This window comes from Pelophylax lessonae, assembly GCF_965119305.1.
Source record: "Pelophylax lessonae genome assembly, chromosome: 2".
NCBI classification, from domain to species: domain Eukaryota; kingdom Metazoa; phylum Chordata; class Amphibia; order Anura; family Ranidae; genus Pelophylax; species Pelophylax lessonae.
This window is the reverse complement of record NC_138769.1, coordinates 101,031,112-101,569,409: the sequence shown is the minus strand read 5'-3', so window position 1 is coordinate 101,569,409 and position 538,298 is coordinate 101,031,112. Positions and strand designations below refer to the sequence as shown.

Sequence of the window (538,298 nt, the reverse complement as noted above, 5' to 3'; positions counted from 1 at the left end):
CCACTCACAGGCAAAGTGACGTACCGGTACGTCACTAGCCTGTGAGGCTCTGGGGAGCGGGCGCGGTCACGGACCCCCCCGCGCGTGTGAGCGGCAGACCCGATGTCCGCCGCTCACTCACGATCGTCCGTGACAGCGGGAGAAAGGCAGGCGGCTAGTGTAAACAAAGCCGCCTGTCATTCTCCCCTGTTTAGAAACACTGATCATACGGTTCTACTATGTAGGACCGTTGATCATTGTTCCTACACTTCAAGCCACAGCCAAATCACAGTTAAAATCACGCCCCTAGGGACACACACAGCCCCTCCCTCTCAAATAAAGCTAACCCCTTCACCACCAGTGTCATTTTACAGTAACAGTGCATATGTATAGCACTGATTACTGTAGTAATGTCACTGGTAACCCCAAAAGTGTCAAAAATGTCAGTCAAGGGTCCGATCTGTCCGCCCCAATGTCGCAGTACCGCAAAAAAAAAAATCGCAGATCGCCGCCATTACGCGTTAAAAAAAAAAACAACAAAAATGACAAAAATCTTTCCCTTTGTTAGTAAACGCAATAACTTTTGCGCAAACCAATCAAAATACGCTTTTTGCGATTTTTTTTACCAAACATATGTAGCATAAAACAAATTGGCCGAAAAAGTAAAAAAATTTAGATTTTTACTTTTTTTTTTTTTTTGGGAATTTCATATAAATAAATTTGAAAAATATTGTTATTTTTGCAAAATTGACGCTCTTTTTTTGTTCATAGCGCATGATCAAAAAAAAACCGCACAGGTGATCAAATACCACCAAAAGAAAGCTCAGTTTGTGGGAAAAAAAAGGACGTCAAATTCGTTTAAGTACAGCGTCGCACGACCGCGCAATTGTCCGTTAAAGTAACGCAGTGCCGAATCGCAAAATACCCCCTGGTCAGGAAGGGGGTAAAATCTTCCGGGGCTTAAGTGGTTAAAAAAAAAATTGATGTAACTTTATTGCAATGAGCAACATCTTAGTGGTAGCATGAGCCATGGCAGGTCCTCTTGATGGAGAGATCTTGGATCTATTAGACCCCAGATCTCTCCTCTGCCCTTCAAAGCAGCCGATCAAACCATGAAAGGTATGATCGGCTGCTTTACAAGCTGGTAACGGCTTGTAAAGAAACTTAAACTGACAGGCTGCATTGGTCCTGGGCTCACAAGTGGGACAGGAGAGCCCAGAAAAGGTTGGCTTTTACCAGAAAGAGAATCTCCCGCTTTAAAGAATGATACCAGGATACCCGATATCCCCGCGCCTGTCCGAGGACATCTTTATACGTGCGGCGAACAGGACGTGGTTAAAAGGAATTTTAAAGTATCTCTCCAGCCAAAAAATGACAAAGTGGCCTTTGCAAAGTGTCCTCTACATAGGATTAACAATATGTTCTTTCATATCCTTAGATCACATATGTACGTACAGTGCCTTGAGAAAGTATTCACACCCCTTGAAATTTTCCACATTTTCTCATGTTAGAACCAAAAACGCAAATTAAATTTTATTGGGATGTTATGTGATAGACCAACACAAAGTGGCACATAATTGTGACATGGAAGGAAAATGATAAATGGTTTTCCAAGAATATTTCTGAAAAGTGTGGCATGCATTTGTATTAAGCCCCCTTTACTCTGATACCCCTAACTAAAATCTAGTGGAATCAGTTGCCTACAGAAGTCACATAATTAGTAAATAGAGTCTACCTGTGTGTAATTTAATCTCGGTATAAATACAGCTGTTCTGTGTAGCCCTCAGAGGTGTGTAATGCCTCGTTTCCACTGAGCGGTTCGGTTCGGTACGGTACGCTAATTTGAGTGTTTCCATTATGAAAGTGGCCCATACAACCGAACCAAACCGCACCATTCCTGGTCCTCCATCAGATGTAGGGCCATAGGAAATGGTACGGTACGGTTAGGGCGGAGCTACTGGCGTCACACGATAGATTCCACTGATTGGCGGACATGAAAACTTCAATGCTCACGTCAAATGAAAGCGCGAAACAAACACCTCATTTGGTGTAAACCCCGCATGGCTCCTGGTGGCCCAACTTGCAGTGGAAACGCTCACCTGAATAGACCGGACCATTCTAACCCTTCCAAACTGTACCAACCCGAACCGTTCTGCTCAGTAGAAATGAGGCATTAGAGAACCTTAATGAACAAACAGCATCATGAAGGACAGGGAACACACCCGACAGGTCAGGAATAAAGTTGTGGAGAAGTTTAAAGCAGAGTTAGGTTATAAAAAAATATCCCAAGCTTTGAACATCTCATGAAGCGCTGTTCAATCCATCATCCGAAAATGGAAAGAGTATGGCACAACTGCAAACCTACCAAGACATGGCCGTCCACCTAAACTGACAGGCCGGGCAAGGAGAGCATTAATCAGAGAAGCAGCCAAGAGGACCATGGTAACTCCGGAGGAGCTGCAGAGATCCACAGCTCAGGAGGGAGAATCTGTCCACCGGACAAATATTAGTAGTGTACTCCACAAATCTGCCCTTTATGGAAGAGAGGCAAGAAGAATGCCATTGTTAAAAAAAAAAGGCCATATGAAAGTCCCGATTGCAGGTTGTGAGAAGCCATGTGGGGGACACAGCAAACATGTGGAAGAAGGTACTCTGGCCAGAAAAAAACAAAATAGAACTAATTTGGCCTAAAAGCAAAACGCTATGTGTGGCAGAAAACTAACTGCACATCACCCTGAACACACCATCCCCACCGTGAAACATGGTGGTAGCAGCGTCATGTTGTGGGAATGCTTTTCTTCAGCAGGGACAATGAAGCTGGTCAGAGTTGATGGGAAGATGGATGGAGCCAAATACAGGACAATCTTAGAAGAAAACATATAGGAGTCTGCAAAAGACTTGAGACTGAGGCAGAGGTTCACCTTCCAGCAGAACAACGACCCTAAACATACAGCCAGAGCTACAATGGAATGGTTTAGATCAAAGCATATTCATGTGTTAGAATGGCCCAGTCAAAGTCCAGACCTAAATCCAACTGAGAATCTGTGGAAAGACTTGAAAATTGCTGTTCACAGACGCTCTCCATCCAATCTGACAGAGCTTGAGCTATTTTGCAAAGAATGGGCAAAAATGTCCCTCTCTAGATGTGCAAAGCTAGTAGAGACATCCCCAAAAAGACTTGCAGCTGTAATTGCAGTGAAAGGTGGTTCTACAAAGTACTGAATACAAATGCACGCCACACTTTTCACATACTTATTTGTAAAATCATTTTAAAAAAATATTTATAATTTTCCTTCCACTTCACAATTATGTGCCACTTTGTACATTACATTTTTGGTTGCATGACAAAATGTGGAAAATTTCAATGGGTATGAATACTTTTTCAAGGCACTGTAAATTTGTACCCTTGTATCCTTTGATCCTACTGTTGCCTCGAATATCCTCTTACTTCATGAACCAAGCCAACAACAGGCATCAGCCGCTTTAAAAATGGCGGATCCCCATAATGTTATTAGGGACCAGGAAACAGCACTGCTCATTACTGATGAAAAAAGCACCTGGCACATTGGATGCCTCCCCTCCAGTGCCTCCATGTGCTTTAGTTGTGTACTGATTCCCAGCCTCTGTTGGGCAGTCGTCACTTGTAGGGATGTCACTTCCGGTCCTGGTGGCAATCAGAGACCACACAAAAGTGGTCCCAGCGGCGGATTCGCCTTAGGATCACTTTTATGGTTGGCGGAAGAGGTCCCCCCGTCCCGCCGCTTCCTGGTCATTTTCCCTGCTTATCGGAGCCAATTGGTAGCGGGGAAAAGGTCCCCGGTCCTCTCAGGTGCTATGCAGGAAGTTGAGTGAACCATTTTCTTTCTTGCTGAAAATAAATGAAATTTTTTTTGTTTTTGTTTTTAAGGGTAGATGTGAGATCGGAGGTCTTTTTGACCCCAGATCTCACAATAAAGAGGACCTGTCCTGCTTATTTCTATAAGCGCCGGTTCACACTACCGCGACGCTACTTCCCGGGGCGACCTCCGAGATCGCGGTGCGAGCAGCGCGCCGCGACCTCGGAGCGGCCGCCACGGACTTCATAACATTGAAGTCTATGGCGGTCGCCTCCTGGTCGCCCCAAAGAAGCTCCGGACCCTTTTTCTAGGTCGGAGCGACTTGTGTCTCTCCTATTAGAACGGGTCCGCAGCTTCCCTATGGGAGGCGACCTGTGAGGCGACCAGGTCGCCTCACAGGTCGCTCTAGTGTGAACCGGGGCTTACAAGGGATGTTTACATTCCTTGTAAAAGGAATAAACGTGATCAAAAAAACATTTTTTAAAAAGGGACAGGGTAAAAATAAAAAATAAATAGGGAAAAAAAAACTGAAAGCACCCCGTCCCTCCAAGCTCGTGCAAAGAAGCGAACGCATACCCAGGTCGCGCCCACATATGTAAATAGTGTTCAAATTACACATGTGAGGTATCGCCGCGATTGTTACAGCAAGAGCAATAGTTCTAGCCCTAGACCTCCTTTGTACCTGTAAACTTGTAACCTGTAAAAAAAAATAAAAATTAAAGAGTCGCCTATGGAGAATTTTCAAGTACCAATGTTTATCGCCATTCCACGAGCGTGAACAATTTCGAAGCATGACATGTTGGGTATCTTTTTACTCAGCATAACATTATAGAAAAAAATAAATAAACTTTACTTTTTTTTCAAATTTTTTTTATTAACCGATTGCCGACCGCCGCACGACTATTTACATCGGTAGTCAGCCCCTCACAGGCAAAGCGACGTAGGGCTACGTCGCTAGCCTGTGAGGCTCTAGGGAGCGAGCGCTCCCACGCGGTCACGAACCCCCCCCGCGCGTGTGCCCGGCGAACCCGATGTCCGCCGGGCACTCGCGAACGTCCGTTACACCGGAAGAAAGGCAGGCGGCTAATGTAAACAAAGCCGCCCATCATTCTCCCCTGTGTAAGAATGGAGATCAGACGGTTCTACTATGTAGGACCGTTGATCTCTGTTCTTACACTAGTAGCCACAGCCAATCACAGTTAGAAAAACGCCCCTAGGACACACTTAACCCCTCCCTCTCCAATACAGTTAACTCCTTCACTACCAGTGTCATTTTTACAGTAACAGTGCATATGTATAGCACTGATTACTGCAGTAATGTCACTGGTAACCCCAAAAGTGTCAAAAATGTCAGTCAAGGATCCGATCTGTCCGTCGCAATGTCAAAGTCCCGCAAAAAAAAAAAAAAAAAAAAATCACAGATGCCGCCATTACTCGTTAAAAAAAAAAAAAACAACAAAAATGACAAAAATCTTTCCCTTTGTTAGTAAACGCAATAACGTTTGCGTAAACCAATCAAAATACGCTTTTTGCGATTTTTTTTACCAAACATATGTTGCATAAAACAAATTGGCCGAAAATTTTAAAAAATTTAGATTTTTACATTTTTTTTGGGGGAATTTCATATAAAAAAAATGTGAAAAATATTGCTATTTTTGCAAAATTGACGCTCTTTTTTTGTTTATAGCGCATGATCAAAAAAATCGCACAGGTGATCAAATACCACCAAAAGAAAGCTCTGTTTGTGGGAAACAGGATGTCAAATTAGTTTAGGTACAGGGTCGCACGACCGCGCAATTGTCCGTTAAACTCACGCAGTGCTGAATCGCAAAATAGGCCCTGGTCAGGAAGGGGGTAAAATCTTCCGGGGCTTAAAGCGGAGTTCCGGGCACAGAAGTAATTTTTTAATAAACATACCCCCGGGACAGTCAGGGCTAGCACATTCCACAATGGCTAGCCTCTGATCTGTCCCGGTTCGCACTTACCTTTTAGAAGAAATGCTTACTTATAAAATTTCTTCCACAGCGTTTCCATCTCTCTTGTGGGCAGCTGAAGCTGGCACGGTCCTCTTCTGTGTCTTCTTCCGCGTCTTCTTGTCCCAGAATGCGCCTGCACCGGCCCCTCTCGTCACTTCCGGTGCGGCGCCGCATTCCTAAACAGCTTCTGGGCATACCCAGAAGCTGTTTAGCAGGGGAATGCGGCGTCGCCCGGAAGTGACGAGCGGGGCCGGTGCCGTCGCATTGATTCCTGGGAGCGATGACGTTCAGCTCCCAGGAATCATCGCGAGACAGGAAGTGACAGCGGAGCCGCGGCGCTGAGGGAGGAAGTACCCTGAGGTGAGTATTTACGATCTTCAATTACAAGGTGAGTTTTAAAAAAAAAAAACCTAACTATCCAATACCTTTTCAGGTTATGCAGAACTAGCGGACGGGCACAAAAAAAAATATCGTTTTTGTGCCCGGAACTCCGCTTTAAGTGGTTAAAAAAAAGTGTATTCTTTCACAAAAAACTGCGTTTGTAAGACCGCTGAGCAAACTCGGTGTGACAAAGTATAGCAATGATCTTCATTTTATTCTCTAGGGTCTCTGCTAAAAAAGAAAAAAAAAAATATATATATATATGTTTGGGGGGTTCTAAGCATTTTTCTAGCAAAAAATACTGATTTTAAACTTGTAAACAACAGGTGTCAGAAATAGGCCTGGTCCTTAAGTGGTTATTATTCATACTGGTGCTCCTATCCCCAGCCATTCACTGACCTGCAATCAGAAGCGGGGGCTTCTGATTGGTTTGTAACTCCAGCCACCACTTAACAGTCACACCACCTCCATAGAGCACTAAAAGGTGTTTTGATGTCATCCACCACCCCATTCTCATGGCTGTCAGCAGTGGGTGGCTTTTCTAAGACTGACCCAGCTCGGTGACAGGTGGCGATGGATTACGGACAGCAGAATGCATTTTATAAAGGCATTTATTTGGAGAAATTAGTCCTGAAACCCTAAAGATATAATCTAAGCATGCACTGGAGTTTTGTTATGTGGTCAGTTTAGAGGCAAGCAATGCCATTAAGTTCTTCTTTAATGAAAAAGGACCCCTCTGCACAAAATGTTCCGTGTCATTCAATAGAATGGAAACTAGACCTGAATGGAACAAGCATCTTCAGCCATCTATTTATATTTCCATGGCTGGAAAGCGTATATGGAAATAGGCTGGAAATTTGTCTTAAAGTGTGTGCCAGGGCAACAAAAACACATGCAGTACATGAACCACTTCTCCAGGTTTTACCCCTTTAACCATTTCAGCTCTGGAAGGTTTTACCCCCTTAATGACCAGCCCATTTTTTTGCGATGCGGCACTGCGTTAATTTAACTGACAATTGCGCGGTCATGCAACACTGTACCCAAATAAAATTGATGTCTTTTTTTCCCCCCCCAAATAGAGCTTTCTTTTGGGGGTATTTGATCACCTCTGTGGTTTTAATTTTCTGCGCTATAAACAAAAAAATAACCACGATTTTGAATAAAAAAAAAATTATATAAATTTTATATATATATATTTAACTTTGTTATTAAACATTTCCAATAAAAAAAAAAAAAAAATTTCTCATCAATCTAGGCCGATATGTAATCTGCTACCTATTTTTGGTAACAAAAAAAATACTAATAAGTGTATATTTATTTTCTCAAAAGTTATCGCGTTTACAAACTATGGGATACATTAAGGCCCCGTTCACATAGGGGCAACGCTACTTCGAGCCGGAAAGTAAAGTGTCAAGTTTCTGCATGCAGTTGCTAATGGTAACCCGGGGAATTCCGAACAATCCTCTAGGGGGCAGTGCTACACTAGTAATGGCGGCGATCAGCGATTTTTAGCGGGACATTGTGGCAGACAAATATGACACTAAATTACACCAATACAGTGATCAGTGCTAAAAACAAATGCACTGCTACTGTATAAATGACTCAGGCAAGGAAGGGGTTAACTATAGGGGTGATCAAGGGGTTAAGTGTGCGCCTAGGGAATGCTTTCTAACTGTGTGGGGGACTGGATGTACTTCAGGAAAAGAGAGATCTTAGCTGAAACACAAGATCTCTCTCTTCCTCTGTGACAGAACAGCCGTCCGCCTTGTTTACATAGGCAGAACGCCGTTCTGTCATTCCACGGAACGATCAGAGGCTCCCGGCGGACGCGCTGATTGGCTCCCGCTTTGTCTAACCACAACGGGAGCAGCGGGCAAAACCCGGACACAAAATCACGTACATGTACGTGATTTTGCCCTGCCGCAGTATATATGTGGTGGGCGGCCCGGAAGTGGTTAATGACCAGGCCATTTTTTTTTTGATTCGGCACTGCGTTACTTTAACTGACGATTGCGCGGTTGTGCGACTCTGTACCCAAATACAATTGATGTCCTTTTTATCCCACAAATAGAGCTTTCTTTTGGTGGTATTTGATCACCTCTGCGGTTTTTAATTTTTGCGCTATAAACAACAAAAGAACGACAATTTTGAAAACAAATCAATATTTCTTACTTTCTGCTATAAGACACAGCCAATGAAAAAAAATTTGATTTTTTAAAATGTTTTTAACAATTGAGGCCAATATGTATTCTGCTACATATTTTTGGTAAAAAAAATCCCAATAAGCATATACTGATTGGTTTGCACAAACGTTATAGCGTCTACAGACGATGCAATATTTTTATGGAATGGTTATTTATATATATTCTTTTTTTATTAGTAATGGCTGTGATCAGCGATTTTTAGCGGGACTGCGACCTTGCGGCAGACAGATCTGACACCTGACACTTTTTGGGGACCAGTGACACTAATAAAGTGATCAGTGCTAAACAAAATGCACTGTCACTGTACTAATAACACTGGCAGGGAAGAGGTTACCATCAGGGGTGATCAAAGAGTTAAGTGTGTCCCTAGGGGGTGCTTACGTCATTTCACGCATTAGTGCCACATTGCCGTAGTATATTTGTGGCGGCCTGTCGGTAAGTGGTTAACTACTTAAACTGTTACTAAACCCACAACAGTAAAATCAGTCTGTATATGCAGTAAAGCATACTTGTTATACTCACTGTGAAACCTAAGGCGGTAATCCCCTGCATTGTGCAAAAAGGCAGTTTGATCCTGTCTTCTCTGAACCTCCCCTTCTTCCACTGTCCCCAATCCATATGCTGATAGTACAGAGCCTTGTGGGACTCTGCACATGCTCAGTTTGGTGTGTATTGCTAGAAAGTTTTTTTTTTTCTTGGGAGGGTTAATGTGATCAGCACAGGGCCAATCAGCACTGTCCAGACAGAGGGTCAGAGGTGCTGCAGCCTCATAGGACAGTCAGAGTAGAATGGAAACTCCTCCTACAAGCTTAAACCAGACACTGATAGAAGTCACAAGACTGCTATATACTGCTGATGAGAAAAGGTATTTAGCAGTTTATATTTACTAAAATAATTGCATTTCCATGTTCTGTGTACTGCAGGAGAGCAGATATAGTAAATGCTGGTTTCTGGGTTTAGTAACACTTTAAGCCCCCGTTCACATTGGCACGATTTGACATGCAATATGACAGGTCAAATCGCAGCCTATTGCTGTCAATGGCATCGTCCCAATCAGTGTGGCACCGCACCAATTTCTAAAAGTAATTCCTGCACTACTTTTGGCGACTTCAGGGGCGCCTTTAATAGAATTCTTAAATTAACCCGCACAGATGTCCTTCAAGTCGCCCCCAAAGTTGGCCGGAAATGCGACTTTGAAATTGTGCGAGTTCAGATGAAGTCGCACGACTTCAAAGCCGTGTTAAATGTGAACCGGGGCCATTACCCTCTTCATGACCAGGCCATTTTTTGCTATTTAGCACTTGCACTACTTTGCGTAATGGCGCGGTCACGCAACACTGTACCCAAACAAAATGTATATCATTTTTTCATACATCTTTAGGTTTGAGTGGTGCCCGGTTTTCTCTGACTCTCAGAGGCCTGGTGTGACGTTAAGACGTCACCTCCAGCCCTGGCAGATGTAAAGTTGTGTATTCGGCTGGAGAGCCAGAGATCCTTTTTTTATTTTTTTCTCTCTCAGGCTTTCCAGCGTAGAGGCGAGATCTGGGGACTTACAGACCCCACATCTCTCCATAAAGAGGACCTGTTATGCCCTATTCCTATTTCAAGAGATGTTTACATTCCTTATAATAGGAATAAAAGTGATAAAAAATAAAATAAAAGTGAAAAAGTGTTAAAACAAAAAAATGAAAATAATAAAAGTTTGGTGCCATTTCACGAGTGTGCGCAATTTTGTATCTATTTACTTGGCGTAACATTATCTTTTACATTATACAAAATAAAATTGGGCTAACGTTACCGTCTTTGTTTTTTTGATTTTTTTATTTCATGAAAGGGTTTTTTTCCTTAATTGAAAAATTGCTTCGAAAATACAGTGTGACATAAAAAAATTGCAATGACCACCATTTTATTCCCTAGGGTCTCTGCTTAAAAAAAAAAAAAAAGTATATATATATATGTATATATATATATATATAATGTTTGGGGGTTGAGAGTAATTCTCTAGCAAAAAAAATTATGAGGAGAGGAATGCCGGAATTTGCTTGGTATGGAAGCAGTTAAAGGGTAACTCCACTTTTGTCAGAAAATAAAATAGCAAATAAAAAAAAAATAATAATAATATAACATACACCATTACTACGCAACCAATATTGTAATTGAATGTTATTAAAAATTACCTTTCCTTTTCCATCTACAGCTGCTGTAATTTTCTGTAAATTCCAATATGGCTACCTGGAGCTGTTCTGTACACAGAACTCCGCCCAGAAATAATTTTCTGATTGTGTGATTGGCTCACTGATTTTGGCTCACTGATTTTTCCACCAATTTACAAGTCAGATTTTTTTACATCCCCTGCAACTAAAATGTCATTTTTGGTGAGATACTCCCACAAGGTAATTACATGTAAAGGGATGCAGACCTTGCCGCTTTCTTTATTAGAACCCTGCCAGTGCAGCAGCTATAATTCTAAAATCACTCCCATACAGATTCACTCAGCACATGGACACAGACAAACAGCTATTTCTTCAGAAGGAATCTACAACAATGTTTGTTAACCACTTCCCGCCCGCCCTATAGGAGATTGACGGCGGGAAAGTGGTTGCATTATCCTGACCGGACGTCATACGACGGCGCGGCGGTCGGTGCTGCGGCATGTCACTCTGACACACCGCATCTCTGATCTTGGTAAAGAGCCTACTGACGTAGGCTCTTTACCATGTGACCAGCTGTAACCAATCACAGCTGGTCACACAGTACACAGGAAGAGCCATTGATCGGCTTTCCTTAGTTCGTGCCTGACAGGCACAAGTAAAGGAAAGCCGATCTGCGGCTCTCCTGACAGGGGGGGTCTGCACTGGTAATCAGAGCATTGATTACCAGTGCAGACCCTTAGGGGGGGTGCCACTAGAACCCCCAGGGATGCCCACCCATGACCCCAGGGATGCCCACCCATGACCCCAGGGATGCCCACCACGGCCACCAGGGATGGCAACCAGGGCTCAGGGAGCCCGCCAGTGCCCTCCCCATCAGTGCTGCCCACCAGTGCCCTCCCCATCAGTGCTGCCCACCAGTGCTCATCATTGCCATCAGTGCCCCCCACCAGTGCCCATTATTGCCCACCAGTGCCGCCTATCAGTGCCCATTAGTGCCGCCCATCAGTGCCGATTAGTGCCACCTATCAGTGCCCATCAGTGGAACCTATCAGTGCAGCCTATCAGTGCCCATCAATGCTGCCTATCAGTGCCCACCAGTGCCACCTATCAGTGCCCACCAATGCTGCATATCAGTGCTACCTATCAGTGCCACATATCAGTGCCCATCAGTGCTGCCTATCAGTGCCGTATATTAGTGCCACCCCATCAGTGCCTCCTCATCAGTGCCTATCAGTGCGGCCTCATCAGTGCAGGAAAAAACTTTTTTTACAAAATTGTAAAACAAACAAAAAAACATTTTTTTTTTCAAACTTTTCAGTCTTTTTTTATTTGTTTAGCAAAAATGAGAAAACCTTGCGGTGATCAAATACCACCAAAAGAAAGCTCTATTTGTGGGAAAAAATGACATACATTTGGTTTAGGTATAGTGTTACATGACTGCGCAATTGTCATTCAAAATGCAACAGCGCTAAAAGCTGAAAATTGGCCTGGGCAGGAAGGGGGGAAAAGTGGTTAAAATCCCTGCAATGTCCAAAGATCACCCAGAAGGGGAAAGTTTTTTTTGTTCTCTTAACAAAAGTGGATTTTACTCTTTAAAGTAAATGTTGTATTGGAATCTCAGTATACATGCTCTGTAGGAGTATACTTCAGTTGCCCCTTTGTACCGTGTCTGCATCTCTCACAGTATATAATCAGCATTTCTACAGCTCCAAATACTGCTTTCACCCGGCCTCCTGGCTTTGCAGAATATTTTCCATGCGGTCGGTCCCTGCGACACCCCCGGCTCCTATTTTTAAACAAAGTAGTTGTTGGGCAGTAAAAGGCTGCATTGTTGGACGGACAGGCATGGAACATCCGTCCTGCTGACTCAAGAGACACAGCGGCGTTACTTGGCTGTTTTCTGAAGTTACTGTGTCAGAGTTCTGCACTAATGGTAAAGAATGTGCAAGCTTTGTGTATAAACCGCTCAGACCCAGGCGATGGACAGAGCCATTATTATATCCATCCGGCAGAATTACTGCAGTGCACAGAACACACAAGCTTGAGTTGTACTTAAAGGAGATGTACAGCCAAAGTACGTCTGATTGTACATCTATGGATCACAGGACTGCAATTCCTTCTATACTCCTGTGATCTGTTTTTAGCAGAGAGTGGGCTGAAGTTAACTCTCCACTGACGTCACAGAAGTCAGTCCAGGCACCGCGTCATCGTAACAATGGAAGTCGGGATTCGCCAGGTTCCTGGACCGACACCCAGCGCTCCAATGAGTGAGGAGGAGGCAGAGAGGAGAGCTGTCAGAACTGAGCGATCAGCGGTGTTCAATCCCTCGGTTCTCAGTGCAGAGGCGCCGGGGGAACGAAGCAACGTCTTCCACCTAGGTAAGTATAAATTAAAAAAAAAAATAAACCCAAACTTCTCTTTTAAAGTATAACTTAAGGCAAAACTTTTTTTTTTTTTTAGTTTTGGATAGCGTAGAGAGGGATTAGAACCCCTGTCGGCTTTTTTATTGCTGTCTGTGTCCCCGTTAGGGAGACTCACCCTCTCCATTTTTCCTGTTTACCATTATCATTGAAAATGAAAAGCAGGTGAAACTAGCAGATGTGACATGTGGTGTGCAACATGGGAACGCTATAGCAGAAGGTGAGCGGGGACTGGAGAGAGAGAACTCAGTGACAGAAGATCAGCAAAGCTGGGGGACCAGAGCAAGTGAAACTTGCAGATGTGACACGTGGCGTATAACATGGGAACGCTATAGCAAAAGGTGAGCAGGGACTGGAGAGAGATAACTCAGCGGTAGAGGATCAGCAGAGCTGGGAGACCAGAGCAAGTGAAACTTGCAGATGTGACACGTGGCGTGCAACATGGGAATGTTATAGCAAAAGGTGAGCAGGGACTGGAGAGAGATAACTCAGCGGTAGAGGATCGGCAGAACTGGGAGACCAGAGCAGGAGAAACGTGGCATGCAACAAGGGAACGCTATAGCAGAAGGTGAGCGGGGACCGGAGAGAGAGAGAACTCAGCGGCATAAGATCAGCAGAGCTGGGGGACCAGAGCAGGTGAAACTAGCAGATGTTACACATGGTGTGCAACATGGGAACGCTATAGTAGAATGTGAGCAGGGCCTGGAGAGAGAGAAAACTCAGCGGCAGAGGATCAGCAGAGCTGGAGGACTAGAGCAGGTGAAACTAGCAGATGTGACACGTGGTGTGCAACATGGGAACGCTATAGCAGAAGGTGAGCGGGGCCTGGAGAGAGAAAACTCAGTGGCAGGGGATCAGCAGAGCTGCGGGATCAGAGCAGGTGAAACTAGCAGATGTGACACATGGCGTGCAACATGGGAACGCTATAGCAGAAGGTGAGCGGGGACCAGAGAGGGAGGACTGAGTGGCAGAGGATCAGCAGAGCTGGGGAACCAGAGCAGGTGAAACTATTAGATGTCACATGAAGTGAGCAGCATTGGAGCAATATAGTGAGAGGTGAGCGGGTAACAGAGAGAGAGGAGGGATCAGAAAACCAGAGGATCAGCAGAGCTGGGGGATTACTATCAGGTGGGAGATCAGCAGAGCTGGCGGATTACTACTGAATGGGGGAATCTGCAAAGCTGGGGGTACTACTGAGCAGGAAATCTGCTGAACCAGAATACTAATCTAGGTTCTAGTACTAAGCTGAGGATCTTCTGAACAAGGGTACTCATGAGCTGGGGATCTGCTGAACAGTGGTACTACTGAGCCGGTGTTCTACTGCACCCCTTTAAAAGAAATAGAAAATCAACACACAGCTTCATTAAAGCTTCAAAAAAGCACCCCCCAAAAAAAAAAAATACGTCCTTACTTTGACATTAAATACCGGTGTTATGGCAGCAACTATCTGCCATAATCCCAGTATCGTTCTTTACTATGGCCGCTTCTCTGTAAGATGAAAATGGCCCCGCAGGCAGATTCACCACAGGATCACTTTTAGATGCATAAGGAAAGGTGCCCCCTCCCCCCAGTCATTCCCGGGCTTACCTGACCCATTAGTAAATCCCGGGAGTGATCCGATGCGGCTGCTTCCTGCCCAGGAAGACAAGTGAGGCCAAGATGGCAGCCACTCGTCTCTATGGCCTTGGGAGGACTGGAGTGACATCCGACGTTGCAACCCAGTTCCAGTTGACCCCAGATCTCTCAATAAAGTGGACCTGTCATCCTTATTTTTTATTAAAAGAGGTGTTTACATTCCTTGTAATAGAAATAAAAGTGATAAATAAATAAAGAGTGCGTGTAAAAATGAAAAAATAAAAAGTAAAATAAAGAAAAAAAATAAAAAATTCTGTGTGCCGCATATGTAAACAGTGTTTAAACCCCACGTGAGGCATCACTGCGATCGTTTGAGTGAGAGCAATAATTCTAGCACAAGACCTCCTCTGTAACTCTAAAGAGGTAACCTGTAAAAAATGTTAAACCGTCGCCTATGAAGATTTTTAAAGGGGAACTAAAGACAAATTTTTTTTCTCATTTTGGATGGAGTAAGGAGGGGTTATAATAACCTCTTGTAAGGTTTATTTTTGCCATCTTTTCCCATTGGGGAGATTTATCTTCATTTCCTGTCCTATAGCCAAACAGAAATTGAGAGTAAATCTCTGCAAATTTAGTGAATCTCTTGGGCCCCTCAGGTCATGAGAACTAGTGTCCACATTGGAGGATTTCCCCTTGATTACTAGTTTGGGGACAACCCAAAATTTGGGATTCTCTTTTACTTTTATTGATAATGGTAAACAGGACAAATAGAGAGGGGGAACGGAGACACTGACAGCAATAAAAACTGACAGGAGTTCTAACCCCTCGCCACTCTATCCAAAACTAAAAGAAAAGTTTTGACTTGAGTTATACTTCAACCACTTGCCGACCAGCCGCCGCACTTTTACTGCAGCAGGTCGGCTCTATTACACAAAACGACGTACCTGTAAGTCGTTGCGTGTAATAGCCAGTGGGGGCACTCGCTAATTGGTGAGAGGGGGAGCCAATCAGCGGGTCCAGCAGATGCGATGTCCGCCGACCACCTGCGATCGTTCCCCATAGAGGCAGAACGGCGGTCTGCCTATGTAAACAAGGCAGACCGCCGTTCTGTCAGATGAAAACAGGGATCCTGTGTTCCTGCTACTCAGGAACACCAATCTCTATGTTCATTTAGTGAGTCCATCCCCCACACAGTTAGAAAACACCCCCTAGTGACACACTTAACCCTTTTATTGCCCTTGATGTTAACCCCTTCCCTGCCAGTGTCATTAGTATAGGAACAATGCATATTTTTAGCACCGATTACTGTAGTAATGTCACTGGTCCCCTCAAAACTGTCAGGTGTCTGATTCTGTCCACCACAATCTTGCAGTCCCGCTAAAAACTGCTGATCGCTGCCATTACAAGTAAAAAAAAAAAAAAAAAAGACATAAATCTTTCCCCCAGTTTGCAGACATTTGTAACTTTTGTGCAAACCAATCAATATACACTTATTGGGCTTTTTTTTTTTTAACCAAAAATATGTGGCAAAATACATATTGGCCTAAATAAATGAAAACAAATGTTTTTTTAATAGTTTTATTGGATGTGTTTTATAGCAGAAAGTAAAAAAAAAAAAAAAATTATATTATATTATATATATATATATATATATATATATATATATATATATATATATATATATATATATATATATATATAATTAGATATATGCTTGGGGGTTCTAAGTAATTTTCTAGCAAAAAATACTAATTTAAACATTGAAACAAAAAGTTCCAGAAAAGACTGGAAGTGGCTAAAACAACTAGTTTTACTGTAGCTTTTTTTTTTTTTTTTTAAATTTTAAGATTTAGGCCCCGTTCACATACGCGCGACGCTACTTCGCACCGCGACCTCGGAGCGGCCGCCACGGACTTCATAACATTGAAGTCTATGGCGGTCGCCTCCTGGTCGCCCCAAAGAAGCTCCGGACCCTTTTTCTAAGTCGGAGCGACTTGTGTCGCTCCTATTAGAACGGGTCCACAGCTTCCCTATGGGAGGTCGCCCTAGTGTGAACCGGGGCTTACAAGGGATGTTTACATTCCTTGTAAAAGGAATAAACGTGATCAAAAAAACATTTTTTAAAAAGGGACAGTGTAAAAATAAAAGGGAAAATAAATAGGGAAAAAAAAAAGGTCGCCTCAGTGTGAACCGGGGCTTAATGACACTAAAATTCAGTATCTAGTACAAAGCGCGGCAAAGATATTTACAAATAAAAAGGGATTTATGATTTTGTGCAATACGCCTTCACGATTAATACATTTTATTGCAGCAAAAAGTGAGAGCACAGGCAGTAGTAAGGAGTTCCTTTCCAGATAGCAGTATTGAGGTTAGATATCCAGAATGGGTTAGACAGAAGTGAGGCGGTGAGGACAAGGTTGCTAATTACCTATAGAGGAAGACAATCAGTGCATGTGCAGTGTCATAATATTCAACGTCATCGTGTAATAAATAAGTAGCGCTGCAGTCGAAGGCATAATTGCGTATAGTGTAGGAGCAAAAAGAGTTTTTAATGGAACATAACACATACATAAAAAAAAAAAATGCATATGAAGGGGAGAAAAAGCAAAAACTAATAGCTAAAAGCAGAACAGCAGGAAGGAGTTAATTATTGCTAACAGTTAAAAAGGTGGAACAATTATTAAAAATAAAAAAAAACTTTTTTCATGCCAGGATGCCGAAGCGGATAAACATTCAGAATTAGGGCCCATTCACACCAGTGTGTCCACTGTGCGTTTTTTTTATGCACAGCTGCATGCATTCTTTTTTTTTTTTTTTTTTAAATATATTTCTTTCTTTATTTTTAATGTTCTTTTCCCGATACATTCTTCACATGCCTGTTGGTTGTTTTGTGTGTTGTTTTTATGGGCTGTCAAGGATGGAAAAAAATTGTAAAATTGATAGAGAGTATAAAACATGGCCTGGGCAAAGTCCAGAAGATTGGGAGAAATGAGTGAATCTCTTGGATGGAAAATAAACACCGAGTTCACCACAGAGACCCGACCTTCACTCTAGATTAGGGGAAGTGGAAAAAGAATTGTCAGCGCAAAGACACAGCTGGCCAGTGGAGTGGAGGAAAATAGAAGGTAAAGGGGGACCCTCATGATGCTACCTTTCCATCAGCAGTATAATTCCACCTTCTATACCATGATCAAACCAACTATTCATCTTCTTAATATCTTAAAGTGGAGCTCCACCCAAAAGGGTAAGTGCTGCTTTAAGGACTTGTCCCCCGCTCCTCTTGCACGACTGGCACTTTTGAGGAGCGGGGGGGGGGGGGAGGTACCCAATTTTGACAGGTACCTGCTCCCCACTTACATTCCGAGCGCCGTTTTGCAACGGAAGTTCTCCTTCCTCCCTCCGACACCCCCGACAGGTCCCAAAAACTGCATCCACCCACTCATGATGAGCAGCGTGACTTGGGCATGTGCAGTGGGCACCAAGCTGTGAAGCCGCAAGCTGTATTAGCTGGGTGCCCATAGTGAAAATGCCAACGCTGCCAAGGGAGGACGGAGGATGAAGGCGGCTGGTCTGAGTGCATCGCTGGACCATGGGACAGGCGAGTGGCTGTTTTTTAAAAAGTCAGCAGCTACAATTTTTGTAGCTGCTGACTATTTTTTTCACAGGTGGCTAGAGCTCCACTTTAACCACTTTAACCACTTGCCTACTGTGCACTTAAACACCCTTCCCATCCAGGCCAATTTTCAGCTTTCAGCGCTCGCACACGTTGACTGACAATTGCGCGGTCATGCTACACTGTACCCATATGAAATTTGTATCATTTTTTTCACACAAATAGAGCTTTCTTTTGGTGGTATTTAATCACCTCTGGGTTTTTTATTTTTTACAAAAAAAAAGAATAAAGACAGAAAATTTTGAAAAAAAAAATTTTTCTTATTTTCTGCGAGTAAATTTTGAAAATACATTTTTCTCCCTCACTGATGTGCGCTGATGAGGCGGCACTGATAGGCTCTGATGAGGTGGCACTTATGGGCACTGATGAGGTGGCACTTATGGGCACTGATGAGGTGGCACTTATGGGCACTGATGAGGTGGCACTAATATGCCGCACTGATGAGCACTGATAGGCGGCATTGATAGGCGGCACTGATGAGCACTGATAGGCGGCACTGCTGGGCACTGAGAGGTGGCACTGCTGGGCACTGAGAGGCGGCACTGACGGGCGGCACTGATGGGCACTGGCGGATGGCACTGATGAGCGGCACTGATGAGCACTGATGGGCAGCACCATCAGTGCCCACACTCAGTGCCTATAGTGCTGCCAGTCAGTGCTCATCAGTGCCTAGATGAGCAGGCCGGCCGACACAGATTCTCCCCGATTCGCGCTCGCGGGAGCGCGCAGGGAGAGTCTTTCTGGGAGGCCGTTTTTAAAATTCAAAAGTCCGCGCTGCAGCCGTATATAGGCTGTAGCGCGGATGGGAGGGAGTTAAAGAGGTTGTAAACCCCAAAAAAATTATTTTTTTCTTTTTGCAACCTGAAAGACAAACACATAATGAGCTAGTTTGCATCGCATACTAGCTCATTATGAAATACCTTAGAACGAGTCCCCGCCGTGCCGTCCGCTTTCCTGTATGACGGGCGACTTTAATTTGGGTACAGCGTCGCACGACCGCGCAATTGTCCATTAAAGTAACGCAGTGCCGAATCGCAAAAAATGGCCTGGTCAGGAATGGGGTAAAATCTTCCGGTCTTAAAGCGGTTAAAAATACGCTCATTGAGAATTTTTTTGTCAAAGACATGTAGCTAAATACATTTTGGCCTAAATATATGACGAAAATTGAATATATTGGATATTTTTTAACTGTCAAAAGTAGAAAAATAGTTATTTTTTCAAAATTGTAGATTTTTTAAATAATATCGCAAAAAGTAAAAATCGCAGAGATGATCAAATGCCACCAAAAGAAAGCTCCGTTTGTGGGGAAAAAAGCCGTAAATTTCGTTTGGGTAAGGCAATTGTCAGTTAAATTCGCACAGTGCCGAATCGCAAAAAGTGGCCCAGACGTAAGACAGCAAAATCCTCCGGTGGTAAAGTGGTTAAATACAAAAAAAAAGTAAATAATTTTTTTCTAGTTTGACTAGCGCGATTTTAAAATTAGTTACTGTAGCTAATGCTAAAAGAGCTAGGTGATTGAAAGGTGTTAATTAGGGTTATCTAAGGGTTAAGACCGGGGTTAAGAATATTTTTTACTGGAAAATGTAATTTTTTTTTTTTAAGCCAGGGGTTGCTGCGGCTGACATTATATGCAGATCTAAGGACACTTCTTTGATTTAAAACAACGATATTGTTAAAAGAGAAGTATGGCTTCTTGGCGCCTCTGCACTGAGAACCGAGCAATCGAACACCTCCGATCGCTCAGTTCTGACAGCTCCCATAGCAGAGAGCTGCTGACTGTCAGTCACCGCTCTCTGCTCTGCCCCCTCCTCTCTCACTGGAGCGTTGGGCTGTGGAGGGGTGGGAATCGGCCGGCTCAGGCTCTTAGCTGCTCCCTGTGAGGCTGAGCCGGGTGTCGGTTCAGGACCTGGTGGATCCCGACTTCCATTCTCTTGATGACGCGGTGCCTGGACCGACTTCTGTGACCTTCAGCAGGGAGCAGACTTCAGCCCGTTCTCTGCTGAAAACGGGTCACAGGAGTGCAGAACGCACTGCACTCCTGTGATCTGTAGGAGATGTGCAGCCAAACGAGCTTTAGCTGTACATCTCCTTTAGTGTCGGTTCACACTATGGCGATCCGACTTCGGGGGCGACTTGTGAAGTCGTGTGCACCGCGACTTCGGCACGACTTGCACGGACTTCACATAATGGAAGTCAATGCAAGTCGCTCCGATGTCCCCCCCGAAGCAGTACAGGAACTATTTTCTCAGTCGGAGCGACTTGTGTCGCTCCTATTAGAACGGTTCCTGTAGCACAGAATGGACCGCGACTTGTCAGGCTGAACAGTCGCCACCTGACCAGTTGCGGTAGCGTGAACCGGGACTTAAAAGCATTTATGAATAAACATTGCAATTGTTTACTGTCTTCATTCACATAGAAGCCACGATCTGTGCTCCTCAGACCATGAGAAGGACCCCAATGTTAATCGGACCTCCTGTCCTGGCATTTTTACCAAGCAGCATCATCTAAGGTACGCATAAAGACTGTTATAAGATAAGTTCACCTTTTGTAACATGCTACATCTGTATTTAGGGTGTAACATGCTACATCTGTATTTAGGGTGTAACATGCTACATCTGTATTTAGGGTGTAACATGCTACATCTGTATTTAGGGTGTAACATGCTACATCTGTATTTAGGGTGTAACATGCTACATCTGTATTTAGGGTGTAACATGTTACTTTGGAGAAGTTTTCCACACTCCCCTTCCCCCTGGGACAGCGGGCACGGATCCTCTCCCTGCACCCCCGGTCACATTTTTAAAATAGCGCAGTTGTGTGGGACTCCACCTACATGGCCATCTCATTCATTCACAGAGTTCTGCAAGAATGGTCAAACATTCCCATAGACACTCCTAAACCTTGTGGACAGCCTTCCCAGAAGAGTTGAAGCTGTTATAGCTGCAAAGGGTGGGCCAACTCAATATTGAACCCTATGGACTAAGACTGGGATGCCATTAAAGTTCATGTGCATGTAAAGGCAGGCGTCCCAATACTTTTGGTAATATCGTATACTTAGATTTCTGTCCCCCCCTCCTCCCCCTCTGACATTCTTCAAATGACTGTTGGTTGTTCATCCTCATTTGTCTGTTGGTTTTATGGGCTGCTAAGGATGGAAAAAAATTGTAAAGCGATTGAAAGTTTAAACCCTGGGCAGAGTCCAGAAGATTGGGAGAGGTCAATGAATCTCTTGGATGAAAAAATAAACACCAAGTTCATCACAGAGACCCGACCTTCACTCCAGATTAGGGGAAGTGGAAAAAGAATTGTCAGTGCAAAGACACAGCTGGCCAGTAGACCAGAGAAACATGGAAGGTGAACAACCCTGGGGGGGGGGGGGATTTATATATTTATAAAGTATACAGGATTTATATAGCGCCAACAGTTTGTGCAGCGCTTTATAACATGAGGGCAGACAATACAATGCAATACAGGACAGGGGCGTAACTACAGGGGTTGCAATTGCAACCAGGCCCCATGCTCCAGGGGGTCTGTGGGGCTCCCCTGTTCACCTGGATAGGAGGGGGCAGCATGTAGAGAAACCACTGTCCTCCTTTTTCCTCCTGTAGCTGCAGGAGGAGGTTGGTTCCTCTGTATGCCGCCCTCGCCACTCCTTCTATTCAGTTCACTTGTGTTCTGCTGTCTCTGGGCCCCTGTGTGCTCCCCTGGTCCTTCCCCCCCTCTACTGTGCTGACCCGACCCCCCCCCCCCACTGTGCTGACCCGACCCCCCCCCCCCCCACTGTGCTCTCTTCCCTCTCCTGCCGACTGCTGCAGGGATGTGTCACAATAGAGAACCAGGAAGGGGTCGGTAAATATGTAACTTACCAGCTTCTTCCTTCTCTGAATGGACAGAGTCATAGTCAGTGACATTGTAAAGAAAAAAATTTAATAAAAATGATAAAAAAAATACAATTAAAATACCAAAAAATAAAAACTACTGACACCAGTGGGTGAACTTCCAGGATCGCAAAGGTCACACTTGTGACCGGGCCCTGGCAGGAAGGGGGCCCACTGCCACAAGATGGCAGGAAGGGGGCCCACTGTGGGACCGTAATAAAGGACCCCGCAATGAGAGTAAAGGGCCCCAGGATCAGTAGGAAGAGCCCCAGGCTTGAAGGGAAGGGCCCCGGCCAGGGGTCGGGGGGGCTCTTCATGGTTTCTTGCAGCGGGACCCTGAAAGCCCTGAAGCTCTGAGGAAGGGGGGACACCCCGAAACACATAAGCGTTTTTTTTTTAGGTCCACATCCTACCACAGCCTGCATCTACAGAGGATGCTCAGTGGAGATTCTTGGTGGTCCTATTGCACATGTCTGCTCGTGTTTTACATTCGCTTTGTGAGTATAATGTGTATGTCATTTCATTTTTAAAAAATTGTTTTAAAGGTAATGCGCAAGGCTGGTGCGCCCTGTCTATTCCTTTTCTAGATTAACGTACTGCAACGGGGTGAATCCGGTCTTACACCTCATAGCAGGGGAGGACAATTGGAGAGCATGGACATTTTTTAGTAGTAGTAAACAAAAAAAAAAGTTTAAACCATACGATTAAAAAGCTGGCCATTGTAAGCACTCCTGACAGTGAATTACGGTTCATTTCAACCCCGTAATTTACACTTTTGCTGGACAGCTTGGTCTGCATTCAAAAGGTGGAGGAAAGTCTTCGGTGTTGTCCTGGACTCTGAACGCTCCTTCAAACCCCACATCCAATCGCTGTCCAAATCTTGCCGTCTCAGCCTCCGCAACATCTCCAAAATACGCCCCTTTCTAACCAAAGACACAACAAAACTCCTAGTTCACTCCCTGGTCATCTCGCGCCTCGACTACTGCAAATCCCTTCTCATTGGCTTACCTCTACACAGGCTATCGCCCCTTCAATCCATCATGAATGCTGCCGCCAGACTCATCCATCTTACCAATCGCTCAGTGTCCGCTGCTCCTCTCTGTCAAGCCCTCCTCTGGCTTCCGCTCACCCAACAAATTAAATTCAAAATGCTAACATCTTACAAAGCAATCCACAGCTTAGCCCCCAGCTACATCACCAGCCTAGTCTCAAAATACCAACCTAATCGCTCTCTTCGTTCCTCTGAAAACCTCCTGCTCTCTAGCCCCCTCATCACCTCCTCCCATTCTCGTCTCCAGGACTTTTCCAGAGCCTCTCCAATCCTATGGAACTCCTTACCCTTATCTGTCCGATTATCTCCTACTCTATTAGCTTTTAGACGATCTCTGAAAACCCTCCTTTTCAGAGAAGCCTATCCTACCAACACCTAACAAATGTACCTCCATTTTCTCCATCAACCCATCCCCCACAGTTTATCCTTTTGTTTCACTTGACCTTCCCTTCTAGATTGTAAGCTCTAACGAGCAGGGCCCTCTACTTCCTCCTGTTTTGAACTGTATTGTAACTGTATTGTCTTTCCTCACATTGTAAAGCGCTGCGCAAACTGTTGGCGCTATATAAATCCTGTACAATAATAATAATATAATGGCATGCGATTAAAAAAACAAGGAATTCTTCAGGTGAATGCTATCATTACAGTGAATGCCTCCATATAAGTACCGAATACAATATTTTCCATATTGTGGTCTTCTACATTCACTTTGACTCTGAAGCTGGACTCTAGTTTTCCTACATAGTGGTCTTTCGATCCCTGGAAATGTCATCTTTCAGGCGTTTCCTGTCATCTTTCCAGAGCCTCTATTTCCAAAACGGCAAATTATTATATTTCCCTGATGAAATCTGCTAATTTTAGCCAGTATGAGGCAAGCTGGGGATTTATAGAATAGATGTGGAAAGAGGGTGATGTGTCCTTCCATTACTTATATCATTCCCAACCACTTCACACCATGGCTTGTCATCTCCGCCTGCTCTCCTCTCCGGTTTAATGATGGGAATCTTATATGAAGTCACGTTTCACAAGATCGTAACTGCTGTTTGGAAACTGTCATTAAAATTTACAGTAGTGAGCGAGTTTGCTAGGATTATAAAATATAGTCCTTTTCCAGTTTATAAAGCCAACAGGGCTTTAGGTTCTCTACAGCTCTGTGCTGTGAGGAGGTCTATCTCCTGTAAGTGCTGGACAAAAAAAAAAAATATCAACTGTAAACCTCTGCAATACATGAAAAAAGGTTAACAAAAACTAAAGGAATGATCCCTCTATGTTCCTGGTCTCTTCAGCCAGAGTCGCAAGATACTGCAACTTCCGAAACCAGGAGTGACGTACCCTGGACCGGAAGTGACGCAGGTCCAGTCTACCCAATTATTGTGCTCGCCTGAAGTGATGTCAGAGAGGAAGCAGGATACTTCCACTCAATCCGTTCCACCTGGCGCCATCTTGCTACACCTGGGGCATCAGGTGGCCTTTTGGCTAAGATCAAGTGCAGTATCTGACCAGTAGGGGTGCTACTCTGTCATTCTGGCCCTCCAGCAGCTGGAATGTCTGGTGTTTTAGTACCCCTGCTGGTGTGATGAGGGCTCTGAAGGTTAGTACCAGCTGGAACAGAAACCGAGGTGTCCACTGGCTGTTGGGGCACTGGAGTAATTCCCCCGGGAAAACTGGATGGGCCAGTTCCTCCAGGTTTGAATAGATCTACTTTGTCTGGCCATGGGCTGGGAAGGCAGAGAGTCTGCAGTGTCTGTGCCCCCTGGGAGTGGTCGCCCTAGGTGGGCCCTTAATAACACTTGGGTGTGGGACCCTACAGTGTGAAACGGCACATGGTCACAGCCAGAGATGTATAGTAACTAAGTAGGACTACTTCACTACTGTACTTAAAGTGGAGTTCCACCCAAAAGTGGAACTTCCGCTTTAGGTATTCTAACCCCCTGACATGCCACATTTGGCATGTCATTTTTTTTGGGGGGGGGAGCGGGTACCTAGTTTTGACAGGTACCCGCTCCCACTTCCGCTCGGAGCGCCGCGGCGCCCTGAACGGAAGTTCTCCTCTCCCCCTCCCTCCCTGCAATCTTCTGGGACATGTCAGAGGTCCCAGAAGATTGCCGGCCAATCAAGACATGCAGCGCGACTCGCGCATGCGCAGTGGGTACCCGGCTGTGAAGCCGCAAACTGTCACAGCCGGGTGCCCACAGCAGTGATGCCGGCGCCGCCGAGACCAGAAGGAAGAGGATCGAGGCTTCGGGCGGCCGCATCGCTGGACCGTTGGACAGGTGAGTGAAAAGGCTGGAACTCCGCTTTAAGTACCGAAAGGCGGTATCTGTACTTTCCTAGAGTAGAATTTTTTTCTCCTACTCCTACATTTTTTTTTTTGTGCTGCATAGTTACTCGTTACTATTATAAAAATTACCACTGCCAGAACAGTAGATGGCCAGTTTCATGAAGCTCAAAACATGTGTATTATCAGCGCATACGAAAATAAATGCTACTGTATGTATAAATAAAAGCTGCATTTGAAATAATAAAAAACAATATGATGTTCAAACTTTTGACTTCTTTCTTTAATTACTACATAACACAGTACTTGTACTTTTACTTTCAGTACTTGAGTAGCAAAATTTAAAAAAAAACTAATTGCAATACTTAAGTACAAAAAATGTTGAATACTTTAGTACTTCTACTCAAGTCACTTTTTGATCGAGCACTTCCACTTCTACTCAAGTCACTTTTTGATCGAGCACTTCCACTTCTACTCAAGTCACTTTTTGATCGAGCACTTGTACTTTTACTCAAGTATGGGTTTCGAGTACTTTATACAACTCTGATCACAGCACCAAATACTTTTTCTGCACTGCGACTTTTGGCTAAGTCTGGGGCAGTTTTTGTTACCGCACATTGCACAGCCACTTCTTTATTTTTTTTCTCCATCATGTTTTGTCACCTTTCACTTACCTGTGTGTTTTTTTTCTCTCACTAGGATGGAGGGTGGGAGTCCAGGGGTTTGGCCTGACATCTAGGGGAGGGTGTGTGGCCCTCAGACTCCTTCCTCCCCTGACCCGGGGCTTTTGGCTTTCTTCCTGCCACTCTTCCATAAAGGGCAGATTTGTGGAGTACACCACTAATAGTTGTCCTGTGGACAGATTCTTCCTCCTGAGCTGTGGATCTCTGCAGTTCCTCCAGAGTTACCATGGGCTTCTTGGCTGCTTTTCTGATTAATGCTCTCCTTGCCCGGCCTGTCAGTTTAGGTGGACGGCCATGTCTTGGTAGGTTTGCAGTTGTGCCATTCTCTTTCCATTTTCGGATGATGGATTGAACAGTGCTCCATGAGATGTTCAAAGATTGGGATATTTTTTTATAATCTTACCCTGCTTTAAACTTCTCCACAACTTTTATCTCTGACCTGTTTGGTGTGTTCATTGTGCTTCATGATGCGGTTTGTTCACTAAGGTTCTCTAACAAACCTCTGAGGGCTTCAAAGAACAGCTGTATGTATACTGAGATTAAATTACACACAGGTGGACTCCATTTACTAATTAGATGACTTCTGAAGGCAATTGCTTCCACTAGATTTTTGTTAGATGTATAAAGCCCCGTACACACGTACCGATCGTCGGCCGAACGATCGGCCGTCTTTTGTCCAGGGCTGTCATGTCTGTTGAAAACTGCAAAAGACTGCACACGAATTTTGTCGGCCAACAACAGCCGACTGCAGAAGTGATGTCATGTGATGGTTAACTTTCCTTGTCTTTTTTCTTCTCTGAGCATGCCCAGTCTTGCTAATCTGCTGTCTGTCGGCCGAAATCTGTACTGACTGGCGAACAATCGGCCGTTCTGGTGTTGGCCAACAAAAAATTTTAATGCCTGCACGACAGATTCTGTTCGGCCGAAAATGCGCTGTTGTCTGTCGGAAGCATCATACTAACAAGCCTACAATCAGCCGATCGGTCGTCGGCCGAATATTTACGGCCGACAGTCGGTACGTGTGTACGGGGCTTTAGCCTCCGTTCACATTAGGTCGCTCCGACTTCGGGGGCGACCTGTGAAGTGGCGTGCAGCGCGACTTCGTCGCGACTTGCACGGACTTCATAACATGAATATCTATGCAAGTCGCCTCCAGGTCGCCCCGAAGTAGTACAGGACCCTTTTTCTAAGTCGGAGCGACTTGTGTCGCTCCTATTAGAACGGCTCCTGTACTACACTATGGGAGCGACGGTGCACCACTTGTCAGGCTGACCAGTGTGAATGGACAGTTAGAGTAAAGGGGAAAAATACAAATGCAGGCCACACTTTTCAGATATTTAATTGTAAAGAATTTGGAAACCATTTATCATTTTCCTTCCACTTCCCAATTATTGTGTTGGTCGATCACAAAAAATCCTGATAAAATACATTTACATTTTTGGCTATCACATGACAAAATGTGGACAATTTCAAGGGGTATGAATACTTTTTCAAAGCACTGTAAATGGCTGCCAATTTCTATAAAACCCATAGCTGGTCACAGCTTAGCAATGGAGCATCTCAATTACATAAAACCACTTACTAGGGACCAAAATGCATCTCCTTCAATCGTTTTAAAGGTAAACTTAAACTGTAAGCAGAACATAAATGAGTAAATTGAAGGAAAGGGATAGAAGTCAAATATCCATTAACCTTCCCCATGTTAATATTTAATGGCGGAAATGTTGGTTCCTCTGCTTAGTGATATTTTACCTCACAGCTATCGAATGCACTTAGAAGTAGGAGCTGACATTAATGCCTTGAGAGAATCCCTAGAATGAAACGTTGAGTTTTTGTTACATTTCTTTTTAAAAGTAATTTTATTAATGTGATTTTGAAAACTGTTAATATTTTAGAGTATTATATATATATATATATATATATATATATATATATATATATATATATATATATATATATATATATATATATATATATATATATATATAAAAGGGAGGGTGGTGCTTGCAGTAGTGAGTACTCCGATCAGATGTCATGTAGTAAAGGATGCGGCTATCTAACACAGGGAATGATCGAGGCAAAAGATGGGCCAGAAAGATAATATCAACCGCTTCGCATATAGGCTATACCCTCTGAGCTCATTTAACCACTTGACCTCCGGAAGGTTTTACCCCCTGCATGCCAGGGCATTTTTTACTATTCAGCACTGTGCTACTTTAACTGGAAATTGCATGCAATACTGCACACAAATTAAAAAGTTATATCATTTTTTTTACACAAATAGAACTTTTTTTGACGATATTTGTTCACAACTGGGTTGTTTATTCTACAAAACGAAAAAAAAGACCTGAATATTTTGAAAAAAATATATATAATTTTCTACTTTATTACAAAATATATCCAAAAAAGTAAAATTTCTTCATAAAATTTTGGCCAAGATGTATTCTGCTACGTGTCTTCGGTAAAGAAAAAAAAAATCCCAATAAGTGTATAATAATTGGTTTGTATGAAAGTTATAGCGTCTACAAACTATGGTATATAAACAAAAATATAGAAGGCTCGGTTCACACTAGGGCGACCTGTGAGGCGACCTGGTCGCCTCACAGGTCGCTGCAGGTCGCCTCCCATAGGGAAGCTGCGGACCCGTTCTAATAGGAGCGACACAAGTCGCTCCGACCTAGAAAAAGGGTCCGGAGCTTCTTTGGGGCGACCAGGAGGCGACCGCCATAGACTTCAATGTTATGAAGTCCGTGGCGGCCGCTCCGAGGTCGCGGCGCGCTGCTCGCACCGCGACCTCGGAGGTCGCCACCCGAAGTAGCGTCGCGGTAATGTGAACCGGCGCTAAAAAATGTGTTGCGCAGAATAAAAATCTATTAAATATGATAAATATCCTCAATAGATAAACTGGTGCATATACAAATACAATTGGATGAATTCCTAATGATCCTCCTCAATATAAAAGTCTGGTATATATTATTCACCTTGTACATGTTATATTTATCATATTTATATATACCAGACTTTTATATTGAGGAGGATCATTAGGGATTCATCCAATTGTATTTGTATATGCACCAGTTTATCTATTGAGGATATTTATCATATTTAATAGATTTTTATTCTGCGCAACACATTTTTTATATATTTTAGAGTATTTACACTTTTTATGAGAAGTGAAGTGTTTGCGGCATTTTAAAAATCTGGTATTGAAAGGTAGCTCGCAGGAACTCATTATCTTTTTAATATAAACAAAAAGTGCTGCGCAAGTCTAAAAGATTAAATGAAGATCAGATAAACAATAAATTACATATATGTCCATACACATATATGTGTACCCACCCCACAAGTGAAAATTTGAAAAAAAACATGTAAATGAAAAAAAAAAAATAGTGTCCAGAAAATCTTATAAAAAGTGGAGAAGTTCCATATACAAATGAAAATTCCTTAATGAAAATATATATGCGATTGGTCCAAAGGCGATTGGCAAAACGAACCAAAAGAATCCAAAGGGCATGCAGGAAGAGATCCAACTCCTAAGAAAGTTCAGAGAGATCCCACCAATAGAGAAATGGCAGTTTACCAGATTCAATTGACCCCCAAATTAATGGAAAAGCCAAAAAGGTAGCTTTGGGGAAAAGAATCGCAAACAGCACCAAACCAATAATGAAGATCTCCACACACTCCTGGAGGCTGTCACTCTCGACATTAACCATGGATTTGGAAAGAAAGAAGGAACATCAACCAGCAGCAAAAGCCGTTTATGTGTTTCTAAAAATATTTTATCAATTTTGCTGTTGGGTGGTCTTCTCTTTCATCGTCATGTTGGAGACATGAGCAAGAAGACCACGAGATATATATATATATATATAGACAGACATTGACACTTTGCCCATTCCCATAAACCCATATTTTATTCACAATAAAAAAAGAAAAAAAAACATACCAACTGGGAATATGAACAATTTTAAGAAAAAAATAAGGTCATTTTGAATTTGATGGCAACAATTCGTCTCCAAAAAGTTGGGGCAGGGCAAGGAAAAGCTGGCAAAGTAAGTGGTACTAACAAGGAAGAGCTGGAAGAACATTTGCAAATAATTAGGCAACAGGCCAGTAAAATCAGTGTGACCTGCTGTCACTCACCACAGAATTTATGACCCTTTGCTATCAGCATAAAAGAGTCAACCACGCTATAGTGTAGTAAAAAAAAGGAGGTCGCGGTGCGAAGTAGCGTCGCTTGTATGTGAATGGGGCCTAAATCTCCTTTATTTTAAATGTAAAAAAAATTAAAAAAATAAAATAAATAAAAAAAGATAAAAAAAAAAAAAACTGGGCAGATAACTTGATATGGGTAATGTAAATGTTTACATATGATTGATCTTGTTTAAATATTGATTGGTTTAGTATCATATTTTAGGTGGTCAGTAAAATGTGCTGTGACAGTAAATAGTCTGTTTAGTCAGAAAAAAATTTAAAAAAATAAAAAAAAAAGTTGTAAGCAGTCGGCAACTCTGCTGTGCCTGCTTGGATGTACCCGGAATGTATTTATATATGGCAGAGTTTACCGCTTAGAAGCCGTCCCGCGCACATACTGTGGCAGGGTGGCCGCTCTGTGCCGGCAGGACTCACCAATCATTCGGCAAAAAGGCAGAACAAGGCACACTGCTGTTCAGTGAAAGGGGAATGTACTGATCCTGTGTTCCTGCAAAGCAGGAACACGGATCTCTGTCTTTCCCCAATCAAAGCACATCCCCCACAGTTAGTAACCACTCCCAAGGAACACATTAAATCCCTTGATCGCCCCCGATGTTATCCCCTTCCCTGCCAGTGTCATTAGTACAGTGACAGAGCATATTTTTTAGCACTGATCACTGTATTAGTGTCAATGGTCCCCAAAAAAGTGTCAAAAGTGGCAGTAAGGTGTCCGATTTGTCTGCCACAATATCGCAGTCCCGCTATAAGTCGCTAAATCGCACTGATTACTAGTTAAAAAAAAAAAATTCCCATAGATTGTAGAAGCTATAGCTTTTGCGCAAACAAACCAATCAATATACATATATTGGGATTTTTTTTTTACCAAAAACATGTAGCAGAATGCATATTGGCCTAAAATGATGAAATTTTTTTTTTTTTTTTTTAATTGGATGTGTTTTACAGCAGAAAGTAAAAAATATATATTTTTTTTTTTTTCAAAATCGTCACCCATTTATTTAGCACAAAAAATAAAAAAACGCAGAGGTGATCAAATACCACTAAAATTAAGCTCTACTTGTGGGGGGGGGGAAGAATATACATGTTGGTACAGTGTCGCACGCCTGCGCAATTATCAGTTAAAGTAACGCAATGGCGTATTGCAAAAAATGGTCTGGTCATGAAGGGGGGGTTAACCTTCCGGAGCTGAAGTGGTTAAACTGAAAGCTCAGTTGGGCTTTAAAATATTGACCAGAAGATAGTCAATGTGCTTAGATAACAAAAGAAAAAAAAATACACAGGAGTGAAAAACCTAGAGAGGCAATGGTATCAGGCAGCAAGTCCAACACCGCAGTCCAATACGAGCCGCAGGAAGTATTATAGTACTGTAAAATGTTCACTTAGCACCCTCTAGTGGTCAGATCTCTATACTTTTACTATGCATCATTCTTAACCACTTCTGGACCGGAAGATTTTCCCATTTAATGACCAGGCCATATTTTGCGATTCGGCACTGCGTTACTTTAACGGAAAATTGCGTGGTCGTGCAATATTGTACCCAAAAAAATTGATGTTCTTTTTTCCCCACAAATAGAGCTTTCTTTTGGTGGTATTTGATCACCTGTGCAATTTATATTTTTTGCGCTATAAACAAAAAAAGAGCAACAATTCTGAAAAAAAAATAAAAATAAAAACATTTTTCACTTTCTGCTATATAACATTCTCAAAAAAAAAAAAATTTAAAAATCTAATTTTTTTAACATTTTAGACCAATGGTAAAAAAAAAAATTTAAAATAAGCGCATTTCCGCAAAAGTTATTGAGTCTACTAACTATGGGAAAGATTTATGTCATTTTTATTGTATGTTTTTTTTTTTTTTTTTACTAGTAATGGCAGCGATCTGCGATTTCTAGTGGGACTGTGACAGATCGGACCCCTAACTGCCATTTTTGACACTTTTGGAGGGACCAGTGACACTACTACAGTAATCAGTGCTAAAAATATGCACTGTTACTGTAATAATGTCACTGGCAGGGAAGGGGTTAACATTGTGGGTGATCAAGGGGTTAAATGTGAGCCTAGGGGAGTGATTCTAACTGTGGGGGGGCGTGGCTTGTGGAATGACCATAGAGACCTGTGTTCCTATATAGAAGGATCACAGGGGCTCTATGATCATTCCACGGAGAAGAACAGTCAGCTGTGTTTACAACAGCCAACCGTCCTCTCTCAGCGGGGAACGATCGCGGGTGTCAGGCGGCCACCTGGCCAGTGCATCGGCTTCCCCGCTGCCGAGTGGGGGGGAGGGAGAGCGCCCCTGGCGACGCGGGCTGGCCCCCTAGCTGCAGGCGTGCGACCGACGTAGGTCTACGTCAGTTTGCGCAGGAGGGCCGCAGTAAAAAGGCGGCGGGCGGTCAGGAAGTGGTTAAAGGAGTTGTAAAGGCAGAAGGTTTTTATTTTAATGTATTCTATGCATTAAGATTAAAAACCTTCTGCGTGCAGCAGCCTCCCCAGCACCCCCTAATACTTACCTGAGCCCCATCTCTCTCCAGCGATGTCTAGGAGTGTCTCTCCCTCCTGATTGGCTAAGACACAGCCACACCACCATTGGCTACCTCTGCTGTCAATGTCAGTCAGCCAGCCAACCAGGAGAGAGGGGGGCCGGGCTGCCGCTCCGTGTCTGAATGGACACAGGGAGCTGTGACTCGGCTCGGGTGTCCCCATAAGCAAGCTGCTTGCTGTGGGGGCACTGAACAGGAGGGAGGGGCCAGGAGCACAGAAGAGGGACCAGAGAAGAGGAGGATCGGCGCTGCGCTGTGCAAAACCAACTGCACAGAGGAGGTAAGTAGAACATGTTTGTTATTTTTATTTAAAAAAAAAAAAACTTTACAATCACTTTACCCACTTGCTGACCAGCCAACGCACATATATCTGTATGGCCAGAGGGGGAGCCAATCAGCAGGTCCGGCGGCCGCCTGCGATCGCTCCCCATAGAGATCGAATGGCGGTCTGCCGATGTAAACAAGGCAGATCCCTGTTCTGTCACAGAAGAACACAGTGATCCTTCTATTCAGGAATACAGATCTCTATGTTCCATCTAGTGATTCTATCCCCCATACAGTTAGAAAGCACTCCCTAGGGACACACTTAACCCCCTGATCACCCCTGGTGTTAACCCCTTCCCTGCCAGTGTCATTAGTACAGTAACAGTGCATATTTTTAGCACTGATTACTGTAGTATCGTCATGGGTCCCCTCAAAAGTGTCAATTAGGTGTCCGATCTCTCTGCCGTAATGTCGCAGTCACGGGGAAAAAAAAAAATAAAAAATCGCTGATCGCCATTATTACTAGTAAAAAAAAATAAAAATGCCATAAATCTATCCCCTAGTTTGTAGACGCGATAACTTTTGCGCAAACCAATCAATATACACTTATTGGGATTTTTTTTTACCAAAAATACATGGCAGAACACATATTGGCCTAAAATATTTAAAAAAATTAAATTTTTTTACATTTTTTTTATTGGATGCGTTTTATAGCAGAAAGTAAAAAATATTGATTTTTCCAGAATTGTTTTTTTTTTTCTTTTTTTTTATAGCACAAAAATAAAAACTGCACAGGTGATCAAACACCACCAAAAGAAAACTCTTTTTGTGGGGAAAAAAAGGACATTTTATTTGGGTACAGTGTCGTACGACAGCGCAATTGTCAGTTAAAGTAATGCAGTGCCGTATTGCAAAAAATGGCCGGGTCATTAAGGGGGAAAAAACCTTACAGGGCTGAAGTTCATGTAAAGGCAGGTGTCCCAATATGTTTGACAATAGTTTATGTATTGATCATTTCATATCGGTCTGTCTATCTATGCAACTAATTCTTGATCTCTCTCTATATTTCTATATCTTTTGATATCCAACTAATATTTGATCTCTATATACAGTATCTCGCAAAAGTGAGTACACCCCTCACATTTTTTGTAAATATCTTATTATATCTTTTCATGTGACAACACTGAAGAAATGACACTTTGCTACAATGTAAAGTAGTGAGTGTACAGCTTGTATAACAGTGTAAATTTGCTGTCCCCTCAAAATAACTCAATACACAGCCATTAATGTCTAAACCGCTGGCAACAAAAGTGAGTACACCCCTAGGCGAAAATGTCCAAATTGAGCCCAGGTAGCCATTTTCGCTCCCCAGTGTCATGTGTCTCGTTAGTGTTACAAGGTCCCAGGTGTGAATGGGGATCAGGTGTATTAAAATTGGTGTTATCGCTCTCACTCTCTCATACTGGTCACTGGAAGTTCAACATGGCACCTCATGGCAAAGAACTCTCTGAGGATCTGAAAAAAAATAATTATTGCTCTACATAAAGATATAAAGATGGTCTAGGCTATTAGAAGGTTGCCAAGACCCTGAAACTGAGCTGCAGCACAGTGGCCAAGACCATACAACAGTTTAACAGGACAGGTTCCACTCAGAACAGGCCTCGCCATGGTTGACCAAAAAAGTTGAGTGCGCCTGCTCAGCGTCATATCCAGAGGTTGTCTTTGAGAAATAGAGGTATGAGTGCTGCCAGCATTGCTGCAGAGGTTGAAGGGGTGGGGGGTCAGCCTGTCAGTGCTCCGACCATACGCCGCACACTGCATCACATTGGTCTGGATGGCTGTCGTCCCAGAAGGAACCTCTTCTAAAGATGATGCAGAAGAAAGCCTGCAAACAGTTTGCTGAAGACAAGCAGACTAAGGACATGGATTACTGGAACCATGTCCTGTGGTCTGATGAGACCAAGATAAACTTATTTGGTTCAGATGGTGTCAAGCGTGTGTGGTGGCAATGAGGTGAGGAGTACAAAGACAAGTGTTTCTTGCCTACAGCCAATCACGGTGGTGGGAGTGTCATGGTCTGGCACTGCCAGCACTGGAGAGCTACAATTTATTGAGGGAACCATGAATGCCAACATGTACTGTGACATACTGAAGCAGAGCATGATCCCCTCCCTTCGGAGACTGGGCCGCAGGGCAATATTCAAACATGATAACGACCCCAAACACACCTCCAAGATGACTACTGTATTGCTAAAGAAGCTGAGGGTAAAGGTGATGGACTGGCCAAGCATGTCTCCAGACCTAAACCCTATTGAACATCTATGGGGCATCCTCATACGGAAGGTGGAGGAGCTCAAGGTCTCCAACATCCACCAGCTCCGTGATGTCGTTATGGAGGAGTGGAAGAGGACTGCAGTGGCAACTTGTGAAGCTCTGGAGAACTCCATGCCCAAGAGGGTTAAGGCAGTGATGGAAAATAATGGTGGCCACACAAAATATTGACACTTTGGGCCCAATTTGGACATTTTCACTTAGGGGTGTACTAATTTTTGTTGCCAGCGGTTTAGACATTAATGGCTGTGTGTTGAGTTATTTTGAGGGGACAGCAAATTTACACTGTTATACAAGCTGTACACTACTTTACATTGTAGCAAAGTGTCATTTCTTCAGTGTTGTCACATGAAAAGATAGAATAAAATATTTACAAAAATGTGAGGGGTGTACTCACTTTTGTGAGATACTGTATCTATCTTATGATATCTATCGGTCTTACATTATATATCTGTCTATTTATCTTATACTTGGTATCTATTGATCGTTTGATAATTGATATCTATCTAATAATTGATCTCTGTTTATCTTATACTGTATATAATGATATCTATAGATCGTTTGATATATATTCATATTATATTTGATATCTGTCTATTTATATTATATTTGATATCTGTTTATCTTGCTATATATCTCCTGATCATTTGATATGTCTATCACTCTAATATTTGATATGTATCCATCGTAAAGGATATAGGTATGTTTGGAGCTGGCACCTACATTGATACATCTTAGATTTCATACTCCCCGTTTCCTATTCTATCGACATGCCATGCGATAACTTGTATCCGCTGTCTGCACTTCCTGAGCTCTCACACACAATGGGCTCTCTCCGCTCCTAACCATCATCACACCTATCAATTTACAGCAAGCAGCATTTCCAGCATCTGTTGCCATGGCAACCCGTTACACTGTCCTGACATGCACTTATCAATAAATATACCCAGCATGCCACAGTACAAGACAACTATCTGCCTCTATTCCAAGACTATCTCAGGGGTACACAGGGGGAACGGGTGAAAATATATTCTGCTCCAGACCAGACGCACAGGAAATAAAATGATCCTGCAATGGTTTGTACATATGCCAGAACTAATTGATTTTTTTTTTTTTTTAAATTTTGGTTAAAGTGGGCAAGTGTTAGAAGCCCTGTCAGATTGTTACTGCTATCCAGGGCTCCATTAGAGAGATTACCCCTCACTTCCTGTCAACAGGGAGGGTGAAGAACTCTCTAACACAGGGCTCGACAAACCCTGGGCGCCAGGTCACATTGGCCACTAGAATGAGCGGCCTGGCACCTAGGCTACACTGCGGCGGGTGTCTTGTCGTCAGACGTCCCAAGTCTACCACGGGGTGCGGACACCCGCAAGTGCCTCACGATGTCCCAGCTGTCTGTGTCAGCTGTGACAGAACGGAGCCGATGCTTCCAGTGTAGTTCCGGCTCCGTCCATCAGCACAACCAGCCAGCAGTACCCACAGCACTACCAGCCAGCAGTACCACTGACAGCACTACCAGCCAGCACTACCCAAAGCAGTACCAGCCAGCACTACCCGCCAGCACTACCCGCCAGCACTACCCGCCAGCACTACCCGCCAGCACTACCCGCCAGCAGTACCAGTCAGCACTACCCGCCAGCAGTACCAGTCAGCACTACCCGCCAGCAGTACCAGTCAGCACTACCCGCCAGCAGTACCAGTCAGCACTACCCGCCAGCAGTACCAGTCAGCACTACCCGCCAGCAGTACCAGTCAGCACTACCCGCCAGCAGTACCAGTCAGCACTACCCGCCAGCAGTACCAGCCAGCAGTACCAGCCAGCAGTACCCGCAGCAGTACCAGCCAGCAGTAAGTCACATGTGCTAAGGGGGCAACTTGCCCCCAGCACATAATTGTACATATATCTCAGCATGTGCAGCGTTTCTGTCTCCTACCACAATGACCACTTAAAAATCACTGAATTGGTCATAGTGGTTGGTGTGTTCCTCTAATATCACTCAGAAGAAGTAAACAAAGTACACACGGGTCGAATGCCAGGCAACATCACCCAGATCATTAAAAACTGGCTGCCATTGGGCCCGTGTGTATGGCAGCCAGTCTGACAGAAGCCGGCCATTCGGCATGCGCAAAAAAAAATGGCTCCTAGATTTCAAGCAAATTTGTCAAGCCCTGCTCTAACAGCAATGCAGATGTTATTTTTAGTGAATGAAAAGGCTAGAACCCCTGTCAGATTTTTATTTCTGTCCGTGTTCTTATTTCTCTCCGTGTTCTTATTTCTCTCCGTGTTCCGGTTGCTGATTTGTCCTTAATTTTCCATCTGGTCACAATGCTGTCAGCAGGAGAGGAAGCAAAAGGAAAATCTCTCTAACAGGACCCTGAATAGCAGTAAAAACCTGGCAGGGATTCTAATCCACCACACTATCCCAAACTACAAAAAACATATCTGGTTTGGGATACACAATACAAAATGAGACTCTTCCATTATATGTGCTTTTAGGCACACAGAAGACAGACAGTATACTATGTACCGTATAAAAAAACTTTGCTCTGCAGATAACTGAAAGCTAAACTCTGGGCACAAGCTCTCACTTAAAATGTATTCCTTGAAGCCGCAAAAGGATAGAAAATCACTTTCTGAGCACCAAATGCCTATGCAAGCCCAGATATTACCTTGTAAAAGAAGTAGTGACATTGTCATTGTGCTGCACCTAGCCAATGCAGACAGCAGAGCTGTGGGAGGAGCCCTGCAGGCCCCACCCACTACAGCCTGCTTGCAGAAAACTACAGGAGGGGCGGAGACAAGACCAGTCACCCTGCACAAGGAGAGAGAGCCGCAGCGAGCGGTCTTTATCCCAGGAAGCTCCTGCACAGAGGGAAAGTCTCACACTGGATTACTGCACAGATCTGGGGGAAATACACGAAGCACACCAAGAGTCAAGAAGAATACACATGATGAACGGATATGGACGATATTTGTTTAGCCTACAGTTCAGCTGTGGTTTATGCCATAATATATTTTTATGCTTATCATTTATTATCACAGTATGACAGACCTAACTGACAAACTAAGCCCTCCAGCACTGAGCTGCCACCGTTCTCGCTGGTCACAGGCGCTTCCATCTTTCACAAGACTTCCTTCCCGGATCAATCTCTCCAGCTGCGATGACATCACTGCTGCGCAGGCACACAGGAGTCGCATCACGGCACAGAGGGGTGCCATAAATGCACACTGAGCTGCACATGCACAGCACAGTGTACATTACAGCTGGCTGTCATGCGAGTTTAAAGCGGTTGTATCCCGTGTAAAAAAAAAAAAAAAAAAAAAAACCCTGCAGGACAATGGCATAATGTGCTAGTATGGATCGCATACTAGAACATTAAGAAATACTTACCTTAGAACGAAGCCCCCACAAGGTCGCCCTGACACCGCTGAGGGAGCCGACATGTTCCCTCTGCGTCTCTTCCGGGTTCGGCGGCTCTGGCGCTGTGATTGGCCAGAGCAGCGATGACGTCACTCCCATGCATGCGCGTGGGAGTTCACTTTCCAGCAAGGAGCTCTGAAGGTTAGGCAAGATACACCAGACCTTCAGAGTGCATGCGCCGCTGGTGTCAGCGGCTGCATGCAGGGCGAATATCTCCTAAACCGTGCAGGTATAGGAGATATTAATTTTACCTACAGGTAAGACCTTATTATAGGCCTTATTATAGGCTTACCTGTAGGTAAAAATGAAAAAGGAGTATACTACGGCTTTAACCACTTAAGCCCCGGAAGATTTTACCCCCTTTCTGACCAGGGGGGTATTTTGCGATTCGGCACTGCGTGACTTTAACGGACAATTGCGCGGTCATGCGACGCTGTACCTAAACGAATTTGGCGTCCTTTTTTTCCCACAAACAGAGCTTTCTTTTGGCGGTATTTGATCACCTGTGCGATTTTTTGATCATGCGCTATAAACAAAAAAAGAGCGTAAATTTTGCAAAAATAGCAATATTTTTCCCTTTTTTTTTATATGAAATTCCCCCCAAAAAAAATGTAAAAATCAAAATTTTTTAACATTTTCGGCCAATTTGTTTTATGCTACCTATGTTTGGTAAAAAAAAAATTGCAAAAAGCGTATTTTGATTGGTTTGCGCAAAAGTTATTGCGTTTACTAACTAAGGGAAAGATTTTTGTCATTTTTGTTGTTTTTTTTTTTAACGCGTAATGGCGGCGATCTGCGATTTTTTTTTGCGGTACTGCGACATTGCGGCGGACAGATCGGACCCTTGACTGACATTTTTGACACTTTTGGGGTTACCAGTGACATTTCTACAGTAATCAGTGCTATATATATGCACTGTTACTGTAAAAATACACTGGTAGCGAAGGGGTTAACTTTATTTGAGAGGGAGGGGCTGTGTGTGTCCCTAGGGGCGTGATTCTAACTGTGATTGGCTGTGGCTTCAGCTGCATGCAGAGTGATCAACGGATCTACATAGTAGATCCATATGATCAGCTCTCATACAGAGGGGAGAATGACAGGCAGCTTGTTTACACAAGCTGCCTGACTTTCTCCCTCTCCCCCGCCGATCGCAGAGTGGCCGGCGGACATCGGGTCCGCCGGTCACATGCGCGGGGGGGTCCGTGACCACGCGGGAGCGCGCCTCCGGCGGCGCGCGCTCGCTCCCTAGACCCTCACAAGCTAGTGACGTAGCCCTACGTCACTTTGCCTGTGAGGGGCTGACCGCCGCCGTAGATAGTCGTGCGGCGGTCGGCAAGTGGTTAATACCACTTTAAGGGCCAGTTCACACCAAAGAAATGCAGTCCAAATGCGTTCTGGATGCTTTTTTTTGCATGCGCATTTTTTGATGCGTTCAAGCATTTTTCCCCCTCTTTTTTCTTCACTTAGGGACATGTGTGTTCCGATGCATTTTACTGGGTTCCAGTACAGTGCAGAAAAAAAAAATGCAGCATGTTTGACATTGAAAACCATATACCCTACTATCCATGCATTTTTGATGCAGAAAAAAAAAAGCGCACTGGACCGCATGTGGTGTGAACTGACCCTAAAGGGTAACTCTACTTTTGTGGGGGAAAAAAAGGCAAACAAAGAAAAAAAAATGTTAGCGTATCCTAGAGCTGCACGATTCTGGATAAAATGAGAATCACAATTTTTTTGGCTTAGAATAAAGATCACGATTCTCGGCGAAACTTCATCTTTTACATTATACAAAGAAATGAGGCTAACTTTACTGTTTAGTTATCTTTTTTTTTTTTTTGAAAGACCGCTGTGCAAATACAGTGTGACATAAAATATTGCAACGACTGCCATTTTATTCTCTAGGGTCTCTGCTAAAATATATATATATATATATATATATATATATATATATATATATATATATATATATACATATATACACACACACACACACACATATATATATATATATATATATATATATACACTGCTCAAAAAAAATGAAAGGAACACTTTGAAAAAACATCAGATCTCAATGGGGAGAAATATCATGCTGGATATCTATACTGCTATGGACTGGGTAATGTGTTAGGAACCAAAGAATGCCACATCATTTGATGGAACTGAAAATGATCAACCTACAGAGGGATGAATTCATAGACACCCCAATAATCAAAGTGAAAAAATTAAACAGTGGTGTAGTCTATTTTGCTGAAATTTCATTGCAGCAACTCAAAATGGTCCTCAGTAGTTTGTATGGCCCCCTATGTGCTTCTATGCATGCCTGGCAACATTGGGGCATGCTGCTAATGGGACGAGGGATGGTGTCCTTGGGTATTTCCTCCCAGGTCTGGACCAGAGCATCACTGAGCTTCTGAACAGACTGAGGTGCAACCTGACAGGGTCAGATGGACTGAAATATAATGTCCCAGAGGTTTTCTATTGGATTTAGGTCAGTGTGGGGGCCATTCAATGATATCAATTCCTTCATCCTCCAGGAACTGGCTGCATACTCTCATCACATGAGGCTGGGCATTATTGTGCACCAGGAGGAACCCAGGATCCACTGCACCAGCGTAGGGTCTGACAATGGGTCCAAGGATTTCATACCTAATGGCAGTCAGGGTGCCATTGTCTAGCCTGTAGAGGTCTGTGCCTCCCTCCATGGATATGCCACCCCAGACCGTCACTGACCCACCACCAAACCAGTCATGCTGAACAATGTTACAGGCAGCTCTAACGTTCTCCATGGCTTCTCCAGACCCTTTCATGTCTATCACATGTATGTGCTCAGGGTGAACCTGCTCTCATCTGTGAAAAGTACACAGTGCCAGTGGGGGACCTGCCAATTCTGGTGTTCAATGGCCCCTCTCCTTTGTACACAGCCCCCCCCCCCCAGTACACAGTTAACCCCTTCTCCTCAGTACACAGCCCCCCCCCAGTACACAGTTAACCCCCTCTCCTCTGTACACGTCTCACCCCCAGTAAACAGTACACCCCCTCTCCTCTGTACACTGCTCCCCACCCCCCAGTATACAGTACACCCTCTCTTCAGTACACAGCCCCCCCCCCCAGTACACCCCCTCTCCTCTGTACACGCCTCACCCCCAGTATACAGCACACCCCCTCTTCTCTGTACAAAGCCCCCCCCCCCCAGTATACAGTACAACCCCTCTTCTCTGTACACAGCCCCCCCCCCCAGTATACAGCACACCCCCTCTCCTCTGTACACAGCCCCCCCCAGTATACAGCACACCCCCTCTTTTCTGTACACAGCCCCCCCCCAGTATACAGTACAACCCCTCTCCTCTGTACACTGCCCCCCCCAGTATACAGTACACCCCTCTCCTCTGTACACTGCCCCCCCCCCCAGTATACAGTACACCCCTCTCCTCTCTACACTGCCCCCCCCCAGTATACAGTACACCAATCTCCTCTCTACACAGCCCCCCCCCCCCCCCAGTATACAGTACACCCCTCTCCTCTGTACACTGCCCCCCCCCCCCAGTATACAGTACACCCCCTCTCTTCTGTACACAGCCCCCCCATATACAGTACACCCCCTCTCCTCTGTACACAGCCCCCCCCCCCATATACAGTATACCCCTCTCCTCTGTACACAGCACCCCCCCCAGTATACAGTACACCCCTCTCCTCTGTACACTGCCCCCCCCCCAGTATACAGTACACCCCTCTCTTCTGTACACAGCCCCCCCCATATACAGTATACCCCTCTCCTCTGTACACAGCCCCCCCCCCCCAGTATACAGTACACCCCTCTCCTCTGTACACTGCCCCCCCCAGTATACAGTACACCCCCTCTCTTCTGTACACAGCCCCCCCAGTATACAGTACACCCCTCTCCTCTGTACATAGCCCCCCCCCCCCCAGTATACAGTACACCCCTCTCCTCTGTACACAGCCCCCCCCCCCAGTATACAGTACACCCCTCTCCTCTGTACACTGCCCCCCTCCAGTATACAGCCCCCCCCCAGTATACAGTACACGCCTCTCCTCTGTACACAGCACCCCCCCCCCTCATATACAGTACACCCCCCAGTATACAGTACACCCCCTCTCCTCTGTACACAGCCCCCCAGTATACAGTACACCCCCTCTCCTCTGTACACAGCCCCCCAGTATACAGTACACCCCTCTCCTCTGTATACAGCCCCCCCCCCAGTATACAGTACACCCCTCTCCTCTGTACACTGCCCCCCCCCCTCAGTACACCCCTCGCCTCTGTACACAGCCTCCCCTCCCAGTATACAGCCCCCCCAGTATACAGTACACGCCTCCCCTCTGTACACAGCACCCCCCCCCTCATATACAGTACACCCCCCCAGTATACAGTACACCCCTCTCCTCTGTACACTGCCCCCCCTCCAGTATACAGCCCCCCCCCAGTATACAGTACACGCCTCTCCTCTGTACACAGCACCCCCCCCTCATATACAGTACACCCCCCAGTATACAGTACACCCCCTCTCCTCTGTACACAGCCCCCCAGTATACAGTACACGCCTCTCCTCTGTACACAGCACCCCCCCCCCTCATATACAGTACACCCCCCAGTATACAGTACACCCCCTCTCCTCTGTACACAGCCCCCCAGTATACAGTACACCCCCTCTCCTCTGTACACAGCCCCCCAGTATACAGTACACCCCTCTCCTCTGTATACAGCCCCCCCCCCAGTATACAGTACACCCCTCTCCTCTGTACACTGCCCCCCCCCCTCAGTACACCCCTCGCCTCTGTACACAGCCTCCCCTCCCAGTATACAGCCCCCCCAGTATACAGTACACGCCTCTCCTCTGTACACAGCACCCCCCCCCCTCATATACAGTACACCCCCCCAGTATACAGTACACCCCTCTCCTCTGTACACTGCCCCCCTTCCAGTATACAGCCCCCCCCCAGTATACAGTACACGCCTCTCCTCTGTACACAGCACCCCCCCCCCCTCATATACAGTACACCCCCTCTCCTCTGTACACAGTCCCCCAGTATACAGTACACCCCTCTCCTCTGTACACTGCCCCCCCCAGTATACAGTACACCCCTCTCCTCTGTACACTGCCCCCCCCCCAGTATACAGTACACCCCTCTCCTCTCTACACTGCCCCCCCCCCAGTATACAGTACACCAATCTCCTCTCTACACAGCCCCCCCCCCCCAGTATACAGTACACCCCTCTCCTCTGTACACTGCCCCCCCCCCCCCAGTATACAGTACACCCCCTCTCTTCTGTACACAGCCCCCCCATATACAGTACACCCCCTCTCCTCTGTACACAGCCCCCCCCCATATACAGTATACCCCTCTCCTCTGTACACAGCACCCCCCCCAGTATACAGTACACCCCTCTCCTCTGTACACTGCCCCCCCCCCCAGTATACAGTACACCCCTCTCTTCTGTACACAGCCCCCCCCATATACAGTATACCCCTCTCCTCTGTACACAGCCCCCCCCCCAGTATACAGTACACCCCTCTCCTCTGTACACTGCCCCCCCCAGTATACAGTACACCCCCTCTCTTCTGTACACAGCCCCCCCAGTATACAGTACACCCCTCTCCTCTGTACATAGCCCCCCCCCCCCAGTATACAGTACACCCCTCTCCTCTGTACACAGCCCCCCCCCCCCAGTATACAGTACACCCCTCTCCTCTGTACACTGCCCCCCTCCAGTATACAGCCCCCCCCCCAGTATACAGTACACGCCTCTCCTCTGTACACAGCACCCCCCCCCCTCATATACAGTACACCCCCCAGTATACAGTACACCCCCTCTCCTCTGTACACAGCCCCCCAGTATACAGTACACCCCCTCTCCTCTGTACACAGCCCCCCAGTATACAGTACACCCCTCTCCTCTGTATACAGCCCCCCCCCCAGTATACAGTACACCCCTCTCCTCTGTACACTGCCCCCCCCCCCCTCAGTACACCCCTCGCCTCTGTACACAGCCTCCCCTCCCAGTATACAGCCCCCCCAGTATACAGTACACGCCTCCCCTCTGTACACAGCACCCCCCCCCCTCATATACAGTACACCCCCCCAGTATACAGTACACCCCTCTCCTCTGTACACTGCCCCCCCTCCAGTATACAGCCCCCCCCCAGTATACAGTACACGCCTCTCCTCTGTACACAGCACCCCCCCCCTCATATACAGTACACCCCCCAGTATACAGTACACCCCCTCTCCTCTGTACACAGCCCCCCAGTATACAGTACACGCCTCTCCTCTGTACACAGCACCCCCCCCCTCATATACAGTACACCCCCCAGTATACAGTACACCCCCTCTCCTCTGTACACAGCCCCCCAGTATACAGTACACCCCCTCTCCTCTGTACACAGCCCCCCAGTATACAGTACACCCCTCTCCTCTGTATACAGCCCCCCCCCCAGTATACAGTACACCCCTCTCCTCTGTACACTGCCCCCCCCCCCTCAGTACACCCCTCGCCTCTGTACACAGCCTCCCCTCCCAGTATACAGCCCCCCCAGTATACAGTACACGCCTCTCCTCTGTACACAGCACCCCCCCCCCCCTCATATACAGTACACCCCCCCAGTATACAGTACACCCCTCTCCTCTGTACACTGCCCCCCCTCCAGTATACAGCCCCCCCCCAGTATACAGTACACGCCTCTCCTCTGTACACAGCACCCCCCCCCCCTCATATACAGTACACCCCCCCAGTATACAGTACACCCCCTCTCCTCTGTACACAGTCCCCCAGTATACAGTACACCCCTCTCCTCTGTATACAGCCCCCCCCCCCCCAGTATACAGTACACCCCTCGCCTCTGTACACAGCCTCCCCTCCCAGTATACAGCCGCCCCCCCCCAATATACAGTACACCCCCTTTCCTCTGTACACACCCCTCCCCCATGTAGCACACACTCCCCCCTCCCCCATACAGATATGTCGCTGTCACTCACCCTGCAGCGGCCATCATAGAACAGGCTGGGCTCCAGGTTGCAGCAGATGACGGCGCTGGGCAGGGATCGCAGATCGATGTCCTTCATATCGATATCCAGGAAATCCCAGTCGTTGGCGTCCACATGGGGCCCCGGGCCCTCAGAGCACACTCCTAGGTGAGCCGCCAGTTCCCGCAGGGCTTGCTCCATGACGTCACTAGCAGCAGGACATGGACCGCACACACGTCACTATTCCTGATGGGAAGGAGGACCGGATGCGGCGCTCATCGCTCTCCCCTCTCCCCGATACAATGTATCGACTTCTGACACTGCAATGACGTCACGTGCCCAGGCTCAGGGCGCAGCGCCACCTGCTGGAGGGTTCATTGCTGCAGCGGACCTGTCACCAGGCGGCATGGCAGATCTGATGTATGGCCTGATTGGATGGAAAATCTGTCAGTATCATGGCTTAGCCAGGTTGTGAACATTCACCATTGTTTACCTGACTCTGGCTGTGTATAGAAGTCATCTGAGTTATGCGATGCAGGAACGCACACAAACGCATCGCCCATTTGTAGGCATGACATTATGGTGAGATGTGATATAAAAAAAGGTGCTTCCACTTCTCTGGTGAGATTTATGGGCATGGGGGGATCATTGAGATAAATAGAATGCCCTAAATGTGGCGTCTTAACACCGCTCCTGTATAGACGTGAACAGACCCGAAATATCCAACGCCAGCCAGAACCTCATCCAGTGCCAGCCAGAACCTCATCCAGTGCCAGCCAGAGCCTCATCCAGTGCCAGCCAGTGCCTCATCCAGTGCCAGCCAGAACCTCATCCAATGCCCCATCCAGTGCCAGCCAGAACCTCATCCAGTGCCAGCCAGAACCTCACCCAGTGCCAGGCCAGTACCTCATCCAATGCCCCATCCAGTGCCAGCCAGAACCTCATCCAGTGCCAGCCAGAACCTCGTCCAGTGCCAGCCAGAACCTCGTCCAGTGCCAGCCAGAACCTCGTCCAGTGCCAGCCAGTACCTCATCCAGTGCCAGCCAGAACCTCATCCAGTGCCAGCCAGTACTTCATCCAGTGCCAGCCAGAACCTCAACCAGTGCCAGCCAGCACCTAATCCACTGCCAGCCTGTACCTCATCCAGTGCCAGCCAGAACCTCATCCAGTGCCAGCCAGAACCTCATCCAGTGCCAGCCAGAACCTCATCCAGTGCCAGCCAGTACCTCATCCAGTACCTCATTCAGTGCCCGCCAGTACCTCATCCAGTGCCCGCCAGTACCTCATCCAGTGCCAGCCAAAGCCTCATCCAGTGCCAGCCAGAACCTCATCCAGTTCCAGCCAGTACCTCATCCAGTACCTCATTCAGTGCCCGCCAGTACCTCATCTAGTGCCCGCCAGAACCTCATCCAGTGCCAGCCAAAGCCTCATCCAGTGCCAGCTAGAGCCTCATCCAGTGCCAGCCAGTACCTCATCCAGTGCCTGCCAGAGCTGGTACCAGTGCCATGACAAACAATACCATTGCCATCCTGCTCCTCTGACAGTCACAACCAGAGTTCAACACAGCCAGTGCCATCCGGAACCAGTGCCTGTAAATCCAGTAACAGTGCCAGCACAGCCTGTACTAGTGCCAGCCATATCCAGCATTTCCAGCACCAAGCTGGAGCTGGGCTGGCTGGCACTAGTACTGTCTGTGCTAGCCATCTGGATGTACAGGCACTGGTTCTACCATCCAGTATCTGTGTATCCAGTACCAGCGCCATACAGTATGTTACCATTGTCAGCACCAGTGCCTTCCGGTACCATTGCCCGTATGCCCAGTACCATCCAGTAGCTTTGCCATCAGGTACCAGTGCCAGCATGGCCAGAATAAGTGCCAAAAATTGCCAGTACTAATGTTGGCATAGCCATTACCCAGTTCTGGACTGGAAGGATTTGCCCCCTTAATGACCAGGCTATTTTTTGCAATTCGGCATTGCGAGAGTTTAACAGAAAATTGCGCTGTTGTGCCACACTGTACCGAAATAAAATTCATGTTCTTTTTTTCCCACAAATAGAGCTTTATTTTCGTGGTATTTGATCACCTGTGCGATTTTTATTTTTTGCACTATAAACAAAAAAAGAGCGACAATTTAAAAAAAAAAAATTTGTATTCTGCTACATATTTTTGGTAAAAAAAAAAAAAAAATCGGAATAAAAGTAATTTGATTGGTTTGCACAAAAGTTATCACGTCTACAAACTACGGGAAAAGATTTATGCCATTTTTATTTATTTTATTTTTTTTACTAGTATACCGGCGATCTGCGACATTGCGGCGGACAGATCTGACCCCTAATTTACATTTTTGATACTTTTGGGGGGACCAGTGACATTACTACAGTAATCAGTGCTAAAAATATGGACTGTTACTGTAATAATGACACTGGCACGGAAGGGGTTAACCTAGGGGTGATAAATGGGTTAACCCCTTACCGCAAAGTAACGTATATTTACGTCTGCAAATTTTGCGGTGTTATACCGGGGTGATGCCTCTAGCTGGAGGCATCATCCTGGTACCGTGGTTTAGAGCCGGCGGTCGGCTTTCCGGCGGTAACGACCGATGCGGGAGCCGCTCGATCGTTACCCCGGCGAGTGGGAGGGGACGTCCCCCCCCCCCCGCGGCTTTGCCCAGGTCTCCCGTCCCACCGGGAGACCCGAGCAACCAGCCAGCACATCCGCTGACTGGATGGAGTCCCGATCAAAGCCGGAAGCGGCTTCGATCGGGTCTCCGATGACGTAACCCGGAGGCGGCGTCCATGACGTCACTTCCGGGTTACTGTGCTGCTAAAGGCGGCAGATTCAAAAAACGAATGTATTCAAAAATGCAGTTTGACGTTTTGAATACATGGAGGTGTAGTGGAGGGGTCTAGGGTCTTTTAGACCCTCGATCCCTCCATAAAGAGTACCTGTCACTGCATATTGCTGTCACAAGGGAAGTTTGCATTGCTTGTGACAGCAATAAAAGTGATCAGATTTTTCATTTTTTTCTTAAAACCTGAGATAAAGTAAAAAAAATAAATAGGATTAAAAAAAAAAAAATAAAATTTAGCCACCCCCGTCGACGTTAGCTCGCGCACGAAAGAAAATGTATATGGAAGTCGAGCCGCAAATTAAATCACTGTTCAAACCACACATGTGAGGTATCGCCGCGATCGCCAGAGCGTGAGCAATAATTTAAAAAAAAGAGCTACACTCTAACTCTAAACTGGTAACTGTTAAAAAAGTCGCCCATTGAGATTTCTATTGACTGTAGTTTGTCGCCATTCCACGGGTGTGCGCATTTTTAAACCGTAACATGTTGGGTATCTATTTACTCGGCGTGACATCATCTTTCACAATATACAAAAAATGGGCTAACTTTACTGTTTCGTTTTTTTTAAATGCAGTGAAATGTGACCGCTGCGCAAATACCGCGTGACAAAAAATATTGCAATGACCGCCACTTTATTCTCCAGAGTCTTTGCTAAAATATATATATATATATATATAATGTTTGGGGGTTCTAAGTAGTTTTCTGGGAAAAAATACTGTGAGCCTAGGGGAGTGCTAAATAACTGGGGGGGCATGGCTTGTGAAATGACCATAGAGACCTGTGTTCCTATATAGAAGGATCACATGAGCTCTGTGATCATTCCAGAGAGAAGAACTGTCAGCTGTGTTTACAACAGCTGCCTTCCTTCTCTCTCAGTGGGGAGCGATGGCGGGTGCCCTGCGGCCGCCAGTTCCGTGGATCGGCTTTCCAGCTGCCTAGGGCCCCCAGCACCACTCCCGCGAACTGACGTACCAGTACGTTGATTCTCACAGCCGAGCCAGCCTGCCGTAGTATATATGCGGCGGGTGGTCGGCAAGTGGTTAAGGTGGAATTCAAGTCTTCACTTTTTGAGTTCAGGCCAACTTTAAAAATTCTAAAGAAGAATGTAAAGAATGTACAAGAAGAATGTAAGTTCAGTACTTTCTGAAACACTGACCATGAGCAAGCATGCAGCAAGTAAAGTCTATGTGAAGTCAGGACTTCTAATTTGCATACTTGTTATTGCTCAGTAAGTATAGAAAACCAAAGGCTGCGATTGAGCATCAGACAGTAAACTAGGGTTTTCAGAAGGAAAGTAAGCAGCGGCAACTTCTACAACTCCTATATTACAGCTATATCATACTTCCAGAGACAGTCTAACAGAGTCAAATTGCTATTGAAAGATTTTGTGGACCTGGATTGTGAATCCAACACAGAATATCTAAATACATTTGAAACTCAGGACAAACAATTCAAATAATGTGGATTGATAACATTTATTCACATGGAAATGAAGAACAATCTGTAGCAGTACATCCTTCAATGATCACAATTGATTTCAGATAAAAACACAAACCTTACACCTTTGGCTCTCGACATTAATGGCTCGAGGAAAATAAAATACTGAAAAAAGTCTTAAAAGCTAAACTCCAGGACTAATATTTTTAGCATGCTTACAATTCTCTAGCTTGGCTTAATGTAAATATACATATCTCATACCCAGAAGGAAGCTGTAAATCACCATAGTAATCCACGCTACAGACAGTGAGGGCCACAATTTTTCAGGTCAGTGGTCGCCAACCTTTCAGACCTCACGGACCACTAAACCCACAATTTGGAATCCAGGGGACCAATAGCATGAATTTTACATGCCTTATACACACAATGCTCTGACACTCTGCACCCCTCCCTCTGGATCACACTGCTGCTTTATACACACAATCCTCCGACTCTCTGCCCTCTCCCTTTGGATCACACTGTTACCTTATACACTTAATGCTCTGACTCTCTGCCTCCCTCCCTCGGGATCACACTGCTGCCTTATACACACAATGCCCTGACTCTCTGCCTCCCTCCCTCGGGATCACATTGTTGCCTTATACACTCAATGCTCTGACTCTCTGCCTCCCTCCCTCGGGATCACACTGCTGCTTTATACACACAATGCCCTGACTCTCTGCCTCCCTCCCTCGGGATCACACTGCTGCTTTATACACACAATGCCCTGACTCTCTGCCTCCCTCCCTCAGGATCACACTGCTGCTTTATACACACAATGCCCTGACTCTCTGCCTCCCTCCCTCGGGATCACACTGCTGCTTTATACACACAATGCTCTGACTCTCTGCCCCTCTCCCTCTGGATTACACTGCTGCCTTATACACACAATGCTCTGACTCTCTGCCTCCCTCCCTCTCTCTGGATCACACTGCTGCCTTATACACACAATCCCCCGGCTCTCTTGCCCTCTCCCTTTGGGTTACACTGTTTCCTTATACACTCAATGCTCTGCCCCCTCCCTCTGGATCACACTGCTGCCTTTTACACACAATGCTCTGTCCCTCCCCCCTCCTTCTGGATTGCTATGCTGCCTTAAACACACACACACAATACCCTGACTCTCTGCCCCCCACCCTCTGCATCACACTGCTGCCTTACAGAGACTTATCATTGGATCTCAGCTTCTTATCCAGTCATGTGCTCAAGCTCCATGCTCCCCCCCCCATAGTCTGTGATCAGCACTGCCATTGGAAGTCCCCTCCTTCACTTCCCGCTCTCTGCACTATTCCCGGTGCCTCCCTCTGAGTTCACAGGAGTTGGAACTATAGAGGAGGCATCGGATAGCAATGCGCACTGACAGGCATTTTCAGCACGCTTTGAGAACAACACTGGAAACAACATTGGACGGTATATATTCGCCACAATGTTGATGTATGACCGAACCCCTGGGGACCACCAAACTTCTTGTGGACCATCAGTGGTCCACGGACCACTGGTTGGTGACAGCTGGTCCAGGTTCTGTGCCAGTGGCTTCCACTCTGCACACTGACCACAGGAGGCACTTACTCAGCTGCTCTGTCATTTAAAAAAAAAAATAATACAAGGTGTTCTCTGATTGGATGAGCTGTAGAAAAGGGGCAGTGATTTCACAAACTCCACCGCATCCAATCAGAGAATGCCTTGTATTCATTGAAAAAATGCATACACATACTATGAATGGCAGAGGTGCCTAGCAAGTGACCCCCTGGGTTCTTTATGCAGAGAAGGAAGCCGCTCACACAGGACCTAGAAGAGCACGGCTCTAACTGTATGTATCGTGGACTACTACAGTGATTTACAACATTCCCAGTGGCCCTCTGGATATCAGCAAAGCTGGACCAATAAATGTATGCAAAAGATATAATTCCTGGAGTTCAGCTTTAAATCTTATCCAGAACATCCAATTAAATGCCAAAGTACATAACAACAAGTAATAAGTCAAACATAAGTCTAAAAATGGGCATTTCACATTTGTTGGTCTAGTGATGTTTTATGTCAGTCTAGTTGCATCTTTTTGTTTTAAACTTTTTCATACTGAAAAGGTATTTCTCCTTGAGGGGATACAAAATAGTCGGCAAAGGTATTTCGGACCAGCATGCCGCTAGCAGGACCTCGGACGGTGCTCCATGACACGTCATGTAACGGGTTATTAAGGATGTGCTCAAACACAAAACCGTCTCTTAGAAGCACCACATTATGCAGAACACAAGCAGCCTTTATGATGTCCTGGACAAAGTTGGCTTCTAACTGAATGGGGGAATAGAAGACCCGCCATTTGTTGGCCAAGATCCCAAAGGCACCATCTATCATCCTTCTTGCACGGATCAGCCTGTAGTTGAAGACTTTGCGGATTGGGGTTATGTTTCTTGTAGGGAAGGGTCTCAAGATATTCTCCGATAGTCCAAAGGCCTCGTCGGCAACAAAGACGTATGGCATGGGATTACTACTTGGCCCGGGCAAAGGTTTATATTCCGGCAACTGCAATTTGCCCTCTTTCAGCTTGCGACCCAAGGTAGACTTCTTAAAAATACTACAGCAGCCCGTGGCTCCGTAAGAACCAACATCTATGGTGATAAAACTGTATTTACTGTCTACCAAGGCCAGCAATACAAAAGAATGTTTCCTGGCATCCCAGTGCCTCTTCCCGCTATTCGGTGGCATTTTCATCCGAATGTCTTTGGCATCGAGAGCTCCAACACAGTTCGGGAAGCTGGTAGTGGCATAGAAGTCTTCAGCTATCTCCATCCATTTCTCTTTGGTTGGCTCTGGCATAAAGATCTTAAACAGAGTGTCACATATCGCTTTGCAGGTCTCCCGAACGATTAACCGGATGGTGGCTTTTCCAATCAGAAATCGGAAATGGAGGGAGGTGAAACTTTGTCCGGTGGACAGGTATCTGTCAAAGGATAACATATTCAGTTAGTGGACCAGACAATAAACAAAGATTAGACATGCTTATGTTTAACCTTTTAGCTTTTGGAGCTTTTTTACAAATGCTTACATAAAAAAAAAAACGCACACCAAAAAACAGAAAACATATTTTCTGATAGCAGAGGACCCATAGCATAACATGATAGCAGCTGCAATTTTCGATGATGCACAATATTAGTGCAACTGTTTATAGAGTTGAGTTTTTTTTTCCACTAAAAAAATGAATTCAATTTTTTTTGTCATAGTCAAAAAAATATAAATGATTGGACTGAATCATGTAAAAATATACTATATTCTGTCAAGACTTAAGGCCTCTCACACGGGCGTTCCGTTTTTTTCGTCCGTTCACTTTTTTTTTACGGACACGGATGACACTTGTGTCATCCGGTCCGTATGTCTGCATATCATCCCACCCGTTTGCGGATGATATACGGACATAATGTATGTCTATGGGATTGCGGGTGTCAGCGGATGACACCGCTGACATCCGATTTTGCGCCCTTTCCGTTTTTTTAAACAGAAGAAAAATAGGGTTCTGTTCCGTTTCAAAAAACGGAACAGAACTGAAAAGACGCAAATCGGATGTCAGCGGATGGTAATCCGCTGACATGCGCAATCCCATTGACATGCATTATGTCCGTATATCACCCGCAAACGGATGGGGTGATATACGGACATACGGAACGCCGTGTGAAAGAGGCCTTAAATTGCCTCTGCCTGCAAAATGGCAACAAATAACCTTTACAGCTCATCAACTGAAAGAGGAGCTTCAGCCAGTTTTCCAAATATTAAAAGCCAGCAGATACAAACAGCTGTAGCTGCTGACTTTTAACCACTTGCCGACCAGGCTTTTTCTGGCACTTTTGGTTTACAAGTTCAGTATTTTTTGCTAGAAAATTACTTAGAACCCCCAAACATTATACATTTTTTTTTTTTAGCAGAGACCCGAGGGAATAAAATGGTGATCTTTGCTATTTTTTTTTTAAGTCACACGGTATTTGAGCAGCGGTTTTTAAATGCAACATTTTTGGAAAAAATACATTTTAATTAATTTAAAAAAAAAAAACAACACATATATATACCCCAATTTTTTTGTAAAATGTGAAAGATGACGTTAGACTGAGTAAGTAGATACCAAACATGTCACGCTTTAAAACTGCACACGCTCGTGGAATGGCGACAAACTACCGTTCTTAAAAATCTCCATAAACGCCATTTCAAGATACCGGTTTAGAGTTACAGTTCATATTTATTTTAATTTGTTTTTACCCTATCCCCTTAATTTTTTTTAATCACTTTTATTCCTATTACAAAGAATGTAAACATCCCTTGTAATAGAAATAAGGATAACAGGACCTCTTTATTGAAGAGATCTGGGGTCAAAAAGACCCCAAGTCTCTTCTTTACCTTTAAAAGCAAAAGATCTTTTGCTTAAAAAAAAAATATTATATATATATATATATATATATATATATATATATATGTATATATTTACTTTAAGCCTGGCCTGGAAGTGACATGACGTTGCTCTGGTCTTTCAAGGCCATCAAAGAGTATCTACTCTATGATCACCTATGGGAGCAGCGTCCACACCATCAGATCGTCTCTCGGGCGAACCGGCGGAAAAGGTAAGCAGCGGGAGTGGGGGGGGGGGGGAGCTGCTCAGACCGCTTTTTTGTGAAAAGCCAGCTGTCAGCTGCAAAAAATGATCCCAGGGATCTTCAGGCTGATAGCTTCGGTAAACCACTTGCAAGGCAAGTGGTTAATAAACATACACTCGCCTGACCAGCGATCCAGTGCCGTCCTCACCCGAGCCGGATCTTCACCGGTGTTCAGGTCCCCGGCTTCAGCATTGCAGCATCAGAGCCCGCTTCCCACTGCATCCTGTGATAGGGTCCTGCAGCCTCCTGGGAACTGTGACGTGTCCCAGAAGGTTGAGGGCATGGAGAAGAGGAAGGGCGAACTTCTGCTTCACAATCTGAGCGGAAGTGGGATTGGGTACCTGCCAAAACCAGGTATCGGCTCCCATCTTCCCCCCACAAAATAAAATATTCCAAATATGGCAGGGGGGGGGGGGGGTAGGAGGAGGAAGAGCAGACTTCCCCTGGTCTGCTTTAGGCTTCATTCACATGGGCAAATGCATATTTTCTGAACAGAATTTCGGTTGTTGTAGAAGATCCTGCGTAGATTATGCACCTAAAGTACTCGTGTATTGACATGTAAAATTCTTCTAAGGACTTTATGCATGTATGGGCGTACATGGTAAAATCTGAAGATACGTACATCCTAAGATATAGTTATGTCCTTCTTTTTTTGTGCACCACTAAACACATATTTAGGTTTGTAGATGCAGCACACTGTAAAGCTCTATTGATTCCTATAGAGCTGCCCTTAGATGTGAACAAAACGATACGCTATCCGCATCTAAGGCCCCGTTCACACTGGGGCGACGCTACTCCCGGGGGCGACCTCACAGATCGCGGCGCGCTGCTCGGACCGTGACCTCGGAGCGGCCGGCATGGACTTCATAACATTGAAGTCAATGCAGGTCGCTCCGAGTCGCCCCAAAGAAGCTCCGGACCCTTTTTCTAAGTCGGAGCGACTTGTGTCGCTCCTATTAGAACGGGTCCACAGCTTCTCTGTGGAAGGAGACCTACGGCGACCTGTCAGGCGACTAGGTCGCCTGACAGGTCGCCCCAGTGTGAACGGGGGCTAAATGTAGCGTTTTAGATGCCCGTGTGAGTTACAGTATCTATAAACAATGGCACTAGAATTGTTCCCCTCACTCTGTTGTGCGTGGCAATACCTAATATGTATTGTTTAATCATAGTTTTTGTGTGTGCTGGTGAGAGCCTCATGAATAATCGTTAAACATCGTGATCTCAAATCGACCCCCCCACAATCTTAAAGAGGTTGTAAACTGAAAAAAAAAAAAAACCTGTAAGACAAAGGCATAATGAGTTAGTGTGCATTGCATACTAGCTAATTATGAAATACTTACCTTAGAATGAAGCCCCCGCAGTGCTGCCCGCTCAGCAGTGACACAGCCGACATTTTCGGCCCTCCTACTTCCTGGTTCGCGTCCTCCGGCCATCTAATTGGTCGGAGGCGCGATGACATCACTCAAGCGCATGCACGTGGGAGCCGCCGTTCACGGCACGGGTGGCCGTTCCTTCAGAGCGCATGCGCTGGTGACATCATCTGCTGCAAGAAAAGTAAATCTATCCTAAACGGTGCAAGCAATCTTGGTAGAGAGCCTATAACATAGGCTCTTTACCATGTGATCAGCAGTGTCCAATCACCGCTTGGACACCGCTAACCAGGAAGTACCGGTTATCTGCTTTTAGAGCCGATCAGCAGCTCCCCTGAAGGGGGGGGGGGGGGTCTGCGCTGATAATCAGTGCATTGATTATCAGTGCAGACCCATCAGCTGTGAACACAAGTGGCCACCAGGGATGCCAATCTGTGTCCACCACAGATGCCAATCAGTGCCCATCAGGAATGCCTATCAGTGGCACCTATCAATGCCTCTCATTGCCACCTATCAGTGCCCATCATTGCCGCCTATCAGTGCCAGAGAGAAGAGAACCAGAATCAGAGAACAACATATTAGTCACAAAAATATCTACCATGAATGGAGGTAAATTTCCACATCAATATTTACAACACATTGATTATTCATTTCCCAAAAATGCGTGTGACCTGATGGTTATCATTATGAGGCCCTCTTACCTACCTGTGCAAATAGTATTGTATGGTGTACTGCATATCAGGAGGATGGTCAAATGGAAACCGCAGGGAGGGATACTAGATCCCCAGTAGGGTCTTTGCATAAAATGGGGAACAATGAACTGTGAATAAAGAAATTTATCCACTAGGATACATGTAAAAATAACCTAGAGAAAGAATAACTCAGAGAAAAGTAAAGCCAAGCGGACAAGAAGATATATCTTCAGAATTGACCTGCTTCACGATATTCTGGCAACCCTCCTTTATTGGTCCTCTTGGCTTTACTTTGTCTGGTTTAGAACTGGCATTCCGGTGGGTTATTTCTTCAATTTCCTGGCCTTACTTGTAATATAGTGGATACATTTTTTTTTTTTTTCACAGTTCATTGTTCCCTTTTTTTCTGCATAGTCCCTACTGGGGATCTAGTATCCCTCTGTATGGTTTCACTGATATGTCCGTTTGACCATCCTACTGATATGCAATACACCATACAATACTATTTGCACAGTTAGGTAAGAGGTCCTCATAATGATAACCATCAGGTCACATGCATTTTTGAGACATTATTCATCAATGCGTTATATTGATGTGGGAATCTACCTCCATTCATGGTAGTTATTTTTGTGACTAATATGTTCACTAATTTCATGGCAATTTTGAATGCTGTACTCACAAAAGACTCCTGAAGAAGCTTCAGGCTGGTGAAACATGCTGAGCGGGAGTTACTGCATGCGTACATGGATCGTATGACTATTGCGCTTTGTTTTTATATGTTGAAAAACTGTTTTTAAATCAATTGTTTCAATAAAACTTTGTTACTTTTTTTTTTTTATACAAACTGGTTTTCCTGAGCACCAAAAAAATCCAATTTTTTCCCATTTTCGATTTATTTGGGTTACTAATATAGGTGCACTGAATGGAAATGTTGTTGCTGAAACCCAAAATTCAGGATGCACTTGCTGAAAATCGAAAATCAAAAAATGACAGTTTTAAAAAAAAAATAAAAAAATTATAATATATATATATATATATATATATATATATATATATATATATATATATATATTTATTATAATTGTATTATGTTCAACTTGAATATGAATTTGTCAGCTATTATAGGTATATTTAACGCAAGAAAAGCTAAACAAAATGTATCCCTTTAAATTCTATGTCTTCTCACTGGTCTGTTGCACTTCCTTTGTGGTGTTAAAAATCCAGCTTGCCGCATTTTTGGTCAGTTAAAAAAACTGCGCCAAAAACACATCAATAATGCACCTGTTATGTTTTTGAATCACATGACCTACGAAAAACTCGCCATAAGCACGGGAAAATTGTGGTAAAATGGCAGCAAAATCATGTACATTTTGACAACATTACTGGCACCTTTTTCCTTTATTGGCAAAATGCCGAAAACGCCATTTTTAGCTGATACTTTTTGGCCACTGAAATCTCAGTGCATCTCTAGTTACTAAAGTACGGCAATTCCCGTACAACTGAAAAAAAAAAAAAATCAGAAGTGATGTAAATTGTTGTAGTGTATTGTATTTTCAGACAAAAACTGTACTAATTAAAACAAAAATCATAGTCTGGTATCGTACCAGAAAAATCTTTCATGCTTGTCCCTTTGGAAAAGTTCAGATGAAAGCTGTCTACTAACGATCGGATTATTGATTAGTACGGTCGCTTCGAAAGCGGTATTTTTTTTTGTACGATATTCTGATCGTGTGTAAGGGGCTTTACACCCTCAGTGCCACCTATACACTATTAATGCCTATCATGTACAGACTGTACTCAACCAGGTCGCACAGGTCAAGATCTTACAGCCCTGGACTTGGAAGTGTTCAGAGCTGAGTCACATGCTCCTCCATACCCAGAAGTACCAGGTACTGTACTTCTTTTGGTTCCCTGCTCCTAAATGGACAGAGGAGGAGCAAAGGAAAAATTAGGCAGGTCATGATGGCTCATATTTCAGCTGATTCAGCAGGAATTCGAGCCATGGGTGGCCCTGCAATCACCACCCAACTCGACAAACGACAATTTCACCCCTTGGCGACAGCGGCATGCAAATATGTGGCCTCTTGGCAGGTGAGGCTTGGTGCCAAGCGGATGCATATTTGCGTGCATTAGTGTAAATACAGCTGTGTTCTACCCTGCGTGCTCCCGGGCACAGTTACTGGAAGCTCGGGAGCGATCGGGGGTATTCATGTGATCACCGCGACAGCTAGATGGAGGATTATCGGCCAAACAGTGACTGCATTCTATTAGATGCAGTCACTGTTCGAGTAATCAGGCAGTGGCCACGATACAATGGCTGGCAGTGGGGATTCATCCATCCATGCTGTTTACCATGGGTGAGAGAACCTACTGACTCTCTCTTTCACCCTGCAGATGGAATGAGAGGAATCTACACTATATTACCAAAAGTATTGGGACACCTCCCTTTACACGCACATAAACATTAATAGCATCCCAGTCTTAGTCTGTAGGGTTCAATATTGAGTTGACCCACCCTTTCCAGCTATAACAGCTTCACCTCTTCCGAGAAGGCTATCCAAAAGGTCTAGGAGTGTGTCTATGGGAATGTTTGACCATTCTTCCAATGAGGTCAGGCACTGATGTGGATGAGAAGGCCTGGATCGCAGATGCTTCTCTAATTCATGCCAAAGGTGTTTTATCGGGTTGAGGTCAGGACTCTGTGCAGGCCAGTCAAGTTCCTCAACCCCAAACTCACTCATCCATGTCTTTATGGACCTTGCTTTGTGCACTGGTGCGCAGTTATATTGGAACAGGAAGGGATCATCCCCAAACTGTTCCCACAAAGTTGGGAGCATGAAATTGCCCAGAATGTCTTGGTATGCTGACACTTTAAGTGTTCTCTTTACTGGAAGACAAGACCTGAAAGACAACCCTACACCATACCCCCCCCCCCCCACCCTCCACCAAATGATTTGGACCAGTGCACAAAGCAAGGTCCATAAAGACATGGATGAGCGAGTTTGGGGTGGAAGAACTTGACTGCCTGCACAGAGTCCTGACCTCAACCCGATAGAACATCTAATGCCCCGTACACACGTACCGAATGTCGGCCGAACGATCGGCCGTCTTTTGTCCGGTGCTGTCCTGTCGGCTGAAAACTGCAAAACACTGCACATGAATTTTGTCGGCCAACAACAGCCGACTGCAGAAGTGATGTCATGTGATGGTTAACTTTCCGTGTGTTTTTTCTTCTCTGAGCATGCCCAGTCTTGCTAATCGGCTGTTTGTCGGCCGAATTCTGTACTGACTGGCGAACAATCGGCCGTTCTGGTGACGGCCAACAAAAATTTTATAGCCTGCACACCCGATTCTGTTCGGCCGAAAAGTTGGAGTCGGTTGTCGGAAGCATCATACTAACAAGCCGACAATCGGCCAATCGTTCGGCGGCCGAATATTTACGGCCAACAATCGCTACGTATGTACGGGGCGTAAGGGATAAATTAGAGCAGAGACTGCGAGTCTTCTCATTCAACATCCGTGTCTGACCTCACAAATGCGCTTCTGGAAGAATGGTCAAACATTCCCATAGACACACTCCTAAACCTTGTGGACAGCCTTCCCAGAAGAGTTGAAGCTGTTATAGCTACAAAGGTTGGGCTAACTCAATATTGAACCCTACGGACTAAGACTGGGATGCCATTAGGTTTATGTTTGTGTAAAGGCAGGCGTCCCAATACTTTTGGTAGTGTATGTGTGTATAGCTACTATAGTATATGTTGGAGAAGACGAGAAATTAGGTAGAGCTAAAGGCACAATTTTTTTTCCCATTTTGGATAGCGTATGGGACGGGTATAACCCTGGTCTCCCTAATGGGGAGATTTTCCTTCACACCCTAATCCCATAGTCATTACACGGAGAAGAAATACCATCAAAGTAAGGGAATCCCTGGTTGTCATAAGAATTAGTGTCCCCATTTGAAAGTTTCCCCTCTATTCCGGTTCTGGGGACAACCCTTATTTAGGGGACTCCTTTTCACTTTCAGCGATAAGGTAAATCAGGCCAAATAGAGAGTGAATCTCCTTAAGAGGGCACAGACAGCAATTAAAAACTGGCAGGGGTTCTAATCCCTCTCCACTCAATGCAAAACTGAAAAAGTTTTGCCTTTAGTTCTACTTTAAAGCTGAAGTAGGCAACCTTTGAGAAGTGGAGATCTAATGGAACAACATGAAAGAGATCAAAGATCACCGGGGTTCAGCACCTTTTTTTTTTTTTTTTTAAGAAATTAACAAGCAATGGTAGGGAAAACTTAGAAAAATATAGTAAAACAAATGTCACTGTAAAAATATAACTTAGTCTACCTTAAAAGTGAACAATGTTAGTCAGTAAGGCAGCGGACGGTGTCAGTAGGGCAGCGGACGGTGTCAGTAGGGCAGCGGACGGAGTCAGTAGGGCAGCGGACGGAGTCAGTAGGGCAGCGGACGGAGTCAGTAGGGCAGCGGAAAGAGTCAGTAGGGCAGCGGAAAGAGTCAGTAGGGCAGCGGAAAGAGTCAGTAGGGCAGCGGAAAGAGTCAGTAGGGCAGCGGAAAGAGTCAGTAGGGCAGCGGAAAGAGTCAGTAGGGCAGCGGAAAGAGTCAGTAGGGCAGCGGAAAGAGTCAGTAGGGCAGCGGAAAGAGTCAGTAGGGCAGCGGAAAGAGTCAGTAGGGCAGCGGAAAGAGTCAGTAGGGCAGCGGAAGGTGTCAGTAGGGCAGCGGAAGGTGTCAGTAGGGCAGCGGAAGGTGTCAGTAGGGCAGCGGAAGGTGTCAGTAGGGCAGCGGAAGGTGTCAGTAGGGCAGCGGAAGGTGTCAGTAGGGCAGCGGACGGTGTCAGTAGGGCAGCGGACGGTGTCAGTAGGGCAGCGGACGGTGTCAGTAGGGCAGCGGACGGTGTCAGTAGGGCAGCGGACGGTGTCAGTAGGGCAGCGGACGGAGTCAGTAGGGCAGCGGACGGAGTCAGTAGGGCAGCGGACGGAGTCAGTAGGGCAGGGGACGGAGTCAGTAGGGCAGCGGACGGAGTCAGTAGGGCAGGGGACGGAGTCAGTAGGGCAGGGGACGGAGTCAGTAGGGCAGGGGACGGAGTCAGTAGGGCAGGGGACGGTGTCAGTAGGGCAGGGGACTGTGTCAGTAGGGCAGCGGAAGGAGTCAGTAGCGCAGCGGAAGGTGTCAGTAGCGCAGCGGAAGGTGTCAGTAGGGCAGCGGACGGTGTCAGTAGGGCAGGGGACGGTGTCAGTAGGGCAGGGGACGGTGTCAGTAGGGCAGGGGACGGTGTCAGTAGGGCAGGGGACGGTGTCAGTAGGGCAGGGGACGGTGTCAGTAGGGCAGCGGACGCAGTCAGTAGGGCGGCGGACGCAGTCAGTAGGGCGGCGGACGCAGTCAGTAGGGCGGCGGACGCAGTCAGTAGGGCGGCGGACGCAGTCAGTAGGGCGGCGGACGCAGTCAGTAGGGCGGCGGGCGCAGTCAGTAGGGCGGCGGGCGCAGTCAGTAGGGCGGCGGACGCAGTCAGTAGGGCGGCGGACGCAGTCAGTAGGGCGGCGGACGCAGTCAGTAGGGCGGCGGACGCAGTCAGTAGGGCGGCGGACGCAGTCAGTAGGGCGGCGGACGCAGTCAGTAGGGCTGCGGACGCAGTCAGTAGGGCAGCGGACGCAGTCAGTAGGGCAGCGGACGCAGTCAGTAGGGCAGCGGACGCAGTCAGTAGGGCAGCGGACGCAGTCAGTAGGGCAGCAGACGCAGTCAGTAGGGCAGCGGACGCAGTCAGTAGGGCAGCGGACGCAGTCAGTAGGGCAGCGGACCTGTTGCTTTACCCGGTTTCTATGGAACAAGCCTTCTGCTTTCTAGATTATACTTTCTGGTTCCTGATCATATGCATTGTCATACATCCCATCTAAAAGAATTCCTCCTACCCCGACCAACATACTTTATAGTGACGCAGAGCCGCTCCTCGGGGGATATGGCCAGTCTCATCTGCGTGTCGCTCCGTATGAGCGCCGGTCTCAGGTACTCCAGCAGCTCATCGAACGTTCCGATGGACATTTTGAAGTAGTTGAAGAACCTCTTGGGACACGTGCGCAGATCTCCATAACGAAGGTGAAACTGTCCCTTGGAGAACCTCTGGCTGGTCAGCGGGTGCACCCAGTAATTCCTCACCGTCTCCCGTCTACGCTTTCTCTTTTTGTTCACCACATAACCCAGAACCAGCAACCAGAACTGGATCTCATGGTCTGTGGACATCTTTACACAACGAGTAACAAAAACAAAAAAAAAAAACACCTTAAAAAAAGATTCCTCTGCTGTCTACATCACCCAAACATTCTGTGGTCAGGAAATGGGTTTGAAAATCAGTTTGGAAAGTCCTGGAAAGACAACAAAGGCCGATGAATTATAATGTAACGCCACAAACTAATAATAATCCTCCAAATCTTCATATATATTACATTTGTAGTTCTATAGCAATGTGTAATATAAATGAATGTGACAAATCAGGGTCGGTCACTCTTCAGGACATATACAGTAAGTGAGGTTTCTGTTAGGGGGACACGGAACGTACATCTGATGCTATTTTGGTCTGTCGTTCCAGCTGGTTCTATGACATTAACAGATCTATAGACCCCCAGAAACTAGACGGGGACTACGACACACATCTGTCCTCTGTCAATCTTTGGAGCAGGCCTGAACATTCCGGAAGGTGTTGGGCTCCTCCCAGTGGCGGGTCCAGTCTGAGGATAAAGATACGGCTCATCTACAAGTGTGATCAGTAGAGGAACCGTTCTGATCTCACTGTGCTGGCAATCTACGACGATGGAGTTCAATTGGAAGGTAAGTGCCAGCAGCAGATCGTTGGGACGGTGACAATCTCGCACAGATGATGGCAGTATGTAAAGACGGTGACAATGTCACACAGATGACGACAGATCGTAGAGACGGTGACAATATCGCACAGATGATAGCAGATCTTAGAGACGGTGACAATATCGCACAGATGATAGCAGATCTTAGAGACAGTGACAATATCGCACAGATGACGGCAGATCGCGGAGACGGTGACAATATCGCACAGATGACGGCAGATCGCGGAGACGGTGACAATGTTGCACAGATGACTTCAGATCACAGAGATGGTGACAATGTCGCACAGATGGCGGCAGATCGTAGAGACGGTGACAATATTGCGCAGATAGTAGAAACGGTGACAATGTCCCACAGATGAAGGTAAATCGTGGAGATGGTGACAATGTCGCTCAAATGACGCTCTGCAGACTGGAGCTCAGCATGGACAGATCAGAGCAGAGAATGGAGAGCTCAGAGATCAGATGATGGGGGCAGCCATGGCTTCTTATAGAGGAGATGATAGTGAGGAAGATTCAGCAGATTGGGGGGTCATTAAACTCTAATAACCCCCAGATCCCCCTCCTGATGTGTGCCTGACATCAGAAGATCAGGACTGTCACATGTGTATGATGAGGGATCAGCAGATCTCTATCTTCTCCTTCTTCTCCATGGTAAGTAATACTGAATACAAAGACACCATCCTGCAGCCTGCCGAGCAGAAACACCACGTGTTAAAGGCTGCTAGATTCCTTTTACTGATGTGTCCGCAGTGCAGTGCACTGAGCTGCGGGGTGTCCGCCATTTTTCTGGAGATCGAACCAATTTTGCTTGTAGGAGAAAGTTCAGGCAAAATGGCTGCTGAGTGGAGACACAAAGACGGATGAAATCACAATCTAGTGGTCAAAGAAAAAAAAAACAAAAAACATTTAACTATGTCACTCCTAGAAGATTTTAAACCGGTAGTTAATACATTTTTTAAATATCTTTTTTATATATGGTCATCCAGGTAACACTGAAAGCATGCTTAAATGTAAAGGGGAGCCACAGACCAACTTTAAAAACACCACTGAGCCCCGGTTCACATTGGTGCGATGTCAGAAATCGCATGTGATGCGGAGAGCACTGCTCTGAAAATCACATGCGATGTCTGTGCAGTGCCAATTCAGCCATACAGATTGGATGGCTGAATTCGCATCGGATTCGGACACATCTCGCACAGGACCCTTTTTTTGGTCTGCAGCAGAATCGGATCACATGGGTGTTCACACCTACTGTATGCGATCCGATTCATGTCCCAACTGACAGTTCGCACTGCGATATGTGAACTGATCTGGGGGTGTCGTTACCTTTGTATTGACACCCCCCACCCAGCAATTTGCAGTGTGATCTGCCTGCGATTTGAATGCGATGCGGGAACCCGCAGTGGATTTGCAGGGTTCCCGCATCGCATATATGTGAACCGGCACTTAAAGTGGAACTAAAGGCAGAACATTTTGGGAAGGTTAGAACCCCTGTCAGTTTTTTCCCCATTGAGGATATTTCTCTTCACTTCCTGTCCCATAGCCAAAAACAGGAAGTGAGAGGAAAACCCTCTAAAGGAAGAGAATTCCCGGTTGTCACCAGAACTAGTGTCCCCATTGGAAGATTTCCCCTCTATTCCTGTTTTGGGGACAACTCAAAATTTGGGATTTTCCTTTTCGTTGGTAATGATCACCAGGACAAATGGAGAGAGTGAATCTCCCTAATGGGGACACAGACAGCAATAAAAACCTGACAGGGGTTCCACGCCCTGGACTTTCGCGTGGTTCACAAAGCTCAGGCTTCCTGACGGGATTTGGCGTCTTATTTCTCGTTGGCATTTTTTTTCTATAAAATTGTGCAGTGAATAATGTAGCTGCAGCATTTATTATTAGTAGTAGCAGGGTCGGTCACTGATGACCTCTCCACCTGGAAATGCTCTTTGCCTGGCTATCACACCCCTTTGTGTGCAGGGAAGGATTTCTGAAGTAACTGCAGCCAAAGGTTGGAGATTAGACAGCTGGTTTTCCGAGAGAGATCAGCAATGGCAGCCCCTGTGTTTTTCTCATGACAGGTTTACTTTAATGCAGACCCTTGCGGGGGGGGGCTACTGCAATCTTGTGCGTTGTAGTAATGCGTGTTAACTAGAAATGAGCTTGGGCGTTCTCTGAACTTACACTTTATTGTCAAAAGTATTGGGACACCCGCCTTTACACGCACATCAGCTTTAATGCCATCCCAGTCTTAAGGCCCGTACACACGTGCAGATTGTCAGCCGATTTTCGGCTTGTTAGTATGATGCTTCCGACAGCCGACAGCGCACTTTCGGCCGAACAGAATCTGTCGTGCAAGCATTAAAATTTTTGTATGCCGACACCAGAACGGCCGATTGTTCGCCAGTCAATACAGAATTCGGCCGACAGACAGCAGATTTGCAAGACTGGGTATGCTCAGAAAAGAAAAAACACACAGAAAAAACATCACATGACATCACTTCTACAGTCGGCTGTAGTCAAGGGACAAAATTCTTGTGCAGTCTTTTGCACTTTTCAACAGACACGACAGCCCGGGGACAAAAGACGGCCGATCGTTCAGCCGACGATCTGCACGTGTGTACGGGGCTTTAGTCCGTAGGATTCAATCAATATTGGGTTGGCCCACCCTTTGCAGCTATAACAGCTTCAACTCTTCTGGAAAGGCTGTCCACAAGGTTTAGGAGAGCGTCTATGGGAATGTTTGACCATTACATAAGTATACTTGTGAGGTTGGACGAGAAGGCCTGGCTCGCAGTCTCCACTCTAATTCATCCCAAAGGTGTTCTATGGGGTTGAGGTCAGGAATCTGTGCAGGCCAGTCAAGTTCCTTCACCCCAAACTCATCCATGTCTATATGGACCTTGCTTTGGGCACTGGTCCAAATCATTTGGTGGTGGGAGATTATGGTGTGGGGTTGTTTATCAGGGGTTGGGTTTGGCCCCTTAGTTCCAGTGAAGGGAACTCTTAAGGAGTCATCATACCAAGACATTTTGGACAACTTCATGCTCCCAGCTTTGTGGGAACAGTTTGGGGGGGATGACCCCTTCCTGTTCCAACATGACTGCACACCAGACCAAAAAGGTCCATAAAGACATGGAAGAACTTGACTGGCCTGCACAGTGTCCTGACCTCACCCCGATAGAACACCTTTGGGATAAACTAGAGCGGAGACTGCAAGCCAGGCCTTCTCTCCAACATCAGTGCCTGACCTCACAAATGAGCTTCTAGAAGAATTAACAAACATTCCCATAGACACACTCCTAAACCTTGTGGACAGCCTTCCCAGAAGAGTTGAAGCTGTTATAGCTGCAAAGGGTGGGCCAACTCAATATTGAAACCTCCAGACTAAGACTGGGTAATCGAATAAAGTTCACGTGCGTGTAAAAGTAGGCGTCCCAATACTATTGACAATATAGTGTAAAGTCTCTAGCCGAACCCCAAGCTTACACCCATTTTTTTTTTTTTTTTACTTCAATGAACTGCAGGCTGCAGCATTCTTGCCCCACAGCTTTGTTAATGTGAGCTAAAGGGTGGCAATGACCCGGCCCGCAGTTCAGGGAAAGTTCAGAGTTTGGCTAGAGATGAGTTCGGAGAATACCCAAGCCCAAGCATGTGTTGGCACGTTGCAGTGGCATTAATTTTTTTGCATAGCACCCCCAGTAGTACAATAAGGCAGAGCAGCTCTGATGCACATGCATTGCAGCACACCACAACACACAGTACTGTACTATCATGTGTTGCACTGCGTCATTAACCACTTACCCACTGGGCACTTATACCCCCTTCCTAACCAGACCAATTTTCAGCTTTCAGTGCTCTCACATTTTGAAGGACAATTACTCAGTCATGCAACACCGTACCCATATGAAATCATTGTCTTTTTTTTCCACACAGAGCTTTCTCTTGGTGGTATTTATTTATCATTGGGTTTTTATTTTTTGCCCTATAAATGAAAAAAGACCGAAAACCTTTTTTCTTCATTTCAGTTATAACATTTTGCAAATTTTGTAATTTTTCTTCTTAAATTTTGGCCAAAGGTTATACTGCTACATATCTTTGGTAAAAATAACCCAAATAGGTGTATATTATTTGGTCTTTGTGAGGGTTATAGAGTCTACAAATTAGGGTGCCTATCATTGAAAATTGATCACACCTGATGTACTGACGGCCTATCTCATTTCTTGAGACACTAACAAGGCAGGGAAGTACAAATGACCCCCCTTTTGGAAAGTTGACATTCCAAGATATTTAGTAAGAGGTATGGTGAGTTTTTTGAAAATTACATTTTTCCCACAATTCTTTGCAAAATTAAGATTTTTTTTTTTCTCACAAAATTGTCATATTACCAAGTTATTTCTCACACACTGTATAGGCATACTTGCAACTACATCCCAAAATACATTCTGCTACACCTTCTGAGTATGTCGATACCACATGTATGAGACTTTTACACAGCCTGGCCACATACAGAGGCCCAACATCCAAGTCGCACTTCCTGGCGTTCTAGGAGCAAAATATGACACATACAGTATAATTTCCTGACAACCTATCACACTTTTGAAGGCCCTGGAGCACCAGGACAATAGAAACGCCCACAAAATGACCCCATTTTGGAAAGCAAACACACCAACACATAATCTAGAAGGCATTATGAGTCTTTTGAACATGTCATTTTTTCCACAAGTTTTTGGAAAATGTGGACAGAAAATTAAAACACTTTTTTTTTTTTTTACACAAAGTTGTCCAGTTATAAGATATTTCTAACACATAGCATGTACATAGCAAAAATGACACCCCAAAATACATTCTGCTACTCCTCCTGAGTATGGTGATACCACATGTGTGAGACCTGGCCACATACAGAGACCCAACATGCAGGGAGCACCATCAGGTGCTCTAGGGACATAAAATTACTAATCTTATTTCCTGACTACCCAATAAACCTTTGTGAGGCAATGTAGGGCACTGATAAGCACTGTAGTGGCACTGATGTGGCATGGATGTGGCACGGATGAGCACTGATGTGGCTGTACACTGTCATTGTACTAATGACACTGGCTGGGAAGGAGTTAACTTCAGGGTTAACTGTGTGCCTAGCCAGTGTTTTACTATACTGTGGGAGGTTCTTTTACTAGGGGAAGACATAAATCCTAGTCCCTCCTCTGCCAGAACACCAAATCTATGCCTTCCCCTCCTGTCAGAACGGCGATCTGCCTTGTTTGTATAGCCTCTCTGCTCGATGGGGATTGAATCTGCACTACCCTCCACTGGGCTCCCGCTGTGTGTGATCACAGCGGAAGCAAGCCACCAGCGGTGTGCCCCCCTACCCGGAAAAGCAGGATCATGTATACATACAGTATCTCACAAAAGTGAGTACACCCCTCACATTTTTGTAAATATTTCATTATATCTTTTTATGCGACAACACTGAAAAAATGACATTTGGCTACAGAGTAGTGAGTGTGCAGCTTGTATAACTGTAAATTTGCTGTCCCCTCTAAACAACTCAACACACAGCCATTAATGTCTAAACCACTGGCAACAAGTGAGTACACCCCTAAGTGAAAATGTACAAATTGGACCCAATTAGCCATTTTCCCTCCCCGGTGTCATGTGACTCATTAGTGTTACAAGGACTCAGGTGTAAATGGGGAGCAGGTATGTTAAATTTGGTGTTATCGCTCTCGCTCTCTCATACTAGTCATTGAAAGTTCAACATGGCACCTCATGGCAAAGAACTCAGAGGATCTGAAAAAAATAATTGTTGCTCTATATAAAGATGGCCTATGCTATAAGAATATTGCCAAGACCCTGAAACTGAGCTGCAGCATGGTGGCCAAGACCATACAGGTCAGGTTCCACTCAGAACAGACCTCGCCATGGTCGACCAAACTAGTTGAGTGCATGTGCTCAGCATAATTTTCAGAGGTTGTCTGCATTGCTGCAAAGGTTGAAGGGATGGGGGGGTCAGCCTGTCAGTGCTCAGACTATACGCTGCACACTGCATCAAATTGGTCTGCATGGCTGTCGTCCCAGAAGGAAGCCTCTTCTAAAGATGATGCACAAGAAAGCCCGCAAACAGTTTGCTGAAGGACATGGATTACTGGAACCATGTCCTGTGGTCTGATGACACCAAGATAAACTTATTTGGTTCAGATGCTGTCAAGCGTGTGTGGTGGCAATGAGGCGAGGCGCTACACTTCATTAAGGGAACCATGAATGTCAACGTACTGTGACATACTGAAGCAGAGCATGATCCCCCCTCCCTTCAGAGACTTGGCCGCAGGGCAGTGTTCCAACATGATAACGACCCCAAACACACCTTCAAGATGACCACTGCCTTGCTAAAGAAGCTTAGGGTAAAGGTGATGGACTGGCCAAGCATGTCTCCAGCCCTAAACCCTATTGAGCATCTGTGGGGCATCCTCAAACGAATGGTGGAGGAGGTGGAGGAGCGCAAGGTCTCTAACATCCACCAGCTCTGTGATGTCGTCATGGAGGAGTGGAAGAGGACTCCAGTGGCAACCTGTGAAGCTCTGGTGAACTCCATGCCCAAGAGGGTTAAGGCAGTGCTGGAAAAAAATGGTGGCCACACAAAATATTGTCACTTTGACCCCAATTTTGACATTTTCACTTAGGGGTGTACTCACTTTTGTTGCCAGCAGTTTAGACATTAATGGCTGTGTGTTGAGTTATTTTGAGGGGACAGCAAATTTACACTGTTATACAAGCTGTACACTCACTACTTTACATTGTAGCAAAGTGTCATTTCTTCAGTGTTGTCACAAGAAAAGATATAATAAAATGTTTACAAAAATGTGAGGGGTGTACTCACTTTTGTGAGATACTGTATGTGTTTCAGCGCACAGGTGCTGCCCTGTAGCAGTAAAACTGCTATAGGGTGGACCTAAAGTAGTTAAAGGTTTCAATCATGTCTCCCTTTTCCCTTTGTTCCCCTAGACTGTACATATTACATTCCTGAAGTCTCTTCTATTATGTTTTATCCCTCAGACTTTTCACCATTTTTGTTGCCCATCTCTGAACTCGTTCTATTTTATCAGTATCTTTTTGCAAGTGAGGTCTCCAGACCATAAGGGAGGGTTATAATCCTTGTCAATTATTATTTATTTTTTTTTTTCAAAAGGAAAAGGGGTGTCCCCTGGAATCCTGCACATCTACAGAATCCTACGGAGATGGATGGAGTGGCAACCTCAGCGTAGACTCCAACCAGGCCACGCCCCCAAAGCGTTTCACTCCGCCTTCCCCCCCCCCCCCCCCCCCGGAGCTTAGTCATGGGGAACTTTTTTTTTTTACCATCTGTGTTTCCATTGGGTTTCCCATAGCCAAAACAGGAAGTGAGAGGAAATCCCTCCAAAGTGATGAAGTCCCTGGTTGTTCCCAGAACTATTAGAGCAGACTATGCCCCTCCAGCTGTTCAGAAACTACAATTCCCATCATGCCTAGTCATGTCTGTGAATGTCAGAGTTTTACAATGCCTCATGGGATGTGTAGTTCTGCAACAGCTGGAGGGTCGTAGTTTGAGGATCCCTGTATTAGAGGATTTCTCTTCTATTCCTGTACTGGTGACAGCCCACATTTTGGGATTGAGATAACAGTCACCAGGACTATGATTACCATTTTTTTTAACCACTAATACAGGCATGTCCAACCTTCGTCCATAAGGCCCGGAACTACAGGCAATGCGGCCCACTGCCCCCTGACAATTTTTTATTTTTTTTTGCTAGGAAGGTAGGAAGTCGAGTCGGGGGCATGGCCACAGAGGCAGCCTTGGAGGGGATCATCCACTAGTTGTGTTAAATTAGTGCTGGGGGGTGGGGGGGGGGCGTGGCGGCACAGGAAGGGTGCGGCAGTGTTTTATTACTTATATATCTTAACTAATAGTATATATTTTATATGCGGCCCAAGATAATTTTTCTACACTCAATGTGGTCCAGAGAAGCCAAAAGATTGGACACCCATGCACTAATATATGTTTTCCTATGGCAGGTACTGGAGAATTTCCCATTGTTGATGTACATTTTAGCAGCAAAATCCGTGCTGTTGTGTCTGGCCTTCGCTGGCGCCAAGATCTACCAAAGGAAAAGAATTGAAGCAAAGTTAAAGCGGGAACGGGAGGAAAAACTTCGACACTTAGCGGAGGAAACAGAGAAAGAAGAGATTGAGAAAAAAGAAGATTGAGGTGAGAAGTGGAGTATTATTTTATAATTTTTTTTTCTACTCTTGAGTGGAGTAGAGAAGGATTGGGCCACTCTGCAGGCCTTTACTCTGCCTGGCCTCCCCCAGTCGTGCCTAAAGCTGGCCATAGAGGGCTTAAATCTCGAATGATCAACTTGGGTACAGCAGCCTGCCGGAATTTACATGCGATTTAATGCAAGCGGCTTGCATAGCCGATAGCAATAATTACTGTCTTCTCCCGGCGGGGGCAGCTTCCCCCGCTCCCCCGTTGGTAGAACACTGCAGCTAGAATGCACTAGGGATTCCCAAACTACGGCCCTGCAGCTGCTGCAGAACTACACATCCCATGAGGCATTGAAAAACACTGACATTCACATACATGACTAGGCATGATGGGAATTGTAGTTCCTGAACAACTGGAGGGCTGTAGTTTGGGAATCCCTGCACTAAGGCAATGCATCTACAGTGTGCCACAATGGAAGTGCATTACAAAAAATGGATCACATCTGCTTTTTGGCATGTCAGGGTGCGGTGGCAACCTATTAATTTCAATCTGCTGTGTTAATGCAATGCATGTTAATAACGAAATGCACAAAATAACACGTATTAACACTCCACAAAATTTGTAATTTACCCTTTATATATGTCCCTATTGAGCAGTGATGGCGAACCTTGGCACCCCAAATATTTTGGAACTACATTTCCCATGATGCTGAACTACACTGCAGAGTGCATGATCTTAATAGGAAATGTAGTTCCAAAACATCTGGGGTGCCAAGGTTCGCCATCACGGCTATAAAGTATCCACTGGAGGGGCAGGGCTAGAAATGCTGTATCATCAGACTTATGTATAACCGCTTGACCTCCGGAAGATTTTACCCCTCTTCATGACCAGGCCATTTTTTTGACGTTTGGCACTGCATTACTTTAACTGACATTTGTACTGTCATACAACACTGTGCCCTAGTAAAAATTTGCATAATTTTTTCCCCACAAATAGAGCTTTCTTTTGCTGGTATTTAATCACCGCTGAGTTTTTTTTTTGTTTTTTTTTTCGCTATAAACAAAAAAAGACCGAAAATTTTGAAACAAAACAATAATTTTTACTTTTTGCTATAAAATATATCCAATAAAAAAAAATTCTCCAAAAATTTAGGCCAATATGTATTCTGCTACAGATTTTTGTTAAAAAAAATCCCAATAAGCGAATATTGATTGGTTTGCATCTATAAACTATTGTGTGTATATATACACTGGAATTTATTTATTTTTTTCATACTAGAAATGGCAGCGATCAGCGACTTATAGCGCAACTGCGATATTGCGGAGGACAGTCAGACACTGACACCTTGCGGGAACCAGTGATAAAAATATACACTGTCACTGTACTGACACTGGCTTGGAAGGGGTTAAACATCTAGGGCAATTAAAGGACTAACAGTGTGCCCAGCCAGTGCTTTACTGTACTACGTGTACTGCTTTTGCTCAGGGAAATGATGGACTTGTTTTCCCTGCTTTGCAGGAACACAAAATCCTTACCTTATTCCCTGTCAGAACAGAGATCTGCCTTGTTTACATGGACAGATCTCCGTTCTATTTCTCTGCCTAACAAATGACAGGTATCCAGTGCCCGGCATCCACTGATCGGCTTCTACTGTGGGTAATCACAGCAGAAGCAGGCTGCTGGTGGCTCGTGCCCCCTAGGCGGAAGTGAAGATTCATATATATATATAGTGGGTACGGAAAGTATTCAGACCCCCTTAAATTTTTCACTCTTTGTTATATTGCAGCCATTTGCTAAAATCATTTAAGTTCATTCTTCTTCCTCATGAATGTACACATAGCACCCCATACTGACAGAAAAACACAGAATTGTTGACATTGTTGCAGATTTATTAAAAAAGAAAAACTGAAATATCACATGGTCCTAAGTATTCAGACCCTTTGCTCAGTATTTAGTAGAAGCCCCCTTTTGATCTAATACAGCCAGGAGTCTTTTTGGGGAAAGATGCAACAAGTCTTTCACACCTGGATTTGGGGATCCTCTGCCATTCCTCCTTGCAGATCCTCTCCAGTTCTGTCAGGTTGGATGGTAAACATTGGTGGACAGCCATTTTTAGGTCTCTCCAGAGATGCTCAATTGGGTTTAAGTTAAGGTTCTGGCTGGGCCATTCAAGAACAGTCACGGAGTTGTTGTGAAGCCACTCCTTCGTTATTTTAGCTGTGTGCTTAGGGTCATTGTCTTGTTGGAAGGTAAACCTTCTGCCCAGTCTGAGGTCCAGAGCACTCTGGAGAAGGTTTTTGTCCAGGATATCCCTGTACTTGGACGCATTTATCTTTCCCTCGATTACAACCAGTCGTCCTGTCCCTGCAGCTGAAAAACACCCCCACAGCATGATGCTGCCACCACCATGCTTCACTGTTGGGACTGTATTGGACAGGTGATGAGCAGTGCCTGGTTTTCTCCACACATACCGCTTAGAATTAGGGCCAAAAAGTTCTATTTTGGTCTCATCAGACCAGAGAATCTTATTTCTCACCATCTTGGAGTCCTTCAGGTGTTTTTTAGCAAACTCCATGCGGGTTTTCATGTGTCTTACACTGAGGAGAGGCTTCCGTCGGGCCACTCTGCCATAAAGCCCCGACTGGTGGAGGGCTGCAGTGATGGTTGACTTTCTACAACTTTCTCCCATCTCCTGACTGCATCTCTGGAGCTCAGCCACAGTGATCTTTGGGTTCTTCTTTACCTCTCTCACCAAGGCTCTTCTCCCCCGATAGCTCAGTTTGGCCATACGGCCAGCTCTAGGAAGGGTTCTGGTCGTCCCAAACGTCTTCCATTTGAGGATTATGGAGGCCACTGTGCTCTTAGGAACCTTAAGTGCAGCAGAAATCTTTTTGTAACCTTGGCCAGATCTGTGCCTTGCCACAATTCTGTCTCTGAGCTCTTCAGGCAGTTCCTTTGACCTCATGATTCTCATTTGCTCTGACATGCATTGTGATCTGGAAGGTCTTATATAGACAGGTGTGTGGCTTTCCTAATCAAGTCCAATCAGTATAATCAAACACAGCTGGACTCAAATGAAGGTGTAGAACCATCTCAAGGATGATCAGAAGAAATGGAAAGCACCTGAGTTAAATATATGAGTGTCACAGCAAAGGGTCTGAATACTTAGGACCATGTGATATTTCAGTTTTTTTTTTTTAATAAATCTGCAACAGTGTCAACAATTCTGTGTTTTTCTGTCAGTATGGGGTGCTATGTGTACATTCATGAGGAAGAAGAATGAACTTAAATGATGGGATAGCAGGCAGGACTTTATTCTATACTTTCAATAACTTAAACTAAAATAAAAGAGACTGAGAACACCATTTTGGAAAAATAAAGGCCGCGGCCGTTTTAACCACTTAAGCCCCGGAAGATTTTACCCCCTTCCTGACCAGGGGGTATTTTGCGATTCGGCACTGCGTGACTTTAACGGACAATTGCGCGGTCGTGCGACGCTGTACCTAAACGAATTTGGCGTCCTTTTTTTCCCACAAACAGAGCTTTCTTTTGGCGGTATTTGATCACCTGTGCGATTTTTTGATCACGCGCTATAAACAAAAAAAGAGCGTAAATTTTGCAAAAATAGCAATATTTTTCCCTTTTTTTTATATGAAATTCCCCCAAAAATAAATGTAAAAATCAAATTTTTTTAATATTTTCGGCCAATTTGTTTTATGCTACCTATGTTTGGTAAAAAAAATCGCAAAAAGCGTATTTTGATTGGTTTGCGCAAAAGTTATTGCGTTTACTAACAAAGGGAAAGATTTTTGTTGTTTTTTTTTTTTAACGCGTAATGGCGGCGATCTGCGATTTTTTTTGCGGTACTGCGACAATGCGGCGGACAGATCGGACCCTTGACTGACATTTTTGACACTTTTGGGGTTACCAGTGACATTTCTACAGTAATCAGTGCTATATATATGCACTGTTACTGTAAAAATACACTGGTAGTGAAGGGGTTAACTTTATTTGAGAGGGAGGGGCTGTGTGTGTCCCTAGGGGCGTGCTTCTAACTGTGATTGGCTGGGGCTTCAACTGTATGCAGAGTGATCAATGGATCTACATAGTAGATCCATGTGATCAGCTCTCATACAGAGAGGAGAATGACAGGCAGCTTGTTTACACAAGCTGCCTGACTTTCTCCCTCTCCCCCGCCGATCGCAGAGTGGCCGGCGGCGATCGGGTCCGCCGGTCACGCGCGCGGGGGGGTCCGTGACCACGCGGGAGCGGGAGCGCGCCTCCGGCGGCGCGCGCTCGCTCCCTAAACCCTCACAGGCGAGCGACGTAGACCTACGTCACTTTGCCTGTGAGGGGCTGACCGCCCACGTAGATAGTCGTGCGGCGGTCGGCAAGTGGTTAATACTTGTATTAAAATTTGTTAACATAAACTCAATAACTTTAACCCGATCACTGAGATCCAGGTTACCAACAAATTATAATATCAAAAAGCAAATTATCCAAACATACTCATCCCAATAAAAGGGGATAAACCACAAGAAAAAAGTCCCTCCTTGCACCACGCAAAGATGACCCAACAAGTATAAACTGGCCGCGACAGCCGAGGGGAGGGGAGGGAGGGGAACAAAACTTTTCAACTTGACACGACGTTCTTCCTGAGGTAAGTGGTGCTTCAGGAGCTGAGCCCCCCTTTAAATAGATCCTGGGCAGGCTCAAAGGCGGGAGAAAAACAAGAAAAAAACAGTTTGAATGTTATTCTTCCTAGCTACAGAATAAGCCCCACAGTGATTGGGGCTTATTCTGACCATACACTGGCTAGCCCACCTAAATCTGCCTAGTAACCTATTGTAAAGACTAAAGGATGCTTACTTTTTACAAAAAGCCTGCCGCCATCCCATCTAGAAAAAGGGGCTCATTTGAACCCCTTTTTCTTTACATTTTAGCAAATGGCTGCAATATAACAAAGAGTGAAAAATTTAAGGGGGTCTGAATACTTTCCGTACCCACTGTATATATATGTATACATATATATATGTGTGTGATTTTGCACAGGAGGGCCGCCCTGTAGCAGTAAATGTGCTATGAGGAGATCCTTAGGCGGTTAACCTTAAGCTGACAACACATAATACAATATGATGGCACAATCTCTGTACAAGCTCATCTAATATGAGGACGCACCTAAACAATCCATTCTGGAAGGTGCCTGCTGGGGAGGGTGAATTGCTCTTCTTTCTGACATATCAAATGACCAGTGATGGGAAGAAAGGGAATCTGCCTTCATTCCCAGGCATTTGCAGGTACCGAGAAGGAGGTCTGAAGCCGGATCAAAATTCAGTCAGTTCAGCAGTGACTGGCCGACATTCTTTCCATCTATGGATCCATTGTTCGACTTGGGTTCAACCAACCGGTCTGATTTTTTTTCACATATGTTTGCTGCTGATGGCTATAGCTGCTAGCAGCAATCATTGTGTTCTGCCAAACGAGAAGGCTTCCCTGCCCACTGACACTGTGTTGATGGTAAAATTGAGTGATTTTCTTCCCTTCCACTTGGTGGAAAGAAAGAAAATCAAATTATCTATGGGCTGCTTAGCTTGTAAGTGGACAGAGAGCGAGGGAGCATCCCAATGTCAGAACTCCTTTATCAAAAACCCTAAAGGCCCGTACACACTTAGCGATTGTCGGCCGTAAATATTCGGCCAACGTCCGATCGGCCGATTGTTGGCTTGTTAGTATGATGCTTCCGACAACCGACTGTGACTTTTCGGCCGAACAGAATCTGGTGTGCAGGCTTTAACATTTTTGTTGGCCAACACCAGAACGGCCGATTGTTCCTTAGTCAGTACTGAATTCAGCCGACAAACAGCCGATTAGCTAGACTGGGCATGCTCAGAGAAGAAAAAACACACGGAAAGTTAACCATCACATGACATCACTTCGGCTGTTGTTGGCTGACAAAATTGGTGTGCAGTCTTTAGCACTTTTCAACCGACAGGACAGCACCGGACAAAAGACGGCCGATCGTTCGGCCGACAATCGGTGCGTGTGTACGGGGCTTTAGTCCCCCCTGTCTCCATCAGAACCCCCAGAGCACTCTAGACCCCTGCCCCCAAGAGCCCTTTGGCTCCTCTCTGAGCCTCCATTGCTAGGGAGTTTTTATCTCCACCACTGTCAGCCCCATATGTCACAGAGGCACGCTATGCATACCGCTATTAATCCCTTTAAAGCGAACCGTCACCCTGTGAAGTTGTCGTCCTTTGCCAACTCCCTCTGTTAGCCATGGACGCTTTTGTAAGTACTTTTTTGTGCTTTTTCTCACCAATTTCTGCTTTTCTCTCCTAGGCAATCACGTGTGCAGATATGCTGCAGGGCTTGGATACCGAGAGAAACCTGCGACACATCTGCGCGTTGCACAGAGGTACCCAGAATCAGTGTACATGCCAATCCTGTCGTGCACGTGCAAAGACTGCTAATATGAAAGCTAGAAACATGTCTTTGGGCATGCATGTCATTTCCATGGTGTGTGTGCAGATGCACTGACGGGGGGACGGAGCCACTGAACGAGACAGACTTCCTTAGTTAACCACAGTGCACTAAGCAATCTGTGACCCTTACCTCTGTTTATCGCAGGAAAAATGATCTCTAGTAACCATGTAACATTTTACAATTTACTAAGACTGGAGCAGCCAGAATCTGGAACAGCTGTGCATGGCAACCAATCAGTTTGAAGCTATTGTGAAAAGAAACAAAGAAACCGCGCTCCTACATCATAAAATACAAATCACCATAGTGAATAAACAAAAATACATCTTCATTTAAATGATAAAAAATATATAAAAATTGTGAAGTCCATATATAATCCCACACGTGAATAGCTTTCTCTGAGGACATCAGACTTAGACTGATGAAACGGTATTGGGTGGTGTTTGAGATTTGTCATTTCCGGTCAGGTGGGAGCGCAAACCGGCCATTCCTATACAATACATGCTGATCCCTGTCTTATTTGAAGTAAATGCAATACAACCTTTTTTTTTTTTTTTTTTTTAATAAAAGATTTGATATACTGCACCATGAGAGTGTTTCTTCCTCTCCCTCTCTATATGGCAACACTGGAGCTTTGAATACGCTATTTATATGTATATTGAATGGATAACAGCAGCGGTTTGAAATCATTCCTGTGACCTCATGTATGACATCTTGGATTTTTCCATATGCGCAATTTGACTCTCTGTAATAGGGGTCAATTAAGTCTGCTGAGTGTATAGTGCGTCTGCATGCTGGTGGAGAGGAACCTTTCCTATACTCACTGAGGACGCTATTCACGTGTGGGATTATATATGGATTTACCAATTTTTATGTATTTTTTATAATTTAAATGTATTTTTTATAATTTAAAAGAAGATGTATTTATTTATTTGCCTATTCACTATTGTTTTTTCACTATGGTGATATGTATTTTATGAGGTAAGAGTGCGATTTCATTGTTTCTTTTCACGGTATAGGTGTTTCTTACACTATACAACACACAGCTCTTTATTGTAGTTCATTTGTTTTTTGGTTATTGATTTGCGCTGGTTTTTGTTTTCTTTTAGCTTGTAGCTTTTATTTTCAAAGTTTAAAGAGGAGATCCAGGCTTCATCAGAAAGAATTAAGTCAGCAGCTACAAATACTGTAGCTGCTGACTTTAATATAGAGACACTTACCTGTCCAGGGATCCTATGATGTCAGCACCCCAACCTCATTCTTCAATTGGCTTCATGTGCAGGCACCGGCATCTGTAGTAAGATAAGTCTTACGGCTTCACAGCCTGTTTCCTACTGCGCATGCGCGGGTTGCACTGAGCTTTATGAATCGTCCTGCTGTCTTCTGGGACCTGTGTGTCTCCCAGAAGGCAGCGGGGGGAGAAAGAAGGGTCGGAAATGTCATAGATCGCCGATCTCACCCGGGAGTGGGCACTCGTCAAAACTACGTACCCCCCCCCCCCTCCCCACAAAAAAGTGCCAAATGTGGCAGTGGAGGGGACTGGGTGCAAACGAGCGGAGCTTCCCCTTTTGGGTGGAGCTCTGCTTTAACCAGTTAAGGTCCAAGCTAACTTTAGTGTTTATTTTTTTAAATTGCGTTTGAAAAATTGCTGCGAAAATACCGTGTGACATAGAAAATTGCAATGACCGCCATTTTATTCCCTAGGGTCTCTGTTAAAAAACAAATATTTATATATATATGTTTGGGGGTTCTGAGTAATTTTCAACAAAAAAATTATGATTTTTTTTCATGTGGGAGAGGAGTGCCTGAATAGGCCTGGGCTAGAAGTGGTTAACCACTTGCCGACCGCCGTATGACATCACTAGCCTGGGAGCAAATAGGGGGCGAGCGCGCACCGCCGGAGGCGCGCTCCCGCCCCCGCTCATACCCGAAGAAGCCGGCGCGTGTGACCCGCGGACCCGATGTCCGCCGGTCACTCGCGATCGTCGGGTGGAGAGGGAGACAGGCAGGCGGCTAATGTAAACAAAGCCGCCTGTCATTCTCCCCTGTGTAAAAGCACAGATCACTCGGTCCTGCTATGTAGGACCGTTGATCTGTGCTGTTACACACACAGCCACATCCAATGATAGTAAGAAACACGCCCCTAGGTACACACTTAACCCCTCCCTCTCCAATAAAGTTAACCCCTTCCCTCCCAGTGTCATTTTTACAGTAACAGTGCATATGTATAGCACTGATTACTGTAGTAATTTCACTGGTAACCCCAAAAGTGTCAAAAAATGTCAGTCAAGGGTCCGATCTGTCCGCCGCAATGTCGCAGTACCGCAAAAACAAATCGCAGATTGCCGCCATTACTCGTTAAAAAAAAAAAAAAAAACAACAAAAATCTTTCCCTTAGTTAGTAAACGCAATAACTTTTGCGCAAACCAATCAAAATACGCTTATTGTGATTTTTTTTACCAAACATAGGTAGCAGAAAACAAATTGGCCAAAAATTAAAAAAATTTTTGATTTCTACATTTTTTTGGGGGGGAATTTCATATAAAAAAATGTGAAAAATATTGTTATTTTTTCAAAATTGTTGCTCTTTTTTTGTTTATAGCGCATGATCAAAAAATCGCACAGGTAATCAAATACCACCAAAAGAAAGCTCTGTTTGTGGGAAAAAAAAGGACGTCAAATTCATTTGGGTACAGCGTCGCACGACCGCGCAATTGTCCGTTAAAGTCACACAGTGCCGAATCGCAAAATAGGCCCTGGTCAGGAAGGGGGTAAAATCTTCCGGGGCTTAAGTGGTTAAGTAGCAACCAATGGCAACCTGTAAGAAGAGAAAAGGATGGGAGGGGGGGGGGGACTAGTGCCCTTTGGGTTTTCGCACGCTGATGCCATCAAGTTCAATGCAGGAGCAGCAGTCGTGCATTGTTCATGAATATAACGTGGGCCAAAGGAATACAGTATTAAAGCATATTCCTCTACTCCTAGACATTTAGACTTAACGAGCTCCACTGCAAGGGTATTTTTTAAATCCCAGACTTTAGGTTTAGACTTTAATGCAGACGTACAGCCTATTACCCTAACTTCTGCCCTGTAATCATTAATGTAAGCGGAGTTCAGCCTTATGTGTCAAAATGAAAAAATCCCAGTTTTTCTCCCTTATTTTGCAGTTTTCAGTGCTGTCACATGACCTCAATTCCTCTTCTTGCTGAGTCCAAGAGCAGCAAGTGGGTGTGGTTACTGAAAGCTAGTGACATCACTTCCAGGGAGGGGCACTGTGCCTGTGTAGCCAGTGGGCGTATACAGAATGGGAGGAGCTGATCATTGGTTCCCGCCCAGTGTTCTGTTATCAGTAAGGATGCATTGTACATCCAAATTCATGAGGAAATTAAGAAATTCACACAGTAAACGGAGGAGGGGCACATATACAGTATAGCTGTGCTGGGCTTTGAATGAAGACTACCATAGGAGAAGGAAGCTGGACATGGGGGGGAGAGACTGTCAGTGTAGCTGGAAGTGCTTGGGGTCTCAGCTTGCAGTCTACAATGATCATAATACAGTCAACCACACTAAGTCTACGTTTTTACTAGTGCAACTTGTCATGCGACTTTGGACACAGTCGCTTGACAACTCACAACTGATTGAATTCAATGGCACCCGTTCCCATCTATGCGACTTTGAAAAAGTACCTGCACTACTTTGATGCAACTTTGATTCAGAAAGTATAAAGTTGGATCAAAGTCGCAATCTAAATTGCAATAGTGGAATTGTAGACTAAAGCTCTGTTTTCACTAGCGTGACTTGTAATGCGACTTTGGACACACAAAGTCGCATGACAGGTCACAGCTCATTGATTTCAATGGCACCAGTTCCAATCTATGTGACTTTGAAAATCAGCGACTTTGAAAAGGTACAGAGACATGCAAAAGTCTGCGATATTGCTGCACTCCTTGGTAACTTTATTGAAATCACAGGTATGACAGGAACATAAAAGGTAACGCGTTTGCACTAAAGTCAGCACTTACTCAAACCTCCACTTCTACTCAGACTTTCAAAAGGTACCTGCAACTACTTTGATGCAAACTTTTGATGCAACTTTAATCCATAGAGTGTAAAGTTGGATTAAAGCTGAATTCAAAGTTGCACTCCAAAGTCACACTCTAGCCTAGTGGCTAAGTTTCCACTAGTGCGACTCTTAAGTTGTGTGATTAAGGCTACGTTCACATGTAAGCGTTTTGGGGCGTTTTTGGGGAGTTTTTCTGCTCTAGGATCAGCTCAAAAAACGCCCAACAAGACAAATCCTATTCATTTCAATAGCCCCTGTTCACATCTGAGCGTTTTGACGTTTTAAGCAAAACGCCCAACGCTCAAAAAAGTACATGAGCTTCTTTTTGGGCAGATTACAGGCTGTAAAACGCCTGGAAAAATGCCCATTAAAAACGCCTGTAAATAGCAAGGCCAAGATGTGAACGTAGCCTTAGAATGCGACTTTCGGTGCAGCTTTGATCCAACTTTACACTCTCTGGATCAAAGTAGTGCAGGAACCTTTTCAAAGTAGCTGATTTTCAAAGGGGCATAGATGGGAGCGGGTGCCGTTGAAATCAATGGGCTGTGACTTGTCATGCGACTTTATGTGACCAAAGTCGCATGAGAAGTCGCACTAGTAGAAACGGAGCCTAAAACTCATTATTAACATGTAATGAGCAATAGAAATGCATCTGTATCCTAAACTTTCAAAAATGTTCCTTTGTACCTTCTTTCATATATTGCGTCGGTCATGTGACCCCTCCCTCTCTCAGGAGAAGCTACTTGTCTAAACAAGGCTATGAAGACAGGAGATCATGTTCTGAGAAGGATAGGAGGGATGGGAAAGATTGGAGGGATGGGGGAGGGTCGTGGCTGGGCAGGCCTAGGCATGCCTGTCTAAGAAAGACCCGACAACCTTTTCAGGAAGTGAAAGACAGATTAGCAAATTCAGATAAAGGGAGATAGCGTTGTTGGTAAAGAACAGGAAGAAGCTGATTGTCTAGTTCTAAATAAGACTTTCTAAGCTACACAAGCAGCTAGCCAGAAAATGAATATCAAAGATAAAGATCTTTAACATACTCATAGGAAAAAAATCATTTTTGACTGGAGTTTCCCGTTATTAATATTTTTGCCTGCATGTCCGAACACCCTCTAATGCCCTGGCAAAAAGTTACCCATAGAATACAGAGGACTGGCGGATGTCCACGCATGATCCATCTGTCCTCAGGCTCTTGGTGGTACATGGACTTGCCCCTTTCAGGGACACTGAGCTGTTTCATAAAATCGAATTCCTTGGTATGCAAGTACAATATATAACGCAATACACATTTTTAAAGAAATACAGTGACATGACATACATTATTTTTATCTTTCACAGGTGAATTGAGAAGTTTGCTTTTGTATCTTTGCGGTCTTGGGATCAATAAATTGCGGAAGAACTGTGAACATTCAGGACTGTTAAATTATTTTTTCAATTGCTTTTTGTACATAATAAAACGCATTTGTTAAACTGGTTTTACCATCTTTGTTGTGGGGTTTTTTGTTGATCTGAAATTCAGAGAATCCAAATTATTTTTGCCGTTTTCTTCTTTTATAATTCATTATATGATGTAAATAATTTAGAAGAGAATGCTCTGGAGTGGAATAAGTGGGTTTCAATAATCAGTATTCATATTCTCCATCCTCTCTTCACATACCATGAAGACATGCCCAAGATGCAATGACACTGCCCAGCCTGCCAATATACCAAGCATCCCAGGGGTGTCAAACTGGCAGCCCTCCAGCTGTTGCAGAACTGTGGCAGTCATGCTTGTATCAGCCTTGCAATGCCTCATGGGACTTGTAGTTCCGCAACAGCTGGAGGGCCCCTAGTTTGACACCTGTGCCTGTCTGAAATGGGGGTGAGGTAAAAAATGTCTGGGGGGCATACTGCCAACTGGTGCACTCTCCAGCAGACAGCCAGTGGACTAGGAGCTTTTGTTACCATCTGGGTCAGGGGCAGCAGTGCCTGTTTTGCAAATCTTTGATGTCATCTGACAAAGACAATGACCTAGGTAACATTAGTCAAATCAAGCACAATAGCACGCATGCCCAGACCTTCTCAGTCTCTCTAAAGTCCAGCTCTCACTGGTCTCTCCAAAGTATAGCCCCTCCAACCCCATTTTTTTTTTTTTGCATCTCCAAAGTCCAGTCCCCTCCTCCTGTTCTTGTCTATCCACAATCAAGTCCCAAGTCACAGGTATCTGAATTGTCCTGTGGACATTTTGTGATGGTTGGCAGGGAGATGAGACCTTCGGAAAAAGGTTGTCTAGATAGCCTGTGACTTTGATACTCTGAGTTCTGAGAAGGGCAAGCAGAGATGCCTAGACTTTTGTGAACACTCAAGGAGTAGAGGATAGGTCGAAGGGCCGTGCAACTGAAAGTGATAGTCTGCCACTACAAAGCGCAGAAACTGCCTGTTGAGGTTCGTAAATGGGAATATGCTGATAGGCATCTTGGATGTCCATGGATGCCATGCATTGCCCTGGTCTCAGATTTGACTTGATTCCATGTTAAGTTTTATAATGTGAGGGAATCTGTTGAGGAATTATAACTCCAAAATAAAAGGAATACCCTAGTTGAGGTTTGGTACTGTAAACAGATTTGAGTAAACTCCTTTGAACCTGTCTTGTAGTGGTACTGGCACAAGAGATGGGTCAGGGCATTCTGCAAATCTAATTGCCTTTGGGCAGTTTTTGGTCGGTTTGAAACAAAAACCAGGGGTAGATTTGAACACCATTTTGCCTCCTCTGAAACTACTGATTGAACCCATAGGTCTGGGACCCAGATGGAGTCAAATTATAACAGAAATCCCCCCCCAATCTTCAGAGTGAGGGCAACCCTTAATTGTGACGGGGGCTTTGGGGAAGGCTTAGTGGCATTTGTGGGCCAAGCCTTGCACTGAAATGGAGGGCTAATCTTAGGTTTTGAAGTTGAAGCCTGGTTAGAGTGGAAAGATAATCTGCGTTTTGAGGCACTAGGAGCACCTGAGGAAGGTGGTTTTAAAATCTTCTGCAGTGAAAATAAAAGCTTCCCACACCTGACTTTTTTGATGAATCGGTCCAGTGTCTCAAACAGACATCTTCCTTGAAAAGGCATACAACGATAAGCCAGAACATTAAAAACACAGACAGATAAAGTGAATAACATTGATTTTCTTGTTACAATGGTACCTGAAAGTGTGTGGGATATATTGGGTAGCAATTAAAAATGTTGTCCATGAGAGGGGGCGTGGCGCCCAGCTCTGTAATGGCCGCATAGATACAGAGCTTCGCCGGACCGTCGAGACAACCCGCAGCACAGAGGGCACCCAGCCACATAAAATCCCTGGAAGACGGTGAGGAGACCCCCGATTCCTCCCAGAATGCCGCAGAGGCGGAAAAGTAGCCAAACTCAACCCCATAAGCTCCCTACCTTCCATGCTGCGGCCCCTCAACGCCGGTCTCAAAATGGCGGCGGCCCGCAAATACAGGGCTACGAGGCCACTTACAAACGGCTTCCTCCAGGGCTAACAAGCCCCCTGGACCACGGAGCGATGATAGCCCACCCTCAGGAACCAATACTCCATCCACCTGGAGCCACGCAAGGTCCCGCCAACGAACGGACTCAAATGAAGTCGGTACCTGGAACTGGGACATGGAGGTTAGTGAGGCCTTACCTCAGCAACAGCAGGTGGCCATTACCATAGATCCAATAGCTGGGTTCCCAACCACAGGCCAACCGGTCTCGGATGTACTCCTTAAAGAAATGTTAATGTCCCTGAGAGACTCAATTCACAATGACCTTATGGCTTCTGTTACACGCTGTCGCAGAGAAGTTTATGAATTGGGAGGTAGGGTGAACCAAATTGAGCAGGCTATGGGTGAATATTCTACCTCTTATAACACATTAATTGATGCACATTGCACACAGTCTGAGGCTATTCTTTGGATTAAAGACAAATTGGCGGATCTTGAAGATCGTTCACGCAGAAATAACCTAAAACTCAGAGGAGTTCCTGAGACGATTCTGCAGGCTCAGCTTCCTCAGTATGTTCATGACATGTTCTGTGCAATTGCTCTTTCCCTAACGGAATCAGAACTTACTGTGGACAGGGTACACAGGATCCCCAAACCCTCTTTTCTGGCCGAAGATATCCCCAGAGATATTCTCCTACGGCTACACTACTATAAATCTAAGGAAATAATTCTGGAACAGTTTCGCAAGCCAGACCAGCGACCTCCGGCCTACACTTCAATACAGATTTTGCCAGACCTTTCCCGCCACACCCTTCAACGCCGCAAAAATTTGGCTTCCATTACCAAAGCCCTACGGAATCATCAGATTCCCCACAAGTGGAAATATCCGGCATCCTTGTCCATTACTCACAATGGTGTAACAGTATCCATTTCCACAATTGAAGAAGGTATTTCTCTGTTACGTCAATGGGACATTGTCCCTGAATCCTCTCTACCTTCAGGCCATCACCCTTAACACCAACGAAGTTCATCACAATACGATTGGCAAGTGGTGACCCGCAGACATCCTCCTCATAGAATGAGACACGAAGCTGGTCCCTCGTCTACCTCTCGATCTTCCATATGATCTCGGCGGTCCTCAGTGGTTCCTCCACTATACCCCATGTATTTAAGGGCATTCTATATGTCCCCGGTACTGTTTATAGTTCCTCTTTTTAGCTTTTACTTTTTTGTTTTGTCTTGGCTCTTGTTTTTGCCACAGGATACTCTACAAAGAACTCCATGGAAATCTCCTGGATGACATTCCTCCACTACAGTTTGCTTTTTACTGACAAGCCTCCTATCAATCCAATTCACTACATGGGACTTGTCATGTACCTGGGAGGAGTCTGAGTTGACGAGGTCGGCCTCTCTTATATCTCCGGCCCAGACCCCACTGAAGGTGAGACAGAGGGTGTCAAAGGCCAGGAGGGACACGAGTGCCTGTGGTTGTTGATGGATCAGGATAGGCTGCTTGTCCAGATCCTGGAAACTGGAACATGCAATGCTGTATGGAACATGTGCAGCAGATAGCCAGGCAAGCACTCGGGTAGTTCTGAGAGACAGAGTCAGAGTAGTAGGAAATCCAGGGTCATCAACAGGCGGTGCAGCAGGGTACCAAATCGTAAGCAGAGCCAAAGTCAGGGACGGAGCCGGGTCAGGTTTAGCAGAGAAGCAGAAGCAGAATCCAAGTCCAAGTTCAGAACAAGCCAGGTCAGCAACAGGGAAGCATACAGGTATCATCAGGTCACAGGAAACAGCTGAAGATCAGTCAGCACAGGAAACAGGAATGAACTTCCTTTAAATAGCCTGTCTGGCACCACGCCCATTAGTCATTCTTCTGGGAATAGCCTGTGCATGGCCACGCCCCAGACGTCTCACAGGGATTCCCTGACATTGCCCCCCCCTTAAGGGCAGCCTCCGGATGCCCAACATAGACCGTTTTTCCGGATGTTGTAGAAGGTAGGCTCGTAACAATCGAGGAGCATGGACGTTTGAAGCAGGTTCCCAGGAATTATCCTCAGGGCCATAGCCCTTCCACTTGATAAGAAGCTGTGTCCGACCACCCCTTCTTCTACAGTCCAGAATAGACTCCACCTCAAATTCTTCATTACCTTCGATAAAAAGGGGAGCAGGAACTTCAGATCCACGATCTGGAAAGGGGTTGGGAACTGCTGACTTCAGTAAAGAAACGTGGAACACGGGATGGATCTTCAGATTACCTGGTAAGATTAATTCGAATGCCACAGAATTGATCTTCTTCCTGATAGAAAATGGACCTAGGTATCTTGGGCCAAGCTTTTTTGAGGGACACTTTAATCTCAGGTTTGCTGTAGATAGCCAGACCTTATCCCCCGGTTTTAAATTCAAATTCCCTCTCCTTCTTCTATCAAAAAATTTTTTATTACCAGCCTGTGCCTTCAAAATGGTTTCCCGCAAAAGCTGACTGTTGGCATTAAGAAAATTTAGTCTTTCTTGTACAGCTGGTACAGCAGATTCCATAGGTAACTCAGGTAGGAAGGAGGGGTGATATCCATAATTGGCATAGAAAGGAGACTGCTTGGTGGCGGAATGAACGGAGTTATTATAAGCAAATTCCGCTAAAGGGAGGAGTAACACCCAGTCGTCTTGAGAAAAAGAAGAGAAGCACCTTAAATATTGTTCAAGAGTTTGGTTTGTCCTCTCGGTCTGTCCGTTTGTTTGTGGGTGGTAGGCAGAAGACAAACAAAGTTCAATGTTTAATGCTTCACATAAAGCTTTCCAAAACTTGGAAGTGAACTGCACCCCACGATCAGAGACAATGCTGGCTGGAATGCCATGCAATCTCACCACTTCTTTGATAAACGTGGAGGCAGTTTCGGAGGCAGAGGGAGTTCCTTTCAGAGGTATAAAGTGTGCCATCTTGGAAAGACGATCAACTACGACAAAGATAGTTGTAAACCCTTCAGATGGAGGAAGTTCCACAATAAAGTCCATTGAGATCATACTCCATGGTTTTTCAGGTACGGGGAGGGATTCCAACAGGCCCCAGGTCTTGGCCCGATCAGACTTGTTTCTGAGACACACAGAGCAGGATCTGACATAGTTTTTACAGTCCTTTAACCAATCTGGCCACCAAAAGGAACGGGAGACCAAATCAGAGGTTTTATGGATACCAAAGTGTCCAGCCAGAAGATGATCATGACACTTCTTAAGAATGGTGACCCTCAGTTGTTCGGGAATAAAAATTTGTTCCTTGTGGAAATAAAGTCCATCCCTCTGCTGGAGATGCAAGTTCAGAGGAGGTGGGGAGTTTGCAACTGTCCCCTTGATCTGTGACATCAAGTCTGTTTGCAAGAGTAGGAAATTCTTAGCTGGCAAGATGGTGTCAGGTTCAGGAGGTGGAGCTGGCTCAGCAAACATGCGAGAAAGGGCATCAGGTTTGCAATTCTTAGAGCCCGGACGAAAAGTTATATGGAACACAAATCGAGAGAAGAAAAGTGCCCATCTTGCCTGTCGAGGTCTTAATCGTTTCGCGGTTCTTAAATATTCTAAGTTCTTATGGTCTGTAAAAATAAGTATAGGGTGTGCAGCCCCCTCCAGTAGGTAGCGCCATTCCTCCAGGGCAGCCTTTATGGCTAACAGTTCACGATCTCCTACGTCATAGTTCCTCTCAGAGGAGCTTAATTTTCTGGAGAAAAAGGCAATAGGGTAGAGTAGGGACTTGGCTCCTTGTCGTTGGGATAGTATAGCCCCGACCGCATTTTCAGAGGCATCCACTTCAAGTACATAGGCTAAAGCGGTATCTGGGTGTTTTAAAATGGGAGCGGAAGTAAACAGAGTCTTTAATAGTTCAAAGGCGGCTTGAGCCTCTGGAGTCCATTTGAATGGGGTAAACTGTTTGGTCAGCTGTGTGATGGGGGATATGATGCCAGAAAAGTTCTTTATAAACTTCCTGTAAAAATTAGCGAAGCCCACAAAGCGCTGTACTGCTTTCTTGTCCTCGGGGGCAGGCCATTCCAGTACGGCAGATACCTTTTGCGGGTCCATAGCAATGCCATCCGCAGAGATAATGAGTCCCAGAAATTGGATAACCTGTTTTTCAAACTCACATTTCTCCGCCTTTGCGTAAAGACGGAGTTGGCGAAGTCTGTCCAGTACCTTCTTTACATGGTTTCTGTGTAGGTCGAGAGAACTGGAAAATACAAGGATATCATCCAAGTATACGATGATAAACAAATCAAGATAGTCCCGAAATATATCATTAACAAGATGTTGGAATGTGGCTGGGGCATTACAAAGACCGAATGGCATGACCAGATATTCGAAATGCCCAAAGCGCGTTCGAAACGCGGTTTTCCATTCGTCTCCTTCACGAATTCTGACTAGGTTGTAGGCACCCCTCAAATCAAGTTTGGAGAACACCTGTGCCCCTCGTAACCTCTGGAAAAGTTCGGGAATTAGGGGAAGAGGATAACGATTCTTGACAGTTATCTTATTGAGATCGCGATAATCCACACAGGGCCTAAGGGTATGGTCCTTTTTCTCAACAAAGAATATGCCCGCTCCTGCGGGTGAAGTGGAGGGTCGGATGAATCCTTTTTCCAGGCTTTCATTAATGTAGTTACGGAGAGTCTCTAATTCGAGCTCAGAGAGAGGGTAGATCCGGCCAAAAGGTATTTCAGCCCCTGGCAACAGTTCAATGGGGCAATCGTATGTACGATGGGGAGGAAGAGAATCAGCGCTCTTTTTATTGAAAACATCCAGGTATTCGTGGTAAACTGTGGGTACCAGTTTCAAGACTTCGGGGTCCGGGTGGATACCAAGTAGAGAGGTAGCAGTAAGAGACTCCTCAGGAACACAGTGTGCCCGGTAGTAGGGAGAAGAGAAGGAAATCTCACCCGTGAGCCAATTGATGCTAGGGTTATGGGCCTTCAGCCAGGGTATACCAAGAATGACAGGAAACATGGGTGATGTTATAACGTCCAGGCAAAGGAATTCTTCATGACCAGAGGAGGAAGAGCAGAAAATTGGAGCCGTCTCTTGTGTCACTGGACCAGACTTGATACCAGAGCCATCAGCCAGGTGAACAACAAACCCTTGTTTCTTGGTACAGAGAGGTAGATTGTGTTGGGCTGCAAATGTCACATCCACAAAACAGCTACAGGCCCCAGAGTCTATAATAGCAGGAACAGAGATAGTCTTTTCAGGAAGTTTCAGATGGCAAAGCAAGGTGAGATGTGTTTGATTAGTCCTGGGTGGATGCATCATAGAAATCCAGTTAGAGGAGGTTCTGCAAGGCCTCACAGGACAAGTCTGAATGTGGTGACCGGCATCGCCACAGTAGAGGCAGAGATTGGAGCGACACCGTCGAAGATGTTCCGATGTGGACAGAGGGGATCTCTGGAAACTCTTTCGTGAAGGGTAGTGAGGTACCTCTGGGGGGTTAACGGTAATGAGAGGAGTATCAGCCCCAAACTCCGGGCGGACCAAAGGAGCCTTGTTAGTTCTTTCGGCTTGCCTCTCACGTAGCCTCCGGTCAATCTGGATGACAAGGTTCACCAGGTCTTCTAAGGCCGTTGGTACCCCCACCCTGGCAAGTTCATCCTTTAGGGCATCAGACAAACCAAGACGGAACTGATGATGGAGGGCCGAATGGTTCCACAGAGTATCAGCACTCCATACACGGAAATCTGTCACATAATCCTCCACAGGCCTTAGGCCTTGCTTTAACTTGCTAAGCTTTGATTCAGCAGTCCGATGACAAAAAGGATCTGCGTATAGCTGGGACATGGCAGAAAAAAAAGAGTCCATGGTTGTCAAGGCTGGATCGTGTTGTTCCCAAAGATGGAAAGCCCAGGATTGGGGCTCATCCTGAAGGAGCGAGATAATGAACCCCACCTTGGTATCTTGTGAAGAGAATGTTCGAGGCAACAGGGAAAAGTATAGTTCACAAGAATTACGAAAAGTCCGAAATTTTCTTCGATTTCCAGAAAAACGTTCAGGAATGGGAACCCGAGGTTCCGGGTGGAAATCCGCCGCACAGGATGTGCTGGGCTCCGTCAGAGAAGAGTCATTTTTGCAGGCTGATAATTGATCTTCGATGCAATCCAATTTTCCTTGCAGGCTTTGTACAATGTGGGATAGTGCAGAGATCGATCGGCAAACGTTCTCTAGTGGAGAGACCTCCCTTTCAGACTCCATAGCTGGCTGACTGATACTGTCACGTACCTGGGAGGAGTCTGAGTTGACGAGGTCGGCCTCTCTTATATCTCCGGCCCAGACCCCACTGAAGGTGAGACAGAGGGTGTCAAAGGCCAGGAGGGACACGAGTGCCTGTGGTTGTTGATGGATCAGGATAGGCTGCTTTTCCGGATCCTGGAAACTGGAACATGCAATGCTGTATGGAACATGTGCAGCAGATAGCCAGGCAAGCACTCGGGTAGTTCTGAGAGACAGAGTCAGAGTAGTAGGAAAGCCAGGGTCATCAACAGGCGGTGCAGCAGGGTACCAAATCGTAAGCAGAGCCAAAGTCAGGGACAGAGCCGGGTCAGGTTTAGCAGAGAAGCAGAAGCAGAATCCAAGTCCAAGTTCAGAACAAGCCAGGTCAGCAACAGGGAAGCATACAGGTATCATCAGGTCACAGGAAACAGCTGAAGATCAGTCAGCACAGGAAACAGGAATGAACTTCCTTTAAATAGCCTGTCTGGCACCACGCCCATTAGTCATTCTTCTGGGAATAGCCTGTGCATGGCCACGCCCCAGACGTCTCACAGGGATTCCCTGACAGGACTCCTCCACACCTCTGCTCTTTGGGTCACGTAAGTCCGTTCCAAGCTCTACATACTCTCATTTTCCACCGATTTCGTGATTATCTCATGCCTCTCAATTAATGTTAAAGGGCTAAATCTCCCCGCCAAACGTCGCTCATTGTGGCAAGAAGCCCTCACCCACAAGGTGGACATCTTATGCGCCCAAGAGACACACTTTGAAATCTCCAAGAGTCCCAAATGTTCACACCCCAATTTCCCTCATGTGTTCCTGTCTTGCGCAAGTAATAAGACGAAGGGAGTTCTAATTGCTGTAAAAGACACAGTCAGTTTTTTACCTCAAAAGTTCAATCCTAGATGACAATGGAAGATTTATCATATTAACATGCAACATCAACTCCAACCCCTACGCTATTGTGTCCTTATATGCTCCTAACGTACACCAGCTACGGTTTCTAAATAAATTTTCAAAAAAATTCAAAAAGTTAATTATGGAATACTCCTCATCTGCAGAGACTTTAATGCAGTGCCTGGCCCACTCTTGGATACCTCTAGGGGTTCTCCTAAGGGACGTTAAGAGTTTAGTGGCTTACTTCACAAAGAAGATCTATTTGATGTCTGGCATTGCCATCACTCCAACGAAAGAGACTACACATACCACTCCCCTAGACACAACTCCTACTCCCGAATTGACATATTCCTCACAGATAAATGGTTACTCCAAAAGACCTTAGTTAGAGTCGCATATCTTTGATATTTCATGGTCTGACCATGCCCCTATACTGATCAAAATATTTGATGGAATAGGATCGCAGGCCTCTAATCCGGTCTGGCGGTGCAACCTCAAAACATTGCAAGACCCGGAATGTGCTAAAACCATATCCGTTTACCTTTCTGAATTTTTTCATTTCAATACCCCCTCTACTTCTGATGCTTTCATACTTTGGAATGTTAGAGGGATATTGATACAACAAGGGGGCCAGACTGAAGAGACGATATGACTCCCGGCTTGACTCACTCTTGGGGGACATTCACACCACAGAACAACAAAATAAATCATCACCATCTATTGAACGATCACACGCTCTGCAAAAACTCAGGGAGGAACTCTGACTTCACCTGATGCAGAGATATGATTGGCACCTTAGACGGTTGAAACTTCAAACATACGCTAATGCCAATAGAGCTGGTAAATACTTGGCTAATCGCCTAAAATCTGATAGAACAAAAAATAAAATACCATATCTTATTCACCCTTCCTCTAAACACAAAAACACAAAATTCTTAACCCCCGGATATTGCGAACCACTTTGCTGATTACTATGGTGCCTTATACAACTTAAAAAATGACAACACCATAGCCCAACCTACTGAATCTTAAATTATTGATTTCCTTAATAATGTAAATCTTCCATCCCTAACGGAATCTCAATTGCAGTCCCTGAATTCCCCTATATCTGAGCAGGATATATATATATATATATATATATAGATCACAGCGTCTCTTCCACAGGGCAAGTCCCCTGGCCCAGATGGATTGCCTAACGAGTATTATAAGACCTTCTCTACACTTCTTGTTCCTCATTTATCCCCTGTATTCGATCGAGAGGTTGCCTCCTCTGCATTCCCCGAAGAGATGCTACAGGCATACGTGGTCACTATTCCCAAACCAGGGAAAGATCCAACCGGCTAATTTTCGTCCCATATCACTTCTCAATTCAGATATTAAAATTTATGCAAAAATACTCGCTCTTAGATTATCAGACATTATGCCATTCCTAGTCAAAAATGATCAACAGGGTTTGTAAAGGGGAGGCACCCCTCGGATGCGACTCGACAAATTCTGAATGTGATCCATTTCGCTGAGGTCCACCGAATGCCTTCTCTGCTGTTATCCCTTGATGCAGAGAAGGCGTTCGATAGAGTGGAATGGCGTTATAGGGCTACAGTTTTATCTCATTTTGGGTTTCGAGAGGGGATTGAATCTGCTATAATGGCCCTTCATTCTTGCCCATCTGCCAGGGTGTACACATCGGGTCTCCTATCCAAGCCTTTTCAAATATCCAACGGAACCCGTCAAGGGTGTCCACTCTCACCTACCATATTCAATCTCATGATTGAGCCCCTTGCTCAATCTATACGTCAACACCCCCTTGTGACCGGGGTTTCAGATTGGGGATGAGAACCATGTAATCGGCCTTTTCGCTGACGACGTGATCCTCCTTCTGACCGAACCAAAAATATCTTTGCCTGCGGTATCCAGCATATTAAATTCCTTTAGTTCTATATCATACTATAAAATCAACCACTCCAAATCTCTCGTCCTCGACCTAGGAATAAATCCACAGGATAGATCCAAGCTCCAGATAACCTACCCATTTACGTGGGCGAAAGATGGTATTCCATACTTAGGAATCATATTAACCCCACAATTGCGTCTTATGGCTCGCACTAATTACGAACCCCTAATAAATAAAATACAAACACAATTGAACAACATGACAAAGACCAATATTTCCTGGGTAGGCAGAATGGCAGCTTTTAAAATGTCTGTACTCCCACAAATATTGTATTATTTTAGGGTTCTCCCCCTTCCTATACCAAAAAAAATATTTCTCTTATGTCCTCTGACAGTCGCTGCCCACTCATACAGTCTTCACTTATGGGTATTGTCCTTATCCATAGGGGTGAACTAGGCAAAAGATTTTTGTTAAAAACATAAAAGCATTTGCATGTACACACCCACAGGGGGCTGTCACTCTGGACCATACCCTCATGCTAGCAGCATTCCCAACTCAGTTTGTCTTTTGCCTAGATAAGGGGTAGACAGGCTTTCCCTGGCTGGGGCTGCGGTCTCAGCCTCTCTACTTTTCTTATTTAATTTTATTTCTGAAAAAGTGTTTTTCTCTTTCTCATGATAGAATTTTATTTGTTCCTGCGCTTAGTTAGTCAGACTCCCAGGCCTCGCAAACGACCTGTCCCTGTCCTCAGGGACGAATGTCCACGAATGTGGCTACTTCGCTAGGATGGCTCTACTGCGGTACACCGTGTGTAGCTAGCGTCCTGTTGGCTGACGGTACCCCCACCCGGGGTGGGAGGCTTCCCGTCTCACGGCGGCACCCACGCTATCGCTGGTCGGTGAGTAACCCCTCTATGTGGGGGGTGTCTGTGGGGCCTCTGTGTTGGGGATGACCTGTGATGCCTGTATTATTCCCCTCATGTCTGTCAGTGTCCTTCCCGGTCTCTCCCTGTCCCTGTGGGCACTATTGCAGTTCTGCCACGCTGTGGGGGGGTCACTCTGCCCGATGTGTGCCTTTTGTGTACTTTTTGGGGGTACCAGACATGTGCGTGCGGCCCGCTGCGAAAAATCCTGGGGCCGCCATTTTTAGTGCGGGCGTGCTGTTCAGCTTCATTATGGGCTCTGCGCTCCTCCCTGCAGCAATTTTGGATGTGGCATGTCCAAAACATGGGCTTTCCCGAAGCCGCTCCATTAGATTACATGGGCAGCCATTTTCCCTTAGTCTGTGTCCTCTAGCTGATGACATCATTTCCTTTCCTCAGACCGCAGATCGTTCCAGCAAAGCGTGGAGGTTGTATGTATGCACTTCTGGGGGTCTTTTAGCCTTTCTTGGGTCATTTTTTCGTGCTGGCAGTCACTTTCCTGTTGTTTGCTTGTGACAATATTTCATTTCTGCTGCGGTACCTCGCGGTGCGATCCGCATCGGTTCCTACTTAAAGGGCCAGCGCTTTCCAAATTCCCAGGTCAGCCAATTCCCCCCCAGGTCTGGTGGAGGATTCAGGTACGCCTGGGTCCTCTGAGCAGAGCTCCCTTAGCGCTGCACTTGCGGCTTTAGCATTAAAGGTGGATCTGCTGATGTCTGACCGGTCTTTTAGAAAAAGGTCCAGACCTTCACCTTCTTCTGATTCAGATTCTGATATGGTTGTCACGGACAGTGTACCCTTGAGGGGTCTCAGTCCTCTAAGTCGGAGGGGGAGGGGGAAGTGGAGGAGGGGAAAGTTTCCCCCGCCAGGGCTGCCAGAAATTGTGCTGCTATGGCTGCGCTCATTAGTTCTGTCAATGAAACGCTGCATTTGGAGGATGAGCCCCACCAGCAGGGTACGCGGTCATCCTTTGGGACCCGCAGAACCCAGAAATCGGTTCAGGTTTTTTCCTGTGACGCCGCATTTCAGGTCGGTTCAGGAACTCACCCAATCAGGGTACAAGATCGAATTTCGGTCACGCCTGACAGACAGATTCTTCCCCTCAAATCTTCATTTAACCCCCGGATCGTCTCCTCGATCTCCATCGGACGGTGCAGGATCTGCTCGCCCAGGGGGTGATTGTCCCGGTGCCTCATCGGGACAGATGTCGGGGTTTTTACTCGAATCTGTTCACGGTGCCCGGAAAGGAGGGCAAGGTACGTCCGATTCTGGACTTAAAGTTTCGGAACCGCTTCGTGCGAGTTATGAAATTCTGCATGGAATCTATTCGATCGGTGGTGGCCTCTCTGAGTCCGGGAGATTTCCTGGCGTCCATCGACCTCAAGGATGCATATTTACACATCCCCATTTACGAGGATCATCAGAGGTACCTCCGATTCGCGATTGCGGAGGAGCACTATCAGTTCGTGGCGTTGCCTTTCGGTCTCACTTCGGCTCCAAGGGTGTTTACCAAAGTCTTGGCTCCTGTCCTGGCCCTGTTGCGGGTGCAGGGGATTGCAATCCTGGGATATCTGGACGATTTCCTGTTAAGGTCGAGTTCCAGTGCTACCTTGGAACGCGATCTTGCTACCACGGTTCAGATACTCCAGGGGTTTGGGTGGACCATCAACTTCCAGAAGTCGACATTGTCCCCTTTTGTCCGGTTCCCCTACCTGGGGATGGTTCTGGACTCTGCTCAAGCAAAAGTCTTCCTGCCGGAGGTATAACTCCGGACTCTACAGAGCGAGGTCAGGTCCCTCAGGGAGAACGTTCCTCGTCACTCAGGTCCTGCATGCGGGTCCTGGGGTTGATGGTGTCAGCCTTCCAGGCGATGCCATTTACATAATTCCACACGTGATCTCTGCATGCGGAGATTCTGGCCTGGTGGGACAGACATCCTCATTCCTTGGAAAGGTACTGAGAGCGATCAAACTATGTTTGTTGCATTGGTTGGATCGTCTGCAGGACCGCCCTGTGCGTGTGCAGATGGACAATGCCACTGCGGTGGCATACATCAAACACCTAGGGGGCACCAGGAGTGCCCGGGGCGGCCAAGGAAGTGGCCGATATTCTGTCATGGGCAAGCCGACTATCTGAGCCGCTAGACCCTGGACCAAGGGGAATGGTCCCTACACCCGGAGGTGTTTCAGATGCTGTGTGCACGATGGGGATCCCCGGATGTGGATCTGTTTGTGTCTCGTCTCAACAACGAGGTGGAAAGGTTCGTGGCCAGAACTCGCGATCCTCCGGCAGACGCCTCGGACGCGCTGGTGGTGCCGCAGTTTCAGTATCGTCTGATCTATACCTTTCCTCCGATTCAATTGTTGTCCCAGTTCCTTCGCAGGTTGGCCTCGGAACCAAAGCTGGTGATCCTAGTGGCTCCAGACTGGCCGTGCTGGTCTTGGTACGCGGACGTCATGCAACTGATCGTCGAGCCTCCTTGGCGGCTCCCTTTACAAGCCGATCTGCTGTCGCAGGGGCCAATCTTAAATCCGGCTTTACAGTCGCTGGCTTTGACGGTGTGGCTGTTATAAGCCAGGTCTTGAGAGATTGAGGTCTCTCGTCGGCGGTCATTCCTACCCTCGTCAAGGCTAGGAAGGCCTCTTCTGGTAAGATTTCTTATCGTACCTGGAAGGCTTACTTTGCCTGGTGTGAATCTCAGGGTTTTCATCCTCGCTCCTTTTCGGTGGCGAGGGTGTTAGCATTTCTGCCATCTGGTGTGGATCAGCGTTTGGCGCTGACCACTATTAAGGGTCAGATATCCGCACTGGCTATTCTTTTCCAGCGCCCTCTGGCATCAAATTCCTTGATCTGCGCTTTTGTTCAATGTGTGCGTCATCTGGCTCCCCCTAGGAGGGCGCCATTAGCTCCTTGGGGCTTGAATCTGGTCCTGTCCGTTTTTCCGACGTCCTCCCTTTGAAAATATCCGGGAGATTTCTCTGCTGGCTCTGTCACCTAAAGTTGCCTTTTTAGTGGCTATCACATCTGCTCGCAGAGTGTCGGAGTTGGCGGCCTTGTCCTGCCGCTCTCCCTACCTGGTTGTCCATTAGGACAAGGTGGTCTTGCGACCTCTTCAATCCTTCCTGCCTAAGGTGGTTTCTGATTTCCATCTCAGTGATGATATTGTTTTGCATTCGCTGTGTGCGAAGCCTAAGCACCCTAAGGAGTTTGCCTTGCATTCCTTGGATGTTGTCTGGGCGATCAGGGTCTACCTGTCGTCTACTGAATCCTTCAGAAAGTCGGATTCTCTCTTTGTCCTCCCTGAGGGTCCTCGGAAGGGTACGGCTGCTTCTGCGGCAACCAATTCTAAATGGATCTGACAGCCGACTGTACTGGCCTATTCGCTTAGGGAACAGGCTCCGCCTTTCCATGTCCCGGATGAGAACCATGTAATCGGCCTTTTCGCTGACGACGTGATCCTCCTTCTGACCGAACCAAAAATATCTTTGCCTGCGGTATCCAGCATATTAAATTCCTTTAGTTCTATATCATACTATAAAATCAACCACTCCAAATCTCTCGTCCTCGACCTAGGAATAAATCCACAGGATAGATCCAAGCTCCAGATAACCTACCCATTTACGTGGGCGAAAGATGGTATTCCATACTTAGGAATCATATTAACCCCACAATTGCGTCTTATGGCTCGCACTAATTACGAACCCCTAATAAATAAAATACAAACACAATTGAACAACATGACAAAGACCAATATTTCCTGGGTAGGCAGAATGGCAGCTTTTAAAATGTCTGTACTCCCACAAATATTGTATTATTTTAGGGTTCTCCCCCTTCCTATACCAAAAAAAATATTTCTCTTATGTCCTCTGACAGTCGCTGCCCACTCATACAGTCTTCACTTATGGGTATTGTCCTTATCCATAGGGGTGAACTAGGCAAAAGATTTTTGTTAAAAACATAAAAGCATTTGCATGTACACACCCACAGGGGGCTGTCACTCTGGACCATACCCTCATGCTAGCAGCATTCCCAACTCAGTTTGTCTTTTGCCTAGATAAGGGGTAGACAGGCTTTCCCTGGCTGGGGCTGCGGTCTCAGCCTCTCTACTTTTCTTATTTAATTTTATTTCTGAAAAAGTGTTTTTCTCTTTCTCATGATAGAATTTTATTTGTTCCTGCGCTTAGTTAGTCAGACTCCCAGGCCTCGCAAACGACCTGTCCCTGTCCTCAGGGACGAATGTCCACGAATGTGGCTACTTCGCTAGGATGGCTCTACTGCGGTACACCGTGTGTAGCTAGCGTCCTGTTGGCTGACGGTACCCCCACCCGGGGTGGGAGGCTTCCCGTCTCACGGCGGCACCCACGCTATCGCTGGTCGGTGAGTAACCCCTCTATGTGGGGGGTGTCTGTGGGGCCTCTGTGTTGGGGATGACCTGTGATGCCTGTATTATTCCCCTCATGTCTGTCAGTGTCCTTCCCGGTCTCTCCCTGTCCCTGTGGGCACTATTGCAGTTCTGCCACGCTGTGGGGGGGTCACTCTGCCCGATGTGTGCCTTTTGTGTACTTTTTGGGGGTACCAGACATGTGCGTGCGGCCCGCTGCGAAAAATCCTGGGGCCGCCATTTTTAGTGCGGGCGTGCTGTTCAGCTTCATTATGGGCTCTGCGCTCCTCCCTGCAGCAATTTTGGATGTGGCATGTCCAAAACATGGGCTTTCCCGAAGCCGCTCCATTAGATTACATGGGCAGCCATTTTCCCTTAGTCTGTGTCCTCTAGCTGATGACATCATTTCCTTTCCTCAGACCGCAGATCGTTCCAGCAAAGCGTGGAGGTTGTATGTATGCACTTCTGGGGGTCTTTTAGCCTTTCTTGGGTCATTTTTTCGTGCTGGCAGTCACTTTCCTGTTGTTTGCTTGTGACAATATTTCATTTCTGCTGCGGTACCTCGCGGTGCGATCCGCATCGGTTCCTACTTAAAGGGCCAGCGCTTTCCAAATTCCCAGGTCAGCCAATTCCCCCCCAGGTCTGGTGGAGGATTCAGGTACGCCTGGGTCCTCTGAGCAGAGCTCCCTTAGCGCTGCACTTGCGGCTTTAGCATTAAAGGTGGATCTGCTGATGTCTGACCGGTCTTTTAGAAAAAGGTCCAGACCTTCACCTTCTTCTGATTCAGATTCTGATATGGTTGTCACGGACAGTGTACCCTTGAGGGGTCTCAGTCCTCTAAGTCGGAGGGGGAGGGGGAAGTGGAGGAGGGGAAAGTTTCCCCCGCCAGGGCTGCCAGAAATTGTGCTGCTATGGCTGCGCTCATTAGTTCTGTCAATGAAACGCTGCATTTGGAGGATGAGCCCCACCAGCAGGGTACGCGGTCATCCTTTGGGACCCGCAGAACCCAGAAATCGGTTCAGGTTTTTTCCTGTGACGCCGCATTTCATGCAACGGTGAATAAACAAGGGCGCAATCTAAGCGCAACTTTGTGTTACCTAGGCGGTTTGAGTACCGTTATCCCTTCGTGTCTCCCACGGATTCGCGCGGGCCTATGGCCCCTAAGGGGACCACATTGTGTCCAGGTTGAATAAGGCCACTCTAATGCCCGCGGAGGATTCTCCGCTGTTTAGGGACCCGGCGTACAGAAGGGTGGAGTCTATTACCCGCCACTGCTATATGTTGGCGGGTTCCTTGCTGAAACCCGTGTTTGCTCCCCCTGCTACGATGGCCATGATAGACCGGGTTATCAAGCTGTTCTATACCTGTGTGACACGGCCTTGGATGGGGCCCCTCTGGTTTCATGTTTATCTGCATGCAATGTGCACATCTGGCGCATTGTGTGGTTAAAAAGCTGGTCGACTGACCAGTCTCCCAAAAAGACGGTGTCTGACATCCCTTATGCGGGGAACCGACTTTTTGGAGTATCTCTGTATGTGTTGGTTAAGGGGGTGACTGGGGGTAAGAGCACTCTTCTACCCCAAGTGGCCGAAGAAAAAAAAAATTATTTTTCCGCGGTAAGCGGGGCCCTTCCTTTAAAACCAACCAGGGGTCCTTTCGTGCCTTTAGGGCACAAGACAAGGGCAAACCCTTCAAGGGCCCGAGTGGTCTGAAGAAGCCCTGGGCGGGCAAGCCAAATGCCGCCCGCCCTAATGCGCCGTCCCAGTCCGCCCCCGCCTGAAGGGGCGCCCTCACCCGCTTCAGGGGTGGGGGGGGGCGTCTGCGCTGTTTCCCGCACCTTGGCTGTCCAAGGTTCTGGACAGGTCGGTTCAGGAACTCACCCAATCAGGGTACAAGATCGAATTTCGGTCACGCCTGACAGACAGATTCTTCCCCTCAAATCTTCATTTAACCCCCGGATCGTCTCCTCGATCTCCATCGGACGGTGCAGGATCTGCTCGCCCAGGGGGTGATTGTCCCGGTGCCTCATCGGGACAGATGTCGGGGTTTTTACTCGAATCTGTTCACGGTGCCCGGAAAGGAGGGCAAGGTACGTCCGATTCTGGACTTAAAGTTTCGGAACCGCTTCGTGCGAGTTATGAAATTCTGCATGGAATCTATTCGATCGGTGGTGGCCTCTCTGAGTCCGGGAGATTTCCTGGCGTCCATCGACCTCAAGGATGCATATTTACACATCCCCATTTACGAGGATCATCAGAGGTACCTCCGATTCGCGATTGCGGAGGAGCACTATCAGTTCGTGGCGTTGCCTTTCGGTCTCACTTCGGCTCCAAGGGTGTTTACCAAAGTCTTGGCTCCTGTCCTGGCCCTGTTGCGGGTGCAGGGGATTGCAATCCTGGGATATCTGGACGATTTCCTGTTAAGGTCGAGTTCCAGTGCTACCTTGGAACGCGATCTTGCTACCACGGTTCAGATACTCCAGGGGTTTGGGTGGACCATCAACTTCCAGAAGTCGACATTGTCCCCTTTTGTCCGGTTCCCCTACCTGGGGATGGTTCTGGACTCTGCTCAAGCAAAAGTCTTCCTGCCGGAGGTATAACTCCGGACTCTACAGAGCGAGGTCAGGTCCCTCAGGGAGAACGTTCCTCGTCACTCAGGTCCTGCATGCGGGTCCTGGGGTTGATGGTGTCAGCCTTCCAGGCGATGCCATTTACATAATTCCACACGTGATCTCTGCATGCGGAGATTCTGGCCTGGTGGGACAGACATCCTCATTCCTTGGAAAGGTACTGAGAGCGATCAAACTATGTTTGTTGCATTGGTTGGATCGTCTGCAGGACCGCCCTGTGCGTGTGCAGATGGACAATGCCACTGCGGTGGCATACATCAAACACCTAGGGGGCACCAGGAGTGCCCGGGGCGGCCAAGGAAGTGGCCGATATTCTGTCATGGGCAAGCCGACTATCTGAGCCGCTAGACCCTGGACCAAGGGGAATGGTCCCTACACCCGGAGGTGTTTCAGATGCTGTGTGCACGATGGGGATCCCCGGATGTGGATCTGTTTGTGTCTCGTCTCAACAACGAGGTGGAAAGGTTCGTGGCCAGAACTCGCGATCCTCCGGCAGACGCCTCGGACGCGCTGGTGGTGCCGCAGTTTCAGTATCGTCTGATCTATACCTTTCCTCCGATTCAATTGTTGTCCCAGTTCCTTCGCAGGTTGGCCTCGGAACCAAAGCTGGTGATCCTAGTGGCTCCAGACTGGCCGTGCTGGTCTTGGTACGCGGACGTCATGCAACTGATCGTCGAGCCTCCTTGGCGGCTCCCTTTACAAGCCGATCTGCTGTCGCAGGGGCCAATCTTAAATCCGGCTTTACAGTCGCTGGCTTTGACGGTGTGGCTGTTATAAGCCAGGTCTTGAGAGATTGAGGTCTCTCGTCGGCGGTCATTCCTACCCTCGTCAAGGCTAGGAAGGCCTCTTCTGGTAAGATTTCTTATCGTACCTGGAAGGCTTACTTTGCCTGGTGTGAATCTCAGGGTTTTCATCCTCGCTCCTTTTCGGTGGCGAGGGTGTTAGCATTTCTGCCATCTGGTGTGGATCAGCGTTTGGCGCTGACCACTATTAAGGGTCAGATATCCGCACTGGCTATTCTTTTCCAGCGCCCTCTGGCATCAAATTCCTTGATCTGCGCTTTTGTTCAATGTGTGCGTCATCTGGCTCCCCCTAGGAGGGCGCCATTAGCTCCTTGGGGCTTGAATCTGGTCCTGTCCGTTTTTCCGACGTCCTCCCTTTGAAAATATCCGGGAGATTTCTCTGCTGGCTCTGTCACCTAAAGTTGCCTTTTTAGTGGCTATCACATCTGCTCGCAGAGTGTCGGAGTTGGCGGCCTTGTCCTGCCGCTCTCCCTACCTGGTTGTCCATTAGGACAAGGTGGTCTTGCGACCTCTTCAATCCTTCCTGCCTAAGGTGGTTTCTGATTTCCATCTCAGTGATGATATTGTTTTGCATTCGCTGTGTGCGAAGCCTAAGCACCCTAAGGAGTTTGCCTTGCATTCCTTGGATGTTGTCTGGGCGATCAGGGTCTACCTGTCGTCTACTGAATCCTTCAGAAAGTCGGATTCTCTCTTTGTCCTCCCTGAGGGTCCTCGGAAGGGTACGGCTGCTTCTGCGGCAACCAATTCTAAATGGATCTGACAGCCGACTGTACTGGCCTATTCGCTTAGGGAACAGGCTCCGCCTTTCCATGTCACAGTACACTCTACCTGGGCGGTGAGTGCGTCTTGGGCTTTTTTCGCCATCAGGCGTCGGTGTCCCAGGTGTGCTAAGCGGCGACTTGGTCGTCTGTGCATACCTTTACAAAGCTTTTACAAACTTGATGTTTTGGCATCAGCCAATGCCTCCTTTGGCCGCAAAGTGCGGCTGTGCTTTAGGGGGACGTGACAGTTTTGCGTGTGTCCCATCTTGTCGGGGGATTCACCCCTTGGTTTTTTTGCTTTCCTGGGTTTTTTTTTGTTGGCTCATGTTGAGCTTCCTGTTACCCAGTGTTTTGCCTTTATCTTGAAGATAAGGTTATTTTCTCTGACCTGGGTTACGTTACCTGTGTGGCGGTCGCGTTTCCCACCCCTCAAGTCTACTCTGCTTTGGGAGGTCCCATAAGTGAAGACTGTATGAGTGGGCGGCGACTGTCAGAGGACGTAAGAGAAAACAGAATTTTTGTAAGAACTTACTGTAAAATTCTTTTCTCTGAGTCCTCTGACAGTCGCTGCCCCCGCCCCTCTTTTGGGGCTGTTGGATCTATATACTGCTTGCTACCAAACTGAGTTGGGAATGCTGCTAGCATGAGGGTATGGTCCAGAGTGACAGCCCCCTGTGGGTGTGTACTTGCAAATGCTTTTATGTATGATTTTAACAAAAATCTTTTGCCTAGTTTACCCTTATGGATAAGGACAATACCCATAAGTGAAGACTGTATGAGTGGGCGGCGACTGTCAGAGGACTCAGAGAAAAGAATTTTACGGTAAGTTCTTACAAGAATTCTGTTATCACAGCTTTAACAAAATCATTATCACAGTTTATATGGCTACATAAAAAACCTAGGTGCGCAAGGAAAACCCTTATCATGCATAAAAAAGTAGGAGGTATGGGACTTCCCGATCTCAACGATTATAGACTAGCTGCTATTCTGGACCAGTTAAGCCATTGGTTTCAAACAACCGACAGACCACGTTGGGTGAATATGGAGATGACAATATCTGGAACTCTGGATCTTGTATCCATCCTCTTTATCTGGACCGCCTCCTAGAGGTCTTTCTTCTCTCTCTCCACCCATGGAAGCATCCATACTAGCTTGGCGCCATCTTATGGTAAGCGCAATAAAAGAATCTCCGGTTGCTATCCCACCTATTCCCATACAATCCCTGGAGACTAGAATGCCTTTTCTATATACCAAACCCCTACTCAGCTACAAAATTACACAGGTACCAGACTTTTACCTGGAAGGGGTTCCCTGCAAATGGTCAGATATGCAACAACGATTCTCCCTCCCTCCAAAACTTCACTTCCTTTGCTTCCATATATCCCAATACCTATCAAAACTCCCCCTACCTTCTCTGTACATCTTTCCCGCAATATGGGCCTTTTTGACAGCACCAATATGAATCTCCCTCATTTATAACACTCTCCAACATAAATCCGAATTCCAACAATCCTTAGCGATCCAGAAATGGAACAGAGACCTAGATACATCGTACTCACTGGGAGATTGTCAATGGGCTATTCAATCAAATTACCGTTTCTCCAAATGTATTGGACATTGGGAAAACTGAATTTTTGTAAAATCTTACCGTAAAATTCCTTTCTCTGAGTCCTCTGACAGTCGCCGCCCACTCATACAGTCTTCACTTATGGGTATTGACCTCTTATCCACAGGAGTAAGCTAGGCAGAAGATTTTGTTAAAAACACAAGACTTAGCATAGACACACCTACAGGGGGCTGTCCCTCTGGTCCAATACCCCGGCTAGCCTCATTCCCAATTCAGTTTGGTAGCAAGCAGTAGATAGTCCATGAACCCCAAAAGAGGGGTGGGGGTGGCGACAGTCAGAGGACTCAGAGAAAGGAATTTTACGGTAAGATTTTACAAAAATCCAGTTTTCTCTTACGTCCTCTGACAGTCGCCGCCCACTCATACAGTCTTCACTTATGGGATGTCCCAAAGCAGTGTAGACATGAGGGGGTGGGAAACGCAACCGTCTTAAGGTAAACTAAGCACCCAAGGTCAGATAAAATAATCTTATCTGAACCAGAAAGGTAACCCACTGGGTAACAGGAAAGTTCAACAGGAGCGAACAAACCCAGGAAGGTAAAATAACCAAGGGGGAAAAAACCCCCACAGGAGGGGACAGGCTAAAAATGCCATGTCTCCCCCGAAGTACTGCCGCACTCAGAACTTTGCTGCCAAAGGAGGCATCTGCCGATGCCGAAAACATCAAGTTAGTAAACTCTGTAAAGTAGGGATGCACCGAAATTTCGGCCACCGAAATTATCGGCCGAAAATGAGCCTCTCTCATTTCGGCCGATAATGGGTGAACAGTGCCGAAAATAAAATATGGCCGCCATGGGGAAGGAGGAGGGCGCAGCGCAGGGCAGGTTTTAAAAGTCCTGCCTCTGGCCGGCCGTCCGCCTCTCAGTGACGTCCCTACTACAATCTGTGCACTCTGAATGGACATACCAGGTCGGGGGGCGGGGCGAGTGGCCGCTATAGAGAGAACTAATGTGATCCTTCCTGTCAGCTCAGCACATCTATGTGTGAATGAGAACAGAACTGAGCTGACACCGGGCGGGGGGGGGGGGCGGGCGGAGCGGCCGCTATTAGCTGTGACTATGTGAGAGCTTCTCTTCACTGACAGGCATGTATCTCCGCTGACAAGGAAGAGAAGCTCTCACATAGTTACAGCTAATAGCGGCCGCTCCGCCCGCCCCCCCCCCCCCCGCCCGGTGTCAGCTCAGTTCTGTTATCATTCACACATAGACATGCTGAGCTGACAGGGAAGGATCACATTAGTTCTCTCTATAGCGGCCGCTCGCCCCGCCCCCCGACCTGGTATGTCCATTCATAATGCACAGATCGTAGTAGGGACGTCATTGAGAGGCGGTGCCGCCGGCTAGAGGCGGGACTTTTGAATGCAGGACACCCGAGGAGGAGGACGCTGAGGCAGTGGGAGTGGGGGGAGATGGGGGGGAGCTGAGGCAGCTTACCAATGATATTAGTATTATACAGCATGAGGGGGTTAATGTATTGTCACTGCTGGTCACTCATCTATTAGTGACCGACCAGGCAGGTAATTAACCCCTTTGTGCTGCATTAGTGCAACCAGTATCAGTGTTAATTAACACTGGTTGCACTAATGCAGCACAAAGGGGTTAATTACCTGCCACTGGTCGGTCACTAATAGATGAGTGACCAGCAGTGACAATACATTAACCCCCTCATGCTGCATAATACAAATACCATTGGTAATTAAATTAACCTATTGCCAACCCATCACAGTACATATACTGTGACAGGGTGGCAGCTACAGGTGTACGTCGCTGCCTGTTTTTGGTGTATGCCCCTGTTCTATCCATTTTAAAAAAAATTTTGGGGGAAAAAGTCATTTTCGGTTTCGGTTTCGGTTTTCGGCCAAGGGCATCCTGCATTTTCGGTTTCGGTCCAAAATTTTCATTTCGGTGCATCCCTACTGTAAAGGTGTGCAGGGACGACCAGGTCGCTGCATTGCACATCCGGGACACTGACGCCTGATGTCGAAAGGCCCAAAATGCACCCTCCGCTCAGAAGAGTGCGCCGTGACAGGGAAGGGCAGAACCCAACCCCTAGGCGAATAAGCCTGTACAATCGTCCGCCTGAACCAGACAGGAACAGATGCCGCAGACACAGCCATACCCTTCCGAGGCCCTCAGGAAGGACAAAAAAGAGAATCCGACCTTCGGAAGGATTCAGTAGACGACAGGTAACCCTAATCGCCCTGACAACATCCAAGGAATGCAAGGCAAAACTCCGTAGGATGCGTAGGATTCGCACGCAGCGAAAGCAAAACAATGTCCTCATGGAGATGGACATCAGACACCACCTTCGGAAAGAAGGACTGATGAGGTCGCAAGACCACCTTATCCCTATGAACCACCAGGTAGGGGGAGCGGCAAGGTAAGACCGCCAACTCAGACACACTGCAAGCAGATGTGATCGCCACCAGAAAGGCAACTTTCCGTGACAGTGCAAACAGAGGAATCTCCCGGATGTTCTCAAAGGGAGGACGTTGTAAAACAACAGAACCAAATTCAAGTCCCAGGGGGTTAAGGGCGCCCACCGAGGGGGCCAAATGACAAACCCCTTGAATAAAGGTGTGGATCAAGGAATTTGACGCCAAAGGGCGCTGGAGAGAATGGCCAGCGCAGATAACTGACCCTCAACAGTGGGCGGTGCAAGACGTAGGTCCACACCGGATTGCAGGAAGGCTAACACCCTTGCCACCAAAAAGTAGCGAGGATGGAAACCCTGCGATTTGCACCAGGCGAAGCAAGCCTTCCAGATACGATTAGAAAACTTACCGGACGAGGCCCTCCTAGCTCTAAGCAAGGTAGGAGTAACCTCAGACGAGAGACCCCGATCTCTTAAGATCTGGCTTTTAACAGTCACACCGTCAAGGACAGCGACTGTAAAGCAGGATGGAAGAACAGCCCCTGAGACAACAGATCGTCTCGTAAGGGGAGCCGCCAGGGAGGCTTGACGACCATTTGCATGGCGTCCGCGTATCAAGACCGGCGCGGCCAGTCCGGGCCCCCCCGGGCCACCAACCTTGGTTCCGAGACCAACCTGAGAAGGAACCGTGACAACCACTGAATCGGGGGGGAAGGCATAAATCAGGCAATACTGATTCCAAGGCACCACCAGCGCATCCGTGGCGGCTGCCAGAGGATCGAGTGTACTCGCCACGAGCCTTCCCACCTTGTTGTTTAGAGGAACACACAGCATCTGAAACACCTCCGGGCGTAGGGACCATTCCCCCCCGGTCTGGGGTCTGGCGACTTCGATAGTCGGCCTGCCAGTGTTCCATACCCGGAATGTGAACTGCCGATAGCGCCAAGACCCGTGTCTGTTCTTTTGGGGAGTACTTACCGACTGCACTGAGGGATAAGTTTGTCATGGGACTAAATAGTGAGTCTAGCCAAGAGACTTAACAGAGAAAGACCTTACCCTTACAAAGGCAATTGAGATAGCTTCAGTGATGGAAATGGCTGTGAAAGATACAGAGGCATTGAACCCCCAGAGCAGAAGGGAAGAGGTTAAAGAGGAAGTTTTCAGAACAGCAGTCAAGCCAACTGCTGCTAACTGTAAATATAGACCCTCACCAAGCCAGGAGTCAGCTTGCTACCGTTGTGGGAATACAGACCATACAGACCATGATCACAAAGTCTGCCGGTTTAAGGATCAGCTCTGTCATAATTGTGGTAAGGCAGGCCATCTGAAACAAGTCTGTCGTAGTAAGATGGTGCAAAAAAAACATCCTCTGAACACCAGGACAAAGGCATATATGGTGGGAAGATATACATCGTCATCGGAATCAGGGGATGAGGAAGTGCTCCACAGATTAGACATACATCATATGCATTCAGCACCCTCAGCAATGACTGTAGAGGTAACTGTGGAAGGAAAGAAACTCAAGATGGATGTCACCCAGAAGCAATGGAGAGAACTTCTGATCCGAACAACTGTCCGTCCAACACCAATCAAACTGCAGACATACTCAAAGCAGATACTCCACCCACTGGGGTACGTGAAAGTACAGGTATCCTACAAGGGTCAGATGAAGAGAATGCCATTATATATCCTAGAACATGGGACACCCCCTCTCTTTGGGAGAGACTGGATTGCTCACTTTGGAATGCCAGACATCGCCATTAACCCCTGCAACACTGTGACCATCCCATCAGGGGATGAAGAGGGATGGGTGGAATCCCTGAAACAGCGATTCCCACAAGTCTTTGATAACCATTTGGGGAAAATAAAGCATGACTGTGTGAGACTCAGGCTGAAACCCAACGCCCAGCCTAGGTTCTTCAAAGCTCGGACGGTACCTTTCGCACTCCGAGCAGGTGTGGAAGCTGAACTAGGCTGGCTGGAGGAACAAGGTGTCATCTCAAAGGTAGAGCACAGTGAGTGGACATCACCAGTTGTACCAGTAAAGAAAGCGAATGGGGACTTACGTATTTGTGGTGATTTCCGCATGGCACTAAATTCTCAACTGGAGATAGACCAGTATCCCCTACCCAGAGTAGATGACATTTTTGCCTCTCTTGCAGGAGGTCAAAAGTTCACCAAGCTTGATCTCAGGCAAGCTTATTTACAGTTTGAGGTCCACCCTTCGTCCCGCAAGTTTCTAGCCATCAACACTCACAAGGGACTGTATGAATACAATCGGATGGTGTTTGGTGTAGCCTCCGCCCCCGCCATTTGGCAACGCAAAATGGATGAGATTTTGGCGGACATTCCTTTCACACAGTGCCTGTTAGATGACATGCTCATCACAGGCCTGACGGACCAGGAACACAACTGTAACGTGGAACTTGTGTTGGCAAGACTCCAAGAGCAGGGTCTAAAAGTGAACTTAGCGAAATGCCAATTCATGGTACCTAAATTGGAGTTTTGTGGCCACCTTGTGGATGCAGAGGGTATACACACCACGGAAGCCAAAGTTGATGCTTTAGTAAAAGCTCCAGCCCCATCCAACGTCCAACAGCTGCGATCATACCTGGGCTTGCTGAACTATTACCACAAATTCCTGCCAGATCTAGCACACACTTTGTTTCCGTTGAACAAGCTTTTGGAGAAACACTCCAGATGGAACTGGTCGGCTGCATGCCAACGTGCTTTTGAAGTTTCTAAGCGAAAGCTGTTGGCGTCACGCATGGTCGTGCATTATGACCTCCAAAGGCCTCTCACCTTGGCTTGTGATGCCTCACCCTATGGTCTAGGGGCTGTGCTATCTCACGTTTTACCAGATGGGTCAGAGAAACCTGTGGCATTCGCCTCCAGGTCCTTGACAAAAGCAGAAAGCAATTACTCTCACATTGACAAAGAGGCTCTAGCGCTCATATGGGCAATTAAGAAGTTTCATCTTTACCTGTATGGTAGGGAATTCACCATACTGACTGATCATAAACCACTCCTTCAGATCTTTAGCCCTGACAAAGGCATCTCCCAGACGACTGCGGCCCGTCTTCAACGCTATGCCCTATTCTTGGGAGCATATAGCTACAAAATCCAGTATCGCAGCCATGATGCCAATGCTAATGCGGATGCCATGTCCCGTCTGACAAGGACATTAACAGACTCTTCTCCACCAGTCAAGAGTTGTCGTTACACCAGCCTGTCCTTTCTGTCTTCTGGGGAGGTAGCAGCCCTACAGCCAGGGATACCTCCCTTAAGACAATATTCTCCTGGGTACGGTACGGTTGGCCTGCAACTATCACACAGGATTATGAACTTTACTTCTGTAAGCGTCTGGAATTAACTGTGGCTGGCAACTGTGTTTTATGGGGAGACCGAGTGATCGTTACAGACCCTCCGGAGACACATTCTGGACTTGCTACATACTGGTCATCCCGGGGGGCACACGTATGAAACAAAAGGCCCGAGGCTATGTGTGGTGGCCAAACCTAGACTCAGATATCACGACATATGTGAATGCGTGTGCTGGATGTGCACGAACTGCAAGAGACCCTTCTCGAGGGTGCGTCCAGCCCTGGACTTGGCCCACGGTTCCCTGGTTTCGCCTACACTTGGACTTTGCAGGCCCGATCAGAGGACACACCTTTTTGATCATTATTGATGCCCATTCAAAGTGGCCTGAGGTCATTCCTGTTACCCAGCCGACGACTAAGGTGACGATTTCCATACTGTTACATCTCGCTGCTAGGTTTGGATACCCCAGAGAAATTGTCACAGACAACGGTGCACAATTCACAAGCCAGGAGTTTCAGAGTTTCCTGACTGCCCACAACATCAAACACAAGTTGACCGCACCTTACCACCCGGCTACAAATGCTCAAGCCGAAAGGTTTGTACAGACCTTCAAACGCTATTTCAAAGCTACTGTGGCTACAAGTAAACAACAGTCCCTGTCACCCCAGCAGCTGGACTCCTTCCTTTCTGCTTACAGAACCACACCACATGCAACCACTGGGAAAACTCCAGCTGAACTTCTTTTGGGTCGGCAGCCATGGACTGTTTTGGACATGCTCCGCCCTCAAACGGTCCAGGAACATGTACGGCAGTCCCAAGACAAGAGGGTCGAACACGACGAGATTCCCCGGTTTACAGCACAGCAAAAGGTATGGGCTCGATCTTATGGCGCTTCCAACACTCGTTGGCTTCCTGCTATCGACGCAGAGACTTTGGGACCCAAAATGTATAGGGTCTGCCTGGAAGATGGTTCCATTTGCAGACGGCTTGCGGACCAATTGCGTCCTCGTTCTCAGCTGCCCGAATCCCTGACATCGGCTGCACCTCCAGTGTCTCAAGGATCTGCTCCTACCGGATCAGGAGGCATTGAGACTGATGCTCGGGGGGACTCTGAACTTTTGAACTCAGCTCCAACAGAGCCCTCCAGCCCTGGTCCAGAGGTCTGTTCACCCTCTGAGCTAGGGGATCCCCTCTTGGCCCCGCCGGTGACCATTCCGGCCAGCCCTGCTTCCTCCGGCCCTGAGTCGCTGGGTGCCCGTCCTCAATGACGCTGTCGCCATCCTGACCGGTTTCAGCTGCAAGACCGGTTACGAGACTATCGACGGGCCCGCCGAAAGTGATCGGCTGCTATTTTTCTCCCCGTAGCGTCCCTGGAAGTTGTTCTCACATCCGGACGCGTAAGAAGCCATGTAAATCTCCTGAGTTGGAGGACTGCATAGGACAATTATTAGTTACTGTTTTATGCCTGTTCTCGTTTTGTTGTTTTTTTTTTTTTTGTTTTTTTTTTTTTAGGGATGGATGGAAGGTGTTATACCTGAAGGGTTTCACCTGTACTGTTTCTTTAAGGCTGGCTCCACCCAGGAGTGATGACAAGGGTCAAGGGGCAGAGTGGCCATCTTAGAGACATGTAAGGGATGCATTGATATACAGAGCTGTCCTGTAATGCATGTTGTAGTGTACAGAGAGTCCTGAATAAACATCAGTTGTTCCAGACCGGAGTCCTGTGTCTCTCACAAAACAGAGAATATAACAGTATCGGTAGGGAGGATTCCTCCTCCAACCAAGTGCCCTGGGCAGACAATTTTACCCAGAATGCCACTCCACCCCGACAGGCTGGCGTCCGTGGTGAGCACTTTCATAACAACGGCCGGAAAGGATTCCCCTTCCGCAGAGTCGGAGACTGGAGCCACCACAGAAGGTCCGCTCTGACCCAGTGACTCAAAGATATCCTCCTGTCCAAGGACTGAGGATACCTGTCTCACCTGGCTAGGATCTCCGCTTGCAGAGATCGCGTGTGGAACCGTGCAAACGGCATCGCCTCCAAGGCTGACACCATCAATCCTAGGGACGGCATGCAGGTCCTGAGTGATGAGGATTCGTTGTCCCTGAGGGACCTGACCTCGTTCAGCAGAGTCCGGAGCATGTCCTCCGGCAGGAAAAACTCTTGCATGGGCGGAGTCCAGGACCATTCCCAGAGAAGGGAGATGAACAGAAGGGAGCAATGTCGACTTCTGAAAGTTGATGGCCCACCCGAACTCCTGAAGCGTCTGAACCGTGGTTGACAGAGCGCACAACAGAGTTAAACTGGAACTCGACTTTAACAGGAGATTGTCCAGATATCCAAGGATTGAGATCCCCTGCGCCCGCAACAGGGCCAGAACAGGAGTCAAAGCTTTGGTAAACACCCTTGGAGCCAAAGCGAGACAGAAAGGTAACGCCAAGAACTGATAGCGCTCTTCCACGATTGCGAATCGGAGGTGCCTCTGATGACCCTCGAATAAAAGGATGTGTAGAAACGCATCCTTGAGGTCGATTAAAGCCAGGAATCTCCCGGGCTCAGAGAGGCCACCACCGATCAGAGGGATTCCATACAGAATTTTTGAACCCGCACAAGCGGTTTAGAAACTTCAGGTCCAGAATCGGACGCACCTTGCCCTCCTTTCAGGGCACCGCAAACAGATTCAATGAAAAAACCCTGAAAACCTGTCCCGATGTGTCACCGAGACGATCATCCCCTGGGCGAGGAGATCCTGAACCGCCCGTTGAAGATCGTGAAAACGATCTGGGGTCAATGAAGATTTGAGGGAAAGAATCAGTCTGCTGGGCGCGATCAAAATTCGATCTTGCACCCCGACTGATTGAGTTCCTAAACCCATCTGTCCTGAATGGCGGACAGGGCCGCTGTGCCAGAGTGGGCGGCTATAGACTTGCCCGCCCAAGGCTTCTTCTGGCCACCAGAGGCCTTGAAGGATTCACCCTTGTCATGTGCCTTAAAGGCACGAAAGGACCCCTGGTTAGGGTTAAAGGAAGGGCCCCACTAACCGCGGAAAAAACTTACCCTAGGACACACGGGGCAGCAGAGTGCTTTTACCGCCAGTGACCCCATTCACCAACTCATCCAGGGAGTCCCCAAAAAGGGGATTCCCTGCATAAGGGATGTCAGACACTGTCTTCCTGGAAGTCTGGTTGCCGACCAGCTCTACAGCCACACAAGGCGACGGATAATCACTGCAACAGCAGAGAAGCGTAAGGCTAAAGGGGCCTCATCCAAGGCCGCATCACACAGGCATAAAACCGCCTGAACAATGTGATCCACCATCTCCAAAGTAGCAGGAGGGGCGGAATCAGCCACAAGGGTGCGTCTGAGCACCTTTGTCCACTCCACCACAGAGACCATTACTGAGGCGAACACGGGCTTCAGCAAGGAACCTGCCACCACATAGGAGTGGCGGGCAAGAGATTCCACCCGCCTATCCGCCGGGTCTCTAAGCACCGGATAAGCCTCCATGGGCATCAGAGTGGCCTTGTGTAATCTGGATACCGTGTGGTCCACCTTAGGGGCCACAATCCAGTGCAAATCCGTTAGAGACGTGAAGGGATACCGGTACTCAACCACCTAGGTACCACAAAGTTGCGCTTCAGATTGCGCCATTGTTCATTGCATGAAAGTCGGCGTGACAGGAAAAAAACCTGAACCGATCTCTGGGTTCTGCGGGTCCCAAAGGATGACCGTGTACCCTGCTGGTGGGGCTCATCCTCCAAATGCAGCATTTTTGACAGAACTAATGAGCGCAGCCATAGCAGCGCGATTTCTGGCAGCCCTGGCACCGCGAGGTTCTGCAATAGAAATGAAATAGTGCTACAAGCAAACCACAGGAAAGTTACTGCCAGCATGAAAAACGACCCAGGAGAAGTGAAAAGACCCCCAGAAGTGCATACATACAGACTCTACGCTAGCTGGAACGATCTGCAGTCTGAGGAAAGGAAGTGATGTCATCAGCTAGAGGACACAGACTAAGGGAAAATGGCTGCCCATGTAAAATAATGAGGAGGCTACAGGAAAATAGCCGCTGAGCACATTGTGAAGAGGACCGTGCCACCTCCAAGATGGCGCCGAAAGGCACAAATTTGCTGCAGGGAGGAGTGCAGAAGCCCATAAATGAAGCTGAAATGCATGCCAACACCAAAAATGGCGGCCCTTCGAATTTTCGCAGCGGGCCACACGCACATGTCTGGTACCCCAAATTTGTACACAAAAAGCACACATCGGGGAGAGGGACCCCTCGCGACCCCCCCACAGCGCGGCATACCGCTATAGTGCCCTCAGGGACAGGGAGAGACCGGGAAGCACACTGACAGACATGAGGGGAATAACACAGACATCAAAGACAAACTGCCATTCCCAACACAGAGGCCCCACAAATACACCACAAATAGAGGGGTTACTCACCGACCAGCGATAGCATGGGTGCCGCCGTGAGACGGGAAGCCTCCCACCTGGGGTGGGGGTTCCTGTCAGCCGAACAGGATGCTAGCTATATGCGGCGTACCACAGTAGAGACATCCTAGCGAAGTGGCCACTTCGCGGGCTTTGTCCCTGAGGACAGGGACAGGTCATTTGCGAGGCCTGGGCGTACGCATAGCCTGCTAAACGCTCGATGGCAGCCCGGGATTCCATAAGGTTCTCTGTCCTGGGAAACCAGGACAACCAGTCCGATTCCCAGTTCCGCAACGCTGTAGTCTTCCAAAGTCTGACTAACTAAGCAGAGGAACAAATAAAAAGCTATTAGTGCAAAGAAAAAACACACTTAGCAGAAAATAAAATGTTATAAAACAGAGAAAAGGCTGAGACTGTAGCCCCAGCACAGGGAAGCCTGCCTACTCCTATCTAGGCAAAAGACAAACTGAATTGGGAATGAGGCTAGCCGGGGGTATTGGACCAGAGGGACAGCCCCCTGTAGGTGTGTCTATGCAAAGTCTTGTGTTTTTAACAAAATCTTTTGCCAAGCTTACTCCTGTGGATAAGAGGTCAATACCCATAAGTGAAGACTGTATGAGTGGGCGGCGACTGTCAGAGGACGTAAGAGAAACAATTCTCAAACTACTTCATAGGTGGCATTACACACCATATCGTCTTTCTAAATTTTCGTCCCACCATACTGATCAATGCTGGAGACAGTGTGGTCAAGTAGGCACTCTACCTCATATTATGTGGGATTGTCCCGGCTTAATGGGCTACTGGAAACTAATATTCCAAATGCTCTCATCAGTAACAGGAATCATACGAACTCCCTCTATGGGTCTCGCTTTACTTAATCTTGGAATAGATAAATTCCCTCCGTACATGCGACAAATAGTATGTCACATAATGCTGGCGGCACGTCTTAACATACTTATTCATTGGGGTTCTCAAACTCTACCTAACATATCTGATGTCAAGATAGTGATTAATCGCAACCACTTGTTCGAGCGATTGCTAGCGATAAATCAAGGCTCATGTAAGGCTTTCGATAGTAGATGGAAATTGTGGGCTGACTTTAACGGAAAAAACACATGAATACATTGTTTATTACCTTTCCGACACTTATTTTGATTTGGAGGGGCTCGAGTGAGGGGCTGGCGCTCTCCCTTGATCGGCACAGTTTGTACCCTTTTGGGGTGCGGATGGAGGGGGAGTGTTGGTGGCCCAGCCGTGGCCTCGCCAGTCTTCTAATGCCTTAGTATTTATCATATAATGGTATATTGCATTTCATTGTCCATGCATTATTCTGTAACAGCAATGTAACAAATGAGGATGTCCTAGTACAAATGACACTTTTATCCTGTGTATTGATGTTTATTCGATGCTTGTTGCACTGTAATGGGTTTCTTTACCTTTTGTTTGTATCTTGTAAAACTCAAAAATCTATTGAAACAAAAAAATGTTGTCCATAAAGTTGATGTGTTGAAAGCAGAAATAAATGGGCATCACAGTTTGTAGTGTAAGGGGCTGCGTAGCCGCAGACTGGTCATGTTGCCCAAGCCGACTCATGTTTACAGCCAAAAGCACCTGCAATGGGCATGTGAGCATCAGAACTGGATCACAGAGCAATGGAAGAAGGTGGTCTGGTATGATGTCATGTTTTCTTTTACATCATGTGGATTTCCAGGTGTGTGTGTCGCTTACCTAGAGAAGAAATGGTACCAGGATGCAGTTACGGAGAAAGACAAGCTAGCAGAGGCAGTGTGGGGCTTTGGGCAATGTTCTGCTGGGAAACCTTGGGTCCTGCCATTCATGTGGATGTTACTTTGACACATATCACACACATGATCATTTGGTCAGCAACATTGTTGCTAACCAAATACACCCCCTCCCCCCTTCATGAAAAGAGTTATCCCTGATGGCAGTGGCCTCTTTCAGCAAGATGTGCCCTTTCACACTGCAAAAATGGTTCAAGAATGGTTTGAGAAACACAAGAACAAGTTTGAGGTGCTGACTTGGCCTCCATATTCTCCAGATCTCAATCCATCGAGCATCTGTGGGATGTGCTAGAAAAACACATCTGATCAAGCGAGGCCCTACCCCACAACTTTCAGGCCTTAAAGGATCTGCTACGGACGGCTTGGTGCCAGATAACATTACTAGACCTCTGAAGGTATGCTGCGGTGATGCTACTATGGGTCAGGGCTGTTTTGGCAGCAATAGGGGTACCTACTCAATATTAGGTGGCTCATCATAATGTTATGGCTGATCAGTGTACGTTTGAGAAGCCTTTTGTAAGAACTTTCAGCTGTCCCAGCTTTTAGCCATAAGATTTTGCTCATGTAAATGGAGATTAGAGGCATTCTAGAAATTTGTGTCTTGACATGTTCTAGGGCAAAAAGTAGAGAAGGAAATTAATTGATTTAGCTGCAGTTTGACATACTGAAATGGCAGTGAGTGCTGGTTGCAGGGCTGGGCCTACAAGAGTAAAAAGGCTTTTTTGAGCGCCCAAAATTTTCTATCTGCAGAATCTTTGAAAGAAGGAACATCTTCAGTAAGTAGAGTGAGAGATTTGTTTAGGGCAGAGAAGGTAGGATCAACCACAGGAATAGCCTATTTCTTTGCAAAACTCTTTTATCACTGGATGGAATTCAGCAAAGATTTTGGGGGTGGGTGAAAATCCTATCAGGAATGACCCAATCGTCACAGACTGTACATTCTATCATGAACAGAGAATGTTTTGCAGATCTTTGTAACCAAAGAGGCATTGTGAGATGGAGGACAGTCAGGCTACACAATGCCAAGGCTTCTGCGGAGAGAGACGGTGAGCTTTCTAGCATTAGCAAGCATGCTGCTCCCTATTTAATATTGTAGAAACAGTGGATATAAAAAGTCTACACACCCCTGTTAAAATGTCAGTTTCTGTGATGTAAAAAAATTAGACAAGGATAACTGGATTTTTGTCTTACTGTAAAATCCTTTTCTCTGAGGTTCACTGACGGACACAGCTTCAAGTCTTCAGACCATTGGGCTTTATGCTCTCTTTAGGAGTAGGACTAGGCAGAAACCTTTTTGGTTACGCCCCTGAGGGAGTCCCAGAGGGTATACCATCACTTCCTGCTGTAGGACTCCAGTTTGTAACAAGCAGTGTCAGAAGAACATACAGTATCTCACAAAAGTGAGTATACCCCTCACATTTTTGTAAATATTTTAGAATATCTTTTCATGTGACAACACTGAAGAAATTACACTTTGCTACAATGTAAAGTAGTGAGTTTACAGCTTGTATAACAGTGTAAATTTGCTGTCCCCTTAAAATACCTCAACACACAGCCATTCATGTCTAAACCGCTAACAAAAATGAGTACACCCCTAAGTGAAAATGTCCGAATTGGGCCCAATCGCCATTTTCTCGTTAGTGTTACAAGGTGTCAGGTGTGAATGGGGAGCAGGTGTGTTACATTTGGTGTTATCGCTCTGGAAGTTCAACATGGCACCTCATGGCAAAGAACACTGAGGATCTGAAAAAAAATTGTTGCTCTACATAAAGATCGCCTAGGCTATAAGAAGATTGCCAAGACCCTGAAACTATAACTCAACCCTAAAGAGAAGCGGGTGCTGTGTCCATCAGTGAACTTCCGAGAAAAGGATTTTACGATAAGACAAAAATTCAGTTTTCTATTTCGTTCACTGACGGACACAGCTTAAAGTCTTCAGACCACTGGGATCCCAAAGCAGTGTCAACATGAGGGGTGGGAAAAAACACAGCAAACGCAGAATTCCCAACAAGGCTAATAAACATAGCCAACCAGATAACAGGAGCTCAACTAGCAACAACTGGAGCTCACCACCAGGAAAAATTTGCACCCTCAAGAAGCGGAAGCCTCTGCAACCGCGGCCTGCAAAACTTTGCGGCCAAATACCTCATCTGAAGGTGCAAGTACATCCACCTTAAAAAATTTTATGAATGTGTGTACAGACGACCATGTAGCCGCCTTGCACACCTGAACCACTGACGCCTGATGACGGAAGGCCCAGGAGGCACTAAGCACTCTCATAGAATGCGCTTTAACAGGGAAAAGAGGAATGTGACCCTTAATGGAGTAGGCCTGCACCACCGTCTGCCTGATCCACTTGAAAATGGTCGCAGGAGATGCAGCCTGCCCCTTATGAGGTCCATCCGCAAGAACAAACAAAGAATCCGATTTTCTAATCGGTTCAGTCACCGCCAGGTACACCCAAATCACCCCTACAACATCTAAGGAATGTAAGGCAATTTCCTTAGGATGTTTCAGCTTAGGACATAGGGACAGTAACACAATGTCTTCATGTAAATTAAACCCCGAGACAACCTAAGGAAGGAACGCTTGACAGGGTCGCAACACCACTTTGTCTCTATGAATCACCAAATAAGGTGACCGACAGGAAAACTCAGACAAATCTGACATGCGACGTGCGGAAGTAATAGCTACTAAGAAAGCCACCTTCTGCGAGAAAGTGAGCAGAGGAAGTTCTGGAATATTTTAAAAAGAAAGCTTTTGAAGCACAAATAGTACCAAATTGAGAATCCCACAGAGGTACCAGGGATCACACCAGAGGAGCCAGATGGCGAACTCCCTGAACAAAAGTGTGAATCAAGGACTTCTCCTCCAACGGCCTTTGGAAAAAAATAGCGATGGCCAAAATCTGGCCCTTGATGGTGCCCAGAGCCAAACGATGATCTACACCTAATTGTAGAAACTCCAACAGGCGAGACACAGAAAAGGAGTGGGGAGAAACCCCCCGCGACTCACACCAAGTAATGAATGGCTTCCAAACTCGATGATAAACCTTCCTGGAGGTAGATTTCCTAGCTTTCAACAGCGTAGGAATCACTGACTCAGAGTCCTCTGTCCTTCAGCACCTGGCTTTCAATAGCCAGGCCGTTAAAGCCAGCGACCGTAAAGCAGGATGGAAGATTGGTCCCTGAGACAGAAGATCTTCCCTGAGAGGAAGTTTCCAAGGGATGTCTGATACCAGCCTTACCAGGCCTGCGTACCAAGACCCGCGAGGCCAGTCTGGTGCCACCAGAATGCCTGGAATTCCTTCTACCTCGATTCTGCGTGGCAGTCTCGACAGAAGTTGTATTGGAGGAAAGGTGTAAATCAGATGATACTGACCCCAAGAGGCCACCAGAGCATCTGCGGCGTCTGCCAGAGGATCCTGAGACCTTGACACAAACCTCTGCATCTTCCTGTTGAGACGGGAAGCCAGCAGGTCCACATAAGGGGTCCCCCACCGAAGACACAGTTGATGAAATACCTCCGGGTAAAGAGACCATTCTCCCGGATCTAACGTCTGCTGACTGAGACAGTCCGCTTGCCAATTCTCTAACCCCGAACATGCACAGCAGAGAGGAAAGTAACATATTCTGCCCACCTCAAGGAGCCAGCCACTTCCCAGGCCGCCAGGGCACTCTTTGTACCCCCTTGATGATTGACATATGCCACAGCTGTAGCATTGTCTGATTGTACACACTCCCAAGACTCCTCTTCATCTGAAAAAACTGTGGTGATTACAGTCCAATACAGGGGAAGAAAAGATTTTCCCAGAAGGGCCAGGGAGTGGAGCCACCATAGGAGAGACTCCCTCGAACCCCGACTCAAGATCAGATTGTCCAATGACAGCGAATCCTTGTTCCATTTGATCAGAACCTCCCTTTGCAAGGGTCTGGTGCGAAACTGCGCAAACCGAACCGCCTCGAAGGTGGAGACCATCAGACCCAGCACTTGCATGCAAGTTCTGAGTGATGATCGATGTTTGGACAACAGGAGCCGAACAGCATTCTGTAGCTTCAGATATTTTGTCTGAGGAAGAAATACCCAGACTGACGCCCAGCGTCAGACCCATGTAGTCCAGCTTTGTGGACGGAGACAATGCAGATTTCTGAAAATTCAGTGTCCACCCTAACTCCTGCAGAGTTTGCACTGTAACGTCCAAGTCGGCTTTTTAGAGCCGAGGAAGACTGCACGCAGAAGCAGATCGCCCAGGTAACCCAGTACCGCAATCCCCTTCTGCCGTACCAAGGCCAAAACCTTTGTGAACACCCAAAGAGCTGAGGCCAGAGCAAAGGGTAACGCCACTAATTGAAAGTGCACCTCGTCCACGGCAAAACGAAGAAAACGCTGATGCCCGACATATATTGGAATATGAAGCTAAGCGTCCTTGAGATCGATGGAAGCCAGCAGATCTCCTTGATGAAGGAAAGCTACTGCTGTGCGGATGGACTCCATCCAAAACTTCTGAACCCACACACAGTGGTTCAGAGCCTTGGGATCCAAGATCGGACAAACCTTGCCTTCCTTCCTGGGACTTGTAAACAGATTTGAATGAAAGTAATAAAAAATGTGTAGTAACCGTACTGGTAGTAAGAAAAAAGCAGCAACTTCAAGTGTGACCACACCCAACCAAAGTACATATACAAAAAAGTCACGCTGAAAGTTCAGTATGGTATCAAAGGATTGTCCATAAATATATTCAAAAATAAATTCAAAGTGAAGTAGTGATGTGTAAAATCATATGATGATTAATCCACGTCTCCCAGTGGTAATGTGCTTACCAAATTATAAATAAATTCAGCAGGGAATCCACAACAGAAATCCTGATGACCTTGACCACAACAGGGGATCGTTTGTTGAACTCGCAGAGAGTAACGTGTATGGTGTTCATAAATTAAAAGAAAAGAAAAACCGCCATAGCGTAAAACCACAAACAAAATGTGGATACAAATTGCGATGTATTCACAAAAAAGGTGTAAATATGCCAAACGGTGAATAACACCACTTATTTAGCAAGCTCATGCAAATACTTTTTACCAAGTGAAAAAATAGTGCTCATCAGTAAGTAGCTGACAGGAAAGTTGATAGTAATACACCTCCACCAGTCTCAGCGCAGCTTACCAAATCACCAGGTGAAAAACACAAAAGTAGTTGATATCCAATAAAGGCACCGATAGATGAAGCAGGCATTTGCAGGTACTCCTTACCAGAATACAAATAAAGTGCTCATATAGTCCTAAATTATTGATAGTAGCCACCACCAGGGTGGTGCTAAAGAAGTGGTAAATTAGTGGTGGTAAATAAGTGGTGTTATTCACCGTTGGGCATATTTACACCTTTTTTGTGAATACATCACAATTTTTATCCACATTTTGTTTGTGGTTTTACGCTATGGCGTTTTTTCTTTTCTTTTAATTTATGAACACCATACACGTTACTCTCTGGGAGTTCAACAAACGATCCCCCTGTTGTGGTCAAGGTCATCAGGATTTCTGTTGTGGATTCCCTGCTTAATTTATTTATAATCTGGTAAGCACATTACCACTGGGAGACGTGGATTAATCATCATATGATTTTACACATCACTACTTCACTTTGAATTTATTTTTGAATAGATTTGAATGAAAACCTTGGAAATGTTCAGAAGCTGGAACTGGCACAATAACTCCTTGTGCGAACATGTCCTGCACTGCTCCGTAGAGGCCCTGTAGCTGCTCTGGAGACAGGTGTAGGTTGGAAGGAAAGAACCTTGCCTAAGGCAAGGACCAAAACTCGATCTTGTAACCGAACAAAATCAGTTCACAGATCCGGAACAAAGCGAAGACGTCCCCCCACCCCAGACGCGGGTGAGGGTGCCCCTTCGGGCTAGGGAAGTCTTGTCTGCGGAAACAGAAGTTTCCTCCCGTAAGGCCCTTAATAATCTATTCCATAGAAGCACCGAACATACGGTCACCTACAAAAGGAAGATCAGTCAGCACCTTTTTAGAAACCTGATCAGCCGACCAGTACTTCAACCAGATCATGCGGCGAAGGATCAGAAGGGTTTTGACTCCTCTCCAAATCCAGGTGCAAAACCTTAGCCCATTTTGTTAAAGTCTGGGATACCAAGGTGAGAGTAAACGCCGGTCTCAAAATTGAACCAGCCAAGGTGAAGAGGTACCGGACCACAGCCATAGCTCATTTGTCCATGGGGTCCTTAAAGGACGGAGCATGTTCCATTGGCAAAAGTGTGGCCTTATTTAGCTAGGAAACCTGAGAATCCACCGACTGTGGAACCGTTAGTTTCTTATGAAGAGACTCCTCAAAGGGATATCTCCTAGCAAAATGCTTAGGTATTCCAACCATGCGTTTCGGGGAACCACACTGACTAGTGACAAGAAGGGACCCCACTTACGCCGAGGTTCTGAGGAGACAGAGGACACAGGTGAAAGCGGGGGGGGGGGGGGGCTTCTTGCCAGGGCTCCTTTTCAGGGCCATATCTACTTTGGCTACCAGCGACTGCATGGCTGCCATCATGGCAGCCAGGGCAGACTGAGACCCAGAGGGTCCCGCAGCTTTCAGGAGTGGATCGGGTGGTGAAACGCGCTCAATAGGCTCCGTGACCATAAAGGGTTAATCAGAACCGCGCTGCTCAGAATTTTTTTTTCTTTTAACCACTTTACCACCGGAGGATTTTGCTGTCTTCCGTCCAGGCCACTTTTTGCGATTCGGCGCTGTGCGACTTAAACTGACAATTGCGCGGTCGTGCGACGCCGTACCCAAACGAAATTTACGTCCTTTTTTTCCCACAAACAGAGCTTTCTTTTGGTGGTATTTGATCACCTGTGCGATTTTTACTTTTTGCGCTATAAACAAAAAAATAGCGTTTATTTTGAAAAAATAACAATATTTTTAACATTTTTTTTATATGAAATTCCCCCCAAAAAAGATGTAAAAAACAATTTTTTAAAAAATTTTTGGCCAATTTGTTTTCTGCTACCTATGTTTGGTAAAAAAAATCGCAATAAGCGTATTTTGATTGGTTTGCGCAAAAGTTATTGCGTTTACTAACAAAGGGAAAGATTTCTGTCATTTTTGGTGTTTTTTTTTTTAACGCGTAATGGCGGCGATCTGCGATTTTTTTTGCGGGACTGCGACATTGCGGTGGACAGATCGGACCCTTGACTGACATTTTTGACACTTTTGGGGGTACCAGTGACATTACTGCAGTAATCAGTGCTATATATATGCACTGTTACTGTAAAAATGACACTGGCAGGGAAGGGGTTAATTTTATTGGAGAGGGAGGGGTTAATGTATGCCTGGTGCTTACTGACGTGTAGGGGGGGAGGTGACTGAGTGAGTCATGGACAGATCGGATGTCCAGCTATGCTGAACACTCCGATCTGTCACTCCCTGTCACTATGGAGATCCGCCCGGTTGTGTTTACACAGGCGGGCGGATCTCCACACTAGATCCCCGGCGATCGGGGCAGAGCAGCCGCGATCGCCGCTGCTCCTCCCCTGGCCCGACTCCCGCTGTGAATGAAAACAGCGGGAGCGAGCCTCCGGCGGCGCGCAAGCACCGCCCAGAAGGGGGAGTGTCGATAACGAGCCACTCTGCCGCAGTAATATTACTGTGGGCGGTGGTAAAGCGGTTAAGTAAAAAAAAAAACCGGGAGGCCCCAACCCCTGTGCACCGCTGGGGCACAACAAGAATCAGCACACCCGCGGCACTGCATACAGCAGAGGAAGGATAGAGTAACCCCAGAGACTCACCTCCTGAGCTGGAGAGCGCCAAACTGCTAGGAAGAGGAACAGCTGACCTGACACTAGAGATTTCCTGCAGCCTCAGCACTGCGTCAAACTACAGGAAAATGGCCACGATTAAAACTCTTTTGGGAAACCAAAAACATGTCCTCTGGACTACACAAACATGGCCACGAAGCCCAGAATACAGAATCCACAGCAAAATGGCGGCACCATGCGGCGCTGCACGGGACCCTGGACCCCACGGTAGCACAGAGATCCCAGGAGGGGACCCCCCTACAGCACTCCAGGTACGGACACACCCCCACAAGGGGACCGGTATCGGCGTCCCCAATTACTTCTTTGGCCCAGCACCATACAAGCCCCCCCAGCCAAAAAACACCCATGCCCACCCCGAGAGGGCCAGGGGAGGGGGAAGTTGAGGGCACCTACACAAGGGAAACCCTGCTAAGGAGAAGGGGGAAAAGAATGAGGGGGAGGAAGGACACAGGAGGGGCTACCTTTCCCGGGGAGGGCCAGCGACCACCCCAACATAGCCGTAGGAAAGGAGGGGGAACATTACTCACCATACCATGGTCACCAGGAGGGCGCTACTCCAAGCGGTCCACCGCACCATCTTGGAATGGGGGTGCTGTGGTCTGAGGTATGCTGCGACTCTGATTATGACTGTTGTCCTGATCAGGGCTATGCGACCTCGAAAGGTGTTTCACTCGCCGGCCAGCTCCCGCCCAGCGGGGCTATGTCGCGGCAAACCTAGCGAGGAGCTAATAGTTGTGTTGCGCTCACAGGCCAGACTGAGAAGGCCATAAGGATCTAGAATATCCAGTGCGTCGCCCAGTCCGGCTGTTAATTGTAGTTGCTACAGGAACAGTTGATAGTAGTTCACACAAGAACAAATAGTAATAATAATAATAAAGAAAAAGTAAAAAATTCAATTTAAATAGGACAAAATGCCAGGACCGCAGATCCCAGTAGAGAGCCAGGTCCTTACTCCTGACTAGGCAGAAAAACTAGAGTCCTACAGCAGGAAGTGATGGTATACTCTCTGAGACGGCCCCAGGGGCATAAGCAAAAAGGTTTTCGCCTAGTCCTACTTCTAAAGAGAGACAACATAAAGCCCAATGGTCTAAAGACATGAAGCTGTGTCTAACAAAAGAGAAAAATAATTTTTAGAACTTTTTCCACCTTGAATGTGGCCTAAAAACTGTAAAATTAAATTGAAAAACAAAGCAAATTCTTATGGGGGGGGGGGGTTTATTAATATTTGTTTGAACATTTTTCAAGAAGTGTTGTTTTTTTTTTTTCTTAATTGCCAGTATGTCTCCCAGTGTCCCTTTACCAGTATTCGCTATGCACAGTAAATATGTCTAACTGGCATTGAGGAAAGACTGTTATTTGTGGAAACCATCCATTAAATGGAGACTGCAGCCCGAGCTCAGAGAGCGTTACGGGTGTTTCCCTATGGACTTCTGGAGGTACAACCAACTCACTCACTTCCTGCGCCCTATCTTGAGGGAGGTACGCTCTCCAACTCAGATGACCTCTTATGAAAAATTGTGTATATCCAAGGACCCGATTCCTCACTCTATTGTGCTGCTTTACCAACTTATTCAGTCGGGCGACCCTGCCCCGAAGCCCCTATTTGTCAGGGAGCGGGAGAGAGACCTGCAGTGCACCTTTACTGACCAACAGTCGGACCACATGTACCAGCTGACACACTCTAGCACGGTCGACACTAGAATGCAAGAAAATGGGTATAAGCTGCTAACCCGTTGGTACCGGGTCCCCTCGAGACTCGCACAGATCTACCCGGGGCAGTCTGAGCGCTGTTGGCGGGGCTGTGGGAGCCGGGGCTCCTACCTGCATATTTGGTGGGATTGCCCGCTCTTGCGTCCCTTCTGGCTGGATATCCGGGCACAGATAACTGCGGTTCTGGACGTAGAGGTCCCGGATGACCCGAAACATTTCTTGCTTCACCTCCCGTCCATCCCTCTGAGCCACTATAGGAAAAGTGTTCTACCTCATCTCCTGAATGCGGCGCGCCGCTTGGTGCCGATTTATTGGAAACAATCGGCGGTGCCAACCCGCGCGTCCTGGGTGAGGATGGTGAATGATATCATGGCGGCGGAGGAATGGATGGCTAGGTGTAAAGACCGCTATGACAAGTTCTATGCTAAGTGGGCGTTATGGATGCACTATACTACCTCTGATTCGTAGAGACTCCTGACCCGGAAGCTTGTGCTTTTCTCTCTATCACACAACAATGTTTCTTTTTCTTCTGCCTCTAGATCCACCCTCCTTTGCACCTCCTCTTCCCTTCTCCCCCTCCTTTCCCTAGTTTGGTCGACCCCTGGCCTCCACTTTCCCATCCCTACCATGTGTTGGATAAGAGGGGGCCGCCCTTCTCCCCACCTAAACTGCCCTGTAGCACTGTTTAGCTCCATGTTTTGACTTATGGCTGGGTTGGTGGGTGGGGGGTGGCCGCAGCTGGGGAAGCCCGCAAGTGCGGTGCTGGTCCCACCTTGACCTACATACTTTGACCCTTTCATCTGCCAAATTTTTTGTGATGCTTAATGGTGCCCTATTGTCTCGATGGTAGTTATTACTGTTCCCCCCCCCCCCTTATTTCATGTGATACTCTGTTTTGTTGTTACATGCCTTTTATTCTCTTAACCACTTAAGCCCCGGAGGATTTGGCTGCTAAAGGACCAGGGTTTTTTTTGCGATTTTTTACTGCGTGACTTTAACGGACAATTGCGCGGTCGTGCGACGCTGTACCTAAACGAATTTGACGTCCTTTTTTTCCCACAAACAGAGCTTTCTTTTGGTGGTATTTGATCACCTGTGCGATTTTTTGATCACGCGCTATAAACAAAAAAAGAGCGTAAATTTTGCAAAAATAACAATATTTTTCACATTTTTTTATATGAAATTCCCCAAAAAAAAAAGTAAAAATCAAAATTTTTTAACATTTTTCGGCCAATTTGTTTTATGCTACCTATGTTTGGTAAAAAAAATCGCAAAAAGCGTATTTTGATTGGTTTGCGCAAAAGTTATCGCGTTTACTAACAAAGAGAAAGATTTTTGTCATTTTTGGTGTTTTTTTTTTTAACGCGTAATGGCGGCGATCTGCGATTTTTTTTTCGGTACTGCGACATTGCGGCGGACAGATCGGACCCTTGACTGACATTTTTGACACTTTTGGGGTTACCAGTGACATTACTGCAGTAATCAGTGCTATACATATGCACTGTTACTGCAAAAATGACACTGGCAGGGAAGGGGTTAACTTTATTGGACAGGGAGGGGTTAAGTGTGTCCTAGGGGCGTGCTTTCTACTGTGTAGGGACATTCCTATTGGTGTAAAAGCAAAGATCAACCGTTCTACATAGTAGAACGGTCAGATCTTTACTTTTACACAGGGAGAACTGACAGGCAGCTTGTTTACACAAGCTGCTCTGTCTTTCTCCCTTCACAGGAGCGATCGCAGTGTGACTGGCGGACATCGAGTCCGCCGGTCACACGCACTGACTTGCCTGTGAACGAGCCGCGGCGGGCGCGCGCCTCGGCGGGCGCGCGCCCGCCCGCGATAGGCTCGCAAGTCAGTGACAGGCGAGTGACGTACCGATACGTCACTCTGCCTGGCCGGGGCTGACCGCCGCAGTATATAGTCGTGCGGCGGTCGGCAACCGGTTAAATAAAGATTATACAAAAAAAAAAAAATGGAGACTGCATACCAATCGCCTGATCTCCCGAACGGCGAGCGCTCTGAGTGGCTACCGCTGGAGTGAACGCCGCTCCGGATCTATGACAGTGCCATGCGAACTCTGCCATGCAAATGTATATCAGCCAGCCGGGGGCCCCAGTATTCACTGGCGGAGATAGGTTTGGATGGGGAATTATTATCGTTCTCATAAATATCTGCCTTTTTTGCTGGAATAATGGCTGGTAGCTTTTTATTATGCTTGATCCGCATGACTGAAATAATGCTGCTATTTTCCTTTACAGATATAGCCTCATTTACTGGACCGTTAGCATATTCACTATCAAATATGTTTTTTTTATGAACTATATTATATAGGATTCCCTCTAAACGGTTATGACGAGAGTGCATGCGTATTTACTGGCATGGCCGCTTTCATGAGAATCTATGCCTAGTTCCATTGTCACAGAACAGCAGGAAGACTCCTGTACACAGCTCAGTTTGTTCATTTACATGCACTCCCATTTCTATAGTACATTTGAATGTCTACAGGTGTGTCATTGGCTGATATGGTGTAGCCATCACTTCCTGTCTCTGTTCTTTTGTTGCCCTATAAACAAGGCCCATTGTTTATCAAAGAACAACTTGGGAGCATCTAAACTGAAACAGTCTGTATCTCGGGATAATGAGAGTGCTAGGATTTCTTTATACAAAAGAGCTGTATATTGTACTTTTTATGGCGCTTGACGCGTATTAATATACACAAGTGCAGCAAATTTTTCAGTGCACCGAGCGAATTAATATGCTCCAAACCCAATTAATTTCCACCCCAGGTGGGAGTAAAAATATAAAAATAAATAATGTGGTTGCATAAATGTGCACACCCTCTTATAACTGGGGATGTAGCTGTGTTTAGAATTAAGCAATCACATTCAAACTCATAGGAGTCCGTACACACATGCCATCATTTAAAGTGCCTCTGATTAACTCCAAATAAAGTTCAGCTGTTCTAGTAGGTCTTTCCTGACATTTTCTTAGTCGCATCCTACAGCAAAAGCCATGGTCCACAGAGAGCTTCCAAAGCATCAGATGGATCTCATTGCTAAAAGGTATCAATCAGGAGAAGGGTACAAAAAATGTTTCAAGGCATTAGATGCACTATGGGACACAGTCATCAAGTGGAGAATATATGGGACAACAGTGACATTACTAAGAACTGGACTTCCCTCCAAAATTGATGAATAGATGAGAAGAAAACTAGTCAGGGAGCCTGCGAAGAGGCCTACAGCAACATTAAAAGAGCTGCAGGAATATCTGGCAAGCACTGGCTGTGTGGTACTAAACCCGGCCAAATTTTCCAAACTTTTTGGCTATCATTTCAAAAGATATGTGTGGCACAAAAACAACACCGCACATCACCAAAAGAACACCATACCCACAGTGAAGCATGGTGGTGGCAGCATCATGCTTTCAGGCTGTTTTTCTTCAGCTGGAACCGGGGCCTTAGTCAAGGTAGAGGAAATTATGAACAGTTCCAAATACCAGTCAATATTGGCACAAAACCTTCAGGCTTCTGCTAGAAAGCTGAACATGAAGAGAAACTTCATCTTTCAGTATGACAACAACCCAAAGCATACATCCAATTCAACAAAGGAATGGCTTCACCAGAAGATTCAAGTTTTGGAATAGCCCAGCCAGAGCCCAGACCTGAATCCGAAAATCTGTAGGCTGGTCTCAAAAGGACTGTTCACAGGAGATGCCCTCGCAATCTGACAAATTTGGAGTGTTTTTGCATAGAAGAGAGAGCAAATATTGCCAAGTCAAGATGTGTCATGCTGATAGACTTATACCCAAAAAGACTGAGTGCTGTAATAAAATCAAAAGGTGCTTCAACAAAGGATTAGTTAAAGGGTGTGCACACTTATGCAACCATATTTTATTTTTTTTTTTATTTTTACTTGATTTCAGTTTGTTGATCAACTGAGTTGTACAGCTTTAGAAGTCACATTAAAGGTGGAAAAAGTTCTGAAATGTAGCTTTGTCTCATATATATATATATATATATATACATACACACACACAAATACATACACACACATATAATATACAGTGGATATAGAAAATAATAACCCTCTTTAAAATAATCCCATTTTGTTGCAGCCTGAGGTGAAGACAGTTTTGTTTTATCCAGCAGTAATCCCTCAATGCAACTTATAATATCCAAGTGAAAAATAACACAACAGGTCAGAGAAAAAAAAAAATTCAAAAACAATCACCGAGTTGGAAAAGTATCACCCCCTCCTAAAAATGAATGACTTGAAAACTCAATCAGGTGTAACTAATCACCTTCTCAATAGTACATAATGCCAGTGACTTTCATCTGTGATCATTTTGATTAGCTCAGCATGAAAAGAGCTTTCCTGGAGCATTTCTGTCCCTGGTAGTGCAAAGTGTCAAAAGACCACAGAGATAAAGTTGTGGACAGGCACAAGTCAGGAGATGCATACAAAACAAATTTAAAGGCTTTATCAATGCCTAGAAGCACAGTGAAGTCTATTAAGAAGTGGAAGGTATTTGGCACAACACAGACCCTCCCTGGATCAAGACGTCGCTGCAAACTGGATGAAAGGGCCAGGATGAAACTGGCCAGAGAGGCTACCAAGAGGCCTACAGCAATCTGAAGCAATTGCAGGAATTTATGACAGAGTGGATATTGTGTGCATGTGACAGCAATACCACAAATTCTCCACAAATGTGGCTTGTATGGGAGGGTTGCCAGAAAAAATTCACTGCTCATGACTGCATGTGGCCCTTCTTGACTGAGCTTTACCTAAATGCAACTTGAAGATTCGGAGGTCACATGGAAAAAGGTGTTGTGGTCAGATGAGACTAAAATTGAATATATAACTGAACTGGCTAAAAAGAGTACCTCATCCATAAATAATAGCCAAGAACCTAGTGGACTTTACTGGTACCAGAGGAGGACGGTGACAACAATATATAGATAAAAAATAGGATTTTTGACTTATCGTAAAATCTATTTCTCTGATGTTCATTGACTGACAAAGCTCCCAGTATTCATAACCATTGGGTTATACTGACCCCTACAGGCGTAGGATACTAAGCAGAAAAAAATTCTGGCTACACCCATGGGTAGTCCCAGTGGGTATACGTCCGCTCTCTGCTATAGCCACTCAGTTTTGTAACAAGCAGTGTTAGGGGAATAATAACTCCGCAGATGGGTTGGTGCTATACATCAGAGAAATGGATTTTACGTCAAGTCAAAAATCCCATTTTCTCTTTTGTTCATTGACGGATACAACTCCAGGTATTCATAACCATTGGGACGTCCCAAAGCAGTGTTAAACATGAGGGATGGGAACAAGCCAAAAAATTACCAAGGCTAAACATTAGCCAACCAGGCAACAGGGACTCAACCAACCGGCACCGACCTGAAAAAAAAAATACACCCTCGGAGGATCAGGTCCTCTTAAACGGCAGCCTGCAAAACCTTGCGGCCAAAGGAAGCATCCACAGATAACACATCCACTTTATAAAACTTTGTAAGTGTGCACCAGGTGGCCGCCTTGCAAACCTGCATCACTGACCCCTGATGACAGAAGGCCCAGGAGGCACTAAGCGCCCTAGTAGAATGCGCCTTGACATGACCCCTGATGGAATAGGCCTGAACCACCGTCTATCTGATCCATCTGGAAATGGTCGCAGAGGAAGCGGACAAAGGAAAGGCAACACAATGTCTTCATTCAAATGAAAATCAGAGACAACCTTTGGATGGAATGAGGGACAGGGGCAAAGAACCACCTTATCCCTGTGAATCACCAGGTAAGGTGAACGACAGGATAACGGCACCAGTCCCAAAATCCTGGACGCAGAAGTAATAGCCAATAAAAAGTCCACCTTCTAAGGTAAGCAGGGGAATCTCTTGAATATTTTCAAAAGGAGGCTTCTGAAGAGCCGAAAGCACCAAACTAAGATCCCAAGGCGGTAACGGAGCCCGCACTGAAGGAACCAAATGGACACCCTGAAGAAAGGTACGCACCAAGGAGTGTGTGGCCAAAGGTCGTTGGAAGAAGGCCGCAAAAGCCGACACCTGGCCCTTGATGCTACTCAAGGCCAATTTCTGTTTAACTCCCCAGTGAAGGAAGGTTAAGATTCAAGCCACTGAGAAGGAGCGATGAGGAACCCCAAGAGACTCACACCACGCACGATGGTAGATCTTCCTAGAAGTAGATTTCCTAGCTTTCAAAAGGGTAGAAAATCACCAACTCAGATAAACCCCTACCCTTCAGCCAAGCCATCAAAGCCAGCGACTGTAAAGCAGGATGGAAAAATCGGTCCTTGGGACAGAAGATCCTCCCTGAGAGGAAACTTCCAAGGAAAGTCGGCGACCAGTTGCACCAGCGGCGTACCAAGCCCAAAGAAGCCAGTCCAGAGCCACTAAGATGACCGAAATCCCTACTGCCTCAATCCTGCGTAGAAGTCTGGGCAGAAGCTTAAAAGGAGGGAAGCCGTTTATCCGCAGATACTGACCCCATAGGGCCAACAGCGCGTCTATGGCTTCAACCTCTGCACCTTTCTGTTGAGCTGAGACGCCAACAGATCCACCTCAGGAGTGCCCACCAGAGACACAGCTGATGAAACACCTCCGGATGAAGGGATCACTCCTGGTGGTCCAACAATTGCCGACTGAGATAATCTGCCAATTCTCCACCCGACGATTGTGTACGCTACCTCCAGAGCCGCCAGGACACGTGTTGTGCCCCCTTGATGATCTACATAAGCCACGGCCGTGGCATTGTCGGATTAAATGCGCACTGGACAACCCTGAAGATGATTCATCCAATGATCCAGACACATTCTGATCGCTCAGAGTTCCAAGACATTGATTGGTAGTCTGAACGTTTCCAGCATCCAGATTCCCTGAGCAGAATGCTTGCCGAGGATGCCTCCCCAGCCGGACAGGCTGGCAATGGTGGTGACTACTGTCCAATACAAAGGGAGGAAGGATTTTCCCAACCGAAGCGCCGGAGACCGAAGCCACCATATCAAGGATTCCCTCATTCCCCGACTCAGTCGGATCTGATATTCCAGAGACTGGGGAGTTTTGCCCCATTTGCTCGGAATCTCCCTTTGCAGGGACCTCGTATGGAACTGTGCAAACCGAACCGCCACCTGCTAGTCCGAAGGAGCGACCATCTGTTGGACAGCAGGAGACAAAATGCAGCCTGTAATTTCTGGAGTTTGTCCAGAAGAAGGACCACTCTGGCTAAGGCCCAGTCCAGAGTCAGGCTCAGGTAGTCCAGCCTTGTGGACGGAACCAGAGCAGGCTTCTGAAAATTCCGAATCCAGCTGAATTCCCACAGAGTCCGTATTGTGATCTCTAGGTTTTCCCTCAGAGCAGAGGGAGACTCCTCTCGCAGAAGGAAATCGTCCAAGTAGCCCAGTACCACGATCCCCTGTTGGCATAGCAAGGCTAGCATCGGGGCTAACTCTTTTGTGAAGACCCAAGAAGCAGCGAGACCAAAGGGTTACAGTTACATAGTTAGTGAGGCTGAAAAAAGACACAAGTCCATCCAGTTCAACCTATGATGTGTGTGTGTGTTTGCTTTTAACCGTACATTGTATACCCCTGTATGTTGTGGTCTTTAAGGTGTCCATCCAATAGTTTTTTGAAACTATCAATGCTCCCCACTGATACGACTGCTTGCGGAAGAGAATTCCACATCCTTACCGCTCTTACAGTGAAGAACCCCTTACGCACTTTAAGGTTAAACCGCCTTTCCTCAAGTTTTAGTGAGTGGCCACGTGTCTTATTGTATCTCCTTTCTCTGAATAGTTTGTTCCTTATGCTAGGGTCGCCAGTACAGTATTTGTACATTGATATCATATCCCCCCTCAATCGTCTCTTCTCCAGAGAGAATAAGTTCAGTGCTTGTAGTCTTTCCTCATAGCTGATGTCCTCCATTCCCCTAATTATTTTTGTTGCCCTTCTCTGGACTTTCTCCAGTTCCAGCACATCCTTCCTGAGGACCGGTGCCCAGAACTGGACAGCATACTCCAGATGTGGCCGGACCAGAGTCTTGTAGAGTGGAAGAATAATCTCTTTATTTCTGGAGTGAATCCCCTTTTTTATACAACCCAGTATTCTGTTGGCTTTGCTTGCAGCGGCTTGGCATTGCATGCCACTTCCAAGCCTGTTGTCTACCAGTACCCCCAGGTCCCTTTCCATCCTAGACTCACCCAGAGGTTCCCCCCCTAGTGAGTAGCTTGCTTTCTGGTTTCTGGCCCCCAAGTGCATTACTTTACATTTTTCTACATTAAATCTCATCTGCCATGTAGTTGCCCACCCCGTTATTTTGTTCAGGTCTGCTTGCAAGATTTCCACATCCTGCATAGAAGATATTGGCATGCCTAATTTAGTATCATCTGCAAATACTGAGATTGTACTAGATATCCCCTCCTCTAGATCATTTATGAATAAATTAAACAGGATTGGTCCCAGGACAGAACCCTGGGGGACCCCACTTTCCACACCGCCCAATCAGAGTACTCCCCATTAATCACCACCCTCTGGACTCTCCCCTGGAGCCAGTTCTCTATCCAGGTACTCACCTTATGGTCCATACCTACCTTCCTTAGTTTGTACAGTAAGCGTTTGTGGGGAACGGTGTCAAAGGCCTTTGCAAAGTCCAGATACACCACATCCACAGGCTTACCTTTATCTAAGTGGCAGCTCACTTCATCGTAGAAGGTTAATAGATTGGTTTGGCATGAACGATTTTTCATGAATCCATGCTGATTACTACTTATAATACCGTTTTCATTACTAAAGTCTTGTATGTGGTCCCTTATCATCCCCTCCAAAATTTTGCAGACTACTGATGTTAGGCTGACCGGCCTATAGTTACCCGGGATATATCTCGGCCCCTTTTTAAATATTGGTACCACGTTGGCTTTTTTCCAATCAGCTGGCACCATACCTGTCTGTAAACTATCCTTAAAGATCAAGAATAATGGTCTGGCAATCACCTGGCTGAGCTCATTAAGAACCCTTGGGTGCAAGCCATCCGGTCCCGAGGATTTATTTATGTTAAGTTTCTCTAGTTTAGCTCTAAGTCTATCATCTGTTAGCCATGGCGGCACTTCCTGAGGTGTATTATTTAGTTCGGCCTTACAAGCGGGGTTCGTGTAGCCCCCCGATTCCTTTGTGAAGACTGAAGAAAAGAAATTATTTAACACTTCCGCCTTTTCTCTGTCCTCAGTGGCCATTTTTCCTTTATCATCTTTTATGGGGCCAATGTGTTCTGGCCTCGCTTTCTTACTGTTTATATACTTAAAGAACTTCTTGGGGTTCTTTTTACTCTCCTCCGCTATATGTCTCTCGTGTTCTATTTTAGCCGCCCTGATTTCATCTTTACATTTCTTATTACACTCTTTGTAGTGCTTAAATGCTGCCAATGACCCCTCAGTCTTGTATTTTTTGAAGGCCTTTTCTTTAGCTCTAATATACATTTTTATGTTGGAGTTTAGCCACCCAGGGTTTAGTTTTGCTCTTTTAAATTTATTTCCCTGTGGAATGCACTGGCCCACCCCCTTGTTAAGTATGCTCTTGAAGCACTCCCATTTTTCCTCCGTGTTCTTTGTTCCCAGGGTTCTATCCCATTTGATATTTTCTAGCAGCGAGCGCAGTTTAGGGAAATTGGCTCTTTTGAAATTCAGTGTCCTTATATTACCCTTGTGTTTCCTATTACTGTAATTAATACTGAAACCAATTGACCTATGGTCACTGTTCCCTAAGTTGTCCCGTATTTCTATATCCGTGAGAAGGTCTGTATTGTTGGTAATCAGTAGGTCTAGTACCGCATTGTTTCTTGTCGGTGCATTCACCATCTGACCCATGAAATTGTCCTGCAAAACATTTAGGAACTGCCGAGCCTTGGCTGAATGCGCGGTTCCTTCTGCCCAGTCTATATCAGGATAATTAAAGTCCCCCATTATAATGACATTTCCCATCCTTGCTGCCAATCCTATCTGTAACATGAGGTCCACCTCACCCTCCTCCCTCTGGTTTGGGGGCCTATAGCATACGCCCAATATTACCTTCCCCACCGTGCCTTTCCTTTGAAGCTCTACCCATAGGGATTCTGCCTCGTCCATAGCTCCATTATTAATATCATCCCTCATATTTACCTGTATACTGTTCTTAATATACAAACATACCCCTCCCCCTTTTTTACCCTCTCTATCTCTGCGATAAAGGGAATACCCCTGAATGGTCGCCATCCAGTCATGAGAGCTGTCAAACCAAGTCTCAGTTATCCCCACAAAATCTAAGTCCTCCTCAAACATCAGCAGCTCCAGCTCTCCCATCTTGTTGGCCAGGCTTCTGGCATTGGCATATAAGCCTCGTAATTTTGATGTTTTTAGGCTGCTCTCTTGATTTTTCCCCGTACCCACCCTGGGTATAGGGGCTCCGAACACCCTACCGCTAATGCCCCCATTTCTGCCCTCTGAAACTTGCTTTCCACTGGCTAATTCTACATCTGTACCCTCCCCCCCATTCCCTAGTTTAAAAGCCCCTCTAACTTTTTGGCCATCCTCTCACCCAGTACGGCTGCACCCACCCCATTTAGGTGCAATCCGTCCCTACCAAAGAGCCGGTGACCGACTGAGAAGTCGGCCCAGTTCTCCAGGAACCCGAAACCCTCCTTACTACACCAGCTCCTCAGCCACTCGTTAACTTCCCTAATCTCCCGCTGCCTCTCTGGTGTGGCTCGAGGTACAGGTAGTATTTCGGAAAATACTACCTTGGAGGTCCTAGTCCTCAACTTAGCGCCTAAGTCCCTGAAATCGTTTAGGACTCTCCGTCTTCCTCTGCCTATGTCATTGGTACCCACGTGTACCATGACAGCTGGGTCTTCCCCAGCCCCACCCAATAATCTGTTCACCCGATCCGCGATGTGCCGAACCCGAGCGCCCGGCAAACAACAGACTGTTCGGCGCACACGGTCTTTGTCACAGATTACACTGTCTGTCCTTCTAATAATTGAGTCCCCTACCACCAACACCTGTCTTTCCTTTCCCTTTCTCCCGGCCTCACTGGAGGAGTTCTTCCCCTGGCAGCTAGGGGTGTCGCTCTGCTCCAGCAATGCTGGTCCCTGACTGGTTTCCCCAACATCACACAACGGGGCGTATCTATTGGGGTGCTCCAGCCCAGGATCAGCCTTCTTGACTTGTCCCCTTCTACCCCTCCTAACTGTCACCCCTCTACTCTGCTCTGATGCCTGCACCTCCGATACTCCACCCACCTCTGTGCAGGCCCCTGTCTGCACCTGATTGGTACAATCCTGGCTCTCCTCCGGTATGGACATTCGTCTCAGTGTTGCCAGCTGCTTCCCTAGATTCAGGAACTGAGCTTCCAGGGAAGCAACATGCTCACATTTTGCGCATTTGTATTCGCCCTCGATCGCATGACCGAGGAACGCATACATATCACAAGATGTACACCGAGTCGCATCTCCACACCCGCCGGGCATTGTACCTACTAATCTAATCTAATGGGGATTCAGCGATTTAAGTCTATCCTATGTGGCTATTTCCTGGCTTCCTAACGCTACCTTCTCACCCTCTGGTATTCCGCTCCACTCACTTGACACCGGTCAGTCACCCAACACTCACAATCTCACAGCCCGGTCAGACGCACAACGCTGAGTCGCACAGCCCGGTCAGACGCACAACACTAAGTCGCACAGCGCGGTCAGACGCACAACATTCAGTCGCACAGCCCGGTCAGACGCACAACACTGAGTCGCACAGCCCGGTCAGACGCACAACACCGAGTCGCACAGCCCGGTCAGACGCACAACACCGAGTCGCACAGCCCGGTCAGACGCACAACACCGAGTCGCACAGCCCGGTCAGACGCACAACACCGAGTCGCACAGCCCGGTCAGACGCACAACACCGAGTCGCACAGCCCGGTCAGACGCACAACACCGAGTCGCACAGCCCGGTCAGACGCACAACACCGAGTCGCACAGCCCGGTCAGACGCACAACACCGAGTCGCACAGCCCGGTCAGACGCACAACACCGAGTCGCACAGCCCGGTCAGACGCACAACACCGAGTCGCACAGCCCGGTCAGACGCACAACACCGAGTCGCACAGCCTGGTCAGACGCACAACACAGTCGCACAGCCCGGTCAGACGCACAACACTGAGTCGCACAGCCCGGTCAGACGCACAACACTGAGTCGCACAGCCCGGTCAGACGCACAACACTGAGTCGCACAGCCCGGTCCGACGCACAACACTGAGTCGCACAGCCCGGTCAGACGCACAACACTGAGTCGCACAGCCCGGTCAGACGCACAACACTGAGTCGCACAGCCCGGTCAGACGCACAACACTGAGTCGCACAGCCCGGTCAGACGCACAACACTGAGTCGCACAGCCCGGTCAGACGCACAACCCTGAGTCGCACAGCCCGGTCAGACGCACAGCACTCAGGTAGTGATAGGTACTCCCAGACACTCAGGTAGCAACAGGTACTCCCAGATACTCAGGTACTCCCAGATACTCAGGTACTCCCAGATACTCAGGTACTCACAGGTACTCAGGTACTCACAGATACTCAGGTACTCACAGATACTCAGGTACTCACAGATACTCAGGTACTCACAGGTACTCACAGATACTCAGGTACTCACAGGTACTCCCAGATACTCAGGTACTCCCAGATACTCAGGTACTCCCAGATACTCAGGTACTCACAGGTACTCACAGATACTCTGGTACTCACAGATACTCAGGTACTCACAGATACTCAGGTACTCACAGGTACTCACAGATACTCAGGTACTCACAGATACTCAGGTACTCCCAGATACTCAGGTACTCCCAGATACTCAGGTACTCACAGATACTCAGGTACTCACAGATACTCAGGTACTCACAGGTACTCCCAGATACTCAGGTACTCCCAGATACTCAGGTACTCCCAGATACTCAGGTACTCACAGATACTCAGGTACTCACAGGTACTCAGGTACTCACAGATACTCAGGTACTACACTACACCCTCAGTCAGTGTACAATCTCAGTCACCTAGTGTATGTCCCTTTAAGTCTGTCTCTGGCAGTTCCTGGCTGTTTTTTTTTTCTTTCCCTCAGACGGTCAGTCTCCGCTCTGCACCCGCCTCCCTCTGTCACTTCCCGGTCAGCCTTTGCTCGCTAGTCTCCTCTGCTCCCTCTCTGTCTGGGGGGGGGGGGTCCGCACCACTCGCCGCCCGCCGCAAAAGGGGGGGGGGGTTACTGTTCCGCTCGCCACCCGCAACAAGAGAGGGGGGGGGGGTTACCGACCCGCTCGCTTCTGGGGGGGGGGGGGGGTCGGGGTTCGAGCGCCGCTCCCCGCCGCTGCTCTCCTGGGGGGGGTTACTCACACGCGGTCGGTCACGCACACACTCCACACACACTCCTCTCTCCTGCACGCCCTGACAGCCTCTGATCCCGCGCTCTGCTCCACAGCACCACCTGCTGGCAAGTGGCAAACCATTTTGGGTAACGCCACAAACTGATAATGCTCCTCCCCCACAGCAAAGCTGAGAAAACGCTGGTGACTGGCACATATTGGAATGTGAAGGTAGGCATCCTTAATATTGATAGCGGCGAGGAAATCCCTCTGATTCAGGGATGCCACTGTGACGGTACTAACCGTCACTATGAGTGAAAGACAGATAAGTATTGGTTTGGATTGCTTCAATATTTGTCAGCAAAATCTTCATATAGAAATATGAAAATGTAATACCACCTTACACAGTGTATTCCATGATTGGCTGTGAGAGAGACACAAAGACTGTCATTCGCAGACTTCCCTATTGTTTGTGTATTGGGAGGGAATGTGTATTGCGTTCAAGTTTACCTGTCTGTTCCATTGTTAAATGTTATTGAAAGTAATGGACCTATGTGCTACCAATAGGTGAAGAAGTATGGAAATGAAAAGGAGAAATAGTAATGTAATGGAACACCAGAAATCTGCGGATAATTCAGTAGTGTCACCACATACTAAAACGATTATAAGGAAAGGAAGAATCAGCGCAAGAGGTCTAAAATTGGTGGACCAAAAAACACTGATGAATAGGTAAAAACCTATAACTGATGGATAAAAAACAATAATACTCTTCTATACAAAATAATGTGTAAAGTGCCAAGGTGATAAATGAAGTGGCTCTTGTGCTGAATGGAAATAAAGACATTTTTAAAAGTGATGATCCTAAATCACAATGACAAATAAAAAGTGGGGGTGAAATAAAGTGATCAATATAATTGAAAGAAATATATCAAAAGAAGAATGAGGAGATACAGCTTTCAAATTGCTGTGAAGTGAACAACTGCAACACCAGGTTGCACAGTGGTAATCTAAATAACTGAATAGAGTACAAGTGGAGATATCAAAAAGATATGCGACAGTGCACTAAAAGTGCCTAATAATCTCAAATAAAGCTGAATAAACACAGTGTAGAGCAAAATTAGCTCATTAGAATAGGGAGTTGTATCATGAGTAACTACAATGAGGGAGGGCGAAGTGGGACTTTAACGGTGCAAAATGATGGAGAAAAATCTGAATTCTCAAAAATTGTACATTTTATTACACATAGGAAGTGAGGACAAGACAATACATCAATATAAAATGATAAAATCAAGAAAATGCACTCGAAAATATCAACTCTACATGTTTCGCCATCTTCATAATAGCTTCTTCAGGAGTTTTCATAGATATTTCTCGAGAGTGAACATTTCTAGATAACAGAAGGAAAAACATAAAAGACATGGCATGTTTATGTACATAGGGCATATCTCAATGGTCCTAAAATTGGATGCCCAAATGATTTACATATTTGAAAAACAGTAATACAAGGAAAAAGTACCTTAAAATAACCTGAACCCTTTCTTATGCCGGAGGTGGAGGCAACACAAGTGACGCCACCAAAGCGAGCACAGAGGGGGAGGGGAACCGAGACATCCAACCTCTTAAAGTTGACCCATAGAGAGGGTGACAGCCAAGCTAGGAATAATGGGTAGGGATAGTAAGAGACCAAAGCATGGAAATGCAATTCAACCAGAGATTGCTATATATCCAATTATGTAAGACTAAATATCTGGTTGAAGGATTGCTAGTATATTCACCTGATTATGATGAATGTGCACTTAATTCACTGAGTACCCCAATGTCAAAACAAGGGGCAGGGAGGGAAAAATAGTGTTCCCTTGATATCCCCAAATGGGAGGTATCCCTTAAAGAAAAAATGAAGTTTGTTGATTAAATAGCAATGACAAACGCAATATAAGTCTGTCAAGTTTAAGGGTATACATACTTACCCTAAGTTAGCAAACTGGGCACATGAATTGTCATGCAGTATTCATAAGTACACCGCCATTGTAATTGGACAGATTTTCCAAAAGTGCGCTCAAATAAAGGAGACTGCATGGAAGGAAAAAGAAAAGAGAGGCACAGAAGGGCATGGTTAGCATCTAATATATCAAAAATATGGAAAGAAGTAAGGTTTGAAAGATTTCATTTACCGCAAGTGGTCTCAAAGTTCATATGTCGTTCCCCGGTGGTCTAGTGTAATACTGACCGTGCTGCGCCGGCATTTATACACCCTCTCCACTCCCTCGGCGTCTGACGTCACCGAGGGAGTGAGAGCGAGGTACGCCCAGTGGTCCAATGGAGACCGAAGAGGAAGTGCGTCATTAAGACGCGACCGCATCACATGGTTCCGCCGGAACCGGAAGGTCAGGGATAACAACATCCGGTCCGGACATAATGTATGCAGAGGAGGTAACGGATCACAGTAGACAGTCTGAAATGGATCCTAAATAGAACTAACAGTATTCTAGGGAGGCAGGATTTAAACAAATACCTACAATGCCTATATAATGGGGAAAATCTGAGGACACAATAGGTCACAAAGAAAAAGATTGACCCAATTGATGAATAAATCGATATTGTGATAAAAATGAGAGCTAGAGAAAAAGAATTTTGAGAGGCTCCATTGAAGAACACCTGGGAGTTTGAAGGCGGTGCTGCTACTAACCAGGCTGGACCAATTTACCTGGAAAATAAATGTAGGGCACCGCGGGTGCCCATATGGGCAACAAGAACAGAGGCTGGAAACTAGGCTCGGATCCAATATCCCCCAATATGCTCACCTGAGGGTCTGCCACTCCTAGTCACATCCACCTGACGGCAAGGGTCAGGAATAATACCCAATGGGCAAATCACAAAATATCTTGTTCTTTAAGGGGTAGATATACTACATCTGAAAAATAAACATATGATTGCTGTGAAGCCATTTTAACAAGGTGTGTACATATGCCAATATATCAAAGGCATCAAGACAAGAAGGACTTTGTAGCAAAGGTTCAAAATCCAAAGTGCTGGCCAGCACCAGAAATACTGTGCTAGACCCGCAATAAATACAATTGACATTGCCTAGCCAAGAAAGGGCTTGAAACTAATGGATTCATTTATGCCAGGATACTGAGTAGCTGATAAATTAAATATCCACTTGGTTTCACGTTGCAATAAATTTCTATCTACACTTCCACCTCGTTCATTGAGTGGGATGTGTTCCAAAGCAAAGAAGGTCATCATCCTATCGTCGAAGCCATGGTATAAACCCATATGTCGACTAATGGGACTTTCAAACTTTTTGTTCTTGACAAGTTTAACATGGTCACGAATTCGATTGAAAAAGGGCCTTTTTGTTTTGCCTATATAAAAGGCTTTACAACTGCAATGCATTATATAGACAATTCCTACTGTTTGACAGTTTGCATTGTGGGGTTAGAGTTGTGGAGGGCTATCAGAGAGAGGAGGTTCTTCAGTGGAATATAATGCCTTTGTCATCTCACTCCTTAGATTTATTCTGTCCAATAATGTCTTTCTGTTTACTGGTTCCCATTACCTCCAGGTGCAGGGGGTGGCTATGGGGACCAAGTGTGCCCCCTCTTATGCCAACCTGCACCTGGGGGGATGGGAGCGTGATTTTTTCTCCAGGGACGACCTGGAGTCTTTTTTATCTTGTATACTCCTATGGAGAAGATTTATTGCTGACATTTTTATGATTTGGACAGGCTCTCTAAACATGTTGTTGAGATTTTTTGAGGTGTTGAAAGTCAATGACTTCAATCTCAAATTCACCTATACCTATAGCCAAAAGTCCCTGGACTTCTTGGATATTTCCATTTATGTATATGAAGATGGCATTTTGGGTTCCACCCTCTTTCGTAAAACCACTGCAGGCAATACTATACTGAGGGCAGATAGCTCCCACCCCCAACCTCTGGTATTCAGTATACCATATAGCCAGTACCTAAGATGACGGCGTAATTGCACAAAATCTGAAGATTTCGAGAGAGAAGCCAAAAATTTACAGAAGAGACTTCTAGGTAGAGGTTACAGTAGGGCATGTTTGAAAAAAATCTTATCATAGAGCAAAAAAATGGAACAGGACTGATTTGATTTTTGGCAAAAAGAAAAAGAATAAAACCAACACTAATGGGGTACGTTTAATTACACGATACTCTGGTCAACATGACCAAGTACGGTCAATTCTCAAGAAGTTTTGGTATCTCTTAGAGGCAGATGAAAAGGTATCTAGATTTATTGATGCCCGCCCCCAGATAACTTTCAAAAGGTCTCGCTCGTTAAGGGATCAATTGGTTCATAGTCATTATGCTCCTTCAATCAAATGCAAAAAAACAACACCTACAGGCACATATTCCTGCAGAAAATGCAACTTCTGCAAATATCTGCCTAATTTGAGTGAAATTATCCTTCCTAATGGAAAATTATATAGACCGAATTTTTATGCAAACTGTCAAACAGTAGGAATTGTCTATATAATGCATTGCAGTTGTAAAGCCTTTTATATAGGCAAAACAAAAAGGCCCTTTTTCAATCGAATTCATGACCATGTTAAACTTGTCAAGAACAAAAAGTTCGAAAGTCCCATTAGTCGACATATGGGTTTATACCATGGCTTCGACGATAGGATGATGACCTTCTTTGCTTTGGAACACATCCCACTCAATGAACGAGGTGGAAGTGTAGATAGAAATTTATTGCAACGTGAAACCAAGTGGATATTTAATTTATCAGCTACTCAGTATCCTGGCATAAATGAATCCATTAGTTTCAAGCCCTTTCTTGGCTAGGCAATGTCAATTGTATTTATTGCGTGTCTAGCACAGTATTTCTGGTGCTGGCCAGCACTTTGGATTTTGAACCTTTGCTACAAAGTCCTTCTTGTCTTGATGCCTTTGATATATTGGCATATGTACACACCTTGTTAAAATGGCTTCACAGCAATCATATGTTTATTTTTCAGATGTAGTATATCTACCCCTTAAAGAACAAGATATTTTGTGATTTGCCCATTGGGTATTATTCCTGACCCTTGCCGTCAGGTGGATGTGACTAGGAGTGGCAGACCCTCAGGTGAGCATATTGGGGGATATTGGATCCGAGCCTAGTTTCCAGCCTCTGTTCTTGTTGCCCATATGGGCACCCGCGGTGCCCTACATTTATTTTCCAGGTAAATTGGTCCAGCCTGGTTAGTAGCAGCACCGCCTTCAAACTCCCAGGTGTTCTTCAATGGAGCCTCTCAAAATTCTTTTTCTCTAGCTCTCATTTTTATCACAATATCGATTTATTCATCAATTGGGTCAATCTTTTTCTTTGTGACCTATTGTGTCCTCAGATTTTCCCCATTATATAGGTATTGTAGGTATTTGTTTAAATCCTGCCTCCCTATAATACTGTTAGTTCTATTTAGGATCCATTTCAGATTGTCTACTGTGATCCGTTACCTCCTCTGCATACATTATGTCCGGACCGGATGTTGTTATCCCTGACCTTCCGGTTCCGGCGGAACCATGTGATGCGGTCGCGTCTTAATGACGCACTTCCTCTTCGGTCTCCATTGGACCACTGGGCGTACCTCGCTCTCACTCCCTCGGTGACGTCAGACGCCGAGGGAGTGGAGAGGGTGTATAAATGCCGGCGCAGCACGGTCAGTATTACACTAGACCACCGGGGAACGACATATGAACTTCGAGACCACTTTCGGTAAATGAAATCTTTCGAACCTTACTTCTTTCCATATTTTTGATATATTAGATGCTAACCATGCCCTTCTGTGCCTCTCTTTTCTTTTTCCTTCCGTGCAGTCTCCTTTATTTGAGCGCACTTTTGGAAAATCTGTCCAATTACAATGGCGGTGTACTTATGAATACTGCATGACAATTCATGTGCCCAGTTTGCTAACTTAGGGTAAGTATGTATACCCTTAAACTTGACAGACTTATATTGCGTTTGTCATTGCTATTTAATCAACAAACTTCATTTTTTCTTTAAGGGATACCTCCCATTTGGGGATATCAAGGGAACACTATTTTTCCCTCCCTGCCCCTTGTTTTGACATTGGGGTACTCAGTGAATTAAGTGCACATTCATCATAATCAGGTGAATATACTAGCAATCCTTCAACCAGATATTTAGTCTTACATAATTGGATATATAGCAATCTCTGGTTGAATTGCATTTCCATGCTTTGGTCTCTTACTATCCCTACCCATTATTCCTAGCTTGGCTGTCACCCTCTCTATGGGTCAACTTTAAGAGGTTGGATGTCTCGGTTCCCCTCCCCCTCTGTGCTCGCTTTGGTGGCGTCACTTGTGTTGCCTCCACCTCCGGCATAAGAAAGGGTTCAGGTTATTTTAAGGTACTTTTTCCTTGTATTACTGTTTTTCAAATATGTAAATCATATGGGCATCCAATTTTAGGACCATTGAGATATGCCCTATGTACATAAACATGCCATGTCTTTTATGTTTTTCCTTCTGTTATCTAGAAATGTTCACTCTCGAGAAATATCTATGAAAACTCCTGAAGAAGCTATTATGAAGATGGCGAAACATGTAGAGTTGATACTTTCGAGTGCATTTTCTTGATTTTATCATTTTATATTGATGTATTGTCTTGTCCTCACTTCCTATGTGTAATAAAATGTACAATTTGAGAATTCAGATTTTTCTCCATCATTTTGCACCGTTAAAGTCCCACTTCGCCCCCCCTCATTGTAGTTACTTTAATTAAAGGGATGTGGTGCTTCCTACTTCATCTCTAGCAATATTTCTTTAAAAGTTGTATCATGAGGTACCACATCCCTAATTGAATACACGGAAGTATCGAATGTTGGGGCATAGGTTGGGATTTTAAAGGTAACGTTTTAACATAACCAATATGACACAGGAGATTGTGTGATCTATTGTTTTCTTAAAAATATAGCTTTATTGTGTACAAATAATCCCAACAGTGGGATACATGATCGTATATCAAACAGACATGATGACAGACAAAAAATAAAATATATTATAAAATTGTGCCATGATGGCGAACATCACAGTATCAACATGTAGTCACAGCCTTATTTGAGTGGGTCGACTCCCCAAGAGGTTGCTGCCGGCCTGGGCCACCCTAGCCGATATGCAAACCTCTAGTGTATCCGACTTCCACTACCCGACATGTTTCGCGGTGTGAACCGCTTCCTCAGGGGTATAAGGAATTAACAGTGACCAACTAGAGAGGTAACAGGAAAAAATAACATTAGCATCATAGTTATATAGTACGTACTTTAATATCATATAATTGAGTTGTTGCGAATATCGGTATGTGTCAAGAATGGAGTGTTGGGCCATGGCCCCTCCACCTTCTGACACTTGCACGTCATATATTCGATCATAGTTACCACGATTACTTACATACATAACAGGAAAGTTTGTTTACACTGACATGCAGGCCGGAGCGCATGCGATATTCCCAGGTGATGAGACTGATGTAACACAAACATCCAAGGTACACGTGCTGGGTGCCAACTAACGTCCCCCAGGCGGGCATGGACGATCACATGTAGAAGGCAGCTTTGCCTAAAATGGTAGAGAGTATATTCCATACTAGTGAATCAATGCAATAAGTGCCAGTGGATACTAGTACGTATTCCATACATAAACCAGATAAAATGTTTAAGATAGACATTTATCCACCCATTAAATAGCTATCATTAGCCATATGTTATTGTCATGGGTTAAAAAAGAACTTTATGGTGGTTGTTGAAAATAATAGCAGTATATAAATGTCTCAATACCTACCAAGATAAAGGCTAGCAGGTAGCACACTGGTCAGACGATGGATATGGAGGAATTTTGAACATAGGGAGCGATAGGATATCCATAAGGGAATTGTCCCGTTGAGTTCGGGTCTCCAAGTGATCCCCTGGATATCTGTGGAGGTATATGTATAGTTGATATAAGATATACAAGAGGTGCTTGACACAAACCCGGCCAATGTTCCTCAGTAGCAGAAGGCTCACACCCACATGGTCACCCAAAGACTCAGACATATACAAGATGGATAAAACAGGGGTCCGTAGTCTGTGACACCATGTGCTGGGTCCCAAAGCAATACAAGTACAGCGTGGTGAACGCCATTACCTCTCCTGGTCTACGTGTCCAGCCTCCATCGTCTGCGCCATAACAGTGCACTGCCGCTGCTTAAATGTGTGTCGTCAACCCCGTCAGTAGAGGGCGACGCGCGCCGTACTGTGTAGAACATTAATGAATACAATTTGCATTAAAAGTCGCAAAGTCCCAAAAAGGTGCAAACAGTGCAAAAAAAGCCAGAATTGGCGATGATGAAACAGTTCATAAGTGATAAAGTGACACAGGACACTTCCGGTGACAACCCGGTGCGATCTTTCGAGAGCTTGGAATCCACAATCAAGTGTAATGGCCGCTCACCTCCATTAACACTCAATAGAGCGTTTTGGGTATAATAGATCACCCTATAGATCCTCTGGAACAATCTCCAATCTGCTGGGAGGCTTAGGTACTCACCCTGCAATCCTCATATATATGGATATACAGAGGCGTAACTAGAACCTTCAGGGCCCTGATGCAAGAAACCATGAAGGGCCCCCCAGACCCCTGGCCGGGGCCCTTACCTTCAAGCCCAGGGCTCTTCCCTATATCCTGGGGCTCTTTACACTCGTTGCATGGCCTTTTATTACGGTCCCGCAGCAGGATTCTTTCACAAGTTCTGCAGTGGGCCCCCTTCCTGCAATCTTGGGGCCTCCCCACAGTGGTGCAATGCCAGGGTCCGGTTGCAAGTGTGACCTTTGCAATCCTGGAAGTTCACCCACTGGTTTGCTACCGGGCCCCCTGGAGCATGGGGCCCGGTAGCGATTGCAACCCCTGCAACCCCTGTAGTTACGCCCCTGTGGATATATCACATGGATAGATCAGATTTCTTCTATACTGACATTAAGTGGACGGAAGTAACTGCGATGTTCCTAGGATATCAGTGTGTATTCCTCCGGGACTGGTTCAGCTTCTCACCGCCGATCATCCAGCTCCGGCTCCACGATCTCCAGCACACGGCTCCGATCTCTCCTCTATGCGCTCCAGACTGACTGGCCCCGCCCCTCTCCGAAACTCACACCAGCGGGAGATCGAGGAGCCGGAGCTGGATGATCGGTGGTGAGAAGCTGAACCAGTCCCGGAGGAATACACACTGATATCCTAGGAACATCGCAGTTACTTCTGTCATCATCGCCAATTCTGGCTTTTTTTGCACTGTTTGCACCTTTTTGGGACTTTGCGACTTTTAATGCAAATTTTATTCATTAATGTTCTACACCGTGTTTATTCAGCTTTATTTGATATTATTAGGCACTTTTAATGCACTGTCACATATCTTTTTGATATCTCCACTTGTACTCTACTCAGTTATTTAGATTACCACTGTGCAACCTGGTGTTGCAGTTGTTCACCTCCTCACTTCACAGCAATTTAAAAGCTGTATCTCATTCTTTTGATATATTTTTTTAAATTATATTGATCACTTTATTTCACCACCACTTTTTATTTTTCATTGCGATTTAGGATCACTTTTAAAAATGTCTTTATTTCCATTCAGCACAAGAGCACTTGATTTATCACCTTGGCACTTTACACATTATTTTGTATAGAAGAGTATTATTGTTTTTTATCCATCAGCTATATGTTTTTACCTATTCATCAGTGTTTTATGGTCCACCAATTTTAGATATCTTGCACGGATTCTTCCTTTCCTTATAATTGTTAAATGTTAAATGACCTCAAATTGTTCTGTCCAGATGGCTAGAAAATTAGTTTAGTTCCTGTATACACTTTCATCTGCATATGCTACTGTAATCAGCCAGAGGGGAGGGATTGTGTACACTGTATGGGAGTGTAAAACCCTGTTCCTATTGGATTGTGAATGTCACGTCCAGTCTTCAACAAGGTCCACCTGGGCGGTAACCTTGTGGGTGAAAACTGTATACAAGTCTGTTTCTTGTTCAATAAAGTTGTTCTAGAGTTACTACACCCTCAATCTAGAGTCCTGTCTCTTATTGGGGGAATATGCTACAAGGGATTGCTATGGTCTTCCATACTCCCTTAGATAATCACTAAGCTCTTGTAAGAGCTTGTGTAAGAGCTTGTTCTGCTGCACTCTCTGGGGAAAGAGGTTCACCCACGGGAACCTGGAGCCTTGTCGTAGGTCCAGGGTGGGTAAGAGACGGCGAGACCCTAACCAAGCTGCGGCGGTTCGTGGGGTCTGAAGTGGTTACGGTGTCTGGTGGAGTGCTTGGGGCGCTCGGAAAGCACTAGGAGCATCTGTCAACGGAGCTACCCAGTCAGGGGTGTCCTGTTCCGTTACAGCCACCACCGTTCGAATGGACTCTATTGTGAACTTCTGTACCCGCACAAGGCAGTTTAGCCCCTTGAGGTTTAGGAATGGACACACTTTGCCTTCCTTCCTGGGGACTATGGACAGGTTTGAGTAAAAACCCTGGAAACGTTCCGAAGTCGGAACCAGGAAAAATGCCCCTAAACAGGCCCTGTAAGCGATCTGGGGACAGGTGCAAGTTGGAAGGAAAAAACCTTGCCGGGTTTCGCTCTTGTAGCCAGGCCGAATGACTGTGGACCCCACTTGTTTTGCACTAGGGAAGTCCACGGGTTTGGAAACCAGCGAAGACTTCCCCCACCCCCGATATGGAAGGAGCCTTGTCCACGGGTCTGGAGAAGCCCGGTCTTGACTTGACAGACCAGGTTTGTTTGGATCCCCCTGAAGAGGCCCTAAAACACTTCCAGCCCTTGTCAGTCGACCCTGAGGGACAAAAAAACCTTATGAGCTGAGAAGGAAGGCCGATGTCTCCGACGAGGTTCCTTGCGGAAGAAAAGTACCCTTCCCTTATGTGAGACCTTTAATGTCATCATCCAGGATAGCTCCAGCAGCTTTCTTGGAAAGGAAAATCAGTCAAGGCCTTTTTCAAAATCTGATCCGCAGACCAGCATTTGAGGCAAAAGACACCCCCTGAAGGACCACTGCCAAAACAGAGCAGAGCCATCAGGGGAGGCACATCCAAAGAGGCATCACAGATAAACTGCAGTCCCGGGAAAAGCTGGTCTGCAAGCTCGGTAAAGGCAGGGGGGAGCTGTTCCCCCTCCAGGTCACGGCGTAAGAGCTTAGCCCGCTTAGTCAGAGTTTGCGACACTAGGGCAATGGTGAATACCGGCCTCATTGCCAAACCAGCCAGAGTGTACATAGTGTGGGCCACAGCCTCCGCCTTCCGGTCAGCCGGATCCTTAAAAGCCGGGGACTCTTCAACCGGAATCATGGTTGCCTTGTTTAATATGGAAACCGGAAGGTCCACCACCGATGGAACAGTCCACTTCTTAAGAAGGGACTCCTCATAGGGGTAACACCTAGTAAAGCGCTTAAGGACCCCACAGGGATGCTTTCGTTGTCCCCACTCTTTAGCAACAATTCTGTCAAAATAGGCAGGGAAAGGAAACTCCTTTGCCGCTCTGGATGGCTTGTGAGTGCCAAAGGGTAGCTGCACCTCCGTTGCAGCTTCAGCTGCGTCCTCCATCTTCAGGGTCTCATGCACAGATACAATCAGTGCATCCACCAGCGCCTTTTTATGCACCATTGCAAATGTGGAGGAATCATCCTCACTATCAGAGGATTCCATGTACGTGGTTGCAGACCCAGCAGGATGACCCACGTCCACCGAATCAGATTTAGGATCTGATTAGACAGATGAGGTAGGGGAAAGCAAGGGGTGCTTTTTGCTAGCCTGTCACCCACAAGCCACCTCCACCTGGGATACAAGGGACTACAGGGCTGCCGTCAGTGCATGGATAGATGGTTGGGACCTGGAGGGACCCGCTGCCCCAGAAAGGGGATCAGGTGGGGAAATGTGCTCCAAAGACTCCATGAGTCACCAGGGGGACCCCACAAAAAAGTATAAAACACTGCTAAGGGACATCCCCCACCACGCTGGCAGCCCCACCCAGCTGCCAGGCACAAAGCACCAAGCGATCCTCAGCAGAGAGGGAGAGGACCCCACCAGACTCACCACCCGCAGAGACAAGCACCTGCAGCCACCAGGATAATCTGCAATACACATGCGGCGATCAGGAAGTAAACGATCCAGGAGTCAGCACCAGGGGGGCTCCCACTGCCGAAATCGCCACCATTTTCAGTGGCAAACCTGAGCAAAATGGCCGGCGGACTACACAAACATGGCCGCCGTGTATAAAACACACAGGTTACAACAAAATGGCTGCACCACGAGGCATACAGGAATCCAGGATTGGGAGACCAAGCCTCAAGGACAGATCCAGGCAGGAGGGGGGGGGGCCTGGCAGTAGCCCCCACCAGGTACAAACCCGCCACAGGGCCAGAGCGGCCAAAGAACCACCACAGAAATAGAAATGAGACAATACAAAGCATCCCACGCAAGCTCCCATAACTCCTACCACCTCAACACCACCTGATTGGTCAGACAGAGGAGCACATAATAGTGCCTCCTTGCCCCCACATATTAACCATGCATGGGAGCCTGTGGGACTAGATGGCTGTTAGATGCCACAAGATAGTATTGCCAACACCGACTGCAGCTGTGTATCACCACAACAACTGAGGCTCAAACAAGCATATCATGTCTCAAGGGGTACAGCACTTTTTCTATCATGTCTATCATTTTCGTATCATATCTATGTTTGAGGGCGACATGTCTCCCTATAGGTGTGTATAGGGGTTCTTTCTAATATAATAGATATGATCATACATCCTTTTCTGGAAATTTCTGATTGTTTTTTCAACACAGAATGCCCCGCACCTGCAGAACATGATGTAGATGCCTTGCGTTTGGCAGTCGACATAATGTCCTATAGTGTGCGTGCATCCATTTGGCAATATAAATGAGGGTCCCTCCAAAAATCCATTTGCAGTACTCACACCTCCCACATCTCTACATTCCTTTTTTGGTATCCAACAAAGGTGAATTTTCCTAAAAAAATAAAAAAATAGCTCTGGACTAAACGATCTCTGAGTGACCTGACCTTCCTATAAGTTGGGGATATTCCTTAATGTGAAAAATATGGGGTCGCCGGGTAAAAGGTGCCAGTGTTTTGCTATGGCCTCCTCTACCAGGTGATGATGACTAGAATATGTGGTAACAATTCTTACTATATCGAGTTGGTTTTTAATTTTGTTGCCAAACAGCATCTCATTTCTATCCTTTTGGCATGCCTTATTATATAAAAAAATGTAAAAGTGCAGGGCAATGGTAAAAAATAATGTTGAAGTCCCAAGAGATCCGAAAAGTGGACGTGGGAATGGAAATCAAACAGGAACCCTCCACCGGTGTGATATCCATCGCGCTCACCTTATATCAATCAAAAAAGCGCCTGGGTTGAAGGTATCTGATTAGAAAGACTCCGACACTCCCTATCCAGGAAACTCCTCACAGTAAGATCTCCTGCAGCAAAACTCCAGGCGGCCTGACAAGGGCACAGGATATACCCGTCACCCGCTGCTATCCTCAGTATTGCTGAAGCCAGAAGCCGCAACAAGTGTGTTTGCACTGCTCGAGCCAGCCGATGTATATCTACATGCCTGAAATCATCATTTATATGTGAGTGTTACTCTATGCACTGTGTAATAAAGATTTTAACAGTGAGCACTTCGATCCTGCCCCTGTTTCTTTCATGTTTAATGGTTATTGCCGGAGTGTATATCCTGTGGGGAGATCCCTTGTCAGGCCGTCTGGAGTTTTGCTGCAGGAGATCTTACTGTGAGGAGTTTCCTGGATAGGGAGTGTGGGAGTCTTTCTGGTATCTGGATACCTTCAACCCAGGCGCTTTTTTGATTAATATAAGGTGAGCGCGTTTGATATCACACCGGTGGAGGGTTCCTGTTTGATTTCCATTCCCACGTGCACTTCTCGGATCTCTTGGGACTTTAACATTTTTACCATTGCGCTGCACTTTTACATTTTATGGTTACTTTGAATAATAGTGATTTATCTGTAGTGTTCAGCCTGCAATTGTTTGTTCCTACTTCAATCTCTTGCCTGTTTACGCCGATTGTTTTATTGCGATTGTTTTATGCCTTATTATATGCTTTTTTTTCAGTGTGGTTTTGGTATATAATCTCAGGAGCAACCTAGATCTCAATAGCTTTGCCTCTTTTTCAAATTGATCCAAATTGGCGCAATTTGGTTTGATTCTTAGGTATTGTGAATATGGTATGCTCCTGATCAGGGGCTGGGGGTGAGCACTAGACACATCAAGTTTAGTGTTTCCTTTCTAAACAGGGATGTCCCCAATGAACCATCTTCCAGTTTGCATAGGTTGATATCAAGAAAGGATATACTTTTGGGATCGCTCTGCATGGTACATTTTAAATTAAATACATTGGTTGCCAAATAATCCATAAATTCTTGTAGAGCTGTCTCACTAGAATTCCACACCATAAATATGTCATCTATACAGGTGGTCCCCGGGTTACAAAAAAGATGGGGACTGTAGGTTTGTTCTCAGGTCAAATTTGTTTGTAAGTCAGAACAGGTATATTTTTTTAAGTTTAGCCCCAGTCAAAAGAATACTTAAGTTTTTTGGATAGCACAGGGAAGGGTTAACACCCCTGTACCATTTGTTTTGCTGTCGGTACCCCTGTTTAGAAGATTTCACCTCACTTTATGTCCCTATGACAACTATATTTTGAAAATTTTGGGTTGTTTTGGAAACAAGGATTGGTGATAAATCTTCAGTGGAGACACCTTTTTCCCCATGAGAACTCTTACAGGAGTGAATTTCTCTTCCTAGGGATAGATTTCTCCTCACTTCCTGTTGTCTCTCTCCGTTTGTAAGTAGGAGTCATTTGTAAGTCGGATGTTTGTAGCCCAGAGATAGCCTGTATACCTGTACCAGCATAAAATTCTGGACAGGTACACAAGACTAAAATTGAATTATTTGGCCTCAACACCAAACGTTATGTCTGGCGGAAATTAATACAGATCACCATCCAAATAACGCAATTCCTACAGAAAAGCATGGAGGTGGTAATATGCTTGTCATGGGAGTGTTTCTCTGCAGCAGGGACTGGAACACTTGTCAGGACAGAAGGGAAAAGGGATAGGGCAAAATACCATCAAATGCTTGAGGAAATTCTGCTGTAAATGGGAAGGTGGTTTACCTTCCAACATGACAATGTCCCAAAGCAAACAGCAAAAATGACCACACAGTAGTTGGAGAAAAGGGTGAATGATGTCCTTGCATGGCCTAGTCAGAGCCCAGACTTAAAACTCATTGAAAATCTGTGGAATGACTTTAAGACTGCAGTCCACAAACGGTCACCATCAAATTTACCTGAACTTGAGCAGTTGTTCAAAGAAGAGTGGGCAAATATTGCAAAGTCTAGATGTGCAAAGTTAGTAGGACACATATCCCAACAGACTAAAGGCTGTAATAAAAGCAAAAGGTGGTTCAACAAAATACTGACCCAAGGGGGCGATCCTTTTTCCAACTCAGTAATTCTGTTGAATTTTTGTAATTTTTCTCTGACATGTTGGTGTTTTATCTTTCACTTGGATGTTATAAGTTGCACTTAGTAGATACAGCAGGATAAAACAAATACTGTTTGTCTTCATTTCAGGCTGCTAAGCAACAAAATGTAATTATTTTAAAGGGGGTGATTCTTTTATATACTGTGTGTGTCTGTGCGTGTATATATACAAACACACATATTCTATAGCTGCATTTACATGCTGTATATATTGTGTTCAATAAATTGTTCTCAATAGTTAGAATGACTGTGAAAGATGCATGCTGTCTCATTTAAACTTTGATAGATTCAAAGTTGTTAGTCCGGGTATGCACTTTTCCCATGACTTGTAATAATTTCTTAAGATCAACATTTTTACAGTGTAATTGTGTAGTGTGTACTTTTCTACTAGACCAGTTATCTTTTCATTCTGAATAAGAACCAACCATTCCCAGGGCCAGAGCACACATAGGGACCACATTTACAAAAATGTGTTGGGTTATTCTCTCTAAAAGATTCAGGGCACAAAAAAAAAAAAAAAAAAAAAAACTCTAGATGAATGAGTCACAAGACATTGTTATTGGTACCAGATCTTTATTGAGACATATTTACAATTTAGTCACACTGAATTACAGGCCACTGTTGGGGCCAAGATAAATAAGCTCCATCAATGAAGCTACAAGATTAAAAAAATTAGGAGAAAAACAGGCACGAAACAAATAACAAGGATAAATGAAGGCCTTTGTCAGTAAGTCAGCATCAGTGATGGGCAAGATTCAGAGCCTGATCTCCGCACAAAATGGCAACAAGACTGCTGCATTGGGCATATAGACTAACTTTGACAGAAAGGAATCGGTGATTATTGGATGCAGCTACACAAACATTCCTAACCTAGATAAATTAACTTGTATAAGTGCAACACTGGAGCGAGATGTTATTTCCTTCAAATCCTAATAATCTTACCTGTTAAGGGGAGAGCAGTTATTGCCAAACAAATGGTCAGTACTAATTTGTGACTTCCAGGCTCCAGGTCTTAATGATAGCACCGCCTTTGCACACTGATATCCAGACCTCCAATGCAGCATTATAGCAACTATTTCCAAAACATAATGCACCCAGAGTTTGACATCTGCGCATCAATAATTTCACAACTCAATTCATAAGTCTTAAAGCTAAAAGAAGAAAAACTTACCGGATAAATGATGCCACCTGACATTACAGACAAAGACATTCAGTCAATGATACAAACAAGGGTACAAAGTAGGACAACAGTCTTGATAAACCACAAAGCAGCTGGAAATTTACAAACAAGCTTTCATCTACAAAAGCCACAGACTCAATTACCTCCAAATTACAAAACACTATCATGCAAATAACAGAAAAAAAAAATTAAAAAAACAAAACAAATATAAGTCATCTGGAGTTTTGTATTCTAACTCATCAGGATGATGCTTTATGACAATGTGTCCTCTCGATAAAATGGCTTAGGAAGGAGGCATCATTGTGTGACGGACCTACAGTGTGCTATTGGAGGCACTGCAGAAGTTGGTGGTTGAGGTTATGCTTTCCTTTGGTAAAGCCCCCAGTGCCTGAAGGGCCGCAGCAGCAGCTGTAGCTTTGGCAAGTTTCTTGGTGACGCTAGGTTGGCTCGGCTGACATGTGACTCCATTGACTGTTACCTGCACAGAGAGAAGTAAAGAGGATAGTAAATCACACAAGTTTTTTCCTCACTACACTGAAAATCATATATAGTGAGAAACATTTTGAGAGAGGCGTAATACAAAGTATGACCTATGACTTCCTGTACAGCACTAAGTTTCATGTTTTTCTTTTTTCCTATTTTAAAAGCGGGAGATGAGTAAAGACAAGTTTTATAGGTACAACCTCGTGCAAATATCTTACTGATGACAGTGGCTAGCCAGTAGGCTTGGAGGTCACAGACATAATAAAGATACTTAAAGTGGTCTTTACCTAAAACCAAAAGTGTAAAATATTGCAGCTTACCAATCAAAGTGTGGTGGCTGCATTTGTTTTCTTTATAAGGCTTTTTCCATGTTTTCACCTGGTGACCTGGTCAGTAACACACCTCCTATGTTAAGAGTCTCCACACTAACATACAGCAATGGAGGGACTTTTGGATAGCAGCATTTTCAGTCTGGGGGAGGGGAATGTTATATGTGCTAGCAGATTTAAATAAACTAATAAACTGCAGCTCCAGCTAACACTTTATAAAGCAGTTACAAAAACTTTTTTTTTTCTTTTGAGATAAAAGTTTTACATAAATAAAAGTTGATCGATGGCGCATGCGCGAAGCTGACCGAGCATGACGTGCCAGTGTAATGGGCCATACACACTATAAGATTTTCTGAAGACTTTTTCCTTTAGACTTACCAAAACCATATACTATAAAGGTCAAACCTAAACACTTTCAATTTGTATGCAATCTAGCAGGCCCTTGCACTACATAGAAAAGGTAAATCTGAAGGAAATCTAACCACAAAAGTTGGATAGTGTGTATCCAGCTTAAGGCCCCTTTCACACAGGTGGACCGTTCAGAAAGCCATGAAGCCCTTTTTACAGATTTACCCCATCACCCTTTTTGCCGCATCACTTATCGCTGGTATTATACCCTTTGCATCTCATACAAAGGAACTTCAAACCAATCAAAGTCTGCAGAAGATCTCCAATCCACTCTCCAAGATCTCCACCTCTCACCAACTGAACCAGTTGCTGAAGGAACCCGAAAGGAGAGCAGCCTCCAACTCCCCTAAGAAGTTAACTCTCTAAACCATCAGGCCACATCCAATACCAGAAAACGTGGATGCTACATCTCCCCGGACCCAGCCCCAAAAGAACACGACTCCATGGACTGACATTTCTACCCTGGTAATTGGGGATGTTTCCCCCTTATTTAAGTCTTTGCCCTTGCCAATTTCCCCTCCTGGCAAATACATTGAATGACACCCCTGAACAATATTCATATCCGTACGCTGTTCCTCACATGGTATTGTTTGGAGCATACTCTGCAGCTTTTGCAGTTACTAACTCTAAAGGCTGCTGGCTCTAGTCATACAAATCTTTTTCCCTAATCACCTCCATCCCACCTACAACCCCCCACCCTTCACTCACCCTTCCCTTCCTAACCCTTCCATCCCTTACTTGTAACCGTTAACTTGTTTGCACTGTGGCTTTAAAACCAAAGAATCTCAAGGCCTCACGATAATCTGTACATCTCCCCACCCACAGGGAAACTACCTACACCTTCTCCACTAAAAAATTCTAGCTTTTCCCACCAACAGAGCATCCTTAGCCCTTGACCCCCAAGTCCCATTTCGTCCTCTACATATAGTCTACTCTCCTCATTGGCCAAACAGTTTGAGAAGACCCAGGCTTTTTTATGTTGCCTCAGATGTCTAAAGTGTTTGGTTAGACACCTATGTTTTCTTGGTTGATCTTTACTTTACCACTACTAAACTGAACTTATTACCACTCCTGCCCAAGCACAGTTACCCCTATAAACTACCTGGATATGTCTAAAACCTGCTCACAGTGGGGTATCTTAACAGTCATAGCTCATTATACATTAATGATATAGCCAACTATGCCCCTTAGGGCAAAGCATATTATCGAATACCATACAAAGATCCCCTGTCAGCAGCCAGTTTTAGACTACATACTTTTTAGGCTGTTATAGTCCTGGAGACTTTCCACTGCATCCTCACCAAATCCTCAAGTACCTTATCTCAAATCCTCTCTGCTTGTCAATTTTATCATCGATACTAGGTACTCCTTGGACCTACCTCATTCTTTCGGGTCCTAAGTTAGTGTAGGAACCCCTACACCCTTAGACCTCCACTTATGACACTACAATACCCCAGTAAAGCTTATCGCCTCCTTTTTCTAACCCTCCCCCACCACCCTTGCTCTTCTCTTTCCTCCTCCCCCTTGGAGAGGACCCTACCTAACCTCAAATTCATTACGGAATCAAGACCTGACCCCTTTAGCTTCTTGTAACGACCTCACTCAACATACTGACACTCAATGTTCAGGGCCTTTATTCCCCAGCTAAGCGTAACAAAGCCTTTCCCTCATTCTCAGCTCTCTCTGCTCAAGTGGTGTGCTTACAGGAGACGCACTTCACAACTACCTCAACATATAAATTCTTTGGTCGTCAATATCCTCAGGCGCACACAGCCTCTGCTCCCACAAAAAAAAGAGGGGCCCTCATTGCATTTCATTGTACCACACCATTTAAACCCCTGGCAGAGATCAGAGACCCAGAAGGTCGCTACCTCATACTTGATATTGAAGTTACCATTATTTCCTATTATGCTCCCAACAAAAACCCGGTCTCTTTTCTCTCTCACCTACTAACCGTAGTGGCCTCGCATAAACTAGGAATGCTCATACTGTGTGGCGATTCTAACCAGGCACTTCACCCATTCTTAAACAAATATCTTACTCCACCCTAATGCACAACGACTTTTTTTTTTTTTTTTTTTAACAACTCCTGAACCAATATTCTCTATTACATTAATGGAGAGAACAGAACCCAGCTAGACGCCAATACACCCCACTACTCCCATCCCCACAAACATTTTCTCGTATAGATCACATTCTCATTAACCACTTGCCGGTCGCCCCACGCAGAATTACTCTGCCAGGGCGGCTCTCTGTGCCTGTCACAGAGCCTATTCCCCCCCCCCCCCCCCCACAGTGAGTAAGCACAGTTAGGCATACATTAACCCCTTTAATCAGATCCAGTGTTAATCCCTTCCCTGCCAGTGTCATTTATACAGTAAGAGTGCACTCTTAGCACTGATCACTAAATTTATGTCTCTGGTCCCCATAAAAGTGTCAAAAATGTCAGTTAGGGGTCCAATCTGTCCACCGCAATGTGCCAAAAATCGCTGATCGCCGTCATTACTAATGAAAATAAATAAATAAGTCCAAAAAAATTGAATTTTTGTAAGAACTTACCTTAAAATTATTTTCTTTGAATCCTCTGACAGTCGCCGCCCACTCATACAGTCTTCACTACTGGTATTAGTCTTATCCACAGGAGTAGGCTAGGCAGACGATTTTGTTAGAAAACATTCACAAAACCTTGTATAGACAAACCTACATGGGGCTGTCCCTCTTGTCCAATACCCCCCTGCTAGCAGCATTACCAATTCAATTTGGTAGCAAGCAATATATAGGTCCATGAACCCCAAAAGAGGGGTGGGGGGCGGTGACTGTCAGAGGACTCAGAAAAGAATTTTACGGTAAGTTCTTACAAAATTTCTATTTTCTCTTACGTCCTCTGACAGTCGCCGCCCACTCATACAGTCTTCACTACTGGGATGTCCCAAAGCAGTGTAGATGTGAGGGGTGGGAAATGTAACCGTCTAAAAGGCAACGCAGCACCCAGTTCAGAGAAAAGAACCTTATCTGAACCAGAAAGGTAAAACACTGGGCAACAGGAAAGCTCAACAGGAGCGAACAAACCCAGGAAGGCAAAATAACCAAGGGGGAAAAAAACCCTAACAGGAGGGGACAGGCTAAAAAAAACACCATGTCTCCCCTAAGGCACTGCCGCACTCAGAACTTTGCGGCCAAAGGAGGCATCTGCCGATGCCAAAACATCATGTTTGTAAAATTTTGTAAAGGTGTGCACGGACGACCAGGTCGCCGCTTTGCACACCTGGGACACCTGATGGCGGAAGGCCCAAGACGCACTGACTGCTCTGGTAGAGTGTGCCGTGACAAGGAAGGGCGGAACCCGTTCCCTAAGCGAATAAACCTGTACAATCGTCTGTCTGATCCATTTAGAAATGGTTGCCGCAGACGCAGCCATACCCTTCCGAGGACCCTCTGAAAGGACAAAAAGAGAATCCGACTTTATGAAGGATTCAGTAGATGACAGGTAAACCCTGATCACCTGGACTACATCCAAGGAATGCAAGGCATCCTTAGGATGCGTAGGTTTCGCACACAGCGAAGGCAAGACAATGATTTTCATCTCAATGAGGACAGACACCACCTTTGGAAGGAAAGATTGATGAGGTCGCAAGACCACCTCATCCTTATGAACAACCAAGTAGGGGGAGCGGCAAGACAGGGCCGCCAACTCCGACACTCTGCGAGCAGATGTGATCGCCACCAGAAAGGCGACTTTCCGTGACAACGCAGGCAGAGGAATCTCCCGGATGTTCTCAAAGTGAGGAGGTTGCAAAACGGACAGAAACAAATTCAAGTCCCAAGGAGGCAAGGGTGCCCTCCTAGGGGGAGCCAGATGACGCACCCCTTGAATAAAGGTGCGGATTAAGGAATGTGACGCCAAGGGGCACTGTAAGACAATGGCCAGCGCAGATAATTGATCCTTAATAGTGGTCAGCGCAAGACGCTGGTCCACACCAGATTGCAGGAAGGCTAACACCCTCGCCACCGAAAAGGAGCGAGGATGGAAACCCTGCGATTCACACCAGGCGAAACAAGCCTTCCAGGTATGATAATAAATCTTACCGGACGAGGCCTTCCTAGCCTTGAGTAAGGTAGGAATGACCGCCGACGAGAGACCCTGATCTCTCAAGACCTGGCTTTCAACAGCCACGCCGTTAAAGCCATCGATTGTAAAGCAGGATGGAAGAGCCGCCCCTGAGACAGCAGATCGTCCCGTAATGGGAGCCTCGACGACCAGTTGTACGATGTCGCGTACCAAGACCGGCGCGGCCGGTCTGGGGCCACTAGAATCACCAACCTCGGTTCCGAGGCCAACCTGCAAAGGAACCTGGACAGCAATTGAATCGGGGGGAGGCATAAATCAGAGGGTCGCGCGTTCTTGCCACGAACCTTCCCACCTTGTTGTTTAGCCGTGACGCTAACAGATCCACATCCGGGGATGCCCACTGTGCACACAGAATCTGAAACGCCTCCGGGTGTAGGGACCATTCCCCCTGGTCCAGGGTCTGACTGCTCAGATATTCGGCCTGCCAGTTCTCCACACCTGGAAGGTTTACTGCCGAAATCGCCAGGACCTGTGCCTCGGCCACTTCCTTGGCCGCCCCGGCACTCCTGGCGCCCCCTTAGTGATTTATGTAAGCCACCGCAGTTGCGTTGTCCGTCTGCACACGCACAGGGCGGCCCCAAAGACGATCCGACCAATGGAACAAACAGTCTGATGGCTCGCAGTTCCAAGATATTTATCGACAGGAAGGATTCCCCCTCCGACCAAGTGCCCTGGGCAGACAAATTACCCAGAACGCCACCCAAGCCCGACAGGCTGGCGTCCGTGGTGACCACCGTCCATGACAACGGCCCGGAAGGATTTCCCCTCCGTCAGAGCAGGAGACTGGAGCCACCACAGAAGATCCGCTCTGACATGGTGGCTCAACGAGATCCTCCTTTCCTAAGAATGAGTACGTCTGTCCCACCTGACCAGAATCTCCGCTTGCAGAGATCGTGTGTGGAACTGTGTAAATGGTATCGCCTCGAAGGCGGACACCATCAAACCCAGGGACAGCATGCAGGTCCTGAGCGATGAGGACTCGTTGTCCCTGAGGGACCTGACCTCGTTCTGTAGAGTCCGGAGTTTGTCCTCTGGCAGAAAGACTTTTGCCTGGGCGGAGTCCAGAACCATCCCCAGGTAAGGGAGACAAAGGCGACTTCTGAAAATTGATGGTCCACCTGAACTCCTGAAGCATCTGAACCGTGGTTGACAGATCGCGCAACAGAGTGGCACTGGAGCTCGACCTTAATAGGAGATCGTCCAGATACCCAAGGATTGCAATCCCCTGCGCCCACGACAGGGCCAGGAACGGAGCCAACACTTTGGTAAACACCCTTGGAGCCGAAGCGAGACTGAAAGGTAACGCCACAAACTGATAGTGCTCCTCCGTGATTGCGAATCAGAGGTACCTCTGATGACCTTCGTAAATGGGGATGTGTAAATACGCATCCTTGAGGTCGATGGAAGCCAGGAAATCTCTCGGACTCAGGGAGGCCACCACCGATCCGAGGTACTCCATGCAGAATCTTTGAACTCGCATGAAGCGGTTCAGAAACGAAGTCCAGAATTGGACGCACCTTGCCCTCCTTTCTGGGCACCGTGAACAGATTCAAGTAAAAACCCCGAAACTTGTCCCGATGTGGCACCGGGACGATCACACCCTGGGCAAATAGATCCTAAACCGCCCATTGGAGATCTTGGAAACAATCTGGGGTCAAATGAAGATTTGAGGGAAAAAATCTGTCTGTTCGGCGTGATCGAAATTCGATCTTGTACCCTGACCGAATGAGTTCCTGAACCCATCTGTCCTGAATCTTGGCCAGCAAGGGCTCGGGAAAACAGCGCAGACGTCCCCCCACCCCGAGACGGGTGAGGGAGCCCCTTCTGGTCGAGGCGGGCTGGGCCGCCATGCCAGAGTGGGCGGCTTTTCATTTTCCCGCCCAAGGCTTCTTCTGGCCATCAGAGGCCTTGAAGGATTTTCCCTCGTCTTGTGCCTTGAAGGCACGAAAGGACCCCTGGTTAGGTTTAAAGGAAGGGCCCAGCTTACCGCGGAAAGACTTGCCCCTGGACACCTGGGGCAGCAGCGTGCTTTTATCTCCAGTGACCCCCTTCACCAATTCGTCCAGGGAGTTCCCAAAAAGGCGATTCCCAGCATAAGGGATGCCAGACACCGTCTTCTTGGAAGTCTGGTCGGCCGACCAGCTTTTCAACCAAACGATGCGACGGATTGTCACTGCGACTGCAGATAAGCGTGAGACTAAAGGGGCCTCATCCAAGGCCACGTCACACAGGTATAAAACAGCCTGAATAATTTGGTCCACCATCTCCAGAGTAGCAGGAGGGGCGGAATCAGCCACAAGGATGCATCTTAGCACCTTAGTCCACTGCACCACAGCCTGAGAGACCATTACTGAGGCGAACAGGGGTTTCATCAAGGAACCTGCTACCAGATAGGAATGGCTGGTAAGAGACTCCACCCACCTATCCACCGGGTCTTTAAACATCGGCGAATCCTCCGCTGGCATCAAAGTGGCTTTATTTAACCTGGACACAGTGTGGTCCACCTTAGGGGCCACAGTCCAGCGCGAATCCACCGGAGACGCAAAGGGATAGCGGTACTGAAACCGCTTAGGCAACACAAAATTGCATTTTAAATTGCGCCATTGTTCATTCACTGTTTCGTGAAACTCAGCAGGACAGGGAAACACCTGAACCGACTTCTGGGCTTAGCAGGTCCCAAAGGAAGACTGCTTACCCGGCAGGTGGGGCTAGTCTTCTAAATGTAGCGGGTCTTTAACAGAGCTAATGAGCGCAGACATTGCAGTGCGTTCTCTTGCTGACCCGGAGGGGGAATCCTCCACCTCCTCCCCATCCGACAGAGGGCTGAGACCCCCCTCAGGGGGTACACTGTCCGTGGCAGCCATATCTGGCTCTGAATCAGAAGACCGAGAAATCCTGGGCCTTTTCTTAGAAGCCCGCTCAGACATCAACAGATCCACTTTGGACGCTAAAGTCGTAAGTGCAGCAGTAAGTGAGACTATTGCAGAGGATTCAGGAGTACCTGAACCCTCCACCAGAGCTGGGGGAAATTGCTATCCTGGGACTCCATCAGAACAGTTCGAGATTAAATGGCGCTGGCCCTTTAAAATCGGTGATAACTGTGGTTCCCACTGCATTGCACCGCAATGAATAACTAGCCTGTGCTACTAAGCACTGAAAAGTAATAACTGCCAGCAGAGATATAAACCAGAAAAAACAGCAGAAAATCCCCCAGAAAAAAGTGCTATACTGTACCAACGCTGCCAGCTCGATCTGTGTGCCAGGAGAAAGGAAATGATGTCACGCCACTAGAGGCAGAACACAAGAAAATGGTTGCCAATGTAAGTCTATGGGGGAGGCTCTGAGAAAATGGCCGCTGAGCACATGAGGAAACACATAGCCCACACTAAAGATGTGTTAAATTACAAAGCATTACAGAAAATGGCTGCTACCCTCACAATGAGGCCAACAGCCTGCCCACACCTGAAATGGAGGCCCCGCGGTTTTACACCGATTGCGGCCCCCACAAGCATGTCTGTACCCCCAAAACGTTGCCCAAGCACCACAGGGACCCCCACACCGCGGCAGAACCGCTATAGCGCCCCCGCAGGGACCGGGAAGGGACACACGGGAACCGTACTGACAGACATGAGGGGGATATCACAGACTCCACATAGACTGCCATCCCCATAACAGAGGCCCCACATACACCCCCCCGACAGATAATGCCATAGACAGAGGGGTAGCATGGTACTCACCGGTCCAGCGAAAATGTGGGTACCGCTCTGACAGGAAGCCTCCCACTCTGGGTGGGGGTGCTGTCAGCCGAACAGGACGCTAGCAACACGCGGCGTACCGCAGTTGAGACGTCCCAGCGAAGTAGCCACTTCGCAAGGCATGTCCCTGAGGACAGGGACAGGTCGTTTGCGAGGCCTGGGTGTACGCTTAGCCTGCTAATGCTCGATGGCAGGCTGGGATTCCGTAAGGCTCTAGGATAACCAGTGCGATTCCCAGCTCCGCAAACGCTGTAGTCTTCCGAAGTCTGACTAAGCGCATGAACAAATAAAAAGCTATCAGTGTAAAGAAAATCACTTTTTCAGAAATAAAAAATAAGAGGAAGAAGAAAGGCTGAGAACTGCAGCCCCAGCCAAGGGAAGCCTGCCTACTCCTAACTAGGCAAAAGCCAAACTGAATTGGGAATGCTGCTAGCAGGGGGGTACTGAACCAGAGGGACAGCCCCCTGTAGGTGTGTCTATACAAGGTTTTGTGAATGTTTTCTAACAAAATCTTCTGCCTAGCTTACTCCTGTGGATAAGACCAATACCAGTAGTGAAGACTGTATGAGTGGGCGGCGACTGTCAGAGGACGCAAGAGAAAACTATCCCGTAGTTTGTAAACGCGCAAACCAAATTAAAATATGCTTTTTGGGATTTTGGTTACCAAAAATATGTAGCAGAATACAAATTGGCCTAAACTGATAAAAACATGTTTTTTTTTTTTGTAAATTATTTATTTAGGCATAAAAGTAGTAGTAGGCCTTCTTGGGACCAGGCTGAGAATGAAGATGGGGATGACCAGGCTGGATAAAAGGAGGGATTGTGACTAAACGATAGTAGAGGATTGCGGGGGGGATCGTAAGTGGAAGCAAAGTTTTAGTCTATCTCATATAGACAAACTGTGTTTGGTGATGGGGTTAGTGATTTTGCATCTTTGTGAGGGTGTTAGCCGTGGAAGTCATACATTGCATGGTGTGAGTCTCTTGGGGGTCATCCTCACGCTTTCTCGGTGGCTCGGATCTTGACCTTCCTTCAACGGGGGGTTGAGCAGAAACGGGCCATTAGTACCATCAAGGGTCAGGTGTCGGCCTTAGCGGTCTTCTTTAAACTGTCCTTGGTCACATAATCCCTGGTGTGTACTTTTCTCCAAGGAGTTCGGCAATTGGCCCCTCCAGTGCGGTCTCCGTTGCCACCTTGGGACGTCAATTTGGTGCTCTCAGTCCTTCAGAAACCTCCTTTTGAGAATCTTCGGGAGATTCCCCTGCTTACGCTGTCCCAAAAGGTGGCCTTCTTAATGGCTATCATCTGCGTGCGTCGGAATTGGCAGCGTTATGTAGTGGTTTACAGAGATAAGGTGGTTCTTCGTCCCTGTCCGTCATTCCTTTCAAAGGTTGTCTCTGATTTTCATTTGAATGACGACATTGTGTTGCCTTTCCTGTTCCTCTGGCCAAAACATCCAAAGAAAATTGTTTTGCATGCCTTGGGTGTGGTTCAGTCAATTAGGGTGTACCTGGCAGCTAAGGAGTCTTTTAGGAAGTCAGACTCACTATTTCTGCTTAATAGTTGGCCTCGGAAAGGGTTGTCCGCTTCCTCTGCGGCCATTTCCAGATGGATCAGACAGACAGTGATTCAGGCCTATTCCATCAAGGGTCAGGGTCCTCCTTTCCCTGTCAAGGCACACTCTACTCGCGGGTTCAGTGCCTCCTGGGTCTTTCGTCATCAGGCGTCAGTGATGCAGGTTTGCAAGACGGCCACCTGGTCGTCGGTGCACACTTTTACAAAGTTCTTTAATGTGGATGTGTTGACATCTGCGGATGCTTCCTTTGGCCGCAAAGGTTTTGCAGGCTGCTGTTTATAGCACCTGGTCCTCTTTGAGGGGGACCTCCAGTAGGTTTGGTTGAGCTTTTGTGTACCTGGTTGGCTATAGTTAGCCTTGGGAATTTGTTTCGCTGTTTCCACCCCTCATGTTTAACACTGCTTTGGGACGGCCCAATGGTTAAGAAGGTCAGGAGCTGTCTCAGTCATTGAACGAAAGAGAAAATGGTAAACCGTAAAATCCATTTCTCTGATGTTCATTGACGGACACACACCCACCCCTTTGTGGCATTGTAATTCTTCTGACACTGCTTGTAACAAAACTGTGTACCTATAGCAGAGAGAGGGAGTATATCCCCTGGGCTGCCCATAGGTGTAGCTAGACTTTTTTTTTCTGCCTAGAGTCCTACTCCAGTAAAGGGCAGTATAACCCAATGGTTAAGTAGATCAGGAGCTGTGTCCGTCAATGAACATCAGAGAAATGGATTTTACAGTAAGTCAAAAATCCCATTTTATTCGACTGAGTGGGTGAGGTTTGCAAATTTGCTGAAGCCTTGTAAAAGTATAAGTCACTTATGTTGGAGACGTTTCTCTTTGCGAATGTGAGATGCTTGGCTAATGGGGACTTCAATATGGTCCTCAACCCTTCCCTGGACCGTATGCATCAGATTTAATTTTGGCAGCAAATTTCAATTTAGTTTTAGTCTTAGTCTTAGGACTAAAATGGCATTTTAGTTTTAGTCCCATTTTAGTCTTCTGCAAGTGTTTTAGTTTTAGTCGTATTTAGTCGACTAAAACTCCAGTACATTTTAGTTGACTAAAACGTCCTGCTTTTTAGTCGACTAAAACTCATTTTAGTCATCTATAATCGAATGGGTGTAGTTCAATTGTAATTTGTAATGCATTATTTAAGCATTTCTCTACAATTTCCAAACTTATTATATACTACTGCTGGTCCTGGAGTGAAAAATCTAATATGTTATTATTTATGGTATTAAGCTTTGAGCATGCACCAGTGTTAATTTTGGCTGCAAATTTCGATTTCGTTTTAGTTATAGTCTTTTGATTAAAATGCCATTTTAGTTTTAGTCGTATTTTAGTCTTAAGACTAAAATGCCATTTTAGTTTTAGTCGTATTTTAGTCTACTAAAATTGTGTTAATTTAGTCAACGAAAACGTTTTAGTCGGTTTTAGTAGACAAAATTAACACTGGTATGCATGTACCCGCCTCTCTCTCCCTGCCTGATACCACCAGACTTGGCCGCTTGTTCGCAGAATTTGCACTGGTGGATGCATGGCGATATCAACACCCCCACACTAGAGCCTACTCCTGTTTCTCTGCAACACACTCGACCATGTCGCGCATAGACCTAATACTACTCTCTGCCTCCCTCCTGCCCAAGTTAGTGGGTTCGGGATTTGAACCCAGGTCCCTTTCAGATCACGCCCCATGCTGGGTGACACTGTCCCTTTCCCCCCAGGTGGTGACCCGCCCATGGCGACTCCATCCATTTTGGCTGAAAGTTCTGGTGGAGCAGGGGGACCTCCCACGGGAGTGGGGGTTCTTCTTCACCACTAACCGGGGCCCTGCGAGTGCGGCCTCTGTTTGGGAGATGTTTAAGCTACATGTCTGCTCTGTCCTCTCCCACCGAATTAATCGCATATAATCATCCTCTAGGGCTATCCTCCAACAGTCAGTCTCCCAACTGGCGTCGGCTACTGACTCATGTTCTGGATCCCTCTCCCTCCAATCTCTCGACACTTAAATCCCTCACTCGTGCGGTCGATCAACTTCATTTTGAAAAAGCTAGACAGAAATTCTTCTTCTATAACCAACGTGTGTTTGAACAGGGCTAAAGAGCTGGCAAGCTCCTAGCATATCTGGCCCATCAGGACTCTAGACCCCCGGTTGTAGTGACCCTAACTGATTCTACGGGCGACGATGTTTCAGACCCCTCAATGGTGGCTGCGCAATTCTGCTCCGTCTAAGCCACGCTATACGCTTCCCAGAAAACTAACTCTACCTCTGAGACCCGGACTTTCCTACAACCCATCTTGTTCCCACAGTTGTTGGATTCCCAGCGAGCCGCCCTGGACGCTCCCCTCTCTGAGGACGAGATAGCTTCCGCGATTGCCTCCCTCGCCCCTGCCAAGGCCCCTGGCTCTGACGGGTTACCGCTAGACTTCTATACCGCTTACACGGAGGAACTGACACCTGAACTACTCACAGTATACAAACATGCTTATGATACCAACACCCTCCCTGACTCTATGCGTGAGGCCATGATCATTGTCATCCCTAAACCTGACAAGGACCCCCACTTCCCCGAATCGTATCGCCCTATCTCACTCCTACAGGCTGATATCAAAATTTTGGCCAAAATCCTCGCTATGCGCCTTATTGAAGTCATTCTGTCTCTCACCCATGCAGATCAGACTGGCTTCATGCCGGGCTAGAATATGGCCATGAACATCCGTAAACTGTACATGAACATCCAAGCCTGTAATGAGCAAGTGGGTACTAGAGCGGTTGTTTCCTTAAACGCCGCCAAGGCTTTCGATTCGGTGGAGTGGGACTATCTTTGGGAGTGTATGGTGAGTTTTGGCTTTGGGCCCTCCTTTATAACCTGGGTTAGACTCCTGTACTGTAATGGGTGGGTGTCTGATCCCCTTCCCCCTGGGAGGCGGCACTCGACAATGGCGCCTCCTCTCCCCGCTACTCTACGCCCTTGCTGTTGAACCCCTGGCCATCCTCCTTAGGACGCACAATGGTGTCCGAGGATTGAGCCTGGGGACTATCAAGGACACTGTCAGTTTGTACGCAGATTATATGCTGCTATACCTTGCGGACACGGGCCCCTCCCTGCACAATGCTCTGCATACCATTGACAGCTTTGGCAGACACTCTGGGTTGTGGATCAATTGGTCTAAGTCGCAAATTCTGCCCCTTGATTCCTTCCCCCCCCCCCCACGGCTGACTCGGCTTCCCTGCCCCTGACTAGAGTGTCCAAGATTAAGTACCTGGGTGTTCTTGTTACCAATACGCCTAAAGATTACATACCTGACAATGTTGAACCCCTAGTGAAACCGCGCACGCAAGCATGGGCTCGGTTACCCCTTGGTGTCATGGGTAGGGTTAACCTAGTGAAAATGATGTTGCTTCCTAAACTCCTGTATGTGCTATGGCACGCTCCTACGTTAGTACCCCTTAAATTCTTCAAGGTCCTCGATACCATCCTTAACACGTTCGTATGGGGCTCGGGTCGACATAAGCTGTCATGGGCGATCCTTAAAAACCCTACCACACAGGGCGGGGTGGCTCTGCCTGATGTCCATTCCTATTACCTGGCTGCCCAGCTCTCGCACTTCTACTACCTATGTGCTTCAGAGGCCCCCAGATATCAGTTCCTAGTCTGCCGGGAGGCGGACATTCCCACTCACGCCCCGCAACAGGTGCTTTTTCGGGTGCGGGATCCCCTGGCCCCCTCGCGACTCTATCCTTTTCCACCACCGCCGTATTTGGGCATTGGCCCTTCGAAAGCTAGAACTTGAACCTACTCATACCCATACCCCCCTCTGGCAAAACTTGCACCTCTGCGAATTATCCACCCTCTCGGGCGCTGGGCTCTGGGCGAGCCGGGGCGTCCTGTACTTGTCTCATGTTCTATGCGCCACCGGGATTTGCTCGTTTCAAGCATTAAAGACTGACTTTGACCTCCTGCCCTCCCTGTTCTTTAGATATATTCAATTGCGACATGCAATTCAGGCCCAGTTCCCTGCTGCTATCCCGACTTTAACTAAACCCCCAGTCCTCGACATCATACTCGGGTATAACCCAACCAAGCTGATCTCTGCACTCTACTTGGAGCTCCGTTGTAAAGCTACTGATGCGGTGTCTGACAGGGCCAAAGATCGATAGGTGGAGGACCTGGGCCCCCTAGAAGAAACGGACTGGGACTCTATCCTTGAATGCCCACGCCAATCATCCCCTAGGCTTCCCGATAGATTGACCCAACTCTATATACTTCACAAAGCATATTTAACACCGGCTCGCATCGCACACTATCGCCCTGATTTTAGTCCGCACTGTCCTAGATGCCATGCACACATAGGCGCCTTCTATCACCTTATCTGGTCCTGCCCACTGGTTCAACCCTTCTGGCTCCAGATTATCAAATTCCTACATGATCACACGGGCTCCCCGCTACAGCTGGACCCAAAGGTATGTCTCTTGGGCTTGTTCCCTGACTCCGACATAGATAAATTCCTCACTACCTTCCTACACAAAACATTCTGTGCCCGCAAGTTGATCGCCCGGACATGGATTAGGCCCCAACCTCCCTCTTTTCAGGCATGGAGAGCAGACGTGAATTCTACCCTACTGTATAAAAAAACTGATTTATCGCCACAGGGGTTGCACTGCCAAATACGAGAAAGTGTGGTGTAGATGGCTGGAAACAGCTTCTACGTGTTCCGATTAGACCTCCCTCCTAATTACATTGCTATGAGTGTCTCCTTAGGTGCTGACTTTCATTTCTATTTTTGTTGTCTCCCATGCGGCAGACTCGCCACAATGTTTTTTTGCCCAGGCCATGTTACCGGTTAAACCTCCTCGGTTATCAAGTGGTTTGTAATCATCCCCCTTTTGAACGCGGATACTTTTACTTCTGTTTTGTATGTACCATGGCCTTTTGGCGTTGTTCTTTGTGATTTGTAATGCACTGTTGCAATTTTCAGTAAAGTTTGTTTTAAAAGGAAAAGTGCTACCTGGTTAGATTTAGCTTCCTTGTATTTTGTTTGCATTGTCATATGTTAACGGGTTATCAGAATTTTCCTGAGATGAAGCATATCCTCTCATTTAGGTTATGTATCCGGAAATATGCTTAATAAAAATATTTGAACAAAATAAAAGTATATTATTAAAAAAACAGGGTTCGCGACATGCTGACGTCACCGATTGCTGTGAGGATCCTGGAAGGACGAGTGTAGCGTTTTAGCCAGCCGTGTTTACATGTTTGTTGCTTTTTACTTGATGTAAGTGCAATATTTTTCTTTTAAATAACTTTCCCCTGAAAAGACAGTATGACCTTCCCAACCATATGTTTTTCAGATACCTTCAGATTAGACACGCTTTCGCCGCTCAATTCCCCCGACCTGTGCTCGACTTGGCCCCGGTCTTGGAGGTGGTGATGGGTTCTGAATCTAAACAACTCATTTCTCATATGTATAACGCACTTCTTTTACCGGCTTCTACAGTCTTGGCCTATGCTGTTAAAACTAAATGGGAGGGGGATGTTGGGACCATAGAGGATGAGGAATGGGAAGAAGCTCTAGACAATTGTAAATTGGTCTCCCCGAAACTTTTGGGTCGACTAACTCAATTGTTTGTCCTTCACTGGGCCTACCTAACACCAATAATGACGGCAAAGTATCGTGGTGAGGCCTCCGGGCAGTGTCCCATGTGTCAGCAGGAACGAGGCACCTTTTACCATCTTCTCTGGAACTGCCCGGAGGTCCAGGGCTTCTGGGGACAGGTGGTCAGGTTTCTCCATGACACCATGGGTTCCCCTTTGACATTATCTCTGAAATTTTGCTTATTAGGGATACCCCCTGATGTCAGTACAGATAAATACACCACCCTGTTTTTACATGAGACATTGTTTCTTGCCAGAAAATGTGTTGCTCGACGTTGGATGAGGGACACTCCTCCTTCATTCCGGGACTGGATCCGAGAGGTCAATACAACCCTACCCTATAAAAAACTGGTATATACCCATAGGGGATGCCCAACCAAGTACAAAAAGATCTGGGACACGTGGGTTCAGGCCCCCGGAGACCTGTATCTAGACTACACACTACTTGGTGTGTGGTTTCCCCTCTTCCTGTGAGTGGTGCTGTGGCTGCTGCTGGTCAAGGACTCTATAGAGTGTCCCCATGTCGGTCATATGCTTTTGCTGTATTAGACAGTTCTTTCCATCGCAGTAACTGTTTGTTGTATTTGCTCATTTTTTTCGTGTTCACCCAGCTCTATTCTCATTACATTCTCCAAATGTACGCTTGTATATTTCTTTGTATTTGCATTTAATTCTTTTTTTTTTTTACAATAAAGACCTTATTAATTAAAAAAAAAAAAAAAAAAATACATTTCCCTTACAATATTACACTATGGCAGTTTATTTATTTCTATGGGATACATCTGTCGCCAAGTGGAGGTTCTTCTATAGAAGTTCTGGGTTCATTGGAGTGAGTTGCTGGTCCATCATCACCTACTTACCTCTAGCGTGTATGACCCTTTTGGGTCTATCTAGTAAGCAGGCATTCTATGTAGTGGTACACTGTATGCCATTCTTTGACATATTCACATTTATAGGTCACTATATGAGTAACATTTATTTACGATTAGATTTATTGTTCATAACTCATGCTCCTATTTGTCACTAGTTGATTTTATTATCATTATAACTTTTTACAGCACCGCTTTTATATTTGCAAAAGTTGATCATAAGCACCCTGTCAGTGGTAAATGGTTTGTCTCGTCCCTCTAACTGCCACATCTGTAGGATAGCTTGTTTAGTTGAAAAACAACAGACTTACTTTTAGGATCACCAGGTAAAAATAAAGGAAAGAAAGCCTAAAAAAAAAAAAAAAAAACTAAAACAGCCACCACATTTAAGAAAGATTAAGCTGCAATATAATGAAGGTTTGCTTTTAAGTTTAATACTGCATTAAGATAGGCTATCCACAGACACAAAATAGGCCAACACTGGCCATAGATGGAGCGATTTTCTTTCCTACAACCACGGGTGCCAGGTAAGAAAATCACTCCCACGGAGCCAGGCTAGCTGGGGAAACACACAGCAATTATCGCAATAATTGCATGAAAAATCTGACAAGCTGGTGATATGCTCGATCAAACTGGGTACATTCAGCCTGCCCATATATGGTTCGAATCTTGGCCAGTCCCTGCTGAACCAGCCGAGATTCTAATAGTCTATGGCTGGCTTTAGGGCCCTAATTTTTAAAGCAGCAGTTTTCCTGGAATTTAGGTTTACACAGCAAAATTCTGCTAAAGAGTTAATTAGCGGCTTCTAATTGCTCTAATCAGTATTGCTGCAGTAAATGAATAGACACAACACTGGACTTATTTCCAAGACTGTACTGAAGTTAATTGCAACGCGTTTGGGTTTTATATATGTGCTTGCATAAAAAAAGAAGAACATATAAAATGGGACAGTTCCAGGAAAGAATGAATGTGTGTAGATCAGGGAGTGATAATTGTTGTGCGCAAAGACAAAGTAAAATACAAAATGGTTATATCTGGTGTGAACGGGAGCCCACTCACTCACATGACCTGAAAACTATGCAGCTATCCTCCCCTCCAATCAAGTTTTTTCTGCCTCATTAAGCCAAGGCAAGAAATCAGAAGGGTGTATACTAGCATTGTTTTTTTTTTTTTTGGGTCAGGTAAATTAGTAAGATGTGCATTTTGGAGATTGTGTACAACAGGAACCTGCACAACTTAGAGGTGTGCAGGATAGTGGGAGATGATGAAGTGAGTGGAGGAAAAACTGACATTATCGGGGTAAAGACAAGGCCATTTACAACTAAATATAAGGAAGCGTCATCAATGTCGTAGAGCAGGGGGTGTTCAAACATTCTAAATAAAGGGCCAGTTTACGGTCCTCCAGATTAGGGAGGGCAAGACTGTGGCCATCGGGAGCAAAAAATGTCACAGCATGAGTGGGAATAAACAATCCCCCATCATTGGTGACAGTGGGAGGAATTGTGCCCCATCGTTGAGGTCATTGGTAGGAATTGTGCACTTCAGTGGTGTCAATAAATAAAATAGCACCACAAGGGACGGATAAAAGCAAGCAAAGGGCCGCAGTTTGGAGACCACTGTCAAAGATTATTCGGATAGCACAGAGGGGTGCTCTAAATGCTAAAAGTGGTGGTCTGCATGGGTTTGGAACATTGCTCAAATCTAAAAAAGGTTTAGGAAGCAACATTTTTTGAACGTGAAAGCCTTGTGGTGTCTACAAATCCTGCCAACACAAGAAGAGTAGACGTAAATTTTCTCTGCGGAGGGTCAACAGAGGAAAAATTAATACCAAGCTGCAATATAAGAGAATTCCTCTGAATATAAGGGCTTGAATTACTTGTAGATAAAAAGGGCAAAAAAACCCACTACTGTTCATTTACAATAGGGCTGAAGCTATGAATTCAATCTGCCCTGAAAATAAATTCTTACCTTAAAAAGGAAACGTTTGCGGTGGTCCGGGCCTGTATCATCCACAAGCGTGAAGTCCGGTGGAGACCATTTCTTCTTGTTGCAAAGCTCCATCAGAACAGAGATGGGATGTTTTCCTGAAAAAAATACACACAGTTTATCACAACTAAAATGTTTAAAATGGCACAAGGGTATAACTACAGCTTTAGCAAACAAAAGTTCTATGGGCATAAAAGTGCTAAAGGCCCTGAACTGTATCACAGCATTGGATTGGGTAATTTTTTTATATTAACCGAAAAGCAATCTGTAAACAGTAGAGCGGACTATTCTGTTCGAACAACACAGGGCACTGAATCCTGATTAAACCGAAGAACAAAACTAATACATTGCAGCTTACCACTCTCCTTAGATGCATGGTTTGCTTTAGATTTCATTTTTAACAAGAAAATATCTGTTTATCTTGCCAGAAATACAATGTGTTTGTAACTTCTTGTGAATTTAACTGATCAAACATTATCTGCCCTCCAAGGTATATTCTGTAACCTCCTCTTTCCCCACAATGCAATAGAGATGGAGAGTAGGATGTGTTCACAGTCCTGTGTTTAGCAGGTGACAAAAAAAGGGGGCTTGGAGAAAAGGAAACCAAGGTCCGCCATACATGATGCTTTTTTTTTTTTTTAAATATTCTTTTTAGTTATAATATTGTTTAAAAACACAGAAAAACACCTACACAAAATAATCATCATTACATGATATTTCACGCAATTATGAAACCCTACCCTCTTCCTAAAAAAAAAAAAAAAACAAACAATTATCCTCCTCCTAAAGCTCCACCCTTCCAAAGGTCCAACTTTCTCTTTCATATCTGATCTAAGGTCGTAGCCACTCCTCTTAGATCCAGAAATCGGGTGTCTAAATAAACCAACATCTGTCGGCGACCTAAGACATCCAACATATCCATATACCCTGTAGATTTTTTTAAACTCCAACAACTTCCCCCACATAGTTTACCATTTCCCAAGGGAGTCCTCTACTGTATGCATTGTTTCTTAAATGGACATCAACCAATCGACCCATTCTCTCATACTTGGGACCTCTGGCTTTCGACAAAATCTCGGCATCAAACTATTAACTGCATTTAATAAATGCAGCAATAGAGTATTCTTGTATTGGGATACCGTTTTTTTTTTGTGCCGTGGAACAAGCTTTTCCAGGGTTCTACCTGTATATGTTCTCCTGTGATTTGATGAATTGCCTTGATGATCCCTTCCCAATAAGACTATTTTTATGCATTCCCACCACAAGTGTGCAAAGGTCCCCGGAGCGTTACACCCTCTCCAACGTGTTGGGGGGACGTCAGCTCAGAACCTCCGCACCCTCTGCGGAGTACATACCACCTGGCAAAGAGCTGTCTTTGCGTCAATTCTTGAGAAACAAGCTAATCCCAAGACCTTATTCCTACTTTCATCATCTCCAATCACTCCTAATTCCTGCTCCCATTTCCCTAAGCATGGTGGGTATTCAGGTTCTGCCTCATTTACCAGCGTTTTATATACTTTAGATACGCTTTTCTTTATGCACAAAGGGGAACTAAACAGTTTCTCCACTGACCTTAAATTGGCTTTCCCCTGCAATGGTTGTGGGAGTGAATGTGTAACGTGCTGTAATTGTGTATACCTCCATTTATCTGGTGGCATCTATTAATGAAATTAAAGGTGCATTAGCAGTCTACACAGACCATCCCATACCCTAAACATGTTCCTAGTCAGTGGATGCGTCTTTAGCAAATTCCCATTATCGCCGTGGAATCCATACCATCTTATCTAAATCAACCCTACTCTGTGCCAGTTCAATCTCCACCCAGCTTTTAGCTTCCTTATTGTGCATCCAGTCCGCTATTCATGCAGTAGCATTTGCCTGGTAATACTTTTTAAAATCAGGTGTAGATAACCCCCTGGCCTTTTTCTCCTTTGCCAACATGGCATTGGAGTTTCTAGGACATTTATGTGCCCATACATAATTTAATACAACAGATCTTAATTTCCTAAAATATTCCTAATATAAGGTGATAGGAATAGTTTAACCACTTGCCGACCGCCGCACGACTATCTACGTCGGCGGTCAGCCCCTCACAGGCAAACTAACGTAGGGCTACGTTGCTTGCTTGTGAGGGTCTAGGGAGCGAGCGCGCGCCCCCCGGGGCGCGCTCCCGCTCCCGCGTGGTCACGGACCCCCCCGCGCGTGTGACCAGCGGACCCGATGTCCGCCGGTCACTCGGCGATCGGCGGGGGAGAGGGAGAATGTCAGGCAGCTTGTGTAAACAAACTGCCTGTCATTCTCTTCGCTGCAAAGACACTGATAAAACGGATCTGGTATGTAGATCCGTTGATCAGTGTCTTTACAGCTAGAGCCACAGCCAATCACAGTAGAAACCACGCCCCTAGGGACACACACAGCCCCTCCCTTCCAAATAAAGTTAACCCCTTCACTACCAGTGTATTTTTACAGTAACAGTGCATATATATAGCACTGATTACTGTAGAAATGTCACTGGTAACCCCAAAAGTGTCAAAAATGTCAGTCAAGGGTCCGATCTGTCCGCCGCAATGTCGCAGTACCGCAAAAAAAATTGCAGATCGCCGCCATTACGCGTTAAAAAAAAAAACAACAAAAATGACAAAAATCTTTCCCTTTGTTAGTAAACGCGATAACTTTTGCGCAAACCAATCAAAATACGCTTTTTGCGATTTTTTTTACCAAACATAGGTAGCATAAAATAAATTGGCCGAAAATTTTTAAAAATTTTGATTTTTACATTTTTTTTTGGGGGAATTTCATATAAAAAAATGTGAAAAATATTGCTATTTTTGCAAAATTGACGCTCTTTTTTTGTTTATAGCGCGTGATCAAAAAATCGCACAGGTGATCAAATACCACCAAAAGAAAGCTCTGTTTGTGGGAAAAAAAGGACGTCAAATTCGTTTAGGTACAGCGTCGCACGACCGCGCAATTGTGCGTTAAATTCACGCAGTGCCGAATCGCAAAATACCCCCTGGTCGGAATGGGGGTAAAATCTTCCGGGGCTTAAGTGGTTAAAAATATTTATGTTAGCTTAGGCAGAATAATGATTTTTAACGCATTTACATAGCCAAGAGAGGGGTCTAGGTCTCAGGAAATTCAACTGATCCTTAATCTTGTTGAGCATTGGGATGTAACTGGCCCTATACAGAGTTGTTAGAGAAGCAGTGCGCTTTACTCCAAGGTATCCCAGTTCCTCTCTACACCATATAAAGGGGAATTTAGGTTGTATTGCCCGCTGTTCTTTCTTTGGGGTTGTTCTATTCAATATCTCCGACTTAGCTATGTTGATTTTAAAATTTGACCTCTTCCCATATCGGCCCAATTCTTCCAGCACAATTGGTAATGTTATCCTGGGGTTAGAAATGTAGAATAGCACATCATCTGCGTACGTGGCTACCTTATACTACTTGTCCCCTATTCCCTCACCTCTATTGTCTGCGTTTTTTGAATCGCAACCAGCAGGGGTGCCAAAGCTATTATAAATGGCATTGGGGAGAGGGCGCAACCTTGCCTAGTGCCATTAAATAATTCGGAGGAAGGGGGGAAAAAAACTGGCATTTACTCAAATTTTTGCCACTGGATGATGGTAAAATGCAGAGATGCACTGCATCATCCTGTTGCCAATGACTAAATGCCGTTTATAATAGCTTTGGAACCCCTGCTGGCTGCGATTTCCAACATGAAACCCCAGTCTACCCAGTCAAATGCATTTTCAGCATCTATCGACAGGAGTACGACCGGGGCCTCTTTTTCGCTTCATGTATCGAGAATAATGACTAAAGGCAGTTATCGCTCCTCTCCCGTCCTGTCACAAATCCTACCCGATCATTATGGATCCTGTAACCGACCCACACTGTGCTTGAGTGCTTCCATTAGTATACCGCTTCCTCCAGTCTTGAGCAAAGATATCAGATATTATGGCCACCTATTGCAACCAAAACTAGGCAGAACTCGTTTTAGTTGCAAATCTGGAATTCTTTATTGAATAAACTCACACAGCATTCATACCCGAAAGGAGGACATCTCCCTCTTAATCATATTACCCTAACAATACAATCTGCACACAGGAATATAATTACCATACCTAAACATTAAGTTAATTAAACTAACCACCTGGACAACCAGGGATCTCATTCCAGGTCAAAGTACAATACACATTATCCGAAGTATAAACACAGAACACCTTATTAGACAGACAATAGCAGGAGATCCCAGTAGCAGACTGTCCAGGTCCTAGCTACAACAGTCTATGCAGCAAAGCTAATAAAACGTTCCATCATTCTGATACAGTGGAATTAATGTATCAGATTTCTTGAGGGATATTGTGGATAAATATTATTTGAAGTAATCCAAACCCTATTCTCAGTGTCCATTAAGTAGTTGTCCATTTTCTCAGATACCCTGTGCCCCTAATAGACACAGGGTGACTTACACATAAGAGGGACCCGGGAGGTGAGACATGGATTTCCCAACCTCTCCAAGGTAAGCTGGGTTCCACGGGCCCACCAACCAAAGTGACTCCCGTCGCAGATCCATCTTGGCAACAATGGTTTTAGTCTTTTTGCTTCTATTTTGGCAAATATCTGTACATCTTCACCTTTCAGAAGGAGACTAACAGGAGGAAACCGCAGACGAGTTGACTTCAGAGTTGGTCCGTAGTTCCAGTCCCCCAATGCCTGCCCGTATCCACACAGTACCCCAAACAAATTTTCTCAAAAAGAACATTACTTACCCAGCCAACATCTGCCTCTCTCATAGAACATACCCGCTGCTGGGGAGAAGTGTAGATTGGCCCTTCTCTCGCAAGTCTCTCTAAAGTCCTTTCAGCCACCCGAGAGAAGCTGGGCATTGTCAAGCTGTTGGGGATCTGGGCCAACTGCCCAGCATCGCTGGGGTATACAAGTGGAGACCGTAGCCCCATCCACTAGCACAGGAAAACCACCTTTTGTTAGTTGAGGGCACAGTGAACTCACATTTCAGATTTCCATTCTTGGCCGCAGGAAATGGTTGTCATCAATAGGCGTTGTGCAGAGGTCGTCGACTCTCTGTCCGGCTGCCAGCGCTTCAGCTGGGTGTAGAAGCTTCACTTAATCAGCTTGTCGCTGGGGAGAGGGGCCAACTATCCCGGCTCCCTGGAACTCCGCAGTTGTTGCCGGTGATGAGCAGAGGTTGGTAGCACTCTGCCCTGTTGCCAGCACTTTAGCTGGGGACTCCACATAATCCACTCTGGGCTAACTGTTGGGGAGGGAGGCCAGCTTCCTCCACTCCTAGACTGTGGATCTCTCGCTGGGGCGATGGGCTGGTTGTTACATTTCCCAGTCTCCAGCTGTTGAGCGAGGACTTCCTTCGCTCCTGATTCCCTACTAGGGAGGACAATCACCTCCTCTCCCTTCTCCCCCTGGATCCTGATCTGCTGCTGGGAAGTGACCACCATTTTCCCAACCAGGGCCTCCAGAACTGCCGTGGATGTGGGGCAGAAATCCTGGGGCCTCTGTCCAGTTGTCAGCACTTCAGCTGGAGAAGTTTCTTGCAACTCCACAGATGCTGCTGTTGGTGTTGGGCAGAGCTCAGTGATGTTTGGCCCTGGCATCAACACTGACTGCGTTGCTGGGTGAATCAAGACCCCTGGTTGCAGAAAAGAAATTTGCTCTGTGTATGGCCGGCCTAAGGGCTTGTTCACATTTGACTAAATTTCTAACTCTTAACAAACACGCCTACAGAGTTAATGTACATTAGTATGGGCTTTATACATGCGCTTTAGACTGGCATTTTTACAAGTTAAAAAAGCTCCCAAAACATCCATGTGGGATTTTGACAAGTTTGATGTGCGTTAAAACCGCTCCACAAACACACACATATATATTTTTTTTAAAGGGAAGGGACATTAATAATAAACAAATTGAGGTGTGCCTGGTCATGGTGAATGTTTCCTGTGCATACTGCATTAGAAGGAAAGGCAGCAGCATAGATTCCTTTACTAAGCTTTATCTAATGTTTGGTTGGCATCCTGCAAATGATACCAATATATGAGCAATTGGCTGAGCAAAGGAAGAGAAGGGCATCAAGGCATTGTTGTGTACATTCAATTGTCTCTCAGAGATATTCTTAAGGGGCACTTTCATGCCCTGTATCACGATTTACACATCTACCCTCAGAAGTTATAGGACTATGCCCACATAAAATTCACATCCTTTAGTGCACTGCTGGAGATTCTTAGACCCTGGTTTATAAGCAGCAGAACCAGATTGAGGCTTCCGAGGCTTCCAATGTGTCCAGAACAACGTCTATTCGTCACGCTGCGGTAAGTAATCAAAAATTTTAACTGCAAACGCCTGCCAGTGCATTTACGGAGTGTTACAATAGACTTGAATAGGTGCTGCCCATAGTATCATTTGTGTAGGCATTTGTGGAGCATTAAAAACACTCCACAAAAGCCTGCTTTTAGCACTATTACCTTTTTTCCGTTCAGCCCATAGATTTGATTTTCTTTTCTCCCATCAAAGAAAAGAAAAATCGCTCGATTTTCCTAGTGCTAATGTGTTTTGCTGGCAGGGGACAATGATTAATGCTAGCAGTTGTAGCCGCCGTGGAAAAATCTGAAAGGTTGGTTGCACACAAGCCGATGGATGGATCGACTAATCAGCCTGCACATACATGGATCGAATCTCAGGCAGTTTAGCCATGTTTAGGACAGACATTGTGCACATCAAGATAACGGATTATTAAAGATCTGCCAGCACAACGCAGTACAGACAGGGTTAATTATGGTAAGGAGCATTCCTCAGCCAAATCGTTAGCATTACATAGAGAAAGCAAAGTGGTTTTATGCAACTGAAAATGTCCATGCATGGGCACCCTAGTTGTACAGTTGATTTAATGATTCACTTCTGTACAGCCACCCTGTCATTTTGTTTCTGAACAGATATAGCTGGCAACACTGACCACGGTGTTCTGTGTCCCGCCGTAAAAATACAATAGTATAGTGGGGGGTCATTCCAGAGGGATGGGGGAATCCGCATTTTACAAAAAATGTATAATGTATGGCCTGCCTAAGCAGCAATTTTTATTTATTTTAAATTTTTTTAAAGTTATGCTATGCAAATGTCAACATAACAAATATAAAGTACAGCTGTACGTGGGTCTATTGCGGCAGGATATGGATAAAATCTGTACCCGGCTATCTGGGGTTGAACAGAGGCTATGACAGGCTGAGGACTCTGTGGCAGAACACAGCACAGATAAACATACATAATCGCCAGCACACCATGGATCTTCCACAGCAGTCCGAAGAAACTTTTTATTGCAAAAGGATCACATCAGGATAATTGCAACATTTCGAAGTCACGCAGGACCACTTCGTCAGGCATGTGATAAAGTGTTAATAGTGAGCAGAGATCCAGTGTCCAGCTGGTGATCACTGCAGCACCCACAACAGATGTGCGATGGGAATATGAACAATTCAGAACACAACACAGCTCGCTCCAAACAAAAGTTAGGGCATTACAGGACATGGAGAAAAGAAACCGTAGAAATAACCTCAGAATAGTGGGGCTAACGGAGGGAGCCTGAGGGTGGCAACCCAGCGGTCTTTGTGGAAGGTTTGCCCTGAGACCTGCTGCCTGCGGCCCAATTTTCACCGTATTATACTGTGGAGAGAGCACAGCGCATACCCCCTAAATCCGGACAATCTGGAACTCTGCCCTGTACCTTTATTTTGAGATTGTTCAACATTCGTGATCACGACGAGGTTCTAGGTGCTGCCTGTCTGCAAGGGGAACTGTGCTTCCAAAATAGTAAGCTGCTAATTTTCCTGGATTATTCCATCGAGACGCAGAAGCTTTTGACCAGGTGAAAGTGGCATCGAGGAAGAAAGGTGTCCGCTACAGTGTCTTTCATGGCTTGTTTGCGGGTCCAATATAGGGGGACAGTCAGGTTCTTCACCTTCCCTTGCAAGGCCTCTGCCTGGGTTGAATCGCTCCCTCCTCATCGCTGAATAGGTTTTGTTACGTGCCTATTTGCTGCTATTGCTGCTGAATTTTGCCTAGTTGGCTCCTGTTTATGACCTACAGTGTTGATGTCTTCTTGCCCCTTCTGTGAGGAGTCTCTCTGCCTTGCTCTTTACCACTACTATGCACCAATTGTGCCTTACTCTTTTATTACTACCTTCAAGTCTGTGCCCCTGGATCACCAAGAAAACTTCCGGAGTATTCACGGTGACATGTTCCTTATGACTTAGCAGTTTGCATTACCCTGTTGATGAACAATTACTTCCCGTTTTTTTTCCCTAGCTGTGACTCCATATTACTCAATATTACTTCCATATTACGAGGGAGCCTTTATCTCATCTCCTGTATGGTGCTACTTCGGCAATCACTGGTCCCTCCTATATTAGCTCTGGACTTTCCATTTACCCAGCTGCCATATGGCTTGGCCTTGCATCTCTGGACTACATGGGCAGCCTTGTTCAGGGCTGAACGCTTTGGGCTTACGCCTCCCCACTATTGACTGTTGGGTATTCTTTTGTTCCAGAGTTTGATGCATTTCAGTGTTGAGGTTGGATATGCAGGGAGGGGGGTGGGTTGTGCGGCCTCAGCCCTATTGGGTGGGGGTTCATTGGTTTAATTTATGTAGGGTTTTTGTTAAGTTTTCAGGAAATGCTTTTTTTAAAGGTTTCTGCTAATGCCATACTACCTATGTTTTGGATTTGCTCAATCGTTATTGCTGTGATGTTTGACTCCCTTTGGCTCTACTGGCCGCTTGATATGGTTCTCCCTGGGGATCCACGATGTGTGTCTTTACTTGGTGTAATGAGGTTTTCAAATTCACTATGTCTCACATTACTATAGTGTCCTGGAAGGCCTGGGGCTTGTATTCTGCAGTGAAGCAGAAGTTTACGCCCCACGTTTGTATACTCCAGAAGACACATCTTCAGGGGTCTAGGACCCTTGGTTTGAAAAAGCATTGGGTGGGATTACATTATCATGCTATTTACTCCCCTATGCCCATGGGGTCAGTGTCCCCATCAGGAAATCCTTACCAATACAGGTTCATGATGTTCGCACTGACCCGGAGGGCCGCTATGTTCTTTTACATGCAGATATGTATGATAAACAGATGGTGCTTGTTGGGCTATATCTCCCTCCCCCGGCCTCTATTCCAGTCCTGAACCCTGACACAATTGGTAGTTCCATTTGAGGCAGAATTTGTTTTTACTTCTAGGTGACTACAACATGGTCCCTTGCCCTGGCCTGGACAGGCTCCATCCCCACAATCCATCTTGTACATTCTCAAATCTCTTGCATCTCTGCTCCATAAAAGGAGGCAGCTAAAACTCGAGGCTTTGAAAGAGGAGGCGACTACTTTAGAGGCAGAATATACTAGACAGCCTGGCCATGATCACTACTGTGCGCGGCGTCAGGTCTTGCGGCAGGTGTCACTTGAGATTGTGGACCAGACTAAGAAGGCCTTGCTCTTCTCTGCCCAGAGGGTATTTGACTATGGGGACAAAAATGGGAAACTCTTGCATGGTTGGCCAAGAGTCAGACTTTGACGACGAACATTGGTTGTATTAGCGATGGAAGGGGTAGTTTGTTTCCTCATCCGATCGTATTAATGCTCGTATTCTGGAATTCTTTCAGGACATGAACACTTCTCATGCTTGTTTGCTTCACTCTACTCTTGCTGCCTTCCTTGATACGATTTCCTTTCCTACCCTGGCTGACTCAGATAGGGACAGACTGGACGTGGATGTGACTTTAGAGAAGATCCAGGGGGGTCATTGGGCGGGGTTACAAAGTGGAAAAACCCCTAGGATTGACGACTACCGTCTAAATTTTCACAATTTCAAGAAGTTCTTGCTCCTAAAAACTTACTGCTCTTTTTAAGGAGTTCTTGTCCCCATCTTCCTTACCTCACATGGTGGAAGAGGCGGTCATTGAGTTGGTGCCTAAGCCTGGCAAAGATTCACAGTACTGCGCATTCTATCGCCCCAATTCTTTATTAAATGTCGATGCCAAAATTTTTCTTACAACACCACTCTCCATGGTGATTGATGACTTGATTGATGTTGATCACGCAGGGTGCATTCCAGGCAAGTGCACTGACAAATATCAAACGTCTATTTCCTAGTCTCTCAATTCCATATGACAACTTGGGTAGCAGAGTTATCGCCTCCTTGGACGCTGAAAAGGCGTTTGACTCGGTCGAGTAAGTTTACCTGTTTGAGGTTCTGGGTTTGGGCTAAAATTTCTCCATTGGCTTGGATTGCTGTATCGTGCTCCTAGAGCACAGGTCCATGCCTCTATACCGTGGCACGCATCAAGGTTGTCCACTTTGTCCTAGTTTGTCTGCCCTGGCCTTGGAACCGCTGGCCATTTTATTTAGGGGGTCTCCTGAGGTTCAGGACCTGCCAATAGGGAAGTTGAAGGAAAATATTTCTTTATATGCGGAAGAAGCTTTATTATACCTTAATGATGCAGGCCCCTGCCCATCGGCTGCGTTACGTATATTTAACCCCTTCAGATCCTTTTTTGGCATTAAAATCAATTGGTCTAAGTCCTTAATTTTTCCCCTGGACCAGCAAGCTGTTATTTTTGCCAGTCCCTCTATGTTGTGTTGGCTGACCGAGTTAAAATACCCGGGAGTCCACGTGTCCGATGACCTCTCTTTTCTTTTTTTACCGTAATCTTGTCTTATTGCGGTCCGCTCTTAAATCATGCTGTTCTTCTTAGGGTGGGCTTCCGCTTAACCATCTTAGCCGTATTACCCTTATTAAACTGGTGCTCTTACCCAACTTTAACTACATCTTTCGGAACGGTCCTATTTGGGTACCTGTTTCCTTCTTTCGTGAGGTTGATACATGTGTGAGCTCCTTTATATGAAATGGTGTGCTACCCAAGCTTGCCAAATCCACCTTGTGGCTGCCCACTAGTTTGGGTGGATTGGCACTGCCAAACTTCAAGGTCTATTACTGGGCATCGATGATGGTTTCTGTATACTGGTTGTTTCTAGGCCCCTGATCGAATGCTGCTGTTTGTTTGGAGGCTCCTTAGCTGACCTCCGAAACTTGATTTACAAAGGACTCAAAGCCCTTTGGGGCAACTCTTCCCTCCCCCAACTTCGCACTATCCCTGATCCTCACCTTGTGGGCATGTGAGGGACTCAAAACCCTGGAGGATATTATGCCTTCAGGGACTCTTCTGTCTTTTGGGCAGCTCACTTGGCAATTTAATTTACCACTGTGGATACAATTTCGCTATTGCCAGTTGTGTCACACAGTCAGGGCTCAATTTCCTCAGCTGCCCCTCCTCCAAGCCGACCCGATCAAGAAACTACTCGCACAGGGTGACTTTGCAAAACCCCTTTCTACACTATACAGGGCGCTCCTTATTATGAATTCCCCCAAGCTAGAGCGAGTGTGGATGCCCTTGGCCGAAAACCGAAACATGACTTTTTTTCCCCAAATGATTTTAAATAAGTTCTTTCTATCAATATCACTGACTGACTGACTGACACTCACTGACTGACTGACACTAACTGACTAACTGACTGACACTGACTGACTGAAACTCACTGACTAACTGACTGACTAACTGACACTCACTGACTGACACTCACTGACTGACACTCACTGACACTCACTGACTGACACTCACTGACTAACTGACTGACACTCACTGACTAACTGACTGACACTCACTGACTAACTGACACTCACTGACTGACTGACTGACACTCACTGACTGACTGACTGACACTCACTGACTGACTGACTGACACTCACTGACTGACTGACTGACACTCACTGACTGACTGACACTCACTGACTGACTGACTGACACTCACTGACTGACTGACTGACACTCACTGACTGACACTCACTGACTAACTGACTGACACTCACTGACTAACTGATTGACACTCACTGACTAACTGACACTCACTGACTGACACTCACTGACTGACTGACTGACACTCACTGACTGACTGACTGACACTCACTGACTGACTGACTGACACTCACTGACTGACTGACACTCACTGACTGACTGACTGACTCTCACTGACTGACTGACTGACACTCACTGACTGACTCTCACTGACTCACTGACACTTACTCACTGACTGACACTTACTCACTGACTGACTGACACTGACTGACTGACTCTGACTGCCTCGCGTGCTGCAGTTAGAAGGGGTTGAGCACTAGGCTGTGATTATAAATTTAATCCGTTCTGACTTCCGACACAGGATGCAGGAGAAAAGGGGAGAAACTTTTCTTTTTTCTTACAGCACACATCGACATTACCTTCCTCCTCAGCGAACAGGGAAGGGAGGAGGTGGGTGGAGTGATGCAGCGATTGGCACGGAGGAGGATGAGATCCTCCTACACTGTGCATTCTGGGTCCCTCTCCCCCGGGATGTCACTGTAAATCACAATGAAGCGCCCGCCCGGCATCGGATCGTAGGATCGTAGCGGAGAGCACAAATGACAGGGAAATGAATGGCTTTTTAAACAGATCAGCGGCCATACATTTTCGGCATATTTAACCCCTTATCGGCCGAAATGGAATAGTCTCATTTTCGGCCGAAAATATCGGTGGCCGAAATTTCGGTGCATCCCTAGTCCTAAGTATTGTAAATTTTGGGTGAAAGTTCACACTCTCATTTACACTATGACTATGGTGAATTCTAGTGGAAAAACTGCAGAGTGGCTCTCCCTAATGAGCCAGTTTCAGATATTCCCAAACACACTCAGACCCTCATTTATTTTGTTTCCTGCGGCAAAAGTTGCTATAGTGATCGCCTGAAAGAAACCTATAGTAGACCTTGCTATAATGAAAAGCAAGCAGAAGTGGATCATGCTTAATGAAAAGCTGGTCAGCATATTGAAAGGTACATCTTCTAGGTTTGACTGTGTTTGGGATCCCTTGATCAAATACCTCCAACCTCCGGTTGATGAGGTATCCAGAATGGAAAAACAGAATTTTTGTAATAACTTACCGTAAAATTATTTTCTCCGAGTCCTCCGACAGTCGCCTCCCACTCATACAGTCTTCACTTATGGGTATTGTCCTTATCCATAGGGGTAAACTAGGCAAAAGATTTTTGTTAAAATCATACATAAAAGCATTTGCATGTACACACCCACAGGGGGCTGTCACTCTGGACCATACCCTCATGCTAGCAGCATTCCCAACTCAGTTTGGTAGCAAGCAGTATATAGATCCAACAACCCCAAAAGAGGGGCGGGGGCAGCGCCTGTCAGAGGACTCAGAGAAAAGAATTTTACGGTAAGTTCTTACAAAAATTCTGTTTTCTCTTACGTTCTCTGACAGTCGCCGCCCACTCATACAGTCTTCACTTATGGGACGTCCCAAAGCAGTGTAGACTTGAGGGGTGGGAAACGCGACCGCCACAAAGGTAACGCAACCCAGGTCAGAGAAAAGAACCTTCTCTTCAAGATAAAGGCAAAACACTGAGTAACAGGAAGCTCAACATGAGCCAACAAAACCCAGGAAAGCAAAAAAAAAAAAAACAAGGGGTGAATCCCCCAACAAGAGGGGACAGACGCAAAACTGTCACGTCCCCTAAAGCACAGCCGCACTCAGAACTTTGCGGCCAAAGGAGCCATCGGCTCATGCCAAAACATCAAGTTTGTAAAAATTTTGTAAAGGTATGCACAGACGACCAAGTCGCCGCTTAGCACACCTGGGCTACAGACGCCTGATGGCGAAAAGCCCAAGACGCCCTGGTAGAGTGTGCCGTGACAGGGAAAGGCGTAAACCTGTTCCCTAAGCGAATAGGTCTGTACAATCGGCTGTCTGATCCATTTAGAATTGGTTGCCGCAGAAGCAGCCGTACCCTTCCGAGGACCCTGATGAAGGACAAAGAGAGAATCCGACTTTCTGAAGGATTCAGTAGACGACAGGTAGACCCTGATCGCCAAGACAACATCCAAGGAATGCAAGGCAAACTCCTTAGGGTGCTTAGGCTTCGCACACAGCGAAGGCAAAACAATATAGTCAGTGAGATGGAAATCAGAAACCACCTTCGGCAGGGAGGATTGTTGAGGTCGCAAGACCACCTTGTCCTAATAGACAACCAGGTAGGGAGAGCGGCAGGACAAGGCCGCCAACTCCGACACTCTGCGAGCAGATGTGATAGCCACTAAAAAGGCAACTTTACGTGACAGAGCCAGCAGAGAAATCTCCCGGATATTTTCAAAGGGAGGACGTCGTAAAAACAGGACAGGACCAGATTCACGCCCCAAGGAGCTAATGGCGCCCTCCTAGGGGGAGCCAGATGACGCACACCTTGAACAAAAGCGCGGTTTAAGGAAATTGATGCCAGAGGGCGCTGGAAAAGAATAGCCAGTGCGGATATCTGACCCTTAATAGTTGTCAGCGCCAAACGCTGATCCACACCAGATTGCAGGAAGGCTAACACACTCGCCACCGAAAAGGAGCGAGGATGAAAACCCTGAGATTCACACCAGGCAAAGTAAGCCTTCCAGGTACGATAAGAAATCTTACCAGAAGAGGCCTTCCTAGCCTTGAGGAGGGTAGGAATGACCGCTGACGAGAGACCTCGATCTCTCAAGACCTGGCTTATAACAGCCACGCCGTCAAAGCCAGCGACTGTAAAGCCGGATGAAAGATGGGCCCCTGCGACAGCAGATCGTCTCGTAAGGGGAGCCGCCAAGGAGACGACGACCAGTTGCATGACGTCCGCGTACCAGGACCGGCGCGGCCAGTCTTGAGCCACTAGGATCACCAGCTTTGGTTCCGAGGCCAACCTGCGAAGGAACCGGGACAACAATTGAATCGGAGGAAAGGTATAGATCAGACGATACTGAATCCACCACCAGCGCGTCTGAGGCGTCTGCCAGAGGACCGCGAGTTCTGGCCACGAACCTTTTCACCTCATTGTTGAGACGACACACAAACAGATCCACGTCCGGGATCCCCATCGTGCACACATCATCTGAAACACCTCCGGGTGTAGGGACCATTCCCCTTGGTCCAGGGTCTGGCGGCTCAGATAGGCGGCTTGCCAGTTCTCCACACCAGGAATGTGAACTGCCGAAAGTGCCGAGACCCGCGTCTCGGCCCATGACAGAATCTCGGCCTCTGCCTTGGCCGCCCGGGCACACCTGGTGCCCCCTAGGTGATTGATGTACGCCACCGCAGTGGCATTGTCCGTCTGCACACGCACAGGGCGGTCCTGCAGACGACCCGACCAATGCAACAAAACGGAATTTTTGTAAAATCTTACCTGTAAAATTCCTTTCTCTGAGTCCTCCGACAGTTGCCGCCTCTTCATATTCGTCACAATGGGGTGATTGACCTTTGCTCCGTAGGAGTAGCTAGGCAACAGAATATGTCAATATTAAAGCTTTTAACATATCCCACCCCCAGGGGGTGGTCCCCTCAGTCAATACCCTCCTACTTCCTGTATCCATACCTCAGTTTCAGTAGAATAGCAGTAGAGTATATAACCAAACCCCAAAAGAGGGGCGGGGGCGGCGACTGTCGGAGGACTCAGAGAAAGGAATTTTACAGGTAAGATTTTACAAAAATTCAGTTTTCTCTTACGTCCGACAGTCGCCGCCTCTTCATATTCGTCACAATGGGGACGTCCCAAAGCAGTACAAACATGAGGGGTGGGAAACACAGCCGCGCCTAAGGCAACGCAGTCTCCACAGCAGAAAGAAAGGAACCTTACCAAAGGAAGGAACCCAGCTGGGTAGCATGAAAAAAACTTGCTCAACAGGAGCAACAACCCAGGAAAAAACAAATAACCTAGGGATAAACGACATCCCAAACAGCCAAGGGCCCAAAAACAAGGGACCCTAAGGTACCACCGCACTAAGAACCTTGCGGCCAAAGGAAGCATCTGCCGATGCCTGAACATCCACCTTGTAGAATTTCGAGAAGGTGCGAACGGACGACCAAGTCGCCGCCTTACACACCTGGGCCACAGAAGACCGATGATGACAGGCCCAAGACGTACTCAGAGATCTGGTAGAGTGCGCCTTCAAAGGCATGGGGGGAGATTTCCCCTTCAGAGCATAGGCCTGTTCAATGGTCTGTCTGATCCATTTGGCAATGGTAGAAGCCGACGCCACCATGCCCTTCCGAGGTCCCTCTGGAAGGACAAAAAGAATCCGACTTGCGAAAAGATTCTGTCGATTTCAGGCAAAACCCTGATCGCCCGAACAGCAGCCAAGGAGTGCAAATCTACCTCCTTCGGATGTTTAGGCTTTGCGCAGAGCGAAGGCAAGACAATGTCCTCATTGAGGTGAAATTCCGAGATCCTCTTCGGAAGAAAAGAAGGGTTAGGTCGCAAGACCACCTCATCCAAGTGAATGACCAAACACGGAGATCTGCAGGACAAAGCTGCCAGCTCCGACACCCTGCGAGCCGAAGTGATCGCCACCAAAAACGCGACCTTCTTGGACAACATAGACAACGAGATCTTCCTGATCTGTTCAAAAGGAGCGTGTTGCAATACGGACAGAACAAGGTTCAAGTCCCATGGAGGCAAAGGTTCCCTCCTAGGAGGGACCAGGTGTCGCACCCCTTGAACAAAAGTGCTAACCAAGGGGTTAGACGCCACAGGGCGTAGAAAAAGAACGGCCAGCGCAGAAACCTGGCCCTTGATTGTAGCCAACGCTAAACGCTGGTCCACACCCGTTTGAAGGAAAGACAACACCCTAGACACCGAGTATGAGCGAGGGGCATACCCCCTGGACTCACACCAGACAAAATAGGCCTTCCAAGTACGGTAGTAGACTTTCCCCGAGGAAGACTTCCTCGCGTTGATCAAAGTGTGAATGACCTCAGGGGATAGACCCCTATCCTTCAGGACCTCGGTTTCAACAGCCAGGCCGTCAAAGCCAGCGACTGTAAAGCAGGATAAAAAAATCGGTCCTTGAGACAGAAGATCTTCTCGAAGAGGCAGACGCCACGGAGCGTCGACCGCCAGATTCACGAGGTCTGCGTACCAAGACCGGCGAGGCCAGTCCAGTGCCACTAGAATCACCGTGTGCGGTTCCGAGGTCAACCTGCGAAGGAACCTGGACAGCAGTTGAATCGGTGGAAATGCATACATCAGCCGACACTGATGCCACGGAGTTACCAACGCGTCTGCCCGAGGATCGCGCGTCCTTGCCACGAACCTTTCCACCTTGTTGTTCAGACGAGACGCGAACAGGTCTACCTCCGGAAGACCCCACTTTGCGCACATCTGGAAGACATCCGGGTGGAGGGACCATTCTCCCTGGTCCAAGGTCTGGGGACTCAGATAATCCACCTGCCAGTTCTCCACCCCGGGAATGTGAACCGCCGTTATCGCCGGGACGTGCGTCTCGGCCCAAGACAGAATGTCGGCCACCTCCCGAGCCGCTCGGGCACTCCTGGTGCCCCCGTGGTGGTTGATGTAGGCCACTGCCGTGGCATTGTCTGTCTGCACCCGAACCAGACGGCCCTGCAGCCTGTCCGTCCAACGTCGAAGGCAGAGATTTATCGCTCGCAATTCCAGAATGTTGATCGGAAGGGAGGATTCCTCCTCCGACCAAGTTCCCTAGGCAGACAGAACGCCCAGAACACCACCCCAGCCCAACAGGCTGGAATCCGTGGTGATCACCGTCCATGAGAATGGACGAAAAGACTTGCCCCCCGACACCGCCGGGGACTGTAGCCACCACAGAAGATCCCTTCTGGTACGATGACTCAACGAAATCTGGAGATCCAGAGATTGCGGTCGCCCGTCCCACCTGGACAGGATCTCCGCTTGGAGACCCCGCGTGTGAAATTGGGCGAAGGGAATCGCCTCGAAAGCCGAGACCATCAATCCCAAACACCTCATACACGTCCGGAGGGACGAGCACTGATTGTCCCTGAGGGACCTGACCTCTTCCTGAAGTGTCCTGAGCTTATCGTCCGGTAGGAAGACCTTCGCCTGGACCGAGTCCAGGATCATTCCCAGGTAGGGAAGACGAACCGACGGGCACAACGTCGATTTTGGAAAGTTTATCGTCCAACCAAACTCCTGTAGAGTTTGCATCGTGACGGACAGGTCCTCCACCAGACCCTGACTGGTCGCAGACCGAACCAGAATGTCGTCCAGATACCCCAGGACAGAGATGCCCTGGGCTCTCAACAAAGCCAGAACCGGTGCAAGCACCTTGGTGAACACCCGCGGAGCCGAAGCGAGACCAAAGGGTAACGCCACGAACTGGCAATGATCCTCCGCAATGGCGAATCGAAGGTACCTCTGGTGACCCTCGAAAAAGGGGATGTGAAGGTACGCATCCTTCAAATCGATGGAGGCCAGAAATTCCCCCGGAACCAGGGCAGCCACCACCGACCGCAGGGATTCTATTGGGAACTTGCGAACCTGCACAAAGCGGTCCAGAGCTTTTAAGTCCAGAATTGGACGTACCTTGCCCTCCTTCATTGAACAGATTTGAATAGAACCCCCGAAATCTGTCCCGATGAGGCACCGGAACCACCACTCCCTGAGCCCGCAGGTCCCGCACCGCCAGGTGCAGATCCCGCAAACGCTCCGGAGACAGTTGAAGATTTGAGGGAAAAAATCTGCACGCCGGCCGGGAGAGAAACCCGATCTCTGCTTACCTGTCCACGGCTTCCTTTGGGAGCCTTGACCTTTCAAGGGTTTGCCCTCATAGTGTGACCGAAAAGCACGAAAGGACCCCTGAGAGGGTCTAAAAGAAGCATGCTTCTTACCATGAGCAACTTTAGCCATGTGGGATTGGGGCAAGAGCATGCTCTTACCCCCCGTGATCCCCTTCATCAGCGTATCCAAGGGTTCGCCAAAAAGGCGAGATCCCGTATAGGGTAGATTAGCTAAAGTTTTATGAGAAGCTTGGTCCACAGACCAACATTTCAGCCAAATCAGGCGGCGTGTCAACAACTCCACGCTGTGCACACGTGCAGCCAACGGGACTATATCGAAGTCCGCATCACACAAATACATGACACCCTGATGGATTTGATCCACCATAGCCAACGTCGCCGGAGGGGCAGAGTCAGCCACCAGGACACGCCTGAGCACCTGCGTCCAATCCGCGACAGCCTGAGCTGCCATAAGTGAAGCAAAAATAGCTTTCAGCATGGAACCGGTAACCGAGTAAGTATGGCGTGCAAGAGACTCCAGCCTCCTGTCCGTGGCATCCCGGAACACCGGGGTATCCTCCGCCGGAATCGCAGTAGATTTATTCAAAACTGCCACCGCGTGATCCACCGGAGGTGGCACACACCAACGTTCATCAGTAGCGGGTGTGAAAGGATAACGTAGCTTGAACCTACTTGGCACAGCAAAAGGCTTCCGTATATTGCGCCATTGTTCACTAACAGCGCGCTGAAAATCCTCAGTGCAAGGAAAAACCTGCTAAGATTTGCGTCTTCGCTGCGTCCCATAAGAGGCCAGGACGGCAGGAGGACATGGTTCATCCTGAAAATGCAGGGTTTGTTTGATAGAAGCAACCAATTCATCCATGAGTGCAAGCTCTTCAGACGAGCCAGGGGGGGGAATTATCAACCCCTTCAACTTCTGCCTCCCCTTCAGACCCCACAAGGTCCAGGGACGAGCGGGATCCCGATAAGGTGACCCCAGCCATAGCAGCCCCATCACCATCGCCCTCTGAATCAGAGGAAATTGAAACTCTGGGCCGTTTTGTGGATTGAGCAGCCACAAGCCTCTGCACCTGAGCAGCTAGGTTAGCCACGACAGTAGCCAAATCACCCCCCGCGGGGGGAGCAGCAGCAGTCCCTTGGCCCCCCACTAAAGTGGGAGGAAATTTGCTTTCCTGAGAATCCATGCCCCCAAAAGTGTGTAGGAAAAAAAGGAGTACTGCCTCTTTAAGAACGCGGCGAGCGGAGCCCACCGCACACACAGCACACACCGACCCCCACAGGGAGAATCACAAAAACTTAGGCAAGGAATACAAGAATAAGGAAAATAAAACCTGGAGAGACCACTCAAGCTGCTGCACCGATCGCTGTTCTCAGGGAAAGGAAGTGATGTAACACAGACCGCTCCTACAAAGCCTATGGAAGGCTCCACAAACATGGCCGCCGGTGAGGGACTTGCAAAGGCAGAGCATGCAGCGCTGACATGTGGCCCGAGCGATCGCCGCCAAAATGGCGGCGCTTGGCGCCAAAAACGCCGCTCCCAGCACATAGAAATGGCCCTCATATGCCTGCAGCTATTAATAAAATGGCGGAACGCAGCAGCGGCCGCATGTTTCACAAAACATGTCCCACAGCATGCCCTACAACATACAGCATGTCACACAGAGAATCACACAGTTTGTAACACAGAACAGTGTATAACAGCCCCCCTCCTTGCAGTCCACAGCAGCATCAAACCAGACAGGGAGCCCAATAGTGTGAACAGACATGCAGGGTTACACAGTCCCAGACTGACACCCACTAAACAGACAGGTCCCCACACAGAGTACACTTACCTTCTGAATGGCGTGGGGAACCCGCACAAGCGATCAAGCCACTGCACATGGGACAGGGAGAGTCGCAGCCAGGACGCAGTAGAACTGCGGTGCGAAACCACATGACGTCCAGTGAGGTAGCCACCTCACCACAGCATCCCTGCAGCGAACAGGGATGGATCGTTCACATATGCCAGGAAAAATACCTGACTGAACGCTCAATGGCAGGCTGGGAAGCCACTGGCCCACAACCTGCGACCAGGGGGGCCAGCCCGAGACCCAGCCCGCACGATCCTCTTCATCATTAGAACTAACTAATGCTGACAAAAGTAACAGCTAAGTAAAGAGAGAGAAAAAAACTCAAATAAAATCAAAAAGAAGATAAAGGCTGAGACAAAATGCCCCAGCACAGAAACAGCCAGCTAACTCCTGAAAGCTAGACAATGAAACTGAGGTATGGATACAGGAAGTAGGAGGGTATTGACTGAGGGGACCACCCCCTGGGGGTGGGATATGTTAAAAGATTTAATATTGACATATTCTGTTGCCTAGCTACTCCTACGGAGCAAAGGTCAATTACCCCATTGTGACGAATATGAAGAGGCGGTGACTGTCGGAGGACGTAAGAGAAACATAGTTTGATCGCTCTCAGTACCTTTCCAAGGAATGAGGATGTCTGTCCCACCAGGCCAGAATCTCCGCATGCAGAGATCGCGTGTGGAATCGTGCAAATGGTATTGCCTCAAAGGCTGACACCCTCAACCCCAGGACCCGCATGCAGGACCTGAGTGACGAGGAACGTTGTCCCTGAGGGACCTGACCTCTCTCTGTAGAGTCTGGAGTTATACCTCCGGCACGAAGACTTTGCTTGAGCAGAGTCCAGAACCATCCCCAGGTAGGGGAACCGGACAGAATGGGACAACGTTGACTTCTGGAAGTTGATGGTCCACCCAAACTCCTGGAGTATCCGAACCGTGGTAGCCAGATTGTGTACCAAGGTCGCACTGGAACGCGACCTTAACAGGAAATCGTCCAGATATCCCAGGATTGCAATCCCCTGCACCCGCAACAGGGCCAGGACAGGAGCCAAGACTTTGGTAAACACCCTTGGAGCCGAAGCAAGACCAAAAGGCAACGCCACGAACTGATAGTGCTCCTCCGCAATCGCGAATCTGAGGTACCTCTGATGATCCTCGTAAATGGGGATGTGTAAATACGCATCCTTGAGGTTGATGGACGCCAGGAAACCTCCCGGACTAAGAGAGGCCACCACCGATCGAATAGATTCCATGCGGAATTTCATAACTCACACGAAGCGGTTCAGAAACTTTAAGTCCAGAATCGGACCTTGCCCTCCTTTACGGGCACCGTGAACAGATTCGAGTAAAAACCCAGACATCTGTCCCGATGAGGCACCAGGACAATCACCCCCTGGGCGAGCAGATCCTGCACCGCCCGGTGGAGATTGAGGAGACGATCCGGGGTTAAATGAAGATTTGAGGGGAAGAATCTGTCTGTCGGGCGTGATCGAAATTCGATCTTGTACCCTGATCGGGCGAGTTCCTGGACCCACCTGTCTGGAACCTTGGACAGCCAAGGTGTGGGAAACAGCGCAGACGTCCCCCCACCCCTGAAGCGGGTGAGGGCGCCCCTTCAGGCGGGGGCGGACTGGGACAGCGCTTTAGGGTGGGCGGCTTTCGGCTTGCCCGCCCAGGGCTTCTTCAGACCACTCGGGTCTTGCCCTTGTCTTGTGCCCTAAAGGCACGAAAAGACCCCTGTTTGGTTTTAAGGGAAGGGCCCCGCTTACCGCGGAGACATTTTTTTTTTCTTTTCTGTGGCCACTTGGGGTAGAAGAGTGCTCTTACCCCCAGTCACCCCCTTAACCAACACATCCAGGGATTCCCCAAAAAGTATGTCCCCCGCATAAGGGATGTCTTTTTGGGAGACTGGTCAGCCAACCAGCTTTTTAACCACACAATGCGACAGATGTGCACCGCGCATGCAGACAGAGGGGCCCCATCCAAGGCCGTGTCACACAGGTATAGTAAAGCTAGATACCCGTTCTATCATGGCCATCGTAGCAGGGGGAGCAGAATCCGCATGCATGGTGCGTTGAATAACTTTAACCCACTCCAGCACAGCCTGAGAGACCACAACTGAAGCGAACACGGGTTTCAGCAAGGAACCCGCCACCATATAGGTAATAGACTCCACCCTTCTGTCCACCGGGTCCTTAAACACCGGAGAATCCTCCGCGGGCATTAGAGTGGCCTTATTCAACCTGGACACAGTGTGGTCCCCTTAGGGGCCACCGGCCCACGCAAATCCGTGGGAGACGCAAAGGAACAACTGTACTCAAACCGCCTAGGTAACACAAAGTTGCGCTTTAGATTGCGCCCTTGTTTATTATTACTATACCGTGCATGAAATGCGGCGTGACAGGAAAAAAACCTGAACCGATATCCGGGTTCTGCGGGTCCCAAAGGATGACCGCATACCCTGCTGGTGGGGCTCATCCTACAGATGCAGCGCTTAATTGACAGAACTAATGAGCGCAGCCATAGCAGTGAGATTTCTGGCAGCCCTGGCGGGGGAAACTTCCCCCTCCCCCTCCGACAGAGAACTGAGACCCCTCAGGGGTACACTGATGGGGACAACCATATCAGAATCTGAATCAGAAGAAGGTGAAGGTCTGGACCTTTTTCTAAAAGACCATTCAGACATCAGCAGATCCCCCTTTAATGCTAAAGCCGCAAGTGCAGCGCTAAGGGAGCTCTGCTCAAGAGGACCCAGGCGTGCCTGAATCCTCCACCAGAGCTGGGGGGGGGGGGGGGGGGGGAATTAGCAATCCTGGTAATTTGGAAAGCCTTGGCCCTTTAAATAGGAACCGATGCGGATCGCACCGCGAGGTACCGCAGCAGAAATTAAATATTGTCACAAGCAAACAACAGGAAAGTGACTGCCAGCACGAAAAAATTACCCAAGAAAGGCTAAAAGACCCCCAGAAGTGCATATATACAACCCTCCAAGCTTTGCTGGAACGATCTGCGGTCTGAGGAAAGGAAATGATGTCATCAGCTAGAGGACACGGACTAAGGGAAAATGGCTGCCCATGTAATGTAATGTAGTTGGGAGGCTTTGGGAAAATAGCCGCCGAGCCCATGTATTGGAAGGACCTTGCCACATCCAAGATCCGGAAGGGCCCGAAATTGCTGCAGGGAGGAGCGCAGAGCCCATAATGAAGCTGAATAGTGCGCCCACACTAAAAATGGCGGCCCCACGATTTTTCGCAGCGGGCCACACGCACATGTCTGGCACCCCCAAAAAGTACACAAAAAGGCACACGTCTGGGAGAGGGACCACAGCACGGCATAACCACAATAGTGCCCACAGGGACAGGGAGAGACCGGGAAGGACACTGACAGACATGAGGGGAATAATACAGACATCACAGGCAAACTGACATCCCCAACACAGAGGCCCCACAGACACTCCCCACATAGAGGGGTTACTCACCGAACAGCGGTAGCGTGGGTACCGCCGTGAGACGGGAAGCCTCCCACGGCAGTAGCGCCATCCTAGCGAAGTAGTCACATGCGCGGGCATTTGTCCCTGAGGACAGGGACAGGTCGTTTGCGAGGCCTGGGCGTACGCATAGCCTGCTAAACGCTCGATGGCAGGCTGGGATTCCATAAGGTTCTCTTTCCTGACACACCAGGACAACCAGTCCGATTCCCAGCTCCGCAAACGCTGTAGTCCTCTTACTAAGCGCAGGAACAAATAAAATTCTATCATGAGAAAGAGAAAAACACTTTTTCAGAAATAAAATGAATTAAGAAAAGTAGAGATGCTGAGACCGCAGCCCCAGCCAGGGAAAGCCTGTCTACCCCTTATCTAGGCAAAAGACAAACTGAGTTGGGAATGCTGCTAGCATGAGGGTATGGTCCAGAGTGACAGCCCCCTGTGGGTGTGTACATGCAAATGCTTTTATGTAGGATTTTAACAAAAATCTTTAGCCTAGTTTACCCCTATGGATAAGGACAATACCCATAAGTGAAGACTGTATGAGTGGGCAGCGACTGTCAGAGGACGTAAGAGAAAGTGGGCTTTCGAATCTATGTTCTGGTTCTTTTTTTCCTCTTTTCTTTCTTGAATCTATTTAGCTACTAAGCTAATTCTCTGCTATGGAGCATTTATGTGTATCCATGATCTGCGTTGGCTGGCCAGGGGGTTGTGAGAATGTTGAGATGCTATCTGCTTTTGAGTCTCCTGCGTGGGATTGTTGTATGCCTTGGAAGGGAAGTTTGTAGCCTCAATAAGATCATACTCTTCCACTTTATACCTTGTCAATTTTGAAGATGTCTTGGCGTAACATTTAGATATCTTTATCTTTGGTATTTAGCTGTATTCCACTTCCGTTGTGGGACTTTATTACTTACTTTTTACTATTGCAGTTTGCTTATGATTTGTGTGCTCCTTTGAAACATTTAATAAACGTACTGAAACAGAAAAGGGCTTGGTAGGGCATACAATATTTTAAATAAAGGGATTCGGCCAGTGCAGAAAAGAACAGCATAATTGTTCTTTCCAAGTACGATTGTATTCTGACACCCATATAAATAATTTTTTGACTCAATATGGCCAAAAGCAGCCAGATCCAGCAACCGTCATATAACATGTTTAGAAAGCTATCTGATTTGTAACAATTAAATTACATGCACAGAACTCACCAGATAGATCCTTAATAACAGGCATGGTCAGCTTGTTGGATGCTTTTTCCCCATCTGCCACTAATCCTAGAATGGGAAACACTTAATGTCATTCTCGGGTAATGTTAAAAAATAAAGTTAGGATTACTCTACTTGCAATGAAAAACAGTCTGGAATACTCGGCACCCAACCCATTACAGAAAAGCCTGCCTTGTTTTAAAAATGTAATGGCTACAAAACATTCTTTATCATAAAGTGTATGTCTGAGCAAAAAAATAAAAGATAAACATAATTAGTACTCCTATCCAATGCATGCACATTTCCCCATTTTTTGCCTCTTTAAAGATGCTACAAACGCAGAAAAATATTCAAAAATCCTGCAAACAATCCAGTAAGCTTCTAAATTTACCTGTGTACTCTTCCCCCTCTCCTGAGATGTTCCCTGCTAGACTGCAGAACAAGTCCACTTTAAAGTTATGGAGATGAGAAGAGGGCTAGGAGTTTTGTAGTCCATAAAGAAAAAACTCAGGCAGGGTTGAAACACTCCAGATTTCAGTACAGAACAGGCTCGATTTTTGATTAACAGGTATTTTCCTGTACTTGCAGCACTTTAAAGTCCAATACCAGGCTAAATTTGTCTTCATTTTTACCTTTCCCCTAGGTGTTTGAAAAAAATACAGCTCAGGATTCAATCCCACTGAATGGAGGCCTCTGAAAAAAGTCCATCAGGTGCAACCAACACAGGAAAAAAAACTGAACAAAAAAAAACACACGCACACACAAATAGAAAACCTCCATATGCACAATCCTATACCCAGTTGATCCAAAGGAAGGCAAAAAACCCCCAATAAAAGCATGATCCAATTTGCTCCAGGAGGGAGAAAAAATTCTTCCTGATCCCCCGAGAGGCAATAGGATATTCCCTGGATCAACTTTACCTATGAAATTATTAGTATCCACTTAGATTATGTGCATTTAGGAAAAATCCCAGCCCTTTTTTAAAACAATCGCTTGAGCTGGCAAGAACCAGCTCTTTAGGGAGTCTATTCCACATTTTCACAGCTCTTAAGCGTGGTTAGCAGTTTTTTTGTTCAAACAAGCAGGGCTTAACACAAAAACAATAAACTGACAGCTCAGAAGGAGCCGCTGTACCAACTATCTGATGTTAGTACAGCAATCTCCCCTGCTGTTCTATTGTGTTCTGACCCAAGCGCCGCCATTGCCCCCCCCCCCCCCCCCCGGATGGCCGGCTTCTGTTGGACTGACTGCAGTATGTACAGGTCGAATGTTGGCTGCTTTCTACTGAACCAGCCTTTGCTGTCTGACATTCAGCCCATGTGTGCTAGGCTTTACTGTGAAGAAGCCTTTCCCTATTTGGAGATTAAATCTGGTTTCCTCCAGACGTGAAGAGTGACCCCTTGTTTTTAATTTTGTTGGGACATAAACTTAACGGCAGGGGGTCTTCAAACTATGGCCCTCCAGTTGTTCAGGAACTACAATTCCCATCATGCCTATTCATGTCTGTGAATGTCCGAGTTTTACAATGCCTCACGGGATGTGTAGTTCCGTAACAGCTGGGAGGGCCGTAGTTTGAGGATCCCTGCTTTATGGTATTACCAGCCACCATTCCATTGCAATCTATAACCAGCAATGTTTTCCTTTAAATTTCTATTTAAAAAATGTGTTATTTTATTAATTGCCTAAAGGAGGCACAGATCACAAGGATTTCTAATACGTCAATACCCACACTTCCCAGCAGTGTCTATAATTGGCCTGTTCCTTTCTGCACCATCCTAATCATGGCACAACAAAGGTATGGGCCAGCGATAATCACTGTTATAAGTGAGGATATTTTCTTCTTTTTAAGGCATTTATTTTCTTGACATGTTTAAAATGACATTTACCCTTACGATCAGTCTTAAAGTCAACAAGAATAGGATTAACATTTCCTTCATTATTTCTTCCAAGTCCTTCTCCTTCCTTCCATCCCATCTTCCTCATGAGTAGGGCTCCTCTTCCACCAGTAACCGGTGCTGCCTTTAGAAACTGATCCTAGAAGGCAGACAGATGAGACAGAAAAGGGGCGAACCAAAATGTTACTATAACTTTAAAAATAAGGTGGTAAAATGTACAATTTCTTACTGTTTTCCAAGGCAGGCTTCCAAACCCCCTGATAAGTGACTACACAATTCATATTTACTAGATACCAGAAACATAACAGAGGACTACAGCTCTCCATGCAGAATATGCACAAAGCGAAGCCATGTTTTTTAATTGTCTTTTACAACGTCCTCTACTGATCAGTAATGGTTCTGACACCAGTCTGCCACACAAGAGGAAAGTTACATTTTAACATACTTCTGTGAATGACAGATAAATAAAAAGTGCATAGCATATCAAAGTTTTAGAAAAGGAAAAGGAAAAAGAAAAACTTGTTAAATTCTTACCTACCTAATGAATCTTTGGCTGCAGTGTTGTGATAGTAGAGCAGGCAGTGACCGTGGACACAAGGCAGCTACAAGGATCTGACCCTGCAACAAGTTTCCATATAGAGCGGTGAAAGTTCACAGGTGACTGTGAACCATCCCCTCTCTGGTAACCCCATGCTTACCCATGCAAAGAGCTGTCCTACCGTCATCCTGAAACCTGAACACTGGGCAAATTCTAGTCTGTCATCCTGGACTGAAGCAAGAAACATATTTTGGCACAGTAAAGAGAACCCCCCACCTCTTGTTAGTGAGATATCTAGCAGCCCTGTGTCACTTTAACAATGCACAATCAGGTTAATCTGCAACTGTGAAACAATAAGCGTAATTCAACCACCAAACAGTAAACAGAACATGGCTTGTATGGAGACTGGTCTCTGACCTGTCACACCCAGTCATGAGTCATGATGGGGCTGAACCAGATCACGTAGAAGACACTGTCCACGCTGGATCTCCTCGCTTTAAACACCCAGGGTTTTTTGTTTTGGTTTTACTTACTTACGTATGGGTTCCATTCGCCCCTCTCAATGCCGGGAACAGTTTCATAAAAGAAGGGCTGAGAGTGACACAGACCCCAGCCATTGTCACACCAGGGTCCGATCCCGCTTTAGAACCTGCTTTGTAATGATAGAATTTTCAGCATCAAGGTCTGTTTTACTGTGCCCACCAAAGCGGAGAACATATTGCAAAATACAAGTCAGAATACAATTGCACTGCTATGGGCAGAAGTAATTTGGGGTTGACGTGATAAGGGTCAGAACAGTGACTAATCATTTCATAAAGAGTGAAATGATCAGGCAGTTTTACACACTAAAAAGGGCAACTTATATTTGGTACAGTACTTACACAGTCAATACTCCAGAATCTGAAGACATAGGAAACCAAAACTATGAAAAAAAATAGAATGAAAATAAAAATACGCCTGAATTAAAAACAGTTCCGATTGATTACTAAGTCCGGCTATAGATAGAGCAAATTGTTTTCCTGCCACCGTGGGTTGGGGAAGGGAAGCCTTCCACACCGGGAGAACACAGTGATTATTGCTGGCAGCTATGACAGCCTCTAGCAATAATCACATGTAAAATCTGACAGGCTGGTTGTACTGATCAACTTGGGAACATTCAGCCTGCCCATACATGGTTCGAATCTTGGCCGGTTCAGCAGGAACTGTCTATGGCTGGGTTAAGGATTCTGAGATTTGGCTGTTTACACTTGCACTGCAGTAGGAGACAGATAAAGGGAGAATTTGTTTCATCTGATACATTAAAAACATGATCCCCATAAACAAATATTTAAAGACAGCAGCAACATCTGGTAGGCAGAGGGGAGAGCCAATGTGGTAGCAGCAGGAGGGGACAGGTACTCTTGCAACGTCAATGGCAGCGGCACGATACATCCAACCAAGTACAGATCATTCTTGACGTCCCTTGTGCTCAATCCTTCTGCAGTCTCAAGACGTCTCTGCTTCCTGGGTACTCATCTTCTTTCTTGGCTGATGACTTCTCCACTGCTCTACATACCATCCGTTGCTGCTCATACTAATAAGCTTATTCAATTAACAAGCAAAAGTGAGATAATGATAAACAAAATGCAGTAACAATGATGAAATCACCTTTAACTGGCTACAGTAAGAAATCTGATTGCTAGTGGTTACTGCTTTTTGCATATCACTACAGCCTCTTGCATGCCCTTGAATAAGAAAATCATAACAGGGCATAGCTATTGATATCACCTTTTCACAGGACTACACAAATAACCAAACTGGAAATGGCTCAACTATGGATTATCAACAACTGCTAAAGATGTAGATGGAAGTGGGCTTTTCATTTTCAGAAACAGGGAAAACCCTGGAATGCACCAAATCAAACTCCCCACTGACTTCCCATGACGACAATTTCTGACTCTTATCATGTGAACCACTTTGACAGTGAAAGGAACAGTGAAACAGACCAGTTTTGGGAAACACAAAAGTTCATTCAGCCAGAGGGAAAAGGTTAGGTTTTAAGGACCAATCTCACAAACCACCTCAAAATGAAATATGGGCTGGTGTCACATTACCAGTTCATTAGAATGAACATACATCTATAAACACACACATTAACTAGACACATACATTCTACTACACGGGAATGTGTGTCCACTTTAACCAAATGAAATACTACAAGTTTTAGTTTCAGTACAGTTTAGGTTTCAGTTTGTGGTAGTTTGTGAAGAGGATTTTCTCCAGTGCTATGCTTTATACATCTAATTATATACAGCGTAATAAAAACAAGCACTGACAATTAATATGCCATTTTCTAAAAACTTCAAGAGCATGTACATAGTCTAGGCATCACTGCTTGCCTACTGCATACCTTTTTAAGCCACGCTTGTGGGCCACTGTTACTAATTTCATCAGCAGACAGCACCTGGGCTCCGGTGCTTCCTGTAAACTGCCCAGGAAGGGAAGTAGACTGAGCCCACGCATCGATCTATGGCAAGGAAGAAGCATGATAAAAATCTTATACTGAAATAAAAACAGGACGAGGATTTTAAATTATGGAATTAAAACAATTCATTGTATTACCTATTATCAAATTCCCATTGCCACATATTGTGTGTCTGGAACTTCCATTAAGCTGAATACCATCAGTTTACATAAGGAGATCATGCACAAGTACCACTGAATCACAAAAGCAAGACTTTTTTTCCTGATTCAAGCCAGATCAGCTATTTTCACAGGGTGACTGACCCGCAGTTTAGTGTGCTGCTCAGGCTCTGTTGAAACAGGGTATGTGTAAATTCTGAAGCATCTGCCACAGAGTGCTGGCGCTGGATGGGGCTTGTCCCAGCTCCTGCTTTGGCTAGTACGAAATGAAAGGATCCCTGCGGATCCCTGCAGCCGCACATCCGCAAGGTCCCTAAGATCAATAGGAGAGTGGCAACCTCAGCCTGGACTCTGACCAGGCCACGCCCCCAGTGTGTTCCCCCACTCTTTTGTTTTTCCCAGAACGCCCTGTCTGACCAGGGACATCACTTTTTTAATTAAAGGGACTGCGGATTCTTTAAAATATATATTTATTAATTAGAGCACTATCACTACATACACTACCGTTCAAAAGTTTGGGGTCACCCAGACAATGTCATGTTTTCCATGAAAACGTACACTTTTATTCACCAAATGAGTTGCAAAATTAATAGAAAATATAGTCAAGACATTGACGGTGTTAGAAATAATGATTTTTATTTGAAATAATAATTCTATCCTTCAAACTTTGCTTTCATCAAAGAATTCTTCATTTGCAGCAATTACAGCCTAGCAGACCTTTGGCATTCTAACTGTCAATTTGTTGGGGTAATCTGAAGAAATTTCACCCCACGCTTCCTGAAGCACCTCCCACAAGTTGAATCGGCTTGATGGGCACTTCTTACGTACCATACAGTCAAGCTGCTCCCACAACAGCTCAATAGAGTTGAGATCTGGGGACTGTGCTGGCCACTCCATTACAGACAGAATTCCAGCTGACTGCTTCTTCCCTATATAGTTCTTGCATAGTTTGGAGGTGTGCTTTGGATCATTGTCCTGTTGGAGGAGGAAACTGGCTCCAATTAAGCGCTGTCCACATGGTATGGCATGGCGTTGCAAAATGGAGTGATAGCCTTCCCTTTTCAAAATCCCTTTTACCTTGTACAAATCTCCCACTTTACCAGTACCAAAGAAGCTCCAGACAATCACATTACCTCCACCATGCTTGACAGATAGCGTCAGGCACTCCTCCAGTATCCGTTTGCTTGTTATGGGTCTCACAAATGTTCTTCTGTGTGATCCAAACACCTCAAACTTAGATTTGTCTGTCCATAACACTTTTTTCCAATCTTCCTCTGTCCAATGTCTGTGTTCTTTTGCTCATCTTAATCTTTTCCTTTCATTGGCCAGTCTCAGATATGGCTTTGTCTTTGCCACTCTGCCTTGAAGGCCAGCATCCGGAGTCACCTCTTCACTGTGGATGTTGAGACTGGCGTTTTGCGGGTACCATTTAAATTAAGCTGCCAGTTGAGGACCTGTAAGGCGTCTATTTCTCAAACTAGAGACTCCAATGTACTTGTCCTCTTGCTTAGTTGTGGCTTCCCACTTTGCTTTCTATTCTGGTTAGAGCCCATTTGTGCTGTTCTCTGAAGGGAGTAGTACACACCGTTGTAGGAAATCTTCAGTGTCTTGGCAATTTTTCGCATGGAATAGCCTTCATTTCTCAAAGCAAGAATAGACTGTTGAGTTTTAGAAGAAAGTTCTCTTTTTCTGGCCATTTTGAGAGTATAACCAACACCACATAGCTGATGCTCCAGATACTCAACTAGCTAAAAGGAAGGCCAGTTTTATAGCTTCTCTAATCAGCACAACAGTTTTCAGCTGTGCTAACATAATTGCACAAGGGTTTTGTAATCCAATGTACCATTAAAACTACGGATAGACCGATTATCGGCAACACCGATATATCGGGGGCCGATATGCACTTTGCCAGATATATCGGAATTGGCCTTTGGATTTACCAATATTGCCGATATTTAGGGAAAGTGCTTGTACCGGGGTGATGCCTGCAGCTAGAGGCATCACCCTGGTACCAGTGTCCATAGCCAATGGTCGGCTGACTTGTAATGACAACCGATGTGGCTGAGAAGCCGCTCGGCTGTCATTACAAGGAGCGGGAGGGGATGTCCCTCCACCTCCCGCCACCTTGCGTAGCTCACCCGGGTCTCTCGTCCCACTGGGAGACCCGGGCATCCTACCTCCACTGCCACCGCTGCTGAAGAGAAGACCCGGTGTACTGCGTCTCCATTTAAAAAACCCGGAAGTGATGTCATGACATCACTTCCGGGTACTCGGCGCTGAATTAAAAAAAACTGACAGCATTCAAAGCAGCCAAACTTGGCGTTTTGAATGCTTTTCGGTGCAGAGAAGGGGTTTGAGGTCTTTTAGACCCCCAGATCCCTCCACAAGAGTACCTTTAGAAAAAAAAATTTTTTTTTTTTACATGTCCGAAAATATCGACAGATATCGGCCGATAAGGATATCCAATGACCAAAATATCGGTATCAGCATTAAAAAAAAAAAGACGATAGCGGTCGATCACTAATTAGAACACAGAAGTGATGGTTGCTGGAAATGGGCCTATGTACACCTATGTAGATATTCCATTTAAAATCAGCCGTTTCTGGCTAGAATAGTAATTTACCACATTAACAATGTCTAGACTGTACTTCTAATTAATTTAACGTTATCTTCATTGAAAAAAAAAAAAACAGTGCTTTTCTTTCAAAAATAAGGACATTTCTAAGTGACCCCAAACTTTTGAACGGTAGTGTAGAAGTTTTCAAATGTGTGTTATTGGTTAATCTGCATATCAGGCAAAAAGCGATCTCACATCTACACTAAAAAGCACAAAAAAAAAAAAAAGTCATTTTTTTTCCATCATGGAAAAAAATGGGCCCCTTTAAGGCCATTGGGAGGAAGCAACGTATGATGTCGCTCTGGTCCTACAAGGCCATAGAGTCAAGTTGGGGCCAGCTTGCCCACACATGACTTTCTGCCTAGAAGGGGAGAGGACCGGATCGTTTTCCCCGCTACCGACGGCTTTGGTAAGCGGGGAAAACGACCAGGAAGCGGCAGGAGGGGGGACCTCTCCCACCGCCCATAAAAGTGATCCAGCGGCGAATCTGCCGCTGGGACCATTTTTATTAGAAAAAGAGGAGCGCCCACCCAGTAAAAAGAAAAAAAAACAGGGTTAGGGCAGCTATCTGCTGCCATAACACCCGGTATTTATTGTCAAAGTAGCAACGTATAACTGCGACGGGCTGTCTGGAAGTGGTTAATGTCACTTTAAAGCTAGGTACACACGCAAAGTTTTTTTGTTCAACCCAGCGGGCTGAATGAACAAAAAACCCAAAAAAACTGAAATGTCACTGTATTAAGTGATGTTAGTGCGGTGATCTCCCCAGTTGAGCTATTGTGTCCTGACTGATTGGATGATGGTTTTCCAGCATGTTTGTTCGACAGAAGCCAGTCATTAAACCAGCTTCTGATGGACAGGCTGCTGTACACACTGGCTGAAAGTTGGCTGGCTTCTGTTGAACTGGCCAATATTCAACCCCTGTGTACCAGCCTTAAAGTAGTTGTATACCTCAGACATGAAATATAAACAATGCATATTCCTCTATAGTGTGTACTTGTCTCAATTAAGAGCACTAAGTAATTTCTGTATGCTGCTTTGCTCATGTGCTATCAGCAGGAACCACTTCTGACAAGTTTTACTGACACCAAAAAAAAAGGTGACAGGGGAAGGATCTCCAGCGGATTGACAGAATCCACTCTGTTCCAGTGAGCTGTGTGGAGGGGGCATATCTCTTCCCTCCAATCAGCTCTCAGAGCTCTTCTCACGGAGCTCTGCAGAGTGTACTTCAGCTCACCAACCCGTTTTTTTCAAAACGCTCAGACAAGCTTATAGGTTCAGCACTTTGAACCAATGAAGAGAAGACTGCAGATAACAGATACAACTTATGTAGGAGGATTTGTTTCATCTCTGTATCACGCCAGGATAGTTCCTCCACTAAGGGTTTACAGCCACTTTAACCTCTTTGTGTTGGCGCCTCCCAGCCTTTTAAGAGGTTTAGGATGCCGGGAGGTGGGGTTAAAGATCATGTGACTGCTGTGATTGGGGGTCACATGATTCAAAAGCTCTCAGTCAGGCCCCGGTTACTGTGCCCGGGAGCGCGCTCTCGGCACAGCGATACTGACCGCAAATATGCAGCCTCTCAGGACAGAGAAGCCGCATATTTGAGTGCGGCTGGTGCCAAGGGGTTAAAGCAGAGCTTCACAAAAAGTGGAAGCTCCGTCTATCTGTTTTTGACAGGTAACCAGCCCCACTTCTGGGAGATCTCACCACAAGCGAGATCACTATAGAGTTTGCCCTCCTCTTTCCCCCACCACTGGGCCATTTAGAAAGCGCAGCACACTTTGCTCATGCACAGTAGGGAGCCAGGTGTGAAGCAGCAAGGCTTCACTGCCAGTTTCCCTTAAAAGCAATGGCGGCGGCAGCAGCACCCTCAAGCGGATGTAGAAATCAGCTGGGGTGCTGACATCACGGGATCCCTGGGCAGTTAAGTGTCCTAATATTAAAAGTCAGCAGCTACAGTATTTGTAGCAGCTGACTATTTTTTCTGAACGAGGCTGGATCGCCTGTTTAAGCAACACATGCAGGATTTGTCCCTCCCCAGCCTGTGACTGAACAGTTAAAGGAGAAACAGCGCATCGATAAGCTCCCCTCTCTGCCACTCTTCACTATCTGCATGCTCCTTTTTTAGCAGAGAGCACAACTGACTCGCTCCCTGTGCTGCTTCACCCTCTGACAGTTTGAGCTCTGTAGTACAGTAGAGGCTGATATCAAGTCAAATATAGGTACCCACACAACCTGAAATTTAAAAAAAATATATTTATTGATGTATTAAGGAATACAAAACTACTTAATTTGAGGTTTTTTATTTTTATAAATTAGTGGAGTTTATCTTTAAATTCAGTGCTGTCATCTTACTTCTCCCAGGGCCTCCATGGTGAGATACCTCCAGCAGACTTCACATCTGCTGCAGCTACTACATCACACTCCCTAGTGGATTCCAAATAATGAACACTCATTTGACTGGGGAAACAGCAAAAGACTGATACCTCTGTCACTGCTTTGCAATGATGGCTGGAGGCAAACACAAGCGGGGCAAAATATTACAACCGGAGTCTAAACGGTTACAGGAAACCATTATGAAGTCATCCACAACTTTACATGCACAACTGAATAATCAGGTTTTAAAATAAAGCACAAAGCTTAGTATAACTAACCTGCTCCTGTGCACGGTTAAGCATAAGTAGTGCTTCAAGGTCAAATGGATTCCCCGTGAGTCGAGTTTGGGCCATGGCACGCTCGTTCATTGCCGCAGTAATGTCCACTGGCTAAAATAAAAACAAAGGTGGGGGAAATACATTGAATTTTATTCTGCAAAAGTCATTTAAATATATATAATACGTGAGTGCTAGTGATATTAGCTGCAATTCAATTACAAGTTAAAAAAAAAAAAGATTTTATAAATCAAACAATGGTGCTACTTTATGAAAACAGGATTGTTGCTTAACCCCTCCAGTCTGCAATCTTTAAATTAATGTCTCCAGAAATGACTGGCCGGACACATTATTAAATGTTCTCCCCTATGAGAGCTAGTAGCTGACAGTTTGCATGGCTTCAGGCTTTCAATGCCTACCGCCAGTGGCCCAACTGATGATTAAAAACCAGAATGGCTCCCAATCATGTGCTCGCTATATCCGCTATGATCTATGATAAAAATGAAAGCCTTAAGCCTGCAGATGAACACTGCCTCCTTAGGGCGCAGTATTCACCCGCAGTGCAATGTAATTAATAGTGCAACTAACAGATAGTGTCACTATAAAAATAACAAACAGGACATTTTTTTCCCCAATTTTGTGGCTTTGTCATCCAATAATAAAAAAAAAAAGCAAAAGCAGGGTTTTTATTTTCAATAATAATCATATGGTTATTGCCAAGTTACCCAACACATGTTGACATTGCAAAACTTAGCATAAACATCTAGGCATCTGGTCATGAATGGGTTGAAACAACTACATAAATATTCAATTTTTTCTAGTGAATAAAAGTGAACTATAAAAGGTTTAGGCAGCTAGAATGTGCATTCCCATGCATTGGAGGCAACAGGTAGTTCCATCTATGTAGGAATGGTTTGGAAGGCTGGAAATAGAGGAGTTGAGCTACACCTCTCGGGATTGACTTACAGATGTTATTAAAATATGGACTTGCTTCATTCACTTTAAGTTGACCTCACTCTATGCTAATTTACTGGCATTTTAATACTAGGCGTTGTTTATGTCTTTTCCACTCAGTCATGGTTTTATACCTTCTTCAGCTCCCCACCCTTATTATAGGCTTACCTATAGGTACAACTTACAGAGGGGGGTTTACAACCTCTTTAATGCTCTCCTTGCCCAGCCTGTCAGTTAAGGTGAATGGCCATGTCTTGGAAGGTTTACAGTGTTGCCATACTCTTTCCATTTTCGGATGATGGAATGAACAGTACTCCATGAGATGTTCAGAGCTTGGGATATTTTTTATAACCTCTCTCTGCTTTAAACTTCTCCACAACTTTATCCCAGACCTGTCTGGTATGTTCCTTGGCCTTCATGATGCTGTTTGTTCACTAAGGTTCTCCAACAAACCTCTGAGGGCTTCACATAACAGCTGTATTTATACTGAGATTAAATTACACACAGATGGACTATTTACTAAATTAGGTGACTTCTGAATGCAATTGGTTCCTCTAGATTTTATTTAGAGGTATCAGAGTAAAGGGAGCTGAATACAAATGCACGTCACACTATTCAGATATTTGTAAAATATTTGGAAAACCATTTATCATTTTCCTTCCACTTCACAATTAGATGCCACTTTGTTTTGATCAGATAAAATCACAATAAAATACATTTATGATGTTTACTATAAAGCTGCTCAAATAACTCAGCTTTCCTACACAACGGCTAGGGGATCTACACCCCTCTAGGTCTCTATTGAAGCTCTCGTGCCACCCTTTTGCCATTGGTACTCTAATGTGACTTCCTAGCCGTCTTCGCCCCCCCCCCCCCTATTTTGTGTCCTAGCCATCTTCTCCCCCCTATTTTGTGTCCTAGCCCATCTCATTTACTAGCGGTTTGGGATGGAGTAAAACATTGAAAACCTGTCAACTCCACATACCCCGCTGGCCCCCTTGTTCTGCAACCCTGGGTTTTCCCCCAGACTGACTCGGATTCCATTCCTATGGTGGCTTAACAATGGGCTTTTAAGGATAGGTGACTACTTCAATGGGCATCAACCATACTCCTTGAAATCTTTTAGGGATACATTTAAAATGCCCTCTAATGAAATGTTTCAGTACAATTAGCTTATCGCTTTTGTAAGATCTAAACTTCATTTGCTAGAGGGACCCCTTACACTTACAAATTTTGGATTATCTTGTCAAACGAAAGGCCTCCTATGGGGGCGGGTATCTACGGTATACGCCACTCTTACTGACCTGACTAAGCTCCCTTATATGTTCTGATAGAACATATAGTTCTTTGCTGATGATACTCATAGGAATAAACACGGGTAATTCCCCTTACTAGTCTTTTTCCTTCTCCTCCCCTCCCAATTCCCCAACCCCCCACCTTTTTCTTTCCTCTTTCTCTCTCCTGTTCCCTGCCCCCTATCTTTTTTCCATTACCAGTATCACATATCAATATGGCTAGATGGGATATCACGTAGTCAGTTCCTAGTGGATTGGACATGTATTCCTTGACCCTATTGGTAATATTTTCTATCTTACTATACAGTTTTATCACCACTGGTATTCCTACCTAGATTATTTAATGCGGAGATCTCCCGGTTTAACATTAGGAGGTCTTTGGTCTACAAATATTTTGAGGGAAAAACATGCCTGTATTTGTGTTCAGTTTAACATCTGTTTGCTCCATTGTTCAAAGATTGTGCCTTATTTGACATTGTCTTATAACTTAGATAAAAATATTGAAATCTAAAATACATTTACGTTTTTAGTTGTAACATGACAAAATATGCAAAATTTTAAGGGGTATGAAAACTTTCAAGGCACTGTAATTCAGCCTAACAGCACTCAAACGAAAAATAGTATAGTGTTGTGTGGGGCTGTGTGCTACGTGGCATCCAGCTTTGCAAAAGAATAGGCCAACATGGAGGTGTTGTTATGAGGTAGTAGTCTGTACAATTAAAGAATTATATATAGCAGAATCAACTATTTGGCGGAAAAAAGTTGTATGTCAGGGCAAAAAAAAAAAAAAAAAGTAGTACAATTCTGTAATACATGCACATTTCCCCCATGTTTATTAAACCTTTTAACTGCCAGACCATTTTTTTCAAATATTTTCACACACACAAATGAATTTTTGGCCTTAAGAATACTTCTCCCAAAACAATTTTTGGCCTTAAGAATACTTCTCCCAAAACATTTTTTTTTTGAAAGCAATAAATCTGTAGAACAAAAAGATGGTATTTTCAGGTTTCTATGCTACACGATATTTGCTCAATGGTTTATAAAGCCAGTATGTTCAGTAAAAAAAATACATTAAACTTCGTTTTAGTGTACACAAACACTATACACACGCACACACACACTATATCATTTTAGTGTACACAAACACTATATATACACACACACACACACACACACACACAATATATAATCCCTATTTTTTTTTTGTTAGCTATAGAAGATGAGATTCTGGTGTGTGAATAGATCGCAAATAAGTCAGGACTTAAAATAGCATGCACCTGCGAAACAGCAACCATGATATTAAAGAATTTACATAAGGGACATTAAAAAACCTTTACAGCTCATGAAATGAGTGTAGCAATGCCCAATATGTGTTGCACAACTGATGTTTATGTACATGCATGTTGGTTGGGTGTGCTTATTTTACATATGTGCTTACACGCAGGAAATTCCTTTACTCTTTGGGTTTTTTTTGTAATTCGTTTTAATAGGTTTTATTATTTTAATTTGTACATGCTTGTATACCTACCATAAAGGGGGCTTACAAGTCTTCTATATGATAGCATTATAAAGGTGTATTTTCAAGACACTGGGAGTTAGACCCCCAAATGTCTCCCCTGCAATTAATCTTAATACATAAAGTAAAGGTGAACACTGGAACACAAATACGTGCTCACTGAAAACACAAATTTCCTTTAATCTTGAAGCCCTAAAAGCAACTTCTTTTAGATGACTAGATGGAAACACCTTAGCAAGGAACCACTGAGAAGGAGGATATTACCAATTTTAAAGAGAAATTCTCTCCGCCAATGTAGCGAGATCCACCTGTACATTGTAAAGCTCTTCGCAAAACTGTTGGCGCTACATAAATCCTGTATAATAATCCAGGAACTAGAGGTATTGGGAATTAGTGGAAAGCAAATGGAGAAGTTGATCCAGGCCGATAAGTGTTCAAACTGCTATAAACTGCAGATGTAGAGGAAAGGTGACCGCCAAAGAACCTTGGGGAACAGGGGGTTGGCAACCTGCCCAACGTAGGTTGGTAATAAATTGTCCAAAACTAAGGTCAAGGGCTAAGGCAGGGAAGTCTTAGTTGGTAGGATAGTTGGAAGGATAGTTGCTTTTACTTGAGGGGCAAACTGGAAATCTGCAACTGCGGAAAACATAGTGAAGAGTACTACAATGCCTGAGACAGGGTCTTAAAGGCTGATACCAGGGAGGACAGGTCCTGGTACAATGGAGTAGTAGGCACTCTAGGTATGGGAAATAGCCTATGGGTATATTAACCAGGGACTTAGGCTGGCCATACACTATACAATTTTCTTGTTCAACTTTCCTTTAGATTGACCAAAACCATGTAATATAGGGTCAAACCTAAACACTTTCAATTTGTATTCAATCAGGCATGCCCTTGCACTACATAGTTTAAGGTAAATCTAAAGGAAATTGAATAAGAAAATTGTATAGTGTATGGCCAGCCTTAAGCACAATGACTGCACCCTGGTTGTTTGGACAACCAAAATGAAAGTGAAAGGAATCAAAGGAAGAGCAAGCAAGTAGCACATAAAGAGGCTAGGAAAATTCTATAACGTATTATCGGACTGAATCCAAATGTTACCGTGAAAGAAGGTGTTAAGAATGTACCTTGACACAGAGGTAAAAATCATGGGAACAAAACCTTGCAAGGAGCTAGGCTCTGCTAAAAAGGAATATCAAGAATAGTAGCAGTCAAACAGATTCAAGACCAGTATAGAAAGCCGTTGGCCAAAGTCTACAAAATGTTTCCTGGCCACTTCCCTCCTATCCACCCCTCTGCCAGCAGAATATGGTTGCCTCCCCCCCCCATTTATTTAATATTTGGTAAAAAAAATAAGAAATGCAGCCCCCCCCCCCCCATATTTGCCGATGGTGCATGAGAGGGAGGTAGAGGGGAGATCCATTTCAGAGGTAATTGTAATCTTGGATAATGGGGTCTAAAACCCCTCCTACCAGAAGTCATCCCCAATGTATTCATTAACGGCATTACCAAAGAGATGGCATTTTTCTCATGCCAGATTAGTTTCCCAGGCTTTGACCCATAAAATTCTGCATATTTACAGAAAGTAAAGACATTCTGGAAATATGATGGATAACATTCTTGGAGGCGTCTACACAAAAGAGACCGAAGACAAGAGTTGCATTTTTTGGAGAAAAAAATAATCTATAGTAGAAGGTGGTTCAGTATAATTAATCCAGCTCATTTTAGTTTTGTTAATAGAAAAGGAGGTTAATAGAAAAGGAGGTACTTTGAAAAGTCTCCAAGTGCTTTTAAAGTTATCGTACTTTCAAGGGTAGAGGGGGTACTTTCAATAGAAATGGTAGATTGATTCAGTGCAAGAATGACAGGGGGCCACAGTAGGGACAGCCTATCTTTGGTTAAGTTTCAGCTCCACAGGATACAAGGCTTTGAAGTTGTCAGGAGGGGGGAAAATAACCTATGTTTGGCCAATCAAAATATAAGGCACAACTTGCATAGTCAAGAATAGAAAATCTCTAACAAAAGCCCTCTTTTTGTGCATTTTTGAGTATGTTGGTGCTGAGCAGCATTAGAAGCATCTATGCAGAGTAGTAAGTACTGCCTTAATTAAGACCACAGTAGATAGCCAATGGAGAGACTAGGTGAAAAGTTCCAGAATGGTGGTGGTGAAAAAGATTGAAGCATCTCTACCCGAATTTTCTAATCCTGTTCAGTATCTACCCCAGCACACGACACTGGAAATTCCAGTTTTATCCCATGAGAATAGTAAGGGGGTAAAGGGGAAGAGGAGCGGTTGCATCTTGTAGTCCCCCCAGATTCCAGAAGTGGCAAAACTTCTGGAAACGAGCATAGTAGAAAAATTCTGCCCAAAAAAAACAGGTCACATTGGTGCATGTTTGTAAAGGAGCTTGAATCACGGTGCTTTAGTGGTGTCAGTGGTAGACTTTGCACCAGCCCTGAGGAAACTTAGTTCCTCTCAAAAAGTAAAGGCTCCCTCAGACTTGCCATTGTTTGTGCCCAATTTTTGCTCTCCCAAGTACCTCCAATGTTTCACTGCCAGATGAGGGTCTTCCCACATGGAGTACTCAAAGATAGGACACAGATCAGGAGAGTGCACTGAGTTACAACAGCTGTGTCTTGGCAGAATATGGCAGCCAAAAATGAACAATTCAGAGTCTTAAAAGCATTATATCAGTAGTCCGAGAGGAACTTCTGGAAGGGGGTAGAAACAGGCTGCATAATTTGTATAGGTAAACGTTATGGCATTTCCTAGGTGGCCGAAAGTGACAAAATGAAACCTTGTGTACATGGCACTGTGGTATGTCTTGAAAGAGGAGGATGTCATGTACACTGCTGAGCTATCAAGGTATGTACCAGGAAACAGAATGTCTAAGGGTACAGGGAGAGACAGACTGCTCTTGTCCACATCACTGGCCCCATTGAGGGTCCAAACTTCTTCCATCAAAAAGGGTGCCTAACCTTAGAGGGGTTTTCAGTCTCTAGGTGCCATAGAAATGGTCCACAACGCTGGACCTTTATAGCACCCTGTGACTCACTTATTGCACCTTGTACTAAGGTGAGTGCCAAATGCAGGACCTAGTGTCCAAAGTAAACATTACAACCCAGCCCCCCTACCGCAAGGTCCAGCTTCGGTTCACAAAGTGTAAAGCAAAGTTATCAATCCAGAAACTGCCAACGAGCCCTGAAGGCATTAAGCAGTTAGGTGTTGACAGAGGTGTCAGCCGAAAGAGGTTAAGAGTTCTTCTGAAAGTAGTGAAAAATATCTTCTCCAAGGACAGGTGGTATCCCATGACCTAAGGACACTAGCAAAAAGTTGAGTTTCCCAGTGTACACATGGTTACATGGATTCACTATGGGGCAGACCCAGTCACCTGAAGGTGGCAGCATATAACCCATGGCCCCATGGTCTATGAATCATTTTCTGTATCCAATACTGTAAAATAAAGATAGTAAGGCAACTATTATTCGAATGCAGCCTCTTTTGATGTACATGAAGTACAAATGATGTCCCTTTTTCACAATTACACATACAAAGGAAAACTATTTTTCTAGTAACCCTATGTAGAGCATACTTCTGGTTTAATGCATTAAGACATGATACTGCTTAAGTAATAAAAAATATTAACAAAACACTCTGAAACAGACTGGAAATCAAACCTCTTTATTGAACCAATGACTCCAAAGTAACAAAGAAAAAAGTTGAACTATTTTATTTATTTTAGGTACTTATTTAGCGCCGTTAATTTACGCAGCGCTTTACATATACATTGTACATTCACATCAGTCCCTGCCCTGAAGGAGCTTACAATCTAAGGTCCCTAACTCACATTCATACATACACATACTAGGGCCAATTTATTTATTTTTTTCAGAGAGGAACCAATTAAATTAGCAGCATGTCTTTGGGGTGTGGGAAGAAACCGGAGTACCTGGAGGAAACCCACGCAAGCACAGGGAGAACATGCAAACTCCAGGCAGGTAGCGTTGTGGTCTGGATTCGAACCAGCGACCCTTTAGCTGCTAGGCAAAAGACTAATGATGAAACATTAATAGAAACTTTGTAAACCAGTTCTCAGTACCTATTCCTTCGAGTACAAGAATGCTCATAACAGAAGTGGTTGTGATCACTTAAACCTTTTACATACAATCTTCAACATGTTTTAAAATCTCATCTTCATGTAATGATAATCCAGAAAACAGCCAAGTATATTTGGATCCTGGAGAAGAGTGGGATAAAACTGTGCAAGGCAACACCAGTGTACATCTTCAGCATGTCTTGGTAGCAAGATGAATTCATTCCTGTGTGCATGCAAGGGAGTTACGTCATCCTGGGCCCACCTATTAGAAAAGCCGGACCCACAATAGGACCACAAGATACCAGCAGCGAGAGTGCTCGAGGACAGCACATCAATGGAGGGGAAGGACGTACAGTATAGCAGACTTTAGTTCTTGTACAGTGCATTTTTTAAAGTGAACCCACATATGCCCGCAAGCAAGTATAATATACTGTGCATGCTAGCACGGTTAAGATTCAAAACTTTAGATGATAAAATGAAGTACAAGTGTGAAAATAAATCTGCAAGTAGACAAAATGAAATAGCTCTCAAGAACGTGATAAGGATTTTAAAAAATGTTTCAAATCCACTGGTGCAAAAGCTAAAAAAATGCATATATAATGTTTTTCCTTAACACCAGAACTAATAGCTTTCAGCCACAAGTAAAAAAATTTGGTGTGAAGGCTGTGAGAAAATCGTTTTGGTGAATTTCCATCATAATGCCACATTTTGGTTATTTAAAAACTGCATTATGGCTTGACATTAAGTCTTATGACAGAACCCCTTATTTTGTTTCAAGAAAATCAACCATGATACATGCTTACATTATAATATTGCAATGTGCTTTAAAGTGGTAGTATCACGATTTTTTTAACTTTTAACTACAGGTAAGCCTATGATAAGGCTTACCTGTAGGTACAATTAATATCTCCTAAACCAGCACGGTTTAGGAGATATTTGCAGTGCATGCAGTCGCTCGCACGAGCGGCGCATGCGCTCTGAAGGTCCGGCGGACCTTCAGCTTCCCTTGCCGGCAGCTTGCCGGAAAATTGCTCCCGTGCGCATGCGCGGGAGTGACGTCATCGCGGCTCCAGCCAATCACAGCGCCGGAGCCGCCGAACCCGGAAGAGACGCGTGGGATCATGTCAGCGCCCGCAGCGGTGTCCGGGGGTCCGTGACGGGGCTTTGTTCTAAGGTAAGTAATTCATAATGAGCTAGTATGCGATGCATACTAGCTCATTATGCCTTTGTCTTGCAGGGTTTGTTTTTTTTTTCCTGGGTTTACAACCGCTTTAAAGGCTGTGGTGTGTGGCTACTCGAGTATAGCCAATAAAGGTTTTTTTACTTCAGTTTAACATTATATGCGTCTTGATCTTTATTTCAGCTCAAACAGACATGGTCAATAATCTTGCGCATCCCTTCAAATACAAATCTTCACATCCTTCCATGTAATTGTGTCTTGAAATCCCAATCTGATTATCTGTATTCTGAAAAAACTTTAAGAAAGCCGCCAAGGAAATCCTAGACGATCTTCAGGAATTTTCCTCAAATTGACAGTCATTTTCAAACAAGAAGGTAAAATGAAGAGGGATTAAAATCAAGGAAGCAGTTCCCAACATGCAAAATCCCCCTCCCCCCTTTTTTTGGAAAACTAATCTGAACACGGACAATGTAAGTATACACACAAAAAAAACTGAAGGAGGAAAATAGTTTGACATGGGTTTTAGGATTGAGGCTGACAAATAAGGTGACAGTCCTTCCAAAAAACATACACGTCCACTGGTAAACCGTTTTAGTAGTAATTTTTCATGTCCAGTAGTTAACTTGCTTTTGGGACTATGCATGCAATATGACTAGGGACTAACGTCCGACTCACGTAGGCTGTTTTACAGCATTGTACAGGTTTACTTAAGAAATACTATTTTGGAGGTCATCCTCAGTGCCCACCATCCCTTTCCTGAGCCTGCAATATGCTTTTAATTTTGTTACAGAGTAACATTTATGCCATGATACAGTGAAAAGGCAAAATAATTAGGAGAAACTTTTTATTATACCTATAATACTTTCAAATCAAAATTTACAGAGACTGTATTGCGAAGAAAATAATTTGCGGAGATCTGTTGTTAATGTAAAGTAATACCATTTTGAAAATAAAACAAGCCAAAACTTAAGTTCTGGAGAATAGGGAAGGGCTAAAACCCTTGCCAGGTTATCATTTTGCTGTCTGGGTACATATGGAGAAGCTTCCCTTTTACTTACAGATCCTGAGAAACGGGAAACTGATAGGAATCTCACAAAAGGAATGGATGTTATCGAAAGATTTCCCCTAAACTCCTGTTTTAGGAACAGTTTGAAAATTTTGGATCCCCTCTTACTTTCTATCTCAATGACAATGGTCATCATTCCAAACAGAGCAATAAACCTCCCCAATGGGCAGTGAGACAGCAATAAAAAAAAACTTGCCAGAAGGTCTAACCCTCCCCCACTCTATCCAAAACTAAAAAAGGTTTTATCTAGAGATGCACTTTAAGTCTGTTTATGTAAAAGGTACATTAAAATTCTCTAAAGACTATGGGAAATCGTACCCTGCTTACCTTAAGAACATAAAAGTCCAATATCTTGTTACCAGCAGCACATGTCCTCCCTTCCCTGCTTCCCCTCACTCCTGATACGAACAAGGCTGAAGACAAACAATCAGATCAGAACCAGACCTCAAAACCACACCTCATGTAAACTTATGTTATTAATGAAAAATACATTTGTATTGGCTAGGTTGGCCAGTAAGGAGTACATATTACTGGAGGTCATAATGAAAAATTACATAAAAAGCATGGTACCGATTTGCCTGTTCAAACATACTGGATTAAAGCTGAATTCCAGGAATTCAGACACTTTGTAAAATGTGAAGGCACACTACGAGTCCCCCTAGGTGAATGACATTCCCTGGACTTCCCTCTACCTACATTTGACAGGTTTATTGCTCTGTCTGACAGACACTCTAGGATCTGAGAAAAGAGTAGTACACAGAGCAGCTATGCCTGATCCTCCCCTCTGCTGCCCATTCACAGAAGCCTTTATATTTTGTGAATGTGTTCACATAATACTAAGGCTTCTGTGACTGTAAAAGAAGAGGGGAGGGGCGGGTATAGCAGCTGCAATGACTCTACTGTTGCAGATGCAGCGATCAGAAAGATCAGCGTCAGGCTCCTGGAAATACATCGATAGCCAATCTTACAGGAGTACTATAAACCTGTCAGATATAAATAGAGAGAAGTCCAGGAGATGTCATGCGCCTCCTTGGTCTTAACTCCGTGTGCCTTCACTTTTTAAAAAGGAGCTGAATTTCTGGAATTCAGCTTTAGGTGTTAACATACAATGGTGGTTTTTCATAATATAACCAAGATACCAAACGATATGGTTTATTGTTCAAATCAAAAAGGAAACAACTCCAGCATTTAATTATATATATATAAATAAAATGTGTGAATGTGATCAGCTAAGGACAATTATCAATGATTGTTAAAATTTTTTCTGTTTGTTTTTTTGTTTCTGTGTATAGACTGGGAGTGTTTATGTACAGGGATTAATCTATTTTATATGAAGCCTCCAGACTAACAGTACTCTAGTGTCTGTGCCCTACTTACCCAATAAACTTTCCTTAAAGTGTATGAAAACCAAAAATGTAAGTAATGTATAAAAGCATACTGCAGCCTACAGCTCCTTAGGCCCCTTTTACACAGGCAGACCGATAAGATCCGCCTATCAGTTTTTTTGGCAGACCTGATTGGACCATCCATTGCCCTTTATGGAGCAGCAGTTGTAAGCGGACACAAGTGCAGGCGGATCCGGTGGTGGGGTCTGCCAGTCTGAAAGAGTCGCAAGATGTGGTAGCTGCATTCTTTTATTTTTTCAAGACTGTTTTTCCTTTATTTTCACCAGGTCAACCTGTTAGTAAAACAAGTGTCCCTTTAAGTTTACACTCATTTCTCTATTGTATTTTTTGTTGTCACTTATGCTGGACTTCAAACATGTCTGCATATCTCGATTAAATGGTGGATTGATGGAATCAGTACTTTACACAAAGATGGTGTTGATTGTGCTTTCTTTTCAGCTTACAGGAAGTCTCAAGGACACTGGTAGAGATCAACAGGTACTTTCTGTACTTGAACATGTTAACCTTAAAAAAAAAAAAAAAAAGAAAAAGAATGCAGCCACCACATCCAAGGACTGACTGGTAAGCTGCAAAATATAGAATTTTTCCTTTTGGGATTAGATACAATTTAAATGAAAGTTTACAAAAGAGGTCTGTATAAAAAAAAAAAAAAAAAAAAAAAACACTTCACTGAGCCCACCTTAGCAGTCATAGACCCTCATCACATTCTATGATTTACTAATCATCTTTTAGGCCTGTTCACACAGCCCAGCATCGCATTCAAAACAGTTGCGATCAGCAGCGGGTGTCAATATAACGACGCCCCAAACACAGTAGGTTTCCCTGCACCGATGGCATGGTACACAAGTACCAATGCAATCCGGTTGCAGTGCATTTCCAAAATCAGTGCATGCACTACTTTTGGTGCAGTGCAGTGTGATTTGAAACCATTCAAAATAAATGAGCTTGAAACGCACTGCATGTGAATCTTACAGCAATGCGCTGCCTAGTGTGAACTGGCCCCCAGATAACTGGTGACAATCCATGCTCCTTGGGGCTATAGGGCTGGAACTCTGGATTCAGGAAAGAGGGTTTCTTATGGATTTAAAAGATGACCAAAGAAAGCTAATTTTGCAAGGTTGGGCTGAATATAAAGCAGCTTTTGTATGTGTTGATGGCAGCTTGCCTTGCCTAGTGATAGGGGCAATGGAAGGTTTGGTTTTTCCGTGAATCAGGATTCCTTGCATTATTAAACCTAAAATCAGAGTGTAGAAATTAACTTTATGTGTCAGGTGACATTTGATTAACATTATCAGTAACTGGACCTCAATTCTGTGTGTTACAAAAATGCAAAAAAAAAAAAAAGACCAATGTAGCTATATTTAGCTAGATAGCTGCTGTTTTTATGCGCTCTCTTTTTAGTATGATAAAATACCTATGACTTGCCTTTGGCTTTTCTGTTACTAGCTATCCATACGTTAAATAAAACTAAGCTAATGACATCTATTGAAGTCATACTAGTACCTAATAGAACCGGTGATGATGATGATTTCAACAGTCAGATGAAGGGGGTATGGGGACATATTGGTCAATCCATTGGGGGTCTGAAATCGTAAAAAGGTTAAGAATCCCTGTTTTCGAAGGGAGCATGTACAAATCTGCATAGGATATAAAGGAAAAACAAGTAAAAATGTGGAATATCTCCTTTACAACTCTGTATGCCAAGAACAGACACTACAGTGATGTTTAGGACTCATAAAAGGCAAAAAAAAAAAAAAAATCAGTGAACAGCATTAAAAAACAATATTAACACTTTAAGTGGGGAGTGTTAAAACATTTGCACAACTATTTGTCCATCAAAGCTGCATATAAATTTGTTTGGTGGGTGAAGGATAAGTTAAAAAAGGATGTTAAGTCAAAAGGCTGTATTTTTTGCAGATCGAGAATGTGTGAATTGGGGTTGGTGCCATAGTTGGCGCTGACTATCATAGGAAAAATGTAAGCTGCTCAGCATCATCTTGCGGCCTATATTTTACCCAGCCACAAATTCTACAAAAAATATAGCCTTAGAGCATTTGATGCTTTTTTTTTTTTTAAATATAACCATTAATGTCTTCTTTTAGATATTAAGTTTTAAGTCTTTAGCACCTCCTATGCTTTACATACAAAGAAATATACTGTAGAGAAGGGGGTGTTTAAAAGTATGAAGGCACACTGTGCATGGCATTTATATACAGTGCACTTGCATGGCACTGCTTCATCTCAAAAACAGTTGGTTTTTTTTGTGTCAATATACATGCCTTAAAAACAACCTAATTGTGGGCCCATACTAATGTTTGTTAAAGGCTTCCACTATATTTAATCTGATTAGAGGACCAACCACATATTCTAACAGGAGACTCCAAACTTTTCATACAAAAGGGCCAGTTTACTGTTCTTCAGACTTTAGGGGGGCAAGATTGAGGCCAGTGGATGTAAAAAATGTCCAGCGCCCAGCATCAGTTAGAATAAACCTGGCCAGAGGGTTGGTGGTCAGCAGGAGGAGGAATAGTGCCCCACCACTGGTATTAGTGGGAGTGATTGTACACCATCACTGGTATAACAAAAAAAGGGAAATATATTGGGCCTTAAAGTTTACCTCCAAGTATGTAATACAGAAATACCAGTAGAATTAAAAATATACAACTTTATTACAACACCACTAAAATATATACAATTTGATGTTCGATACACGGACACTCTCTCCCTATGTACCATATGACTATTATTTAATGTTAGTGTCTACCTTCCAAGGTCCTGAGAAAGTCGGGGGTTCCGGTAAAACTCTTACATATTCATCTTTTTGCCAAGTCCTGTTTGAGGCTATGTGGTATAAATGGCAAAAGATTTTAGAAGATGATATAATGAAATCACTCAAATTTTAAGGTTTTTTAACCTGTATATTTTAGTGGAGTTATAATAAAGTCGTTTACTTTTTATTTTACTGGTGTCTCTATATTCTCTTTGGAAGTATACCTTCCAAAGTTGTGATGTCTTTATAAACGCCCCTCCCCTTTCTTCAATATATCAATGGAAGAAATAGTGCCCCATAGTAGGTGTCAGTGGGAGGAATAGTGTCTCATATCACTGGAAGGAATAGTGCCCCAAGGGTCAGATAAAGGCTAGCAAGGGGCCACATCTAGCCCTCAAGCCACAGTTTGGAGACACCTATTCTATTACACGTACGCAAATAATAAGAAAACGTGATATATAAAAGTACAGCTGTGCTTTTATTTAAAAAAAAAAACAGTATGGGCTCCCCTCTCCCTTAGCTTCACCTTTAAAAAAGTAGTCACTTAAATGCAGTCACCACTTATAAAGAACTGGTAGGTTGCAATCAATTAAATTTTTGTTCCCGGCTTTAGAAATATACTTTTAGTACTTCATGGGGAGATAAAGTTTCACACGTGCTGTACTAGAGGTTCCGAAACTTGGTTGGCTTGGGAGTCGCATAAAAATTTTAATAAGATAATAGTATAGGTCACAACTGCAATTTGTATGCTAGTATAACAGCAGGTGACAAACAACAAACAAGACAAACTGATAAATGGCGAGAACCCCATCTGGATCAAAACCCATAATTTTTATACTAAGAGGGATTATGAATAGGACCAACAAAAAGTAAGGGTCCTTTCACACGGCCCGCATCCACCGACGGAGTCCGTTATGTTCAGCGGGGGATTGAGCCGCAGATCCCCGCTGAGCAGGCGGATGACCGCTACGTCTCCGCTCTGTGTGCAGAGACGGAGCTGTCAGATCCACGCTGTCCTCTATGGGGGAATCAGATGAGAACGGACAGCCTGTCCGTTCTCAACTGATCCAATGGACGGATGGAAAATAGGGTTTCCATCCGTCCGGATTTCACGGATAGGATCGGAAGCAGATAGCAGCGGGTGTCAGCGGAGATGTCTCCGCTGACATCCACTGCCCCATAGGGATGCATGGAGCATCTGATCAGGTCCGCCTGAAAAACTTACAGGTGGATCTGATCGGATCGTTCCTGTGAAAGGATCCTAATGCTATGGAGCTTTGAACAGGATACCAGCTAGTCCTCCTAAAAAGTAAACCTACACTATACTAAAAGAATATGGAGCAGCCACTGCTGACTTATTCTTCTAAACATGCTAGTTGAATGACATATCATGGTCATCAAATGGCTTCAAAACTTCAGGACTCAAACAAAAATAATGTAGGATCAGGATTCTGACCCAATTTTCAGGTCAAACTGGGATAGTGATGAAGCCAAAGATAAACTGGTAGTAGTCTTAGCAGATGAGGAGTGTCAGCCCCCTTATTTCTTTCATAACAGGTAAAAGTGATGTTACAAGCTTTCACCCAGGCTGAAAATTAAAAAGCGATGAAAAGAAAAAATGTGCCTAGAACATTATTAGCTAAAATTAAAAAGGAATTTTCAGTTTAAATTAGTTTAATACATTCTATGTGGATCAAAACACAAGGTGCTTAATGGCTTAAAGCCCCTTTTGCTTCTAAATAAGCCACAGACTGAACCTCTTTGAACCCAGCAGCTGTAGGACAGTAGGACCCTTGCTCTATGTGGAGAACCAGTAGTCTCTATGCAGAGACAACATGGCCCGAGTCTGACCAACAGCTCTGCAATCATCAAACTCATTCCTTACTAATGGGAAAATAACAGCTCCGACTCAATATTGAGTGCGAGCATGGATCCGACTTTTTAGCTGCTACCATCGGACAGGCTTTTATACTTGGGCTGTGGCTGCTTTCTAAAGAAAATGAACTGCCTGTAATATATTGGATGGTTTTGTCCTACTGCGGAAGTCAATTTGTCCATCCTTAAATTTAAACCTTAGAGGCACTTCTTCCTAAAAGCACTTCAACCTGATTAACTCCTTTGTATGTTTGGGGTGTTAAATTACTGTTGAGATCAATTCCTTATGTGTTAAAAATAAATAAAATACTGCCTTCAAAGCTATTAAAGTGAATCATAATGTAAGATTATTCGTAATATTAAACATTTAAAAACCAGAGCTCCAACTGAATTTTAAAAACAATTTTGCCCCAGTTATGTTATAACTATGTGCGTTTTAACTTTTGCAAATATAATCTCTGAAGTCCATTTTATGCACCTCACAATCTTATATATTGCAAATATTAAATTGACAGTGAGCAGTTATGTACTAAACCAGTATATTGCACTGCCCAGTGCTAACAATCTAGAATGTTGTCAGGTAATGAGAACTGGAAGGGGAGGTTCAGACACAGCTTACATGAGAAAGGGAGCAGAAAAGGAGAAGCTAAGTGGGGTGATGATTCTCATTCACAGTCCAATGAGCGGGTAATGGACACATTGATCTGTAAAAAGGAAACAGTGATGTCAACCTAGAAACTATCCAGTGGGCTATTAATAGTGTGTAGAATTAAGTATAAAAGATTACATGACAAGAATTACAAATACTCTAGAATTTCACATATAAGCATTTAAAGTATTTATGCGTTTGTCTGGAGTTCTGCTTTATGCTCAAAAAAATAAAAGCAAATTTTGCATCTCTAAAAAAATAACCCTACACAAAGATTAAACTACTCAATAAAACACACAAAACATGCAGATGAGAAGATAAAAAATATATAAAAACTGTTACTTATCTTTATTTTAGGATTTTATTAGTTCCCCTCCTGCCCCAGAGTGACATCAGCACTGGATCAGCACCATCCACCTGCTTATCGGATCACATGTGATCAGAACTTCTGAGCGCAATCACGGCCTACAACTACAACTAAGGAATCGAGCTCTGAAGTTATGACCTGATTGGAGGAAGAGAAATAAAATCCTGAAATAAAATAGAGCTTCAATAATAAGTAACAAGGGAACACAAAGGTGTGGAAAAGCAGTTCTCGGTGCATGCAAATGTTTTCACTGCAGGTTAAGCGAGCACTGTAGTTTTTACTACCGCCTAAACTGTCTAAATAATACATTACCCCCAGCCCGTTAATATGCATACGTGTATCACAATATATGAAAAATTTGCTAATAAAATTACAGTTCAGAGTGGGGTGTAGAGACAGAGTTTCAGTCTGATCTATCTGGGAGCTGCTTTAAAGTAGAATCCAGGTTTAAACTTAAAAAAAAACCTTAAAACTGTCCCCTACCCCCCTACTAACAGCTAGGTTAAATAATCTGTGTAAGAAAGATGTATATATTTGCAGGTCACTCCCAATTAATTCACGTTTGGCGGCTCCCGTTTCAGACAGCATTGCTTCAGGGGAGAAGAGGGAGAATGACAGCACATAGACCATTCAAGTATATGGGTGACATCACCACTCCAGGCTTTACTAGCTGTTGGAACGCTCTTTCCTCTCCCTTGCAGCCGCTGTTGGTGGACAGAGAAGAGAACGTCAACGGACCAGAGCAGAATGAAAATAGGCAAATATATACATACTTCTTACACAGCTTAGTTAGCATTGTATAGTAGTCTGTGGTCGATATGGCCCTGCACAGCCTAGATGATAAAATGTAGCTTTTCTCTGTACCCAACCAAAGGTAAATATACCAAACTGTACAGTAGAACAGTTAATTGTACTGACTAGCATGCTGTATCTAGTCAGCCTCTCCAAAAAATTGTTTTACATTAAAAGTAGTTCTGTATTGCAAGAAATATTTCTCTGTCGCTCATTGACAGACGCAGATTCCATCTCTTGATATCAGTAGGGTATTACTGCCCCCTACAGGAGTAGGACACTAGGCAGAAAAAAAGTTCTGGCTATACCTATGGGCAGTCCCAGGGGGTATACCCTCTCTCTCCCTGCTATAGGATGTCAATTTTTTATTCTGCCTAGTCAGGAGTAAGGACCTAGGTTCCTTGCTGGGTTCTCTGGTCCTGGCAAGTTTTTTTTTTTTTTAGATTAATCTTTTTTAGCTAGCTTTTTTTCTCCGAATTGTTCCTGTGAGATCTACAAGCAATTATGCCGGATCTGGGCGACGGGCTGGATGCTGAGATCCAGTGGTCACCCCAGCCGACCTACGAGCGCGTGCAGGCCTAAGCTCCGCGCTGGGTCGGCCGCGACGTAGTCCCGCTGGACGGGGACTGGCCCGCGGGTTAAACGTCCCGCCGAGTCGCATACGACCGGTCGGCGACCGAGTTGCAGCGTCTCTTTGAGCCGACATCCCCCCCCCCCACTGGGCGGCGAGGGGTTCTGTCTGGAGTGGCGCCCGCTTTGTTTCGGTATGGTGAGTACGTTTCCCCCCTTTCCCTCATGGCTGACTCTGGGGTGAACACGGGCCCCTCCCTGGGACGGTCGGACCCCCATTGCTCTGGGTTCCCCTCTGTCCCTCTGGGTTAGTGTGTGTGTGGGGTGGCTGGCAGTGCGTGCAGGCCACTAAGGGGGCGGGGGTGGGGGGTCCCGACGGTGCGGACGGCTGTTGTGCGGGGGGGGGGCTGCTTCCCTGGCTCCCCAGGGCCTACCTGCCGATCGATCGCCTGTTGGTGTTGGTGGGGGCCCCCGGAGACCCCCCTTCCAGCCGCAGCGCGTGGGGCCGCCATTTTCTTGTAGCCCCTCATGTAGTTCATGGCGGCGGCCATCTTGGTACACCCAGCTCATTGTTCTGCAGAGCTGGGCTGCAGTGGGAGTTGCTGGAGGCGTGTGAGGTGGTGGAGCCCCTCCCTAGACCCGGGAAGATCGCTCCACAGCGCTGAGAGCAGTCCTTTTGAACTCTAGTGCATCGTGTGGTGAGCCTTTTTGGGGTCTCTCTCTCTGTGGGGGTCTCTAGGCACGCTTCCTGGCCACTGGGGGGCGCTGTAGCGCTGGGTGACATAAAAAAAAAAAAAATTATACATTTTTGTCATAATTTGCCGACGGGTTCCCCTGGTGTACCATGGACCCTGCTGCACGTGTCCCCACCTGATCCCCCTCGAGGTGGCCGCAGGGCCCTCCGGTCCCCAGCTCACCATTAATGCACTTCCAGCGGTCCTGGAGTCGTTTGTGTCCCGGGTGGAGGTGGCCTGTGAGGGACAGGGGGCTAAAAAGCGACCCCCGCCTACCCCTGTCTCGTCTGATGCCTCAGATTCTGAGCCAGTCGCTGCTGATGCGGGTCCCTCCTCTGGGGCTGCTGTCTCGCGCCCCGTCTCCTCTGATAGTGAGGATGACCTTTCTGCCTCCGCTATAGCGCAAGACAAGGCACTGGTGGACGCACTTATTGGGTCTGTCCGGGAGACCCTAAAGCTGGAGGTTGCACCTGCGGATGCGACTGATACGGAAGATGCCTTTGGCACTCGCAAGCCCTCCAAGGTGGCGAAGGTGTTTCCTTTTCCCAAATGCTTTGACGATATCATTAAGAAGGAGTGGGTCCGTCCGAAACGACCCCCTGGGATGCCCAAACGGATTGCTATACGCTACCCGTTTGAAGAGTCCCTCCTTAAGAAATAGACGGTGCTGCCTTCGGTGGATCCGCCAGTCTCCAGGCTAAATAAGGCTACTGTTATCCCATTAGAGGATTCCCCCGTCCTTTAGGGATCCGGTTGATCGTAGGGCAGAATCTGTGTCCCGCTCTATATTCTCCCTGGCGGGGTCGGCCTTCAGACCAGTGTTTACTATTGCTCTGGTTTCGCAAACATTGACGGAATGGGCCAAGTTGTTACGCCGTGACCTGGAAGGGAGAAGTCTCCCCCCTGCCGTGGCAGAGTTGCTGGACCAGATGGTGCAGGGGCTACAGTTTGTTTGTGACGCCGCGCTGGATGCTGCTCCATTGCTTAGGCGTGTGTCGTTCTCGGCGGTGGTCTTCCGGCGCATGCTATGGTTGAAGTGCTGGTCGGCGGATCAGGCTTCCAAAAAAGCCTTGACTGATCTCCCTTTTCAGGGGTATCGCTTGTTTGGTGCTACCTTGGATGAGATTATCAAGGGTCTCACTGGGGGCAAGAGCACTTTTCTCCCGCAGGCTGCCAAGGGTAAGAAACCTCGTCGCAGACGATGACCCTCCTTTTCAGCTCACAATAAGTTTATTCGTTCCTCCGGGGCGGGTGACAAGGCGAAGCCCTCCAAGGCCCCCCCCCCCCGGGGGTTTCAAGAGACCCTGGCCTGGTAAGCAAAAATTCGGTCCTTCCAGACCTGAGGATAAGACCACTTCAGCCTGTAGGTGCGCCCCCACCCATATCAGGGATGGGAGGGAGCATCTTCGCCGGTTCCCGGACCCCTGGCTCTCCAGGATTCAAGACGAATGGGTTCACGAGGTCATACGGTCGGGATACAAGATCAAGTTTCGATCTGTTCCACCGGTGCGGTTCTTCCCTTCCAATGTGCGACTGCCCCCAGATCGCCTAAGGGCTCTGTTGGGGGCAGTGCAGGACTTGATGCAACAGGGGGTGGTAGTTCCGGTTCCCTGTAGGGAACGTTTTCGGGCTTTTACTCAAATCTGTTCACAGTGCCCAAGAAAGAGGGCAAGGTGCGTCCAATTCTGGACTTAAAAGGCGCTCAATTGTTTTGTCCAGGTGCAAAAACTCAAGATGGAGTCCATTCGCACAGTGGTGGCTTCCCTGCATCAGGGGGACTTTCTGGCATCCATAGACATCAAGGATGCCTATCTTCACGTTCCCATTTACGCAGGACACCAGCGTTTTCTGCACTTTGCTGTGGGAGAGGACCATTATCAGTTTGTGGCGTTACCCTTTGGTCTTGCCTCTGCTCCCCGGGTCTTCACAAAGGTTTTGGCCCCAGTTCTGGCGCTGTTGCGGCAGCGTGGCATATCGGTTCTGGGCTACCTGGACAACCTCCTCCTCCGTGCGGAGTCTCCGCAGGCTCTGTTCTCAAACTTGGAGATCACCATGACATCTTTGGAAGAGTTCGGGTGGCTGGTGAACCTGCAGAAGTCATCCCTGGTTCCCTCCAGGAGGCTGGACTATCTGGGCCTGACTTTGAATGCGTCCTTGGCCAAGGCGTTTCTCCCTGCAGAGAAACTCCAGAAGATACAGTCAGCGACTCAGCTGTTACTGTCCGCCAACTGGCCGTCCCTTCGGACCTGCATGAAGGTTCTGGGACTGATGGTGGCATCTTTCGAGGCAGTACCTTTTGCTCAGTTTCATACGCGGACTCTCCAAAAGGAGATTCTTCTCAAATGGAACCGGAATCCCGATTCCCTGGACAATCGGATCTGGCTGAGCGAGCGGACAAGGGAGTCCCTGGTTTGGTGGCTTCGGTCTCCGATGCTCAGTAAGGCGAAGTAATTTCTTCCAATCTATTGGACGCTTGTCACAACGGATGCCAGTCTATCCGGGTGGAGAGGGGTTCTCGGCAGGCTGTCTGCTCAGGGGCTGTGGTCCCTGGTAGAATCCAGGCTGCCGATAAATGTGTTGGAACTGAGAGCGATCAGGCTTTGCCTGGTTCACTGGACCGAGCGTCTTCTGGGCTGCCCGGTTCGGATTCAGTTGGACAATGCCACGGCCGTGGCTTATGTCAATCACTAGGGTGGGCACCAAGAGTGTTCGTTCTGGCGGCCGCGGAAGTGGCCGGCATCCTTCGTTGGGCGGAACGGTTTGTTCCGGCTCTCTCCGCAGTTCACATTCCGGGCGTGGAAAATTGGCAGTCGGACTTTCTCAGCCGTCAGACCTTGGAACAAGGGGAATGGTCTCTTCATCCAGAGGTGTTTCACCAGTTGTGCCTTCGTTGGGGCACCTCGGATGTGGATCTGTTGGCATCTCGGCTCAAAAGAAAGGTGCAGAGGTTTGTGGCCCGCTCCCGCGATCCTCTGGCAGACACCACAGACGCACTGGTTGCTCCGTGGGGGCAGTATCAGCTGCTGTATGCCTTTCCTCCTCTCAAGTTGCTGCCGAAGCTTCTTTGCAGGATAGAGGCGGAAGGAATTCCAGTCATCCTTGTGGCTCCGGACTGGCCTCGTCGGGCCTGGTACGCCGACTTGGTCAGGCTGGTCGCGGACGCTCCTTGGTGACTTCCTCTCAGAGAGGATCTGCTGTCTCAGGGGACGATCTTCCATCCTGCTTTACGGTCGCTGGCTTTGATGGCTTGGCTGTTGAGAGCCAGGTGCTGAAGGACAGGGGTTTGTCTGCTTCAGTTATTCCTACTCTGCTTAAAGCGAGGAAAGCGACTTCTAGAAAGGTCCATCATCGCACGTGGAAGTCTTATATCGCGTGGTGCGAGTCCCTCGGGGTTCCTCCACGCTCTTACTCGGTGGCTCGGATCTTGGCCTTCCTGCAACAGGGGGTTGAGCAGAAGCTGGCCATGAGCACTATCAAGGGTCAGGTTTCAGCCTTGGCGATTTTCTTCCAGAGGCCACTTGCCACTCATTGCCTGGTGCGGAATTTTATCCAGGGGGTGCGGCACCTGGTTCCTCCGGTGCGCTCGCCCTTGCCACCTTGGGACCTTAATTTGGTGTGGTCGGTTCTCCAGGAACCTCCCTTTGAAAATATTAGGGAGATTCCCTTGCTTACCTTATCCCAGCAGGTGGCCTTTTTGGTGGCTATCACTTCTGCATGCAGGGTGTCTGAACTGGCTGCGTTGTCCTGTCGTTCCCCCTATCTGGTGGTTCATAGGGATAAGGTGGTTCTTCGTCCGAATCCATCCTTCCTTCCTAAGGTGGTTTCTGGCTTTCACTTGAATGAGGATATTGTATTGCCTTCCCTGTGTCCTAAGCCCAGTCATCCTCGGGGTTTGCGTTGCACTCCTTGAAAGTGGTTCGGGCAATCAGGGTGTACTTGGCTACTACTGACTCTTTTCGTTAAGTCTGAGTCGCTTTTTGTGATCACGGATGGCCCTAGAAAGGGGTTGCCTGCGTCTGCCGCGACTATCTCCAGATGGATCAGGCAAACGGTGGTGCAGGCTTATTCTATTAAGGGTCGGGTTCCTCCGTTCCCTGTTAAGGCGCACTCTACTCGGGCTCCTAGTACTTCCTGGGCCTTCCGCCATCAGGCGTCGGTGCTTCAGGTTTGCAAGGCGGCTACTTGGTCGTCTGTTCATACCTTTACAAAATTTTATAAGGTTGATGTACTGGCATCGGCGGATGCCTCTTTTGGCCGCAAGGTTTTGCTGGCTGCTGTTTGAGGGGACCTTTGGTCTACCTCGGGGGGGTTCTGTTTTTTTCAGGTGGGTCTCATCTTCTTGTTTCGATGAGTCCTCTGTTCTTCTGGTTGGCTCTGTTTTGGCCTTGTGGATTGGATTTTTTCTGTTATCCCACCCCTCATTTATGGCACTGCTTTGGGACGTCCCTATGGATATCAAGAGAAGAAGAAGAGACCCACCTGAATCTGCGTCTGTCAATGAGCGACAGAGAAAACTGGATTTTTGACTTACCGTAAAATCCTTTTCTCTTAAGCTCATTGACAGAGGCAGGACCAGCCCCTCTATTTTGAGTTGGGTTGATTTCTCTGACACTGCTTGGTTACATAACTGACATCCTATAGCAGGGAGAGAGAGGGTATACCCCCTGGGACTGCCCATAGGTGTAGCCAGAACTTTTTTTCTGCCTAGTGTTCTACTCCTGTAGGGGGCAGTAATACCCTACGGATATCAAGAGATGGAATCTGCGTCTGTCAATGAGCTTAAGAGAAAAGGATTTTACGGTAAGTCAAAAATCCAGTTTTCTATTTGTACTTGTCTGTCATTAAGCCTCATATTCATTAGAAAAATTGAGATCTAAACCCACTTTGCACTGAATGGGATTATATCCCCTTTTATGTATGTTTAAAGCCAAAACCTTTAGTTTTGGTTAGAGCAGGGAATGGTTAAGATTCCTGCATTTTCTTCTTCTCGAATGTGTAACATTTTTTGTCCCAAAGATGCAACTAAAAAAGAAATGGTCTGCAAATTGAGGGTCCCTCTCTTCAGTGAGTGGAAGTTCTCACTTAGTTGTCACTAGAACAGGTTTCCCACACACTTTTTGTTCTGGTGTCAACTCTAAAATCCTAGATTTCCCATAAAATTATGTCCCAGTGACAATCAGTAGGACAAAGAGGAAGAATCTTTCAAAACAGGGACACAATATAAACTGGATTTTTGACTTACCGTAAAATCCTTTTCTCTTAAGTTCATTGACGGACAAAGTTCCTGATGCATATCAGTAGGGTTATACTGCCCCATACAGGAGTAGTAGACAGAAAAAAAAGTTCTGACCACGCCTATGGCCAGTCCCAGAGGGTACACCCTCTCTTCCTGCTTGGGATGTCAGTTTTGTATCTAAGCAGTGTCTGAGAAGTAATACCAACCCAACTCAAAATAGAGGGGCGGGTACTGCGTCAGTCAATGAACTTAAGAGAAAAGGATTTTACGGTAAGTCAAAAATCCAGTTTTCTCTATCGTTCATTAACGGACGCAGTTCCTGATGCATATCAGTAGGGACGTCCCAAAGCAGTGCCATAAAAGCAGGGGTGGGATCAGCAGAAAAAACAAGTCCCTAAGGCTAAACATGGCGAACCAGGCAACATAGGACTAATCAGAACAACAACAAGATGAGGTCCACCTGAAACAGTAAAACACCCTCAAGGGAAACTAAGAACCCCTTTAAACAGCAGCCTGCAAAACTTTGGACAAAAGAGACCTCTGTAGATGCCAGCACATCCACTTCACCACCGTCTGATTCATCTGGAAATCCTTGCTGCAGACGCAGGCAGCCCTTTAGGGCCATCCGCGAGTACAAAAGACAACTCTGACTTCCGAAAAGACTCAGCAGTCGCCAAGTACATCCCGATTGCCCGAACCACATCCAGGAGTATGCAGTGCAAACTCATAAGGATGTTTTGGCTTAGGACAAAAAGAAGGTAACACGATGCCCTCATTTAAGTGAAAACTACATTCGGAAGAAAGGACAGATCCAGACGAAGTACCACTTTATCCCTGTGAAAGGTAAGCAGGGGAAGCTCCCGAATACTTTTGAAGGGAGGTTTCTGGAGACCCAACAGCACCAAATTAAGTCGCTTTCCTCGCTTTAAGCAGAGTGGGAATCACTGAAGCAGACAAACCCTTGTCCTTCAGCACCTGGCTTTCAAAAGCCGAGCCGTCAAAGCCAGCGACCGTAAAGCAGGATGGAAGATTGGCTCTTGAGACAGTAGATCCTCCCTGGAGGAAGTCTCCAAGGAGCGTCTGCGACTAGTCCGACCAGTTCCGTCCTTGCACTTAGAAGCCTGTGGAAGAAGAGTACTCCTCCCTCCCGTGAGGCCCTTAAAGAGAAAGTAAACCCTAAAAAATAATAAAAAAAAAAAAAGGAGAAAAAAAACCTGTAAAGACAAAAGGCATAATGAGCATCGCATACTAGCTCAATATGAAATACTTACACAGTGCCTTGCGAAAGTATTCGGCCCCCTTGAACTTTGCGACCTTTTGCCACATTTCAGGCTTCAAACAAAGACCTAAAACTGTATTTTTTTGTGAAGAATCAACAAGTGGGACACAATAATGAAGTGGAACGAAATTTATTGGATATTTCAAACTTCAACAAATAAAAAAACTGAAAAATTGGGCATCCAAAATTATTCAGCCCCCCTTAAGTTAATACTTTGTAGCGCCACCGTTTGCTGCGATTACAGCTGTAAGTCGCTTGGGGGTATGTCTCTATCAGTTTTGCACATCGAGAGACTGAAATTTTTGCCCATTCCTCCTTGCAGAACAGCTCGAGCTCAGTGAGGTTGGATGGAGAGAGCGTTTGTGAACAGCAGTTTTCAGTTCTTTCCACAGATTCTCGATTGGATTCAGGTCTGGACTTTGACTTGGCCATTCCAACACCTGGATATGTTTATTTGTGAACCATTCCATTGTAGATTTTGCTTTATGTTTTGGATCATTGACTTGTTGGAAGAGAAAACTCTGTCCCGGTCTCAGGTCTTTTGCAGACTTCATCAGGTTTTCTTCCAGAATGGTCCTGTATTTGGCTCCATCCATCTTCCCATCAATTTTAACCATCTTCCCTGTCCCTGCTGAAGAAAAGCAGGCCCAAACCATGATGCTGCCACCACCATGTTTGACAGTGGGGATGGTGTGTTCAGGGTGATGAGCTGTGTTGCTTTTACGCCAAACATAACATTTTGCATTGTTGCCAAAAAGTTCGATTTTGGTTTCATCTGACCAGAGCACCTTCTTCCACATGTTTGGTGTGTCTCCCAGGTGGCTTGTGGCAAACTTTAAACAAAACTTTTTATGGATATCTTTAAGAAATGGCTTTCTTCTTGACACTCTTCCATAAAGGCCAAATTTGTGCAGTATACGACTCATTGTTGTCCTATAGACAAGAGTCTCCCACCTCAGCTGTATATCTCTGCAGTTCATCCAGAGTGACCATGGGCTTCTTGGCTGCATCTCTGAGCTAAAAGTACGAGCTAAAAGTTTAGAGGGACAGCCAGGTCTTCGTAGATTTGCAGTGGTCTGATACTCCTTTCATTTCAATATTATCGCTTGCACAGTGCTCCTTGGGATGTTTAAAGCTTGGGAAATCTTTTTGTATCCAAATCCGACTTTAAACCTCTCCACAACAGTATCTCGGACCTGCCTGGTGTGTTCCTTGTTCTTCATGATGCTCTCTGCGCTTTAAACGGACCTCTGAGACTATCACAGTGCAGGTGCATTTATACAGAGACTTGATTACATACAGGTGGATTCTATTTATCATCATTAGTCATTTAGGTCAACATTGGATCATTCAGAGATGCTCACTGAACTTCTGGAGAGAGTTTGCTGCACTGAAAGTAAAGGGGCTGAATAATTTTGCACGCCCAATTTTTCAGTTTTTTATTTGTTAAAGTTTGAAATATCCAATAAATTTCGTTCCACTTCATGATTGTGTCCCACTTGTTGATTCTTTACAAAAAATTACAGTTTTATATCTTTATGTTTGAAGCCTTTAATGTGGCAAAAGGTCGCAAAGTTCAAGGGGGCCGATAAATTTCGCAAGGTCCCGCGGTGCCAACCGCTCAGCGATAGGGCGGCCGACATGTCCGGCCGACCTGCTTCCCAGATGAAGTCATCGGCTGCATGCACTGTAAATATTTCCTAAATGGTGCATGTTTAGGAGATATTTATAGCACCTATAGGTAATTATCAACAAAGTGGGTTTACAACCACTTTAATGAGATCATCCAAGGAAACTCCAATAGGTGATCCCCCACAAATGGGAGACCAGATAAGGCCTTAGAAATTTGATCCGTAGACCAGCATTTCAGCCAGATAATACGTCAAAGACCATTGCTGAGACAGTCTGGAAATAAAAAGGAGCCGCAGACAAACTGTAGCCCCGGGACCAATTCATCCACCAGCTCCACAAAAAGGCAGGGGGGAAGCTGTTCCCCCTTTAGGTCACGACATAAATGTTTAGCCCACTCAGTCAGACTTTGCGACACCAGGGCAAAAGTAAATACTGGCCTAAGGGCCGAACCAGCCACAGTGAACATATGGCAGGTCAGAGACTACGGGCCTATTAGCCGGATTTTTAAAGGCTGGGGACTCCTCAACCCAAAGGAAGGTGGCCTTATTTAAACCTGGAAACCGGTGAGTCCACTACAGGTGGGACAGTCTGCTTTTTAAGCAGGGAATCCTCAAAAGGATACCGTATCGCAAAATGCTTAGGGACCGTAAAAGTGCCTTTTGGACAACCCCACTGTTGAGTGACAATATTATCAAAGTAAGCGGGAAAGGGGGGGGAACATCCTTGCTGCCTTGGAGGGCCTGTGTGTGCCAAAAGGGAAGGCGCATTAGCTGCATCCTCCATATTTAAAGCTTTACACACTGACACAATCAGCGCATCCACCGGTGCCTTTTCATGCTTGGCTAGAGGAGCAGAGGAATTAGCCTCACTATCTGAGCACACAGGGTGTTTGGACGCACACCCAGAAGGGTAACTCGCATCCGTGGCGGCCGCATCAGATTCAGGAACTGATGAGATAGATGAAGCAGGTGAAGACGGGGAAGGCTTTTTGCTAGCCTGTTTTCCAAGGACCAAATCCACCTTAGACACTAAAGACTCCAGGGACTGCCGGTCAGTGCAGTCAGGGATTGTTGAGACCCGGAGGGCCAGGCAGCCTCAGAGGGGAAAAATGCTCCAGGGACTACATTAGAGAAGATCAGGACCCACAAAAAAAAAAAAAAAGTGTTCACCACTGTTAGGGACACCCCCACCGCACTGGCGACACCACAGGGTCCAGCACAGGGCACTACCACTGTTATATCAGAGAGGAGAGAAAACCCCACAAAAAAGAAAAACCACCACCGGGCAAACTGCACACCCTGCAGCGATCAGGAAGAGAAAGATCCAGGAGTCAGCACTAGGGAATGATGAGGGGCTCCCACAGCTGAAATCACCATTTTATAGCATCAAAAACATGGGCGCCGCTATTTTCAAAGAGAAAAACAAAAAAACACACAAAAAAGGGCCGCCGAGGGTACACAAACATGGCCGCCGATCTACAGCACAAAAAGCCACAAGAAAATGGCGATGCCACGTGGCTCCCGGGGGTCCAGGGGGCACCAAACACGATCCCCCCACTGCCAGCGCAACACCCGAGACCAACAAAAAAGGTATGGCCACCCCATGGGAGGGGGAGGTAGGGTGTCCGCAGATGGAGGGGTAACAAGTCCGCAGAGGACCATCGAAAAGGGGGGGGTGGGACGCTACATGGGAAAGAGGGGAACCCATGGGTCCGACCGTCCCAGGAAGGGGCCCACGTCCACCCCAAAAACCTCCAGGGTTAGAAGGGGGGCAGCTACTTACCATACCAGGAACTGGGAGGGCACCGCTCCTGACAGACCACCGCTCCATCGGAATAGGAGGGGCTGTCGGCCAGGAGGAATGCTGCGACTCAGGCCGAGGCCAGGTCGTATGCGCCCTCGCGAGACGTTTAACTCACAGGCCAGCCCTTGTCCAGTGGGGTTACGCCGCAGACGACCTAGCACGGAACTGAGGCCTGCGCACGCACACTCACTGGCCAGACTGGGGGGACCCTCTGGATCTAGATTATCCTGTCCGTTGCCCAGTCTGGCAGTTGATAGAAGATTCTCACAGGAACAAAACAAAAAAGATAGGGAAAAAATTCCATTTAAAAAGGAAAAAATTGCCAGGACCAGAGATCCCAGCAAGGAACTAGGTCCTTACTCCTGATTAGGCAGAAAAAAAACTGAATGCCTATAGCCGACAGTGGGAGTATACCCCCTGGGACTGCCCCATAGGTATAGTCAAGCTTTTTCCTGCCTAGTGTCCTACTCCTGTAGGGGCAGTATAACCCAATGGTCAAGAAGAAGAGAAGGAGCTGTGTCCATCAATGAACGAAAAAGAAATTCAAAATTCACTCCTCGACATAAAGGGAAAGAATGTGCAGCATGAGTGACACTTTAGCACTCCGTCCCACAGCATTACCCCTTCTTTCACCAAACCAGCAGCAACAGGTAGTAAAGGCACCCAGCAACCTAATAAATTGAAACAGCTCCCAGTGCTCGGCCTGATAGTCCTCAAAGACCGGGCACGCAGTGAACACACACCAAGGGCCCTGAAACTGAAAAGTACTCCACAGCTACCTTTCACCAGAACTAAGTCTGGAAAGTGCCTTACACAGATTTTATGCCCAAAATCCACTTCAAGGCATCGTCAGTCTGGACGTGGTGCTCCAAAAGCCAAGCTGAAAACAATCACACTGGAAAGCTGCATTTGAAAAGGACAACGCTCCAGCAGTGATCTAGAGAAGACTCTTGAAGGAAAAACAAAAAATAAATTTAGCCTTAACACGGCACAGCTAAAGAAAATAAATCCATAGTCCTCAAACCACAAGCAAAACAATGAACCATGCTGACAGAGGGAGAGGTTATACTGTGCTGGCCTAAAGTTTGCCAGTGTCCAATCCTCCTATAAGCAGCAATATATCTTAAAGATTAAAGACTTCCTGTATCCTTTATCCGGCAAGAATTGAACTACAGTCCTCTCCCAAAACTCCAGCAACTGGTCTCATCAGGTCCCAGACATTTGCAGAGTGTTGTTAAAAGAAGGGATGCTTCAACGTGGTAAATATGGCTCTGTCCCAACTCCTTTGAGACGTATTGCTGCCATTGATTTCAAAAATACCTTTTTTTTTTTCCTAAAAGGGTACATTTTCTCCCTTAAAACATTTGCTTCCTTTTTTTATTGTGAATTATATACGGGTTTAAGAGATTTGCAAATCATGAAATTCTGTTTTTATGTAGAATTTACACATCTTACTGACTTTTTGGATTAAGGGTTGTATGCATCTGTTCCAATGCATTGCAGTAACAGTGCATTACACCAATGCATGATCAATGAACACACGTTTGCAGGTAGGGGTGCAATTGATTTTGAATGGCACCTCAACACACTAGGGTAATGCGGCCCCAATACACATGAGTTGGAGCACATCACATGGACTACGGGGCATTGAGGTGCGATGCATCAGTAAAAATGCTGTATGCCCAATGTGCAATATTTCACGGTAGTGCATTGGCTGCCCATTCAAAAAAAATAGGCTTTATTTAATGCAACACACAAAATACAATGCATCAGATTTGAAATGTGTAATGAGTAAATGGGCCCTTAACGTAAACGTACATATAATTACACACATTGAAATCCCAAGTTGTAGAACTATTAAAAAGTAGAACATTCTAAGGTGGGAAACATTTAGGCTACCTTCACACCGGGTTTAATGCCAGTGTGAATAGTAGTGGCCCTTCCTGTGTGCGTCCAGCAGATCACTGCAGGTAATCACTGGCTGCGCAGGGAGCTGCTATAGGTGTGGCACCTGGTGACCTGTCGGCATAGTGAACGGGGTCAGTGGCCGCACCTAGCTGCAGCAGGAATTGGACCATTCCCACCAGCCCTAATAGCCTGTGTGAATACAACCTTGAGGCTACCCATACATCCTCTTCACGGTAACATTATATGATGACTGCTTTGCGGCTCCCCTCTCTGCATACAAATCCCTCTACTCAGACTGTATGAAAACATTACAATCTAGTGGTAGTTTATTCTGTTAAAACGGTTGCAACTCAACAGTTGAATCAAAAAATCTGGAACTTACATTCATTATAGTTTGCTTTCGAGTCAGAGCAGCATATTCCAGGTAGTAAACGGAACCAAAAAGCGTTGCTTGTGCCTGTCTAAATCCCATGCTATTGACTGTGGAAACAGACTCAAAAAAGTAGACACTAGCTGTTATCTTTTTAAAAAATAAAAGGTCACAAACCTGAATAAGTGGAGCATATAAATACCTAAGCAGAGATGACTCAGTTTAAACTGTCAAAACTACCAGCAGGCTCAGTTCACACTAATGCGATTGCAGACATTGCATGTGATTCACACTGCATTCCTGTGCGCATCACAAGCAATGTCTCTGCGGTGCAAATTCAGCCATACAATTTGTACGGCTGAAATCTCATCGCATTCGGACCAAATTGGTGCAGGACCCTTGTTTTTTCCGCACAGAAATTGGATTGCGTGGGTGTTCAGACCCACGCGATCCGATTCCACTGTTCTGGGAACTGATTTAGGGGTGTCATTAATTTTATATTGACACCCTCAGCGGTTTGCTGAGCACAGGAATGGCTGCGGTTCCTGCATCGCACCAGCATGAACCCAGCCTCACAGTCACACAATGGTAAGATACAGTATCTCACAAAAGTGAGTACACACCCCTTGAATTTTTGTAAATATATTATATCTTTTCATGAGACAATACTGAAGAAATTACACTTTGTTACAATGTAAAGTAGTAAGTGTACAGCTTGTATAACAGTGTAAATTTCCTGTCCCCTTAAAAAAAAAAAAAACTCAGCCATTAATGTCTAAATCGCGGAGTACACCCTAAGTGACATCCAGATTGGGCCCAATTAGCCATTTTCCCTCCCCGGTGTCATGTGACTCGTTCGTGTTACAAGGTCTCAGGTGTGAATGGGGAGCAGGTGTGTTAAATTTGGTGTTCTAGCTCTCACTCTGTCATGAGGTCCCATGTTGAACTTCCAGTGACCAGCATGAGAAAACTGAGGAACTGAAAAAAAGATTTGCTGCTCTATATAAAGATGGCCAAGCTATAAGAATATTGCCAAGACCCTGAAACTGAGCTGCAGCACGGTGGCCAAGACCATACAGCGATTTAACAGGACAGGTTCCACTCAGAACAGGCCTCGCCATGGTCGACCATAGGAGGTTGAGTGCACCATGCTCAGCATCATATCCAGAGGTTGTCTTTTGGAAATAGAAATATGAGTGCTGCCAGCATTGCTGCAGAGGTTGAAGGGATGTGGGGGGGGGGGGTCAGCCTGTCAGTGCCCATCTAAAGATGATGCACAAGAGAGCCCGCAAACAGTTTGCTCAAGACAAGTAAACTAAGGACATGGATTACTGGAACCATGTTCTATGGTCAGACCAAGATAAACTTATTTGGTTTAAATGGTGTCAAGCTTGTGTGGCGGCAACCAGATGAGTAGTACAAAGACGTGTGTCTTGCCTAGAGTCAAGCATGGTGGTGGGAGTGCCATGGTCGGGGGCTGAATGAGTGCTGCCGACACTGGGGAGCTACAGTTCATTGAGGGAACCATGAATGCCAACATGTACTGTAACATACGGAAGCAGAGCATGATCCCCTCCATTTGGGGACTGGGCCCCAGGTCAGTATTTCAACATAACGACCCCAAACACACCTCCAAGACAACCACTGCCTTGCTAAAGAAGCTGAGGGTAAAGGTGTTGGAATGGCCAAGCAGGTTTCCAGACCTAAACCCTATTAAGCATCTGTGGGGCATCCTCAAATAGAAGGTGGAGGAGCGCAAGGTCTCTAACATCCACCAGATGTCGTCATGGAGGAGTGGAAAAGGACTCCAGTGGCAACCTGTGAAGCTCTGGTGAACTCAATGCCCAAGAGGGTTAAGGCAGTCCTGGAAAATAATGGTGGCCACACAAAAAACTGACACTTTGGGCCCAATTTTGACTTAGGGTTGAACTCACTTTTGCTGCCAGTGGTTTAGACATTAATGACTGTGTGTTGAGTTATTTTGAGGGGACAGCAAACTTGCACTATTATACAAGCTGTTCACTCTTTACATGGTAGCAAAGTGTCATTTTTTCAGTGTTGTCACATGAAAAGATATAATAAAATATTTACAAAAATATGAGGGGTGTAATCACTTTTGTGAGATTAATGTTGTGTACACAACATTAGAGGTCTAGATCTTTAGATCTACTAATCACTTTGTTCCCTTTGCTTGTGCATCAGATGCTCAGGCTGAGCTACCCAGGTATGAGGCAGGTTTATGTATTAACTATTTGGCCCCAACACAAAGATTTTGTGCAGATAGGAAAATAGGTTTGGATTCATGACTAAGATTGTACCTAAAATATTTCTAAAATAAAATCGTTCTAAACCCCTAGCTGGTTAATATTAAGCTTGCTAAAGTACCGTATATTAAACTGACATTTTTTTAGATTCCAGAGGTATACAGTAATGCACTGCTACTGTGTAACAAAGCATAGCAGGAAGCAGAGCTTGGATTTGTAAGCATCTATTAGAAACTATACTTTGATAGAAAAAACTGAAAAAGGAAACCAGGATGGGGAACGCTCATATCATGCTAAGAACTAATGCAAAACAAAGCGTAATTAAACTTGAGTAGACCATTTAACTATAATTATTGCAATAGGTTGCAAAAACAAACTAAATATCCCAATTAAAGAGATAATTGGATTTTTGTCTTACCGTAAAATCCTTTTCCCTGATGTTTATTGACAGACACAGCGCCAGAATCTTAACTATTGTGTTATGCTGCCCCGTACAGGAGTAGGACACTAGGCAGGAAAAAGCTTTACCACACCTATGGCGCAGTCCCAGGGGATATACTTCCACACTCTGCTATAGGCATTCAGTTTAGTCACAGTGTCATTAGAAAAATAACCCAACTCAATAGAGGGGTAGGTGCTGCGTCCGTCAATGAACATCAGAGAAAATGATTTTACGGTAAGACAAAAATCAGACTCTTTCGTTCATTGAGGGACACCGCTTCATAATCTTCTTAACCTAACCTATGCAATGTCCCAAAGCATTTTTAAAACATGAGGGGTGGGAAAAACACAGCAGAACAAATTCCCAAAAAGGCTAAACCAGGAACAAGTGGAGCTCACCTAGAAACGACAAACCCTCAAAGAGGACCAGGTCCTCTCAAACAGCGGCCTGCAAAACCTTGCAGCCAAAGGCAGCATCCGCAGATGCCAGTACATCCACTTATAAAATGTTGTGAAAGTGTGCACAGAGGACCAGGTGGCCACCCTGCAAACCTTTATCACTGACGCCTTATGGCGGAAAGCCCAAAAAGGCACTAAGCGTCCAAGTAGAAAGCGCCTTACCAGGGAACAGAGGGAACCAGACCCTTGATAGAATAGGCCTGCACCATTGTCTGTCCATCTGGAAATGGTCGGGGCAGACACATTCAACCCCTGGGAAGTCCATCCATAAGGACAAACCGTAAGGCAGATTTCCTAAAACGACTCGGTTGTACCCTTAGCGCCCGACCCACATCCAGAGGCAATATCCCTAAGATGTTTTGACTTGGGACACAGGGAAGGCAAAACAATGTCTTCATTCAGATGCCACAACCAGAAACAACCTTAAGAAGGAAAGACCAACAAGGGCGAAGCCCACTTTATCTCTAAGCCACCGGGTAAGGTGAAGGACAATACATAGCCACGAGCTCTGACACCCTGTGTGCAGAAGTAATAGCCACCAAGAAGGCTAAGTTTTGGGACAATGTAAGCAGAGGAAGCTTGTGAATCTTTTTGAAAGGTGGTTAATAGAGAACGGACAGCACCAAATTGAGATCCCACGGAGGCAACGGAGACTGAACTGGGGGAGCCAAGTAGTGAACCCCCTGAATAAATGTACGAACCAAAGAATGCGTAGCCAAAAGACGGTAAAAAGACTGCCAAGGCTGAAAATCCGAGCCACAGAAAGGGAACAGGGTTGACCCCCAAGAGACTCACCACGCAATGTACGTCTTGCAGGCGTGATGGTAAATCTGCCTAGAGGTAGATTTTTAAGCCTTTAATAGCGTGGGAATCACCGATTCAGACAACCCCCTATCCTTCAGCACCTGGCTTTCAACAGGGACCCTCACGTATCCTGGCTAAACAGGATCAGATTGTCTGGAGACTGTGGATTCTTGTCCTACTTGGCAAGAATCTCTTTGCAGAGGTCTCAAGTGGAACTGCCTCAACATCAGGCATAGCACCGGCATGCAAATCCTGAAAGATGATAGAATGCTGGACAACAGAGCCAAATCGCATTCTGCAGCTTTTGGAGTTTTTTTCTCCTGGAAGAAACACCCTGGCTGAAGCAGAGTCAGACCCAAATAGTCCAATTGGTGGACAGAACCAGAGCAGATTTTTGGAAGTGCAAGTTCCATCCCAACTCCTGCAGTCCGTACAGTAATAATAATAATAATACAGTAATACCTGGTAGTCCTTTAGAGAAGTCCAAGACTCTGCTCACAGTAGAGCATCCAGGTAACCTGTACGGCAATCCCCGGCCGACACTACAATGCCAACACCGGGGGCAAACACTTTTGTGAATACCCGAGGAGCTGAGACTTTTGTGAATACCCGAGGAGCTGAGGCGAGACCAAAGGGTAATGCCAAGAATTGATAATCCTCCTCTCCTACGGCAAAGCGGAGGAAACGCTGATTACCGACTTATATTGGAATATGAAGGTAAGCGTCCTTTAATGTGGGGATGCTACTACCGCACGAATGGACCCAATTCAAAACTTCTGTACCCGCACAAGGCGTTTCAAAGCCCTGAGGTCCAAGATTGGACGTACCTTGCCTTCCTTCCTGAAAACTGTAAACAGGTTTGACTAGAAACCTTGAAAACATTCCGATTTTGAAACCAACACAATCCCCCCTTGTAGTAGAAAGTCTTGTACCGCCCCAAGAGACCCCCCCACGGGCGGTCTGGGGACAAACGCAGGTTGGAAGGAGAGAAACTCACTGGCGGATAAGGCCGAAACTCGATCTTGTAGCAGGACCGAACCAGCTCGTGCACCCGTCTTTAATCAGGGAGGTGCATGGGTTCACAAAGAAGCAAAGACGTCCCCCCACCTCATACAAGGGGGAGGGCGCCTCTTCAGGCAGAGGAGGGATTCTCTGCAGGTCTGGAAGAACCTGCTCTCGGCTTACCAGACCAGGTCCTCTTGGAATCTCCGGAGGAGATCCTGAGACTTCGATCCTTTGTCTTGATCCTGCGAGATGAAAAGGCCGCATATGAGCTGAGAAAAAAAAAAAAAGGGGCCTACGTCTGCGAAAAGACTCCTTGCCCCTGGTAGCCTGTGGAAGAAAAATAAATACTTTTCCCCCCTCCCGTAAGACCCTTAATGATATCATCCATATCATGTGCTGAAGGACCACTGCTGTCACGGACAGCCTAGAAAATAAGGGAGCTGCATCCAGAGAGGCATCACAGACAAACTGCAACCCCTGGACCAAAAGGTCCGCCAGTTCTGCAAGGGCAGGGGGAAGCTGTTCCCTCTCCATATTTTTGCGCAAATGCTTGCCCACTCCATTAATGTCTGGGACACCAATGCTATGGTGAACACTGGACTGAACGGCCACAGTAAACATACCGGACCAAAGTTTCAGCTCTCCTGTCAAAGGGGTCATTAAAAGCCGGAGGCTCCTCCACCGGATTAGAGTGGATTTATTCAGCCTGGAACCTGAGAATCCACCCCTGGTGGGACTGTCCACTTTAACAGGGACTCTTCAAATGGATGCTGTCTAGCGAAACACGTAGGCACCGATCTATTCTGTTTAGGTCTCTGACTCGCAACAATTTTGTCAAAATAGGTGGGAAAAGGGAATACCTTTGCCGCTTTTGGGGGGCTGTGGGTACCAAATGGGACTGGCGCCTCTGACGCAGCAGCAACCTCCATTTTTAAAGTTGCCCGCACCGATACAATCAATGCATCCACCAGCGTCTATACATGTGCAGCTGCTGTAGAAAAGGAATCATCCTCACTAACAGAGCACTCGAAGTGTGTGGACGCAGACCCAGTAGGGTCGCTACATACTAAGCTCACCCCAAAACATAATCGGGGTAGAATGTCAACTGCGATCCCGCAAAGGGACGCTGGCCAAGGGTCCACAATTAGACCACCTATGAGACCCCACAAAAGAGCCCACCATAAAGGACATAGTCCCCCTTAAAGGTTGGCCGTCCGCCGTGAAGCGGACACGCAGGCAGTGCACCCCCCTGGCGCCACCAGGTTTAGGGGAAGTGCCAAGCTGACCATATGGCCCAGCAGGCCGTTAACCATGGCCTTTTTGTGGGGGCCTTGCCGCAAATAGCACAGATCTTCAGTCCAGCAGATGCCCAAGGGGGGAGTTGGGGGCTTCAACTAGACCCACTGAGGCTTCCCCCCAATGGTGGCACCCAGCATGGCCTGCATGGCCTAGTAGGCCTTGGCCTAAATTTTTAAGGGCGCCCTGCTGCCAGGATGCGAGCCTCAACAGATCCAATCACCCACGGAAGCGGAGTTTAAGGTGGATGCCTATACGGGAGGCAGTGGCATCAGCCATCCTCACAGGGGGTCGCCTCACATAGGTTTTGCCGATTAAGCGTGGCTTAAATTTTAGGCAGAATCCGGCCATGTGAGGCACGTACCCACAGATGATAACACAACTGCTCCCCCAGCCCAACAGGGAGCCTGAGGACATTGCTGCCCTAGTCACCAACCCCCAGGATGGCAGGAAACCCTGCTCAACCCCGTTGCGCCCAAGGAAAAACATGGTCAGCATCAGCAGCTCGGCCAGCAGGAACTACAGCCTACCCCCCATAGGAGCATGTGGCAAAGACCGCTCACAACAGCACCCTAGGGAGAGGAGAGAGGGGGGCCGAAAAACCCACAGTGACCATTTAGAGGGGCTGGGGGGGGGGGGGGAGGAAGTGGAACCCGGGAGTCCACCTGTCCCAGGGAAGGGCCCACGTCAACCCCAAACGACCAGCAGGGGTGAGGGGGGGGACACTACTTATCACACCATGGAACTGGGTGTGCACCGCTCCGGGCAGACCACCACACCATCCGAATAGGGGTGCTGCGGGCCAATAGGCACGTTGCGACTCAGGCCGGGGCCAGGTTGTATGGGCCCCTGCGAGACGTTTACCTCGCAGGCCAGCCACCATGCCCGAGTACGCTCACTGGCTGGACTAGGGAGACCTTAAGGATCTAGAATATCCAGTCCGTCGCCCAGTCCAGCAGTTAATTGTAGTTCTCACAGGAAGGAATTAGGTCCTTACTCCTGACTAGGCAGAAAAAAAACTGACTGTCTATAGCAGAGTGTGGGAGTATATCCCTGGGACTGCCCCATAGGCGTGGTAAGGTTTTGCTGCCTAGTGTCCTACTCCTGTAGGGGGCAGCATATAACCCAGTGGATAAGAAGATTCTGGAGCTGTGTCCGCCAAGGAACGAAAGAGAAATGTAAAGAGATACAGTAAAACCTTGGTTTGAGAGTAACTTGGTTTGAGAGCGCTTTGCAAGACAAGCAAATTTTTTAAATAAATTTTGACTTGATATACAAGCGATGTCTTGATATACAAGTAGCGCATTGTATAAAAAAGAAGAGAGGAGCCTCTAAAGTGTAGCAATATGGTTACATTTAATGAAGGTTCAATATTTAGCAACTCACATGGTTGATGATTAAAACAGGCACACCTAAGTATGCAGGCATCTGGGGTAAAGCTGTCCACATAGACCATCCTCCGCACCGCCATCTTCATCATCCCTTCCCGCCTGCCCTCCACGAGTGATTCAAAGCCTCACTTTCAGATCACTCTACTGCAGGCTATTCTTCCCCGTGAGGATTGCAGACTGACAGTGGTGAGAGCCGGTGGTTCAGAAGATGGTCTATGTGGACAGCTTTACGCCAGATGCCTGCATACTTAGGTGTGCCTATTTTAATCATCAACCATGTGAGTTGCTAAATGTTGAACCTTCATTAAATGTAACCATATTGCTACACTTAGAGGCACCTCATCTCTCCTATATTCTGTAGCTCTGCTAGATTTTGCTTCTAATCCCCTTGGGAAGGCTACATATTGTGGATGGACATTTTATGGTTACACAACCTATCACATTGCTATAATCTTTGTATATAGGACTATAAACTGAAGGACTTGTGGAACGAATCATTTGAGTTTCCATTATTTCTTATGGGGAAATTCGCTTTGATATAAGAGTGCTTTGGATTACAAGCATGTTTCCAGAACAAATTATGCTCGCAATCCAAGGTTTTACTGTAATTGTATTTTCCTCCACAGTCTGAAGCCTCCAGATTTTTAGTTCATTTTGTTGCTGAAAAAAGCAACAATGAGCTCACGGGAGACAGATTACTAGCTCAACCCAATGCACAGACTCTTTTCCATCTCCAAAAGCTCATTTCGTTGGCAGCCAGTGGTAGCTTCTTCAGTGGTACAAGCAAAAGCTAGAAGGCTGCAGCTCCAGTTGGGTGGAAACAGCGATCTCTTTGTAAAGAAACATTAATTATTTTGTGCAAAGAGCAGGGACAGTAATAGCTGACAGATGTGTACTGAAAGGGCGGTTAACTGGTAACGTTAAATCAGACCTAATCTAAGGTCAGACTTATTTCCAACTTCTGACATATCATGTTCCATAACAGTCAAGATATCATATGCTGGCAACAAGAACAGAATCTAAAATTGTCATATACAAAAATGACCCCCTCACCCGAATTGTGTTCTCTGGTAAAGAAGGAGTCGGCTAAATAGAAAAATTAAATACTTGGACTATTTCTTTATTCATAATGAAAATTACATTTCCAAAAAAAAAAAAATCAACATTTACAAGTAGGTGTTCTTTGCTGTGTGACAATAATGCTTTCCCTATTATCATCATCATACTATTACTGAACATACCGATGTTGGCTTAGGTTGACTTTTTGTTGGATATAAAACAATCTACAAGTTGCAAGTTTAGTCATTGACATCTAAATCAAAATTGGTGGCTCTCTTTTGAAGTATATAAATCTATATAAACCAGTCAACCTAACAAAATACCCAGGAACAGCAAATGAGGCGGCCCAAACCCAACGAGTTTGGCGTTAATTTCTTGTCCTTTTAAAAACTGTATGCTAGGAAAATAACTAAATCAGACAACCAGAGTCAACATTGAGCATTAAAAGATTTTTTTTTTTTGCGAAATAACTCTCCAAAACATGGACAAAACTAGATGGAAAAAGCTGAATAACACTTGCAGTTGCAGCTGTTAAAGGATGTATGTAGACAAAAAAAAAAAAAAAACAAATATAGGGCAAAAATTTGTTTACTCGATACAAGACTTCACAAAAGAAAGATCACATCCAAGTAAAAATAGGACAATATTCTTGCGTAATTTGAAAAGCACACTCAGAATCAGCCCATTATTCAACCATTTTTTTTTTTTACATTTTAACATAACAACATGTATGTACAGCTGTATCAGACTTTAAACTGCATTGATTTACAATAGAAACATATTTACAGGCAGTTGAAACTGCCACGCTACCAGAAGTTTCCAAAGTGCAAGGCACTGCAAGTCTCTCTGGCAGTGGAGGGATTACACAATATCATCATCTAAAATGCCTTAAAAACAAGCTTTTGCGCATTTTTTTTACGTTGTAAAGATGTTACCTGTATTTCAGAAACTGTACAGAAAGCATATAGTTTTGATTCTTGAAGAATCCTTACTTAAGCAAAGGCCATCTCAATCCTAGCAATGCAGGACTTTCTTGACACAGGACAAAGCAGAGGGTTAATAACTTTATACATTTGTGCAGTACTAAATCAAAGCAATTGTACAGTTCGTTGGAGACCTCTACAGTCTATGGCAGCCTTTCTCAACTAGGCTTCCGTGGAACCTTAGGGGTTCCTCCAGATATTGCTAGTGGTCCCTTGAGCAAAAACAATTCTACCTCTCAAGTATGTAACCAGCAACACCAATGACCTTTTCACCCATTTGTAAGGTGAGCAAAATTTTCACTGACTATCATTTGAGTATCCTCCCACTAACAACAAATGTTAAGAGCATTCATATTACTGGCCACACATTAATTGGGGCCATTCTCCCAGAGAGCACCATTTTAAAGTGGTCCCTCCTCTACTGACCACAAATATAGGGAGCCCCTTCGCTACGGAAAACACCAAATAATTTTACTGACCAATAATGTTAGGGGGCACTTCTCCACGGACCACCAATGTAAGGGTGAAGACAAGGTTTTATTCCATTATTATTACTGAAAACAAATTTTTGTACAGATATGCCAATACACCTTTGATTTGAGGGGCTCCTCCGTGTCAAAACGGGTTGAGAAAGGCTGGTTCAAGGGATAAGGGGACTGTATTTGTTGGCAGTGTAATATCTAATAGCTTAGTTCTAATATACACAATTGTACAGCTATCGAAACAATCTCTAGGATTACCAAGTGACTATCCAACTGAGGATTCTGTGTGCTACTTGCATTGAAATTGCTTAATCATTTAGGGTGTCATAACTTGAATTCCTTTTAATAAAAGTGTTAAGTGGATGTGTAAAACTATATATTAAAAAAAAAAAAGAGAAAAAAAGATTTCAGCATTTAAACAAGCTATGGAACCCTTCACCATGTATGAAAATGTCCTGAAGCTGAAGTGTCTTTGACCCCCTATAGTTGGACAGTCTCCTCCGGAAAACCGGAGATGTTAAATTAGGTAGAAGATAACTTATTTCTAACAAGCTGTTAATTATTTTCCCCCTTTTTTGTAGCAATTAGGTTATCTATTCCCTTACTTGGAAAGATCTCTTCATGATTATTCAAGTAAACAGAGATATTCTGTAGATCTTCAATTTAAAACATGAAACAGGTAGTTGTGGCGTCTTCCACCTTCAAGGTATTCTGCAGTTCGTAACAACATTTTTTTTCATGCAATTCAAGGAGGAAAAAGCTAATTCTAAAGTACACAGAATTTCAACATTTTATTATTATTTTTTTTTTTCCAGAAAGAGGCAAAACATTGTTTAGGCTGTCCTAGTAACACAACGGGGCTTTTTTTTTTTTTTTTTTGCAAAAGAGGCTAATTATACTCTTTAAGCTCTCCCCAGAACACACTTGGACATTATTTTTTCCCACTCAACTTTAAACTGTGCAACTATCAGCAAGATGCTGTGAAAACCAATATTGCTACAAAGTATGACACTGGTATGAAAGGTGGCAAGAAACTGCCGTCTGACATCAGAGCATTGTAAAGCAGGACTTACGAAACAAACGTTTGGGCTGACAACATGCACAGTAAAATAAAATAAAAAAATCCCCTTTCAAAAATTATTACTTTAAGCTAGAGAGCTGGCGGCATTGGTGTATCTTCAAACATCCTAGTTTTAAAACCGGTTTTAATTGTATTAACATACAGCATGATTTATTTAATAGGGCCTGAAAAAAAAAGAATTACAAAAGACCCCTGAAAGGGTCCCAGACAGCTGTTACACTACAGAATTTAATGGAGCTGCGTACACTGAGGCATTGGCACCAATTTTTTTCAACTTCAAATGGTGTCAATAAAGCATGTTTGAAAACTGAAACTCGACTAGAAACAGAAGATTTATTTTTAAAATGCAGACATGGCTATATACATATAAAGCAAAATAGCTGTCTTTTTAATTAATGCAAAATATAAAATGACAGCACTTTTTAAATTTTAGAGCAAAATCTATACACTATTAAGGAGGAACCAATTTTTTGGTCCATGCAAAGCATGAACTTGAAATTTTTCATGTACGGTATTATATACACTCTGGGCTTAGGCACACAAGCATCTGGTGATATAGCAGGTGCCACCAAAGGTCAAACCCCATTTATGATGATTAAACCGGCAGTTAGTTATATTAAGCTTCTATTTAAAGTGTTAAAGTCATTACGCATTTATTCTGTCTTATGGGTATTCAGGGCCACAAAAGGTTTACTTGAAGAGCTGTGGAACAAACTTAAAACTTTGCACAGAAAGGAGAAAAAAATAAAAAATAAAAAAATATTTATATGTCCATTGTTTGTAGAACCATACAGTTTCTGCACATCTGGGGCCTGGTTTTCTCTGCTTTTGATGTAGCCGTTAGGAATCAGTCCTTAGTGTTCTTTAATGACCAGTTTGCAACCAATCACAACTCACGATCTGGAAGCATTATGTCCATGTGAGGCCATTAAAGAAGGGAGGGTCTCAGCCCATCAGTACGTTGGTTTGGCAACAGGTATATAAGTGTGGTTAATCCACCTTCCTCAAACAATTCTAGAACTGTAAAACAAGAAAACGCCATATAGCAAAGCTGGATTTATAAATGTATGAACGACAAATAAATGAAGAAAAATAAAACACTAGGGAGGCATTTTATTTCAAGTGCACCTTAGGCTCAGTGAATGTAGAATTTGCCGAAGTCAAATTCAAGAAAAGCTGGATGCTTACTCTGCACCAGCTTCACAGGCTGTTCCATTAGATTAAACATCACAAAGTCCATTTTGTTTGCACTGCTCTATAACTTAGTCACTCATTCAGCTGCTCTTACATTCATATGTACGGAGATCATTAATGTTGTATGTTCAACACTGGTTTGTCAGAGGTGAAGAAAACTCATACAGATCTCAGTTATAACTACAAAGCCATGTACATAAAAGGTTTATTTTAAATGCAGACAAAATTATTATGTTACGTACATTTTTAAATAGTAAGCTGTAGCCCTAAAAAAAAAAAAAAAAAAATATCACACAACTCTGCATTCTAGATTTAAATCTGCTAATCCCTCTAGACAAAATTAACAGGCAACTTTACAATACAGAATACATTTCTTTCACAAAAGGGCAAGTTTTTTTTTTTTTCTAATCAGTGTGACAGTCTAGAGGCTCTTCTACCATCAAGGAGGTCCAGCACACAAGTAACCTCCAAATACCTAGAATGACAGTTTGCACACTTCACTGGGGAAACTGCTGCACACATACTACATTCCATCCAGGTCAAAAACATCCAAAAGTACTCAGGAATTGGGTTATGAAAAACTGGAAGTGGTTTGTCTCCATGTATGTGGAGGTTTCTAATTCAACACATTTACCATACTATGACCAATGTGGTCTCCAACTCTGCCATTTGGCAAAGGCAAAGTGCAGCAGGAGCTAAAGGTGGAATGGCCAGAGGGGGTCTTAAGGAGGGCCACATATAAAAGCTCCAACTATGTTAGCAGTTTTAATGGGGTGGGTGTACAAACAGTAACTAGGGAGCTGAAATTTACCTTTCCTGAGGAAACGCTGCTTAAAGTGGTTGTAAACCGTTACATGTAGCCAGTGATGTGACTGGCCTCAAGTGATACACAGATGAATAAAATCCTCCTACATAAGTTTACAGCCAAAGTCTATAATTTATACAGCTTGTCTAGACTGTGAGGGAAAAAAGGGGGCGGAGAGCTGAAGTTACACTCTGCAGAGCTCAGCGAGGAGTGCTCTGAAAGCTGATTGGAAGGAAAGGTTCACACCCCCCTTTACACAGCAACAGAGCTGAGCCAGTCAATCAGCTGGAGGTCCCTCCCCTGTCCCCTTTTTTTCTTTTGGTGTCAAGAAAACTTGGCAGAAGTGATTCATGCCAATAGAGGAATGAAGCAGCAGACAGAAATTACACTTAGTGCTTTTAATTTAGACAAGTACACACTAGAGAGGGATATGCTTTGTTCATATTTCAAGTCTGAGGTTTACAACCACTTTAAAGCTGTCACCAGGGTTTGTCCAAAATTGAAAAGCCTAAGGCCTTTAGTCACGATTGCTACTGATAGGGAGGAACAATGAATCCAAATACTAATCATCCCTTTTAATCTGACCCTGGCATTGGCACAAGAGGGAAAATGAACAGCATTTTCAGCCCTATTTGTGGCTCTACATTTATCCATCTCAGTCTGTCAACATTTAAGCATTAACCGGTTGCCGACCGCCGCACGACTATATACTGCGGCGGTCAGCCCCGGCCAGGCAGAGTGACGTATCGGTACGTCACTCGCCTGTCACTGACTTGCGAGCCTATAGCGAGCGGGCGCGCGCCCGCCGAGGCGCGCGCCCGCCGCGGCTCGTTCACAGGCAAGTCAGTGCGTGTGACCGGCGGACTCGATGTCCGCCGGCCACACTACGATCGCTCCTGTGAAGGGAGAAAGACAGAGCAGCTTGTGTAAACAAGCTGCCTGTCAGTTCTCCCTGTGTAAAAGTAAAGATCTGACCGTTCTACTATGTAGAACGGTTGATCTTTGCTTTTACACCAATAGCCATGTCCCTACACAGTAGAAAGCACGCCCCTAGGACACACTTAACCCCTCCCTTCCCAATAAAGTTAACCCCTTCCCTGCCAGTGTCATTTTTGCAGTAACAGTGCATATGTATAGCACTGATTACTGCAGTAATGTCACTGGTAACCCCAAAAGTGTCAAAAATGTCAGTCAAGGGTCCGATCTGTCCGCCGCAATGTCGCAGTACCGAAAAAAAAATCGCAGATCGCCGCCATTACGCGTTAAAAAAAAAAACACCAAAAATGACAAAAATCTTTCTCTTTGTTAGTAAACGCGATAACTTTTGCGCAAACCAATCAAAATACGCTTTTTGCGATTTTTTTTACCAAACATAGGTAGCATAAAACAAATTGGCCGAAAAATGTTAAAAAATTTTGATTTTTACTTTTTTTTTTGGGGAATTTCATATAAAAAAATGTGAAAAATATTGTTATTTTTGCAAAATTTACGCTCTTTTTTTGTTTATAGCGCGTGATCAAAAAATCGCACAGGTGATCAAATACCACCAAAAGAAAGCTCTGTTTGTGGGAAAAAAAGGACGTCAAATTCGTTTAGGTACAGCGTCGCACGACCGCGCAATTGTCCGTTAAAGTCACGCAGTAAAAAATCGCAAAAAAACCCCTGGTCCTTTAGCAGCCAAATCCTCCGGGGCTTAAGTGGTTAAATGCCAAAAACCCTTGATTATGTTATGTCAACATATCCAAAGGCATAAAGCAGACTTTCAAACACTGTAAAATGGCTTTTCAAAAAACCAATACTGATTTTGTGCTCTGAGATGACTTGTTCTAAAAAGACACGCTGCCATCTTGCCCACTGAAGGTAAAGTGAAAGCATAGATCCCAATCCTGACCACTTTTTTCACCTCTCCAGTGCTATATCGCTGCCCCTTTCCTCGTCTGCAGCAAAATAGAAAATACCAGGTGTCGGCTGGTGTGATAAATTTGAGGCAATGCTGCTGTAGCCACACACTTTAATATGGCAGTTCTAAGGCATGGAAGCTTGGCCAGAGAATTGCATAAAGAGATCGAAATTTCCTCCATACCCAGAAACACTGGATATTCTTAAAGTAGCAGACCAGAAGGAGCAGTGGAGGAGCATTGAAAAGGTGAATTTAGGTAATTGGGATAGGGATTTATTCAGACACAGTCTCTTTGCCCATAACAATGTGACAGCCTATTTAAGTATGTGTGAGCACTGGATTTAGGCAACTGCAAACAAAATTTTTACTAAAACAATTTCAGCTGTATCAAAGAAGAAATAAGCATGTATCTCTTACCTGTGAGGGACCTGTGTTGGTGAAAACATCATCCTTGATCTCCTCTGTCTTTTTATCCACAGGAACCCATTCACCGTACACTTTATCGGACTCCTTTTTCCTGTGCTGAGATCCTGAGGACACTGGAAACTCCTTGGTCAAAGTTACCTGATTTTTCGGAGCTGGCTTCAAGCTAGGATTCTAATGAAAAACAAAGAAAAGTCTTAGTTCTGCAACACAGTTACCATCAGAAATGAGACAACATAACTTAACTCACAGATCTGTGTATCAAGAAAACTTTGGAATCAACTTTTACACACATTAGAATGGAGGATAAACATAGGAATATGAATACTAATACAGTTGCCCAACTAACATTCTTAATATGCTTAAAATGGTATTAAACCGAAAAGCAAATATTATATTACAGCTTACCAATTCTTATGTGTGATGGCTGCATTCGGTATCGTTTTTTAGGCTCTTATTTTAACCTGGCTATTCTCCCAGTAAGAGTTTCAACAGAACAAGCTGTCCTGTAGGTGTAGCAGTTAGATGGTTGAGACAAACCATTTAACCCCGGCATGGATGGTTACAATGATCAGCTTTTATGTAAATCTTTTATCCCAAAAGGAAAATAACAGTTTGTTGTAACTGCCTAAAAAGTGTTAGCTGGAGCTTGGCTTCAACTATTTGGGGTATCTGAATCTGCTAGTCCAGGGGTCTCCAAACTTTGTAAGCAAAGAGCCAGTTTACTGTACTTAAGACATGGGGGGAACGGACAGACTGTGGCTATTGGGTGTAGAAATTGTCCTGGCAGTGGGAACAAACAATATAAACAGTTCTTCCCCCTGGTACATGTAAACATGTGTTAGGGGAAGGAATAGTGCCCCATTGATGGTGACAGTGGGCGGAATAGTGCCCCATCATTGCTGTCAGTGGGTGGAATAGTGCCCCACCATTGCTGTCAGTGGGTGGAATAGTGCCCCGCCATTGCCGTCAGTAGAAGGTATTATGCCCCAATGTTGGTGTAAGTGGGAGGAATAGCATCTTATATCAGTGATAAGAAAAGTGCCCCAAGGGCCAGATGAAGGCAAGCAATGGGCTAAATCTGGCCCCTAGAACGCAGTTTGGAGACCACTGTGCTAATCCATCTTACATTCCCCTCCCCCAGACTGCCAGAGCTGCTGGCCAAAAGGTATCTGCTGCTCCTTTATCCAGAGTGTAAGCACGCCAATAAAGGAGGTGCGTTGCTGGCCAGATTAGTGGATGAGAAGGGGCTCCCACCACCGAAATCAATGCCCACAGGGCTCCACTGTCACGGGCCGCCGCTGTTTTCTATAGCAAACAACTGCAAAATGAAATGGCCGCCGGACTACACAAACATGGCCACTGTGCATTGCAGTACAAAGGCTATAAGAAAATGGCGGCACCACAAGGCTCCTAGGGATGCAGGAGGGATCCCTGGGCCTCAAGGATAGGCACAGGCAGGATGGGGGGCCCTGGCGGAAGCCACCACCAGGTACAACCCCCCCGCACAGCAGATTGTCCGATCACTGGCAGCACAAACCCCCCCCCCCCCCCCCATCACCAGCATAGCGCCCTTCCCCCACCCCAGGTGGTGTACCAGACCACCCACAAAGCCCCAGCATTAGTGGAGGAGGGTAGGATCGGGGGACAGGTGAGGGAGTGGCTAAAAGGAAGGAGGGGAACTCTTCAACCCCAAAACCCTCCAGGGGGAGAGGGTGGACAGCTGCTCACCATACTAGGAACAAAGCAAGCACGGCTCCAAAAAAAACCTCCTCTCCATCTAAATGGGCGGGCTGTCGGCCAGGAAGAACGCTGCGACTCGGGTCGAGAGTCGGTCATATGCGACCTCATGAGGAGTTTAACTCGCAGGCCAGCCCCTGTCCAGTGGGGCTATGTTGCGCCCGACCTAGCGTGGAGCTGGCCAGGCTGGGGTGACCATTGGATCTAGATTATCCAGCCTGTCGCCCTGTCCAGCAGATTGTAGATCTTTCAGGAAGAACCAGGAGAAAAAAAAATCTTATCTATAAGAAAAAAATTGCCAGGACCAGAAATCCCAGGAAAGAAATAGGTCGTTACTCCTGACTTTTTTCTGCCTAGTGTCCTACTCCTGTAGGGGGCAGTATAACCCAATGGTTAGGAATATCAGCAGCTGTGTCCCTCAATGAATGAAAGAAATGCACATTCATTTTTTTTGTAAAAAGGTGAACTCTATCTTTAACAATGAGTCACCCTGGTGTGAACTGACTTGTATGAGGGTGGGAACAGCAGGAAAAGAAAAAAAAAAAAAAAAAAACAGTCCCCAAGGCCAAACATAGCCAACCAGGCAACATAGGACTCATCAGAACAACAAGATGAGGGCCACCTGAAAACCAAAACAGTAACACCCTCAAGGCCAAACAGCCCCCTAAACCGCAGCCTGCAAAACTTTGCGGCCAAAGGAAGCATCCGCAGATGCCAGCACATCCACCTTATAAAATTTGGTAAAGGTGTGAACCGACCAGGTCGCCGCCTTGCAAACCTGCAGCACAGATGCCTGATGGCGAAAAGCCCAGGAAGCACTAAGCGCCCGAGTAGAATGCGCCTTGACAGGGAAAGGTGGAACCTGACCCTTAATGGAATAAGTCTGCACAACTGTCTGATCCATCTGGAAATAGTCGCAGCAGATGCAGCCCTTTCTTTGAGCCATCTGTGAGTACAAAGAGCGAGTCTGACTTGCGAAAAGACTCAGACGCCAAATACACATTGATCCCCCGAACATCATCCAGGGTATGCAGAGCAAATTCTTTAGGATGTGTAGGCTTAGGGCACAAGGAAGGTAACACGATGTCCTCATTTAAGTGAAAACTGGAAACCACCTTCGGCAGGAAGGACGGATCTGGACAAAGTCCCACTTTATCCCTGTGAACCACCAAGTAGGGAGGACGGCAGGACAACGCCGCCAGTTCCGACACCCTGCGCGGAAGTGATAGCTACCAAGAAGGCCACCTTCTGGGACAAGGTAAGCAGGGGAATCTCCCGAATACATTCAAAGGGAGGCCTCTGGAGAACTGACAGCACCAAATTAAGGTCCCAAGGTAGCAACAGAGGTCGCACCGAAGGTACCAAGTGTCGCACCCCCCTGGATGAAGTTACGCACCAGGGAATGGGTGGCCAATGGCCTTTGGAAGAAAATAGCCAAGGCCGAAACCTGACCCTTGATAGAAGATCGGCCCCTGAGACAGTAGATCCTCCCTGAGAGGAAGTCTCCAAGGAGCGTCTGTGACAAGCCTGACCAGGTCGGCGTACCAAGCTCGGCGAGGCCAGTCTGGAGCATCAAGAATGACTGGAATCCCTTCCGCCTCGATCCTGCTAAGAAGTTTTGGCAGCAACTTGAGAGAAGGAAAGGCATACATCAGCTGGTACTGACCCCAAGGGGCCACCAGCACGTTGGCGGTGTCTGCCAGAGGGTCCCGAGAGCAGGCCACAAACCTCTGTACTTTCCTGTTGATTCGAGACACCAACAGATCTACGTCTGGAGTGCCCCAACGAAGACACAACTACTGGAACACCTCTGGATGCTGGGACCACTCCCCTGCATCTAGGGCCTGGTGGCTGAGGTAATCCGCCTGCCAATTTTCCACTCCTGGAATGTGGACAGCAGAGAGAGCTGCAACATGGCGCTCTGCCCAACGTAGAATGCCTGCCACTTTCAGGGCCGCAAGGACACTCTTGGTGCCCCCTTGGCATTTGACATAAGCCACGGCCGTGGCATTGTCCAATTGAATGCGCACTGGACAACCCACCAGGCGTTTAGTCCAGTGGGCAAAGCAAAGCCGGATCGCTCTCAGCTCCAGGACATTGATCGGCAACCTGGATTCCTCCAGGGACCAGACTCTCTGAGCCCAGAACCGATCGAGGACTCCCACTCCACCCAGACAGACTTGCATGGTGACGATTGTCCAGTAAATAGGGAGGAAGGATTTCCTCAGCTGGAGCATCGGAGATCAAAGCCACCAGATCAGGGATTCCTTGGTCCCGTAGCTTAGCCGAAGGTCTAGAGAATTTGGGTGCTTGTTCCATCTGAAAAGAATTTCCTTCTGGAGTATCCTCGTGTGGAATTGAGCGAAGGGGACCGCCCCGAAGGACGACACCATCCATCCCAGAATTCTCATACAGGTCCGAAGGGACGACCAATTGTTGGGACATCAACAGCTGAACCACAGTCTGGAGCCTTTGGAGTTTTTCCATAGGAAGAAACACCCTGGCTGAGGACAAGTCCAAAGTCGGGCCTAGATAAACCAGTCACATGGAAGGGGTTAGAGATGACTTCTGAAGATCGACAATCCACCCAAACTGCTCCAGAGTACTCATGGTGACCCCCATGTTCGCTGCCAGCAACGCAGGGGACTCTGCACGGAGAATCAGATCGTTAAGGTAACCCAGGACCGATATCCCCCGCTGCTTAACAGCGCCAGGACCCGAGCCAACACCTTTGGGAAGACCCAAGGAGCAGAGGCGAGACCAAAGGGTAACGCCACAAACTGATAGTGATTGGAGAAACCGTTGGTGAGCGGCAAAGATCGGTATGTGAAGGTAGGCTTCTTTGATGTCTATGGAAGCCAGGAAATCCCCCTGAGGTAGGGAAGCCACCACCGTGCGAATGGATTCCATCCTGAACTTTTGAATGCGCACGAAAACATTCAGTGCCTTAAGGCCCAGGATTGGACGCACCTTGCCCTCCTTCCTGGGAACCGTGAATAGGTTGGAATAGGAACCGTGAAAGCGTTCCGCGTGTGGAACTGGAACTATCACTCCTTGTTGTACCAGGTCCTGCACTGCCCCATAGAGCGCCCACAAGCGATCCGGGGACAGGGGGACATTGGAAAGAAAAAACCTAACCAGAGGGACTGATCGAAACTTGATCTCGTAACCAGACTGTACGACCTCCTGAACCCATCTGTCTGGGATTCGGGCCAGCCACAGGTCCGAGAACCAGCAAAGATGTCCCCCCACCCCAGTTATGGGGTGAGGGCGCAGCCTCAGGCTGAAGAGGCTTTGTCCGCAGGTCTGGAGAAACCAGACTTTCGTTTGCCAGACCAGGGTCGCTTGGAACCACCCGAGGGAGCCTTGAAGGGCTTTGCCTTATCGACTGACCCTGAGGAACGAAAAAAAAATTTGTGAGCCGAAAAAGGATGGACCCCGTCTACGACGAGAGTCCTTACCCTTGATAGCCTGTGGAAGAAAGGTACTCTTTCCCCGTAAGACCCTCAAAAATGTCATCCAGGCTAGCGCCGAACCGGCGGTCCCCTTGAAAGGGAAGTTCTGATAAGGCCTTCTTAGAAGTTTGATCCGCAGACCAACACTTCAGCCAGAGTATACGCCCAATAACAACTGCCAAAACCGACAGTTAACCCAACAAAGGAGCAGTGTCTAGTGCAGCATCGCAAACAAATTGCAGCCCCTGCACCAGCTGGCCCAACATCTCCTCAAAAGGTAGGAGGGACTGGCTTACCCCCCAAGTCACGGCGTAGTAGCTTCACCCATTCAGTCAGCATCTGCGTGACAAGAGCCATAGTAAACACAGGTCTCAGTGTAGTCCCCGCCAGGGAGTACATATTGCGGCCCACAGCCTCCGCCTTCCTATCCTCTGGGTCCTTAAACACTTTAGTCCCAGGGGATTTGGCTGCTCAAAGACCAGGGCCTATTTTGCGATTCGGCACTGCATGTGTTTAACGGACAATTGCGCAGTCGTGAGACGCTGTACCCAAATAAAATTGACGTCCTTTTTTCCCCACAGAGCTTTCTTTTGGTGGCATTTGATCACCTGTGCGATTTTTACTTTTTGCGCTATAAACAAAAAAAAAATAGCGACAATTTTGAAAAAATAACTTTTTTATATGAAATCAAAAAAAAAATGTAAAAAATCAAAATTTTTTTTACATTTTAGGCCAATTTGTTTTCGGCTACATATTTTTGTTAAAAAAAAAAAAAAAAAAAAAAAAAAAAAAAATCGCAATAAACGTATTTTGATTGGTTTGCGCAAAAGTTATTGTGTTTACTAACTACGGGAAAGATTTGTCATTTTTATTTTTTTTAACTAGTAATGGCGGCGATCTGCATTTTTTTTTTTGCGGGACTGCGACATCGCGGTGGACAGATCGGACCCTTGACTGACATTTTTGCCACTTTTGGGGGTACCAGTGACATTACTACAGTAATCAGTGGTATAAATATGCACTGTTACTGTAAAAATGACACTGGCAGGGAAGGGGTTAACTTTATTAGCGATCAAGGGGTTAAGTGTGTCCCTAGGGGCATGATTCTAACTGTCAGGGGGAGTGGCTTGTTAGATCATCACAGAGACATACGATCCTACATAGCAAGATCGTATAGTCTCAGTGATTATCTAAGGGAGAATGACAGACAGCTGTCTGCCTTCCTCCCTCTCCTGCGGGAGATTGCGAGTGGCCGGCGGACATCGGAGCCGCCGGTCACACATGCGAGGATGTTCGTAAACGAGCGGGGACGGAAGCGCGCCTCCGGCGGCGCTCGCCCCCTAGAGGCTCGTGGGCGAGTGACGTAGCGGTACGCCACTTTGCCCAGGATGGGCTGACCGCCGCCGGATATAGTCCTGCGGCGGTCGGCAAGTGGTTAAAGGATGGGGATTCCTCCACGTTAATAACGGTAGACTTATTCAGCCTGGAGACAGGAGGATCCACCTTAGGTGATACCATCCACTTCTTTACCAGAGTGGGGAAGTGGAAAATCTTTTCTGCCCTGGATGGCTTGTAAGTGCCTAAAGTAACATGCGTCCCAGGTGCAGCCGCAGCAATATCCTCCAATTTCAGGGTTTCACGCACAGAAACAACCAGTGCGTCCACCAGCGCCTTATTTTGTGCAGCAGTAGAGTTAGAAATGTCATCCTCACTATCGAGAGTCAGACTCAAAATCCGAGTCATCAGATGGGGCAGGGGTAGGTGGAGGTCGTTTCTTCGCACCTCGCCCTCTAAAAGCCACCTCCAGCCGAGACACAAACGCTTCCAGAACCATCGAAATTGCATCAGTGGACAGCTGAGATCCGGAAGGCCCTGCAGCCTCCGTGAGGAGGTAAGGTGGGGGACAGATGTTCAGCAGGGTCCACGTTGCACCAGAAGAACCCGCCAGCAAAATTAGAAAAAAAAAAAAAATCACAGAATTTTTTTTTTTTTGCAAAAAGAAAAACAGTCACTGCGCTATAGCGCCCCTCGAAAGACAGGCACGCGCAGAAGACCCCCAACAGAGAGGGGGATAGAGAGACCCCCAGAACTCACTGTCCCTAAAATGCAGCAGCTGGTCCCAGAACGTCTGCACGTGTCAGCAGCAGCTCTCCACAAGGAAGTGAGCATTAAAACTTCCCAGGGTGAAGGGAGGGGCTCCACCCACCGGAAAACGCCTCCAGGCACTCCCACCTAGTTTTCAAGCAAAGAATCCACCACAAAATGGCCGAAACCGGGTGTACCAAGATGGCCACCGTCACTGTAGCACGTCACTGAGACTACAAGAAAAAATGGATTTTTGTAAGAACTTACCGTAAAATCCTTTTCTCTTAAGCTCATTGACAGACGTAGTCTTCTTGATTCTCAAGAGCTGGGTTATGTTGTCTCCGCAGGAGTAGGACTAGGCAGAATGACAAAACGTTCTGGCTCCACCCTAGGGGCAGTCCCTGAGGGTATATCCTCCCTCTCTCTGCTACAGGGAATCAGTTCTGTTTAAAGCAGTACAGAGAATTTAACCCAACCCAACTCAATGATAGAGGGGCGGGTACTACGTCTGTCAATGAGCTTAAGAGAAAAGGATTTTACGGTAAGTTCTTACAAAAATCCATTTTTCTCTATCGCTCATTGACAGACGTAGTCTTCTTGATTCTCAAGAGCTGGGACATCCAGAAGCAGTGCCACAAATGAGGGGTGGGATTGACAAAATCAAATCCAATCTAGTAGGCCCAACCGGTGCCAAACTAGAAGTTTTAAAGGCTCATTATAAACAAAGAATGAGACTAAAAGAAAAAATTTTCCAACGGAAAAAAACCCTCGAGGTAGACCACTGGTCTCCTCAAATTGCGGCCTGCAAAACCTTGCGGCCAAATGAGGCATCAGACGATGCCATTACATCAACTTTATAATGTTTAGAGAAGGTATGCACCGACGACCAGGTAGCCGCCTTGCACACCTGGACCACTGACGCCTGATGGCGAAAGGCCCATGACGCACTAAGTGCCCGAGTGGAGTGCGCCTTAACAGGGAACGGGGGCTCCCGACCCTTAATAGAATAAGCCTGCACTACCGTCTGTCTGATCCATCTGGAAATGGTCGCGGCAGATGCAGGCAACCCCTTTTTGGGTCCATCTGGGATCACAAAAAGTGAATCCGTCTTGCGAAACGAGTCTGTCGTTTTCAAGTATACCCTGATCGCCCGGACCACATCCAAGGAGTGCAAAGCAAATTCCCGAGGATGACTGGGCTTAGGACACAGGGAAGGTAATACAATTTCTTCATTCAGATGAAATTCTGAAACCACTTTTGGTAGGAAGGATGGATTCGGACGAAGAACCACCTTATCTCTATGAACCACCAGATATGGTGAACGACAAGATAATGCGGCCAGCTCTGACACCCTGCGTGCAGAAGTAATAGCCACCAAGAAGGCCACCTTCTTGGACAACGTGGGTAGAGGAATCTCCCTAATATCTTCAAAGGGAGGTTTCTGAAGAACCGACAACACTAAATTAAGATCCCAGGGGGGTAACGGCGCGTGCACTGGCGGAGCCAGATGTCGCACCCCCTGGATGAAATTCCGCACCAAGGAATGAGTAGCCAAAGGCTTCTGAAAGAAGATGGCTAATGCTGAGACCTGACCCTTGATAGTACTCAAGGCCAGTTTCTGCTCAACCCCTTGTTGCAGAAAAGCCAATATTCGACTAATCGAATAAGACCGAGGACGGAACCCCAAAGGTTCACACCATGCAATGTAGGACTTCCATGTGCGATGATAAATCTTTCTGGAAGTCGCTTTCCTTGCTTCAACTAGAGTAGGAATAACTGAAGCTGACAAACCTTTGTCCTTCAGCACCTGGGTCTCAATAGCCAGGCCGTTAAAGCCAGCGATCGTAAAGCAGGATGGAAGATCGGTCCCTGAGACAGTAGATCCTCTCTGAGAGGAAGTCTCCATGGGACGTCCGCCACCAGTCTGACCATGTCGGCGTACCAAGCTCGACGAGGCCAGTCCGGAGCTACCAGGATTACTGGGATTCCTTCCTCCTCTACCCTGCGAAGAAATCTTGGCAGTAACGCGAGAGGAGGGAAGGCATATATTATCTGGTATTGCCCCCACGGGGCGATCAGTGCATCTGCGGTTTCTGCTAGAGGATCGCGGGAGCGAGCCACGAATCTCTGAACTTTCCTGTTGAATCGTGATGCCAACAGATCCACATCCGGGGTGCCCCACCGTAGGCACAACTGGTGGAAAACGTCTGGATGGAGGGACCATTCCCCCTGATCCAGGGTCTGACGGCTGAGATAATCTGCCTGCCAATTCTCCACCCCCGGAATGAACACCGCAGAGATTGCTGGAACAAATCGTTCCGCCCAGCGAAGAATGCAAGCCACTTCTTTGGCCGCTCGGACACTCTTGGTGCCCCCCTGATGATTGACATAAGCCACGGCCGTGGCATTGTCCGACTGGATCCGAACCGGGCTGCCCTGGAGCTGCTCGGTCCAGTGAATCAGACAAAGTCTGATCGCTCTCAGTTCCAATACATTTATCGGTAACCTGGATTCTTCCGGGGACCAAAGTCCCTGGACAGATAACTGACCAAGAATTCCTCCCCATCCGGATAGACTGGCATCCGTGGTCACTATCGTCCAATATATTGGCAGAAATGACTTTCCCTGGCTGAGCATTGGAGACCGAAGCCACCAAACCAGAGACTCTCTGGTCTGTTTGCTCAATCGTATCTGATTGTCCAGGGATTCCGGATTCCGATTCCATCTGAGAAGAATCTCTTGCTGAAGAATTCGGGTATGGGACTGGGCAAATGGGACTGCTTCGAATGAAGCCACCATCAACCCCAGAACCCTCATGCACGTCCGAAGGGAAGACCAGCTGTTGGACAGTAACAACTGGACTGCTGATTGAATCTTTCGAAGTTTCCCTACCGGAAGGAAAACTCTCGTCCTGACTGTGTCTAGAATTAGACCCAGATATTCGAGCCTCTGGGTGGGAACCAGAAATGACTTTTGCTGGTTCACCAGCCACCCGAATTCCTGTAAAGAAATCATAGTAATCTCTATGTTTTGTAGCAAGGTCTGAGGAGACTCTGCATGAAGCAGAAGATCGTCTAGGTAACCTAGAATCGATATACCTCTTTGGCGCAGAAGTGCCAACATTGGGGCCAACACCTTTGTGAAGACCCGCGGAGCCGTGGCGAGACCGAAAGGTAACGCCACAAACTGATAGTGGTTCTCCTCTACGGAAAAGCGTAGAAAACGCTGATGTCCTGCGAAAATGGGAATGTGAAGATAGGCGTCCTTGATGTCTATGGACGCTAGGACATCCCCTGGATGCAGGAAGGCTGCTACCGTGCGAATGGACTCCATTCTGAATCTTCTTATGTTGACGAAAGAATTGAGTGCTCTTAAGTCCAGAATTGGACGCACTTTGCCCTCTTTCCTGGGTATTGTAAACAGGTTTGAATAAAACCCTAGAAACCGTTCTGTCCAAGGAACGTGGACTACCACTCCTTGTTGTAGTAAATCTGTGACTGCTCTCCGCAGATCTTCTAAACGGTCTGCGGATAGACGGATATTGGAAGGGAAGAATCGCGCCGGTGGGAGAGATCGAAACTCGATCTTGTACCCTGACCTTATGACTTCGCAAACCCATTTGTCCGGGATTCTGGAAAGCCATGGATCCGGGAACCGGCGAAGACGTCCCCCCACCCCAGTTATGGGTGGGGGCGCACCTTCAGGCTTTGGATGGTTTATCTTCAGGTCTGGAGGGGGCGGGCTTTTGCTTGCCCGACCAACGACCCCTGACGCCTCCTGCAGGAGCTTTGGAGGACTTAGTTTTTTCACCCGCTGGACGAAAAAACCTCTTGTGAGCAGAAAAAGAAGGCCCTCGTCTTTGACGAGTTCCTCTACCTTTAAAATTTTGCGGTAAAAAGGTGCTTTTTCCACCGGTGAGATCCTTAATGATCTCATCTAAGTTGGCTCCAAATAGACGCTCTCCTGAAAAGGGGATATTAGCCAATGCTTTTTTGGAACCTTGGTCGGCTAACCAACCTTTTAGCCACAGTGTACGCCTGAGAACCACTGCTGAGACTGATGCTCGCGCCATTAATGGAGTGGCGTCTAACGCCGCATCACATACAAACTGTAACCCCTGTATCATTTGTTCCAACAAATCTGATACCGCCTGAGGGACTTCTTCTAAGTCCCGGCGTAACCACTTGGTCCATTCAGTTACAGCCTGCGAAACCAGACCAATAGCAATTATTGGTCTGAAAGCTGATCCAATCAAGGAAAACATGGTGCGAGACATAGCTTCTATCTTGCGATCCACTGGATCTTTAAAAGACGGAGCGTCTTCTAAAGGAATAACCGTGGCTTTATTCAATCTAGCAATTGGTGAATCCACCACAGGTGGTTCTGTCCATTTCTTAATAAGGGTTTCCTCAAACGGATAACGCCTGTCAATGCGTTTAGAAATATTAAAAGTGCGTTTTGGCTGACGCCATTCTTCTTCGATTGGATTGCCAAAACATTTGGGCAATGGAAAAACCTTCGCCACTTTGATGCGCTTTTTAGTCCCAAAAGGGATCTCAGTTTCAGCTATTTCTGATGGAATACCCTGTAACCTTAAAGTCTCTTGAACAGATACAATGAGTGCGTTTACCAACGCTTCCTCTCGGGCTATGGCGGATGCCGAAACATCCTCCTCACTGTCTGAAGAGACAGGACCCGAGACACCAATACCAGATGAAGTACCTGCAACTGCAGAAATAGGCTCAGAGTCTGAATCCGAAGTTTCAGATAATAAGGGGTTAGGCGGGGGTCGCTTTCTTGCGCCCTGTCCCTGACAAGCCACTTCCACCCGGGACACAAAAGTTTCCATAATAGCTGACAAAGATTCAATTGTCAATGGGGTGCTGGAGGATCCCGCAGACCCCTCGAGGGGATCCGGAGGAGATACATGAGTGGCAGGGTCCATGTTAATTCAGGACACCTTTGCCAGCAAAAACAAAAAAACTTTTTCTTTTTTTTTTTTTTTTTGTGTGTCTCCCCCTAGCGCAATAGCGCCCCTCAGAGTACCTGCTTCTCGATCCCAGAGAGAGAGAGAGGGACCCCCAAGGCTCACCAACCGATGCAGTGCAGTTTCCAACAAACTGCAGTCAGCGTCTGTTTTACACAGACTGGAAGGAGCTGTTTGCTTTTTCCCGGGCAGAAGGCGTGGCTCCGCCCCCTGTGTACGCCTTCCGGCGTTCCCAGCCCTCCACGAGGAAGCTGGGCTCACAAAACATGGCCGCCCCCATAGAAGAGACATAAGACTCCAAAAACATGGCGGCCGGCGTGACCTGAGGACATACATGCATTCGGTCTACGGCAAAATGGCGGCGGACCGCCGATATCGTCTTCCCAGCACATCCACCTGCACTCTGCTAAGAGGTGACATATGGATCTACAGAGATACACTGCACATAAGGTAGGATTATACCTCTTATGTCTGCTGTAATGTTACAGTCTGCTGGGTAGAGTGTTAGCTCTTGAACCAAGTCCACTTCCCACAAACACATGCTGTATTACAAGGGGGACTTGTAAGTATCAGATATATACTGACCATATATGGAGGGGCCCATAATATATACTGCCTCATAATGAGGAAAAAAGGGAACGTTTACTCACCATACCGAACCGACAGGCACCCTCACTTCACAATACCCTCTCCACCGGGGTGGGGGTTTGTGGACGCCTCGACTCTCTGGTACCTGGCGTCCAAGCGAGCTTTTAACTCGCAAAGTCAGTCCCTTTACTGGGACTCCGTCGCGGCCGACTCAGCGCACTGGTCTGCACGCGCTCTTAGGCAGAAACCGGGGTGACCACTGGATCTCAACATCCAGCCCGTCGCCCGGCCCCGCATACTTACTTGAATATGTCGCGGCCGACCAAGTGCAATGCCATGGTCTGCGCGCGCTCGTAGGCCGGCTGGGGTGACCACAAGTGTCGCCCAGTCCGGCATTTTTGCTTGAAGATCTCACAGGAAAAAAACACTGGAGAAAACTACCTAAAAAATGTCTTTTTCTTAAAGAAAAAAAGTCTTGCCAGGACCAAAAGATCCCAGCAAGGAACTTAGGTCCTTACTCCTGACTAGACAGAAAAAAACTGATTCCCTGTAGCAGAGAGAGGGAGGATATACCCTCAGGGACTGCCCCTAGGGTGGAGCCAGAACGTTTTGTCATTCTGCCTAGTCCTACTCCTGCGGAGACAACATAACCCAGCTCTTGAGAATCAAGAAGACTACGTCTGTCAATGAGCGATAGAGAAATAGCAGTCCCACGTGGCGAGCGAGGCATACGAGAACCCACAGGGGGATCCCCCAGACCTCCCGATCAGCAGGTAGGCTCTGGAAGAACCGCCCGTGGTTCCCTAACACGACACCCCCCCCCCCCCAAACGATCATCTGAGTGCCGCCGACGGCGCACCCACAGACCCCCGCTGCACAACAGGACAGAGAGGAACCCAGGAGTGTGAGGGTCCGACCATCCCAGGGAGGGGCCCACGTCCACCCCACAATCTGCCAGGGAAGAGGGGGGAACATTTACTCACCGTACCAGGAACACATCTCCTGACAGGACCCCTCTCCCCTGAAGTGGGGGGCTGTCGGCCAAATAGGAACGCTGCGACACAGGCCTAGACCCTGTCGTGTAAGACCTGGCGAGACGTTCAACTCACGGGGGTCAGTCCCCGTCCAGTGGGACTATGTCACAGCCGACCCAGCATGGAGCCACGGCCTGCGCGCGCTCCTTGGCCAGCTGGGGTGACCACTGGATTTATACATCCAGCCCATCGCCCAGATCCAGCATAGTTGCTTGTAGATCTCACATGAAAAAATCCAGAGAAAAAAAGCTAACTAATAAAAACTTTCTACATAAAAAAAAAAAAAACTGAATTTTTGTAAAATCTTACCATAAAATTCCTTTCTCTGAGTCCTCCGACAGTCGCCGCCCCCTCACAAGTCTTCACCAATGGGTATTGACCTTTGCTCCGCAGGAGTAGCTGCTAGGCACAAGATTTGTTAGTAACAAAAGCTTTTAGCATAGACACACCCCTAGGGGCTGTCCCACTAGTCAATATCTCCCTGCACTAGCATTCCCAACTCAGTTTGGTAGCATAGCAGCAAGAGTACACAAAAACCCCAAAAGAGGGGCGGGGGGCGGCGACTGTCGGAGGACTCAGAGAAAGGAATTTTACGGTAAGATTTTACAAAAATTCCGTTTTCTCTTACGTCCGACAGTCGCCGCCCCCTCACAAGTCTTCACCAATGGGATGTCCCAAAGCAGTGTAGACATGAGGGGTTGGAGACGTAGCCGCAGAAACAGCAACGCAGTACCCACATCAGAGAAAGGAACCTTACGCACACTAAGAGAACCAGCTGGGCAACAGGAAAGTGCTCAACATGAGCAACAACCCAGGAAAACAAGCTACCCAGGGGTGAAACACCCCCACAGCCAAAGACCCATAAACAAGGGTCCCTATAGCACTGCCGCACAGAGAACTTGCGGCCAAAAGGAGGCATCGGCTGATGCCCAAACACCCATCTTATAAAAAGTGGAGAAGGTGTGCACGGACGACCAAGTCGCAGCCTTGCACACCTGGGCCACCAAGGCCCGAAGCTGGAAGGCCCAAGACATACTCAGAGATCTGGTAGAGTGCGCCTTAACAGGGAAGGGTGGAACCCGTTCCTGCAAGTATAGGCCAGAACAATGGACTGTCAGATCCATTTGGCAATGGTCGCCGCAGACGCCGCCATGCCCTTCCGAGGACCCTCAGGAAGGACAAGGAGGGAATCCGACTCGCGAAAAGAAATAGTGGACGACAGGGGGAACCCTGAGCGTCCTGACAACATCCAAGGAATGCAAAGCAACCCCCTAGGATGCACGGGCTTCGCACAGAGCGAAGGCACGACAATGTCCTCATCAAGGTGAAAGCCAGAGCCACCTTAGGGAGGAAGGACGGGTGAGGTCGCAAGACCACCTTACCCTTGTGAACCACCGAGTAGGGAGAACGGCAGGACAACGCCGCCAACTCTGACACCCTGCGAGCCGAAGTGATCGCCACTAAAAAAGGCAATCTTTTCAGACAGCAGAGACAAACGATATCCCCCTGAAGTTGTCAAAGGGGACACGCTGCAACATGGACAGAACCAAGTCCAAGTCCCACGGAGGTAAGGGTCCCCTCCGAGGAGGGGCCAAAAAACGGACACCTCGAACAAAGGTGCGAATGAGCAATGAGACGCCATAGGGCGCCGAAAAACGAACAGCCAGTGCAGAAACCTGGCCTGTTATCGTGGCCAGCGCCAAAAGCTGGTCCACACCAGTCTGAAGGAAAGCCAACACTCTCGACACCAAGTATGAGCGAGGGGAGAAGCCCCTGGACACACACCAGGCAAAGTACGCTTTCCAAGCACGGTAATAAACGTTACCAGACGAGGCTCTTTAGCCGTGAGTAGAGTAGGAATGACCTCAGGGGAGAGACCCCCGTCCACAGGACCTGGCTTCCAACAGCCAGGACGTTACAGCCAGCGACTGTAAAGCAGGAAGGAAGATCGGTCTACGAAACAGAAGGGCTTCCCACAGTGGCAGGCTCCACGGAGGCACGACAGCCAGATGAACGATGTCCGTGTGCCAGGACCGGCGAGGCCAGTCCGGTGCCACCAGAAACACCGCGTGCGGATTTCAGGCCAACCTGTGAAGGAGCCTGGATCGCAACTGAAGTGGAGGAAAGGCATACATCAGACGATACTGATGCCAAGGTGCCACTAACGCGTCCGAGGCGGCCGCCCGAGGATCGCGCGTGCTTGCCACGAACCTTTCCCCCAGGTTGTTCAGCCGAGACGCGAAACAGATCCACATCCGGGGATCCCCACCTCGCGCACAGCATCTGAAAGATTTCCGGGTGTAGGGACCAATCCCCCTGGTCCAGGGTCTGGCGGCTCAGATAATCGACCTGCCAGTTCCCCACCCCCGGAACGTGAACTGTCGTGAACGCCGGGACGTGAGTCTCGGTCCAGGACAGAATGTCGGTCACTTTTCGGGCCGCTCGGGCACACCTGGTGCCCCCCTGGTGGTCGACGTAAGCCACCGCGGTGACATTGTCCGTCCGTACCCGAACCATACGGCCCTGAAGTCGTTCCGACCACTGGAGAAGGCAAAAGCTGTATCGCTCTCAATTCCAGAATGCTGATCGGAAGGGAGGATCCCTCCTCCGACCAAGTTCCCTGGGCAAACAGGTTGCCCAGAACACCACCCCAGCCCGACAGACTGGCAGCCGTGGTGATCACCGTCCATAGCAACGGACGAAAAGACTTGCCCCCCCGACACCACCGGGGACTGGAGCCACCACAGAAGATCTCTTCTGGTTCGGCGCTCAATGAAACCCTCAGATCCCAAGACTGAGGATGCATTTTCCACTTAGCCAGAATCTCCACTTGGAGAGACCGCGTGTGAAACCTGATCAAAGGGAATCGCCTCGAAGGCCGAGACCACTAACCCCAGGCACCGCATACAGGTCCTGAGTGAGAAGGAACGGGTGTCCCAGAGGGACCTGACCTCTTCCTGAAGAGTCCAGAGCTCTTCCTACGGCAGGAACACTCAAGCATGAGCAGAGTCCAGAACCATTCCCCGATAGGGAAAGCGAAACGAAGGAGACAGCGTCGACTTCGGAACGTTGATGGTCCAACCGAACTCCTGAAGCGCCCGTACCGTAGTGGACAGGACGTTCAGCAGGCTCTGACTGACACTCGATCTTAACAGGAGATCATCCAGGTCACCCAAGACCGCAACGCCCTGGGCTCTCAACAGGCCCAGAACAGGTGCCAGCACCTTGGTAAGAACCCGTGGAGCCGAAGCGTGACCGAAAAGGTAACGCCACGAACTGGCAACGGTCCTCCGTAATGGCGAACCGAAGGCACCTCTGGCGACCTTCAAAAATGGGGATGCGTAGGCACGCATCCTGCAGGTCGACAAAGGCCACGAATCCTCCTGGGCCCAGGGTAACCCCACCGAGCGCAGGGATTCCATGCAAAACTCCCGAACCTGCACAAAGCGGTTCAGAGCTTACAAGTCCAGGATCGGACGCACTTTGCCGAAATCCGTCCCGGTGAGGCACCGGGACCACCACCCCCTGGCCCAGGAGATCCTTCATGCGCCCAAGAGACAGCCGTAGAATTGAGGAAAAAAATCTGTCCGATCTTGTATCTCGTTTGAACGATTTCCTGAACCCACCTGTCCCGAAGCGGGACAGCAAAGGCTGGAGGAAAAAACGCACAAACGTTCCCCCACCCCAGAAGCGGGTGAGGGCGTCCCTTCAGGCAGAAGCGGAATGGGGTGCAGAGCCGGCGTAGCCGGACTTTCGCTACCCGCCTAGGGCTCCTTCTGGCCACCTTGGCCTTTCGAAGGGTCTTCCCTTGGACTGCGACTTAAAGGCACGAAAAGACCCCTGAGAGGGTCCAAATGCGGGGCCCCGCTCGCCGCGAAAGGACGTGTTCTTCGGATTCCGGGGCAACAGAGTGCTCTTGCCCCAGTGACTCCATTCACCAGAGTATCCAAAGCCTCGCCAAAAAAGGCGAGACCCAGTATAGGGAAAATCATCCACCGTTTTCCGTGACAATTGGTCAGTCGACCAACTCTTCAGCCAGATCAGTCGACGGTAGGCACCGCGACACTAGACAGGCATGCAGCGAAAGGGGCCTCATGCAAGGCCGCATCGCAAAAGCACATGACCCCTTGATGGAGCAGGACTACCATAGCCAGCGTAGCTGGCGGTGCCGCAGCAGACACAAGGGTGCGCCAGAGCCCCTCAGTCCAGGCGGCCCTCCGTAGGATCCCGAAAAACCGGGGTATCCTCAGTGGAAACCAGGGTAACCTTGGTCAACACAGCCCCAGCGTGAACCACCTGGGGTGCCACGCACAAGCGCACCTCCGTGGAGGGCGCAACAGGGTAAAGCAGTGTAAAATGACCAGGCACCGCAAAGGGCTTTTTATTTTTTTTTTAAATTGCGCTATTGTTCAATCACAGTGTGATGAAATGCAGCAGGGCAGGGGAAAAACCTGCGCCGACTAGCGGGTTCTATGTATCCTAAAGGATGATCTTTTATGGGAGGGAGCAGCACATCCATGAGCGCAAGCTCTTCAGGCGTGCCTGGGGGAGACGTATCAACCCCTTCAACCTCTGCCTCCCCTTCAGACCCCAAAAGGTCCAGAGATGAGAGAGACCCTGAAAAGGGCAAGCCAGTCACAGCAGCCACATCACCATCTAAAACAGAGGAGATAGATAACCTGGCCCGCAACTATGCAGAACATTCAGCCATCCGCACCCCCATCCATGACACCAAAAATGTCACTACAGCGGCCAATCAAGGCACAGCGGGGGTTCAGCAGACCGAGGGTCCCCCACCAGGGCTGGGGGGAACCAGCTACCCTGAAAATCCATGTCAAAAAACAAGTTTGGAATAAAAAGGTACTGGCCCTTTAAGAGCTGCGGCGAGCGCAGCCCACCGCAAAGCCCACAATATGCGCCGATCCCCACAGGGGCAGAAAACAGCTGAATTAGGAAGGATAGCCCAGAAAGGTATGGAGAGATCACCTGCAGAGCTCGCAGAGCGTTGCCACTGATCGCTGTACCAGAGAACGAGGAAGCGAGGTCAGGAAGGCTGAACTATAACACTGCTTCAGGCTCAGGGAAAATGGCTGCCCATAGGAATCAATGGAGGCTTCTAGAAAATAGCCGCCGACATGTGCTCGGATCGAGCGACCCGCCACACACCAAAAATGGCGGCGATCGGCGCCAAAAGCACCGCACTGCAACCCTGTACAAGGTCCAGGGTGAAGCCAACATGTCACTCACAGTGAAAATGGCGGACCGCGCGGCGCTCAGCTGTAGCGGTCGCCGCACACACGTCTGCACTCAAGGTGACATATGAGAGAGAGGTGTCCCCACCTCACCACAGTGAATATTAACCCCCGCAGGGATCACATCAGGGAGCCCACTACACAGACATGAGGGGACACACAGTACAGCAGACTGACACCCCCGACAGAGGCCCCCACATAGAAAAGGTGCTTACCGTACGGGATGGCGTGGGGCAGCCTCCACAAACGGAAAACCGCTGTCCTCATATGACAGGGAGTGCCGTAGCCGGGACGCAGGGCACCGCAGCACAAAACCGCAGAAAGCGTTCAGTGAGGTAGCCACCTCACAGGCTGCATCCCTGCTGCGAGCAGGGATGGGTCGTTCACAATGCCAGGGCGAACCATAGCCGAACGCTCGATGGCAGGCTGTGGATCCATCTGACTATCAGCCCTGGAGACCCAGGGCGGCCAGTCCGAGACCCAGCGCCGCATGATCATCTTCATCCGAAGATCCCTATCTAAAAGCTGGTAAAATAACAGCTAGTAAAGTAAAGAAAAAACACTTTGAAATAAAATCAAAAGAAGGGTAGAAGGCTGAGACTGAAGCCCCAGCACAGGAAAGCCAGCTACTCCTAAGCTAGGCAAGATCAAACTGAGTTGGGAATGCTAGTGCAGGGAGGTATTGACTAGTGGGACAGCCCCTAGGGGTGTGTCTATGCTAAAAGCTTTTGTTACTAACAAATCTTGTGCCTAGCTACTCCTGCGGAGCAAAGGTCAATACCCATTGGTGAAGACTTGTGAGGGGGCGGCGACTGTCGGAGGACGTAAGAGAAAAAACACTTTTATACCAGGACCAGAGATCCCAGCAAGGAACTAGGTCCTTACTCCTGACTAGGCAGAATAAAACTGACATCCTATGCAGGAAGAGAGGATATACCCCTAGGGACTGCCCATAGGCGTAGCCAGAACATTTTTTCTGCCTAGTGTCCTACTCCAGTAGGGGGCAGTATAACCCTACTGATATGCATCAGAGGACTGTGTCCGTTAATGATTGATAGAGAAACAGACAATGTGTAAATAGGTGTGTAGACAAGAACAATTGCAACACGCATAAAGGATTAGAGCAACTGAGCGAGAAGTGAGGAATGGAGGTTGGAGCATTGCAAACCACCCCACAGCACCACTAATGGTAACATACTGTGGCGTGGGGTGAAGGCAACGCAACCGGCGGTAGGCTTAATAGGAACAATCATATTAGGAGAGTGTGGGTCTAAGAGCAAGGTTATAATCCATAGCGGCAAGACCAAAAATACAGGGTCAGTAAAGGAGAGTACCCAGAGAAGTTTGGGAGGGGAAGGGGAGGTAGGGATAGATTGAATGGTAGTTATTGATGCGGGATCAGGGGGGATGAGGGGGTTGTGGGGGGGATGTATTGTGTATAACACAGCAATTTATAAAGCCACTGATGCTGAGAGTGGCCATCATATGACGTCGTCCCAGAACGGCCTCTCTCTCGCCCACAAGGGCGCGCAGTGTGGCGATCGTGGCCGCACCGTGTTGCCAGGACGTGGCGCGACCCAGATCTTGCTAAAGAGTCAATGACATGGCTCTTTACCCATGTGGTCAGCGGTGTCCAATCACAGCCTGTCACATGTAAATGAGGAAATGCCGAATATCGGCTCTTCTCGCCTCACACTGTCAGAGAGTGCGAGAAGAGCAAATCAGCGGCTCCTTCTCATAGGGGAGTCTAGGACAGGTAATCAGGGCACTGAATACAGAAAAGTTAAAAAATAGTGCCAATCAGTACCAACAATCAGGGCCGCCTTTCGGTGAGGCATATTAGTACCTCCTCATCAGTGCCCATAAGTGCCTCCTCATCAGTGCAGCCTCATCAGCGCACATCGTTGAAGGAGAAAAATTACTGACAGGAAATAAGAAAAAAACATTTTTTTTCAAAATTTTGTCTTTTTTTTTTTTTATTAAGAAATAAAAAAACCCAGTGGTGATTGAATACCACCAAAAGAAAGCTCTATTTGTGTGAAAAAAATGATAAAAATGTCATATGGTAAAGTGTAGCATGACCACGCAGTTGTCATTCAAAGTGTGACAGCGCTGAAAGCTGAAAATTGGCCTGGGCAGGAAGGGGGTGAAAGGGAACTGTATTGAATTGGTAAAAAACTAACCCTAGCATTTCTGGCTGTGGCCATCTTGAGTTAGGGCAAATGATTCATGTAACATATACTTCCTGGAATCCATCTGCCATTAGCTCAAGTATGCATGCAGGAGAGTGTGCTTAGCTGAGAAAACCCCTCCTTCTCTGCTCCCCTCTTGAAGACTCCTGGGATGTATGACATAATTTGTATAGGCAATTAAACCAGATAGTAACTTAACAAATGTAAAAAAAAAAAAAAAAAAAAAAAAAAAAAAAAAAAAGGAGTTTAAAGTGGTTGTAAACCCACTCTGTTAACTTGTACCTATAGGTAAGCTTTTAATAAGGCTTACCTAGAGGTACTGTAAATATCTCCTAAACTTGCACCGTTTAGGAGTGGTTTACATAGCATGCAACCGATTACGTCATCGGCACATGCACTCTGAAGGAACGACCATGAACATTGATGCCATTGCGCCTCCGGCCAATCAGATGGCCGGAGGATGCGAACCAGGACGACCGAACATGTCGACTGTCACTGGTGAGCGGGCAGCACTGCGAGGGGCTTCGTTTTAAGTATTTCATAATGAGCAAGTATGTGATACATACAAGCTCATTATGCCTTTGTCTTTCAGGGTTTTTTTTTTTTCTGAGGTTTACAACCTTTTTAAAACAATTAAATTATATACAGTGGGTACGAAAAGTATTCAGACCCCCTTAAATTTTTCACTCTTTGTTATATTGCAGTCATTTGCTAAAATCATTTAAGTTCATTCTTCTTTCTCATGAATGTACACACAGCTCCCCATATTGACGGAAAAACACAGAGTTGTTGACATTGTTGCAGATTTATTAAAAAAGAAAAACTGAAATATCACATGGTCCTAATTATTCAGACCCTTTGCTGTGACACTCATATATTTAACTCCGGTGCTTTCCATTTCTTCTGATCATCCTTGAGATGGTTCTAAACCTTCATTTGAGTCCAGCTGTGTTTGATTATACTGATTGGACTTGATTAGGAAAGCCACACACCTGTCTATATAAAGACCTTCCAGATCACAATGCATGTCAGAGCAAATGAGAATCATGAGGTCAAAAGGAACTGCCTGAAGAGCTCAGAGACAGAATTGTGGCAAGGCACAGATCTGGCCAAGGTTACAAAAATATTTCTGCTGCACTTAAGGTTCCTAAGAGCACAGTGGCCTCCATAATTCTCAAATGGAAGACGTTTGGGACGACCAGAACCCTTCCTAGAGCTGGCCGTCCAGCCAAACTGAGCTATCGGGGGAGAAGAGCCTTGGTGAGAGAGGTAAAGAAGAACCCAAAGATCACTGTGGCTGAGCTCCAGAGATGCAGTCAGGAGATGGGAGAAAGTTGTAGAAAGTCAACCATCACTGCAGCCCTCCACTAGTCGGGGCTTTATGGCAGAGTGGCCCGACGGAAGCCTCTCCTCAGTGTAAGACACATGAAAGCCCGCATGGAGTTTGCTAAAAAAACACCTGAAGGACTCCAAGATGGTGAGAAATAAGATTCTCTGGTCTGATGAGACCAAAATAGAACTTTTTGGCCTTAATTCTAAGCGGTATGTGTGGAGAAAACCAGGCACTGCTCATCACCTGTCCAATACAGTCCCAACAGTGAAGCATGGTGGTGGCAGCATCATGCTGTGGGGGTGTTTTTCAGCTGCAGGGACAGGACGACTGGTTGCAATCGAGGGAAAGAGGAGTGCGGCCAAGTACAGGGATATCCTGGACAAAAACCTTCTCCAGAGTGCTTTGGACCTCAGACTGGGCCGAAGGTTTACCTTCCAACAAGACAATGACCCTAAGCACACAGCTAAAATAACAAAGGAGTGGCTTCACAACAACTCCGTGACTGTTCTTGAATGGCCCAGCCAGAGCCCTGACTTAAACCCAATTGAGCATCTCTGGAGAGACCTAAAAATGGCTGTCCACCAACGTTTACCATCCAACCTGACAGAACTGGAAAGGATCTGCAAGGAGGAATGGCAGAGGATCCCCAAATCCAGGTGTGAAAGACTTGTTGCATCTTTCCCAAAAAGACTCCTGGCTGTATTAGATCAAAAGGGGGTTTCTACTAAATACTGAGCAAAGGGTCTGAATACTTAGGACCATGTGCTATTTCAGTTTTTGTTTTTTAATAAATCTGCAACAATGTCAACAATTCTGTGTTTTTCTGTCAGTATGGGGTGCTATGTGTACATTCATGAGGAAGAAGAATGAACCTAAATGATTTTAGCAAATGGCTGCAATATAACAAAGAGTGAAAAATTTAAGGGGGTCTGAATACTTTTTGTACCCACTGTACTTTCCTATCTATTTACTAATTTCAGCAGAATGAGGATTCAAAATATTTAAAGTTGTTTGGGAGAGTGAAGTTCCACTTTAAAAAGCCTTGCATTTCAAATCACATTAAGGGCCTCATGCACACAAGGCGTTAGAAAAAAAATAGCTGCAGAGCCACTGCCAACACCAGGAAAAAGCAGCTGTAAAAACTTGCTTTTAGTAGCTTTTTCCATTGGCGTTATGCACAATTGGCCACCTTGGCTTTTAGCAGCATTTTTCTGCCTCCATTCAAAATCAATAGCTGCCTATGAACCCTCCAGGATACAGGTTTCAGCCCATTGGTTTGAATGGAAGTCGCATCACAAGTCGGATCAGGATGATCCAACTTGTGGTGCAACTTGCGCTCTGAGGATCTTGAGGGGGAACTCCATGGCAAAACAGGAAAAAAACGATGTGGCGTCCCCCCCAGGTTCCAAACACACCCTTCGGGTCTGGAAAGGATTTTGAGGGATGCTCCATGGCGAAAAACTGCGTGCCCCCAAGCCCCCCCAAAGATCCATGCCAGACCCTTATCCGAGCATGCAGCCCATCAGGTCATGAAAGGGGAGTGGATGGGACAAGCGAGCGGCTCCAACCCCCTCCTGGATCATACCAGGCAACAGGCCCTTAACATTGGGGGGGGGGGCGCTTTGGAGCAGGGGGGGCTCTGCACAACCCACCCCCTCCACCCCAAAACACCTTGTCCCCATGTTGAAGAGGACAAGGGCCTCTTCTGGACAACCCTGGGTGGTGGTTGTGGGGGTCTGCGGGCAGGGGGCCTAGCGGAATCTGGACGCCCCCAGTGACAAGGGGGCCCCCCAGATCCCAGACCCCCTCCCTAGGTGAATGATTATGAGGTACATTGTACCCCTACCTAAAAAGGCAGTGTAGTGTAAATAATAAGACAGTTTTGAGAAGTCCTTTATTAAAAAATCTTCCTCCGTTCTTCTCCCTCGTGTTTTCTTCCTCCGGTCCTCCTCTGATGATGTCTCCGGTGATTATGCCGGCTCCGCTCTTTGCAGCTTCTTATAAAGCCATGGGGGCATGGCCTCCCAGTGACGTGACCCGGAGACCCGCCCCCTTATGGCGTCACGCACTGTCAGATGAAGCCATAAGGAGCGGAGTCTACGGGTGACATTACCGGGAGGCCACGCCCCCATGGCTATATAAGAAGCTGCAAAGGGCGGAGCCGGCATAATCCCCAGAGACATCGTCAGAGGAGGACCGGAGGAAGATTTTTTAATAAAGGAATTCTCAAAACCATCTTGTGTCATTATTTACACTACATGGCCTTTTTTAGGGTGAATGGGTAGGGGTAAAATGTACCCCATACTCATTCAGATAGGGGGTTCGGGATCTGGGGGACCCCTTTGTTACAGGGGGCGTCAAGATTCCGATAAGCCTCCTGCCCGCAGACCCCCACAACCACCGCCCAAGGTTATCGGGAAGAGGCCCTTGTCCTCATCGACATGGAGAGACAAGGTGCTTTGGGGTAGGGAGCTGCAGAAGCCCCCCTGCTTCAAAGCACCCACCCCCATGTTCAGGGCGTGTGGCCTGGTATGGTCCAAGAGGGGGTGGGGCAGCTCGCTCGTCCCCTCCCCTTTTCTGATCTGCCAGGCTGCATGCTCGGATAAGGGTCCGGTAAGGATCTTGGGGGGGACCCCACGCCGAAAAAATGCTCCCCTCAAAATCCATACCAGACCTGGAGGGCTTGGTTTGGAACCTGGGGAGGACCCCCACACCAGTTTTTTTTTCACATTTTGGCATGAATTCAAGAACTTCAGAACCAATTCGCACCACAAGTCGGATCATCCTGATTCGACTTGTGATGCGAATTCCATTCAAATCACTGGGCTCCCAAAAGGGAACCATTGATTTTCACATAAAAAAAAAAAAAAAATTTATAAAAACGTTGCTTAACGCTGTATTAGCAACGTTAAGCAGCCTTTAGCAGCGTCAGATGTTTTTACAGCTCTGACGCTGGTCCTCAGAACGTGCAGGACCTAGGGTTTTTTTTGCAGCTTGAAAACGCCTATGTCACACAGCTGCAAAACGTGTGTGCATGAGGCCATGAGATAACATGGAGGGGCGTTTTTAACCACTTAAGCCCCGGGGGATTTGGCTGCTAAACGACCAGGGGGTATTTTGCGATTCGGCACTGCGTGACTTTAACGGACAATTGCGCGGTCGTGCGACGCTGTATCTAAACTAATTTGGCGTCCTTTTTTCCCACAAACATAGCTTTCTTATGGTGGTATTTGATCACCTGTGCGATTTTTTGATCATGCGCTATAAACAAAAAAAGGGCGTCAATTTTGCAAAAAAAATATTTTTTACATTTTTTTTTATATGAAATTCCCCCCCAAAAAAATGTAAACATCAAAATTTGTTAACATTTTCGGCCAATTTGTTTTATGCTACCTATGTTTGGTTAAAAAAAAAAAAAATCGCAAAAAGCGTATTTTGATTGGTTTGCGCAAAAGTTATCGCGTTTACCAACAAAGGGAAAGATTTTTGTCATTTTTGTTGTTTTTTTTTTTTAACGCGTAATGGCGGCGATCTGCGACTTTTTTTGTGGTACTGCAACATTGCGGCGGACAGATCGGACCCTTGACTGACATTTTTGACACTTTTGGGGTTACCAGTGACATTTCTACAGTAATCAGTGCTATACATATGCACTGTTACTGTAAAAATACACTGGCAGTGAAGGGGTTAACTTTTTTTGAAAGGGAGGGGCTATGTGTGTCCCTAGGGGCGTGCTTTCTACTGTGATTGGCTGTGGCTTCAGATGTATGAAGAGTGATCAACGGTTCTACATAGTAGAACCGTATTGATCATCCTTCATACACAGGGGAGAATGACAGGCAGCTTGTTTACACAAGCCGCCTGACTTTCTCCCTCTCCCCCGCCGATCGCAGAGTGACCGGCGGACATCGGGTCCGCCGGTCACACGCGCGGGGGGGGGGGTCCGTGACCACAAGCTAGTGACGTAGCCCTACGTCACTTTGCCTGTGAGGGGCTGACTGCCGACGTAGATCGGCGTTAGGCAGTCGGCAAGTGGTTAAGCTGGGGAAAAAAAATAAAAAATAAAAAACTGACGCTCTAAAAACAGCTGCAATAACGCCCTGTGTGCATGAAGCCTAAAGCTCAACTCTAGGCAGATAGACACAAATCACGCCAACAGGAAGGGAAAGCATAGTGACAGAGAAAAGAGCTTATCACATCACTGTTCTAGATTGTGATTGGACAGTGGGGAATAAGCAGAGCAGGCACAGGGTTACATGGGCTCAGAGAAACTGGGTTAAATTTGCAAATGACGTAGGCCATCAGGCTGAGTACACCTAGTTGCTAAAAGACAGAAAAAGAGCACTGGGGAATGAATAAGGATATCGGGATTAAACTGTGAATACTGCAGCAAAAGTGTTTTTTGTCATTTCATCTTTTAGCAAAAAATTCATTCTTAGTTTGTTATTTTTGGCTATACTTCTGCTCAATAGGTAAGCATAGGATAAGGCTTACCTATAGGTATTGTAAATATCTCCTAAATGTGCACCGTTAAGTAGATATTTACAGTAGACACAGCCGGTGATGTCACCAGTGCATGCATCCTGAAAGAACGGCATAGCCGTGCTGTTCCTTCAGTGTCCTGTGTCGTAAATGGCGGTTCCAGTGACGTCATCGCGGCTCCGGTCACAAACACACAGCCGGGGTGAAAATGGAAGCGCCATCAGCAGTGACAGCCTGCCACTGGAGGGCTTCGTTCTATGGTAGGTTTCACATAATGTGCTAGCATGCGATGAATACTAGAACATTATGACATTGCCATGCAGGTAAAAAAGAAAAAAAAAATGCCAGCGGTTTACTGCCGCTTTAATAAGTAACCCCTGCGCTATCTTATAAAGAGAATGTCAACACCAAATGAAAGCTGCAACTCCCGATCAGACCTACCAAAGCTGCGAGAAGTGTATAAATAGCTCCACATTTTTTTCTATTTATTACTGCCGCTTTAAATCTTAATATTAGTATCCTTGGCATTTATGTCCTCTGGTGCTATTGCAGAGATCACACATCATATGCCCAGCATACAGAAAAGCCTAGTATTTTTGAAATGTTATCACTATATCAATTCCAACAACATACAATGGGGGGGGGGGGGGTGCAGGCTCTAAGCACCAAAGAACAAAAAAGGGGATTATATATTTTTTTTTAAGATTTTACCAGCTATGCAAAGCTGATGAGCAAAGACTATTATGCTGTCAAAAATGTAATATAGTCTATACAATTATTCTTATCTCATGGCAAACCTAAAATGTGAAACTGTAAACTCTGTAAATACCTAATAAATGAAACATTCAACAGTGAAAAATGTATTTAAATCAAGGGCTGGCTCACACAAGAATTTGAAGAAGTTCCATGTGCGATTCCTGCACCGCGCAGAAAATGAACTTCCTTTGCATCCCAATCGCAGATCGCAAACACAGTGCATTTTCAGGAACCAGGTTGCATAGTACTACAGTACCATGTGATTTGTTTTTCAAAACTAGCGCATGCACTACTTTTCGTTTGATTGGGGGAAATAATCGCACTGCGGAAGAACGCACAGGCATTGCACTGTGTTTCCTGTGCAATTCTGGTGAGACCCAGCTCTTAAAGTTTGCTTTAGTACATTTAACTGTAAACGTTCCCATGAAAATGTGTCAGCAAATAGGTCAAACTTACCAGTAAGCTAAAGGAAATTGGTTTATGTTCACTGACTTTAAAAGGATGATTGTAAAAAGGTTGGTCACCTTCCTCTTCATCAGAATCATGGGGCTTATTCACAACCTCATCATCTTCTTTGCTTTGAGCAATTTGCTTACATTTCTGAAATAGATAAGACAGAAACATTGCCAAAAAAGGTAGTCACTCCAATATAAGCAAACAAGCAAGATTTATTTATATACAATTTGCCAAGAATCAGGTCCTTGCAGTCTCCAAACTATAACTGGGTAAGCACAGACTGACATTTGGCCAGTTCAGCATGGACAGACCCAATTTAAATCAGTGTATAACCCAGGGCTTGACAAATTTGCCTGAAATCTAGGAGCCAGCTAAAAAAGTTAGGAGCCAGTTTTTTTTTTAAACTAAGTGCCGGTTCACACTCATGCGGCTGCGGCGATCGCATGTAATATCGGAGCGCACTGCTCCTTCATTACATGCGATCGGCTGTGCGGTGCGAGTTTAGCCATACACTTTGTATGGCTAAATTCGCACCGCACCCGCAGCAAAGACGCTCAGGACCCTTTTTTGCAGCCGCATCAGGATCGGATTGCACAGCGGTTCACATTTGTGCGATCCGATCCTGTGCGAACTGCAAGATCGCACTGCGATATGCGATCAAACTGGGGGTGTCATTAAGATTACATTGACACCCCCAGCGTATCGCATATGGCAGTGTGAACTGCCAGGGGCGCGCTTGCGATGCGGGAACAGGCTGCGAATTCGCAGCCTTCCCGCATCGCATAAGTGTGAACCGGGGCTTACAACCAAGCTTTATTTAATAAAACGGATACTAAATTTACAAATAGATACGACTAGAACTCCACTCTCTTCTATAGCGCAATTGGATGGAAACAGACTGTCTGTCTCTTTCCATCCGATGCCATCTGATCCGATCAACGGGATGGATAGAAAATAGAACCACCATCCGTCTGTTTTTGGCGGACAGGATCAGATGGCGGCAGATTACTGCTCCATAGAGGAGACTGAAGGGTCCGATCAGGTCTGCCTGAAAAACTGACAGGCGGACCTGATCAGACAGCCCGTGTGAAAGGGGCCTTAGGCTGTGGTATGGCGATGAGGAAAAAAAAAAAAAAAAAAAGATTGATATAATATATATATATATATATATATATATATATATATATATATATATATATATATATCTATCTATCTATCTATCTATCTATCTATCTATCTATCTATCTATCTATCTATCTATCTATCTATCTATCTATCTATCTATCTATATCATTTTTTTTTTTTCTTTTTTAAATAAGAATTGGAAAAAAAAAAACGTATTTTTTTTTAATAATTTAAAAAAAAAAAAAGAAATTATTTAATTTTTTTTACATTTAAAAAATAAATTAATAATAATAACCATACTCCCTGTCCACTTACCTTTAAGCAAAGGTAGCTGGACAGAGAGATGAAGCCTTAAAAAAACTTTCCTCTCATTTCCTCTTTGGAAGGAGATGGAAAGGCATTAAGAACATGCATTACTCCCGGCCACCACAAGAGGGCGCCAGTTCCCCTAGCCTTTCTCATCTCACAGAAGAAGGCCGAAAAGCCGGGGCCTCAATTTTTGGACAGCGCGGAAGTCTGTGCACTCGAGGAGAAGGTGGGGGGCTCAAAAGGGACAGGACACCCTATGCAGGGCACCCCAGGCGCCAGGTCGCTAATTCTAGTCGCAAATGCGACCTGGCGCCCGGGTTTGTCGAGCCCTGGTATAACCCTCTGTTCACTGCTATGTGGATGCAGGAATCTGTATGAGCCATGTGTACCCAGTTTTAAGCCTCGTTCAAACTATGGTGCAGAGACATCAGGTTTTATGCACGCGTTCTGCAAAGGCTAAACAGTAGCCAACCAAAACAACTGGAGCACATCTGAAAAAAAACAATACACCCTCAAAGAGGATGAGGTCCTCTCAACAGAAGCCTGCAAAACCTTGCAGCCAAAAGAAGCATCCGCAGATGCCAACACATCCACTTTATAAAAATGTTCTGAAAGTGCATCGACGACCAGGTGGCCACCTTGCAAACCTGTCACTAAAGCCTGACAGAAGGCCCAAGAGGCACTAAGCGCCCTAGTAGAGTGCACCTTAACATGGACAGGAGAAACCTAACCCTTGATGGAATAGGCCTGAGTCACTGCCTGTTTGATCAATCTCGAAATGGTCGCAGAGGAAGCGGACAACCCTTTACGAGGCCCATCTGTCAGCACAAATATTGAGTCTGACTTCCCGAAATACTCCGAAGCTGCCAGGTACACCCAAATTGCCTGGATCACATCCAAGGCATGCAAGGCAATTTCCTTCAGATGTTTAGGCTGGAGACACAGGGAAGGCAACACAATGTCTTCATTCAAATGAAAATCAGTGACAACCTTTGGAAGGAACGACAGACAAGGGCAAAGAACCATCTTATCTCTGAATTACCAGGTAAGGTGAACGACAGGATAACGCCCTGCGCACAGAGGTGAAGGCCATCTTCTGGGACAGCGTAAACAGGGGAATCTCCCAAAGATTCTCAAAGGGAGGCTTCTGGAGGGCCGAAAGCACCAAATTTAGGTCCCAAGGCAGCAACGGAGACTGCACTGGAGGAATCAAAACGTCGGACACCCTGAAGAAAGGTACGCACCAGGGAGTGTGTGGCCAAAGGTCGTTGGAAGACTCCAAAAGCCGAGACCTGGCCCTTGATAGTACTCAAGGCCAGGTGCTGCTCAACCCCCCGTTGTGGGAAAGTCAAGATCTGAGCCACCGAAAAGGAGTGAGGATGAACCCCAAGAGACTTACACCACGCAATGTAGGACTTCCCTGTACGATGGTAGATCTTCCCAGAGGTAGATTTTCTAGCTTTTACCAGCGTAGGAATCAATGAATCAGACAATCTAACTTTTAGCACCTGGCTTTCAACAGGCAAGCCGTTAAAGCCAGCGACTGTAAAGCAGGATGAAAGATCGGTCTTTGGGACAGCAGATCCTCCCTAAAAAGGAAGTTTCCAAGGAACATTGGTGACCAGTTGCACCAGATCGGCGTACCAAGCCTGGCGAGGCCAGTCCAGAGCCACTAAGATAACCGGAACTCCTTCTGCCTCAATCCTGCGTAGAAGTCTTGGCAGAAGCTTGAGAGGAGGAAAGGCATAAAAGACAATACTGACCCCCACGGGGCCACCAGCACGCCTGCACCTTTCTGTTGAGCCGAGACGCCAACAGATCCACCTCGGGGGTGCCCCACCTGAGACACAACTGATAAAACAAACTCCGGATGAAGGGACAACTCAACTCTTGGTCCAACGCCTGCCGACTGAGGTAATCTGCAAGCCAGTTTTCCACCCCAAAAATGTGAACGTTGGAGAGGGCTGGAACGAAACGTTATGCTCACTCTAGAATGCCGGCTACCTCCAGAGCCGCCAGGACACTTCTTGTGCCCCCTTGGTGATTGACATAAGCCAGGGCTGTGGCATTGTCAGATTGGATGCCCACTGGACAACCCTAAATATTATCTGTCCAATTACATAGTTACATAGTTAGTGAGGTTGAAAAAAGACATCAGTCCATCCAGTTCAACCTATGATGTGTGTGTGTGTTTGCTTTTAGCCGTACATTGTATACCCCTGTATGTTGTGGTCTTTAAGGTGTCCATCTAACAGTTTTTTGAAACTATCAATGCTCCCTGCTGATACGACTGCTTGTGGAAGAGAATTCCACATCCTTACCGCTCTTACAGTGAAGAACCCCTTACGCACTTTAATGTTAAACCGCCTTTCCTCTAGTTTTAGTGAGTGGCCACGAGTCTTATTGTATCTCCTTTCTCTGAATAGTTTGTTCCTTATGCTCGGGTCGCCAGTACAGTATTTGTACATTGATATCATATCCCCCCTCAATCGTCTCTTCTCCAGAGAGAATAAGTTCAGGGCTTGTAGTCTCTCTTCATAGCTGATGTCCTCCATCCCCCTAATTATTTTTGTTGCCCTTCTCTGGACTTTCTCCAGTTCCAGCACATCCTTTCTGAGGACCGGTGCCCAGAACTGGACAGCATACTCCAGATGTGGCCGGACCAGAGTCTTGTAGAGCGGGAGAATAATCTCTTTATTTCTGGAGTGAATCCCCTTTTTTATACATCCCAGTATTCTGTTGGCTTTGCTTGCTGCGGCCTGGCATTGCATGCCACTGCCAAGCCTGTTGTCTACCAGTACCCCTAAGTCCTTTTCCATCCTAGACTCACCCAGAGGTTCCCCCCCTAGCGAGTAGCTTGCTTTCTGGTTTCTGGCCCCCAAGTGCATTACTTTACATTTTTCAACATTAAATCTCATCTGCCATGTAGTTGCCCACTCCGTTATTTTGTTCAGGTCCGCTTGCAAGGTTTCCACATCCTGCATAGAAGATATTGGCATGCCTAATTTAGTATCATCCGCAAATACTGAGATTGTACTAGATATCCCCTCCTCTAGATCATTTATGAATAAATTAAACAGGATTGGTCCCAGGACAGAACCCTGGGGGACCCCACTTTCCACACCCGCCCAATCCGAGTACTCCCCATTAATCACCACCCTCTGTACTCTCCCCTGGAGCCAGTTCTCTATCCAGGTACTCACCTTATGGTCCATACCTATCTTCCTTAGTTTGTACAGTAAGCGTTTGTGGGGAACGGTGTCGAAGGCCTTTGCAAATTCCAGATACACCACATCCACAGGCTTACCTTTATCTAGGTGGCAGCTCACTTCATCATAGAAGGTTAATAGATTGGTTTGGCACGAACGATTTTTCATGAATCCGTGCTGATTAATACTTATAATACCGTTTTCATTACTAAAGTCTTGTATGTGGTCCCTTAACATCCCCTCCAATATTTTGCAGACTACAGATGTTAGGCTGATCGGCCTATAGTTACCCGGGATATATCTCGGTCCCTTTTTAAATATTGGTACCACGTTGGCTTTTTTCCAATCAGCTGGCACCATACCCGTCTGTAAACTATCCTTAAAGATCAAGAATAATGGTCTGGCAATCACCTGGCTGACCTCTTTAAGAACCCTCGGGTGCAAGCCATCCGGTCCCGGGGATTTATTTATGTTAAGCTTCTCTAGTTTAGCTCTAAGTCTATCTTCTGTTAGCCATGGCGGCACTTCCTGAGGTGTATTATTTAGTTCGGCCTTACAAGCTGGGTTCGTGTAGACCCCCGATTCCTTTGTGAAGACTGAAGAAATTATTTAACACTTCCGCCTTTTCTCTGTCCTCAGTGGCCATTTTTCCTTTATCATCTTTTATGGGGCCAATGTGTTCTGGCCTCGCTTTCTTGCTGTTTATATACTTAAAGAACTTCTTGGGGTTCTTTTTACTCTCCTCCGCTATATGTCTCTCGTGTTCTATTTTAGCCGCCCTGATTTCATCTTTACATTTCTTATTACACTCTTTATAATGCTTAAATGCTGCCACTGACCCCTCAGTCTTGTATTTTTTGAAGGCCTTTTCTTTAGCTCTAATATACATTTTTATGTTGGAGTTTAGCCACCCAGGGTTTAGTTTTGTTCTTTTAAATTTATTTCCCAGTGGAATGCACTGGCCCACCCCCTTGTTAAGTATGCTCTTGAAGCACTCCCATTTTTCCTCCGTGTTCTTTGTTCCCAGGGTTCTATCCCATTTTATATTTTCTAGCAGTGAGCGCAGTTTAGGGAAATTGGCTCTTTTGAAATTCAGCGTCTTAATATTACCCTTGTGTTTCCTATTACTGTGATTAATACTGAAACCAATTGACCTATGGTCACTGCTCCCTAAGTTTTCCCGTATTTCTATATCCGTGAGCAGGTCTGCATTGTTGGTAATCAGTAGGTCAAGTACCGCATTGTTTCTTGTCGGTGCATTCACCATCTGACCCATGAAATTGTCCTGCAAAATATTTAGGAACTGCCTAGCCTTGGCTGAGTGCGCGGTTCCTTCTGCCCAATCTATATCCGGATAATTAAAGTCCCCCATTATAATGACATTTCCCATCCTTGCTGCCAATCCTATCTGTAACATGAGGTCCGCCTCCCCCTCCTTACTCTGGTTGGGGGGCCTATAGCATACGCCCAATATTACCTTCCCCACCGTGCCTTCCCTCTGAAGCTCTACCCATAGGGATTCTGCCTCGTCCATAGCTCCATTATTAATATCATCCCTCATATTTACCTGTATACTGTTCTTAATATACAGACATACCCCTCCCCCTTTTTTACCCTCTCTATCCCTGCGATAAAGGGAATACCCCTGAATGGTCGCCATCCAATCATGAGAGCTGTCGAACCAAGTCTCAGTTATCCCCACAAAATCTAAGTCCTCCTCAAACATCAGCAGCTCCAGCCCTCCCATCTTGTTGGCCAGGCTTCTGGCATTGGTATACAAGCCTCGTAATTTAGATTGGTTACATTTATCCTCATTTGATGTTTTTAGGCTGCTCTCTTGATTTTTCCCCGTACCCACCCTGGGTATAGGAGCTCCGAACACCCTACCGCTAATGCCCCCATTTCTGCCCTCTGAATCTTGCTTTCCACTGGCTAATTCTACATCTGTACCCTCCCCCCCATTCCCTAGTTTAAAAGCCCCTCTAACTTTTTGGCCATCCTCTCACCCAGTACGGCTGCACCCACCCCATTTAGGTGCAATCCGTCCCTACCAAAGAGCCGGTGACCGACTGAGAAGTCGGCCCAGTTCTCCAGGAACCCGAAACCCTCCTTACTACACCAGCTCCTCAGCCACTCGTTAACTTCCCTAATCTCCCGCTGCCTCTCTGGTGTGGCTCGAGGTACAGGTAGTATTTCGGAAAATACTACCTTGGAGGTCCTAGTCCTCAACTTAGCGCCTAAGTCCCTGAAATCGTTTAGGACTCTCCTTCTTCCTCTGCCTATGTCATTGGTACCCACGTGTACCGTGACAGCTGGGTCTTGCCCAGCCCCACCCAGTAATCTGTCCACCCGATCCGCGATGTGCCGAACCCGAGCGCCCGGCAAACAACAGACTGTTCGGCGCACACGGTCTATGTCACAGATTACACTGTCTGCCCTTCTAATAATTGAGTCCCCTACCACCAGCACCTGTCTTTCCTTTCCCTTTCTCCCGGCCTCACTGGAGGAGTTCTTCCCCTGGCAGCTAGGGGCGTCACTCTGCTCCAGCAATGCTGGTCCCTGACTGGTTTCCCCAACATCACTCAACGGGGCGAATCTGTTGGGGTGCTCCAGCCCAGGATCAGCCTCCTTGCCTTGTTCCCTTCTACCCCTCCTAACTGTCACCCCTCTACTCTGCTCTGATGCCTGTACCTCCGATACTCCGCCCACCTCTGTGCAGACCCCTGCCTGCACCTGACTGGTACAATCCTGGCTCTCCTCCAGTATGGACATTCGTCTCAGTGTTGCCAGCTGCTTCCCTAGATTCAGGACCTGAGCTTCCAGGGAAGCAACGTGCTTACATTTTGCGCATTTGTATTCGCCCTCGATCGCATGACCGAGGAACGCATACATATCACATACATATCACAAGATGTACACCGAGTCGCATCTCCACACCCGCCGGGCATTGTACCTACTATCTAATCTAATGGTCCACACAGGCTAATCGCTTGGAGTTCCAAGACATTGGTAATCTTGACTCTTCCAGTGTCCAGATCCCCTGAGCAGAATGCTTGCCAAGGACGCCTCTCCAGCCGGACAGGCTGGCATCTGTGGGGACCACTGTCTAATACAAGGGAAGAAAGGATTTGCTCAGCCGAATCACCGAAGAACGAACACACCATATTAGGGACTCCTTCGCTCCCCGAGTAAGCCGGATCGGATTGTCCAGAGATTGCAGAGTCTTGTCCCATTTGCCCAGAATCTCCCTTTGCAGGAACCTTGTATGGAACTGTGCAAACGGAACCGCCTCAAAAGGTAAACACCATCTGGCTCAACACTGCCATGCAAGTCCAGAGGGCTGACCATCTGCTGGACAACAGGAGACGAATTGCAATCTGCAATTTCTGGAGTTTGTCCAGGGGGAAGGAGAACTCTGGCTAAGGTTGAATCCAGAGTCAGGCCCAGATAGTCTGGCTTTGTGGACGGAACCCAAGCAGTTTTCTGAAAATTCAGAATCCAGCCAACTCCCACAGAGTTCGTATTGTTATATCCAGGTTTTCCATTGGAGCAGAGGGAGACACTGGTCTCAGAAGGAGATTGTCCAAGTAGCCCAGTACCACGATCCCCCGTTGGGGTAACAAAGCTAGCACTGGGGCTAACACTTTTGTGAAGACCCAAGGAGCAGAGGAGAGAGCAAAGAAAGGGTAATGCCACAAACTGATAACGCTCCTCTCCCACGGCAAAGTGGATGAAGTGCTGGTGACTGGCACATATTGGAATGTGAAGGTAGGCATCCTTGATGTCGATAGAGGCAAGGAAATCCCCCTGAGGCAGGGATGCCACCAAAGTGCGAATGGACTCCATTCTGAACATCTGCATCCGCACAAAGTAGTTCAGCATCTTGTGGTCCAGGATTGGATGCACTTTGACTTCCTTCCTGGAAACTAAACAGGTTTGAGTAAAAACCCTAAAAACTTTCCGAAGTCAGAACCGTGACAATCACCCCTTGAAGTAACAGGTCTTGTACCATCCAAACAGACCCAGTAAGCAGTCCGGGGGGACAGGCGCAAGTTGGAAGGGAAAGAACCTTGCTGGGGACAAGAGTGAAACTTGATCTTGTAGCTAGACCGAATGACTTCATGGACCCACTTATCTTGCACCAGGGAAATCCATGGGTCTGGAAACCACTGAAGAGGTGTCCCCCCACCCCCAATACGGGTGAGGGTGCGCCTTCATGCTGAAGGAGCCTTGTACACAGGTCTGGAGAAGCCTGCTCTCGGCTTCGGTCGTTTTGATCCTCCAGAGGAGGATATAAAAGGCTTCGAGCCCTTGTCAGTCGACCCTGAGGGAAGAAAAAAAACTTTTTATAGGCTGAAAAGGAAGGCCCACGTCTACGATGGAGGTTCCTTGCTCTTAGAAGCCTGTGGAAGAAAAGTAGTCATCCCCCATTCGAGACCTTTTATGAGGTCATCCAGGGTAGCTCCAAACAGGCGATCTCCTTTAAAGGGAAGATCAGTTAACTCCTTTTTAGAAGTCTGGTCCGCAGACCAACATTTGAGCCAAAAGACATGCCGAAGGACCACTGCCAAAACAGAGAGCTGAGCCACGAATGGAGCAGCATTCAAAGAGGCATTACAGATTAACTGCAGCCCATGGACCAGCTGGTCAGTCAGCTCAGCAAAGGCAGGGGCGGGAGCTGTTCTCCCTCCAGGTCACGGCGTAAAAGCTATGCCCACTCGGTCAGAGTTTTGCAACACCAGGGCAATGGTGATTACCGGCCTCAGCGCCGAACCAGCCAAAGTGTACATATTGCGGGCCACAGCCTCCGCCTTCCTGTCAGCCAGATCCTTAAAGGCCGGGGACGATTCAATCGGAACCATGGTTGCCTTGTTCAATCTGGAGACCGGAGGGTCCACCACCGATGGAACAGTCTACTTCTTAATAAAGGACTCCTCGTAGTGGGAACGCCTAGTAAAAAGCCACCACGGGGACACTTTGGTCATCCCCACTCTAAGAAACAATTCAGTCAAAATAGGCAGGAAAAGAAAACACCTCTGCCGCTCTGCATGGCTTGGAGTGCCAAAGGAAACCTGCGCCTATGTTGCAGCTGCATCCTCCATCTTCAAGGTCTACCGCACAGATACAATCAGTGGTTCCACCTGCGCCTTTTCATGCTCAGTTGCAGACATGGAGGAATCATCCTCACTATCCGAGGATTCCGGGCATGTGGTTGCAGATCCAGAAGGATGACCCACGTCCGCGGTGGCCGAATCAGATTCAGGATCTGAGGAGACATACAAGGCAGGGGAAAGCGGGGGGTTTACTTTTTGCTAGCCTGTCGCCCGAAAACAACCTCCATCCAGGACACAAAGGGCTCCAGGACCGCCGTCAGTACATTGATGGATAGTTGGGACTTGGATGGCCCCTAGAGCCTCAAAGGGGACAAGGTGGGGGATATATGTGCTCCAACGAATCCATGAGTCACCAGGGGGACCCCACAAAAAAAGTGTAAAACACTGTTCAGGGGCAACCCCCACCATGCTGGCAGTACCACCCGGTCCCCAGACACAAGCACCAAGTGATCCTCAGCAGAGGGGGGAGAGAATCCCACCAGACTCACCACCCAACAGAAAAAGGCACCTACAGGCACCTGCAGCCACCATGATAATCTTCACTCCACGAGCGGCGATCAGAAAGTGAGAGGATCCAAGAGCCAGCACCAAGGGATGAGGAGGGGCTCCCACCACCGAAATAGCCACCCATATGGCTATTTTTAATGGCAAACCAGAGCAAAATGGCCGCCGGACTACACAAACATGGCCACCATGCGTAGAAACACAAGGCTATAACAAAATGGCGGCACCACGAGGGGGGGCAGGAAAGGGGGAGGGATACATCCCAAGGAGGGGTTCATGTCTACCCGAAAACCCTCCAGGGGGAGAGAGGGGAAAGCTACTCACCATACCAGGAATCTGGTGAAAAAGAAAAAAAAAAAAAAATGTAAAAAGAAAAAATTGCCAGGACCAAAGATCCTAGCAAGGAGCTAGGCCCTTACCCCTGAGTAGGCAAAAAAAAAAAAAAAAAAAGACAACGCCGCCAGCTGCGACACCCTGCGCACGGCAGTAAAAGCCACCAAAAAGGCCAACTTTTGGGACAACGTAAGCAGGGGAACCTCCCAAATTTTTCGAAAGGGAGGTTTCTGGAGAACTGAAAACCAAACTGAGGTCCCATGGCAGCAATGGAGACCGCACTAAAGGAACCAAGTGTCAAACTCCCTCGATAAAGGTAAGCACCAAGGAATGTGTGGCCATAGGACATTGAAAGAAAACTGCCAATGCCGAAACCTGGCCTTTAACGGTACACAAGGCCAGGCTCTGTTCAACCCCTCATTTGAGGAAAAGGGTGCACCCCAAGAGATTCACACCACGCAATGTACGTCTTCCAAGTATGATGGTAGATCTTCCTAGAGGTAGATTTTCTAGCCTTTAACAGCGTAGGAGTCACCAATTCAGACAAACCTCCTTTAGCACCTGGCTTTCAACAGCCAAGCCATTAAAGCCAGCAACTGTAAAGCAGAATAGAAGATTGGCCCTTGGAACAGCAGACCTTCCCTGAAAGGAAGTCTCCAAGGAGCATCGGCGATCAGCCGTACCAAGACCAGTGATGCCAGTCTGGAGCCACTAGAATGCATCTGTGGCGTCAGCCAGGGGGTCCGGAGACCGCACCACAGCTCTCTGGACCTTCCTTGAAATATGTACAGCAGAGAGGGCTGGAACCAATCAGCGTGCCCACCTAAGAATGCAGGCTACTTCCCGAGCCGCCAGGACACTTCTTGTGACCCCTTGGTGATTGACAGACCACGGCCATGGCATTGTCCGATTGAATTCGTACCGGACACCCCTGAAGACGAATTGTCCAATGATCCAGACAAAATCTGATCGCTCTGAGTTCCAGTACATTAATCGGCAGTCTGGACTCTTCCAGAGTCCAGACCCATTGAGCACAAACTGTGCTGAGGAGGCCTTCCCACCTGGACAGGCTGGAATCCGTGGAGATAACTGTCCAGTACAGGGGGAGAAAGGATTTTTCCCTGTCGAAGTGCTGGAGAAAGAAGCCACCTCTAGAGACCGTGGATTCTTGTCCCATTTCACCAGAATCTTTTTTTTTTTCCCAGAGATTCTGTTGAACTGTGCAAATGGAACTGACTCGGAGGTGGACACCATCAGGCCCAGCAGCCACATGCAAGCCCGGTGGGATGACCATCTGCTGGACAACAGAAGCTGAATTGCCTCCTGCAATGTCTGGAATTTTTCCAGAGGAAGAAATATTCTGGGTGAGGCAGAGTCCAGAGTCAGACCCAGATAGTCCAGTTTTGTGGACAGAATCAGAACCAGAGCAGACTTCTGAAGATTCAGAATCCAACTGAAATCCCTCAGAGTTAGCAGAGTAATCTCCAAGTTGTCCATCAGAGCAGTCTGAGACTCCGCTCGCAGAAGAAGATTGTCCAGGTACCCCAGTACCGCGATCCCCGCTGACGCAACAATGCTAGGCACTGGGGCCAACACTTTTGTGTAGACCCAAGGAGCGGTGGCGAGACCAAAAGGTAAAACGCCACAAACTGATCAAATGTTCCTCGCCCACGGCAAATTGGGGGAAGCACTGGTGACCGGCACATATTGGAATGTGAAGGTAGGCGACCTTAATGTCGATAGGAGAAAATCCCCCTGATATAGGGACGCAACTATCGTGCAAATGGAATCCATTGGGAACTTCTGTACCGAAACAAAGCAGTTTAGCGCCTTGAGGTCCAGAATTGGACGTACCCCCTTACCTTCCTTCCTGGGAACTGTAAAAAGGTTTGAGTAAAACCCCTGAAAACGTTCTGAAGTCAGAACCGGAACAATCACCCCTTGAATTTAGAAGTCTTGCACTGCCCCAAAGAGACCCAGTAAGCAATCTGGGGACAAGTGCAGGTTGGAAGAGAAGAACCTTACCTGGAGGATAAGAATAAAACGCGATCTTGTAGTTGGACCAAAAAGACTTCATGGACTCACTTCTCCTGTACCAGGGAGGTCAACAAATCTTGAAACCAGCAAAGACGCCCCCCCCCCCAGCCCCAATTATGCGAGAGGGTGCCCCTTCATGCAGAGGAAGCCTTGTCTGCAGGTCTGGAACAGCCCGCTCGATGCTTGCCAGACCAGGTCCGCTTGGAGGCTCTGAAGGGCTTAGATCCCTTGTCTTGAGACCCTGGGGGCCACTTATGAGCCGAGAAGAATGGCCCATGTCTACGACAGGACTCCTTGCCCTTGGTAGCCTGCGGAAGAAGAGTACTCTTACACCCTGTGAGACCCTTAATGTCATCCAAGGAAGCTACAAACAGGCGATCCCCTACAAGGGGGAAATCAGATAAGGCCTTCTTAGAAGTCTGGCCTGCAGACCAACATTTCAGCCAGATAATATGCCGAAGGACCACTGCTGATACAGACTGCCTAAAATCAAAGGAGCTGCATCCAAAAATGCCTCACAGATAAACTGTAGCCCCTGGACAAACTGATCTACCAGCTTCACAAAGGCAGGGGGGAAGTGGTTTGAGGTACCGGCGTGAAAGTTTAGCCCAATCGGTCAGAATTTTTGACACAGGGGCAATAGTAAATACCGGCCTAAGTGCCAAACCAGCCACAGTGAACATATGGCGAGTCAGAGTCTACGCCCTTCTACCAGTCGGATCTTTAAGGCCCGGAGACTCCTCAACCGGAATTAGGCTAGCTCGATTTAACCTGGAAACTGGCAAGTCCACTACAAGTGGGAACTTTTAAGCAGGGAATCCTCATAGGGATACTGCAAGCAAACACTTAGGGACCACAAAAGTGCGTTTTGGACAACACCACTGTTTTGGGACAATGTTGTCAAAGTAAGAGAAAAAGGGAAAAACCCTTGCCGCTTGTGGGTGCCAAAAGGCACTGGCGCCTCTGACGCAGCATCAGCCGCATCCTCCATTTTCAAAGTTTCACGCACTGACATAATCAATACATCCACCAGGGCCTTTGAATGCATGCTAGAGCAGAGGAATCATCCTCACTATCTGAGCATTCAGGGTGCATGGAAGCAGACCCAGTAGGGTGACTCGCGTTCGCAGCGGCTGGAACAGATTCAGGACCTGATGAGCAGGGGAGGGCGGGGGCGCTATATACTAAGCATACCCGAAAAACATAATCAGTGGGAAGGACCAGTCGACTGCCATCCTGCAAAGAGGACGCCGACCAAGAATGGATTTGCTTACAAACAGCCTCTATCTGCACACTGAGTAGCTGGATTCTATGCTGCACAGCCATTATCCGCCAGCCTCACAGGTCAGAACTGCAGCAGTGCAGGCAGCTACACAGTGTGCAGATAGAGGCTGTCTGTAAGAAAATCCAAAATAAGCTGTGTGCAGAAGAGGATGTATTGACACCCCATCCTTATGCAGCCATGTCTATGACACTTCTGTATTTTTCCCACTTTACTGCAGAGGAAATATTAATGTGTTTTAACTTATTTACTACTCAGGCGTGTGCCTATTCAGTAAGCACGGCCATATCTCCAAGTGGAAGAGGGACAGAAAAAGGGGGTCGATTGCTGAAGTTGTAACCACCCCCTCTAAACTTTCAAGCAGACTGTTAATGGAAACCTACATTACACATGAAGTGCCCCTGCTGGAAAAAAAAAAAAGGAGGAAGGAAAGAAATGACAGCTTATTCATAATCATGGTAACATTTGTTTATTATTTAGCCTATGCCACACTACTTTAATATGCAAAGCAAACTCAACCATCCATCCATATTGGCAGCATTTAAGCATTACAAAGAGTGTAATAAGAAATGTAAAGATGAAATCAGGGCAGCTAAAATAGAACACGAGAGACATATAGCGGAAGAGAGTAAAAAAGAACCCCAAGAAGTTCTTTAAGTATATAAACAGTAAGAAAGCGAGGTCAGAACACATTGGCCCCATAAAAGATGACAAAGGAAATATGGCCACTGAGGACAGGGAAAAGGCGGAAGTGTTAAATAATTTCTTCTCTTCAGTCTTCACAAAAGAATCGGGGGTCTACACGAACCCAGCTTGTAAGGCCGAACTAAATAATACACCTCAGGAAGTGCCGCCATGGCTAACAGAAGATAGACTTAGAACTAAACTTGAGAAACTTAACATAAATAAATCACCGGGACCGGATGGCTTGCACCCGAGGGTTCTTAAAGAGCTCAGCCAGGTGATTGCCAGACCATTATTCTTGATCTTTAAGGATAGTTTACAGACGGGTATGGTGCCAGCAGATTGGAAAAAGGCCAACGTAGTACCAATATTTAAAAAGGGGCCGAGGTGTATCCCGGGTAACTATAGACCTGTCAGCCTAACATATGTAGTCTGCAAGATTTTGGAGGGGGATGTTAAGGGACCACATACAAGACTTTAGTAATGAAAACAGTATAATTAGTAGTAATCAGCATGGATTTATGAAAAATCGTTCTTGCCAAACCAATCTATTAACCTTCTATGATGAAGTGAGCTGCCACCTAGATAAAGGTAAGCCTGTGGATGTGGTGTATCTGGAATTTGCAAAGGCCTTTGACACCGTTCCCCACAAACGCTTACTGTACAAACTAAGGAAGGTAGGTATGGACCATAAGGTGAGTACCTGGATAGAGAACTGGCTCCAGGGGAGAGTCCAGAGGGTGATGATTAATGGGGAATACTCGGACTGGACGGGTGTGGAAAGTGGGGTCCCCCAGGGTTCGGTCCTGGGACCAATCCTGTTTAATTTATTCATAAATGGATCTAGAGGAGGGGATATATAGTACAATCTCAGTATTTGCGGATGATACTAAACTAAGCATGCCAATATCTTCTATGCAGGATGTGGAAAACTTACAAGCGGACCTGAACAAAATAACGGGGTGGGCAACTACATGGCAGATGAAGTTTAATGTTGAAAAATGTAAAGTAATGCACTTGGGGGCCAGAAACCAGAAAGCAAGCTACTCACTAGGGGGGGAACCTCTGGGGGAGTCTAGGATGGAAAAAGACTTGGGGGTACTGGTAGACAACAGGCTTGGCAGTGGCATGCAATGCCAAGCAGCTGCAAGCAAAGCCAACAGAATACTGGGATGTATAAAAAAGGGGATTCACTCCAGAAATAAAGAGATTATTCTCCCGCTCTACAAGACTCTGGTCCGGCCACATCTGGAGTATGCTGTCCAGTTCTGGGCACCGGTCCTCAGGAAGAATGTGCTGGAATTGGAAAGAGTCAGAGAAGGGCAACAAAAATAATTAGGGGAATGGAGGACATCAGCTATGAGGAAAGACTACAAGCACTGAACCTATTCTCTCTAGAGAAGAGACGTTTGAGGGGGGATATGATATCAATGTACAAATACTGTACTGGCGACCCTAGCATAAGGAACAAACTATTCAGAGTAAGGAAATACAACAAGACACGTGGCCACTCACTAAAACTAGAGGAAAGGCGGTTTAACCTTAAAATGCGTAAGGGGTTCTTCACTGTAAGAGCGGTAAGGATGTGGAATTCTCTTCCACAAGCAGTCGTATCAGCAGGGAGCATTGATAGTTTCAAAAAACTATTAGATGGGCACCTTAAAGACCACAATATACAGGGTATACAATGTACGGTTAAAAGCAAACACACACACACACATCATAGGTTGAACTGGATGGACTGATGTCTTTTTTCAACCTCACTAACTATGTAACTATGTGTATAAAAGACACCTGTACACAGAATCTCTTGCTTCAAACCTCGCCATCATGGGCAAGACCAAAGAGCTGTGAAAGGACATCAGGGACAAGATTGAAGATCTGCACAAGGCTGGAATGGGATAAAAGACCACCAGCAATTAGCTTGGTGAGAAGAACACAACTGTTGGAGTGATTTTTTGCAAATAGAAGAAATACAAAGTAATCATCAACTCCCCCTCTGTCTGGAGCTCCAAGCAAGATTTCGCTTCATGGGGTAAAGAGGATCGTGAGAAAAGTAAGGGATCAGCCCAGACCTACACGGGAGGAGCCACCAGAATGACCGGAATCCCTTCCACCTCGATTCTGCGTAGCAGTCTCACCAGAAGTTGTATTGGGGTAAAGGCGTAAATCAGACAATACGGACCCCAAGGGGCCACCAGGGAGTCTGCCAGAGGATCCCGAGACCTTGACAGGAACCTCTGCACCTTCCTGTTGAGACAGGAGGCCAACAGGTCCACACATTGGGAGTCCCCCACCGTAGACAGTAGATGAAACACCTCTGGATGGAAAGACCATTCTCCCTGATCCTACAACTGAGGTAGTCTGCCTGCCAATTCTCTACCCCCGGAATATGCACAGCAGAGGGGGCCGGAACATATAGCTCTGCCCATCTTAGAATGCTGGCTACTTCCCGGTCCCCCTTAATGATTGATATATGCCACAGCTGTGGCATTATCCGATTCTACCCTTACCGGGCACCCCTGCAGGCGATATGTCCACTGGTACAGACAATGCCTGACCGCCTGAATCTCCACGATGTTAATCGGCAGACTGGACTCCTCCCGAGTCCAAACTCCTTGAGCCGAGTCAACACCCAAGACACTTCTCCACCCGGACAGGCTGGCATTTGTGGAAGCCACTGTCCAATACAGGGGGGAGAAAGGATATCCCTAAACGAAGTGCCGGAGAGCGACGCCACCAGGTCAGAGAGCCCCTCGTACCCTGGCTCAATAGGATCAAAATGTCTAGCGACTGTGTATCCTCCTTCCATTTCACAAGAATCTCCCTTTGCAGAGGTCTGGTATGGAACGGCCCAAACGGAATAGTTTCGAAGGTGAAAACCATCAGGCCCAGCATTTGCATGCAAGTCCTGAGAGACGACCGACGGTTGGACAACAGGAGTCGAATCGCATCCTGAAAATTCAGCAGTTTGGTCTGTGGAAGAAACACCCGGGCTGAGGCTGAATCCAGCGTCAGGCCCAAGTAATCCAGCTTAGTGGACGGAGTCAGAGCTGATTTTTGAGAAATTGTGTCCAGTCGAACTCTTGCAGAGTCCGCACAGTAATGTCCAAATCGACTTCTAGAGCCGATGAAGACAATGCACGCAGAAGCAGGTCATCTAGGTATCCCAACACAGCGATGCCCCTCTGCCTGAGCAAGGCCAACACTGGCGCCAACACTTTCGTCAACACCCGAGGAGGAGAGACCAAAGGGTAAATTCACTAATTTGATAGTGCCCCTCGCCCACAGCAAAGCGAAGAAAACACTGGTGCCCGATGTAAATTGGGATATGAAGGCAAGTATCCTTGATATCGATAGAGGCCAGAAAGTCCCCTTGATGAAGGGAAGCCACTACCGTGCGAATGGACTCCATACAAAATTTCTGAACACGCACAAAGTGGTTCAGTGCCTTGAGGTCCAAAATCGGGCGGACCTTGCCTTCCTTTCTGGAAACAGTAAACAGATTTGAATAAAAGCCTTGAAAACTTTCCGACTCTGGAACTGGCTTAACGACTCCTTGTGCCAACAGGTCCTGTACCGCCCCATGAAGGCCCTGCAGCCAATTGCGAGAAAGGCGTAGGTTGGAAGGAAAGAACCTTGTCGGAGGCAAGGATCAAAACTCGATCTTGCAACCGAACCAACTCGTGGACCCATTTGTCCTGAATGAGCAAGGTCCACGGTTCCCGGAAAGAAACAAAGACATCCACCCACCCCAGATACGGGTGAGGGCGCCCCTTCAGGCTGATGAAGGCTTGTCTGCAGAACTAACAGAGCCTGCTTTTGACTTACCAGTCGAGGGTTTCTTGGAGCCGCCGGCGAAGGTACGGGTGGATCTTGAACCCTTGTCTTATGATCCAGTTAGACGAAAGGGCTGTTTTTGAGCCAAAAAAAAGGGCCTTGTTTAGGACAAGGTTCCTTGCCCTTAGCAACCAGCGGAAGCAAAGTACTACTTACCTCCTTTCAGACCTTTAATATACGCCTCCATAGAGGCACCGAACAAACGGTCTCCTACAAAAGGGAGATCAGTCAATACCTTTTTAGAAGCCTGGTCGGCCGACCAGTGCTTCAACAATATAGTGCAGCGAAGGATCACCGCCGTCACGGATGCTCTGCCAGCCAAAGGGGCTGCATCCAAGGATGCGTCACAGATGTACTGTAGGCCCTGAAACAACTGATCCGCCAGCTCAGGAGGATGTTGATTCCCTTCCAGATCCTGGCGTAAAATGTATGCACATTCCGTCAAAGTCTGGGATACCAAGATGACAGCAAACAACGGCCTCAAAATTTAACCTGTCGTGGTGAAAAGGTATCGGACCAGAGCCTCCGCTCTCTTATCCACAGGGTCCCTATAGGATGGGGAATCCTCCACAAGTAAAAACGTTGCCTTATTCCCCCTGGAAACCCGAGAGTCCACCGTCGGTGGAACCTTCACCTTCAAGAGAGACTACTCAAAGGGATATCTCCTAGCGAAACACTTCGGTATCACGCACCTGATGACGTCAGCTGTGACGAAACGCGCTGTGCGTGGTTACGTCATTTCCGCCCCACTGGAACGCAGATCCGGTCGCTGGCTCGCATATCGTCCCGGAAGCAGCCGCCAACGAGGGACTTGCGGCCCCTACTGCTTTTCACGCTTGTTTGCCACGTTTAAATGTGAGTACTATTCTTAAATTTTATGCTTAATAAAGACGTTAAACGGTACATCACTATATGAGGTCTTCCTTTTTGCATATCACCTCGGGATATCTCCCTATACTTGAGAGAGGAATACTATGGTGATCTAGTGCATGGGTGTCCAACCTGCGGCCCTCCAGCTGTTGCCGAACTTCAAGTCCCATGAGACATTGCAAGGCTGACAGTTGCAAACATGACTCCCAATGGCAGAGGCATGATGGGGCTTGTAGTTCTGCAACAGCTGGAGGGCCACAGGTTGGACACCCATGATCTAGTGTATTGGAATTATCTGACCCCGCTGAGAGGAGACACCCAGGGATATCTTTATCCACGAGCCCACTACTAGGAACCGTAGGAAAAGAGGCTATTACCCTAAAGTTCATTACCCCTGTGGGGGTATATATCTCTGGTGAGTGCGGGATATATTGGAGGGGTGCATGTTTTCTTTCACCCTATACTTATCACCCGGATCACCTCTCGAATATCACTCATTAACAATACTGAAGCACTTTTCTGCAAGCACTTTATGGACTGGTTTTGGACTTTTTTGATTTAACATATATATAATACATTTTTGGTGTTTTCACTGGACAATTTGAACTGGCACTTTATTTATTTTCATCCTTATTGATTGCACATATCACTTAATGCCCACAATTAATGTGTATATTTTTATTTCTAAAATAATGTTTAGATATTTTTATATATAAGTTTTTTATATCGTTTTGCATACAATTGCACATTAGCACTTTACTGCACATTATTTTAACCCCTTCCATAAAATTATATATACACTTTTAAACAGGCAGCGCCACTTTACCTCACTTCACTTCTCTACTTCGGTATTCCAACCATGCCTTTCGGGGATCCACACTGACTAGCGACAATCTCGTCAAAATAGGCAGCAAAGGGAAACACCAGCTGAGTCCTCAAACTTTAACGATTCCCACACTGACACAATCAGTGTCTCCACCAGCGCCTTATGTGTGGTTGCAATGGAAGAGGATTCATCCTCACTGTTAGAGCACTCAGGGCGCGTGGACACAGACCCAGTGGGTTGACTGGCGTCTGTGGCGGCCAAATCCACCTCAGACTCCGAGGAGGCGGGGGATGCAGGTGAAGGCGGGGGGCACTTCTTTCCAGGCCGCTTTTGCAGGGCCATATCAACCTTTAACACAAGTGACTGCAGGGCCGCAGTCATGGCTGCCAGGGCAGCCTGAGACCCAGAGGACCTCGCAGCTTCTGAGTGGGTCAGGTGATTCGCTCCAAGTGCTCCATGATTAAAACAGGTTGTACCGTGTACGAAGAAAACATTTTTTTTTTTTTTAAAACCCTTAACACCGCTATCCGCTGTGGTGCTACGTGATCAGCGCACTAGCGGCACTGCTATAGCAGATAAGGAGGCTGTACACTTGCAGAGACTCACTACCATACACTCAGAACTGGATACAGAGCACCAAACTGCCTGCCACGCTGCAATCAGAAAGGAAGAGGAAGCGCTGACGCTGTCACTAGAAGTGCCCACCGCAAGTCACCGCTCTAGGCTTCAAGAAAAAAGTTGCCGCATTCACTACAATGGGAAACGACAAAAACATGGCCGTCGGACTACACAAACACGGTCGCCGAGGCCCAATACAGCCATCCACAACAAAATGGCGGCGCTGTGCGGCAACCAGACCCCACAGGACCCCCCGCAAATCCATTGCACACCAGAAAGGAGCCGCTGGCGTGCGCTCCCACCATCAAGCCAATTACCAAACAGGGACACCCCTCACCCAGAAACACTCATGCACCCCAAGGGTGACTAAGGGGGAAGAGGGCGGTAGGTTAGGGCAACCATTACAGGGGAACCCCCGTCAGTGAAAAAAAAAGGGGGAATCATGAGGGAAGGAAGGAAGGGCACAGAAGGGACTTGCCAACCTGAGGAAGGGCCCACGTCCACACCAGCATTCCCCAGAGAAAAGAGGGGGGACACTACTCACCACACCTGGGAACCAAGCGGGCACCACTCCTGGTAGTCCACCGCGCCATCTTGGAATGGGGGTGCTGCGGCCCAAAGCACATTGCCACTCTGATCACGACCAGGGCTATGTGTCCTTGCAAGATGTTTCACTCGCCAGCCAACCCCCATCCAGTGGGGCTATGTCGTGGCCAACCTAGCGCGGAGCTAATTGTTGGGTCGTGCTTGCAGGCCAGACTGAGAAGACCATAAGGATCTATGATATCCAGTGTAACTCCAAGTCCGGCTGTTGATTGTAGTCTGCGCAGGAACAGAAAATAAAGGAAGAAAAAAAAAAAATTCCATTTAGAAAGAAAAAAATGCCAGGACTGCAGATCCCAGTAGGGAGCCAAGTCCTTACTCCTGACTAGGCAGAAAAAAATATTAAGTTCTATAGCAGGAAGGGAGGGCATACCCCATGGGACTGCCTCAGGGGCGTAGCCAAAATAGTTTCCGCCTAGTCCTACTCCTGAAGAGAGAGCAGCATAAGCCCAAGGGTCTAAGAAGATATGAAGCTGTGTCTGTCAGTGAACAAAAGAGAAATTTAAATATCATCAAAAGGTTAATTTCAGGAATTCATTTCAAAAAGTGCAACTCATATTATATAGAATCGTTACATGCTGAATATTATATTTCAAGCATTCCTTTCCTTTAATTTCGAGGATTATGGCTTACAGCTAGTGAAAATCAAAAATTCTGCATCTCAGAAAATTTGAATATTGTGAAAAAGTTCAATATAGTAGATTAATGGCGTCACACTCTAATCGGCTAAATTACCTCAACACCTGTAAAGGTTTCCTGAGCCTTTAAATGGTCTCTCAGGTGTGGTTCAGTAGCTTACACAATCATGGGGAAGACTGCTGACCTGACAGTTGTCCAGAAGACAGTCATTGACACCCTCCGCCAACCTGTCAATCATGACATCCCAATCCTCCAGTTCGCGTCATTTACGGTCCTGAAATAACGCAAGATTCGGGTCACTAGGTGATTCGCAAGGACTCCCGGGATACATGACACCGCTATCCCAGGAGCCCTTGCAAATCGCCTGGTGACAATCGCCTAAGTGGTGGCGGCCGGAAGTGCTGCAGAAGAAAAGGTATAAAAGGTATGTACAAATAAAAAAAGAATTACCATTTATTACAGCATTCAGGGTGGGCTTGAGTGATTGGACCTTCAAAAAATGGGTGGAACTCCACTTTAAAAAAACTGGCTGTTTACAGAGTGCTCTATCCAAGCATATTAATGGAAAGTTGAGTGGAAGGAAAAAGTGGTAGAAAAAGGTGCACAAGCAACAGGGATAACCACAGCCGCGAGAAGGATTTTGAAGCAAAGGCCATTCAAGAATTTGGTTGAGATTCACAAGAAGTGGACTACGGCTGGTATCAGTACTCCAAGAGCCACCACACAGACGTATCAAGGAAATGAGTTACAACTGTCGCATTCCTTGGGTCAAGCCACTCCTGAACCAGAGAACGTCAGAAGCGTCTTACCTGGGCCAAAAAGAAAAAAAAAGGACTGGACTTCTGCTCAGTGGTCAAAAGTCCTCATTTTGGATTAAAGTTTGCATTTCATTTTGAAATCAAGGTCCCAGAGTCTGGAGGAAGAGTGGAAAGGCGCAGAATCCAAGTTGCATCAGGTCCAGTGTGAAGTTTCCAGTCAGTGAGGATTTGGGGAGCCATGTCTTCTGCCGGTGTTGGTCCACTGTGTTTTATCAAGTTGAAAGTTAGCGCAGCCCTCTCCCAGGAAATTCTAAAGCCCTTCATGCTTCTCTCTGTGGACTAGTTTTATTGAGATGCTGATTTCAGCAGGACTTGGCCTACCTGGTTTAATGATCATGGTATCACTGTGCTTATTGGCCAGGAAACTTGCCTGACCTAAACCCTACAGAGAATCTATGGGGTACTGTCAAAAGAAAGATGACACACCAGATGAACTGAAGGCCGCTATCAAAGCAACCTGGGCTTCCATAACACCTCAGCAGTGCCCCAGGCTGATCGCTTCCATGCCACGCCACATTGATGCAGTAATTCATCCAAAAGGAGACCAGACCAAGGATTGTTGGCATACTATACTGTACATACTTTTCAGTAAGCCAACATTTGTGTATTAAAAATCTTTTTTTTTTCTGGCCTTATTCTAATTTTCCCAAGATACTGAATTTTGGGTTTTCACTAGTTGCAAGACATAATCATTAAAATGAAAAATAAAAATGCTTGCAATATATCCCCCCTATATAAAATACACGAGTTTAACTTTTTATTCTGAATTACTGAAATAAATTAACTTTTTGATGATATTCTAATTTTTTTAATAAGATTCATATACACACACACACACACACACACACACACACACACACACACACACACACACACACACACACACACACACACACAGAAAATGCATTAAATTTCTTAAAACTAAAATTCCCATACCTCTGTAAGTTCTTGAATTGTAGAGCCATATGTCCTATGGGTAACCTTCTCATCAACAGGTGCAGACGGTGCCAATACTGGCTTTAAACTTGCTGGTAAGGGCATACCGGCCTTAACACACATGGCGGCTGCATTAGCTTTGGCTATTTCCAGAAGCTGAGCTTTGTCTTAAAAAAAAAAAAAAAAAAAAAAAAAAAGAAGAATTAAAGTCATTTTAAAGCATGCATAAAGAGCAGTGTCAATACCCTAATTTTTTTCAATGTAGTAAAAACAATATTGCTCTCCCAAAAAAAAGTATTTGCAAAAGGTAGCATTTCAGGAGACTGATACACAACTGATAGTTCACCATTACCATGGCCAGCAATAGGGCTTTTGAGAGGTCTGCTATAGTGTGATGGTTTAAATCAATTAAGGCCCCTTTCACACTTATGCAACCTGAAAGTCGCACAACGTTAACATGACTTGAAGCAATGCCTGTGTAATCTTGCGGTCTATGGACCTCAAGTCACATCAAAGTTGGACCAAAATCGCGAAGGGACTACTTTGAAGGCACACAGATATTAAAGGTGACTTGTCATGCGATTTTGCAGTCCTAGGTCGCAGGACAAGTCGCACAAGTGTGAAAGGGGCCTAAATGTGCTCCACCCACTCTCGGCTGCGGATAAGTCTCCTTGTAAAGCAATATACATTACGAGTTCAATATTTTTTTCAAGTGACTGTCACTAGAATAGAAAAAAAGGAAAGAAAAGTGGTTCCTACAAATGAGAACAGTTAAAAATCATGTCTCTTGTAGCCTGCATCTCCAATGCTTGCTTGATTATTTAAAAAATATACCAATGCCTGAAAAATCTTCAAGTGTGGTTCGTCCTTCCAGCCTTTAAGCCACCACAATATAGATTCTGCAGATTTTTCAGGCATTGATATGATCTTCAATAGAATGAAGTTTGGCAGAGGGAGAGGCATTTATTTTTGGTAGTTCACTTTCCTCCCATGTCCTCAAATTTCCTATAAATTATAAAGTAAACTAGACATTAAGCCTGTTAAATTAACGGGCGCTAGAACATATGTGGTCAGAGTCCCCTTTTAATAGTGTGGTCAGAGTCCCCCTTTAATAGTGTGGTCAGAGTACCCCTTTAATAGTGTGGTCAGAGTCCCCCTTTAATAGTGTGGTCAGAGTCCCCCTTTAATAGTGTGGTCAGAGTCCCCCTTTAATACTGTGGTCAGAGTCCCCTTTTAATAGTGTGGTCAGAGTCCCCTTTTAATAGTGTGGTCAGAGTCCCCCTTTAATACTGTGGTCAGAGTCCCCTTTTAATAGTGTGGTCAGAGTCCCCTTTTAATAGTGTGGTCAGAGTCCCCTTTTAATAGTGTGGTCAGAGTCCCCTTTTAATAGTGTGGTCAGAGTCCCCTTTTAATAGTGTGGTCAGAGGTCCCCTTTAATGTGCCCCGATAAGAGCTGTGTTTGTGTTCTCTATCAGACAATATTCCACCATTTCTCACATAAGAATACACTGCACTGTAATCCATCCGTCCCGATAGATGTACAGAGAGCAGAGACTACGCCCCGCCTTACTTCAGTCATTCCCGCGAATGCGCGCGGGAGCCGACGGTAACGGCATGGGGCTCTGAAGGAACGGCAAGGGGCTCTGAAGGAACGGCACAAGCGGCCGTTACTTCAGAGCACATTCGCCAGTGATGTCACTGGCTGCATGCAAAGTAAATATCTCCTAAACGGTGCATATTTAGGAGATATTTACAGTACCTATAGGTAAGCCTTAATATAGGCTTACCTATAGGTACAAGTTGTAGAGGAGGGTTTACTTCCTCTTTAACTTTAGTAATAACTTAAAAAAAATTTTGACTTACTGTAAAATCCATTTCTCTGATATTAATTGTCGGACACAGCTTCAGATCTTCATAACCGGTGGGTTATACTGTCCCCTACAGGAGAAGGACACCAGGCAAACAAAAAAAGTCTGGCTACGCCCATGGGCAGTCCCAGGGGGTATACTCCCTCTCTGCTATAGGCACTCAGTTTAGTTACAAGCAGTGTCAGAATTAAAACTCCAAAATGGATTTTACGGTAAGTCAGACCAAATTTTCTCTGTCATTGACGGACACAGCTTCGGATCATCTTAACCATTGGGATGTCCCAAAGCAGTGTTAAACATAAGGGGTGGGAACAGCAAAAAAAAAAAATTCCCCAAGGCTAAACCATAGCCAACCAGGTAACATGCAACTCAACCAAGAACAACTGGAGCTCACCTGAAAAAAAAACAATACACCCTCAAAGAGGATCAGGTCATCTTGAACAGCAGTATGCAAAACCTTTGCGTCCAAAGGAAGCATCCGCAGATGTCAACACACCCACTTTATAAAATGCTCTATAGGTGTGCAAAGACAACCAGTTAACTGCCTCGCAAACTTGCATCACTGATGCCTGAGGACGGAAGGCCCTGGAGCCTTTAGAGATCGACCGATTATCGGCAACACCAATATATCGGGGGCTGATATACACTTTCCCCGATGCCTCGGAATCGGCCTTTTGATTTACAGGTATTGCCGATATTTTCGTAACGTCAAAGCGTATGTTGCGCCACGTGCCTCAGCACACTGGGCGGCTCTTAGGCCGCCTCCCTCAGCCTCGTTACAGTGTGTTTAACCCGCCGCTGCGACACTGGAATCTGCATGCTGCACAGGCGGTCTGTCGGGACAGTGAGTTCTACATCTAGTGAGTGATAACAGTGACCAACAATCTGAATCACGTTCTGTATCTATTCTGTTCTGTAACACAGCCGCCACGGCCACCCACCACCTACAGCTGCCTGGTGATGACCAGTTCCACACACCCACTGTATACCAGCAAGCCAGCCAGCCACAGGCCCTGCCTGAGTCCTGACTGTACCAGCTAGCCAGCCACAGGCCCTGTACGTGCCAGCCAGCCACAAAAGGGTGCCAGCCAGCCATCAAAGCAGTGCCAGCCACCACAGGGTGCCACTGCAAGCCAGCCACCAAAGCGTGCCACCCACCCACCCGGTGCCAGGCAGCCAGACACCCACTACAGGGTGCCAGCCAGCCACTTTTTTTAAGCCTATATTAGTGTCTGACTCTTTCTTGTTTCAATGGAGATGGATGGAGAGAAAAATTAAAAGTGTGCTCTGTGACTATTTCTCTTCTCCATCTCCAGGAAAATCCACAGCACTGTGCAACACTTGCAAAACAATGTGAGCATGGGATCAATAACTGCAAAAAACAAAGATACGTCTAATCTTTGGGCCTATCTAAGAGTTCATCATGTTGAATTGTATAATGCAGCACAGAAAAAAAACAAAATGAATCACAAGGTGAATCATCCCTATTCCAGGCAACAATAACAGATATGTTTCAGAAAAAAAAAACAGGTGGCTAAAATGTGATGGAAGATTCCAATTGCTGTAATTCAAAATATTTACAGAGATGATGGTGACTGATAACCAGCCATTACAAAAGTGTCTAACCCTGACTTAGGCGGTTGATGTCAATAGTTGAGCCAAGGTACACACTGAAGAGTGACAATTTTTTTCGGACAGAAATGCTGCAAAAGATTCACCAAAATGTTGGTGACAAAGTAAAACTATGCTGCAACCAGAGAATGCAGCATAGACTTTTTTTTCTAAAAGGTACTCCTTGTGGAGGGATCTGGGTGTCTAAAAGACCCCAAACTCCTCCTCTGCACTGAAAAACATTCAAAACACCAAGTTTGACTGTTTTTAATGCTGTAAATTTTTTTAATTCGGCGCCGAGTACCCCGGAAGGGATGTCATGACATCACTTCTGGGATTTTTACATGGAGACGGGCGCATGAGCACTAGCAGCAGGAATACCGGCTTTCACGGGGACACATCTACATGCTACACCGGGTCTTCTCTTCGGCGGTAGGATGCCCGGGTCCCCCGGTGGGACAGGAGACCCGGGTGAGCCGTGGAAAGGGGCGGGAGGGGGGCGTCACCTCCTTGTAAGGACAGCCGAGCGGCTTCTCAGCCGCATCTGTTGTCATTACAAGTCAGCCGACCGTCGGCTATGGACACCGATACCGGGGTGATGCCTCTAGCTGGGGAAATAGCGTATCGGCCCCCGATATATCGGTGTTGCGAATAACCAGTCGATCTCTAGCTTGTACCCATTGAGGAAGTGACACTGGAAGTGAATCATTAAGACTCAGCTGTTTCCTCTGTGATTCCATGTGTGTGAGTCCTGAAGATGCTTCTTCAACAGAATGAAGGACCCAACACATGTGGCATCAAAGCATGTAGGCAGGCCATTAGGGACAGCCTCGCCAAAAGGTTTGAGAAGCATGAGGAGAATAAAACTGTTGTGCTTGCATGTCTTTTGGATCCTCGATACAAGAACCATCCTTTCTCTTCTGATGATGTATAGGCCAAGGCAAAGCAATGACTGACAGAAGATATTCAACAGAAGGTGCAGGAGGTTCCTCCTGACGAAAAGAAAAAAAGTCAAGGACAAGAAGAGAAGGCTTCTGATGTGGAAGAGCAGGATACAGGAGGAAAATGTCCCAAAAGACAATGGACCGAAGAGAAAATTAATCGTGGTCAAATAGATGCAATGTTCAGCGTTTTATTGGGGCCTCGTGCAGAGGATTCATCAGAATTGGCAATGAGCCTGGATGATTAACTTCATCTCTATTTGAAGGAACCAGTAATTGACAGAATTGATCCTCTTCAGTGGTGGAAAGAAAATGAGGCACGCTACAAAAGACTTGCTTCTCATGCTAGAAGATACCTTTCTGCTCCTCCTTCCTCAGTACCAAGTGAGCGTGTTTTTAGTGAAGTGGCAGCAATTTACGAAAAGAAAAGTAGCTATTTAACTGGTGACCATGCTATAATGTTATGCTTTCTGCACTATAATATTGTTCTACTTAACTGAGAGTATTGATTTGAAAGTGTAGTAGTAGTGTCTGTCCACCAGTCCACTGAGTCTGTCCAATCCACTGTCTAGCTTGTGTCTACCTATTATAGACATAGTAGACAGTGGATTCGAGTCAGTGCCAGTGGACTACTGCTGCAGTAGAGCGCCACTCACTGCTGCAATAAAATCACTACTGCAGTAGTGATTTAAAATTATTGCAGTGAGTGCCCTACTGCAGCGGTAGTCCACTGACTCCAGTCCAATCCACTGTGACATGTGTAGCTGTTGCCTTGCTCTTTTTCCAGCAGTTTTGCACTGACTGCAGTAGTTGCAGTGAGTGCCTTACTGCAGAGTTAGTCCTCCACTGACTCCAGTCCAATCCACAGTGTATGTGTATTGTGCAGCTGTTGTTGTTGCCTAGCTTTTTTTTCTAGCAGTTTTGCACTGAATGCAGTAGTTGCAGTGCCATACTGCAGAGGTAGTCCACTGACTCCAGTCCAATCCACTGTGTAGCGGTTGCCTAGCTTTTTTTCTAGCAGTTTTGCACTGACTGCACTGCAGTAGTGAATTAAAAATATTGCAGTGAGTGAGTCCACTACTGCAGCACTTTATTAAGCATTAAATCACAATCAGATGATGTGAAATTCAAAATTGCAAATGTCCCCGCAAGTGCACTTTTCCTACCAGTTTTCATGCAGTTAAGGTGTTAAGAATGTTAATAAAGATTAATATGTTTATTAACCACTTTACCACCGGAGGATTTTCCTGCTAAAAGACCAGGGGGTTTTTTGCGATTTTTTACTGCGTGACTTTAACGGACAATTGCGCGGTTGTGCAACGCTGTACCTAAACGAATTTCACGTCCTTTTTTTCCCACAAACAGAGCTTTCTTTTGGTGGTATTTGATCACCTGTGCGATTTTTTGATCACGCGCTATAAACAAAAAAGAGCGTAATTTTTGCAAAAACAACAATATTTTTCACTTTTTTTATATGAAATTCCCCCCCAAAAAAATTTAAAAATCAAAATTTTTTAACATTTTCGGCCAATTTGTTTTACGCTACATATGTTTGGTAAAAAAAAAAAAAAAAAAAAAAAAAAAAAAAAAATCGCAAAAAGCGTATTTTGATTGGTTTGCGCAAAAGTTATCGCGTTTACTAACAAAGGGAAAGATTTTTGTCATTTTTGGTGTTTTTTTTTTTTTTAACGAGTAATGGCGGCGATCTGCGATTTTTTTTGCGGTACTGCGACATTGCGGCGGACAGATCGGACCCTTGACTGACATTTTTGACACTTTTGGGGGTACCAGTGACATTACTGCAGTAATCAGTGCTATATATATGCACTGTTACTGCAAAAATGACACTGGCAGGGAAGGGGTTAACAGTATTGGACAGGGAGGGGTTAAGTGTGTCCTAGGGGCGTGATTCTAACTGTGCAGGGACAGGTCTACTAGTGTAAAAACAAAGATCAACAGTTCTACATAGTAGAACTGTCTGATCTTCACTTTTACACAGGGAGAACTGACAGGCGGCTTGTTTACATAAGCCGCTCTGTCTTTCTCCCGCTGTACCAGCGATCGTAGTGTGACCGGCGGACATCGGGTCCGCTAGTCACACTCCCGCACTCCTCCGTGAACGAGCCGAGGCGGGCGCGCGCCTCAGCGGGCGCGCGCCCACCCGCTATTGGCTCTAGAAGGAGTGACAGGCGAGCGACGTAGACCTACGTCACTCTGCCTGGCCGGGGCCGACTGCCGCAGTAAATATACTGTGCGCAGTCGGCAACCGGTTAAGAAATGTGTGTCAAAATCTGTTTTTTTTTTTTGCAAAATTTTACATGTGTGAAAATATCGGCCGATACCGATATGCGATTGGCAAAATATCGGTATGGGCAACAAAAAAACGGTATTGGTCGATCACTAGCATTAAGCCCCCTAGTAGAGTACGCTGAAACGGAAAGGAGGAACCTGACTTTAATTGAATAGGCATCTGGAAATGGTCGCAGCAGAAGCGGACAACTCCTCCCGAGGTCAGTCCGTGAGCACAAATGAGTCTGACTTCCTAAAAGACTCCGTAGCTGCCAGGTACACCCTATTTGCCCGAACCACATCCAAGGAATGCAAGGTCTTCATTCAAATGAAAATCAGAGACAACTTTTGGAAGGAACGACCGACAAGGGCAAAGAACCACCTTATCTCTGTGAACCACCAAGTATTGTGAACGACAAGACAACACCGCCAGCTCAGACACCCTGCACGCAGAAGTGATTGCCACCAAAAAGGCCACCTTCTGGGATAACATAAGCAAGGGAACCGCCCTAAGGTTTTCAAAAGGAGATTTCTGGAGGACAAAGCACCAAATTGAGGTCCCAAGGCGGCAATGGAGACCGCACTGAAGGAGCCAAGTGTTCAACTCCCTGGATAAAAGCACACACCAAGGAAAGTGTGGCCAATGGTCATTGAAAGAAGACCACCAAAGTTGAGACCTGGCCCTTGATAGCACTCAAGGCAAGGGGCTGCTCAACCCTACATTGGAGGAAGGTCAAGATCCAAGCCACCGAAAAGGAGCGAGGATGAACCCCCATGAGACTCACACCAGGCAATGCAAGACTTCCATGTACGATAGTAGATCTTCCTACAGGTAGATTTCTTCGCTTTTAAAAGCGTAGGAATCACTGAATCATACATACCTCAAAATTTTAGCACCTTGTTTTCAACAGGCAAGCCGTTAAAGCCAGTGACTATAAAGCAGGGTGGAAGATTGGCCTTTGGGACAGCAGATCTTGAGGAAATCTCTAAAGAGCATCAGTGACCAGCCGTACCAGATCGGTATAGCAAGACCGGCGAGGCCAGTATGGAGCCACTAAGATGACAGGAATCAGTTCTTCCTCGATCCTGCGCAGAAGTCTTGGCAGAAGCTTGGGGGGGGGGGGGGGAGGAGTAAATCCGACTACAGTAAACGCCCGCTCCATCGCGGTTCAGGTTTTGCGGTCCCAGTATATTACGTTTTTTTTTTTGTAGTGTTATTTTACTATATAAATCATTAAAAATGAAATATTTTTGTGTTTCCATAGCTCTTGCTATGTCTCTCAGTATCTTTTAGGTGTTTAAATGAGTTTCTATTGTTTTAAAAGTGTGTTTAAAGACCTTAAAATGCTTTTACACGGACAGTAAAAAAAACATGCCTACAATGCATTTTAATAGGGTTTTTCTATTACGCGGATTTTCACTTTTCGCGGCTGGGTCCAGAACGTAACCCCCGCAATGGAGGGGGGTTTAATGTATACTGACCCCACAAGGCCACCTGCATGTCTTTGGGGTCCCCCACAGGGTCCCGAGACTGTGCCACAAACTTCTGCACCTTCCTGTTGAGACAAGAGGGCAGCAGGTCAGTCTTAGGAGTACCCCACCAGAGGCACAACTGATAAACCCCTCCAGGTGAAGTGACCAGCAGATGTCTGGAACTAAACGTTCTGCCTACCTTAGAATGCCGGCTACTTCCCATGCCGCCAGGACATTTCTTGTGCCTCCTTGGTAATTGACATAGGCCACAGCCGTGGCTTTGTCTAAATTAATTTGCACCGGACACCCCTGAAGACGATCCGTCCAATGACCCAGACAACATCTGATTGCTCAGAGCTCCAGTACATTGATCAGCAGTCTGGACTCTTCCAGTGTCCAGACCCCCTGAGCAGAATCTTTTCCGAGGAGGCCTCCCCACCCGGACAGGCTGGCATCCATGGTGACCACCGTCCAGTAGAGGAGGTAAAAGGATTTGCCCTGGCGAAGTGCCGGAGAACAAAGCCACCAGATCAGGGACCCTCTCGTACTCTGGCTCAGCCATATCATGTTGTCTATAGACTATGGATTCTTGTCCCATTTGACTATAATCTCTCTTTGCAGACACCATCAGGCCCAGCACCCCATGCAAACCCAAAAGGAATTACTGTCTGCTGGACAGCTGAAGTTGAACTGCTTCCTGCCGTTTCTGGAGTTTTTCCAGAGGAAGGAACACTCTGGCAAAGGGCAAGTCCAGAGTCAGACCCAAATAGTCCAGATTTGTGGATAGAACCAGAGCAGACTTCTAAATGTTCAGAATCCAACTCCCTCAGAGTTTGCAAAGTAATCTCCAAGTTGTCCACCAGAGCAGTCAGAGACTCAGCTCGCAGAAGATCATCCAGGTTCCCCAGTACCGCGATCCCCCGCTGATGCAAGAATGCCAGCAAAGGGGGGCCAACACACTTGTAAAGACCCAGGGAGTGGATGCAAGACCAAAGGGTAATGCCACAAACCGATAATGCTCCTCTCCCACGGCAAAGCGGAGGAAGCGCTGGTGACCAGCACATATTGGAACGTGAAGGTAAGCGTCCTTGATGTTGATAGAAGCAAGAAGATCCACCAGATGCAGGGATGCCATTAACGTGCGAATGGACACCATACCATAGTTCAGCAAGTCTTGCACTGCCCCAAAGAGACCCGGTAAGCGGTCGGGGGACAGGCGCAAGCTGGAGGGAAAAAACCTTCCCGGAGGGCAAGAACGAAACTCGATCTTGTAGCTGGACCATATGACTTTGTTGACCCACTTGTCCTGTACCAGGGAGGTCCACGGGTCCAGAAATCAGCAAAGATGTCCCCCCACCCCACATATGTGTGAGGGCACCCCTTCATGCTGATGGAGCCTTGTCGGCAGTTCTAGAGAAGCTTGCTCTCGGCTTGCCAGACCCTAGTTTGTTAAGATCCTTGGGAGGAGGCTCTGAAGGATTTTGATCACTTGTCTTGAGACCATAAAGGAACAAAACAAAAAAAAAATAAAAAAAAACCTTATGACGCAAGAAGGATGGACCACTTCTACGACAGGTGTTCCTTGCCCTTATTAGCCTGTGGAAGAAAGGTACTCTTCCCCCCTGTGAGACCCTTAATGCCTTCATCCAGGGAAGCTACAAGCAGGCGATCCCCTAGGAAGGGGAGATCATATAAGGCTTTCTTAGAAGTCTGATCCGCAAACCAGCAATTAAGCAAAATAACACGCCAAAAGACCACTGCTGAGACAGACAGCCTTGCAATCAACGCAGCCGCAACCAAAGAGGCATAACAGACAAACCTGCAGGCCCTGGACCAACTGGCCAGCCAGCCCAGCAAAGGCAGGGGGAGGCTGCTCCCCCTCCAGGTTCTGGCATAAAAGCTTGCCCCACTTGATCAGAGTTTGCAACACCAGGGCAATAGTAAAAACTGGCCTTACTGCCGAACCATCCACAGTGTACATATGGCGGGCCACAGCCTCCGCATTTCTGTCAGCCGGGTCCTTAAAGCTGGGGGACTCCTTAACCGGAATCATGGTTGCTTTGGTTTAACCTAGAAACTGAAGAGTCCACCACAGGTGGGACAGTCCAATTTTTAAGCAAGGATACAGCATAGCAAAATGCTTAGGGACCACAAGGGGGCGTTTTGGACAACCCCACTGTTTAGAGACAATTTTGTCACAGTAAGTGGGAAAGGGGAATACCCTTGCCGCTCTGAGGGGTTGTGGGTGCCAAAAAGGAACTTAAGCCTCTGATGCGGCATTAGCCGCATCCTCCATTTTTAAAGTCTCACGCACAGATACAATCAGTGCACCCACCAGCGTCTTTTCATGCGCAGCTACAGGAGCTATCCTCACTATCTGGGAAATCAGGGTTTGTGGACACAGACCCAACAGGGTGACTCACGTCCGTGGCTGCCGAATCAGATTCAGGATCTGATGAGACAGATGAGGCAGGTGAAGGCAGAGGGTGCTTTTTGCTAGCCCATTTCCTCAGGACCAAATCCACCTTGGACACCAAAGACTCCAGGACCGTCGTCAGTGCCATAAGCGATTGTTGGGACCCGGAGGGGATCAGGTGGGTAAATGTGCTCCCGGGACTCCATGAGTGAAAAAGGGGGACCCACAAAAAAAAAAAGATGTAAAAACACTGCTAGGGACATCCCCACAGCACCACAGGTCGCCGGGCACAGAGCACCATTCGATCCTATAGCAGAGAGGGAGGAGAGAAACCCACCAGAATCACCACCCACCAATCAGGCACTGCAGCACCAGGCTATCTGCACACACATGCGGTGATCAGGAAGAGAAAAATGTAGGGGTCAGCACCAGGGGATAAGGAGTGGGTTCCACTTCACAGTCACGGCCGCCGCTAATAGTAATGAGAAATCACTAGAAAAAGGCCAAAGCTACACAAACACGGCCGCCGAATCTACAGCACACAGGCTACAAGAAAATGGCCGCACCACACAGCTCACACCGGGAGCCCAGGAGGGGTCCCAAGAGCCCGAAAACAACAGCAGGACATGGACCTCCCCCCTGCGCAGTCAATAGTCGGGTCGCCGGCGGCGCAAACCCCGGCCCCCATTGCCAGCATAGCACCCTGCCCCCACCCCAGGAGGTGGATCAGACCACCCAAATATAAGGGGAGGGCAGGTGCCTGGCGGGAAGGAGGGGAACCCAGGGGTCCGACCGTCCCAAGGAGGGGCACACACCCACCCCAAAATCCTAGATCTCTCACAGGAAAAATCCAGGAGGAAAAAAAATGCCATCTAAAAAGAAATAATTGCCAGGACCAAAGATCCCAGCAAGGAACTAGGTCCTGACTAGGCAGAAAAAAGTGCCTATAGCAGAGAGAAGGAGTATACCCCCTGGGACTGCCCATAGACATAACCGGGCTTTTTTCTGCCTTGTGTCTTACTCCTGTAGGGGGCAGTATAACCCAACGGTTATGAAAATCTGAAGCTTTGTTCCACTCTAGATGAAGTATTAACAGAGGCACCACTGGACAGCATTATTGTCAGTCTGTGGAAAAGGTAGTGTTCGGTGGACTAGCACATTTTAGATGGACTTCATTGAAGCTAGACACGGTAAGTGTTATGTGGTTTGTCCCAGCCCTCTTAACTGCCACTTTTCCTGGACAGCTTGGTCTGTTAAAGGAAGCTGAAATAGAACAGACTCACTGGCAGGATAAAGAGTTGAAAATAGAGGAGAGACTTAAAAAAAAAAAGGAGCTAAAGCCTCGCACACCCCAGTAGTTTTGTTTGTTGTTCAAACCAGCAGGGCTGAACAAAAAAAAACTGACAGCTCAGGAGGAGCCGCTAAACCTACTATCTGACATTAGTACATTAGATCTCCCCTACTGGGCTATTGTATTCTGACAGGGGGAAGCCCCGGGGGAAGCCCCCCCCCCCCTCCCCCAGCCAGCACACTATGAACAGCGTTCTCTGATATTGGCTGAGAGCGCTGATCGGGAGCCAGTCGGCAGACCTTTTCTAGTCATGCCCCATCGACAGAGGCCGGCCAAAACGGATAGCTTCTGTGGGAAGGTCTCCAGTACACACGGGCCAAATGTCGGCTGATTTCTGGGCAGCCATTACATTTAAGACTTGGTATGCTGCAATATAACACATTTCTGTTTTTGGGTTTAACCACTTGACGCCAAATCATGTATGTGGTTATACCGGGGTTATAGCTCCAGCTGTACACCATAACCCCGTTATATATTTTTTTTCCAGCTGACAAAGCTTTTATCATCATCTAAAAACAATCCTAGCGGCTCATTATATTCTCTAGGCTCTCTTGTGCAATTGGGGAGCCTTGTATATAATCCGGCGGGGCCACCAGGTTATCAGAGCTGGCCGGGGACTGGCACATTACCTTTTTATGTGTAAAGCATGATATTGTTTGTTTGTTATTTTATACTTTCCAGGGTAGAGGAGAGATCTGGGGTCTTAAAGACTGTAGAGGTCTCCATAAAGAGGACATGTCATCCCTTATTTCAATCACAAGGGATGTTTACATTTCTTGTGATATGAATAAAAGTGGAAAACTATATTTTTGTACCGTAAAATCCTTTTCTCTGAAGTTCGGCAGACGCAGCTCCATATATCTTCTTAGACCATTGGGTTATGCTCCTCCAATAAGGAATAGGACACTAGGCAGGAAAAAGCTTTACCACGCCTATGGTGGCTGTCCCCGCAGGCATAACCCCACACACTCTGCTACAGCAGCCAGTTTCGTTGCAAGCAGTGTTTAGAAGACAAAACAACCCCATTCACTCAGAAGCAGAGGGGCGGGTGCTGCGTCTGTCGATCAACTTCAGAGAAAAATATTTTACGGTAAGTACAAAAATCCAGTTTTCTCTATCATTCATTGACAGACACAGCTCCATATCTTCTTAGACCATTGGGATGTACCAAAGCAGTATTAATATGAGGGGTGGGAAAACAACGCAAAGAAGAATGTAACTCCCCTAAGGCTAAACATAGCCAACCAGGTAATATGGAGCTCAACCAGGAACAACTGGAGCTCACCTAGAAAAAAAACATACACCCTCAAAGAGAACAAAAAAGATTATCTTTAAACAGCAGCCTGCAAAACCTTGAGGCCAAAGGAGGCCTCCGAAGATGCCAACACATCAACTTTGTAGAATTTTGTAAATGTATGCACAGATGACCAAATTGCTGCCTTTAAAACTTGCATCACTGATGCCTGATGGCGAAAAGCCCATGAGGCACTCAGCGCCTTAGTAGAATGCGCCTTCACTGGGAAAAGAGGAACCTGACCCTTCAGCGAATAAGCCTGAAAAACCGTCTGCCTGATCCACCTGGAAATGGTCACAGCAGACGCAGCCAATCCCTTATGATGTAAAGGACAAAAGAGCATCAGATTTTCTGACAGACTCAGTAGCCGCCAGGTAAACCCTGATCGCCTGAACCACATTCAAAGAATGCAAGGCAATTTCCTTAGGATGCTTGGGACAGAGTGAAGGCAGCAGGATGTCTTAATTTAAATGAAAATCAGAAACCACCTTAGGGAGAAAAGATTGATTTGGGCGGAGTACCACTTTATCTCCGTGGACCACCAGATAAGGTGAACGGCTGACAACGAAGCCAATTCCAACACTCTGCGGGCAGAAGTGATGGCCACCAAAAAGGCAACATTCAGAGACAATGAAAGCAGAGGAATCTCCTGAATGTTCTCAAAAAGAGGTTTTTGAAGAATAGATAATACCAGATATAAATTCCACAGAGGGTAGCGGGGACCGTCTCGGGGGAGCCATATGGCACACTTCCTGAATGAAGGTACGAATCAAGCTAACAGGCGTTGAAAATAGATCGCCAAGGCCTACACTTGGCCTTTGATAGTGCCCAAAGCCAACCGCTGTTCAACCCCTTTCTGCAGAAAGGCCAAAACCCTGGCAACTCAAAACAAGTGAGGGTGCACCTTCAGCGATTTGCACCATGAAATGTACAATTTCCACGTACGATGATATTTCTTCCTGGAAGTCGACTTTCTAGCCTTCAAGAGCGAAGGAATCACAGAGTCCGAAAGACCTCTATCCCTATTCTGCGTAGAAGCTTCGGCAGAAGTTTCAGCAGGGGAAAGGCATAAATCAGCAGATACTGACCCCAAGGAGCTACCAGGGGGTCAGTGGCATCGGCCAGAGAATATTGAGATCTAGCTACGAAGCTCTGCACCTTCTTGTTGAGACAAAGCTTTATCGCTCTGAGCTCCAAAACATTTATTGGCAGTTTGGACTCCTCCACTGTCCAGGATCCCTGGGCACAGAGCTTCCCCAGCACCCTGCCCCAGCCTGACAGGCTTGCGTCAGTGGTCACCACCGTCCAAAAAGGGAGGAAAGACTTGCACTGGCATAGTGCTGGAGACTAAATCCACCACAACAGAGCAGACTGTGTTGCAGTTCAACCAAATCAAAATGTCCAAGGACTTTGGATCCTTGTTCCAATCGAACGGAATCTTTTTGCAAAGGTCTTGTATTGAACTGAGCAAACAGAACCGCCTTGAAGGTTGATACCATCAGGCCCAAGGCCCGCATGCAAGTTCTCCGAAATCGCATCCCCCCCCCCCCCCCCCCCGCAATTTCTGCAGCTTGACCGGGTGGAAGAAAGACTCTCGCCAAAGCTAAATCCAGAGTGTTAGGCCCAGATAATCCAGTCTCAAGGAGGGTATCCGAGTAGATGTTTTGAAATTAATGGTCCACCAGAACCTCCTGCAGGGTTATGACAGTGATCGTCAGATCGCCCATCGGGGCTGAATGAGAGTCCACTCCCAATAGGAGATTGTCTAGATCAGGGATTCCCAAACTACGGCCCTTCAGTTGTCCCTTAACTGGACTGGAGATAGGTGAAGATTGGACGGGGAGAACCTATCCGACGGCCAAGACTGGAATTCCATCTTGCAACCTGATCGGATCAGTTTGTGAACCCATTTGTCATGAATCAAGGAGGTTCATGGTTTCGGAAAGAAGCAAAGACGCCCCCCCCCCCACCCCAGAAATGGGAGAGAGCACCCCTTCATGCAGTTGAAGAGTTTTCAGCAGATCCAGATTGGTCGGTCTTTGATTTACCCCACCATGGCTTCTCAGAACCCCCAGAAGGCCTGAACGTCCTTTTTCTTGCAAACCAGAGGTACGAAAAAGTCGCTTATGAGCAGTAAAGGAAGGCCCCTGTCGAGGACGTGGTGCCTTGCCCTTAGAGTATTGAGGAAGAAGAGCACTCTTTCCCCCAGTAAGACCTTTGCTCAACTCATCAAGAGAGGATCCAAACAACCTCCCCCCTGAAAAGGGAAGATCAGTTAAGGCCTTTTTGGAAGCCTGGTCAGCAGACTAGCATTTTAGCCACAATATGCGTCTAATAGCAACCCCTACTGCAGACACCCTGGCCACTAGCTGAGCTGTGCCCAGGGACATATCACACATGAACACCAGGGCTTGAGCCAGCTGGTCCTGTGGGATTTGGGCTGTGGGATTTGGGCCCAGTCTATCAAGCATCGTAGGGGGGAGTTGGGAATTGCAGTTGCGATTTTTGGGAATTGCGGGAGCCAAAAGACACCTGCGTACCAGACGTTGTAGATTCAGCCAATTTTAAAGTTTCCCGCACAGAAACTATCGGTGCTTCCATCAAAGCACGTTTACTGCACAGCGGCTGACAAGGACAGGTCCTCTTCACTACCTGAATGTTTAGACCCGGACCCATCAGGGGTGGGATACGTTTGCGGCGGCCATCTCCACCTCAGAATCAGGAGGACACTGCCAATGGAGGTGAAGGCAGAGGGCGTTTGTGGCTGCCAACAACTTGTAATTACAAAATCTAGACAAAAAATGGGAAAAGAACCCCAACAAAGAAGTTCTATATACAGAGGAAGGGGCACCGGCTAAATGCGGTATATCCAAACAACTTCATTATAACAAAAAAGTGAAAAAGCACACATTAAAGCTACAAGAGACAGCTTCCCTTGATTGCCTGGTCACTTGGGATCACGGAACATCCTTGGGCTTTTGCAATACACAAGACATCCAGGTCACGTGAGTACCCACTGACTTACTGCTATTTGTAATAGACTCATTACTGCAGCTCTGTACATGTGCTGTCTATGCCATCCATCCACCTGCAGCCAACAATATTCCTTCCCAAGGGCTAATACATATAACTCTCACACGATCTGACACTCTGAGTGGTTGATTTAGGGATTCTTTATACGAGTTTTTTTAATTAAAATTGTATTTAATCTTGGGCAATATGACAGAAGCAGAAGTCCATGAAGTGTCTGTACAGCTAATGAGCAGCTGACATCACTCAGGTTACCTGCTACCTGCCGGAGCCAGACCTTTACATGTGCATATTTTTCTGTCTAATTTACTGTATTTTGATGGTGCATATCTGCTTGATTTCAGGTTCATTTTAACCACTTTACTCCCAGCCTTATTTCAATATTTTTTTAGCAAAGACTCTGGAGAATAAAATGTCGGTCATTGCAAAATTTTTTGTCACACGGTATTTGCGCAGCAGTCTTTAAAACGCCATTTTTTTGGAAAAAATTTGAAAAATCACATTTCACCAATTTTAAAAAATACTAAACAGTAAAGTTAGCCCATTTTTTTTGTATATTGTAAAAGAACATGTCACGCCGAGTAAATAGATACCCAACATGTTACGGTTTAAAATTGCGCCCCCCCCCCCCCGTGGGATGGCGACAAACTACGGTCAATAGAGATCTCAATCTGCGACGCTTTAAATTTATTTAACGGTTACCAGTTTAGAGTGTAGCTCTTTTTTTTAAATTATTGCCCACGCTCTGGCGATTGCGGCGATACCTCACATGTGTGGTTTGAACAGTGATTTCATTTGCGGCTCGACTTGCGTATACGTTTTTTTTTGTGCGCGAGCTAACGGTGACGGCTAAATTTTTTTTTTTTTTTTCTATTTATTTTTTCTTTTTTTTTTAACTTTATTACAGGTTTTTAAAAAAAAAAAAAATCTGATCACTTTTATTGCTGTCACAAGCAATGTAAACATCCCTTGTGACACCAATATGCAGTGACAGGTACACTTTATGGAGGGATCGAGGGTCTAAAAGACCCTAGACCCCTCCACTACACTTCCCTGTATGCAAAACGCCGAAAACGGCATTTTTGCATACAGCCGTTTTTTAAATCTGCCGCCTTTTGCAGCACAGTAACCCGGATGTGACGTCATGGACGCCGCCTCCGGGTTACGTCATCGGAGACCCGATCGATGCCGTTTCTGGCATTCATCGGGACTCCATCCAGCCGGCGGACGCGCCGGCTGGGTGCTCGGGGCTCCCGGGGGGACGGGAGCCCCGAGCAAAGCCGCGGAAGGCGGCGGGAGGGGGACGTCCCCTCCCACCCCCCCGGGTAACGATCGAGCGGCTCCCGAGCCGCATCGATCGTTACCGACGGAAAGCCGACCGTCGGCTTCAAACAACGGTACCGGGATGATGCCTATAGCTAGAGGCATCATCCCGGTATAACCACTCAAAGTCAGCCGACGTAAATCTACGTGGCTGGTCGTTAAGTGGTTAAAAGGCAACATTGTCATTTTTACCCTATATACCAGGGATCCTCAAACTACCGCCCTCCAGCTGTTGCGGATCTACACATCCCATGAGGCATTGCAAAACTCTTGACATTCACATACATTACTAGGCATGATGGGAATTGTAGTTCCTGAACAACTGGAGGGCCATAGTTTGAGGACACTTGCTATATACGTAGTCTGTTGTAGCTTTAATGTGTGCTTTTCAATTTTTTGTTATAATAAAGTTGTTTGGATATACCGCATTGAGCCGGCTCCCCTTCCTCCGTATATAGAACTTTTGTTGGGGTTCTTTCCCATTTTTTGTCTAGCCTTGATTTATGTTCTGGAGTTTGAAGGGGAGGGCACAACCAGTATGGTGTGTCGGTCATCCATGCCTTACTGAAAGCAAATTTTTCAGTAACCTGATCAGGAGATACTACCCACTTTTCTGATTTGTAATTTCAAAATCTACCTCCGACACCAAGCGTTGTAAAACTCCTGTAAGATCAGGCCAGGACAGTGACCCAGAAGGGTCCGCAGCAGCACCTAAGGGGTCTGTGGGTTAAATTATATCCTGGGACTCCATATTTACACTGATCAGAAAAATAATGCAGGGTCCCTTTAAAAGTCGCAAATCGCGATCCCCGCCGCCCCATGCATTCCTTTGGGGAACTACAAAAAAATGGCTGCCCATGTATTACAATGGGAATACAGAAAGCATGGATCTACAGCAAAATGGCAGCCCCCGCGGTGCACCATGCGGTCTCCAGGACCCCCAAACAGGCATTGGAAGGCCCCTAGGAAGGGACCCCACTAGGGCATGCCACCCCCACCAAAAGGCGCCGCAGCGGCCACAGTATTTCTGCCCCCCCCCCAAGGTAGGAACCTGCTAGGGGTAGGGGTAAATGGCTGTGGGATTTGGGCCCAGTCTGAGAAGCCAGGGGATCCAAGGAAGCCCCGAGGGTCTGACCATTCCAGGGAGGGTGCCCACGACTGCCAGAGGCTTTGGGGGAAACCATACTACTCACCATACCATGGTACCAGATGGGCGCGACTCCAAACATATCACCTCCCAACCGGGATGGGGGTACTGCCAGCCAGGGGGAATGCTGAGACTCAGGGCATTCCAGGTTGATCGTGTACCAACAATACGGTCCACTTGCAGGCTCGTCCCCATCCATCGGGGCACTGTCGTGGCGAGGCCTAGTTCTGGACTTTAACCTGCTCACGTTCGCTGGCCAGGCTGGGAGACCTTAAGGATCTAGATTATCCAGTCCGAAACCCCAGTTGGCTGTTGCTTGTAGTTCTCCAGGAACAAACTAATGAAAATAAAATCATAAAACAAAAATTCCCAGGGAGCTAGGGCCTATTTCTAAACTAGGCAGAAACAAACGGGCTGCTGTAGCAGAGTTTGGGGGGTTATGCCTGCAGGGACAGCCCCCAAAGGAGTGGTAAAGCTTTTTCCTGCCCAGTGCCTACTCCTGATTGGAGGAGCATAACACAATGGTCTAAGAAGATATGGAGCTGTGCCTGTCAATGAACGATAGAAAACATTTTTTTTTTTTAAAGGAACAGTGTAAAAAATGTTAACGCATTCCCATTCCTTCGTGCTCACGCGCTTGTGTGTGTGTTTGGCAGCTGATTTTTACTTTAAAAAAAAAAAAAAAGTGTCAGAATAGGCTTGGTCTTCAAGTGGTCAATACAGCTTGAATATATCATCTCATACAAGCCCAATACACCCCTCTCTCCTTATGTGTTTCAATTTTAAAGCTGAACTTCACAGAATTTTTTTTATCTGCAAAGTGAATAAAAGTTTAATGGGGTATATTTCAATGTACAATGATTTTTAAATTCTTTAAATTTTTACACCTTTCGTTGAGGCCAAACAGTTCAGTTATTGATAAACTTCTAACCTGTTGCAACTGAAAACCAATAATGTAAATAGTTTGCATTTGGCTGGGTGTACAGTATTTCCATTTGCGGCTTATGCCTTTCACCCTGGTGGAACAAGGATTTAAAAATGTAATCTTTTTAAACAGGGGGGGGGGGGGGGAAAGATGTGAAAAACTTTAGGACAAAAAAAATTCTCTCCCCCAATTTGATATGTGGATTGGGCAGAAAACACGTCTGCACCTCTTACCTATACAGGTCATTTATTGCATAGCTGGTCAAATATCAAACAATAGAGCAGAAAAATGAAAGAATAGGGCCAACCATAGATGATTTAATATTCGGCTAGTTCCTGACGAATTTAGATCCATCTATGGGCAGGCTGTTTGTGCTGACGTCGACCAGCCTGTCGGGTTTCTTTTATGCGATCACTAATGGCGGCAATAGCAGTAATTGTATTCCGACAGCGAGGAAAACTCCCGCTGTCGATACAATAGCCCAACGGGAGGGATTTCCCTCATCACCACTGTCAGTGTTGATGGGGGGGTGGGGGGACGGGAGTCAAGCTATATTCTCCATCCACAGGTTGAAGGAAAGAAAATTGTATAATCTAGGTCATGCCTAACTTAACAGTTCACAACATGTTTTTCTATAGGTAGAAATCTAATAAAATTAAAAAAAAAAAAAAAAAAGTTCTTACCAAGATCTGTGAGACGTTTTGGTGATCTGACACAGTCCATTGATTGGTCTCTGGATCTTGATCGCTTTCTACGAACAGGCGACCTGCTAAAGCTTTTTCTCCTTACTGGTGATCTTGAACGGCGTCTTCTAACAGGAGATCTGCATGGACTTATTCTCCTTGCAGGAGATCTTGATTTTTTCCTTCTAGGAGGGGTTCGACTTTTCCTTCTCTGTTTGATGCTATAATGTTCTTTAGAGCTAGACCTTTTCCGTCTCTTTTCATTTGACTTACTTTGGTCTCTTGAGGAAGATCTCGAGCGAGTTTTCCTTTTACGGATTAGGTTACTTTGAGAGCGACTCCGTGATCGATCAGACTTTGATTGAGCTCGCTGTTTAATTTTCGGTGATTTTGGGGTTGGTGATTTAGACTCTGACCTTCTTTTGCAGGCAATAGATGGCGTTTGGGAATGCCTTTTGTGAGCAGAAGAGGATCTGGATCTCCTCTTTCTGGAAGCAGATGATGATCGAGAATGTCTTTTGCGTGTTACTGAGGTAGAGTGGGAGCGCCTTTTGCGAGCAGCAGAGGAAGAACGCTTTCTCCTAGGGGGAGATGGGGAAGGGGAGCGCCTCCTGCGGGGGGCAGATGGAGAGTGTCTTCTGCGAGAAGCAGAGGGTGAGCGAGAACGCCTTCTGTGAGAAGCAGAGCGGGAACGTCTTCTGTGTGCCAATGAAGGGGAGCGGGAACGTCTCCGTCGACCTAAAGATGGAGATCTTCTTCGACGTGTTACAGATTGCGAGGGTGAATGCCTTCGCCGAGATACAGATGAGGATCGGGAACGTCTCCTGCGAGTGAATGAGGAAGAGCGGGAGCGTCTCCTGCGAGCTACTGAAGATGATCGTGAGCGTTTTCTGCGGTGAACAGATGAAGAGTGAGACCTCCTCCTAACTGGAGAGCGGGAACGAGAGTATCTCCTACGGGCTAAAGAAAGTGAGCGAGAGCGCTTCCTACGAGCTACGGAATGAGAGTGTGACCTTTTAGGGTCTACCGATGTAGAGTGGGAACGTTTTCTTCGAGACGATCGAGACCTCCTTCTATGAGCTGCAGATGGAGAGCGAGAAGATCTCTTGTGGGCTACAGATGTTGATCGAGAACGTCGCTTCTTAGATCTAGACCTAGAACGAGATCTCCTAAATCTTGTATCAGAAACTGAACTTGATTTTTTTCTTCGAGTAGCAGATTTTGACCTTGATTTTCTAGTTTTTACCACAGACTTTGAACGAGATTTCTTGACACGTGTCATCGACTTGGAGCGTGACCGTTTTTTTCTCGTGGTAGACTTTGCTCTGGAATTTCTTCTGTCCTTTGATCCAGAACGTGAGCGTGCAGATCTACTTACACGTTTTGAAGGTGAATCTCGTTTTGTGGTTGTGGACAGAGAATTTGAAAGTTCCGTTTTTAACAAAGACCTGGAACGGGACCGCTTGTTAGAGACCTCTTTAACAACAGGTGATTGTGTCACAGATAATTTTTCCTGTTCAGAAAAGTTCACCATATCATTGTTATCAGAACAGGACTGCACCACTAGTATCTCACATGCATTTAATATTAAAGATACCTGCTCTAGCTCTGCAGTTGCAACAGGAGGTGCCGATTTGCTAGAATCCTCTGTTAACAGTGAATGCTCAGATTCTTCTGTTATTAACTGTGAATGCTCAACAGAATGTTCTCCTTGGCTTAAATCATGCGGGGTAGTTATTTCAGGCAAAGTTAGCTGTTCAACCACACATTTTGTTCCATCACATGAAGATCGGAAGGATGGTAGCTCCTGTTCGAATTCAGCATCAAAAATGGTAGTGGCTGGCTGTTCAACGATTTCTGGATTGTTTAAATTTGAAGCATGGGTCAATATGGAAGATTTAGACGTTTCATACTCAACACAATCCAATTCTTTTGTTGAAATTATAGAGGTATCCTTTTCTTCAGCGTAACAAAGCTGTACTTTAATTGTTTCTTCACCAACACTGGGTACAGAAAGCGGATTAACAAATGGATTTTCAGATGTAGCAGAGGAATTATCTGGTGGGTCAGTTGCGTTGCTTAAAGAGAGTTTTCCTTCACAAGTTTCTGGCTTAGAAACATGCATAATAGTCTGGTCAGAATCATAAGGCAATAGCTCAGGAGGAGTGTGAAAGACGGAAGAATCCTGTTCAGAAGAATAGTCAGAAATATTCTGGAAAGGGTTTGCAGGCTGCTCAGAATCATAAGGCAAAAGTTCAGGAGGTGGTTGAGAGATAAATAAAACTGGCTCAGATGGCGATTCAGAATTATGTGTATATAGATGTGTAGGTTGCTCAGAGTCAAATGGCAAAAGGTCTGGTGGTGTAATTTTACATTCATGATCAAGCTGAACATTATCCCCAGAATCTTCTGCTACATGCGTGTTAATTTCAGCAGATGTAGAAACATGGACAGACAGAAAGTGGTCTTCTTTATCTTGAATTTTTAAAGACAAACTGGTAGAAGGTTCTTCGGTTTCTGCAGACAATATAGCAACAAACGGCTTGCTGCAAATATGCACTGGGGATAAAGGCTTGCTTCTCATGGATGATGTGCTACCTTCAACTGTTTCATCAAGCTCAGAGATTTCAGGATTGCTTAGAATCTGTTCATTCTTGGAATAGTCTTTATGCAAACCTGTTTTCTCAGAAGCATCCCAGGAGGTTCTCTCACTAGCACTCACAAGAAGGTGCTCTTTAAGAGACAGATTAGGTCTATGGGATTTAATTTCTGCATGTGCATAACTGCACATTTCTAATGGTTCATTCTGCAGTAAATTATCAGGGCTAGAATAAGCCTTGCCTGAAAGTGCGTCAGTCTGATCTGTTAACCTATATGGAGGATCACATTCAAAGAGTTCTGTGCTTTTGTCAGTCAGGAGCTGCTCAGTGGTATCCGAGTTTTTATCCCCTTCAAATTTGTGTGACTGTTCTTTCTGCTCTACACTTGGGACAGCCCTGTCTTCAAAATGTGCATCAATACTTGATATGGTTCCTTCGGCCAAGAAAACATCAGAAGTAGCTCTGTCCAGAAGGGGCATACTGGGCTTCTCTGGGTTCGTTGTAATAGGATTGACTTGTTGAACATCTTGATGCATGTCATTTATAGACTGGTCAGTACTAGAGCCATTTTGCTCATCCAAAGGCAAGCCAGAAACATTCATAACATCAAGAGAAAGAACTTGGTTGGTGCTAAAACATTCTTTATTCGGGCAAGATATTGAAGAAGAATAGTCCTCTGAATTGTGGTGTTCTAAAAAATGGGGCTGGTCAACGTCCACACAATCTTTCGCCAGGTCAAGCTTTTTCTCGGGCTGTTGAACCTCCAGATGTAGCTGCCTTTTACCAGATAAAGACTTCTCAAGTGGTGACTGATGAAAAGGACTAGAATGGTCAAGCTCTAGATGATGAATACTGGAAGCTGATCTATCCAGTTGGGTTGTGTCAAAGCTATGACAGGCACGAGTTAAATAACGATCAGAGTCTATAGAGTCCTCCTTTGATACCAAATGCACAGAACTTTCAGAAGAATCCCCAAGGAGAGATTTATCTGCAGCATTATAGAGTTCTGAGGAGATTGTATATGAAGTCTCAATGCAATCTTCCAAAACTGGCTTACTGAGCTTGGGACTGTTTTCATGCTTTTGGTGAAGACTTGAGCAGGGTACATCTAGCAAGGGTCCAGTTGTATTGGCATCAAATTTTCCAGGCAAACTGTTGTCAAATTTTGAATCAGACAGAGGTGACTGCATTGGTTTACGGTTTTCATCAATATCATGGCAGGATGACCCATGGTCTGGAGACAAATCGGGACTTGAATTTGTTTCCTCACATTGGCTGTGGTTATGACTGGAGTGTGTTTCAACCAGCTGTGGGTGGGCTATACTGGAGTATGGCTCAATTAACTGTGGGTGTTCTGGGCTGGCATAAGATTCAACCAGCTGTGGATGCTCTGGGCTGGTACATGCCTGAACCAGCTTCAGGTGCTTACTGCTGTCATTTGGCTCAATCAGCTGGGGGTGAACTTCACTGTCAAATGGTTGCACCAGCTGGGAGTGTTCAGGGATGGTATATGATTGAGCTAGCTGTTTGTTCTTTGGGCTGGCATGTGGTTGTTCTGCCTGCAAGTGTTTAGGGCTGGTATATGGTTCATCTAACTGCAGATGCTCTGATCTGTCATGTGGTTGATCTACTTGTGAAGGTTTGGGGCTAGTGTGTGGCTGATCCAGTTCTGAGCACTCTGTGATGGCATAAGGGTGAACCAGATATGCGCATTCTATGCTGTCAAATGGCAATACAAGCTGTGAATGTTGTGGGCTGTCACACACCTGATCCTGCTGCTGGTGCTCTGGGCTGCCATACGACTGCACCACCTGAGGATCTATTGGGCTGTCATAGGGCTGAACCAGCTGCGGCTCCTCTGGGCTACCATGCGGCTGAACCAGCTGCGGCTCCTCTAGGCTACCATGCGGCTGAACCAGCTTCGGCTCCTCTAGGCTACCATGCGGCTGAACCAGCTGCGGCTCCTCTAGGCTACCATGCGGCTGAACCAGCTGCGGTTCCCCTGGGCTACCATGCGGCTGAACCAGCTGAGGCTCCTCTGGGCTACCATGCGGCTGAACCAGCTGAGGCTCCTCTGGGCTACCATGCGGCTGAATCAGCTGAGGCTCCTCTGGGCTACCATGCGGCTGAACCAGCTGAGGCTCCTCTGGGCTACCATGCGGCTGAACCAGCTGAGGCTCCTCTGGGCTACCATGCACCTTAACAAGCTGCAGCTGCTCTGGGCTACCATGCGGCTGAACAAGCTGCGGCTGCCCTGGGCTACCATGCGGATGAACCAGCTGCGGCTGCTCTGAGCTACCATGCGGCTGAACCAGCTGCGGCTCCCCTGGGCTACCATGCGGCTGAACCAGCTGCGGCTCCCCTGGGCTACCATGCGGCTGAACCAGCTGCGGCTCCCCTGGGCTACCATGCGGCTGAACCAGCTGCGGCTCCCCTGGGCTACCATGCGGCTGAACCAGCTGCGGCTGCTCTGGGCTGCCATGCGGCTGAACCAGCTGCGGCTGCTCTGGGCTGCCATGCGGCTGAACCAGCTGCGGCTGCTTTGGGCTGCCATACGGCTGAACCAGCTGCGGCTGCTCTGGGCTGCCATACGGCTGAACCAGCTGCGGCTGCTCTGGGCTGCCATACGGCTGAACCAGCTGCGGCTGCTCTGGGCTGCCATACGGCTGAACCAGCTGCGGCTGCTCTGGGCTGCCATACGGCTGAACCAGCTGCGGCTGCTCTGGGCTGCCATACGGCTGAACCAGCTGCGGCTGCTCTGGGCTGCCATACGGCTGAACCAGCTGCGGCTGCTCTGGGCTGCCATACGGCTGAACCAGCTGCGGCTGCTCTGGGCTGCCATACGGCTGAACCAGCTGCGGCTGCTCTGGGCTGCCATACGGCTGAACCAGCTGCGGCTGCTCTGGGCTGCCATACGGCTGAACCAGCTGCGGCTGCTCTGGGCTGCCATACGGCTGAACCAGCTGCGGCTGCTCTGGGCTGCCATACGGCTGAACCAGCTGCGGCTGCTCTGGGCTGCCATACGGCTGAACCAGCTGCGGCTGCTCTGGGCTGCCATACGGCTGAACCAGCAGCGGCTGCTCTGGGCTACCATACGGCTGAACCAGCAGCGGCTGCTCTGGGCTACCATACGGCTGAACCAGCAGCGGCTGCTCTGGAGTGTCATATGGCTGAACCAGCTGTGGGTGCTCTGGGCTGTCATATGGTTGAACCAGTTTGGAACAATCTTGGCTGCCACATGACTGAACCACCTCTGAGGACTCAGGGACAGTAAAAGTATTAACTTGTAGATGTTCTGTGTTTGTAAATGGTTCTACGAGAATGGGCTCTGGGTTGGCAAATGGTTGCTCCAGCTTGTGCTCTGAGTCAGCATAAGGCTGAACAAGCAGAGGGCCCTCCCAGTTAGCACATGACTTATTCGCTTGTGGACTTTTTGGGCTTGTGGAGGACTTTGGGCTGGAATTTGGTTGAACCAGCTGCCTCTGCTCTGGATTAGCAAGTAGCTGGTCCAGCTGTGGGTGGCATGGGCTGTCAAATGGTTGAATCAGCTGAGGACACTCTGAGTTTATGCATGACTGAACAATTTGTGGACTTTCTGGCCTGGAAAATGTCTCAGCTCCCTGAGAAAGTTCCTGACTGGCAACGGATTTAACCAGTTCTTGGCTGTCTGGACTGCAATATGGTTCAACAAGCAGTGGGTGCTCTGGACTGGCATAAGGTTCTACTAGCTGTGGGCACTCTGGGCTGGCATAGGGTTCTACCAGCTGAGGTTGCTCTGGACTGGCATAAGGTTCCACAAGCTGAGGGTGTTCTGGACTGCCATAGGGTTCAACCAAATGAGGGATTTCTGGTTCAGCACTATTTACTGAAATGTGGCAGCTGGAACTAACATATGTGGTACCTTGCTCAAGATAATTAGGTTTAGCACAGCTCTCTGCTGGCTCTGGACAAGGCAGGGTAGTGCAGGGTTGTGGTTGCTGGAGGCGATATAGGTTGACATGGGGCTCATTCAACTCCTCACAGGAGTGGTCATGGCTAGAACCAGTTTTAACTATTGGAGAATGATCAGAACTGGCACAGGAAGCAGCGAGTACAGAGCAATCAGATACAGCATCTGGTTCAGTCAGTATCTGGCAGTCAGAATCCAAATACTGAGTGACCAAAATGGGATGCTCTGGACTGGAATATGGTTCTATTAATACATTATTATCTGGACTAGGATATGGGTCAACCAAAGTAGCATGATTAGGACTTATGTAGGATTGCACTGGACTAGGACAGGACACATGTATTAGGCTAGGGCCAGCATGCAGATTAATTCCTGAAGTGCCATCAGTATCAGATGCTGGTAATAATTGACAGTCTGAGTTGGTACAAGATTCAAATTGAGTAGGCATGCCAGAGCTACCTTGATCCAGAGTAGATTCAATAAAAGTGTTTTCAGATCTTAAACAAGGGCCAAACAGTTGGGTATTGGATATACTACAGTGTTCACTTTCAAGCTGAGATTCAGAGCTCACAGATATTTCTTCCTGCGAAAGGCTGTCTGACATTTCAGGAACAGTCGCATGTGTCGAGGGCAGTTCACTAGACGGACAGTGGTCTATACTAGGCAAGGACTCAAGGGCTGTTTGATGTTCAGTCCTATCAAGAGCTTCAGACTGCAGTTTTTTAGTATACACAAGTGATTCGGGTGCAGAGGCACTCTCTTCAAGTTCTCCAGCTGTCAAAGATATATCTAAGTAAACAGATGGTTTGGTTGAGTCTTCAAACACAGATTCATGGACAGCAATGTAAGAAGCGTAGCCAGGCATTAGGCTATGAGCAGTAGTGGCCACATCTGGAACTGGCATGTTTGCGGTAGCAGCCACATCGGGTACTGGAGTCTGTGTTGCAGCGGTCACATCCGGTAATGGGATTCCAGCAGCCACATCAGGTACAAGTGTCCCACTAGCCACGGGCACCAACGCTTCAGCAGTAACATCAGGCATCAAATTATGTCCTTCAGAAACCAGATTATCTGACTTATCAGGTATATGATCTGGTACAGGTACTTGAGCTTCACTGACCAGGTCTGACCTTGGAACCTGAGCTTCAGCTGCCAAGTCAGATCCGGGAACCTGGGCTTCCGTGGCTAGGTCAGAGCCTGGAACCTGGGCTTCCGTGGCTAGGTCAGAGCCCGGAACCTGGGCTTCCGTGGCCAAGTCTGCACTTTGCATGTGTGTTCCTGAAGTCAGGTCAGGTACAGTCCATTGTGCAGCAGCTGCTAAGTCTGGAACAGACCATTGTGCTCCGGGTGCAAAATTAGTCATAGCCCATTGAGATCCAGCAGTGAGATCAGGTACAGTCCACTGCGTACTTGCAGTTAAATCAGGCACAGTCCATTGTGCACCAGTGGCAACATCTGGCACCGCCCATGGTGTTCCAGCAGCAAGGTCAGGAACAGACCATTGTGTTCCCACACTTAAATCATGCATTGGCCAATGTGAGCCAGCTGCTAGGTCAGCCATGGGCCATTGTGCACCAGCTGTCAAATCTGACATAGACCACTGAGTTCCTGCAGCAATATCAGGTACAGGCCACTGTGCCCCACTAGCCATATCAGGAACATGCCATGGAGTTGCAGAAGTTAGGTCAGGCACAGGCAGTGGTGCCTCAGGTGCTAAACTAGTTACAGACATTTGCTGTTCAGGGGGCGCACTGGACACAGGAATTTGCCCATTTCCATTCTCACTAGGTAGAGGCACTTCTGCCAAGTTGGGCACAGCAATTTGACTCGTATTCAAACTGGGTGCAGAAACCTGTGCTCTAGTAGAAAAAGTGGCTGCAGGTAACTGTGCTCTTGCTGCAATTGTTGATAATGGTATCTGTTCCTTGGACAACTTTCCACCAGATCCTTGAGACTTGGCTTGGGATAACTGTTTCTGAATAAGAGACTTTAGTCCAATGCTATGTTTAAAAGCTGCGGCTTTTGATTGGGTAGATTTCTTTTGTGGTACAGGAGATATGGACTTGCGCTTAGTTACAGGAGATTTATCTTTTAGTTTGGCTTGGGATCTTGACCGATGGCCACGCATTGGTGACTTGGACACTGAACGTCGTTTCTTTGATGACAAAGTACCAGACGTTCTAGAAGATGATCTAGAATGCTTTCTAGAGGATGACAGGGAACGACGCCATCTTCCTCGAGACCTTGACCGATGTCTGCGTGTATGTGACCTTGACCGACTACGGTGCCTTCGGGCAGGAGATCGAGAGAGAGAACGTCCCTTGTTTCTTGAAAGGGACCGTTTATTAGGAGATGTAGATTTTGAACTTGATCGAGAAGGTTTCCTGTGCAAAGAAGCTTTCGAATGTGAAAGATGTCTCCTTGATATAGATATTGACCGTGAGCGGCTCCTTGATGACCCAGACTTCGATCGTGATGTTTTCTTGACATCAAAATTTTTGGTGCGTGAGCTTTTCTTAACTGTGGATTTAGACCGCGATCTTCGGCTACCATTTGGAGATTGTGTGTGCACTCCCTTTCTTCGAGTTTTTGATTTGGAACGTGAACTCTCTGGTTTCCCTACAGATCTGACTCTTTCTGAGGATTTTGAATGTGACCGCTTTCTCTTTCCAGATGACTTGGATGGTGAATGTTTTTTTTTACTCTTTGATTTAGATTGTGAACGCCTCTTCCTTCCATGTGATTTTGAGCGAGATCGTTTATTTTTAGCGGATTTTGAATGAGAACTTTTTTTTCTAGATGATGATTGAGATCGCTTTTTCCGAGAAACAGACTTCGAACGCGAATGTCTTTTTCTGGTTGTAGATTTAGATCTTGATCGAGAACCCCTTTGCCTGTCCACAGATGGAGAGCGGCTATCCTGGGCCACAGATCTTGAGCGGTACTGCCGCTGTTTAACTCCCAATTTAGATAAAGCATTAGAAATGTGGGGGAAAGCATGTTTGATAGCAGAACTAGATTGTGAGTCATCTGTATGGACATCTTGCTGCAAGACATCTTTGCCATCTGATCCCACAGACAAATTATCTGTTTGTAAAGCTTCTGGTAATAAAGGCGTGTCCAGTTGCTTCCGATGTAAAACATTCGGAGGTGATTTAGCATTGGTCCTTGAAGAATCAACACACGAAGCACTTGCCTTTGCAGAAAGAGACAATGAACTGACTTTAGAAGTTTCTTTATCAGAAGACTCATCAGATGTGTTGCATAGCTGTGAACTTGCAAGTGTCTTGAAAGTTTTGCTAAACTTAAACTGTACTGGCATTGCTGAAGGCTTCTGCATTTCATGAACAGATGTAGATATCTTCTGGACTTCAGTGGTGTTGGAACAAACATACTCAGACTCTTTGTAAGATCCATATTCAGCTTGGCCATGATTTTTTCTTTTAGTTTCAACATCTACTTCCAGATTATCTTTCTTATCAAGCTTAGAAACAGGTTTGGTGCTGCGCTCTTCTTCAGTAACTGGTTTAACACTCATTTCAGGGCCAGAGTTTTGTTTGACAGGCAAACTAGCAACATTCAAAGCAGTGTAAGGGCTAGCTGAGTTTTTTTGACCGTGGTTATCATCCTCCATGTCTAATTCAAATGTTTTTTCAGCAACTGTTTTACCGTCTTCAGAAACTCTGGAAAGAAACATATCCGGCACATGATCTTTACGGTCTTCATTTGTGTTAGTAGAGTTAGTAATATTATCCAAATTCTCATTGTTGTCCAACAAAAAGGAATACTCTAAATTTGGTAAAGTATTATCTCCATCTGATTGTTCCACAGTTGTCTTCGATAATGTATCAGTTAACTGGATATGTATCTGCTGCTCCAGAGAAGGCATTTCTCTGGGAACAAAAATGTTGGATGTCTCAGGACACTTTTTATCTGGCACAGAAGACACAGATTCCGGTTCTGCCTCACATCTCAAGTTTTGCTTTTTATCAGAAACAGCACACTCTAAATCTTTAAGACCTACAGAAATAGTACTTGCTCCACCTTCATCACTAGCTGACAAAGAGTCTTCCTTACTGCGATCATCAACATGTATTTCACGACTGATAGGAAAAGATTTCTCTATTTTGACGCTTTCGGAAATCTCATTGCAATTTTGGGATTTATCATTAAACTCTTTTCGAAGACCTGCAGTGGAAGACACAACATACAGATTTGAAGGAGCAGACATGCATCCAACGATTTCAGAAGCACTATAAAGGGACTGGTCAAATCCACCCTGTTCAACAGGTTCAAGTACTTGTCTGGAAGATGATGTACCATCAGTAAAAGATGTAGGGCCAAGTGGACCAGATTGTCCAGATTCGTGAAACATTCTGTTATTTTGATCTTCAGAATAGGGAAGCATGTCAGGTGTCAGAGTTTTCTGTGGGGAAAGCGGAGGTTCATCTCCCAAGTCTGACTGTGATATGTGTGTTTCTGCTTGTGTTAATTCTACCTCTGGATGGTTTATGAAATGATTTTCAGTGTCACTTGGGAGCTCTGTGTCTGTAGTAATCAGTAAGTCATCTTTATCATATATACTAGTCATTTTTTGATCGATTAGTCCTTGCGAAGCAAAATTCTCTGAAGAAATTTTTTTTGCAGTGTTGCCACATGTAATGTCCTTGTTTGTTTGCTCACTGAATGTCTGTTCTGACATAATGGAATGACTCTGTTCAGCAAACGGGGTAGTATGAGATGCTGCAGCAGAGTTCTGCAGCACAACCTTCTCTCTACTTGGCAAACCAAAGTTAGAGGTTGAAGCATTTTCAGGCTTTAAAAGACTATTAGAATTCATATCTCCTTGGGAATAACTTTCAGCAACTTCCTCTTTTAAAGTTCTTCTATGAATTTCAGATTGATTATTTAATGAGGTTTCCAAACTTGTATTGTTGGTAGCAATAATTGCATTTGGTTTTACTCCTGCATCAGACGTGACATTGCTAGTGGGAGAGGCATGGTGCAAAGGGTTATGAATAAGATTCAACTCAATGTCATGCTCATCACTGCGTGAAGAGGTGTCTTGCATGGTCAGTGTCCTAGAAGATTCTGTGGAGGGTTCTACACAAGATACATCAGATTTTGAAGGTGAAGTTACACTTTGTCTCTTAAAATCATCATCACTACTCATTTGATGGTTGCTGGATTCAAAGTGATTATTGGCCCTATCCAGGTAAGAACTGCTGCCTTCTGCTTCAAGGCTGCTATAATTTGAAGGTAAAGCTTGATTACTAAATGGCAGTTCATTCTCCATACTGTACTGGTCACAAATAGTTGATTTATACACATCAGGAGAGTCTTTATGTTTGGTTGTACATGTTTTCTCTATTTCCGAACCAGTGTTGTCCAACTCATGTTCCACAACAGACACTAGGTCAGGTTTGTGAATTTTATTACAAGGTTTCTCAGCAAGCCTTGCGCTAACCCTCTGTGAAGATTGAAATAGACTGTCATTAAAAACTCCAGCCCCTCCTGATGAACTTTGCAGTTTCTCATCATTAGTCTCTGTGCAGTCCAAAAAAGTCTGGTCAAAGGGCTTGTAGGGTTCTAATGAAATAGTTGTAGATGTGAGCATCTCTTTATCAGATATATCACTATGGTGGTTTTGCTGAGAATTGGACTCAAACGGACTGCATGGCATGTTTGAGGCAGATGCTTCGAATGAAGAATCAAACAATTTTTGATTAGTTACCGATAAACCACTGCAGGAGTCAGTCTCTCGAGCATTTTCACTTGATTCTATTCGTTCTACTGGTGTATCAGTTTTGTCCAGATATATAGTTTCAGCTTTAAAAAGTGATTCTGAAGTCATCTGGGGAAGTTTACTTTCATTACTAATGGTTTCCGATGAGGAAGCAGGTTTAGTTTGCTTAATAGTTGAAGAAATAGAAAGCTGGCTTTCATGTAAAGGTGTGGGCCCGGAAATTCTTATTTTACTGGTTGATCTAGAACGTGATTTCTGCTTTCGTTCAACTGATTTGTCTTTGACTTTGTCAACTGTTTTGGATTGAGATGGTATTCTAGTTGTTGAAGGTGAAGTAGACCTAGATCCCTTCCTAGCAGCAGAGGTGGATCTTGTACTTTGTCTTCTAGCATTTGAACTAGACCGTGACCTTTGTCTTTTTAGAACAGAACTGGAACTCAACCTTTGAAGTCTTTCCAAAGATTTCCTTCTCCTGGACACAGAACTAGAACTCTGCCTCCTGTTTTGTGAGGTGGACCTGGACTTTCGTGTTCTCACAGGTGAAGCCGACCTGGACCTCTGCTTCCTGGCAGGTGAAATCGATCTGGACCTTCGTCCTTTGGCGGGTGAGGCCGACCTTGATCTTCGTCTCCTGGAGGGTGAGGCCGACCTCGATCTCCGTCTTCTAGCCGGCGAGGCCGACCTCGATCTCCGTCTCCTGGCTGGCGAGGCCGACCTCGATCTCCGTCTCCTGCCCGGCGAGGCCGACCTCGATCTCCGTCTCCTGCCCGGCGAGGCCGACCTCGATCTCCGTCTCCTGCCCGGCGAGGCCGACCTCGATCTCCGTCTCCTGCCCGGCGAGGCCGACCTCGATCTCCGTCTCCTGCCCGGCGAGGCCGACCTCGATCTCCGTCTCCTGCCCGGCGAGGCCGACCTCGATCTCCGTCTCCTGCCCGGCGAGGCCGACCTCGATCTCCGTCTCCTGCCCAGCGAGGCCGACCTCGATCTCCGTCTCCTGCCCAGCGAGGCCGACCTCGATCTCCGTCTCCTGCCCAGCGAGGCCGACCTCGATCTACGTCTCCTGCCCAGCGAGGCCGACCTCGATCTACGTCTCCTGCCCAGCGAGGCCGACCTCGATCTTCGTCTTCTAACAGGTGAGACTGACCTAGACCTCCTTTTTCCAGGTGAAGTTGATCTGGACCTGCGCCTCCTAGTAAGTGAGACTGACCTGGATTTGTGTCTCTTAACTGCAGAAGTAGACCTTGACCTTTGTCTCCTGGTAGCTGAAGCAGATCTTGACTTTTGCCTCCTGGCAGCTAAACCAGACCAAGACCTTTGTCTTCGGGTAATTGAACCAGATCTTGAATTTCTTCTCCGGGAACCTGAAACAGACCTTGATCGTCGAATCCTGGACACAGAGCCAGATTTTGATTGCCTCCTCTTCGCGGATTTTGATCTTGTTTTTCGATTATTTGCCGATTTAGACCTCTGTCTATTTTTTCTACTAATTGATCTGGATTTTCTTTGCCTACTTGGGGACCTAGACCTTGTTCTAGAGCAAGGTCTCTTTTCAGCTGATCTAGATCTTGACTTGTGCTGCCTTGCAGGGGACTTCGTTCTTGACCAGTGTTTAACCACAGACACCGATCTCCTTCGATTTCTTATAGATTTTGACCACCAAATTCTTATCGGGGATTTAGAATATCGACTAGAAGATCTTGACCGTTGCCTCCTTGCTGAGGACCTAGAGGTTGATCTTCTTTGACCCACAGAACTGGATCTGGATCGTTTTCTTTGATCACGGGAGATAGAATATGATCTCTGCAAAGATTTAGGCGATTTGTTGCTGGTTTCAATACTCTTCTGAACCTTTACTAAAGAGCTAGATCTTGATCGATGCCTTGAATTCGACCGTGATTTTTCCTTAGATTTTTGAAGCTTTTCACAATTTGATTTTGACTGGGATCTTGATAAAGATCTACATCTGTTACTTGGGTGAAGGGAATCTTTTTCACTGTTAACATCTACAGGACTGTTTAATCCTGGGCTTTTTGTTTGTGAATATATGGGCAAAGATAGTCCACTCTGCTGTGTTTTAGCAGTTTCAGATGCCTTTTCAAAACGTGTAGTGGATTCACTGCTTTCCTGAATGACAACTGATGCTTCACCTTGTTCTTTAATTCCAACATCACATGTCACAGAATTGGAAGAAACAGTTTTACCCAATTCATTTGGGCATTTTGGGCCAAAGAAACCAAAATCTACATCTAAAAGTAATCCCGTTGGTTTATCTTCTATTGCAGAACTAATACTTTGTGTGTTCACGGAGGAAAGTACAACTATATTTGAAGTCTCTGCCTTGGATGATAAGGCATCCAATATTCCCTGCTCCTTTGGAGGAGATGAAAATGCTGGTTTCCATACGGATTTGGTTTCTGAACTGACATTCCCTTGGTCCTCAACACTCGAAACAGATTTAGATCTTTTCTCATGTTTTTCTTTTTTCTTTTTCTTTTTTTTCTTCTTGCTTTTATGTTTTTTGTGCTTCTTAGATTTCTTTTTTGATGAGTCCCTCTTTACTTCATCATCGGAGGTTAATTCAGCAGATTTTAACTCCTTTGATGCGCTGTCTGTTTCTAGAGCTGTAGGAAAAAAAATAAACTTGTTAAACAATGTCAAAAGAAAAAAAAAAAAAAAACCTTTAGAAAATATTCCAATTGACAAAATGTAAAGCAGCCCCCCTAGACCAGTGATGGTGAACCTTGGCACCCCAGATGTTTTCAAACTACATTTCCCATGATGCTCAAATACACTGCAGAGTGCATGAGCATCATGGGAAAAAATATAATTTTTGTAAGAACTTACCGTAAAATTATTTTCTCTGAGTCCTCTGACGGTCGCCGCCCACTCATTCAATCTGCACGTCTGGGTATTGGCCTTCTCCAATGGAGTAAGCTAGGCAGATTTTGTTAGAATAATCACAAAACCTTTGTATAGACACACCTACAGGGGGCTGTCCATCTGGTCAATACCCCCAGCTAGCTTCATTCCCAATTCAGTTTGGTAGCAAGCAGTATAAAGATCCATAAACCCCAAAAGAGGGGCGGGGGGCAGCGACTGTCAGAGGACTCAGAAAATAATTTTACGGTAAGTTCTTACAAAAATTCTATTTTCTCTTACGTCCTCTGACAGTCGCCACCCACTCATTTAATCTGCACGTCTGGGACGTCCTAAAGCAGTGTAGATGTGAGGGGTACGTAACTGTCAAAAAGGCAACGCAGCACCCAGGTCAGAGAAAAGAATCTTCTCTGATCCAGAGAAAACTGGGCAACAAAAGCTCAACAGGAGCGAACCCAGGAAAACAAAACAAGAAAGAAACCCCAACAAGAGGAGACAAGCAAAAAACTACCCCGTCTCCCCCTAAAGCACTGCCGCACTCAAAAGTTTGCGGCCAAAAGAGGCATTCGCAGATGCCAATACATCAAGTTCGTAAAACCTTGTAAAGGTATGCACGAACGACCAGGTCGCCGCTTTGCACACCTGAGTCACCGACGCCTGATGGCGGAAGGCCCAAGACGCACTAATCACTCTGGTAGAGTGCGCTGTGACAGGGAAAGGTGGAACCTGACCCCCTAATCGAATAGGCATGCACAATCTTCTGTCTGATCCATTTTGAAATGGTTGCCGCAGATGCAGCTGTACCCTTCTGAGGTCCCTCGGGAAGGACAAAAAGACAATCTGACTTCCGGAAGGATTCAGTAGACAGGTAGACCCTGATCACCCGGACCACATCCAAAGAATGCAAAGCAAACTCCTTAGGATGCTTAGGCTTTGCACACAGCGAAGGCAGACAACGTCCTCGTTGAGGTGGAAGTCCGAAACCACCTTCAGGAGGAAGGACTGATGAGGTTGCAAGACCACTTTATCCCTATGAACAACCAGGTAGGGGGAGCGGCAGGACAGGGCCGCCAACTCCGAAAGCCTGCGAGCAGATGTGATCGCCACCAGAAAGGCAACTTTCCGTGACAGCACAGGCAGAGGAATCTCTCGGATGTTCTCAAAGGGAGGACGTTGCAAAACAGACAGAACCAAATTTAGGTCCCAAGGGGCCCTCCTTGGGGGAGCCAAGTGGCGAACCCCCTGAACAAAGGTGCGAATCAAAGAATTTGACGCCAGGGGACGATGAAACAGAATGGCCAGTGCCGGCAACTGGCCTTTAATCGTGGTCAGCGCAAGACGCTGATCCACACCAGTTTGCAGGAAAGCCAACACCCTCGCCACCAAAAAAGGGAGCGGGATGGAACCTCTGCAACTCACACCAGGCGAAATAAGCCTTCCAGGTACGATAAAAAAATCTTACCAGAGGAGGCCTTCTTGGCCTTGAGCAAGGTAGGAATAACCACCGACGAGAGACCTCTGTCTCTCAAGTCCTGGCTTTCAACAGCCACGCCGTCAAAGCAAGAGACTAAAGCAGGATGGAAGATCGGCCCTTGAGACAGAAGATCGTCTCAAACCGAAAACCGCCAGGGGGTCTCGACCACCATTTGCATGATGTCCGCGTACCAAGACCGACGCGGCCAGTCTGGAGCCACCAGAATCACTAACCTCGGTTTCCGAGACCAACCTGTGGAGGAACCTGGACAACAACTGAATCGGAGGAAATACGTAAATCAGGCGATAACGGTGCCAGGGCACCACCAATGCATCTGCCAGAGGGTCGAGCAGGCGAGCCACAAATCTTTCCACCTTGTTGTTGAGCCGAAGACGCGAACAGATCCACATCCGGGGATCCCCACCGCGCGCACAGCATCTGAAACACTTCCGGGTGTAGGGACCATTCCCCCTGGTCGAGGGTCTGGCGACTCAGATAGTCCGCCTGCCAGTTCTCCACACCTGGAATGTGAACCGCCGAAATAGCCGGGACCTGGCTCTCGGCCCAGGACAGAATCTCGGCCACTTCCTTGGCCATCTGGGCATTCCTGGTGCCCCCTTGGGGATTGACGTAGGCCACCGCTGTAGCGTTTTCCGTCTGAACACGCACAGGGCAGCTCTGAAGCCGAGCCGACCAACGGAGCAAACAGAGCCGGATTGCCCGCAGTTCCAAGACATTGATCGGCAGGGAGGATTCCTCCCCCGACCAAGTGCCCTGGGCACAATACTTGCCCAGAACTTCACCCCAGCCCGACAAGCTGGCATCTGTGGTAACCACAGTCCATAGCAACGGCCGGAAGGACTTGCCTCCCGTCAGAGCCAGAGACTGGAGCAACCACAAGAGATCCGATCTCACTCGGGGGCTCAAGGAAATCGGCCTTTCCAGGGACTGAGGACGTCTGTCCCACCGTACCAGAATCTTCGCTTGAAGAGATCTTGTGTGAAACTGTGCAAACGGGATTGCCTCGAAAGCCAATACCATCAGGCCCAGGGACTGCATGCAGGTCCAGAGCGAGTAGAGCTAGTTGTCCTTGAGGGACCTGACCTTGTACTGCAGGATCCAGGGCTTGTCCTCCGGAAGAAAGACCTTCGCCTGGGTGGAGTCCAGAATCATCCCCAGGTAGGGGAGACGAACTGAAGGCGACAAAGTCTACTTCTGAAAATTAATGGTCCACCCGAAATCCTGGAGCGTCTGGACCGTGATCGCCAGATCGCGCAGCAGGGTGGCACTTGAACTCGACCTTAACAGGAGATCGCCCAGATAACCGAGGATTGCAATTCCCTGCACCCTTAACAGGGCTAGAACAGGAGCCAACACCTTGGTGAATACCCTTGGAGCCCAAGCGAGGCCGAAAGGCAACGCCACAAACGGATAATGCTCCTCTGCGATTGCGAAGCGGAGGTACCTCTGGTGATCCTCGTAGATATGGATGTGTAGATACGCATCCTTGAGATTGATGGAGGCCAGGAAGTCCCCTGGACTCAGGGATGCCACCACTGACCGGAGGGACTCCATCCGAACTTCTGAACCCGCACAAAGCGGTTCAGGATCTTCAAGTCCAAAATCGGACGCACCTTGCCCTCCTTTCTGGGCACTGAACAGATTGGAGTAAAAATCCCAAAACCTTTCCCGCTGTGGAACTGGGACGACCACTCCTTGGGCGATTAGGTCCTGAACCGCCTGGCAGAGATCCTGAAAACGATCGGGAGTTAAATGAAGATTTGATGGAAAGAACCTGTCTGCGGGGCGAGACCGAAACTCGATCTTGTACCCTGAACGAATGAGTTCTTGAACCCACCTGTCCCAAACTTTGGACAGCCAGGGTTCTGGAAAACAACGCAGAAGTCCCCAGAGACGGATGAGGGGCGTCCCTTCAGAACGAAGTAGAATGGGCCGCTGTGCCAGCGTTGCCGCCCTTGGACTTACCTGCCCAAGGCGTCTTCTGGCTACCAGAGGCCTTGAAGGACTTGCCTTTATCCTGTGCCTTGAAGGCACGAAAGGACCCCTGATTAGGCTTAAAGGAGGGACCCCACTTGGCGCGGGACAATTTTTCCCTAGTTACTGGGGGGTAAAAAGAGTACTCTTACCCGCAGTGAGCCCTTTGATCAGCTCATCCAGAGAGTCCCCAAAAAGACTCCCCCCCCCCCCCCCCCACAAAAGGGATGTCAGTCACCGTCTTCTTTGAAGACTGGTCGGCCGACCAATTCTTCAACCAAGTGATACGGCGGATAGCAACCGCCGACAGACGACTAATGGGGCCTCATCCAAAGCCGCGTCACACGTACAACACGGCCTGGCCCATTTGATCCACCATCTCCAGCGTAGCAGAAGAGGCGCATTCAGCAATGAGAGTGCGCTTAAGCGTCTTTGCCGACTCAACCAAAGCCTGAGAGACCATGACCGAAGCGAACACAGGCTTCAGCAAGGACCCCGCCACCAGATAGATGTGGCGGGTAAGTGTCTCCACCTGCCTATCCGCCGGGTCTTTAAACACCGGAGAGTCCTGCACGGGCATTAAAGTGGCTTTATTTAACCTGGACACAGTGTGGTCCACCTTAGGAGCCGCAGTCCAGCGAGAATCCACCGGATCCGCAAAGGGATAACGGTACTGAAATCACTTGGACACCACAAAATTATGTTTGATACGGCGCCATTGTTCATTCACGGTTTCGCGAAACTCCTCGGGACAAGGAAAAACCTGACCTGACTTTTGGGCCTTGCGGGTACCAAAGGTAGACCACTTACCCGAAAGGTGGGGCTCATCATCCAAATTCAAAGTTTCCTTAACAGAGCTGATAAGCACGTCCACCGCAGAGCGGTCCCACGCTGCCCTTGAGGACGAATCCTCCTCCTCCACATCCGACAGAGTACTGAGACCCCTCAGGGGGGACGTTGTCTGTGGCAACCAAATCTGGCTCTGGATCAGAAGACTGAGAGGGCATAGGCCTTTTCTTAGAAGCCCGGTCAGACATCAGAAAATCCCCTTTTGACGCTAAAGTCGCAAGTGCAGCAGTTAGCGAGACTATGGTAGAGGATTCAGGAGTACCTGAACCCTCCACCAGATCTGGGGGGAATTTGCTATCCTGGGACTCCATAATAGCAATATCAATTATAATGACGCTGGCCCTTTAAATTGGCGATTCCCACGGTCCCACCACAAACTTGCACCGCAAATGGAGCCCTTGTCCTTTGCTACAGGAATCAGTAAAAATGAGTGCTAGCAGGAATCCAGGCCAGAGAAAACAGTAAAAAGCCCCCCACAGTGTGTTATACTTGCCTGCGCTGCTGGATCTGAAGGGAAGAAGGAGGAAATGACCTCACGCCCCAAGAGGCAAAGCCAGCCCTGAGCCACAAGAAATGGTTGCCAACAGAAGTCAATGGAGAGAAAGCCCTGGGAAAATGGCCGCTGCCCACAAAGGACATCACGCCCACATTAAAGATGCTGCCGGATCGGCGCCAAAAGGATGACAGAAAATGGCTACTGCCCACACTATGGAGACCGAACAGCCTGCCCACACCCCAAATGGCGGCCGCGCGGTTTAGTGCCAATTGCGGCCCCAAAACTCCATGCACTGTCCCCCACAGAGTACCACAAGAACCCCAGGGACGGAGGAGACCCCCGTACTCCCCTTAACTGCGCTGAAACCGCGACAGCGCCCCCGCAGGGACACACAGGAACCGTACCTACAGCCATGAGGGGGACATCACAGAACCCATACCGAACTGTCATCCCCAAAACAGAGGGCCCACATACACACCCCGACAAACATGGTCAAAGACAGAGGGGTAGCAGGGTACTCACCGGTCCAGCGAACGTGGGCACCGCTCTGCAATAGGAAACCTCCCACCTTGAGTGGGGGTGCCGTCAGCCGAAAGGGATGCAACAGGCGGGCGTACCGCAGATGAGACATCCCAGCGAAGATAGCAACTTCGCAGGCTTATCCCTGAAGTCAGGGACATTATCGTTTGCGAGGCCTGTGCGTACCAATTACCTGCTAACACTCGATGGCAGGCTGGGAGTCCGTAAAGCTCTAGAATTACCAGTGCGAGTCCCAGCTCTGCAAACGCTGTGGTCTTCTAAAGTCCGACTAACTAAGCGAAGAAGAAAATAAAAAGCTATCTTTTAAAAGAAAAATTACTTTTTCCGAGAGAAACATAAGAAAAAAGTGGAGACCGAAGCCACAGCCAGGGAAAGCCATTCTACTCCTAAGGTAGGCAGCAGAAAACTAAATTGGGAATGAAGCTACCTGGGGGTATTGACCAGAGGGACAGCCCCCTGTAGGTGTGTCTATACAAAGGTTTTGTGATCATTCTAACAAAGTCTTCTGCCTAGCTTACTCCTGTGGAGCAGGCCAATACCCAGACGTGCTGATTGAATGAGTGGGCGGCGACTGTCAGAGGACGCAAGAGAAACTGGATTTTTGACTTACCGTAAAATCCTTTTCTCTTAAGTTCATTGACGGACGCAGTTCTCTCTGATTCATATCAGTAGGGTTATACTGCCCCCCTACAGGAGTAGGACACTAGGCAGGAAAAAGTTCTGGCTACGCCTATGGGCAGGACCGGAGGGTAAACCCTCTCTCTTCCTGCATAGGAAGTTAGTTTTGTATCAAAGCAGTGTCAGAAAGTAACACCAACCCAACTCAAAATAGAGGGGCGGGTACTGCGTCCGTCAATGAACTTGAGAAAAGGATTTTACGGTAATTCAAAAACCCAGTTTTCTCTATCGTTCATTGACGGACGCAGTTCTCTCCGATTCATATCAGTAGGGACGTCTCAAAGCAGTGCCATAAAATAAGGGGTGGGAACAGCAGAAAAAAAAACAAGTCCCCAAGGCCAAAAACAGCCAACCAGGCAACATAGGAGTCATGAAAAAATGATGAGGCCCACCTGAAAACAAACAGTAAACACCCTCAAGGAAGGCCAAAAGCCCTCCAAAACAGCAGCCAGCAAAAAACCTTGCGGCCGAAAAGAGGCATCTGCAGATGCCAGCACATCCACCTCATAAAACGTATCAAAGGTGTGAACAAACGACCAGGTAGTCGTCTTACAACCTGAAGCACAGATGCCTGTATGGCAAAAAGGCCAGGAAGCACTAGGCACCCAAGTAGAAAGCACCGAAACAGGGAAAGGTAGGACCTGACCCATAAATAAAGAAGCCTGCACCACCGACTGTCCGATTCACCTGGAAATAGTCGCAGCAGACACAGGCAGCCCTGTCCTTGGGCCATCTGTGAGCATAGAGAGCGAACCTGACTACGGGAAGACTCAGAAGTCGCCAAATACCCCTCGAGTGCCAAACTCCCATCCAGAGTATGCAGCGCACATTCTGTAGGATGAAGGGGCTCAGGACACAAGATGGCAACACAATGGCCCCGTGCAAGTGAACACTAGAAACCACCTTTGGAGGGAAGGAGGGATCCGGACGAAGTACCACCTGGCCCCATGAACCAACAGATAGGGAGAATGACAGGACAATGTCGCCAGTGCTGACACCCCATGTGCAGAGTGACAGCAACAAAGGCCACCTTCTACAATAAGGTAAGCAGGGGATACCCACGATACTCGCAAAGGAGGATCTGGAAGAACCGACTGCACAAACCAAGGTCCCCAGTTGGCGACGGAGGTCACACCGGAAGAACCAAGTGTCGCAACCCCTGGAAAAATGTACGCACCAGGGAACGGGCAGGCAAACGGCCTGTGGAATAAAAGATATCAAAGCCGAAACCTGACCCTTGACAGTACTCAAGGCCAACTTTTGATCAATCCCCCCATTGAAGGAAGCCAAGATCCGGCCACTGAGCAAGAGAGAGTGGGAGCTCAAGACGACTCACACCATCCAATACGCCACTTTCTCATATGATGAAAAAAAAATCAAAGAAGAAGATGCTTCCCACACTTTACACAGGGTGGGAATCACCGAAGCAGACAACCCCCAGTCCTTTGACACCTGGCTTACAACAGCCAAGCCCGCAAGCCGTCGAACATAAAGCCGGACGGGAGATCGGCCCCAGAGAGAAGAAAACCAAAGGAGCGTTAGCAGCAAGCCTGACCAGGTCGGCGTACCAAGCTCGGCGAGGCAGGTCCGGAGCCACGAGAATGACCGAAATCCTGCCGCCTCAATCCTGCGAAGGATTCTTGGCAACAACAGGAGAGGAGTAAAGGCAGACAGCAGCTGACACTGACCTCGGCCCATCCGCGAGCACTCTCGCACGACCATGCCGGCGACAGCCTTGCACAGGTGACCACGCCAAACATCACAGCATTGAACATGTTGAACCTAGCTAATGTTCTTGCCCATGACAGAACCCATGAGGCCACCATTGCACGCGACAGAGGGTCCCGGGAGCGTGCCACGACCTCTGCACTACCCTGTAGATTTGATGCCAACAGGCCACGTCCGGAGTGCCCCCAAACGAAGGCACAACTGCTGGAACGACTACGGATGAAGGAACCATTGCCCTGCATCCAGGGCCAGTCGACTGAGGCAAACCGCCTACCAATTGTGTTGTTTCCCCCCCTGGAAAGGGAACAGCGGATAGAGCCGGAACAAGGCGCTCTGCCCAACAAGGAAACATCACTTCCAAGGCAGTAAGGACACTTATGGTGCCCCCATGGTAAATGACAAGCCACAGTCGCGGCGTAGTCAATTGAAAGTGCACCGGGCAGCTGCAGGTGCCCGATGCAGTGAACTAGACAAAGCTGGAACGCTCTCAGCCCCCCGAGACAATAAACGGTAACCTGGATCCTCCAGGGACCATACTCCCGAAGCAGAAAACCTGCCGAGGACTCCTCCCCACCCAGACAAGCTTGCATCCGTGGTGACAACTGTCCAGTAGACGCGGAGGAAGGATTCCAGAGCAAGACTCCCCGGGCACCCGGCCCAGCCGGATCCGCAAGTCCAGAGAGTTTGGATTCCAGTCGCCTTTGAGAAGGAGTGCCTCCTGGGGGATCCCAGAGGGATTGAGCGAAAGGGACCGTCTTGAAAAACAACATCAGTCCCAAAACTCGCATGCAGGTCCAAAGAGAAGACTATGTGTGGAACAGCAACAGTCAACCGCAGTCTAAAGTTCCAAGAGTTTTGACCCCGGAGGAAGAAACACCGTGACCGAGGACAAGTCCAAAGTCAGACTCAGAAAATCCAGTCTCATGGAAAGGACCAGGGATGATTCCTGAAGGTTCAGAACCCACCTGAACTCCTCCAGAGTTCTCACGGTGACAACCAACTTCATTGTCAGCACCGTAGGGGACTCCAAACGGAGAAGCAGAGCGGCCAGGAAACCGGAGCCGATATGCCCCACTGCCGCAACAGCGCCAGGACCTGAGCCAACACTGTTGTGAAGACCCTAGCAGCATAAGCGAGACCAAAGGGTAAAGCCACAAACCAAGAGATTCTTCCCCACTGCAAAAAACGGAGAACCCGTAGCTGTCCAGAACATAACGGGACGTGAAGGTAGGCAGCTTGATGTCTATGGAGGCCCCCTCATGTAGAGAAGCCACCACCGTGCAAACCAATACCAACTTGAATTTGTGATCCGCACAGAACCAACAAAAGACAAGTAGGTCCAGCTTGTTGAACCAAAGCCAGAACTGCCCCACAGAGCGCCTATAAGCGATCCAGAGAGAGATGCACATTGGAAGGGAAAAAACCTTACCGGAAATAACCGGATCAAAACTCGATCTTGCAACTGGATCGCATGACCTCCTGAACCCAGTCAGCCTGGGATCCGGGCCAGCCGCAGGTCCTCGACCCCCTAGATGGGAGAGGAAGCACCTTCAGGCCACGTAGGCCTTGGCAGCAGGTCTGGAAAAAACCAAACCCATGTAAGCCAGACCAGGGTCGTCTGGAACCCACACGGAAGTCTGGAAGGACTTTGCCACATCGACTGTCCCCGAGGGACAAAGAAACTGTTTGCGAGCCAAAAGGGAGGAACCCCGACTGCGACGAAGGCCCTCACCCCTGACAGCCTGTGTCAGCCAGGGCAGCGCCAAACAGGCGATCCCCCTGAAAAGGGAGATCCATTAAGACCTTCTTAGAAGTTTGATCCGCAGACCAACACTCCGGTCAAGTAGACTCCGGTCAACCACAGCCAAAAACGACAGGTGTTATACAAAAGGGAGCCTCGACTAGCGCGGCATCGCAAACAAAATGCAGCCCCTGTGCCAGCTGGTCCAACAGCTCCCCCAGAGCAAAAGGGACATGCCCCACACCAAATTGCGGTGTTGGGACTCCGCCCATCAGGCAGAGTATGCGTGGCAAGGGCAAACATGAACACTGTTCCCAGTGCAGCTACGCCAGGGAGCAGAGCGCAGGCCACAGCCCGCGCCATCCTATCCCCCAAGTCCTTAAAGGACGGGGATTCCTTTACCGGAACAACGGTAGTCCCATTCAGCTAGAGACCGTACGTCCACCAAAGGCGGAAACAGTCCTCTGTACCAGAGACTCCCCCAAAAGGGCAACGGCTAATGGCCACTTAGACACCCCAGGGGAACGTCTCAGACGGTTCTACTCCTACATGAGCAGCCAACAAAATAAGCAGCTCCGGGTGGCATGTGAGTGCCAGATGCCACCTGCGCCCTAGGCGCAGCCACCGCTGTGACCCCCAAATTGCAGGGTGCCACGCATCGAAAACAGCTGTTGCGTCCACCAGCGCCTGTCACGGCAGGGGAGGTGGAAATGTCATCCTCATCATCCGAGGAGACCGGGTGTGAGGTAACAGACCCAGCAGGGAGGCCCCATGTCAGGCCCACTCCTGTGGCGCCTGAACCAGACTCAGACTCCGAGACATCAGAAGAGGCAGGGGTCGGTGGAGAAACGTTTTAGCGCACCTACCACCACCCCCCGGGCCCAAATGAATCCCGAACTCCCGAAAAGGCATAGACAGACAGTGGAGATCAGGAAGGCCCTGCGGCCTCCGTGAGGGGGTCAGGTGGGGAAAAAATGGCCCGCAGGGTCCATACTGAACCTGAGGAACCCACCAGCAACTTTTTTTTAAACTGACCCCCAGCGCTACAGCGCCCCCCGGAGGTCAGGCACGCGCTAACGGACCCCCACAGAGAGGGAGAGACCACTCTCAAGACTCACTGTCCTTCAGGCACTCCCACCGGCCTTAACTGCAAATCTCCAGCAAAATGGCCAAAAACGGTTGTACCAAGATGGCCGCCTCCATAGAAGCAGACAGATGCTACAACAAAATGGCGGCCCGCCCGAAAATCGCGGTATTCGGAGGCCCTTTCGGGGACCCTCCAAACGCCCATCCGCACCATCCACTTCAGAAGAACCCCGGCAAGCCCCCCCCCCGCACGATCATTGAGCACCGCGGACAGCGCACACTCCCCCGGCCCCCCATGCAGCCTGCACGCTAGGCCCCAGGCAGGCCCAAAGAGTCCCCCACGTGGGGGGGGGGGGGGTGGACAGGAGGGGGGTCACAATAGGACAGAGGGAAACCCAGGAGTGCGAGGGTCCGACCATCCCAGGGAGAGGGCCCGCGTTCACCCAAAAATCCACCAGGGAGTGGGGGGGGGGGGAATTTACTCGCCATACCGGGAACACTGGCAGGCGCCATCTCTTGACAGGACCCCATGCCACCAGAGTAGGGGGGCTGTTGGCCAAATAGGAACGCTGCGACATCAGCCTAGACCCTGTCGTGTGCGGCCCTGGCGAGGCGTTTAACTCGCGGGGCCAGTCCCTGTCCAGTGGGACTATGTTGCGGCCGACCCAGCGCGGAGCTAAGACCTGCACGTGCTCGCTGGCCAGACTGGGGTGACCACTGGATATGGGGGTCCAGTCTGTCGTCCAGCCCGGCATAATTGCTTGAAGATCTCACAGGAAAAAAGTTCCGGAGAGAAAATGGGCTAGCTAAAAAAAAAAATTCTACATAAAAAAAAAAAAAAAACACTTTATATGCCAGGACCAGAGATCCCAGCAAGGAACTAGGTCCTTACTCCTGACTAGGGAGATTAAAACTGACATCCTATGCAGGAAGAGAGAGGGTGTACCCTCCGGGACTGCCCATAGGCATAGCCAGAATTTTCCTGCCTAGAGTCCTACTCCTGTAGGGGGCAGTATAACCCTACTGATATGAATCAGAGAGAACTGTGTCCATCAATGAACGATCGAGAAATGTAGTTCCAAAACATTTGGGGTGCCAAGGTTCACCATCACTGCCCTAGAGTGTAACAAATTAGAGATGCACCAAAATTTTGGCGGCTGAAAATGGTGTTATATGGATTTTGCCGATAAGAGAAAAAGGTGCCGATAATGGCTATGGTGCTTTTCATAGGTCACATGACTCAAAAACAGCACCAAAACCCTAACACATGTATTAATAATGCATTTTTGCTGCATTTTTAACTGGGAGGTGCATTTTTGGGGTGTTTTTTTAACTGACAAAAAATGCAGCAAGCAGGATTTTTAACACCACAATGGAAGCACAATAGACCAGTGTGAAGACATACATAGAATTTAAAGGGATACTTTTTTCTTGAGCTTTTCCTGTGCTAAAAGGTGCCAATAATGGCCAACAATAAATTCATATTAATTTAGATTCAAATAAATTATTTAAATACACATAAAACACACTATATATATTGTCACTTATTATTAGAGGAGCACCAAATGGAAATTTTGGAACAGAAAATGCAAGATGCACTTGACCGAAAAGAACAGATAAAGATGGAGATTTTATATATATATATATATATATATATATATATATATATATATATATATATATATATATATATATTACACATATATCTCCATCTTTACCTGTTCTTTTCAGTCAAGCGCATCTTGCATTTTCTGTTCCAAAATTTCCATTTGGTGTGCCTCTAATAATAATATTAAGTGACAAATACCCCTGGACAAGCGGTAATGATAAAAGAAAACTATATAAAAAAGTAGAACATGTGTTACGAACAACACACTGTGAACAGCCATGTATATCTATAGATTGCTATGTGCACAACTAAAAAAATAAAACTGTGAATGACCATGTGAATCTCTATGCTGCTGCTGGATTAGTGCTGTGTCCATACCGCACTAATAAGACAAAAATAAAATTATTAATTCTGCGCTGCACCATAAATTAAACATATCACACATCTAGATATCCAAATTAATTGTAAATAAAAAACGTGACTCTCCATGTGCAAATGTGATACTGCTTCACTCTCAAGTATGTTTATTGACACCTTCCCGTGTGATATCGCCACTCTCTGTGGCTCTCACTCCTCCACCACCACCACTAGCAGCTCACCTTGTGGAATTGACCTACTTCACAAATCAGTCAGAAATGTGCCTGGCCCTTTAAGGTGAAGTAAGATGTCTGCTATATTATGCAGTAGATATCTTATAAAGCCATCAAACTCCAGAGACCAATGCCAAAATATAAATTGGTGTTTTCTGTAAAATTACTACTTTATTAAAACAATGCAAATAAATACACTCACAGTCGATCCTGCACTATACCTGGTGCAGCAGAGTATTGAGTTCAGTATTACAGAATAGGACAACAATATTGGCGCAAAAGGGATATGGTTTGGCCCCACTGGTACCGATCATTTTGTTTACAAACAAAATAGATCATGAAACAATCCATAAATTAAAAACACAAGTCCATCTGCAGGCTCCTTTAGAGCCAGTTCACACTGGGGCGACCTGGTCGCTTGACAGGTCGCCGTAGGTCGCCTGCCATAGAGAAGCTGTGGACCCGTTCTAATAGGAGCGACACAAGTCGCTCCGACTTAGAAAAAGGGTCCGGAGCTTCTTTGGGGCGACCCGGAGCGACCTGCATAGACTTCAATGTTATGAAGTCCGTGCCGGCCGCTCCGAGGTTGCGGTACGAGCAGCGCACCGCGACTTGTGAGGTCGCCCCAGCAAGTCGGATCGCTCTAATGTGAACCGGCTCTTAGGATGGCAGCTCAGTGTGCACGCAAGAAACGTGGGTAGCTGGGAAGTAAACACAAGCGCCATACTAAGTGAAGCACATGAAGTTTAATAATATGTCTGAAAATGTATTCACAATGTCAAGCCATAAAGCGGGCATTGGAACAGCGATGCAAGATGTCCCTGTCAGCAGGGCAATATCAGAATGGCCTCAGCGGCTGAGCCTTGGGGGGATGCAGCCAGTGGATGCAGTCACTTCATGGAACCGCTGGGCGCTCAAAAGGCTGGTCCTGACGTCACTTACAGGTGCAGGGGGATCTCCTAGGCAACGCGTTTACGGAGCATGCGCTCCTTCAGGCCTCAAGCTTGAGTTTATTACAAACGCTGTCCCAGGAGACATCACTGTGGATACAAAGTATCATGCACTCTATGTATCATGCAAGTTATTCATACCACAGGCTGCTCCTCTTGGCACTTTCCTACACTTTTCAACATAGGACTCCTCCCAGTTACGTCACCTGCTCCTGTGCCAGACACGTTATACCACGGGCATGGCTTCCTTCCTCTAATATGAGCATTTCTTATCTGCAATGTTTTGATAAAGTAGTAATTTTACAGAAAACACTAGGATTCTCTAATTCTATTTAGGCATTGGTCTCTGGAATCTGATGGCTTTTTGAGAGGACATCTGCTGCATGATATAGCGCAGCCTTTTTCAACCAGGGTGCCTTGGCAAAATGCCTAAAAAAAGCACCAAAATTTGTATACAAGCCAGCGGTGGGATCAAGTCTGCTTTTTAGTTACACTATTACAACGTTCCAGAACCAGCCAGTTATGTCATTGATTGATGAGGACATCAGGTGCCTGTACAGCATCCTTGTTTGCCCCTTTACTTCCCCCCTCCGTTAGTACTGGGGGGGTCACATTAGATGAGTGTGGACAGGAAACTGAGCTGAGAGAGAAGGAAACATTGGAATACTAGTCAGCACCAGTGTGAAAAGGAGTATTTGCTTTAGAAGAAAAAAAAAAAAAATCAACTTTAATGTTGGGTGTTCTACCTGTGTGGATGTTGCTACATTATGTAAAACTATTAGTTTGCATTTTAGAACGGGGTGCCTCAAGACTAATTTTAAAGAGTGCCTTGGCCGAAAAAAGGTTCAAAGACACTAATATAGTGAACCTCTTATTTCCGCTTAAAGGGACAGATGCATTACTGACCGAATGTGAATTAGGTCAACGCCATGGAGGTAAGCTGCTAGTGGTAGAAGAGCAAATCAAAGAGTGGTGATATCACACAGAAAGTGTCATTGAAGATACTGAGAGTGAAGCAGGATCACATTGACACATAGTGGAAAGTCACTTTTTTATGAACAATTAATTTGTTTAGATATCTGTAGGTTACATAGTTCCATAGTTAGTGAGGTTGAAAAAAAGACAGTCCATCCAGTTCGATGTGTGTGTGTTTGATGTTAACGGTACATTGTATACCCCTATATGTTGTAGTCTTTAAGGTACCCGTCTAATAATTTTTCAAACTATCGATGCTCCCTGCCGAAACCACTGCTTGTGTAAGAGAATTCCACATCCCCACTGCTCTGACAGTAAAGAACCCCCTACGTATTTTAGGGTTAAACCGGTTTTCCTCTAGTTTTAGTGAGTGGCCACGTGTCTTATTGTATTCCCTTTCTCTAAAAAGTTTGTTCCTTGTGCTAGGGTCACCAGTACGGTATTTGTACATTGATATATCCCCTCTCAAGCGTCTGTTCTCTAGAGAGAATAAGTTCAATGCTTGTAGTCTTTCCTCATAGCTTAGATCCTCCATTCTTCTAATTATTTTTGTTGCCCTTCTCTGGACTCTCTCCAGTTCCAGCACATCCTTTCTGAGGACCGGTGCCCAGAACTGGACGGCACACTCCAGATGTGGCCGGACCAGAGCCGTGTAGAGTGGGAGAATAATCTCTTTCTTTCTGGAGTGAATCCCCTTTTTTTTATAGATGCCAGTATTCTGTTGGCTTTGCTTGCAGCGGCTTGGCATTGCATGCCACTGCCAAGCCTTTTGTCCACTAGGATGAAGTTATGCGAAGAATCGTGATCTTTATTTTAAGCAAAAAAATAGCGATTCTCATTTTATCCAGAATCGTGCAGATCTATACTATACTATGAGCATTATCCCCATCTGCATATAAAATCCTAACAAGTGACCTGTAAAGCCTCTGAGGACAGCAGCCGGAGATGGAGCTGACAGGCTGTTAGAACTATAGAGTACTGAGGACATCTGGTGGAAGAAAAGTTAATGGCCAGTTCCAGGATACATTGATATTACACATCAGGGGTCTTCAAACTATGGCCCTCCAGTTGTTCAAGAACTACAATTCCCATCATGACTAGTCATGTCTGTAAATGTCAGTTTTGCAATGCCTCATGGGATGTGTAGTTCCACAACAGCTGGAGGGCAGTAGTTTGAGGGTCCCTGTTATACATTCTATGCAAGTGATAAGGTGAGAGGCTAGAGAGCACAGTGGTTACTGCCAGTTCTGTACACTGGTCAAAGGGCCTTATTTTGGATCATCTATCCTGATTGATGAACTAATATCATTTGAAGTTTTGCACTTCTACACGTCGCTCTTTATGTATATATGAAGAGATTGTTTTATCACTTTTGAAGATGTTTCGCTTGTTAGCTTAATTAATTTTTTTTCACAGTAATTTCATTTTTTTCACTATTGCATGGTGCACTTTATGATAGATTCCACACAGTTTGCTCTTCATTTTGAAGCTATATTATATAGTTCAATTAATTTTATATATATATTTAAGTTTTTTTTTTATCGTTTAAGATTATGTTTTGAAACAAATACTGATTATACTTATCATTTAATATCATTCATTAAAATTAGTAATCTAAGGGTTGCGCAACACTATTTTTTCAGAACTATAGGTCTTCAGTTTTGGAACAAGCAGTGTCAGAATAACATATAACCCAACTCCATAGAGGGGTGGGTGCTGTGTCCGTCAATGAACATCAGATAAAAGGATTTTACAGTAAGACAAAAATCCAGTTTTCGTTTTTGTTCTTTGCTTTGTTGACGGCACAGCTCCATATCTTCTTGACCCTTGGGATGTCCCAAAGCCGTGTCAACACGAGGGGTGGGAAGAACACAGCAATAAAACCTACTTCCCAAAGGCTAAACGTAGCCAACCAGGGAAAACAGGAGCTCAAAACAGGAACCAACTAGTGCTGCAACGACGCGTCAACGTAATCGATTACGTCGACTACAGAAATACGTTGACATGCGTGAAAGGCCCCCTGCTCATGTCGGCCGTTCTCCTCCTCGGAGTGCAAAAGACTGACACTGAGGCATGAAAAGATCGGGATATAAGGTAATCACTCAGCTATGTCACTGTCAGTGTTTGCTGCAACCCCTCCTGTGAGAAGATCCACAAAGTATACAATGCTGCTGCTGATGGCAGAGAGCCGTTTCCAGCAGAAATAACAGCTCGTTGCAGCTTAGAGAAAAATTCATACAATACTGTTCAGGCTGATGGACCTGTCTGTAGGGATAAGGCAGGGACAGTCTGGAGGATGGCTGCAGCACCTCTCTGTACTGGCCAAGATAGATGGCAAGGGTCCTCAAAAGGCCAATAAAACTGAGAAAAGCTGCTTCAGGGGGATTAGTTTGGTTACTTTTTCATTGTTTAACAATAAACGATATTCCCTATTTTCCCGAAAAAAAAATGAATCCTTACGCATCCACCACTTAATCACTTGGCACTTTCACCCCCTTTCTGCCCAGGCCAATTTTCAGCGCTGCCGCACGTTGAACGACAATTGCACATTCAACACTGTACCTATACACATTTTTTATCATTTTTTTTTATAGACCGACAGAGCTTTCTTTTGGTGGTATTTAGTCACCGCCTGTGTTTAATTTTTTGCTGAACAAAAAAAAAAAAAGACCAAAAAGGTTGAAAAAAAAAAAAAAAAAGGTTTTAAAATTTTTGTAAATAAGGAATTCATTTTTCTCCTTCACTGATGGGCACTGATAGGCTGCACTGTTGGGGCTGCACTGATCATCAGGTAGATGTCCCCTGTGTGAATTGTCACTTACCAGCTCTCTTCACATGCGGTCAGCGTGAGGAGAGGACTTCTCTTTAGCGCAGAAATTTTTCCCTTTTTACATTTTATTTTTGCAACTTCATTTTTGTATACTGTAAAACTTCAACCACACTGAAGTATTGTTTGGAAATTTTTTTTAAAAAAAAGTTGAAATATTATATTAGAGGTTGTACGTATCATTTTTTGTAAAGTTAAAGGATTAATTAGCCAATCAAAAAAATTAGATTAGTCGACAGACAAAATAATCGTTAGTTGCAGCCCTAGAACCAACTGAAGCTCAACTGACCAAAAAGATACATACACCCTCAAAGAGGACTAATCCTCTCCAACAGAGGCCTGCAAAACCTTGCGACCAAAGGAAGCATCCGCAGATGTGAACACATCCACCTTATAAAATTTGGTGAAAGTATGCATGGACAATGAGGTGGCCGCCTTACAAACCTGCATCACTGATGCCTGTGAAGGTAGGCCCAGAAGGCACTAAGTAGAGTGTGCCTTAACAGGGAAAGGAGGAACCTGACCCCTAATTGAATAGGCCTGAATCACGGTTTTTCTGATCTATCTGAAAATGGTCGCAGCAGAAATGGCCAACCCTTTTCGAGGTTCAACCCCGAGTACAAAAAAGTGAGTTGGAACTTCCTAAAAAGACTCCGTAGCTGCCAGGTACACCCTGATTGCCCGAACCACATCCAGGGACTGCAGAGCAATTTCCTTAGGATGTTTAGGCCTGGGACATAGGGAAGGCAACACAAGGTCTTCATTCAAATGGAAAATCAGAGACGATCTTTGGAAGGAACAATGGACAAAGAACCACCTTAGCTCTGTAAACCAACACGTAAGGTGAACTACAAGACCCCGCCAGCTCCGACACCCTGCACGCAGAAGAAATAGCCACCAAAAAGGCCACCTTCTGGGACAACGTAAGGCAGGGGAACCTCCCGAAAACTATCGAAGGGAGGTTCCTGAAGAACTGACGGCACCAAATTGCTGTCCCATGGCAGCAATGGAGACTGCACTGGAGGAGCCAAGTGTCAAACTTAATCAGTGCATCCACCAGTGCCATTTCATGCACGGCTGCAGTAGAAGTAGAATCAATCCCACTAACAGAGCAATCGAAGTGCGTGGACGCAGACCCAGTAGGGTCGCTACATAACAGGACATAATAGAACATAGCCCCCCTTGAAGGCGGGCCGCCCGCCGTGACGTGGACGCGCAGGCAGGGTACCCCCACTCACACAATAATGGCCGCGAGACTGTGAAAAAATGAAGCACCCCCATGGCGCCACCCGGTTCAAGGGAGGTGCCAAGCTGGCCAAATTTTTGTGGGGGCCAAGCCGCAAATAGCACGGATCCTCAGTCCTGCAGATGCCCAAGGGGAGAGCTGGGGGCTTCAGCTAGACCCACTGAGGTCGCTCCCCTCAATGGTGGCACCCAACTCAGCCACATGGCCTAGTAGGCCGCAGCCTAAATTTTGAGTACGCCCCGCCGCCAGGACACAAGCCCCAGCGGATCCGACCACCCAGGGCAGTGGAGGGGGAAGGCGGATGGCCACACGGAAGGCAGTAGCTTCAGCCATCTTCAAATTTTAGGCCGGATCCGCCTGTGTGAGATGCGTACCTGCGGATCGTAAAACATCAGCTCCCCCAGCCCAACAACAACTGCAGGGAGCCCTGAGGACATCCCTGCCCTAGTCACCAACCCCCAGGATGGTAGGGAACCCTGTTCAACTCCCGATGCACCCAGTCAGCATCAGCAGCTCAGTCAGCAGCAACTACAGCCAACCCCCCCCCCCCCCATAAGGGCATGTAGCAAAGCCAGCTCACAACCGCACCCGGGGATGGGGGGGGACCCAGGGGTCCGATCGTCCCAGGGAGGGGCCCATGTCCACCCCAGAAGACCAACAGGGGAGGAGTGGAACACTACTTACTACAGCATGGAGCTGGGTGGTCACCGCTATGGGCAGACCACCACACCATTGGAATGGGGGTGCTGGGGGCAAAGAGGCACGCTGCGACTCAGGCAGGGACCAGGTCTTATGCGTTCTTGCGAGACGTTTAACTTGCAGGCCAGCCCCTGTCCAGTGGGGCTATGTTACGGCCGAAAGTTTGGGACACCAAGCTATGGTGAACACCGGCCTAAGGACCTAACCGGCCACAGTAAAACATGTGGCAGGACCAACATCTTGGCTCTCCTGTCAAAGGGGTCTTTTAAAAGCCAGAGATTCCTCCACAGGATTAGAGTGGATTTATTCAGCATGGAACCCGAGAACCTGACTATCCACTTTAACAGGGACTCTTCAAAAGGGTTAATATCTAGCAAAACACCCAGCCAAACAACTGCCGCAGGGAGCCCTGAGGACATCCCTGCCCTAGTCACCAACCCCCAGGATGGCAGGGAACCCTATTCAACCCTCATGTTTCAGCCGGTCAGCTTCAGCAGCTCAGCCAGCAGCCTGGTCAGCAGCAACTACAGCCAACTCCCCCATAAAAGCACGTGGCAAAGCCCGGGGGGTCCAACTGGACTCAGGCCAAGACCAGGTCATATGCGCATTTGCGAGACGTTTAACTTGCAGGCCAGCCCCCGTCCAGTGGGGCTATGTTGCGGCTGACCTAGTGCTGGGCTGAGGCCTGCGCATGCTTGCTGGCCGGACTGGTGAGAGCTTAAGGATCGATTAGTAAAAAAAATTAAATTACTCAGTGATTGCAGTATTCTAGTCTGCATCTCCCCAAGCTGATACTTAAAACCTGGTCTGTTAGTGGGTCCTGAGGACCGGAGTTCAGAACCACTGTCTTAGACAATTGGGTTAAACTCCTCCCATCAGGAATAAGGCCACTAGGCAGGAAAAAGCTTTACCAAAACTATGGGGCTGTCTCTAGGCATAACCCCACACACTCTGCTACAGTTCTTAGTTTCGTTGCAAGCAGTGCTTAAAAGACAAAACCCCATTTCACTCACAAGTAGAGGGGTAGGTGCTGCATCTGTCAATGAACTTTAGAGAAAAGGATTTTACGGTAAGTACAAATATCCAATTTTCTCTATCGTTCATTGACAGATGTAGCTTCATATCTTTTTAGACCAATGGGACGTCCCAAAGCAGTAAATGCATGAGGGGTAGGAAAATAATATTACAAAGAAGAAAGTAATTCCCCAAAGGCTAACATTAGCCAACCAGCTAACATGGAGCTCAACCAGGAACAACTGGAGCTCACCTAGAATACATACACCCTCAAAGAGGACAAACAAAAAAAAAACCTGGATTTTTGACTTACCATAAAATCCTTTTCTCTAAAGTTCATTGACGGACGCAGTTCTCTGATCCATATCAGTAGGGTTATACTGCCCCCTACAGGAGTAGGACACTAGGCAGAAAGTTCTGGCTATGCCTATGGACAGTCCCAGAGGGTATACCCTCTCTCTTCCTGCATAGGATGTTAGTTTTGTATTAAAGCAGTGTAAGAAAAGTAACACCAACCCAACTCTTAATAGAGGGGCGGGTACTGCGCGACCGTCAATGAACTTCAGAGAAAAGGATTTTACGTTAAGTGAAAAAACTGAATTTTTGTAAAATCTTACCTGTAAAATTCCTTTCTCTGAGTCCTCCGACAGTCGCCGCCTCTTCATATTCGTCACATATGGGGTATTAGACTTTGCTCCGAAGGAGTAGCTAGGCAACAGAATATGTTAACATTAAAGCTTTTAACATATCCCACCCTCAAGGGGTGGTCCCCTCAGTCAATACCCTCCTACTTCCTGCAACCATATCTCAGTTTTAGTGGAATAGCAGTAGAGTATACAACCAAACCCCAAAAGAGGGGCGGGGGCGGCGACTGTCGGAGGACTCAGAGAAAGGAATTTTACAGGTAAGATTTTACAAAAATTCCGTTTTCTCTTGCGTCCTCCGACAGTCGCCGCCTCTTCATATTCGTCACATATGGGGACGTCCCAAAGCAGTGCAAACATGAGGGGTGGGAAACGCATCCGCGCCGAAAAGGCAACGCAGTCTCCGCTTTAAAGAAAGAAACCTTACCAAAGGAAGGAAACCAGCTGGGCAACAGGAAAAACAAGTGCTCAACAGGAGCAACAACCCAGGAAAAGACAAATAACCAGGGGATAAAAAAAAACTTATCCCAATAGCCAGAGGTCCCCAATAAGGGACCCTAGGGAATTGCCGCACTAAGAACCTTGCGGCCAAAGGAAGCATCCGCCGATGCCTGAACATCTACTTTGTAGAATTTTGTGAACGTGTGTACGGTCGACCAAGTCGCCGCCTTACACACCTGGGCTACAGAAGCCCCATGACGACAGGCCCAAGACGTACTCAGAGATCTAGTAGAGTGCGCCTTCACAGGCACAGGGGGAACCTTCCCCTGCAAGGCATAGGCCTGTTCAACGGTCTGCCTGATCCATTTGGAGATGGTAGAGGCCGAAGCCGCCATGCCCTTCCGAGGACCCTCTGGAAGATCAAACAAGGAGTCCGTCTTTCGAAAAGACTCAGTCGATTTAAGGTAAACCCTTATCGCCCGAACAACATCCAGAGAATGTAATCTCACCTCCTTGGGATGTTTAGGCTTCGCGCACAGCGAAGGCAAGACAATATCCTCATTAAGATGAAATTCCGAAACTCGTTTCGGAAGAAAAGAAGGATTAGGTCGCAAGACCACCTTATCCAAATGAACAACCAGATACGGAGACTTGCAGGACAAAGCCGCCAGCTCCGACACTCTGCGAGCCGAAGTGATCGCCACCAAAAAGGCGACCTTTTTGGACAACATAGACAACGAGATCTCCCTGATCTGTTCAAAAGGAGCACGTTGCAACACAGACAGAACGAGATTCAAGTCCCAAGGGGGCAAAGGATCCCTCCTAGGAGGAACCAGATGCCGCACACCCTGAACAAAAGTGCCAACCAAGGAGTTGGAAGCCACGGGACGTTGAAACAGAACGGCCAGCGCAGACACCTGACCCTTTATCGTAGCCAGCGCCAAACGCTGATCGACACCCGTTTGAAGGAAGGACAGCACTCGGGAAACCGAGTACGTGCGGGGTGAAAACCCCCTGGATTCACACCAGGCAAAATAGGCCTTCCAAGTACGGTAATAAACCTTCCCCGAGGAAGACTTCCTCGCGTTGATCAAAGTATGAACGACCTCTGGAGAGAGACCCTTCTCCTTCAGGACCTCGGTCTCAACAGCCAGGCCGTCAAAGCCAGAGACTGTAAAGCAGGATGGTATATCGGTCCTTGAGACAGGAGATCGTCTCGAAGAGGCAGACGCCACGGGGCGTCGACCGCCAGATTCACGAGGTCTGCGTACCAGGACCGGCGAGGCCAGTCCGGTGCCACAAGAATCACCGTGCTGCGTTCCGAGTGTAACCTGCGAAGGAACCTGGACAGCAACTGAATCGGTGGAAACGCGTACATCAGCCTGTACTGATGCCACGGGGCCACTAACGCGTCCGACGCGTCTGCCCGAGGGTCGCGCGTCCTTGCCACGAACCTTCTCACCTTGTTGTTGAGACGAGACGCGAACAGGTCCACATCTGGAAGACCCCACTTCGCGCACAACATCTGGAAGACAGCCGGGTGGAGAGACCATTCCCCCTGATCCAGGGTCTGGCGACTCAGATAGTCCGCCTGCCAGTTCTCCACCCCCGGAATGTGAACCGCCGGGACATGAGTCTCGGCCCAAGACAGAATGTCGGCCACTTCTCGAGCCGCTCGGGCACTCCTGGTGCCCCCTTGGTGGTTGATGTAGGCCACCGCCGTGGCGTTGTCCGTCTGCACCCGAACCGGGCAGCCCTGCAGCCGGTCCGTCCAGCGATGAAGACAGAGACTTATCGCACGCAATTCCAGAATGTTGATCGGAAGGGAAGACTCCCCCTCCGACCAAGTTCCCTGGGCGGACAGAACGCCCAGAACACCACCCCAGCCCGACAGGCTGGCATCCGTGGTGATCACCGTCCACGAGATAGGACGAAACGACTTGCCCCCGGACACCATCGGGGACTGGAGCCACCACAGAAGATCTCTTCTGGTGCGATGACTCAACGAGATTTGAAGATCCAGAGATTGAGGTCGCCCGTCCCACATGGACAGGATCTCCGCTTGGAGACCCCGCGTGTGAAACTGGGCGAAGGGAATCGCCTCGAAGGCCGAGACCATCAATCCCAGACATCTCATGCACGTCCGCAGAGACGAGTGCGGAACGTCCCTGAGGGACCTGACTTCCCCCTGAAGAGTCCTGAGTTTGTCTTCCGGCAGGAAAACCTTCGCCTGCACCGAGTCCAGAATCATTCCCAGGTAGGGAAGACGAACCGACGGAGTCAGTGTCGACTTTGGAAAATTTATCGTCCAACCAAACTCTTGCAGAGTTTGCATCGTGACAGACAGGTCCTTCTCCAGACCCTGGCTGGTCGCAGACCGAACCAGAATGTCGTCCAGATACCCCAGGACAGAAATGCCCTGGGCCCTCAATAATGCCAGAACCGGTGCAAGCACCTTGGTGAAGACCCGCGGAGCCGAGACGAGACCAAAAGGCAACGCCACGAACTGGTAGTGATCCTCCGCAATGGCAAAATCGAAGGTACCTCTGGTGACCCTCGAAAATGGGGATGTGAAGATACGCATCCTTCAAATCGATGGAGGCCATGAATTCCCCCGGAACCAGGGCAGCCACCACCGACCGCAGGGATTCCATGCGGAACTTGCGAACCCGCACAGAGCGGTTCAGAGCCTTCAAGTCCAATATTGGACGAACCTTGCCCTCCTTTCTGGGCACGGTGAACAGATTGGAATAAAACCCCCGAAATCTGTCCCCATGAGGCACCGGAACTACCACTCCCTGAGCCCTCAGGTCCCTCACCGCCAGGTGCAGGTCCCGTAAACGCTCTGGAGACAGTTGAAGATTTGAGGGAAAAAATCTGCTCTCCGGCCGAGAGAGAAACTCGATCTTGTAACCAGACCGAACGATCTCCTGAACCCATCTGTCCCGCACACGGGCCAACCAGGGCTGAAGAAAACCGAGCAAGCGTCCCCCCACCCCAAAACTGGGTGAGGGCGCCCCTTCAGGCCGCACTGTTATGGGCTGCAGATCCAGATTGACCGGACTTCTGCTTCCCAGACCAGGGCTTCTTCTGAGAGCCTTGACCCTTGAACGGCTTGCCCTTGTAGTGCGGCCGAAAGGCACGAAAGGACCCCTGAGGGGGCCGAAAATTAGCATGCTTCTTCCCAGAAGCCCCCTTAGCCTTGGGGAAATGGGGCAAGAGAGTGCTCTTACCCCTGGTGATCCCCTTAATCAACACATCCAAGGACTCCCCAAAAAGGCGAGACCCATCATAAGGTAGATTGGCTAAGGTCTTACGTGAGGACAGGTCCACCGACCAACATTTCAACCAAACCAGGCGGCGAGACAACACCGCCACGCTGTGCACACGTGCAGCCAACGGAACCAGGTCCAGGTCCGCATCACACAGATACATGACACCCTGGTGTATTTGATCCACCATATCCAGGGTCGCCGGCGAGGCCGAATCGGCCACTAGGACGCGCCTAAGCATCTGCGTCCAACTTGCGATCGCCTGGGCCGCCATGAGAGAAGCAAACAGAGCCTTAAGCATAGAACCCGTAACAGAATAAGTATGACGGGCAAGAGACTCCAATCTCCTATCCGTGGCATCACGGAACACAGGGGAATCCTCTGCAGGAATCGCAGTGGCTTTGTTTAAAACCGCAATTGCGTGATCCACTGGGGGAGGCACACACCACCTTTCATCAGTGGAAGGCGAGAAAGGATAACGCAGCTTGAATCTACTTGGTACAGCAAAAGGTTTGCGCAGATTGCGCCATTGTTCCTTAACAGCGCGCTGAAAATCATCATTGCAGGGAAAAACCTGCGGCGTCCTGCGTTTCCTCTGCGTCTCATAGGCCGCCAAGGCAGCGGGGGGACACACTTCATCCTGCAAACGCAGCGTTTGCTTTATGGAAGCAATCAATTCATCCATGATTGCAAGCTCTTCAGGCGAGCCAGGGGGAGAATTATCAACCCCCTCAACTTCAGCCTCCACCTCGGACCCCACTAGATCTAGGGAGGAGCGGGACCCCGATAAGGAGGCCCCCGCCATAACAACCCCATCACCTTCACCCTCAGAATCAGAGGAAAGAGCAACTCTGGGCCTTTTAGTAGATTGAGCAGCCACCAGCATCTGCACCTGAGCAGCAAGGCCAGCCACAATAGTGGCTAAATCCCCCCCTGGGGGGGAAACAGCGGTCCCCTGGCTTTCCACCAAGGCGGTAGGAAAATTTGCCCTCCTGAGAATCCATTGCCCCTATAAAGCCGGACAATAAAGGGTTAACTGCCCCTTTAAGCAAGCGCGGCAAGCGCAGCCCACCGCACCACACTCAAGCACAATGAGACCCCCACAGGGAATATGCAAACTGAACACAGGCAATGGATAGCAAGAACAGAAGGATAAAACCTGAGGAGACCCTCGCCGCTGCTGCTGCTTCGATCGGTGTTCCTGGAAAGAGGAAGTGATGCTGCCAGGGCGCTCTATGAAAGCCTATGGAGGCTACAAGAAAATGGCCGCCATGCATGTAAAACATGCGGCCGGAGCGAGTGTAGGCAAAATGGCGCCGTTTGGCGCCGAAACCGCCGCTCCACAGTGCAGTAATGCACACGTCATCCCTGTATAAGAACACATGTCAGATCGCCGCAGCGATCGCTGTATATGCCCAAACATGCCAAAAAAACATGCCCCACAGCACACAGCTTCTCACACTGACCAGGCTGACACACACAGTGTCACACAGCTCCCCCCCCCCTTGCAGCCCACAGCATGCAGCCGAGAGATAGGGAGACAAACAGTGTGAATAGAGGCAGGTTACACAGTCCCAGACTGACACCCCCCCAGACAGACAGGTCCCCACATAAATACACTTACCTCACATGGCGTGGGGGACCCGCACAGGCGAACAAGCCGCTGCACATGAGGCAGGGAGAGTCACATACAAGACGCACAGAATGGGGGTTAAGAAACCGCACAGCGTCCAGTGAGGTAGCCACCTCACCAATCATCCCTGCACCGAACAGGGATGGGTCGTTCACTGTGCCAGGAGCGTTACCTGGCTGAACGCTCGATGGCAGGCTGGGAAGCCACTGACCCACGACCAGGGGGATCAGCCCGAGACCCAGCCCGCATGATCCTCTTCATCAGAAGAGCTAACGCTGACAAAAAGAACAGCTAAGTAAAAGGTAGAGAGAAAACTCAAACAAAAATTCAAAAAGAAGAAAGTCTGGGGCAGAAAGCCCCAGCACAGAGAAAGCCAGCCACTCCTGACAAGCTAGACATTAAAACTGAGATATGGTTGCAGGAAGCAGGAGGGTATTGACTGAGGGGACCACCCCTTGAGGGTGGGATATGTTAAAAGCTTTAATGTTAACATATTCTGTTGCCTAGCTACTCCTTCGGAGCAAAGTCTAATACCCCATATGTGACGAATATGAAGAGGCGGCGACTGTCGGAGGACGAAAGAAAAAATCCTGTTTTCTCCATTGTTCACTGACAGATGCAGTTCTCTGATCCATATCAGTAGAGACTTCCCAAAGCAGTGCCATAAAATGAGGAGCAGGAACAGCAGAAAAGAACAAGTCCCCAAGGCTAAAAACCTAGCCAACCAGGCAACATAGGACTCATCGGAACAAAGATGAGGCCCACTTGAAAAACAGTTAACACCCTCAAGGAAGGCCAAAGGCCCTCCAGACAGCAGCCAGCAAAACATGGCGACCAAAAGAGGCATCTGCAGATGCCAGCACATCCACCTTAAAAAATTTGGTAAAGGTGTGAACAGACGGCCAGGTAGCTGTCTGGCAACCTGAAGCACAGATGCCTGTATGGCGAAAAACCCAGGAAGCACTAAGCGCCCGAGTAGAATGCGCCGAAACAGGGAAAGGTAGGACCTGACCCCTAATTGAAGAAAGCCTGCACCACCGTCTGTCCAATCCATCTGGAAACAGACGCAGCAGATGCAGGCAGCCCTGTTCTTGGGCCGTCCGTGAGTACAGAAAGTGAACCCGACTCACGACAAGACTCAGTAGTTGCCAAGTACATCTTGAGTGCCCGAACTATATCCAGAGTATGCAATGCACATTCCTTAGGATGTTTGGGCTTAGGACACAAAGATGGTAATACAATGTCCTTGTTCAATTGAACACTAGAAACCACCTACGGAGGGAAGGACGTATCCGGACCACTCATCTCCATGACCATATGGGAGAATGACAGGATAATGTCGCCAGTGCTGATACCCTGCACGCAGAGTGACAGCAACCAAGGAGGCCACCTTCTGTAATCAGGTAGGCAGAGGACCCGAATACTTGCCAAAAGGAGGTTCTGAAGAACCGACTGCACCAAATCAAGGTCCCCAGTTGGTTATGGAAGTCGCACCGGAGTACAAGTGTCGATACCCCTGGAAGAAGTTACCAGGGAATGGGCGGCCAACGGCCTTGGGACGAAAATTGCCAAAGCCGAAACCTGACACCTGAAAATACTCAAGGCCAACGTTAGATCAACTCCCCGATGGAGGATAGCCAAGATCCGGGTCACCGAGCAAGAGCCAGGGGGAGCCCAAAAAGAGACTCACACCACGCAATATAAGACTCTCTCGCATGATGAAAAATCATCCCAGAAGTCGCTTCCCACGCTTTAAGCAGGGTGGGAAGCACTGAAGCAGACAATCCCTTACCCTTCAGCACCTGGCTTTCAACAGACAAGCCAGCGACCGGAAAGCAGCATGGAAGATGGGCCCTGGAGACCAATCCTCCAGAAAGGAAGCCTCCAAGGAGCGCCTGCGGCTAGCCTGACCATGTCGGCGTACCAAGCCCGGGGAGGCCAGTGCTGAGCCACGAGAATGACCAGAATCCCTTCCGCCTCGATCCTGCAAAGAAGTCTTGGCAGCAACTTGAGAGGATGGAAGGCAGACAGCAGCTGATACGGACCTTGGGCCATCCGTGAACGCACACACACGACTATGCAGGTGTCATCCTTGCGCAGGTTACCATGCTAAACTTCTCAGCAACGTTCATGTTGAACTTAGCATATGGTCTTGCCTCTGACAAACCATGGTGCCACCAGTGCATCTGCCAGATGGTTGGGGAGCGAGCCACAAACCTCTGCACTATCCTGTAGATGCGACGCCAACAGATCAACATCTGGAGTGCCCCAACGAAGGCACAACCGCTGGAACACCTCCGGATGAAGGGACCATTCCCCTACATCCACGGCCTGGCGACTGAGGCAATCCGCCTGCCAATTTCCCACACCTGGAAAGGGAACAGCGAGAGAGCTGGAACAAAGCACTTTGCCCAACGAAGAACGTCTGTCACTTCTAGACCGCAAAGATTACCTTGGTGCCCCCTTGGTGAATGACAAGCCACGATCGTGGCATAGTCCGATGGAATGCACACTGGACAGCTGCAGGTGCCCAGTCCAGTGAACTAGGCAAAGCTGGATCGCTCTCAGCTCCAGAACATTGATCGGTAACCTGGATCCTCCAGGGACCATACTCCCTAAGCAGAGAACATACCAAGGACTCCTTCCCACCCGGAAAGGCTTGCATCCACTGCGACAATTGTCCAGTAAAGCGGGGAGGAAGGATTCCAGATCAAAAATCCCTGGTCACCTGGGTCAGCCAGATCTGAATGACCAGATAGGTAGGATTCAATTCCCATTTGATATGGATAAAAGGACAAATGGTTGAATCTATAAGAGAGTCCAGGAGTCAGTTTACCCTCATCCCTGCATTAGAAATAGTAGCAAGGAGAAACCCCCTAATTGGGACTATAGCGGGCAACTGCTCATTTGTTACAAATTAGTAATTTATTTATACGAATTTTGAAAATACAAACATCACATATAAATTCTCATATAAAAAAGATAAAGCGACTAAAGATGCAAAAAAATGTGACCATGTAAGACAGAGGGGGGCCCTTGGTGGGCCACAGAGACCCAACACGTTTCGATATTTAAATAATTACGTATGTTTGCTCTTCTTCAGGGATCTTTATAACAATAGTCCACTGTAGGGTGTCCTCAATATGGTCACAGGTGCATGAGCGGTCGCTTGCATTAAAAAGGAGTTGCAGCACATCAGGGAGAGATAGGTCGCAGGACTTCTAGATCAAGGTCACACCCTGGTCTCACACCCTCCAGAAGCTGGAAGGGAGATGATGGAGATCAGGGTGCAATATGTAGGCGGCAGGGAAGAGGAGGGGCCCGAGCTCCACAAGGGGTCCAAAAGTTTAGGACACAGAGCCTAAATAGCGCTGTCATGATACTTGTTTCAAAATGATTTCTGTAGAGGAGAAGTGCAGCATTTCAGACATCAATGCCTAATGGGTTGTATCTCGGTATCTAGCGGTCCCTTATAGAGGATAGCTGATGATTACATCTCCATCAGAGCATTGAGTCTGTGTCCTGTATAGTTCTCCCAAATGAAGACACATCATTTCTCCTTCTTGCTACTATTTAATTTGAAAAGGATCGCCTTTTGGGGAATCCTCGAGAGGGATTGAGCGAAGGGGACCGTCTCGAAAGACGACACCATCAGTCTCAGAACTTGCATGCAGGAAGGAGGGAGAAACACCCTGACTGAGGACAAGTCCAAAGTCAGGCACAGATAGTCCAGTCTCATGGAAGGAACCATGGATGACTTCTGAAGGTTCAGAACACATCCGAACTCCTCCAGAGTTTTCATGGGGACTTCCATTCGTCGTCAGCACCGTAGGGGACTCCCCACAGAGAAGCAGATCGGCCAGGAACCCAGGACCGATACACCCCGCTGCCGCAAGGAGCGGAGCCAACACCTTTGTGAAGACCCGAGGAACAGAAGCGAGACCAAGGGGGTAACTCCACAAACTATTGGTGCACCGAAATTTCGGCCACCAAAATTTTCGGCCGAAAATGGGTTAAAGATGCCTATACTAAATATGGCCTCCTATGTGAGCTATGTGAGTAACCATGTGAGCGCTTCACTTCCCTATCAGGCGGATATCGCCGCTGACAGGGAAGCGAAGCGCTCACATAGTTATAGCTATTAGCGGCTGCTCGCCCACCCGGTGTGTTAGTTCATTCATGCACATCGTAGTAGTAGTAGTAGTAGTAGTAGTAGTAGTGACATCACCGGGAGGCAGTCGCCGGCCAGAGGCGGGTCTTTTGAAAGGAAGGACACAGGAGGAGCCGAGTGAAAGTAAGGAGATTGCATTGGGATATTGAGGGACGCTGAGGCAGTGGGGGGGGGGGGGGGACGCTGGGGCGAGCTTACCAATAGTATTAAGCAGCATGAGGGGGTTAATGTATTGCCACTGCTGGTCACTGATGAATTAGTGACCGACCAGTGGCAGTTAATTAACCCCTTTGTGCTGCATTAGTGCAACCAGTAGCAGTGCAACCAGTGTTAATTAACATTGATACTGGTTGCCCTAATGCAGCACAAAGGGGTTAATTAACCGCCACTGGTCGGTCACTAATTCATCAGTGACCAGCAGTGGCAATACATTAACCCCCTCATGCTGCATAATACAAATACCATTGGTAATTAACCACTATACTGCGACAGGGTGGCAGCTACAGGTATACGCCTGCCTGTTTTTGGTGTATGCCCCTGTTCTATCTATTTTAAAATCATTTGGGGGGGGGGAAAAAAAAAAAAACTGAATTTTTGTAAAATCTTACCTGTAAAATTTTTTCTCTGAGTCCTCCAACAGTCGCCGCCTCTTCATATTCGTCACTAATGGGGGTTATTGACCTTTGCTCCGTAGGAGTAGCTAGGCAACAGAATATATTAATATCAAATTTTTTAGCATATCCCACCCCCAGGGGGTGGTCCCCTCAGTCAATACCTCCCTGCTTCCTGCATTTCCAACTCAGTTTCAGTAGCATAGCAGTAGAGTACATAAACAAACCCCAAAAGAGGGGCGGGGGCGGCGACTGTCGGAGGACTCAGAGAAAGGAATTTTACAAAAATTCAGTTTTCTCTTACGTCCTCCGACAGTCGCCGCCTCTTCATATTCGTCACTAATGGGGACGTCCCATAGCAGTGTAGACATGAGGGGTGAGAAAAAGCAGCCGCGCCTAAAGCAACGCAGTACCCGCATCAGAGAAAAGGAACCTTACCAAAGTAAGAGAACCAACTGGGCAACAGGAAAACGTGCTCAACAGGAGCAACAACCCAGGAAAGAACAAGTAACCTAGGGGTAAAAACACCCCAACAGCCAAGGGCCCAAACAAGGGACCCTAAGGCACTGCCGCACTAAGAACTTTACGGCCAAAAGAAGCATCTGCCGATGCCTGAACATCCACTTTGTAAAATTTTGAGAAGGTGTGAACGGACGACCAAGTCGCCGCCTTACACACCTGGGCCACAGAAGCCTGATGACGATAGGCCCAAGACGTACTCCGAGATCTGGTAGAGTGCGCCTTCACAGGGAAAGGAGGAACCTTCCCCTTCAAAGCATAGGCTTGCACAATCGTCTGTCTGATCCATTTGGCGATGGTCACAGCCGACGCCGCCATGCCCTTCCGAGGTCCCTCAGGAAGGACAAAGAGAGCATCCGACTTGCGAAAGGATTTAGTCGAAGACCGGTAAACCCTGATCGCCCTAACAACATCCAAGGAATGCAACGCCACCTCCTTTGGATGCTTAGGCTTCGCGCAAAGCGAAGGCAGAACAATATCCTCATTGAGGTGAAATTCCGAGATCCTCTTCGGAAGAAAAGACGGGTTAGGTCGCAAGACCACCTTATCCAAGTGAATCACCAAATACGGAACTTTGCAGGACAAGGCCGCCAGCTCCGACACTCTGCGAGCCGAAGTGATCGCCACCAAGAAGGCAACCTTCTTGGACATCAAAGACAACGAGATCTCCCTAATCTCTTCAAAAAGGAGCATGTTGCAACACGGACAGAACAAGGTTCAAATCCCATGGAGGCAAAGGCTCCCTCCTAGGAGGGACCAAATGTCGCACCCCTTGAACAAAGGTGCTAACTAAAGAGTTAGACGCCACAGGGCGTTGAAAGAGAACGGCCAGCGCAGAAATCGGACCCTTAATCGTGGCCAACGCCAAACGCTGGTCCATGCCCGTTTGAAGGAAAGCCAACACTCTCGACACCGAGTACGAGCGAGGGGAATACCCCCTGGACTCACACCAGGCAAAGTAAGACTTCCAAGTACGGTAGTAAATCTTCCCCGAAGAGGCCTTCCTAGCCTTGATCAAAGTGGGAATGACCTCAGGGGAAAGACCCCTATCCTTCAGGACCTGGCTTTCAACAGCCAGGCTGTTAAAGCCAGCGACTGTAAAGCAGGATGGAATATCGGTCCTTGAGACAGGAGATCTTCTCGAAGTGGCAGACGCCACGGAGCATCGAACACCAGATTCACGAGGTCTGCGTACCAAGACCGGAGAGGCCAGTCCGGTGCCACCAGAATCACCGTGCGCGGTTCCGAGGCCAACCTGTGAAGGAGCCTGGACAGCAGCTGAAATCGGTGGAAAGGCATACATCAGGCGATACTGATGCCAGGGCGCCACTAACGCGTCTGAGGCATCTGCCCGAGGATCGCGCGTCCTTGCCACGAACCTTTCCACCTTGTTGTTTAGACGAGACGCGAACAGGTCCACATCTGGGGACCCCCACTTCGCGCACAACATCTGGAAGACATCCGGGTGAAGGGACCATTCTCCCTGGTCCAGGGTCTGGCGGCTCAGATAATCCGCCTGCCAGTTCTCCACCCCCGGAATGTGAACTGCAGATATCGCCGGGACGTGCGTCTCGGCCCAAGACAGAATGTCGGCTACTTCCCGAGCCGCTTGGGCACTCCTGGTGCCCCCCTGGTGGTTGATGTAGGCCACCGCTGTGGCATTGTCCGTCTGTACCCGAACTGGACGGCTCTGAAGCCTGTCCGTACAACGCAGTAGACAGAGATTTATCGCTCGCAATTCCAGAATGTTGATCGGAAGGGAGGATTCCTCCTTCGACCAAGTACCCTGGGCGGACAGAACGCCCAGAACACCACCCCAGCCCGACAGGCTGGCATCCGTGGTGATCACCGTCCACGACAAAGGACGAAAGGACTTACCCCCCGACACCGCCGGGGACTGGAGCCACCACAAAAGACCCCTGCGGGTGAGACGGCTCAACGACAGCCGCAGATCCAGAGATTGCGGACGCCCGTCCCACTTGGCCAGGACCTCCGCCTGAAGCTCCCGTGTGTGAAACTGGGCGAAGGGAATCGCCTCGAAGGCCAAAACCATCAATCCCAGACACCTCATACACGTCCGGAGGGACGAGCACTGATTGTCCCTGAGGGACCTGACTTCGCACTGAAGTGTCCGAAGCTTGTCTTCCGGCAGGAAGACCTTCGCTTGAACAGAGTCCAGAATCATCCCCAGGTAGGGAAGACGAACCGACGGACACAACGTTAACTTTGGAAAATTTATCGTCCAACCAAAATCCTGCAGAGTCTGCATTGTGATGGACAGGTCGTTCACCAGGCCCTGACTGGTCGCGGACCGAATCAGGATATCATCCAGATACCCCAGGACAGAAATGCCCTGGGCCCTCAATAAGGCCAGAACCGGCGCAAGCACCTTGGTGAAAACCCACGGAGCCGAAGCGAGACCAAAGGGCAACGCCACGAATTGATAATGATCCTCCGCAATGGCAAATCGAAGGTACCTCTGGTGACCCTCGAAAATGGGGATGTGAAGGTATGCATCCTTCAAGTCGATGGAGGCCATGAATTCCCCCGGAACCAGGGCAGCCACCACTGATCTCAGGGATTCCATGCGGAACTTGCGAACCCGCACAAAGCGGTTCAGAGCTTTTAAGTCCAGAATCGGACGTACCTTGCCCTCCTTTCTGGGCACAGTGAACAGGTTGGAGTAGAACCCCCGAAATCTGTCCCGATGAGGCACCGGAACCACCACTCCCTGGGCCCACAGGTCCCGCACCGCCAGGTGCAGATTCTGCAAGCGCTCCGGAGTCAGCTGAAGGTTTGAGGGGAAAAATCTGCCCGCCAGCCGAGAGAGAAACTCGATCTTGTATCCAGATCGAACGATTTCCTGAACCCATCTGTCCCAAATGCGGTCCAGCCAGGGTTGAAGAAAACCGAGCAAACGTCCCCCCCACCCCAGAACCGGGTGAGGGCGTCCCTTCAGGCCGCATTGTTATGGGTAGCGGACCCGGACTGGCCGGACTTCTGCTTACCCGTCCACGGCTTCTTCTGGGAGCCTTGGCCCTTGAAGGGCTTGCCCTTATAGTGCGACCGAAAGGCACGAAAGGACCCCTGAGAGGGCCTAAACGAGGTATTCTTCTTACCACGAACAAACAGTCTTGTGAGTTTGGGGCAAGAGAGTGCTCTTACCCCCAGAAATACCCTTTATCAGAGTATCCAAAGATTCGCCAAAAAGGCGAGATCCCGCGTAGGGCAAATTAGCCAAAGTCTTGCGGGAAGACTGGTCAACAGACCAACATTTCAGCCATATCAGGCGACGGTTCAAGACCGCCACACTAGAAAGACGCGCAGCCAAAGGGACCATATCTAAGTCCGCATCACACAAATACATGACACCCTGATGAATTTGATCCACCATAGCCAAAGTTGTCGGCGGGGCAGAGTCAGCCAGCAGGGTGCGCCTGAGCACCTGCGTCCAATCCGCAATGGCTTGGGCTGCCATAATGGAAGCAAAAATAGGCTTCAGCATAGAACCAGCAACCGTATAAGAATGACGGGCCAGAGATTCCAATCTCCTGTCCGTAGGGTCCCGGAACACCGGGGTATCCTCAGCAGGAATCGCAGTGGATTTATTCAAAATCGACACCGCGTGATCTACTTGAGGCGGCACACACCAACGCTCATCAGTGGCGGGAGTAAATGGATAACACAGCTTGAACCTACTCGGCACAGCGAAAGGTTTCTTTAAATTGCGCCATTGCTCATCAACAGCGCGCTGAAATTCCGTAGAGCAAGGAAAAACCTGCAATGTTTTGCGCTTTCTTTGCGTCCCATAAGAGGACATCAAAACTGGAGGACAGGGTTCATCCTGTAAATGCAGCGTTTGCTTGATAGAAGCAACCAACTCATCCATGAGTGCAAGCTCTTCAGACGAGCCAGGGGGAGAATTATCAACCCCTTCCACCTCAGCCTCCCCTTCAGACCCCACAAGGTCTAGAGATGAGTGAGACCCTGAGAAGGGCACTCCAGCCATAGCAGCCCCATCGCCCTCTGAATCAGAGGAAATAGACACTCTGGGCCGTTTTGTGGATCGATCAGCCACCAGCATCTGCACTTGAGCAGCTAAGTTTGCCACAATAGTGGCCAGATCAGCCCCCTCGGGGGAAGCAGCAGCCCCTTGGCCCCCCCACCAAGGTGGGAGGAAACTTGCATTCCTGAGAATCCATGCCCCAGCAATATTAGGAAAAAAGGAGTACTGCCCCTTTAAGATCGCGGCGAGCGTAGCCCACCGCACCCACTGAATACACCGACCCCTACAGGGACAAGAAACTGGGCAAGGAATACAGGAAAAAAGGGAAGATAAAAACCTGGAGAGATCACACAGGCTGCTGCCACCCATCACTGTCCCAGAGCAAAAGGAAGTGATGCAAGACTGACCGCCCCTATGAAGCCTATGCAAGGCTACACAAACATGGCCGCTCGGCTGAGGATTCTTTGGGCAAATAGAAAATGGCGCCGACATGTGGCCTGAACGATCGCCGCCAAAATGGCGGTGTTTGGCGCCAAAACGCCATGCATTACCACACAGGCCCGGCCACCATGATTTTGCCGCAAAAAAATGGCGGGTCGCCGCACAGCATGCCCAAAATCTGACTGCCTCCTGCTGACACCCAGCAGAGCGGGAGAGCCCCCCCCTTCACAGCCCACACACAGGCAGCAGGTCCACACAGGAACTGACAGGGAGCACAGCAGCCACACAGACATGCAGGGTCACACAGTCCCAGACTGACACCCAAATAGACAGGTCCCCACAGAGTTACACTTACCAGTCCAGATGGCGTGGGGAGCCCGCTCCAGCGACCAAACCGCTGCACTGAGGACAGGGAGTGTAGCAAGCATGACGCAGTGGAACTGCGGTGCAAAACCGCAATGGCGTCCAGTGAGGTAGCCACCTCACCGATAGCATCCCTGCAGCGAACAGGGATGGGTCGTTAAATGTGCCAGGGTAAAACCTAAGCTGAACGCTCGATGGCAGGCTGGGAAGCCCTTGGCCCTGGGAACCAGGGTGGCCAGACTGAGACCCAGCTCCGCATGATCATCTTCATCAGAAAAAGCTAACTAACGCTGAAATAAACAGCTAAGTAAAAGAAAGAGAAAAAAACTCCAAATAAAATCAAAAAGAGAAAAGAAGCTGAGACTAAGAGCCCCAGCACAGGAACAGCCAGCCTACTCCTGAGCTAGGCATTAGAAACTGGGTTGGAAATGCAGGAAGCAGGGAGGTATTGACTGAGGGGACCACCCCCTGGGAGTGGGATATGCTAAAGGCTTTGATATTAATATATTCTGTTGTCTAGCTACTCCTACGGAGCAAAGGTCAATAACCCCCATTAGTGACGAATATGAAGAGGCGGCGACTGTCGGAGGACGTAAGAGAAAGTAATTTTCGGTTTTCGGCCAAGGGCATCCTGCATTTTCGGTTTCGGCCCAGAATTTTCATTTCGGTGCATCCCTACCACAAACCGATAGAGATCCTGCCTTGCGGTAAAAATTGAGAACCCGTTGGTGTCCTGCACATAACCGGATTTGAAGGTAGGCATTCTTGATGTCTAGGGAGGCCAGGAATCCCCCTGATGTAGGGAAGCCACTAGCGTGCAAACAGATACCATCTAGAATTTTTGATCCGCACGGAACCATTAAGGGCCAGTAGGTCCAGCCTTGTTGAACTAGAGCCTGAAATGCCCCATACAGCGCCTGCAAGCAATCCGGGACAGCCGTACAATCATAAGGGAAAACCTTACAGGAAAAAAAAAACGGATCAAAAACGTGATCATGCAACTGGACCGCATGAAGACCTGAACCCAGCTGCCTGGGATCTGGGCCAGCCGCAAGTCCAAGAACCGGCAAGGACGTCGGCCCCCCTAAACTCTGGCCAAGGATACACCGGATAACCACCGCTGAAACTGACAGGTGACCCAATAAGGGAGCCGTGCCCAGCGCGGTATCACAACAAATTGCAGCCCCCACGCCAGCTGTCCAACAGCTGCGCCAGGGCAGGAGGCACTTGCTCCTCACCAAGTCACCGCATTGGAACTCTGTCCTTGCCACGAAGACTCTGGCTGACGGGTAATCAAACACTGTTCCCAGTGCAGACCCCACCAGGAAGTACAGATCGTGGGCCACAGCCCGCTCCATCCTATCCCCCAGGTCCTTAAAGGACGGGGATACCTCCACGGGAACAATGGTAGTCCTATTCAACCTAGAGACCGTAGGCGGTACAGTCCCTTACCAGAGACTCTGCAAAAGGGTAACGTCTAGGAGCCGCTCAACACCCCAGGGGAACGTCTCAGACGGTCACATTCTTTATGAGCATGCTAGCAAATCAGGCTGCTCTGGATGGCATGTGTGCCAGATGCAACCCGTGTCCCAGGCGCAGCCGCCGATGCGTCCTCCAAATTGCAGGGTGTCATGCACCGAAAGCCAGTGCATCCACCAGCGCCTGTATCATGCACAGCAGGGGAGGTAAAAATGTCATCCTCATTATCCGTGGAGACCGGGTGCGAAGTAACAGACCCAGCAGGAAGGTCCCCGTCTGCGCCGGCTGAGTCAGACTCAGACGGCAGATGAGGCAAAGGTAGGTGGATAAACGTTTCAGCGTACCTCACCCTCTCAAGGCCACCTCCACCCGGGCCCAAATGCTTCCCGAACCGCTGAAAATGCATTGATCAACAGTGGAGCTCCGGAAAAGGCCCTGCGGCCTCAATGAGGGGTTCAGGTGGGGTCACATGGTCTGCAGGGTCCATACTGAACCAGAAGAACCCACCAGCAAAATTTACAAAAAAAAAAAAAAAAAACGGAATTTTTGTAAAATCTTACCTGTAAAATTCCTTTCTCTGAGTCCTCCGACAGTCGCCGCCTCCTCATATTCGTCACAATGGGGTTATGACCTTTGCTCCGTAGGAGTAGCTAGGCAACAGAATATGTCAATATTAAGGCTTTTAACATATCCCACCCCCAGGGGGTGGTCCCCTCAATCAATACCCTCCTACTTCCTGTATCCATACCTCAGTTTCAGTGGAATAGCAGTAGAGTATACAACCAAACCCCAAAAGAAGGGCGGGGGCGGCGACTGTCGGAGGACTCAGAGAAAGGAATTTTACAGGTAAGATTTTACAAAAATTCAGTTTTCTCTTACGTCCTCCGACAGTCGCCGTCTCTTCATATTCGTCACAATGGGGACGTCCCAAAGCAGTGCAAACATGAGGGGTGGGAAATGCAGTCGCGCCTAAGGCAACGTCGTCTCCACATCAGAGAAAGGAACCTTACCAAGGGAAGGAAACCAGCTGGGCAGCATGAAAAAAAAAGGTGCTCAACAGGAGCAACAACCCAGGAAAAAACAAATAACCTAGGGATAAAATCATATCCCAAACAGCCAAGGGCCCAAAACAAGGGACCCTAAGGAACTGCCGCACTAAGAACCTTGCGGCCAAAGGAAGCATCAGCCGATGCCTGAACATCCACCTTGTAGAACTTTGTGAAGGTGTGAATGGACGACCAAGTCGCCGCCTTACACACCTGGGCCACAGAAGCCCGATGATGACAGGCCCAAGACGTACTCAGAGATCTGGTAGAGTGTGCCTTCACAGGCATAGGAGGAACTTTTCCCTTCAAAGCATATGCCTGTTCAATGGTCTGTCTGATCCATTTGGCGATGGTAGAAGCCGACGCCGCCATGCCCTTCCGAGGACCCTCTGGAAGGACAAATAAGGAATCAGACTTGCGAAAAAATTCAGTCGATTTCAGGTAAACCCTGATCGCCCGAACAACATCCAGGGAGTGCAAATCCACCTCCTTCGGATGCTTGGGCTTCGCGCAGAGCGAAGGTAGGACAATATCCTCATTGAGGTGAAAATCCAAAATCCTCTTCGGAAGAAAAGAAGGGTTAGGTCGCATGACCACCTTATCCAAGTGAACGACCAGATACGGAGACCTGCAGGACAAAGCTGCCAGCTCCGACACCCGGCGAGCCGAAGTGATCGCCACCAAAAAGGCAACCTTCTTGGACAACATGGACAACGAGATCTTTCTGATCCGTTCAAAGGGAGCATGTTGTAACACGGACAGAACAAGATTCAAGTCCCAAGGAGGCAGGGGTTCCCTCCTAGGAGGGACCAGATGTCGCACCCCTTGGACAAAAGTGCTAACCAAGGAGTTAGATGCCACAGGACGTTGAAAAAGAACGGCCAACGCAGACACCTGACCCTTGATCGTAGCCAGCGCCAAACGCTGGTCAACACCCGTTTGAAGGAAGGACAACAACCTAGACACCGAGTACGTGCGAGGGGAATGCCCCCTGGACTCACAACTCACTGACCCACAACCTGCGACCAGGGGGGTCAGCCCGAGACCCAGCCCGCACGATCCTCTTCATCAGAAGAACTAACTAATGCTGACAAAAGTAACAGCTAAGTAAAGAGAGAAAAAAACTCAAATAAAATCAAAAAAAGAGAAAAGGCTGAGACAAAATGCCCCAGCATAGAGACATCCAGCTACTCCTGACAAGCTAGACATTGAAACTGAGGTATGGATACAGGAAGTAGGAGGGTATTGACTGAGGGGACCACCCCCTGGGGGTGGGATATGTTAAAAGCCTTAATATTGACATATTCTGTTGCCTAGCTACTCCTACAGAGAAAAGGTCATAACCCCATTGTGACGAATATATGAAGAGGCGGCGACTGTCGGAGGACGTAAGAGAAAATAAATTTTAACCCCGTGCTACAGCACGTGCACACTGGCCAGACTGGGGTGACCACTGGATCTAGATATCCAGCCCGTCACCCAGTGCGGCATAGTTGCTTGAAGATGTCACAAGAAAAAAAATTCCGGAGAAAGAAGCTAGCTAAAAAAAAAAAAAAAAAAAAAAAAATGTACATAAAAAAATTAATTTTATGCCAGGACCAAAGATCCCACCAAGGAACTAGGCCCTTACTCCTGACTAGGCAGATTAAAACTGACATCCTATGCAGGAAGAGAGAGGGAGTACCCTCTGGGACTGCCCATAGGCATAGCTAGAACTTTTTTCTGCCTAGTGTCCTACTCCTGTAGGGGGCAGTATATCCCTACTGATATGGATCAAAGAACTGCGTCAGTCAATGAAAGAAATATATATTTTTATACTACTAATGTCGGTGATGAGCAACCTATAATGGGACTGCAATATATATTTTTATACTACTAATGTCGGTGATGAGCAACCTATAATGGGACTGCAATAGTGTCAGATTGCCGACTGCACTAACATTTAGTGAGAACAGACAGCCACTGACACGAATACAGTGATATGTGCTAATAATATATAATGCCGCTGTACTAATGACACTGGCTGGAAAGCGGTTAACATCTAGGGCAGTGGTTCTTAACCTGGGTTCGATCGAACCCCAGGGGTTCGGTGAGTCAGTTTTGCGGGTTCGGCGGGGGGGCCCTCCCAGCCCCCTGGTGTGTAGCTTTACTAATCCCTGTACACTGTCCTATCCTCTGTCCTGTCAACTCCTGTCCTCTGCCCTATTCTCTGTACACCGCCCTACAGCCTACTGACCACTCTATCCTGCCCTACAATCAAATGAATAATCAATTCATTATTATGTTTTTGTTTTTGTGTGAAAATCATGTTTAAGAGCCGGGTCACACTATTGCGATGCGGGAAGGCTGCGAATTCGCAGCCTTTTCCCGCATCGCACACGCACCCCCGGCAGTTCACACTGCCATATGCGATACGCTGGGGGTGTCAATGTAATCTTAACGACACCCCCAGTTTGATCGCATATCGCAGTGCGATCGTGCAGTTCGCACAGGATGGGATCGCACAAGTGTGAACCGCTGTGCGATCCGATCCTGATGCGGCTGCAAAAATGCCTCCTGTGCGTGTTTGCACCGGGTGCGATGCGAATTTAGCCATACAAACTGTATGGCTAAACTCGCACCGCACAGCTGATCGCATGTAATGTCGGAGCAGTGCGCTCCGACATTACATGCGAACCCGGCACTCGCATGAGTGTGAACCGGGTCTTAATGGTTTTGTTCTTTGTTCTTAATGGTTTTGTTCTTTAATAGTTTTGTTCTTTAATGGTTTTGTTCTTTAATGGTTTTGTTCTTTAATGGTTTTGTTCTTTAATGGTTTTGTTCTTTAATGGTTTTGTTCTTTAATGGTTTTGTTCTTTAATGGTTTTGTTCTTTAATGGTTTTGTTCTTTAATGGTTTTGTTCTTTAATGGTTTTGTTCTTTAATGGTTTTGTTCTTTAATGGTTTTGTTCTTTAATGGTTTTGTTCTTTAATGGTTTTGTTCATTTTGTGCACCTATGTATAAATATAAACCTAAATATATAGCTATGTATTGAATTTGAAAAAATAATTTTTAATTTTCCCAATTAAGAAGGGTTCGGTGAATGCGCATATGAAACTGGTGGGGTTCAGTACCTCCAACAAGGTTAAGAACCACTGATCTAGGGTGATCAATTTGTTAAAGAACTGCTTCACCACCATTAATGTTTTTTTAATTGCCTCTTACCTTAATTGCTGGGTTGTCATTAATAAACATAATTACATGCCCAGCTAATCCAGCATTGCTATGCAGTAATCCCTGTTTTGTTGATGCTCACCTGCCACTGCCCATCTGGGAGCCTGCGTTCTCTTCCTGGTTCTTGCAACAGGCCCCCTAATGACGGCCATGTGCCACAACACCAGGAAGAATCAGCTGGCCAGCTGATGTGCTGTTGATTGTCTCAAGACCTCCTGGGATGCATGACAGCATCCTAGGAAGCTGCGGGCATGTTTGCCTAGGCCAGAAGTGCAGGAAGAGTTACAAAAAAGGTATTTAAAATGAAATAAATGTGCTATTGTGTAAAAAGAGGGAGTAGGAGTAAAATGATGGAAATTGGTGAGGGAGGTGAAGGTCCACTTTAAGGGCTGCAGTCCATTTTGTTTAAATGTGAGGCCATAGCTCTACTGTAACAACACAATATTAAAAGGATAAACAAGATAGCTCACGAGACAGATGTGAAGGTGTAGGCACAGGTGGGCCCAGGCACAAGTGCATACAAGGAAGTGCACGTCTCTTTTAGGAGGAATTCCAAATTTAAAAAAAAAAAAAAAAATGGATTTTTGTCGTACCATAAAATCCTTTTCTCAGAGGTTCACTGACAGAGACAGCTTCAATTATTCAGACCATGGGGCTTATGCTCTTGCTCTCTACGAGTAGGACTAGGGGGAAACCTTTTTGGTTATGCCCCTGGGGCAGTCCCAGAGGGTATACCATCACTTCCTGCTGTTTGTAACAAGCCGTGTCAGAACAACAAATAACTCAACCCCAAAAAAGGGGCGGGTGCTGTATCTGTCAGTGAACCTCAGAGAAAAGATTTTTACGGTAAGACAAAAATCGAGTTCTCTTTTGTTCACTGACAGATACAGCTTCAATCTTCAGACCATAGGGATGTCCCAAAGAAGTGTCAGGGGTGGGGAAAAAAAAAAAACCACAGCAAAACGCAGAATTCCCATTAAGGCTAAACATAGCCAACCTGGTAACAGGAGCTCAACTAGAAACAACTGAAGCTCGCCACCGGAAAAAAAAGTCACCCTCAAGAAGCGTAAGCCCCCGCAACCGCAGCCTGCAAAGCTTTGCGGCCAAACTAGGCATCCAAAGATGCAAGTACATCCACCTTATAAAATTTGGATAATTTTGATAATGTGTGTACAGACGACCAAGTAGCCGCCTTGCACACCTAAACCACTGACCCCTGTTGGCGGAAGGCTTAGGAGGTACTAAGCGCCCTCGTAGAAGGCAATTTAACAGTGAAAGGAGGAACCTGACCCTTAATGGAGCAGGCCTGCACCACCGTCTGCCTGATCCACTTGGGAATGGTCGGAGAAGATGCGGCCTGCCCCTTACAAAGGTCCATCCATAAGAACAAAGAATTGGATTTCCTAATCTGTTCAGTCACGGCCAGGTAAACCCGGATCGCACCCACCATATCTAAGGAATGTAAGGCAATTTCTATAGGATGCTTCGGCCATAGGGACGGTAGCACAATGTCTTCATTCAAGTGAAACCCCGATAGAACCTGAGGAAGGAACGCCTGACACAGGGTCATAACACCATTTTGTCCATATGAATCACCAAGTAAGGTGACCGACAGGACAACGCAGCCTACTCCGACACACGACATGCGGAATTAATAGCCACTAAGAAAGTCACATTCTGCCACAAAGTGAGCAGAAGAATTTCCCGATATTTTCAAAGGGAGGCCTTTGAAGCACCGACAGAACCAAACAGATCCCACAGAGGTACCAGGGATCGCACCAGAGGAGCCAGATGGCGAATTCCTGGCACAAAAGAGTGAACCAAAGACTTCGCCACCAACAGCCTTCGGAAAAAAATGCCCAAGGCAGAAATCTGGCCCTTGATGGTGCCGCCCTGGGCTAAACGTTGATCTACACCCAATTGTAGGAACTCCAAAAGGCAAGACACAGAAAAGTGGGGTGAAACCCATCAAGACTCACACCAGTAATGTACGCCTTCCAAAATCGATGATAAACCTTCCTGAAAGTAGATTTCCTAGCCTCTAACAGGAATCACCGACCCAGACAGCCCTCTGTCTTTCAGCACCTGGCTTTCAATAGCCACACCATTAAAGCCAGCGACCGTAAAGCAGGATGGAAGATTGTTCCCCGAGACAGAAGATCTTCCCTGAGAGGAAGTTTCCAAGGGACATCTGCTACCAGACCGGCGTACAAAGACCGGCGAGGCCAGTCTGGTTCCACCAGAATTCCTACTAGCTCGATTCTGCGTAGCAGTCACGACAGAAGTTGTATTGGAGAAAAGGCATACATCAGACGATACGGACCACAAATGGCGACCAGTGCGTCTGTGGCGTCGGCCAGAGGATCCCAAGACCGTAACACGAACCTCTGCACTTTCCTGTTGAGACGGGAAGCCAGCAGGTCCACATCAGGGGTCCCCCACCAAAGACAAATTTGACAGAAAACCTCTGGGTGAAGAGACCATTCTCCAGGGTCCAACGTCTGCCGACTTAGATAGTGCACTTGCCAATTCTCCACGCCCAGAATGTGCACAGGAGAGAGGGCAGGAACATATATCTTTCCGACCACCTCAAGATGCAGGCCACTTCCCAGGCCACGAGGGCACTCTTTGTACCCCTTTGATGATTGACATATGCAAAACGAAGAAAGCGCTGATGCCCGACATATATTGGAATATGACAGTAAGCGTCCTTGAGATCGATAGAAGCCAACAGATCTCTTTAATGAAGGAAAGCTACTACTATATGGATGGATGCCATCCAAAATTTCTTAACCCGCACTAAGGAGGTAGAGAGCCTTGAGATCCAAGATTGGACAAACCTTACCTTCCTTCCTTGAAACTGTGAACAGATTTGAATAAAAACCATGGATCCTTTCTGACTCTGGAACCGGCACAATAACTCCTTGTGCTAACAGATCCTGCACTACTCCATAAAGGCCCTATAGCTGCTTTGCAGACAGCCTTTAGTTGGAAGGAAAGAACCTTGCCGAAGGCAAGGACCGAAACTCGATCATGCAACCGACCCGAATCAGTTTCTGGACCTATTTGTCCTGAATGAGCAAAGTCCATGGACCCAGAAAGAAGCCAAGATATCCCCCCACTCCAGACATGGATGAGGGCACCCCTTCTGGCTGGGGAAGGCTTGTCTGCGGAACCAGAAGCGCCCGCTTTGTATTTACCATTCCAGGGTCTCTTGGAGTCTACCGCAAAGTTGCAGGTGGATCTTGAGCCCTTTTCTTGCAAGCCAGTCGGACGAAAGGGCCGCTTGTGAGCCGAAAAGAAGGGACCCTGCTTACAAGGGAGGGTGAAAGCAAGGTACTTGTGCGTCCCATAAGGCCCTTTGTGATCTCTTCCATAGAAGTACCGAACAAACGGTCACCTACAAAGGGGAGATCAGAAAGTAACTTTTTAGAAGCCTGGTCAACTGACCAGTACTTCAACCAGATCAAACGGCGAAGGATCACCGCCATCATCACAAAAATACTGAAACGCTTAGATCAACCGATCGCCAGCTCAGAAGGATGTTGACTCTCCTCCAGAACTTGGCGAACAACCTTAGCCCACTTCGTTAAGGCAGGGCTCAACAATTCCCGGGCACCAGGTCGCATTGCCGACTAGAAACTGAGTTTGGGCGCCTAGAATTTCAGCCATCTGCTGTCAGGCATCGGGACGCCGCTTCGCTGATGCAGAGATTTGAAATCCCTGCGGCTCCGATCCATAATTCTCTGTGTACCGACAAGAGGCATTTTAATTGGTCAGCACCGTCACATAAACGGTGCTGACCAACAGAACCGGCTGCCTATTCTTCACTTTCAGCACATCCATAGGACTCACTGCTTGACTTCTGCCACTGTCAGCCCTCCTCGTTGTGGTCACCCGGCACACATCTATCTAACATCAGGTAAGAGTGCTGGGTAAGCTGTGTGTGAGGCAGAGAAATGGGGCAAAAGGTCTGGGCTCTGCACAGAATTTCATGTGTCAGCCGGTCCCCATCCCACTGCTCCAGCATGCCTGTGTGTCACTGCTTCCTCAGCCCCTGGGGGAGGTAGGAGTGCAGAATGAGCCCATCCTGCCGTGGCTAAGGGAAGGGCACCACCTCCAATTAGTTGGGGGTTGGGTTTTCCTTTAATAGGCCAAGAGTGGGAGCCCCCCCATAGACACGTGTGGGGGAACAGAGCAGGCCATTTTCTGGGTGTATGTGAGGAAGGTGGAGGTGGGGGAGTGCCACACTTCTGGAGGATTCCTCTGTACACACCATAGAGCTGAGGGGACCTCACTGTACATATACACATATCTGCCTGAGACTTTCACTCTCTCCCACCCTCTATCTCCCTCCCTCTCACACCCCCCCCCCCCCCAATCTTACCTTCTCTACCTCCCTCTTTTTTTTCTGGGCGCCGGGCAGCTGATTTGAAAAACTGGCTCCTAACCTTTTTAGCTGGCTCCTAGATTCAAAGAAAATTTGTCAACCCCTGCGTTAAGGTATGGGATACCAAGGTGATAGCAAACATTGGTCTTAAAATTGAACCAGCCACAGTGAAAAGGTACGGGACCAGAGCCTCTGCTCTTTTGTCCACGGGATTCTTAAAAGACAGGGAATCTTCCACTGGCAAAAATGTGGTCTTATCCAGCCAGCAAATCTGAGCGTCCACCGACGGTGAATCGTCAGTTTCTTCAGAAGAGACCCTTCAAAAGGGATATTTTCTAGCAAAATTCTTCGATGTTCCAACCATGCATTTCGGGGAACCCCAATGACTAGTGACAATCTCGTCAACATAGGCCGAAAAGGGAAAAACCTTATTCACCTTGGAAGATTTTGTATATAAAAAGCAGCGCAGCTTTTTTTATACAGTATGCTTTAGGATGTTTGTCACTAGGGATGCACCGAATGTTCGGCAACCGAACATTATTCGGCCGAAAATAGCAAAAAAAGCACTTTCGGTGTTCGGCCGAATAGGTAAAAAGGCCGAATAAAATTTGTGCCGAACAATGTTCCGACCGGCGACCCGCCATCCCCGAGCATCACTGTAAACATAGCCGGAGGCACTACAGCGGCGGTCACTAAATGGCGGCCCGCGCGATGCTTCCGCCCGGACCGAGAGCCCGCTACCTAGGAGTCCTTCAGTCCCCTTCCTCACTGCGGCTCCTGGCTCCCTGCTCACACGCCGCCGGTGTCCTGTCCGGCCGCGAGTAGGGGGTGTGACGTCACGCGCGCGTCCCGCCCCCTGCTCCTGACTGCGGCTCCTTCACACTCGGTTCAGCGAGCTAGGACGTGACACTATGTGCACGCCCCGCCCCCCCTGTTCGCGGCTTTTGGCTCCGACCTGGCTGCGGTTCAGGTATGTGGAGCACATTTGGGGGAGAATACGGTAGCTGCACAAGCATTAGTGTGCAGACTAGCATATTTTGCCATATGTTGCCATGCTCATTAGAGTGCCCTATAAAGTGCCCCTTAAAAAAAAAAAAAAAAAAAAAATAAATGTGCCCAACAGAGTGCTCCCTTGACATAAAATGTGGCCATCAGCGTGCCCCTTATTTTATGCTAAGGGACATGCTGATGAGCATATTTTATGTTAAGGGGCACTCTGATGGGCACATTTTAGGTTAAGAGCAACGCCGATTTAAAGGTTTTGTTTTGCCCATCAGAGTGCCCCCGAACATAAAATGTGCCCATTGCCAAAATAAATGGAAAAAATGCGAAACACCGCGTTCGGTATTCGGCCTTCGGCCAAGCATTTCATTATTATTCGGCTTCGGCCAAGAATTTCATTTTGGTGCATCCCTATTTGTCACATTTAAGTTTCTGCTTTGAATATTTTTTGATTATTTAGCGCAGTTTCTCTACATACTATTTTTGAACCACCTTGGAAGATTTGCAGGTGCAAAAACTGCACCGGCGTCGCCGATTCAGCAGCAGCTGAGTCCTCCAACTTTAAAGTTTCCCGCACTGATACAATCAGGGCCTCCACCAGCGCTTTCATGCGCAGCTGCAGAGGAGGACGACTCATCTTCACTATTAGAGGACTCAGCGTGCGTGGACGCAGACCCAGTGGGCTTATTCTCGTCCACAGCGGTCAAATCAACCTCAGAATCTGAGGAAGCAGAGGATACAGGTGAAGGTGGGGGGGGGGCGCTTCTTGCTAGGTCTCCTTTGCAGGGCCATATCTACTTTGGCTACTAGTGACTACAGGTCTGCCATCATGGCTGCCAGGGCAGAATGAGACCCAGAGGGTCCCACAGCTTCCAGGAATGGATCGGGTGGTGAAACGATCTCCCCAGGCTCCATGACCATAAAAGGTTAAGCGGAACCATGCTGCTTAGCAAAAGAAAAAAAAAAAATAACCCGGGAGGCCCCTATTCCCTGTGCACCACTGTGCTACTACAAGAAGCAGCGCACCTACGGCGCTGTATACAGCAAGGAAGGATAGTGTACCCCCAGAGACTCAACACCCAAGCTGGAAAGTGCCAAAACGATCTGCCACACTTCTGGAGAAAGAAAATGCTGACCTGACACTAGAGGCCCCCACAGCCTCAACACTGTCTCAGACTAAAGGAAAATGGCCACCAATGCAAGTCTATGGGGAAACCAAAAACATGGCCGCTGAACTACAGCAACATGGCCGCTGAACAGAGAATCACAAATACCACGGAAAAAATGGCGGTACCACGCAGCGCTGAACGGGGGACCCCACAGGAAATAATTTACAGACTCCAGGAGGGAAGCCCCTAGAGACCCCCCCCCCCCGCAGCACCCAGGTACGGACACCCCTAACAGGGACCGACAACGCCATCACCCACTGCTCCTCCAGCATCATGTAGCCCCCTACCCAATTTCACCCATGCCCCCAAAGAGGGGCCGGGGGGGGGGGGGGAGATGAGGGCATTCAAATTTAAAGGGGAACCCTGCAAGGAGAAGGACACAGGGGGGGTCCCGCGACCACCCCAACAATTTCGCAGGAAAGGAGGGGGGACACTACTCACCATATCACGGTCACCAGGTGGGCGCCACTCTCAGCAGTCCACCGCACCGTCTTGGAATGGGGGTGCTGCGGCCTGAGGTGCGCTGCGACTCTAGTCATGACTGCTGTCGTGACCAGGGATATGTGACCTTGCAATGTGTTTCACTCGCCGATCAGCCCCCGTCCAGTGGGGTTATGTCGTGACCAACTTAGCGCGCAGCTAGTAGTTGGGTCGCACTCGCAGGCCAGACTGGGAAGACCGTAAGGATCGAGGTTATCCAGTTTGTTGCCCAGTCCGGCTGTTGATTGTATTTCACACAGGAACAAAAATAATAAAGAAAAAAGTAAAAAATTCTATTTAAACAGTAAAAAATGCCAGGACCGCAGATCCCAGCAGAGAGCCAGATCCTTACCCCTGAACTAGGCAGAAAAAAAAAAATAAAATTCCTACATCAGGAAGTGATGATATACCCTCTGGGACTGACCTAGGGGCATAACCAAAAAGGATTCCACCTAGTCCTACTTTTAGAGAGCAAGAGCATAAGCCCAATGGTCTGAAGAAAGGAAGCTGTGTCTGGTCAGTGAACGAGAAATAGATTTTTTTTACCCAAAAACACAAATTTTTCTACGTGTTGCCTTTAAAAAACAGTAAATCATTTTTTATAGTTCAAGTCCACTTTAAAAACACAAATTAAATGGTTTTACCTATAGTCACAGGTTTTGCAAGTTCCAGGTTTTCAGTCTTCATGGTTTCATCTTGAGAAGTTGGAGCAGTTTCTTCACTTTGTAGGCAGACAGCTGTGGATTCTGAAGTGTTCTCTTCCTTTTGTGCGGTTAATTCCCCATTCTGAGAGTTTTCGGAATTCTCACTAAAACACAGAGTCACAGAGGGTCAATACAATGTATCAACAAAGCATTATCAAAGTATCAATGCTAGCCATACACGTACAGATTTTCGGTTGGAAATTTTAATTTTAAGAAAATTTGTTTGCTTTTCTTATCGTTAGTGGGGGTCAAATCAATGTCAGTTTTCAACTGCAGTGATGGAAAAATTTGAAGGGGGCAGGAAGGAAAACTTCTCGATCAATGCATTTTCTAGCGGTGTATGTGGTTATCGTTTAGAAATCAAATTCATTTTAAAACTGAATGTTAAAAGCAAAAGACAATTTTCAAACGCCATTTGTCCATTCATCGAAAATTCTAATAGAGTATGGCCAACATAAGGCTGGCCATAGACAACACGCTAGATTCCCCCATCAAAGTCAGTGTGAATGCCTCCCTCTGCGCTATTGTATTCTGCCAGCGAGGGGCACAGGAATAATTCCCGGCCAGCAGAACAAAATGCTTACTGCGATCGGCTAAAGCTGCTAGCAGTAACTAAGTAGAAAAAGGTTGACATGCTGGTTGTACCCACGTTGAACAATCAATGTTCCTGGTCCCTGTTGAACTGGATGAATTTCAATCCATGTATGGGGGCTTAAGAGCCCATTCACACCAGGTGTGGTGAGAACGTGTTGGGCAGCTATTGCAGCGCAGCACCACCGTAAGACAAGGCCACTGCGCGTCTATTCACAGCAGTGCATTGCGACGCAATTCACCGCTTAGCACTGCAAAGCAGCCTATTTAACTTAAGGACTTCTGGATCGGGAATGACCAAGCCATTTTTTGCGATTCGGCACGGGGTTACTTTACCTGACAATTGTGCGGTAATGTGATGCTGTACCTAAGGAAAATTGTTGTCTTTACTCCCCACAAATAGAGCTTTTTTTGGTGGTACTTGATCACCTGTCCCATTTTATTTTTTGCGCTATAAAAAAAAAAAAAAAAGAATTCTGTGGAAAAAAAAAAAAAAAAGAATTTCTGCTATATAACATTCTCCTTTTTTTTTTACCTTAGGCTGGCTCGGCTGTGCGAAAACGACGTAGGTTTACGGTCGCGGAAGAGGTGCTGGCAGGCGAGTTTGCGCCGAAGCGCTCCCGCCTCCACTAGGCAGTGGGGATGCTGATCCACTGGACCGGGGCCGCTACTGGCGCCGGGCACCCGCAATCGCTTCCCGCTGAGAGAGGACGGTCAGTTGTTGTAAACACAGCTGACCCTTCTCTCTTAAATGATCACAGGGCACCTGTGATCCTTCTATGTAGGATCACATGTCTCTGTGGTCATTTCACAAGCCCCCACCCCCCCCCCCCCAAGTTAGAATCACAATTAACCTTTTGATCACCCTTTAGGGTAACCCCTTCCCTGCCAATGTCATTACAGTAACAGTGCATATTTTTAGCACTGATAACTGTAGGAATGTCACTGGTCCCCCCCAAAAGAGTCAAAAATGTAAGTTAGGAGTCCAATCTGCCCGCCGCAATGTCGCAGTCCCGCTAAAAATCGCAACTCGCCGCCATTACTAGTAAAAAATAAATACAAATGACAAATCTTTACCCTAGTTTGTAGATTTGATAACTCTTGCGCAAACCAATCAAAATACGCTTATTGCAATTTTGTTTTACCAAAAATATGTAGCAGAATACAAAATTGGCCTAGAAGGATGAAAAATTAGATTTTTACTTTTTTTTGTGGGGGGGGGGGGGGGGGGGATTTTATGGCAGGATGTGAAAAATAGTTTTTTCAGAATTGTCGCTCTTTTTTTTTGTTTATAGCGCAAAAAAAAAAAAAATAGGTGAGCAAATACCACCAAAAGAAAGCTCTATTTGTGGGGGAAAAAGGACAATTTTATTTGGGTACAGTGTCGCACGACTGCACAATTTTCCGTTAAAGTAACGTAGTGCCGAATTGCGGAAAATGGCCTGGTCATTAAGGGGGCAAATCCTTCTGGTCTAGAACTGCTTAACCACTTCCATACAGGACAGTTACACCCCCTTCCTGCCCAGGCTTAATTTTCTGCTTTTAGCGCTGTTGCATTTTGAATGACAATTGCGCGGTCATGCAACACTGTACCTAAACCAAATTTATGTCATTTTTTCCCCACGAATAGAGCTTTCTTTTGGTGGTATTTGATCACTGCAAGGTTTTTTATTTTTTGGTACACAAATAAAAAATAACGATAAGTTTGAAAAAAAAATGTTTTTTTGTTTATGTTATAAAATTTTGTAAATGGATGTTTTTTCCTGCACTGATGAGCACTGATGAAGCCGCACTGACAGGCACTGATGAGGAGGCACTGATATGCAGCACTGATGGGCACTGGTGGGCAGCACTGATAGGGAGGGCACAACTTACAGGCTCCCTGAGCCCCGATTGCCATCCCTGGTGGCCATGGTGGGCATCCCTGGTGGTCATGGGTGGGCATACCTGGTGCCTCTAGTGGCACCCCCCGAGGGTCTGCACTGTTAATCAATGCTCTGATTACCAGCACAGACCCCCCCCCCCCCCCCTCTGTGATCAGTGAGTAATTAGCAAAAAAATTGATTCAAACTCACTGATCCCCTGGCTGCAGCACAGATCGTCTCTTCTCCTCACTGACAGGATCTGTGTGAGGAGAAGAAGAGATCAAAGCCGTTACAACGGCTGTATTTACATTACATAACATGCTCTGATTGGACACAGCCATCATGTGATCAGGAGGGCCAATCATAGGGCCCTCCTGCCAAAAAACTTGTTTCTATGTGTCTGAGGAACACAGGCACATCAAAATCGCGCCGCTGCGGCGCAATCTCGCTCCTTCTGCAGGATGTTTGGGAACGTCCGATCAGAAGGACGAGACTCCCACCCAGAAAACCGCAGAGGCTGAAAACCTGGCCCTTAACGGTACTTAACCCATTCCATACCGCGCCATGTAAAATGACGGCGGCATGATTCCTTTCTCGATCCGGGCCGCCGTCATATGACGTCGGCCCGTTCTAGCTGGCAGTGCGCGCCCCCGGCGGCGCGCAGCGCCGCGATCAGGGATGGGGCTCGTCCCTCGGACATAGCCCATCCCTGATCAAGGTAAACAGCCAATAGAATTTGGCTGTTTACCACGTGATCGGCTGTGTCAATCACAGCCGATCACATGAGCGGCTCAAGCGCGAGCCGCTCGTTCTCTCTGCAATGCGCGCCCCCGGGGGCGCGCAGAGCAGCGATCGGGGACGAGGCTCGTCCCTCGGACAGAGCCAATCCCCGATCTTGGTAAAGAGCCAATGAAATTGGCTCTTTACCACGTGACCGGCTGTGTCCAATCACAGCCGGTCACAAATGTCAACAAAGATGAGGGTAACTCACTGTTACCAGGCTCTTCTCCTCACACACCGATCCAGTGTGAGGAGATCAGCAAACAGTGAGTTACCAGTGAGAGTACCATTACTATTACTGTGCTCTGATTGCCTGATTGCCCCCATCAAATAAAGAGGACCTGCCCATCTGAGTACCTGTCACCTGCCCATCAGCGTACCTGAGTACCTTTTCCCTGCCCATCAGGGTACCCGAGTACCTGTCTCCTACCCATCAGGGTACCCGAGTACCTGTCTCCTACCCATCAGGGTACCCGAGTACCTGTCTCCTACCCATCAGCATACCCGAGTACCTTCCACCTACCCATCAGAGTACCCGAGTACCTTCCACATACCCATCAGAGTACCCGAGTACCTTCCAACTGCTCATCAGAGTACCGACGCCTGAAGTACCCGCCTGCTCATCAGTACCCATCAGTACCTATCAGTATCAGTACTGATCATCAGTACCCATCAGTAACACCTATCAGAATCAGTACTACTCATCAGTACCTATCACCTGCCTGTCACCTGCCTATTGGAGTACCCGAGTACCTGCCACCTGCTCATCAGTACCTGTCACCTGCCCAGCAAAGTACCCGATTACCTGTCACCCTTCATACAGCCACCATGTCACAGTCCAAAAGGGTTTTCACTGCCGAAGAGGCCTGTGAAATGATATCCATGATGAGTGACGGCAGCGGGGAGCTCTCACCTTCCGACGCTGAAACAATTTCTGAATCCGGTTCAGAATTTGAGCCCTTTGAAGGCTTTACATCCGGCACTGAATCGGAGGAGGAAGAAGTTCGGCCTAAAAGACGCCGCACTGAAAATCAGGCAGACACCAGCAGCGCCAATGGCCAATCGGCAAACGCCAACGGCGCAGGACCCCAGGAGGAAATGCCCAGTACAAGTACTGGGATTTCACACCAGCCCCAAAGAAGAAGAGCCCAAATGCAGCTTCCGGATGCCTTGGCAAACCCATTGTGGCTGCCTTCTAGCTCTGGGTCAGCTACAATCCCCCCCTTCACAGCACAGCCAGGTTTGCAGGTCAACACCGAAAATTTTATTCTGATTGATTTTTTTAATTTATTTTTCCCTTTGGAGTTCCTTCAAAACATCGTGGACCAAACAAATCTTTTTGCCCAACAGTTTATCGAGAACAACCCCACCTCATATCATTCCCGTCCTTTTGAATGGAGACCCATAACAGTAGAAGAGTTCAAAGTTTTTTTGGGCCTTACAATCAATATGGGGGTTACAAAAAAAAATGAGCTGCACTCTTATTGGTCCACCAAACCCATCCACCACATGCCAATTTATTCATCAGTCATGCCCAGGTCCCGCTATGATGCTATAATGCGCTTCCTGCATTTCAACGATAATTCCCAGTGCCCTCCCCGAGATGATCCCAATTACGATAAACTCTACAAAATTCGCCCCCTAATTGATTACTTTTCTGGACGGTTCCCCGAAGTCTATGTCCCTGACCAAAAGATCGCTGTGGACGAATCACTGGTCCACTTCACAGGCCGGCTGGGATTTAAGCAGTATATTCCCAGCAAGAGGGCGAAGTACGGCTTAAAACTAAACAAGCTCTGTGAAAGCCAAACGGGATATGTGTACGCCTTTCGCGTGTACGAAGGCAGAGACTCCCAGCTCCAGCCCCCTGAGTGCCCAACGTACATGGGAGTAAGTGGGAAGATTGTCTGGGACCTAGCCTTCCCATTGCTGCAAAAGGGGTACCATATTTATATGGACAACTATTATACCAGTTTGCCCCTTTTCCGCCACCTGTACCTGAAGAAAACCTTGGCCTGTGGTACAGTAAGGAAAAACCGGAAGGGCTTCCCGCAGAGTCTTGTCAGCACTCAATTACGAATTGGGGAATCCGCAAGCCTTAGGAACGAGGAGGTAATGGCTTTGAAGTGGAGGGATAGTAAGGACGTCTACCTCATGTCCACCATCCACGATGACACCGCAGTGGAAATTCGAAGACGACGCGGTCCCGTTAGAAGTTCCATTCGAAAGCCTGCTTGTATCCACGAGTACAATAAGTACATGGGGGGGGGGTGGATTTAAACGATCAAATGTTGCAGCCCTATCTACCGACCCGAAAGACCCTCTTTTGGTACAAAAAAGTTGCAGTGTACTTTTTCCATTTGGCCATGTACAATGCCTTTGTCACCTATAAAAAGTCCACAACACCACCAATCCCCTTCCTCCAGTTTATTGAGGATATTGCCACTGCCCTGATTTACCAGCAAGGATCCCCCCCAGAAATCATTCGTTCGGATTGTGTCAGCAGACTTCATGAGCGCCATTTCCCTTTCCATATCCCACCATCACAAACCGGAAGAAGACGCCAAAAAAGATGTCGGGTGTGTGGCAAAAGAGGAATTAGGAAAGACACCAGTTTCCATTGTCCCGATTGTCCCTACCAACCTGGCCTTTGCATTGGAGAATGCTTCAAAATATATCACACTGCCCTAAACTTTTAGCCCATATTTCACTGCTGAATATTTTCCTGCTGCCTCAACCAACCATATCACTGCCTTCCTTGTGAACCGACCCTGGCCTGTATATCGACTATGTCTCTGCCTGCCGTCTGCATTGTTTATCCGCCATGTTTCTGCCTTTCAAGTGAACTGACCCTGGATTGTTTATGGATTTTGCCTTAGCCTACCGTCTATTTCTGCCTTTTACCTGCACTGACCTCGGCCTGTTACGACCATGTTTTTTGCCTGCCACTTAGACTGATCCTTCGCCCTGCTACTGTAGTAGTGGGATTCAAAATGACACAGGGGTCTCACTTTTGTGAGGGGCTTCAGAATATAGCGTTCTGATATGAGAAAACCAGTTTTTGGATTTCTCTGGGTTTGTAAACTCAGAACAGGGTCTGGAGTCCGGAGGCTTCAAAGCGATTTGGGTGGGAGAAGCCTCTACCCCTGTCCCCATTCTTTGCCGACCGAGGCCCTAAGCTTGATGGTCCTGCCTGCTGCCTGGACCAATACTTTGGCTGTGCTGATCATATCCCTGCCTGCACTGACCCAGGACTTTTTATGGAACATGTGCCTGTTGCCTGGACCAATACTTGGGCTGTACTGACCATATCTCTGCCTGCTGCCTGTACTAATTATGGACAGTATTCCTGCCTGCTGCATGGACAATCCTTTTTCTGCTGCTGACCTGCCTGCTACCTGGACCAATGCTTTGGCTGTGCTGACAATATCTGTGGCTGCTGCCTGTACTGACTATGGACAGTATTCCTGCCTGCTGCCTGGACAATCCTTTCACTGTCGCTGTCTACGTTCCTGCCTGCTGCCTGAACCACTGCACTGCTAAAAACCACAGGTATTTTTTTGTTTATCCTTTGCTCAGCAGAATGTATTTTGGTATGTATTATGCTATGTGTTAGGGGCCTTCAACAATGTGATAGGTTGTCAGGAATTTATGTGTGTGATTTATGTCCCTAGCCACTTGCCAACCGGCCAATGTATATATACGTTCTCCGTTTAAACCTAAAAACCAGTGTTATGGCAGCAGATAGCTGCCATAACCCTGGTATTTTTTTAAACGGTGGACAGTTGGCTTTCCGATAAGGGTGGTCCCAGCGGCGGAATCGCCGCGGGATCACCCTTCCGGGATGGCGGAAGAGGTGACCCCCCCCCCTCCCGCCGCGTCCCGGTCCTTTTCCCCGCTAACCGGACCCGCCGGCAGCGGGGAAAACGATCCGGTCCCAGATCCTCATGGACAGGATGTTGAGTGAGGGCAAGCTTGCCGTCACTCGACTCTATGGTCTTGGAGGACCGGAGCTACGGCAAACTTTGTTGCCTAGCAACCAGTTTAAAGGTCCCTTTTTTTTTTTTTCATTTTATTTTATTTATTTATTTATTTATTTTTTTTTTTTTCTATCTTTTAGTGTACTTGTGAGATCTGAGGACTTTTTGACCCCAGATCTTACAAAAAAGAGGTCCTGTCGTGCCTATTTCTATTACAAGAAATGTTTACATTCCTTGTAATAGAAATAAAAATGATCAATTTTTTTTTTTTTTTTAAACGGTGTAAAAATAAAAAATAATAAATAAAATAAATAGTATAAAAAAAAAAAAAAAAAAAATTAAAGCACCCTGTCCCCGTTAGCTCGCGCGCAGAAGCGGACGCATACGGAAACCCCGCCCACATATGTAAACGGTGTTCAAACCACACATGTGAGGTATCGCCGCGATCGTTAGAGCAAGAGCAATAATTTGAGCCCTAGACCTCCTCTGTAACACTAAGATGGCAACCTGTAGAAATTTTTAAATTGTCGCCTATGGGGATTTTTAAGTACCAAAGTTTGTCGCCATTCCGTGAGCGTGCGCAATTTTTAAGCATGACATGTTGGGTATCTATTTACTCGGCGTAACATTATCTTTCACATTATGGAAAAAAATTGGGCTAATTTTACTGGTTTCTTATTTTTTAATTAAAAAAAGTGAATTTTTTTAAAAAAAATTGCGTTTGGAAGACCGCTGCGCAAATACGGTGTGATAAAAAATATTGCAATAATCTCTATTTTATTCTCTAGGGTCTCTGCTAAAAAAAAATATATAATGTTTGGGGGTTCTAAGTAGTTTTCTAGTAAAAACAACTGATTTTAGCTTGTAAACACCAAATGTCAAAAATAGGCCTAGGCAAGTGGCTAGGATGCATGATGGGGCTCCTTGGATGTTGGGTCCCTCTATATGGCTAGGCTGTGAAAAAGTCTCACACATGTAGTATCGCCATACTCAGGAGGAGTGGCAGAATGTATTTTGGGGTGTCATTTTTGCTGTATACATGCTATGTGTTAGGAATATCCAATAAATCGACAACTTTGTGTAAAAAAAAAAAAGGTTTTCATTTGTTTCCCACATTTTCCAAAAGCTTGTGGAAAAAAATGACACGTTCAAACGACCCATAATGCCTCATAGAATATACGTTGGAGTGTTTGCTTTCCAAAATGGGGTCATTTTGTGAACTTTTCCATTGTATTGGTGCTCTAGGGCCTTGAAAAGTGTGATAGGTAGTAAGAAAGTTTTATGTGTATTTATGCTCCTAGAACGCCTGAATGTGCTTCTTGGACGTGGAGTCTCTTTTTGTGGCCAGGCTGTGTAAAAGTCTCACACATGTGGTATCGCCATACTCGGAAGGAGTAGCAGAATGTATTTTGGGGTGTAATTTTTGCTGTGTACATGCTATGTGTTAGAAATAGCTTATAAATTGACAACTTTGTGGGAAAAAAAAGTAAAAAAAAAATTTTTCTTCATTTTCCCAAGAATTGTGGGAAAAAATTACAACTTCAAAAAACCCACCATGCCTCTTACTAAATACCTTGGACTGTCTATTTTACAAAAAGGGGTCATTTGGGCGGTATTTGTACTGTCCTGACATTTCAGGGCCTCAAGAAAGGAGATAGGCCGTCAGTACATCTGGTGTGATCAATTTTCAGTAATTGGTACCATAGCTTCTAGACTCAATAACTTTCACACAGACTAAATAATATACACTAATTTGGGTTAATTTTACCAGAGACATGTAGCAGTATACATTTTGGCCTAAATGTATGAAGAAAAATTAATTTTTTGCAAAATTTTATAATTGAAACTAAAAAAAAGTGTTTTTTTTTCAAAATTTTTGCTCTTTTTTTGCTTATATCACGAAAAAAAAAAACCCCAGTTGTGATCAAATACCACCAAAAGAAAGCTCTATTTGTGTGAAAAAAATGATAAAAATTTTGTTTGGTTACAGTGTAGCATGACTGAGCAATTGTCATTCAAAGTGTGAGAGTGCTGAAAGCTGAAAATTGGTCTGGGCAGGAAGGGGGTCTAACTGCTCTGTATGGAAGCGGTTAAGGCCAGGCGCTCCTCACCCCCCATTGGAGGAAGGCCAAGATCCGAGCCCCTGAAAAGGTGCGAGTGGGAACCCCAAGAGACTCACACCACGCAATGTATGTCTTCAAGTACGACGGTAGAGTTTCTAGACTTTAACAGCGTAGGAATTACCGATTCAGACAAACCTATCTTTCATCAACTGGCTTTCAACAGCCAAGTCGTTAAAGCCAGAGACTGTAAAGCAGGATGGAGGATTGGCCCTTGAGACAGCAGATCTTCCCTGAGAGGAAGTCTCCAAAGAGCATCAGCAACCAGCTGTACCAGATAAGCGTACCAAGACCGGTGTGGTCAGTCTGGAGCCACAAGATACTGCACAGGGGTCTTGGCAGCAATTTGAGGGGGGGGGAGGGGGCGTAAAGCAGACGATACTGACGCCAAGGAGCTACTAATGCGTCTGCGGCATCGACCAGAGGATCCCGAGACCATGCCACAAACCTCTGTACCTTCTAAGGAAAGAGTACAGCAGAGAGAGCTGGAACGATCTGCCCACCTTAGAATACCAGCTACTTCCTGAGTTGCCAGAACACTTCTTGTGCCCCCTTGGCGATTGACATAGGCCACGGCTGTGGCATTGTCCGAATGAATTCAAACCGGACACCCCTGAAGAAGAGTTTTCCAATGATCCAGACAAATTCTGATCACTCCAGTACATTGATCGGCAGTACAGGGGGGTTATGAATTTTCCCTGTCGAAGTGCCGGAGAACAAAGCCAACTCTAGAGACTGGATTCTTCTCCCATTTCACCACTATCTTTTTGCAGAGATCTCATGTGTAACTGTGCAAACTGAACTGCCTCGAAGGTAGACACCATCAGGCCCAGCACCCACATGCAAGCCCGGAGGGATGACCGTCTGCTGGACAACAGAAGCAGTTGGAGTTTTTCCAGAGAAAGAAACACTCTGGCTGAGGCAGAGTCCAGAGTCAGATAATCTAGTTCTGTGGACGGAACCAGAGCAGACTTTAGAAGATTCAGTAACCAACCGTACTCCCTCAACGTTCGCAGAGTAATCTCCAAGTTGTCCATCAGAGCAGTTGGAGACTCCGCTTGCAGAAGATTGTCCAGGTACCCCAGTACCGCAATCCCCTGCTGACGCAACAATGCTAGCACTGGGGCCAACACTTTTGTCAAGACCCGAGGAGTGGGGGCGAGACCAAAGGGTAACGCCACAAGCGTATAATGCTCCTCGCCCACAGCAAAGCAGAGGAGAGGAGAGGAAGCGCTGGTGGCCGGCACATATTGGAATGTGAAGGTAGGCATCCTTTATCGCCTTGAGGTCCAGAATTGGACATACCTTGCCTTCCTTCCTGGGAACTGTAGATTAAAAACCCCTGAAAACGTTCCGAGGTCAGAACCGGGACAATGAACCCTTGAAGTCACAAGCCCTACACCGCCCCAAGAGACCCTGTAAGCGATCTGGGGACAAGTGCAGGTTGGAAGAGAAGAACATTTCAGGGGACAAGACCGAAACTCGATACAGGTGAGGGTGCCCCTTCATGCACAGGAAGCAATGTCCGCAGGTCTGGAAGAGCCTGCTCATGGCTTGCCAAACCAGGTCCTCTTCAAACCTCAGGTTGAGGCCCTGAAGGGCTTAGATCCCTTGTCTTGAGACCCTGGGGGACAAAAGGGCCTCTTATGAGCTGAGAAGAATGGCCTATGTTTACAACAGGACTCCTTGCCCTTGGTAGCCTGCAGAAGAAGAGTACTCTTCCCCCCCATGAGACCCTGAATGAGGTCATCCAAGGATGTTTAGAAGTCTGGTCTGCAGACCAGCATTTCAGCCATATAATACACCAAAGGACCACTGCTGATTCAGACAGACAGTCTAGAAATCAAAAGGAGCCGCATCCAAAGAGGCATCACAGATAAACTGTAGCCCCTGGACCAACTGTTCCGCAAAGGCAGGGGGAACCTGTTTCACCTCCAGGGCCCGGCGTAAAATGTTAGCCCACTCAGTCAGTTTGCGACACCAGGGCAATAGTAAGTACCAGCCTAAGTGCCGAACCAAACTACAGTGAACATATGACGGGCCAGAGCCTCCACTCTATCAACCAGATGTTTTACCACTTCCGGACCGCCCGCCGAAGTTCTACGTCGGTACTTCGACGTTAAATACAGGTGTTATGGCAGCAGACACCTGCCATAACCCCAGTTATTTCTTACTCGACCAGCAGTCCCCTTTCACATAAAAGTGGTCCCATCGGCAGATTCGCCACAGGATCACTTTTATGGGAGGCAGGAGAGGTGTCCACCCCCCTCCTGCAGCTTCCTGGTCGTTTTCCCTGCTTACCGAAGCTGTCAGTAACAGAGAAAACAATACGATCATGTCCCAGGCAGGGAGTGAGGGCAAGATGGCTCCCACTTGACTATGGCCTTGGAGGACTGTGGAGTGACGTCATACGTTGCATCCTCCCAATGGACTTAAAAACAGCCTTTTTTTTCTTGCTGAAAAAGAAAAAATACTTTTTTTTTTGCTTTTAAGGGTCAATGTGAGAACTGAGGTCTTTTTGACCCCAGATCACATATTAATGAGGACCTGTCCTGCTTATTTCTATTACAAGGGATATTTACATTCCTTGTAATAGGAATAAAAGTGATCAAAAAGTTTTTTTTTTTTTAAAGACAGTGTAAAAATAAAAAAGTTAGAATAAATAAAAAAAAAAAAAAATGTTTAAAGCGCCCAGTCCCTCCGAGCTCGCATGCAGAAACGAACGCATACGCAAGTGGCCCCCACATATGAAAACGGTGTTCGAACCACACTCGAGTTATCACCACAATTGTTAGAGTGAGAGCAATAATTCTAGCACTAGACCTCCTCTGTAACACTTAACCTGTAAAATTTTTTAAAGCGTCGCCTATGGAGGTTTTTAAGTACCAATGATTGTTACCATTCCATGAGCAATTTTTAAAGCATGACATGTTGGGTATTTACTCAGCGCAACATTATCTTTCACATTATATAAAAATGTAATAAAAAAAAAAAAAAAAGTATTTTTTCCAAAAACAATTGCATTAGTAAGACAGCTGAGCAAATACGGTGTGACAAAGTATTGCAACGACCACCATTTTATTCTCTAGGGTCTCTGCTAAAATTGTTTATATATATATATATATATATATATAAATAAATGTTTAGGAGTTCCAAGTAATTTTCTAGCAAAAAATACTGATTTTAAACTTGTAAACAGTAATTGTTAGAAATTGGCCTGGTCCTTAATAGGGATGATCTAACTTTTGAAAAGTTCGGTTCGAACACAACACCCGAATTTCCCGAAAGTTTGGTTCGCATTCCCGAACCCCATTGAAATCAATTGGACCCGAACTTCGGGAATCAAAAAACACAACTTTGAAGCCCTAAAACCTAATAAATGCCCCTAAAAAGTGCCTCCGATTCTGGGTCATGCCCCAGGGACTATGAATCAGGCAAAAAAAAGTTCTTAAAAATTGTTGTTTTTGATAGAGCCAATTATTGAAAAAAAAAGAAGATTTCTTTGGATTTAGTGTCTGGGGGTCTAAAAAGTGTACCTGTGAAGTTTCAGCTCTGTAGCATGTCCAGAACCAGAATTATAGCATGCCAAACCTTCAAGAATGACTTTTTTGCTTAACCGCGCATTTCTTTTGCTCCTAATAAAGCAGATGTGTGTGACGCCTTTTGCAGTGGACTTAACGCTTACAACAAGAACAGGCGTTAACTTGTCACTGAGGCTTTAACTGCAAAAGACTTTGCTACTCTGCGTCACACATATCTGCTTTATTTAGCTACAACTTTGGGTCGCATAACAGTGTGCATCTTGCAGGTGATTTTCACATCGCACAGTTGATAAAGCCTCAGTGACAACTATACATAAATTAAAATTCATCACAAAAAAACTGATTTCCTAGAATTTCAGTAGCGCAGGGATGGTGTTACCCTCCTTTCATAAAGTGCAAATAAATAAAGTGCATAAATAATCCAAAACATCCAACCAAAGCCCCGTACACACGTACCGATTGTCGACCATAAATATTCGGCCGCCGAACGATCGGCCGATTGTAGGCTTGTTAGTATGATGCTTCCGACAGCGCATTTTCGGCCGAACAGAATCGGTCGTGCAGACTTTAAAATATTTGTTGGCCGTCACCAGAACGGCCGATTGTTCGCCAGTCAGTACAGATTTCGGCCGACAGACAGCAGATTAGCAAGACTGGGCATGCTCAGAAAAGAAAAGACAAGGAAAGTTAACCCTCACATGACATCACTTCTGCAGTCGGCTGTTGTTGGCCGACAAAATTTGTGTGCAGTCTTTTGCAGTTTTCAACAGACACGACAGCCCTGGACAAAAGACAGCCGATCATTCGGCCGACGATCAGTACGTGTGTACGGGGCTTAAGCAAGAACTGAGTCCTTCAAAAGTCTTTGTTTATGTAGTGCCAGAGCTGGTGACATTGTATGGTGGTTCCTATAACTGACACCAATGACCCTGCATTAAAGGCACTGTGTATTGCTCTGGCACTACATAAAACAAAGACTTTTGAAGCACTCTGTTCTTGCTTAGTTGGATGTTTTGGATTATTTATGCAATTTATGCACTTTATTTGCACTTTATGAAAAGGAGGGTAACACCATCCCTGCGCTACTGAAATTCTAAGAAAAATAATCTTTTTTTTGTGATGAATTTTAATTTATATATAGTTGTCACTGAGGCTTTGGCAACTCTGCGCGGTGAAATTCACCTGCAAAAACGCACACTGCTATGCGACCCAAAGTGGTCGCTAAATACAGCAGATGTGTGTATCGCTGAAATTTATTTTGCACAATAGCTGACTAGCAAGCACGTACGGTATATCTGCTGTAGATATATCAGCAGTGCAACGTGCTAACTAGATGGAACCCTGACACTTAAAAGTATCCTTACAAAAACTAGATTATTGAATCCAACTATAGTGGTATATAGTACCCTAACTACACTGCATATCCCTTTCCTCACACTAAAAGAACAGCTCCATACAGCAGAAGATTTCTAACCGACACGGTCCTTTTAAATTATTATTTTTTTTTTTTTCTAACTCAAAACAGCACACAATCGCTGTATTTCTAACTACACTGACAATATTTCTGTAAGCTGACTGCTCTTCTGCTGATATGGAGCTTTACAAGCAATCGGCTATGCAGCAACGTTGTTTAACACAGCAGGAGAAACACAAATGCTTCCATTCTCTTCCAAAGCCTCTGTATTACAGTGTTAGAGGTTAGGCGGGGCTATGTTAAATACTGGGGGGCATATTCACTCCTGATTGGCCTCTGGTCCCCGTAGTCACTCCAATAACGTTCCTAGCAGACTCCTGCCCCCTCATTGGCTTTTACTGAAGTTTCTGGGCCAATCACAGGCTTTTAAAGCCCACTTCCTGTCCCATTGCATTCTGGGCAGTTCTGGTGACCGAATTCTGAACTTTTACCGCAAAAAGTTCGGAATTCGGCCGAATTTCTAACACCCAATGTTCGGGTCGAACCAATGGTCGACCCGAACCATTCGATCATCCCTAGTCCTAAAGTGGTTAAAAGCCGGGGACTCCTCAACCAGAATTAAGGTAGCTTTATTTAACATGGAAACCGGCGAGTCCACTAAAGGTGGGACTGTCCACTTTTTAAGCAGGGAACCTGTATAAGGATACCGCATATCAAAAACGCTTAGGGACCACAAAACTGCATTTTGGACAACTCCACTGTTTTGTGACAATGTAGTCAAAGGAAGCTGGAAAGGGTAACATCCACGCCAGTGTGGAGAGCCTGTGGTGCCAAAAGGGTTCGGCACCTCCAATGTAGCATCTCCGCCAGGTTTAAAATATCACCCACTGACACGATCAGTGCATCCATCAGCGCCTTTTCATGCTTAGCTAGAGAAACAGGAAACATCTTCACTTTCTGAGCACTCACGGTGCATGGACTCAGACCCAGTAGGGTGACTCGCGCCCGCGGCGGCCAAAACAGAGCCAGGATCTGATGGACAGATGAGGCATGGGAGGGCGGGGGGGGCGCTATATACACTAGTGTTTTCCGGGTGACCCAACAACCAGGGGAGGGCCACCGACTGCGATCCTGCAAAGGAGACGCCAACCAAGGGCCCACGAATGGACCACCTACTAGCCCCACTCGCCATGACGTGGACGTGCAGGCAGGGTACCCTGATGGTCCAGCAGCGCTAAAAAAAGGCAGGTGCCCTCCCTAATAAAGGCGCCATGGCTGCCATCAAAAAATAAACTGCCCCCACAGCGCCATCCCTTTCAAGGGAGGAGCCAAGCTGGCCGCAATGGCCTAGTAGGCCACAAACGGCAGCCTCAATTTGTGTGGAGGCTCCGTCGTAAGTGCACCGATACCAGCCAGGCTCCCTGCGGCCAGCCTGCAACGGGGGCGCCCGAATCTACTGCATGGCCTAGTAGGCCGCAAGCCGCAGCCTAAATTTTTGAGATTGCCCAGCCGCCTAGGTGCGAGCCCCAGCGGAGCAAACCACCCAGGGGCAGCGGAGGGGAGGACAGATGCCCAAAACGGAGGGTAGTGGCTTCAGCCACCCTCACTGGGGCTGCCCCACATAGCTCCTGACCAGTAGGCCGCAAATTTGCGGCCTATATTTTGGGTCGGATCTGGCCTGTTAAACAGATCCACCTCTGGGGTGCCCCACCGGAGACATAGCTGATGAAACATCTCTGTGATCCAACACCTGCTGACTGAAATAATCTGCCTGCCAATTTTCCACCTCGGGAATGTGTACAGCAGAGAGGGCTGGACGAACTGTTTAGCCCACCTTAGAATGCCAGCTACCTCCAGAGTCGCAAGGACACTTCTTATGCCCCCTTGATGATTGACATAAGCCACAGCCGTGGCATTGTCCGATTAAATGTGGTCTTTAAAAAGTGGGAGGGGCTAAACGCATCAACGTTTTCGGTCTCGGATCATCACATCCCGCGTCCGTAGTACGCAAATTGAAATGCACGGGCAGTGCAGGTTCCGGCGCCGGCTGTTCTAGCATGATACATCTGCCCTCGCTCATATCTATATCAAGGAGAGATGATGTCTACTGTATTGTAAGTGTATTTCTATTGTTCATATCAAAATAAAGAGATGAATTACACTATTTCTGGATCCTCTCTCCTCCCTTTTAGGAGCTATAGCTTTGGTAAGGACATATAGGAATTGCACCTGGTCTCACTTACCAGGGGGCAACGATATCTGGTAAGTGTGTTTGCTGCTGGTGAATGGAACACTGAGCACTGTATGAGATATCCTACAATTTCAACACTTTGGCATGGAAGCACTTTATAAGCTGAATATAGGGCGGGAGAGAACACATAAAAAGAGACACTCAAAGAAAAGTTGTTAAAGCCAAAAAGAATGAATCCCTCTAGTGCAAAACTTGCTGATCGCACATCTCGTTTGTAGGGTTGAAGGCCGCAAAAGAACTTCAAGCTAGCCGCCTTACAATGACCTTCCAAGAAATCCTGGCACAACTGCCCCAAAGGCTACCGCCCCTCTAATCAAAGAGGCTTGCAACTATTTCAGAGCAGAAAAGCGTACTTCCGGCATGCCAATGTAATCACCCTAGAAGTCCAACAGTGGATGACTCTTGAGGACCTGATGGCTAAATGAGGATTGTCTACTTTCCTCTTTGACCAAGTACACAGCAACTTGTCCATGTGTAAAGGAACTGAAGTCTTTCTGCTGTGCATCCAGTGACTCTTGTGTGAAACTCAGAGGGACTACTTCCCAGTCTTGCTGGAAACTGGATATCACTTTAAAATCGAACTCTGGAGATAGACATAGTATAACTATTTCTGGTAAAAAAGGAAGGACACAAAGGGCCCCTGCAGGAAAAGTGTTGCAAACCTCCTTCTGTCTGAAGTAGTTACTGGCAGAAGAACTCGTTTTTCTGTGAGGAATTTTGATGGAATTTAAACCATTGGAGCAAAGGGTGCCCTAGTGCTCTCAGATCCAAGCCTAAGTCCTACAGATGGAACAAGGATCTCCTTCAAGGTCATGTATACTGTAGATTGTCGCCTGCAAAAAGCATCTGGTAACTGGCTATTCCACCAGTTTTAAGCCTGTGAAAGATAAGGTAAAGAATTGTACCTTAAATGGAGTTGTATGCCAGACGAACCTCTAGCGCTGAGTGTAAAATGTCCAGGATATTGGCTAGAGCAGGGAACACAGGAGAGAAAGTTTTTGCTGAGCAAACAAAACAAACATTTCATATCCTCTCATATGTAGTATTTAGGGTCAGTACTCTGGACCCCAAGGTCTGAGCAAGCTTGGATGAGAATCCCTGCACCTCGTCTGGCCTATTCTATAGCGAGGCTGTAAAGTAGTCTCATTGGATTAGGGTGCTGTCACTGACCTTGCCAAAAAGATTTCATTTGACCAGAAATGGGTTTGGTGGTGCTGATGACATCTGGGGAGCAGTGTAATTCAAGGCCTTCTCAGTAGGTGGAAGTGACTTCTATGGCATGGACTTGTCCAGTCCAAATTTTCAGAAGCATCTTTATATTTACGGACATCGGCGAGAGACAAAGATCAAACACAAAATTCCATGGCACTGTGAACCTATCTTATATGACAGAGCTTTTGCATTGGTATCCTGTTGCAAATATCCGAAGCTGCATGTTCGGTGGAGTCTCCCTGTGAACTACTGCTGGAAAGTCTTATTTATCAATATTGGTTTGAGGCACTTGTTGAAAAATCTTTTGCCTAACCAAACCACTAGTTGATTTTGCTTTCCTGGCAAGAAGGCCCCAGTTAACTAAGTGGCTCGCTGCCCAGCAAAATGATTCTGTTGCAAGATGTAACAGGAAAAGGCTTCTGGTGTTCCCTGGGAAGAAATCTAGGCTACTGCTGTCTTGTTGTCAACCAACTTCACTAAGGCCCATTTAAATTAGATACTGAAAGGCTTGCAATGCTAGAAAAGGTTACCTTCAGTTCCAGATAATTGGGGAGTCTGCATTCCATTGTTTTCTTCAGATTGTGTACTCCTCAGCCCCAAAGATTGGGATCTGCCATCAGAATCATCCTCTCTTGGGCTGAGAGGCATGCCCTGAAAGTACAGTAGCGATGTCTACATTTCCAGTTCTTGCTGAATTTGTATAGGCACAAAAATTTTCTGATCCATAGACAGCCCAGCTTATAGACTAAAGAAGGTAAATTGAAAATTACCGTATTTTTCGCCGTATAAGATGCACTTTTTCTTCCCCAAAACTGGGGGGGGAGTTGGTGCATCTTATACGGGAAATACACATTTTGCCTGCTGAGTCCTGACGTCGCAATGGGGGCGGTGCCGGTGCGTGCGTTAGTCACGCACCGTCACCGGCCGATCTCCTTCCCGCCGGACCGAGAGAGCCGCCGTCAAAGAAGACAGAAGAGGACGAGAGGAGCAGCGCCGTGGACGTCTCACAGGCAGCCCAGGAGAGCAGGTAAGTGATTGAAGCCGACCTGTGCCATGCCTGTACCACCACCACCACCTGTGCCATGACTGTACCCTCACCTGTGCCATGACTGTACCCTCACCTGTGCCATGACTGTACCCTCACCTGTGCCATGACTGTACCCTCACCTGTGCCATGACTGTACCCTCACCTGTGCCATGACTGTACCCTCACCTGTGCCGTGCCTGTACTATGCCTATACCATCACCTGTGCCATGCCTATACCCTCACCTGTTGGTTGATATAAAATATTTTACTGCAGTATTTGGTTCAGAATCTTTTTTTTTCTAGATTTTCCTCCTTTAAAATTGGGTGCGTCTTATATACCGGTGTGACTTATGCGGCGAAAAATACGGTACCTCATGTGCCACCTGGCCCAAGGTACCACCGCTGCCAATAAGATTTTCAAAATGATTCCTGGGGCTGTGCCACTTCTGTAAAAGGCAAAGAACTGAACTGGAAGGGATATCTGGCCACCGCAAATCCTACATGCCTCTGGAGCTCGGCTTTGATCTGCACCTGAAAGTATGAGTTGGCAGGTCAATTAACACTAACTGGTCTTTCAGCTGAACTATCCCTGTGACTGTCTGCATGGCCTCCATCTTGAACCTCTTGGTGTGTGTGTGTACACATTCGATTCCTTAAAACTGAAATCGACCAGAAGGCCCCTGCCTTAGGTACTAGAAAAACCAAAGAGAAAAGCACCCAAATGATTCTATATCTTTGGCATCCCTGGCATGATGGTCTTGTAGCAGTATAAATTCTTAAACACAATCTTGCAAACAAACATTCTCTCTGAGATCTGTTGGTCATAAATGAAATTGTCTTCTGGACCCACTGGTCTTTAAGGATTGTTGACCAAACCCTCCAGAAGGAGGCTACAATCATCAACATCACTCAGGTCTCCTGGCTCCAATTGGGAAAGACTATCTGAGCCCACCTTCAAAAAGACATTTCAGCCATCTTAGCAACTTGCTCTGGACTTGATTTCATGTAAAAAGTAACTGAGACACCTCCACTGTAATCTGTTAAATCTACGGCCTGTCCTATAAGACTTGGCCTCCTGCACCCTTCTGAAGTTCAATAGGCTTGAGTCAAAGATGGCTGCCTTCTCATACTTATCTGTAGCCACATTTCCGTCTTTTCTTCCGGTCATTCGCTTAATTGCGTTGTTCAGTGTTTGACCAAACAATAACCTCCCACTATAGAATGTGTTGAAGGCTTGTGTGGACTTCATATCTGCCCTCCAGTGAGGCAATCACAATACTCTCATGGGTGTGACTGAGTGTGCAAGGCTTATACTTAAGTCCTGTACACACGTACCGATCGTCGGCCGAACGGTCGGCCGTCTTTTGTCCGAGGGCTGTCTTGTCTGTTGAAAACTGCAAAAGACTGCACACGAATTTGGTCGGCCAACAACAGCCGACTGCAGAAGTGATGTCATGTGATGGTTAACTTTCCGTGTGTTTTTTCTTTTCTGAGCATGCCCAGTCTTGCAAATCTGCTGTCTGTCGGCCGAATTCTGTACTAACTGACGAACAATCGGCCGTTCTGGTGTTGGCCAACAAAAATTTTAATGCTTGCACGACAGATTCTTTTCGGCCGAAAGTGCGCTGTCGGCTGTCGGAAGCATGATACTAACAAGCCGAAAATCGGCCGATCGTTCGGCGGCCGTACATTTTCGGCCGACAATCGGTACGTGTGTACGGGCCTTAAGTCTATCCACGCATCAACCAGAAGCCATCTGCCAGGTTAAACTCCTCCAGAAACCATGCCAAATCTTGCAGTTTCCAGTGTTGAATTTAATGCCATTTCCAAACAGATTATATGTGGTTGAAATGAAAAGTGTTACTGGTTGACAGGAAAAAACGGTCACTGTATAGATTCTCTACAAGCATGATTGCCAGAACACCACAACTTCTGCATTCCAGATGTTTCTGCACGAGTGCTTTTGATGCAGTCCAATGCGTTCTCAATGCGTTTTGCCACTTTCCAGATGTGTTCCATACAGAAACAATGTAACATTTTTTACTTTGTTGCCTGCACTAGAATGCACTGCACAGGTGTGAACTAAGTACTTGGAATCGGAAATTAAACACTGTCCATGCCTTCTTGCCCCAGAATATAAATGTACTGGACTGCATCTGATATGAACAAGTCCACTTTCCCATCCATAGGATCTTCAATAATTTCCCAACTTCTCTCTGGGATTAAAGTAGTCTATAAAGGCAACCGAGTTATAAAAAGGCAATGACAGTGCGCATGCGCGTGGCGCTGACGTCGGATATGATCTGAGCTCCGCACATCCCGGCAGTTTCTCAGCAACAATCAGCGGTCAGTGAGAGGGGAGACACTCCGGAGGGATCACACCAGCGAGGGGAGGCGATGCTGCATCGGAAGGCGTTTGGCACATAAAAAGAAGCAGCAGGCATCACTTCAGCCCTCCTCAAAAGCGTGCCCCTCTCCTCCCAGGACACAGCCACAGGGAGCCAAGATGGCGGTGACCCGCAGCGCCACAGCACGAGGCGGCCCCCCACCCTCGCAGTCGGGGTCACAGGCACCCGCGGAACAGGAGGAGGTAAGGGATCCCTTCTCCTCCCAGTCAAAAGGGGACATTTCTCAGCCTTCACAGGCTGAAGCGCTGCACTTCTCCCCATACCAGGCCTCAGAGGGTGCAGTCTCGCCGGCCTCTTCCATAGACAGGCAGATGGCGGATATAGCTGAACTTGCTTTGAGTCAGGGGGGCTACACGACCTCATCCACCCCCCCCCCTCCTCTCCAAGGGACATATTTGGGGGATCCAGTACCGATAGCCAGATTCTCGGCCCTATTGCAGCAAGTATTATCTAAAGCCTGCGCCATTATTACAGCGGACCTAAAAGGTGATTTCCAGGACATAGGCAACAGGCTGGACTCCATTGAATCTAAGGTTGATGGCACTGTCAACAGGGTTAATCAGAACCATAAGCTGATCATTTCTCTGCAGGATCGCTTGGAACAGGTCCAGGACAAAATAGAGGACCTAGAGAACAGGTCCAGCCGCTACAATTTTAGAATTAGGGGGCTCCCTGAGTCCATAACCTACCTGGAACCTGCTGTTCATACCCTTTTGTCTGACCTCATCCCAGATATTACACCCCTTCATTTGGAACTGGACCGCTTTCATCGGGCCTTGACCTCCCCACAGCAAGATAGCCTACCGAGAGACATTGTTAAACCGCATTTCTATAGGGTTAAAGAAAAAGTGATGGCGGCGGCTCGCTTCAAGCAAGACATCACCTTACTTGGCCACCTGATCCAAATCTTTGCCGATATATCCCAAACGACCATCCACCCCCAAGTTCCTTAGCGCAAAGTACCCTACCTTTTATTTATCCAATAGTTCTGATAAAAAGAAGGGGGTGGCAATATGCATAGCCAAAAGAGTCCCGTTTACACCTAAAAGCGTAATTCGCGATAAAGAGGGCAGATACCTAATGGTACATGGCAAAATTAACGAACATGAGGTTACATTTGTCTCATACTACGCCCCCAACGTTGGTCAATTAGTTTTTTTTTCAGGACATGCTCCGGGTGGTGATGCCGCATGCAACAGTCCATGTCATCTTTGGAGGCGACAGTAATCTTCCGTTAGATCAGATCCTGCATAAAATCGACCTCCCTACGTGCCTCCCTCCGGCATGTCCCCAAACAGGGAGTGAAACTGGCACGCCTGTTGCATTCGAGCGACCTGGTGGATGTTTGGAGAAACGATCACCCCACTACGAGAGACTTTACGCATTATTCCCATGCCCACAAAGCCTACGCTCGCATTGATCACCTATTTACCCTGTCTCCCCTCCTTCCTTTTGTATTGAAGTCCCAAATACTGGTGACTCCGTGGTCGGACCACTCACCCGTGGTTATGACTGTATCTGATCTCTGGACTAAACCAAAAACCACTCCCTGGAGACTCAATGCCTCCCTTCTTAATGACCCAATCATCTTTAACCACTTTACGTCTGCCTGCAGTAATATTACTGCAGCTGAGTGGCTCGCTATCGTCTAACGACGTAGTACTACGTCGTCAGACACTCCACTTTCACGGCGGCGCGCGCGCGCCGCCGGAGCCTCGCTCCCGTTGTATTCAGCCACAGCGGGAGTCGGGCCAGGGGAGGAGCAGCGGCGATCGCCGCCGCTCTTCCCCGATCATCGGGGATCTAGTGTGGAGATCCACCTGCTTGTGTAAACACAAGCGGGCGGATCTCCTAAGTGACAGGCAGGGTCAGATTGCAGGGTTCTGCATAGCTGAACCCTGGATCTGTCCTTGTGTCACTCAGTCACCTCCCCCCACACGTCCGTAAGCACCAGGCATACATTAACCCCTCCCTCTCCAATAAAATTAACCCCTTCCCTGCCAGTGTCATTTTTACAGTAACAGTGCATATATATAGCACTGATTGCTGCAGTAATGTCACTGGTACCCCCAAAAGTGTCAAAAATGTCAGTCAGTCAAGGGTCCGATCTGTCCGCCGCAATGTCGCAGTCCCGCAAAAAAAAAAAAATTCGCAGATCGCCGCCATTACGCGTTAAAAAAAAAAAAAACACCAAAAATGACATAAATCTTTCCCTTAGTTAGTAAACGCAATAACTTTTGCGCAAACCAATCAAAATACGCTTATTGTGATTTTTTTTTACCAAACATGGGTAGCAGAAAACAAATTGGCCAAAATTTTTTTTTAAAAAAAAAATGGTTTTTACATCTTTTTTGGGGGGAATTTCATATAAAAAAAAATGTTAAAAATTTTTTTAAAAATAAACGCTCTTTTTTTGTTTATAGCGCAAAAAGTATAAAAAAAAAAAAAAAAAAAAAAAAATTGCACAGGTGATCAAATACCACCAAAAGAAAGCTCTGTTTGGGTACGGCGTCGCACGACCGCACAATTGTCAGTTAAAGTAGCACAGCGCCGAATCGCAAAAAGTGGCCCAGACGTAAGACAGCAAAACGCTCCGGTGGTAAAGTGGTTAAAGAGGTGGAAAACACTCTACGCCAATACTTCCTTGACAACGATAGTACCGATACCTCCCCGGCAATTCGCTGAGCGGCCCACAAAGCGACGATAAGAGGGAAGCTTATTCAAAAAAGAAAAAAAGAATGCGCTCAGGACATCTACTGACAGGAAACAGATCTTCGTGATCTTTTGAGAGAACAGAAACCAAATCCTGACATTGCCGTACAACACAAAATAGACTCTGCCAGACTGGCCCTCAATCTTAGTTTAACCACACGAGCCGAAAAATCCATCCGATGGTCAGGTAACCGTTACTACACCCTAGGTGACAAACCGCACACAGTGCTGGCCCGCAAGTTGACCCCCAGACACTTTTCCCCGGCTCTCCCGAAATTGAAACTATGAAATGGCAGTAGATCTGAAAACCCTAAATTGATAATCAATGAATTCTACCACTTCTACGCTAAGCTATACTCCCAACTGAACCCTCTCCAACGCCCCCTGTTCGACGCTTTCTTCCGCGATCTCCCCCTCCCACGGCTAACCACGGAGCATGTGGCTGAAATGGATAGGGAATTTTCTGAATCCAAGATATTGGTGGCCATTAAACACCTAAACTCCTCCAAGGCCCCAGGCCCAGATGGCTTTTCGGGCCATTACTATAAGAAATTTAGAGACTCTTACCCCCCACCTCTGTTCCTATTTCAATGCGATTAGACGGGGCATCCCTATCCCTAGGTACGAAAATAATGCCTTCATACATGTTATAGCCAAACCCGGCAAAGACCATGGAGACTGTTTAAATGTTTGCCCAATCTCTCTAATTAATTTAGACGTGAAAATCATGACTAAAATTTTAGCCACATGACTGAATTCTCTCTTAGGCGAGTACATTCATCCCGACCAAGTGGGTTTTGTCCCATATAGGCAGGCATCTGACCAGACCAGACGAGCTATCGACATTATATCCACCCTCCAGTCGAATTGGGATGGGGGGGGGGGGGGGGGACAGCGGAGGGGCATGCTGTTGTCCCTCGATCTACATAAAGTATTTGACTCTTTATCCTGGGAGTACCTGTGGCACACACATGAGCAATACGGATTTGGGCCTACTATCCTCACGCTGTTACAAATCTTATATAGAGAACCTATAGCGATACTATCGGTCAAAGGCTATAGCTCGGATTACCTAGACATTCGTAGGGGAACACGTCAGGGCTGCCCTCCGTCTCCCCTATTATTCATCCTAGCCCTAGAACCTTTAGCTATTAAAATACGCCAAAATCCAAATATTCAAGGTATTCCCTGTGGAACTGGGGTGCACAAGTGCACCTTCTTCGCAGACGACATCTTACTGTACTTATCTACCCCGCTGGTCTCGGTCCCTAATTTACTTCAGAACTTGGGGTCGTTCACTGCAATCTCTGGACTGCTGGTGAACCATTCCAAGTCCCAGGACTTAAACTTCACCCTGGATGACGCCACTGTGTCTGCTCTTAAAACCAATTTTCCCTTTAAATGGCAGGATAGGTCTCTATCATACCTAGGCATCCACCTGACTGCCTCGGTAGCCACACGCTACGCCTCCAACTATCCTCCCCTGTCCAAGACTCTGCGGGCGGACCTCCTGAGATGGGCGTTTAGCCATCCGTCGTGGTTTGGCAGGTTGCACTCGGTGAAGATGAATGTTTTATCACGGTTGCTTTACTTGTTTCGCACCTTAGCGATCTCAATTAATATGCCTGATCTTAAAGCATTTCAGAATAAGCTTGTTCAGTTTATATGGGGGGGGGACAAGAGGCCCAGAGTGAATAGGCGAACTCTGTTTACACCCACATTGCGGGGGGGGGGGGGGGGTCTGGGGGTCCCCGACTTACTTTTATTATTATGCTGCTCGGCTCACTCACTTGATCAGGTTCCATTCTAAAAACGCCCCACCCGATTTGGATGCAGCTTGAAGCCACCCATTTGCCCACTACTCCAATTAATCATCTGATGTGGCTGTGGCCCAAAGACCGTCCTGCGATCCTGTGCCCCACTTTATCCCCTGTCCCTGGGGATATGGGACAGATTGGCAAAACGCCATGGCTTCAAGTCTCCTCACACGCCATTGGCACCCCTACTGGGCAATCCGCGGTTCCCTCCGGGCCTCTGTCCTCCTGCTTTTGAATGGAGGACAAATAAGGGATTTCTCCATCTGGCGGACCTTTGTGATAGGAGGGTCTTCTCCCTAGAGCTACACTACAGGAAAAACACTCTTCCATAGGGTGAGGTTTTTCGCTATACTCAGATTTCCCACTATGTTGCCTCTATGAAACGTCACTGTGACCTAGCAACCTCGACTCCCATGGAGTACCTATGCAACACGATCGATAAACAGACGGGCTACATATCTACGATATACAATGTATTGCATGATGATTGTACTAAACTGCCTTATATGACCCGTTGGGAAGCAGACTTGGGAGAGGAATTAGACAGGGCGGAATGGAACAAGTTGGCGCAGCTGAACTCAAAATCCCTGATTAATACTTCTCTGATAGAAGCCAACTATAAAGTCTTCTTGAGGTGGTATATGGTCCCGGTCCGGTTGGCGGCAGCAGTCCGGGAGGCCTCTCCTTTATGCTTTCGGGGCTGTGGTCAATCGGGCACGGTTTTACACATCTGGTGGACCTGTCCCAAGGTCCACAGATTCTGGATCCGAGCATATAATTTTATATACTCACTTACCAACATTAATTTGGTCAAGTCCCCTCTACAAGCGCTATTGGGCAAACCTATTGCACAGGCCCCCAAAACACGCCAAACCCTTAGTTACCTTTATTTTTACGGTGGCCAAAATTGCCATAGCCCGATCCTGGAGATCGCCAGTGATATTGCTGGAGCGGCTTAAGGCTAAGCTGACCTGGATCATGGTCAATGAGAGAATGGTGGCCATTCTCCAAGATAAAATGCACCTCTTTGAGAAGACTTGGGACCCCTGGATGAGATATCCGGCGGGCCCCCTGTAAATTTGGGGGTATACCCTCCGTAACTTGAGAGCCGACGACTCTCTGTTGCTATCTTGACCCCTCTCTATCTTGACCTGGACACCAACCCCTTACCGCTCGTGTCTCCAACTCCCCCACCTCTTCCTTATTCCTTCTTTTCTTTCCTTCCCTTTCATTCCTACTTCTACTCTTTATTTCCACTGCTTTGACACTCTGCAGACGTGGTCCTCCTTGGATCAGTATAGACCTGTCAGTGCCGCTTAAAGCGGCTCTTGCGCTGTAATTTGCCACATCGGTTGCCTTGTTATACCAATGCGATTAAATCGGCTTCCCAGGGCCGGTGGTGTTGCGGCGGGCTGAGGTTTGGGCGACCGCTCTCCTTCTTTGGGCGCAGTATGTTCCCATGGGGGGAGCCGGAGGGGGGGGGGGGGGCGCGAGCCCGGATCTGGTTGGCGTCGCACCGGTCCGGGGTCCGGAAGGGTGCCCTCTAGCCTTGTATACCATTGCCATGCGCTCCTTCGGGGGCTATGTTGACTGTTCTACATTGTTCTGTGTTTTTTGTTTCATAGCAGATGTTAACTCTATGCATTCTTGTGTATTTTTCTTTGCACATAAAATAAAAATCTATTGAAGGCAGCATCCACTCCTGGAAGTGCAGTGCATAAACATGCATCAGCCATCCTATTTGGATAAAGCTTAGAGAACCTGTTACTGCAAGTTGGTCTTCTGGAGAGGTCTCTGCCATCCCTCCTTAACAAGCGTTTTACGCTGTGTCATAAGAAAAGAAGGCCCTTGGAAATATCTGCATGCTTTTGTAGTGGTGATCTACACTTACGTGAAGACACAGGGAGCAGAGGCAAGACCAAAGGGTAACGCCACAAACTGATAATGCTCCTCTCCCACAGCAAAGCGGAGGAAGAGCTGGAGACCAACACATAGTGGAATGTGAAGGTAAGCGCCATTGATGTCGATGGAGGCAAGAAAATCCCCCTGATGCAGGGAAGTCACCACCATGCGAATAAACTCCATTCTGAACTTCTGCACCCGTACAAAGCAATTCAGCACCTTGAGGTCCAGAATTGGATGCACCTTGCCTTCCTTCCTGGCCCCTGGGACCAGGTTTGAGTATAACCCCAGAAAACGTTCCAAAGTTGGAATCGGGACCATAGCTCCTTTAAAGTAAAAAGTGTTGCACCGCCACAAAAAGAGCCTGTAAGCGGACGGGGAAAGTCACATGTTGGAAGGAAGAACCTTACCAGAGGGAAAGAACAAAACTCGGTCTTGTACCAGGGGAGTCCACGGGTCCTGGAACCAGCGAAGACGCCCCCACCCCAGATAAGGGGACTTGTCCGCAGGTCTGGAGAAGCCAGTTCTTGACTTGCAAGGCCAGGTTAACTTGGATTCTGCAGAGAAGGCCCCCGAAGGGCTCTGGTCCCTTGTAAGTCGACCCTGAGGGACAAAAAAGACTTCTTATGAGCCGAGAAGGAGGGCCCACTTCTACGACTAGGGTCCTTGCCCTTATTAGCCTGCGGAAGAAAGGTACTCTTCCCCCCCCCCCGTGAGACCTTTAATGATATCATCCAGGGTAGCACCAAACAGGCAATCTCCTTGAAAGGGAAAATCAGTCAAGGCCTTTTTAGAAGTCTAGCTTGTAGACCAGCTTTTGAGACAAAGACACGTCGAAGGACTATTGCCAAAACAGAGAGCCGCATCCAAAAAGGGGCATCACAGATCAACTGAAACCCCTGGACCAGCTGGTCCGCCAGCTCAGCAAAAGCCAGAGGGAGCTACTTTCCCTCCAGGTCACAGCGCAAAAGCCTAGCCCATTCAGTCTGCGACACCAGGCGGGCATTGCTCCAGACAGAACCCCTCGCCAACAAAATGGGGGGCTGTCAGCCAAAAGGAACGCTGTGACTCGGGCCGAGAACCGGGGTCCTATGTGGCCTCGCGAGGCATTTAACTCGCAGGACAGCCCCTGTCCGGTGGTGCTAGGTCACGGCCTACCTAGCGTGGAGCTGAGGTCTGCGTGCTCTCGCTGGACAGACTTGGGTGACCACTGTATCTAGATTATCCAGCACGTTGTCCAGTCCAGCAGTTAAATGTAGATCTCACAGGAAAAGAAAAACCAGGAGGAAAAAAAAACAAACAATCCATCTAAAAGAGAAAAAATTGACAGGACCAGAGATCCCAGAAAGGAACTAGGTCCTTACTCCTGACTAGGCAGAACAAAAACGGAGTACCTACAGCAGAGAGAGGGTGTGTCTACCCCATAAAACTGCCCATAGGCATAGCCAGACTTTTTTTCTGCATTGTGTCCAACTCATGTAGGGGGCAGTAAAACCCAATGGTTAAAAAGCTGAGTTAATCAATGAACGAAAGAGAAAATGGCCTGTTCATGAAGTGGAGTAAACCTTCTGGAGATAAAGTGGTTAATGTGATCAAAACTAATCACCATCCCCTAACTGCTATCAATACTATTAAGGCTTTTGAAAACATTTCTACTTTTCTATTTTCTCACAACTATGCGCCTGTTCACAGCAGAAGCTGTGTTGGAACACAGCCACACAAGTATGTAGTTTGAATGCAGTGACGATGTGCTTTTTATTTAATGCACACTTTCTTTATTGAAATGTCACAAACTGATAATTTTGCAGTGCAGTGCAAGGAGGTGGACTGTGCTGAAAGGAAAAGAAAAAAAGACTGCATGTAGTACTTTTTTTTTTTTTCAAGCGCACACCAACGCAGCACAGTAGTGTGAACTGGCATTGTAGGGAACAGGAGTACATAAATATATTTCTAAAAGGTGCCATTGACATGAACATTTTCAACACATGCTGGTAACAACATTTAGACAAACCTGTGAAAAAGAATGGGAGAAAATGGTCTGGTAAGGCGAGACCAAAACTGAACTCTTTGGATGCCATATTACACACCATGATTGGGGGTAAAATGGCACTGCACTTCACTCCAAAAACACCCTCATACCAACAGTGAAGTTTGGAGGTGGGAACATCATGGTGTGGGGCTGTTTTTCAGCATATGGTACTGGCAAACTTCAGGTCATTGAAGGAAGGATGAATGGGAAAAAGTTCCATAACATTCTCGATAAAAAATCTGCTTCCATCTACCAGGATGATGAGGATGAAACAAGGGTGGACATTTCAGAAAGACAATGATCCCAAACACAAAGCCAAGGAAACTCAATTGGTTTCAAAATAAGAAAAAATAAGGCTGCTAGAATGGCCCAGCCAATCACATGACTTGAATCCATTAGAAAATCGATGGGAAAAAAAACTAAAGTGAGTTCATAGAAGAGACCCACAGAACCTTCAACATTTGAAGACTGCGTGGAAGAATGGGCCAAAATCACACCTGAGCAATGCATGTGACTAGTTCCTCCATATAGGAGGCGTCTCTTGAAGCAGTCATTACCAGCATAGGATTTTGTATGAAGTATTACATTTCAGTTAGCATGTTCAATACTTTCCCTGTGTTCTTCCATTTTATTACACATAACTTAATTTCTGAACTTATTTGTTTTGGTTTCTTTGTATGTATAGATTGCATGGGCTGTTACTGACATGTGGCAAAAAATTAACGTGAATAGCACCTTTAGACTCGGTTCACACTACGGCGATCCGACTTAGGGGGCGACCTGTGAAGTCGCGTGCACCGCGACTTCGGCGCGACTTGCACGGACTTCATAAAATAAATGTCTATGCAAGTCACCCTGAAGTAGTACAGGACCCTTTTCCTAAGTCGGAGCGACTTGTGTCGCTCCTATTAGAACCGTTCCTGTACTACACTATGGGACGCGACGGTGCGTGACTTGTCAGGCTGACCAAGTCGCCTGACAAGTCGTACCAGTGTGAATGGAGACTTAAAAATATATTTATCTAGAAAAATGGTGACGTGTTATTTTATCCGCTATATATTTGGTATCCAATTACTCGACACAACCTCATCTTTTTATTTTACCAAAAAATTAGTATTATAGTGCGTTTGTACCAACATTCATTTTATTATATTTTTTCCCGCAACTTTGCTTTTAACAATTGCACAAATATCATTTGGCAACTATTTTACAAGGGCCTCTGCTTTCAGAAAATATATAATGTCCTGTGTCCACTTTCATGGGGGGGGGGGGGGGGGGGAGAGAGCAAATAAAGAAATAATGATATGGCGTATACAATTTTGACAAAAGTCACATTGTATTAAATGCTATTAAAATTACTATTACCTTTCCTTTTCAATCTGCAGACACTGTATTTTTGTGAAAATGCAATGCAATATAGCTACCTGGTGACTGACTCCCCCCAGAAACATAAATTCCTGCTTGTGTGATTGACTCACCAATGTTCCCAGAAGTCTGCACGAAGATACAAGTCAGATTTTTGGCATCATCTAGTAACCGTCTAAAGGGACACAGACCCTGCAGATTTTCTCATCAGTGCCCTGCAGGTACACAGCCATTAGACTCACTAAGCACTGGAACATAGAGGAACAGCTATTTCTTCAGAACAACAAAAAGGTAGGAATCTGCAACAAAGTTTGTTAAAATCCTTGCAATATATATATATATATATATATATATAGATCGCCCAGAGGGAAAGTTTTTTTTCTCAACCAACGTGGAGGAACGCTTTAAGTAATTTTTATTGCCAAATATGAAGATATATTTACATTTGTGCAAAAGATGAAAAAAATTGCTCTAGAGCCAAAACTGGTTACATAAACTACGTTGAGGCACGGTGTTGGGACTTTATCCCATGCCAACACATATGCAGTGATTTTCAATATTTTAAATACACAGATTTCATTAAAATACCTACTGATTCTGCATTGAAGGTAATTTTCTAGATCAACAGTGCTTTGCCCATGTTCTAACTGCACGTCTTACTGTAATACCAAACAGATTTATAGAGGAGACAACATACATGATGCAGGCCTGGTCCACTGTTGTAAATATCAGGAAACCCACTGTGCAAAATGCCATGCAACTCTGCTGGAATGCATATACAGTCTATCCAGGCAGGGCTCAACAAAGCCCAGACGCCAGGTCGCCACGGCGACCAGAAATCGGGTCTCGGCACCTGGGCTCCCACCAGCCCATCCACCGCTGCCAGTGGAACCAGACAGGAGCAACTCACCAGGCAACTCACCTTCTTTCTTCCCTTGCGTGGGGAAGCGATGATTGGGCAGCCTGTCAGCCTCTCTCCCCCACTCTATCAGCCGGAGCTTCCTCCCCCCCCCTCTTTGGCCAAACCCCCAATTAGGAGGGCAGCTGGGGATAGCAACTTCTGCGATTGGCTGGCCGGGAAAATTACGAGAACTGCGCCCACAGTGTAAAAAGAAGGGGAACACTGTGAGAGGAATGTATGGGGGAGAGGGGGGGGGCAATTTGTGGGAGGAGTGTATGACTCTTACCACATTGTCCTAGCAATAGGTGTTCTTGGCCCGATGTGTCCTGCAATTATAGAACAGGCAGTTTAGAGACACTTCCCCCATTAGATCAGTACGTTAACACCCGCCTTAGAGACCCCCCTATTAGATTAGTCCCTTATTTAAGCACCCCCTTAGAGACCCCCGTCATATCAAGAGTCCCCTTTTATCAGTGACCCCCTTTAGAGATCAACGGTTGACCATCTCTGTCCCCGAAAACAAAGCCCTGCCAATCCAAAATAAATGAATAAAACTGGCTCCTAACTTTTTTTTAGCTGACTTCTAGATTCAAAGCAAATGTGTCAAGCCCGGGGCTGAGGGATTACAGGAGAACAGCGGCACCAGGTTGCAGAAATGCAAAGAAAAAACTATGAAAAAGTTATTGTATATATAAAAAAAAAAAAAAATATATATATTTTATTTTATATGTATATACATATACATACACACACACATACATACATATATCTCTCTCAACTGTTACAGCGATTCTTCAGCCTTTTTGAAAAGCAAAAACAAAAAAAGGGTCAGCAGCTACAAATACTGCTGCGCTGTGCTTTGTGAATGGTCCGTATCGGATGCATTCTTATGTTACTTATCCCAGAAGGTTATAGGCAGGGGGATGGAGGTGTTACATTTTTTTTCCCAGTGGATCCCCGTGGCGATCCAACCAGGTAACTGAGCCCCCCCCCAAACAAGTGCAAAAAATAGAGGAGGAAAGGGGAGGAGGGCAAAGTGGAGGCAAGTCACTTGTAAAAGTAGTGTCAATGAAAAACTCACACATCCCATGAATTGACAAGCTGACACATCTCTGTTCCCCAGCCATTGCCAACTGTACATTTTCACGTGTAGAATACTTGCGCCCCCACCAAGCAGACCGTGAATTCCTTCTGGAAGCTCATAAGTCACCACAGAATGCGCAAACCAGTGGAAGGCATCTAAACAACCAGCAGGTAGAACAAGTATAAAACCAATCCTGGAAAACCGAAAATATGGCAGTTTTTCTATACATGTGCTGTGGAAAAGTTAAAACTGAACTACACTGTATCTGACCACAGACCAAACATGCCATTTTAATTCATTTTTAAATAAGCAAAGCAAACTTCCCCATCCATCCATCCAGGTCTCCTTGCTTTATTTTGCTGATAAATCACTTTGAAAAGCTCACCTTAGCATTTCTAGCTGTGGCTAACTTGAGTAAGTGGCAGGCGATTCATGTAGCATTTTCTGGAATCCATCTGCCCATAGCTCAAGCAAGCAGGTAGGGGGGTGTGCTAAGCTGAGACAACCCCTCCTCCTCCCCTGAAAACTCCTGGGATGTAGGACATCATTTGCCTAGGCTAGAAACCAGGAACTCACTCAAAAAAAGGTAAAAAACACAAGTAAATATGATATACTTCTCTATCTATTTACTACTGCTAGAACCATAAGGATTAGAAATAATGTTAAAATGGGAAAGCTCTAAGTACACTCATTTTTTGTATAGGTGACCTACTGAGTAAAATTGATCCTGTAATGACAGGGTCACCCTAAACTAATGTTATTTGGATAGGGTTTATACCACGCTATAGAGTTTGTTCAGATGAGAATTCTGAAGCAGATAGACTGATATATTTAGACTCAGATAAAGCTAGCTTCACACTGGTGCAAATACAGACATTGCATGTGATTCACACCGCATTGCTGTGCAGATGACATGCAATGTCTGCAATGCAAATTCAGCCATACAGTTTTTATGGCTGAATTTGTATCACATTTGGACCAAAAAGATACAGGAACCTTTTTTGGTTCGCACTGGAATTGGATGTTATGGGTGTTTGCACTAGGGCTGAAACAACTAATCGATTAAATTGACAACTAATGAATTATCAACACGAAAGCCTGTTATACAGCAAACAAAAAAAAAAAAAAAAAAAAAAAAAAGAAGGGGGGGGGGGGTACCAACATCCAAAATGTATATCAAAACTAGAAAAAGGGGTATACTGGTCCTAAACTCCCCAAATAGGTCCAGGGGTAAGGGAAGGGAAAAGGAAGGGAGTAGATAGCTGGATTTTTCGGGTACCAAAGATTGAAGATACAGAAATAAAATTTTTGTGTATTTTATTCAAAACAAGTTAAAATTACATAGGGAATATAACAAGACAGTTATGCAAAACAACAATGTATATCGAAGCGGATTATCCCATATTAAAGAGAATATAGGTATCCCAGTATGCATTCCTCTACATGTTTTGCGGTCTTTGCCGCTTCCTTTAATGGGTTGCGTTCAGAGATGTATAGTAACTAAGTAGAACTACTTCACTACTGTACTTAACCACTTAAGCCCCGGAGGATTTGGCTGCTAAAAGACCAGGGGGTATTTTGCGATTCGGCACTGCATGATTTTAACAGACAATTGCGAGGTCGTGCGACGCTGTACCTAAACGAATTTGACGTCCTTTTTTTTCCACAAACAGAGCTTTCTTTTGGTGGTATTTGATCACCTGTGCGATTTTTTGATCACGCGCTATAAACAAAAAAAGAGCGTCAATTTTGCAAAAACAACAATATTTTTCACATTTTTTTTTATATGAAATTCCCCCAAAAAAAAAAAAAAAAGTAAAAATAAAAATTTTTAACATTTTCGGCCAATTTGTTTTATGCTACATATGTTTGGTAAGAAAAAAAAAAAAAAAAAAAAAAACGCAAAAAGTGTATTTTGATTGGTTTGTGCAAAAGTTATCGCGTTTACTAACAAAGGGAAAGATTTGTCATTTTTGTTGTTTTTTTTTAACGCGCAATGGCGGCGATCTGCGATTCTTTTTGCGGTACTGCGACATTGCGGCGGACAGATCAGACCCTTGACTGACATTGATACTTTTGGGTTTACCAGTGACATTTCTACAGTAATCAGTGCTATATATATGCACGGTTACGGTAAAATTGCACTGGCAGTGAATTGGTTAACTTTATTTGAGAGGGAGGGGCTGTGTGTGTCCCTAGGGGCGTGATTCTAACTGTGATTGGCTGTGGCTTGAGCTGTAGGAACACTGATCAACGGTCCTACATAGTAGAACCGTATGATCAGTGTTTCTACACAGGGGATAATGACAGGCGGCTTGTTTACACTAGCCGCCTGACTTTCTCCCTCTCCCCCGACGATCGCAGAGTGACCGGCGGACATCGGTTCCGCCTATCGCGCGCCGGCGGCGCACGCTCGCTCCCCAGAGCCTCACAGGCTAGTGACGTACCGATACGGCAAGCGGTTAAGTACCGAAAGGCGGTATCTGTACTTTCCTAGAGTAGAATTTTTTTTCTCCTACTTCCACTTTTACTTCACTACATTTTTTCAATGATTTCAGTACTTCTACTCCGATATTTTTTTTTTTGTATAGTTACTCGTTACAATTATAAAAATTACCACTGCCAGAACAGTAGATGGCAGGTTTCATGAAGCTCAAAACATGTGTATTATCAGCACATACGAAAATAAATGCTACTGTATGTATAAATAAAAGCTGCATTTGAAATAATAAAAAACAATATGATGTTCAAACTTTTGACTTCTTTCTTTAATAACTACATAGTACAGTACTTGTACTTTTACTTTCAGTACTTGAGTAGCAAAATTTAAAAAAAAAAAAAAAACTACTTGCAATACTTAAGTACAAAAAATGTTGAATACTTTAGTACTTCTACTCAAGTCACTTTTTGATCGAGCACTTGTACTTTTACTCAAGTATGGGTTTCGAGTACTTAATACAACTCTGGTTGCGTTTATTCTAATAATGATATAATATAATTAGTAGTAGTAGTAGTATAGACCACATAATGGATAAACATAGGTAGAGGGGAGCAAACAACCTCACCTGCTGTCACTGGCTGCCAAAAAGGTAACTCCCGTCGAGCCGAGCAACCAAAAACTCTCGCCGGCGGGCATGGGAGATATTAAAAATAGTATACACTGGTATGGAATGATAAACGTTACTATCATAATAAAATGTAAAAAAGAAAAAAAAAAAAAACATCGAAGGGGTGCGCAAGAGGAAGTTGGCTAGGAAATAGGAAAGCACTGGAAGGAGTGGGAAAGCTGACAACAATTTTCATAATCGATTTGTTGGTCAGCCGATTAGTTGGCCTACATACAGAATGCATTATTTATGTATGAAATACAGCTAAGGACACCATCCTTACATGTCAGAAGAGACAGTGCAGCAAACATACAGCTCAGTTCACCTAACATGTCAGCAAGTGCCTGTGAACTTGTGAATGTGTGACGAGCAATGCCTCATGGGACAGGTAGTCCGGGGCAGTCTCAGCCTTCAGTACTACTTTAATATAAAAAGAAGACGTCTCTCTCTTCCACTCTTCATATAGCTTCAGGTCTGACTCCTAAATAAAATGCCCATATATACAACTTCTGGGTATATTTGTTTTTAAGTATAGGATATATATTACTTTTTACTGTTTCACAGTATAAAATGATCCCCTTATAGAAGCAATTATCTGCGCTCTTTTTGTACTGTAAAGAAGTAGTTTTCATTTTTTTTTTAACACCATTAAAAAAAGCATTCTGCTGCTACTAAAAGGTCTTAGGCCCGATTCACACCTATGCACTTTTTTTTTGCAGAAATGCCCTGCAGTTACATTTAACATGGTTTCCTATGGGACATGCTCACATCTATGCTCACGTCTAAAAAAAACAAGCCTTAAAAATGCATATCACAGCAAAAACACAAAAACAAAAAGCACTGCAGAAACTGATCAAAAGCAAACTGCATAAGTGTGAACCGAGCCATATGCTGGCCATACACGTTGATTTTTGGACAAAAATATTTATATGAAAAATCTTTGTATATTAGCTGAATGAAACAATGTTTTAAAATTTCACTTGCATATACTCGGGTCGCCCAGGTTCTGGTATCGTATAGCTGGCCGACATTGGAGTCTTAGACGACTGCGGATGGCTACTTTAGGCTTACCTTTTGGTCCGCCTTGCAACTTCATCACTTTTTACATACTTTACCGAATCAAGCAGATTTCGCACGTAGTTTGACTAGATTTGAAGAATATTGCCTCAAAGAGGGGGCCCTGCCACATACTCTCTCTTTATTATATAGTCTACTAACGATTCCGTTGGATAGACCTCCTCTGCCGTGTCTGGCCAAATGGGCATCTGACTTACATCGCACTTTTACACCATTGCAAATACAGAAAATTGTTCGGCTTCCCTTTAAATCGTCTATTTGTACCAAAATCCAAGAGACCAATTTCAAGTTACTGACTAGGTGGTATTATACACCTCACAAACTTCATAGGATCTTCCCGAACGCGTCGGCGAATTGCTGGCGTTGCGGGGGGGGGAGGACGCAACATATACTCCATATTTTTTGGTCCTGCCCGAAACATTCAATATATTGGTCTGAGGTTAGAGTTATTGTTCAAAAGTTTACGGAATATTCTATTCAGGAGGACCCGGCTCTTTTTTTGCTTCATCTATCAGACATTCCTATACAGCGATATGAAAAAAAAAAAAAAAAAAAAAAAAAAAAAAATCGGTGGTGCGCCATCTAATTAATGCAGCTAAGGCATGTATCCCTGCGTTGTGGAAAAGCTTATGTCCTCCTACGGTAAAGGACTGGCTACGGAGGGTAGAGGCTATTAATAAGATGGAGGAATTGGGGTTGACATCACATTGTAAACTGGAGCTATATTGTGAGACCTGGGAGCTATGGAACATTTTTATTTTGTCGGACGAGGGTGCTGCCCTGCTGCATTCATGAATGAAGATGGTGGGGTGGACTCCCCAGGTAGAGACGATTTTCTGGCCTCTCTTGGCCCTTTCACACCCCCCCTTTTTTGTTTTGTTTGTCTTGTTCTAATAAATGAGGGGCAAACACGGAATAGACGGGCAACCTGAGGATTTATTTTACTGCCAGTTATGATTATTTGTTGTGGGAAGTTATATAAAGTTTAATGTAACCTTCTTGCGGGAGTTTATGGAGGGGGTAGTGAAGATAAAAATTACTTTTTAGGATGACCTGGTTTTTATGATGGTCTGGCTGTTATGTATTCATTTTTTTTTTTTTCCGCTGTATGCCCTTTTGTGTTATAAAAATAAAGTTATATTTGAAAAAAAAAAAAAAAAAAAAAAAAACTTCACTTGCTTTTAACATTGTTTTAAAATGAACGCAATTTCTGAACGAAAACCACCAAGACCCGGTTCACACTACTCCGACTTGTAGTCTTCTGACAAGTAGCGCTCCATTCTGTGCAATGGAACCATCCTTAGAAAAAAGGTTCCTGCACTACTTCTGAGCGAAGTCGGAGAGACTTGCATTGACTTCTATTATGAGAAGTCGTTTGCAAGCCGCCATGAAGTCGTGCTGCACGGGTGACTGAGTCGCCTTGGTGTGAACCGACTCTTACACTGAAAATTCCTTTGACCAAGAAGTTTTCCATTCTGCTCCTTCGAATTTTCCTGTCACTGTGGTCGAAAATCGAACGCAGATTTGACCCCGCTAACGATTAGAAAATCAAATAAACAATCTTAAAATGGAAATTTTTTTGAAGGATGGCCAGCATAAGTGAAAGCAGGCGCAGGTAGTTTTTATCAAGCCTCCTGCCTTTGACAAGGGAGTCTGTCATACATAGTATATTACAGTTCTGTCTGAAAATCTGCAAAACAGTGTTCATTGTTATTTTAATTTAAATAAAAAATTTGATCTCCGAGCCTAATGATATTTACCGGATTCAACCTTTAACAGTATATACAGTATATTTTTTCTGTCCGTTATTTTCAGCGTGGATTAGAGATTGTACTCCCTAACCAAATTATAGAGATAGATAGATATACACACACACATATACACAAGTGTCTCACAAAAGTGAGTAGAGTCCTCACATTTTTGTATATATTTTATTATATCTTTTCATGTGACAACACTGAAGAAATTACACTTTGCTACAATGTAAAGTAGTGAGTGTACAGCTTGTATAACAGTGTAAATTTGCTGTCCCCTCAAAATAACTCAACACACAGCCATTAATGTCTAAACCGCTGACAACAAAAGTGAGTACATCCCTAAGTGAAAATGTCCAAACTGGGCCCAAAGAGTCAATATTTTGTGTGGCCACCATTATTTTCCAGCACTGCCATAACCCTCTTGGGCATGGAGTTCACCAGAACTTCACAGGTTGCCACTGGAGTCCTCTTCCACTCCATGACGAGCTAAGGGAAATGTTAGAGACCTTGTGCTCCTGCACCTTCCATTTGAGGATGCTCCACAGATGCTCAATAGGGTTTAGGTCTGGGGACATGCTTGGGTAGTCAATCACCTTTACCCTCAGCTTCTTCAGCAAGGCAGTGGTCATCTTGAAGGTGTGTTTGGGGCCGTTATGTTGGAATACTCAATGACCTGCAGCCCAGTTCCTGAAGGGAGGGGGGGGGATCATGCTTTTCTTCAATATGTCACAGTACACGTTAGCATTCATGGTTCCCTTGATGAACTGTAGCTCTCCAGTGCAGGCAGTACTCATGTAGCCCCCGACCATGACACTTCCATCACCATGCTTGGCTATAGGCAAGAGACACTTGTCTTTGTACTCCTCACCTGGTTGATGCCCCACACACGCTTGACATATCTGAATTTAATTAGTTAATCTTGGTCTCATCAGACCACAGGAAATCGTTCCAGTAATCCATGTCCTTAGTCCGTTTGTTATCAGCAAACTGTTTCCAGGCTTTCTTGTGCATCATCTTTAGAAGAGGCTTCCTTCTGGGACAATAGCCATGCAGACAAATTTGATCCAGTGTGTGGCGTATGGTCTGGGCACTGACAGGCTGACCCCCCCCCACCCTTCAACCTCTGCAGCAACGCTGGCAGCACTCATACGTCTATTTCCCAAAGACAACCTCTGGATATAACGCTCAGCACGTGCACTCAACCTCTTTGGCCGACCATGACGAGGCCTGTTCTGAGTGGAACTGGTCCTGCTAAACAACTGTATGGTCTTAGCCACCGTGCTGCAGCTCAGTTTCAGGGTCTTGGCAATCTTCTTACAGCCTAGGCCAGTGATGGTGAACCTTGGCACCCCAGATGTTTTGGAACTACATTTCCCATGAGGCCAAGCTACACTGCAGAGTGCAGTGATCATGGGAAATGTAGTTCCAAAACATCTGGGGTGCCAAGGTTTGCAGTCACTGGCCTAGGCCATCTTCATGTAGAGCAAAAATTCTTTTTTCAGATCCTCAGAGAGTTCTTTGCCATGAGGTGCCATGTTGAACTTCCAGTGACAAGTATGAGAGTGTGAGATTTAACATACCCTCTCCCCATGCACACCTGAGACTTTGCAACACTAGCGTCTCACATGACACCGGGGAGAGAAAATGGCTAAATGGGCCGAATTTGGACATTTTCACTTAGGGGTGTACTCACTTTTGTTGCCAGCGGTTTAGACATTTATGGCTGTGAGTTGAATTATTTTGAGGGGACAGCAAATTTACGCTGTTAGCCTCGATTCACACTAGCGCGACTTGTCAGTCTGACAAGTCGCGCTCCCTCGCGGTCCATTGACTACTACAGGACCAGTTCTAAAAGTCGCTCTGACTTAGAAAAAGGGTCCTGTACTACTTCGGGGCCACCTCGGAGCGACTTGCATAGACTTCCATTATGTGAAGTCCATGCAAGTCGCTCCGAAGTCGTGGTGCATGGGAATGCACAAGTCGCCCCCAAAGTAGTACAGAGACGTGCCGCCCCAGTGTGAACCGACTCTTATACAAGCTGTACACTCACTACTTTACATGTTAGCAAAGTGTAATTTCTTCAGTGTTGTCACATGAAAAGATAATAAAATATTTACAAAAATGAGGGGTGTACTCACTTTTGTGTGTGTATATAGATATATCTATATCTATAAACTTTAGATTTTAAACAAATTATACACCACATTTAAGGTCATCATCCGATTAATCGGGGGACAGGAAAAAAAAAAAAAAAAACGGCCAACTAATCGATTATGAAAATAATTGTTAGTTGCAGCCCTAGTTCACACCCATGCAATCAGATTTGTTTGCACTGCCATCTGCAAATCGGTCTTGGGGTGTCATTAACTTTTCACCGACACCCGCAGCAGTTCACAGAGGACAGTGTGAACTGCCTGCGAGAGACATGCGATGCGGGAACGCACAAGTGTGAACCCAGCCTGAATGCTAACTGTAGCAGCAATTATGAAATGAGTGCATAAAAACTAACCAATTCGTTGCAGCCAGTTTGTGTGCATTCAGCTGCCTGATTTCTGGCCAAAAACTGTCTGCATCTAGGGCCAGTCATAAACCCTAATCACATGAAACCACCAAGCAGTTACATGAGAACAGCAGCGGCACCTGTCATTGATTTGTACAGTCTGCAGCTGTTCAAACACACTTGTGTGAATGTCCTGCAGCCGCCACCTCAGATTGCCCATCTAAACAAGCAATTAATGTGTTTTCTCAACACGAGGTTAGGGTTTTTACATTTCTGCATTTATTCAAAAAAATACCAGGAGAATAAGCAAATTGTATATTTCTGTTCAACTTGACTAAATTATTTCTATGCACATCTCTCTGATCCATGACGAATCATGTGAATCTTTGTGGGCAAGACAAGCCTGCATATATTCTATTTAGGCAATAATGCTTCTCACCAATATATGTAATTTCTATTATGAATAAATCAAGCATACTGTAGTTTCTACAACCCTCCAGAGAAAAAGAAGCGGTGCTGCCAACACACAACCTTTCAGAAACAGAAGTAGTACTGTGGAGGGGTAAAACACACAAAGAAGCATGCCAAGAGCAACCCAATGTGCAACTTGAGGCTCCGTTCACATTGGTGTCCCGGATTACAGGCGGAATTCGCAATTCTTCCCGCGATCCTAAGGCCCCTTTCACACATGCTGTCCGTTTTTCATCCATCCGTTGACTGATGAAAAACGGACATCAATACATCTCTATGTAAAAACGGATGGCAACTGATGATCATCAGTTAACATCCGTTTTCATCCACTTCCGTCAATGTCCGTTTTTTTGAACGGATGAATGCCCTATTTTTCATCCGTCAAAAAAACGGATCGGACGACAAACGGACGACAACTGACGAAAAACTGATACATTTGACGTGACTGAACTGATGAACTGAACGGACTGTAAGGGGCCTAAATCACGGCAAATCGTGGGACACCCATGAGATTCCCTTCAATTCCAATAGCGCCCCAAACACGACACAATTTTGCAGCGACTGTCGCCCAACAAATCGCAGTAAAATTATGCAAATAGAATCGCAGGACGCTTGTCGCCCAAAAGGGAGTATATATTTTGCCAGAGACCCGAGAGAATAAAATGGCGATCATTGAAATATTTTGTTACGCCATATTTGCGCGGTAAAGTTAGCCCAATTTTTCCGTAAAAACATGAAAGATGTTACGCCCAGTAAATAGATACGAAAGATGCAATTCTTAAAAACTGCGCACGCTCGTGGAATGGCGATACTACAGTACTTAAGAATCTCCATAGGCGATGCTTAATGCCCTGTTCACACCTGAGCGTTTTTCAACTCGTAAAAAAAAAAAAAAAACGCTCATCTCTGAAGTCTCAAAAACGCCCAACAAGCAAAAAACAATTCATTTAAATGGCCCCTGTTCACATATGAGCGTTTTGTCGCCTGTAGCTCAAAAAAGTACATGGGATTATTTCTTGGCAGATTACAGGCATTTTTGTTAGATGCCAATACCTGTCTCCAAACACCTGCAGAAAATGCCTGACAAAACACCTGAAAACGATATGCTCAGGTGTGAATGGAGCCTCAAAATTTTTTTACAGGTTACCGATTTAGGAGGTACAGAGGAGGTCTAGTGCTAGAATTATTGTGTCCCTCTAACGATCGCAGCGATACCTCACATGTGGTTTGACTTACCACTTATGTGATCGCTTCTGCTTACGAGCACGAAGGGACACGGGTGCTTTTTTTTTTTTTTCATATTACTTTTTTTTTTTTCTTCTTCAATTACTATTACAAGGAATGAAAACATCCCTTGTAATATAAATCAGCATGACAGGTCTTCTATTGAGAGATCTGGGGTCAAAAAAATCCCGGATCTCTCATATACCCTTAAAAGCAAAAAAAAAAAAAAAAGAAAATCCCTTTAAGCCCGAGAGTTGCAAAGGACATCAGACATTGCTCCAGTCCTCCAAGGGCATAGAGTTGAGTGAGGGCTATCTTGCCCTCACTCGGCTTCCTGTTTAGGCATCTCAGGGTTCAGATTGCCTCCAGGCTTACCAACGATTTGCTTGGAGACCACCGGGAAGCGGCGGGAGGGAGCACCTCTCCCATCGCCTCTAAAAGTTATCTCAAGGCGAATCTGCTGCTGGGATCACTTCTGTCTGAAAGAAAATAGTCCACAGTACAAAAGGATACTGGGGTTATATTGCCATAACAATGGCATTTAACGTCAAAGTAATGATGTGATTGGACTGTGGGCAGTCATGAAGTGGTAATGCAGCGGTGGGCGCAGGACAACTCCGCTTCAGTTATTCTGAAAGACTAAAAGCCAAGGTCTAGGGGTGCAACTAACGATTATTTTCATAAGTGATTAGTTGGCCAGTTATTTTTTTCTAATCAAATAAAAACCTCAAAAAATTGTGCTGTACAATATAGTTATGTAAAGCTTAAAGCGGAGTTCCACCCAAAAGTGGAACTTCCGCTTTAGGTATTCTAACCCCCTGACATGCCACATTTGGCATGTCATTTTTTTGGGGGGGGGGGGGGGAGCAGGTACCTGGTTTTGACAGGTACCCGCTCCCACTTCCGCTCGGAGCCCCGCCCTGAGCGGAAGTTCTCCTCTCCCCCTCCCTCCCATCTTCTGGGACATGTCAGAGGTCCCAGAAGATTGCTGGCCAATCAAGATGCGCAGCGCGACTCGCGCATGCGCAGTGGGTACCCGCCTGTGAAGCCGCAAACTGTCACAGCCGGGTGCCCACAGCAGTGATGCCGGCGCCAAGGGAGAGGATCGAGGCTTCGGGCGGACGCATCGCTGGACCGTTGGACAGGTGAGTGAAATGGCTGGAACTCCGCTTTAAAATTGAACAATTTATTATTGAATATCTAAATGCAGTGGTAAATATAAAATAACCAGCTGATTAAGGAACAAAATACTAATCCACTAATGGTATCTAATCCATTCAGAGAACAACAAGAGAAGTACAATACGCAGTATATCCCTTCCTCTTAGATTGTAAGCTCCAACGATCAGGGCCCTTTGATTCCTACTGTATTAATGTGTATTGTAGTTGTACTTTCTACCCTCAAGTTGTAAAGCGCTGCCTTAACTATAGGCGCTATATAAATCCTGAATACTACTACTACACTATAAGTACAGATCACAAGACTCAAGGGGGGGGGGGGGGCAACATTTTTATTTAAAGAAAAAAAAAAAATGTAAAGACCTAAAATACTGTTTTACAGATTTTCAGACAGGATTGCAATATAATATGCATGACAGACTCCCTTGTTACTCTCCGATTTTTTGGACAGTGTACAGGCAGTCCCCAGATTACAAAACAAACAAGATAGGGACAGTAGGTTTGTTTGTAAGTCGGAAGAGGTAAAGTTTTTTAGTTTAACTCCAGCCAAATTAAAACTAAGTTTTTTTGGATAGCATAGGGAAGGGTTGACACCCCTGTACCATTTGTTTTGCTCTCTGTGCCCTTGTTCAGAAGATTTCACCTCACTTTCTGTCCCTATGACAGCTAGATTTTGAAAAATGTGGGTTGTTGTGGAAACAAGCATTAGTGATAAAGCTTCAGTGGAGACCCCTTTTTCCCATGAGAACTTCTACAGGAGTGAACTTCCCTTCCTAGGGGTAGATTTCTCCTCACTTCCTGTTGTCTCTCTCCGTTTCTAAGTAGGAGTCGTTTGTAAGTCGGATGTTTGTAACCGGGGGACAGCCTGTATGTGGTTTTAGTTCAGAAATTACATTTATTTTAACCAATTGCCTAACTGGGCACTCGTACCCCCTTCCTGACCAGGCCAATTTTCAGCTTTTAGTATGGTCATACTTTGAATGACAATTGCGTGGTCATGCAACGCTGTACCCAATCTAAATTTACATAAATTTCTTTGGTGGTATTTAAAAACCGATGGGTTTTTTATTTTTTGCTAAACATTTTTTTTTACGTTTGTTAGAAAATTTTGTAGATAAGTAATTTTTCTCCTTCACTGATGTGCCCTGAATAGGCTTCACTGATGAGGAGGCACTGACAGGCAGCACTGGTGGGGCTGCATGGATAATAAGGGCACCGATTATCAGTGTAGATGTCCTGTGTGGATTTGCCGGTTATTGGCTCTCCTCATGAGCTGTCAGCTTGAGGAGAGGAATGTGAATAACTGGCAAATCTGGTTTACACTGATCTGCAGTGGTTGGACACAGCTGATCACATGGTAAAGAGCCGCTGTGATTGGCTCTTTAACCCAATCTGTGATCAGCTGGGGGCCCGAGAGAAGCGTATCAGAATCACAGGACGTCAATGGACGCTCTCCTGGCAAAGTCCGACTGCGCTGTAGCAGTTATTCTGCTATAGCACGGCCGTAAAGAAGTTAAAATTGAACGTTAAAAGTGAAATGTAATACATGTATTGCCAGCATAAGACATTTAGTAGCAGCAGCATGATTGTCATGAAAAAAATTTGCACTTTATAGTACAAAAACAGCAATTACTACTATAGTGGTTCATTTTTACTGTGAAACAGTGAAAGTAATAACATATAACCTATATCATACATATATTGATATACAAGGTATTTTAACTAGGAGTCAGGCATGAAGCTATATGAAGGGTGGAGGTGGGGGGGGGGGGGATATAAATTAGGGCTGCAACTAACGATTATTTTCATATTTCATATTTTCAGTTTTTTCGATTGTTTGGATAATAACCTTAAAAAAAGTGAGGGTTGAATTTAAAATGTAAAGTAAGCACCCGTTCATATACGAGCGCCGCGACCTCGGAGCGGCCGCCACGGACTTCATAACATTGAAGTCTATGGCGGTCGCCTATAGGTCGCCCCAAAGAAGCTCCGGACCCTTTTTCTAAGTCGGAGCGACTTGTGTCGCTCCTATTAGAACGGGTCCACAGCTTCCCTATGGGAGGCGACCTACGGCGACCTGTGAGGCGACCAGGTCGCCTTAGTGTGAACGGGGGCTAAAAGGGAGGCAATTTATTTTTTAATACATATATGCAGTGGTAAATATAAATAACCAACTATATGGTTACAAGAGATATAAGGTTAGATGTTGAATCTGGTAAATAGACTCAGAAAAAAAAAAAACAATTTTAAAGTTTTTGCAGATTTTCAGACAGAACTGTAATATATTATGTATGACAGACTCCCTTGTCATAGGCAGGTGGCTTGATAAGGTCACTTACACTGGCCATACAAAAACAAGGTCTTGCTTCCAAAAAAAAAAAAAGTTTTTATTTTAAGAACGTTAATTCGTAAGTAGGGTCAAATCTGCGTTAGTTTCCTACCACATTGATGGGAAAATTCGAAGGAGCAGAATAGAAAACTTTTTAATCAAAGGAATTTTCAGTGGTTTTCGTTCAAAAATTACATTCATTTTAAAACTGAATGTTAAAAGAGTAAATATTTTCAAACAATCTAATATTCAGCAAATGTACAAAGACTTTGGGTATGAATATTTTTTTGTCCAAAAATTGATATACAGGTCCTTCTCAAAAAATTAGCATATTGTGATAAAGTTCATTATTTTCTGTAATGTACTGATAAACATTAGACTTTCATATATTTTAGATTCATTACACACAACTGAAGTATTGCAAGCCTTTTATTGTTTAATATTGATGATTTTGGCATACAGCTCATGAAAAACCCAAAATTCCTATCTCAAAAAATTAGCATATCATGAAAAGGTTCTCTAAACGAGCTATTAACCTAATCATCTGAATCAACTAATTAACTCTAAACACCTGCAAAATATTCCTGAGGCTTTTAAAAACTCCCAGCCTGGTTCATTACTCAAAACCACAATCATGGGTAAGACTTGTAGGAAAAGAAATAGCCGCACATCCAGGGATTCCAATAAGTTTCAAATACATTTATTTCCAAAAAGTTGCAAGTGATGACACCAAAGACACCAGCATGAAGTCTCGTAGACGCGTTTCACACATACATCTTGTGCTTAATCATTACAATGACTGTAGCTGACTATAGATCTTAAATAGACCGCCCCAATGAAAACAGGTGTACCGGGGGCGGTAACAATCAGCAGTTGTGCACAACTCAATTAATCACCTAGCCTCAGCCCCAAAGGGCATCTCAGTGGTGATTTAAATATAAAAATCAAGCTGAAGGTCCAGCCTATCGTGTATACCGTGAACTCACCCATACACACAAAGACCTGGACCAACAATCACATAGAAAAACGTTTAAAAAAACGTGTAAAAAATACCAATGAAATTCTTTGGAAAAAATGTGAATACATGGGTAAGACTGCCGACCTGACTGCTGTCCAGAAGACCATCATTGATCCAAAGTAGGTACATAGGTGAACAGAGAAGCCAAACACCACATGTGAAATGGAGTCAGAAATAGCAGAAACCTGCAGCAAGGAGGTTGCTGAGCCCGACTGATCAGTTACCGCTATACCTACTTTGGACCCCTTAGTGGATGTGTTTTGCATCAGGCTTGTCTGCTCAGTCACGAGAGTAACTGAGCCAGTGGAGTTGGTGAGTTTGCATTGCTTCTCCCCCCTTCGAGCACGGTGGTGACGGTCATGGTGATCCAGTATACCTGCACATACTATTTAACATCCCAGGAATAACAATTGTGGACTGTCGCTATTATTGCTATTATTCCTGCTGTCTTGGTGGAACTTATATTGACTGTATTCAGATTGTTTATGTACTAGCAGTCATGGTCACAGATTGTTAGATGGTGAGGGGTGTCACCATATTTGCGCTACTGAAATAATTTTATTATGTTATACAAGCTGTACACTCACTACTTTACATTGTAGCAAAGTGTCATTTCTTCAGTGTTGTCTCATGAAAAGATATAATATTTACAAAAATGTGGGGGTGTACTCATTTTTGTGAGATACTGTACATCTCTTGTCCACCCTTCATATATCTTCATGTCTGACTCCAAGTTAAAATGCTCATACTATATATCCTACTTCTGGGTGTATTTTTAAATATGTGATATATTGTGAAAATGGCTAACTGGACGCAATTTGGACATTTTCACTTAGGGGTGTACTCACTTTTATTGCCAGCGGTTTAGACATTAATAGTTGTGTGTTGAGTTTTTTTTTGAGGGGACAGCAAATTGACACTGTTATACAAGCTGAACACTCACTACTTTACTTTGTAGCAGTGTCATTTCGTCAATGTTGTCACATGAAAAGATAAAATATTTACAAAAATGTGAGGGGTGTACTCACTTTTGTGAGAAACTGTAAATCTTTTATATTAAAAGTAGTACTAAAAGCTGAGACTTTTTCCCCGTGGCTATGATCATTTTGAATATAATGCACAATACTGGCATAAGTTCCTGCCCAGGACTACATGTCCCATGAGGCATTGCTCCTCACACATTCACAAGTTCTCAGGCACTTCTTGGCAGCAAGGATGGGAAATGTCAGTATAATGGGGGATTTTAATTAACCGGATTTAGACTGGGCAGAGGGAACCGCAGTCATCTAAGGCTCGCCATTTCCTAAATGTTTTACAGGACAATTTCATAAGTCAGATGGTAAACGCAGCGACAAGAAACAATGCGTTACTAGACCTACTGATTACTAATACAAACCTGATCACGGATGTAGAAATATGAAGCAACTTAGGAAACCGTGACCACAGGTCAATTAATTTCAGTATAAATCATATTAATAGAAAACACAAGGATAAAACAAGGACACTGAATTTCAAAAGAGCAAACTTCCCTAAACTGAGCACTTTGCTAGACAATATAAAATAGGATAAAATGCTAGAAACAAAAAAACACAGAGGAAAAAATGGGAGTGCTTTAAGAACATACTAAAAAAGGTATTGGCCAGTGCATTCCAACAGGGAATACATTTTAAAGAGCTAAAAATAAACCCTGGGTGGCTAAACTCCAACATAAAAATGCATATCAAAAAAGGAGGGATCTCGGCCTGAACTAATCCGATCACCATGTCGAACGCCTATTGTTCTTCGCGTATAAAAATTCACTCTGCTCTCGCTACCAGGAAGTGGGGTACAAATGCCTGACCCAGTGGCATTACACCCCGACGAGGCTTCGTCGGATGTTCCCGACCTGTACTGACACTTGTTGGAGGTGTGGCAAGGAAGTGGGGACATACCTCCATGTCTTCTGGTCCTGTGAACGGCTGCAGCCATTTTGGACTTCGGTATGTACCAAAGCCCAAAAATTCACAGACCACTCTCTTACGATGGACCCAGCTCTTTTCCTTCTTCACCATCACGAGTTTCCGAGGGCGTCTTATCGGAAATCCACCCTGCCGTTGTTCACGCCGGCGAAAAGTTGCATCCCCCCTCTTTGGAAACAGACTCAGCCCCCCACTGTAGCCATGTGGCTCCGTAAAGTGAAATGCATTAATGAAATGGAACGGGGAGTCAGAGAAAAAATTTTGAAGCGCTGGTACTACTGGCATGAATTCACATTTACGGCAGAATATCGTGACCTACTGATCTGATGGCGAGGGTGACGCCGGGCCGCGATGTCCCCTCCCCCCTTCTCCTTTCAGTCATCCCTCTGCTCCCCTTTTTCTGCCCCCCCTTCTTTCTCCTATCTCCTGCCTCTAATCTGCATTGCCTCTGGATATCGCAGGATTAGACTTTCTCTCTTTGCTTTCTCACTTATCTCTAGATTTACCTTTGAGGCATATTTCTCTAGTTATCTGTTTGCTTCACTTCCTGTTGAGACTACCCATGTCGTTCCCCTCAGTAGCCGCAGCACAATCTGGTGACTGTCTGGGGGCGGCCCCCCACACACCTGTAGCCGGCCATATGATAGATGCCTGTGGGGGCGGGGAGTTGCCTCAGAATAGTCCTTAAACCCATTGTCCTATACATTGCACTGCACCTCTCTCTGTGGTGTGCTCTCAGGGGTTAGCATAATTGTTTTAAGTTATTGTATGATATCCATCCATCTATGTATTTTATTTTCTCTTGATATCATTCATTGTATTCCTTTGCGTGACTTGTCATAAGCCTTTTATATTTCGATAAATGAATTTACAAAAAAAAAGAAAAAAGGCTGAGGGGTCATTGGCAGCGATCCAACATCACAAAGAACACAAGAAATGTAAGAGCCCAATCAAGGCAGCTAAAATAGAACACGAAAGGCACATAGCGAGGAAAAAAAAAAAAAAAAAAAACAAGAAATTCTTTAAGTAAATAAAAATAGTAAGGGCTCTTTCACACGGAGCGGACCGTATTGCGATCTGCTCCGGCACTTTTTTTTTTTTTTCACGGACACAGACGACACTTGTGTCATCCGCTCCGTATGTCCGCATATCATCCCATCCGTTTGCGGATGATATACGGACATAATGTAAGTCTATGGGCATTGTGGATGTCAGCGGATGACACCACTGACATCCGATTTTGCATCCGTTCCGTTGTTTAAACGGAACAAAAATAGGGTTCTTCCAAGAAACGGAACAGAACTGAAAGGATGAAAATCGGATGGTCATCTGCTGACATCCGCAATCCCATAGACATTCATTATCTCCGTATATCACCCCCAAACGGATGGGGTGATTTACGGACATACGGAACGTCCGTGTGAAAAAGCCCTAAGAAAAGAGACCAGAACACATTGGCCCCATAAAGGACAACAAAGGGAATTTGGCTACAAAAGGACAAGGAAGGCAAAAAGGTACTAAATAAAAAAAAAAAAAAAAATTCTTCACAAAAACCCAGTTTGTAATGTTAAAGTTAATAACAAATCACAGGAAGCACCCTCATGGTTAACAGAAGACCGACTCAGAATTAGACTTGAAAAACGTAACCTAAAAGTCACCGGGACCAGGTGGCTTACATCTGAGGGTCCTTAACCACTTGCCAACTGCCGACAGTAATCCTACTGCAGCAGTACGGCTCCCATGGGTCCAGCAACGTAGACCTATGTCCGGCTGTGTGTTTAGAAAATGCAGGAGTCGGGCCGATCGTCGGGAAAAGTGTGAGAAGACCGTCTTATCCACAAAGCAGGTGGATCTTCTCAGTGACAGACAGGAAGAGATCACAGGATTCAGCATAGCTGAACCTGCGATCTCTGTCTGTGTCACAGAACCCCCATCCCCTCCACACGCGAGTAAGCATGAGGCATACATTTAACCCTTTGATCACCCATAGGGTTATCCCCTTCCCTGCCAGTGTCATTATTACAGTAACAGTGCATATTTATAGCACTGATAACTGTAGTAATGTCACTGGTACCCCCAAAAGTGTCAAAAATGTCAGGGGTCCGATTTGTCCGCCACAATGTCGCAGTTTGCGCAAACCAAAAATATGTAACAGAAAACAAATTGTCCTAAAATGTTAAATTTATATTTTTAAATATTTTTTTTTTTTTTTTTTTTTTTTGGGAATGTTATATAGCAGAATGTGAAAAATTGTTTTTTTTTTTTTTTTCCCGAAATTGTGGCTGTTTTGTTTATAGTGCAAAATTTAAAAATCACACAGGTGATCAAATACCACCAAAAGAAAGCTCTGTTTGTGGGGAAAAAAGGAAAATTTTATTTGGGTACAGCGTAGTGCGACTGCGCAATTGTCCGTTAAAGTAACGCAGTGCCGAAACGCAAAATAAGGCCTGGTCAGGAAGGGGGTCAAAACTTCCTGTCTTAAAGTGGTTATCTACTTCCCACCCGCCCGCCGTCAAATGACAGCGGAGTGGCTCTCATTCTGGGAAGTTATTTGGAGTGATGAGAACAAAATTTAGCTTTTTGGCCACAAACATTAATGCTACATTTGGAGAGGAGTCAACAAGGCCTATAATGAAAGGTAAACCATTCCTACTGTGAAACACGGAGGTGGATCACTGATATTTTGGAGATGTGTGCGCTACAAACGCACAGGAAATTTGGTCAGAATTCATGGCAAGATGAATGCTGTATGTTATCAAAAAATATTGGAGGAAATGTTGCATTCATCAGCCTGAAAGCTGCGCATGGGACGTACTTGAACATTCCAACATGACAATGATCCTAAACAAGAGGCCAAGTCGACCTGTCATTGGCTACAGCAGAATAAAGTGAAGGTTCTGTAGAGGCAATTTTAAACTCCTGACCTCAGTATCATTGAGCTACTTTTGGAAGATCTGAAACATGCAGTTCATGCAAGACAGCCCAAGAATTTACAGGAACTGGAGGCTTTTTGCCAGGAAGAATGGGTAGCTTTACCATCAGAGAAGATAAAGAGCCTCTTCCACAAATGACACAAAAGACTTCACGCTGTCCTTGATGGTAAAGGGGGCAATACACGGTATTAAGAACTGGGATATGTAAACTTTTGATCAGGGTCATTTGGGTAGTTTCTGTTGTCATTATGCTTTAAAAAAAGTAAAACACAGTTGATTGATAATAAATGTCTTGAGCCAAACTTAAAGAAAAGTTTGTGTTATCATACATATTCTCTGAAAAATGGCCAAGAAATCAAATTCTGCCAGGGTGTGTAAACTTATGAGCACAAATTATATATATATATATATATATATATATATATATATATATATATATATATAGCAGTCTGATTGCTCAGAGTTTCAGGACATTGATCAGTAGTCTGAACTCTTCCAGTGTCCAGAACCCCCCGCTCCCCAGCAGAACTATTTGAATAGGATGCCTCCTCACCCAGAGAGGCTGGCATCCGTGGTGACCACTGTTCATACAAGGGGAGGAAGGATTTGCCCAGCCGATGCGCCGGAGAACAAAGCCACCATATCAGGGACTCTTTCATTCTACAGTTTAGCCGGAGCGGATTTTCCAGAGATTGCAGATTCTTGTCCCATTTGCCCATAATCTACCCGGGACCACCGTATAGAACTGCGCAAACTGAACAGCCTCGGAGGTAGACATCAGGCCCAGCACCCGCATGCAAGTCCAGAGGAATGACCATCTGCTGGACAGCAGGAGACTAATTGCAGCCTGCAAGTTCTGGAGTTTGTCCAGAGGAAAGAGCACTCTGGGTCTGACTCTGCACTCTGCCTTAGCCAGATAGTGCAGATTTGTAGACAGAACCAGAGCAGACTACTGAAAATTCAGAATCCAGCCAAACTCCCTCAAGCTCGTATAGTGATTTCCAGGTTCTCCACTAGAGCAGTAGGAGACTCCCCTCACAGAAGAAGGTCGTCCAAATAGCCTAGTACCGCGATCCCCCATTGGCAGAGTTCGCACTGTGATCTCCAGGTTTTCCACCAGAGCACTAAGCAACTCAGCTCGCAGAAGGAGGCCATCCAAGTAGCCCAGTACCATGATCCCCCATTGGGGTAAAAATGCTAGCACCGGGGCTAGCACTTATGTGAAAACCCGAGGAGCTGAGGCGAGACCAAAGGGTAAATGCCACAAACTGATAATGCTCCCCTCCCACGACAAAGCGGAGGAAGCGCTGGTGACCGACACATATTGGAATGTGAAGGTAAGCATCCTTAATATCGATAAGAGGCAAGAAAAAACCCCTGATGCAGGAATGCCACCACCATGCGAATGGGCTCCATTCTGAACTTCTGCACCCGTACAAAGAAGTTCAGCGACTCGAGGTCCAGAATTGGACGCACCTTGCCTTCCTTCCTGGTAACTAAACAGGTTTGAGTAAAACCCCTGAAAACGTTCGGATGTCAGAACCGGGACAATCACCCCTTGAAGCAACAAGTCTTGCACCACCCCAAAAAGACCCTGTAAGCGGTCCGGGGACAGGCGCAAGTTGGAAGGAAAGAACCTTTCCGGAAGGTAACAAACAGTCAATCTTGTAGCCAGACCGTATGACTTCATGGACCCACTTGTACCAGGGAAGTCCACGGGTCCGGAAACCAGCAAAGACGTTCCCCCACCCCTGATACGGGTGAGGGGGCACCTTCATGCTGAAGGAGCCTAGTCTGCGGGTCTGAAAATCCCGCTCTCGACTTGCCAGACCAAGTTCGCTTGGATTCACCAGAGGAGGCCCTGAAGGGCTTTGATCCCTTGTCAAAGAAAACTGTGGGCGCAGGCCCAGCAGAGCGACCCACGTCCGCAGCGGCTGAATCAGATTCAGGATCTGAGGAGACAGATGAGGCAGTGGAAGGCCTGGGGCGCCTTTTGCTAGCCCGTTGCCCAAAAACCACCACCACCTGGGACACAAAGAACTCCAAGACCACCGTCAGTGCATCTAATGGATTATTGGGACCCGGAGGGCCCCGAAGCCTCAGAGAGGATCAGGTGGGGAAATGTGCTCCAAGGACTCCATTAATAAATAGGGGAACCCCACAAAAAAAAAAAAAAAAAAAGTGTAAAAACACTGCTAAGGGACACCCCCACCGCTTCGGCAGCACCACCTGGTAACCAGTAAGAGCACCAATCCATCCTCAGCAGAGAGGGAGAGGGCCCCACCAGACTCACCATCCAGCAGAAACAGGCACCTGCAGCCACCAGGATAATTGGCACACCACGTGCAGTGATCAGGAAGTGAAAAAAACCAGGAGACAGCACCAGGGGATGGGGAGGGGCTACCACTGCCAAAATTGCAGCCCAGAGGGATCCACTGTCATGGCCACCGCTATTTTCAATGGCAGACCAAAGCAAAATGGCTGCCGGACTACACAAACATAGCCACTGTGCCTTGAGCACACAGGCTACAAAAAATGGCAGCCTTGCGCAGCACCTTGAGGCTCTCAGTGACCCAGGAAGGATCCCTAGGCCTCAAAAAAACGGCAAAGGCAGGAAGGGTGGGCCCTGGCAGGGGCCCCCACCAGGTACAACCGCCCCTCCACCACCAATCGCCAGCACAGCACCCTGCCCCCACACCAGGAGGTGGACCAAACCACCTCACAGCCCCAGCATAGTGGAGGGGAGGGGGAGGGAGAGATGGCCAACAGGGACCACCAGACCGATGAGGGGGGTGCTTAACTGGAAGGAGGGGAAGCCGTGTGTCCGACCGTCCCATGGAGGGGCCCACGTCCACCTCAAAACCCTCCAGGGGAAGAGTGGGGATAGTTCCCATACCAGGCGGGCACCGCTCCAGATAGAACCTTCTCTCCATCGAAATGGGCGGGCTGTCGGCCAGAAGGAATGCTGCGACTCAGAACGAGACCCAGTAATATGCGCCCTCGCAAGGCGTTTAACTCGCAGGCCAGCCCCCGTCCAGTGGTGCTATGTCGCGGCCGACCTAGCGCAGAGCTGAGGTCTGTGCACGCTTGCTGGCCAGACTGGGGTGACCACTGGATCTAGATTATCCAGCCCTTCGCCCAGTACGGCAGTTGATTGTAGATCTCATAGGAAAAAAAAATGAGGAAAACAAAATAAAAAAAAAAACCTAAAAATAAAAAGGAAAATTGCCAGGACCAGATCCCAGCAAGAAACTAGGTCCTTGAGTACCTATAGCAGAGAGAGGGAGTATACCCCCTGGGACTACCCATAGGCATAGCCAGACTTTTTTTCTGCCTAGTGTGTTGCTCCTGTAGGGGACAATATAACCCAATGGTTAAGAAGATCAGGAACTGTGTCCATCAATGAACGAAACAGAAATTTACACTATCACTGTACTAATGACACTGGCTGGGAAGTCGTTAAATGTGTGCCTAGCCAGTGTTTTACTGTATTATGTCTGCTGCTTTTACTCAGGGAAGTTAATAATTGTATTCCTTGCTTTGCAGGAAACAAAATCCATCCCCCCGTCAGAGTGGAGACCTGCTTTGTTTATATAGGTAGATCTCTATTCTGTGTCTCTGCCTGACATCCAGTGCCCGGCACTTGCAGATCGACTTCCGATGTGAGTAATCACAGCAGGAGGGGTCCGCCAGCAGCGTGCACATGTGCCCCCTAGGCGGAAATGCAGAATCATATATACAGAGGGAAGAACTCCACCCAAAAGGTCAAGTTCCGCTTTAAGGACTCGTTCCCCACTTCTTTTGCACAATTGACACTTTTGAGGAGTTGGGGGGGGGGAGCAGGTACCAGATCTTGACAGGTACCTGCTTCCCACTTCCTTTCTCCCTCTGCAGTCTTCTGGGACACTGACAGGTCCCAGAAGATTGCATCCACCACTCACAATGCACAGCGTGACTAGCGCATGGGCAATGGGCACCCGGCTGTGAAGCCGCAAGCTGTCACAGTCGGATGCCCATAGTGAAGATGCCAGTGCTGGGGACCAAAGACAGTGGGTGAGACCCCTTGGGGTTAGCTCACTGCTGGATCCTGGGACAGGTGAGTGGTAAATGACTTTTTTTTTTTTTTTAAAACAGTCAGCAGCTACACTTTTTGTAGCCGACTTATTTTTACCACAGGTGACTGGAACTCCGCTTTAAAGACTAATGGGCCATACACACTATAAGATTTTCTAAAGACTTTTTCCTTTAGATTTACCCAAACCAGATAATAGGAGGTCAAACCTAAACACTTTCAATTTGTATGCAATCTGGCAGGCCCTTGCACTACATAGAAAAGGTAAATCTGAAGGAAAAAGTCTTCAGAAAATCTTACAGTGTGTATGGCCCTTAAGCCTTTTTCTCACATTTGTTGCTTACAAGTTAAAATCAGTATTTTTTGCTAGAAAAAGGGACTTAGAACTCCCAAACATTATATATATTTTTTTAGCAGAGACCCTAGAGAATAAAATGTCGGTCGTTGCAATATTTTACGTCACACTGCATTTGCGCAGCGGTCTTTCCAACGCAATTTGTGGAGAAAAATGAATTAAAAAAAAAAAAAAAAACACTAAAGTTAGCCCAATTTTTTGCACAATGTGAAAGATAATGTTATGTCGAGAATGGTGATTTTTTTTTTTTTTTTTTGCATAGAATAAATTCTGGATTCTCATTTTATGCAGAATCAGGCAGCTCTACTGCTCCATCATAAATAACAGTGGGGCTGATTTACTAAAGGCAAATAAGCTGTTCACTTTGCAAGAGAATTTGCCCCAGAGCTCAATGAATCTTGGGAGGTTTCAGTTTGCTAATACCCAATTCTATGCAAGGAAAATTAAAAAAAATAAAAAGAAAAGCTCATTTGCATGCACGCAAATCGATAAATGTCAGCAGAGCTCCACCTCATTCACTAAGTTTGCCTTATTACTAATCTCTTATCTACTAAGGGAGACAAATTCCCTTGGAGAGTGAGCAGTCTATTTTCCTTTAGGCTCCGTTCACATGTAGGCATTTTGGGGCGTTATTGGGGAGTTTTTCTGCTCTAGGATCAGCTCTCAAAACGCCCAAGACAAATCCTATTCATTTCAATGGCCCCTGTTCACAGCTAAACGTTTTGACGCTGTAAGTAAAACGCCCAACGCTCAAAAAAGTACATGAGCTTCTTTTTGGGCAGATTACAGGCGTTTTCCATTGGTTTCTATTCAATCTAAAAACGCCTGCACAAAAAACGCCTGTAAATGGCGGTAAAAATCGCGCGAAAACGCTACGCTCAGGTGTGAATGTAGCCTTAGTAAATCAACCCCAGTAAGTAAGCATTGCTACACCAAGGACACAAAGTGTGATTGGCAGGACCACCAGTTAAAAATAAATAGAGCTAATGCAGCCACCACATTTTAAAGTCTTGCACACTGGATGTTTTTTCTGCTGCTCCTAGAGGAATTTTTTTCCTTCCTCTAAATGCCCCTGCATGTTAGCCTGTGTGTCCAACGCCACAGTCAGTGCGTCCAGGTGCAGTAGCGTTTTAGCAGAGAAAGTAAATGACGCACCTAAACACGTGTGACACTTTTAGCACTTTGGCATTAATCATATCAACGGCCAGAATAAATTATTTTTCTGGCTAATGAAAATACCTAAGGCCCAAGTGCTTGATGTTCCCCCGAGTGCATGAGGCCTTAGGCTCGGTTCACACTTTTCCAACCTAAAAGTGGCACGACTTACGGTGCAACTGCCAGGCGACTTCCTACAGTTTTGCGACTTGAGAACTACTTTATTGCAACTTTGATGCAAGGAAAGGGCTACAAGGAATATCTGAGTAATCTTCCTATAAGGTTGGATCTAAATCACAATAATATAGAGGAGGATCAGACTCCATTTAAGTCTATGGACACAAGTCGGATAGAAATCACCTTGACACAGAAAACTTTTCTCAAGTCTGAGCCACTTCAGTAGTGCCAGCTCCCATTGACTAACATGGGACTTCACATGTCATGCGACTTGGAGTCTCACAAGTAGGGTCCACAAGTAACAGCAGCGTGAACCGAGCCTTAAAAAAATTGTAACCCAGAAAAAGAGGGAGATACTGTTCCTTTAAAGGATGTTAAAGTGCACAGTGCTTGTGCGGTGTCATTTGTCCCTTTCTAGGCTGTAAAAAAAAAAAAAAAAAACCTGGTTGATCCTGCCTTTTTCTGTGTCCCCCTAGGTGTGCTGACCAAAGTAATCATGGCTGCTGACCCATTATACCGTGGTCAATTTACATGCCTCTGTCTGCCCAGTCTCTCCCTCCCTGTCAGATCCTGTGAATGACCCCCTCCCCTCAAACAATTGCACAGTCATGCAAAACTCTACCCAAACTACATTTTTATAATTTTTTTTTCTTTGGTGGTATTTTATAACCATGTTTTTTTTTTCCTAAACAAAAAAAATAAAGGACCAAAAAAACTTTGAAAAAATGTTAAAAAAAGTTTAACCACTTGCCGACCGCCGCACGACTAATACTACGTCGCTTGCCTGTGAGGCTCTAGGGAGCGAGCACGCGCCGCTGGAGGCACGCTCCCGCTCGGACCCCCCACGCGTGTGACCGGCGGACCCGATGTCCGCCGGTAACACCGGGAGAAAGGCAGGCGGCTAATGTAAACACAGCCGCCTGTCATTCTCCCCTGTGTAACAGCAGAGATCTTACGGTCCTGCTATGTAGGACCGTAGATCTCTGCTGTTACATGAACAGCCACATCCAATCACAGTTAGAATGACGGCCCTAGGGACACACTTAACCCCTCCCTCTCCAATAAAGTTAACCCCTTCCCTGCCAGTGTCATTTTTACAGTAACAGTGCATATGTATAGCACTGATTACTTTAGTAATGACTGTGGTACCCCCAAAAGTGTTAAAAATGTCAGTCAAGGGTCCGTTCTGTCGGCCGCAATGTCGCAGCCCTCGTTAACAAAATAATTAAAAATGACAAAAATCTTTCCCTTAGTTAGTAAATGCAATAACTTTTGCGCAAACCAATCAAAATACGCTTTTTGCTTTTTTTTTTTACCAAACATATGTAGCAGAAAAATTGGCCTAAAATGTTAAACTTTGATTTTTACATTTTTTTGGGGGGGGATTTCATATAAAAAAAAAAAAGGAAAAAGTATTTTTGCAAAATTGTCGCTGTTTTTTGTTTATAGCGCATGATCAAAAATCGCACAGGTGATCAAATACCACCAAAAGAAAGCTCTGTTGGTGGGAAAAAAGGACGTCAATTTCATTTGGCTACAGCGTCGCACGACCGCGCAATTGTCCGTTAAAGTCACGCAGTGCCAAATCGCAAAATAGGCCCTGGTCAGGAAGAGGGTAAAATCTTCCGAGGCTTAAAGCGGAGTTCCACCCAAAAGTGGAACTTCCGCTTTAAATAGTCCTAACCCCCTGACATGCCACATTTGGCATGTCATTTTTTGGGGGGGGGGGGGGGAGCGGGTACCTAGTTTTGACAGGTACCCGCTCCCACTTCCGCCTTGAGCGCCGCGGCGCCCTGAGCAGAAGTTCTCCTCTCTCCCTCCCTGCAATCTTCTGGGACATGTCAGAGGTCCCAGAAGATTGCCGGCCAATCACGACGCATAGCGCAACTCGCGCATGCGCAGTGCGTACCCGGCTGTAAAGCCGCAAACTGTCACAGCCGGGTGCCCACATCAGTGATGCTGGCGCCGCAGAGCAGAGAGGGAGAAGACGGCGCATCGCTGGACTGTGGGACAGGTGAGTGTGTGCGGTTAGGCTGGAACTCCGCTTTAAGTGGTTAAAAGTTTTTGTAAATAAGTAATTATTCTCCTTCGCTGATTAGGCTGCACTTATGGCAGTTCTGGTGGGCACTGATAAGGCTGGATTGATAATTAGTGCCCCGATTGTCAATTTAGGAGTCCCTTGTATGGATTGCCAGTTATTGGCTCTCCCCTCGCGCTCTCAGCGTGAGGAGAGGTTTGCCTTTAACCAGCCAATCCTGTTTACATCGTGATCAGCTGTGATTTGACACAGCTGGTCACATGGTAAAGAGTTGCTTTCCAGCTATGTCCAAACTATGGCCCACAAGCTGTTCAGGAACTACAATTCCCATCATGCCTAGTTATGTCTGTGAATGTCAGAGATTTACAATGACTCATTGGAATTGTAGTTCCTATACAGCTGGAGGGCCATAGTTTGCACACCTCTGCTTTACTCCCATCTGCGACGTGCGGTGTCCAAAGGACGCAGTGAGCACAGATGCCCGCGATCAAGGGAGGACATCAACACAGAACACTACCATAAGGGGTTAACACTGTGAAAGATTATATATATGGATATACAAACACACGCCGATGCACTTCCCAGGGGGCGTGCAGGAAATGCTGCGACATGTGATGTCTACCCAGCAATGTGTGACCGCGCTGTAGCCGTCGTTCAGCTTTTGCGTGGTCCTGAACATGTTAAGGGGGGAGCAGTAAAACTGTGGCTCACCCGCGTGCGTTTAATGCACCCCTGACCACAAGCGTAAAGGGGCCCTAATATTAGAAATAACTGGGACTCCTCACGTTTAGCGATGTCGCTCTTTGCAAAGACATGCCGCGTATCCAAAGGCATAGGTGTAAAACGGGGGATAAAATTGTAGATAAAGTCCTAAGAACCCCATCCTGGGGGGGTGACACTTGTCAGGATGCAGTAATCAGGACACAGGGGTGAATAGATATGATGTGGTCAGGCCACCAAGGCATGTTGTTGCTGTGCAGTTCGCCCAGGAGACTGCAGAGATCGCTCCCTGAACGATGTTTACACCTTTATTGTTATATTTCTGTAAATAAACAAACACAGACCACATGAGCCCAGGGGGAGGTAGGCAGGGGCCTGGTCCGACCAACATCCCCGCCTCCACCGAGGCCTGCCTATCCCCCTGCAGGCCACACAGCATCCGATCACCCCATGTAGGCCGCAGCCAGGCCTCGGTGTAGCGTAACCCCCCGCGTACTCCCCCCCTGGACTCCACCGCCACCACACCGACCTCTTGCTCACCTGTTAAGCTTCCCCTCCTCCTGGATCTCCTTGAATTTATTTACCACGAAGGAGCGGAAGATCTGCTCAATGTTGGTCGCCATGGCTCCCGAAACCTCCTCCTCTCTCCAGTCCAGGGGACTCTCCGACACACTGACGCACCGACGTGCGCGGGCACGCTCGTCGAAAGCACACCAAGCGCTCGCGTGCACACGTCCCCCCTCTCGCTATGTTTCCTTCCTGTCCCGGTTTTACTTCACCTTTACCGCATTTTAGAACGGCTTCCTCAGCTGCCCCTGGGCAGCTAGAACTGTCCGTGAAGGAGAGCGGGCGACGGTGCCATTGTCACCCCATAGGTGACGAAAATACGTCACCCGCCTGAGAGAACTTGGGAATACGTGGGTGGAGATATCTCAGCGGGGAGGCGTGGTCTGCGCGTACCCTTGCTAGTGCTGAAAACTGGGAGGCTATGGGCGGGGGAAAACTGTGAAAGGGGCGTGGTTTTTGAGTTCTCCACACTTAGTGCTGAGAACGGGGAGACCGTGGGCGGGGAGAGGGGCATGGCCTGCGCGACCCTTCACTGGCACTGGCAGAGATGACGGGGGCGCGCAGGTGCTCCTATCTGTGACAGAAATGTTGTGAAGAGAACCTGTAATAAAGTTCAACTTGTGGACATCACAAAGCAGACAAAACACTAAACATTACCCATTTACTCTTCCACCAAAGCATAGGCCGCGCCTTTGTTGTGCCTCAACAGCTCATGTGGCGGTTATACCAATAAAGACATAGTTTACCTTTGCCAAAAAACTGCCTATGCAGATAAGAGGCCTCTGCAGATAAAAACAAACTGTGCAGCTATGACTAGAGTTGGATAATTCCCTTGTTATAGGTGTAGGCCATTTATGTACTTAATGAAACCTGACTGGAAAACTTAGCAGTAGTAACTGCTGGGCCTCTCTAAAGCCCCGTACACACGATCAGATTATCGGACGAATGTTCTTTCCTTTTTTGCTGCATGCTAGTCTCATATGGAAAGTGAAGAGGTTACTTTCATACGAAAATTCTCCTACGACAGAATTTAACCACTTGCCTACTGCGCACTTAAACCCCCTTCCCATCCAGGCCAATTTTCAGCGCTGTCACACTTTGACTGACAATTGCGCGGTCATGCTACACTGTACCCATATGAAATTTTTATCATTTTTTTCACACAAATAGAGCTTTCTTTTGGTGGTATTTAATCACCTCTGGGTTTTTTATTTTTTACAAAAAAAAAGAATAAAGACAGAAAATTTTGAAAAAAAAAAAAAGGTTTTCTTATTTTCTGCGAGTAAATTTTGAAAATAAATTTTTCTCCTTCACTGATGTGCGCTGATGAGGCGGCACTGATGGGCACTGATAGGCTTCACTGGTTGGCACTGATGAGGTGGCACTTATGGGCACTGATGAGGTGGCACTAATATGCCGCACTGATGAGCACTGATAGGCGACATTGATAGGCGGCACTGATAGGCGGCACTGATGAGCACTGATAGGCGGCACTGATGAGCACTGATAGGCGGCACTGAGAGGTGGCACTGCTGGGCACAGAGGTGGCACTGAGAGGTGGCACTGCTGGGCACTGAGAGGCGGCACTGACGGGTGGCACTGATGGGCACTGATAGGAGGCACTGATGGGCACTGGCGGATGGCACTGGACACTGACGGGTGGCACTGATGAGCGGCACTGATGGGCAGCACCATCAGTGCCCACACTCAGTGCCCATAGTGCTGCCAGTCAGTGCTCATCAGTGCCTAGATGAGCAGGCACTGATGGGCACTGACTGGCAGCACTATGGGCACTGATTGTGGGCATTGATGGGGGGCACTGATGGCAGGCACTGTGGGCACTGATGGGGGGGCACTGTGTGTATATTTTTACCTTTAGTAATCAGGGCACTGGTGATCGGTGCCCTGATTACATTCCTGTGTGTCCCCGGCGCTGTGAGGCTCCCCCTCCTTCCTCACACTGCAGGCTCTGTGTGAGGAAGGAGCGCCGGCGATGAGAGATGATCTCATATGTTTACATATGAGATCATCTCTCATTGGATGGTCCGATCACGTGGTGAATGGCCGCTGTGATTGGTCATTCACCACGATCTGTGATCCAAGGGACACGGCCGACACAGATTTTCCCCGCTGCGCGCTCGCTGGAGCGCGCGGGGGCGTGTCTCTGGGAGGCCGTTTAAAAACGGCCTCCCTGAAAATTCAAGTCCGCGCTGCAGCCGTATATAGGCTGTAGCGCGGATGGGGGGAGGTTAACTTCAGAAGTGATGTCATGGACGAAAACTGTACTAATTAACCACTTGCCGACCGCTTACTTTATATATACGGCGGCAGAGTGGCTCCTACAGGCAAAACCACGTATCGGTACGTTGGTCGCCTGGGGGCGGCGCGCTCCCGCCCCCAATCGTCAGCAGGAAAGCCTTTGCGTGTGTCAGGCGGTTTCAATGGCCGCATGACACCCGCGATCGTTCCCCGCTGAGAGAGAAGGATGGTCGGCTGTTGTAAACACAGCCGACCATCCTTCTCCCTGAAATGATCATAGAGCTTGTGTGATCCGTCTATATAGGATCACAGGTCTCTATGGTCATCTCAGAAGCCAAGCCCCCCCCCCCCCCCCACAGTTAGAAACACTCCCCTAGGGTCACATTTAACCCCTTGATCACCTATACTGTTAACCCCTTCCCTGCCAGTGTCATTATTACAGACACCTGCCAGTGTCATTATTACAGACACAGTGCATATTTTTAGCACTGATTACTGTAGTAATGTCACTGGTACCCCCAAAAGTGTCAAAAATGTCAGTTAGGGGTCCAATCTGTCCGCTGCAATGTCGCAGTCCCTCAAAAAATCGCAGATCGCCGCCATTACTAGTAAAAAAAAAAAAAAAAAACAATAAAAATTACATAAATCTTTCCCGTAGTTAGTAGACGCGATAAAAAGTATTCATACCCCTTGAAATTTTCCACAGGTTGTCATGTTACAACTAAAAACGTAAATGTATTTTATTGGGATTTTATGTGATAGAGTCCAACACAAAGTGGCACATAATTGTGAAGTGGAAGGAAAATGATTGACCACCCGCCGCCTTTTTCCTGCGGGTGACTCTCCTGCACAAACCAACGTAGACCTACATCGGTCACGCGCGGGAAGCCAGGGGGCAAGCGTGCACCGCCAGCGGCGCGCTCCCGCCCCCACTCTGGAGCGGGGAAGCCGATGCACGGGTCAGGCGGCTCCAATTGCTGCCTGACACCCGCGATCGTTCTCCGCTGAGCATAGATGTGCGCAGCCTATTGCATTAGGGTGTGCACCTCAAACATATGTGTGTGTGTGTGTTTGTGTATATACAGTATATATATATATATATATATATATATATATATACATACAAACCGACACACACACTGTTATAAATAAATGAGAGCAAACATTTAATAATTTAAAAAACATGGACGGTGTCAGTAGGGCAGTGAGCCCTGGACAATAGGGGGAATCTGCACTGCACTGGGTGAGTAGGGTGTTCCCAGGCACACCTGGCACACCCCCTGCACACACCTATGGCAACAGCTGGAGGGCTGTAGTTTTAAGATCCCTACTATAAGATAAAGGTAAAATACAATACCAGGCCGGCATTGCCAGATGGAGCTGGGTCAAAATCTGCTAAGTCCAGTAGACGAGATGGAAAAGGCCTCTGTGTGGCGTGGTGTCATACCGCTGAGTAAAGTCACAGGCGTTCAGGAGCCGGCCCGGGCCGGGCCTGCCAGCACTCCTTCATGACGTCAGACTCGAAAGCAGAAGTGCCAATACCCGGATGCAGGAAGCCGATGTGACCAGCCTGGAATGCAAAGGGGAGTGTTGCCGTGATGCTTTCGAGTCTCTGGTCGAAGGAGCGTTGGCAGGCCCAGGCCCGGCTCCCGATCGCTTGTGACTTTACTCAGCGGTATGACACCACGCCACAGAAGCCTTTTCCATCTTGTCCATCGGACTAAGCAGATATTGACCCAGCTCCATCTGGCCAGGCTGGCCTGTTATCATTTTTTTCCTTTAACTTATACCACTAACTGCTTGTTCATTAAATACTTTCAGACTTTTCACTTGCTATTTACCATTTTTAGGCTTTGTTTACATCACCTATATCCGGATAGCGCTGTCTCCACTGGTTGCTTGTTGGATGGTCTTTTTGCACTAAATTCTGATGGCTGCACCGGATTAGTTGGGGACAGTATACAGTGTGGATTGCCAGAGAGACTAGCGCTTGGGACCATTTGCTGTTTACTATCACAGCATGGTGCTGTCTGCAATCACATCACAGGCAGTGTGTCATGAATGCAGAAGTTACTGTGCATACACACGTGACATCATCGCTGTATACTAAAGGGCATCGCTTTATAAGGGATCTACAGGTAAAGACTTATTACAAGCTTACCTGTAGGGCAAAGTTAAAAAGTACAGTTCAATAGCGGGTTAAAGGTTGCATCTACAATGCTTTGCGACCACAGGGAGAATAAATCCTCCGGTTGCGTTCGGGTGGCAGTACAGCCAAGCAGTGTTAATTTTGGCAGCAAATTTCGATTTAGTTTTAGTTATATTCTTTTGACTAAAATGCCATTTTAGTTTTAGTCGTATTTTAGTCTTTTGACTGAAATGCGATTTTAGTTTTAGTCGTATTTTAGTCATCTGAATTGTTTTAGTTTTAGTCATATTTTAGTCGACTAAAATCTCCAGTACATTTTAGTCAACTACAAATCGAATAGTATAAACAAGGAGCAAAAAGGCCACTAAATAAATAGTTGTCCAAATCCCACTCACCCAGCGCTATATATTAAAATATAAATTCATAGACCACAAAGGCCAAAGCTGCTGCTATAAATCACAAATTAATCAATAAAAAGGTGTGACAGATTCACTAATATAAGAAAAATCTGTAACACTAGCAGCGCTAACACTTGTCCCATAATCATAAATAAATAATATGACATATAAAATATGATACAGTCAGGTCTATAAATATTGGGACATTGACACAATTCTAATATTTTTGACTCTATACACCACCACAATGGATTTGAAATGAAATCAACAAGATGTGCTTTAACTGCAGACTTTCAGCTTTAATTTGAGGGTATTTACGTCCAAATCAGGTGAAAGGTGTAGGAATTACAACAGTTTGTATATGTGCCTCCCACTTTTTAAGGGACCAAAAGTAATGGGGCAATTGGCTGCTCAGCCATTCCATGGCCAAGTGTGTGTTATGCCCTCATTATCCCATTTACAAGGAGCAGATAAAAGGTCCAGAGTTCATTTTAAGTGTGCCATTTGCATTTGGAATCTGTTGATGTCAACTCTCAATGAGATCCAAAGAGCTGTCACTATCAGTGAAGCAAGCCATCATTAGGCTGAAAAAAACAAAACAAACCCATCAAAGAGATAGCAAAAACATTAGGTGTGGTCAAATCAACTGTTTGGAACATCCTTAAAAAGAAAGAACGCACCGGTGAGATCAGCAAGACCTAAAGACCCAGAAGACCACAGAAAACAACTGTGGTGGATGACCGAAGAATTCTTTCCCTGGTGAAGAAAACACCCTTCACAACACTTGGCCAGATAAAGAACACTCTCCAGGAGGTAGGTGTATGTGTGTCAAAGTCAACAATCAAGAGAAGACTTCACCAGAGTGAATACAGAGGTTTCCCCACAAGATGTAAACCATTGGTGAGCCTCAAAAACAGGAAGGCCAGATTAGAGTTTGCCAAACAACATCTAAAAAAGCCTTCACAGTTCTGGAACAACATCCTATGGACAGATGAGACCAAGATCAACTTGTACCAGAGTGATGGGAAGAGAAGAGTATGGAGAAGGAAAGGAAATGCTCATGATCCAAAGCATACCACCTCATTAGTGAAGCATGGTGGTGGTAGTGTCATGGCGTGGGCATGTATGGCTGCCAATGGGACTGGTTCTCTTGTATTTATTGATGATGTGACTGCTGACGTAAGCAGCAGGATGAATTCTGAAGTGTTTCGGGCAATATTATCTGCTCATATACAGTCAAATGCTTCAGAACTCATTGGACGGCGCTTCACAGTGCAGATGGACAATGACCCAAAGCATACTGCGAAAGCAACCAAAGAGTTTTTTAAGGGAAAGAAGTGGAATGTTATGCAATGGCCGAGTCAATCACCTGACCTGAATCCGATTGAGCATGCATTTCACTTGCTGAAGACAAAACTGAAGGGAAAATGCCCCAAGAACAAGCAGGAACTGAAGACAGTTGCAGTAGAGGCCTGGCAGAGCATCACCAGGGATGCAACCCAGCGTCTGGTGATGTCTATGCGTTCCAGACTTCAGGCTGTAATTGACTGCAAAGGATTTGCAACCAAGTATTAAAAAGTGAAAGTTTGATTTATGATTGTTAATCTGTCCCATTACTTTTGGTCCCTTAAAAAGTGGGAGGCACATATACCAACTGTTGTAATTCCTACACCGTTCACCTGATTTGGATGTAAATACCCTCAAATTAAAGCTGAAAATCTGCAGTTAAAGCACATCTTGTTTGTTTCATTTAAAATCCATTGTGGTGGTGTATAGAGCTAAAAAGATTAGAATTGTGTTGATGTCCCAATATTTATGGACCTGACTGTATATTATAATACATAAATAAATGAATGAATGAATAATAGTGCCCACAGAGAACCGCATGCAATCAATGGAAGTTGCAATAACACAACCAAATGATAGACATAAAAAGTCCAATTTCAGGTGCAAATGTCAAACATTGGTGAAATAGATGTGCAAATATCTGTATAGGTCAGTGCGCCTCCACCATCAAGCCGTGCCACCCCTTCAGAATGGACACTCACCAGACAGACGATCAGTATGAGCCTGTATATAACAGATAGAATCTCCACCTGTGGACAAATGCACTGCTGCGGCTTGGCTCCCAAAGGAATCTGTATCTCCAAAAGCAATCAGCTCACCCCAACCATGTCATGTAAGTGAAAGCATATAACGGGGACACATCCGTGTAATTCCGTACACTTTATTGCAAACACAATATAAAACCAGGTCCCTAGAAGTCCGTAATGACGAAACGCGTAAGAGTGTGATTACGCGGTCGCCATAGCAACGAGAGACGCCACGCTGTGAGTTCCAGCCTGCTGAGGTACCGAGCGGTCGGCGCATGAGAACATCGGTGGATTTACATTCTTCTATGCATTCGCAACGCCTGAATTTCCTCTGTGTTTGTGAGTAGCATTTTGTATCCTTGGTTATGGCGTGCTTATGTCCTGACGGGTTTCGTCACTGGGACTTCAACTGAGGACGTCATCAGGATGTAAGCACGCCGTAGCCAAGGATACGCCAGACGCCATCACCGCTGATCCGTGGCTCCACGCTGTAGGCTGTGCAGACACCGAAAGCGCGCAGAAAGGTAGTGTCATGCGGAGTATCTGCAACACTTATACGCTTATTATTTTATGCCAAATGTAAGCAGATTGGAAAAGGGGTGTGGATATATGCTTTATATGTTAATAAAACTTTAAAACGATATCACACTATCCTTACCCTACTTTTGCTTCTTTCCTGTTGGCTATTTGGATCACATGCAACTGGGAGGCTTGAGTGGAAACAGGAAGTCACAGGCTGTAGTGATTGTAGCAACAGAGCCAGAGGAATCAAGAGGAGCTTGCTATTAAGCAAATGTTTCAAGGGCTTATGATTCATCTTATATCTGGTGAGTGTCCATTTTGAGGGGTGCACTGGATTTCATCTAATATTGGGAGTACCACCGTTTGCTGAACCCATAGACACAGACTCCATGTCACTCAATTAAAATAGACTCACTGGTGATCAGAGGGACTGCTTATGTTTTACCATTAATTATGGACATTTTATTATTATTATTATAAGATATATACAGCGCTGCTGAGTGTGATTCATCCTGTATAGAGGATTACAGTATATGTTGCATTTTTTATACTAGCTCTAAACTAGCCATAGATTGAGTGAAATTTGGCTGGTTCCATTTATGGCCATTACCGTTCAAGAGAAGTCGATCTAATGATCAACTTCTCTTGAATGGGACTGTTTAAAAACTTTCATTTGATCAGCAGCTGTAGCCAGTCGGCTGCAGTGCTGATTAGTGTATACTGATAGCGGAAGAATCCCACTGTCAGAATACAATGGCACAGTGGGGAGGATTCCTCCATCCACCTTGCATGTGTGGATGGAGGAATATGTTCCTTTAACCACTTCCATTTCGGGCCAATTCTGGCATTTCTCTCCTACATGTAAAAATCATTATTTTTTGCTTATAAAACACTCAGAACCTCCAAACAATGTAAATATATATTTTTTTAGAAAAGACCCTTGAGAATAAAATAGTGGTAATTGCAATTTTTTATGTCACACAGTATTTGCGCAGCAATTTTTCAAATGCAATTTTTTTTTTAAAAAATTACACTTTAATGGATTTTAATGCAAAAAAAAAAAATAGATAACCCAATTCTTTGTTAAAATATAAAAGATGATGTTACGCAGAATAAATAGATACCAAACATGTCACTCTTTAGAATTGCGCACATTCATGGAATGGCGCAAAACTATGGTACCTAAAAATCTCCATAGGCAATACTTTAAAAAGTTGTATAGGTTTTGCTGGAACTATTTTTCTCACTCTAATGTTTGCGGCGATACCCCATGTGTGGTCCAAACGTTGGCGTTACCTACTTATGCATTTGCTTCTGCGTGCGAGCATGAGGGGACAGGGGCGCTTTAAAAAAACATTTTATTATTATTTTTTTGTTTTACACCATCTCTTTAATTTTTTTTATCACTTTTATTCCTAATTCAGGAAATATAAACATCCCTTGTAATAGTAATAAGGCATGACAGGTCCTCTTTATGGAGACATCTGGGGGTCAACAGGACCCCAGATATCTCCTCTACCCTGGAAAGCATGAGATAAAAAAAAAAAAGCATCAATCTCTGCTTTCCAGGGTAAAACTGGCAGTTTTTACATCTGCCAGCACCGGAAGTGTTGTCATGATGTCACTTCCGGGCTCCCAGGATCATAGAAATCGAGGGTAATTCAGTGTCGCCGTCAGATTCCCCCCCCCAGGTGCCCGATCACACGGGAAAGCCTGGAGAGGCACTGGAGGGTGGCTGGGTGTGGGGGAAGGGGGGGTAAGGAACAAAAAAGCAATCCAGCAGCTCATGAGCCGCTAGGATGGCTTTTAAAAGATAGGGAATCGATGGCTGAAAACAAAGATATCTGGATGATGACTTTAGCTGCTGTAGCTGCAGGCATCATCCAGATATCACCACTTTAATTCCAGGACATCATACGACGGCCTTCTGTCGGGAAGTGGTTAATTCTGCGGGCTGATTGAAAAAAAAAAACAATCCATGTATGACCAACTTTAGGGAGATTCATCCTCTCTATTTGTCATGTTTACCATCATTACCGAGAGTAAAACTAAAAGATAAAAAGTAAACATGAAAGATAATTCAAAATTTTGGGTTGTCACCACATAAGGAATAGAGGGGAAATCCTTCCAATGGGGACGCTAGTTTTTGTGACAATAAGGGATTCCTTCACTTTGAAGGCATTTCCTTTCACTTACTGTTTTGGCTTTGGGACAAGAAGTAAAGGGAAATCTATCCAATGAGACAAATTGACATTATTCTGTGCATTGTGTAAAAATGCTGTTTGATCCTGTCTTCTCTGATCCTCCCCTTCTTCCACAGTCCCCAATCCATCTCCTGGTAGTACAAAGCCTCTGGGGGCACTCTGCACATGCTCAGTTTGGTGTGCATTGCTAGAGGTTTTATTTTTTTTTTTGGAAGGGTGCATGTGATCACCACAGAGTCAATCAGTACTATCCAGACAGAGGGTCAGGAGTCATGCAGCTTCATAAGACAGTCAAAGGAGAATGAAAACTCCTCCTACAAGCTTTAACCACACACTGATAGAAGTCACAAGGCTGCTGTATACTGCTGATGAGAAAAGGTATTTAGCAGTTTATATTTACTAAACTAATTGCATTTCCATGTTCTGTGTACCGTGGGAGGCCAGATATAGTGACTGCAGGCTGCTGGGTTTAGTACAACTTTATCTTGTCAGAACACCCATTTGTTCGGCTTTTAACACAGAATTACCCATAGACTGTACACAGGGCAGAGGTCTCCCTCATACACTGTATATATTTTCCCTACTGGTAAAATGTTCTTAGCCCATAAGCTATTTTTCTTTTCCAACACATAAGCTATTTTTCTTGTTAGTGAATACTCCTTAACTCTTATGGTCGAATGTTCCTAAAGCAAAGCTCCACCCAAAAGGGTAAGCTCCGCTTGTCTGCCTCCTCCCCCCTCCGCCGTCACATTTTGTACCTTTTTGGGGGGAGCGGGTACCTGTTTTTTCCAGCTTAGTTTGCCACGGCTCCCTCCTCCTTCCTCCACAGCCTGCCCATTCACAAAGTGCAGCACGCTTCCTGCATGCGCAGTAAGAAACCAGCTGTGAAGCCGCAAGGTTTCACAGCCGGTTTCCCTTAGTCAAAAATTGGCCCAGGTGGCGACACTGCTGGATCCCTGGACAGGTAAGTGCCCTAATATTAAAAGTCAGCATCTTCAGTATTTGTAGCTGCTGACTTTACATTTTTTCTAAAGGAGCCTTGAGCTCCTCTATTTTTCTCTTAGGCTTCATGTACCCACTTCAGACCACTTTGACCACCAGCCGCGGGAAAACGCATAACTTGACAAAATCCGTGGTTTGCGTTTTCCGGCGGTCAAAACCTTCCTATCCTGAACGCGATTCTTCCACGTTCAGGAGAGAGAGGTTGAGGCTTTGTGTACACACAGCCTGCTTTGACCGCCGGCCATGGGTAAGCGCAAAACGCAGCAAAACGGTTGCATTGTCCGGTGGCCAGTGTCAAAACGTTTTTTATCCTGAACGCGATTCTTCTGCATTCAGGAGATGGAGGTTGAAACTCCCCTAACCGCAGCAGCTCCTAAACTTTGCTAAAAGCCTACGTGTACACTACATGGACACACACTGTAGGCTTTTATGGAGTTCAGTTTAGGAGCTTTGGCAAAAAAATGCCAAAAGCTCCTAAACTCAAGTCTAGGAGCTGTAGTGTACATGAAGCCTAGGTTAAAAAATTAGGAAACGTTACATTTGCCCTGCGAAAGGTAACAAACAGAAACTTATGTCACGACACATATTACAAAGTTACATAGTTACATAGTAGTTGAGGTTGAATAAAGACGATAGTCCATCCAGTTCAACCTGTGTAGGTGTGTGTGGACGCAATCATTTCCCATACCCCTGAATGTTTTGATCCTTGAGATGTACGTCCAAGAGTATTTTAAACGTAGCCATACTCCCTGCAGTTACAACCATTTGTGGTAGAGAGTTCCACAATCTTGTAGCGCTTACTGTAAAAACCCCCTGCATAGCCTGAGGTTAAATCGCTTCTCCTCTAATCGCATTAAATGGCCTCGTGTCCTCTTGCATTCGTGGCCACTGAATCGTTTTTTTTTCTATGCTGAGATCACCGTTGAGGTATTTGTAAATTGATATCATGTCCCCTCTTAAGCATCTCTTTTCCAGGGAGAATAAATCAAGCGCTTGTAAGCGCTTTTCATAATTAAGGTCCTCTAATCCCCTAATTAGTTTAGTTGCCCTTCTCTGGACTCTCTCTAGCTCCAACACATCCCTTCTGAGGACTGACGACCAGAACTGGACAGAATACTCCAGATGCGGTTGGACCAGTGTTTTATAAAGTGGTAAGATTATAGATTTATCTCTGGAATACGTCCCCTTCCTTATCCATGCTAATATTCTGCTGGCTTTGGCAGCTGCAGCTTGACATTGCATGCTATTGCTTAGTCTATCTTCTGCTAAGACTCCCAGATCTTTCTCCATTTTTGATTCCCCCAGAGGTCTTCCCCTAAAGTGTATTGTGCTTTTATGTTTTTAGTCCCCAAGTGCAATACCTTACACTTCTCTACATTAAACCTCATTTGCCATGTAGTTTACCACTCTGTTATTTTGTTCAGGTCATTCTGTAGGATATCTGCATCATGATGTGAAGTTATTGCCCTGCCCAATTTTGTGTCATCTGCAGAAACTGAGATTGAGCTAATGATCCCATCCTCAATGCTATTTATGAATAAATTTAACAAAATTGGACCCAGGACTGAGCCTTGGGGGACCACACTTACCACCCCAGACCAGTCTATGTATGCACTATTTATTACCACCGTTTGGACATGCCCCTTTTCGTATCCAAGAGCAAACCTTGTGGTCGATGCCTGCAGACCTTATTTTGTAAATTAAGCATTTGTGGGGAACTGTATCAAATGCCTTAGCAAAATCCAGATACACCACATCCACAGGTCTCCCCCCATGTAGCTCACAGCTCACCTCCCCGTAGAATGTTAACAGATTTGTTTGACAAGAACGCCCTTTAGTAAACCCATGCTGATTACTGCTGATGATGTTGTTGTTCTCTTTAGCATACTCTTGGATATAGTCCCTTATCATCCCTTCCAGAAGTTTACATACTATTGACGTCAGGCTGACCTGCCTATAATTTCCCGCGATATGCCTTTTTTGAATATCGGTATCACGTTAGCTTTCCTCCAGTCACCTGGTACATTTCCTGTCTAAATACTATCAGCAAAGATCAGGAACAGTGGTCTAGATATAACCTTACTGAGTTCTGTGAGTACTCTCGGATGTACGCCATCCGGGCCTGGTGATTTATTTGTGTTAATTTTATCCAGTCTTTCCCTGATTTCAGCCCAACACTGCTGACGCAGAAGAAATAGCACCTACGACACAAAAGGGGGGTTAGCAATTATGCCCTAAATAAAATTAGTGCTGCTGCGGGACAAAAGAAAACAAATCACTGCTGACACAGAAGTAATAGCACCTGCGACACAGAAGGGGGAGTACTAATATTGCAGCAAAAGAACCTGATGCTGCAAAAAATAAAAAAATAAAATTGAAAAAAAAAATATATATATATTAATGAAAACAAATGGGATCGGTGGGGTGATACTGTCTATAGTGCACCTAATAATTCCGGACTTCCACATTGCAGCGGACAGATCAGACCCCTAACTGACATTTTTGACACTTTTGGAGGGACCAGTGACATTTACTACAGTAATCAGTGCTACAAATATACACTGTTACTGTAATAATGGCAGGGAAGGGGTTAACACAGTGGTGATCAAATATTTAAATGTGAGCCTAGGGGAGTGTTTTCTAACCGTGGGGGGAGGGGCTTGTGAATTGACCACATAGACCTGTGATCCTGTATAGAAGGATCACAGTTGCTCTGTGATCATTTCAGAGAGAAGAACTGTCAGCTGTGTTTACAACAGCTGACCGTTCTTCCCTCTCAGCGGGGAGTAATCCCAGTCCCAGGAGGGTGCTGGCGGTGGCGCGCACTCGCCCCAAGCACCACGCGCGCGACCGACGTAGGGCTATGTCGTTTTGCACAGCCGAGCCAGCCTGCTGAAGAAAATCTGCGGCGGGTGGTCGCCAAGTGGTTAAGACAGCTCTCATTAACTAACATGGGATTTCACATGTCGTGCAACTTGGGGGCTCACAAGTCAGATCCCAAGTCGCAGCAGTGTGAACCGTCAGTAAGCACCAGGCATACATTAACCCCTTGATCACAAAAAAGTTAACCCCTTCCCTGCCAGTGTCATTTTTTTTTTTAAAAAACAGTGAGTTTTATTAAAGGTTTGGTACAATACAAAAGAAAAAATATACAAATTGAGATTGCAAAAGTACAAAGAATCACAAGGGGGTTGTAGAACAACTGTACAGGCACATAGGGCAGGAAAACAGTTAAGCAGTATATAGACGATCATACAGATAGCAGTGAACATGACCATCGAAGGACAGCAGCATACCACGCTACTGGCCCGTATCCGGGCATTGCACCCATCTGTCCCATATCTTATTAAATTTTTGGGGACATCCTCTGTGTTTGTAGAGGAGTTTATGGAAGGGGAGGACATTGTTTATTTCTTTGAGCCAGTGGCCAAAAGTGGGGGGAGCATTCCTCATCCACTGCCTGGCTATTAGTTTACGTGCAACAAACAACGTTTCTTGTAGGAAGATTGTAGTGGATTTGGGCATATCTGCATCTGGGTAAATCCCCAGGAGACACTCCTTAGGGGAGAGCTGTAAGGGAGATCCCATTTTATCATGGATAAAAGTGACAATCTGGAGCCATAGAACCTGTAGCTGGGGGCAGCTCCAGAGTAAATGGAAAAAGGAGGCCTCCGGGTCTCCACACATTGGGCAAGAGGGGGCCATGTCGGGTTTATACTTCGTCAGTCTAAGGGGAGTGAGATAGGCTTGGTGGAGTATAAAGGTCTGGGTCAAACGGTCCGACAGTTTTGGTGAAACTCGTCTACACGTCTCAAGGGCGTCCTCCCACTCCTCGTCCTCCACAGTTCCCAGATCCCTCTCCCAGCGAGTTTTAAGTGCATATGCTATCTTGGTAGAAGAGGGTGTGTGGAGATGTGATGTGAAGATGGAGATAAGGTGTGTGGGTTCTGTACATTTAACGATGTCAAGGGTGTTGAGTGACTCTAGAGCAGGTGGTCCATCGGGGAATTGAGATCTATACGCGTGTGAAAGCTGTAATTACCGATATTGCATGAAGTCGGGGAGAGAGAACTGTTCCCTCAGGGTATCAAAGGGTTTCAGGCCCGCAGCCGTGGAGATGTGGCTAAGGAGAAAGATACCTCTCCCACACCACACAGAGGGGTCTGGAATGGAGAGGAACTCCCGCAAGGCACCGTTGTGCCACAGGGGGGTGAGGCTGTGAAACGGGGAGCACTGGAGCCTGTCCACCACCACCTCCCAAATTCGACTATAGTGATATAAGAGGGACCGAGGGCACAAGGGCTCCTGCGAGCCCCTGGCACCCCTAAGTATAACCAGTAGGGGATCCCCGAGAGGTTGAGCCCACCCGGGACACAACAGAGTCAGGAAACGCTCCCTGTCTGTCTTATCTATATGAAAGAGCTGAGATAGCTGCGCCGCCATATAATACAGATTAACGTCTGGTAAGGCCACCCCCCCATTTTAATCAAGTTGACTATTCCCATCACTCCCAATGGTAATTTGGACCACACTTGAATTTTAGCCTTAAGCAGAGCGAATAAGGGCTGGATGTTATCCAGGATATAATCCGCCGAGTTTGCCGTCACCTGAACCCCCAAGTATTTAATACGGGAGACACACTGCAGGGCCGGATTCGCAGGGGTGATCACTGTCGGGCTCTTGTCGAGTGGGAGGATCTGCAATTTATCCCAGTTTATCTGAAGACCAGAAAACCGTCCGTAGCATTCGATCAAGGAGAGGGCTGTAAGCAGGGACTCGTTAGAATCAGCTAAATAAAGGAAGGTGTCGTCAGCGTACATACTAATCTTCTCTATTAATGACCCCCTGCGGAGACCGTGGATCCCAGGGTGTGCTCTGATAGCGATCGCCAGAGGCTCCGCGGCTAGGGCATAAAGCAGAGGGGACAGGGGACATCCCTGACGGGTGCCCGTAGAAAGGGGGAACACGTTTGATTGCCAGCCGTTGGCCAGGACCCTCGCCACCGGGGCACTGTACAATAGCTTGACCCACTTTATAAAGTTAGGTCCAAAACCATATCGTTCAAGGCAAGCCCACAAAAAGGACCACTCCACCGAGTCTAATGCTTTAGCCGTGTCCAAGGAGACCACTACCCTGCCACCGACCCCGTCGTGGCTCACCTGGAGATTCATAAATAACCGGCGGAGGTTAAACGAGGTATTACTTCCAGGCATGAACCCAGCCTGATCTGGGTGTATGAGTGAAAGGATCACCTGGTTAAGGCGAAGGGATAGAACTTTAGCGAGAATTTTAATATCTACTTGGAGATAGGTCGGTAGGACTCGGGGAAATGTGGGTCTTTGCCCGGTTTAGGGATTAACACTATTAGGGCCTCGCGCATGGAAGGGGGCAGGACAGAATCCTCAAACAGGGATTGGAATAGGGAGAGTAGTTTGGGGTATAGAATTTCGGAGTATTGGGCAAAGAACTCAACCGGGAGGCCATCAAGGCCAGGGGCTTTAGATCTAGGGAACTCGGACAAGGCTGCCGCAATCTCCCCCTCGGACAGAGGCGCCTCGAGGATTGCCACCTGTTCGATGGTCAGAGTGGGGATGTCAACCGTCTCCAAAAAGTCATGCATATCGGCCCAGTCAGCAGGGGCTCTAGAAGTGTAGAGTGTGCTAAAGAATGAGCGGAAGCGTTGTGTCACCTCGGCAGGGTCAGTTATGTCAGTGCCTAGCTCATCTTTAAGGGTTATGACCACCGGAGGCCTGTCTTCACAATGGACTAAGTAAGCAAGGAGTTTCCCAGCACGCTCCCCATGGGCAAACAGATTCTGTTTTTGAAAAAATAACTTAGTTTTCGCTTTTTCATAGTCAAGTTGGGAAAGCACTTTAGAGGTCAGTTGGTACTGGGATTCATTTGCCGGAGTCGGGTCAGCCATGAAGGCCCGCTCAGCCTCAGACAGATTAGTCGTTGCCTTGGAGTATGCCTCAGCAGCTCGCGCCTTGATAGTCTTAACACGGGTGATCATAGTGGATCTAGCGAACAATTTAAATGCCTCCCACACCGCCGCCGGGGGAGCCGTGCCATCGTTATCAGAAAAAAATTGGGACCAGGCCCCCTCAATGCCATCCTCATCAGACATCAAGGCAAGCCAGGCGGGGTTCAAGCGCCAAGCCGGAGGAGGTCAACCGCAAGGCAAGGACAGGGTAATTCAGTATGGGCAATGGTCAGAGAGGGTCCTGGGGGAGAAGCCCGCTGCCAGCAATCTGGGGAGCAGGGCCCGGGACAATAATATCATATCTATACGAGACATGGAATGGTGCGCAGCTGAGAAGCAGGAGTAGGCACGCTGAGTGGGGTGTTAAATACGCCAGGAGTCGGCCAGACCAAAGCTCTCCAACAAACGGGAGAACTGGGTGTGAGACAATGTCGTCGGCGCCGGGGATGCACTATGGGACCTGTCAAGGGTAGGGTCTAGTACATTGTTAAAGTCTCCCAACCAGATCATGCTGTGTCATAAACGCCAAACCCTCCAAGATAATTGTACTGGAATAGGGAGGGGGGGCACATAAAAGGCCATCAGGAACAGCAATTCCCCATAAACTGACGTTTTAAGAAAGACATATCTACCCATTGGGTCGACTTGAGATCCCAGGAGCTGGAAGTGCACCGTTTTAGCTACCAGGAGCGCCACACCCCTAGAGTGGGAACTGTATGCCGAGTGGTACACCCAGCCAACCCAAGGCCGCTGAAGAGCCTGCTGCATGCGGCCCTCCAAGTGTGTCTCCACCAGCACCAGGATATCAGCCCTGATGCGGCGCAAAATGTTGAAGACAGCTGTCCTCTTTATCTTATCACGCATACCCCGGACATTCCACGTCAACAATGTGAGTGCGGCCATGGCAGGGGTATTGTGTGTCGTGGAGCAAAGGCTCCCAGCATTTCAGTTACCAAGTCTGCAAGACCATCATTCACATAATAATATACGTGTTGCAGTAATCGACTGCAAAGAAACAAAAAGGTAGTGCTTGAATCAAAGGCATATAATAGACAAATAGTGCAATGATTGTACCAAAAAAAATCAGTAAACATTTTTAAGAACCCATTCCACCCACCCTGCCCTGCACCAACCCCAACTTGTGCGGGCATGTTCCCAAAAATGCGCCATAAACCAAACAGGCCCTCGTGCGACCGGAGGGAGATGTGTCCACAGAAAAAGGGACCCCCAGCAAAAACAATAGGGGGCACAGATGAGAGGACTAGGGTGCCCTGGGGGTTCGGATCATCCAAGGGTCGCAGAAGACAACAGGGAGATAAGGCGCAGACACCCACCGGAGCTGGTGTAGGGGGTGAAAACAAGCAGGTGTATCGCTGGGGAGCAAAGCCTATGGACAGATGGAGGTCCATAGGAAGAAGAAAAAAACACAGCTCCATCCATGGAGCTGGGGCTCTCCGCCGGTATAACTTGCAAGAAATAGGCCCATTAGGCAAAGCATGGGGGAGGGGAAGATGAATATGGTAATGTCTCCAGTTCCAGAGGATCTACAAAACCCCTCCACCCGAACATAGCAGCTGATGAGGTACAGGCAATCAGGGGAAGAAATAGGAGGTGACGGGTGAGGTGGTCAAGCTCTTGCTTCAAGATGTTCCAACCAGGTTATGGCGGTTTCGGGGTCTTCAAAAAAGTGCGCTCAGACATCTCCCTCCATTCTGAGGCGGGCTGGGTACAACATAGAGTACTTGATATTTTTGATGCGCAATCTGCATTTAACCTCCAGGAAACTCTTGCGGCGCTTCTGGACTTCCGCTGAGAAGTCTGGAAAGATGGCCACTTTGTGATTTCCAAGTGGAATGTTCCCTTTAACTCTGGCCAGGCGCAATATGGCATCCCTGTCCCGATAATTCAGGAATTTTGCAATGAAGGTGTGGGGGAGTGCTCCCTGAGGTGGGGGGCGCCCCGAAAGGCGAGGTGCACGTTCCACTACGAAAGTAGGTGAAAAGGAGTCCCTGCGATATGCCTGAACAAGTAATTGCTCCAAATAGGATGAAGGGTCCGCGCCCTCGGAGCCCTCTGGGAGGCCGATGAACCGCAGATTACAGCGGCGTAACCTATTTTCCATGTCATCTTGTTTTTGGAGTATAAGGTTTACCTGGTGTTGCAGCCTGTCTAAGGAGTTTTGCAGGGGAGGGAGGGAGTCTTCCACCTCACTAATCCTGTGTTCAGTTTCAGTAACCCTGTCCCTTAGCTTCTGCATGTCTTGCCTTAATAAAGAGATATCAACCTTTACCTCCTCAAGTTTGGTTATCAGCGTAGCTTGGCATGTAGAGATCGCTTCCAGTACCCTGGATGTCGCAGGGCACTCAGTCGTTCCCACCTCCGGAGTTGGGTTGGTGCTATCTTGGATTGAGGCCTCCTTTTCCTGGCGCTGGAACGAAGCCAGTTTCGCCGCGGCCTCTGAGCCTTTCTTTGGCGGGGACATGAGGAGGTAAGCAGCGCAGGTTTGAGGGAGGTAGAGGGAGGATTTTCGTGCCCATAGGGCTGCAGGATCAGCGGTAAGGAGATCGGTCCCGCGGAGCTCCTCTCATACACATCCTCTTACATGCCGCGCCAGGCCACGCCCCTGCCAGTGTCATTTCTACAGTAACAGTGCATATTTATAGCACTAATTACTGTAGTAATGTCACTGGTACCCCCAAAAGTGTCAAAAATGTCAGTTAGGGGTCCGATCTGTCCGCCGCAATGTCGCAGTCCCGCAAAAAAAATCGCAGATCGCCGCCATTACTAGTTAAAAAAAAAACAATAAAAATTACATAAATTTCCCGTAGTTAGTAGCTGCGATAACTTTTGCGCAAACCAATCAAAATACGCTTATTGCAATTTTTTTTTACCAAAAATATGTAGCAGAAAACAAATTAGCCTAAAATGTTAAAAAATTTAGATTTTTACGTTTTTTTTTTTGGGGCATTTCATATATAAAAGTGTGAAAAATATTGTTATTTTTTCAAAATTGTCGCTCTTTTTTTGTTTATAGCGCAAAAAGTAAAAATCGCACAGGTGATCAAATACCACAAAAAGAAAGCTCTATTTGTGGGGACAAAAAGTATGGCCTGGTCAGGAATGGGGTAAAATCTTCCGGTCTTAAAGCGGTTAAAAATACGCTCATTGAGAATTTTTTGTCAAAGACATGTAGCTAAATACATTTTGGCCTAAATATATGACAAAAATATATTGGATATTTTTTAACTGTCAAAGTAGAAAAATATTGTTATTTTTTCAAAATTGTTGCATTTTTATATTAATTTCGCAAAAAATGAAAAGCGCAGAGGTGATCAAATACCACCAAAAAGAAAGCTCTGTTTGTGGGAAAAAAAGGACGTAAATTTTGTTTGGGTACAGCGTTGCATGACCGCGCAATTGTCCGTTAAAGTCGCACAGTGCCGAATCGCAAAAAGTGGCCTGGACGTAAAGCAGGAAAATCCTCCGGTCCTAAAGTGGTTAAAAATACACTAAAATCATTCTTAGTGGACACAAACACAATGGAATTACTGTTAAATCTAAAACTGTATTGAGAAATAACTAAAGCTCTGTGTGTGAATGAGGCTTTGGGGCTCATTCACAAGGGCACTGTGGCCTGTACAATGTGAATCAGTGATTTTTTTATATGGATGGAGCCACCTGGAGCTATGTGCAGGCCGCAAATGTTACACTATGGGTGATGGATGTGTGGGTGCAGGTGTACGCCCCCAAACAAAGACACACCTGTCAAGTTTGGACCTGTGGCTGTGTTCAACGGCTGTGTCCCCTTAGAGTAACAGGCAGCTCCAACTGCATGAACAATTAACTCATTGATAGGGTCAGAGTACATGGATGAATGAGTTCTTAGGACTCATTTACACATGAGTTTGGGGGTGGTAAAAACCCATGGTTGAGCTGTGCTTTTTCTGCCCGCCAACTGTAACTTTAACAAGGGAGTCAGTGACTGGGGTGGGGGACACACATACCATGGCCGCGATGCTGTGCTTTGCAGCCATGGGAGGAATTAAGTTGTTGAAAATGACCCATTCAAGTGAATAGTGCTGCTCTGCAAGTGTCCTGCGACTGCATGCAAAGCACATGATTGTGGCCTGCCTGATAAAATAGACGGTGAGGAGACAATATGCCTACTCACCACCTGTCAAAAGCTCTCTGAAGAGCAATCAAAATGCTGACAACTCTTCAGATAGCAAAGCACATGTGAACTAGCCCTTCATTTTTTTCTCAATTATGTTTTAGAATTTTTTTTTTTTTTAGAATTATATTTATTTTTCTGTGCTTGTTTCTCACATTGTGGTGGAAAGCATTACCCTTGTGATCTGCTGTTGGTACCATTGTATTGGTAATGGCACCCAAAAGCAAATTGCAAACAAATTGCATGGTACTGCAGATGCGTTTTTAAGAGTAGTGCGTGCACTAATGTTTCTGTGTTCTGGTGTGATTTACAGCCCATTCAAATGAATAGGCTCCAAAATCGCACTGTATTGGAATGGTCAGGACAACCAAACCCCCTCAGTACAAATCTCCCCTCCAAGGTCATATTCTCCCATAAAGTTTTCCTCCAAAATCCACACCCAGTACAGATTTACCCACACATTAGTAAACTCTCCTCAACACAGGCCACCCTCCCAGCTCCATCTCAGCACAGTCCACCCTCCCAGCTCCATCTCAGCACAGACCACCCCCCGAGCTCCATCTCAGCACAGACCACCCTCCCAGCTCCATCTCAGCACAGATCACCCTCCCAGCTCCATCTCAGCACAGACCACCCTCCCAGCTTCATCTCAGCACAGTCCACCCTCCCAGATCCATCTCAGCACAGTCCACCCTCCCAGCTCCATCTCAGCACAGTCCACCCTCCCAGCTCCATCTCAGCACAGACCACCCTCCCAGCTTCATCTCAGCACAGACCACCCTCCCAGCTCCATCTCAGCACAGTCCACCCTCCCAGCTCCATCTCAGCACAGTCCACCCTCCCAGCTCCGTCTCAGCACAGTCCACCCCCCGAGCTCCATCTCAGCACAGACCACCCTCCCAGCTCCATCTCAGCACAGACCACCCTCCCAGCTTCATCTCAGCACAGTCCACCCTCCCAGATACATCTCAGCACAGTCCACCTTCCCACCTCCATCTCAGCACAGTCCACCCTCCCAGCTCCATATCAGCACAGACCACCCTCCCAGCTTCATCTCAGCACAGTCCACCCTCCCAGCTCCATCTCAGCACAGTCCACCCTCCCAGTTCCATCTCAGCACAGACCACCCTCCCAGCTCCATCTCAGCACAGTCCACCCTCCCAGCTCCATCTCAGCACAGTCCACCCTCCCAGATCCATCTCAGCACAGTCCACCCTCCCAGCTCCATCTCAGCACAGTCCACCCTCCCAGATCCATCTCAGCACAGACCCCCCTCCCAGTTCCATCTCAGCACAGTCCACCCTCCCAGCTCCATCTCAGCACAGACCACCCTCCCAGCTCCATCTCAGCAGAGACCACCCACCCAGCTCCATTTCAGCACACACTATCCTACCAGCTCCATCTTAGCACAGTCCACCCTCCCAGCTCCATCTCAGCACAGTCCACCCTCCCAGATCCATCTCAGCAGAGACCACCCACCCAGCTCCATTTCAGCACACACTACCCTCCCAGCTCCATCTTAGCACAGTCCACCCTCCCAACTCCATCTCAGCACAGTCAACCCTCCCAGCACCATCTCAGCACAGTCCACCCTCCCAGCTCCATCTCAGCACAGTCCACCCTCCCAGCTCCATCTCAGCACAGACCACCCTCCCAGCTCCATCTCAGTTGAGTCCACCCTCCCATCTCCATCTCAGCACAGACCACCCTCCCAGCTCCATCTCAGCACAGTCCACCCTCCCAGCTCCATCTCAGCACAGTCCACCCTCCCAGCTCCATCTCAGCACAGACCACCCTCCCAGCTCCATCTCAGCACAGACCACCCTCCTGGCTTCATCTCAGCACAGTCCACCCTCCCAGCTCCATCTCAGCACAGACCACCCTCCCAGCTCCATCTCAGCACAGACCACCCTCCCAGCTCCATCTCAGCACAGACCACCCTCCCAGCTCCATCTCAGCACAGACCACCCTCCTGGCTTCATCTCAGCACAGTCCACCCTCCCAGCTCCATCTCAGCACAGACCACCCTCCCAGCTCCATCTCAGCACAGGCCACCCTCCCAGCTCCATCTCAGCAGAGACCACCCACCCAGCTCCATTTCAGCACACACGACCCTCCCAGCTCCATCTTAGCACAGTCCACCCTCCCAACTCCATCTCAGCACAGTCAACCCTCCCAGCACCATCTCAGCACAGTCCACCCTCCTAGCTCCATCTCAGCACAGTCCACCCTCCCAGCTCCATCTCAGCACAGACCACCCTCCCAGCTCCATCTCAGTTGAGTCCACCCTCCCATCTCCATCTCAGCACAGACCACCCTCCCAGCTCCATCTCAGCACAGTCCAACCTCCCAGCTCCATCTCAGCACAGTCCACCCTCCCAGCTCCATCTCAGTACAGACCACCCTCCCAGCTCCATCTCAGCACAGACCACCCTCCTGGCTTCATCTCAGCACAGTCCATCCTCCCAGCTCCATCTCAGCACAGACCACCCTCCCAGCTCCATCTCAGCACAGACCACCCTCCCAGCTCCATCTCAGCACAGACCACCCTCCCAGCTCCATCTCAGCACAGACCACCCTCCTGGCTTCATCTCAGCACAGTCCACCCTCCCAGCTCCATCTCAGCACAGACCACCCTCCCAGCTCCATCTCAGCACAGGCCACCCTCCCAGCTCCATCTCAGCAGAGACCACCCACCCAGCTCCATTTCAGCACACACTATCCTCCCAGCTCCATCTTAGCACAGTCCACCCTCCCAGCTCCATCTCAGCACAGTCCCCCCTCCCAGCTCCATCTCAGCACAGTCCACCCTCCCAGCTCCATCTCAGCAGAGACCACCCACCCAGCTCCATTTCAGCACACACTACCCTCCCAGCTCCATCTTAGCACAGTCCACCCTCCCAACTCCATCTCAGCACAGTCAACCCTCCCAGCACCATCTCAGCACAGTCCACCCTCCCAGCTCCATCTCAGCACAGTCCACCCTCCCAGCTCCATCTCAGCACAGTCCACCCTCCCAGCTCCATCTCAGCACAGTCCACCCTCCCAGCTTCATCTCAGCACAGTCCACCCTCCCAGCTCCATCTCAGCACAGACCACCCTCCCAGCTCCATCTCAGCAAAGTCCACCCTCCCAGCTCCATCTCAGCACAGACCACCCTCCCAGCTCCATCTCAGCACAGACCACCCTCCCAGCTCCATCTCAGCACAGTCCACCCTCCCAGCTCCATCTCAGCATAGGCCACCCTCCCAGCTCCATCTCAGCACAGTCCACCCCCCCCAGCTTCATCTCAGCACAGTCCACCCTCCCAGCTCCATCTCAGCACAGTCCACCCCCCAGCTTCATCTCAGCACAGTCCACCCTCCCAGCTTCATCTCAGCACAGACCACCCTCCCAGATCCATCTCAGCACAGTCCACCCTCCCAGATCCATCTCAGCACAGTCTACCCTCCCAGCTCAATCTCAGCACAGTCCACCCTCCCAGATCCATCTCAGCACAGACCCCCCTCCCAGCTCCATCTCAGCACAGTCCACCCTCCCAGCTCCATCTCAGCACAGACCACCCTCCCAGCTCCATCTCAGCACAGTCCACCCTCCCAGCTCCATCTCAGCACAGTCCACCCTCCCAGCTCAATCTCAGCACAGTCCACCCTCCCAGCTCCATCTCAGCACAGTCCACCCTCCCAGCTCCATCTCAGCACAGTCCACCCTCCCAGCTCCATCTCAGCACAGACCACCCTCCCGGCTCCATCTCAGCACAGACCACCCTCCCGGCTTCATCTCAGCACAGTCCACCCACCCACCTCCATCTCAGCACAGACCACCCTCCCAGCTCCATCTCAGCAGAGACCACCCACCCAGCTCCATTTCAGCACACACTATCCTACCAGCTCCATCTTAGCACAGTCCACCCTCCCAGCTCCATCTCAGCACAGTCCACCCTCCCAGATCCATCTCAGCAGAGACCACCCACCCAGCTCCATTTCAGCACACACTACCCTCCCAGCTCCATCTTAGCACAGTCCACCCTCCCAGCTCCATCTCAGCACAGTCCACCCTCCCAGCTCCATCTCAGCACAGTCCACCCTCCCAGCTCCATCTCAGCACAGACCACCCTCCCAGCTCCATCTCAGCACAGATCACCCTCCTGGCTTCATCTCAGCACAGTCCACCCTCCCAGCTCCATCTCAGCACAGACCACCCTCCCAGCTCCATCTCAGCAGAGACCACCCACCCAGCTCCATTTCAGCACACACTATCCTACCAGCTCCATCTTAGCACAGTCCACCCTCCCAGCTCCATCTCAGCACAGTCCACCCTCCCAGATCCATCTCAGCAGAGACCACCCACCCAGCTCCATTTCAGCACACACTACCCTCCCAGCTCCATCTTAGCACAGTCCACCCTCCCAACTCCATCTCAGCACAGTCAACCCTCCCAGCACCATCTCAGCACAGTCCACCCTCCCAGCTCCATCTCAGCACAGTCCACCCTCCCAGCTCCATCTCAGCACAGACCACCCTCCCAGCTCCATCTCAGTTGAGTCCACCCTCCCATCTCCATCTCAGCACAGACCACCCTCCCAGCTCAATCTCAGCACAGTCCACCCTCCCAGCTCCATCTCAGCACAGTCCACCCTCCCAGCTCCATCTCAGCACAGACCACCCTCCCAGCTCCATCTCAGCACAGACCACCCTCCTGGCTTCATCTCAGCACAGTCCACCCTCCCAGCTCCATCTCAGCACAGACCACCTTCCCAGCTCCATCTCAGCACAGACCACCCTCCCAGCTCCATCTCAGCACAGACCACCCTCCCAGCTCCATCTCAGCACAGACCACCCTCCTGGCTTCATCTCAGCACAGTCCACCCTCCCAGCTCCATCTCAGCACAGACCACCCTCCCAGCTCCATCTCAGCACAGGCCACCCTCCCAGCTCCATCTCAGCAGAGACCACCCACCCAGCTCCATTTCAGCACACACTATCCTCCCAGCTCCATCTTAGCACAGTCCACCCTCCCAACTCCATCTCAGCACAGTCAACCCTCCCAGCACCATCTCAGCACAGTCCACCCTCCCAGCTCCATCTCAGCACAGTCCACCCTCCCAGCTCCATCTCAGCACAGTCCACCCTCCCAGCTCCATCTCAGCACAGTCCACCCTCCCAGCTCCATCTCAGCACAGACCACCCTTCCAGCTCCATCTCAGCACAGACCACCCTCCCAGCTCCATCTCAGCAGAGACCACCCACCCAGCTCCATTTCAGCACACACTATCCTACCAGCTCCATCTTAGCACAGTCCACCCTCCCAGCTCCATCTCAGCACAGTCCACCCTCCCAGATCCATCTCAGCAGAGACCACCCACCCAGCTCCATTTCAGCACACACTACCCTCCCAGCTCCATCTTAGCACAGTCCACCCTCCCAACTCCATCTCAGCACAGTCAACCCTCCCAGCACCATCTCAGCACAGTCCACCCTCCCAGCTCCATCTCAGCACAGTCCACCCTCCCAGCTCCATCTCAGCACAGACCACCCTCCCAGCTCCATCTCAGTTGAGTCCACCCTCCCATCTCCATCTCAGCACAGACCACCCTCCCAGCTCCATCTCAGCACAGTCCACCCTCCCAGCTCCATCTCAGCACAGTCCACCCTCCCAGCTCCATCTCAGCACAGACCACCCTCCCAGCTCCATCTCAGCACAGACCACCCTCCTGGCTTCATCTCAGCACAGTCCACCCTCCCAGCTCCATCTCAGCACAGACCACCCTCCCAGCTCCATCTCAGCACAGACCACCCTCCCAGCTCCATCTCAGCACAGACCACCCTCCCAGCTCCATCTCAGCACAGACCACCCTCCTGGCTTCATCTCAGCACAGTCCACCCTCCCAGCTCCATCTCAGCACAGACCACCCTCCCAGCTCCATCTCAGCACAGGCCACCCTCCCAGCTCCATCTCAGCAGAGACCACCCACCCAGCTCCATTTCAGCACACACGACCCTCCCAGCTCCATCTTAGCACAGTCCACCCTCCCAACTCCATCTCAGCACAGTCAACCCTCCCAGCACCATCTCAGCACAGTCCACCCTCCTAGCTCCATCTCAGCACAGTCCACCCTCCCAGCTCCATCTCAGCACAGACCACCCTCCCAGCTCCATCTCAGTTGAGTCCACCCTCCCATCTCCATCTCAGCACAGACCACCCTCCCAGCTCCATCTCAGCACAGTCCAACCTCCCAGCTCCATCTCAGCACAGTCCACCCTCCCAGCTCCATCTCAGTACAGACCACCCTCCCAGCTCCATCTCAGCACAGACCACCCTCCTGGCTTCATCTCAGCACAGTCCATCCTCCCAGCTCCATCTCAGCACAGACCACCCTCCCAGCTCCATCTCAGCACAGACCACCCTCCCAGCTCCATCTCAGCACAGACCACCCTCCCAGCTCCATCTCAGCACAGACCACCCTCCTGGCTTCATCTCAGCACAGTCCACCCTCCCAGCTCCATCTCAGCACAGACCACCCTCCCAGCTCCATCTCAGCACAGGCCACCCTCCCAGCTCCATCTCAGCAGAGACCACCCACCCAGCTCCATTTCAGCACACACTATCCTCCCAGCTCCATCTTAGCACAGTCCACCCTCCCAGCTCCATCTCAGCACAGTCCCCCCTCCCAGCTCCATCTCAGCACAGTCCACCCTCCCAGCTCCATCTCAGCAGAGACCACCCACCCAGCTCCATTTCAGCACACACTACCCTCCCAGCTCCATCTTAGCACAGTCCACCCTCCCAACTCCATCTCAGCACAGTCAACCCTCCCAGCACCATCTCAGCACAGTCCACCCTCCCAGCTCCATCTCAGCACAGTCCACCCTCCCAGCTCCATCTCAGCACAGTCCACCCTCCCAGCTCCATCTCAGCACAGTCCACCCTCCCAGCTTCATCTCAGCACAGTCCACCCTCCCAGCTCCATCTCAGCACAGACCACCCTCCCAGCTCCATCTCAGCAAAGTCCACCCTCCCAGCTCCATCTCAGCACAGACCACCCTCCCAGCTCCATCTCAGCACAGACCACCCTCCCAGCTCCATCTCAGCACAGTCCACCCTCCCAGCTCCATCTCAGCATAGGCCACCCTCCCAGCTCCATCTCAGCACAGTCCACCCCCCCCAGCTTCATCTCAGCACAGTCCACCCTCCCAGCTCCATCTCAGCACAGTCCACCCCCCAGCTTCATCTCAGCACAGTCCACCCTCCCAGCTTCATCTCAGCACAGACCACCCTCCCAGATCCATCTCAGCACAGTCCACCCTCCCAGATCCATCTCAGCACAGTCTACCCTCCCAGCTCAATCTCAGCACAGTCCACCCTCCCAGATCCATCTCAGCACAGACCCCCCTCCCAGCTCCATCTCAGCACAGTCCACCCTCCCAGCTCCATCTCAGCACAGACCACCCTCCCAGCTCCATCTCAGCACAGTCCACCCTCCCAGCTCCATCTCAGCACAGTCCACCCTCCCAGCTCAATCTCAGCACAGTCCACCCTCCCAGCTCCATCTCAGCACAGTCCACCCTCCCAGCTCCATCTCAGCACAGTCCACCCTCCCAGCTCCATCTCAGCACAGACCACCCTCCCGGCTCCATCTCAGCACAGACCACCCTCCCGGCTTCATCTCAGCACAGTCCACCCACCCACCTCCATCTCAGCACAGACCACCCTCCCAGCTCCATCTCAGCAGAGACCACCCACCCAGCTCCATTTCAGCACACACTATCCTACCAGCTCCATCTTAGCACAGTCCACCCTCCCAGCTCCATCTCAGCACAGTCCACCCTCCCAGATCCATCTCAGCAGAGACCACCCACCCAGCTCCATTTCAGCACACACTACCCTCCCAGCTCCATCTTAGCACAGTCCACCCTCCCAGCTCCATCTCAGCACAGTCCACCCTCCCAGCTCCATCTCAGCACAGTCCACCCTCCCAGCTCCATCTCAGCACAGACCACCCTCCCAGCTCCATCTCAGCACAGATCACCCTCCTGGCTTCATCTCAGCACAGTCCACCCTCCCAGCTCCATCTCAGCACAGACCACCCTCCCAGCTCCATCTCAGCAGAGACCACCCACCCAGCTCCATTTCAGCACACACTATCCTACCAGCTCCATCTTAGCACAGTCCACCCTCCCAGCTCCATCTCAGCACAGTCCACCCTCCCAGATCCATCTCAGCAGAGACCACCCACCCAGCTCCATTTCAGCACACACTACCCTCCCAGCTCCATCTTAGCACAGTCCACCCTCCCAACTCCATCTCAGCACAGTCAACCCTCCCAGCACCATCTCAGCACAGTCCACCCTCCCAGCTCCATCTCAGCACAGTCCACCCTCCCAGCTCCATCTCAGCACAGACCACCCTCCCAGCTCCATCTCAGTTGAGTCCACCCTCCCATCTCCATCTCAGCACAGACCACCCTCCCAGCTCAATCTCAGCACAGTCCACCCTCCCAGCTCCATCTCAGCACAGTCCACCCTCCCAGCTCCATCTCAGCACAGACCACCCTCCCAGCTCCATCTCAGCACAGACCACCCTCCTGGCTTCATCTCAGCACAGTCCACCCTCCCAGCTCCATCTCAGCACAGACCACCTTCCCAGCTCCATCTCAGCACAGACCACCCTCCCAGCTCCATCTCAGCACAGACCACCCTCCCAGCTCCATCTCAGCACAGACCACCCTCCTGGCTTCATCTCAGCACAGTCCACCCTCCCAGCTCCATCTCAGCACAGACCACCCTCCCAGCTCCATCTCAGCACAGGCCACCCTCCCAGCTCCATCTCAGCAGAGACCACCCACCCAGCTCCATTTCAGCACACACTATCCTCCCAGCTCCATCTTAGCACAGTCCACCCTCCCAACTCCATCTCAGCACAGTCAACCCTCCCAGCACCATCTCAGCACAGTCCACCCTCCCAGCTCCATCTCAGCACAGTCCACCCTCCCAGCTCCATCTCAGCACAGTCCACCCTCCCAGCTCCATCTCAGCACAGTCCACCCTCCCAGCTCCATCTCAGCACAGACCACCCTTCCAGCTCCATCTCAGCACAGACCACCCTCCCAGCTCCATCTCAGCAAAGTCCACACTCCCAGCTCCATCTCAGCACAGACCACCCTTCCAGCTCCATCTCAGCACAGACCACCCTCCCAGCTCCATCTCAGCACAGTCCACCCTCCCAGCTCCATCTCAGCATAGACCACCCTCCCAGCTCCATCTCAGCACAGTCCACCCCCCAGCTTCATCTCAGCACAGTCCACCCTCCCAGCTCCATCTCAGCACAGTCCACCCCCCAGCTTCATCTCAGCACAGTTCACCCTCCCAGCTTCATCTCAGCACAGACCACCCTCCCAGATCCATCTCAGCACAGTCCACCCTCCCAGATCCATCTCAGCACAGTCTACCCTCCCAGCTCCATCTCTGCACAGTCCACCCTCCCAGATCCATCTCAGCACAGACCCCCCTCCCAGCTCCATCTCAGCACAGTCCACCCTCCCAGCTCAATCTCAGCACAGACCACCCTCCCAGCTCCATCTCAGCACAGTCCACCCTCCCAGCTCCATCTCAGCACAGTCCACCCTCCCAGCTCAATCTCAGCACAGTCCACCCTCCCAGCTCCATCTCAGCACAGTCCACCCTCCCAGCTCCATCTCAGCACAGTCCACCCTCCCAGCTCCATCTCAGCACAGTCCAACCTCCCAGCTCCATCTCAGCACAGACCACCCTCCCGGCTCCATCTCAGCACAGACCACCCTCCCGGCTTCATCTCAGCACAGTCCACCCTCCCAGCTCCATCTCAGCACAGACCACCCTCCCAGCTCCATCTCAGCAGAGACCACCCACCCAGCTCCATTTCAGCACACACTATCCTACCAGCTCCATCTTAGCACAGTCCACCCTCCCAGCTCCATCTCAGCACAGTCCACCCTCCCAGATCCATCTCAGCAGAGACCACCCACCCAGCTCCATTTCAGCACACACTACCCTCCCAGCTCCATCTTAGCACAGTCCACCCTCCCAACTCCATCTCAGCACAGTCAACCCTCCCAGCACCATCTCAGCACAGTCCACCCTCCCAGCTCCATCTCAGCACAGTCCACCCTCCCAGCTCCATCTCGGCACAGACCACCCTTCCAGCTCCATCTCAGCACAGTCCACCCTCCCAGCTCCATCTCAGCACAGACCACCCTCCCAGCTCCATCTCAGCACAGTCCACCCCCCCAGCTTCATCTCAGCACAGTCCACCCTCCCAGCTCCATCTCAGCACAGGCCACCCTCCCAGCTCCATCTCAGCACAGACCACCCTCCCAGCTCCATCTCAGCACAGTCCACCCTCCCAGCTCCATCTCAGCACAGTCAGCCCTCCCAGCTCCATCTCAGCACAGTCCACCCTCCTGTCACGGAACCATGAACCAGACGTACAACAACAGATAAGTTAAAATAAGAAAGCTTTATTGAAAAACAAGCTATAAAGCAAAAGTCCAAACGGATGGCGAAACCGATGCAGAGTCTTTGCGAAGCCAGGGGTCAGGAACCAGCAGGGTAGTCAGACGAAGCCAGGATCAGGAACCAGCAGGGTAGTCAGACGAAGCCAGGATCAGGAACCAGCAGGGTAGTCAGACGAAGCCAGGAACAGGAACCAGAAGTAGCAGCAGTCTTAGAAGCATGTGAACACAGGAGGACCAAGCAGGGAACTGAAGCCACAGACCTCCTATATATATGAGCTAGGCATCCAGCTCCTCCCAGTGGGAAGGAGGAGCCGCAGGGTGGGAGGCTACAAGAAACCCAGAAACCAAGATGGCCACCAGCACATGTCAAACGAAGGAGAACAGCAAGAAGGTAAGACCATGACACCTCCCAGCTCCATCTCAGCACAGACCACCCTCCCAGCTCCATCTCAGCACAGACCACCCTCCTGGCTTCATCTCAGCACAGTCCACCCTCCCAGCTCCATCTCTCAGCACAGACCACCCTCCCAGCTCCATCTCAGCACAGACCACCCTCCTGGCTTCATCTCAGCACAGTCCACCCTCCCAGCTCCATCTCAGCACAGACCACCCTCCCAGCTCCATCTCAGCACAGGCCACCCTCCCAGCTCCATCTCAGCAGAGACCACCCACCAAGCTCCATTTCAGCACACACTATCCTCCCAGCTCAATCTTAGCACAGTCCACCCTCCCAGCTCCATCTCAGCACAGTCCCCCCTCCCAGCTCCATCTCAGCACAGTCCACCCTCCCAGCTCCATGTCAGCAGAGACCACCCACCCAGCTCCATTTCAGCACACACTACCCTCCCAGCTCCATCTTAGCACAGTCCACCCTCCCAACTCCATCTCAGCACAGTCAACCCTCCCAGCACCATCTCAGCACAGTCCACCCTCCCAGCTCCATCTCTGCACAGTCCACCCTCCCAGCTCCTTCTCAGCACAGACCACCCTCCCAGCTCCATCTCAGCACAGACCACCCTCCCAGCTCCATCTCAGCACAGTCCACACTCCCAGCTCCATCTCAGCACAGACCACCCTCCCAGCTCCATCTCAGCACAGACCACCCTCCCAGCTCCATCTCAGCACAGTCCACCCTCCCAGCTCCATCTCAGCACAGTCCACCCTCCCAGATCCATCTCAGCACAGTCCACCCTCCCAGCTCCATCTCAGCACAGTCCACCCTCCCAGCTCCATCTCAGCACAGACCACCCTCCCAGCTTCATCTCAGCACAGTCCACCCTCCCAGCTCCATCTCAGCACACACTACCCTCCCAGCTCCATCTTAGCACAGTCCACCCTCCCAACTCCATCTCAGCACAGTCAACCCTCCCAGCACCATCTCAGCACAGTCCACCCTCCCAGCTCCATCTCTGCACAGTCCACCCTCCCAGCTCCTTCTCAGCACAGACCACCCTCCCAGCTCCATCTCAGCACAGACCACCCTCCCAGCTCCATCTCAGCACAGTCCACACTCCCAGCTCCATCTCAGCACAGACCACCCTCCCAGCTCCATCTCAGCACAGACCACCCTCCCAGCTCCATCTCAGCACAGTCCACCCTCCCAGCTCCATCTCAGCACAGTCCACCCTCCCAGATCCATCTCAGCACAGTCCACCCTCCCAGCTCCATCTCAGCACAGTCCACCCTCCCAGCTCCATCTCAGCACAGACCACCCTCCCAGCTTCATCTCAGCACAGTCCACCCTCCCAGCTCCATCTCAGCACAAACCACCCTCCCAGCTCCATCTCAGAACAGTCCACCCTCCCAGCTCCATTTCAGCACAGACCACCCTCCCAGCTCCATCTCTGCACAGTCCACCCTCCCAGCTCCTTCTCAGCACAGACCACCCTCCCAGCTCCATCTCAGCACAGACCACCCTCCCAGCTCCATCTCAGCACAGTCCACACTCCCAGCTCCATCTCAGCACAGACCACCCTCCCAGCTCCATCTTAGCACAGACCACCCTCCCAGCTCCATCTCAGCACAGTCCACCCTCCCAGCTCCATCTCAGCACAGTCCACCCTCCCAGATCCATCTCAGCACAGTCCACCCTCCCAGCTCCATCTCAGCACAGTCCACCCTCCCAGCTCCATCTCAGCACAGACCACCCTCCCAGCTTCATCTCAGCACAGTCCACCCTCCCAGCTCCATCTCAGCACAAACCACCCTCCCAGCTCCATCTCAGCACAGGCCACCCTCCCAGCTCCATCTCAGCAGAGACCACCCACCCAGCTCCATTTCAGCACACACTATCCTCCCAGCTCCATCTTAGCACAGTCCACCCTCCCAGCTCCATCTCAGCACAGTCCCCCTTCCCAGTTCCATCTCAGCACAGTCCACCCTCCCAGCTCCATCTCAGCAGAGACCACGCACCAAGCTCCATTTCAGCACACACTACCCTCCCAGCTCCATCTTAGCACAGTCCACCCTCCCAACTCCATCTCAGCACAGTCAACCCTCCCAGCACCATCTCAGCACGGTCCACCCTCCCAGCTCCATCTCAGCACAGTCCACCCTCCCAGCTCCATCTCAGCACAGACCACCCTCCCAGCTCCATCTCAGCACAGTCCACCCTCCCAGCTCCATCTCAGCACAGTCCACCCTCCCAGCTCTATCTCAGCACAGTCCACCCTCCCAGCTCCATCTGAGCACAGACCACCCTCCCAGCTCCATCTCAGCACAAACCATCCTCCCAGCTCCATCTCAGCACAGTCCACCCTCCCAGCTCCATTTCAGCACAGACCACCCTCCCAGCTCCATCTCAGCACAGTCCACCCTCCCAGCTCCATCTCAGCACAGACCACCCTCCCAGCTCCATCTCAGCACAGACCACCCTCCCAGTTCCATCTCAGCACAGTCCACCCTCCCAGCTCCATCTCAGCACAGTCTACCCTCTCAGCTCCATCTTAGCACAGTCCACCCTCCCAGCTCCATCTCAGCACAGACCACCCTCCCAGCTCCATCTCAGCACAGTCCACCCTCCCAGCTCCATCTCAGCACAGTCCACCCTCCCAACTCCATCTCAGCACAAACCACCCTCCCAGCTCCATCTCAGCACAGACCACCCTCCTAGCTCTGTCTCAGCACAGTCCACCCTCTCAGCTCCATCTCAGCACAGTCCACCCTCCCAGCTCCATCTCAGCACAGGCCACCCTCCCAGCTCCATCTCAGCAGAGACCACCCACCCAGCTCCATTTCAGCACACACTATCCTCCCAGCTCCATCTTAGCACAGTCCACCCTCCCAGCTCCATCTCAGCACAGTCCCCCCTCCCAGCTCCATCTCAGCACAGTCCACCCTCCCAGCTCCATCTCAGCAGAGACCACGCACCAAGCTCCATTTCAGCACACACTACCCTCCCAGCTCCATCTTAGCACAGTCCACCCTCCCAACTCCATCTCAGCACAGTCAACCCTCTCAGCACCATCTCAGCACGGTCCACCCTCCCAGCTCCATCTCAGCACAGTCCACCCTCCCAGCTCCATCTCAGCACAACCCACCCTCCCAGCTCCATCTCAGCACAGTCCACCCTCCCAGCTCCATCTCAGCACAGTCCACCCTCCCAGCTCCATCTCAGCACAGTCCACCCTCCCAGCTCCATCTCAGCACAGTCCACCCTCCCAGCTCCATCTGAGCACAGACCACCCTCCCAGCTCCATCTCAGCACAAACCATCCTCCCAGCTCCATCTCAGCACAGTCCACCCTCCCAGCTCCATTTCAGCACAGACCACCCTCCCAGCTCCATCTCAGCACAGTCCACCCTCCCAGCTCCATCTCAGCACAGACCACCCTCTCAGCTCCATCTCAGCACAGACCACCCTCCCAGTTCCATCTCAGCACAGTCCACCCTCCCAGCTCCATCTCAGCACAGTCCACCCTCTCAGCTCCATCTCAGCACAGTCCACCCTCCCAGCTCCATCTCAGCACAGACCACCCTCCCAGCTCCATCTCAGCACAGTCCACCCTCCCAGCTCCATCTCAGCACAGTCCACCCTCCCAACTCCATCTCAGCACAGACCACCCTCCCAGCTCCATCTCAGCACAGACCACCCTCCTAGCTCTGTCTCAGCACAGACCACCCTCCCAGCTCCATCTCAGCACAGACCACCCTCCCAGCTCCATCTCAGCACAGTCCACCCTCCCAGCTCCATCTCAGCACAGACCACCCTCCCAGCTCCATCTCAGCACAGTCCACCCTCCCAGCTCCATCTTAGCACAGTCCACCCTCCCAGCTCCATCTCAGCACAGACCACCCTCCTAGCTCTGTCTCAGCACAGACCACCCTCCCAGCTCCATCTCAGCACAGTCCACCCTCCCAGCTCCATCTCAGCACAGACCACCCTCCCAGCTCCATCTCAGCACAGTCCACCCTCCCAGCTCCATCTCAGCACAGACCACCCTCCCAGCTCCATCTCAGCACAGTCCACCCTCCCAGCTCCATCTCAGCACAGTCCACCCTCCCAGCTCCATCTCAGCACAGACCACCCTCCCAGCTCCATCTCAGTTGAGTCCACCCTCCCAGCTCCATCTCAGCACAGACCACCCTCCCAGCTCCATCTCAGCACAGTCCACCCTCCCAGCTCCATCTCAGCACAGACCACCCTCCCAGCTCCATCTCAGCACAGACCACCCTCCCAGCTCCATCTCAGCACAGACCACCTTCCCAGCTCCATCTTAGCACAGTCCACCCTCCCAGCTCCATCTCAGCACAGTCCCCCCTCCCAGCTCCATCTCAGCACAGTCCACCCTCCCAGCTCCATCTCAGCAGAGACCACCCAACCAGCTCCATTTCAGCACACACTACCCTCCCAGCTCCATCTTAGCACAGTCCACCCTCCCAACTCCATCTCAGCACAGTCAACCCTCCCAGCACCATCTCAGCACAGTCCACCCTCCCAGCTCCATCTCAGCACAGTCCACCCTCCCAGCTCCATCTCAGCACAGTCCACCCTCCCAGCTCCATCTCAGCACAGTCCACCCTTCCAGCTCCATCTCAGCACAGACCACCCTCCCAGCTCCATCTCAGCACAGTCCACACTCCCAGCTCCATCTCAGCACAGACCACCCTCCCAGCTCCATCTCAGCACAGACCACCCTCCCAGCTCCATCTCAGCACAGTCCACCCTCCCAGCTCCATCTCAGCATAGACCACCCTCCCAGCTCCATCTCAGCACAGTCCACCCCCCTAGCTTCATCTCAGCACAGTCCACCCTCCCAGCTCCATCTCAGCACAGTCCACCCCCCAGCTTCATCTCAGCACAGTCCACCCTCCCAGCTTCATCTCAGCACAGACCACCCTCCCAGATCCATCTCAGCACAGTCCACCTCCCAGATCCATCTCAGCACAGTCCACCCTCCCAGCTCCATCTCAGCACAGTCCACCCTCCCAGATCCATCTCAGCACAGACCCCCCTCCCAGCTCCATCTCAGCACAGTCCACGCTCCCAGCTCCATCTAAGCACAGACCACCCTCCCGGCTCCATCTCAGCACAGTCCACCCTCCCAGCTCCATCTCAGCACAGTCCACCCTCCCAGCTCAATCTCAGCAGAGACCACCCACCAAGCTCCATTTCAGCACACACTATCCTCCCAGCTCAATCTTAGCACAGTCCACCCTCCCAGCTCCATCTCAGCACAGTCCCCCCTCCCAGCTCCATCTCAGCACAGTCCACCCTCCCAGCTCCATGTCAGCAGAGACCACCCACCCAGCTCCATTTCAGCACACACTACCCTCCCAGCTCCATCTTAGCACAGTCCACCCTCCCAACTCCATCTCAGCACAGTCAACCCTCCCAGCACCATCTCAGCACAGTCCACCCTCCCAGCTCCATCTCTGCACAGTCCACCCTCCCAGCTCCTTCTCAGCACAGACCACCCTCCCAGCTCCATCTCAGCACAGACCACCCTCCCAGCTCCATCTCAGCACAGTCCACACTCCCAGCTCCATCTCAGCACAGACCACCCTCCCAGCTCCATCTCAGCACAGACCACCCTCCCAGCTCCATCTCAGCACAGTCCACCCTCCCAGCTCCATCTCAGCACAGTCCACCCTCCCAGATCCATCTCAGCACAGTCCACCCTCCCAGCTCCATCTCAGCACAGTCCACCCTCCCAGCTCCATCTCAGCACAGACCACCCTCCCAGCTTCATCTCAGCACAGTCCACCCTCCCAGCTCCATCTCAGCACAAACCACCCTCCCAGCTCCATCTCAGAACAGTCCACCCTCCCAGCTCCATTTCAGCACAGACCACCCTCCCAGCTCCATCTCTGCACAGTCCACCCTCCCAGCTCCTTCTCAGCACAGACCACCCTCCCAGCTCCATCTCAGCACAGACCACCCTCCCAGCTCCATCTCAGCACAGTCCACACTCCCAGCTCCATCTCAGCACAGACCACCCTCCCAGCTCCATCTTAGCACAGACCACCCTCCCAGCTCCATCTCAGCACAGTCCACCCTCCCAGCTCCATCTCAGCACAGTCCACCCTCCCAGATCCATCTCAGCACAGTCCACCCTCCCAGCTCCATCTCAGCACAGTCCACCCTCCCAGCTCCATCTCAGCACAGACCACCCTCCCAGCTTCATCTCAGCACAGTCCACCCTCCCAGCTCCATCTCAGCACAAACCACCCTCCCAGCTCCATCTCAGCACAGGCCACCCTCCCAGCTCCATCTCAGCAGAGACCACCCACCCAGCTCCATTTCAGCACACACTATCCTCCCAGCTCCATCTTAGCACAGTCCACCCTCCCAGCTCCATCTCAGCACAGTCCCCCTTCCCAGTTCCATCTCAGCACAGTCCACCCTCCCAGCTCCATCTCAGCAGAGACCACGCACCAAGCTCCATTTCAGCACACACTACCCTCCCAGCTCCATCTTAGCACAGTCCACCCTCCCAACTCCATCTCAGCACAGTCAACCCTCCCAGCACCATCTCAGCACGGTCCACCCTCCCAGCTCCATCTCAGCACAGTCCACCCTCCCAGCTCCATCTCAGCACAGACCACCCTCCCAGCTCCATCTCAGCACAGTCCACCCTCCCAGCTCCATCTCAGCACAGTCCACCCTCCCAGCTCTATCTCAGCACAGTCCACCCTCCCAGCTCCATCTGAGCACAGACCACCCTCCCAGCTCCATCTCAGCACAAACCATCCTCCCAGCTCCATCTCAGCACAGTCCACCCTCCCAGCTCCATTTCAGCACAGACCACCCTCCCAGCTCCATCTCAGCACAGTCCACCCTCCCAGCTCCATCTCAGCACAGACCACCCTCCCAGCTCCATCTCAGCACAGACCACCCTCCCAGTTCCATCTCAGCACAGTCCACCCTCCCAGCTCCATCTCAGCACAGTCTACCCTCTCAGCTCCATCTTAGCACAGTCCACCCTCCCAGCTCCATCTCAGCACAGACCACCCTCCCAGCTCCATCTCAGCACAGTCCACCCTCCCAGCTCCATCTCAGCACAGTCCACCCTCCCAACTCCATCTCAGCACAAACCACCCTCCCAGCTCCATCTCAGCACAGACCACCCTCCTAGCTCTGTCTCAGCACAGTCCACCCTCTCAGCTCCATCTCAGCACAGTCCACCCTCCCAGCTCCATCTCAGCACAGGCCACCCTCCCAGCTCCATCTCAGCAGAGACCACCCACCCAGCTCCATTTCAGCACACACTATCCTCCCAGCTCCATCTTAGCACAGTCCACCCTCCCAGCTCCATCTCAGCACAGTCCCCCCTCCCAGCTCCATCTCAGCACAGTCCACCCTCCCAGCTCCATCTCAGCAGAGACCACGCACCAAGCTCCATTTCAGCACACACTACCCTCCCAGCTCCATCTTAGCACAGTCCACCCTCCCAACTCCATCTCAGCACAGTCAACCCTCTCAGCACCATCTCAGCACGGTCCACCCTCCCAGCTCCATCTCAGCACAGTCCACCCTCCCAGCTCCATCTCAGCACAACCCACCCTCCCAGCTCCATCTCAGCACAGTCCACCCTCCCAGCTCCATCTCAGCACAGTCCACCCTCCCAGCTCCATCTCAGCACAGTCCACCCTCCCAGCTCCATCTCAGCACAGTCCACCCTCCCAGCTCCATCTGAGCACAGACCACCCTCCCAGCTCCATCTCAGCACAAACCATCCTCCCAGCTCCATCTCAGCACAGTCCACCCTCCCAGCTCCATTTCAGCACAGACCACCCTCCCAGCTCCATCTCAGCACAGTCCACCCTCCCAGCTCCATCTCAGCACAGACCACCCTCTCAGCTCCATCTCAGCACAGACCACCCTCCCAGTTCCATCTCAGCACAGTCCACCCTCCCAGCTCCATCTCAGCACAGTCCACCCTCTCAGCTCCATCTCAGCACAGTCCACCCTCCCAGCTCCATCTCAGCACAGACCACCCTCCCAGCTCCATCTCAGCACAGTCCACCCTCCCAGCTCCATCTCAGCACAGTCCACCCTCCCAACTCCATCTCAGCACAGACCACCCTCCCAGCTCCATCTCAGCACAGACCACCCTCCTAGCTCTGTCTCAGCACAGACCACCCTCCCAGCTCCATCTCAGCACAGACCACCCTCCCAGCTCCATCTCAGCACAGTCCACCCTCCCAGCTCCATCTCAGCACAGACCACCCTCCCAGCTCCATCTCAGCACAGTCCACCCTCCCAGCTCCATCTTAGCACAGTCCACCCTCCCAGCTCCATCTCAGCACAGACCACCCTCCTAGCTCTGTCTCAGCACAGACCACCCTCCCAGCTCCATCTCAGCACAGTCCACCCTCCCAGCTCCATCTCAGCACAGACCACCCTCCCAGCTCCATCTCAGCACAGTCCACCCTCCCAGCTCCATCTCAGCACAGACCACCCTCCCAGCTCCATCTCAGCACAGTCCACCCTCCCAGCTCCATCTCAGCACAGTCCACCCTCCCAGCTCCATCTCAGCACAGACCACCCTCCCAGCTCCATCTCAGTTGAGTCCACCCTCCCAGCTCCATCTCAGCACAGACCACCCTCCCAGCTCCATCTCAGCACAGTCCACCCTCCCAGCTCCATCTCAGCACAGACCACCCTCCCAGCTCCATCTCAGCACAGACCACCCTCCCAGCTCCATCTCAGCACAGACCACCTTCCCAGCTCCATCTTAGCACAGTCCACCCTCCCAGCTCCATCTCAGCACAGTCCCCCCTCCCAGCTCCATCTCAGCACAGTCCACCCTCCCAGCTCCATCTCAGCAGAGACCACCCAACCAGCTCCATTTCAGCACACACTACCCTCCCAGCTCCATCTTAGCACAGTCCACCCTCCCAACTCCATCTCAGCACAGTCAACCCTCCCAGCACCATCTCAGCACAGTCCACCCTCCCAGCTCCATCTCAGCACAGTCCACCCTCCCAGCTCCATCTCAGCACAGTCCACCCTCCCAGCTCCATCTCAGCACAGTCCACCCTTCCAGCTCCATCTCAGCACAGACCACCCTCCCAGCTCCATCTCAGCACAGTCCACACTCCCAGCTCCATCTCAGCACAGACCACCCTCCCAGCTCCATCTCAGCACAGACCACCCTCCCAGCTCCATCTCAGCACAGTCCACCCTCCCAGCTCCATCTCAGCATAGACCACCCTCCCAGCTCCATCTCAGCACAGTCCACCCCCCTAGCTTCATCTCAGCACAGTCCACCCTCCCAGCTCCATCTCAGCACAGTCCACCCCCCAGCTTCATCTCAGCACAGTCCACCCTCCCAGCTTCATCTCAGCACAGACCACCCTCCCAGATCCATCTCAGCACAGTCCACCTCCCAGATCCATCTCAGCACAGTCCACCCTCCCAGCTCCATCTCAGCACAGTCCACCCTCCCAGATCCATCTCAGCACAGACCCCCCTCCCAGCTCCATCTCAGCACAGTCCACGCTCCCAGCTCCATCTAAGCACAGACCACCCTCCCGGCTCCATCTCAGCACAGTCCACCCTCCCAGCTCCATCTCAGCACAGTCCACCCTCCCAGCTCAATCTCAGCACAGTCCACCCTCCCAGCTCCATCTCAGCACAGTCCACCCTCCCAGCTCCATCTCAGCACAGTCCACCCTCCCAGCTCCATCTCAGCACAGTCCACCCTCCCAGCTCCATCTCAGCACAGACCACCCTCCCGGCTCCATCTCAGCACAGACCACCCTCCCAGCTTCATCTCAGCACAGTCCACCCTCCCAGCTCCATCTCAGCACAGACCACCCTCCCAGCTCCATCTCAGCAGAGACCACCCACCCAGCTTCATTTCAGCACACACTATCCTACCAGCTCCATCTTAGCACAGTCCACCCTCCCAGCTCCATCTCAGCACAGTCCACCCTCCCAGATCCATCTCAGCAGAGACCACCCACCCAGCTCCATTTCAGCACACACTACCCTCCCAGCTCCATCTTAGCACAGTCCACCCTCCCAACTCCATCTCAGCACAGTCAACCCTCCCAGCACCATCTCAGCACAGTCCACCCTCCCAGCTCCATCTCAGCACAGACCACCCTCCTAGCTCCATCTCAGCACAGTCCACCCTCCCAGCTCCATCTCAGCACAGACCACCCTCCCAGCTCCATCTCAGCACAGTCCACCCCCCCAGCTTCATCTCACCACAGTCCACCCTCCCAGCTCCATCTCAGCACAGGCCACCCTCCCAGCTCCATCTCAGCACAGACCACCCTCCCAGCTCCATCTCAGCACAGTCCACCCTCCCAGCTCCATCTCAGCACAGTCCACCCTCCCAGCTCCATCTCAGCACAGACCACCCTCCCAGCTCCATCTCAGCACAGACCACCCTCCTGGCTTCATCTCAGCACAGTCCACCCTCCCAGCTCCATCTCAGCACAGACCACCCTCCCAGCTCCATCTCAGCACAGACCACCCTCCTGGCTTCATCTCAGCACAGTCCACCCTCCCAGCTCCATCTCAGCACAGACCACCCTCCCAGCTCCATCTCAGCACAGGCCACCCTCCCAGCTCCATCTCAGCAGAGACCACCCTCCCAGCTCCATCTCAGCACAGTCCACACTCCCAGCTCCATCTCAGCACAGACCTGCCTCCCAGCTCCATCTCAGCACAGACCACCCTCCCAGCTCCATCTCAGCACAGTCCACCCTCCCAGCTCCATCTCAGCATAGACCACCCTCCCAGCTCCATCTCAGCACAGGCCACCCTCCCAGCTCCATCTCAGCACAGACCACCTTCTCAGCTTCATCTCAGCACAGTCCACCCTCCCAGATCCATCTCAGCACAGTCCACCCTCCCAGCTCCATCTCAGCACAGTCCACCCTCCCAGCTCCATCTCAGCACAGACCACCCTCCCAGCTCCATCTCAGCACAGTCCACCCTCCCAGCTCCATCTCAGCACAGACCACCCTCCCAGCTTCATCTCAGCACAGTCCACCCTCCCAGCTCCATCTCAGCACAAACCACCCTCCCAGCTCCATCTCAGCACAGGCCACCCTCCCAGCTCCATCTCAGCAGAGACCACCCACCCAGCTCCATTTCAGCACACACTATCCTCCCAGCTCCATCTTAGCACAGTCCACCCTCCCAGCTCCATCTCAGCACAGTCCCCCCTCCCAGCTCCATCTCAGCACAGTCCACCCTCCCAGCTCCATCTCAGCAGAGACCACGCACCAAGCTCCATTTCAGCACACACTACCCTCCCAGCTCCATCTTAGCACAGTCCACCCTCCCAACTCCATCTCAGCACAGTCAACCCTCCCAGCACCATCTCAGCACGGTCCACCCTCCCAGCTCCATCTCAGCACAGTCCACCCTCCCAGCTCCATCTCAGCACAGACCACCCTCCCAGCTCCATCTCAGCACAGTCCACCCTCCCAGCTCCATCTCAGCACAGTCCACCCTCCCAGCTCCATCTCAGCACAGTCCACCCTCCCAGCTCCATCGGAGCACAGACCACCCTCCCAGCTCCATCTCAGCACAAACCATCCTCCCAGCTCCATCTCAGAACAGTCCACCCTCCCAGCTCCATTTCAGCACAGACCACCCTCCCAGCTCCATCTCAGCACAGTCCACCCTCCCAGCTCCATCTCAGCACAGACCACCCTCCCAGCTCCATCTCAGCACAGACCACCCTCCCAGTTCCATCTCAGCACAGTCCACCCTCCCAGCTCCATCTCAGCACAGTCCACCCTCTCAGCTCCATCTCAGCACAGTCCACCCTCCCAGCTCCATCTCAGCACAGACCACCCTCCCAGCTCCATCTCAGCACAGTCCACCCTCCCAGCTCCATCTCAGCACAGTCCACCCTCCCAACTCCATCTCAGCACAGACCACCCTCCCAGCTCCATCTCAGCACAGACCACCCTCCTAGCTCTGTCTCAGCACAGACCACCCTCCCAGCTCCATCTCAGCACAGTCCACCCTCCCAGCTCCATCTCAGCACAGACCACCCTCCCAGCTCCATCTCAGCACAGACCACCCTCCCAGCTCCATCTCAGCACAGTCCACCCTCCCAGCTCCATCTCAGCACAGACCACCCTGCCAGCTCCATCTCAGCACAGACCACCCTGCCAGCTCCATCTCAGCACAGTCCACCCTCCCAGCTCCATCTCAGCACAGTCCACCCTCCCAGCTCCATCTCAGCACAGACCACCCTCCCAGCTCCATCTCAGCACAGTCCACCCTCCCAGCTCCATCTCAGCACAGACCACCCTCCCAGCTCCATCTCAGCACAGACCACCCTCCCAGCTCCATCTCAGCACAGTCCACCCTCCCAGCTCCATCTCAGCACAGACCACCCTCCCAGCTCCATCTCAGCACAGACCACCCTCCCAGCTCCATCTCAACACAGTCCACCCTCCCAGCTCCATCTCAGCACAGTCCACCCTCCCAGCTCCATCTCAGCACAGACCACCCTCCCAGCTCCATCTCAGCACAGTCCACCCTCCCAGCTCCATCTTAGCACAGACCATGGTGGGCATAGGAACATAATAAAAAAAAACTAGAAAAAGTAGAAGGAGCTCCTGTTCTCCCAGCCTTCCCTGCAGCCTACCCTTGCTAAAGTCAGCCACCCTATCAGTGCACTTCAGCCAGGTGCAAGAGGTGGCTGGGCAGACCCTGTGCCCCTCTGTAATGGACAAAGGGTGTGCAAATAACAGCTAAGTGAACTGGAATCAGTCCCCTCCTCTCTTGTTTGTGTAAATAATAAGACAGTCAGGAACTGCAACCATTTAGGCGGTGTGCCACTGTCCTATGATTGCTTTAGAGACTCCCAGTTGCTTTCAGCTCTAAGATGTCTAATTACACCCAACACTGTAACAGAGCACATTTACAAAAAGTAGGACTGTCACTTAATTGAAACTGAAGACTGACACTGGTCTGTCTGCCTTCCCTGCCACGTCTCTGCCTGGAGTTGGCATGTAGAGTGGCAGGAGCACTACAACAATTTGTGTTTCCGTGTTTCCTCTGTTACAGATTGCAGCGCCCAGGCCTCTGCCTTGTCTGTCCTGACTGCCTGGTGTAGTATGAAACTTATAGACAGTACAGTCGGCTCTCCTGCTCGGGCCCCCCTTTCAAGCTGATAGAGTAGGGGCCCGGTACAGGAGGGCTGGCTGTACTGCCTTATCAGCGGCCCTGGGGGGTAGAGGGGGGCACGCAGGGAGGCCTGGGCAGCAGGGGGAAACATACGGTGAACAGGGAGGGTGATCGCGTGGCATGGGGGGGGGCAATTACTGGAACTGATCCCCTGTATGGCTCTTTCTGCAGCAGCTGAAAGCCAGCGGGAGGAGAGGCAGCCAGCTTTCAGCTGCTTCAGAGGGAACCATACAGGGGATTGGTTCCAGTAATTGCCCCCCTGCTGCAAGGATCAACCTCCTACCCCCATCCAATTCACCATGCTGCCTGTGCCCCCCTGCTGGCCCTGGCCCCGTACAGGAGGACTGGTGTTATTCCCTTATCTACGGCCCTGTCTGCAGCCATTGTCACTGCTCTCCCCTGAAGCCAGCCGCTGGGGAGATCATGTGACCGACACCGGAACAAACTTAGATTAGGTAAGTATACACATCTTTTCTCTAGAGGGTGGTTAGTATAGGGCTTAGAATGGGGGTTGAAACTGGTTTAAACCTAGTTAGGTTTTGACCGGACTTTAATAACTTACATAGTATGCAGCTTCTTTATCTTTTAATCCTTGATTATGTTGCTGTTTAGGCTGGTGTTATAATCACTGCCTCCAAGTTTCATGCTTCAGGGTGGCTCCTTTCTCTTACAGCGTCCTATGGACCCACCCTTGCATGCAGGAACTAGAGCGGAGTCTCCTTACACTGTGTGCACTAATAGAAACACACAGCCCCATAGCCTAGAATTGCAAAGTACTCCTGTTTTCTTCCCTCTCCCTTCCACCCTATCCCTTCTCTAAGCTTACACACGGGCTGGGAACTACAATGTACAGTGCATAGGCTTGTGCACAGGGTGTGCTTGATGTGACTGGGCACACCCTAATTACCATGTGCACATGCCTCCCAACTGCTGGCTCCCAGTGGCTGGACATATTCTGACACTCGGCTCCAGAGAAACACTGTTCTGTGTCTCCCCTGCAGCTGTGCTTTTCATAGGCTGCTACAAAGGAAACGTTGTTTCTTATGTTGGGAAGGTGTCGGGGACTAAGGGGAGGCACAGGAAGTAGGGAGGCGGGGCTATGAAGGATTGTGATTGGCTTTATACTAGTAGGGGTTGGGTGCTAAAGCTGGCAAGGCAGTGAGGGCAAATCTAAAAGCCAACCACAGTCAATCATTGCCCCGCCCCCTGCTCTCCATGCCGCTTTCAGCTGCTTCAGAGAGAACCATACAGGGGATTGGTTCCAGTAATTGCCCCCCTGCTGCAAGGATCAACCTCCTACCCCCATCCAATTCACCCTGCTGCCTGTGCCCCCCTGCTGGCCCTGGCCCCGTACAGGAGGACTGGTGTTATTCCCTTATCTACGGCCCTGTCTGCAGCCATTGTCACTGCTCTCCCCTGAAGCCAGCCGCTGGGGAGATCATGTGACCGACACCGGAACAAACTTAGATTAGGTAAGTATACACATCTTTTCTCTAGAAAGTGGTTAGTATAAGGCTTAGAATAGGGGTTGGAACTGGTTTAAATCTAGTTAGGTTTTGACCGGACTTTAATAACTTACATAGTATGCAGCTTCTTTATCTTTTAATCCTTGATTATGTTGCTGTTTAGGCTGGTGTTATAATCACTGCCTCCAAGTTTCATGCTTCAGGGTGGCTCCTTTCTCTTACAGCGTCCTATGGACCCACCCTTGCATGCAGGAACTAGAGCGGAGTCTCCTTACACTGTGTGCACTAATAGAAACACACAGCCCCATAGCCTAGAATTGCAAAGTACTCCTGTTTTCTTCCCTCTCCCTTCCACCCCATCCCTTCTCTAAGCTTACACACGGGCTGGGAACTACAATGTACAGTGCATAGGCTTGTGCACAGGGTGTGCTTGATGTGACTGGGCACACCCTAATCACCATGTGCACATGCCTCCCAACTGCTGGCTCCCAGTGGCTGGACATATTCTGACACTCGGCTCCAGAGAAACACTGTTCTGTGTCTCCCCTGCAGCTGTGCTTTTCATAGGCTGCTACAAAGGAAACGTTGTTTCTTATGTTGGGAAGGTGTCGGGGACTAAGGGGAGGCACAGGAAGTAGGGAGGCGGGGCTATGAAGGATTGTGATTGGCTTTATACTAGTAGGGGTTGGGTGCTAAAGCTGGCAAGGCAGTGAGGGCAAATCTAAAAGCCAACCACAGTCAATCATTGCCCCGCCCCCTGCTCTCCATGCCGCTTTCAGCTGCTTCAGAGAGAACCATACAGGGGATTGGTTCCAGTAATTGCCCCCCTGCTGCAAGGATCAACCTCCTACCCCCATCCAATTCACCCTGCTGCCTGTGCCCCCCTGCTGGCCCTGGCCCCGTACAGGAGGACTGGTGTTATTCCCTTATCTACGGCCCTGTCTGCAGCCATTGTCACTGCTCTCCCCTGAAGCCAGCCGCTGGGGAGATCATGTGACCGACACCGGAACAAACTTAGATTAGGTAAGTATACACATCTTTTCTCTAGAAAGTGGTTAGTATAAGGCTTAGAATAGGGGTTGGAACTGGTTTAAATCTAGTTAGGTTTTGACCGGACTTTAATAACTTACATAGTATGCAGCTTCTTTATCTTTTAATCCTTGATTATGTTGCTGTTTAGGCTGGTGTTATAATCACTGCCTCCAAGTTTCATGCTTCAGGGTGGCTCCTTTCTCTTACAGCGTCCTATGGACCCACCCAGTGGCTGGACATATTCTGACACTCGGCTCCAAAGAAACACTGTTCTGTGTCTCCCCTGCAGCTGTGCTTTTCATAGGCTGCTACAAAGGAAACGTTGTTTCTTATGTTGGGAAGGTGTCGGGGACTAAGGGGAGGCACAGGAAGTAGGGAGGCGGGGCTATGAAGGATTGTAATTGGCTTTATACTAGTAGGGGGTGGGTGCTAAAGCTGGCAAGGCAGTGAGGGCAAATCTAAAAGCCAACCACAGTCAATCATTGCCCCGCCCCCTGCTCTCCATGCCGTCCTTTAGTACCCACCCCCTCCCTGACATAAACAACCACATCAGAACTTGCTTTCTGTGGAAGTAATCCTGGATAAAGTGGAAATCAATCTATAAGTATAAAGGATCAGCTGCACTTTCAAATGCAGTGGTCCTAATACCGCCAAGCAACCTTGGCAGTAAAATAAAGGTTGTATGAGGATTAGGTAGATTAGTTTACCAGATATATGGCCAACAAACGTCTCTCCACCTTCCCCGGATGGAGATAAACCGCCATGCAAGGGCTGATAAAATAATGTCGGGAGGGTGGGAGATTGGCTCACCGGAAAATTTGACACCTGTAGATGATGTGAACTAAAATGTGAATCTAAAGTGGATTGTCTAGGGCCTTGTGACAACGATGGCAATGAACTCATCGAGTGAGGTGCAGTTAGGGATTGAGGTAAGTGTGCTTGTGAATTGGGGGCAAGGCCTGACATGGTATTGCTAGCCATGTTGGGTAATCTCGTGCCAGAAGTGGTAGTGTGAGTGGGCTGTAGAAGTTCTAACGCCTGAGTGGCAATGACCCCTAAATAGGGATCCTGTAATCCGACTTCAGGTTCACGTGTTTTGGTGTCTGTGGAACGATGAGCCCCCGAGATAGCGCCTACTGGAGGCCGGGATCTCGGGGAGTTGTCAGGTCACTTTTTGGGGTGGGGGGTATATTGCCCCCCCCATGTTGGGTGCGTATATGTGATCCTATATCCGATTTAGGTTGTGTAGCCAGAGTGCCAGAGGGTGCTAATTTATTAGAAACAGTAGAAAAGGAAGAAGAATCAGACTCCCAGTTTGTGTCCCTGGAATCCGACATTCTGGCTCCCGCAGGGGGCCCTCGCAGCTGGCGGGATCTACGGGAACGTGACGGCCCCAGCCACCGATAGGCAAACCCCTCTTAGAACGCCATTTTGTCTTTGAGGAATTTAGTTTTTTGTTTTTTACATATGATGTCCCTGTTGAGTTTAGTAACGTAATCTTTTACTTCATTCCATCTTTTGTCAAAATTGGTATGTTTTTTCACATTCTCATTTTTCGTATGTAACACCATTAATTCGGAGTCCAAAGACGCCAAATCTATTTTATATTGGGTTACCAGTAACTGACAGAGCTCAATGCTACATTTTGTTAAAATTTGTTCCCATTGTGTTTTGAATTCAGTATTAGCATTGTCAAAGAAAGGAAAAAGTTGGATCCTCAGACCCATAGGGCAAATATTGTCTTGTATATACTCAATATTGCAATACAGATTGGACTTTCTTTTCAAAAGTCTTTTTACAGTATTAATATATTGATTTAAACCAATATCATCCTTAGCTTGAACATTGCAACTTAATTGGATTTCGGTCATATATCCGGACCAGGCATTGCCTATAAAGTCCATGTTTGTCCACAAATGGAGAAAGGGAAGGGTATGGAAATATACGTGGGTATTTGGAGTCTACTTCAATACCCTCCTACACTATGCAAAATACAAATATGTAGTGAATAAATAAGTCACTGCTTGCTAGTGCCACTAGTGGGTGCTTCCACCTAAAGCTAAATAATTAAAGTAGGTGAGGCAAAGTTCAAGGGTCAGTGGTAAGTGAGGCAGAGTTCAGGGGTCAGTAGTAAGTAAGGCAGAGTTCAGGGGTCAGTAGTAAGTGAGGCAGAGTTCAGGGGTCAGGAGCAAGTGATGCAGAGTTCAGAGGTCAGTAGTAAATGAGGCAGAGGTCAGTAGAAAGTTTGGCAGAGTTCAGTGGTCAGTAGTATGTTTGGCAAAGTTCAGTGGTCAGTAGTATGTGAACCAGAGTTCAGGGGTCGGTAGTAGGTGAACCAGAGTTCAGGGTTCAGTAGTAAGTGAGGCAGAATTCCGGGCTTAGTAATAATTGAACCAGAGTTCAAGGGTCAGTGTTAAGTGAACCAGAGTTCAGGGGTCATTAGTAGGTGAACCGAAGTTCAGGTGTCAGTAGTAAGTGAGGCAGAGTTCAGGGATTAGTAGTGAGTGAACCAGAGTTCAGGGATCAGTAGTAAGTGAAGCAGAGTTCAGGGGTCAGTAGTAAGTGAACCAGAGTTCAGGGGTCAGTAGTAAGTGACGCAAAGTACAGGGGTCAGTATTAGGTGATGCAGAGTTCAGGGGTCAGTAGTAAGTGAACCAAAGTTCAGGGGTCAGTAGTAACTGAGGCAGAGTTCAGGGGTCAGGGGTAAGTGAGGCGAAGTTCAGGGGTCAGTAGTAGATGAGGCAGAAATCAAGGGTCAGTAGTAATTGAACCAGAGTTCAGGGGGCAGTTGAAAGTGAATCAGAGTTTAGGGCTCAGTAGTAGATGAGGCAGAGTTCAGGGGTCAGTAGTAAGTGAGGCAGAGTTCAGAGGTCAGTAGTAAGTGAACCAGAGTTCAGCGGTCAGTAGTAAGTAAGGCAGAGTTGAGGGGTCAGGAGCAAGTGATGCAGAGTTCAGAGGTCAGTAGTAAATAAGGCAGAGTTCAGAGGATAGTAGTAAGTGAGGCAGAGTTCAGCGGCCAGTAGTAATTGAACCAGAGTTCAGGGGGCATTAATAAGTTAACCAGAGTTCAGGGGTCAGTAGTAATTGAACCAGAGTTCTGAAGTCAGTAGTAAGTGAACCAGAGTTCAGCGGTCAGTAGTAAGTAAGGCAGAGTTGAGGGGTCAGGAGCAAGTGATGCAGAGTTCAGAGGTCAGTAGTAAATAAGGCAGAGTTCAGAGGATAGTAGTAAGTGAGGCAGAGTTCAGTAGTCAGTAGTAAGCGAACCAGAGTTCAGGGGTCAGTAGTAAGTGAACCAGAGTTCAGGGGTCAGTAGTAAGTGAGGCAGAATTCAGGGCTTAGTAGTAATTGAACCAAAGTTCAAGGGTCAGTGTTAAGTGAACCAGTGTTCAGGGGTCAGCAGTAGGTGAACCAGAGTTCAGGGGTAAGTAGTAGGTGAACCGAAGTTCAGGTGCCAGAAGTAAGTGAGGCAGAGTTCAGGGATTAGTAGAGAGTGAGCCAGAGTTCAGGGATCATTAGTAAGTGGATCAGAGTTCAGTGGTCAGTAGTAAGAGAACCAGAGTTCAAGGATCAGTAGTAAGTGACCCAGAGTTCAGGGGTCAGTAGTAAGTGAACCAGAGTTCAGGGGTCAGTAGTAATTGAACCAAAGTTCAAGGGTCAGTGTTAAGTGAACCAGTGTTCAGGGGTCAGCAGTAGGTGAACCAAAGTTCAGGGGTCAGTATTAGGTGAACCGAAGTTCAGGTGCCAGAAGTAAGTGAGGCAGAGTTCAGGGATTAGTAGAGAGTGAGCCAAAGTTCAGGGATCATTAGTAAGTGGACCAGAGTTCAGTGGTCAGTAGTAAGAGAACCAGAGTTCAAGGATCAGTAGTAAGTGAACCAGAGTTCAGGGATCAGTAGTAAGTGAACCAGAGTTCAGGGGTCAGTAGTAAGTGAACCAGAGTTCAGGGGTCAGTAGTAAGTGATGCAAAGTACAGGGGTCAGTATTAGGTGATGCAGAGTTCAGGGGTCAGTAGTAAGTGAGGCGGAGTTCAGGGGTCAGTAGTAAGTGAGGCAAAGTTCAGAGATTAGTAGTGAGTGAACCAGAGTTCAGGGATCAATAGTAAGTGAACCAGAGTCAGGGATCAGTAGTATGTGAACCAGAGTTCAGGGGTCAGTAGTAAGTGAACCAGAGTTCAGGGGTCAGTAGTAAGTGATGCAAAGTACAGGGGTCAGTATTAGGTGATGCAGAGTTCAGGGATCAGTAGAAAGTGAACCAGAGTTCAGGGATCAGTAGTAAGTGAACCAGAGTTCAGGGGTCAGTAGTAAGTGAACCAGAGTTCAGGGGTCAGTAGTAAGTGAGGCAGAGTTCAGGGATTAGTAGTGAGTAAACCAGAGTTCAGGGATCAATAGTAAGTGAACCAGAGTTCAGGGATCAGTAGTAAGTGAACCAGAGTTCAGGGGTCAGTAGTAAGTGAGGCAGAGTTCAGGGATTAGTAGTGAGTGAACCAGAGTTCAGGGATCAGTAGAAAGTGAACTAGAGCTCAGGGGTCAGTAGTAAGTGATGCAAAGTACAGGGGTCAGTATTAGGTGATGCAGAGTTCAGGGGTCAGTAGTAAGTGAGGCGGAGTTCAGGGGTCAGTAGTAAGTGAGGCGGAATTCAGGGGTCAGTAGTAAGTGAGTCAAAGTTCAGAGATCAGTAGTAATTGAACCAGAGTTTAGGGGTCAGTAGTAAGTGAGGCAGAGTTCAGGGATCAGTAGTAAGTGGACCAGAGTTCAGGGATCAATAGTAAGTGAACCAGAGTTCAGGGATCAGTAGTAAGTGAACCAGAGTTCAGGGATCAGTAGAAAGTGAACCAGAGCTCAGGGGTCAGTAGTAAGTGATGCAAAGTACAGGGGTCAGTATTAGGTGAACCAGAGTTCAGGGGTCAGTAGTAAGTGAGGCAGAGTTCAGGGATTAGTAGTGAGTAAACCAGAGTTCAGGGATCAATAGTAAGTGAACCAGAGTTCAGGGATCAGTAGTAAGTGAACCAGAGTTCAGGGGTCAGTAGTAAGTGAGGCAGAGTTCAGGGATTAGTAGTGAGTGAACTAGAGTTCAGGGATCAGTAGAAAGTGAACTAGAGCTCAGGGGTCAGTAGTAAGTGATGCAAAGTACAGGGGTCAGTATTAGGTGATGCAGAGTTCAGGGGTCAGTAGTAAGTGAGGCGGAGTTCAGGGGTCAGTAGTAAGTGAGGCGGAATTCAGGGGTCAGTAGTAAGTGAGTCAAAGTTCAGAGATCAGTAGTAATTGAACCAGAGTTTAGGGGTCAGTAGTAAGTGAGGCAGAGTTCAGGGATCAGTAGTAAGTGGACCAGAGTTCAGGGATCAATAGTAAGTGAACCAGAGTTCAGGGATCAGTAGTAAGTGAACCAGAGTTCAGGGATCAGTAGAAAGTGAACCAGAGCTCAGGGGTCAGTAGTAAGTGATGCAAAGCACAGGGGTCAGTATTAGGTGAACCAGAGTTCAGGGGTCAGTAGTAAGTGAGGCAGAGTTCAGGGATTAGTAGTGAGTAAACCAGAGTTCAGGGATCAATAGTAAGTGAACCAGAGTTCAGGGATCAGTAGTAAGTGAACCAGAGTTCAGGGGTCAGTAGTAAGTGAGGCAGAGTTCAGGGATTAGTAGTGAGTGAACCAGAGTTCAGGGATCAGTAGAAAGTGAACTAGAGCTCAGGGGTCAGTAGTAAGTGATGCAAAGTACAGGGGTCAGTATTAGGTGATGCAGAGTTCAGGGGTCAGTAGTAAGTGAGGCGGAGTTCAGGGGTCAGTAGTAAGTGAGGCGGAATTCAGGGGTCAGTAGTAAGTGAGTCAAAGTTCAGAGATCAGTAGTAATTGAACCAGAGTTCAGGGGTCAGTAGTAAGTGAACAAGCGTTCAGGGGTCAGCAGTAAGTAAGGTGGAGTTCAGGGGTCAGCAGTAAGTAAGGTGGAGTTCAGGGGTCAGTAATAAGTGAACCAGAGTTCAAGGATCAGTAGTAAGTGAACCAGAGTTCAAGGATCAGTAGTAAGTGAACAAGCCTTCAGGGGTCAGTAGTAAGAAAGGCGGAGTTCAGGGATCAGTAATAAGTGATGCAGAGTTCAGGGGTCAGTAGTAGGTGAGGCAGAGTTCAGGGGTCAGTAGTAAATGAGGAAGAGTTCAGGGGGTCAGTAGTAAATAAGGCAGAGTTCAGGGTTAGGTAGTAAGTGAGGCAGAGTTCAGGGGTCAGTAGTAAGTGAGGCAGAGTTCAGGGGTCAGTAGTAAGTGAAGCAGAGTTTAGGGGTCAGTAGTAAGTGAGGCAGAGTTCAGGGCTCAGTAGTAAGTGAGGCAGAGTTCAGGGGTCAGTAGTAATTAACAGAGAGTGCAGAGGTCGGTAATAATAAACGATCAGCTTGGCTTTCACACTAATACGGTGAAGTTTTCCCACACCAGTGTACCCGTGGTTTTTGTGCGGGTTAGCTGCACTCTGCCATAGACTTCTATTATATCCTATGGTTTTGATGCGCTTTCTGAAAGTGCACCAAAACCACACTTTCAGTTTTTGCTTTTAGAAAGCGCACCAAAACTTTGGGATATAATAGAAGCCTATAGCAGAGAGCAACTAACCTACATGGAAACTGCAGGTACACTGCGCTACAACCATGTAAGCCATATGGCATCAATGAGAATGCACCCTACTGGGGGAGGGAAGACCAAAAGCATATTTTATGGTTACAGGAAAGATTTTGTTTTATTTAACCATTACCCTTTAAGCCCCACTGTAAACACAGTTTGACCACAGCCGCCATTCGCCGCGGCTTTGGGGTGTACACCCTAATGCAATAGGCTGCGCACACCTATGGTCCACTGTTAATTCCTTCCTGTGAAGACTGGAAGTACAGGGAAAATGAGCTGAGAGAAGAAGACCGCAGCATTGAAAGGTTTTAGCTGCAAGTGCATGCATAAGAATTTTAACAAATAGTTTAATGGATAATGTTTATTTTCTTGTGCTCATGTCATAGGCTAAAAGTTAACTCTTGCATAACCTCAATACAACTTTTACCTGTGAAAAAAAAGCACTGCTACTTTAACTGCCTAGTCACTCTGATGTGTTATGATATTATAGCACAGATTTTATAGCATGTTATTGTAACGCATGAAAAAAATTATAACTAAAGTAAACACTTCTTTTTTAGAAGATAGAGTAGAGAGGGATTCGAACACCTGTCAGTTTTGCTGTCTGTGTCCCCGTTAGGGAGATTCACCCTCTCTATTTGTCCTGTTTACCATTATCATTAAAAGTGAAAGTAAAAGAAAATCCCAAATTTTGGGTTGTCCCCAGAAAAGTGATAGAGGGGAAATATTCCAATGGGGACACTTGTTTAGGAGATTCCCTTAATTTGCAGGGATTTCTGCTCTTTTCCTGTTTGGCTATGAGTCAGGAAGTGAAGATAAATCTCCCCAATGGGACAAAGAGGGCAGAAATAAACCTTACAGGGGTTATAACCCTCCCTTACTCTATCCAAAATGAAAAAAAAAAAATGTTTTGTCTATAGTTCTACTTTAACTATAGACAAATGACAGTGGGCAGGATTCTCTGTTGTTCTGGGACGATGTCAAATGACGTCTCCCCAGTCTCACTGCGCTTGTGTGGCGTGACCCTGATCTCGGTAAAGACTAGATCAGTGATGGCGAACCTATGGCACGCGTGCCACAGCTGGCACTCAGGGCCCTCTCTATGGGCACGCCAAATATACTGGGAAGCTGCCGCCGCTGATGCCTGGGCTCTCTAATCCTCCCTCCCTCTGCATGGCAGCAACGCTGCGACAAGGGGGGGAAGCGAGCATGGACTGTCGGTGTATTTCCGTACTCGCCCCCCTTCTGTCAAGCAGCGCTGGACAGGGACAGAGCGGCGCTTGCAAAGATCGCCGCCTGCTCTGATTCCTCCTGCCTCCCCATTGGCTGCAGCCAAGCACCAATGAGGAGGTTGACAAGTGTACCATGGGACATTTAGTCCCGGAAGACTATGGGGAGAGAGAAAGACTGGAGAAGCACACTGTGAGCCAGGGGACAGAGAGGCTGTGAGGATACCCCCTGCAGTGCCAGTTGCGGGCCTTGCCGTGGGCAACTGAGAGTGAGTGGACATCTGTTCGGAGGAAGTGTTGCGCTGTGGGATTGGTGAGAGGCCCTTGCGGTTATTATCTGTGACTGTTATTAATTGCAGTGTTGGCACTTTGAAAAAAATAAGTTGGTTTTGCGTTGCAGATTGGGCACTCGGGCTCAAAAAGGTTTGCCATCACTGGACTAGATGATGCGGCTCTTTGCCATTGTGATCAGCTGTGTCCAATCACAGCTGATCATATGTAAACAACGAAATGCCAGTTATCGGCTCTCCTCGCCTCACACTAAAGGCCCGTACACACGTAGCGATTGTCGGCCGTAAATATTCGGCCAACGTCCGATCGGCCGATTGTCAGCTTGTTAGTATGATGCTTCCGACAACCGACTGCGACTTTTCGGCCGAACAGAATCTGGTGTGCAGGCTTTAAAATTTTTGTTGGCCAACACCAGAACAGCCGATTGTTCCTCAGTCAGTACAGAATTCGGCCGACAAACAGCAGATGAACAAGACTGGGCATGCTCATAAAAGAAAAAACACACGGAAAGTTAACCATCACATGACATTACTTCTGCAGTCGGCTGTTGTTGGCCGACAAAATTCGTGTGCAGTCTTTAGCACTTTTCAACCGACAGGATAGCACAGGACAAAAGACAGCCGATCGTTCGACCGACAATCGCTACGTGTGTACGGGGCTTAACAGTGTGTGACAAGAGCTGATCAGAGGCATTTCCTCACAGGGAAGACCTGTAAAGATAATCAAGGTACTGATCATCTGTGCCCTGAAGATCAGTGCAGCCCCAACAGTGCCCAGCAGTGATGCCAGCCAGTGCCCATCAGTAATGCCAATTTGTGCTCATCAGTGAGGCCAATCTGTCAGTGCCCATCACTGCCACCTATTAGTGCCCATCAGTGCAGCCTATCAGTGCCTATCAAAGCAGCTTCATTTGCGCACATCTGTGAAGAAGAAAAATTACTTATTTACAAAATAAAACTTTTTTTCTCTCCAAACTTTAGCAAAAAATAAAAAAACCCAGTGGTGATTAAATACCACCAAAGGAAAGCTTTATTTGTGTGAAAAAAATGATAAAAATGTAATTTGGGTACAGCGTTGCATGATCGCGCAATTGTCATTAAAAGTATGACAGCGCTAAAAGCTGAAAATTGGCCTGGGCAGGAAGGGGGTAAAAGCTGTTAATGCACAATCTGGTTTGTAGTGCCATTCTTTTAACTGGCACTTCAACATAATACTACTGTAGAGGGCAACACACCCACATTGCAGCACACGACAATGCTCCATTAACAAGAAAAGTAATTTCTTTTTTTCCTCGCTTTTAGGTGTGCTTTAAGCCTGAATGGTTTTAATGCATGGTAATGCTTTGTTTAACCCCTATAGTGTGCCTGTGCTCTTCGTTAACAATAAACCGCTCCACATGGGAAATCTTATCAATGGAATCCTGTTAGAACTGGGTCATTTATTCTATTCAGATCCACTAATGTACAGAGTTATACATTTTAGATACAATATTAAAAACATTTTCTGTGGTTCTAGAACCCCATGACTGGATGGACATTTTGGCAAGTCCCGCTCGCAGAACCTGGCAGCTCTAAAAAAGTTTGCCTCAGTTCCTTTCGCAGTGGTATCTGGTCCCCTCACACATTATTAGGTTTGTTCCCACTTATTCACCTGCTTGTTTTAGAGGTTTTGGGGAGACAGCCACCCACATCCACATATGGTGGACATGTCCCCTAGTACGCACATTGTGGGCTAAAGTGTTTGGGATGATCTCTACACTTTTTGATACATCACTATTCCCAGAGCCTACACTATCCCCAGAGCCTACAGTGGCTTTTACTTAACGTGGTAATAAACACCACTTGGTAAATGGTACCAACAGGTATATATTTATAACAAAGCTTACCTGTAGGTACAAGGAATATCCTCTAAATGTGCATCGTTTAGGAGATAGTCAATATTTCTGCAGCTGGTGATGTCACTGGCGCATGAGTACTGAGCTCTAAAGGGACGGCATACTGAGTATGCCATCCATTCAGACAGCTTGTGGGCATGGCCCACTCACCCTACGGACAGGGGTACCTCTTCATGTGTAGCCGCTCACCGATGCCCGCAACCAGGCAGGGGCCGCGTTCATGAGAAAGTCAACATTAGGGCAGAACCGCGGCTTAGAGATGGGCCATACCCTGTGTGCAGTAGTAAAACATACAGGGTGAAACTTTCTGTCCCACATCACTACACACCTTCGCTTGCTGAAAATTGCAATTAGGAGAGACATTACTGAGCCTATGCCCTCTCCTCCAGTCCAGGATAACTCTGCCACCCCACTCTCAGTGACAGAACAGGGTTCCGGTGTGCATGATGCGCGGATCTCTTGTGTGCACTTACTGTAAATAACTTCTCCACTCTCCTGTACCTTGCAGCTAGGTTCATGAGGTCTTCGTACCACGGGTTTGGTCCTGATTGCTTTAAAGGAACCAACCGCTAGGAGGGAGGCAGAATAATAACCCCCTCACTACCAGAGGACCTGTCACCTGAGCCTAATACCACTCCTCACTGGCTGGCTGCTTTTCACTCTCCCCAGTTCATGGTCACCCATGGGGAATACTGTCCTGAAACTCCTGCCGAGTTAACCTTTGTGGTGGTCTTTTTCCTGTACCTCGTGTGTGCTTTACAGGCTCTGGTCTTCAACTAAGCCATGTACCCCTTTGAATAACTTCAGACCAGGCTCAAATACAATTAACAAAGCCTTACTTGTAGGCTGCAATGGTACACTTCACAAACATTTCAGTTTCTAATTAACTAATTCTCACCTTCCCAGGCATACCTTTACAGGTAGAAGTCCATAATGGAAAGGTCATACTAGCACATTATGCCCTTAAAGCGTTTGTTACCCCAACACTTCATATTCGTGATATGTGACTGCTGTACCATGTAATTGTATGAGAACGTATCCTATTCTCTTTGTATTGCTTCCTTTATGTTAAATCCCTGGTGTTCCTGCTAGTAACCTTGCTTTCCCTTTAAAAACTGGCCACACTAAGCAGGAGAGCACACTGTGGTTAGTTCTCTAGCTATGTAGGAAACTCAGTGTACTCTCGTCCAATGATCAGACTTGTCCTGACATGCACCCACTGCAAAGCCATTCACTGGGAAACTCAGTGTGCTGCTCCTTCTCCTCCCCTTAACTATTATGCAGCTAAGAACAGAGGGAATGTGATCACTTACAAAAAAGGGAAAAATCTATTTAGAATGCTTTTTATATCTATACAAAAATGTTTTGCCTTTCATTTCTATTTTAAACTGAATGGGTTGTTTAACAAGGTGATCGTTTACTTAACTTGCAGGAGGAAGTTGTTGTTTTTTTTCTTCAGACTTAACTACCGCTTTAAAAAAAACATCTTCGAGCTCCCTAAAAAGTATTTCCGACTTGCAGGTCACCATTGCAGCTAAACAGACGATGGCAAAGTTCTGGAAAACATCCAAACTGTGCCTCATCAAAAACCAAAAATAGGATCACGCAGGCCATGATCCCTGGTGAGATAGAAGCGACCTTGCAAGATAGAATCCCTGCGTACGCCAAGTTGTGGCACCCTTGGATAGCACATATTCTCCCACCGGGTTTTGACAAATCTCTCCAAGAACCTTGACCATTTACCAAGTGCTCTCTCATTCTTTGTAAAATGAATAGTTTTGCATGTCCCCAAGAACTCCTCTTCCTTTTCCCCTCCTTCCTTCTCTTCTGTATCTGTTTATGTGCTGTTGAACTTGTTGCTCTTATGCTCCTGTACCTTTTTAGTGGCAGTTATTTGCGTGTGTTGATGTCACACTTTATACCATATTTGCTGCTTTGTAAAAAAACGATTAAACCAGAAAAAAATAATTATTTCTGTAATGAAGACAATCTTTCCTACCTTTTTGGACGTAGACATTAGGACCCTGACAAGAACTATGCTAGTAGCTGCTTTGTCTGCATCTTACCTTCTTTAGTGTTCTCAGCAACTTCTGTTAACACAACGATTGATATTTGGTTGCTCATGAGGTTATTTTTGTCACTGCTGTAACAGTAACCTCGGACAGCTTAGAAGTTCACAAATGACCTTTGGTTAAGCAATTTGATATATTTAATTGACACTTTCCAGTGTATACATACACCATAATTAGTAAACATTGAATTTTTGCCAACATACATAATAAAACAGAAGTGTAGCCCTAGTTAAAAAAATCACACCAAAGTAATTTTAGTGATAAAGTCCATTCTGTGTCCACATGCGATAAAGAGATCAAGATGTGACCCAGAGAGAGACCCGCCACCCCCTACAGAAGAAAACATAGCCTCCTACCACATGGAGTTGACCACCCAGTTACAGGTGGTCAAAACACGCAATTATGTCCCAGGTATGGCTTGCAGGTAATCCAATCCATCAGCTATTAGTCCACATAGTCCATTCTTAGTCCACATAGTCCATTCTTTGTCCACATGCGATAAAGAGATCAACATGTGACCCAGAGAGAGACCGCCACCCCCTAAAGAAGCACACATAGCCTCTTACCAGATGGAGTTGACCACCCAGTTACAGGTGATCAAAACACGCAATTATGCCCCAGGAATGGCTCGCAGGTAATCCAATCCATCAGCTAATAGATTCGACTTAAAAGCCCCTCCAGACTGGGATGGTCAGATGGTGTTAAGCAGTGATCTCCCAAGTCCTAAAGGGTATGTCTCAAGAGAAGAAATAAAGTCCGCTCAGGGTGTAGTAAGCTAGCAAAATTTGGAATTAAAAAGGATGAAAGTAACACTTGCAATCCAAAACATTACGCTGTTTTAAACCTGGATCCACGTGAGTGTTACTTTTATCCCTATTAAATATGTGACATCATCACATACTGGAACGGAGCAGAGTGTGGTTATTTTCTCGGTTGCAAACATTTGCAATCCAAAACATTACGCTGTTTTAAACCTGGATCCATGTGAATGTTTCCAACCGAGAAAATGGCCGCACTCCGCTCCGTTCCAGTACGTAATGATGTCACACAATAAAAACATTTCGTCATCATAAGATGTCGTTAGGGGAGTTTTTTCCCCCCAGACTTTGTAGCTTTCTGTTGTAAGCATCGACTGATGGACTCTGACAGTCTGGGTTCACAGGAAGTGGGTTCTTTAGCCTGGAAGAGGAGCGGCGCTGGATTGCAGAGTGGGAGGATAGTGCCGGAAACGGAATAAGTATTGCAGCAAGAACTGCATTTTTTGTGTTCACATATGGTGGGCAATAATAAATTTAACAAAAAAAGCTAGTGTTTTGTTTGAAAAAGTGAAGTAACCCTTAAAAGCCAGTCAGAAGAGCTTTCTGCCAGACCAGCATAAAATAGATTCTGATTTGTTGCTATAGGAAATGCCTTTTTTACCTGGTGCAGGATTTTACTAAGCACAATATAGTAGGCTGTTCCCAGTGAAGAAGGTTGTTACCAGGAAGTGAGAATAATTTCTTTTGAGATGACACCCAACTTCCGATTTCTTGGTTTCAAATTTCTGATGCTGGGTCTTAACACCAGAAGGTGAAGATTGGCTTCTCAAACATGTTATCATTAGGAATGGTTGTTGCAGAGGTCACATGATCAGGAGCCAATGATCATACACAACGCAGTCCATGACAGCTCAGTATACTGGTTCCCATGGTTGCATATGTGCAGCAGCTGGGTATTAAGGCCCACCTATCCTGTCACTGCATATATGCATATGGATGGCAGGAACAGATTAAGAAAGTTCTGCTGTCTTTATATCCATCTGAACTCTATGGCCAAGATATCTGTGCCTAAATTAGTCTACACACTTGCTGAGGCTATTTAAAAAAGTTTTTACTCTCTCTGCTAAATGTTTAATTTGTTTTATAGTATACAGAATATAACAATAGGAGCTGAAATATGTACAGATGGGTGGAAATATCCAAAAATCCCAGGTGAACATGAACATGGTGTCATGGTGATCCCACTGTTGGATTATCCAAGATATACAGTATAAGCCAAGGCTGACTAAATTTGGTTATAGCCATGTAGTTTTTTAATTTGTTTTTGTTTACTCAGAAGGCTGAATGAAAAAAAAAAAAAACTAACAAACAGATTAATCCATCCAGACAAGTAAGAAGGATGGAGGAATCAATCCTGCCAGGACATTCCACTGATCAGCGGATGCAGCCACTGGATAAGAACCGAAACATAAAGCCTATATGCTGCGCACTGGTAAAGTCACAGTATCCATGAGGAACGCATAGATTGTAACGCTCCTGCATTTTTGTAGTAGGCTGGATTTGCAGCTGCAGAATCTCCACTCAGTAGTCATGTAGAGATGTGTTGAATAACCAGATCCAACTCTCCAGACTTATCACTGTGGGCCTGTCAGCTTCAGCATACAGATATACACACTCAATAAGATGTTCCTGGAGTGATAGGATGTATATGATAGTATGAAGATGATGTGCTGAAGGGACAGGTGTGAACAGTGACAGAGATGGCAAGCACTTGATAGAAATGTTCAGGAGAATATTAGATGGTATTAGGTAGAATGCAGATAGGTTAGTAATCAAGTATGGTAACAGGTGGTAAGGACAGCAGATGACAAATACAGGATAGACTAACCCAGTGCAAGGATAGATGGTAGTAGACTCAAGAGCTAGCAATCTATGTAACAGTGCAGATGATAGAATTAGTATGCATAGATAGTAACAGTCCTTAATGTGCAGAGGTAGATAGTGTAAGTAAGGTTATGGAGGATTCCCCTGTGGGGTACTTATCACTAGTAAGGTTAGTAGTAGAAGGGTCCAGTAGTGAGGGAGTGATCCAGTAGCGAGATACAGGGATCAGTAGCGAGGTTCCGGTCTGTTCCAAGTAAAAGAGAATAGCTGGAGGTTCCGGCAGCAAGACAAGCTTGTAAGCATGTGGACACACAGGCAGGATGAACAAACAACATGAGAGAGAACGCCGGCGGTTGAAATAGCCGCTCTGCGGCGCTCGGCGATGACGTCATCCGTCTTAAAGGTGTATGCGTACCACCTAATTAGAAAGGTGGGACGCATATTGAAAGAAAATGGAAAATAAGGGTACCAGAGGTACCAGAATCTTACATAGATACATTAGAGGGTAATGAATAAACTAATAAAACCTGCTTCCATACAAACCATGAAGTAACATTTACTATGTGGTCATAGATAAAGCACACAGTCTAGATAAAAGCATAGTCATGTGTGAACAAACCAGTCTAATTTAAAAGATAAAAGCCCAAGTCTCATCCAGCCTCAAACACTAAATGGAGGGCCCAGCACTTGTGATGGAAGCAGGCTTAAGGTTCACATACCACCTGGATGGCTCACTGAGAGCAGCTGTTAAAGTCCAGCAGGGAAGGCACAATTTATTGTGGTGTGAAGTTGTCAGGGCTGGGCTCGCAGCAGCTCTCTTCTCTGTGCTCAGGCTTCCCAGCTGTCAGATAATTGTCCGCATTTATGGTTTCCTCAGTGGCCTACCTGGTTATTATTATCTGCTCGTCAGTCCCGCCTACAGCCAGCCCCTTCTAGCTATTTAAGCTGCCTTGTTCATTTCTTTCCTACCTTTGCTTGGTCAACATATCTGGAGTTTCGCTGCTTTTTTCCTGTGAAAGACTTTGCCTGGCTGACGTCCCTTCTGGTTCCTGATCCTGTTCCTCTGCCTCCGTCTACGTTGATTTCTGGTTTCCTGATCACTGGCTCATCTGACTTCCCGTCTTGGCTTCCGACCCCTGGTTTATATTTTGACTACATTTACTATTCTGTACCATTTTTTACCATTACATTAAAGGTGTAGTTTTCACTGCATTTTCTGTCTCAGTCTGGTTCACGGTTCCTGACAGTAGTAAAGCCCACCAAGAAGATGGCCGCTCATAGGATGGAGACAATAATGCAGAAGCCGAGGGAGATGATGTTGCCGCCCCAGTGGACCATATCAGAGGAAAGGAAGGGCCCGGGGGGCTCTCTCTCCAATCAGATAACGCGTTTCAAAGCTCCCAGCTTCTTTGTCAAATCTTCATCATCCTCCAATTTATCTACTTGTTTCTCATTTACCAGTGCGCAGCATATAGCCTTTGTGTTTCTGATTTGGATATCTCCGTTGCTCCAGTGGATTGCATGCAGCACAGGACTCAGTCTATAGGATGCATGGTACTACCACACATAACTGATATCCCTTTCTGTGGGTATTCTTGGGACTGTTTGTTACATTTTTAGCCACCGATTAAGGAACATTTTCCAACATATCCCTTTTAAAGAAGTGGATCAAACGACTTGATTTCTGTTAAACAGGGACAGCCACACACTGATCGACCCTGCTAAACTGTCCAAAATTTGATCAGTCTATGGCCATCTTAAAGTAATATTAAAGTCTATTTTTTTTTTTTCCGTTACAAATAGCAAACATGTTATACTTACCTGCTTTGTGTAATGGTTTTGCACAGAGAAGCCCAGATCCTCATCTTCTCGGGTCCCTCGCCGGTTGTAATGGTGCTGGTGGCTGAGCCTGACGTGCAGAGGTAGCCTCGTGGGATCTGGTACAACAGGAACACGGACGGGTCACACTGGTGGTAGACACGGGCTAGTCTGAGGTGCGGAGTCTAAGTGCTAGCTGGTTTTCACTAGAGCCCCTGATGGTGGGGATAGACTGCGCTGCAAGCTAACACCAGGTCGCGGTCCCCAGGGTTGCCCCACCAGGAGGTGAACACGTCCAGAATCGGAAGCAGATAAGCCGACAAGGATAAGGCAGGAGAGTGGTCACAGGAACGAGCCAAGGTCAGGGCGGGCAGCAAGCAGACGAAGTAGTGGACAAGCCGGGAGGTCGATCAGGAATTCAACAGGAAACAGCAGGTTCAGAATCAGGAAGTACAGGTAAAGCTGCAGACAAGACAGCAATGGCTCAGTGCTGCTGTGGTGTTTAAATAGGCCAGCCTTTTGCCAATTAGTGCAATTACTCTGCACTAAGTTAACTCTTAACTGGCAGATTCATGACAGCACTTCAGTGTACACAGGGAGTGTTCCTAACATTGCCCCCCCCTTAAGGGCAACCTCCGGGTGCCCAATAGGTTTTTCTTTTGTGGGTGACTGCGAAAGAAAGCATAGATCAGTTCTTTAGCATGGATATTCCGTTCTGGTTCCCAGGAATTTTCTTCCAGGCCGTAACCTTTCCACTTTATGAGAAATTGTAATTGACCTCTCCTCCTCCTGCAATCCAAAATAGCCTCCACCTCATATTCTTCCTCCCCATCGACAATCACAGGTTCGGGTGGTTCCGAGCTTCTGCCCGGGAAGGAGTTAGGGACTGTAGGTTTTAACAAGGAGACATGAAACACCGGATGAATTCTAAGAGAATCAGGTAAGTGTAATTCATATGAGACCTCGTTGAGTTTCCTCTTGACCGGGAAGGGTCCAATAAACTTGGGTGCCAATTTCTTTGAGGGACAGGCTAGGCGGAGGTTGCATGTAGATAGCCATACTTGGTCACCTGGTTGAAGGATTAGTTCCCCTCTCCTCTTCCTGTCAAAATTTTTTTTAGAGGCTGCTTGTGCCCTTATTATAGCATCCTGCAGCAGTTTACAATTGCGGTTGAGGAAACTAATGATATCCTGTACTGCTGGAACTGTGGGTTCAGCGGGAACGTCCGGTAAGAAGGACGGATGGAAACCGTAGTTTGCGAAGAACGGAGCTTGCCCTGTAGCAGAATGTTTAGCATTGTTGTATGCAAACTCTGCCAATGGTAGTAGGGCCACCCAGTCATCCTGGACAAATGTGGTGAAACAACGGATATACTGTTCCAACGTCTGGTTTGTCCTTTCGGTTTGTCCATTAGTCTGAGGATGGTAGGCGGAAGACAAGGACAGCTCAATCTTCAACGCGTCGCACAAGGCTTTCCAGAAGCGGGAGGTAAACTGGACCCCTCTATCTGAAACAATATTTGCAGGAACCCCATGAAGCCTAACGATCTCTTTAATAAAAACTTCTGCGGTCTCCTTGGCCGTGGGCGTATTCCTGAGTGGCAAGAAATGGGCCATCTTAGATAGACGATCAACGACCACAAAAATGGCGGAACAGCCCTCTGAAGGGGGAAGCTCCACTATGAAGTCCATGGCGACCATCTTCCAAGGCCTGTCAGGGACTGGTAGTGGCCTGAGCAGGCCCCACGCCTTGTTTCTTACAGACTTACTCCGGGTACAGACGGTACAAGACTTCACGTACTCCCTGCAACTCTGTTCCAGATCTGGCCACCAAAATGTTCGTTTTAATAGATCCAGGGTCTTATGAGTACCAAAATGGCCCGCCAGAGGGTGGTCATGGCATAACCCTAAAACCGTCACTCGGACCTCTTCAGGGACAAAGATCTTGTCTTCAAGCCATAATAACCCATCTCTGGGTACCAGGGACACCTCAGGGAGACAGAGATTCTTTGCAGAAGCTTGCTTTATTTGGGCCATCAGGTTGGTCTGTAATAACAAAAAATTACCTGCGGACAGGATGGTGTCGTTTACTGGCACTTCCTTTGGATCATCAAACATGCGGGAGAGCGCATCTGGCTTGACATTTTTAGATCCCGGCCGGTAGGTAATATGGAAGGAAAATCTTGAGAAAAACAATGCCCAACGTGCCTGACGTGGCCTCAGCCGTTTAGCAGCTCTTAAATACTCAAGATTCTTGTGATCTGTGAAGATGAGGATAGGATGCGTTGCCCCTTCCAACAAGTACCTCCACTCCTCAAGGGCAGCCTTAATGGCCAGAAGTTCCCGATCGCCAACGTCATAGTTCCTTTCTGCTGGGGAAAGTTTACGAGAGAAGAAGGCTATAGGATGTATGAGATCTTTAGTACCCTGCCTTTGCGAAATAACTGCCCCCACGGCCACTTCTGATGCATCTACTTCGAGAAGGTAAGGAAGGGCAGGATTCGGGTGACTCAGGATGGGAGCAGTTGTAAAGAGCCTTTTCAAGGTTAGAAAGGCAGTCTGGGCTTCAGGAGGCCAATTGAACCGGGTATTCTGCTTCGTGAGCTGTGTAATGGGGGAAATGATGTCAGAGAATCCCTTAATAAATCTCCTGTAAAAGTTGGCAAAACCTACGAAGCGCTGGACCCCCTTCTTGTCTGACGGGGGTGGCCAGTCTAAGATGGCTGAGACCTTTTGGGGATCCATCTTAATTCCTTCAGTGGAAATTATGAGACCTAGGAACTGAATACTCTGGCGTTCAAATTCGCACTTCTCAGGCTTGGCATATAATCCGTGTTGGCGGAGTCTGCCGAGGACATTTTTGACATGTCCCCGATGTTGATCCAGGGATGCAGAGAAAATCAGGATATCATCCAGGTAGACAATAACAAAGATATCTAACCAGTCTCTGAAAATATCATTTACAAAATGTTGAAAGGTTGCTGGGGCGTTGCACAGGCCGAAGGGCATCACCAGATATTCAAAATGCCCAAACCTGGTGCGAAACGCTGTTTTCCACTCATCCCCCTCACGAATACGGACCAAATTATAGGCCCCACGTAAGTCTAACTTAGTGAAAATGGAGGCTGACCTCAGTCTTTGGAAAAGTTCTGGTACCAGGGGAAGAGGGTAACGGTTCTTGACCGTGATCTTATTTAGTTCCCGGTAGTCCACACAGGGGCGGAGAGAGTGGTCCTTTTTTTCCACGAAGAAGATTCCTGCCCCTGCTGGGGATGTCGATGGACGAATGAACCCCTTCTTTAGATTTTCATCCACGTATTCTTTCAGAGCCTCCAATTCCCGTTCTGACAAAGGGAAGATACGACCGAATGGAATCCCGGCCCCAGGAAGTAACTCGATCGGGCAGTCGTATGTGCGATGAGGAGGAAGGGTCTCGGCCCCCCGTTTACTAAAAACGTCAAGGTAGCCATGATAAGGCTTAGGCACGGCAGAAAGCAGATCTGTGTCAGAGTCCAAACAGAGCAGGGTACTGGCAGGGCTGAGAGAGACCGGTAAACAGGAGTTTATGCAGTAATCAGACTGAAATTTGATCGTTCTTGTCATCCAATCGATCTGCGGGTTGTGGGCCTGCAGCCATGGCAATCCCAAGATAACCGGAAATAAAGGGGAAGCAATAGCATCCAGGCTTAGTAGCTCTTTGTGACCTGAAGAAGTGACCATAGGAAGTGGAGGGGTCTCCTGAGTCACAGGTCCAGACTTAATATGAGACCCATCTGCAAGAAAAATGGAAAGTCCTTGAGTCTTGGTTTGAAGAGGGATGTGTTGTTGGATGGCGAACGTGAGATCAATGAAACAGCTGCATGCTCCAGAATCAATAATTGCGGTGACTGGTATTGTACCTCCCGGGAGTTGAAACGAAACAGGGAGCGCTAAGTGAGTAGCACTGGCAGCTGATGCTGGATAACTTGAAGGAGAGATGGAGAGAAACTTACGTAACTTTGCTGGGCAAGAACGTATGTAATGGCCGGCTTCACCACAGTATAGGCAGAGGTTATTCTTTTGCCGGCGGTGTCGTTCTTCAGCGGTTAGGGTAGACCGCATAAAGCCAAGCTGCATGGGTTCTGGGGCATCTGGTGTGAAGTTAGCAGGAGCCAGGTTGGCCGTAATGGGCCTGGTGGAGGTGACATAAGCCGGAGTTGCGAACCGCGGCATCATCCAGAACGGGCGTGGGTGCTGGGCAGACCTTTCTGCACGGCGCTCACGAAGTCGGCGATCTATCTGGATAGCCAATGAAATCAATGCCTCTAGGGAGTCTGGAACGCCAACTCGGGCTAGCTCGTCCTTCAGACCCTCAGATAGGCCTGAGCGGAACTGGTGACGTAGTGCTGCGTCGTTCCACTCGGTATCAGTACTCCACCGTCTAAAATCCGTGACGTACTCCTCTACTGCTCTGCGGCCTTGCTGGAGTGCATGAAGAGCAGCTTCCGCTGTGGAAGTGCGCTGTGGATCATCGTATAATTGAGCCATGGCACTAAAAAAAGAAGACAAGGAGTCTATGTGTGGGCTGCGTTTTTCAAGAAGTCGGTGTGCCCAGGACTGGGGTTCATCCAAGAGTAGGGAGATGACAAATCCAACCTTGGTGGCTTCCAAGGAGAAAGTCCGGGGCTGCAGTGAGAAATAAAGTTCGCATGCGATACGGAACGTCCTAAATTTGCCCCGATCGCCTGAAAATCGCTCTGGTGTAGGAACCCTGGGTTCAGGTGGTAGCATCACCACTGTGGGTCCTGAGACCGAACCTGTTGGTGTCGTGGAAGTTGGGGGTACCAAAGAAACAGGAGGGTTCCCTGGGATAGTCACAGAGTGCAACCGTTCCTCCAAGTGCACATAGCTGTCCTGGAGCGACTTGACTGTTTGCGACAATGCTGCCAAGTGTTGGCAGATCTCGTCCAGAGGAGAGGCCCCTCTTGCAGGCTCCGACATGGCTGTCTTGTACTGTAATGGTGCTGGTGGCTGAGCCTGACGTGCAGAGGTAGCCTCGTGGGATCTGGTACAACAGGAACACGGACGGGTCACACTGGTGGTAGACACGGGCTAGTCTGAGGTGCGGAGTCTAAGTGCTAGCTGGTTTTCACTAGAGCCCCTGATGGTGGGGATAGACTGCGCTGCAAGCTAACACCAGGTCGCGGTCCCCAGGGTTGCCCCACCAGGAGGTGAACACGTCCAGAATCGGAAGCAGATAAGCCGACAAGGATAAGGCAGGAGAGTGGTCACAGGAACGAGCCAAGGTCAGGGCGGGCAGCAAGCAGACGAAGTAGTGGACAAGCCGGGAGGTCGATCAGGAATTCAACAGGAAACAGCAGGTTCAGAATCAGGAAGTACAGGTAAAGCTGCAGACAAGACAGCAATGGCTCAGTGCTGCTGTGGTGTTTAAATAGGCCAGCCTTTTGCCAATTAGTGCAATTACTCTGCACTAAGTTAACTCTTAACTGGCAGATTCATGACAGCACTTCAGTGTACACAGGGAGTGTTCCTAACACCGGTGCTCCTGGCCCCCCTCCTGCTGAGTGCCCCCACAGGAAGCAGCTTGCTATGGGGGGCAACAGAGCCGAGCCACAGCTCTGTGTGTTCATTCAGTACTGAGCCGTGGTTTGGCCCTTCCTCTCTCTCTCCTAAATGCCTAACTGATTTTGATTGACAGCAGAGGGAGCCAATGCTGCCGCTGCTGTGTCTCAGCCAATCAGGAGGGAGAGTCCCAGATGACACTCGTGCAACATCCCTGGATCAAGATTGGGGTCAGTTAAGTATGGGAATGGGAAAAGGACCTGAATCTTACTTTTGACCTGTCTGAGTGTCAGGATATTGCTTACACTTTATTTAAAGTCTCCATTAATACAACGCTAATTGAAGTTAACTATAAACACTTCTGTGTTGGTACCTGCTTCCTATTTAGTTCACCAAAATGCATCTGTCCACATCACCTAACTGTTGTGGTCAGTTGGGGAAGATGCATCACATCTAGTGGCAATGCCCCCTTCTGACTAGGTTTTGGATTTAGATATTTAACCACTTCCCGCGTTTTACTGACTGGACGTCATATGACGGTGGCAGGATAATGCGCTCTGCGCGCCTCCCGGGGGGCACACAGATCGGCGATTGGTGCTGCAGTGTGTCACTCTGACACACCGCACCTCTGATCTCGGTAAAAAGCATACTGACTTGGCTCTTTACCATGTGACCAGCTGTGTCCCATCACAGCTGGTCACATAGTAAATAGGAAGTGCCCTTGATTGGCATTCCTCAGTTCGTGCCTGACAGGCACGAGTAAAGGAGAGCCAATCTGCGGCTCTCCTGACAGGGGGGGGGGGGGTCTGCATTGGTAATCAGAGCATTGATTACCAGTGCAGACCCTTGGGGGGGTGCCACTAGAACCACCATGGCCACCAGGGATGGCAATCGGGGCTCAGGAAGCCCGCCAGTGCACTCGCCATCAGTGCTGCCCGCCAGTGCCCTCCCCATCAGTGCTACCCACCAGAGCCCATCATTGCCATCTATAAGTGCCGCCCACCAGTGCCGCCCACCAGTGCCGCCATCTCAGTGCCCATTAGTGCCCATCAGTGCCGCCCATCAGTGCCGATCAGTGCCCATCAGTGCCGCCTATCAGTGCCCATCATTGCCGTCTATTAGTGCCCATCAATGCTGCCTATCAGTGCCCAGCCGTGACGCCTATCAGTGCCCACCAATGCACATATCAGTGCTACCTATCAGTGCCACATATCAGTGCCCATCAGTGCTGCATATCAGTGCTGCCTATCAGTGCCGCATATTAGTGCCACCCCATCAGTGCCACCCCATCAGTGCCTCCTCATCAGTGCCTGTCAGTGTGGCCTCATCAGTGCTCATCAGTGCAGGAAAAAACGTATTTATTTACAAAATTGTATAACATAAACAAAAAAAACTTTTTTTTTCAAACTTTTTGGTCTTTTTTTATTTGTTTAGCAAAAAAGAAAAAACATTGCGGTGATCAAATAACACAAAAAGAAATCTCTATTTGTGGGAAAAAAATGACATCAATTTGGTTTAGGTACAGTGTTGCCTGACCGCGCAATTGTCATTCAAAATGCAACAGCGTAAAAGCTATAAATTGGCCTGGGCGGGAAGGGGTAAAAGTGCCCGGTATTGAAGCTGTATCTCCACTTTTGTGGGGAAAAAAACAGCAAATAAAGAAAAAACAATATAGCGTATACAATTGCGACACAAATCATATTGTAATTGAATGTTTTTAAAAATAACCTTTCCTTTCAATCTGCAGCTGCTGTAATTTTCTGAAAATGCAATGCAATATGGCTACCTGGAGCAGTTCTGTACACAGAATGTATACTGACCACACCCCAGAAACATTTCCTGCTTGTGTGATTGGCTCACCAATTATCCCAGAAGTCTGCCTAAGATACAAGTCAGATTTCTGGCATCCCCTGCAACAAAAATTTCATTTTTGGTGAGATACTCCCAATAGGAACACATCTAAAGGGATGCAGGCCCAGCAGCTTTCCTCATCAGAGGCCTGCAGCTTCCACAGCTGACAGATAATTATGAAACCACTCCCATTAGACCCACTCAGCACAGAGGAACAAACGCGGATTTCTTCAGAATAACAAAAGGTAGGAATCTGCAACAAAGTTTGTTATAATCCTTGTAATGTACATAGAACACCGAGAGGGGAATGTTTTTTTCTCAACAAAAGAGGAGTTAGCCTTTAAACTATTTAATTCAGTGACAGGGGTAAATATTCGTAGATCCTCAGAGGCAGCCCTTTTTTATAAACTACCTGATGAAGTGCCCAGGAAGTCAGTGAAATTATTCGCGTACGTACTGTTGGCAGCAAGGATTACTATTGCTAGGCATTGGAATCAGTGGGTTATTCTCCTTTAATACATCAAGAGTAAACTTAATTGGATTATGGTCAATGAAAAACTCACTCATATACTTCACAATAACTCTAAAAAGTTTGATAAAATATGTGACCCGTGGAGCCGTTATACCTCAGTTCCCTAATAAGCTCAAGGCTGACCTTCTTCTTTTTCTGTTTCAGTACGTTTAATAAAGGTTTTCACAAATAAAGTAAATTTCAGTATTCATTTCGAACAATATGCAATATCCACAATTTAAATTGCATATAAAATAAAACCAAAAAGCTACACATTTTTTTTCTATAAAGGTTTGTTTAGACAGCTTTCCATTAGCTTTTCCTTCGTTCTGTAGTAATGGGGTTTAACTATTATGTTCCGCGGCAGGCCATCAGGTCTGGAAGCTGTCAGGGCATGATGGATTCTATCCACTTCAATCTGACGTGGGGTGATATCTGGAATCAGGTCTTTCATTAACTTCTGAATAGCCCCCTCTAAATCAGTGTGAGTTTCGTGGAGTCCTCTAATGCGCACATTACAGTATAATGAAATGACCTGTTCTCTAAATCTTCAATCTTAGTGTAGGCCTCCTACAATCTGATCTGAAGCTCCGAGATCATTGCAGAGTTCCTAATAACACTTGCGACCGTACTGTCAACCTTAGAATCAATGGTGTTAATTTTACATAGTTACATAGTAGGTTAGGTTGAATAAAGACAATAGTCCATTAAGTTCAACCTGTGTAGGTGTGTGTGGCCGTAATCATCTCACATACCCCTGAATGTTCCTATCCTTCAGATGTACGTCTAAGAGTCTTTTGAAAGCCACCATACTTCCCGCAGAAACCACCTCTTGTGGTAGAGAATTCCACAATCTTGTAGCTCTAACAGTAAAGAACCCCCCACGTTGCCTGAGGTTAAAACGCTTCTCCTCTAATTGAAATGTATGCCCTCGAGTCCTCATGCACTCCCTACGACTGAATAGCTTTTTTTCTATGCCGAGATCACCATTGAGATATTTGTAAATTGATATCATGTCCCCTCTCAGGCATCTCTTCTCCAGGGAGAATAAATCAAGCGATTGCAGACGCTCCTCATAATTAAGGTCCTCCAATCCCCTAATTAGTTTAGTTGCCCTTCTCTGGATCCTCTCCAGCTCCAACACATCCCTCCTGAGGACTGGCGACCAGAACTGGACAGAATACTCCAGATGTGGTCGGACCAGAGTTTTATAAAGTGGAAGGATTATAGTCTTATCTCTGGAATACATCCCTTTCTTTATGCATGCTAATATTCTGCTGGCTTTGGCAGCTGCCGCTTGACATTGCATGCTATTGCCTAGTCTATCATCTACCAAGACTCCCAGATCTTTCTCCATTTTTGATTCCCCCAAGGGTTCCCCCCTAACATGTATTGTGCTTTTATGTTTTTAGTCCCCAAATGCAAAACCTTACACTTCTTCACATTAAACCTCATTTGCCATGTCGCAGCCCACTCCGTTATTTTGTCCAGGTCATTCTGTAGGATATCTGCTTCATGCTGTACAGTTATTGCCCTGCCCAATTTTGTGTCATCTGCAAAAACTGATATAGAACTACTGATCCCGTCCTCAATGCTGTTTATGAATAAAATGAACAAGGTTGGTCCCAGGACTGAGCCTTGGGGGACCCCGCTTACTACCTCAGACCAGTCTGAGTATGCGCTGTTTATTACCACCCTTTGGACACGCCCTTTTAGCCAATTCCGTATCCAAGAGCAAACCCTGCGGTCAATACCTGCAGACCTTATTTTATAAATTAAGCGCTTATGGGGAACTGTATCAAACGCCTTAGCAAAATCCAGGTACACCACATCCACTGGTCTGACCCTATCTAGCTCACAGCTCACCTCCTCGTAGACTGTTAAGAGATTGTACATCAAGAGTAAACTTATTTGGACTTTATTCTTTTTCCTATACTTTGGATATCATGTTTAAGGCCAGTAGATATAATGGAGCAGGCTGTTGAAAGCTCCTGTTGAAGCAACGCTGAAAAGTGAGCCAGAAGCACTGCGTCCCCCTGCACAAAGGGTCGGTTGAGATGATGGCAGATCTCTGTCAGGGCTGGACTGGCTAAACGTCAGGTCTGCCATTTCTGCCATGTTCCTGTCCATAGAGAACACTGGAGAATTTGCAGGCTCATGTGTGCCCATGGGAATTTCAGGAGAGGGGGGTAGCGAGAAAGACTCACCCTGCTGTGCTGTGTCCTGTTCTCCTGATGACTGGGAGAAGAAGGAGTCCCGTATGTTGGCTGGCTGCCACTTTTGCTATGTGGCGGGCTTTTGGGACCGAGGGGGATCCAAGCCACCTCGTGGCTCTCATTTCTCTGGCGCCATCTTGGGGAAAGGCATCTGCCCAGGTGGTGGTGGGGCGGACCATTCTGCCCCAGCTCCCCTATTTGTACGCCCATTTCTTGGGCTGTCCTGCTGTCCACCACTGCATTAACTGATGTGGATGTCTGGCAGACTAAATGCTGGTGGTTTGTTGTACTCCCTGCACTGGATATAACTGTCTCAAGCCTGCGGTGTGCGGAGCTCCCTCAGATCATGACTGTCAAGGCCGCACGCATGCGCTCTCTTTCTTCTTTTTCTTTCTAATCTTTTTTCCTCTTTTTCCTTCTTTTTTTCCACTTTTTCTCAGTTGTTTAAATGTAATATACACTATATAGTCAAAAATATTGGGACACCTGCCTTTACATGTAAGGCCTCTTTCACACGGGAGCCCCGCCCGACGGAGTCTAGTCTGCTTAGCGGGGGATTGATCTGATGATGGACGCAAAATAGACATACATTATGTCCATTATGTCCATTTTTCATCCGCAAACGGATGGATGAAAAACGGACATACGGAACGGACACTACAAAAATGCATCCTTGTCCGTTTAAAAAAAAAAAAAGTGACTGAACGGATAACAAAACTGAACTGACCGTGTGAAAAGACCCTTGGGGCTCTTTCATACGGGCTTTCCGTGTGAGAGCTCCGCTGCGGTCCTTTTTTTTTTTTTTTCACGGAGCGGATGACATTTCTGTCATCCGCTCCGTAGGTCCGCATATCATCCCATCCGTTTGCAGATGATATGCGGACCTAATGTAAGTCTATGGGGATTCTGTCATCCGCTCCGTAGGTCCGCATATCATCCCATCCGTTTGCAGATGATATGCGGACCTAATGTAAGTCTATGGGGATTGCGGATGTCAGCGGATGACACCGCTGACATCCGATTTTCCTTCCTTTCCGTTTTTTGAACGGAGGAAAAATAGGGTTCTGTTCCGTTCCAAAAAACGGAACAGAACTGAAAGGAAGGAAAACGGATGTCAGCGGATGGTCATCCGCTGACATCCGCAATGCCATAGACTTACATTATGTCCGCAAATCATCCGCAAAAAAATAGGATGATTTGCGGACATACGGAAAGCCCATGTGAAAGAGCCCTTGGGGCTCTTTCATACGGGCTTTCCGTGTGAGAGCTCCGCTGCGGTCCTTTTTTTTTTTTTTTCACGGAGCGGATGACATTTCTGTCATCCGCTCCGTAGGTCCGCATATCATCCCATCCGTTTGCAGATGATATGCGGACCTAATGTAAGTCTATGGCATTGCAGATGTCAGCGGGTAACACCGCTGACATCCGATTTTCCTTCCTTTCCGTTTTTTGAACGGAGGAAAAATAGGGTTCTGTTCCGTTCCAAAAAACGGAACAGAACTGAAAGGAAGGAAATTGGATGTCAGCGGATGGTCATCCGCTGACATCCGCAATGCCATAGACTTACATTATGTCCGCAAATCATCCGCAAAAAAATAGGATGATTTGCGGACATACGGAAAGCCCATGTGAAAGAGCCCTTATAGTATTTCTGTGTGCATTTATTTCTTCCTCTGGTGCAGTGTTAGCATGTTAAAAGAAAAGTTGTGAAAAAAACACCAAAAATAACGCAAAATGTAAATGATATTGCAAACATAAAGATTTAACGCATTCTGTAAATAACGCATGTTTTTTAGTAAATTGTCAACTTTTGAGATAAATACCACATTAGTTATTTAACTAAAAAAAATTATGCTGTATTTATCTCTAAGTGAATTGACCCCATTTTGATTAAATAACTCATGCTTATTTATTGTAGTGTTTTTCTGTGAATTGCAAAAGTTTTGTGAAAAACCCTATGAGCTATTTTATCACAAATTTTAATCGCTTGTAAAACTTTCATTAACGGTGGCGAGGCTCTGCTGTGAAGGATCATGTACCTAGTACGTGGTCCTGCAGTCCCGGGTCTAGGGCCCGCCACTGGTCTGCTCCTGCTGTGATTAGAAACAGCAGGAGCTATTCAGTGGGTACGGCAGAGTTGATGTCTGCCGGCACCTGGTGATCGTTCGGTACACAGGCAGAATGGCGATCTGCCTATGTAAACAAGGCAGATCGTGGTTTTTGTCAGTACAGGAGGCATAGATCCTGTGTCTCTGCTAAGCAGGGGGACCGATCCATGCCTTCCCCTAGTACAAGCACCTCCCCCACACTAGTAAAACACCAGCTAGGCACACAGTTAACCCTTTAATCGCCCCTAACATTAACTCCTTACCAGCCAGTGTCATTAGTACAGTGACAGTGTATATTTTTAGCACTGATCACTGTATTAGTGTCACTGGTCCCCAAAAAGTGTCAGTTAGTGTCCAATGTGTCCACCGCAATATTGCAGCCCTACTATAAGTTGCGCATCGCCACCATTACTAGTAAAAAATAAAAATAAATCAAAAATATCCCATAGTTTGAAGACACTATAACTTTTGCGCAAAACCAATCACTATAGGCTTATTGGGATTTTTTCTAAACAAAAATACGTAGCAGAATACATAGTGGCCTAAATTGATAACAATTTTTTTAAAAATTTTTTTTTAGATATGGTTTATAGCAGAAAGTAAAAAATATATATTATTTTTTTTTCAAAATGGTCGGCGCTTTTTTGTTTATAGAGCAAAAAATAAAGAAAGCTCTATTTGTGGGAATAAAAGGACATAAATTCTATCTGGGTACAGTGTTGCACGACCGCGCAATTGTCAGTTAAAGTAAAGCAGTGCCGTATCGCAAAAGATGGCCTGGTCATGAAGGGGGGTAAATCTTCCAGAGGTCAAGTGGTTAAAGAGGAAAAAACCTATTTGTGAATTGAACCCACTGTCTCTTGTAGTACACACTTGAAGATGTGTATGTGTTGCATTAGGAGGGACATGCGGAGCCTATGCCCATTCCATCAGTCAGTGTACCTTTGTTACCTCACTCCCGGGAACAGACTGGGGTCTCACCGAGCACATAGTGTGGACCTCATATGTGCTAAAGTCTTGCCTCTCCATACCCAGTGATCAGACCATAGATCTTCGTAACGCTAATCCACTCCTGGTGACCAGCGTAGATGGTCCGCTAGAAAGGGAGCCATAACACCGGACCCCTAACTATTGGAGTCAGGGCTGGCCCAAGACATTGTGCTGCCTGGGTCCGAGAATGAAATGCTGCCCCCCCCCCCCCCAAAAAAAAAATCACGCCCTCCAAGAGGCCCCCACATTCTATAGGACTATGAAAGCAGTCAGAGGAGTGTGAGTGTGTACAGAGTGACAGCAAGAACAGGACAGAGCAGTAGAAACTGGGCAGATGAGCGCACCAGGCTTTCTACTGTCTATAGTGCCACAGTGCCCTGCAGGGCTGCGAGCATGGTACAGGAGAATGCAGTGCTGCGGGCATGGTACAGGAGAATGCAGTGCTGCGGGCATGGTACAGGAGAATGCGGGGCTATGGGCATGGTACAGGAGAATGTGGAGCTGTGGGCATGGTACAGGAGAATGCAGGGCTGCGGGCATGGTACAGGAGATTGCAGTGCTGCGGACATGGTACAGGAGAATGTAGGGCTGCGGGCTTGGTACAGGAGAATGCAGGGCTGCGGACATGGTACAGGAGAATGTAGGGCTGCGGGCATGGTACAGGAGAATGCAGGGCTGTAGGCATGGTACAAGAGAAAACAGGGCTGCGGGCATGGTACAGGAGAATGCAGGGCTGCGGGCATGGTACAGGAGAATGCAGGGCTGCGGACATGGTACAGGAGAATGCAGGAATGCGGACATGGTACAGGAGAATGCAGGGCTGCGGGCATGGTACAAAAGAATGCAAGGCCGTGGGCATGGTACAGGAGAATGCGGGGCTGTGGGCATGGTACAGGAGAATGCGGGGCTGCGGGCATGGTACAGGAGAATGCGGGGTTGCGGGCATGGTACAGGAGAATGCGGGACTGCAGGCATGGTGCATGAGAATGCGGGGCTGCAGGCATGGTACAGGAGAATGCAGGGTGCGGGCATGGTACAGGAGAATGCAGGGTGCGGGCATGGTGCATGAGAATGCAGGGTGCGGGCATGGTACAGGAAAATGCAGGCTGCGGGCATGGTGCATGAGAATGCGGGGCTGCGGGCATGGTACAGGAGAATGCAGGGTGCGGGCATGGTACAGGAGAATGCAGGGTGCGGGCATGGTACTGGAGAATGCAGGGTGCAGGCATGGTACAGGAGAATGCAGGGTGTGGGCATGGTGCATGAGAATGCGGGGCTGCGGGCATGGTAGAGGAGAATGCGGGTCTGTGGGGATACTACAGGAGATGCAGTGCTGTGGGCATGTACCATGCCCGCAGCACTGCATCTTCTGCAGTATGTCTGCAGCCCGCATAATGGCAGGTAGTGTGGCTGTGTGTGGAGCGGTCTCACTTACCTGTTCCTAAAGGGTGCCTTAGGATTTAAAAATGGCGCCGCCCGACGCCAAAAACAAAGGTCTGCGGCCTGCCTGACATGCACACTACGCATGCGCCGCCGCCGCCGCTCAGTACAGTCCGTACATGTTTGGCTATTCCCGGAAATAGCCGAACGTTTATGGGCTTTTCCGAGCGGCGGCGGCGGCGCATGCGCAGTGTGCATGTCAGGCCGGCCGCGGACCTTTTTTTTTTTTTCTAGCTAGCCGAAGAAGAGAAGAGGCGGCCCGGGGACCGCCTCTCTCTAAGTGCCGCCTGGGTCCCATGGTAGGGCCGGCTCTGAGACATCTCCGCTGACACCCGCTGCCATCCGCATATGATCCTGTCCGTGAAATCCAGATGGATGGAAACCCTAATTTCCATCCGTCCAGGGGATCGGATCGGATGGGATCGGATGAAAGCGGACAGGTGGTCCGCTCTCATCCGATTCCCCATAGAGAGCAGCGGGGCTCTAACACCGACAGCTCTGTGTGCGGAGAGAGCTGTCACCTTGCTGCTCAGCGGGTATCAGTGTATCGATCCCCCGCTAAGCAGCACGGACTCCGTTGGGCGCACCGCCCATTTGAAAGGACACTTTAAGGTTTCCTTGTATCAGTGTGTATTTTGAGATTTATTTTGAGTTTGTATTTTGAGATTTAGTCCCGGTTCACATTTGTGCGATGCGGGAACGCTGCGAATATGCAGTGTGATCCCGCATCGCATCCGCACCCCTGGCAGACACTGCCATATGCGATACGCA

At 47.1% G+C, this 538,298-nt stretch overlaps 4 protein-coding genes across 4 annotated transcripts in view; 1 reads left to right on the top strand and 3 right to left on the bottom strand.

The window, feature by feature from the left end:
* RCAN1 (regulator of calcineurin 1) overlaps positions 1-46,117 on the bottom strand; it is a 167,642-nt gene extending 121,525 nt beyond the window's left edge. The window contains exon 1 of the mRNA XM_082244912.1: positions 45,847-46,117. Coding sequence (XP_082101038.1) covers positions 45,847-46,035 — 189 coding nt within the window. The 5' untranslated portion in view covers positions 46,036-46,117. The remainder of the gene's footprint in view (positions 1-45,846) is intronic.
* A 6,084-nt stretch (positions 46,118-52,201) lies between these two features.
* Positions 52,202-63,146, bottom strand: LOC309545645 (uncharacterized protein). The gene is made up of 2 exons (XM_082244908.1): positions 62,790-63,146; positions 52,202-53,100 (listed from the first exon to the last, which is right to left on the bottom strand). The coding sequence occupies exons 1-2, from the start codon at positions 63,101-63,103 to the stop codon at positions 52,224-52,226; spliced, it is 1,191 nt and encodes a 396-aa protein (XP_082101034.1). The 5' UTR covers positions 63,104-63,146; the 3' UTR covers positions 52,202-52,223.
* A 362-nt stretch (positions 63,147-63,508) lies between these two features.
* SMIM11 (small integral membrane protein 11) lies at positions 63,509-83,976 on the top strand. Its single transcript, XM_082247841.1, has 3 exons — positions 63,509-63,688; positions 71,761-71,953; positions 83,832-83,976. The coding sequence occupies exons 1-2, from the start codon at positions 63,671-63,673 to the stop codon at positions 71,950-71,952; spliced, it is 210 nt and encodes a 69-aa protein (XP_082103967.1). The 5' UTR covers positions 63,509-63,670; the 3' UTR covers position 71,953; positions 83,832-83,976.
* Positions 83,977-157,706: 73,730 nt separating this feature from the next.
* On the bottom strand, positions 157,707-459,299 carry SON (SON DNA and RNA binding protein). Its single transcript, XM_082247959.1, has 15 exons — positions 458,900-459,299; positions 397,231-397,394; positions 345,278-346,952; positions 337,093-344,881; positions 336,216-336,408; positions 332,037-336,179; positions 311,686-311,852; positions 287,939-288,082; positions 259,573-259,752; positions 212,493-212,603; positions 206,986-207,102; positions 204,050-204,197; positions 202,167-202,232; positions 176,904-177,019; positions 157,707-158,211 (listed from the first exon to the last, which is right to left on the bottom strand). The coding sequence occupies exons 1-15, from the start codon at positions 458,980-458,982 to the stop codon at positions 158,047-158,049; spliced, it is 15,261 nt and encodes a 5,086-aa protein (XP_082104085.1). The 5' UTR covers positions 458,983-459,299; the 3' UTR covers positions 157,707-158,046.
* Between the last annotated feature and the right edge of the window lie 78,999 nt (positions 459,300-538,298).

Excerpts from the sequence above, each read along its gene's own strand:
- LOC309545645 (XM_082244908.1), bottom strand. The coding sequence starts at position 63,103 with ATGTCCACAGACCATGAGATCCAGTTCTGGTTGCTGGTTCTGGGTTAT. Across the intron at positions 53,101-62,789 it reads CGGCTCTGCGTCACTATAAA|ATACCTGTCCACCGGACAAA; the intron begins GTATGTTGGTCG and ends ATCCTTTGACAG.
- SON (XM_082247959.1), bottom strand. The coding sequence starts at position 458,982 with ATGGCGACCAACATTGAGCAGATCTTCCGCTCCTTCGTGGTAAATAAA. Across the intron at positions 204,198-206,985 it reads CACAAGCGTGGCTTAAAAAG|GATCAGTTTCTAAAGGCAGC; the intron begins GTATGCAGTAGG and ends TCTGCCTTCTAG. Across the intron at positions 177,020-202,166 it reads TGTTATTAAGGATCTATCTG|GAAAACATCCCATCTCTGTT; the intron begins GTGAGTTCTGTG and ends TATTTTTTTCAG.